Here is a 464,997-nt window from a genome sequence, read left to right as displayed (position 1 = left end):
CAGTGTCTACCCCCCAGAGGCAGCAGGGAGGGTGGAGAGGGGGCAGGAGTGCAGGTGGAGGGCCCAGGGGCATGAGGAGTGATGAGCCCCCTTGGCATTAGGACCTGGCCTGAGCGCCCTCTTCTCTCCATACACACACGCGCGCACATACACACATTTTATAGAAGCTCTGACCCAGCCCAGCCACTCCATGGAGACCGGTGAAGCCAGGTTCCGCCGGTGGGCCTTCCCATCCCCAAGACCCCACAAGCAATTTTCGAATCTTCCACTTTTAAAACAGAAGACGGTTTATGGCCGTGTTGTATATTTTATTTAAATAAAAAAATTCCAGCAGTTGCTGCCTTCTTCCAGGGGTCAGGGATAGGGGGTGGGGGTGAGATTGAAGGGTGCAGGCTGGAGAGACAGGCCATGGAGGGGGGTGGGCCACAGGGTACAAGATCACGTGTGTCCCTGTGTGTGCATCCTTGAACCCCCAGGAGCACGAAGCTGGGTTTACTGCATGGAGGTGAACAGGAGTGCGTGAGACCTGGCTGTGCGGGTGTTTATGGGCTGGCGGGAGTCTATGAGGAGGGAGGTTGTGTGTGTCTGTGGAGCCGGGAAAGGCAGGGTTGGGGGAGGGTGAGACCCTGATCAGCCCTTGTCCACACCAGCAACAAGGACTCCAAGGTGCGTGGGACTCCTTGGCGCTCCCTGCAGGAGAAGGAGGGTAGTGTGCAGTGCCCTCCAGCTAGATACTGAACTACTCAGACAGGCCCTCAGAGGGCAGGCTGTGGCTGGGGGAGAGAAGGCGACCCGACTGAAGGGTGCCTTGGGCAGGACAGAGTGTCGGCTTCCCAGGGTGGTCGAGGATGGGGCCCAGCCGCTGGGCTCCAGCGTGGGTGGGGGGACCTGAGCGCGGTCGCCAGATCTGGAAGGAGGTGTGGAACCCATTCCCCACCGTGGTGAGGGTGTGAGGCACCCTAAGGTGAGCCCCGCGCCCCCCCCAAACTCGGACCTCAGGCCCTGTGCATCCTGAGACTGTGTCCTCCCAGAGCCCCCACCTCCACCCCACCCTCACCCAGGGGGAAGGAAGGAGGCAGCCCATGGCCTCTAGTGGGTGACTGGCGGCTGGAAAAACCAAGGCCTCAGGGCTGCCGGCGGCTGCCTGGGGAGCTCCTTCTTGCCCGCGGTGGGGGAACTCCTTGGAAAGGGCAGGGAAGCCTTTTCTCCGCAGCCGTTCCCCCCCCCCCACTGATTGACAGGTGGAGGCTGTTTCCATGGTAACAGGTCTGGGAGTCCCGTTGCTAAGGAGGCAGCTCAGCAGGCCCTGGCTTCCCCATGACAACTGCCCCCTGCGGCCCAGGCCGGGAAGCTTCCTCCGGGACCCCGCGGGGACGCCCGAGCAGGGGCGCAGGCTCAGGGCTGCTGCGGGGGCGGGCGCGGGCTCCCACAGCTGCCCCCCACCTCGCAGCCCGCGGGTTGGGAGCCGACTTTGGGGAACGTTCGCAGACTGACACCTTTGACGAGGCCTGGAGGTGGAAGGGATCAGCAGGGGATGGATCCGGGAGGATACTCACCCCTACCCATCTCTCAAGCCTGCCCCAGGCTGAGACTCGATGTAACTAGGCGTAGGACCCCGCTCTGCTCCGCCAAGCCGGGAAGGGGAGCGGGGTTTGGGGCGGACTGGAAGGGAGCGCCCATCGCTCTCTTTTCTGTTTCCTGACTCCGAAAGGAGACTTAATAAGTACCTATTATGTGCTAGGCACTGGGTGCTTTCCTGATCACATTTTGGCCTCACAGCCCTGTGAGGTAAAAATTAGCCCCCTTTAAAATAGCCAAAGGGCATCCAAAGTCAGAGGGGATAAGGAATTTGCCAGGATGCATCCCCATGTCCTCGAGACTCAAAACCCATCCCTTCTGCCTCATACCAAGGGTGGGTGGTCTGAGCAGTCTGTCCCAGGTGCAGGCAATAAAGGCGTTCTCTGCAGAGAATTTAAAAACAGCAATAAAAGTGGGAAAAACGTCATTTTTTTTTATAACCATGTACTAGCACTGCTAAACTATGGTAGTGGGGTAAATTGAATTATGGGTTACCCAATCTAGGCACGTTATTAACCTTAATCCCCTGTGGGTATAAACCCATTCTAAGTAGAACCTCTAGAAGGTGTTATTTTCTGTTAAGAAGTGGCCCAACTGAATGAGGGTGGGTCTTAATCTAGATTATTGGAGACTTTATAAAGAGAAGAGACCGGAAGTCAGAAGTCAGAAAAGACCGCTCAGGAAGAAGTAAGAAGTCATTCGAAACTGAAGAGCCCATGAAAGAAGAGGGGAGGCAGAGATACAAACCAAGGAAGCTCAGCTAGCGCCAGGAGGCTGCAGGCGCTGGGAGAAAGCAAGCCTTGCTCGTATCTTGATTTTGGACTTCTGGCCTCAAAACCGTAAGCCAGTAAATTCCTGCTTTTTAAGCTAATCCTCTGCGTGGTATTTGCCATAGCCTGGCAAACCAAAACAGTGATAAAATACACCTCCCCACCCAAGGCAGACTGCCCACCCCACTGCCACTTCAAATACCCTTCACCCCATTTTTCAGCCTCAAGGGGGACCTGATGTGCATAAGGCCACCTGCATGGTGGGAGGGCCTGAAGACACCCTTCCTGCCTTGGTGTGGCAAAACTAGATTGGGATTTTTTTTTTAAAGATTTATTTATTTTATTTATTTCTCTCCCCTTCCCCCCCACCCCCCCCACCCCGGTTGTCTGTTCTCTGTGTCTATTTGCTGTGTCTTCTTTATCTGCTTCTGTTGTTGTCAGTGGCACGGGAATCTGTGTTTCTTTTTGTTGCATCATCTTGTTCTGTCAGCTCTTCTTGTATGCAGCGCCATTCCTGGGCAGGCTGCACTTTCTTTCGCGCTGGGCGGCTCTCCTTATGGGGCACACTCCTTGCACTTGGGGCTCCTCTACGCTGGGGACACCCCTGCGTGGTAGGGCACTCCTTACACACATCTGCACTGCGCATGGGCCAGCACCACATGGGTCAAGGAGGCCCGGGGTTTGAACCACGGACCTCCCATGTGGTAGATGGATGCCCTAACCACTGGGCCAAGTCCGCCGCCAGATTGGGATTTTTGACAGAAAAAGTGCAAAAGATTTAATTGAATACCTCCTTTGACTCCATGTCTCCTTCCAGCTGCTACTCCTTGCTCTTCTCAGCCAAACTTGTTGGGTTGTCTGAACTCCCTATCTTCATTTCTGAGTCACTTCCCTCCCCGCCATCTGGCTTCTGCCTCCCCTGCACTAGACAAGGTCATCAGCCACCTGCATTGTGAAATCCAGGGGCCATGCTTCAGACCTTGTCTTATGGTTCTCAGCAGCATCTGGCCCTGCTGACCTTGCCTTCCTTAGCTTTTGGGGCCCCACTTTCTCCTGGCTGTCCCACCTCTCTGTTCAGCCTCACTTTAAGGGCTCCTCTGGCCATGACTCCTGTCTCCTCCACACACAATTCCTGGAAGTAACCTTGCCCATGACTTTCCCAGGCAGCCCCACCAGTTCTGCATCCTCTCTGACTGAACATGGCCAGTTTTTTCTTTCTTGAGTTGGCAGCTTCCAATGCACTTCAGAGCATCTCCCCTCACCGACCCCCCCATCCTGATTTTGTGCCTTCATTTTTCTTTCTCTTGAAGATGGACCATTTCATACATATAGAAGAAGATATTTTACATGTTACTGGATTTTGTCTAGGTTTTTGACAATGCTGGAGAAATGAATTTCAAGAGCACGTTGGGTGAGTTAGGCCAGTAATATATTAAAGTAGGGGGGGAAGAGAAATGGGAGAAAATAATAGATCATGGGTCCAAGGTAGAGAGGAAGGGGCTGAAAAGTGATAAGACAGGCTGATTCACAGACTACCATTTCCCATTATAGATTATAAATGCTCAGGTTTTACTTTTGCATTGATCTATGTGGGGGTGGGGAAGCGGGGGAGAGAGAGGGTCCCTAGAATCAAGGTCCGAATGGGAGAGAGCAAGTTCAGGCCTTGCGCCTGCTATTTGAACCATTAGTTATTCCACTCCTTTGCTAATGGCAGGGGAGGAGTTCCAGCTGTTAGCTGTTTTGATTGATTACCCCACCCATCAACCCCCTAGGAGGGCCCAATGAAAAAGTCCTTGAGGAATATCCGGGGCTTCTCCTGGCTTCCGGAGGAAATCTTGTTCTGAATGGCAGAATCTTGGGGAGGGTCTTCCAGCAGCCATCTTGGGGTTATTGATGTCCACATGGACTTTTTGCCAGGTTCCAAATCCATCTATTGATTCCTTATCTTACTAGCTGCCTTCACATAAATAAGATATAAAACTGTACCAATCAGTCTGTTTAAGAAATAGAATATATCCTCTGAAGACATTTGTGCTGTTCTCCAACTGTATCTTTTTCCCTCCCTCCAAGGAAAACCACTAATCTGAATTTTAATTTTTATTATTCCCGTTTCATGATACTTTCACTACAGAAATAAATATCTCTAAACATCATATTTAGTTGCATACCAAGGAGATGGGCATTTGAAATAGTTGTCTTGATTTTATCAATAATATTGTTAAGAATTGCTAATGTGCACGATAAAAGCAGCTGCCTTTTAGTCAATTTTTTATTGTTTTAAGTTTCTTTACAGACAATGCCCCCTTTATTGCCTGCACCAAGGGTGAAACACACCCCTTCCATCTCATAGACTACTGAATATACTCATAAAATTTGAGACTTTACATAAAAACGACATGCTGATGTATTCTTTAGTAATTTGCTTTTTTCATTCCATATTATGTTTTAAGATCCTGTTAATGTACGGAACATAGATAATTCATTTTCACTGCTGTGTAGCATTTCAGTATATGAATATACCACCATTCACATGTATACGCTCTTGGAGACAGACATTTCTGGCAATTCCAGTTACAAACACTGCCACTATAAACATTCTCGTCCATGGCTCCTGATAGATGTATAAGAGGGTATCTAGGCTGTATATCTAGGAGTGGAACAGCTGAGTCATAGGATAAATTAATCTCCACTTTACAAGCTAATGCCAAGCTGTTTTAAGTAGTTCTAACAAATTACACTCCCACCTGCAACCTGTGAGAGTTACTCTTACTCCACATCCTTGCCAATAATTGGGACCATCAGGCTTTCTTATTTTTCCCAATCTACTAATAGCTAATTGTGTTTTAATGTGCAAACCCCTAATTACTAGTATGGCTGAGCATATTTTTTGTATTAATATATTCATTGGCCATTTTTGCTCTTCTGAAAAATATTTGTTCACGTGTTTCCCCCTATTTTCTATTGTTTTTCTTTTTATTGACTTGTGTAGTTTTACACATACACACACATGTACACGCACAGGTATCTATTTGGAAAATTAATCCGTTGTCATTTATATGTGTTGCTGCAAATATCTTCTCCCAGTTTATGGCTTGCCTTTTTCCTTTTTCCTTTTTTTTTTTTTTTTTTTTGGTGTTCTTTGAGCAGAAGTTTTCCATTTTAACATGGTCAAATCTAGCAATCTTTTTCTTAATGTCTAGTACTTCCTTAGTGCCTTTTCGCTTGTTTGAGAAATCTATCCTACTCCCATGTTGTAGAAATATTGTACCTGCATTTCTAAAAGTATGAAATTTACCTTCCTACCCTGAAGTCCTTACCTACCTGACCTTGACTTTGGGTATGGTGTTAGGTCACAGTTCTATGTAATTTTTGTCCATATGGACAATCAATATTTCATGCACCATTGATTGAATGAGCCTTATAAATTTCCAATGTCACCTCCCTTATATATTGTCTTGGTATATGTTGAGGCTTTCTATTCTGTGCCTTTAGTTTGCCTATCCATGTTTAAACAGCACGTTGTCCTTTATGCTATAGCTTTATAAAGTATATTAATACGTAGCAAGGCAAGTCCCCCATCTTTTTTTTTTTTTTTTTTTTGAGAATATCTTGGCTATTCTAGGCTCTTTGTGTTACCATATATTTATTTATTTATTTATTTATTTATTTATTTATTTTGAGGTACCGGGGGCTGGGGATTGAACCTGGGACCTCATATATAGGAAGCCAGTGCTCAACCACTGAGCCATATTGGCTCCCCTGCATTGGTTTTACTTGTTGTTTGGTTGCTGTTGTTGTTGTTGTTGTTGTTGTTGTTTTAGGAGGTACCAGAAACCAAACCCAGACCTTCCATGTGGGAAGCAGGTGATCAACTGCTTGAGCCACATCCGCTCTCCCCATATACATTTCAGAATCAGTCTGTCAAGATTCATGAAGATATCTGTGAGCTTTTTAACATATATTATTTAATTTATTAGGGCAGTTGTAGGTTTATAGAAAAATCATGCAGGCTACAGAGTTCCCATATACTGCCCTCTCAAACACATGGTTTTCTCTATTATTAACATTTTGCACTAGTGTGATAACTTTGTTATAATTAAGGGACCAATATTATTATAATTTTATTTTTAACTATAGTCCATAGTTAGTGTTGGACTATATCTTTGTGTTGTGGAGTTTTATGGGTTTAGCAACATTTTTTTTCTGACAATATACATATAACATAAAATTTTCCATTTTATATACTCTTTCAAGTATACAATTCAGTGGTACTAATTACATTCATAGTGTCATGCTACCATCACTACCATCCATTTCCAAAATATTTTCTACAGCCCAAGCAGAAACTCTGTACTCATTAAACATTCACTCCCCATTTCCCACATCACCTTTGCCCCTGGTAACCTGTATTCTAATACCTGATTCTATGATTTTGCTCATTCTACTTCTTTCATATAAGTGAGATCATGCAATATTAGTTCTTTTGTTTCTGGCTTATTTCACTCTACATGATGTCTTCAAGGTCATTTGTGTTGTAGCATGTATCAACCCTTCATTTCTTTTTATGGCTGAATAATATTCCATCGTGTGTATATACCACATTTGTTTATCCATTCTTCTATCTATGGGCACTTGTATTGCTTTAATCTTTTGGCAATTGTAAATAATGCCAATATAAGTATCTGTTTGAGTCCTTTCTTTTGAGTATATGCCTAGAAGTGGGATTGCTGTGTTATATGGCATTTCTGTGTCTAGCTCTCTGAGGAACTGCCAACATATTTTCCATAGTGGCTATACTGTTTTACTTTCCCACCAACAAAGTATGAAGGTTCTTATTTCTCCACATCCTTGCCAACACATTTTATTTTCCATTTTTCTTAATAATAGCTATTATAGGGGGTATGAAGTAGTATCCCATTGTAGTTTTATTTTGCATTTCCCTAATAGCTCATGATCTTGAGCATCTTTTCATGTGTTTATTGGCCATATGTAAATCTTTTGGAGAAATATCTACTCAAGTCCTTTGCCAATTTTTTTATTGGGTTGTTTGACTTTTTGTTAACAAGTTGACATTTACATATTCTGGATATTAAATATATATTCTGGAGATGAAACTCTTATCAGATATATGGTTTCCAAGTGTTTTCTACTATTGTATAGGTTGTCTTCATTGTCTTGATGATGTCCTTTGCACAAAAGTTGTTAATTTTGATGAAGTTGAATTTATGTTTTTTCTTTATTTGATTGTATTTTTGGTGTGAAGTCTAAGAATCCAAAGCATAATACAAGGTTCAGAAGATGTTCCTTATGTTTTCTTCTAGGTATTTATAGTTTGAGTTCTTCTATTTAGGTCTTTGATCCATGTTGAGTTAATTTTCATATATGGTGTGAGGTAGGGTCCACTTTCATTCTTTGCATATGGATATCCAGTTTTCCTAGCATCATTTATTGAAGAGATTGTTCTTTCTCCTTTGAGGGAACTTGGCACCATTGTCAAAAATCTATTAGGCCATAGATGTGAGGTTTTATTTCTGAACTCTCAATTCTATTCCAGTGGTCTAAAATAGAATGATTTCAATGAAATATGTCTATCCCTGTATCAGAACTATATGTTTTGGTTACTGTGACTTTACAATAAGTTTTAAAATTTGGAAGTGTGAGTCCTCCAACTTTGTTCTTTTTCAAGATGGTTTTGGCTATTGGGGGCCACTTAGCCTTCCAAATGAATTGGATGATTGCCTTTTCCATTTCTGAAAAAAAAAAAAAGCTGTTAGAACTTTAGGATTGCATTTAATCTGTACATCTCTTTGGGTAGAACTGACATCTTTACTATATATTAATCTGCCAATCCGTGAGTATAGAATGTCCTTCCATTTATTTAGGTCTTCTTTAATTTCTTTCAGGACTATTTTGTAGTTTTTAGTGAAGAAGTTTTTTACTTCCTTTGTTAAATTTATCCCTAGGTCTTTTATTCTTTTATATCTTATTGTAAATGGAATTATTTTCTTGATTTCATTTTCAGATTGTCAAATTACTGGTATATAGAAACCCAACCAACTTCTATGTATTTACCTTGTATTCTACCTCATTTTTCCTTTGTTGAATTTTTTAACAGTTCTGGTAGTTTTCATGTGGATTCTTCGGGATTTTCTCTGTATATAGGATCATGTCTTCTACAAATAGGTAAAATGTTATTTCTTCCTTTCCGATTTGGATGCCTTTCACTTCTTTTTGTCTAATTGCTCTGGTCAGAACTTCTCATATAATCTTGCATAACAGTGGTGAAAGTGGGTATCTTTGTCTTCTTCCTGATCTCAGAAGGAAAGTATTATTATTATATTTTTACTATTGGGTATAACATAAGTTGGAGGTTTTCATATATACTCTTCTTTTAAAAAAATTTTATTTTATTTATTCTCTCCCCGCCTCCCCCATTGTCTGCTCTCTGTGTCCATTTCCTGTGTGTTCTTCTGCGTCTGCTTGCATTGTCAGGTGGCACTGGGAAACTGCATCTCTTTTTTTGTTGTGTCATCTTGCTGTGTCAGCTCTCTGTGTGCATGTGGCACCACTCCTGGGCGGGCTGCACTTTTTTCATGAAGGGAGGCTCTCCTTGAGGGGTGCACTCCTTGTTCATGGGGAACCCCTATGAGGGGGCACCCCTTCATGGCACGGCACTCCTTGTGTGTGGCAGCACTGCATGTGGGCCAGCTCACCACACAGGTCAGGAGGCCCCGGGTAGTGAACCCTGGACCCTCCATATGGTAGGCGGATGCTCTATCAGTTGAACCGCATCCGCTTCCCCATATATACTCTTTATCATATTGAGGAAATTTCTATCTCTTCATAGCTTTCAGAGTTGTTGTTTTTTTAAAGTGCTGGATTTGATAAAATGCCTTTTTTGTATCAATTGAGATGATCCTGTGGTTCCACCCCCTATTCTTTTAATGTGGTGTAGGTCATTAATTGATTTCCTTATACTGAACCACCTTTGCTTTCCTGGGATAAATCACACCTCATCAAGATGTATGATCTTTCTAAAGTAGTGCTAGATTGGTTTGAAAGTATTTTGTTGAAACTTTTTCATCAATATTCAAAGGGAATATTGGTCTGTAATGTTCTTTTCTTGTAATATCTTTTTCTGGCTTTAATATTAGGGTGATACTGGCCTTACAGAATGAGTTTGGAAATGTTCCTTCCTCCAAACTGTTTTGGGAGAGGATGACGAGAATTGGTATTAGTTCTTTAAATGTTTGGTAAGATTCACCAGTGAAGCCATCTGGGCCTGTACCTTTATTTTTGGGGGGACATTTAATTACTGATTCAATCTCTTTACTTGTAATAAGTCTGTTGAGCTCGTCTATGCCTTCCTGAGTCAGTTTAAGTTAATTGTGTTTCTAGATATCTGTCCATTTCATGTAAGTTATCTAATTTGTTGGTGTACAGTTGTTCACAGTAATTTCTTAAAATCTTTTTTGTTTCTGTGGAGTCAGTAAGTAATGTCTGCCTTTCATTTCTGGTCTTATTTGTTTGCTTCTTGCCTCTTTTTTCTTTATCAGTCTAACTAAAGTCTATCAAGTTTTACTGATCCTTTCAAAGAACCAGCTTTTGATTTTGTTGATTCTCTTCATTGTTCTATTCCCTATTTCTTTTATCTAGTTTTTTTTTCTTTTCTCTATTTTTTTTTGAATGTTACATTCAAAAAATATAAGAGGTCCCCACATATCCCCCACCCCCCTCACCCCACTCCTCCCACATCAACAACATCTTTCATCATCTTGGGACATTCACTGCATTTGGTGAATACATTTTGGAGCACTGCTGTACCACATGGATAGTGGTTTACATTGTAGTTTACACTCTCCCCCAGTCCACCTAGTGGGCCATGGCAGGACATACAATGTCCAGCATCTGTCCCTGCAGTACCACCCAGGACAACTTCAAGTCCTGAAAATGCCCCAACACCACATCTCTTCTTCCCTCTCCCTACCCTCAGGAGCTACCATGGCCACTTTCTCCACATCAATGCTACAATTTCTTCCAATACTAATCCACATTCTATTCCTCCATCCTGTGGGCCCTGGGATGGTTATGTCCACTCCACCTCTGTATTGAGAGGGGGCTTAGATTACACATGGATGATGGATGCAATTTTCCTGCTTGCAGTTGTAGGCACTCTTGGCTCCCTGGTGTGGTGGTTTTATTATTTCCTTCCTTCTGTTCACATTGGGTTTAATGTGCTCTTTTTCTATTTACTCTGAATACAAGATTAGGTCACTGATTGACATCGGTTTTTGTGAACATTTAGAGCTATATATTTCCCTCTTAGCACTTTCTTTGCTGCATCCCATAAGTTTTGGTATGTTGTGTCTTCTTTTTCAATCACTTCAAGATATTTCCTAATTTCCCTTGTGATTTCTTTTTTTAATAAAATTTTATTGAATTATATCATTCATACATGACTCAATTATAAGGGCCAACAATAGAGGGTAAAAGAGGGTAATAAAAACATTCTAATATTGACTGAAGTGATGACAGCACAACTCTGTGATGAAAATGAGAGCCACTGATTATACAACTCTGAACAGATTTACAAAGCATGTAACTGTATAACACAAGGAATCCAGTGGTGAAAGATGGACTGTGGTTACCTGACAAATATGAGAATGTTCTCTCATGAACTATAACAAATATATAATAATTATAAAGATGTTAATGGATGAGCTGGAGAAAATACACCAAATTTAAGATATGGGCTATAGTTAGTAGTAATATTTTGACAATGCTCTTTCATAGCTTTTTTTAAAGATTTATTTTATTTATTTATCCGCCCCCCCCCCCCCCACCCCATTTTGCACTTGCCGACTTCTCTCTGTGTCCATTGCTGTGTGCTTTCTGTGTCGGCTTGTCTTCTCTTTAGAAGGCAGTGGGACCTGAACCTGGGACCTTCCATGTGGGAGAGACACACTCAATCACTTGAGTCACCTCAGCCCCCTGCTTTGTTGCGTCTCTCATTGCCTTTCCTCTTTGTGTCTCCTTGTTGTGTCAGCTCACTGTCTTGTTCTTCTTTTCCAGGAGGCATGGGGAACCAAATTTGGGATCTCTCATGTGGTAGGTGGGAGTTCAATCACTTGAGCCACATCCTCTTCCCTTTCATAGCTTTTAACAAATGTTTCACAATGCAAGGTGTTGGTGGTAGAGTGGTATATGTGAATGCTGTATGATGATATGCATGTTTGAATTGGTAAGTTCACAACTTTTACTTTACATCCTTGGGATTAAATTTGGGATTAAATTCACTTTATCATGGTATATAAATTTTAAATGTGCTTTGGGATTCAGTTTGCAAATATTTTGTTGAGGATTTTTGCATCTATATTCACTACAGAAATGGGTCTGTAATTTTCTTTTTTCATAATATCTTTATCTGGTTTTGGTCTTAGGGTGATATTGGCTTCATAGAATGAGTTTGGTAGTGTTCCTTCTTGTTTAATTTTTTGGAAAAGCTTGAGCACGATTAGTATAGATCATCTTTAAATGATTGGTAGAATTCACTTGTGAAGCTACCTGGTCCTGGGCTTTTCATTTTTGGGAGGTTTTTGATGATTGTTTCTATCTCTTTACTCAAGATTGGTTTATTTAGTCAGCTATTTCTTCTTTTTTATTTATTTATTTATTTATTTCTCTACCCCCCACCCCGGTTGTCTGTTCTCTGTGTCTATTTGCTGCATGTTCTTCTTTGTCCGCTTCTGTTGTTGTCAGCAGCATGGGAATCTGTGTTTCTTTTTGTTGCATCATCTTGTTGTGTCAGCTCTCCGTGTGTGTGGTGCCATTCTTAGGCAGGCTGCACTTTCTTTTGCGCTAGGCGGCTCTTCTTACGGGGCACACTCCTTGCGCGTGGGGCTCCCCTACGTGGAGACACCCCTGAGTGGTAGGGCACTCCTTGTGCGCATCAGCACTGCGCATGGGCCAGCTCCACACAGGTCAAGGAGGCCCGGGGTTTGAACTGCAGACTTCCCATGTGGTAGACGGATGCCCTAACCACTGGGCCAAGTCCGCTTCCCTATTTCTTCTAATATCAGTGTAGGTTGTTTGTGTGTTTGTGTTTCTAGGAATTTGTCCATTTCATTTCTGTTGTCTAGCTTGTTGGCATGTTGTTGTTCATAGTATTGTCTTATAAGCTCACTTATTTCTGTAGGGTCAGTGGCAAGGTCCCCCCTTTCATTTCTGATTTTATTTATTTGCATCTTCTCTCTTTTTCTTTGTCAGTCTAGCTAAGGGATTGTTGATTTTATTGATCTTCTTGAAGAACCAATTTTTTGGTTATATTAATTCTATTTGTTTTTTAATTTCCATCTTTTCTACTCTCATCTTTTCCTTTTTTTTTCTTGTTCTTCCAGGTATGCAGTTAAATCTTCAGTTTTAGCCTTTCTTTTTTAAAGTAAGCAACGAGGGCTATAAATTTCCCTCTTAGCACTGCCTTTGCTGTATCCCATAGGTTTTGATATGTGGTAGTCACATTTTTATTCATCTCAAGGTATTACTGATTTATCTTTCCATTTCTTCTTTGACCCACTGATTATTTAGTGCCAGGGTTTTTAACAAAGGGTTTGTGAGCTTGAATTGAAATTCAAAAAACATTCTTGTGGGGATGTGTTGGTATAGGTGTGAAATATTTATTAAATAATACACAGTATACTGTAGACAAAGTAAGGAGTCTGTGGTTTTCACCTGACTGGCAAAGGGGTCCGTGGAACAAAAAAGGTTGAGAACCCCTGATTTAGAGTGTTTATTTAATCTCCACATATTTGTGAATTTTTCCCTTTTCCTGTCTATTATTGATTTCCAGCTTCATTCCTTTATGATCAGAGGAAGTTATTTGTATAATTTCAATCTTTTAACATTTATTAAACATGTCTTGTGACCCAACAAAGATCTATTCTAGAGAAGGATCCATGGGTACATGAAAAGAATATATATCCTGCTGTTTTGGGGTGTAATGCTCTATAAATGACTGTTAGGTCTAGTTCATTTATCATATTATTCAAGCTCTTCGTTTTCTTATCCAAATGTCCAAATGTCCAAATGTCCAAATGTTCCTATCCAATGCTGACAGTGGTGTATTCATGTCTCCAACTATTATTGTAGAGATATCTTTCTTCCTTCAGTTTTGCCAGTGTGTGTCTGATGTATCTTGGGACACCCTGCTTAGGTGCATAAATACTTATTTTAGTTATTTATTATTTGTAAATTGTCCCTTATTTATAATGACCTTCTTCATCTCTTGTAACAATTTTGCATTTAAAATCTATTTTGTTCAATATTAGTATCACAACTCCAGATCTTTTGTGATTACTATTTGTATGAGATATCTTTTTATAACCTTTCACTTTCAACCTGATTGTGTATATCTGGTAGACAGCCTATAAATGGCTCATGTTTTTAATCCATTCTTTCAGTCTATGTCTTTTGACTAAGGAATTAAATCCATTAATGTTCAAATATATTACTGTAAAGGCATTGTGTACTTTGTTCATTTTATCTTTTAGCTTTCTGTTCTCATGTCTGATGGTTGTCTGTCTTTTTACCTGTTAAATTACTCTTGCTAATAATCTTTGTTTCTACACTCTTTTCCAAGTATCTCATCCCTGTCTTTTCTTTTCAGGCTGTATTTCTTTAGTATCTCTTGTAAATCTCATCTTTTGGTAGCATACTTTCAGTTTTGGTGTCTGTGAAGACTTTAAACTCATTTTTCATTTTTGAAAGACAGTTTGACAGATAAGGAGTTCTTGGCTGGCAGTTTTTCTCTTTCAGCACCTTAAATACATCATACTTCTTTCCTCTCACCTCCATGGTTTCTGATGAAAGATCAGCACTTAGCCTTATTGAGATTCCCTTGTATGCGATGCATTGCTTTTCTCTTGCTGCTTTAGGAATCCTCTATCTCTGGTTTTTGTCATTCTGAATAGTAGGTGTCTCAGAGTAGTTCTATTTGGATTTATTCTGTTTGGGGTGCATTGTCATTGGATATTGATACTTCTTTCATAAGAGTTGGGAAGTTTTAGTCATTATTTCCTCAAATATTCTTTCTTCTTCTTTTTCATTCTGTTCTCCTTCTGGGACACCAACAACATATATGTTTGTGTGTTTCACACTGTCACTCAATTCCTTGAGACTCTGTTCCATTTTTTCCATTCTTTTATCTTTCTGTTCTCCTGTCTTTTCAAGTTAAGATGCTCAGGCTCTAAGTCACTAATTCCGTCTTCCATCAATTTAAATCTGTTAGTATATGCCTCTAATGTATTCTTAATCTTATCCATTATATCTTTTATTCCCATAAACTCTGTTACTTTTCTTTGCAGGCTTTCAAATTTTTCTTTATGGTTGCCCAATGTCTTAGTATTCTTTATCTTTTCAGTCATATTTTTCTTCAACTTCTTGAATGATTTACAAGATTTGTGTGATTATCATTGATTACTCCTGTGTCTCATCAGGATTTTTGGTTTGTTCCTTTGACTGGGATATCCCATGTGTTTCCTAGTATGGCTTGAAATTTTTTATTGACGTGTAGGCATCTGACTTATGTTTGAGAATTTACTCTGATGGTCAATTTCTCTCTTATGTATTAGTTTTGTTTCACAGCTCTTCTTTGATTTTTGATTCAACTTATTCTAAGTCTTGAAAATTGCACAGCTTAAGTTATCAAAATAGGGCCAGCAAATCACTAATGGGGTGCATATCCAATCCAAGGGGCTAGGTTGAGAGACTCCATAAAGTATTTTTCTTCTTGAGCTTTCCTGGATGGCCAGCAGATGGTGTTCATCAGCAAATTTTTCCACTGAGGTGTATCTTTCAGCCTCCACTTGCCTGTGATTCTGGTCTGCCGGGAGTCGAGATTCAAAGTGGGCTCTGCAGGACAAAGTCACCTAAGAGAAACCATCCTCCACCACACCCTCTCTCTTCCCAGAGAAGATGTCTGTTTCCCTCCCAGTTGGCTACAGTGAGCCATGGATTTTATCCAGGTTGTTCCCCTTGAGGGTGGGGGATGAGTGCCATTCTCTGCCACAGGGATTAGTAACTCATGGTTTTGATTTTTGCTTCTTTGTCTGTCTCTCACATTCCTGGAAGATGCACAACACTCTCATGGTCTGTAGATCTCCAAAGCAGCTCCCTTGGATTGCCTCTTGCCTTCCTCTTTTTTTTTTTTTTTAATGTATTCTTTATTATTTTTAAAAGATACACTACACAAAACATCACATAAAAAATATAAGGGATTTCCACATACCCTACTCTCGACACCTCCCACCTTTCCCCACATTAACAACTTCCTTCATTAGTGTGGCACTTTCACTGCAACTGATGAACACATCCTGGAGCACTGCCACCAAGCTGGACCACAGTTTATGCCGTAGTTTGTACTCTCTCCTACCTAACCCTGAAGGTCATGGCAGGATACACAATGGCCTACATCCATCACTGCCAGATCACCCAGGTCAACTCCAAGTCCTGAAAATGCTCCCATGCCACACCTCCTTTTCCCTCTCCCTGACCTCAGCACCCCCTGTGGCCACTGTCTCCACATCAACAATACAGTTTCCTCCATTGCTAAAATCACAAGTCCACAGCAGAATACCAATAAGTCCACTCCAGTCCATATTCTACTCCGCAATCCTGAGGACCCTAGGATGGTGGCCACCACTCCACCTCCATTTGAAAGGGGTCTTTGCTCCCACATGGCTAATGAGAGGGGCCTTCGCTCCTACATGGCTGATGGATGGGACTCCCCTGCCTGCAGCTACAGACTCTCTCAGTTTCTTGGTGTGGTGGTTGTCCATCCACACTTCCTTGTTGGTTGTCCTGGGTGAGTTCAATGAACTGAAGAGTAGGTTTTGAGACTGCTGAGGCTCAGGGCCCATCTGGAGCATGGACAGCCCAGAGATTCAAGTCTTCGGGATGTATACCTGCCAACTCCAGCACCAATTATAGGTTCAAATAAAAGGGACAGCAGAGGCATGTGTAGAGAAGTCACATCTGAGTCTAATACTGTCACACTCAGGTGCACAAACTCCAAAGTAGGGCCCATTGGCAAGGCACCAAACTCCAGAGCTATCTACCCTGACCGTAGGACCTGGGTGTCTCCAGAGCCCTCAGAAGCCTCACCGTTTGGGGTAATATCTACTTTGGCTGTCCATGAGATCCTGCTGAGATGTGCACAAGTGTCCCCTCTCTGAAGACCTCCCGACTCACCTTCAAGTCTCCCAGCCCAAAACTCATTTGTCTTTACCCTTTCCCCCCTTTATTCAAGGTCTCCTTTCAGTTGCATCACCGGTCAGTGCTTGGTAGTAATCCCTTGGTGCCAGGGAGACCCATCACCAGGAGCCATGTCCCATGCTGGGGAGAAGGTAATGCATTTATTTGCTGAGTTTGGCCTAGAGAGAGGCCACATCTGAGCAACATGGAGGCTCTCAAGAGGTAACTCCTAGGCACCCTACAACACTAGGCTAAGTTGCAAATTCAAGAGCAAAAGGCTCATGAGCACAATCATCAATATCAAGGGCCCATCAATGGACTATCCTTCCTCACCAGTCACCACCCCCATTCTTGGGGGATTGCCACTCTTCCATTAGAGAATGTGGCAGAGCTCCCCATGATGGGAACCCAAGATTCCCTCAGTTGTGCAAATCTCCACCCACCATGGCAATGCCCCACGAACACCTGAACATATTTTATATATCTTATATGTATGCCCAGGTGAACTTCCTCCCATGTATCCTCCATCACTGATGCCCCACACCAATGATCTTCCCCTGCCATAGTTGTAACCCTTCTGAGACCCAAAACTTCTTACAAAATGAAGTAAAGAATATTGCCAAATTTGATTAATAGGAAAATGAAATAATAATGACAGGTTTAAACATAGGAAATAAAATACATAATAATTTAGAAAAGCTAAAACTAAAATAAAGTAAAAAATTTGGAGTATAAAAAATGAAAAATATTTAAAAATTTTTTTTGACGTTTTCCCTTTCATCACTGTGATATCTGTTGTCCTGTATGTACAGTGGTGCTTTCCTCCATTTCTTCCCAGTGTCTTACCTCCTTCTTCAAAGAAGTTTCAGGCCACAGCAAAGTCACATATAGAATACAGGGGACTGTCACATACCCAACATTCTTTCCCCTTGCCCCCATTAATAACCTTTTTACATGTGGATTGTACATTTGTCACAACCGATGTAAAAATATTGAAACATAGCTACTAATTATGGTCAATGCTTTACATTACGTGTTACATCTTAGACCATATATTTTTATAAATTTTTGATGAAATTTAACATGGCCTATATCCATCATTGCAAAATCATGAAGAACATTTACATTGCCCCCTAAATACTCCCTCTTCCATCTATTCTATTCCTCCCTCCTCCTCCCCTCAGCGCTCATGGCAACTACCATGCTTCACTCTTTCAAGGAGAAGATTCATAGATACTTGCGACAATGTCAAGGGCTTGACACACTAGTTTGTCCTACCCTATTAGGAACCACCCATGCTCTCAAGAGACATGCTCCCCCCTGTTTGAGGCCATATTGAGCCTCCCCAGTATGGGAGTCCAACTCCTTCCCATTCGTTATGTGGGTCTCCCCACTGATACAACACACTATGACAAAATAATCACTCGCATATTCTCTAGAAGACTGCCCCAAGTGTGTCCTATCCCAAATGCAGCCCCCCATCCAGCACCCTAAACCAGTAACCCTTTCTTGTCATATTGCCAAAAGAGTTTTCTCAACATTGTAGTTTCAGCCATGTATCCACCAATCCCCAGTGTTTACCTGCTCCCTTCCCCATACTTCCTCCCAGTTCCATGGACCGTCCAACCCATCCTCCCCACCCTATTTCCCTGTCAAGCTTGTACCACCCAACTCAATAGTATCCCTACACTCCTGTCATAGTCCTTCACTGCTCAACTATTCAGTTATCATAGATTTCACCCATATGGGCATTGGCTCACAACCTTCTTCTCCCTTTCTATTTCATCTAAACGTATCTTCCAGACTCTAGCTCTCTGAGTTGGCTCAATTTGCTTAATTCATATCAGAGAGGTCATGTAATATTTGTCCTTCAATACCTGGCTTGCTTCACTCAACATAAAGTTCTCAAGGTTCATCCATGTTATCACATGTGTTTGTACTGTATTCCTTCTTACAACTGAGTAATATTCCATTGTATGTATATACCACATTTTGTTTATCCATTCATCTGTTGATGGGCATTTGGGTTGATTCCAGCTTTTGGCAATAGTGAATAATGCTGCTGTGGACATTGATGTGCGTATATCAATTTGTGTCCTTGCTTTCAATTCTGGGTTTATAGCCAGCAGTGAAATTGTTGGATTATATGGCAGATCTATAGTTAATTTTTTTGAGGAACCACCTAACTGCCCTCTACAATGACTGTACCATTCTACATTCCTCCACATTCTTTCCAACATTTGTAGTTCTCTATTTTTTAATGGCCACCAGTATAATGGATGTAAGATGTTATCTCATTGTAGTTTTGATTTGCATTTCCCTAATAGCTAATAATGTTGAGCATCTTTTCATGTGCCTTCTAGCCATTTGTATTCTTTGAAGAAGTGTCTGTTTGAATCACTTGCCTGTTTTTTAAATGGGTTGTCTTTTTATTTTCAAGATATAGGATTTCTTTATATATGCTGGATATTAGGCCTTTATCAGGTGTATGGTTACCAAATATTTTCTCCCATTAGGTAGGTTGTCTTTTCACTTTCTGGACAAACTCTTTTGAGGTGCAAAAGATTTAATTTTGAGGAGGTCCCATTTACCTATTTTTTTGTGTGTGCTTTGAGTATGAAGTTCATGAAACCATTTCCTATTACAAAGTCCTGTAGATGCTTCCCTACGTTGTCTTCCAAGGTCTTTATGGCCTTGGTTATTATATTTAGATCTTTGATCCATCTTGAGTTGATTTTTGTATAAAGTGTGAGATGATGTTTCTCTCTCATTCTTTTGGACATGGATATCCAGCCATGCACCATTTATTGAAAAGGCCATTCTCTCCCAGTTGAGTGGGCTTGGTGGCCTTGTCAAATATCAGATGACTGTATATGTGAGGATCTATATCCGAACACTTAATACAGTTCCATTGGTCAGTATGTCTATCCTTGTGCCAATACCATGCAGTTTTGACAACTGTAGCTTTGTAGTATGATTTAAAGTCAGGTAGTGTGATTCCTCTGATTTCTTTTTTTTTTCCTTTTCAATATGTCATTGGCTATTTGGGGACTCTTACTCCTCTAAGTAAATTTCATAGTTAGTTTTTCCAATTCAGTAAAAAATGCTGTGTTGATTTTTATTGGAATTGCATTAAATCTGTAGATTAGTTTGGGCAGGATAGAAATCTTAATGATATTTAGTCTTCCTATCCATGAACAGATCATATTCTTCCATCTATTTAAGTCTTCTTTGATTTCCTTTAACAGTGTTGTGTAGTTTTCTGTGTATAAGTCATTTACATCTTGAGTTAAATTTATTCTTAGGTATTTGATATTTTTAGTTACTATTGTAAATAGTATTTTTTTCTTGCTTTCTCCTCAGATTTCTCATTATTGGTGTACAGAAAGGCTACTGATTTTTGTGCATTGATCTTATAACCTATAACTTTACTGGACTTATTCCATAAGTTCTAGAAACTTTGTTGTAGATTACTCAGGGCTTTCTACATATAGGATCATGTTGTCTGCAGATAGTGAAATTTTTACTTCTTTTCCAGTTTGGATGCCTTTTATATCTTTGTCTTGCCTCAGTGCTCAAGCAAATACTTCTAACACAATGTTAAATAGGAGTGGTGATAGTGGGTATCCTTGTCTTGTTCCCGATCTTAGTGGGAAAAATTTTAGGATTTCACCACTGTATATGATGTTAATTGTGTGTTTTTCATATATACCCTTTATCATGTTTAGAAAGTTTCTTTCTTTTTTTTTTAAGATTTATTTTTTATTTATTTGTCTCCCTGTCCCTTCCCCCGCCCCCCGTTGTCTGCTCTCTGTGTCCATTCACTGTGTGCTCTTCTGTGTCTGCTTGTATTCTTGTCAGCCGCACCGGAATCTGTGTCTCTTTTTGTTGCATCATCTTGCTGCATCAGCTCTCTGTGTATGCGGCACCACTCCTGGGTAGGCTGTGCTTTTTTTCGCATGGGGCAGCTTTCCTTACAGGTCACACTCCTTGCACGTGGAGCTCCCCTATGTGGGGGACACCCCTGCATGGCAAGGAACTCCTTGCGCACATCAGCACTGTGCATGGGCCAGCTCACCACATGGGTCAGGAGGCCCTGGGTTTGAACCCTGGATGTCCTATGTGGTAGGTGGATGCTCTAGCAGTTGAGCCACATTCACTTCCCTAGAAAGTTTCTTTCTAGTCCTATATTTTGTAGTGTTTTTATCAAGAAAGGGTGCTGTATTTTGTCAAATGCTTTTTCTGCATCTACAGAGATGATCATATGATTTTTTTTCTTTTGTCTGTTTATGTGTATATTACATTGGTTGATTTTCTTATGTTGAAGCGTCCTTGCATACCTGGAATGAAACCCAAGTGGTCATGGTGTGTAATTCGTTTGATGTGTTGTTGAATACAATTAGCAAGTATTTTGTTGAGGATTTTAGCATCTAGGTTCAATAGGGAGATTGGTCTATAATTTTCCTTTCTTGTGGCATCTTTTGTTTAGATTTGGTATTAGGGTAATGTTGGCATCATAGAATTAGTTAGACAATGTTCCTTCTACTTCTATTTTTTAGGAGAGTTTAAGCAGGATTGGTGTTAGTTCTTTTCAGAGTGTTTGGTAGAATTCACCTGTGAAGCCTTCTGGTCCTGGGCTCTTTTTAGTTGGGAGGTTTTTCATGACTGATTCTATCTCTTTACTTGTGATTGTTCTGTTGAGTTCATCAATTTCTTCTTTTGTTAATGTAGGCTGCTTGTGTGTTTCTAGGAATTTGTCCATTTCCTCTAAATTATCCTTCTTGTTGGCATATAATTTTTCAAAGTATCTTTTTATGATATTCTTTATTACTCTAGGGTTGGTGGTGATATGCCCTTCCTCATTTCTTATTTTGTGTATTTGCACCTTCCCTCTCTTTTTCTTTGTTAGTCTAGCTAAAGGTTTGTCAATTTTATTGATCTTCTTGAAGAACCAGTTTTTGGTTTTTATTTTTTTTCTAGTGCTTTCTTATTTTCTATTTCATTTAGTTCTGCTCTAATCTTTGTTATTTCTTTATTTATATTTCCTTTAGGGTTAATTTGCTGTTCTTTTTCTAATTGCTCCAGGTGCGCAGTTAGGTCTTCAATTTTAGCTATTTCTTCTTCTTTTTTTTTTTTGATATATGCATTAATGGCTATAAATTTCCCTCTCAATACAGCTTTTGCTGCATCCCATAGGTTTTGATATGTTGTGTTTTCATTTTCATTCGTTTCAAGGTAGTTACTGATTTCTTTTGAAATTTCCTCCTTGCCCCACTGTTTGTCTAAGAGTGTGTTGTTTAACTTCCATATTGTGCTTAATCTGGTTCTCAGGCCCTTACTGATTTCCAGCTTTATTCCATTGTAGTCAGAGAAATTACTTTGTATAATTTCAATCTTTCTGAGTTCATTGAGAATTTTTCTGTGCCTTAGCATGTGGTCTATCTTGAAGAATGATTCTTGTGCACTCAAGAAGAATGTACCTGCTGTATTTGGGTGTAGTGTTCTGTAAATGTCTATTAGGTCCAGATCCTCTAATGTATTATTCAGTCTTTGTTTCTTTATTGATTCTATGTTGAGATGTTCTGTCTAATAGTGATAATGGTGTATTAAAGTCCCCACTATAATTGTAGCAACATCTTTTTCTCCACTTAGTTTTCCAAGTGTTCGCCTAATGTATTTTCAGGAACCTGGTTAGGTGCCTGAATGTTTATGATTGTTCTTTCTTCTTGAAAGAATACCCCTTTTATTAATGTATAATGTTCATCTGTGTCTCTTACAATAGTTTTGCATTTAAAGTCTATTTTGTCTGATATTAGTTTAGCTACTCCCACCTTTTTTGGGTTATTGTTTGCTTGTAAGATTTTTTCCAGCCATTCACTTTCAGCCTCCTTTAATCCCTGGGTCTAAGATGGATTTCTTGTGGACAGCATATAGATGGGCATATTTCCTTGTCCATTATGCCAATCTGTGTCTCTTGACTGGTGAGTTTAATTCATTAACATTCAGTGTTATTGCTCTCAAGGAATTACTTACATTAGCCATATTTTCTTAGTCTTTATGTATGTTATATGTTGTTTTTATTTCTCTTTTTGTCTTTTTGTTGTTCTTAAATGTTCCTTCAACTCTCTCTCTCTCCTGTTTTTTCCTTTCAACCTGTAGAGCTAACTTTAGTATTTCTTGAAGGGCAGATTTCTTATTGGCATGCTCTTAATTTCTGTTTTCCTGTGAATATTTTGAACTCTCCATCATTTTTGAATGTCAGCTTTGCTGGATAGAGAATTCTTGGCTGGAAGATTTTTTCTTTTAGTACCTTAACTATGCCATACCACTGCCTTCTTACCTCCATGGTTTCAGATGAGAAATCAGCACTTAATCTTATTGAGCTTCCCTTGTTATGTGATGGTTCTCTTTTTTGTTGCTGCCTTCAGTATTTTCTCTTTGTCTTGAGCCTTGGACAGTTTAACAAGTATATGTCTTAGAGTAGGCTTGTTGGGATTTTTATTGTTTGGGGGTGTGCTGCACTTATGGGACATGTGCATCCATATCCCTCAATAGGGTTGGAAATTTTCAGCCATTATTTCTTCCAACACTCCTTCTGTCCCCTTTCCCTTCTCTTCTCCCTCTGGGATGCCTATAATATGTATGTTTTTGCATTTTGTGTGGTCATTCAAATTCCTAAGTCCCTGCTGGATTTTTTCGATCTTTTTATCTATCTGTTCTACTATCTGTTTGATTTCCACATTGCTAATTCTATCTTCTGCCTGTCCAATTCTCCTGTTATGTGCTTCTAGTGTGTTTTTTTTTTAAAGATTTATTTTTTATTTATTTATCCCCCCCCCCCCCCCCAGTTGTCTGCTCTCTGTGTCCATTCACTGTGCATTCTTCTGTGACTGATTCCATTCTTATCAGCAGCACTGGGAATCTGTGTTTCTTTTCGTTGCGTCATCTTGTTGTGTCAGCTCTCCATGTGTGCGGCTCCATTCTTGGGCAGGCTGTACTTGCTTTCACACTGGGCGGCTCTCCTTATGGGGTGCACTTCTTGTGCACTGGGCCCCCCTACACAGGGGACACCCCGGCGTGACATGGCACTCCTTGCGTGCATCAGCACTGCACATAGACCAGCTCCACACGGGTCAAGGAGGCCCGGGGTTTGAACCGCGGACCTCCCATGTAGTAGATGGATGCGCTAACCACTGGGCCAAGTCCACCGCCATGAAATGGTATCTTATTGTGGGTTTGGTTTGCATTTCTCAAAGGGCAAATGATGTCAAGTATCTTTTTCATGTGCTTTATGACCAGTTATATTTTCCTAGAGAAATGTCTAATTATGTCTGTTGCCCATTTTTAAATTGGGTTGGTTGTCTTTTTCTTGTTGAGTTGAAGGATTACTTATATATCATGGATATTAAACACTTATCAGATATGTGGTTTCCAAAATTTTCTACCATTCTTAAGTTGTTTTTTTACTTTCAAGATGAAGTCCTTTGATCCAGAAAAGTTTTAATTCTGATGAGGTCCTGTTTTTCTTCTTTTCTTCCTTGTGCTTTAGGTGTAAAGTCTAAGAAATCATTACACAACACAAGGTCCTGAAGATGCTTCCCTGTGTTGTCTTCTATGAATTTTATAGTTTTGTTTTATATATACAGGTCTTTCATCTATTTTTTAGTTGTTTTTGTATATGGTGTGATGTAGGGATCCCCATTCATTCTTTTGCATGTGGCACTTCCCCAAAGGTTGAACAAAGAAACCACGTGGAAACAGGGGTAAAAGGAGATAGAGACCTTCAAGTCTGCCACATCAAAGCACCACCTGCTTCTCCAGCATTCCAAGAAAATATAACTCCCTAATCCACTACCCTCTGGCCATATGAGGGAAAACCTTCAACTCCAGGGCTTCCTATTGGCCCCTGCCTCACTTGAACTCTCGCCCCCTCCCACCGACTATAATTTCCCTGCCTAGGATTGTACTGTATGAATTCAAATCCCCCCTTTCCAGAAGTGGGCTGAAATCTTCTCTTCAGACCCCTGCCATGCCAGCAGGGAGGCTGAAGTCTATTCTTCAGACCCCTTCTGTTGGAAGAGCTTCCCAATAAACTTTCTTCTGCAATCAGTCTCTGTGTCCCAGTGAGCACCGCCCCCCCCCCCCTTTTCTCCAACAGTAGTAATGTCCTCTTTTCATTTCTGAGTTTAGTTATTTGTGTCCTCTCTTTTTTATTTTGTCAATCTAAGCTAAAATGTTTGTCAATTTTACTGATCTTTTCAATGAACCAACTTTTGGTTTCATCAATTCTCTGCATTGTTTTCTTTTTTTATTCTCTATTTCATTTATCTTCACTCTATTTTTTATTACTTCTTTCATTCTCCTTGCTTTGGATTTAGTTTGATCTTCCTTTTCTAGATCCTCAATACTTGAGGTTAGCTCTGTGATTTGACATTTTTCTCTAATGAAAGCATTTAGAGCTATAGATTTCCCTTTCACCATGCCTTTGCTGCATCCCCTAAGTTTGGTATGTTGTGCTTTTATTGTCATCCACCTCAAGATATTTCGTAGTTTCCCTTTGATTTCTTCTTTGATCCCTTGGTTGTTGGAATATGTTGTTCAATTTCCACATATTTGTGAATTTTCCATTTCACCATTATTGACTTCTATTTCCATTCTGTTGTAGTCAGAGGAGATACATTCTACGATTTTAATATTTTTGAATTTATTGAGACTTGTTTTGTGACCTAATATATGCTGTATCCTGGAGAATGATCCATGTGCACCCAAAAAGAATGTGTATTCTGCTGCTGTTGGGTGAAGTGTTCTATATGTCTGTCAGGTCTAGCTATTATAGTATAGTGTATCATTCTATTTCCTTATTGATCTTCTATCAAGATGTTTTATCATTATTGAAAGTGGCATATTGAAGTCTGCTTCTATTAATATAGAACTATTTACTTCCCCCTTCAAATCTATCAATATTTGCTTTATATGTTTTGGGTCTCTGCTGTTAGGTTAATATACATTTATAACTTTTATGCATTCTTGTTGAATTGACCCCTTTTTCAGTTTATAATGACCTTCTTTGTCCCTCATATCTTGGACTTATAGTGTATTTTATCTAATATTTGTATAGCTACCCCACCTTTTGTTACTACTTTCCTGGTATATATTTTTCCATTCTTTCACTTTCAATCTATTTATGTCTTTGAATTTAAGATGAGTCTCTTACTTGGTGTATTTGTTAGCCAAAGGGGTGCTGATGCAAAGTACCAGAAATCTGTTGGCTTTTTATAAAGGATATTTATTTGGGGTAGACGCTTACAGTCACAAGGCCATAGAGAGTAAGTTATTTCCCTCACCAAGTCTGTTGCCACATGTTTGAGCAAGATGGCTGCCGGTCTCTGTGAGGGTTCAGCCTTTCTCTTCCTCCTAAGGCTCTGTGGTCCCAGCTCCTTCTAATCTCAGCTGTAGGGTACATAAAGCTTGTCTCTCTCCCCAGGGCTCATTTCTTTCTAGACTTTCCCAGCTGTTAAGGACTGGTCTCTTCACCGGCAAACTTTCAGGTGACTGGCTCAGCTCTCTCTCCCTGGGGCTCCCTGGGACTCCAGCACCCAAAACTAAACTCTGTGTTCTCCTTTTCCATATGTTTACTTCCCTGTCTTTGATTAAGCATCCATATATATGGCCCACAAAGGGGCAGGAGGAGACTCAAACCGAGTCACCCTGAAGACGTGGTCAGATAAAGGCCCTAATCTTGATTTAATAAAGTAAAAGTCAAACTCCTGACTCTAATACAATCGAATACCCCCAGAGGAACAGACCAGTTTACAAACACAATCCAGTATCTATTTTTGGAATTCATAAACAATCCCAAACTGCCACAGTTGAGTCATAATTTTTTAAAAAATCCATTTTCCAATCTCTGCCTTTTGACTGAAGAGGCTAATCCATTTGCATTTCAAGTAACTTGATAATGCAATACTTCTTTTGCCAATTTGCTATTTTTGTCTTTGTAATCCTCACACCTTTTTGATCCTTAATTCCTCCATTAGTGCATATGTTTTGATTTCCTAAACTACTTAAAGCAGATACATAAAATGGGTTGTATTTTAATAAGGGGAAACTGTTAGCTTACCACTTTATAGTTGTTGAGAAAAATATTCCAATCAAGGCATCATCAAGGCAATACTTTTTCCCATAAACTGGCTACTGGCCATCCTCAGCTCCTCTGCTACGTGGCAAGGCATATGGTTGTATCAGCTGGTCTCTCTCTTCTCTTCTGGTTTTATTGCTTTCAGCTTCTTATTCATGGCTTTCTCTCCCTCTCTTTCTCCATATTCATCCCATTTATAAAGAACTCCAGTAAGAGGCTTAAGACCCATCCTCAGTCATGCTTACTGAAGTAACTTCATCAAAAGGCTCTAGGTTTACACCGACAGGGATGGATTAGTTTTAAGAACATGATTTCCTGGGGTACCTATAGTTTTAAACCACCATGACATACTTTCATATTGCTTTGACATTTTGTATTGTACCATTTTGAATTCCTTATCATTTCTTTCTGAATATATTTTTCATGCATTTTTTTTGTGGTTTCCATGGGGTTAAAGTTTAATATCCTAAATCTGTAACAATCATATTTGATTTGATACCAAATTTTGTCAATAGCATACACATACACTGTTCCTATATTCCTCCATCTCCCACCTTTTTGATACTTGTCACAAATTATATCTTTGTACATTGTATGTCTAAAACTATAGACTTATCATTGCTTTTTATGCATTGCATTTTAGCACCTGCAAGGAAGTAAGAAATGGAGTTACATATTAAAAAATACAATATAATAGTATTGGCACTTCTAATTGCACAAATGTTTAATTTATCTGGCATCAGTATTTTTAAAGTCTTTGTAAAATGCGCAAAATCTAGTCCTCTTTGTTGATTGTTGATTGTCTTGTTCCTTTGCATGGGTCACCATTTCCTGTTTTTTGTTGTTGTTGTTGGTTCTGTAATCTTTTGTTGTACAATGCACAGTTTAATATTTTTTGTGTTAATTCTGGAATTTAGTCCCTGAGCTGTTCTTTAAATTTGTATCTAGCTGACGATATGGTAGAGCTTTTCTTGAGAGCCAGGAGCTAACAAATATCCAAACCAATGCAAAAAGTACCTTTCAGAGTCTTTACAATTTGGCTCTGCTTTGGCTGGTGATCTCCTTCAGAGCCTAGCCTTCCTACCAAGAGGATCAGCCTGAGGTGAATGCAAAGTGCAGGGCCTTCTCTGTCTTATCTGAAACTCTGTGGAGCCTGCTTCCTGTTCTGGGCTTATACTTTTTCATGGCCTTAGGGATTCCTCTGTTTATTGGAATTTTAATGTATTCCCTATGAAATAGATTTTCACCCCCTCATGGGTGTTCTAATATATGACTTATTGTTGCTTATCCTTTTCTGCAGGTTACTTTGACTGAACTCTTTCTTATCTGTTTTAGCTGCCTGCATGTTGTTTCTTTCTGTATGACAAGTTCTGGCAGGATGAGCCCAAGACACATTTTCTGGTTCAGTCTTTCAGTCTTCCACCCAATAGTTTGGTACCAACTTCCTCCTTCTTGAACAGGACCTTGAAACCACAATCAGAGCCCAGGCTGACTCCGTAGCACACTGGGGAGGGGTAGGAGAGGGGCTAGCAAGGGCACTATAAGTTTCACCTACTTTGTTCTTTTTTTTCATTTATAAAGGATATTTATTTGGGATAAAACCTTACAGTTACAAGGCTGTGAAAAGTCCAACTCAAGGTTGCTTTCTTACCAAAGTCAGTTGCCATGTGTTGAAGCAACATGGTTTGCCAATCTCTAGCTGGTCTCTGTCTTCCCCTCTGGGCTTCCTTTTCCTCTCGAGGTTCTGTGGGCCCAGCCTCTTGAGGCTTTGTTTTCTTGATCTGTCAGTTGCCCAATTACTGCAACACTTTAATGTTTTTAGAGTTTTGAGGAAGATGGCTCTGCTAGTTTTTGCTAGTTGTTCAAAGATTCTGTTGGGTAATGGCATCTTGGAGCATCTTACACCACCATTTTGTTCAACTGGGAGCCCTATACTTCATTTTTGAAAGACAGTTTATTGGAATTAAAATTCTTGATTGGCAGTTATTTTCTTTTAGCACTTTAACATTTCACCCATTGTCTCCTTGCCTCCACTGTTTTTATGAGAAAATAGTAAATCTTATTGAGACTATCTGTACATGACACATTACTTCTCTCCAACAGCTTTCAGGATTTTCTTTTGTTTTTGGCATTCAATAGTTTGGTTATAATGTGTAGGCAGGAATCTCTTCGAATTTATCATGTTTGGGATTCATTGAGGGTTTTGAATTTGTATATTCACGTCTTTAAATTTGGGAAGTTTTCTGTCATTATTTCTTTGAATATTTCTTCTGACCCTTTCTCTCTTTCTTCTCCTTCTGGTACCCTCATAATGTATATATTGGTGTATTTGATGATGTCTAACAGGTCTCTTAGGTTGTGTTCACTTTTCTTTATTCCTTTTTATTTGTGCTCCTTAACCTAAATTCTTATCTTTGAGTTCACTGACTTTTTTTTTTAAGATTTCTTTATTTATTCCCCTTCCCCCCATTGTTTTGCACTTGCTGTCTGTTTTCTGTGTCCAGTCACTATGTGTTCTTCTGTATCTGCTTGTCTTCTCTTTAGGCAGCACTGGGAACTGATCCTGGGACCTTCCAGAGTGGGAGAGAGGTGTTCAATCTCTTGCACCACCTCAGCTCCCTGATTTGTTGCATCTCTTTTTGTCTCTTCTCTGTATCTCTTTTTGTTGTGCCAACACTCTGTGCAGGCCAGCACTCCTGTGTGGGTTCACAATCTGCATAGGCCAGCTCTCTGCTCAGGACAGCTTGCCTTCACCAGGAAGCCCCAGAAATCAAACCCTGGATCTCCCTTATGGTAGATGGCAGCCCAATTGCTTAAGCCACATCTGCTTATTTTCCTTTAGCTCTTTGAGCACCTTTAAAATCATTTTTTTCAATGTTTTTGGCTGGTATGTCTAAAGTCTTTTATTCATCATTGATGGTTTCTGATTTTTATCTTGTTCCTTTGGATGGGTTATCATTTCCTCTTTCTTTGTTTGTATTTTAATCTTTTGTTGCCCTCTGTACTTTTAAATATTTTAATGTGTTAACACAGGAATTTAGGTCCTGAGCTGTCTATTACTTAAGTTTGTATCCAGCTAGTGATAAGACAGATATTTCCTTGAATATCAGGTGCTAACAAAAAACAATCAATTGTAAATATCATATTTCACAATCTTTGAAAATTGGCTCTGTATTCACTGGTGCTCTCCTTCAGAGCTTAGCCCTCCTACCAGTGAATCTGAAGATCAGCCTGACGCAAGAGTGCAGGGTACTTTCTGGTCTTTTCTGAACATGCATCTTGTCCTGGGCATGTACTTGTGGCCTTATTAATTCTCCCATTTACAGGAATTCGAGTACCTCCTCTTTTCCCTATTAAATATTCCTCTCCCCACCCTACCCCCATCCCAAATACTCTATTATATCTTGTAGTTGGTAATATTTTGCTCCAGGCCACTGTGACTGGATAGTTTCTTAATATTGTTTCTTACACTTATTTAGCTGTCTGAAAGCTGCTTCTATAGGCAGGACAAGTTCTGGGATGGCAAGCCAGAGATGAGGGTCCTGTTTCACTGCTTCCGGCTTCCACCAGACAGATTGGCACAGACATATATGCACCCCAGTATGTGCATCAGGGCTACTCTCTTCCCTCCAGGGCAGGACCAGGGACCCATATGGAAAGTGCAGGCCATTTCTACACTGAGCTTGGGAGGGAGAAGTAGAGGGGCCATCAAAAGTGCTTTTCTGCCATTTTTAAGTTGCTTTTTCTTGGTTCCGTGCTTACCCAGTTACTGGAACCATTTAACTGTTTTCTGGAGCTCTGAGGAAGATGGCTTTGCCAGTTTTTCTACTTGTTCAAAGATTCTCTGGTGGAATGGAACCCTGAAGTGTCTCACACTGCCATCTTGGTTGACTGCCAGTTTCTGTGGGCTTTTGATTGAAATTACATTAACTTTATGAAAATTGATATTCCTGTGGATGACCATAGTGTAATTCTCCCCATATTTGGGTCTTTTAAAATACCTTTTGTATTAGTCAGTGTAATTGGTACTCGGTGCCTATATTAGTCAGTCAAAGGGGTGTTGATGCAAATTACCAGAAATTGGTTGGTTTTTATAATGGGTATTTATTTGGGGTAGGAGCTTACAGATACCAGGCCATAAAGCATAGGTTATTTCTCTCACCAAAGTCTAATTTCATGTCTTGGAGCAAGATGACTGCTGACATCTATGAGGGTTCAGGCTCCTGGGTTCCTCTGGGCTATTCTTCTGTTTTCTCCACAAGGTCAACTGTATGGTCAATTATCAGGTGAATGGCTCTGTCCTTATCCCTGGAGTTTCTGTCGTGTCTAAGTAGCCATCTCTATTCCTCCGTATTCTTCCCCTGGCTCAGGTCCTCTCTTCCTGGGGCTTGCTTCTCCTTCCTCTGTGTGCTTACTTCCTGGGGCTCCAGCTGAAGACTTCAGCATCAAACTCCAACATCAAAACTCCAATATTTAAAACCCTCAACTCTGTCCTTTGCCATGCCTTTTATCTGTGAGTCCCCACCCCTTGGTGGGTGGAGACTAAATGCCCTAACGATGTGGCCCAATCAAAGCCCTACTCATAACTTAATCATGCCCAGGTTCAGACCAGTTTATAAACATAATCCAATATCCAGTTTTGGAATTCATAAATATGTCAAACTGCTACAGTGCCCCATCAGACAAAGCTATGAATTCCAATGGTTTAATACAATAAAGCTTCATTCTAGCTTAGGTTAAGTCCTATGTAGGTCAGGCAGCCACTCTCCTTACTTGAACACTTTGTCTCCACAATCACTGTGGCAGGGGAAGAAATAGTTGGACAAGATGACTGACTTGGAACTACTTCTCTCCAGAAGTCACCAACATCACAAGTGGCTCCAATGTCACTTGGCCACAACTTAACTGCATATGAGGCTGAAATATCTGGGGAGGGGGGAGCACATGGGATATTAACTCCCTCTCCCTGATCTTCCAACATAGTTTTATATTTTCTTCATGAAGGTTTGTGCATTTTATTAGATTTTTCCCTAGTGCCTTGTATTTTTTATTGCTACTTCTAATTAGATATATTTTACTTTATTGAGGTACATTTTATATTCACCAATTTTAAGTGTAAAGTCTAATGACTTTTAACAAATGTTTACAGTTTTATAACTACTTCTGCAATTAAGGTATAGAACATTTCCATCATTCCCTCAAATTCTTTCATGTCCCTTTACTGTCAACTCCTCCTTCTACCTCTGATCCCTGGAAATCTTTGATCTGCCTTCCGTCACTAACGTTTTGCCTTTTCTACAAAGTCATATAAATGGACTTGTAAAATATTTAGTCTTTTGCCCCTGATTTCTTTCATTTAGCCTAATGCTTTTGAGATTCATCCCTATTGTTGTGAGTATTGTTGAGTAATATTCTCTTGCATGAATGTAGTACAATTTGTTTATTCATTTATCAGTTGATAAACAATTGGGTTGTTTCCATTTTTTTGGCTATTAAAAATAAAGCTTATATGAAAATTCACATTCGAGTCTTCATGTTAGACGTAAGTTTTACATTTATCTTGGGTAATACCAAGGAGTGGTATTCCTGGGTCATATGGTATATGTACGCTTGACTTTATAAGAAATTATTAGATTATTTTCCAAATTTGGAGCACTGTTTTGCATTTCTAATTACAATGTATGAGAGTTCCAGTTTGTTACTGCCTCCCTCCACCCCTCTTCCCAGCCGTTGCTATCTTCCCCGTCCAGCCGTTGCTGTCTTTCCCGCCAGTCCCGCCCACATTGCCAACATATAATCTGCCTCCTTCCCTAGCGACTGCTTATCTCATAGCCACCCGCCCACTTCCACCTATCCACTACCGCCCCGAGCTAACCCACCCTAGCTCCAACCCCTCCCTCTACCCAACCCTATATAACCAAGTGTACTTCCGCAATAAAGCAGACCTGTTCCTGTGCTCAGGCGGTCTCCGTGGTTCCTTCTTAACCGCGCATCCCCCACGCCTGGAAGAACTGGTGCTCCTTTCAGGAGTGCCTCCCGCCAGTGGTTAGGCAGGAGCAAGCCCCCCCTGACTCTTGGGCATAAGCGAGGCCGAGCCCTCGCCCGGGACAGCATCAGTTGGTTCATATCCTTTCAACACTTGATATTGTCAACATTTTTTATTTTAACCATTCCAGGGGTGTGTCATTACTCCTGGTTTTAATTTGCATTTTCGAAATGACTCACGATACTGAGTCATTTCTTGGTAAGGTAACTTTCCAAATCTTTACTCATTTGTTTTACTAGATTATCTGATTCCTCATAATTGAATTATAAAACAATCTTTTAGGATACAAGTCCTTTATGAGATGTATGTTTTATAAATACTTTCTCCTACTCTGTTGCTCACCTTCTCATTTTCTTAATCATGTCTTTCAAATAATAAACAGTTTTAATTTTGTTAAATTTTGTTAAATATTCAATTTATCAAATTTTTCTTTTATGATTCATGTTTTTATGTTCCCTAGTTAAGAAATATTAGCCTAACCCAAGGCCACAAGATTTTTTTCTTATAATTTATCTTGGAAATTTTATGGTTTTAGCTCTGATGTTTAGGTCTATGATCCATTTTGAATTAATTTTTGTATGTGGTTTGAGACTGTTTCATTTATTTTTCAAGTGAATATCTGATTGTTTCATTTGTTAGAAAGTCTATCCTTTCCAAATTAAATTACCTTTGCACATTTGTAAAATAAATCTAATCTGGACTTTAAATTTTGTTCCATTGATATATATGTCTGTCCTTATACCCATTCACTGTCCTGAATCTTGAATCAGATAAGGTGACCTCTGTGACTTTTCAAAAATTATTTGTATACTCTGGGTACATTTCACTTCCATATAAATTTTAGAATGTATCTGTCATTGTCTAAAATCTTGCTGGGATTTTGACTGGGATTACTTGAATCAAATATCAATTTGTTAAGAATTGACATGTTAACAATATTGAGAATTTCAATTCCCAAACATAAAGTCTACATTTATTAGGTCTTCTTTAATTCCTCAACAAACTAAGTCATGCTTGTATTTTGTTACCTTCATCCATAAGTAATTTTTTTATGTTATTGTAAATGGTTTTGATATTTAATCACTTTCTAATTTTTATTGCTAATATAGAGGTATAAAATTGATTTTTTAAAGACTGATTTTGTAGTCTGTGACCCAAACTTACTTGGTAGTGTAAGTGGTTTTCTTTTTGAGAAACGTGAAGATTTTCTCTCTGTATACAATCATGTCATCTGCAAATAAACACAGTATTGCTGCTTCCTTTTCAATCTATCTTTTTTATCACCTTTTTACACTGACTACAAATTCCAGTAAATTCTGAATAAGAGTGAGGAAGGCTAACTACCTAGTCTTATTCCCAGTCTTAAGGGAGAAACATTCCGTTTTTTGCCATTAAGCCTGCTATGAGCTGTATGCAGGTTTTCCTTTTTATAAGGTTTAAGTTCCCTTCTGTTCATAGTTTGCCATAGGCTTTTATCAGGAATCACTGTTGAATTTTGTCATGTGTCTAAATCTATCAAGATGATCATAAAATGTTTTTCTTGTTTTTATTTTTATTCTGTCAGTATGGTAAATTATGTATATTTTATATTAGAGGAGATATAGGTTTACAGAAAAATCATGCATACAATATAGGGTTTCCATAACTACCCTATTATTAGCACCTTACATTGGTATGGCACATTTGTTGCAATTTATGAAAACACGTTTTTGTAATTGTACTATTAACTATAGTCCATGGTGAAATTTAAGGTTCACTGTTTGTATGCAGTTCCCTGGAGTTTCTTTAAAAAACTTTTAATTCAAGTAACGTATATACAACCTATAATTTCCTCATTAACCACATTCACATATATAACTCAATGCTATTAGTTATGTTCAAATGTTGTGCTACCATCACCACCTACCTGTTACCAAAACTTTTCCATCATCCCAAATAAAAACTGTACATTTTAAACATTAACTTCCTATTTTCTAACCCCACCTATTCCCCTAATAACCTGTATTCTAGATTCTGTTTGTATATTCTAATTATTTCATGTCAGTGAGATCATACAATATTTTTTCTTTTATGTTTCTTATTTCACTAAAACTGTTATCTTCAAGGTTCATCCTTGCTATCACATGTACCAGAACTTCATTCCTTTTTACAGCTGAATAATAGTGTGTATACCACATTTTGTTTATTCGTTCATCACTTGATGGACTCTTAGGCTGCTTTCATCTTTTGGTGATTGTGAATAATGCTTTGGTGTGATCATACGTGTGTAAATATTTTTTTAGTCCCTGCTTTCAATTCTTTTGAGTATATACCTAGTAGTGGGAATACCAGGTCATAACAGTAATTCTATTCTTAACTTCCTGAAGAATTGCCAGGCTATCTTCCACAAGAGCTGTATCATTTTATATTTCCACCACATATGAATGATTGTTTCTATTTTTCCACATCCTCTCCAACATTTATAATTTCCCATTTTATTAATAGTGGGTAAAAAATTTTATGTCATTGTTGTTTTTAGCTACTGTGGTAAAAGCAAAATGGTATTGGAACAAGATAGACGTATTGACCAATGGAACCAAACTGAGTGTTCAGATATAGATTCTCATACCTATGGTCAAGTGATTTTTTAAAAATTTTAAATTATTTTTAATGCTGTATTTTTTAGAGAAGTTTGAGGTTTACGGAAAATTTTGCATAAATTACAGAGTTCTTATATGTCCCCTTTCTTCCTCCCATCCTACATAGTGTCCTCTATTACTATCTTGCATTAGTGTGGTATGTTGTAATTGATGAGCCAATATTGGTACATAATTAACTAAAGTTCATAATTTACACTAGAGTTACACTCTGTGTATATAATTTCATGGGTTTTGGCAAACACATAATGTTATGTATCCACGATTACAGTATCACACAGTCACTACCCTAAAATTGCTCTATGCTCCACCTATTTATCCCTTCCCTTCACCCCTCCCCCTCAACCTCTGACACCCACTGACCTTTTTACTGTATCTGTAGTTTTGCCTTTTGCAGAATGTCATATAGTTAGACACTGTGTAGACTTTATAAACTGGCTTCTTTCATTTAGCAAGATGCACTTAAGCTTCCTCTATATTTTTTTATGGCTTGATACCTCATTTCTTTTTTAAATTTATTATTTTATCAGTATTACAAGTAACTCAATAAACACAAGGTAATAGCTACAATTTGACAATAAGTCTACTTTGGTCAGTGGTTATACCCACACACAAACCCAGTTTTGTTCATTCCTCAGTCTTGACAGGTTTGGGATGAGGTCTGCTCTAACTGCTTCAGGCTGAGAAGGGACATAGATATTATGGGGCAGAGAAATGGAATTGTTTTGATTGCAGTTGAAGATACTCCTTCCTTTTGGGCTGGGGCTGGCTTATCATCACCATTTTATTAGTTGTCCAGGGCAAGCCCAAAGAACTGGAGAATAAGAGTTGACCACATATCTTCTGGATTTCAGGGCTCAACTGGCATATGAACAATCTGACAACTTTAAATATCTGAGAAATAAATTTAACAGGTAAATTGTTAATTATAGTCTCAGGTAAAAGGAATAGAAGAATTATGATTAGGGGATTCATAGATGATAGGGCCTACTGAGGAAGTGTTAATTTCATGAGACCATGTGGTTACCTGTCCAGACCATGTGGTGTCTGGACATTCCTAGAGTCCTCAGGAGCACTTTTATTTGAGGCATTGTTTACTGTGGCAGTTTGTGAAGCCCGGCTGAGATCTGTATAAGTGTACCCTCCAGCATGACCTTTGAAATCTCTTAGCCATAAAAACTCTATTTTATTTAATATTTTCCCCTTTTGGTCAAAGTCTTTCTCCAAATGCATTGCTCAGTAAAACATGATAATAATTCCTCAGTGCCAGGGAGGCTCATCCTTGGGAGTCATGTCCTATGTTAGCAGGAAAGGTAATGAGTTTACCTGCAGAATTTGATTTAGAGCATGGTCACACTTGAATAACAAAGAGGTTTTCAGGAGGCAACTCTAGGGCATTAATTAAGCTTAGGCTTAATTTCATTATTATAGGAATAAGTTTCATAAGTGTAAGACTTAAGAACAAGGGCTTATTGGCCTGTTTCTTTTATAAGGCAAGAGTTAGATAATACAGAGCTTTTTGCCATATTATTTGAGAAAGTAGCTGGACTTCCCCAAGAGGAAAGTTTAATATTTTGTTAGCTACTGTGTGGACCTCTATCTATTCCAAAACCATACCTATGACAACCAGGATACTATTATATCCCTTAGATGTATATAGCTATGAAGCTTTCAAGATGTTCAAAGGACCCTGTCTGTCAGGACACCTGGCCATGTCCCAACTTTGGCGTCTTACCAGGGTTATGTTACCTGACAGGTAGAACTTAAATTATATATTTGCCTTACTTCTCATTTAAACTTTTTCACATGTACTTTCAGAGAAGCCTCAGAGTAAAACAGTATAACGGACAGGAAATTTGGATGTATCTGTGCTGTATAGCATTTTTCTAAGAATAAAATATACAACATTTCCATACCCCCCCCCCCATTTTTTTGTTAAGGAAGTTGTGCGTTTACACAATAGTCATGCATAACATGATATATGGATTCCCATATATCACCCACCAACAACCAACATTGTCAAGGGACATTTGTTACAAATTATGAAAGAGCGTCATCAAAATATTACTGCTAACTCTAGTCCATAGTTTACAATTGATGTATTTTTCCCACAAATCACCATTTATTAACATCATGTATTACTATTGTATATTTATTATAGTTCATGTGGGAACAGTCTCATATTTGTATTGTTAACCACAGTCCAACATCCACCATGGGGCTCACTGTGTTCAATAATCCCATACCTTGTACAAACTATCCAGAGCATTCACTCAGTGGCTTTCAGTTATGCCACAGAGTTGTGCTGTCATCACCCCAGTCAATTTTAGAATGTTTTCATAGTTGCAAGAGCAAAAATCCTACACCCCTTTATACCCCTCTATTGTTGACCCTTCACACTGATATAGTAACTTCTTTGCCATTGCTGCAAAATATATATTACTGCCAACTATAGACCATATGTTAAATTAGTTGTATTTTCCCATGCATCATCATATTCTTTTTTTTTTTTTAATTTTTTTATTTTTTATTGACTTTGTAATAATATTACATTAAAAATATATATGTGAGGTCCCATTCAACCCCACCCCCCCACCCCCCCTCTCCGCCCCCCCAACAACACTCGTTCCCATCATCATGACACATCCATTGGATTTGGTAAGTACATCTTTGGGCACCTCTGCACCTCATATACATTGGTTCACATCATGGCCCATACTCTCCTCTATTCCATCATGTAGGCCCTGTGAGGATTTACAATGTCCGGTGATTACCTCTGAAGCACCATCCAGGGCAGCTCCATGTCCCGAAGACGCCTCCACCTCTCATCTCTTCCTGCCTTTCCCCATACCCTTTGTCCATTATGTCCACTTTTCCCAATCCAATGCCACCTCTTCTATGTGGACACTGGATTGGTTGTGTCCATTGCACCTTTATGTCAAGAGGAGGCTCAGATTCCACCTGGATGCTGGATGCAGTCCTCCCATTTTCAGTTGTAATCACTCTAGGCTCCATGGCGTGGTGGTTGTCCTTCTTCACCTCCATCTTAGCTGAGTGTGGTAAGTCCAATAAATCAGATTGTAGGTGCTGGAGTCTGTTGAGGCTCAGGATCTGGCTATCACATTGTCAGTCCAGAGATTCAAATCCCCTAAATATATCTTAAACCCCAACATTAACCATCATCATATTCTTAACCCCTTGTAATATTGATGTACATTTGTTCTAGTTTATAGAAGAACATCCTTGTATTTGTACTATTAACTACAATCCTCATCTGCCACTGAGTTCTGTCTTACAATCCCTAGATTATGCTCTAGCTTTCTTTCAGTTGGCATTTACATCTCTAGACTACCCCGTTTGGCACTGTCACTTTTACACATCAGCAGTGTTATTTATATTCATTATAATATGTTGCCATTGCCTCTTTCCATTTCCACACATTTACAATCAACTTTATTAAAAATTCTACATAATAAGCATCAGCTCCCCCTTCTCAACCCTCAGTCTGTCTCTTAGTAATGTATACACTAGAGTTTAACTCCATGTGTTTATTCAGTGTATATTTTTCATATCAGTGAAACAATACAATATTTGTCCTTTTGTGTCAGGCTTATTTCACTCAACATAATATCCTCAAGGTTCTTCCATGTCGTCATATGCATCATGGCTTCATTTCTTCATACAGCTGTATCATATTCCATCATATGTCTACCTCATTTTGTTTATCCATTCATCTGTTGATGGACACTTGGGTTGTTTGCATCTTTTAGCAATTGTGAAGAATGATGCTATGAATATCAGTGTGCAAATGTCTGTTTGTGTCCCTCAGTTCTTCTGAATAAATACCTAGTAGCAGGATTGGTGGATCATACAGTAGTTCTAATATTTAGCTTCCCGACGAACTACCAAATTGTCCTCCACTTGACCATAGATGTGAAGGTCTATTTGTGAACTCCCAATTCAATTCCATTGGTCAATATGTCTATCTCTAAGCCAGTACCATGCTGTTTTTGCCACTGTAGCTAAGGTCAAGTGATTTTTGACAAGGCTGTCAAGTCCTCTAATCTGGGTCAGAACAGTCTGTTCAACAAATGGTGATACACATAGTCAAAAGAAAGAGGAACTCAATATCACACATTATTTTAAAAATTAATTCAAAATGGATCAAAGACATAAATATAAAAGTTAGAACAATAAAATAGGAACACTCCTACACTGCTGGAGGGAATGTAGAATGATGCAGCTATGTGGAGAACTGTTTGGCTGTTCCTCAGGAAGCTAATTATAGAACTTCTGTATGATCAGGCAACCCCTTTCTAGGAATATATTCGAAAGTACTGAAAGCAGGGACATGCACTGATATTCGCACACCAATGTTCACTGTGACTTTATTCACAATTGCCAAAAGGTGAAAAATCCAAGAGTCCATCAACTGATGAATGGATAAACAAAATGTGGTATAGACATATGATGGAATACTCTGCAGTTATAAGAAGAAATGAAATCAGGATGCATATGACAAGATGGGTGAACCTTGCTAACAAGGAGGTGAGGATGAACAACCACCACACCTAGGAACCGAGAGAGTCTACAACTGCAAGCAAGAGAGACCCATCCATCAGCCATATGGGACTGAATACCCCCCTCAATTAGAGGTGGAGTGTGAATCACCATCCCAGAATCCTCAGGATTGGGGAATAAAATATGGACTAGAGTGGACTTACTGGTATTCTACTATAGACCTATTGTGATTCTAGCAATGGAAGAAATTATATCATCAATGTGGAGGCAGTGGCCCTAGAGGTGCTGAAGTCAAGGAGAGGGACAGAGGCATGTAATACGGGGGCAATTTCAGGACTTGGAATTGTCCTGAGTGACATTGCAATAACAAATACTAGCCATTATATATATGGCCATAACCTACAGAATTGAGTGGGAGTGAGTGTAAACTACAATATAAACTATTATCCATGGTTAATGGCAATGTTCCAAAATGTGTTCATCAAAAAATTGCAATGAATGTACAGCACTAATGAAAGAAGTTGTTAATGTGCAGGAGGGTGGCAGGTGTGGGGAGTGGGGCATATGGGAATCCCTTATATTTTTTTAAAGTAACATTTTATGTAATCTAAGTATCTTTTATAAAAAATTAAAAATACATTAAAAAAAGATGGATGAAACTTGAGGACATTATGTTGAATGAACATGACCTCAGTAAGACCATACAATATTCATCCTTTTGTGTTTGCTTTGTTTCAATCAGCCTCAAGGCTCATCAATATTATCATTTGCATCCCAATTTCATTCCTTCTTATAGCTGCATAGTATTCCATCATATGTATATTCCCCAGTTTGTTTATCCATTCATTGGTTGATGGGCACTTAGGTTTTTTCTGTCTTTTAGCAACTGTGGTTATTGGAATTTTTATTGGAATTGCATTGAATCTGTAAATTGTTTTGGATCATATTGACATCTTAACAATATTTAGCCTTCCAATCCATAAACTCAGAATATCCTTCCACTTATTTATTTATTTATTTTTAAAATTTTTATTAGAGAAATTGTAGGCTTACAGAAAAATCATGCAGAAAATACAGATTTCCCATATATCCCCCATTATTAGCATGTTCTCTTAACATGTTACCTTTGTTAGAAATGATGCAAGAATATTATTATAATTGTACTATAAGCTGTAGTTCATAGTTTACATTAGGGTCCACTGTGTTGTAGAATCCTATGTTGTTGTTTTGTGGGTTTTAAAATTTGTATTATAGTAACATATATACTCCTTCTACTTATTTAGGTCTTTGATTTCTTTTAGCAATGTTTTGTAGTTTTCTGTTAACAAATCATTTGTTATCAACAAATCATTTAGACTTATTCCTAGATATTTGATTCTTTTAGATGTTATTATAAATGGGATTTTTTCTTGATTTCTTCTTCCAATTATTCATTATTAGTGTATAGAAACACAACTGATTTTGGGGTGTTGATCTTGGACCCAGATACTTTGATGAATTTCTTTATAAGCTTTAGAAACTTTGCTCTGGATTTTTCAGGATTATGTCATTTGCAAATAGGGAGTTTTACTTTTTTCCTTTCCAATTTTGTTGCCTTTTATTTCTTTTTCTTGCCTAATTGCTCTGGATAGAACTTCTAGTACAACGCTGAATTACAGAGGTGACAGTGGGCATCCTTGTCTTCTTCCTGATCTTAGAGTGAACACTTTCAGTCTTTCATCATTAAGTATGGTATTAGCTGCAGGGTTTTCTTTAATAAATGCCCTTTATCATGTTGAGGCAGTTTCCTTGCATTCCTAATTTTCTAAGTGTTTTTTATCAAGAAGGAGTGCTGGATTTTGTTCAGTGTCTTTTCTGCATCAATCAAGAGGATATGTATTTTTTTCCCTTCATTCTGTTAATGTGGAGTGTTGTGTTAGTTGATTTTGTTATGTTGAACCACCCTTGCATACCAGAGAGAAATTCCACTTGATCAAGGTGTATAATTATCATAATGTGATGTTGGATTTGGTTTGCTAGTATTTTGTTAAGCATTTTTGTATATATATTCTTAAGGAATATTGGTTCATCATTTTCTTTTCTGGCTTTGGTATGAGGATGATGTTGGCCTTGTAGAATAAATTAGGGAGAGTTCCCTCCTCTTCAGTATTTTGGAAGAATTTGAGCAGGACGAGTGTCAATTCTTCTTGGAATGCTTGATAAAATTCTCCTATTAAGCCATCTGTTACTGGGTTTTTCTTTGTTGGGAAGTTTTTTGATTATGATTCTCTCTCTTTTCTCATTGTTGGGTTGATTAGACTTTCTATTTCTTCTTGAGTCAGTATAGGTAGTTAGTGTGTTTCTAAAAATGTGTCCACTTTATTAAGGTTATCTAATATGTTGGCATACAGTTTTTTTAGGTACCAGGGTCATATCATCTCCCCTGAGTTTGTTTTTTCATTTGTTTTGCTTGTTGTTGTTTTTTTGCTTTGTTTTGTTTTTAGGAGGCACCAGGAACCTAACCTGGCACCTGCCATGTGGAAAGCAGGTGCTCAATTGCTTGAGCCACATCTGCTCCCCACAGTATCTTAAAATCCTTTTTATTTCAGTGGGGTCAATAGAAATGTCCCCTTTTAATTTCTGATTTTAGTTATTTGTGTCCTTTCTATTTTTTTCTTTGTCAGTCTAGCTAAAGGTTTGTCAATTTTATTGATGTTGCCAAAGAAGGAACTTTTTCTTTTGTGGATTATCAATTGTTTTATTCTCTGTTTCATTGATTTCCACTCTGATCTTTGTTATTTCCTTCCTTCTGCTGGCTTGGAGTTTCTTTTCCTCTCTTTTTTCTAGTTCTTCCAGTTTTGAAGTTAGGGTTCTGATTTGAAATATTTCTTCTTCTTTTTTCAGTTTAATTTATAGATTTATTAGCTTTTTCAAATTCCATTCTGAATTCCTGTTAGGCTAGCCTACTCAGAGTAACATTAACAGCTCTGATTTGTTTTGTTTTTAGTTTATAGTGATTACAGGGCTTCTTTTTTTAATGTACAAATTTAGAGCTAAAATTTCCTCTCAGCACTGCCTTTCTGGCATACTGTAAGTTTTTGTGTGTTGTGTCTTCATTTTCTTTCACCTCAAAATAGTTCCTAATTTCCCTTGTGATTTGCTCTTTACCCCATTGGTTATTTGAGTGTATTGTTTAATTTTTCATTTATTTTTAAATTTTTATTTCTTCCTCTGTTATTGATTTCTAAGTTCATTCCATTGTGGTCAAAGATATGATTTCAATATTTTAAAATTTACTGAGACTTCTTTCATGACAATACATCATCTATTCTGGAGGATGATCCATATGCACTTGAGAAGAATGTGTATTCTGTTATGGTTGTGTGAAATGTTCTATACATATGTCTGTTAGGTCTAGTTGGTTTAGTGTATCGCTGAAGTCTTTTACTTCCTTATTGATCTTCTCACTAGATATTCTATCCATTACTAAAGATGGTGTATTAAAATCTCTTGAGGGAAGTGAACTTGGCCCAATGGATAGGGCATCTGCCTACCACATGGGAGGTCTGCAGTTCAAACCCCAGGCCTCCTTGACCCATGTGGAGCTGGCCCATGCGCAGTGCTGATGTGTGCAAGGAGTGCTGTGCCATGCAGGGGTGTCCCCCACGTAGGCGAGCCCCACGTGCAAGGAGTGCACCCTGTAAGGAGAACTGCCTGGCGCAAAAGAAAGTGCAGCCTACCCAAGAATGGCTCCATGCACACGGAGAGCTGACACAACAAGATAACGCAATAAAAAGAAACACAGACTCCCGGTGCTGCTGATAAGGAAAGAGGCGGTCACAGAAGAAAATACAGTGAATGGACACAGAGAGCAGACACCTGGGGGGGGAGGGGAAATAAATAAATAAATAATAAATCTTCAAAAATTAAAAAAAATTTTAAAACTCAATTAAAAAAATCTCTTGCTATTAATGTAGAACCTTCCATTTTCCCCTTCACATATATCAATATTTGTTTTTTATTTTGAGGGGCTCTGCTCTTAGGTGTACATATATTCATAATGGTTATGTCTTCTTGTTGAACTGATTCTTTATCACATATAGTGAACTTTGTGCCTCATAACAGATTTTGATTTATAGTCTATTTTATCTGATATTAATATAGCAACCCCAGTGTTCTTTTGGTTAGTACTTATGTGGAATATTTTTTCCACCCTTTCTATTTTAACCTACTAATGTCTTTGAATTTAAGTGAGTCTCTTGTAAACAGAATACAGTTGGGCCATTCTTCTTTTTTAAAAAAAAAATTCTGCCAATCTTGGCTGGAGAATATAATCTATTTACATTTAAAAGAAATACTGATAATAAAAGATTGTCTTATGCCATTTTGCTCTTTAGTTATTGTAAGTCTTACACAGTCTTTTGTCCCTCAATTCTTCTGTTAATGACTACCTTTTTAATTCTTCGATATTTTGTATTATACCTTATTTAGTCCCTTCTCATTTCCAACTCTCTATATTTGTCCTCTACCAAATTATCTTTAATAACATATACATACACTGTTCCTATACCCTTCTGTCCCCCCACCTTCGTTTGTACTTATTACAAATTATATCTTTGTATACTGTATGTCCCAAACCATAGATTTATCATTACTTTTTGTTTTTATTTAAAACTCTATTTTTATATCAATGTTACATGTTACTTGATTAACACAAGATAATAACTACAGTAACAATAAATCTGCTTTAGTTAGCAGTTACACTCTCTCATTACTTTTGTTTAATCCTCAATCTTGAGGTATTTGGGATGATGTCTTCTCTGTCAGCTTTAGCCTAAGAAAGGACATAGATATTATGTGGTTGAGGATTGGGATTGTTTTGCTTGCAGTTGAAAGTACTCCTTGATTTTAGAACAGGGCTGGTCCATTATCACCACCTTGTTAGTTAGAGCAAGCCCAAAAATAGGAGGTTAGGAGTTGGTTGCATATCTGCTGTGTTACAGACCTCTACTGGCATAGGAACATCAAAAGGCTTTAAGTCTCTGAGAAATATACTTAAAAGATAAATTGAAAACTATAGGTTGAAATAAAAGAAGTAGAAGAATCATGATTAGGGGATTTATAAATGAGTATATCTATGTTATATTGGGGAAATAGGTTTTCATATATTCCCAAACAGAGACTGTCAAGGGGTGTTGATTTCATGAGGTTGTACAGCTTGCTTGTGGTATCTAGGTGTCCCTTTGGGTCCTCAGAAGCACTTTTGTTTGAGACTTTACTTATTGTGGCAATTTGTGAAATCTGGCTGAGAACTGCATAAGTGTAAACTCTGGAATGACCTCCCAACTCACATTGAAATCTTTTAGTCATAAAAATGCTTTTATTTAATATTTCCCCCCTTTTGGTCAAGGTCTTTCTCCAAATATTTCACTGATTAACACTTGGTAATAATCCCTTGGTACCAGAGAGGCTCATCCCTGGGAGTCATTCCTGATGTCAGGGGGAAGGTAGTGAGTTTATTTTCACAGTTTGGTTTAGAGAGAGGCCACAGTTGAGTAACAAGGAGATTTTCAGGAAGCAACTCCTAGGCATTAATTAAGCTTAGGCTTAATTTCATTATTACTGGAATAAATTTCATAAGTGCAAGTTTTGAGATCAAGAGCTTGCCTTATTAGCCTGTTTTCTTTTATTAGGCAACCATTACATAATACAGAGATTTTTGCCATCTTATTTGAGAAAGTAGCAGGACTTCTCCAGTAGGGAAGTTTAAAATTTGTTAGCTATTGTTGAGGACCTCTATCTATCCAGAAAGCATACATATGGCACTTATATCCCATCGAAATATGTAGCTATATAAAATTTAAGATGTTCAAAAGGGCCTGTTGAGACACTTAATTATGCCCCCCTTTACCTTCTTACCAGGGCTACGTTAATTGACATATACTTGCTTTGCTTTTCTGTAAAGTTCTTTTTTTATCTGAAGATGAAGCTTTTATCTGCAGCTGGCTGCATATACCCCCTTAGAAGCCTGAGAGTAAAACAGTATAGTTGACAAGGAAATTTCATTGTGATATATAATATTTTTCTAAGAATAAAAAAAATGCAACATTGTCATACCCACCTCCCCTGCCATTTTTGTCACTTAACATAGGTATGGTACCTTTTTTTATAAAGGATGCATGAACATTAAAATATTACTAACTATATATGGTTAACAGTAATATAGTTATTACTTTTTTCTCTTTTTGAATTTTAATCAATTTTATTGAAATGTTTTCATAAACCATACAATCGATCTAAAGTGTACAACCAATGGCATTTGTTATAATTACAGAGTTGTGCATTCATCACTGCACACAAAATCTAATAAGAGCATTTTCATTACACCAAAAAAAAAAATTACCCCTGAGTAATCACCTCTCAGTCCCTCTATCCTTACTGCACCATATATAACTGCTACTCTATTTCCAGCTCTCTAAATTTAGTTGGATTAAATTTGTAGAGATGGAATCAAACAATATGTAATACTTTGTGTCTAGTTTCTTTCCCTTAGCTTACTTCCTTTTTTTAATCATTAATGGAAGAATGTTAATATATTCCTATACCCTACAGTCCATAGTTTTCTTTAGTTGGAATTTTGCCCAAATATCATCCTATTATTAGCATCTTATAATCTCATTACTTTTTATGCATTCACATTTTAGAACCTGTAGAAAGTAAGAAGTGCAGTTATATACTAATAAATACAATACAATATATAATAGGACTGGCATTTATCATTACCCAAGTGCTTACCTTTACTAGAGGTCTTTATTTCTTTATGATACTTTGTACCACTGCCTAGGGTTCTTTCCTTTAAGTTTGAAGAACTCCCTTTAGCATTGTTTGTAGGGCAGACCTAGTGGTAATGAACTCCTCAGCTTTTGTTTATCTGGGAATATCATAATCTCTCCCTCATTTTTGAAAGAGATTTTTGCCAGATATTAAATTCTTGGTTGGCAAGTGTTTTCTCTAAGCACTTTAAGTATTTCAGCCCACTGCTTTCTTGCCTCCATGGTTTATGATGATAAATTGGCACTTAATTTAATCAGCACCTCCTTGTATAAAACATATTGTATTTATCTTGCAGCTTTCAGAACTCTCCTTCTTCTTTGCATTTGACAGTTTGGTCAGTATGTAATGGGGCATATTTATATTCAGATTTAGCCTATTTGGTATTCTCTGGGCTTCTTGAATGTCCATATTCGTATATTTTGCTAAGTTTGGGACGTTTCCTGTCATTATTCTTTTGAATATTCCTTCTGACTTTTTCTCTCTTTCTCCTCCAGTGGGGACTCCCATAATGTGTATATTGGTACACTTGATGGTGTCCCAGGGGTCTCTTGGGCTATTTTAGCTTTATATATATATATTTTTTCTTTCTTATCCTCAGCATGACTTATTTCAATTGTTTTTTTCCTCAACTTCATTGTTTCTTTTTTCTGCCTGCTCCAACCTGCTGTTAAAATCCTGGAAATTTTCATTTCAGTTATTGTGGTCTTAAACTCCTGTTTGGTTCCTTTTTAAAATTTCTGTCTCTTATTGAGTTTCTTATATTGTTCATTAATTGTTTTCCTGATATATTTTAGATCTTTCTCTGTATTTTCCTTCATCTCTTTGAGCATACTGAAGCTCTTTTTTTAAAGATTTTTATTTATTTATTTATTTCTCTCCCCTTACCCCCCACCCCAGTTGTCTGTTCTCTGTGTCTATTTGCTGCGTCTTCTTTGTCCGCTTCTGTTGTTATCGGTGGCAAGGGAATCTGTGTTTCTCTCTGTTGCGTCATCTTGTTGTGTCAGCTCTCTGTGTGTGTGGCACCATTCCTGGGTAGGCTGTACTTTCTTTCGCACTGGGTGGCTCTCCTTATGGGGCACACTCCTTGTGCGTGGGGTTCCCCTACTCAGGGACATCCCTGCGTGGTAGGGCACTCCTTACATGCATCAGTACTGGCCATGGACCAGCTCCACATGGGTCAAGGAGGCCCGGGATTTGAACCGCGGACCTCCCATGTGGTAGACAGATGCCATAACCACGGGCCAAGTATGCCGCCATGAAGATCCTTTTTTAAAAAGTCTTTGCCCGGTGTGTCCACAGTCTGGTCTTCACTGATGTTTTCTGAAATTTTATCCTCTTCTTTTGAATGGGCCATTATTTCCTGTTTTTTTTTTTTCTTTGTCTTGTAATCTTCTATTGCACACTGTTCATTTTATATTTGAAAATGTTAGTTCTGGGATTTATTCACTCAGATGTCTGTTTCTTGAGTTTTTATCTAGCTAGTGATATGAGAGATTTTCTTGAGTGTCAGGTGCTAACAAAACCAAGCAAACTTAAGCAAGAAACAACTTTCACCATCTTTGCAAATTGGCTTTCTGTTGGTTGTTGCTCTCCTTCAGAGTTAAGCCTTTATGAGGAATGTTAGTCCAAGGTGAATGCAAAGTGCAGGGTCCTCCCTGTCTTTTCTGATCCTGTGTCTTGTCATGGTGATCATGTGCTTGCTGGTGGCCTTGGGAATTCCCCTGTTTACAATGATTTGAATGCCCTTTTCAGGGAGCAGAACTCTCCCTGTTTTTCCACTGCTTTTGCCTGGAGGGCAAATTCTGGGAGAGGGGCCATACCAAAGAGGTTTCCCAAGCCAGTCTTCCCCAGCTGTAACAAGGCCAGGGACCCACAAAAGGAGCACCAGTGGCTCCAAACTGCCCTGGAGAAGCAATGAGGGAGGGGCCAGGAAAGGCATCAGACATTCTTCCATAGCTCCTCAAAGGTGCACTCTCTTAACCTGGCACCTTCCCAGAAAATGCAGCCCTTCAACAGTCTTCCACAGCTCTGAGGAAGCAAACCATCTTTAAGTTTCCTCCACTGCCTTTTCTGAGGCAGGTAGGAATAAAGGCCACTCCCAGGGCTGGGCCCCCAGTGATCTGAAGTGCTAGTCAAATTGCAAGAGAAATCAGTAAATATTCTCAAGATGAATGAAAACAAGAAGACTGTTAGTCCCAGTCTAAAGAGGCTCAGAGACAAACCAAAATTCAAGCAGAGAAATGTATTACATCACCGGCATGGTGGGGGGACCTGAGGTGAGACTTCAACCCACCCACCCAGGTTTGGGGTTGCTTCTTTTGAGCTGGGGCTAGCAAAGATGAATATAAACACTTATGGGATTAACTGAAGGTTGTGCTGAGAGGGAAATTTATAGCTCTCAATGTTTACATTAAAAAAGAAGAAAGAGGTAAAATCTAAGACCTAATTACACACCTCGAGAAACTAGAAAAAGAACAGCAAACTATTCCCAGAGCAAACAAAAGGAAAGAAATAACAAAGATCATAGCAGAAAGTAATGAAATTGAGAAGAATAACAAAACAGTGGAGAGAATTAACAAAAACCAAAAGTTGGTTTTTCGAAATCAACAAAATTGAAAAACTAGATTGGCAAAGGAAAAAAGAGAGATGAGGCAAGTAAATAAAATCAGTAACATGAGGGGGAATATTACTACTGACCCAGCAGAAATAAAAGAGATCATAACAGGATACTATTAACAACTGTATACCAACAAACTAGACAACATAGATGAAATGGAAAATTCCTAGAACCAGGAACAGCCTACATTGATCATAGAAGAAATAGCAGACCTCAACAAACCTATCACAAGTAAAGAGATTGAAACAGTCATCAAAAACCACCCAGAAATGAAAAACCCAGGCCAGATGGCTTCACAGGAGAATTCTACTAACCATTCAAAGAAGATTTAATACCAATCTTGTTCATACACTCCCAGATAAAATTGAGGTGAGAATGCTACCAAACTCATTCTGTAGAATCCAACATCACCCTAATACCAAAGCCAGATAAAGATATTACAAAAAAAGAAATTGCAGGCCCATTTCTTTAATGAATATAGATTGCTGAAAGAAGTCATAGAAGACACAAATTAATGAAAGGACATTCCATGTTCATGGATAGGAAGTCTAAATATCATTAATATGTCAATTCTACCCAAACTGATTTACAGATTAAATGCAAACCCATCCCAATAAAAAAAGAATCCCAGCCGCTTTTTTTTTTTGCAGAAATGGAAAGACCAATTATCAAATTTATTTGGAAGGGTAAGGGGTCCCCATATAACCAGAAACATCTTAAGAAATAAAAATGAAGTTGGAGGACTCTCTGCCTGACTTTAAATCATATTACCTAGCTACAGTCGTAAAAACGGCATAGTACTGGCATTAAAGATAGACATGTAGGCCAAAGAAACCAAATTGAGTGCTCAGAAATAGACCCCCACATCTGTGGTCAAGTGATTTTTGACAAGGCTGTCAAGCTCACCCAACTGGGTCAGGAAAGTCTATTCAATAAATGGTACCAGAACTGGATATCCATATCCAAAAGAAAGAAAGAAGTCCCATATCTTACACCTTACACAAAAATTAACTCAAAATGGATTGGAGACCTAAATATAAAGTCTAGAACTATGAAATCCTCAAAGCAAATGTACGAAAACATCTTCAGGATCTGGTGGTAGGTGGTGGTTTCTTAAACCTTACACGCGAAGCATGAGAAATGAAAGAATAAATGAATAAATGGGACCTTCTAAAAATTCAACACTTTTCGTACTTCAAAGGACTTTGCCGAGAAGGTGAAAAGTCAGCCTACTCAATAGGAGAAAATATTTGGAAACCATATATCCAATAAGGCTTTGATTTCCATGTTATATTAAGAGATCATACAACTCAATAATAAAGGGCAAGCAATCCAATTTAAGAAATGGGCAAAAGATTTGAATAGACATTTATCTAAAGAAAATACAGATGGCTAAAAAGCACATGAAAAGATGTTCAACATCACTAGCTAAAAAATGAAAATGAAATGAAATTCAAAGCTACAATGCAATATCATTTTACACCTTATAGAAGGGCCATTGTTTAAAAAACAGAAAACTAGTGGACAGCATGTGGAGAATTAGGAACACTCCTTCACTATTGGTGGGAATGTAAAATGGTGCAGCTTCTGTGGAAGGCAGTTTGGCAGTTCCTCAGGAAGCTAAATATAGAACTGCTATCTGATTTAGTCATCTCTGGCATGTGACTGTATAATACAGTGAACCATGTGGTGGATGATGGACTGTGGTTAACAGTGCAAATATGAGAACATTCTCTCGTGAACGATGACAAATATGTAATACAAATACATGGTGTTAATAATAGGGTGGTTTATAGAAAAGAATTTACCAAATGTAAGCTTTGAACCATAGTTCGCTGTAATATTTTGATGATGTTCTTTCATCATTTGAAACAAATGATCCACAACAATGCAAGGTGTTAGTGATGGGGTGATGTATGAGAATTCTGCATGTCATGCTTTTTTTTTTTTTTTTTTTTTTGTAAGCTTACAGGTTCTCTAATAAAAATTTTTGAAATAAAAAGCAGTGATCTGTAATTGGGCAGCACATGTCTGTCCCCTCTACCCCAAGATCTTGGGGAACCAGGCTTTTAGGTCCCCCTCTGGCACCAGCAAGCTACACTAGGAGCTTGATGCCACTGCTGCCTGTTATGTGGGTAGGGGATGGGTGATGGTAGGTGCTATGTGAAGAGAACACTTTACTGGTTTTACCTCAATTTACCAGCCTCTTTCTCCCATTCTTCTCTGATGCTGCACAGTGTTCTATTGGACTCATGAGTTTTTAAATAGTTGTCTCAGACATTTATTCTGGTTGGAGGGGCTCATTCTTGGAGCTACCTACTCCTCCATCTTCCCACAAATCTCTATATTGATTGACTTTTCAGATATTAAACCAATCTTGCATTCCTGGAATAAAGTTTCTTGGTCGTAATTTATTGACCCTTTTGTATATTGTTGGATTTAATTGGATAATATTCTGTTAAGGGGTTTTACATCTGTGTTCACTATAAATATCAGTCAATAGGTTTCATTTCTTTTAGTATCTTCATCTGATTTTGGTATCGGTAATAGTGGCTTCATAAAATTATGAAAGTTTTGTTCCCTCTTCTATTTTCTGGAAAAGTTTATTAGAAATGTTATTATTTCTTCCTTAAATGTTTGGTAGAATTTACAACTGAAGTCATCTGAGCTTGGAGTTTTCTTTGTTGGAAGGTTTTTAATTACAAATTTAATTACAAAAAAGATGTGAGTATTCAGGTTATCTGTTTCTTTTTGAGTGGGGTTTGATAGTTTGTATCTCTCAAGGATTTTTTCTATGTTATCTAAGTTGTCAAATTTATTGGCAACAAGCTTTTCAGAGTATTCCCTTATTATTTTTTCTAATGTCTGTAGGAACTATAATCAGATCTCTTCCATTCCTGATATTATAATTTCTCTTTTTTTTTTGTCTAATCTGCTAGAGGTTTACCCATTTTATTACTTCATTCAAGGAACTAGTTCTTGATTTTTACATTTTTCTTTATTGTTTTTTAGTTTTCTACATTATTAAATACTGCTTCATGTTTATTATTGCCTTCATTCTGCTTCGGGGCTAAATTCTTCTTCTTCCAGCTTATTAAGGTAGAAGCTTAGGTCATTGATTTGAACTTTTTTCCATTTCTAATATTTTCATTTTAGTGTTATTAATTTCCCTTTAAGCACCACTTTAGCTGCATCCCACCGATTTTGATGTTTTATGTTTTCATTTTCATTCAGTTAAAAATATTTTCTAATTTTTTTTTTGTTTTTTTTTTAAAGATTTATTTATTTATTTCTCTCCCTTCCCCCCCTACCCCCATCCCCACCCCCACCCCCTTTGTCTGTTCTCTGTGTCTATTTGCTGCGTCTTCTTTGTCCACTTCTGTTGTTGTCAGCAGCATGGGAATCTGTTTCTTTTTTGTTGTGTCATCTTGCTGCATCAAATCCATGTGTGCCGCACCATTCCTGGGCAGGCTGCACTTTCTTTTGCGCTGGGCGGCTCTCCTTACAGGGTGCACTCCTTGCGTGTGGGGCTCCCCTACATAGGGGACACCCCTGCGTGGCAGGGCACTCCTTGCGCGCATCAGCACTGCGCATGGGCCAGCTCCATACAGGTCAAGGAGGCCCGGGGTTTGAACTGCGGACCTCCCATGTGGTAGACGGACGCCCTAACCACTGGGCCAAGTCTGCCGCCTCTAATTTATTTTTGTGACTTCTTTGGCCCATGGGCTTTTTAGAAGTGTCCTGTTCAAGTTCCACTTTTTGGGACTTTTCAGATATCTTTCTGTAATTGATATATAGTTTAATTCTGTTTTATACAACATAGTTTTTAATTATTTCACTCCTTTACTATTTATTGTGACTTACTTTATGGCCCACAGCATGACTTGTCTTTTTTAAAATTTTATTTAATTGTGGTAAAGTATACATAACATAAAAATGATTTTAACCATTTTAAGAGAACAATTTTGTGACATTAACTACACTGACAGTAAGTGCAACTTTTACCACTATCTATTTCCAGGCTATTTTCACCATCTTAACTGAAACTCATACCCACTAAGCAGCAATTCCCCATTTTGCCAGGCCTCTACCCTTGCAAATCACTAGTATGCTTTTTATCTCTATAAGTTTGCTTATTCTAAGTATTTCATGTAAGAGAAATCATAAAATGTTTGTCCTTTGTGTCAGCTTATTTCACTCAATTTGATGTCTTTAAGGTTTATCCCTGTTTTATCATGTATCAGCACTTCACTTTTTTCAAATAGAGAAGTTGTAGGTTTACAGAAAAATAATGCATAAAATACAGAGTTCTCATATACTGCTCTAATTATTAATCCTAATTATTAACAACTTGCATTAGTGTGGTACATTTGTTATAATTTATGAAACTTTTTAAGAATTATACTATTAACCATAGTCCATCATTTACAACAGGATTCACTGTGTTGTACAGTCCTATGTTTTAAAAAAACTTATTCTAGCAAATAACAAGGAAACAAATAAAAAGACCAAATCAAGGCAGCTGATGTGGCTCAATGGTTGAGCTCCAGCTTCCCACATACAAGGTCCTGGGTTTGATCTCTGGCACACCGGTACTTAAAAAAACAAAAAAATAAATCTTATTCTAGTAACATTTAAACAGCCTAAAATCTCCTCTTTTAATCACATTCAAATATATGCAGTAATTCAATACTGTTAATTACATTCACAATGTTGCGCTACCATCACTATCATCCATTATCAAAAATTTTCCATTACCCCAAAGAAAAACTCTGTATAATTTAATCATTACTTTCCCATTCCCTACCCTCACACTGGCTCCTAGTAACCTATATTCTAGTTTCTGAATATATGAATTTGTTTATTCTAATTATTTCATGTCAGTGAGATCATATAATATTTGTCCTATAGTATCTGGCTTATTTTACTCAAGGTGATGTCTTCAAGATTCATCCATGTTGTCACATTAACAGCTGCTTGTTCTTTTTATGGCTGAATAATATTTCATTGTATGTAAACACCACATTTTGTTTACCCATTCATTGGTTGATGCACACTTAAGATATTTCCACCCTTTAGCAATTGTGAATAAGGTGCTATGAACCTCAGCGCTCAAATACCTGTTTGAGTCCCTGCTTTCAATTCTTTGGGAGCATATACCTAGAAGTGGGATTGTTGGGTCATCTTCTCCAACACTTTTCTATTTTTTTTTTTTTTTAATAGTAGCCATTCTAGTGGGTGTGAAATGGTATCCCATGATTTTTATTTGTTTCTTCTTGTGGTTGAATAACCATTGTATGTAAATACCATATTCTGTTTATCAATTCATCTGTTGATGCACACTTGAGTTTCTTCCACGTTTTGGCAATTGTGAATAATGCTGCTATGAACAATGGTGTTAAAAGTATCTGTTTTAGTTCTTGCTTTCAGATCCTTTGGGTATATATCTAGGAGTAGAATTGCCAGGTCATATGGTATTTCTTCATAAGTTTCTTAGGAATGGCCAAGCTGTTTTTTGCTTTCCCACCAGCAACCTCCCAAGCTTCCTATTTCTCCACATCCTCACCAAATCTTATTTTTTGTTCGTTTGTTTTTTAAATAGCCATTTTAGTGGGTGTGAAGTGATGTCTAAATATAGTTTTAATTTGCATTTCTCAAATGGCTAATGATACTGAGTATCTTTTCATATACTTATTGGCTCTTTGAATATCTTCTTTGGAGAAATGTCTTTTCAAAGCTTTGGCCCATTTTTTAATTGGGGTGTTTGTCTTTTTGTTGTTGATTGTAGGAGTTATTTATATATCTGGGTTATTAAATCCTTGTCAGATATATGGTTTCCAAATATTTTCTCCATTCTGTAGGTTGTCCTTTTACTTTCTTGATAACGTACCTTGCACATAAAGTTCTAAATTTTGATGAAGTCCATTTCATCTATTTTTTCTTTTGCTATTTGTAGTTTTGGTGTAAAATATAAAATCCATTACCTACTACAAGGTCCTGAAGATATTTCCCTACATTTTCTTGTAGGAGTTTTACAGTATTAGTTCTTGTATTTAGGTCATTAACCCATTTTAAATTAATTTTTGTAAATAGTGAGATGTAGGGGTACACATTCATTCTTTTGCACATGGATTTCTAATTTTTCCAGTACTATTTGTAAAAGAGACTATTCTTTTCCCATTGAATGGACTTTGCTTGCTGTATAAAAACTCTTACTGAATTATATACAGTTGAATGTTATGTTATTTTAGAAACAAAACAATTATTATGTGTTCCATGAAAGTTATGTTGAATTTTGGTCAGATAAATATTTGTAAGTAAAAAATAAATGATTTCTGGGAAGCAAATGTGGCTCAAGCAGTGGGGCTCCTGTCTACCATATAGGAGGTCCAGGTCAAGGCCCAGGGCCTCGTGAAGGCAAGCTGGCTTGTGTGGTGAGCTGGCCCACGCGGAGTGCTGGCCTGCACAAAATACTGCCCCATGCAGGAGTGCTGCCCTATGCAGGAGTGCTGCCATGAGCAGGAGTGCTGGCCCACACAGAGAGTTGGTGCAGCAAGATAGTGCAACAAAAAGAGACACACAGAAGAGGCAATAAAAGATGCAGCAGATCAGGGAGCTGAGGTGGTTCAGCTCTCTCCCATTCTGGAAGGTCCCAGGATAGGTTCCCAGAGCCGCCTAATGAGATTACAAGCGGACACAGAAGAACACACAGTGAATGGACACAGAGCAGACAATGGGGTGGGGTAATAAAATAAATAAATCTTAAAAAAAAAAAAAAAGATTTCCGAACCTCAAAAACCAAAATCAGGTGGTGGACTTGGCCCAGTGGTTAGGGCGTCTCTCTACCACACGGGAGGTCTGCTGTTCAAACCCCAGGCCTCCTTGACCCGTGTGGAGCTGGCCCATGCACAGTGCTGATGAAGGAGTGCCATGCCACGCAGGGGTGTCCCCCACGTAGGGGAGCCCCATGCCCAAGGAGTGCGCCCCATAAGGAGAGCTGCCCAGCGTGAAAGAAAATGCAGCCTGCCCAGGAATGGTGCCACACACATGGAGAGCTGACACAAGATGATGCAACCAAAAGAAACATTCCCATGCCACTGACAACAACAGAAGCAGACAAAGAAGATGCAGCAAATAGAAACAGAGAACAGACAACCAGGGTAGGGGGGAAGGGGAGAGAAATAAATAAATAAATAAATCTTTAACAAAATCAACTGTCAAAAATCAACTGGCCATAGAGGTATAGATTTATCTCTGGGCTCTCAAATCTTTTCCACTGTTCCTATGCCAGTACCACATTGTTTGAATTACTGTAGCTTTGTAGTAAGTTTTGTTAAAGATTTATTTTATTTTATTTATTTTATTTATTTCTCTCTCCCCCCCTTCCAGTTGTCTGCTCTCTGTGTCCATTTGCTGCGTGTTCTTATGTGACTGCTTCTATCCTTATCAGGGGCACCGGGAATCTGTGGGTTTTTTTGTGTCATCTTGTTGTGTCAGCTCTCTGTGTATGCAGCGCCATTCCTGGGAAGGCTGCACTTTCTCTCGTGCTGGGCAGCTCTCCTTATGGGGCGCACTCCTTGTGCGTGGGGCTTCCCTATGCAGGGGACACCCCTGTGTGGCAGGGCACTCCTTGTGCACATCAGCACTGCTCATGGGCCAGTTCCACACGGGTCAAGGAGGACTGGGGTTTGAACTGCGGACCTCCAATGTGGTAGGCGGACGCCCTATCCATTGGGCCAAGTCCACTTCCCTATAGTAAGTTTTGAAATCAGGAATTGCAAGTCCCCCAACTTTGTTCCTTTTCAAGATTGAGTTGGCTATTTTGTAGGCCCTAGTACTTCCACATGAATGTGAAGACCAGCTTTTCCATTTCTGCAAAAAAGGATGCTGGACTTTTTAAAGGAACTGTAATGAATGTGTAGATTGCTTCAGGAGGTATTGCCATCTTAATAATATTAAGTATTCCAATCCATGAACACAGGATGTCTTTTCATTTATTTTTGGCTCTATTTCTTTAAGTAACATTTTATAGTTTTCAGTGTATAAATCTTTAACCTCCTTGGCTAAATTTATTCCTGGATCATTTATTCTTTTACATGCTGTTTTCAATGGAACTGTTTTCTTTATTTTCTTTTCAGATTGTTCATCATGGTATACAGAAACCCAACTGAAAAAATAAAAAATAAAAAAAGAAAAAAGAAAAAAGAAAAAAGAAACCCAACTGATTTTGATGTGTTTATCTTGTATCCTGCAACTTTGCTCAGTTTTTTATTAGTTATCACACCTTTCTTGTTGCCGCTTTGGGACTTTCTATATATAGGGTCATGTTTTCTGTGAATAGGGACAGTTTTACTTCTTCATTTCCAATTTGAATGCCTTTTATTTCTTTCTCTTGCCTGATTACTCTGACTAGAACTTTCAGTACAATATTGACTAATAACAGTGCTGACAGTGGGCATCCTTCTCTTGCTCCTGAACTTAGTGAGAAAGCTTTGAGTTTTCACCACTGAGTATGATATTTGATGTGGGTTTTTATAAATGCCTTTTATCATGTTGAGAAAATTCCTTTCTATTCCTAGTTGGCTGAGATTTTTATCCTGAATGGTGGTTGTATTTTGTCAAATGCCTTTTCTGAATCAGTTGAGATGGTCATGTCTTATTATTTCCCTCGTTCTGTTAATGGGGTGTATTATATTGATTAATTTTCTTATGTTGAACTATCCTTGCATTCCTTGAATAAATCCCACTTGGCCATGGTGCATAATCCTTTTTCATATACTCTTGGGCTTTGTTTGCCAGTATTTTGTTGAGGATTTTTGCACCCATATTTATAAGGAATATTGGTCTATAATTTTCTTTGCCTGTGCTATTTTTATGTGGCTTTGATAACAGGGTAATGCTGACCTCATAAAATGAATTAGTAAGAATTCCCTCCTCTTCTCTTGGTTGGAAGAGTTTGAAAAAGTGTGGTGTTAAATTTACTTTAAATGTTTGATAAAATTCACTGGTGAAACCATCTGGTTCTAGACCTTTTATTTGTTGGGAGGATATTGATAACTGAATCAATCTCTTTTCTTGTTTTAGGTTTGCTTAGATTTTCTATTGCTTTTTGCATCAGATTAGGTACTTATATATTTCTAGGAATTTGTCCATTTCATCTAGGTTTTCTAATTTGTGGGCATGTAATTACTCATAGTACCCTCTTATAATATTTTTTATTTCTATAAAGTTGGTAGTAATGTCTCCCATTTCATTCCTGATTTTAGTTATTGGTATCCTCTCTCTTTTTCTTTGTTAGTCTGACTAAAGGATTTTTTATTTCATTGCATAAAACCAACTTCCAGTTTTCTTGATTCTCTCTATTGTTTTTCCATTCTCTATTTCATTTATCTCTGCTCTGATCTTTATTATTTCCTTCCTTCTACTAATTTTGAGTTCAGTTTGCCTTTCTTATTTTGAACTTAGGCTATTGATTTGTGGTTTTTTAAAAAAATGTAGGTATTTAGAGCTATAAATTTCCCTCTAAGCACTGCTTTCACTGCAATAGATGAGTTTTGGTAAGTTGTGTTTATTTTTCACATTTTCTTCTGTTATTTATTTGTACCTTTATTCCATCATGGTCCAAGAAGATACTTTGCGTGATTTCAATATTTTAATATTTAATAAAAAGTGTTGTAGCCTGATATATGATTTATCTCAGAAAATGATCTGTGTGTACTTAAGAATGTTGAGTGGAGTGCTCTACGTATATCCATTTGGTCTAACTGGGTAATAGTGTTGTTCAAGGCCTCCATTTCTTTATTAATCTCTGGTTTAGATGTTTTATTCAAAGTATACTTTGATGTCTTCAACTATTATTGTAGAACTATCTATTTCTCCTTAATTTCTGTAAATTTTCTTAATTATATTTTGGGGTTCTGTTGTGATGTGCATATGTGTTTATAATCATTTTATCTTCTTGCTGGAATGAACCTTTTATCAATATATCAAAGCCCTCTTTGCATCTTGTCATCTTTTTTGACTTAAAATGTACTTTGTCTGATAATAATAAAGCCACTCTGCTCTCTCTGGATTACTGTTTGCATGGAGTATCTCTGTACACCCTTTTACTTACAATCTCATTTTGTCTTTGTATCTAAAGTGAGTCTCTTATGGACAACATGTAGATGGTGATTGGTACATTCAATCTACCAATTTCTGCCTTTTAATAGAGGCATTTATTTCATTGACATATAAGGTAATAACTGAGAAGAAGGAAGAATTTACCTCTGCTATTTAGCTATTGTTTTTTGTTCTCCAGTTACTGCTTTACTGCCTATTTTCGTAGTTAGTTGCTTTTTGATACCCTTTTTTCCTTTTCTTCTAGTGCCAACCTAGTTTTAGTAGTATATGAGTTCTCTTCACCTATATATCTTTGCATTTCTATTGATATTTTCTCAGATTACATCTTTTTAAAATTATTATTATCATTTTTAAAAAGATAGATCACACAAAATGTTACATTAAAAAATGTAAGAGGTTCCCATGTACCCCACTCCCCACACCTCCCGCTCCTCCCACATCAACAACTTCTTTCATTAGTGTGGTACATTTACTGCATTATTGTATGCCCAATAACATAAATTTTAAATATTGTTTTACACATTTGCCTGTTAAGTCATATGGGGAGGAGTTACAAACCAAAAGTACAATAACACAGGATTTTACATTTAACTATGTAGTAACCTTTACCAATGTTCTTTTTTCTTATGGCTTAGTAACTCTCTAGTGTCCATTTATTTTAGTCATAAGGACTCCATTTAACATTTCTAATAGGGCACATCCTTTTGATGAACTCTTCCATTTTTGTTTTTCTGTAAAGGTCTTAAATTCTCCTTTATTTTTTAAAATATGTTTTTATTGAAGTGTATCATTCATACATAACATACACAAACAATAAGTGTATAGTAAAAGTTGTGAACTTACAAAATAAACATGCATAGCATCATACAAGGGTCCCATACATCACCCCTCCACCAACACCTTGCATTGTTGTGAAACATTCGTTACAAACTATGCAAGAGCATCGTCAAAATGTTAGTACTAACTATAGTCCATATCTTACATTTGGTGTATTTTCCCCCCAACCCACTCTATTATATTTTTAATATATTATTAGAGAGTTGTAAACTTACAAAACAATCATGCACATGTGTAAAATTCCCATTCAACACCCATTCACCAATGCATCACACCTTGGTGGAATATTTGTTACAGATTATGATATAGTATCATCAGACTATTACCACCAACCATGGTCCATAGTGGACATTTGGCACACTTTCTCCATACCCCTCCATTATCAACTTACTACATCTTTGGCCTTGATGCAAGAATATTACAGTATTACTGATAATCACAGTCCATAGGACACACTAATAGTATTAATATTTTTTCATGCTTCTCCACATTCCCACCACCCTGCAATAGTGATGCAAAACTGCTCTAGCTCACAAAAGGATGCCCACAAGTGTATCTGTACCATAACCACAATTCTCATTCATCTCTGGGTTCACTGTGTTATTCAGTCCCTAGATTATTCTCTAGCTTTCTTTCAATTGACATTTACATCCTTAGACTACCCATTTCAGCCTTGATCCCATTTATAAACCAGGTGCTACCCACTATAATGTGTTACCATCACTTCTATCCATTTCCATACTTTTACAGTCAAGTTAATTAAAACTTCATACATTAAGCATCAGTAGATCTTTTCAACCCTTCTCTTACCTCTTAATAACCTATATTCTAGATTTTAACTCCATGCATTTAATTATTTGCATTTAGTTCATATTAATGAGACCATGCAATATTTGTCCTTTTGTATCAGGCTTAGTTCACTTAGCATAATGTCATCAAGATTCACCCATGTTATCATATGTGTCCCAAATTCATTTATTCTTATTGCAGCATAGTATTGTATTCCATTGTATGTGTAATTCTCCTTTATTTTTGAAAGATAATTTTGCCAGATAAAGAAATCTTGGTTGACTTTTTTTTTTCTTTAAGAACTTTAAATATGTCATTCCACTTCTGGACTTCATGACTTCTGGACTTCATGACTTCTGATGAGAAATATGATGTTAATGTTATTGGGTCCTTTAAAATGTGACAAGTTGCTTCTCTCTTGGGCTTTCAAAATTCTCTTTTTATCATTGGATTTTGACATTTTCACTATAATATGCTTGGGGTATGTATTAGTCAGGGTTCTCTGAGGAAAAGGAACTGACAGTTAATTTGTGACTTTTCCAAGCTATTTTCACTCCCCAACAGGGAATGAAAAGAGAAAACAGAGAAAGAAAGGAAAGAAGGAAGAAAGGAAGGGAAGTAGGGATGGGGAAGTAGGGATGGAGGGATGGAGGGAGGAAGGAAGGGAGGAAGGAAGGAAGGAAAGGAGTTACTGCTTCTTTAAGACTTCTCTGCTGCTTTTGCCTGAGGGATTTGTAACATTGGCCCTGCTCATTGCCAGTTCCTCAGTGATCTGAAGTAGCTGATCAAAAGCAGTGATCAGACCGCACTTCCCCAGATTTTGGAGGAGTATAAGTCCTTTTAGCCTATCCTGGCACCAGAAAGCTGCGCCAGGAACCTGAGCTGCAGTCCCCACAGCTGCCTTCCATGCATTTGGGCATCAGGGTTGGTAGTGTCTACAGGAAGGTGAAATTCACTGATGTTTTCCACCGTTTGCCAGTCTTTGTTTTCAGCTCTTCCCTGGATACTGCACATTGTACCAGTAGACTTCAGAGTATCAAACATTTGATTCAGATAGTTTCTGCCAGTTCAGTTGTTGTTTCAGTGGAGGGACAGATTTCCAGAGCTTTCTACTACTCCATCTTCCCACAGTCCTCCTCCAATATGATTTATCAGTGTTGTTAGAACACTAAAAACAATGTGTATTCTAATGTTTTAGGATGGGAGTGTTCCATAAATGTCCATTAGGTTAAGTTGATGTGTAGGATTGTTCGAGTTTTCTATATCCTTACTTATCATCTACTTGCTCTTTCTTCTTATTTTATCTATTCTTACCTCCTTTTACAGACTTTTGACCCCCCACACACACACACATAGCTTGAAAATGAAAAGTCCATATTTATTTTCATGATTACCCCCCTAATTTTTTATGCTTGCCTGCATATTTATCTTAATAAGACTAATGTTAACATCTTTGTCTTTTTTCTAAATAGTAAATGGACCTAGATCTCTTTAACTACTATCATCCCTCTCCTACTTACTGTCTATTTTTGTCCAGTATTTTAGTTCTACATCATACTCTTTAATTCTGCAAATTGTAATTATTTTATATATTCAGAATTTGTTTAGATTCACCCACATATTTTCTAATTTCTCCACTCAGCCATTCCTCCTTGTATATCAGATTTTCTTTTCTGGTAGCATTTTCCCAATTTTTAAAATTACTCACAGTAAGAAATACATTATATATAGTGACTCAGCATACACATATTACATATACAATTTATTTTTTTTAAGATTTATTTTCATTTATTTCTCTTTCCTTCCTCCCCCCACCCCAGTTGTCTGTTCTCTGGGTCCATTTGCTGTGTGTTCTTCTGTGTCTGCTTCTATTCTTGTCAGTGGCATCGGTAGTCTTTTGTTGTGTCATCTTGCTGTGTCAGCAATCTGTGTGTGCGGTGCCACTCCTGGGCAGGCTGCCCTTTTTTTTTGCATGGGGTGGCTCTCCTTACAGGGCACACTCCTTGCATGTGGGGCTCCCCTATGCGGGGGAGACCCTTGAGTGGCACGGCACTCCTTGCATGCATCAGCACTGCAGGTGGGCCAGCTTCACAGGGGTCAAGGAGGCCCTGGGTTTGAACCGTGGACCTCCCATGTGGTAGGCAGATGCTCTGTCCATTGAGCCAAGTCTGCTTCCCTACATATACCATTTAAAGAAAGAGTTTTACAAAGTGGTGCTTGCTTATATATGGAAAGATGTTTTATTCTATTCTGTACTGTTTAATTTTTTAAAATGTTGATTGCAATACACTGAAGTGATTTCACAATGCATAAATGGGTCATGACCTGTAGAATAAAAATATGATTTTATAAACCCCTTTAGTGAAGTTCTGCGTATGATAAGCTCTGCTTTTGTTTACCATATCTTTATTTCACCTTTGTTCTTGAGAGACATTTTTTGCCCAGGGGGCACAATTCTTGGTTAGGAGTTTTTTCCCCAGCACTTTGAAGATATTATTCTACTATTTTCTTGCTTTCACTGTTTCTTTTGAAAATCTGCTGTCAAAATGCTACTTTGAAGCTAATGGATCTTTTCCTCTGAATTTTATAACAATTTCTTTATTTTTAGTGTTTAAAGTTTCATTACAATGTGTGGAAGCACAGATTTCTTTTTTTATTCTGCTCATGATGTGCTATGTAACTGTTGATTAAATTCTCTCATTAATACTGTAGACTTGTTATGCAAAATCTATTTAAAAATTGATTCTACCACATTCTCTGTATATCCTCCTTTAAAAATGTAATTGACATTTATTAGACCTTCCAATTCTATTGTCTATGCCTTTCAAGCTCTCTTACATTTTTCCATCCCCTCTTTCTGTACTATATTTTAGATAATGTTATAAGACATCCCTTTCACTTTACTCTCTCTCTTTAACAGTATCTATTCTATCCCATCCAAAATATTTAAATGATTATATTTTTATATCTATAACTATTTGCATGATATCAGTGAAAGTGGCAGAGTAAAGACTCCAAAAATTCTCTTTTCCAAAAAAGACAATGTGAAAACTGGCAAAAAAAAAAATCAGAAAAAACTTTTTCAGAACTCTGGAAATTAATCAAAGGCGTGTAGCAATTCAGGGAGTGCTTATTCAAGGAAAATGATTGAATATCAGCTCAGTACACTTTGTGGCATTTTAAATTGCTCTTCTCCCATCTCCCTAACTCTAGCTCTGTGGTAGCCTTGAAAAACAACAGCTCTCAATCATGGTGAAAACTAGCAACCTGGCAGTCATCAGAGGGAGACAGAATAGGGTTGGAGCTCCTTCAGTGCCTCATTCCCAGAAAATTGTCATTTGACCTATCTAGCGGTTCTTTGGAACATCCCACTTGCAGACTGTCTTTATGTTATTTGATTTATAGAATTACCATTGGGAAAAGAAACCCCTTTTCCCCAGGGTGTTTGTTGAAAACAGTCAGAGGCAATTATTTAACTTTTTGGCTGCCTGAGGGGGTAGATAACAGAGTTAAACAATATGCTAAGCAAAAACTTCAAAGAAAAAGCTGGGAATGAGATGTCCATAAGGGCTTGTAAAGCTCTGACATATTCCTGGGAATCTAGAAGGCCAAACACACGTGCAGGGATATGGATATTCTCTAAAAAAGATCTGAGAAGACCATAAACTCTCTCTTCTGGCTGAAGTGGAGGTTCTGTGCAAGCAAGAAGTGAAAGTTAAGCCAGAGTTATCAACTGCTTGGCTGAGTGTTAAAGACATGTGCATATGCATGAGCCCCTCAGAAAAGACTGGAGGCTCTATTGGTTGCAGAAATTTAAGGAAATCTGTACAATCATTAGCTGACCATTAAGCTAACTGAGCAGAGATTTCAGTGCCCACACATGGCAAAAATCAGAAAAATCACTAAACAAACACAAAAACAATAACAACAAAATTGACAGTAGCGAATAACTAATACTTGGAGTATTAGTCAGCCAAAGGGGTGCTGATGCAAAATACCAGAAATTGGTTGGTTTTTGCAAAGGGTATTTATTTAGGGTAGGAGCTTACAGATACCAGACCATAAAGCATAAATTACTTCCCTCACAGAAGTCTATTTGGAGCAAGATGGCTGCTGATGTCTGTGAGTTTTCAGGCTTCCTGCATTCCTACATTCCTGGGGCTTGCTTTTCTCTGGGATCAAGTATCCTTTCTTCCTGGGCCTGGCTTCTCTTTCCTCTGCATGCTGACTTCCTGGGGCTCCAGCTTACATCTTCAGCATCAAACTCCAACAACAAAACTCCAACATCAGAAACCCTCAACTCTGTTCTTCGCCATGCCTTTTATCTATGAGTGCCCACCCACCAAGGAGTGGGGACTCAATGCCCTAATCATAACTCAATCATTCCCAGGTACAGATGAGCTTACAAGCATAATGCAATATCTATTTTTGGAATTCATAACCATATCAAACTGCTATACTTGTGATGGGGGAGAATCTGAGAAAGACTTTAATGAGCTATTTTAAATAAATTCAAATAACTAAGGGAAACCATGTCAGAAAAATTAAAGAATTTGAAAGATGTTATCAAACAGAAACTATCAAGAGATTAATTCTCTATATATGTGCATATGTATATAATTTCTAACAGAAACTTTGGAGTTGAAAAGTACAAATGAAATGAAAATTCAGTTTTTCATTTTGAAAAACTGGAGGAGGGCTTAACATCAGATTTGAAGAAAGAATTATCAAATTTGAAGAAAGATCAATTGAGATTATCCAGTCTGATGAATAGAAAGGAAAAAAGAATGAGAACTGAACAGAGCCTCAGAGATCTGTGGAACATCAATCACACCAACATATGCATATATACATAATGGAACTCTCAGAGGAGAGAAGAGAGGGAGAAAAGGGCAGAAAGACTATTTGAAAGAGTAATGGCCCAAAGTTTTCCAAATTTAATGAAAAACATCCAAGAAACTAAACAAACTCCTGGTAGTATGAATTCAGGGATCCGCACCTAGACCTATCATAATCACACCATTGAAAGACCAGACAGAAAATTTTGAAAACAGAAGAGAAAAGGAGCTCATGTATAATGATCTTCAATAAGGTTAATAGATGATTACCAGAAGTCATGGCTGCCAAAATAAAATGAGGTATTCAAAGTCTGAAAGGAAAAGACTGTCAAAGAATTCTATATACAGTATCTTTCAGAAATGAAGGAGAATTTAAGCCATCTCTAGATAAACAAAAAACTGAGAGAATTTATTGCTAGCAAACCTACCCTAAAAGAAATACTAAAAAGAGTCCTGCAGGCTGAAATGAAAGGACATTAGATAATAACTGGAATGCTACATGAATAAAGAAAACCAATAAAGGAACTACATAGGTAAATATAAAAGATAATATAAATGTAGTTTTTGTTTGTAATTCCTTTTTCCACTTGATTTACAAGACAACTACATGAAGTAATAATTATAAATCTGTTTTAATGGATACACAGTTGTATGAAGATGTAATTTGTACAAAAATAACAGCACAAAGGAGGGACTAGGAAATGGAGCATTAAAGGAGTGCAGTGTTTCTATTCTATTGAAATTAAATTGGTATTAATCCAAACTGCATTATTATAAATTGCTTTGTAACATTTAATGAGTTAAATTAAAATTAACAATATAATTGTAAATCCTCAGGGCAGCCACTAAGACAATAACTAAAAAAAAAAAGTAAAATAAATTACAAGGGAATTAAAATGGTATGCTAGAAATTAGCTATTTAACACAAAAGAAGGCAGTAATGGAGGAATAGAGAGACAAAAAAGACATAATACATATAGGAAAAGGCCAGATGTGAATCCTACCTTATTGGTAATTATATTAAATTTAAATGGATTAAACATTCCAATTAAAAGGCAGAAATTGGCAGAATGGTTAAAAAAACATGCTGTGTACAAGGGATACACTTTAGATTCAAAGATATAAATAGTTTGAAAGGAAAAAGTTGGAAAAAGACATACCATGCAAATAATAAGAGAGCTGGAAGGGCTACCCCAATATCAGACAAAATAGACTTTAAGACAAAAATGTACTAGAGACAATTATATTTCATAATAAAAGAGTCAATCCATCAAGAAAACTTAACAATTATAAATATATGCCTCTAAAAACAGAGCCCCAAAGTTCATGTATTAAACCTGACATAATTGAAGGGAGAAATAGACAATTCAACAATAATATTTGGAGATTTCAAAATCCCTCTTTGAATAAAGGATAGAACAACTAGACAGAAGATCAGCAAGGAAAGAGAAGTTTGACCATTATAAGCCAACTAGATCTAACAGATATCTAACAATAGTAGAATATGCATTTTTTTTCTCAAGTGCACATGAATATTCTCCAGGATAGATCATTTTTTTAGGTCACAAAACAAATACCAAGAAATTTAAAAGGATTGAAATCATACAAAGTATGTTCTCTGACGAAAATGGGATGAAATTAGAACTAAATAACAAGGAAAGTGGAAAAATTCACATATATGTGGAGATTAAACACCACATTCCTAAGTAACCAATGGATCAAAGAAGAAATCAAAAGTGATATTAGAAAATACTTTGAGAGGAATCAAAACAAAATAACAAAATTTATCAGATGCCACGAAAGCAGTGTTCAGAGGGAAATTAGTAGCAGTAAATTCCTATATTAAAAGAGAACAAAGATCTAAAATCAGTAACTTAAGCTTTCACTTAAAGACATGGAAAAGAAGAGCAAACTAAAGCCAAAGCAAGCAGAAGGAAAAGCAAAGATTAGAGCCAAAATAAATGAAATGGAGAATAGAAAACCATACAGAAAATCAGTTAAACTAGAAGTTATTTTTTTTAAAAAGATCAACATTTAGCTAGAATAATCAAGAAAAAAAGAGAAAAGACTCAAAATATTAATAGCAGGAATGAAAGAGGGGACATTACTACTGATGGTACAAAATAAAAAGGATTATAAGTGACTATGAATAATCGTATGTCAACAAATGAATAGCCTAGATGAAATGGATAAATTCCTAAAAACACCAAGATTCAAGAAGAAATAGAAAATCTGAATAGATCTGTAACAAATAAAGAGATTAAATTAGTAATCAAAAAGCATCCTACAAAGAAAAGCTAGGACCAGATGACCTTACTGGTGAATTCTAACAAACTTTTAAAAAAAGAATTAACACAAGTCTTTCACAAACTCTTCCAAAAAGTAGGAGGGAAAAATTCCCCACTCATTTTATGAGGCCACTATTACCCTAATACCAAAACCAGACAAAGACAGCACAGGAAAAGAAAATTACATATCAATAGCCCTTATAAATATCACATAAAAATCTTCAGCAAAATACCAGCAAGTCAAACTCAATGACAAATAAAAAGGATTATACACCATAAGCAAACAGGATTTATCCCAGGTATGCAAGATTGATTCAACATACAAAAATCAATGTTAATATACCATATTAATGTAACTATTTATATTTTTTCCTTATTTTTTTTCAATTCCGTCTTTTATTTCTTTAAATATTTTATACATGATTATTATATAACCTGTAACTGATTGTTTAGGTACCTCAAAATCTTTGGGGGTCTGAACTTGTTGCTTGTTTTGGCAAACATGTTCAAAGCCTGATTTCCTTGGTTCTGGGTAATTTTTACTGTAAATATTTGAGGATCTGCGGTGCCTGGGTTGAAGCGTTCTTCTCCAGGAGGACTTGCATTTTCTTTGGTTAAACACTAGGGCCACTACCAACTTGGGTCCACTTTAATGAAGTTTACAAGTCTGAAATTGCTGATTATATATACTGCAGCTCAAATTTGAACCCTGGCCTTAATGAAAGCAGGCCTGTGATTTAAAATTCTCAAGAGAAATGAGCAGTGTTGTTTATTTTTAAAATACAGCAGAGCCAATCAGGCTTCCTTTTGGTTCCCTTTGCTGCCAGATTGACTTCTCCAGATCTACCCTTTTTCAAGAGTTACCCTTTCAGGGTTCTGGCTTATGCAGTGGTGAGTTCGGGGACTTCACTTCTTATTGGCCAAGGCCTCTTCCTCTTCCCTCCCCCCACCTATGTTCTGAGAATCCGTATTATCCCCAGGAAAGCTCCAGATTCTCCATTAGTTCACCACTTGGGTTCAGTTTTCTGGACCTCTCTTAGGGATATCTCTTTGTTTTGAGCAAATCATTTAAAAATAGATCTGTTGTAATTTACCCAGCATCTGACTTTTTGCTACTTTTCAGAGTACCTATCTAGTCGAAGCAGTGCTGGAAGAACTGTTTCTTTTCTTGGGTGATTTCTCCTTCGTTTGTCTCAGTCACTTCTTTTGTGACTCCAGGACCCTCCAGGAAGTGTTGGAGGCTCCTTCCTTGCCTTCACCAGAACACTTAGTTCAGGTCTCTCAGCACTTTTCATGCTGTATGGTTACTTCTGTCAGTTACCTCTGCCTATGTCCTCTAGACTGTGAACTCATTAACAAAAGAGGTGGCCTCTTCACGTTTGTGTCCTCAGTAACTGGAACATAGTAGGCCCTCAGCAGTACCTGTGGAACCTAGCTTCTTGGCTAAGGAAGACCTTTTCCTGACTCCCAATTTTTCTTCCTGCGTACCACCTGCCTACACCCAGATCTCTTTGGCTTAGCTCCAGTCAGTTTCCCTTCTGTGGGTTGGTCTAGAAACTTCACCAGCTGTTCTTCCTGTCATCTCTTGGGCAAATCTGTCTGTGGGGGACTGATCGAGGCTTCTGCCTACATAGAACAGACCCTTCCCTCTTAGAAAGCCATGATGTGCTGCCCAGAATTCTCAGGAATAATTGGGTTTTGGCTTTAGGGAAGGAACCCACATTATTCTTAACCCAACAGGACTAAGTCCCAAGTGCGGTACCTGGCCAGGCAAACCCAGAACTGCCTTTGCAGCATTCTAGGAATCTTGGGGAGCAGAGTGCCAGCCCACTCTCTCCACTCATGGCCAACCAGCCCAGACCCGCGCATCTTTCATATCCTCTGCACCAGCAGGTTTGGGCCCCAGAACCTAATCCAGTGACAGGAGGCTAATAGTTGGGATCTGTTCTCTTCACGGTGCACTGATGGCTATGCGAAGTGGGCAGCTTCCCAGCTCTGCAGTGGCCTCCTCCTCCCACAAGAGAGATGACCTCATAGCACATCTACATTCAGCTCAGCCTTTCATTCTCTGAGGAAACTTCCTGAGTACATGCTCCCAGGAAGAAACAGGACTTTGTCAACTCGCCCAGCACAGTGCCATGGTGTATTAGTTACCTGATTTCAAGTCTCTCTTCCTTATCAGGAAAGTCCATTTAATGCACATTTAGTGAGCACCTTCAGTGTGCTAGGCACTGGGTGGAGAAACCAAAGATAAACAAGCATGATTGCTTCTCTTAAGTTGTTCACCATGTATAGGAACAGACACACAAATGAGCAAGAACTATCAGATGACTGCATGGCGAAGCTAGGTCTTTAAAAATGAAGAGAGGGAGGCAGTAGTGACTCAACTGATAGAACATACACCTACCATATGGAGGGTCCAGGGTTCCTGACCCATGTGGTGAGCTGGCCCATGTGCAGTGCAGCGTGCAAGGAGTGCCGTGCCACGCAGGGGTGTCCCTGAGCGTAGGGTTGCCCCACGCGCTAGGAGAGCTGCCCTGAACGAAAAAAGCGCAGCCTGCCCAGGAGTGGCGCTGCACACACAGAGAGCTGACACAGCAAGATGACACAACAAAAAAAGTGACACAGTTTCTTGGCGCCACATGACAAGAATGTAAGTGGACACAGAAGAACACACAGCGAATGGATACAGAGAGCAGACAACGGGGGGCGGGGAAGGGGAGAGAAATAAATAAAATAAATCTTTAAAAAAAATTAAGATGAGGGGAGTGGACTTGGCCCAGTGGTTAGGGCATCTGTCTACCACATGGGAGGTCCGCGGTTCAAACCCGGTGACTCCTTGATCCATGTGGAGCTGTCCCACGTGCAGTGCTGATGCGCATAAGGAGTGCCCTGCCACGTAGGGGTGTCCCCAGCGTAGGGGAGCCCCACACACAAGGAGTGTGCCCTGTAAGTAGAGCCGCCCAGTGTGAAAGAAAGTGCAGCCTGCCCAGGAATGGCACACACGGAGAGCTGACACAGCAAGATGACACAACAAAAAGAAACACAGATTCCTGATGCCGCTGATAAGGATAGAAGTGTTCACAGAAAGAACACACAGCGAATGGACACAGAGAGAGGACAACTTGGTGGGGGGGGGGGGGGGAGAGGGGAGAGAAATAAAGAAATAAAGATGAAGAAAAATTTGCCAGGCAGAGAAAGCCTGTAATGAGGATAGGGGATAGGGAGAAAATTTGAGGCACAGGGAATAGGAGAGGTAGCAAATAGTATGGCTCATTCAGTAAGTACAAATTGCTCTCTATGGCTAAGGCCAAATTTAGGTGGAAGGCCAATTAAGTGGGTGATAAACTGGAAGAGGCAGATAGGGCTACAGTGGACTCTATTCTGTAGGGCAGGTGATGGGGCAGCTATTGCACACTGTTAGCAGGGGAGAGATGTCAGATATGACTTAGAAAAGCACCTCCATAGTTGGATGGATGCTGGACTGCAGGTGAGGCTGAGGCAGGGGGATCGATTAGGAGTTTGCCTAAAAGCTGACACACAGGAGCTGATTTGGGGGCTTTGGGGAGGTAGAGCTGGCCGCATTTCCTGAGTGTTGTGGTACTGAGGGAAGAATTTAGAATGGCTCCCAGGCTTCTCCCTTGGGAAGCCAGGTCTACAGAAGGTAGAACCATTGAGGCAGGCAGACCCCCAGTCATACGTGCCTACAACAGGGTGATAAGGGCAATCGGGCTTTGCTCCAGGACACTGAGATGGAGGGCGTGGAAAGGAAAAGGACTGCAACCCAGATACAAGCTGAGGTCGAGCTGCCTCGTAACACCTGGAAAAGGCTGACTCAATCAAGTATTTCTTGACCTGTGAAAAGTCTGATGCCCCTTCCCTGACTCCTGGATTTCTGTGAATTCTTATATTGAGATTTTATAGTGATTTTTGGCTCTGAGCTCCTACTTTCAGTCAACTAATTCCATCCTCACAGTGCCAGGCTCACTGACTGTCTATCACCAGTTTGGCCCAGACGCTCCTTTCTTGGTTGGGGGAGGGATGCAGAATAAAACTGTTAACTTATGCGAAGCCTTATGCCTATGGAAGATTTTATAGAGGCTATGTAGTTAGAGGGCATTTATATCATAGAAGTGTAAGGAGCAAACTGCATTAACCACTTATCATATATTCTTAGTTTATGAAGTCCTTTGGGACATCTCAAGGTCAGCCGTTCCCCGCTGGAGATATTTTCCTACATTGCCCCTCATTCCATCACCATCTATCTTGTTGATTACATCACTGCCAGCATGCTCTCCTCTGCCTTCCCATTCTTCCCCCATCCCTATTATTTTAGGAAATTCCAAACTCTTCTTACTCTATAGTGCAGCAAGAGCTCCCTCTTTAGGCCTCTCTGAGCTCAGGGCTAGGCCCATCTTCTCATTTCCAAAACTCATCAAGTTCCTAGGCTGAGTAAAAGGGCATCTAGAGATGAATGTCATTCTGTCACCTTAGAGGGCAATTATTGTTTTAAATAGCATTGTTTCAATGTCACACATTTTTAAAAGATGGAAAATTTTCACTCCTTTGGTACCTGCTACCTGGGAGCCTTTGTGTGGTTAGGGGTAGCCCCTCTTGGCTCCTTGATTTTCCATCCCCATTAGATGGCCTATTTATTGCTCTTTTCTCTCAGTGCCAAAAATGTCAGACTCTGAGAGGAAAGACCTACATACTGGGAAGAGTGAATCACCTAAGACATGGGTTAAAGGTGGATTCCTGGGACTCAAACATTCAAAGCAGGTGCTGTTCTCTACTCGGGCATTTCACAATTGGGTAAAAAAAGTGGCCATCACAGGGTTGTTCAAGTTCCACAGTTGGGGGGGTTTGACTGATCTATTATTAATATTAACCATAGGAGAGGAAGTCAGGTGGCAATAAGAAGAGGAAATCATGATGGTGAGATCACACGAGAGGACGACAGATGGGGGCCTCCCACGACAAACATCTTGGTTAAAGGCGAGTCTGCAGCGGCAAGTCAAGTTCCGTGGTCCCTCCTGATACTGTCCAGCCCCTGCAGGGAGGAGGCTGGCATTGGAAGGCCAATGGACTTGGGGAAGACGGAGCTCTTCTTCATGTGGAGCCTTGCTCATGTTTTAGAGCCAATCTGGAGGACATCCTTGCCTTAGTTCCGAGCACCCAGTTGGCTGCTGTGGCACCAGCATTGTTCCTTATGGCTGTGCCAGGCAGGCAGGTCTTTGTTCTTTTACCTCAGGAAGCCAAAGGGCAGTGGCTGCTGAAGAGGGGTCCTGGCACCAATCACACTAGGGACCTATGAGCGATCCCTCGCCGGGAGTGGTGCGTGTGGGGGGCTTCCAACTGGCTGCTCGAGGCCGTGAGTCCTCATGCCTATGTGTCCACCCAACCAGGGGACAAGCCTCTATTGTTTGAAACTACCCTGGCATTAGGCACCCCGTGTGGAGAAATGACTATGTCCTCACAGAGCCCACAATCCAGTGGACAAAGACTCAGATAAATCCCTGGAAGATGTCCCAAGAGCTCCATCTAGGGACTTGACAAGGGGCTGGGCACTGGGGTGCTCTTTGCTGTTAGAGTGGGAGTAGCTGCCAGGGAAGAAGGCTTGGACTCAAAATGAAGTTGAGCCTTGCAGTGGAGCACGCTCCAGGTAAAGGAACAGCATGTGCAGAGACCAGAAGTGTTTCACAAGTAGTTTTACATGGCTAGGCAGGAGTGAGGTGACACATGAGCCTGGACTTGGGCCAAACTAGCTCAAATGGAGCACTGAGAGCTCAGACTTCACCCTGAGGCCAGAGGGGGGAACTGCTTAAGGGAATGATGCCTGGATTTGGGATGCAGAAAGTAGTATCTGGCAGCAGAGCACATGAACTGCCGGGCAGGGGGAGCAATTAGGAAGGACCCTGCTCTGTCTCCATCCCTCACTGTCCCCATAGGGCAGGGCCTGTGGCTGTTGTGTTCATAGCTGTTTGGTGGCCTGGAAGCTGGTGAACCATAAGAAATGGTTACAGAGTCAACGTGGCCAGAATGGTGCAGAAGGCCTGGGAAAGGCAGGCCTCCTGGTAGACGCCTGCGCAGGGGCCATGCCGCTGTGCGTGGAGGGGGTGGGCGTGCAAAGCCTGGGCCCGCAGTGGGTGCTGGGCCTGGCTGCTGGCCCTAAGAGCTGCGGTGCGCTGCAGGGACGTGGCCGTCACACCGTTCAGGGGCAGCTGCACTTTTTGCCAGGGCCGCTCGGCTCTGACCGGTGCTGGCTTTGAGTCCTCTTCTTGCAGGACAGCAGGGGTGGGGTAGGGACAGGACTCGTCGTGGCTGGCAGACCACCAGACCACTGCCTGCAGCCTCCTGGCTCCCCTGCCACACCTCCCCGAGGTCCTGGCTTTACAGTTCTGAGGGCTAGGAAACCCTAAGTCCTGTTTTCTTAAGGAAAAAGGAAAAGAACTCTTTGACAGACCAGCATTTGATTGAATTAAAAAAGTGTATTGGATTTCCAATACTAAATAAAAACATGAATTTGTTTTAAAAAGCCATAGAGTTTACAGCATCAACTACAGAAAAGCCCAAACAAGTGTGTACAGAAACCAGTCCCCAGCAGCCCTCCAGGCCCCCCTCCAGCAGGCAACAAGGCAACAGACACATTTGTTCCAAATCCTCCTGAAGGAAGCTGCTGAGCAGCAGCTCAACTAGGACAGTACAAGACACACAATGGATTAGTTTCAAAAGTCACAAGAAAATGTATTAACTTGTGAAAAGGTGCAATACAGAATAGCTTTCCTTTTTCTTAATTTTAAAAAAATCCCCCAACTTTGAACAGTGACTGTATTTAAAAATAGGCCCCTCCCCACCCCAATTCTGTGGCAGTATCCAGGTGCCAAGGCCCTGAGGTAACAAGTATCAGGGGTCATGGGCAGGAATGCCCTGAATACTGAGCGTGTTTCTTTGGGAAAAAGGAGAGAGAGTTTCTGGGGAATCTGGCTTCCTGGTGTCCAAAGGGCTCTGAGGGTTTTCAGGGTCAGTTCGAGTGCACTGGTTTTCCAGAACGCTGCTTAGTACCATCCTCTGAGGCCAGCTGGCAAGGCAGTAGGAGTCCCAGCACTGTACTTTTCACTGCCCACAAATAATAAATACAGACAGTTCATCATCTAAAAAAGCAAATGTGTGATTAAAACCCCCAAAAGGGAGATAACCCACGTACACAGCAGGCAGCCTGCCGTCGGCCTGCGGCACCTGGGAGGCGAGCAGTGGTCAGAGCCTGCTGGGAGGCTGGGGTGGGGTGCCCACTGGGTCTCAGCAGCTGGCCCCTTCTTGGCTACAGAACCAAAGCCCAATTTAGTTCACTGCTTTCCACACTGAGGCCCTCTCACTCTCTTGGGGATTTGTTGGGGAGAAGGGCAGAGGCCCAAAAGTCAGTCCTGTATTTTCTGTAATATATTCTTAATATTAGAAAGGAGCAAACCAACCTCTGCTCCTTCTCTTTTTGAGAAAGAAAACACAAGAACTGTGTGCAGAGGAGCCCTATGAGTAATTCCTTAGGGAAAGGTTTCTGTGCAAGGCCGAGCCCCTCCATGTACCTCACAGACCTCCAGGTGCCACATTCTGGTCAGGGCTTTAGGTGAGTTGTGGATGGAGGAACTGACCCAGCTGCCTCCTGCCTCCCTCTGCTGTTGCCTGCTACTTGAAGGACAATGTTCAGGACGGGGTGGGGAAGTCCCATGGGGACTGCAGGCCCTGCCTGGCCTCATTCTCCCTATATGCTTTTTCTAAAGGGGCTTTAAAATGTACAAGTGAGGCTGACTGAGAGAAGGCAGGCGGCCTGGTGAAGGACAGGAGATAGAAGCAAGGCTTCATATGTGGAAATAAAGTTCCTTCCTTAACCTCAACCTTCTCCAAAGGGGACCAAAGACAGTGGTAGAAAAGGACCATCTTTTGCTCTCTGATTTCCCAGGAAATCTGAACAAGGTCAGGATCTTGCCCCTATTCTGCATCACTCCTGCGATCAGAAATACAGCGCCGAGGTCCTCAGCGAGGCTGTTCTTAGCAGGACATCAGCCATCAGGACCGCTAACCCCTTGAACCTGCCTATTGCACAGAAGAATTTTTTAATCAGTTCCAAATAAAACTCAAGTTGCAATGTAATGACCAGAGATGGACATGCCAGGAAAGGACAATAAAGAAGATGCTTCCATTCTCTGCAGGCTTCTGGAAGAAAGCACAATGACCGAAACATTCACAGACCCTCAGCAGCCCGTCCATTTCCTATTCCCAACCCCCCGCCCCACCCCCACCCCAATACTGAAACTGCACAGAAAGCAACGAACAAGTCTTTTCAATGTTACATTTCATTCAAATAGATCTGTAATCTCACAGTGATGAGAGAAGAAAGTCAGGCCTTTACTAATAAAAAAATAATAAAAAAGCGTACAAACAGCAACGCAACATTTCCTCCCCCTCAGAGTGATGGATTAACAGCTGGCAGAGGATGCAATGACTCAGAATTAAAAATCAAACCAAAAATAAAAAAAACAAGCCAAACTCGGGAACACCCCACACTGTCAATGACTTTCCTTACATAATGAAACAAGTAATCAAATGTCAACCACTTGTGGAGAACACCGTGGGCTTCCTTGGTTTTTGATAATGTTTCTTTAAAAAGGTAAAATAAAATAGGAACAAATAAAGTTGTACATAAATGCCAAAGTCTAGACTCCTTCAAGGCGATGCAGCTGGAGCACGAAGACAGCCTGTCCACAAAGTGAAATGGAGGTTGTTCTTCTTGCGTCTTCCCTGGACACAAAATTTTGGCCCATGGTGCCCAGTCCTGCAGGGTAGCGGCAGGCGAAGGGAAGCTGCCTCTGCACAGGGTTCTTCCAGGCTGACCGAGGGAAGGCAGGCGGCCGTGCCTGGAGCCAGTCCCACCCAGAAGTCCTGACTCGTCTGCTTGCTCACTCTGTGTTCTCAAGTGCTGTTCTCTCGTACTCTGTACAATTCCTTGTTTTCCAAGGCTAAGTCCCAAGACTTCAGACTCAGGTTTGGAGTCATGTCCTGGTAAAGGTCATCATGCTGTCGTGATGGCATTTAGATCTTTCATTAGTCCTTCCAGGTGGGCCATCTCTTTGGTCAGCTCATCTGGTTCATAGCTCTATGGAAAAGAGAACACTGTTACTGGGCATGCCACGGAGGAGCCATCCAGGAAATGGAGGCAGAGAGAGGTCACGGGGACAGCTGGTCAGTGGTAACACTGCCCTGCAGGACTGGCTTACTGAAATCAGGATGACCCAGAAGCGTCAAAGAGGAATAGCTAGGTGTGTGCCCAAAGTCACTATGATCCCAGGTCAGCATTCCTTTACATTGTAAAATGTCTTTGCCTCAACACATTTCTTAGGATCACAATGACCTGCGACCTCACAGGCCAGAGGCCCCATGGCTCACTCTGTCTAGATTTCTGGACCCCAGCTTTCCCAGCAGAGTACTGTGCCCCTGGAAATATGGAGGGAGAACATATTTACCAGAATTTGAAAGTGAAATGAGACCCTGATTTTCTTGGTTTGAGAGCAACTGCTCAAGCACCAATCCCCCACCTACCCACCTTGCCCCAAGCAACACGCTCAGACAATGTCATGGAGGACTGAGGGGCAAAGGAACCAGTGGGTGGCTCGTATCAAGAAAAGACCAGACAGAAAGGACAGAACTGAAAGGAAAGGAGGTGGTACAGGAGGAGAAAAGACCACTAGCTCGGCTGGTGTGATGCAGTAATTCAAAGTAGACCAGAGTGGGTATGAGAGAGATCGCAGATCAGAATGTCAGCAGAGTTCCTGGCTCAGAGGTGATGCTCATTCCACGTCTGCAGAATGAGTGAGTGAATCTACTTCATACTTCTAAGTGGCGAGGTCCAGGCCTGCACAGAGGATCAGGCCTTGGGACCCGTTCCTCCCGGCTACCTGGGGCTGGCAGCCCTCTGAACTTACACTCTCAGAGTCTTCCAGCATCCTCGTGGTCTCCTGCACTTCAGGGGCACTGGGAACCACCACCGGCATAGGAGGCCGGCTCCTTCCTAAAGTTCCGATGGAGGCTGTCTTCACTGCGTGAAGGTGATGGTTCAGAGCTGAGGAGGAAAGGGCACCATGAGGTGTGTGGCTGAGCCCGCTCCCAGACCTCACAAAGGCACCCAAGGTCCAAATGCTGCTCCAGCGGGAGGAACACACACAGACCCGGGGCAGGGATCCTGCTCTGAAAAGGCACTGAATGAGACTGGAGAAGGAAGACTGGTGGGGGGGATTCAAGAAGCCAGAGAAAATATTCCATTTGGTATTAGAAAATGAATATCCTAGTTCAGTGGTTCTCAAAGTGTGGTGGTTCATGGGCCCCTTTCAGAATACGAGGAGGTCAAAATTCTTCTCATAATACTACTAAGCTATTTATCTGCCTTTTCCACTGTGTTGGCATTTGCACTAAAGATACAAAAAGAATGGTAAGTAAAACTGCTGGAGCCTTAGCACTAATCAAGGCAGAGACACCAAACTGTGCCATGCAATCATTTGCTCACATGCAAGTGCAATTTTTTAAAAAAGTCTTAATGAGGTAGTAAAAATTATTGCATGAAATCTTGACTCTTGACTACACATCTTTTAAACAGTCTCCGTGGTAATACAGGTACTTCTGCTGCATACCAAAGTCAGTGACTCTCTTCAGGAAAGGCATTGGTGATAGCGCGGGAGTTGAACTGCTGCTCTTCACATGGAAGACCAGTTACTTCAAAAAAAGACTGCCATACAAATCGGCTATTCTGACGCGAACATTTGGCAGACATTTCCTGGAAAAATAAATGAAGCGAGCCTGTCGCTTCAAGGAAAACAATGGACAGTATTCATTGCCAATGATAACATTTTAAGTTTTCAAGCAAAAACTTAGAATTTTGAAAAACTTGTCATGGCGCCTACATGTCGCTGCAGAGATATCCTGTGGATGGGATTAGTATCGGCTGCCTTTAAAGAAAGTTACCCTCATAATGTAGGTGGGTCTCATCTAATCTGTTGGAAACCTTAAATGCAAAGAACTGGGGGGTAGGGGATGACAGTGAGGGAGCAGAAATTGTGCTTCAAGACTACACCCTCTACTCCTTCCTGAGTTTCCAGCCTAAGGAATGTGCACCCAAGATTTTATCACTTATCAGCTCCCACCATCACGTGAGGCAAATTCTCATAATAAATCTCTTTATACATATATATAATGTATATATTCATAAACATGTATCGTGTTGGTCACCCTGAGTGATACAGGTATGAGCTTGACAATGTCCCGAAACGTAAAGATTTTGGTGATATATGAATGAATGTATTCTTAGATATTGTATAATAAAGGGTATCAATATTTGGAGAATCTGTATAACTTAGTGAACCAGTATTTTCCAAATAACCAATTCATGGTTTCAGAGTCCACATCAACTAATCTTTAAGAACTATCACTTGAGATTTGCTGTAGTATTTAAAAAACAAAGAAAAAACTACAAATACCTGAAAAGGCTATAAAATAATTTTCCCTTTTCCAATCACATATCTGTAAGGTCAGATTTCTGCTCATACTTCAACCAAAATAACATATTACAGCAAAATGAATGTAGAAGGAGATATGAGAATCCAGCTGTCCAGACATTAAAATGATTTGTAAAAATGTAAAACTATGCCACTCTTCTTGCTACACAAGTTATTTTGCATAAAACATGTTATTTATGTTGACATAATAACAGGCTTACTGTTTTTTAAAAGATGAAATATTTGAAAAATTTCATAGTTTGATTTCTAATACAATAAATATTGATAGATATTTAAATGTGAAGGGAAGCTCTTCTGTGTCTTCAATAGGTTTTAAGAATATAAAGGGGTCCCAAGAACCACTGACTTAGTCTGAAACAAACTATCGTAATAATCTGTGGAAGGGTAGGGGAGAAGAGCATGCCTTTGATGCCAGTGGACCTTCACTGAGCTGGGTGGGCTCAGCAAGTCACTCTTCCTCCTCAGGGTTCAATTCCCTCTCCTAGGTTCCTTCTTGTTTCACCACTCTTTGAGTCTAGGTCTTGGCCTCCTGGCCCCTGCTAGCTTATGGAGTGAGGCAATGCCAGGAGGCTGGGGCAAACTAGATCTGCTGCCCTTAACCATGCTCCTGGATATCATTAAGGTTTCCACATGGAAAACACAACTCAAAAGGTCAGCCCTTGCTCCCCACCAAATTATTCCTGGTTTATATGCATTCCTAAAGGAGAGGGGTGATGACATATTGCTACTCTAAGTTGCTGGGATAAGTTCAGAGGATATTTGCTTTGTTCATCAAAGAAGAGGTGACCTGTGCCCCATGCCTGAGCCAAAGTATCCCTCCAGCAGGGCTCTAGCCCTCACCTTGCTGAGATAGTAACGGCGTGCTTGGTAAGGCGGGATCATAGGCAGGAGGTCCTGGGGGTGGGACTGCTGGCACAGCAAAGCTCTTCAGTGGGTGGGAAGGACGGACGTGGGCCGTGGGAAGACTCTGGCTTGAATCTTCCTCTTGGGAGCTGGCCAAGTAAGAGGAACTGGTAGCACCTTCAGGGTCCTGATGATCAGCACAGCAAGTCTGAGACGAGGAGGCCGGCATGGTGTCAGTGCTGGGGGTATTTCGAACAGATTCTAGAGCAGGAAAGTCTAAGCATTAGCATTTCTTTTACCATAAAACATAAATAAATTCAGGCAACTTCTGTAATGGGACCCCCTAAACCAGCTGAATAAGCACTTGGAATTAGTGCTGGTCCAAGAGAGCATGGGTGAGCACTACTGCCAAGGCTAAGGATGGACTTAGAGTCTCGATCTTGTCATAAACTAGTTGTTCCAATTTATTCACCTACATAGGTAACAGATTGCAATTTTACAAGTTTAAAGTATTTATTCTAATAAGAGCACACATATAAAGGTTCCTGAGGCCACTGTTTACGATATAAATAAAATTAAAGTGCCAGCTCTGCTGGCAAGGCCTGTACTTATTGCAGGGGAAGATCAAGGCCCCTGGTCCTCCGGGGAGTCACAGCCACACCAGAGTAACAGGTCAGGTGAGACCTGGACAAATGAACAGCCTAGAGGTCTGCTAACAGCTTTAAGATCATGTCATACGAAGAGCATTTTGGTCCAGAAAAAGGTATAAGGGCAGATAAGCCTGGAAAAGGGGAAGACCCAGGAAGAATATGACAACAATCTTAAAATATGTGAAGAGGGAGCAGTGTTGTTCTGGAAGGGGGCTTGATGGGGTGGAAAAAGCACTGGCTTGAGAGTCAGACAGACCTGGACTCTAGTTTCTAAATACCTGAGTCTCAGTTTCTTCAGCTATCAAACAGGGAGAGTAATACGTAATTCACTGAGTACTAAATGAGATGTAGAAAAGTACTGAATCCAGTGCCTGAATAATTAAGGCTCTTTTCTTTTTAAATTCCTGAATGCTTACTCTAAGCAAGGCACTATGCTAAGAGCTTGCCATGCAATATCTCATTTAATCCACATAACTCAGAAGGCACTAGGAGGTTAGGAAAACTGCCAAGGCCAGGGGACTAGTAGGCAGGGCTCTAAAACGCTGCACCCCGACTTGCCATGCCGCCCTTCCACATCCACATCCACATCCACTGCCCACCCATCCTCCCACCCTGCAGGGGCAGAAGCAGCACCAAGGCCCAGTGAGACGGTATAAGCAGACCTTCCCAACAGCCTGAGGAGAGGCAGAGAAGACACCTGCTTGGGGCGCTGGACTGCACTAGGTGCCCTGAAGGTTTCATTGGACCCCAAGAGTCCCCATCCTTAACAAGGATTCATGAGCAATCTGCAGAAATCCAACATATTTCTCTTTGTTTCTGAGGTAAGTTTTACACCAGGACTTTATCAAAGAACCCTCGGGCTCTGAAGAGATGGGTCATGTAAGTCATGGAGGCCACCTCCTCAGCTTCCAGGTCTTGGGTTCCAAGCGCCCAAGCTCTAGCTCTGTGGCAACTCACCTCCCACCGGCTGGAGGGGTGCTCGGAGGATCCCACTTATGCTTGCTCTAGCCAGTGACCTTGACAGTGGGGAGCTGCTGGGCCCAATCTGTGTAGCCCTGGGCCAGGCGGAAGCCAGTCAGGAAGGGAAGCGGGAGTAGGAGAGAGAAAAGTGGGCTCAGGTCCTACCAGGGAAGCTTTGTACTGGCAGATACGTTAATCCTGTTCTATACACAGAGACCTACATTGCCTGCCTCAACTGCCACCAACTTGATGTATTAAACTCCTGAGGGCCAAAGAGATGCTGGGAAAGGTGAAAAAGGGAAATGGTGTTGCCTGCAGGTTGCCACTGAGCAGGCTGCCTTGCTGTACAACTCCAGAGGGCACCTGTCACGTAGTTTTCTCCACGTAGGGTGCTCCCTACAGTTGTGTAACACCTCTGACCTACTAGGAAGACTACACTGCAGCTAAAACTCCTACTTTGGTGAGGGGCCTTCTTTTGGACCTACTTAACTCCCAAATTACTTATGACACACAAAGTTCATACTAGCTCTGGCAAGAGGAAAGTGCTCCTTCTGTGGCAGGTGGTGTCGACACAGTAAATGCTCTAGATTGCCAGATTCTAGTAGTGCCCAATCCATACAGACAGGGCTTGTGGCAACACTCTGAGCTCCAGAGAAACAGGGACTCAGGAAAACACAATAGAAAGATCATTTCTAACTACTTGCTCTAAATTTCAAATCAATCTTCAGTGAATCTATCTTTGGATTTACTTTCTTTTGGATTTACTTTCTTTTATGCCCTCTGGTCTTAATATTAAAGCAAGTAACCTTTTAGTAATGTAAATCAATTGCATTTAGTAATACAAATCATTAAATTTTTCCTTCTCTACCTTTTGCCCAGGCCCATAAGGAAGGGATTGTTTGCTACCTCTATGCCTCTTCAGTGTGGGTTGGGTGGGAGCTGCCTTGCTTCTCTCGAATACCAAGCCGCGCCCTTCCTAGTCCAGGGGGAAGGAGAAGAGGCTAATGTGACTGGGAAAAGGCCGTCATTCACTGCGGCCAGGCTACATCCTGGTGGGTGGGATTCCTTGGTCTTAAAAATGAGAAACAGGGTGAAGGCACAAAACCTGCTTTCTAAGAGCAGGCTAGGAGAGCTGCTCTTTGGTTCTCTGTTTTTGTTGAGGCTAAGTTTGAGAGGCAGATTTTGGTTTTCCATGCAGCTGCCTGCAATAACTTTGCTGTAGACTGTCTTTCCCTAAAAGCAGGTCTCCACCTGGTCTTGGAGGAGTTATTAGGATGGCCAATTTTAGACATGGGTTCAGCAGCATTCTCCAAACCAAGTTAAGACGTTGGGATATAGGATACTCTGGGAATTGCCAGGCATCTCTTAGTAAAGCTTTGATCTTCATCTGCTGTTTGGGGTGTGATTATAATTTATCAAAACTTAAAGGAAAGGAGGATAATATTGGCAACCCAAACTTCTAGCACAAAGCTTGTAGACTCTTTTAAAATGGAATTCACTTGAAATTCCCAGCACCACCAAAACTTAGTTCTACCAGTAGTATTTCAACAAGTATTAATAGGCAGGTTTCAAATAATGGAAAGATAGTATGTTGTATAATATATATGAGAAGGTGCTAGAGTTACACTTTAAAAATAAGAGAATGAAAATAAATTTTCAAATAATAAGGAACAGTAATTTCTGTTCCATTCACTGTCCCCTCCCTTTCACTATTTCCTCCTTAAAACTGTTGTTTCTTCAGATTTCTAAGTTGGAATAAGTTTGTCTGGCTTTTGTGCCTTTAAGTACAACTGCAGATTGTTATATATAAAATTAGCATACTTTTAGTGATTATCTATGCCTGTGCATCCCTTCCTAATTTTAATACAAGCCACCAGGCAACCTGAGGCTTACAATATGCACAAACTAGATGGCTCCCAACCACCTGCTATTCCCTTGGTAAGTCCTCCTGACCTACCTGACATCACCCAGAATGAGTTTTACTCTCATATTGGAAGATTAAACAAAATAAACACACCAAAAAAAAAAAAGAACTAATTAAGATGCAAATTGATGGTACAAAAGATGGTAATGTAAGTAGAGTTACTGCTGTTTTTACTGAAATGACACCTTACACTGAGCATTTAAAACAGAGAGAAAAACAGGGTAACTTTTACAGAAACAAATTTGAGTCAATAAAAGAAATGCTGTGATTACAACATAGAGACAAATTCCACATGCCTCTTCTAAAGAGAGCAAGCCCTCCCCATTTCAGCTTGCCGGCTCTTAGAATGCTTTCCATCTGGGGCTCAATCCTCATCTCTCACCTGTGGAATTGGCCCTGTCTGAAAGGGACATGGATGTGCCCATGGGCCAGGGGCTGCCCGGGTGGTAGAGATGACTGCGAGCTGGAGAAGCGAGGCTGCTGGAGTGGAAATGATGGTGAGGGTTATCGAGGGAATGGATGGGATGGGCACTAACCACAGCTGTGAATGAACACAAGACAGAGAAATGCTTAACATGCTTGCACAGACACAGACAATCAGTTTAACAGCAAAGTCACCCCATTCCCACCTCCCATGCAATCCAACCACTCCTTTGGCTTTCTGATGGCATCTGGCTGCATTTAGACAGTTACAATGGATTTTCTATTTTAAAAAATCAACACATTCATATACATATATATGTATGTATAGGCATACATACATAAAGAAGTATAGTCTGAGAAATATATATCAAAATGTTAACAGTGATTATCTTGTAGAAAGAAAGGTCAGAATTTTCTCTGGCTTATCTGTATTCTCCAATACCTCTATAATAAATATGGATTGTATCATTTATTTAAAATATCCCCCAATATAAGTCCATAAGTAAAGAAATGATGATTTAAGTTTCTATTGTTTTTCTCCTGCTAAAATGCTATTAATAAAAGGATTGAATTCTCTTTTGAGTATATTCCTAATTCATTCTGCCTTTTCTTAGTTAAAATGAAGCATGCAGCTGGTATTCAGGCTGAATGACTGTTTAAGCAGTTTTCTTAACTTAAAAGGAATGCAAATAAAACTGATCTCTGAAGATCCAATCTAATAATAAAAGGACAAACCACAGCCTATGGCACCATCTCTTACTGCTTCTTGTCTGAGGGGCTCAGCCATACCTGCTAGGATTTAAAAATATAAATGGATCTTTCCTAAATTCTTCTTTCCTTCTCAGATTGCCTAAGGATTCAATTTGCTCACAGCATTTAGATAAAAAATCCAAATTTCCACACAGAGAGTCCACATACAACTTTACAATGAAGACAAAGACCCTCTTTCACAAGGCTTCATTATCTATCCCAAAGAGGGAAACAAAGAAACAATATAGAAAGCTCAGAGTGTGGAAAGAAATTTTTTCTCAGATACATGGGGTTGTCATCCAGTTGCCTCTAGAACTTGGTGGGGCCACTCAACACTGCTTTGGTGAAGAGGAATCTCACCCAGTGAAATGACTGCCTTTATTTCTCCAGCTACCTCCTGACCTGGCCAACTGTGAGCAAGTGGCACAATCACTTGGCACCCCTGAAGCATCTCCGGCCTCTCCCTTTCTCAAGGTCTAAAGAACAAAGCAGGGGCTTTTCCCCACAATTTGCTCTCCATGATCAGAAGGATCATGTGATTCTCTGGAGTAAGACACAGAAGGTGGGAATGCTGGCTGAGGAGGGTTCCAAGCAACTTTGGGGTCAACTTCTCATCCAGAGGAAGAGGGACGGTTTTTAGAAATGGAGTGTTAAAGTCAGTGTCTTCCAGAATTAAGGTGGGGGGAAAAGTTTCCTGATTTTCACATAAATTTGAAAGAGTACTAGGTATCTGACTCATAAAAGAAAAACAAATTGACATTTTTTTAGCCTCTTCTAGTCTTTCCAAAATTAAGTAAATTAAAAAAATACGTGAAAGTACCTACCTAGAACCTAGGAGGCCATCAGCAGCTGCTAGCTCAATTTCAGTCTGATGTTTCCTATACATGAACACTTCTATACAAGGCCTTGGGCTGAATCTCATCCCAACACTAGCAAGCATCCCCTAGCTTTGCATAGCCTGCAGTCACCAGGGCAGGTGACTGCACCTGCCTCCCAGGACGCAGGCTCAGGGAATACCAGCCTGTGGAAGAGGACCAGCCACGTGGGGGAAAAGGATGTCTGAAAACGTGAAGGTCTCAAGTGGAGGATCTAGGTTTCAGATTCTTGAATTAAAAGATTCTACACCCAATCTATTCTGAGGTGCAAACTACATGATGTTAAATGGTAATATTGTATATTTTTACCTATACCTTCACCATTACCCTCCCCCCCACAAAGAAAGTATCAACTAGCACAGACTATATTTTTCCTCAACATATTTAAAAGTAACAAATCTAGAAACAGGGATAGTCAAATTTTGTAAGATTTAAATAAACAAGTTCAGGAAGGAACTGAAATCTTACCCAAAACAGTTAAGCCACCATCTTATAAATCGAAAGCAAAGGTAAAGTTACTTTTTTTAGGCAATTAATTGCTTTTCAACTGGTCCAGGGAAACCTCTTATGTTTCTCTTGGCACATGTCCAAGTACAGGCCCTTCTTTCTGTTGTAGATCCCAAACATAAACTACTTCGTGCAGAAATGACCTATTAATGAATAGGCCCTTACTCTTTCCAACCTGATTTTTAGTATCTAGTGTCATAAATGTTTTTGCATTGAGAATGTATGTGTGTGAGCACCTACAAACATCTTCACGCCTGAGGGAGAATGGTGTACCTATTTGTGTATGGGATATCCATGATTATTTAAATCTGTCATGGGTTGATAGAGAGATGGCTGAGAGATATGAACTAGGACATCTTTTAAGAAATCAATAGAAAATTCAGAAATTCAGGCTAAATTGAAGTGATCTGTGGATGCTTTGAGGATCTGAATCTGGGTATCTGACAGTTTAAGGCTTACTGGACCAATGTGCAGCTTTGAGTTTATACCTGACTATCAGGAATATCTTTTTAAACTTACACTGGTAGGCAGGTGGCTTCTTACCAACTCTAAAATTGTACGGGGGGGTCCTGTTGTGCCAGGTAGTCAAAAGGCTTCTCTACCTTGGTAACAGTGACAAGGGAGAGGATATAATAATTTGAAAACAAAGAATTGGTCTCCCCCATTGCTTTTTGGTCTTTAATAATGTTACTTATTTGCAATTTTAAATATTATTAAAGGAGGATGGGCAGCTTTTATGCTCATTAATATAAGGGATGAACCAAATAAGGTTGAAAAATACTGCTTTAAAAATTTCCTAGGTGCCCGCCTCTGCTGACTATGTGTTAGGAAGCCTAAGGAATACTTGTGACCTTGTTCTCCTCAGTCCTAGCCTAGTCCTAGCCTCTCTGTTCTCTCCCACAGTGATGCTACACATTTTCAGGGGAACTGATACTTTCCTATTCCTAGAGAGGAAAATAATTTTTTATTAGCCCTAAAATTAAAAGTGCTAGTCTTAAGAAAAATACTTATTACAAAAAAAGACAAATGTTTAAAAGTCCTGCCCTCAAGCTGTTAAAACCTTGTGTTAGGATCAAGTGAAGTAAAAAAAAGATCAAAGTTGTTTCCAAAACTACTGGATAGATTAGCAGTGATAGGGGAAAGAGATGCACTGAACTTACGCTGAGGTGGCTGAGAGTCAAAGGGCATCATCATTTTTGGTCTCATTCCCCGTCTTCCAGCCAGTGTAGACATGCTGTCCTCCGATTCATGGCCTAGACATCAAATATGGAGGTTAGTTAGAAGCATGTGACCTAAACTAGTGAGCAGCCTCAGTAGTGAAACATTTCTAGCGGGGATTCAGGGCTCAGAAACCTCCTGATACTGGGAAGAAGACATTTCTGCAGGAAGTGATATAAAGAGCAAAATGAGGGACGAGGACTTGGCCCAATGGATAGGGCATCTGCTTACCAAATGGGAGGTCCATGGTTCAAGCCCCGGGCCTCCTTGACCCATGTGGAGCTGGCCCATGTGCAGTGCTGATGCGCGCAGGGAGTGCCCTGCCATGCAGTGGTGCCCCCCACATAGGGGAGCCCCACGCGCAAGGAGTGCGCTTTGTAAGGAGAGCCACCCAGCACGAACGAAAGTGCAGCCTGCCCAGGAACGGCGCTGCACACATGGAGAACTGACGCAGCAAGATGACACAACAAAAAGAAACACAGATTCCCGTGCTGCTGACAACAGAAGCAGACAAAGAAGAACACACAGCAAATGGACATAGAGAACAGACAACTGGGGGGGGGGGGTGGAGAAGGGGAGAGTACTAATTAAATTAAATCTTAAAAAAAAAAAAAAAAAGAGGAAAATGATTATGACAGCATTACGGGAGTCCCTGCTGAGAGTCAATGCAGACAATGCCATACTGCCTGCCCCACTCCAGGGTGTGTGTCTGTAAGAACACCCAGACCAAGGATGTTTTAATGTCACAATGGTAGGTGGATTCCAACTGAAGGGATGGAATGAAAAGCACAGATATGGCCTAAGTTGCCTCAAATGCTCAAGTATCACGGTGGTGAAGCTTGAGGAGAGAGCTAAAAGATCTAGAAGGCTACCTCTTACATGTAACAAGCTAGATAATCTTCACCAAATGCTGACCACACGCATGTTTCTTTAAACCTAATTTTATATAGGAATCACCATATTAAGGCAACTTTAAAAAAGGGAAAATATTTAAATGAAAATAGTCTCCCAACATTTGGGGGAAAACCTGCATTTAAAATGGCACCTCTGTATGAATTTCGCCTTTGATGGATATTGCCGTCCATAGAATTGTCAACTGGTGTGATATCTTGAGAGTTGCGAGGGATTGGAGTATCGGTCATGATGGGGTTTGGGTCTGGAGACTTATCGATGGGTTTCAGCTCTAGTCTCTCATGATGGATCCAGAGGTCTGGGGGTTTGACATCTTTGGAGTTCCCTTTGTACTTGTGGGAGCCATTCACGGATTTGCAAGCAGCTCGTTTCCTAGGCACAAAATTAAGAGGACAGTTTGTCTTCTTTAAGTAACTCTTCTGAACATATCTATCAAAAGACTTAAATGATTAGAACTGCTATTCTGAAAGATGTTTCAGGCAAAGGCACAAAGTGCAAACAAACCAACCAACAAAAAAACCTAAAACAATAGATGCAAGATGTTTTCTTCTGGGAATGGCAAATGTATCTCAACTTATGCAGACAGAGTAAGAGACACATACTAGGTTATATTTAAATATTGCCTTGTGACTTTTTTTTTGAGTATCAAGAAGACTAAGATAGCATTTTTTTTATCAAATAATCTCTAAAGCAAAAGGTTCCTCCACAAGTTTCCAATCAATATAGCAATGACAACATTAACTAGAAATATAAAAATGGAACAGAGGTAGTCTATGCCTCCAAAGGAAGGAGTGAACAACATTTTAGGTAACTCAGACTAGGACTACCAACTCTGTAGCATCATGAAGGGGAAGGCAGCACATACTTCTCTGAACCTTAGTTTCTCCATTCAGCCACTCTCTCACCCACTCACCCATTCAATAAGTATTTACTGGTATGTAACACCTTGGCTAGATGCTGTGACCTCGTAACACTTTTGATCATGTGAGGATGACAGATACTGAACTATTGTTTTAAAATGCTCTGAGCTTCCTGAAGTACCAAGTGTTAGAGTAACCTCTTTTAGTTGGACTTAAGGTGGACAGGGTAAAACCTGGAGAAGAAGTGACATTTAGGCTAAGACTCAAAGAGGCAGGAAGTGCATTCCAGGTGGCAAAACCAGTTTATGACAAGGCTCTGAAGCAGAGAGCAAGAGGCTGGAAGTCCTGAGTGTGGTAACATAGTTAACCCTGGAGAAAGTAATACGAAATGATGCCAGAGAGGTAGTCAGGGACCAGGTAATAAAAGGCAGTTAGCCATACTGAGAATCTGAACTTCCCTCTAGAGTGATGAGAAACCATTCAATAGTTTTAAGCAGGAGAGTAAGCAGATCTGTTTGGAGTTAAAAATTTATGCTGTGCTGTGGTATAAAGAATAGATCTGTGAATTGGGGATTGAGACCAGGAGATGAGCTAGGACACCACTGCAAAAGTCTCAGCTGTGACTGATGTGGCCTGGGACAAGAGGAATAGAGGAGAAGAGGCAGATTTGAAAGGTATTAATATTTAGGAGGCAGAAATGACAGGATTTGGTGAACACATGGTCATAGGTTGGGATGAAGGAGAGAGAGTAGTAAAGGATGATGCTATGGTATATGGCTTAAGCCATTTACTAAATTTGGGAATAATGGAGTAGTGGAAGCAGGTTTGACAGGGAAGATTATGAGTTCTGTTCTGGACATGTTGAGCTTGAGGTACCTCAGACATTCAAGGGGAAATACAGAAGAATCAACTGCATGTGCAGGTCTGATAGTGAGAAGAGGAAGGCCTTGGCTAGAGACAGAAATATAGTAGTTGGAATACAGGTAGTCAATGAAGCCACAGGTGTGGATGAGATTGCTTGGGGAAAGTACAGAGGGAAAAGAGAAGCAACCTAGGATCAGACCCTGAAGAATACTTACTGACTGGGTAGACAGGAGAAGCAGGCAAAGGAGTCAATGAAAGGGAATGTGCTGTTATGGAAGACAAGAAGAGAATGTTTCCAGAAGGAAGGTGTAATCTGCTGTGTTAAAATGTTGTTGAGAAAGACAGTAAAATGAGGACTAAAAAATGTTGTCTTTAAGCAATATGAACGTCATTGGCGACCTTAGTGAAAGCAATTTGGTGAAGTGGTAGGGAGTGAATCCAGATTAGAAAGGACTGAAGCATGAGTAGGCAATGAAGGAATGGGTGAGTACAGACAAGTATTCAAAAAATTCAGTGGTGAAGTGGAAGACAGAGATTTGGAAATAGTTGTTGTTAAGGACCATGTGGCAGAGAGAGAATTATAATTATTTCTTAAGATAGTGAGAGACTGGCAATGCTGGAGATAGCAGCAAGTACAACGTCTTAGAAGGACAGGAGGCAATGAGATGCAGAAGAAAAATGCAGGAACTAGCTTCTGACAAGAGAAGTACACTTAGAAAGGGAGAAAAAACAATTATCAACTATTATGGAAAGATTTTAGATTTGATATAGGAACCCTGAGGCAGTTCTCATCTGATAGTTTCTATTTTCTTCAAGAAGTAGAAGCCCAGGTCATCTGCTGAACTTGGTAGAAGAAAAACGGGGAAAAGAGGGATATGCCAAGAAACAATGAAGTAATTAGACACTCTAAATGCTCTGTCAACTTTGAGGTTCAAGAGTCTATAAATAGCTACAATTTAAAAGGGTATTCCAGGTATCAGAGAGGAAAAAAGTAGTAAAAGCCCACGTATATTCTTCATTGGTTGATGGAACACCTGGAAAGCAGGTCCCTAGGAGAGGGGAAATCCTTTGAGGACTCACTATGGTTTTTTTAAACAAAGGGAACCAAATGAGTTGAGCTTTCGATTCAAATACAGAGTACAGAGCCTATTACGAACTCATTTTCCTACCCCTCAATCTGAAGAATGACTGTTAGTTTTTATTGACTTTGAATTTTAAACCTCCCCAAATACCAAGAAATTCTATTATTTTGGGTTTTAGATTATTTTTAAAGATCTCAAGATTTCTAACATTATATATAAAATCAAGCCCATAAAGATAGAGAAATAGGAACTATTTGGCAAAGAAGCTTGCAGAACAGTTTTAGAGTAGAAAAACTTAATCTTTGAGAAATCTTTGACAGTTTTCTACAATCAAAAGTAGACAGGGAGACCTGTAAGAGACAGTGATCAGGTGGCTTATAAAAGGAGCTGCCGTTCTCTTAGAAAGTGATGTAATGAAGGCTATGGAAAGCTATTTATTTGGACAAAAGAAAGTCACAAAGCATCACATAACCTAGAGAAAATGACATAAGGCCATGACTAGCAGCAATTATAGGGTAGCTTGTTCCTGTCCTGCATATTGAAAACAAACATATCAATCATTATTAAATATATGCATCCTTGCCTTAGACAGATGAAATCAGACAGATAATCACCTACAAAGACCTGAATTTCTTTCTCCTTCATGGAGAAACACCTCCAAATCTTATGCTCTTGCAAGATACTGCAATTAAAGTCATTTTATTACCCATACTGTGTTTATGTTATAGGTAGCTCAGGAATCTTCTTTTTTTTGGTATCTGTCTTGCTGGCCATATACATCAGTTGAATATGAGCTAGGTCAAGGATTCTCTCAAGTTTAGGTGTGCATGCTGTTATCAAGCACTACATAACTGAACCCCCCTGCTATCTGCTCTTAGCCTCAAACCTCAAAATCCTAGAGGGCAGGTCTACCAGCCATTTGACTGGTAGAAATTGATATGCTGATTATAAATGATCTTTTCTTTTTTTATGAAAGCAAGCAGGACCTCTACACTTGATGGTACTTTGTAGGAAATTCAAAAGAAATAAAGCATCTAAAAATCTAAAAGCATTCCTCAACTTAGATTTGGAATAAGGGCCTATGGTCTTCTTCCGTCTCAGCTGTCATTTGTGACACCTCCTGTAAGAATGCCCATGCACTCCTGTGCACCTGGTTCACCGTGCGTGTATTCAGGGAGGGCTTCAAAGAGGTCAACAGCAAGGCTGAGCACCTTCTACTTTCTCCTCCACATCTACTCTCTACTTGGCTCTGTAATCTGAGAGGATGAGCTAAAAGCATTACATCTACTTGGCAACTAATTGAAATAGGAATTTGGCCAATAGAAGGTGCTGGCAAGAGATTGGAAGGTAGATGCTTTTCACGGCCCTCTTCTCACTGGGCTAAACGCTGGTAGAGTCTATGTTCCTCCACTTACTAGCACAGCTCCTGTCAGGCAGCCCTTGCCTACAGCTCCAGATCTCTGAAAACAGCTTCCTCCTCTTGCCCTTTAAGGCACTGTGTTGACAGGGGCTTATCACAGCTGTGAGTCCTTCACTGTCCCTATTTAGTTTCTCCTTCCTCACACCCATGCCTTTGGAAATGGCCCCTCCTTTAAACACTCTTTCACTCCTTTACTGATACACATCTATAAGAAGGACCATTTTCTATTTCATTTACAAATATTTAAAACATCCCTTTTCGTGTTTTGACGGTTTAACTCTGGGCACAACTCCAAACACAGAAGTAATACAGAAGCAAAATAAGAGATGCCAGAGTCTCTGGCCTGTACTTGGGAGTGCTTACTTCTTCTGGTGAGAGGTGGTACGCCTGGTGCAGAAGACAGCAATGACCACGACCACCACGATGGTGATAACGCCAACAGAGACGATGATGACGAGCAGCATGTTACTGTCCAGAGGAGAGGTGGGGCTCCCATGAGGACTGTTGCTGCCTGAAGAGGGAAACATGGTAATGTGTTAGTGTTATGAATTTTAAGAGTGTATACAATCAGGCTATTCCAAGGCACGTCACAGGAGTCTTTTTATAAAAAATACGCACCCCTGTGCCTTGTATACAGCGCCTTTAAACATGGCTCTCTACTGTAGATTATGAATTTCTGGAGAAGCCGGAATGCTGCCCTAGTTAGGAGTTCTTAGCATAGCACCTTGAAAAAGTTGTTGTGTAATAAAAGCTTCTCAAATTGTACTGAACACTTGAATACTTTTAAAGGTTCAGATATACTTGGACAAATATAGGATCTGCCTCTCTGGTATCTTACACTATTCACAAATTCATCATGTAAAGTACATCTGTAAATCAGTAATTTTCTGACTTTAAAAACCATTTAAAACTGGATATTCATACAAAGAAAACATCCGAGATTGCAAAAGTTATTTGAAAAGTAGTTTCTCTGATTTTATAAATATAGCCTGGCAAAGTTAATTCTCTTATTCAACTTCAGGAAAAAGTAGGTCTGTACATATGCAATTTGACAAATATTTATCAAGTGGACACTATGTGTCAGTCACTGTTCTGGGGACTAGGAATGCAATGGCAAATGACAATGATGTGAATACCGGGGATAGGGATGGAAGCAAAAAAATAAATAGCACTTGACAATGAATGCGATAAAAAAGAGGAGACATGATGTAGAGTGGGTAGCTACTTTAGGCTGGGTGGTTAGAAAACTCTTCTCTGAGGAGATGGCAAATGAGCTGAGATTTAAATGACAAGAAAGACCCCATCCTACAAAGTCTGGGTAAAGAACCTCCCAGATAGAGGGAGCAGCTAGTGCAAGGGCGCTGATGCAGGAATGAGCTCGGCATGTTCAGGAATGGGAAGGTTGGCAGCTTTGCAAAAGCACAGAGAGATATGTAAACTAGTGGGAAGGAAGTGAGGAGAAAATAGAGACGAGGCTGGAGAGGCCAGATTATTTAGGACCTTGATGGAATTTAGATTTTTTTTTTCTCATTTTTTTCTTTTCCCATTGCCTACAGGATGAAGTCCAGGCTTTTTATGGTGGCCTTTTGTAATCTGACAAGTCTTCATCTTGTCCATTCTATGAAACTTTTATTTCTTTGCTTCCTACATCATTATTAAAGTTACGCATGTTCATATTAAGAACTGTGGGAATCTTACTCCACAGATATAACCACCTAAGGTATTTGGTATCTTTCCTTCTGGGCACTCTCTCTCTCTCACCTTCCCAATAATCAAAGCTGTTCAATAATGGCATGATGAGCTGCCCTGCCAAATAATGAGTCTTTAGTCACTAGAAGTACTTAGGAGGAGGCATCTAACCAGCCTGGGAGGTTGTGGAAGAAATTCCTACCTGGAAGATTTGCTCTGGGAATCTGTGTTTTTTAAAAGCTTGTGTTACCCATACACAGCCTGGATTATAAACTTAGAATCTCATCCAAACTTATATTCATTGTGGGAATCTCTTCTACTACCTGACCAGATTTAGCTGATTTTCCAACTTTGATTCTGTGATTTTATAGGCTACATCTAAGCACAGTGCTAAATCTGAGGCTGATTTAGAAGGGCTGAAGAGCTTACTCTTCTGTATGTGGTTCAATCATTTTTATCCTTCATTTCTGAGAAAAAGAAAAGTGTATAAACAACTTAAATTGTACATACTGACCTTCAATAAAATAATATTTTATACTTGGGAAAGACTATGAGACTGGTACCAATGAGATCAGCCCTTATTGTTCATATTAGAATAGGGTTTTAGATAAAGCTTTTATTAACAGCAGTCCTGAGCCACTGGGTGGGATACTTGGTGGGGCAGGCCCTGGAATCAGAGGCTGGGGAGGTGGGTATGGAATGCAAGCAGAGGTGATGGTACTTCTTTCCAGCATTCAATAGAGATGAAGTCTCACCCAACTGTGCTTGACTTTTAACACCTGAGCCACCAAGGGAAGTCTCAACACCCTCACCAGGGATGATATTATAGGTCATCGTTTTGGCCTCACCTGGACTACTGCAACAGCTTCCTAACCTTTCTTCCCTGACTTTGTACTCTCAGCCCAACTCATTCTTTAGTGCTATCAGAGTATATTAGACATTCAGTAAGTGGAAATCATAGTGTTCCAGTATTACCAGATTTCTTATATATGTTTTTCACAGGACAAACCTCAAATTTCTTCTCTCTTCGATTTGAGCCTTTGTCAGGCTGGTTCTATTCTACCTTTTCAACCCATTCTTTAAGGATAGAGAGAGTAACCCCAAGGAGAGGCCATGTTATTTTATTTTGCTAGGTTTTTACACATGCTACTATTGCTTCCTGGAATACCCAACCCCATCCTTGTCACTTATCTTCTAAGTACTTTTCAAGACCTGGGTCTGATATCACTCCTTCTATGAAGCTTTCCTTTTTCTCTATCAGGTAGTTTGTTGCTTATTCTTTGTGTTTTCATGGCCTGTCACACAGAACCTGAACCTTCTGAAAAATGCTTGCAACAATGCACACGTGAATTAAAGACAAAAGAGGAATTACTCTTCTCACATCCTTGAATGTTATATTATAGATAGCATGTAAATGTAATATGTGTATCCCCAAAGGACAAGCTTATAAACAAAGCCCTAGAACTCAGAGCATGAAAAATTTCTTGAAACATGCAAATCTGTCTGGCTTTCCTAAGAATAAGCTGGGCAGGAACCACTTTTTATTTAAATAGATAACTGCAGATTGGGAGTTCACTTTACCTCCAAAATTGGAGTATGAGTTTCCAGAGGACAAGCCTTTCGCTTCCACACGTCTATCTGGGACAGGAGTGGGGACACTGGAGTGGCATTTCTAATACTTGCTTTTATGGACATTTTGCCATTCTGGACTCCTATATCTAGTTTAGAACCTCATACCGTTTAGGCTGCATGTGATAGCAAAAAGGGTACCGTCAGAAATTAGAAGGTGTGCGTTTTGGTCCTAACACTGCCCTACTTTGTAGAGTGGCCCTGGGCACTAAGTCTCTTAATGTGTAAATGGGAATAACAATACCTGTTTTCCAAGCTTCATAGTGTTACGAGGATCACAAGGGATTTCTTTATGAAAGTAACTTATAAATGGTAAAGTTTTGTAGAAAAGGAGGTCTCATCATTAAAATAATCAGGAGTTTTTGGGATCACTAGGAGAATGAGAAGAATTTTCTAGAATTTCCAAATGAAATATATTGTAGTAAGATGATTCTAAAGCAGTCCTTTGACTTGTTCTGGGTGGTGGCTAATCCCATTAGAGGGTTTACTTCTGAAAGCAAGATTTAAATTTTTTTGTATGGAGGCAGCAGGCAAAAGGAAGAAACATTTCCTTAGAATCAATCTTAGGTTAGATATTTGGGAAAACACAATTTATTTATGAATCCTGTTATGGGCTTGCAGTAATTCAACAAACATTTGCCAAAAAACATCTAAAACTGGATCTACTAAATTCAAGGAACTAGGTAACATGTTAAACCTAACACGTATAAGTTACAAAAGACATTTCAAAATTTCAAGAAATTTTGCTTCATGCCCATAGTAGGTATTTAAAAAAAAAAAAAAAAAAAAGCCATAGGAAGGACTTTACCACTCATTGGAGGTTTGTAGTCAGATCCTAGGTCTGGCAGTCGGCTTCCTTTTCCTGCAGACCCTGAAGCTGAAGGAGAAAAATTCATGTCCATTATGATCCAACACATTGGGGGGACATCCCACTTCACAGTCAATGAATGTTACCTGCAACATTTTGGTCTACTCTGTCCATGAGAAAATAAATAAGCACATAAATAGCTAGAGAAAATACAGCAAACTGAGATATAGCTTTCTATGCAATGAGGCAGCTGAAAATCTCCTTCCATAGGTGTACCTAGCATGTGCCCAAACTCACTATATGTTGTTCCCACAACCACTTCTCTAGTCCAGTAAACAATTCCTGAAGGACTGCTCAGAGGACTTTTGGCACAAGTAGCTTCTCTTGAAAAAGGAGCAAAGAGGGCCAGTTATAGTTTAACTTTTATGTTCAAGAACTATACTCTTCCAAGAGCCCTGCTTCTTTTGACCTGGCCTAGCTGGTGTCAGTATTGCTTGGATTCTTTTCTCAAGCATTGCTCTTCCAAATATAAAGTTACCCTAGACAAGTGGAGGTTCAGATTATGTTCTCTGTTCCTGCTGAGTCACCTAAAGATCTTAGCATCTGAAGATGGGAAAAACAAAAAAAGTATTTCTTTAGTTGTTCATAAAGGATACTGTCTCCTAATCCAGTATTATGGAACATATGAGCCTGTCAATCTCAGACTTGGGACCACCCAAGAAGTAGGTTTCGAAAAACACAAATATCAGTTTCCTAAAAATTAATATTTTTGGTCTTTTTTGTTCTTCACATTTGTAGGAAAAGCAGCTAAAGCAAAAATTTGGGTAAAGCAAATATCAGGATATTGCTTTCCTGATAAAGCAAGGAAATCCCCTCACCTTAACCCAAGGTTTGTGGCCAGAAACCAGCAGCATTACTTCTCTTGAAATAAGGCCCATATGAATTGCAAAGTAAAAGCTACTCCTGATATAAATATAGCACAGTGCTTAACAGACTGCCTGTGCCTGTACACTGGCTCCATCACTTATTGTTTGACCTCGGACACGTTATTTAACTATTCTTTTGGGGCGTCAGTTTCCTCATTGTAAAACAGGGATAACATTAGCCTATACTTCATGAAACTGTTGAGGAAATCTAATTGTGTAAAATACTTTGAATACTGCCTGAAGCACAGAAGTGATCAATAAATATTAACTACTATTAGTACAAGCACTAATAAATCTTTAGGGAAGAACATAATATTTCTCTTTACAGAGGTAGAAAGCATGAAGCTTCAGAAAACACTTAAGAAAATGAGAGTTATTTCAACAAATAAGGGTTGACTAGAAATGCATAAACTAGTGTTTATGTAAAACATTAAAGCCAATGTTAAGTACTTCTATAAATGATCAGATGTGGAGGGAAATTAAAGAAATGTATAGCTGAAGGTGTATATATGTAGTTCATTTAACAGGATAAATCTAGAGACTCTAACAATATTTTCTATTTAGTCAAAGCTACTGTTGTCAGAAGCTGAAAATCCCCAAAAGAAAGTAACAGGAGTTCTTGGATATCCTAGATTTTAACGCATAGTCTCTAAACCCCCTCCTTTCCATAATCCATAACTATTACTTTATCCCTTTACTTCTGTTGAGGTCATTCCTTCCAAATGACACACCACACATCAAGATTCCAGTTGTCCTCAAATGCTGTTCATTATAGCAAAGTATAGTTGGCACCGATGGTTTAGCACTTCTAAGACTCACTCTTCATATATTTAAGTATACTTAGCTTTCAAGTAGGATACACTTAGGCCAAACTATCCACAGCACATTATGTAAATATTAATAATTGCAAAGATGACACCATTTGCCAATAAACTGGTTAGTTTATATTCCTGTATTTCCCAACATTTTTTTCTTTTAAATTTAAACCATTAACAAGAAAAAGTCCGAGGATGAATCCAATACCCAATGCTCCAATGGTTAGGAATTTTAAATACCAGAGGGGTGGTATACCTAAGAATCCCAACCTGGCTAATATGTGAAGTGAGGAGTGGACAACGGAAACATTTATATTCTGTGCATATTTATGTTTATTTTTCTATTCTTACCCTTAAGTCAAAGTTTCTCCCTTGATTAGGATATCTTCCATAAAAAATAATAACAATAATAAAAAATGTATGTTTGCAGTTTCTCCAAGTCACCTGAGGCTCAATGAATGCAGAAACATTTCCAAAGCCTGAAATTATAAACCTCAAGGTCTGACTCTTTCTTGCCATTAACCAAGATCCAAAGATCATATATTTTCTAGTAATTATTCCTAAACTATGAAAGCAACCATTAAGTGTACCTTTAGTGCTCTCCCTCAGAATGGTAAACAGGTATCAACTTTAGCTGACCTCCCAGAGATGATAATCGCAAAGCACAGCTACAGTCTAACATGGCACGTACACGAAAAAGTTTCAGCTGATAATGTTAAGAATGGTGTTATTAGGTTTATGCTTCCTAAGTTTTCAGTGTAAATACTTTCTATCCTCTTTAAAAATAATCAGATATATTTAAGAGGAGAAATGGGAAAAGAGCTCTGAATTATGTCAACAGATACTGATAATTTTGTCACAGATAATCACCCAACTAAAGTGTAGGAAATTTGTAGAGTCTTTGTGGGAGGAAGAAAATGGGGGCATTACAACTTTTCATTTACAGACACTAACAAATCCTAGATATTATGAATATGAAAAACTGATACTGTAAGGACCTAGGAGTAAAAAGGTCTCATCATAGCCCAAATGTCTATCACTGGTACAGAATTGTGGTATCTTAGCACAAAGGATAATGCAATTAACATTTAATGCCAATTTCCTGCAGCTGTAGGGCTCATATTGTATTCAGTTCTCAATTTTCTACCATAAGTCTGTTTCACGCCTCAAATAGATTCTCCAACTTTTTCATATAACCAAGTGCCACAAACACGGACTCGACTCTACTTTGGCCAATAAATATGTGGTCTTTTAACACATGGTACTGATTTTCAGGACAAAAAAGGAAAAAAACAAAATCAACAAAAAGCTAAAAAGAGCTCACAAAAGAGAGGAAAGGAAAGAGAGGCCATCTACTCATTTACCTTGGTCATTAGGCATTTTATCAGAGGAGTCCGCTAACAGGCCAAGCACGAGGGAAGAAAAAACAAGAGCAAGGATCACAAGCTTGAAGACGGGAGAGGCAGCATTTTAAAAGGATAAACATAAAACCCCCACAAGCGTCCATACAAATCGAGCCTTGTTTTCAGAATAGAAGGGAAGTTCATACAGGATGCCACTTCCATAGGCTCAGTCCCCTACTAAATTTTATTTACCTAAGCTCACTTGGTTCAACACTCTGTCTTCATTTTACTATCTTAAATCTTATAAAAACAACCCCGTTTAGTCATTTTCGCTCTACAAAAATCCACAAGTAAGTTTTTCAGGCTAAGAGCCTAAATGTTTTGAAAGAGTATCACCCATCACAATTAACAAGCTACTACTCTGTATGGGAACCAAAAGAATCACATCTGATCTGACTTTAGATCAACTGCAATTCATCTGACTTATAGAGCCGGGAACCTAGGGAGCACTCATTTGGCGGCCAATGGGTGAGGGATCATTTTGAGAGAAATCTGTACACTGTGGCTCAGCTCATCATCGGGACTTCTTATATTGCCTGTAGTTTCCAAATGCTAAAGTGATATGTACAATCGTAGCCCATTAAAGAGATCTAATATAACTCTCTGCTTGGGAAGTTGTACCTTTAGGTGTTCTGAACTGGACAGCTTCAGACATGGGCCCCATGCCCTTTGAGTTCCGGGCTTGGATTTTGAAGTAGTACGGTGTGTCAAGTGTTAACTCTTGTATCTGGTGAGTCAGCCTGTTTCCCACAACAGGTTCAATAACCCAGTCATGTATCTCTGCATTCACATCTGTACTGTAATATATGATGTAACCTGTCCAAAGAAGTTATTGGGGAGAGAAATCTTATTCCTGTTTCTCCTTTTGTAATCACTAAGTCAATAAAGATAAATATATATGTATAAAACAGCATATAAAAGTACAGAATCAGTTACTGATTAAGAGCAATGGCAAAATCTATCCAAAAAGCTACACCAAACATAATATGAAAAAACTACAATTTATACAGTGCCATGTTGTAAGTTATCATCTGTATCACCAGTTAAAGTAATAATAGTAATTAATATAAAAACACAAGGTTAAGTACCCTCAGAGGTTAAAAGCTCATCAAATGTTATGAAATCATATAAGGAAAACATTCAATCACTTCAACAGTTTAATATTTGAATACTGTACCCTAAAGGGTCTATAAGTAAAATAATGCAGCTTTAAAAACCATTAATGCCCTGACATGGCTGTTTTAGCTCTCGCAAATGCAAATGCCTAGGTTAAAAACATCTGGAAGATGGCACAACCTGTTTAAGTTCTCCTAGACTTGGAGTGGGTGAAGCCACCATGAAATGTCACTTGGTACTTCCACCAGAGGGCACTCAAGTCTCACAGTGAGGCAGGAAGAGCTGTAAATCAAGGCTACCTGACCTGCACGGTGACCTTTCATATCACTGATTTTAAAGACAAAGCAAAATATCATCCAAGTCAAGTCATGCTTACTCTTTTATAGAAGAGACAAATTAAAAGCCTTAAAAAAATTACATAACTGTTTATGGAGAGGGATATCTATAGAATGCCAGAAGCAGGACAGTGCTAAGAAACACTTTGTTTCCTTAGGCCAAAGCAACTTCAGAAGGCAAACTCCTGTTACCAAGGATATACCTATGTGGAGTAATTACCAGATTAAACCACAGACCAGGTTTTCCTCTTTGATAAGGTGAGGAAGGCTTAGTGTCCTCTCTATTGTAGAAGATTCTCTTCTAGAAGGCCAATCTCAAGGGCCTGGGTCAATCCTAACTTTTAGTTCTAGTTGAAAGAGTACAGGAAGTTGAAGTAGCAGCCTTTGGGGGGTGGGGGGGAAGGTACTGAAAGCCTATTAGGCTTCTCTGGGCTTAAAGGTAAAAGAGCAGAATCTATTTTTATTGGGTATTGCCCTGTAGAATGAGGCAGGAGTCTGACTCCAAAGCTGGTCATCCAGTCAGAGACTGAAAAGAGGAAAATAAATACGTTCATAAAGCCCAATATAGCCAAAAGCTGCCCAGTGTAACACAACTCCATCAGACTTTCAGGCAAGGTGAGTCAAAATAATTGCCTGGCAACTCCTTTTCATGCCACTATGGGCAAACAGCATACCCCTGGCTCCAATCTCAAGGACCACCATGACTAACACCATCCCATAAAATGACCAAGCCAGCCTCAGACTCCTGCTTCTTCCGATACAGCACTCTCCTAGAATGCTCCTGCCAGGAAGGAGCAGGGCATAGACAAATGTATACTCAAAGGCATCTTACCTGTAATTTTGCCATTGGCTTCAGAGGGAGGCTGCCAATTCACAATTATGGTCCTAGGTTTTCCCTCTTTACTCACAACTGTCACATCCTTGGGTGGAGAAGTAGGAACTACAAAATAACAATATTTTTAATAATTCTTGCACACCATTTGTTCAACTCTTTCCATTTGTAAGGCACTGTAATAGGTACAAGACCAAAAAGATAAAGCCTCCTGACCTGAAACAACTTAACAGTCTCTATACATAGCTCTAATAGTAAGAAGAGTGTGCAAAGTAGCCAGGCGAAAATACCATACTACAAGGATACAGAATTGGCATCTTGATTGGGTGTAAGAGGTATACAGAACAGTGAGGTAGGGAAACTAAATGACATTTGCAACTGCCAGGTATCTACTCCTACTGTATGCCAGGCATTTTACAAATAGCTTCTCATTTGACATTTATGGCAACCCTGAAAAGATATTTATCATTATTCCTGCTTAACAGATCAGGAAACCAAAAATGAGAGAATGTAATGTAATCTGTCCTAGGTGACATTTTTCTTATTCCTATATAGGACAGAAAGAAGTAGGAGGCCAGAATAGACAGAAACTCCCAATGGTTATACAATTTGCATTATTTGATAAGAATATTTTTAAGTGTAAAATAGTTTCATTTATATTGGGCTCTCCAAACCAAGTATGACTTCTAAAGGAATGATTTAAAAATAATGTTTTTCATTTTAAGTTTACACTGAAAACATACTGTCAATACTTGAGATTATTCCTCTGAAATGTAGAGCTGTTTACGTAAAAGAAAAATCACTACCATAAAAATGACAGAGTGTTTTCTGTGTTTCCATGCTACAGCTAAAAACTTAATGTACTAGTAGGAAAATGAGCAAATTAAGCACATGTTTAGAAGTTTACTCATCTTGTCCTAAAATATTGGAATTCTCCTACTATAAAATGGAAGGAAGCCTGGTGAAATGCAAACCATCCAAAGGGAAAACACAATCTCATTTATTAGCTGATGGATTAGATTCAAAGAAAAATACTATTCACAATACTTTGTCAGAGAAAGCAAACTTGAAGTCTATTTAAAACTTTTGTGCACTATTATTTCTAGCTCTCCAAATCCAACCTTCTATACCAAGTCCAAACAATTAGGCAGAGGACAAATAGAAAAATAGCTCCATTTTTTCTATTATTCATAAATAGAAGAGAAAGAAATAGTAGACAGAAACTCGCAAATGGTTACACATATCCCCATGCCAGGTTAAGCCCAAAGGGTAAGGGAGTAGGCCTAAAAAGTGACCAAGAAGCAAACAGAGCCTCAAATTCAGATGACCTGTTCTCTCCTCAATCTGCTTATTAGTCTTATTTTGTCACTTATGCCCACCTACAAACAAATACAAATATTTCAGTGGGAGATTTTACAATACATTAACTGATTCATAAAAAAGCTACAAAGGCAGCTTAGGGGTCACACGGTAAACTGCTGCTGCAGGCTTGGCAGCAGCAGCTGCTTGATCTAGGGCAGGTTACTTCATCTTTTCTATCTTGATTTATCAGTAAAGAGGATTAATGACAATAATCCCTTACATCTATGCAATGCTTTATAATTTATCACATGCTTTCCCATCTGTTCCTAATTTTACCCTTACAATAACCCTATAAAATAGGAAAGCTGGGATTTTTAACCTCCCCTTTAGAAGATGAAATAGACCAAATTTCACAGAAGTTGGATGATCTGCCCATGATTATAGTCAGCAAATGGTAGAGCTGGGATTGGATTCAAATTCCATTTCCTAAAATCTAGTACACTTTGCATTATATTATCCTGTTATTTGCTAATGTTCTTGTACAATGATGGGAAAAAACCATAATTCATCAGTTGAAACAGCAAACACTGAATTCCAATTGTAGTTGCTTCCTGTGTTCTGTAAATATGTTGATTCACACACTCAATTCTTTCCTTGGGTAGTAAAAGCAGCTGATGAGAAGTCACATGAGTTGGAAGGTGGCATAACATAAGCAGGGACATCCACTGCCTTTCTACATTCTGCAAAGAGAAGAAATGTCATGTGGCATAAGGCTCTGATGTCACATACCTAATTCAAAGGTGGTCCCATGGGCTGTCATACTCCATGTGCTTGATCTTCGGCCTTTGGTTACCATCACAGAGAATTCATAGAGTGTATTTGGTTTTAAACCAGTCACCAAGTAACTCAAAGTTGTTGCATTTGCATTCTGGAAAAATATGAATCAATAACTTCCAAATTAGAAAATAATTTTTAGAATAATATTTTTTCTCACCTACAGCAAATGTGCCAGTACCTTGTACTTGGTGTTTGCTGGGATGTTGGTTTTCCATCGGACTGTGTAGTACCTGGAGTCTGTAATCTTCTGGTGTTTGGGCAGTGAGTTGTCCGCCCATGTAATCCTTATGGTGTCATGACTCAGACTGGAAGCCTGAACTCCCACTGGTGGCATCATGGGAGTGGGATCTGGCACTGGAGTGTATGGAGCATTAATAACAAATAAATCAACTTCAGAAGTGTCTGGGTAAAAAGTAATTAAAAAAGGGAAGTGGCATTTTAACATAAAAATAAAAGGAAAGGGAAATGCAGGGTAATATAATGGAATGAAAGGTGAGAAATGGAGAAAAAGAAAGAGACCGAGAGTTAATACATAACCACCATTCATTTAAGAGAAAAATTCCACTTGTGTTCTTTCAGGAAAAATTTGCAGAAAAATGTCTAGAGAAGCAGTACTTAACTATATTCTCTACTGCATTCCACAGGCATACTAAAAATTTTAAAATCCAGTGATTACATTAATGTATTTGTGATGGAATTTTTAAAAAATTGTTGCAAATTCTACCATCTGTCCAGTAAAGATCATGGAAAGACAAATAAAGACTGCTTTTTAAATCAAGTCTATAATTTCTGAACAATCAACACAAAGCTCATAATCTGTTTTGATATTTCAGTGACTATGGCTGGATTTTCTGGACATAGTTTAACAGTGCATATAACTGGACATGTAAGGGTTCTACTCACAATTTGAGTCCTGAATGACAGTCAAAGGCAACTTAGCCTGGCCCTAGTACTAGGGGTATCTGATATCCAACCTAGTGTCAAGTTCGGATCTGCTCATATCCTGGGTCTAAAGGCATTACAGTGATATGGTTCACATCGGAATAAAGCAAAAGGCACTCAAGGGGATTACTCTTGAGGAAAGGTAAGCTGACATGCTAGAGTAGCTGCTGTACTTTCTCCATATAAAGTCAGAGAACAAGTCACTGATAGATCCCAATCAGTTATGGGAAATGCCATGGTTATCATGGGCCCAACAGACATAGTCTTTAAGAACTTTAAATTTCAGAGTATTCATTTGATGGAAAGGAAAGTCTATATTTATATGCTGGCCTGTGCCATATGCAATGGACACATTCTCTGCCTAAGCATCATAGCCAAAACAGGCCAGAATAAGCATGAAGGCTCTAAGGACATGGGGCCTACAATACATCAGGATCTATTTGGACTTTCCCTAGATTTTCTAAGTATACACACACTGATTGATTTTAAGTTCAATATTTAAAATGGGGGTCCCATGTGGTTATGGTATCTAGCCTTTTCTGAAACTCAAAATCTGAAATGGCACAGGCCTTGTATGGGATTTAGTGCCACGTCAAAGTAACAGTCTCTCCTCATTTGTGTAGTTCTTACATATTGAGAACTAAAAATAACAGAGGAACAGCATACATTGTAATCAAAGGCTTTGTTCAAAGATTGTCAGGGCATATACTAATTAGTTACAGAAAGTACAGCTACAGGTGCAGAAATCACTAGAATCGTTTGAGAAATGTTTTTTGTTTGTTTTTTATTTATACTAGCTCTTGGAAAAAGATAATGAAGCTACATGATTTAGGAGAATTTCATTGTACATTTTCAGCCAGAAGACTATGTTTTCAAGCCACAATAAAAGAAAATAATTTCAAATTTGTTTTTCCTATTATAGGCTGATTTAAGAAAATAGCAAACTACTTATTTAAAAATCCTCATTCGACCTTATTTTTTTCCTTTCTGGAGTACCAAAGCTTTTATACAGAACTTATAAATTGTAAGGACATAAGAGCAGAAGAAAGGACAGAACTATCAAACATGTAGTAATGATGCTGGTCTTATTAAGTGGAAACTAAAAGTAAAAAAAGGGACAGAGATTATCTTTTATAAAAGGAATACAGCCAAATCTGTATTGTTACATAAAATATCAGAGGATATAGCAGGCAATACAGATTCAAAATTATGAGAAACAAATGGAAAAGAGCATTACTAAAAATGGTAACTTCTACCCTTTTAAAAAATTTACAATTCTAATACATTTACTTCAATAAACATTGTCATTCAGAACTAAATTAGATGCTTTATATATCTGTAAGAACTCATATATATTTTAATATATTTAAAAATAGATAAATTACAAAGAAAAATAATGAATACTTGGTCTCTTCTGTAATAAATGTATAACTTATCAAATATATAGGACCTCTGACTTGATACTGTTTATATAAAGCTTACGAAAGGCACCTAGAAAAATACTTTCCCAACCAAATCAGATGAGTGGTAAAGCAGACAATGAGTTCACCAATCACATACGTTTGTTGCCACCATCAGTAATCTATATAATTCCTTCAGAGATACAGAGCTCCTTTCAGTTTTTGAGTGATCTCAGTTATAATTCACATGATTAAAAGATAGAAAATCACTATAAATGCTCTCAAAAGTATACTTTCTGGCTCCCAATACATTAATACATGTTATACGTTTACACGGAATTGCTTACATGACAGGATTATTACTTTTAAAGAGCAAAACAGGAATTAACAGAACTTCCCATGTTGAAAGCACACTTTTCCCTTGAAGACTGCACCCTAAACTGCCATATACTTTTCCTCTGCTGACACCTCTCCCTATGAGTTAGGCTTCATGCCAACACCCTCCTTAAGCTCCCAGATAACGTACTGCACACCAGGGCAGACAGGACACCTTACCTGTGTGAGGTCTGGTCACAGCACTCTCATACAGGGGGATGCCTTCACCCACATTGTTAAATGCTTTCAGGGTAATCACATAGTGGGAGCTGGGATCTGAAGGGAAGAAACAAGTCAAAACACTAAAGAAATTCCTCATTACAGTGTTTAAAAAATTCAAACGTGACTGCAGAAGAAGTCAGGAAGGAAGATGTTTTGATTCATAAAGACTGGGATTATTTTGGGGTGGGGAAGAGATGTGGAGATGGAAGCACACACAATACAGAAAAACTGGTTAGGATCAACTTCTTGGATTAGTTCCAGAAGTGGAGGTTGACTGTGCCTGAATCCTCTCTTGTCCCCTACCATGGGTTTTAATGATGTTCATTGGGCTTAGATGAAAATGAGTAAATGGGATTTTCATATATTGGAAACCTGTAAGTAGAGTGTAGAACTCAAAGAACCTTTTTTTCTCCCTCAAGAAGGACAGTGAATAGAACAAACAAGGTTGAGAAGTAGATAAGTAGACTTTTGAATGTCCTTAACTCTCCAGGGGGTCTCCACACCCAGGAACCCCCAAACCTCATCTAATCATCAGGCAAATTTCTCGGTTGGATAAAATATAGCCAAGGTTTGAGTTGGCTTGGAGGGGATACAGCAGATAATGTAAGACTGGCTGATTTGAGGCCAGCATGCTGTCCTAAACTAAAAGAAACACTTCCTCTAGGTCAGTGGTTCTTAACAAGGGGTCCACGAGCTTAAACTGAAATTCAAAAAAACTATTCTTATGAGGATGTGTTGGTGTGGTTGTGATACATTTATTAAATAATACACGGTATAGTGTGGACTTAGTAATGGGTCTGTGGTTTTCACTTGACTGGCAAAGGGATCTGGAACAAAAAAAGTTAAGAACCCCTGCTTTAGGTGATCATACAAAATGTTGCTAAGTTAGACTCAGAGAAAAGAAAGGGTATTGAATAGGTTAGATGGAGTTCATTTTCTACTAGCTGAAGTAAATTAGGAAGATACTTTTATTCATCACATATTTGATACAGGCAAGATTTAGTATGAGTACTTCAAAGATCCGGTTTCACAAAGAAGACTTGGGCTCCATCAAAGGGTTCCAGAATGAGGGTCTGACCCATTTCACTCACTTCTGGCAAAGTTGGACATTTTGGAAAAGTGCACTGCAAGGGACCTGTCTCAAGTCAAAGGCTTCAAACAGCTGCTATGCATGGTCAGCCACCCACACTCTAGATACCAATGGACAATATATACAGTCACCTAGGAGAGAACTGACTACATATGCAATTAATAAGACTTCGCACTTAACTGGTGAGGCAAAGGAGGAAAGTGCTGGAGTAGGCAACGTGGTTTATGGTGATGGAGATTGGAGATAGAGGCAGAGTGACCATGATACAAATTTTCAAGGCTTGATTTGAGGCTTTCTTCTACTCACTCTTTACTCTCTCCCTACATGCTCCCCCCACCATACTGTCTTGATTATTGTAGCTTTATATTAAATGTTTTTTTTCAGGCCCTGGTTTTATGTGCCTTTAATATTTTTTTTGATCCTTTCCTCTGTGTTCCCTAAAGAGTATTTTTTTTTGGTAAGGCTACTTTTTTGTAGATTCTCACCCCCCATACACTTTTTTATTTATCATATTTTTAATTTATTCTCTGAGGAGGAATTTTCTAAATCTACATCTTCCAAATAGACTCGGTGCCTTCTGAGGCCCCTGTGGCCATCAACACCCCACAGCTGTCCGTGGCTGGAGGATTGGTGGGTCCTCTCTCTCTAGCACTGGGGATGCCTCATAGGCCACTTCAGACCCACAACAGTCTTTGTGTAGGAGTGTCCCTGTCAGGGACAAGTTATCATGGTCAGTGTCCAAATGTTCTGGGGAAGTGTAGGTCACCACCTCCCAAGTTCTATCTGTTGTTGGGGGGTGAGGGGAGTGGGGGTGTAACTGTCCACTGTTATGGCTGGCACCAATGGTTTCGAGGAGCCTCTCCTCACTGTCGTCAGATTGAGTCCTGGGACAGTTGCCAGGCCTAAAGCTGAGAGTGGAGCTAGATGCCCTGGGGACAGGAAGAGAGGGTGGCTCCTCAGCCTGGCTTCTCAGGGCCTTGCTCAGAGCTTTTTCACTGAGCTTCTTGGTTTTGAAAAAGTCACCACTGTTAGTTTCCTGAGAGGTGCCCTCTGGCACCTCTACCCAAGGGAGGCTGCCGTGCTTGTGGCCTGAACCACTGCTGGAGTTTCTAGTAGAAGTCCCTTCATTAGAGGCATCCTTGCTATAGCCTTCAGGGGGCAGGTCTGGGTTCCACTGGACCACAGCATGTTTAGACAGGCTTTCTCACTGGAAGAAGGGACTAGTTCCTGATCTCCCATCATCTGCCTCCCTAGTCACTAAGAAGGTCTCGACATCTTTGTTATCTGAGTAGGAGATGTAGGAGTAGCAGAGCCACTTATAAGCTTTACAGATCTTTTGCTCGACTGACTCGATGTCAGAAGATGGCAATGCCTGGCTCAGCTGAATCTTCAGAGGGGAAGTGCTCCACTCAGGGGAGGAGGTGGGGGGAGGAAGAGAGGTCGTCCACTTTGATCTGTTGGTAATCACAGTTGTCTTCTCCTAAGTATGTGTTGATGGGCTTGGTTGGGGCACTGTGCCTCTCTTCTCAGGGTGTCTTCTGTCAGTGCTGAATGGCATTTCACTGCCAGGTGGAGGCTTGACATTCATTTAGTTCCTCTTTGTCCTCTGAGCTGCTAGAGCTTCTGGACTCAGCTTCAGGGCTGGGTGATGGTGGCCGGAGGAAGAGATCAGTGTCTAGTTCAACCTCATAGGTAGTTTCTTTGAAATCAGACTCACTGGAAAGGGCCAGGAAGAGCTTATCCTGGTAGCACAGCAGAGCAGACAGGTGCTACTGATGAGAAGCTGCATCCTCACATGTGGTGGAGCTGAAGCCACCATATCTGTGGTGGTGACCCTGAGGCCCCAGGTGGAAGGCACTGTTGGCAGATCATCTACTGAGGGGGTGGGGAGGCTGAGGACTCTGAGTCAATATAGCCCAAGCACTCACTGACACTGACATCACTGTCTGAGTTGGAGCTCCAGCCCTTGATCTCACAGTGCACCAAGGAGTCAAAGCAGACAATCATCCTGGGGTGCTCCTGGACAGATTTTTTGGCAGGTCGTGTGACTCTCACTGTTTGGCACCAGCTGATGTACTTTTCATGAGTACAGAGGAAGCTGGAATCATCCTTGATCCCAACCATCAAGGTCTCTGGTACATCCTATCCTGGCTGCTTGTACAGGCTGCTCTGGATCTTAATAATCTTTTCTATACCAGAAGAGCAGATCATGTAGGTATGGGGATTAAATTTAACCTAGTTAACAATAGACCAATGCCCTTTCAGTACCATGAAGGCTCCTTTGACTACCCTACCAATGCCACCTGCTTCTGGATCTGTAGGAATTCTCCACATGTACAGGTTGAAATCATTGAAGCCTGAAAGGAGGTACTGGCCACGATCTCCTGCAAATCAGCAGCTTTTCATGGTGCAAGAGATGAAGTAGCCCTGATTGTCAAACTGGAACAAAGGCAGACATGAGTGGATGTCATACAGCAAAGGGGACAATGACACCTCAGCGCCAGGAGCTGGGTCCCGTTGATGTTGAATTGTACACTCATGGCACTTTGGAGGGACAGGTTGCCACCATAGCACAGGAGAGAACTGAGGTTTTTGAAAATCCCAGAGTCCCACTCCTTCCTTTGAACTGGCTGTGGCCAGTAACCTGGGCTCCACAGGATTAAACATGACACTGTGAAAGGCTGACGGATAGTTTGCCAGGCAGAAGGGTTCTCCAGGGGTAGACTCCTGGATGCCTCTGATAAGAACCTGGCCATCATCTGAGGAGCTGGCAAAAATGTCATTCACTGGGCTCACCGACAACCTATATACATCATCATCATGGGCAAACACTTCCAGGGCCTCGCTGTTTTCAACATCACAAAGAATAACTTGCTCATCATTTCTTTTTGAGATACTTTGGTGTTTCCACTGTTGAAAGCCAGACAAAAAATACTGGAATGATGCTCTCCTTTCAACTGTATGGGCTTGACTCCTGAGTGGATGGCTTATTCCCATGTGCCACAATACAACTGGTGATCATCTCCTTCTCAGGCTGCCTCCCAGGCCAGCTATCCTCGTCATCCTGAACCCGCTGCCACTCACACAGCCGCTGCTTTCCCCCCACGCTGTTATCTGGATGGCCCTTTAACCAGCCATGGCAGACAGGGAGAGGTGTACAAATACTCAGTGATGTTAGCTGCTTTCATATTAAATTTTGGTATTGGGTAGTGTGGATCCTCTGTCTTTCTTCTTTTTTTTTAATGGGCTATTTTGTTCCCTCAGTTTTCCATATATATTTTAGAATCAGCTTGCCAACATCTACAAAAAAACCTACTGGGATTTTACTTGTAAATACATTGGGGAGAAGTGTTATCTTGACTGCATCTTCCAACCCATGAACATGGTATCTTCACTTACTTAAGACTTCTTTAATTTTTCTCAGCAATGATTTCTAGTTTTCACTGTATGGTTTTTGCACATATTGTAAATATTTCCAAGTACTTCATATTTGTAATGCTAAATGCAAAATGGTGTAAATGCATTTATTTTAATTCTAATTTCCAACTGCTTACTGTTATTAGACAGAAGCACAATTTTTAAATAATTGACTTTGCATTCTTGCAAACTTGCTAAACTCATTTATAGTTTTAGTAGCCTTTTTTTTTGTAGATTACTTAGGATTTTCTACTCCACTAACCTTGGGCAAATCTAAAGCTCAGATCATGGCTTCTAAATATTATTTTTCATAAAAGAAACCAGGGTTCACTGGGTAAATGGCTGATTTCAGGGCTGAGGCTAGGAAAACACAAGATGAGCCTGGAACATCTTAAAATGTATCAAAAAGGAAAAAAGAGCTTAGAGAAAGATGGAGATGCCAAATGTATACATGAGTCAGTATAAAGAGGCTCCCACTGCCTATTCTCTCCTTATGTGGGAGAAGGAAAGCTCTTCTTTACTACAGAATGCTAATAAATGTAGAAGAAATGTTGGAATAAGAAAATCACCAATGGGAAACACCATAGTAAAACTGTTACGATAGATGTAAAGCCAATGAGTGAAAGTCTAATGAGAAACAGGATTTATACAAAGATTTGGGATATCTCTCCAAAGAGATACTTACTAATTACAAAGGAAAAAATAATTTTATAGTCAAGAAACTTGGCCGATGCCATTTTAACCAAGTGATCAAAATTAACATCACTAGCAATAGGCTAATTGGACATCATGTGCCTCCTCATATGATGCATTGACAAGAACACAACACCTCTCTGCTAGTCCTTTAAAAAAATATATAACCCAAATCTAATAATGAGGAGATTAGACAAATCTAAATTGAGGGACATTTTACAAAATACAGTCTGTACTTCTCAAAAATGTCATAGTTGGTGGGAAGATGATGGAATAGGGAGCTTCAGAACGCAGTTCTTTCACCAAAACAAGTATTAAACAAACAGGAACTGTCTGAAACAGCTATTTTGAAACTCCAGAGGCCAGAACATTGTACAGCATCCAGGAAGAGTGGGAGGAAGAGGCTGATACAATGCAGTAAAAAATGGTAAACTGCTTTTACAACAGGCTGCCGTGAGGATGAGTCCCTGCCTGGATTGTTGGTGACAAAGGGACATTAAAACACTCTTCCCCAAGAACAGGGTTGGGCAGAGCCAATCACTAATCAGGGGCTTTGATTAGTGAATTCAGATTGCTGGGGGCTCAGCTCTGAGGGCAGCCATTATTTCAGCCTACCCTGGATATATGGGTAGTGGTGGAGGAACTTAAAATAATATGGCACTTTCTCAGGGCTGTGAGGGACAGTTAAGTTAAGGGCTGCATTTGCTAGGCAGACAGGAAAGCTCAGCTTTGGGGAGCTGCCAGAGAAGTTTTTGGCCCCCTTCTTTATCTCATCTCTGGGCACTTTGGAGCCAGTCTGTTCCCTCTTTGTGGGTCCCTGGCCCTGTTTTGACTGGGAAAGACTGACTTGGGGAAGTTATCTCTGGTGTGTTCTCCTCCTTCCAGAATTTGTCCTCCAGGCAAAAGCAGCTTGAGACAATGAAAAGAGTATAAAAAACTATAGAGGCAGACAGTCTGGGACAGAGGCCTGCTGGCTTCAAACATCCAGGAGAGGGAGGTCTGTCCCTGAGAAAAAGAGAGGCAATCAAACTTCTGTAAACAGGGGAACTACAAAACAACAAGCAAAAGCCTGGGACAAGAGAGAGGCCCAGAAAGACAGGAAAACCCCTGCATACTGCATTTGCCATGGTCAGACCTTTCTGACAAGAGAGCTGAAGTACAAGAAAATCTGTCTTGGGAAGCGTATTGGGCTCAATGGATAGAGCGTCCGCCTAACACATGGGAGGTCCAGGGTTCAAACCCAGGGCCTCCTGACCCTTGTGATGAGCTGGCCCATGCGCAGTACTGATGTGCACAAGGAGTGCCGTGCCATGCAGGGGTGTCCCTCATGTAGGGCAGCCCCACACGCAAGGAGTGTGCCCTGCAAGGAGAGCTGCCCCATGTAAAAAAAAAAAAAAAGCACAGCCTGCCCAGGAGTGGCTCCGCACACATGGAGAGCTGATGCAGAAAGATGACACAACTGAAAAAGGAGACAAATTCCCAGTGCTGCTGACAAGAATATAAGCAGACACAGAAATACAGCGAATGGACACAGAGAGCAGACAACTGGGGGGAGGGTGGGAAAGGGAAGAGAAATAAATTTTTAAAAAATAGATCTGGAAAAAAAAATCTGTCTTATCACCAGCTGGTTATAAAACCAAGAAAGAGACATCTCAGATAATCTCAGAGTTGATATTTTAAAATATTACAATGTACTGAATGCAACAAAAGAGTACAAAACAAAGAAACAGGAAAAGATGGCTCATTCAAAGGAAGAGGATAAAAACAAAGAAAACATCAATAAAGAACATGAGAAATGTGGACATATTGAACAAAGGCTTAGAAAATGATCTTAAAAATGCTCAAGGAGATGAAGGAAAACACAAGAAAGAATTAGAAGCATATCAGGAAAACAATGAAAGAATAATATGAGCCTTAGTTAGAGAGAGAGAAATTTTAAAAAGGAACCAAACAGAACTACAAGAGTTGAAGACCACAATAAAATAAAAAAATGCCTAGGGTGGTTTCAAGAACAGAATGGAGTGGGCAGAAGAAAGATTAGTGAACTTGAAGACAAGACGCTGGAAATGAGTCAGGCTAAGGAACAGAAAGAAAAAAGAAATATTAAAAGTGAAAATAGCCTAAGAAGCTATTGGGGCACTATCAAGCACACCAATATATGTGCCACGGGAGTCCCAGAAAGAGAAGAAAGAGAAAAAGGAGGCAAAAGGAATATTCAAAGAAATAATGACGGAGAATTCCCCAAACTTACTAAAAGACGTGAATATGCACATTCAAGAAGCCAGAGAATACGAAACAGGATATATCTGAAGAAAAATACACCCTGGCATATATCGATAACATTATCGAATGCAAAGGACAAGGAGAGAGTTCTAAAAGCTGCAAGAGAAAAGCAACATGTTATGTACAGGGAGTCCCAATTAGATTGAGTACCTGTTTCTCATCAGAAACCATGGAGGCAAAAAGGAGGTAGGATGTAATACTTAAAAGTGCTGAAAGAAAACTGCCAGCCAAGAATTTTATATTCAGCAAGACTCTCTTTCAAATATGAGGGAGAGCTTAAGACCTTCTCAGATAAAGAATTAATCTGAGATAAATTACGTGGTTCCTCAGAAAGGTAAATATAGAATTACCATATGACCTGGCAATCACACTACTAGGTATATATCTAAAAGAAGTGAAAGCAGGGAATCGAACAACTGTTTGCACACAGATATTCAAAGCAGCATTATTCACAATTGCCAAAAGATGGAAGCAACCTAAGTGTCTACCAACCGATGAATGGATAAATGAAATGTGGCATAACATACAATGGAATATTATTCAGCCATAAAAAAGAATGAAGTTCTAATACATGTGACAACATGGATAAAGCTTAAAGACATCACTTTGAATGAAATAATCCAGATGCAAAAGGACAGTGTATGATCTCACTGATTTGAAACAATTACAATAAACCAACTCATAGAGTCAGAATCTAGAATATATATCACCAGGGGACAGGGTGGGGATAGAGAATAGAAAGTTAAGGCTTAAAATGTACAAGTTTCCTGTAAGGAATGATGGAAATGATTTGGTAATAGAAGGTGGTGATGGTAGCAAAACCTGAATGCAATTAACAGCGTTGAAAAATATATCTGAATATGATTAAAAGTGGTAATGTTAGATTACATACATGGGAAAAGAATAAAAATTTAAAAAGAAATTCATGGAACTATACCAACTGTGAACCCTAAGTTAAACCATGGACTTTAATTAATAGCATAATTATAAAAATGTGCTATCATCAATTTTAACAAATGTTCCAGACCAATGCAAGGTGTTAGGGGTAGGGTGATATATGGGAAACCTATATTTTATACATAACTGGTTCATAAACCACAACCTTTCTAATAAAGAAAAAAAAATATCATAGCTATGAAAGTCAAGGAAAAGCTGAGGAACTGTTCCATATCAAAGAAAACTAATGAGACATAATAGCTAAATGCACAATGATTCTGGGCTAGAAAACCATGTTCTTCTTTTGTTGTAAAGGACATTAGTGAGGCATTTGGCAAAACAGAGATAACGTTTATACTGTCTCAATATAAATTTGTTATTTGATTACTGCATTGTGGCTTTGTTAGAAAATGTCTTTGTTTTTAGGAAATGTGCATTAAGGTGCTAATAGGTAGAGGGCCACCTGGTCTGCAACATACCTTGAAATATTCCAGGAAAAAAAATGTATATACAGATAGAGCATGATAAAGCAAATGTGGTCAAATGCTAACCTTTGGGGAATCTGAGTGAAGGATATAGAGTAATTCTTTGTACTATTTTTATGACTTTTCTGTAAAAATGAAATTATTACTAAATAAAAGGTTAAAAAGGAAAAGAAAAACAAAACACTTGCATAGCAACTTCCTCTACTTAGCAAACTTACCTAGATTTTCGATGGTGTAATAGCGCTGCTTATAGTCCACTTTGATGGTCTGGGCATGGGGGCTGCCAATGCCATAACCAATGGCATAACCTCTGACCACAATGTTCTGATTTTCTGGAGGAGTCCAGCTCACTACGATGCTAGTGACAAGGGGGCGGACATGGAGAGAACTAGGCACCTCAGGAACACGAGTTTCTGAGAAGAAAAGTGGAAAAGCAAGATTTGATCCACCTTTCTCTGGAGCATTTTACCAAACTTGGAAAACAGTGTTCAGCAGTTGGGACTAAGTCTTTTTCCATTATTTCCAAGATTTCAAAGAGAACTTGTATGCACAGTGAAATATGGTCCATCGTTTTACTGCATCCTAATAAGCAGTTTAAGAATAAAACAAAATCGAACCAGCCTTACCACTATACCACTATCATGGACTCTGACAGCATGGTTAGGAAATATAAGATCATGCAATATTAATTTGGAAAGGAAAGACAAAGAGATCCATGGATCTCTGTCCAAGGGAGAAAAACAAACTGCCTTTCAATAGCTACCCATCCCTCTTGATCCCACAGCCTGTCTTCAAACTTTACCAGGTGGAATGAGGAAAGGATAACACTGAGTAGCAGAAGCCTGTTGTCAAGAGGTGGCTAAGCACCATATTACAGCAATGGTATCAATTATTTACTCCCCTAAATAATATAATAAGTCAGAAAAATGGAACTTTAGAATCACAAAGTGATTCAAATGGTGGGAGACCAAACAACCTAAAAAGGTGGCAATTTATAGTATCTTTCACATACATTATTTCAAAACATAAAGTACTACCTTATTTTAAAAATTAATAAACTAAGACACAGAATTAAGTCTTCTGTCTTCCAAGTGTGGCATCTGTCACTGATAATAAGTGCCATATACACCCTCCTCCCCCATATGGAATCACTCATTGAATATACAGGCAAGAAAAAGGGAAAGTCCAGGACTAAAGGAAAGGGGAAGCTACAACAAAAATGAAGGTATGATTTATGTGGGTCAGTCTTAAATTTTAAATCATCCATCTACTTAATAACCTTGTTTACAAACAAACAAACTTGTGTACCTGTACATTTTTATTTCATTTGGTTCTGCTTAACAAGAGATTTTTAAAAGCCACTGCAAAAAATACATTCCAGGGACCATGCTACATTATAGGAATTAAAACTCACAGATTTAAATCATTTTCACCCAAAGTCTGTGGCTTTCCAGTTTGACTCATTTAATACCGTTGGTACCTAGCACGTGCCAGTCCTGCCAATTGTTGTTCTTACCATCTAAGTCACTTTCGAAGGTTTCAGCAGACACCCAGTCAGTAGCTGGGCCTGTACCGTTGATTGTTAGAGCAGCCACCCGGAAATTATATTCAGTGCCTCGATCAAGACCTGTGACCCAAACAAGAAAAAGACAGGTGGAACAAGGGCTCCAGAAAACCAGAGTCTCTCATTAAAGCAAACATCTGATCCACAAACTCAGTAAGACGTGGATATTCTTCTAAATGGGGAATACATACATAGCTACTATCTTAATAAAGTTTCAGTTAAAGGCAATACGGAATCAGCAAAACATAAATACAACACAGAGTAGCTCCCACTTCTAAAGTAGAGGCTGATGGCCATACTACCCAAGAGAAGAAATGGAAATGAATAAAGCTTCCAGGGGAGTACAGTTTTCTTTCTCTTTCTCTTTCTCTCTCCCTCTTTCTTTCTTTATTAAGAGGTCCAAGGCACCTAAGAGATCATTTAACCCAGTCTTTTGTTAGTAAGGAAGTTAAGGCCAAATAGAGGCCAAGGATAATGAAAGAGGTACAACAAAGGCACAGTCATTTGATCTCAGAAGCCTGCAAAAACCAGAAAAGCATGCAAGGATATGAATCCTATCAGGTTACCTCTGCTCTCGGAGCTGCCCCAATACCACAGAAGAAAAAATTTAAACACCAAATATGGTCTAGAAATCTATTTCTCAACAACCTAGTAACCCATATATATAGTAGTAAAAGAGAAAAAATTTTCTATTAAACTATTATATATAATATCAGTTAATAAAGTACATGACTTACCAATGTAACAAAGGCAACCAAGATCTAAATATGAAAGTCTACCCTACAAAGAGGGCAAGAGTGAATAATAGTAATTTATTCCTAAATTCATATACACATTTTTAGAGCACTTCAATACCAGATATTCTGGTAGGTCTTGTAAAGGTTATGAAAAATTATTCTACCTCTCTATATCCAAATCTTGGCTCTTTGGTCAGCAGCACAGTATGAATCTCCAGTCAAAGAGAGATATTGAAAGAGAACGTTAATAACTTGACCAGGCTGCAAGTTAGCCTTGGCTCAGTCCATCAATTCTGTCACGTGGTGTGGGGGGAGTGGTGGTAGGTTCTGTTCTCTGCAGGACCACCCTGAATCTGCCCACAAGGAGCAAGAAAAATGGAGGAGCAAACTGGCTGGGAACAAATCAGTTTACCTCTCTGCCTCTACTGAACCTGGACTCCTAGGGAAAATGGCTCAGGTAAGGTCCTGCAAGAATCCAATCAATCAGATTATCATTCCCTCCCCTATGGGAATAGTCAGGGTGTATGACGAGAGCAAGCACGCATAACCGAGAGAGAGAGGTATATGTAAGAGGCTAAGGAAACTACAGAGTTTATAAACTAAACCTAAAGCACACAATACATATTATAAAGATATGGCAAAATGTGTTAAGTACCATTCGATTAGTGATACAAAAAGAAGAAACAATAATTGCTTCTGGATAAAACTTAGTTTACTCATATAATTTATGGTTCAGTATAGGATATCTTGGTAATCCATAATAATATTTCCTAATACTGATCGAGTTTCAAGTTAATGCTTTAAGAAAACACAGTTCTCTGTTTTTGCTCACCAATTATCCTCAGTGTCAGCACATATTAGTAAAAGCCCAAGAAAAACCTGTTAAACAATTGAATCTGGACGTGATTTTAAAATGCAAGAATTTTCCTGATAAACAAAAAGCTATCTTTACCAAGATAATGACACTTTGCTTACACATAATTTTATTCTGAGAAAGTGAATATTGTCATGGACAAGGATTGGACTTTATTTTTATATTTTTAGCACCAAGAACTCTGTGTGGTATACAATAAATATCTTTTATTAAATATTCAAAATAAAATTATTATAGATGGTGTTATCTGTATTTAGAATAAAACAAGAAACTGATTTTATTTTTTTAAGATTTATGTATTTATTTTCTCTTCTTCCCTTTCCTCTGGCCCTGCTGTTTTTGCTGTCTGTGTTGTCTTCTCTACTCATTTTCTCTCCTCTAGGATTCACCAGGATTCCATCCTGGAGACCTCTGATGGGGAGAGAGGTTCCCTGTCAATTGTGCCACTTCGGTTCTGGTTTCTGCTGTGCTTCACTTTGAACCTCCCCTTGTCTCTCTTTTGATGCATTATCATCTTGCTGTGTGACTCACTTTTGCAGGGCACTGGCTCACCACACGGGCACTCACGCGGGCACACTTTCTCTTCTTTTTCACCAGGAAGCCCAGGGATCGAACCCAGGTCCTTCCATATGGTAGGTGGAAGCTCTATCACTTAAGCCACGTCTGCTTTCTAAGAAACTGATTTTGAGTGCCTCTTTTACCAATTTTTCTGTAATACTCCTTTAGTGAGACTTCTCAACACTACTGTAGGCCATGTTTACTTGGTGTGGCTTAAATATATGGGGCTCATGTGAAGAAACAAAAAGACCAGAAGACATCCTTGCAGCCAAAACATTCACCTTTACCTATTTTGAAGTGTCAATACCATCTGTGAGGTGGGAAATAAGGAGAAAAGCTTGCTGGATTACTAGAGCACATTTTTTCAATGTCAGGGGCTCTCTCAATTTTTATGTATTCATACCTATAAAGAAGGGAAGACCCAATATACTTTTTCTTTTTAAAGATTTATTTTTTATTTATTTCTCTCCCTCTGCTCCCCAGTTTCTGCTCTCTGTGTCCACTCGTTGTATGGTGTTCTGTGACCGCTTCTATCCTCATCAGCGGCACTGGGAATCTGTGTTTCTTTTTGTTGCATCATCTTGTTGTGTCAGCTCTCCATGTGTGTGGCGCCATTCTTGGGCTGGCTGTACTTTCTTTCACACTGGGCTGCTCTCCTTATGGGGCGCACTCCTTGCACGGGGAATACCCGTGTGGCATGGCACTCCTTGCGCACATCAGCACTGCGCATGGGCCAGCTCCACATGGGTCAAGGAGGCCCAGGGTTTGAACCACGGACCTCCCATGTGGTAGGCGGATGCCCTATCTATTGGGCCAAGTCCACTTCCCCCAATATACTTTTTGACCTTAGATCTAAGGATCAAGAACCTGACTCCTGGGGGGGAGCACAAGAAAGTGGCTAATGCCAAACTTCTCTAATCCTTTCAATGGGTTGAAATGTAAGGAAAATTAGAGATCCCAAAACCTGATTAAATTAATTCTCAGGGCTTAGATAATAATGACAATACCTTCTATTTTTGTAGCTCTCTTCTACCAGCTCTGTTTTGGAGGTTCCTAGCAGAAATCAACTGAGTCAAAGCTTTTGTCCCACTATAAACCTGCCTTCTTATTGTACATTATAGCTAAAGATAATTCACATCTGTTGGTTATGAATGTACCAGACTCAAGTTCATATGCTTGCTTTTGAAACATAGATGAGTTCTGTTGAGTGACAAAACTAAGGTGAATTCAGGTGCAGCAGTGCAGCAGCAGGCGTAGTCCACATGAGGTCACTCCTAGGGCAGGGATACAGTAAAGGGGCTGAGGCTGATGCACATGAAGCTGAGAATGACAGAGTCAAAGCTTTGTGCAAGTAATACAGGAGTGCACGGGAGGGAATCTGTTCACCAGAGTCAGTTCTGTAGCTCAATTAAGCATCTATGAAAACCCCTAAAAAATAAGGACAGTTTAGGGGCATCTGTCTTTATTTTTTGTACTCATGGTTCCAACACCCATGGGGGAGAAAGCTCTCAAGCTCCCTCCCATGTTCCTCCTGCAAAAACCTTGTTCTTAATTCACAGAATCAGGAACTAGAATACAGGTTACTAGGGTCCAGGATGGGAGTAGAGAATGGGGAGCTAATGTTTAATTGGTATTGTGTTTCTTCTGGGATGATGGAAAAGTTTCAGTAATGGATGGTTAAAGGATGGTGGTGTTAGTGGCACAACTTTGTGAAGTGTGTATTTAAAGTGGTTAAAATGGAAAATTTTAGGTTGTATATATTTTATCAGAATAAGTTTTTTAAAAATCCCATAGAACTTTACAGTTAATAGTATAATTACAATATTATTTCATAAATTGTAACAAAAGAACTACACTAATGCAAAGTGTTAATCAGTAAAACTGTATGGGGGGCACTATATGGGAACTCTGTATTTTCTATATGGTTTTTCTGTAAACCTATGTCTTTAATAATAAGTAGAAGCCAAGTCCACCAACCAACCAACAAAACATGCATTTACTAAAAAAAAAAAAAAAAGAAAAAAAAAAAAGGGAGAGAGAGAACCTTACTCTTGCTTAGTCACTCTATATCCTGTGATCTCCACAGAAAACCCATGTATGCCCCAAGAACTATTTTCACTAGGAATGATACTTGCTCTGTTGCACATAAAGGGAAAACAATACAAAAGAGCTGTATCTACTAAAAAAATTTTAAATGTTATAGTATCCACAGTAGCAGGTATAATATTGCATTGCGGCATCTATTCTCAAATGCTGCTCCAGGTATACATGAGTGGCGTTAATATTATAAAAATCAGTTTGTAAATACTTGTGCCAACCAGATTGAGGGGAGTAATCTTTTTCTTATATAATAGTTTTGCTTTATTTTTCATATTACAAAAGAACAATTTGTACTAAAAAAAGAAAATACAGAAAATCATGAGGAAAGAAAAAATCAAACACAATCTTACCACTCAGAGATGGCAGAACTTGTATGAGTGTTTTTCATCAATTTGTATTGCCAGAAGAATGAACCACTAAATGTTTTTCTGATCTATTTCTAAATTCTTTGTATAACTTAACAGCTCAGAACAGTTATTAAACTAGTGTAAATCAATGCCTGAGAAAGACACCATCTCCCAGCTTTTGCCTATGCGCAGAGCAACTTACCTTCAATTAGCTGAGACAGCTGAGTCTCAGTTACCAGGGTCTCAGTGACATCACTCTTTCGTGAGGCCTTTCGGTATCGAATCTTGTAGCCAGTAATCTGCCCATTTTGTGTGGCTGGAGGAGGAGGCTGCCAGTGAATCATAATACTCTGGGGAAAGACAAAGATTATAGGAAAAAGACTGAATATCTCAAAAGTGTGATCCTAAATGTTTTACACACAATTATTCTTACTTCACTGTGTTAAAGAGAAGGAAAATAAAGGCACCAAGGTGTTCAGAGCTTTACGTTAGTAAATAAACAATGAAAAATACTTTTAAATTTTAAAGGGCTCAGCGATCAAATAGGGGATTATATATGCAGGCAGTAATCCTTGGGGTCCATGACCTCCTGGGTAATTTGCTAGAGAGAAGACCTTGGGCAAAAGTCTCAAAAAGTTTTCAGAAGAAAAATAAAAGGTCGAGGCAGATGGATTAGGAAGTAAACTACTGCTAGGTGTGAAGGTTCATTTATCCATTCCCACAGCTGGATTAAATAGTTTCTAGAACTCTTCAAATAAAGGTATCTTTAATTAACGTGGTTGTTTCTTTAAGGGAAACAGGAATCCTGTAGTACTTTTTGAAAGGAGTGACTGTCTCAGTTGTGTACATAGTCCAGAAGGGGCTGAAGGCCTCTGAGAGGCATATGTGGCCCTGAGTGTGGAGTGTGTGGAGACTGGCTAGAAGGGATGGTTTGAGCACATGCAACCAGCCTGACAGAGGTTTGCCTCTGATGCACACTGGGCTCATCTCACAGCCTTAAGGAACTACGTTATCATCAGTAACTTTTTATTTTTGCCTTATCGCCAAAGGTCCGGACAATTCAGGTCTCATGATTTATATAATAACAGCAATTTATTTGCAGAAAGGCTAAAGCAGTTTTGGCATCAAAGAAAGACAGTAAAGCTGAGTAGAACAAATTGGAGTTGTTTCTAACCCAGTTTTATTGGCAAATGCCACCTTACTTCTCTGCTTGATTACAGCTGTTTTTAATTAAGTTCCAATTTATAGGTTTAGTATTTTTAAAAGGAGATTATTATAGTATCTGTATTCATTTATTTTGGTTGTTTCCCACAGAATCTCCCTCTCAATAAGCCTCTCTGAAGTTCAATAGTATACCAGTAAAAATGAACAGCAGCAAAATGTTTTACCTTTGAGTTTCTCACTTCTAAGGACAGATTCTGAGGAGCAGCACTGGGAACTAGACAGGTGGAAAAAAAAAAGGCAAAAAGTATATCAGTATTTTTTTCAATTACCCACATAGCACCCACCATGGGATGGTCAATGTTCTTGGCCAGATTTCACACAAATGCCCATCTCACTGATTATTCTATCTAAAAATATAAACCCAGCTGCCAGCACCATCATGTTTATACTACTATGTGGATGAGGTGTGGCCATGTTTGATTCATTTTTTTTTATTCACCCCTCCCCCCGCGGCTTACCTGCTGTCTGTTCTCTGTGTCCATTTGCTGTGCATTCTTCTGTGTGTATTTATTTTTATATATTCCTCCCCCCCCCCTTTGTGGCTTGCTTGTAGTTTTGCTCTCTGTGTTCATTTGCTGCATGCCCTTCTGTGTTTTTACCTGTCTCCCTTTTTTTGTTGCGTCACCTTGCTGAGTTGGCTCTCTGTGGCGCTTGCGTGCTGGCAGCTCTCCGCGGTGTGCAGGTGAGCCTGCCCTGACAAGGAGGCCCAGGGATGCAAATCCAGGGCCCCGCACATGGTAGACGGGAGCCCAACTGATTGAGCCATAGCTGCTTCCCTGTTTGACTCATTCTTAAAAACCATACTCAATTCACATACATGAACCCATACCAAAGTCAAGTTGTACCTCTGGAAAGTCAGATACTTCCCAAAGGCTCTAAATCTTTATGGACCTGTCTTCCTGATATATTTCGAACCTTCAATATATTCTTCTGAATATTCTTTGTCTTGGGGAAGGGTCACAAGTTTTCTGGAACTGTCTAAACGAATATGATCAGTGAATGAACTGGGTAATGTCATTATGGGCCTTAATGAGATATACACAAATCAGTGAGCTTGGCTTTCTTATGGGGTTCCTAAAATGGTTTTGGAGGCAGTTCTCAAGTAGAGCAAAGGGATATTTAAGCAGTGACAGCTTACTAAAGTGAACCATCAGGCTTTCCAAATCAACTACCTAGCAGAGAAAACTGATTTAGATGAGAAGTTTGGAACTTTGGTTAAATAAATAGCCATGTAACTTTAGGTCCCCATGTATTAGAACATAAGGAAGGGGTCAAAGTTAATGGCTTATACACCCTCCAGCATTCTCCCCTTCACTGTGACCATTGCAAGCAAGGAAAACTTAAAGTAGACATAAGTTTCCTCTCCACTCAAAAAAAAAAAAAAAAAAAAAAGCTGACTCTAGCCCTTCTCTCCTATTCAACCCATGGAAATATCTCTCTCCACCTTTTTGCCACTTGTTGGCTAAATATGTAACTAAGTGTCCACTGTGCTATAAGCTTGAGAGAGACTAAGTCTTGTTCACAATCATTTCTCATGCCTAGCACAGTGCATTAGGCCTGCACCTGTTGGGTGCAGTGGGTCTAGAGTAGGACTTAGGTTTCTTTATTTTAGAAAAAATCATATCAATGATTCCAGCCACCACCCTGTCAAGAACTTCTGGCTTAAATGCTGAGGCATCTAAAATAGTTGGTGATATTGTCATCGTTGTCTTCATCATCATTGCTAAGATTTGCTGAATGTTCATTTCATGCCAGGAATTGCTAAATACTTTACATTTGCTTTCACATTTAATTCTCATAACAATCACACTTAATCCCACGACAATCCCAATAGGAAGGAGTTTCTATGATTATTCCCATTTTATAGATGAGGTGAGATTCCGGCAGTTAAGTAACCTGCCCAAGGTAATTGTCTTGGCTGCCAAGGAACCAAAGTTTGTCTTAACTCCAAAGTGGTGCCTTGACAACAGCCTATAAGACACACCCAGTTCTTGTGAAAGGTACTGGAGTCAACATACCAACCCATTTAGTCCAGGTAAAACCGGGCTCACGTACAGCTTTAAAAGTCTACATTAAACACTATTTTCACCTTTTCTCAAAAGTCTTGACCAAATGGCTTATGTACTTGGCTAACCAAACTATAGTCTGTATTCATTCGTTATTCCCAACTTTTTATCTTAAAAATTTCAAGCCCACAAAAATACAGCAGGAATAGTACAATGAACACCACATATTCTTTTCCTAGATTCACCAATTGTTAATATAATGCCACATATGCAGTATTTATCAATATGTATATACACATATTTGTCTATCTATATTGTTTCTGAATCACCTGAGAGACAGTTGCAATCATCATGAATACTTCACTCCTAAAACTTCAGCATGCATTTCCTAACAAGAACATCTTCTAACTACAATGATCACATTCAGAAAATGTAATGTTCCTACAAAACTGTTATCTAACATCCTAATAACATCTAATACTTAATATTGTCTAATAAGTTATTAATAGTATTAAATAACTGTACCAACAGTATCCTTTATAGCTTTTTTCCTCCCCAGATACAGGATTTAGTCAAAGATCATATATCTCATTTTGTTTATGTCTCCTTAGTTTCCTTTAATCTAGATTCTAGAACGTAGCATTTTGAAATAATTTTATGAATCCCAAAAGAAGGAAAACTAATCCATTCTTGTGAGTGTGAGACCCTTGGGCTACATCAGTGAGGTGTGACTGAGGTTGAGTCTCCACCCTTTTGCTGGGTCTGATAAAAACAGACACACACTGATAAAGGAAGGCACTATATTGATCCTGTAAAGTGAGAGAACTGCACTCCAGTTTTGCCCACAGCAGAGCTGCAGGGAGATAAGGCCCCAAGAGGCTTAAAGAGCTGAGCCCAGGGAGAGATGAGCCATATGCCTGATAGCTTGCAGCTGAACTCAAGAAAAAAGTGAAGCAGTCGAGACTGATAAAAGAGGCCCAGAAAGAGACAAGCTCTATGCCTGGTTGCCCTCAGCTAAGCTCCGTTCCGGCAGACTCTAGAGGGGAAGGCAGAGACCTCGGCAGAGATCGGCTGCCATCCGGCCTCACTACAGGGCAGATGACTTTGGTGAGAAGCATCTGTGCTGATGCCTTAATTTCAGGGCCTCAGAACTGTAAGCTTTACCACCCCACCCCACTCTACCCCAATCCCCATTATAAAAGCCAACACATTTCTGGTATTTTGCATCGGCAGTTCTTCAGCAAACTAAAGCACAGAATGATTCCCCAACTACTTTTTTCTTTCATGTGACTAATATTTTTTGTGAATCCAGGCCAGTCCCCCTCTCCCCCAGAAAGTCCCTCAATTTGGATATGTCTGGTTGTTTCATCATGATCAGATTCAAGTCAAACATTTTTTGGCTACAACATAAAGTTGTGTCTTTCTCAGTGCACTGCATCAGGAGGCATGTGATATCAGTCTGTCCTTTCATTGGTGAGGATAAGTTTGATTTACTTTAGGGAGTCAAACTATAGTTTTTAAAGCATGTGTTTTTATGTATAAGGGTTATATTCATATATGCACATTTTTAAAAAATGTTATTTTTACAACAATGGATTTAGCTGAGTTTCGTGAGATATACAGCCCTTACTAAGTGCAATGGACTCTGACAGTTTCTGTTTTATTTTTAATTAGGTGGTTTTTTAAGCAAAATTTGTTATTGTCTTTTTTTTAAAAAAAGATACATAAAATTATCCTGGTCTTGGCTTACTCAATCTCTTTGGCAAGTTGTACTAAGAAAACACTGCGCTAGTTCATGGATACATGTATATATCTTAGCTTAGAAATTCAGTCATGGATGAGAAATGAAATGGTCACAAAACACTGAGGTATTAAGAAAATCTATCTGGCATGCAAATATGATTGGTAAGCAGAGCAAAACTAGCCTTCCAATAGCCGTGGAATGATGTGTGTGATGAGCAAACAATAGTATTTACTTACACAAAAGCTTTGGCTAAAAACATGGAATGTCTATTCAGTACCAGGCACTGTATGTTCTATGCTGTCTCACTGAATCCTTATGGCAACTCCATGAAGTTGGTATTGCTTACATTTTTCACATAAGGAAACATACTCAGAAACGCTGTGATTAGAGCAAAGTCGTACTACCGGAAACTGGGAGAACCGGGATTTGAACCAAATCTTGACATCAGAGCCCTTGATCTTACCCTTGATCTTGCCCTTGGTGCCACCAGGGGCACCAAGCATGGTATTTTGTTTCAAAGACATACAGACTCACCATCTGACAATGTTCGAACAGCAACATCTTGTGTGGAGACTCCAGGACCATGCTTATTGTAGGCCACTACTCGGAAACTGTACTCTGTATATTTCTTTAATCCATTAATGATGTAGGAATGACTTCCAACGTCAACATCCTTGAGTAAAATAAAACAATTTACACATACACAACTCAAGCCAAAAGAAAAGCTGCAAAATAAAGAATTAACTATACAAATTTTATATCCTGCACGATACAGATCTTTTCCCCCTTATACAGAATGTTATTTAATCATGAACAGTGGCTATTTACTTCAGAAATACTGCTTAATGTTTAGTAACCCATGCTGGAAAAACTACAGAATAAACCTTGGTACAAAGAAACAGAATTTGTCCACTTTTCATTTTCCATATATTTTCTTCCCTCAGGTTTCTAGTCAAGCATCTCATGAGTTTTGGAAATATATTTTAACTCTACTATTTCAATCAATGGATTAATAAATGGCTTCATTTTATACCTGTTCTTTATCAGTCCCTTTTTCCATGTAGTACAATTTGTAATTCTGAATTTCCCCATTGCCAGACAATGGTGTTTCCCATGTGACAGTGATGGAAGTAGGTGAACTTGCATATGCTCGGATGTTAGGTGCTGGGCCAGGGAGCTGAACTGGAAAGAAAATTTTAAGAAAGCAAAATGTAAATGAAATTTACTGTACTCTTCAATATCAATTCTCAGAAATATTGTCATATTGGTCATGTTTAAAACACTGTAAAGCTAGAAAACAATTGATTTGACTGATGTGGTTTTAGGATAATATATAACTAACTTCCCTTTATATGATGAAAATTAAAATCACAAATTATCTATGAAGTACCTTAAATTGATTCCAAATTAGAAAAAATGAGTACTGTGAATCTTCTTGCAGTTTATACAATTCTACTTTTGCAGCTGGACTATGCAGCACAAAAAGCAACCACCACAAAGAGAGCTTTCTTTTGCCAGGCAGTGTAGCAAGCACTGGGGATGAGCTAATGGGCAGAGTACATACTCACAGAGAACTTCCAGTTCACTAGGTAAGTCACACTTGTAAATAGTTACAAATATGTCAGAAGTCCTAATACAGCAAAGGTATAACAAAAACAGAGAGAATACTCAATTCTTCTTTGGGGGTGAGGGTGATGAGAAAGAAGGGAAGAACTGGTTAAAACTTCTTGGAGTCAAGAAGAATGAGTAGGACTTTGCATAGCTACCAAGAGAACAGTCATTCCTATCAATGGAGGCTATATAACAAGTCACAGAATTACATGGTGCATCTTAGTTGAAACAGATAATGGATGTGGGAAGGATAATATTGAAAAGGATGGCAGGAGTCAGATAATGAAGAACCTTTAGTGCCTTGTATGGAGTTTGGATTTTCTCTAGTAGGTGTTAGGTAATTACTGAAAAACTATGAGCAAAAGCATGACATGATCAGATCTGTTTAGGAAGGACAGCTTAACACATGCATGGAAGGAAAACAAAAAGGGGACACGACTAGATAAAGGAATAATAACTTTAAAATTAGCTACCATTTATTGAATGTTTACCATTAATCAAACATTAAGTTCTTTGCTTGTATTTTCTTATTCAATCTTTTCACTAATCCAAAAGAATTGGATACTATTATCATCCACATTTACAGATGAGGAAACTGAGGTTGAGAGGTTAAGAACCTTTTCCAAGTAAAGAGAAAGTTAGTGAGCAGTGGAGCCAGGAGTTGAGTGCTTTCTCAAGAGGGCAGTAAGGAGATTATTACAACACCCTCAGCAGCATGTAGGCCTAGGTGATCCGGTGACTGATACACCATCTTTCTGTCTGGCTGGCTCTAACTCCCACAATGGCTCACATACATTTCTAACATTCCTTTCTGTCTGACTGACAGGTTCCAGTCCCCATTAATACACAAATGCAGGGGAGCTGCCCATGCCTACACTTTAGCAGACACTTCATATTTGAGAACAATTTCTTTGGCACTGCTGTTTCTATAATAGACATCCACTGGATTTTAGAGCTGGGAAGGAAAAAAGCCCAACAAAATGAAAAATAAACTGGCTTATTTGAATAACAGCACCACAGCTTAAGATTAGTTTTGCTACCAAAGAAGAGAAACCTGAATATGGTTACTCCAACAGTAACTGCTTTATTTAGCCATGAATCATTTCATTTGCTTAATGTCAAGAGCATATTTTGTGCAGCCTGACAGGTGGGATTTGTCACACTTCTGCTGCTATGGAAAGCTTTCCTCTAACTTATTAAAAGGGAAGGAAAACAAAACAGTACCCAAATTCCCTTTAAGTCACATTCAATATATTCATTGGCTAAGTATAGGCAAATATGATCCTAAAACAGGCGCTAATGAATTCCTTCATTTCAGCTGTACAGTGGCATAACACATGGATAAAAATTTTAAGTTGGTTTGTGAAGATAAATATGTAAAATATTTTTAAGGGCTGATTCCAACTCTTAAACCTCCCCACACAAATGGAATACCTCCAGCTGAAATGCAAATCTCTCTCTACTCTTTTGCCATAAAATATGTTAGTCTCTCTCCATCCTTAAAATACAGTCACCAGAATTACTTTAACCAAACTCTTTGAACAAGTGATTGTGCTGCCTACTTTCCTTGTGATGACAGCACTTTTAACACCATTACAACTGTCTATTTACTTATTTCTCTGTACCAGACTGTAAGTCCCTTGTAGACAGGAGTCAAGCCTCAACCATCTTCGCATCTTGACTCCCTAGAGCAGTGGCTGGCATGTGTCAAACACTCAACAAATCTGCTCTTCCTTACATCTTTTCTTTTCCTCTCTACATCTGATAATGACACTCCTGTCCAGTGATTCTCAATAATTTGACCCACAAGCTCTGAAATGATAATGAAAGCTATAGGCTTTTTCCCAAGAAAAATGTGAATATGCTCAGGCACACAAATATTTCTGTGCATTTTCAGAAGGTTCACAAGACCCCAGGATAGAATTCTTGCACTGGGTCAAATCCAATGGACTTTTCTTTATTCTCAGCATGACTCACCTTACATGTACACGATTTTATCCTGTTTCTGGGATTTGTGTAATGCAGCTTCTTTCCCCAGGAATACTCTAAGTCAAATGCTTCAAGGCCAAGTTCAGTTATGCAAGGCTAAACCTAAGAGAACTTCAGTTTATACAGATCTACCTAAAGGTGGGGATGACAGACGTGGGGTGGGGTGGGGGACGACGGGACACACGGTGACTTACCCTCAGGCTGTGTTTCTACCCGTAGTGGAGCTGAACTCTCTCCAGAGCCGTGCTTATTATGAGCCATCACTCTAAAGATGTACACAGTTGCTGGCATTAGGTTTTGAATGGTTACCTGCATTTCTCCTGGGCGACTGGTATTCTCAACACGTTCCCTTTGGACAATGAAGAATTTAAAAAGAAACAGGATCAATTAGGAATATTCCTAAGAATGCATATTTTCATTTTCACTGCAATGCTTATACATACCACTCTACCACTCTACATCAAATTTGAGTAACTTTAGGTCAAATTAACTCTCAATTCTCAAAAAATAGAAACAAAAACAACTTCTGGAGAGCAGGATACAGAGACTGGCAAAGAGTAAGGTCATACATATTTGACAACTCACAGATCTTCTTGCTTAAACATTATTGACACTGCTGGTCATAATCACAGAGAAGATACACAGCAGGCTCTTACCAGCGCTACTTCAAATGGGGTAGCTGGTCCTCAACTTTATGGACTTGAGGAATCACTGAGTTTTAAGGAGTGATTCTCCTGAAATTGGGTTATAGGTATGACCTGGTTTTCACAGAAAATACCAAGGAATGCTCTATGTATTTTGGATAATAGGTTCTCAATAAAAAAGAAAGCTACATGTTATTTTAAAAATTTGAAACTAAAACATTAAACACTTAAGTGAATCCTAAATGAAACAAAATCTATGAAACAAGCTTATCAAGACACTGGCTTTATAATTTTATTTTTCAAAAATAATATTCCTTCTGAATATTTTTAAATTCATTTGAAATGTTTGACAAATCTTATCACAAACAATACACATGAATCTAATGGTCTAGTATTCTAAGAAAACTGAAACATCAATTATCTAGGTTCTTAAAAAATGGTATCTTCCAGGCCCTATCTTAGGAGTCTACATGTCCACAATAATGCTCAGTCTACTATACTATAGCAGAAAAAACAAAAAACTCAGAGTATTACATTACAGTTCTAACAAATATTGTGAAGAAATCCTAGTTCTTAGACAAGTAGGTAGCTCTAAAGAATTACCTATTATGAGAGGAAAAACCTCTATCTATCTGGAGAAAGTGATAAAAGAGGCCAAAACTATTCTGTGAAAGAATTATCCTGAATTAACCAACCCCCTGAATCCATAGTCTTACTTTAAAATATTGGTATTTTTCCTGAAATCACCGATTAAAATTTGTTTAGATCTATATGACTATATGCCAATTTGTCTGGTTGTATGTCAACACTGGTATTTGAAAGATTTTATTGTATTTAAAATAGTTTTCTTTAGTTCCTTAAACTTCCTTATTTTAATCAAAAATAAAAATATTACCCACATCATATTTATAGAGGTTGTTACCTATAATCAGCTAGGTCAACTGGAAAAGAGTTGTTAAAAATGATTGCTTGGAGATATCTGAACATTTTATTTTCTCTCATCTAAACTTCCAAATCATAAAGCCTAGAAACAAGGAAGATATCAAATGATTTCCTATACTTGGAGGTTTCTGAAACTTGTATCAAATGATCTCTGTCTAAAAGGAAGTACTGTATTATACACTTCACAGAACTAAATGCTCTATGAGAAAGCACAGAAAAGGTCTATTTTACAAATGCTGTACACAAAAGTTTCTCTCCTAGAAAGATAAAGGAGGGGGTGTGTTTAACTTTAAACTGAAGTGAAAGTCTTATTTCTGTCAGAATGGTTATACAGGCAAGCAGAATCACAAATGTGTAATGAATGAATGAATGAATGAAAATTTGCCTCCTTCTGATGAGCAAATTTAGTTTAGGGTTGATATATATATTCTATGTGTTCTTATGTGGAAGAAAAAAAAAGGGAGAACTAAGTGAAGAGAACTAAAACCTGAAACAAATTCCTATGTAAGCATTACTGTAAAAAATAGTCGTCACAGGTATAATTCTCTAAGATGTAGTACCCAGCACTTACAAAGGCTTTTGACATAGATTGGTCTAAAGTTCTAGAACCAAGTTTCAGTCCAGGAAAAAAAGCCTGACTTCAAGATTCAGGGTGAGATATAAAGGAGAATTCTCACAAATGTGAGGTGAAAACGGGCCTAGGTTAGAATATATTGGCTAACAGTCAAAAGAGAAAGAAAAGGTATACTTTATAGTAAGATAGTGCTGGGCTAGGAGTTAGGAGATCAATTCTAGTTCTGCCACTACTACTGGCTTGCTACAGAACAGTGGACAAGCCCTAACTCTTTCTGGGCCTGTTTCCTCACACGTTAAATGAAAGGTTTGGACCAGACCAGGAGTTGGCAAACTTTTCCTTAAAGGTCCAGAAAGTAAGTATTTGTAGCCCAAGAGGCAAAATGGAGGATATTATGTAGTTACTTACAGAACCATTTCAAATATAATCATTTAAAAATATACAATTATTCTTAGCTGTCAGGTCATACAAAAAAAATATGCAGTTGGTTTGATTTAGCCCATGGGTCACTGTTTGCAGACGCCAGGTCTAGACTAACATCTCTATGACTTCATCCAGCTCTAGCATGTAATCACTGCAATAGCTTACTCTCTACTTTCCCTTTAGTGGTTAATATCAATTACTCCTGTTTTAAATAAAAGCATTTAAAAAATAAATAAAAGGATGAAAATTACATAACTGAAAAGCAACTCAGATATATAAACTATAGCTCATGACCAAGGCACATATTGCCACCTGGTGTTTGAATTTTCAAATGCAGGACGTAGACGGGTAGGGGAGACCATAGTGAGTACTTTGCATCCTCACTTTTACTTCTAATTGTAAGTCTGTGAAGTAAATTTATTATCCTCAGTTTTCAGATGAGAAAATTTAAGCTTTAAGAGGTTAGGTAAACTGTGTTTATAAAACAATTGTCAGGATGTACTATTTTGAATTACAGTGTTATTTCTACTACTTCATTCTCTCTGTTCAGAAATCACAAACTTAAAGCAATGGAGTGAAAAAAAATATTACTGTCTCCATGAATCTTCTTCTGAAATATTTCCCAGACTTATCCTGTCCACTCTAAGTCACTGATTTCATCTTCATGTAGGCCATCACCCTCCATATACTGACATTAGCACAACTACTACCTAATTTGTCTCTCTGACTCCATTTCTTATCCCCTGTAATCTTATTTAGTATTCCTAAAGTACTGTTAATAAATGGTAGTTTTTAAAAAGTATACACTTGGCCAACTGTCTAAAATGGTCTCTTCTTGCTTATCTGATTATGTCTCCAAATTTTTCCTGGAATTCCAACATTTGGCTCCAAACTTCTGTTATTCATCTCTCACCAAAATCCTAAAACTCTAGGCCAGTTAGGCTAGCTTCTATATCATCCTATCCTTCACATACCAGACATACAAATTAAATTGGACCTCTACCTTACATCTCACCTTCCTTTAGTCATACTTTCTTGTCTACACTTGTAGCAGTTTGATATAGTTATGAATTCCAAAAATAGATATTAGATTATGTTTGTAAACTGGTCTACACCTGAGCATAACTAAATTATGATTAGGGCTTTGATTGGGCCACATCAGTAGGGGGTTGAGTCTCTGCCCCTTGGGGGGTGGGGGCTCACAGATAAAAAACAGGGCAAAAGACAGAGCAGGAAGTTTTATGTTGGAGTTTTTTGATGCTGGAGCCCCAGGAAGTTAATGCACAGGAGAAGAACACACAGGAATAGAGACAGCTCCTTAAACACGGCAGAAGCCCTGGGGAGAGAGGCAAGCTATTCGCCTGATAGTCTACAGCTGAACTTGTGGAGAGCAGCAAAGCCTAGAGAGCTTCATAGTCTACAGGTGACCTTGTGGAGAAAACAGAGGAGCTAGTCCCAGAGAGAAATGAACCCCAGGAAGAGAGGAACCCAGGAAGCCTGAACCCTGGCAGACGTCAGCAGCCATCTTGCTCTAACATGTGGCAAAAGACTTTGGTGAGGGAAGTAACTGTGCTTTATAGCCTGGTAACTAAGCTTCTACCCTAAATAAATATCCTTTATAAAAGTCAACAGGTTTCTGATATTTTGCATCAGCACTCCTTTAGCTGACTAATGCAAAAGTAAATGAACTTTTACAGTTCTCTCAATTCCAACCTCATTTTTCTTTTTTTTTTTAAAGATTTATTTTATTTCTCTCCTCTTCTCCCCCTTCCACCCCACTGTCTGCTCTCTGTGTCCACTCGCTGTGTGTTCTTCCGTGTCCACTTGTACTCTCGGCGGCACTGGAAAACTACATCTCTTTTGCTGAGTCATCTTGCTGCATCAGCTCTCCATGTGTGCAGCACCACTCCTGGGTGGGCTGTGCTTTGTTCACATGGGGCAGATCTCCTTGCAGGGCACACTCCTTGCACATGGGGAAGCCCCATGCAGGGGTGCCCTGTGTGCACGTGGCAGCGGTGTGTGTGGGGCCAGCTCACCACATGGGTCAGGAGGCCCTGGGTATCAAACCCTGGACCTCCCATATGGTAGGTGGATGCTCTATCAGTTGAGCCACGTCCTCTTCCTGCCAACCTCATTTATTAATCATCCCTGCTTATTGTAACCCATGATTCATTAATTAAAATTTTAAGATGTGATACATTCTCATTAAAAGCATTTAAACACAAATGTATATATATAAAAAAAAGTCCCAGTTCTTCTCTTTCCTCAAGACTTCTCTTATCCTAAGACCTAACTGTGCCATATGTTAACATGGATCTTACCAGATCTCTCCATACCAGGGTTTCTCAACCTCAGCACGGAGACTTTGGTCAGGATAATTCTGTGTTATAAGGGGCTATCCTATACACTGCAGGATATGGCAGCATCTCTGGTCCCTACCCACTAGATTCCAGTAGCACACAGTGTTCCCTCTAGTTGTAACAAACAATGCCTCCAGACATTGCCAAATGCCCCCTAGGGAGCAAAACTGGCCCTGGTCAAGAATCAGTGCTCTATGCATTAACATACATATCAAAATATATAGATCAAAGTCATTTGTTAAAATTTATGCAATGTATTTCATGTAGATATGCATACATTATATACCCATTTTTCTATCAGGGACCTTTACATTGTTTCCCATTTTTGTTGTTCTTATAAACAATAAACATTTTTTATGAACCCCTGAGATTATGATATATGTGTATCTTTAAGACAGATACCTAGAAGTGTAATCATTATCAAAGGGTATCCACATTAAAAAGATTAACAAATACTGCCAAATCACCTTCCTCAAAGGCCATTCTAATTTATACTGCCACCAACAGCTCAGAGTGGATTTCTTCCCAGCCCTTTAACTCTCTTACACTGGACATTATCTACTTAAAATTCTTTTGCCAGCCTTATAGGTAAAAAAATAACTCATAATTTGCATTTCCAAGATTGCTAGAGATAGTGAAAACCTTTTTTTAACTTTAATGGGTTTTCTTCAACTTCTGTGAATCATCTGCTCCATTTGCCTCTTATCTGTCTTTATATAGATTGGCTATCACTACATCATCTTTCATAAATGTTACAAATTATTTTTCTCATTTTGTCACTTGATATTTTCATCTTGTTTATGGTATTTTATTAAATGGAATTTTACATTGTTATGAAATAAATTTTGTTAACTGTTGCTGTTATGGCTTCAGAATTTTCTGTCTACTTTTAAAAGGTCTTTCTCATACCCCAAGTAATAAAAATAGTTTCTATAGTTCCTTCTAAAACACTTACAGGTTTTTAAGTTATTTATCTTAACTCATCTATAATTTGTTGTTGTACATAGTATAGGATAGGGATATAACTTCTATTTTCCCCACCAAATGGACAACCAATTATGTCAATATGATTGGATAGTCCATTATTTCTACACTGATTGAAACTAATTAATTCACTTAACAAGTACCTTTGCATGCTAGTATATTCCAGGTTCTGTTCCAGAGTCTGGTGATACTCCATTTAACAGAACAGACACAATAAATAAGTTAACAAAAGAGAAAATTTCAGAGAGTGATCAGTGCTCTGAAAAACAAAAACAAGGCAGAGTATTGTGATGGCACTGGTGTTCTAGTATATGTTTAACAACTGGCTCTGCTTTATAGCATTTGTTGCTATCAATACTCCCACCATGGCCAATTTCTAGCTACCAAGTGATGTCATCAGGTTTGCAAAATTACCTGAAAATTTAACAGTTGGCCCTTCTGGCACACCACTGTGTGACAGTGACTGAAGAGAGGTCATGGAATTTGAGTGGGTAACCAGGAGAAGCCCAAGGAGGTATCATCTGAGAATGCTAGATGAGAACTTGTGAAGGAAAAGCATTTCTGGTAGAAGGAATAAGGGCAAAGCCTCCGTAGTAGAACTAAGCTTTTTATGCTGAGGAATTATGAAATGCCTTCTTCCTTCTGTGAATTCCTATGGATTACTGCATTAACATTTGAAAGTCTATTTGGGACATTATAACATCAACACTAAAACTTAATATTTAAGTGTTTTGCTGTTGCTATTCGGTAGTTATGTCTTGTCTTTTGGGGTACAGAACGTTTCCTTATCTTTGTATAATAATATCTAGACCATTCAGTAAGCAGTATTCCAGTAAACATTACTCTCTGAGTTGCTCTATATAACTGGCTTATATTATGTCATATATTAAATTGTGTTTCTGTCTTGATTATGGTTCCTGCCATTTGCTGAACTTGCCAGGCTGGTGTTAAATATAATATATATCAAATGCAGGCACCCCAGTAGAAATACAGGCTTTATTTAATGCATTAGGGCTCTAGCCAAAGCAGCTATTTTGGCATTCTTTACTTTGGTGTGAAGTAAGAACATAATGAAGGAATCTACTTCCCACTGAGCCCCACATACTTGGCAATGTTAAGAACATTTGATATGGCTCCTCTCAGTTAATAATCTGGTTGAGAAAACAACACAAATACACACAAAATAATCAGAGTATAACAATTTATAATAGTACAAGATAATGTGCTATTATAATCCAGTACCAATATTAGTGGTATAAACACATACATAAGAGAAAAAGGTGGGGAAAGCTTTATGTGGGCTTCATGGGGCTTAATCTGGGCCAAGAAATATTAAATGAATTTAGATAAAGGGATGAACACTTAAGCTGAGAAAGGAGAAGGGGGAGTGACTGAAGAGAACAGCACGGGGAGAAAAGCTATGGTGGTAGGAAATGGACTAGTTTCAAGAGAAAATGAGTTCAAACTGGGGAGCAGAGGAAAATGAGGCTGGATAGAAAAATAAAGCCAGACTGTGGAGTAAAATAGCCTGGAGATTCTGGATTTCCTCCTAGAAGCAAAGAAGAAGCAAAAATGTGAGTTTCTGAAAGGGTAGAGAGGGTGAGGATGCTAATGAAAATGCTGCTTTAGGAAGATTAGTCACTAACTACTCGTGTCATCAAGGAGACCCTCTGTCAGAGAGACAGATAAAGCAGATACAACCCCCAGATATTGGTTCCTTTGAGGGCTAAAGAGACCCATGGGAGTTATGGTCATGGCCGATGGGGTTAACTACCAGGGCAGATGGCCCCTCTTTGGAAATGGTGTTTATGTGTGATGAATCTGGACTCAGATGGGATCTCCCTTCATAAGACTTTCATGCTAATGTGCTGGAGGTGCAGTTAATGTTGGGGTTTAAGATATATTTAGGGGATTTGAATCTCTGGACTGACAATGTGATAGCCAGATCCTGAGCCTCAACAGACTCCAGCACCTACAATCTGATTTATTGGACTTACCACACTCAGCTAAGATGGAGGTGAAGAAGGACAACCACCACACCATGGAGCCTAGAGTGATTACAACTGAAAATGGGAGGATTGCATCCAGCATCCAGGTGGAATCTGAGCCTCCTCTTGACATAGAGGTGCAATGGACACAACCAATCCAGTGTCCACATAGAAGAGGTGGCATTGGATTGGGAAAAGTGGACATAATGGACAAAGGGTATGGGGAAAGGCAGGAAGAGATGAGAGGTGGAGGCATCTTCGGGACATGGAGCTGCCCTGGATGGTGGTTCAGAGGTAATCACCGGACATTGTAAATCCTCACAGGGCCTACATGATGGAATAGAGGAGAGTATGGGCCATGATGTGAACCAATGTATATGAGGTGCAGAGGTGCCCAAAGATGTACTTACCAAATCCAATGGATGTGTCATGATGATGGGAACGAGTGTTGTTGGGGGGGGGGGGAGAGGGGGGGTGGGGGGGTGGGGTTGAATGGGACCTCACATATATATTTTTAATGTAATATTATTACAAAGTCAATAAAAAATAAAAAAATTTAAAAAAAAAAAAAAAAAAAAAAAAAAAAGGAGACCCTCTGGAGCTCAGCAGTTCACGTCCAGGTAAGGATGCAGACAAATATGCATTTATGTTTACTTTAATAAACTGCTAATTTACCTTGATCTTTACAATCTGTAAGTGCTAAGTAAGCTATATCTTGCAGGCGGGGCTGACTGAATATTATGGAAAATAAAGGGTAGCCCTGGTTAATTTTAAGGCTTATACCTAAATAGCTCTTACCCTTTGTTTGCTCCTCCTTCCAGTCTTCCCTCTCCCCAAGTCATCCCAGAAAGGTAAGAAAGAATACCAAGACTTTTCCATTTGTGAATTTTAAAAAATAACCTTAAATTAGGGAAAATGGATCTCAGTTAGTGGTCATATTTTCTGGACTGAAAACTGGTACAGATTTTGCACAACAGAGAGCCAGGATGAGCATGACTGGGCTAGGTTACACCAAGATGCAGTCAACAGGCCCCAGACACACAGGAACTTACCTAGCAATCCCTTCCTTGGTGTAGAACACAGAGTAGGTAAGGTTGTCTCCTTGAGGATCTGATGCAGGTGTTCGCCATGTCAATTTGATGAAGCGGGTAGAGACCAGGGAAGCCACGACATCCCGAGGAGCTGAAGGCAGTGGTCCCGTTGTGGCTGGTGCTAGATGGTCAGTAGTGGCACTGGTCAGTGAAGTGGGAGGTAATGTTGGGATGGCAACATCTTGTCATGTGCAAACATTGGGGAATATGAAGGGCAAACCACGACGGTTTTAAAAAAGAGAACAGAAAAAACAAAAAACAAAAAAAGAAATAAACAAAACCACGATGGGAAATAAAACAAAATGAATGAACATAAAAAAGGCCATTAAACTGAAGGCTAACATGCAGGCCAGGGATAACTACCAAAAACTAATGGGCACTATTCAAGACACATCACTGTAGAGCAAGCAGACTTTCTGGTCACTGTAATGGCAGTTGGCAAGGGCACAAAGGGTGACAGGTGAGAATAAAACATCTCACAGGACACAGCAGTGCCGAAGAAATTTTCTTAATCCTAAAAGCAGCATGCAGCTATCTGTCAAACTGCGCATTAAAATCATGTATATGAAAAGACCTCAATCTCCTGTTTTACTTTATCCAAACATGCAATAGTGTGTGCTGTATGGATGAGTCTAGTTGCCCTGGAAATAAGCCCAAGGCTAACTCTACACACCACAGGACCATGTGTAAGTGTCTGCAGCAGTGGCGATGGCAGAGCTGCAGGCCACATCTTCAACTGCAGTCTAAAATGAAATATGTTCTCTGTATTTGGCAACACCACAGAAGTTTGCCAACCTTCCTCACTTTGCTCAGTTATCCTTCATCTGCTACCTTATTAACTCATTTAACAGTATAAAATCCTCATTCTAAAAATCAAAACCCACAAAAATACAATTTTTAGGTAGCTTATCTTTTTGTTACCAATCTTATAGCAACGTGTATTAAAATGGCTCAGACCTCAGGAAGTGAATGCGATAGATGAAGCAGCAGCGAGCAGAGCTCTGCCTGTCAAAGCCTCTGTTTGTACACCCATAATCATGGGTAATCAATTATATTACCTCCTAAGGCAGGCTATTCTATTATTCTGTTATTCTATTATTCTATTATTCTATTATTGGGCAATTCTGAGTTTGGAAATTTATTTCTAATACTGAGCCTAAAATCACCTTTATTGTGACCACAAAGTACAAGTTTAATTTCACACTATTTAACTAAAGAGGTTACTTAGAATTGTAGTGTAATAACCTTCACAGGGAAATTAGTAGGAGAGAGGCAGAGAGGAAAAGAGGAAAATTCGAGACCGAGTTCTGAATGAGGTGGTAAAGGACCAATCTTCTGGAAATGTCTGGGGACTGCAAGGAAGTCTTAAAGTGAGGCAATCTAAATAAATAAGTCAGAGGAAATAAAATTCTCTAAGAGAAGGGGCAGAGGAGTGCCATCCTAGAGTCTCTAGATAGGTATGAGGAAGAAAGAGTAAGCCAACAGCTACCTTTTGCTGAGCCCTTTCTATGTGGTACTTTGGCTCTTTACATGAACTCATTCAATCCTTACAACTCTACAATGTAGATACTATCATTATAGCTTATCTAGAGAATGGTATTTACAAAAGCTCTATCACTTGCCTTAGGTCACAGAGAGTAAGTAGTGGAGTATTAGAACCAACCTTGTCTTCTAGTCTTAGAGGCCTCTGATTTTAACCAACAGGAGTCTAGAAACTTCCATCCTAATCCTGGTTGTGTCACTCTGGGCAAATCGCTTATTCTCTCTCCCTCTCTATCTCTTCCTTTCTTTTCCTTCTGTGGAAAGTGCTTTTAAGTGCTATCAAAATGTAAGATTATGAAGTTATAGTTCAGATATAAATACAAACTTCCCTGAAAAAAGTATCAATATTATAAAAAAGTAAGTCTAAATGGACTATATGAGTCTTTATTCTTGTTCCTTATGCTTCAACAGATGTTTCTCAGGAAATAGTATCTCTCATTTACAGCTCTCAGAGTACTTTCACAAATATTACGTCAGTTTATCCACAAAACAACTCTATGAGGCAGGCTGAACTGACAGGATTAGAAGTTAAGGTGAAGGTCAGGAAGGAATAAAGGACTTTCAGGTTGCTGGCTTGGAAGAGTGAGTGGTTAGTAGTGTCACGAACAGAGAAATGGAATATAAAAAGGGAAGATAGTGAATTTGGTTTTGAAAGTGAACATCTCTAATACCCATAGGAGAAAGAGGTAAAAACCAGTCAGGAATACTGATCTCTGACTACTGTAAAATTTTAAAATCACTAAAATCCCTTATAGGGAAATGGTTTAGAGCAGGGGTTCTTAACCTTTCTGGTTTCACGGACTCCTTTGCCAGTCAGGTGGAAACCACAGACCCCTTACCAAGTCCACACTATACTGTGTATTATTTAACAAACATATCACACCCACACCAACACGTCCCCACAAGAATGTTTATTTTATTTCAATTTAAGCTCACAGACTTCCTGTTAAGAACCCTTGGTTTAAACAGTAGACTAAACACAGTCTTGCTTTGCTGCCTCCTTTCTGTGCTTGCCCAGAAACACACTAAACTGCTTCCAGGTCTGACCCTACACACCAAGCTAAGTTTTGCCCAATTATCTATTGGCTGGAGAAAAGAAGTAGTTTGTTGTGCAGAGTCAACATAACATTCTGGAAGAGCCAGGACTTAAGAGTACAAATCCTATGTTCAACACTTGATACTTCCTTAATAATGTGAGCATGGACAAGTCACCTAGACTCTCTGATTTCAGTTTATCTGTAAACTGGGAATAAGGTTCCCTACCTATATAAACATAAAGTTCTATCCAACAGTAGAATGGGATGTCTTGTGAGAAAGAATGCCCTATCACTGGATGATGATGAAAGTTAATTACTCAAAGGTGAAACCTATAATTCTAAGAGTCTTTTTCTCAAACAGATAAAATGATCTTGCTGATAAATCTCAAGTTTTCCATGTTTAACATACCACTTGTTTAAAATGGAACAAACTTACCTACTTTTGAAAAGCAAGATAACTTATAATCTAATTTCTCTGTGAAATTGCAAAATGAATTTAAAATTTGACAGGTATGCCAATTGTCCTTCGAGGTTTATGTGACAAAAATGACTTATTTGTTATCTACTTTTGACTGGTGAATAATCTTTTATATTATAATCCATATTATGCAACTTCTAGAAAGAGAAATCAAAATATTTGTTTTGCATACAAATGACTCCCAAGTATCTGATCTTCTTTGAAAAATTAATGTAAATTCAGATAGCTTTACTGATGCTGGTATAACAAAGAGCCCCAACTAATTAGTTCCAAAACTGTTTGCCATTTATTTGATATTTATAAATATTAATCCTAGTAGTATTAAAATATATATTCTCAAGAATTCCACACATAATTAAATAAAATCCACACAAGTATTCATAGTAAGTCAAAAATGATTATATAGAAATTGATTTAAAAACCTGTATTACAAATTAAAGATAAACTGAAGAAACACACTTATTAATTATTAAATCATTTCTTGAAATGCTGTGCCGGGTAATGCCAGAAACTATGAAAATTAAAGAGATAAAACTCCTTCTCTCAGTGATCTTACTATTTAATAGGGAAAATAGTTCTATGTAACAAATGTCTATTATATATAAAGTAGAAAGTGCTAGAAAGGATGTTGCATAAAAGTAAGAGGAGATAAAAAGGAAGAGATTTCTTTCCACTGGAAGACTGCCAAGAGCAGTGTTGCTTAGGTGCATTTCAGGGTGGGCCTTGAAAGACAGACAGGCCTTGGTCCTCATAGAAGGGAATGGCATCTTATAAACAAAGCAACAAAGTTGTAAGAAGTATACAGTGAATGAGGAACAGAACTTAAAATTGAGTTTGGTAGAGAAGTTATATATCTACAGTATATTACACAGTGTTGTTAAGTCTGTAAGTCAGATGAGGCTCATATCCCCAGCTCTGACATACATATTAGCTGTGTAATTCTGCACAGGTTACTTAATGTTTCTAAGCTTCAGTTTCCTTGCATATATATAGAGATAGTAATGACAGTCACTTTTCTGAGTTGTTATGAGGGTTAGAAGACACAATATATTGAAAGTATTTACCATGTTCCCTAGTACAGACTAAGTACTCAACTAATGTTAACTTACTATTAACAATGGGAAAAATTAAATCTACCTGTTAATTGAAAGTGAAGGAGATTGCATCAAGTTGGACTGAGCACACATATCTACCTTCCCTTACCATCAAAATCTCCTGAAATTAGTAAAGGAAGCAGTATTTGGGTCGCTCAAGCCCTCTGACCTTTTGCTTGTGCAAATGCTTTCTCTCTTTGAAACTCTGGTGCATCGGGCAGAAAGAACCCACATTTGCTCAGTATCAAAAGGAACTTTGAGAGATTTTGGAAATTAAAAATAGTGGCAGGAGAGATTTCCAGTTTCTGTTCTGACACATAAAGAGCTTGGAAGTAATCATTCCTGCCCTTAGAAAACAAGAAAAAGCTGGACAAACTAAAAATGAACAATTTTTCTTGGACTCATTAGAGAACTGAGGTGGCAGAGTAAATGGCCACTCCAAAATATGGAGAGACAGGCATATCCAGAGAGGTATAGCAATCAAGATTTGCTTACTTGAAGCAGAAGACACCAAAGCCTTAATATAATAGGAACACCTAAATGGTATTTCTGACAAATTGCTGGAAGCTGAGTAAGAACTAGCATTGAAAGTGAGACTTAATTTGTTCTGCTTTCCCTAGCATCCTAAGGTGGAAGCTTAGATTACTGATTTTAGATTTTTTTTTTTCTAATTAGGCCTAAAGCAAACAGAAGAAATGAAATAATAAAAATTAGAGCAGAAATCAATGAAATGGAAAACAGGAAAACAATAGAGAAAATCAAATGAAACCAAAGGCTTATGTTTTTTCAAAGATCAATGAAATTTATTAATTTACTGAAAAATAACCAAACTAGCCAAGGGAAGGAGGAAAAAAAGAGAGAAGATACAAATTACCATTATCAAATATCAAAGAGGGGCTATAGCTACTAGTCCTATGGACTTAAAAGTACAGTAAGGGAATACTACAAATAACTCTGTGCCCACATATTTGAACTTGGATGAAATGGAAGCAGCAGGCCCAGATGATTTCACTGGTGAATTCTAACAAACATTTATGAAATAAATAATATAACAATCTCTTCAACAAACTGAACACATCCTAATTCATTCTATAAAGCCAGCATTACCTTAATACCAAAACCGGATAAGACATAACAAGAAAAGACCAATATATTTCATGACCATAGATGCAAAATCCTTAATAAAATATTAGCAATTCAAATCCAGCAATACAGAAAAAGGTTAATATAACAAGGTCAAGTAGAGGTCATTCCAGGAATACAAGCCTGGTTCAACATTTGTAAATCAACCCATGTAGTTCACCACATTAACAGACTGAGTAAGATAAGACATAAGATCATATCAACAGAAGCAAAAAAGCATTAAACTAAATTCAATACCCAGATGACAGTAAATGTATATAATACTACTGACTTGTATAATACTAGTAAATGTATATAATACTACTGAATTGTATACTTGAAAGTGGCTAAAAAGGGAATTTTTAGGTTGAATATATGTTACCAGAATAAAACAAATAAAGCAAACATATAGCTGTACAATACAAAGTGTGAACCCCAAAGTAAACTATGGACTAGAGCTAATAATATAATTACATTAACATTATTTAGTCAATTGTAACGAAGATAACACAATAATAAAAAATGTTAACAGGGAAAACTGTGATTGTGTAGAAGGTACATGGGAACTATGTATTTTCTGCATGATTTTCTGTAAACCAACAACTACTCTAATAAAAAAAAAAATTCAACCACCATTGACTTTTTTTTTTTTTAAAGGAGGTACCGGGATTAAACCCAGGATCTTGTACATGGAAAGCAGTGTTCAATCACTGAGCTACATCTGCTCCCCACATCCATTTTTAATTTTCAAAAAATTAGTAATAAAAGGAAACTTTCTTAATCTAATAAAAGGAAAATGTGAAAAACAGATATTCCAGAAGCAACAAATGTACCTTGTGTCCAGATCTTGGTTTCTACTACGTTTCTCCAATAAAACAAACCAGGGTTCCTTGGAGAAATGGGCAATTCTAGGGCCAGAGCAAGCAGCATCTTGTAGCACCAGAAACTAAGAAAGTGCTATCAATCAATCAATCAATCAATCAATCAATCAATCTTTACAATGGTGGAGGGATGTCAAAGGGACACAGACACAGGAGACAACTGAAAGAGCTCCAATGGCCAAAGCTGGAACAATTTGGACAACAAAATAAAGTAGTATTGGATCATAACCCAAAGTATAAAATAAATACCCATGAGTCTATACTGCTATACATAAATGATTCAATAAATAAATATGTGAGAGAGAAGAGACAAATTTCCTATGCAGAAGAATTCCAAATAGTTTATGCAAATACTGTGCCACAAGGGGCTGGAGGGTAACTCCCCAGTCCTTAAGTGTGGGCTATGTATAGTGACTTCCTTTCAGAATATACACTACGGAAAAGAGAAGGGAGAGTAAACTCAGTGGAGAAACCTGACAAAAACCATCTCATCGAAAGTAACATCAACAGTGATAAGTCATGTTTCTATTATGTACCCTTTTGATACAATGTGATGAGAATGGTGCCTCAACTCTGTGGTCCTCCTCCCAAAGCCCATATCCCACTCTAATCATGACAAAAGCATGAGAACTTTCAAGGTTATCAAAAACAAGGAAAGACTGAGAAATTGTCACAGCCAAGAGGAGCCTATGGAAGTAAGAAGACTAACACGTAATGTGGTACCTGGATAGGAAACTGGAACAGAAAAAGGACATCAGGTAAGATCTAAGGAAATCTGAATAAAGTATGGACTTTTAGTTAATAATAATGGTGGTTAATTAACTGTGCCAAATGTACCATACTGATTTAAGACGTTAACAATAGGAGAAATGGGGCATGGGATATATGAAACTCTATACTATTTTTACAACTTTTCTCTAAATCTAAAACTATTTTACAATTAAAAGTTTATGAAAAAAATTCAGACAGAATAGCAAACTGGACTCAAAGAAAGATAAAATTAGTAAACTGGAGAGCAATTCTAGGGATTTTACCAGAACATAGCACTCAAAGATAAAAAAAAAGAGATGGCATGTAAAGGAAACGTCTAAAAAAAGACAGAAAAAGCAAGAAGAGTGACAAATAACATAATGAAAATTTTCTGCACTTAATGAAATGCAAATTTTCAAATTTTAAGGAACCACTAAATGTTGGACAGTATAAATTGGGGGTGTGGAGAAAAAAAATCTACACAATGAAATTTCAATACTCAAAAGATAGATAAAAATTCACAAACTTTCAGAGAATAAAAACAGGCAATCTACAATCTACAAATGAACAAGATACAAATTCTAACAGTATGCCAAAGATAATGAAACCTTATATGAGGGCAAATAATATATTTTCTGATATGCTAAGTCTCAAAAATTAACTTCTCACACACTCTGAGAAATTTAATTTGTGAGATATACTCTAGCAGATTAAATTCAAAACAACAGATCTAAGAAAGTAGAAATAAAGCCTGAGGATATAGTTTGGTCACGAGGCACAGTATACAAGCAACAAGGCAGGGAAAGTACAATGTTTTTTATTTGTTTGATGAGAGGAAATAAATCATGATCAATACTAAGTGAGGCTAGAAAACTATATCATTAAATGTGTTAAATTTTTAATGGTAACCATTTGGTAAACAAATGAAATAAGATGGCAGGACTCAGTAAGGACTAAGTGTAAAGATGTCTTTAATAGATAACACTTTAAAAAAAGGATACCAAGAGTGTGAAAAGAAGAAAACATATCAGACAATGTTATAACAAAAAGAAAGCAGATACAGTAACATCAGTATTAGACAAAACAGAATTGAAGGCAACAAGCATTAGCCAGGGCAAAATGAATGTTTCCTGCAAATAAAATTAGTATCATGTTTTCTTGAATCTAAGATGTACTTTTTCATGTTTTAACATCTCTGAAATCAGGATGCATTTTATAATCTATGTTATCTTAGATTTGATGAAACACAGTAATCCACCCAGGAAGATAAATCATGACTCTTAACAATTAACAACATAGCTTCTAATTATATAAAGCAAAAAGTCAGGAATACAAGAATTGAACAAAGTTGCATGCATACCTTTCTTAGAAACAGATTTTCTTAGACATTGACATATAAAGTAGACAATTAGGTAAGGCTATAAAAGGGTTTTAATAATATAATTAACAAGTTTCAGTGAATATGTATTTATAAACCATTATATTCAATAAACCCCTAGAATCATGATCAAAAAAACTGACCAGCATTAGATTACAAAAATGCTCTCAAAATCCAGTGACTTGGGATATGAGGTCATCTGCTGAAAGAAAGGGAATTGTACGTTTGAGAAGCATGAAAGTTAAAATATTTGATACACAGGGAAGGGAGAGGATTAGATAGTAGATAGTAGTCTGAGGCCCAAACAAATGTGATCCTTTAGAGCTCCACCTCTGAGGAACTAAGTCCCAAAGGTAGAGAAGAACTAATCTAATAACACAGGAAGGCACTCTATTGGGGAGTTTTTTAGTTTGTCTATGAGTGTGTGTTCTGATAAGCAGCCCTGGCAGTGAACTGCTGTTTAAAAAAATGACTTAGGTAAAACAATTGAAGGAAGTTATAAAATAAAATGAACACAAAATACTCCTCCCATTCTCGTGTGCAGGAGAGATGTTTCATTTTAAAGAAGTCATCTGACTTTTTCCTGACATAAAAAGCACTCATTAAAGAAGGTGTGGCAGATGCTGATGACGCACCTACCACAGAGAGCTCAGAAAAAAAGATAGTCTTCTCTCCTTTCATCCTAAACCAAATAGCTGCCTCTTCAATAGAGGAAAGGAGGAAGGCAAAAGTCTCTCGCTTTTATTTTATCATATGGGATCTACAATGCTCAGGTGGACACTGGAATAAGTGGAAATTCAGAAAATAAATGTGGTGATAGTTTTGTTTTTTTTAAAAAAAAAATATGCATAAGCTAAAAATTAGGATATAAAGTAGGGATGGGGAAGTAACAGAATTTAAAACGCTAACAACAAAGAAAAATATTTCTCAAAATGCCTATTATGTTACATTTTATTTCCAATGGTTTCTTAAGCATACATAAACTGGAGATATTCTCAACACCAACACTAGAACCTAAAATGAAAGATACATTGATCCAGCGTTGAAAGTATATGAAGTCAAGTCTAGAAGCAGCCAGTCAGTGACATCACTTAGACCCAAATGATATACTGCCAACTATGGCATTACTGTATAACTTAGCATCTTTTAAATATAGCTACCAATTAAAAGATATTCAGACATACTATCCTCCTTCTGGTGTTTTTAGCACTGCATAACAGATTCTTTCCTTATAACAAAATAATAGTGTCAAATTCAAATTCAAACCTGTTCTCTGATTATCTCTAAATCCAGCTTTGTGTCCAGAAAGGCCATTTGTAACTAGTAATGTGATATAAGCAAGTCACTTAATTGAGTCTCCAACTCAGCTAGGTTAGATACTCAGATTTTTAAGGTCCATTTTACATTTTTTCCATTAATAGCTGACAACGGTAGGGTTGCTGTCAGATAACTCTAAATCTCTGTTTACACAGCACATGTACTCAAGAAAATGCTTGTTGGTTTAACAAATTTATTATTAATATTTTAATTAACTATACTTAACCACTTTAACATTTGTATGACATGCTTTGTCTTCCAGAGAAAAATGATATAACAGGCAATATTTGGAGATAGTTAGCAAATACTCTTACCATTTTATCACTGCCATAATTTTATTTAAAGAAATAAAAACTCAAGAAGTTTTAAGCTACCCTGAACAAAGCAAAAAACACTATGTATAGCCCTGATTTAAATATTCCAAGCTTAATTTGGCTTTTCAAAATTTTACAATACATTGTTTATTCTCTCCTTCCCTTCTTCAGACTTCTCCAATTCCATTCCCCGAATATAACTGCCAGTAATAGACTATTGTATAGAACTGTAGAACTTTCGTATACGTACAAGCATATATACATCTATATCCTTCCCCCTCACCTTTTAGAATTATGAAATCAGACTACATATACTTTTCTTCAGCTTGCTTCATTAATACAATCTTGGTTATTTTCCCATATCACCATACACAGACTTACCTTATTCTTTTTAACAACCACCTAGTATTCCATTGTACCCATGTATTATATTTAGCTAGCTTCTTTATGACGATTAGTTTGTTTCCAGATTTATGCTAGTCTCTAACATATATATCTTTACATATTGGGTTAATAATTCTGGGGCAAATTGCCAAAATAATATTTGATGATAGGGTTTATGAATTTTAAATTAAACTGCATTTCAAAAAAAATTTACATTGCCATCAAGAAAGCAAAGTACAATCTCCTCATACTCTAGTCTGATAAATATGAAACAGGTAAAAAAAAAAAAAGGTAAAGTAAGTGCTGACATGTCCACAATGTACCATTTTGTGCAAATAAAATTTACATGTGAATATGTATATATATGCATGTGTAAGTATAAAAACACACACACACAAACACACAGGCTTCTTCTTATCTTTTAGGTCCCCACTGAAATATTACCACCTCAGGAAGGTCCTCTCTGTCTGGTCTTTTTAAAATAACTCCCACTCTACCCCAAAAATCCTTTATCAGAGTATCCTTTCTATTTCCTTTAAATAGACACAAAAGCTATAATTATTTTGTTTATCCATTTACTAGTTTATTGTCTTTCTCTGCTAAAAGCGCTACAAGGGCAAAAGATTCTTGTTCCTTATTCCATCTCCACCACACAGCACAAGGACTGGCATGGAGAATTTTTCAAAAAATATTTACTGAATGAATGAATATACAGACAATGTTGGTTCAGGGCTACCTCTAGAAAGCAAGATTAGAGGAAGGGTTAGAAAGTAAATTTATTCTTGTTTTATTCAATTATGCATTCAAGTTTTTGACAATGAACATGTGCTATGTTTATTAAAAAACATTTTAGTGCAAGTTTAGTTTAACCAGAATATTTCAGATGGCTTCCAATCTGGTCATATGCGATTTTCTTGTTTTGCAAATTTAAATGACATGATTGCATATTAAACAGATTTTTGTTGTTGCTTAAAAATCTTTACATCTTGCTTCATGAGGTCTACCTTTATCATCATTTTAATTTAGTTCAATTGTTTTCTCTGGTGTTTTGGCTTTCTACATTCTTTCCAATTACTATTATCTCAAAGTCACAGAGCACTTAAAATTTACAATACACTTTATATGTTTTATTCTCTTTGCCCCTTAGCAGTGTGCTGTGCAGAGATCACTGTTTATATTTATAGGTGAGGAAACTGATGCTCAGAGAGAATAACTATCTCACCCAAAGTGAGGTTTGGACATGATGCCAATTTTTCAAATTCTTAGCGCAAACTTTGTTTCCTTATACATACTGTGGCAGATAACATGAAATTATTCATTAACTGGAAATTCTTCAGTCTGTCTGCAAATAATATATTTATTTAAATACCTAGACAGAAAACTTGTTTTGAAATTCATCTTAGATATAATGCATATACTTCTCAAACAAAGGCATTTAGTAGAGAATCTGGAGTGACAAAAGACCTAAGAGATGATTTAATTTAATTCCTTTATTTTATAGAAAATAAAAAGCACAGGATTTCAGTACCTGATTCACTCACTGAGCAAGTTAATGGCAGACAAGAACTAGAACCTAGGTCTTGATATTGGTCGCAGGCATTTTTAATCTTCGAAAGTTTCCAGACATAGAATCCATGACTAAAAAAATCAGAGCATGCCACAGTTGTCTTAAGTATACCTTTCCTATGTTTATAATTACTGCCATAAAAAAAGGCAAAATAACTGACTAGAACTTATGCTTTGATTAAAATAAAATCAACTACCACATATTCCAGCACTTCAGATTTAAAATATTCCACTAATGACTAATAACTTCCTGCTATCTAGCCAACTGTTAATCATGCCAAGCCATTAGTCACTTATTCCAGAACGTCTATTATTCAATATTAACCTCAGATACTATATGGAATTTTTGATAAATGTTTCTGTCAAAAATTTTTAAAAAGTGATACTTGATATGTATTCTTATCTATCCTGGCCATAATATCCTAGAAGTCATTTAATGATTTGGTAAAGTATGAATTTCCTTTACTAAAAACAAGTTCATGCTACTTCCTTTTCACCAACTCTTCTTCCCTTACTGGTCATAAAACTGAAATTACCAGACAACATGAAAATACTTACAGGGAAAGCACATATTTCTCTGTTTTCATATTCCAGTCTTACTAATAATTTTGGAATCTAATTTTAAATTCAAATGACAGTAGAGACTAGTAAAAAGTTAATGGACAGAAAAACCAGACATTTAACTTAATTAATTTTTACTACTCTTAACATACCTGCAATAATTTGTCATGCTTTTTAAAAAAATACATCATTTAATAGATGAAAAACAAAGAATTTTAGCATAAAATGACAGGCAATATTTGAATGCTGAGCAAATAAAATACTGCTTTATGTGCAGTTAAACATTTTAAGACAAGACAATATAAAATCAAAAGTTGCTAGTACTGAAAACTTGCATAAAAGTTAGATATTAAAAGTTGCATTTTGAATGTTTTGATTAAGAAAGTATGTTTGAAGCAAAACTTATCAAATTCTACTCCCCAGTTTGATTAGAATTTGTTTTCTGGTGTTATTGCACAAATGTTTCATTTATTCTAGCTACAGTTAGGAAATTCCATTTAATATTTGCAGGTGGTAATTAATTTTAAAAACCTCGCTGTCTAATTATACCCCAGGCCAACTGTGGGCACTCCAAATCCCCTTCCTGTGGCCATGTACTGGAGAGCAGGCTGACGGCCATTATACACAGCCACATACTTCGGGAGGGAAGCAGAACGCTCCCTCTACAGAAATAAAGCTGAGTCATACATCATGACCAAGAGGGTTTCATCCCGGGTATGCAAGGATGGTTCAACATAAGAAAATCAATGTAGTACGCCACATTAACAGATCAAAAGAAAATATTCACATGATCATCTTCACTGATGCAGAAAAAGCATTTAACAAAATACAGCACCCCTTCCTGATAAAAACACTTCAAAAGATAAGAATAGAAGGAAACCTCTTCAACATGATAAAGGGTATATATGAAAAACCCATAGCTAAGATCATATTCAATGGTGAAATGCTAAAAGCTTTCCCTCTTAAGATCTAGAACAAGACAAGGATGCCCACTGTCACTGTTCTTATTTAACATTGTGTTAGAAGTACTTGCTCAAGCACTTAGGCAAAAAAAGATATAAAAGGCATTCAAATTGGAAAAGTAGCAAAAATTTCACTATTTTCAGATGACATGCTCCTAAACATTGAAAGTCCTGAGAAACCTACGACAGAGCTTCTAGAACTGATGAGTTCAGTAAAGTGGCAGGATATAAAATCAATATGCAAAAACCAGCATTTCTGTATACCAATGAGCAATCTGAGGAGGAAATCAAGAAAAAAAAATACCATTTACAATGCAACTAAAGGACTTCTATGCAGAAAACTACACAACATTGTTAAAGGAAATCAAAGACAACCTAAATAAATGGAAGAATATTTCCTGCTCACTGATAGGAAGACTAAACATCACTAAGATGTCTGTCCTACCCAAACTGATTTACAGGTTTAATGTAATCCCAATAAAAATTACAACAGCATTTTTCACTGAAATAGCCAAAGACATATTGAAAAAGAGAAATTGGAGAGCTCACACTCTCTGACTTTAAAACATACTATAAAGCTACAGTGGTCAAAACTGCATGGTATTGGTACAAGGACAGACATACTAATCAATGGAACAGAACTGAGAGTTCTGATATAGATCCTCACATATATGGTCATCTGATATTCAACAAGGCCACCAAGTCCACTCAACTGGGAGAGAATGGCCTCTTCAACAATGGTACTTGGAGAACTGGATATCCATACCCAAAAGAATGAGAGAGAATCACCATCTCATCCACCCCCTATACAAAAATTAACTCATGATTGATCAAAGATCTAAACATAAGACCCAAGACTATAAAGCTCTTGGAAGATAACGTAGGGAATCATCTATGAGATATTGCAATAGGAAATGGTTTCATAAACTTTACACCCAAAGCATGAGCAATGAAAGAAAAAATAGATAAATGGGACCTCCTCAATATTAAAACCTTTTGCACTTCAAAGGAGTTTGTCAAGAAAGTGAAAAGGTGGCCTACGGAATGGGAGAAAATATTTGGTAACCATCTATCTGAAAAGGACCTAATATCAAGCTTAATGGGGGGGCATGTGGCACAGAGGCAGGCTTCTAGGGAGTGTGTGAGTGCTTATCTTGTCATAGTGTGTTGTATCATTGGGTGGAAACCTATCATACAATGAGTGTACAAACAGGGAATTACGTCTCTCAAGAGAATTGGCTCCCAATGGGGGAGGACAGTCTAGTGTGTCAAGCCCTCACCATTGCTGCAAATATTTGTCAATCTTGTCCTACAAGCAGTGAAGACTTGGTTGACACCATGGGCCCTGAGGGGAGAAGGAGAGAGGAAGAGAATAGATTGAAGCAGGGTAACTGGGGGGCAATGGAAGTGTTCCACAAGATCGTGCAATGATGGATATGGGACATGTTAAATTTCACCAAAAATGTATAAAAGTCTATAGGCTAAAATGTAAACCATAATGTAAACTGTAAGTTACTAAAACTTTAGAAAATTGTACAATCTAAAATATAAACAATGTAAACCAAAATGGAACCATGTTTGGTAGCTATGTTTCAATATTTGTACATCAGCTGCAGCAAATATAACACGAACATGTAGAAAGATCATTGCTGGGGAAGGGAGAAAAGGGTTTTATGTTGGATATATGGGAGTCCCCTATATTGTATATGTGACTTTACTGTACCTAAAACTTTTCTGAAGACATAATAAAAAATTTTTTAAAAAGGATGTAGACACTAGGGAATGAAAGAAATTGCCTTGCCACTGTACATGCAGGGCAATACCTATTACACTCATGAAAGGCAAAACGTCAAAAACAAAGTTTTATGATATGTTTCATTTTTTAATACCCAAATATATTTTTTGTTTTTCTAAATTAATATGTATTCTCTAATTTTTAAACCTATCATTACTATTTCATTTCACTATTTCATTCACTATTTCCTACTAATTGAATTTGCCAATATATTAGGATTCATTTTTGAAGAAGTTTTACATCACAGAGGGATTCAACTATGGCAGGGGAGGAACACTGGTGTGGGGTGTTATTGATAGGGGACACATGGTTGGGAGGGAGTTCTCCAGCGCATGTATATAGGGTATATAAAAATGTTTGGATATTCATTGGATATTTTCATAATTGTTACAGTTATAACGACAACTGAGTGAGTGCAGAGTTCCTAGCCAGGGGAGCTCCGTCACACTGTCCAGTGGAATAGCACAATTCCCCAAGTGCAAGGGGAAAGACCAGTGAAGAAGGATGGTCCAATGAGGAGCCCTTGATACTGATGACTATGCTCATGAGTCTCTGCACTTGAAATTTCAACTATGCCTAGAGCTGCAGGATGCCTAAGAGTTACCTCCTGAGAGCCTCCATGTTGCTCAAATATGGCCACTCTCTAAGCCAAACTCAGCATGTAAATGCATTTTCTTCCCCCCAGTGTGGGACATGACTCCTGGGGATAAGCCTCCCTGGTGTCAAGGGATTACTCAAGCACCAGCTGGTGATGCAACTAGAAAAAGATCTTGAATAAAGGGGAAATAGTAAAGACAAATGCGTTTCTACGACCAAGAGTCTTCAAAAAAGAGTTGGGAGGTCATTTGAGGGGTCGCGCTTATGCACATCTTAGCAGGATCCCAGAGACAGCCAAAGTAGATACAACGCCAGGTACTGGTGCTCCTGAGGTCTACGGAGACACACAGGTTCTACAGTCATGGCAGATGGCTCTGGAGTTCAGTGCCTTGTCAGTGGGCCCTACTTTGGAATTTGTGTTCTTGAGTGTGATGAAGTTGGACTCAAATGTGACCTTTCTATACATGCCTCTTCTGTCGTTTTTACTGAACCTTAGTTGGTGCTGGGGTTGGTGTATACTCAGGAGACTTGAATCTCTGGACTGGACATGTGCCAGCTGGGCCTTGAGCCTCAGCAGAGTTGCAACTCCTACTCTCTGGCTTGTTGGACTTACCCAGGTCAGCTAGACTTACCCAGGTCAGCTAACAGGGAGGTGAAGATGGTCAACCACCACACCAGGGAACCAAGAGTGCCTACAACTGTAAGGAGGAGAATCACATTCACCAATCATGTGGGATATAAGTCCCCTTTTCAATTGAGAGGTGGAGTGGACATCACCATCCCAGGTACTACAAGATGGAGGAATAAAATATGGATTAGAGTGGACTTACTGGTATTCTACTATAGAACTACAGCGACTAGTAATGGAAGAAACTGTATCACTGACGTAGAGAAAGTAGCCACGGTAGTTGCTGAAGGTAGGGAGAGGGAAGAAGAGATATGATGTGGGGGCACTTTCAGGACTTAGAGTTGTCTTGAATGATATTGCAGGGACAGATGCAGGACATTATATATCCTGCCATAACCCACTGAATGGACTGGGGGAGAGTGTAAACTACAATGTAAACTATAATCCATATGACACAGCAGTACTCCAAAATGTAGTCACCAAGTGCAATGAATGTGCCACAATGATGAAAAAGGTTGTTGATGTAGGAGGTGTGGGGTGGGGTGCGGGGTATATGGGAACCTCTTATATTTTTTAATGGAACATTTTTTGTGATCTATGTATCTTTAAAAGAAAAGCAATTAAATTTAAAAAAAACATGAAAAAAAAAAAAGAATTGGAGACAAAAACTCTTTATGACAATATTTTATTATAAAAGTAATAAGGGAAACGGACTTTGGCCCAGTGGTTAGGGCGTCCGTCTACCATATGGGAGGTCCGCAGTTCAAACCCCGGGCCTCCTCGACCCGTGTGGAGCTGGCCATGCGCAGCGCTGATGCGCGCAAGGAGTGCCGTGCCACGCAAGGGTGTCCCCCGCGTGGGGGAGCCCCCACGCGCAAGGAGTGCGCCCGTGAGGAAAGCCGCCCAGCGTGAAAAGAAAGTGCAGCCTGCCCAGGAATGGCGCCGCCCACACTTCCCGTGCCGCTGACGACAACAGAAGCGGACAAAGAAACAAAAGCAGACAAAGAAACAAGACGCAACAAATAGACACCAAGAACAGACAACCAGGGGAGGGGGGGAAATTAAATAATAAATAAATAAATCTTTAAAAAAAAAAAGTAATAAATAGTCATTGAGAAAAAAAGAAATCCTACATCTTACAAATAAAAGGACAAACAACCCATTTAAAAAATGGACAAGTGATCTGAATAGACATTTCTCCAAAGAAGAAATACAAATGGCTAAAAAGCACATGAAAAGATGTTCAACATCACCAGCTACTAGGGAAATGCAAATCAAAACTACAATGAGATATCTTACATCCATTAGACTGGCGACTATTAAAAAACAGAGGACTACAAGTGTTGGAGAGGATGTGGAAGAAAAGGAACACTTATCTACTGCTGGTGGGAATGTAGAATGGTGCAGCCATTGTGGAGGACAGTTTGGTGGTTCCTCAGGAACCTAACTATAGAACTGCCACATGATCCAGCAATCCCACTGCTGGGTATACACCCAGAAGAAGTGAAAGCAGGGATGAGAACAGATATATGCACACCGATGTTCACAGTGGCATTATTCACAATTGCCAAAAACTGGAAGCAACCCAAATGTCCATCAACAGATGAATGAATAAGCAAACTGTGGTATATACGTATAATGGAATATTACTCAGCTGTAAGAAGGAATGCAGTATTAACACATGGGATAACATAGATGAATCTTGAAGACCCTATGTTGAGTGAGGCAAGCCAGGCACTAAAGGACAAATATTACTTAACCTCACTGATATGAATTAAGCAAATTGAGCAAATTCACAAACCTAGATTCTGGAAGATAGATTTAAAGGAGAAAGAAAAAGAGTAGAGGGTAGTGAGCTGATGCCCATATGAGCAAAATCTATGATAAGTGGAAGGGTGTGGTTGGGCAGTGGATGAGTGTGACAGTGACGTAGTGATGTGATTGGGTTCGGCAGTGCTGTTCTGTGAGGGGGGTGTTGGGTTGGACTATCCATGGAACTGGGGGGAGGGTCAAGGGAAGCAGCAGGTGAACTCTGGGGATTTACAGATCTGTGGTTAAAACTACAATGTTTGGAATGTTCTTTTGGCAAATGTGGCAAGGGAGTGTTACTGAGGTAGGATGTTGGATGTGGGGGGAGTACATGGGACAGGGAGTACACAGGACAGAGAGCACCTGGGGCAGGATTCTATGGAATATTTAAGAGTTCATCTTATCATGGTGTATTATACTAGTGGGTGGAGACCCACATAATAATCAAGAAAATATTGAACTCCCATCCTGGGGAGTCCTGCTATGTTCTCAATTAGAGAGACAACAATCCCTCGAGAATGTAGGCAGAGCCTAATAAAAGGAAACAGACCAATGTGGCAAGTCCTCAATATTATTATTCCAAGTAAATATGAATCTTATTCTTCAAAAGTTGAAACTTAGTGGTTACCATGGGTTCCAAGAGGAGAGGGAGGGAAGAATAGACTAGATGGAACATAAGGCATTAGAATTGTTCTGCATGATCTTGCAATAATGAATAAAGGCCATTCTAAATTTTGTCAAAACCTATAAAAGTGTACAGTCCAAAATGTAAACCATAATGGAAACCACTGACCATGGTTAGTAGCAGTACTTTAATATTTCTACAATTGTAACAAATGTACCATCCATGTAAAATGTTATTAATAGGGGAGGGGGAAAAAGAGGAGGGTGTTGGGTATATGGCAATTCCCTATATTCTCCATGTCACTTTTCTGTAACCCAAAGCTTCTTTGAAGATAAAATGAAAAAAATAAGACACTGGGGGAATATATAGGAGAAAATATCACTTTATGTACAAGACAACCAATCTTAAAGTGATGAAAAAAAAGTTTTCATTTCAAATTTAAAATTAAAAAAAACTATTTTATTTTATTTTCTTATGAATTTTATTTGGTTATTTTGTTGGCTTCATTTTTGGAGAGGTTTTGGATCACAGAAGAGTCAACTGTAGCAGCGGAAGATCACTACTGCGGGATATTGGTATTAAGTGGATGCATGGGGAAGGGTTCACCTGGGGCATCCCTCTAAGGCATATGAATATGTTCAAGTGCTCATGGGCCATTGTCTTGGTGGGTAGAGATCCACACAAAAACCAAAAGAAAATTTAATTCCCATCCTGGGGAGTTCTGCTACATTCTCTAATAGGGCAGCAAGAATCCCCCAAGTTCAAGGGCAGTGCTTAGTGAAGGAAGACAGACCATTCCATTATGCCAGGCCCTCGATATTGATGATTGTACTTATGAGCCTTTTCTTATCAAATTGAAACTTTCCTAGTAGTATATATTGCCCAAGAGTTGCCTCCTGAAACCTTCTTGTTGCTCAAATATGGCCTCTCTGTAAGCCAAACTCAGCATATAAACACAACGCCTAGCTCCCCACCCAACATAGGACATGACTCCCAAGGATGAGCCTCCCTTTCACCAAGGGATTATTACCAAGAGCCAACTAGCAATGCATATAGAAAAAGACCTTGACCAAAAGGAGAAATGGTAAATACAAATGAGTTTTTATGGCTAAGAGATTTCAAAGTGAGTCAGGAGGTCATGCCAGAGGTTACACTTAATGCACATCTGAGCAGGATCTCATTGACTGCCACAGTAAATGTGTCTCAAAAACGGCAGGGTTCCTGAGGGCTCTACAGGCATCCAGACACAGTAAGCAGGGCAGACAGCTTGGGAATTCGGTACCTTGTCAGTGGACCTTAGTTTGGAATTTATGTTTCCCCAGTATAAAAGAGTTACTCATTTATGATTTCCCTACACACAGCCCATCTGCCCTTTTATGCAAACCTCTAATTAGCACTATACTTGATAAATATATGTTCCAGAGATTTAAATCTTTGGTCTATCCATGTGCCAATTGAGCTCCGAATCTCAACAGAGTTGCAACACCTACTCTCCAGTTCACTGGACTCATCCAGGGCAACTAACAAGGAAATGATGATGGACAATCCTTATCCCAAGGTACAGAAAGTGTCTGCAACTGCAAGTAAGATAGTTTCATCCATCTGTCCCATGGGAACTAAGCCCCTTCTCAGTTAGCAGAGTGGGCATCACCATCTCAAAATACTCAAGATTGGTGAGTGAATGATGGACCAAAGTAGACATATTATTCTGCTACAGACTTCTTATTTATTCTAGCAACAGAAGAACTTTTGTCACTGATATAGGGGCAGTGGCTACAAGAGGTTGGGGGGGGGGGGGGGGGAGAGAATAGGTGTAGTGTGGGGGCATTTTTGGGACATTGGAATTGTCTTGCATGGCACAGCGGTGACAGATACAGGCCATTGTATATTTTGTCACATGCAGGCCAGAGTTTAGACTGGTTGTAAACAGTGCTTCAGTATATGTTCATTGATTCTAGCAAATGTGCCACACTGGTGAAATACGTTTTTAGTGTGGAAAAGTGTTGGAGGGGAAGGGAGTGGGGCACGTGGGAGTTCCCTATATTTTTTGTGTAACATTTATGTATCCTAAAGTTTCATTAAAATTTAAAAAAAAAAAAAAAAAAAAAAAAAGCTGAGTGCCAAAGATGATCAAATATTCTCAACATTATTTTTAAATAAGGCACATGAAGATAAACAGCATCACAACAGATTTCTTTCCACTTCTAATATTCCATTCTGTTATAGTGGTTAAGTGTCTCAGGTGTCAGTCAGAAAGATGTGCTAGCCAACTATTTGCAGTTTATAGTTCCCCCTTTAATACTTACCTCCTCCTTAGATTCACCAGTACTCAATGCAGTCCATCCTCCCTTGAATATCTCTATATTATCTCTACAAATTACACCCTATAAGATATTAATGGGCCTACTAAAAAAAAAAAAAAAAAAGGAACAATGGTCAAAGAGATTTGGGAAATGCTGTATATACGCATTATATTCCTCTTTTAGAGATTTACAATGCTAATGAATTCAAAGGGAAAGAAGCTCAAAGCATGCCAGTTTCCAACCTACCTCCTTCAGGCTGCCCAAACTTCTAGCCCTTGTGCTACCAAAACCAGGACTATCAGTAATGTTTACCTCAGGTCTATTGACTTCCCACAACGCAACTAACTCTCAAGGGAACTGTTTTTCAGCTCTTAGCTTTTGGCAGGAAGTTCTCAAAATTATGTAGGTGATGCCTTTTCTATAGTTCAGCACTGATGTATTTTAACCTTCATTTTGCTTCTCTTTTATACTTTGAATGGTTCCTGGAAGCTGAGTTTAGAAGACCACTGACCTCAGGCCACTGAGCTCCTTTGCTATGCACAAGCAAATAAAGTTTTTCTCTCTTTGGAATGCTGGTATCTCAGGAATAGATTAATGAAGTGCACTGGGCAGAAGAACCCACGTTTTGCTCAGCATCAACTGGTGACCCAGACAGGCCCAAGGACAAAGTGTCTCTGAAGAATAAGGAGTCTGACTGCCCGAGGTTCTGGGGCGCCTGAGAGATAAGCATGGTAAGGGAGTTTTTTGCAGCTGGTGGACCCTCTTGGTCTAAAGGTTCAGCAATTGGGTTTTCCTACCTTGCTGGTATTCCAGGCTCTATGGCACTTTAAAGCTTCAAAGAGAGAAATGGTTCTAGTCCCAAAGCTGGACATCTGACTGTGTGACTGAGTCACCAATGTAGAAGAAGATCAGGAAGTTAGTTTGGTGGTTCAAGTCCCTTAGACCTGGATTTTGAGGGCTCAGTCCCACTTCCAGAATGATGCCCCTTGCTCTGACCTCTCCAACTTTTCTGGGTACTATTCTGTTTGGGGTTTGAGTCCTTACATTGAGTCTATCTCTCGAGTATAGTCCTGGAAAAATAGGTAATCCAGCAATTAATTGGTGTGTAACTTGTTTAAACTGCTAAATTGGTGTGTTACTGCAGCTGTATTTCCCAAGTGCTCTTAAACGGTTACTGGTTATGGAAATTCTTTAAAATGGGAAATTCTAATAGTTCCCTTTGGGCTATAACTTGAAAAATTAGGAAAATTTTAGTTATACGCCTGATAAAAAATGGTTTATTTCTATACCACAGTCTGGCCTCAATATGATTTAGAATCAGGAGATAATTGGCCTGAGAATGGTTCTATAGAAAGCAACATTATGGTTAGAACTGTTCTGTAAAATAGAGCAGAAATGGGATAAGATGATGTATGTTCAATTCTTTGTCTCTCTCAGAAATCTATGTCACTAAGAAAATATAAAATTTTACCTCTAAGGGTTAATAGAAAAAAGTAAATTGTCCTCCCTGATTCAAATCCAGAGGACCTAACAGAGCCTTTATTAACTCTTTTTCATCTGCTCCACCTCCACCCTCTTACTAAGGGCTGATAGATAAGGAAAGGAGGAAGCTTCCCCACCTCCTCCTCCTCTGCATCCCCCATTACTAAAAATAAGAGAACCTGAACTAGAACTAGAAATAGAAATGTTCTTCCTCTTCCCCTTCCCCTCTCATTCCCATCAGGGTAGTCAATCCAGCCAGGGCTGCTGTCAAAGCCTAGCAACTGAGTCACTGGAAAATCTTCTACCTCTCTGGCAAATGCCTATGGGAAAAGATAAATAGGGATACCCAAGACAATTTGTATATGTACATACCCTGTTCTCCACATCAGATATCAGATATATATTCTTGGAGAAATAAGACCCCACTCCATAGTGAAGATCCAAAGAAAAGGGAACGTTTAAGTGCTTCGAGTTTTGAAACGTATAACCCTAACTGGGCAGATAGTCAGACCTTATTAAATACTTTAATAAAAAGGCAAAGCAGGAAGAAGATAGGAAACAAGGAGAAAATCCTGGCAATCCAGTGTCTGCTGCAGCAAATTATCCAGTGTCTGCTGCAGCAAACTAAACAGTACCAGTAAGAGATCCTCAATGGAATCCAAATGATGCTGGTGGCAGGGCTAAATTAAAGCCTTATAAAGAGTGTATGGGGAAGCGGATTTGGTCCAATGAATAGGGCATCCGGCTACCACATGGGAGGTCCACGGTTCAAACCCCGGGCCTCCTTGACCCATGTGGAGCTGGCCCATGCGCAGTGCTGATGCGCGCAAGGAATGCCGTGCCACATAGGGGTGTTTCCCGCATAGGGGAGCCCCATGTGCAAGGAGTGCACCCCGTAAGGAGAGCCACCCAGCGTGAAAGAAAGTGCAGTCTGCCCAAGAATGACGCCATACACACGGAGAGCTGACACAACAAGACGACAACAAAAAGAAACACAGATTCCCGGAGTCACTGGTAAGGACAGAAGTGGTCACAGAAGAACACACAGCGAATGGATAGAGAGCAGACAACTGAGGGTAGGGAAGGGGAGAGAAATAAAACAACAACAAAAATACATTGCCAATTAAAAAAAAAAAAAAAAGAGTGTATTGTTGTGGGGCTGAGGAAAGGGGTTCCAAAACCTATAAACTTATTAAAGATTAATGAAGTAACACAAAAGCCAAAAGAAAGTCCTGCAGCTTTCCTTGAAAGGATTTATGCTACTTACCAGCAGTATACTGACATAGCTCCAGGAAACCCAGAGAATGCCAGAAATTTAAATATGACCTTTATTACTCAGAGTTTTCCTGATATAAGGATAAAGTTGCAAGAAATTGATAATGGATTAGGGACTGCCTATGTCTAGGTTGGATGAAATCACCTTTAAAGTCTATAACAACAGGGACCAAGTCAAAGTCACAGAAGAACACATAGCGAATGGACACAGAAAGCAGACAAAGGGTGAGGGGGAAGGGGAAAGAAATAAATAAAAAAAAGAAAGAAATGAGGGACCAACCAATGTGCATATTGCAAGGAAAAAGGACACTGGAAGAGGGATAGCCCTAGCAGCCCCAGGGGGGAATCCCAAGGGAAGCTGTGTGACACAAATTCCTCAGGGACAGGATGCTCCCCAACAGCGGCTTGAAACGAAGGGGCCCAGGGGTTCTGCTAGAAGAAACACCACATTTCTCAATACCATACCAAGAGCCTCAGGTGACAATACGTGTGGAAAACAATGCACTGACTTTCTTGTTGATACAGGAGCCACTTACTCAGGATCAAATAAAAACCTAATGTGATTTCTAATCTATCAGTTACTATGACAGGAGTATCCTGTAAAAGTGTAAATAAGGGAAGCAGCTGTGGCTCAATCAGTTAGGCTCCCGTCTACCACATGGGAGGCCCTGGGTTCGAGTCCTGGGGCCTCCTTGTGAAGACAGGCTTGCCCGCATGCTGCAGAGAGCCGCTGACCCGGGTACCGCAGAGCACCACCGGCCTGCAAGCGCCACAGAGAGCCGACTCAGCAAGGTGACGCAAAAAAAAAGGAGACAAGAAAAAAAAAAGAAACGCAGAAAAACGTGCAGTCAATGGACACAGAGAGTAGACAGCAAGCAAGCCGTAGGGGGAGGGGAAATAAATAAAAATAAATATAGACACAAAAGAATGCACAGCGAATGGAAACAGAAAGCAGACAGCAAGCAAAAAGCCGCAAAAGGGGGTGGTGATTAAAAAAAAAAAGTGCAAATAAGTCGTTTTTGCAGCCACTAGACTTCCTAATTGGGACCAGAAAATTAAAGCATAATTTTCTTTATGTACCAGGATGTCCAGTTCCCTTGCACAGAAGAGACCTGTTTAGTAAATTAAATGCCCAGATAACCTTTTCTCCAGATTTGTCAACAGAAGTACCGCCAGGCCAAGTTTTGTGCATTGCAAGCTGCACTGCTGTTCACTGAGGGAGATGAGCAGATCACCCCATCCCAGAAGAAATCTTGAAAGCTGTGAAACCAGAGCCATGGGCCAATGGAAAACTCAGACATGCAAAAATGGTAAAAAACGTTCAAATGAAACTCTGAAATCCAGTACTGCATGTTATATTAAACAATACCCACTTACATTAGAGTCCAGAAGAGGAATTGTGCCATTAACAGGGACGTTTTCGAAATTCTATTAATATGATCCTGCCAATCTTTATATAACACTCCAGTATTACCAGTGTAGAAGTCAGGCACCCTAAACAAATACTGGTTTGTGCAAGACTGATGAACTATTAATCAAATTGTAGAAGACATCCACCGGACAGTTTTGAATCCATATACTTTACTCACTACATTATCGGGAGATCTCTGTTGGTTCATGGTCTTAGATTTAAAAGATGCCTTTTTCCCCTTGACCTGGGATCTCAGGAACTTTTTGCTTTTCAATGGGAAGACACCATTACTAACAGAAAACAACAAAATTGTTGGACTGTTTCTTCTACAAGGACTTAAGAAAGCTCCAAGAATATTTGGAGAAGTGTTAGTTAGAGATTTAAGGGACTTATACTTAACAAGGAGTATTATTACAGTAATGTAGATGATATTTTTATTATCAGTAATACCAGAAAATCATCAGATAAAAACACTATCCAAACTCTGAATATCTTGGCAGACCAAGGTTACAAAGCCTCAAAGAGCAAGGTTCAAACTTCATAAACCTCAGTATTTAGGCTTTGAACTATCCGAAGGACAGAGAAATTTATTGCCAAATCAGAGGGACACTTTAGCCTGAGTAGCAAAGCCACTTATAAAGAAGCAGTGTCGAGGATTCTTAGGAATGGCAGGATTCTGTAGATTTTGGATACCTTATATTGGACTCATAGCAAAACCCTCACATAGATCCCTGACAGGGTCTGAACAGGAATCTCTAGATTGGACTACAGAATGTAAACCTACCTTCCAAAAAAAGATTAACAGCCCCAGTCCTGGGGCTTCCAGACCCAAGAAAGCATTTTGACATTTTTGAACTTGAAAGGCAAGGAGTTGGATTGGGAGTGCTTATTCAAAAATAAGGAAACACCAGATGTCCAGTAGCCTATTTTTCTAAACAAATGGACACCACTACTCAAGGATGGCAAGTATGCCTAAGGGTTGTAGCCGACCTATGACTTTCTCAAGGAAGCAGAAAGATTCACTCTAGGACAACCCACCACTGGGCTCATGCCTCATTGCGTGCTGCCACTGTTAGAAGAGAAAGGTGGAAAATGGCACACTGTTGGACAATTAGGTCAATATCAAGTTATTCTGCTGGATAATCCAAACACCACCCTCTAAGTTTCTTCTAGTTTAAAACCAGGTTATCTTACACCCAAGTGAAAAACGGGAACCTGCGCATGACTGTACATAAATAATGGACAACGTTTGTTCCAGGTATGTGGTTGAAATTATAATGCTGAGAATACTCTTTAGAAAATAAAATAAGGAAGGGTTATTGGTTTAAGGTGTTTGATGGGGGGCATCTGGCACAAGGTGCAGCTGGGGCAGGCTTCTAGGGAGTCAATGCTCATCTTGTCATAGTGTGTTATATCAGTGAGTGGAGACCAATATAATGAGTGGGAAGGTATTGTACCCCCATCCTGGGGAGGTCTGATGTTCTCAAACAGAGGGGTGGGTGTTTCTCGAGGGCATGGGTGGCTCCCAATGGGGGAGGACAGACTAGTGTGTCAAGCCCTCAGCATTGTTGCAAGTATCTATGAATCTTGTTCTTCAAGCAGGGAAGCTTGATTGTCACCATGGCCCCCAAGGAGAGTGAGAAAGAGGAATAGAATAGATGGAAGAAGGGGTAACTAGAGGGAAATGGAAGTATTCCACAAGTTTATGCAACAATGGATACAGGTCATCTTAAATTTCACCAAAAATTTATAAAAGTGTATAGTCTAAAATGTAAACTATAATGTATAAACTACACTGTAACCAAAAATTTATAAAAGTATATAGTCTAAAATATAAACCATAATGTAATCCATAATGGAATCATTATTAGTACCTATGTTTCAATATCTGTACATCAGTTGTAGCAAATGTAACATCCACATGTGAAAAGATCATTGCTGGAAAAGGGGGGAAAGGGTTTGATGTTGGGTATTATGGGAGTCCCCTATATTCTATATGTGACTTTACAGTGACCTAAAACTTTCCTGAAGACATAATAAAAAAATTTAAAAAAAACAGGATGCAGACACTGAGGAAGAAATGGAAAAGACTGCCTTGTCACTATACATACTAGACAACATCTATTTCAGTGATGAAAGGCAAAAGGTCAAAAGAAAAAAGTTTTATATTTTTAATTTTTTAATAACCAAATTTATTGTTCCTTTTGTTTTTCAAAATTATTATGTATTCTACTTCTAATCTTTAAACCTGTCATTACTACTACATTTTCCTATTAATTGAATTTGCCAATATATTAGGCTTCATTTTTTAAGAAGTTTTGGATCACAGAGGGGTTCAACTATGGCAGGAGAGGCGCACTGGTGTGGGGGGTCATTGATGGGGGTTGCATGGGTGGGAGGGAGTTCTCCACGGCATGCATATAGGGTATGTAGATATGTTCAGATGTTTGTTGGGTATTGTCATTGTGGGTAGAGTTACACACAACAACTGAGGGAGTGCTGCATTCCCATCCTGGGGAGTTCTGTCACATCCCCCAGTGGAACAGCAGCAATTCCCCAAGTGTAAGGGGAAAGACCGGTGAAAAAGGATGGTCTAATGATGGGCCCTTGATACTGATGACTATGCTTATGAGCCTGTGTGCTTGAAATTTCAACTAGGCCTAGAGCTGCAGGGTGCCTAAGACTTACCTCCTGAGAGCCTCCATGTTGCTCAAATGTGACCACTCTCTAAGCCAAACTCAGAATATAAATGTATTACCTTCTCCCCAGGGTGGGACATGACTCCCAGGAATGAGCTTCCCTGGCACTGAGGAATTATTACCAAGTACCGGCTGGTGATGCAACTAGAAAAAGACCTTTAATAAAAGAGGGAAATAGTAAAGACAAATGAGTTTATGTGGCCAAGAGACTTCAAAATGATTAGGGAGGTCATCAGAGGGTCACACTCACGCACGTCTCTGTATGATCCCAGAGACAGTCAAAGTAGATACAACCCCAGGTAGTGGTGAGAGGGAAGAAGAGGTGTGATATGGGGGCATTTTCGGGATTTGGAATTGTCCTGAATGATATTGCAGGGACAAATGCAGGACATTATATATTCTGCCATAACCCACTGAATGGACTGGGGGAGAATGTGAGCTACAATGTAAACTATAATTCACGCGATTGTAGCAGTGCTCCAAAATGTATTCATCAAATGCAATGAATGTGCCACAATGATGAAAGAGGTTGTTGATGTGGGAGGAGTGGGGTATATGGGATCCTCATATTTTTTAATGTAACATTTTGTGTGATCGATGTATCTTTAAAAATAAAAGACATACTTTTTTTTTTAAATAAAATAGAAATATATAAAAAAGAAAAGCATGCTATGCAGTGGTAACTCTACAAACAGTACTGGAGAGGCAGAACTTACTATACTCACCTGAGCTTCACATCTGGGAAAGTGACAGCAAAGAAACATATGTAAAGATTCTAACTATGCTTTTCATATAATTCATGATCATGGAGCCATGTGGAGGGAAAGAGAGCCCTTAACGTGGTAAAAATGAACTCAAACATGGAGGTGTATTCTGAGCCTTATTAGTGGCAGTAATGTTACCAAAAGAAGGGCCATAATACATTGCTACAGTCATAGAAAGGAGAAATAGGCTCTATTAAAGGTAATCAAATAGCAGACTTAGAAGCAAAAGGAGCAGTCTAATACCTCCATCCTCATTGTCAGTACTTTCTCTGATGCCAGATATAAGACTAAGAAACTTTCCCCCTCAATATTCAGCCCATGATCTACTGAGAAAAAAGAAAGTGGAGCTTTGACTTAAAAGAATCAGATGTCAGTTCTCAACCGAACCTTTCATGCAGAGGATCTGAGGAAGGATGAATTTATAACAAAAATGGAGTAATCTTTATTCCTGAACACTGACTGGAAAGAGTTTTTTCTTATTTACATCAAAGCACTCATTATGGAAGAGATGCCATGTATTGGTGGCTGAAGAATTATATTATAGGACTTAAAATGCAAAGAACCATTGATAAAATAACAGAAAATTGTTTAACATGTTTAAACAATGCAAAACCCAGGCCCTTGTCCCCAATAAAAGGAGTTCAAGCAAGAGGCACAACACTAGGTGAGGACTGAAAAATAGACTTTATACTGTGCCAAAAGCATGTGGAAATTATAAATATCTTTTTTTGTAGGTATATTCACAGGATGGGTAGAAGCCTTCCCTGCAGGACAGAGGAAGGCTCAGAACTAACTAAGGTACTTCTGAAGGAAATAATCCCACAGTTTGGATTCCTTCAATACAAAGTAATAAATGGGGGTGGGGATGGGAGGCTCATATCCAAGATTTCACAGGAAATGTCAGGAGTGCTGAACATACATTGGAAATTACATGCATCTTTGAGACCACAATCTACTGGGAAAACAGAGATGAAGAATCATATCCTGAAGAACATGGTAGCTAAGCTCTGTCAGGAGCCTAATCTTTCACAGGACAAGGTACTCCTGGTGGCTTTGATGCAGGTAAGAGTAGCACCCAGAAGCAGGCTCCTTTTAAACCCATTCAAAATGGTATAAGGGAGACCATTCCTAAAACAAGGTGGTGTGGGTACCTGGACTGAAGAAGTCCAAAAATCAGAAACTAAAAATTATATTAAGTCACTAGGGGCCACATTATAAGCAATTCATCACTACACCTCAAGTTGGCTCACTTGTCTTACAGATGTTCCCTTACATCATCTTAAGCCTGGGGCTATGGTTCTTTTAAGGAAATGGAGAATGGAGAAGTGTGCATCCAACAGACCAGTTAGAACTTAAGGTCCCTAGAAGGTTTTTACTAACCCTCACTCCTCTGTCAAGTGATGGGAATGAAACCATGGATACACCATAGCAGGATAAAAATAGCACCCTCTAGCCCAGAGGTTCTTAACCAGGGGTCCACAGAAAGGGGTCCGTGGAAAGATTTTAGGGGGCCTGTGAGCTTGAATTGAAAATTCAAAAAAACATTATTCTTGTGGGGATGTGTTCATGTGGGTGTGATATATTTATCAAATAATACACAGTATAGTGTGGACGTAGTAATATTTTTATTTTGATGTAGTGTGTTCTGAGTGCAGTGGATAACTGCCTGCAAAAAGGTTGGTGAAGACAGCAGAGATGGTTTTATGACGTCATGGAAAAAGTCAAATTTCTAAACATTTGCCGAAAATGAACCTTTAAACAGATGTTGAACTGTGTTAGGTTATCAGGTATTGAAATTATGAGAAAGTTGTAAAGTGTAATTTTGAATAATCCTAAAATTTAATTGAAAGACATGCTCATGTTCAGTGTCATAAAATAATCTGTCACTACATTCTGAGAAGGTGTCCATGGTTTTCACCTGACTGGCAAAGGGGTCTGTGGAACAAAAAGGGTTAAGAACACCTGCCCTAAATGGTCCCTCTCTTAGACTCCTTCACAGAGTTAATACTGACAACTAGAGATTTTGAAGGAGAGGAAGCTGACTATCTTCGAACAGAAAGATATCATTGTGCACCACTAGAACATACAAAACACTCTCAGAGAACAGATAAGAAATGATAATCATTAGGGCATTTATTTTTGATTGAGTAATGCTATGTACATCCAAAACTTTAATAGATGTAGGTTGCCTAAAGAGTAGAATACTTTCACTTGTTGCCTATAGATAGATGATTGTATAAAATTACTAGACGCTTCCCAACATGTATTTCTGGACATATGTCCTGGTTTTCTATCTTTGCTATGAATAGCCCAAGGAACTGACATAATGTCAAAAAAAAAAAAAACCCTCATATTTTTTGCAATAGGCAAACTCTTAGCAAATTCTATGAATCAATCAGATTGCTGGGTATTCAGCAAATTACTTATGTCTACTTTTTCTAGTTACCTGTGTCTAGTCACCCCGTGCAGGGAACTGACTGGAAAGAAGAAAATTAATCCAAAAGATGTAGAAACAAAAATGTGTCTTAGATACCATGACCATAACTAATGCAGATCCAAACAGATGGCCAATTAATTTGGAAAGCCAAGGACCTCAAATTTTTTTTTCTCATAGTACAACAACTGAAAGAGCCACTCAATATACAAACTATTTAGGCAATAAAGCCGAATATCTAACTATTAGAGTAAAAGTGGTATGGCTAATACCTGTATGGTAGATTGAGCTAGACTGCCCCTCTTTGTTGGGAACAATGAAACCAGTCTCAGGAATATATAATCCCTTTAATACAAGAAAAATGGGATAGTTGCTTCCAGAGCAACGTATACAAACCATAATATTACAAGAAATAGACTAGTTTGGGACAGATTGGCTTAATAGACCTGATGTTTGTTGGGCGGCTCTAAATGGAACTCAGTAGTTATGTGGAACCAACTTATACCTCTGGTTGCCCGTAGGTTGGATATGCAGATGCCCTTGAGGATAACCCTGGGCTCAAAAAAGTAATCATAAAACTTTACCATCAGGAGTGAATCTATTCCTATTAAGAACTTCCTGGGCCCGATAAGTATTTCACTGGTATGATCACCTAGCAGCTATATTTCTGCCATCATTAAATATAGAGGGTGTCATAGGATAGAAACCTTGAACAATTCTACAAAACTTGATTTAACTGATAGCCTCAACAATATAGACTGAATATTTAAATACTGAAATGACTCTAATGCATGAAATAAAGCAGTATTACAAAACTGAATGGTTTTAGATACGCTGACAGCGTCATAAGGAGGGGCAGGTACTAGAGTAAAAACTGAATGTTGTACCAAAATACCTGATGAATCTGATAACATAACTAAAATATTGGAACATATGAAAATTAAAGTTAATGCGAGAGGTTGCCCCTCCCCCTTCAGTGTATTTGATTTATTCAGCTTGGTTCCTACAGGGATAGGATCATGGTTTCATTCGATAGTACAAGCGGGATTAATAATCATAATTGCAAGCATACTTATCCTTAAAACATGTCTCTGTCTCTTGTCCTAGCTTTGCTGTAACAGAATTACTGAGAAAAAATTAGTACTCTTGCAAAACCTGAAGTTAAGGAATATAAACAACTACAATCTAAGGGTGCTATTCCCCCAATCCCTAGGGTCAAGGTCCCTTTTCAGCAAGAAGTCAGAGCAGTCGTCATACAGATTACTCCCAAGATTGGGGAAGGAACAAACAGAGGGAGAAATCATAACTGAGGGTTACAAATCAAACCAAATCATTATCTAGGCACCTTTTCACTTCCAGTAGATTATAAAATAGTCAAAGGTTAATATCTGAAGTTACTAAAACTGGCGAGACTGACCTCACCCTTTGTATATGGTCATTTCTAACTAAGGCCTGCTATTATGATGATTTTTCCAGAGGGATCTTACCCTTTTATATAGATATTTCTATCAATATGGTAACCACTCCACTCCACCCTCCCATTTGAAATCCATAAAAAAAAACCTTGTTATTGACCTTGCTTTGTACTCCCCTATCCCTATATGCCTTGATCTCTGATAATGGTTATCTTTTGATTATAATAACTTGTTATTCACCGCATTTTGTACCCACCCACCCCCATCCTGTTCAGTCTCTTAATGTTTACAAATAAAGGAACCTGAGTTATCTGTCTTTTGCTGCTACAAAACTATCTGAATTACTGCAGTTCACAGAGGCAGATTTTTGCCTATGTGCAAGCAAATAAACTCTTTCACTCTTTGCAACTCTGGTGTCTCAGGAATTGGTTAATAAAGTACATCAGGAAGAGGAACCTGTGTTTTGCTGGGTAACAGAGGGACCATTCTTAAGAGGTTGCAGGCATAAATGAAATTTAATAGCAAATTATCAAAGTACAGGAAAATAACATCATCATTATATTCTTAGGTCAGATACGGAGATAAACAACTCTCAGCTCTAGCAAAGGTAATTTTATCCTATGGCTAACTGCTTTGAGGTTCCTATCAACCAAAAGAGAAAATATTTGCCACTTATTATCTGAAACATTAGATTCCTTGTATTTCTACACATGTGTTTCAATTAAAATTTAAAAATAAAGCATCTTTTGGAAGGCGTCATATTTAGCTCACTTATATCAATCATGAGAAAATACCAGAAGTGTCTTAGCTGGCTATTTAACCTTATTTTACTGATTAGAAAAAGGAAGCTCTAAGAAAAGGAGCCAGCCCAAGATCATACAGCAGAAACTAATCCTATTTTCTTTCCACCATATCATGGGTCATCAAACTCCGGCCTGTGGGTCAATTCCATTCAGTTGCCTGTTTCTGTAGGGTCACAAGCAAAGATTTTTTACATTTATAATGGTTGAAAAGAATCTAAAGAACATTATTTTGTGACAAATGAAATTTATATAAAATTCAAATTCTAGTGTCCATGAAAAGAATTTTATAGGAACACAGCCATGCTCATTCATTTATATATTCTCTATGGCTTTTTTTGACACTACTATGAGAAATAAGGCCTGCGAAGACTAAACTGTTTATTCTCTGGCCCTTTACAAAAACGGTTTGCTGACCCTGGCACCATAGGACACTGCCTCTAACTTTTATCATATGAACTAAGAAAAAAAGCTACTTGCTTTTCAAGTTGAATGTTAAGATACAATGAAGAGGAGATTGTATTATATGCTTTTATCACTGGGTTTCAACTTAATGCAAGTATGATCATTTTTACAAGTTGCCATTACTGAAACACAAAGATTGCCTTTGAAGGCACAGCTTTAGTTTCTTAAATGAAGAAAAATTTAACTCAAAGAATGCTCTCTTCTAGGTGATAGAAAGCTAGAAAGGGGGAAAAAGCCTGTGTGACCCACGTGCTCTGAACATCAGCCTGCCTTCAGATGGATACATGTTTCTACTCAACACATTTCTATAAGCACAACTCAGAAAGAAGGTAAAAAGAACACACGTATTTTCCATTCTATACAGTTTAAATACTTAACGACAATAATGGGCTACCAACAAAGTCCACTTTTTAGGTGCCATGTTACTTAGATCATTAAATTTTTTTTTAAATAGAAAGGAGACAATAAAGAATTGCTCCAATTCCCTATGTAAACCATACTACATATCAGGCACATAAGAATCCTTTAGAAAGCATGTTAATTCCTAAAATCCCATGAACCTTTTAGTCTGCACATTCTGATGGAAATAAAAAAGTTTCTATTTCAGTACTATTTCTACATTAACTACACACCCTAAATCTATTAAACACATCATCGTAATATCTAAGAAAGGTTAGGAAGGAAACAATTCTGATATTTTCAGGCAGACGGTAAACAGATATTAAATAATATTAACAAAATACCACTTTTTAATTATTCAGCTGTTTACTGTCACTGGGAATGTCACCTGGCATGATATTTTCTAAAAACTTCACCTTTTTAAAAAACACGAACTCTTCAAACAAAACCAATTCAATTATATGAATACAGAATGGAAGTTGAGTTTAATCTTAACTTAAAAAAATAAAATTCTTTACTGACTATAAAAACATAATTACTTCAGAAAATTGAGAAAATATCGCCTGTAACGTACAACCCGAAGATAACCACAGTTAATAATTTAGTGTGGGGATGTCTAAATGTGTACAATTTTTTAAACTAAATTTGGATTGTTTAGTATAGTTTTGTATCTTACTTTTCCACTCAACATTATATTCTGAGCGCTTCCTGATATAATTAGTCTTCACAAGCATCATTCTTAATGGCCAAATAGCTTTTCTAGCATAAGGATGCACTATAATTATTTTAACTACTTCCTTTATTTTGGGACAGTTAACTCATTTCCTTTTTTCTCTTTATCCCCATTTTTCTTTTTCTTCTCTAATTTCTAATGCTGAAATGAACAGACTAATATATAAACCTTTGTTCAAATCTCTGATTTCTTCCTTAGGAAAAATTCCTAAAAGAACAAATAATGGGTTGAGTCAGTAATATTTAAGACACAATTATCAAAATGGCTCTAGTAAAGGATATAACAATTATTTTCACTAAGAGTAGAAGAAAGGTACAAACCTAATTACACCCTAGCCAGGCAACATTCATTATAAAGAAATGTTCATTAAAAAAATAAAATCTGTATTAGTCAAAAATGGCATCTCATTGATTTTAATTTTCTATCTTTGTGAGGTAGAACACATATCACATATTTAGAAATAATTTATATATGCTCTATTGCAGTATGCTTATGTTATTTTTCATATCCATTTATAATACTAAATTTAGATAATTTTTTCTAAATTATTTACTAGCTTGGCTCTTTAATTTGGTTAAGGTATTTCTAATATACAAAAGAGGTTTTGGTTTTTATCCTTAAAATATCAAAATTTCCCCTTATATTTTATTTTTATATTTAAAAAGACTTTTATTCTCTTTCAAACTTCATATGGATTAAATTTAAAATTTAACTGTATTTTCTGTATTTTATTTTGATGTTACAAGGTAAACATATAATTTAATTCTTTCCAAACAACCAACGAATTGTCCGTGTACCATTTAATGTATAATCCTTACAACCCACACTTAACAATATATACAAAAGTTCAGAAGTAATATCTCTGGTATGCAAACTTCCTTTTCCAGCTTTCTTCAGGCCACCACAATTTAAAATGATGTACACAAGAAAAGAATGTGTTCTCTTAGAAACTTAATTTATTGGAGTTGGTAAGACGGAAAAAACAACGAGGGGGTAAATGCTATCTTTTAAGTAGAAAAAAACAACATGTTGAGGTGTAAATCCACAGAAAATAGTGGTGGTTTAAGGAGGAACCAAGAATGAATTTCCTGACCATAAAGAAGGGAAAAAACCACATGGCCAAAAATGCATCAAAAGATTGTAGAGATGATTTATCTATGGAGATCTTTAAGAGGATATTTTAGGTATGAACTTCGATGACTAAAACATCCTTCTAAAGGCAGGGAAATAAGACTAAGTATTTCCTAGTCAGAAGGTAAACAAATATTAAATAATAATATTAATAACAAATCCTTTGAACAAATCCCTCAGGAGTTTCAATTTTTAATTGTGTGAAAGATTATCACAAGGCAAAGGGAGAGCAATATTTTCCATGCACAAGAAAGTGAAACAATACTTAACTACCTTAAATTAAGAAAGAGAAGAGTTTGGTTAAAAGGTTTATCATCTATCAAAACTGAACTTGTTTCCTTCCTCAACTTGTTCCTGAGCTGCTGAATTGCCCTGTGATTCTAGACATTTTTATCTGGTTTTCTTCTGAACTTCAAATGCAATATATATTAAATTTTGATACTTTACCTCCCCCTTAAACAAATCAGTTCCATTACCTTCCTTTTCAAATTTATTGGCATAGAGTTGTTTATAATCCCACATTACCCTCTTTAAGTCTTTAGAATATGCAATGATGTCTTCCTTATCATTCCTGATAAGGATTTTCTGTCTTTCTTGATCTGTCTGGTTAAAAGTTCATCTAAAAAAATATATAACTGATCTTTTCAAAGAACCAGCATTTGGTTTCACCTGTTTTCTCCAGTTTTTCAGTTTTCCATTTCATTTATTTCTGCTCTTTATCATTTCCTTCTTCTGCCTGCTTAGGACTTAACTAGTTTTTTAAAAATTCCCTCACAGCACTACTTTAGCTGCATCCCACAAATTTTGATGAGTTATCTTTTCATTTATTTCAAAATATTTTCTAATTTCCTGTTAGACCCATGGATTATTTGGAAGGGTGTTTAAAAACCAAATATTTGGCAATTTTCCAAATCTTTCTGGTATTGATTTCAAGTTTAATTGACGTCAGAGAACATACTTTATATGACTTCAGTACTGTAAAATGCACTGAGACTTGTTCTATAGTCCAGAACCATTTATATATTTGATGCAATTATGGTATGGATAGATTTTTTTTTCTCTCCCCTTCCCCCTCCTGCCCGGTTGTCTGCTCTCTGTGTCCATTCACTGTGTGTTCTTCTGTGTTTCCGCTTGTATTCTTGTCAGTGGCATCGGGAATCTGTGTCTCTTTTGTTGCGTCATCTTGCTGCATCAGCTCTCCATGTGTGCAGCACCACTCCTGGGCAAGCTGCACTTTTTTTGCACAGGGCGGCTTTCCTCATGGGGTGCACTCCTTGCGCATGGGGCTCCCCTGTGTGGGGGACACCCCTGCATGGCACGGCACTCCTTGCGCACATCAGCACTGCGTGTGGGCCAGCTCACCACATGAGTCAGGAAGGCCTGGGTTTGAACCCTGGACCTCCCATGTGGTAGGCAGACACTCTATCCATTTAGCCAAATCCACTTCCCATGGATAGATATTTAAATCTACTATCTTGCTGGCTGTTTTTGGTCCCACTTATTCCTTGTTCTTTTTTTCTCTTTTCCTGCCTTCTTTTGGAATGAGTACTTTTTATGATTTCATTATACGTCCACTATTCACTTATTAGTTATATTTCTTTTCCGATTTTTTAGTGGTTTCCCTAGGGTTAACGATACTTGTAAGAGATGGGGACTAGTTTAGTTTTCACATAAAGGTAATACAAAGCAGGGAGAAAAAAATATTAATTAATGTAACCTGGCAGCCTACTGCCTCAGTCTCCAACTCCCAGCTTAAGCAGACAAAGGAAACCAGCTTAAGCCAGTCCTATAGCTGGTAAAAAGGATACACAAGGAAGAGCTAAGTCAATACCAATTCAGCACTAAATTCCATTCCTTATTTGGCAAAAGGAGCAGATAAAAGCCAAAATGGTTGGAATGTGATGGGGGAAATTGTTAATCAAAAACTGGTGGACTTCTGTGGGAAAGTCGGACCTCTCAGATAGGCTGTAGCCTCTGAAGTATCCAATCCATGGAGAAACAGAGGACAGGCTTGTGTGCTAAACTCAGGGGTATAAACTGTGTCATTTTCCTTTGTTCGGGGCACCAGACACGTTTTCTGGTTGTGCAATCCTTCTTGCAAGATTGAGAATAAATTATTTTCTTCTCCACAATCAGGTGAGCCTTATTTTATTCCAGAATAAGATTTCTTTCTTACAACATGCCTCTTCATCTTTTTGCAGTGTACTTGAAATAAAGTCATGGCCATGCAGTCCATATGGCTGTTTTTTGTGCTACAATGGCAGAGCTAAGAAGCTTACAAAACTTAAAGTACTTACTATCTGGCCTTTAAGAGAAAAAGCTTACTGGCCCCTGCTTTAGACAGTCAATTATCTCTTAAAGCAATTTTTTAAAAAAATACATATTTACCTTATTAAAAAAAAAAAAAAAGAAACCAAACACTTCTGTTCTGACCTGCTTTTGTCTTTTTGTGAAGATTGAAGTTTGTCAGGTTTCAGACTCCTTCTGCCAGAAGAACTTCCTTTAAACATTTCTTGTAGCAAAGGTCTGCTGGGCAGTTAATTCTTTGAGCTTTTGTTCTGAAAAGGTCTTTATTTCACTTTTGGTTTTGGAAGATATTTTTGCTATATATATAATTTGGGTTGACTTTGTTGCCTCATAGTCTTCGGTTTACATCATTTCTGACAAGAATTCTGCTGCAATTCTAAACTTTGTTCCTATTATGCAATGTGTCTATTTTCCCTCAGTTGCCTTAAAGATTTTATTATCTTTGGTTTTCAATAGTTCGACTATGATCTGTCTAAGTGTGTCTTCTTTTCTATTCATTTTAGTATTTAGCCTACTTGGGGCTGTCTGAGCTTCTTGGACCTGTGGTTTGATCTTATTATTTTAAAAAAATTCTTGGCTACTATCTCTCCAAATATTCATTTTGCCCTGTTCTCATTCTCTTCTCTTTGTGGGGCTCCAATTTGTTAGACCAGCTGATAATCAATCTTGGAAGCTGTTTGTTTCTTCCCACACTTTTTTCTTTTGTTTCGGTTTAAATAATTTACATTTATCTATTTTTGATTCAGTTGTTAAATCTACTAACAAGCCTGAAGGAATTCTTTGTGTTTCTGTTTTGTTCCTTTGTTTGACTGAAGTTTCACTCCTGAGACACATGCCAATGCCTCTGATCTCTTTATAGTTTCCATTTTTCTACCAAAATTCTTCATCTGTTCATCTTTTCCACTAAATCTTTTAAAATACCAATCATAATTAAAGTCCCTATCTGATATTGTAAAAACATCCAGATCCCTTCTAAGTCTGGTTCTATTTATTGCTTTATCTCTAAATAATGGGTTGGTTTTTTATTCCCTCTTGGCTTTTTTGTGTCTAATGATTTTTGTTTGAATATTGAACATGGTGTGCAGAACAGTTTAGATGGAGACAAATATTATTTATACCTGGAAATGGGCAAGCCTATTCTTCTGTCAAGCCATTAAATTAGAGGGGTGTGATGGTTTAAAGCTGTATGTGCATGGGAAACGGACTTGGCCCAGTGGTTAGGGTGTCCGTCTACCACATGGGAGGTCCGTGGTTCAAACCCCGGGCCTCCTTGATCTGTGTGGAGCTGGCCCATGCACAGCGCGGATGCGCGCAAGGAGTGCCCTGCCACACAGGGGTGTCCCCCACGTAGGGGAGTCCCACGCGCAAGGAGTGCGCCCGGTAAGGAGAGCCACCCAGTGCGAAAGAGAGTGCAGCCTGCCCAGGAATGGCGCCGCCCACACTTCCTGTGCCGCTGACGACAACAGAAGCGGACAAAGAAACAAGACGCAGCAAATAGACACAGAGAACAGACACGGGGGTGGGGGTGGTGGTGGTGGTGGTGGTGGGGTGTTAAATAAATAAATAAATCTTTAAAAAAAAAGCTGTATGTGCACTAGAAAAAGCAAGTTCTTAAATCTAATCCATTCCTGTGGGTATGAAACCATTGTTAAGTAGGGTACCTTCTGTTGAGGCTACTTCAGTTAAGGTGTGATCCACCTCAATCAGGATGGGCGTTAATTCTATTATACTGGAATCCTTTAGAAGAGAATGGAATTCAGACAGAGAGAGAGAAAGCCACAGAAGAAACAAACTTAAGTCAACAAAACCTGGAAGAGAAGGAAGGAACCAGCAGACACCTCCGTGTGCCTTGCCATGTGGCAGAGGAGCCAACGATTGCCAGCAGCTGATCTTTGGGCAAAATGCATCACCTTGACAGTGCCTTGATTTGGACATTTTCTGGTCTCCAAACCATGAGTGAATAAATTCCTACTTTTAATACGACCCATTTCATGGTATTTTCTTTGAATAGCCTAGGAAACTAAAACAAGGGATTTATTCAATTTAGTCAGGAGTTGAGCTTGATGAGTTTTAATGCTGTTACAGTTCCTTCAATGCACCACAGGTTCAAATTCCTCTACTGGTAAACTACCATTGCCTGTGCTTAGGGTGAACGATGACGAGCTGGAGAATTTTACTCAATTTTCCTGCTTTCTTTTCAGTTTTCCAAACCATTTCTGCAAACCTCCCACCACAGATGTACCTCTTTACATTCTTTCCCTTCCCCCAGCAGCACACCGCTTTTGTTTGTTACCCAGTGCTGGGCTCAAGGCTGTGACTGTTGAGATTCAGTTGTCCCAGTCTAGCCTCAGAGTTAGGTAGGTTCTCTGCCTCTCCTCACTATGTTCCCAAAATGCTGCTCCTCCCCAAAAAGGAAAAGACTTTTCCTTGCAATTGGTATTGGATCCTGAGGCGCAAAATGGTTTTCTGCACCTCTTTCAGAGGTAGAGTTTTCTCTTCTACCCCTCCTCCAGCAGTAATGGGTCTTTGCCTCTGTCCTGGGGGCCAGTGGGTTTCTCTCCCCAGAGCAGAGAAGTTGTGCTTTTAATTCTCCTCTGGAAACTACTGAGGTAGATTTTCTGCTCCTTCCCCACTGGTTTAAAGCTTAAGGGAGGGAAGGGACTAAGTAATCCAATGGGGCTTTGTACCTTTTCCCCAGCAGCTGCAGATTACCTCCTTCCCCTCTAAACCACCAAAGGGTGCTTTCTCCATTCTCCTGTTTTGCCTCCAATCTTAACTATGAGCACTTTGTGGAGGCCAATGGAAAAGTATCTGCAAGCAAGTATGAACTCTCCTTGAATATGGGGCCCCCAGCTATTCCAAACTAACAACGGGCAAGTCCATACTTCGCCTTTAATAAGCAGTTAAAATTTTAGCTGATTTCTTATCTACTTTCATGGTAGCCATCTCTTCTCCTGCTCTGCTGAAGGGGAAACAATCCATAGGGCTCATCTCCTTGGGGGAGGGTAGGCTTGTCCTCCTTTGATTTCCAAGTTCAGCTCTCTGATGGGTTCAAGAGAAGTTAAGATTTTGTAGATAAATGAGCTTTGCCTTGCGAGGATGGGTCATTCTTTTTCAAACTCTTTACATCCTTAGAAGTCCCTTCCACTTTTAATTCACCTTCCTTTACTGTTTTTGTAAAGGCATCACCATTATTTCAGTCACTCAGATGGAGCCTTGGAAGTATTTCTGACTTCTCCATTATGTTGCATTGATCAGTTAATAAAAGCCTGCTTCAGACAAATCACTAACACCTCTTTAACAGAATCCTTTCATTCCACTGCTCTAGCACTAGTATCACAATGGTCTGCTATAACAGCATTCATTCAAACAACCTCCACTTTGCCTTCTTTTTATTAAATTTGACTCTACTCTTAGGTTGCCTTATTACAGCATTGCTTTAACTGCTTATAATCATGGCATTCTAAATCTGGTTCTATTCTGCCTTTATTTATAGGTCAGCCTCTTAACTACACTGTGAACTCCTGGAGGCAGAGATAAGGTCTTACAGGTTGTTATATTCTCTCTTTTAGCTTTCTTACATGAATATTTACCTTGCAAATTTAAAAAAACAAAGCAAAATAACTTATATGACACCTTCCTCCTTATAATCCATCCATTCTTAACACATCCTTCATTCAGAAAGTCATTTAAAAAATTTACTAGTCTATGAAACATCCCAAAAGAAGCACACATACTCTGACCATGATTGTTATGTCAATTTTCAGAAGAAAACCCAATTAGGATTAGTTTCGGACCCCTGGTAATATAACCAGCCATTTATACTATTAGAGTTGGATTTACATAGTAATTACAAACACAAATATACTGAAATGTCCTTAATAGTTCCATGTAAATATGTCCTAAGATAGCCATAAATTTACTAAGTCACAGGCACTAGTAATAAGAAATAACCTATCTAGCTCATTGCTTTTGTTAGTGCCGTATTTGGTAATCATACGCAAGCATTCTGCCAATATGGAAAAATGACATGCTTCTAAATAATTTCCAGTGATTTTGCCCAGGGAAAGGCAAAATCACAAACATATGAAGAAAAAAGCACTTCTACTATTTTATGCCTCTTTATAACAATACTCTCAAGTATATTTTCAGAACACACAAAATCCTATACATGGTTTTTTTTGTGTGTAAAAAGCAGGAGGAGGTGCCATCTTTACCAATTACCTTCTCTGGTCAAAATGCATGGCTGTCAGAAAAACTCCTCCTAGAGTCACAGTGGTACCTGACCTTATTTGACATGGATACCAGATCAAGTATCTAAAGTGGCATCTTTTTTAAGTCTTCCCAAGAAAAAGCACAGAGTAAAAATGCTTTACTTCCTAAAACAAACAATGTACCCAAAAGGACATAGCAACATAGCACTGTGGATCTCGACTTTTAGTAATTTAAGAAAATAATACAAAGAAACTCAACAAAGCACTGTTGAACAGTAAAAAAATAATAATAGTAAATAGCAACATAGTAAATATTAATAGTAAAAAGAGAAGACTATTTTTAAATGTTAACTAATAGGGAATCATTTACATAAAGCAAAACACATATATAACATTGAACAATGAAAAATGTTGATGGAGATCTCTATTTATTGACACGGAAAGATATCCACCACATGCTATTGCAGGGGGAAAAGCAGGTTATAAAACCATATATACATATATATATCTTTGTGTGTTTATATGCAGTACCACTAGATAGTAGGGTTTGGGATATGGGTCAGTTATCAATTTATTACATCTCCACTTCAAATTCACCCTTTACTGCCTACTCTGCAAAAAGGGTGGTAGGCCCATTACGTATTTTTCCTTCGCCAGCTAAAACACACACTGTTAAGCTTTATCATTAGAGAATGCTGGAGAGACAGTGTAGGAGGACGGGGTTTTCTTTCTTGGGTCTGTGTGGTCCCTTGGCAGGCTCTGGTGAGCAACAGCTCCCACAAACACCTCACCCTCCTTGGCTGGTTTTTAGCAGAATGCCTCTGGTGAAACCCTTCCCTTTATATAAAAGGCCTTTCTCAGTACCCTATAGTGTTAATTTTGAGTGAGTTTCATTAGCACAGCAACATAGAAATTTCCCTGTCATCCAGTAAGCCACAGATGTACCCTCGCCAACAAAATCTGGATTTCAGCCAGTGTGGGGAAAGGGCTTTTCCTTTTTAATTTTTAAGTGCTTTCTCCCATACCAGGGAAGGTGGCTGCTCCTTATAGCTGCCATTCCTATCTTCTTTAGACTTCCCTTTACTTCTTACTCCCCCATTATAGTTAATTCACCCAACAGGTATCTTAATCAAATCAACATACTAAATTTCCCTGTTCAAATTACTGTGTGGTTTCTCCTGATTGAACCCTGATTTACAGAGTAGATTATTATTCCTTACACTTTTCACTATTTGCTAAATTCTTAAACATGAAGTTTTTCATAATAATCAGGAAAAGCAATTAACTTTATTTTGGAAAAACTGAAGAAAAATCAATGTAAAATGAACATGACATTAAGAAGATAGTCTTAATAGGCAGAACTGAGATTAAAAAGACTGAAATTTGAAAAACATTCATTTATGTAAGACTCTAAAATGGTTCATTTTTTTTTCTTAATACCTATGTCTCTTCAATATTATTCAAAATTATGATTCTTGGTAATTTTCAGCTATAGAAATGATTTAGACTGTTATTCATCTTTCTCTTAGTTATGCCATACATTGGCCATTACAAACAGGTTATTAAATCATGAGGCCACGTGGAGTGACAGGTGAGCAGTTCCTCAGTCAGTCCTCCATCTTACTACTTTACCCCCTTACCATGTTCAAGGATTATCAGCTGGGCTCCAGCTTGTGCATTTCCAACATCATTCTCAGCAATGCACTGATAGAATCCTTCATCTGATTTTACCAGACCCAAAACCTGAAGATTATGTTCCTTCTGGGGAGAAAAACATAAATACAATGTTATGATTCAGTTAATGAATTACTAGTTCAAAACTAAGGATATGTTCTTTCTGGGGAGGAAAAACAAGCCAACATTTATGACTCAATAGCTGAATATTATCTACAAATGTACCTGCTACATTTACTCAATTTTTTATTAGAGTATTGGTAAGGTGTTGACTTAATTGATTAGAACAGTACATACTAACCTTAACAATTAAAAACCTACCCTATACTAAAATGTCATACCTATACTGTTTGCAAATTTACGTATTTGCTGGGAAAATCATCTGGCATACAATGTCATATGACTATAGTAAAAGTGTGAATTTGTGAATTTTAGGTATTTTCTCAAGTTTGTCTACAATACTAATAGTTCTAAAAATGTGAAATAAAGAGGCTGAATACATGAAAGTTTTTCTTAAAGTAATTTATGAATGAAAAATATTGTTGCTATTGATACAATACTACATGGTTTTAAAACAAAAAAATTTATGTGACGATATTGATAAGAGAAAAATATTCCAATTTAACCACTGCAGGTTGCTTTTTAATTAATGCTAAATATTTATGATCACTTTTTATAATATGAGCATATGCATTTCAAAAACAGGTAATGCGGGAAACGGACTTTGGCCCAGTGGTTAGGGCGTCCGTCTACCACATGGGAGGTCCGCGGTTCAAGCCCCGGGCCTCCTTGACCCGTGTGGAGCTGGCCCATGCGCAGTGCTGATGCGCGCAAGGAGTGCCGTGCTACACAGGGGTGTCCCCCGCGTAGGGGAGCCCCATGCGTAAGGAGTGCACCCATAAGGAGAGCCGCCCTGCGCGAAGGAGGGAGCAGCCTGCCGAGGAATGGCGCCGCCCACACTTCCCGTGCCGCTGACGACAACAGAAGCGGACAAAGAAACAAGACGCAGCAAAAAGACACAGAAAACAGACAACTGGGGGAGAGGAGGGGAATTAAATAAATAAAAATAAATCTTTAAAAAAAAAAAAGGTAATGCATTCCTCCTATGAATGAACTACTTATACGACAAACTTTTAATGAGATATTAATTCTTAAATATCATGTATACATCTTAAGCTATGTCATTAATCGTTACTAATAAAAACTGGATAATTCCATTACTAGGATGTTAGATGATGATGATTAATAATGGTAGCTAAAATTTATTAAGCACTGAATACATATAAATTAGAAAGCAATTATGACTTGAGTACTCAAATACTTTTAACACTAATTTACTTCTGGATTTATGTTTTAAAAGAATTGTTATCTATTGTCATACTTATTTTGAAAGGACTGGCATCAGCATATGATTTTTGGTTAAATTTTATATTATACTTATTATTTTTCTAAGCTTTTAATTAATATGTTTTGCAAAAGGATCAGCTTTCCATCCATACTTCAAAGGACAGATTTCTGCTCCTTGACTAGAGAGCTTAGAGTCACAATTAATTACATGTATACATGAAATAATTATCCAGAAAATAGTGGCAGCTGTGTTAGACTAGGAGTGCAAGACTATTGGTAAGGAGATCCAGACTTTAGGCTTACTTAAGTTCAGCCATGATTTGCTATATGATCTTATATAAGCTACTGAAATATTTCTGGGCTCAGTCTTTCTTGTCAACCAATGAGATTATTTCTATGTTTATCTGCAGTATATAAATTAATATTAATTTATGTACTAGTTAATCGATCTCTTGGTTATACCACTTAAAGATATTAAAAAGTTTCAGAACCAAAATGTTCTTTGAAAAATACTTACTACAATCTTAAAGTAATCACTTGGGATAACCATATCCCCATTCTTGACCCACTTCACAGTTGGAGTTGGTTTCCCAGTCACTTCACATTCAAATACGATATCCATAGATTCATGAGCATATATATTAGCAGGCTGCTTCAGGAATTCAGGTTGGGCTTAAAATAAAAAAGAAATTAAAATATTAATGAAAATAAAAATAGGTACCTTATTCATATTTCAACCCATTTTTAAAAATCATAGAATTCACAGGATTTTAATTTACTATTTGAACTCTTCACATTTTTTTTGCAATGTCATATACCCAATATATAAAAAGTAGATGTTAACCACACAGTATTTTTAAATATCAATTACAAAGATAATTTCTAAGTTTCCCTAGCTTCTTGAGAAATAAGCTGACCATGACGAATAAACTGAATATGTGAATAAAGTCAAGCTTTCTAAAAATGACTATTAAAGAATATTTTCCTAAGATAAATACCATTTTGGAAGAGCCATAACACATTTAAAAAGACATGAGGGGAGCAAATGTAGCTTAATGGTTGAGCACCTGCCTCCCAGATATGTGCTTTCAGGTTCAAAACCCAGTAATGCTTTAAAAAAGAGATTTGAGAAGGCTGACAAAATCTTCCTTTAGTCAGTGTGATAAGTGACAAAAAATAAAACAAATGTCACATCAGAGGTCTAAAATAGTTTATTCATGCAACACAATCCCATTAGGGACTTTCCCCATTATATGAAATATTTTTCAAGGGTAAGAGAAAAGGGAATTAGAGGATCTTTTCAGAAAAGAGTAAGTATATTAGAAGAGCCTCTCTGAGTATTTCAGTATCTCCCTTTCCCATTGCCTCAGAGTTATAAATAGCTGATTTATAAATATTAGATTCATAAGATTTGACTTAGAAGGGTTGACACAGATCTAGTCCAACTTCCTACCAGTGATGTCATTTCCTATACAACATCCTTGACACAGGGTCTTCCTGATATCTCTTTTAAAATTTAAAATGACAAGAAACCTACATCACAAAAGAGCCAGCTCTTCTATAGTCCAGTTCTGTTAAATACCACCACCATCACCACCACCAATGAAAATGACAACAATAGCAGCTCTTTTGTTGTGCTAAAATGTGCCCAACTTGTTGGGATTTTGACTGGAATTGTGTTGAATTTGGGGCAATTTGACATCTTAAAATTATTGAGCTTTCTTTTCCATGAATATAGTATATCTCTCCTTTTATTTAGATCTTTGGCTTTTTTTCCCCTCATTATAGTAGTTTGGTATTGTTTATGAATTCCAAAAAAAAAAAAGATATTGGATTATATTGGGGTTTTGATTCAGTAGGACATTGTTACTGAGGAAAATAAAAAGGAATATGTCAGGCTGTATGTGAATTTGAGGTTTTTACAAGGTACTGAAGCTCAACTTCTGGCTCTGCAGAAAGGATTTAATGAAGTAATTCCATAGCATATGCTAAAGACATTTGATAAGAAAAATTTAGAATTATTTGTGGACTTGGAGAGAGAGATGTTAATGACTGGAAGGTAAACACCTGGTTAAAACACTACACCAGACAGCAATGCTGTAAAGTAGTTCTAGAAAGCTGTGGAGTTTTTTTGCTGAAGAGCGACAAGCACAGTTACTTCAGTTTGTGACAGGATCATCTACAGTGCCTGTGCAGAGCTTCAAAGCTTTACAGGGTGCTGCAGGCCCATGACTTTACAATACACCAGATTGATGCCTGCGCTAACAACCTGCCAAAAGCTCACATTTGCTTCAATTGAACAGACACTCCATCCTATGAAAGCTTTCATAGGGGTGAGGACTCACAGAGAAAAGGACCCCACAGAGGAGAAAGCTTTACTTTTGATGCTAGAGCCCCGGGAAGAAAATGCACAAAAAAGAACACAGAGGAAGAGAGAGAAGAGAGAGGAACCTGATAATCTACAGCTGACCTTGCGAGGAGAACAGAGAACCTGAGTCTGGAAAGAAACAAGCCCCTGGGAGAGCGATGAGCCTTGTACCAGCCTACAGATGAGACTAGAAGAAGCTGGGACCACAGAGCCTTCAGAGGAAGAGAGGCTGAACCCTCAGACATTGCCTGCCATCTTGCTCCAACATATGGCCAATGACTTTAAATGAGAAAGTACCTCTTATGGTGCCTTAAGTTGGATTCTTTAGGGTCTCATGACTGTAAGCTTCTATCCCAAATAAACACCCTTTGTAAAAGCCAACAGAGTTCTGGTACTTTGCATCAGCACTCCTTTGGCTGACTAATAGACTCATGAAGGTTTTCCAGTTTTAGTATACAAATCTTGCTCAAATTTTGTTAGGTTTATACTTAAGTGCTTCAAGTTCTTTTAACACTTTAAGTGGTACTTTATTTTTTAAAAATTTCCAATTGCTCATTGCTAGTATATAGAGATGAAATCGATTTATGTATATTGATTTTGTATCCTGTGGTCACACTAAACTCATTACTTCTCATAGCTTTTGTGTAGACTCTTTGGGATTTTCTGCATAACCATGCCTGCGAAGAGACAGTTTTATTTCTTCCTTTCCAATATGTTTTCCTTTTTCATTTTCCTATCTTATTTCACTGGCTAGGGTGGGGCAGGTCCCAGGAAGAAGTTCAGACTAGCCTTAAACTTGGATAAATGAAGAGTTAAAGTACAGATAGTAGGTACAACCCTCAGGCAAAAGCAGGATCCATGGAGGGAAAGAATGTATAATCTTAAGAAGCAACATACCCTCTCATTAATGGAGGATCCAGAAAGCATAAGTGTGTGCAACAAGATGAAATCAGGGAAACTTATTAATAGTGAATTTGACTATCCTTTCTAACATTGATTTAGGATTAATCTTCTGCAAATTATCTTCACATGTACTATGCCTATTTTTTTCAATTAGTGTTCACAATTTTTTATTCATTTATAGAGCACTTCACATAACTGTTCCAGTTATCAATTTATGATCTCTCAACAACGCATCCTTCTTTGCAATAATGAAATGTGGACCCTGCAAACATTTCTTCTTTGCCAGAGAGTACAATGTTAGAGTTGGTTAATAGAGAGGGCTAGAAGGATAGTGCAAGGCATAACAAAAGAAAGGGCTTATCTTTAAGGTTAGGCTGTGCTCTTTTTCTTGCCCCTACAGTATGGCTGCTAAATGGTATGTGGGGGGATCCAGGGGTGCTCATCCTCCTGCAAGTTACTCTGCTCAATCTCTAGGAAGTTTCCCAGGACCCCAGCAGATGGCTTTCCCTGCATCAGCTCTGGCCCACAGCATCCCAACGGATAGCTCCCTTCACACAAATTCCCATGGGTAGTAGCCCAGTTATCAGATTTCCATACATCACAGGCTGAGGCGTGTGGCATCTTAGCAGGTAATTTTCTGTGGACCAGCTTTGACCCGCAGCTGCAGCATTCAGCATCGGCATCAGTACACTCTAAAAAGATTCTGAATCTCAGCCTTAGATGGGAGAGTCCATTTCCAAGTCTGTTCCTCCCTTGGGTTCTTTCCTGTATTCTTTTCTTTATTCTTTTGAGTTCTGTTTAATCCATTTTAGTAATTAAATATCTTTTTCTAGTTAATAATATTTTACAGGTAACTTTTTTAATATAATAAACTGTTTTTAAAGAAGTTTTAGATTACAGAAAAGTTACATCGAAAGTATAAAGGATTCCCATATACCCTGCCCCTTTCCCTTCCCTTGTCTATCCCAGTTAATAACATCTTACAATTGTGTGGTACATTTATTACAACTGATAAATATTGAAGCACGGCTACTAACCAAGGTCAGTAGTTTATACTGTGGTTCGCACTTAATTCCAATGCCCTAAAAATGCCCCAATTCCACCTATTCTTTCCTTTCCCTCCCCCCTCAGAACCTCTGGTAACCACTATCTTTATAACAATGTTACATGTTCTTCCATTTCTACAGTATTAATAAGTTTACTCTGTCCATGGTTCAATTACCCCGTGACAATTTGATATTTTTTTCTCCCCCTCGCCCCCCTGCACTGATGTTTTTTGCTGTGTCCATCTGCTGTGTCATCTTCTCTTCTTGTTTTCCTCCTCTAGGATTCAACAGGATTTGATCTTGGGGACCTCTGATGTGGAGAGAGGTTCCCTGTCACTTGTGCCACCTCAGTTCCTGGTTTCTGTTGTACCTCGCCATAACTCCCACCTTCATCTCTTTTTGTTGTCATCATCTTGCTGCATGACTCACTTGTAGAAGCACTTGGCTTGTTGCAAGGGGACACTTCTTGTTTTTAACCAGGAGGCCCCAGGAATTGAACCCAGGTCCTCCCATATGGTAGGAGGAAGCCCAATCACTTGAGCTACATCTGTTTCCCTGATATTATTTATGAATTCCAAAAAGAGATATTATGTTTATAAACTGATCTGTTCTCTGGGCATGATACCCTTTGACTGATTTAAGTTCAAAGGCTTGATTAAATCAAGATTAGGGCTTTGATTCTACTACATCATGAAAGTATGCAAGGTTGAGTTCCCACCCCCTTGGTGGGCTATATAAACGGACACTCAATCAAGAAGGCAGAAGAAGAAGATACAGAGGAATAGAGAGCGCTCCACAGACGAAAGAGGAGAGAACTTGATGCTGGGGCCGTGGAAAGAGAGGAGCCATTCACCTGGCAGTTTACAGTTGACCTTGTGAAAAAGACAAAGCAGTTGAGCCCAGAAAGAAACGAGCTCTTCTGCCTACAGCTGAGATTGTATGGAACTGGGACCACAGAGACTTAAGGGCAAAGAGGTTGTCTGAACCTTCACAGACATCACCTGTCATCTTGCTTCAACACGGGACAAATGACTTGAGGTGAGAGACCAACCCTGAGTTGGACTCTTTAGGGCCTTGAAACTGTAAGCTTTTACCCCAAATAAATACCCTTTATAAAAGCCAATAAATTTCTGGTACTTTGCATCAGCACCCCTTTGGGTAGACTAATACATTCCCCCCTTGTGTTTGTTCATTCCTCAAACTTGAGGATTTGGGATAGTATTGCCCACACTGACTCAGATTGAGAGGTGGCTTCGATCTTATGGGGCAGATGGAAAGAATTATTGATTGCCATTGTAGATACATTCTGATTTTTAGAATGGGGGTTGTCCATCATCATTTTATAGTTGTACTGGGTTAACTTTCTTTTAATCTGTGGGTTTCTCCTTTATTTCTTATCCTTCCTTGAAATTTATTTGTTGAAGAAAGGAAGTCATTTGTCCTCCTGAATTTCTGGCAGTCTGTCTTTTACTGACTGCATCCCAATGTTTAACATGTTCTTCCTGTAAAGTGGCAGTTAAATGTAGGCACTTGATTGGAGCATCAGGTCCTATTTTTTCCCAAGACTACTTCATAGGCAATGCCATGTCATTCTGTCAGGAGATTCAAAATGTCTGACTGTCCATCTTTTTGTGATGTTGCCAGCCTTTAAAAATCACTAGCTATTTGGAGTCACAAAATGTTACTATTCTATCATTCCTTCTAAAAACAGAAATATCCCCTCATCAATTAGTTGGTTATCATAAAGTTCTTATTAAAATGATAGAATGCTTGAGTCTTTCCTTATCAGTTTTCAAAATGATGAGCCTGACTTCTAATATCCTACCCCAAAGTGGATCATTGAGGATTGTATTTTTAAGTATTATTATGAACACATGGATTAAATATACAATTTATTCTCATTATTTACAGTAGTTTAAAGTCACTGTGAACACTGAATTAGAAAATACTGAACTACTGCTCCTCGAGAAAAACTGTGTTAGGTTCCTGCGAGAATCTGGTCACATACTTTCATCAATCAATCAATACATAATCTTGTTTTATATGTGCTTTGGTTTAAAGTCATTTTATTTAATATATATTGATTTAATATAACTGAACACACAGGCACCAAGCACTATTACTCATGCCTGAATGAAGCTACTCTAACACATGTATTCTCCATAAGTCTTTCTTACCCTTAGGAACACGAGACAACACTTCAGCACTACACTTGGGGACCATGTTAAACAATGTCCCATCCCCCCCAAAAAATGAGTAAACTGTGAAAAAGACACGTCTTCACACTATGAAAATTGAAACGAGAAGAATGTTGACTTGTTTGATTTTAGCTGGGAACATCTGTGTCAAGTGACTCAAAATTTTTTTTACAACACTGCACATGTTCACAAGTGGTGACAAAAGCACCATGAGTATTGATTTTAGGGTTACAAATAAATTTTAGTGACTAGGTGAATTTGCAAATTCAGAATCCAAAAATAATGAGGATCGATTTTATTTGATTTGTTTCAATCCACTAAAGTTAGTATTCATTTGAGGATCAAACTACCCCATCTTTGGGCAATGGAAGCCTTATTAAGTTGACTCCTTAGTCCTTTCTGACATGACCTTAGTGGTTGTTAGTATCTTCTGGTCACTCTTTTTAGGACTTTTCTATGAACTAACCATGAATTATGTATTTTAAGATGAAATTCATCAAAATTTCGTAATATTTCCAATTAATTTCAGGACTACAGATTTTGACTAAAACTCATTAATTTTACAAGTGTATCATCTTTTTCTTATGCCAAAAATCTCTGTTCTCAATGACAGTAACCTTCTTGCTCATTTGCTTTATCTTACACCTAGTGAACTCAGTAACAATACCAACATTTTCATCAGCAATATAATGAGGAAAACAGTTGAATATTTTTACAGGCCTTTTGTTCTTAAAAGTATATATCCCACTAAGTAGCATCATCCAAATACCATGTTTTAAATTCATTTCGAATAGTTACTATAACTTGGAATAATAACTTTCTGTATGGCTATACTACTGACTGGATAGTCATTTAGTGTCATTTATTTCATTTTACTTTTCCTTTTTAGAAATTGCTTTGTAAAATTTTGAATCTACAAATCTACAAAACAATGCATATTCACAAATGTCTAGTTTCTAAACTTGTTTACCTCATCCTGTTTTAATCCTTTCCTTATAGTAACAATTTACAATGTTTTTATAGTTTATCCTTCCATTTTTTAAAATTATAAGCAAACACACACACACAAACACACATTTGTCTCCACCCCTGTTCTTTTAAATGGTAACATACTAAAAAAATTTCTCCATCTTCAAAGCCTATACTCTTACCCACTATGGTGCCATAAATTGACATATTCCTTGCATCTAAAGGTATGAAGCTCCTCCTAAGGCAGAATAAGTACTTTTGGAAAACACAGGCAAATTCTCTTCCAAAAAATTCCAGTTAATATAATTATGGTATACATTTTAGTAAACAGACTTTCAGAAACTGTTGGGAAAAAATCACCACACAATGCTCAATTCATTATTTATTTTTCTCTTTTATGAATCATAAAATGTTCTCTGTGCTGTAGATATAGCATTCATAGCAATTAAACACAATGTAAGAGCAGCTGTTTGTGGCTGGGAAGTTAAATTGATAACCAGGGAGCAAATGAGTCAATTACCATAAGAAAATAAGTGTTGTAATGGAAGATTATGCCATTTCATTACCAAAGAGATAATTAAGCTTCTAATCCTCTCTGACAGCTCCGGTATCCCTTCTAATGCCATCATTATAATAATAATTTTAATAGTTAAATGCACAAGTAGAATTTAATACTAAAACATCATACTTGCAAAAGTCTTTTACTAGAAACATCACTTAATTCCATCACTGTTACATAATGCCGAAAATTGCCATTCAATTCAAACAGAAAACAATATAGGGCAAACACCAATGTTTCAAGGTTACTTTATTATACTGTAACTTGGAGGGTTATAACACTTTTCATTTATATTAGATCTGCAGTGTTGGAGTTTTATTGTTTGATTTTAAAGCTTTAGCACTGAAATTCTTAAATGCTCTTTAAGTAGAGAAATAAAGCAATTTGCCCATTTTATGTTAAAGCACACTCGGTGCACTCTGGCTGTTTTTAAGCTTCTTTTTTATAATTCACAAAATTACATCTAAGTCCTGTTTAAAAAAAAAAAAACACTAAACTAAAAACCAAGTATTTAAACAGCCTAAAATCCTTTCAGGGATGTTGTTTGATAAGTCTGCTATAGGTCAACTAACAAAGCAAAAATATATTAGAACTCTCCAATAATTCTTGAGAAGCTTCCCATTCCAATAACAGCAAATAGGTTCTCCTTAATCTCCAAGAGAAATAGGTAAAATCAAAACTGTGAAGCAACATTATAACAAAGTTGCCACTTCACTCTGAAATTACACTGCTCTCCTTCAACCTCCCAAACCCCTAGCTCCACTGAACTGCTTTTCCTTTAACCTTCTCCCCCAACTGAGCTAACATATCCTCCGCTTCAGCTCTTAAAACCATTTCCATAGAGAAACTTTTCCTGATCCGTGATGGGTCTCCACATCTCCCCATTCCTAGACTGTCACTAATAATGCCCGTGAGTTTACTGCATAATTTTTAAATTTTAACTTTTAAATGTTGGTAATAATGTAAAAACTTAATAAGCATGTAATTTCTACACTCACATTTGTGGTTAGGTTTACAAGCTAGCTCTGTGATTACAGTATTTAATCCTAATGCAATGTTTCTCAAACATGGGGTCTTGAAACTCTTAATTTTGAGAAACTATGCTCCATAAATTATTCTTTTTAAATAATTCACAAAAACCTTTACTAAATTATAGGCTTTTTCTTAACAAGATTGAACATACTTAATCTTAATGACCCAATATTATCATAATGAACTAATTGCACATCACATGTAGACACAGAAGGCATTGCCTAAAAGTTGATTTCTTTGACTTGGTACAAGTACATTAGAAATGCTCCCCAAATAGATGAACTCAAATTGGAAGCTCTCCGGCTTGTAACTTTGTAACTGCGTACAAACGCCATAAACAATGTTTCCCCAAGTGCAATCCATAGACTACTTGAAGAGATACTCAGAATAATAGAGTCCTGGGCCTCACACCACAGGCTTGAGAATTCTAAAAGATGAGGGCACAAAATCCACATTTTTAAACAAACTCTCCCAGATCATTCCCAGTCACACCTAAGTGTGAGAACACTAAAGGAGATGGCTGTATACTTGATTATCATTTGATACGTACAGAGAGCTCCCCAATTCTTGTGTCTTCAGTGACCACAAAATTCATTCATGTGCTCAATCATTAAATAAATATTTAATGAGCAACCACTAAGCTACAGAGACACTGTACTAAATGTCGTAGGGAATGCTGTAGGGGAGTGTGAAATAATAAAAATGTGTTTAAGAAGCTGTAAAGTAAGGGAGAAAGGTAACACATTTTAAAAGAAGATAAAGTACTATACGAGCAGGAATTCAAAAGGGAGAGATATAATTAACTATTGATACACAGTGAAATATAGAAATAATTGGTTCAGTGGTTATCTCGCAGTAAGTTAACCAAGAAACAGACAAATGGGGAAAGATGGACAGTAAACCATCTTTTTTAGTGTTTTTTTTTTTTTTTTTTTTTTATCATTTGCACATATTGCTTATTTAAGAAAATTTGACTATTGAATCGTTTGGTTTGTATGCTATCTTCTTCTTCCCAGTCATCTTTTAGTTGGTTTTTTCTGCTGGCTGAGTTTCTTTTGCTTTCTTTTCTCTTTCTCTCTACTTTCCTTTTTTATTATTTTCAATTTCTAAAAGTTGAATAAGTACTCAATATAGAAGCTGTAAAGAATACAGAATATATCAAAGTCCTTCCATTACCAAACCACCTGTCAATACCATTATGCTCCCCAGAGATAACCATGTTAGCATTTTTGGTGTGTAAATCTTCCAAACATTTTTCTACATATTTCAAACATTACACATGTGCACACACAGGTTTTAAAATATGTATGTATCTATCTATCTATCTAGATATATATATGGATCAATCAATAAATACTATTCTGCAAACTTGTGTTTCTCTCAATAATTTTACACATCAGTACATATATAGCCACCTCTTTTTTTAATAACAGCATAGTGGTCCACAGTATGACTAAGCCATTATTTAATTAATCATTCTCCCACCGATGGACATTTAAAAGTTGCTTTTAAATTTTCTAGTACAACACTTCAATAAGCATCCTTGTACATATATCTTTGTATACATGTGCAAGAGTTTCAGAAGAATAGATTCTTAGAGGGAATAACTAGGTCAAGGTGTTTTCATATTTTAATTTTAATAAATATTACCAAAAGCTGTACCAATTTTACATTCTCATCAGAGAATCACTATCACTGAGACTATTCAATGTTCTACTGGACGTCCTAACTAGTCCAATAAACAAGACAAAGAGAAGAAATATAAGTTTGGGGGTGAAGTTGCTGAATTCTTTCCCTTACACACATACCATAGCAAAGATTGCCTATTTAAACATTTAAGAAAATCTACTTCTTATAAAAGAATTCCAGTATGCACTACTCTACTATTCATGGTAGGGAAAAGGCTGAATTAGCCTTCTATCTTCTGTAAGGAAAAATGACTTACAATCCCAAAGATTTATTCAACAGGATAATAATTAAATAAACTCTGGTACATCTAACTGGACTAAGTTTCAGTCTTGCTACTCAAAGTGCAGTGTGGGACCAACAGCATGGTCATCATCTAGGAGCTTGTTAGAAACACAGAATCGCTGGACCTATCTTAGGCCCTATGAACCAGAACTGGCATCTCTAGTGACTTTTACGCACACTAAAGTTTGATAAGCACTACTTTAGAGCATTTAAATACTAACGCAGTTCTACATGTACAAACATGGAAAATGTAAAGACAGAAAAGTCACAAAAGAAATCTGCTTGGGAAGCAGATTTGGCCCAGAAACCAGACAGGGCGTCCGCCTACCACATGGGAGGCCCAAGGTTCAAACCCAGGGCCTCCTGACCCGTGTGATGGGCTGACCCACACGCAGTGCTGGTGCGCTCGAGGAGTGCCCTGCCAATCAGGGGTGTCCTCCGCACAGGGGAGCCCCACGCACAAAGAGTGCGCCCCATGAGGAAAGCCACCCAGTGCGAAAAAAGCGCAGCCTGCCCAGGAATGGCATTGCACACACGGAGAGCTGATGCAGCAAGATGACACAACAAAACGAGACACAGATTCCAGGTGCTGCTGACAAGAATACATGCAGACACAGAAGAACACACATCAAATGGACACAGAAAGCAGACAATGGGGGGGGAGAGAAAAAAAAAAAAAAAAAAAGAAATCTGCTGAGCAACATATGGTAAGGTACAATCTTATTTCTTAACAGGAAACAATATATTTCTGTACATACCTAAGATAAATGCTTCTTAAAAATACCATCTAGAAGCATACACAGTAAACTGATGAAATCATTACTCTGAGGAAAGGCGCAGGGGTGGGGAAGGGGCAAGAAGAGATTTATTTTGTTGATATGGCTTGACTCTTTAATAATGGCATTGTAATACTTACATAATTTTAAAAAAGAAAAAGAAAAGCTAAGAGAAAAACTGAAAAGCTATTAGAACTAAAAAGTTGGTAAAGTAGAAGAAATGATTAATATTTCCTGCCACTCATTTTCTTATATAACCAAAAATAATTCAAATGCAAATTTTAAAATCTAATTCACATTAATTACAGAAACAATAAAATAGTTAGATATACTTAACAAGGAATGTGTAAAATCTTTAAGAAGAAAACTATGAACTTTACTGAAGGGCATAAAAGAAACTCTAAAAGAATAGAGGTACAGATGTAGACCCAAATACGTATGAAATTCCCATACCACAGAAGTGATATATCCAATTAGTGGAGGGAAAGATTATAATTCAATAAGAAATGCTAGAAGCTGTATAGCCATTTATAAAAAAAATAATGCTGGATTCATACTTTATTCCTTATACCAAAATAACTCCAACATATATTTAAGACTAAATGGTAAAGAAAAACAAAGGAAGTAGAACCATAAAGTACTTGAAGAAAACATGAGATCTTTTGTTTTAATCATCTTGAAGGGTGGCCTACGTATAACACAAACCCAAAAGCTTACACAAAAAAGAAGATAAATATATTGTACTACATTTAAAAAGTAAAAAGTATGCATGATTTAAAAACCAACATAAACAATATAAAAAGACAACAGGAGAAAACGGCAGATAGAGGGTCTAATTTCCTTACCATATAAAAGCTGCAATAAATCAGCAAGGAAAAAAAAAACAGTAAAAAATTAGCAAAGGATATGAATAGTACACAGAAAAAAAAGATACAGAATTTCTAAATACATAAAAAGATGCTGAATCTCACCCATAAGGAAAATGCAAATTAAAATTTCAAGATATTATTTATCTCTGAAGTTGACATGAGTAGGAGGAAACGAACATTTCATATATTTTGGTAGAGATACAAATTGATACATCTAGGATAATCTAGCAATACCTATAAAAATCTAAATTGCAGATGCTCTCTGACCCAGCAATTTCACCTCTAGGAATCCTTCCAGAAATATATACTCACATATTTGCATAAATACATGAGATATTTATTTTTGTGTTTACTGTTTGAAGTGGCAAAACCTTGGGAACCAACAAATCATAAGCTAATTTAACCACAATCCATTAAGACTGCTACCTCATCCGCTTTGACTTCCCTTCATGTCGGCATGTCAGGCAGTGGTGAAGTAGCTGAAGTCATTTTTGTAATCAAGGAAAATCAAGAGGAAATTGAGCTACATAGCTCTTTAATGGGTTTAGTGGGGTGTATTTATATGGTTTGCCAAAACTTCCATGTATACTGCCAGCTCTCTCAATATAGGATGGCTTCCAGGCATATTTCTGCCCATTTTACCAACAAGCCCCAATACTGAGAGGGAAAGGCACAGGGTCACATTTACACGAACATATTCTAATCACTGGAGGAAAAGGATGAATTAGCTTGCCATTCTTTCTACAGAAAATGATTTATAAAATCACTGTCCGGACAACCACCACACCATGGAGCCTAGAGTGATTACAACTGAAAATGGGAGGATTGCATTCAGCATCCAGGTGGAATCTGAGCCTCCTCTTGACATAGAGGTGCAATGGACACAACCAATCCAATGTCCACATAGAAGAGGTGGCATTGGATTGGGAAAAGTGGACATAATGGACAAAGGGTATGGGGAAAGGCAGGAAGAGATGAGAGGTGGAGGCGTCTTCGGGACATGGAGCTGCCCTGGATGGTGCTTCAGAGGTAATCACCGGACATTGTAAATCCTCACAGGGCCCACTTGATGGAATAGAGGAGAGTATGGGCCATGATGTGAACCAATGTATATGAGGTGCAGAGGTGCCCAAAGATGTACTTACCAAATCCAATGGATGTGTCATGATGATGGGAACGAGTGTTGTTGGGGGGGGGGAGAGGGGGGGTGGGGGGGGTGGGGTTGAATGGGACCTCACATATATATTTTTAATGTAATATTATTACAAAGTCAATAAAAAATAAAAAAATTTAAAAAAAATCACTGTCATAGGAGTTAGAGAAATAACATGAAGCTCAAACAAATATTACTTAAATATGTAAGACAACTAAAGTTTATTTTTCTAGATTTTTGTGACATTTGTCAGCTTTTAAAAACTAATTGTTATGATTTCTTTTGTCATTCTAAATAACTGTCAGTTTTATACCTAATTTGGTATTTATTTTCTTACACAAGGTATTCAAAACAGTTCTCACTCCAGGTCTCTCCAAAGCTTTTTTCTCTAAAAGAAAGTAACAGTAATGGTTCCTTCTGCAGAGGGGGAAAGAAACATAAGATTAAATTTCACTATATATCCTTTTCTAAAATCTTCTGGATATATTACCTATTAAAATTTTAAATTAAAAATAATAAAACTAAATAAAAAAACATTCACATACCTGGCTTGGAAGAGCTAAATTTTCTAGAAATGCCAATCACAATTTTTCCAAAATTAATCTATACATTTGATGAAATTCATTCACTATCCCAACAGAAATTTTAATGAAATGTGACAAGCTGAATCTAAAGTTCATATAGAAGAGAAAATGTGGGAAAATTTTTTTTCTTCAAAAATAACAATAAGAGGGGAAAGAGGGGATACTCTTCACAAAGTATCAATAACTGAAATAGTATGATATTAATGGAGGAATAGACAAATTGATCAATAAACTAGAGTCTAGAAATAGTATAATTTTGGAAATTTGGATGACACAGAAATGATGCTCTAAATAATTGGGAGAAAGAAAAGTGCAAATCCATTTTTGAAAATATAAAGTTTGATCTCTACCTATTGCAATATACAAAAATAAAGTCCAGTATGTCAAACAACAAAAAGTAAGAAGAAACTACAAAAGTAGTAGAACAAAATAGCGGAGAATTTTTTTTAAACATGGAATGGGAGGTGAGCAGGCCTCACAGAAATATAATTCCAGAAGAAAAACCTGACATACATTTCACTACACAGAAATGAAAATTTTCTGTAAGATAAAATAGTCCTTAAAATTAAAAAGACAAAGGAATGTTTGTGGCAGCTTTATTTTCAGTTGTCAAAATATGGAAACAACCCAAATGTCTTTCAACAAGTAAACAGATAATTGTGATATATTCATATAATCGAACGCTATTCGGCAATGAGAAACAATGCATTATTTACACATGCATTAACATAGATGAATCTCAAAATAAGAAAGCTGAATAAAAGAAACCAGACCCAAAAAAGAGCATATACTGTATGATTTATATAAAAAACTCTTAAAAATGCAATCTAATCTGGGGAGTGGATGTAGCTCAATGGTTAAGTGCCTGCTGTGCATGTGTGACGTCCCAGGTGTACTCTGCTACCACCTCACCAAAAAAAAACAAAAAAAAAAAGGGCAATCTAATCTACAATGTTAGAAAGCAGATCAGCGTTTGCTTGGAAATAGAGGGTAGGGTGGGGAGGGGCTGTAGGGTGGAAATGGTAGGGGAAATACCAAGAGACATAAGGTAAAATTTGGGAGAGATGAATATGTTTACTACCTTGATTATGGTGATAGTTTCATGAGCACATATATAAGTTAAAACTTAGCAAACTCTGTATTTAAATATGTGCAGTTTATTGTATGTCAATTATACACAATAAAGTATTCAAAAGAAAGGAAGAAAATTTAAATAAATTACTTGTAATTCATATGCCAAAGAACAATCAGAATATATAAGAAAATTCTAAAATTCAATAAAAGATAAAACTGTTAAATAAAAACAGACAAAAGAAAAAGTCAATAAAAACCTGAAAATATGTTAGCCTTACTAACAAATAAAGAAATGTGAATTACAAAACTAAGTAAGACCTTTTTTCCCATCCCATTTATACACACTATAAAACTTAATGGTACTAATACGGGGAGGTTGTGGGGAAACCAGTAGTACCACACTATTGGTAGGTATGAAAACTGATCTTCCTTTCTGAAGGACAACTTAGCAAGATATATCACCATTTAAACTATGTACCTTTTACCTGAAACAAAAGTACTCCTAGGATTAATATTAATATCCTAAATATTAGTGAGGGACCTGGATAAACAAATTAAAACATATTCATACACTGGAATCCTATAGCAGGAGTCAGCAATCTACTGTTCCTGTAAATGATGTTACTGGAACATAGCCACGGCCATTCATTCAGGTACAGTCTATGCTGCTTTTCTGCTATAATGGCAGAGTTTAGTAGCTGTGACAGACTATATGGCCCACAAGCCTGAAGTGCTTATCTAGCCCTGTAAGAAAAGGTTTGCTGACCCCTGCTATATAGCCACTAAAACATAATACAGATTTGTATGCTTTGACATGGAAAGATGTGACCATGACATATAAAGGAAAAAAACATACGAAAAACAGGATGAATGGTACCATTTCATTTTTATTTAAAAAATTGTTTATAAAATTGAAATATATAAACTAAAAGATTAACAGTGATGCTATTTCTGGTGGTCAAGGTTTATTTTTCTTTAAAATTTTTGGTTGTTCTTTTTTTATGGGGAATATATAATCAATTATTTTAAAAATTTAAACATGCAATAACATTTTATTTTTATTATATCAATTTACAGTCCAGAGAATTAATTTTGTAATCTCATTCTGAGGTGAATGCAACTCCCTAAAAATCTAATAAATACCAATAAATCATGATTAACTTCCTTCTGAACTATCAAATTCATCATCTCCAAAGATGAAAAGTTTGCTCTTTAACATGCCCTTTAATTATCAAACAGCTACTGGCATATTTATTTTTCACTCATGAAAGTTCCCTAAGTTGGCCTGGCAAAGGAAAATCTTTGTGTGCTTTTTCCATAAGCAAATAAAATACACATTTTTTAAAATTCCACATAGCTCTTAGAAGTTCAATAAATCACTGGATTTGCTGGTCAACAGAACCTTCAGCAGTTGAATACAAATAATAAGATTTGTTTTTCAAACTGTTGACCCACTGGCATACCAAAAGCTGAGCAACAGGAATGGTCTATTCTAGTGCAAGCAATGGGGGACGCATTATCTGTAAGGAATTTAAAAACAATCATTGAATTCACTGAAAGTTGGTCTGCTAGGTATTATCACCATGTGCTAGCAATTCTCAGTGATAAAATACTCCTTCCCCACCAGAGAAAACTACTCTTACCCTCTTGTTAACCTACTGATGTTTCTTGAAATCAATTTTTTAATATATGCAAAGGGTGAAATGGGGTGCATCTCACATAGTTTGGGTAGGTATTGCTTTTAAAGGCATTTGCATATTGGATAGCAGCATACAATAAATTTCTTACTATATTTACAGCACTTAACAATGTCTAAAAGTAACTGGTAAAGAGTAAAAATCCTAATGGAAAGGTGTAACGCTGTGGAAAAAGTACTAGACTAGGAATCAGAAGTTCTGGACTTTTAATGCTGGCCTTGCCTTCAAGGTTGTTTTGTGATCTTGAGAAAATTAGTTTTCCTTAAAAAGTTAGAGTAGGATACAATATATGTGAAAATACTTTCTTAGTTAATACAAAAGCTATTTATTAATATTTATTTATTTTTTTAAATTTCTCTCCCCTTCCCCCCTCCCGCCCCAGTTGTCTGTTCTCTGTATCTATTTGCTGTGTGTTCTTCTTTGTCCACTTCTGTTGTTGTCAGCAGTACGGGAATCTGTGTTTCTTTTTGTTGTGTAATCTTGTTGTGTCAGCTCTCCATGTGTGCAGCGCCATTCCTGGGCAGGCTGAACTTTCTTTCATGCTGGGCGGCTCTCCTTACGGGGCACACTCCTTGTGCGTGGGGCTCCCCTACGTGGGGGACACCCCTGCGTGGCAGGGCACTCCTTGCACGCATCAGCACTGTGAATGGGCCAGCTCCACACGGGTCAAGGAGACCTGGGGTTTGAACAGTGACCTCCCATGTGGTAGATGGACGCCCTAACCACTGGGCCAAGTCCGCTTCCCTACAAAAGCTATTTAAAGAATTTTCTAGGGATAATTATAGAATGTAATTGTGACAAAGTATGGATTATACCTTCTGAAAAGAGCTTGATGTCATTTTTATCATAATTAAATTCCTTGGCAAGTCAAATATCACAATATGGCTCATAATTCCTATACTTTAATTGCTCTCTCTTTTTTTTTTTTAATACAGCAACTATTATCGGCATCCTAAGGTTTAAGAGGAAAATATAATTGTGGAGCTTTCTGAAGCTTTATCAATCGATATGCACTAGACTGTATAGTTCTTTTTGACCTGAAACCTGACAAGAGTGGAAAGCAAAAATTCTCCAGGTTTTAGAGATTTCAAAATGAGTCGGGAGGTTATCAGAGGGTCACGCTTACGCATATCTCAGCAGGATCCCAGAGACAGCCAAAGTAGATACAACCCCAGGTAATTGTGCTTCTGAGGGCTAAGACACACAAGTTCTACAGTCATGACAGATGGCTCTGGAGCTCACTGCCTTGTCAGTGGGTCCTACTTTGGAATTTGTGCTCCTGAGTGTGATGGAGTTGAACTCAGATGTGACCTCTCTATACATGCCTCTTCTGCCACTTTTACTGAACCTGTGATTGTGGTTTGTGTATGCTCAGGAGACTTGAATTTCTGGACTGTTCATGTGCCAGCTGGGCCCTGAACCTCAGCAGAGTTGCAACACCTACTCTCCAGTTCGTTGGACTTATCCAGGTCAGCTGACAGGGAGGTGAGAACGGTCACCCATCACACCAGGGAACCGAGAATATCTACAACTACAAGCAGGAGAATCGTATCCATTAGCTGTACAGTATCTAAGTCCCTTCTCAATTTAGAGGTGGAGTGGACATCACCATCCCAGCGTCCATAGGATGGAGAAATAAAATGTGGATTAGAGTGGACTTGCTGGTATTCTACTATAGAACTACTGTGACTCTAGCAATGGAAGAAATTGTATCACTGATGTGGAGACGGTAGCCACGGGAGTTGCTGAGGGCATAGAGAGGGAGGAAGAAGTGTGATACGGGGCATTTTCAGGACTTGGAGTTGTCCTGAATGATACTAGAGAGACAGATGCCAGGACACTGTATATACTACTATAACCAACTGGATGGACTGGGGGAAGAGTGTGAACTACAATGTAAACTGTGGTCCATGCGGTGTGCAGTACTCCAGCAGGAATTCACCAAATACAATGAATGTGCCTTACTGATGAAAGAGAATGCTGATGTGGGAGGAACAGGTGTGGGGTAAGGAGTGGGGTATATGGGAATCTCTTATGTTTTTGTTTTTTTTAAGATTTATTTATTTCTCTCCCCTTCCCCCGCCCCCACCCCAGTTGTCTGTTCTCTGTGTCTATTTGCTGTGTGTTCTTCTTTGTCCACTTCTGTTATTGTCAGTGGCACAGGAATCTGTGTTTCTTTTTTGTTGTATCATCTTGTTGTGTCAGCTCTCCGTGTGTGTGGCACCATTCCTGGACAGGCTGCACTTTCTTTTGCACTGGGCGGCTCTCCTTATGAGGTGCACTCCTTGCACATGGGGCTCCCCTATGCGGGGACTCCCCTGAGTGGCAAGGCACTCCTTGCGTGCATCAGCACTGCATGTGAGCCAGCTGCACATGGATCAAGGAGGCCCGGGGTTTGAACCAGGGACCTCCCATGTGGTAGACAGATGCCCTAACCACTGGGCCAAGTCCACTTCCCTCCCTCTTATGTTTTTTAATGTAACATTTAATGTGATCTATTTATCTTAAAAAAATAATAATAAAGCAATAAAGAATAAAATAATTTTTAAAAAATTCTCCAGGTTTTAGGAAAAAGGTGTTTTACCACTAATGCAGTAATTAGATTTTGTGATTGGATTTTTAAGTACTTATAATTGGATGAACACTAGTATACTAGGCAACTTTAATTATTTGCAGTAGGTACAGATATTATGAAATAGTTTATAGAAGCAAATTATTTGGAATCCATTTGTAAGTTACAGACTTACATTTCATAGCACATTTAACATTTTTTTGTCTCTTCAAAAGAATTTCAAATGGCTATACTGAGAAAATTTTCAAAACTTAAGAGTAAGTGATCAAGAGCTATATTTTTAAATACATGTAAAAAAGTCTTGAAATTATATCAATATTTTAATTTTCCTGTTGCCTGTTTCTTTTAGATCTCAATAAATATGTACTTTTCTAGCACAATACTTTAAGAATTCTCTTTAATATGGTTAACAAATAAATATATCATCAACACAAAAAAGACATCTACTAGAAAATAAAAACTGTTAAAAAAACTCTAGAGATGGGAAGCAAGAAGCTGAAATTCATTGAAAACTGGAAGAGAAGGGAGAGGCTAGGAGAGTCCATTGTGTGCATTGCCATGTGAAAGAGAAGCCAAGGACAGGACCAAAGATCACTGGTTCTTCAATGGCGAGCCCACCAGGAAAAGACAGCAAGATTGGAAATGGATATTTCTGCCCAAAGAAGAGAAAAGGAAGAAAAGAAAGAAAAATTGTGGAAGAAGAAGGAAATGTTTCAGAGAGAGGAGAAGAAAAACCAAATAAGAAAATACTGGGCTAAAAAGGAACAGAAGTGGAAAGAAATGGAAATGAGAGCTCTTCAGCGTCTGGAAGAACTGAAGAAAACAATGGCTGAGCAGTCAGCAAAAGACAGGGAAAGGGTTAAATATAGACAAGAATTATTGAAAAATGTTCGATGGAGAAAAAAGAAGTGGTCCTTCAAGAAGTACATGAAGAACTAGAGATCGAAAGGCGGCTAGCAGCCCTCAGGAAGCAGGTTGCTATTGTTGCTCAATTTGATTCTATTAGAATGATGTTTTTTGTGTTTTTTTTTAATTTTTTAATTTTTTATTGACTTTGTAATAATATTACATTAAAAATATATATGTGTTTGATACAGTGTCATCAAAAGCTAAGATGGCTATTGGACTTGAAGAAGAATTTATTCTTCAAAAGCCACTCTTCACATTGAATACATACAATGAACATCAGATAATTTCTGATCCTAGACTTCACTTTGAGTTAGCACTTGGGGAAGCAGGACTTCATAAAACATTTTATGCCAAAGAGATATTACCAAAAATCAATCCTCAGAAACCTCCAAGGAAGGACATGAAGTCTACTGTATTCAAAATCTAGAACTCATCCCAAATCATATTCTAAACAGGATTTTTCTTTGAACACATTTATATGAACTATAATAATTACTGTTCTCTAAATCTTAAAAAAAAATAACAGACTAGAAATCTAAGCTATTAAAACAATTTTCCCTTTTATGAAAAAAAAATCTAGAAAATTCTTCACAAAGGAAGACATATGAATGACCAAAAAGCAGATAATCAAGTGCTCAACATCATCAAGGAAATGCAAATAAAAACCACTACAAACCCACCAGAAGGTTAAAATAAAGAAGACTGGCAACATCAAAGGTTGACCAGGATGTGGACCAACCAGAGCTCATATGTGTTGCTGACAGGAATGTAAACTGGTACAACTACTTTGGGAAAAGGTCTGGCTACTACTCAGGAATACTACTAAGGATTAAAAAGAAACTAAATACTAATACATAAAACAATATGAATGAATCTCAAACATGTCATGCTGGGGGAAAGAAGCCTTATATAAAGGAGTATATAGATGACATGATTCCATTATATGAAACTTTAGAGCAGGAAAAACCTATCTATGGTAAAAAAAACATCAGAAGAGTAGATGATACCAGTATAGTAAGGAGAGAATTTCCTGGCAAAGGACATGAGGGAATTTTCTGAAATGATGGTAATGTTCTATGTCTTCATTTGGGTTTTGGCTGCAAACAAATGTACATTTGTCATGAACAGCACCCTTAACATTTGTCACTTTCATTGTATATAAATTTCATTGTATATAAAAATAAAAGAAGTACATGGGAAGTGGATATGGCTCAAGTGATAAGGCCACTGCCTACCATATGGGAGGACCCGGGATCGATCCCTGGGGCCTCCTGGTGAAAAAGAAGAGAAAGCGTGCCTGTGCAGCAAGCCAGTGCCCGCACCGCAAGCCGAGTGCCCACATGGTGAGCCGAGTGCCCACGCGAGTCACACAGCAAGAGGACACAACAAAAGAGAGATGAAGGGCAGAGTCAAGGGGAAGCACAGCAGAGACCAGGAACTGAGGAGGCGCAATTGACAGGGAACCTCTCTCCACATCAGAGGTCCCCAGGATAGAATCCCAATGAATACTAGAGGAGAGAGATGAGAAGAGAAGATAAAATGAGAAACAGATACAGAGGATCACACAGTGAATGGACACAGACAGCAAAAACAGCATAGTGTAGGGGAGGGGAATAAATAAATTCCCTTTTAAAAAAAGCACAGATAAAATAATAAAATCTAGCTAATGATATGAATGCTGAAGTATTTGAGACTAAGTGCAATGATATCTGCAACTTACTCTGAAATATATAAAAAAAATAATGTGAATTGATTGATGGATAGAAGGACAGACATGGGATAGAGCAATTACAGCAAAATGTCAGTTGTAGACTCTAGGTGGCTGGTGTTTGCTATAAAATGCTTTCAATTTTTTATTATGAAAATTTTTCAACACATAGAAATGTTGGAAAAAATTATAAAAAGTTTTTCCTTAAGGGAAAAATAACTTTCACCACATTTGAATGCTTATTACTAGGAAATTATGATTAAGAGTTTAAAAAGAGGGAAGTGGACTTGGCCCAGTGGATAGGGCATCTGTCTACCATATGGGAGGTCCGTGGTTGAAATCCCGGGCCTCCCTGACCCATGTGGAGCTGACCCACGTGCAGTGCTGATGCGCGCAAGGAGTGCCGTGCCACCCAGGGGTGCCCCCCGCCACCCAGGGGTGCCCCCCGCCACCCAGGGGTGCCCCCCGCATAGGGGAGCCCCATGCGCAAGGAGTGCACCCCGTAAGGAGAGCCGCCCAGTGCGAAAGAAAGTGCAGCCTGCCCAGGAATGGTGCCGCACACACGGAGAGCTGACACAACAAGATGACACAACAAAAAAAAGAAACACAGATTCCCGTGCTACTGACAACAACAGAAGCGGACAAAAAAACACACACAGCAATGGACACTGAGAACAGACTACTGGGGGGTGGGGGGTAAGGGAAGAGAAATTTTTTTTAAAAAGTTTAAAAAGAAAAGGAAAAAAGCACTATCACTTTGAGAAAGACTTGAGGAAAAAAATACTACAATATAAAACTAAAAATGGATGGCAAAGATCAGCACCTTGTCAAATGATTTGTTTGTTCTTAATTCTCTTTAGAAAAAAACACACTAAAAAAAATTAGAACAGTTGTAAGTTTATAGAAAAGTCATGCAGAAAGTAGAGTTCCCATATATACCCCCATCCACAAACAGAACTTTTGTTAGAATAAATCAATACTGTTATATGATTATAGTCCACAAGTTACATTAGATTTCTGTGTTCAATGGCTTTAAACAAATTTATTCTGATAATATATATACACCACAAAATTTCCCATTTTATCCACTTTCAAATATGTAATTCACTGCTATTAACCACATTCACAAAGTTGTGCCTCCTTCACCACCATCCATGATCAAACTTTTAATCATCCCAAACAGAAACTCTGTATCAATTAAGCATCAATTCCTCATTCTCCACCAGGCCCGATATGCTAGTTTATAACTAGAGTAGTAGAGTAGAGCACTGCATGCCGCAGAGGACGGTACCCCTCCTCCACTGGCAGCACATGCTGCCTCAGGAGCTATTCCATGGTGGAGTTGGAAGCTCCATTTCCCAAAAGTGGGGGAGGAAGAGACAGTTGGCCACTGACTTCAGCTACTAATTAGTAAATTCAGCGGCTAAAGTATAATCCAAAGAACAGGTAAAGTTTGAACCTGTCAAGTGGGAAAGAGACCAAGAGCTGCCATTTTAACTCTGCTCGCAGTTGACTGAAAACCACAGTGATGGCAGGGACAGGCTTCTTTCCACACAGAGTTCCAGCCCCACTTCCCACAGGGAGGAAGTTGAGACCTGCACCAGCCTCTCTGGGTAACTGCAGGTGCTTTCAGCTGGCACAAATGAATGGTTGGACACCTGGGGCTCCATTCCCACACCCCAAGAGGATAGGAGAGGAGCTGTCTTCCTTGGCCTCTCTGGGCAACTGCAGGTGCTTTTAGCCAGCACAAACAAGTTTGTTGAGTGCCTGTGATTCCATCTCCACCCTCTAACACCACAGGATAGGAGGGGGCTGGCGTTTCTTCTGTGGGCATCTGCAGAAGCTTTCAGCCCACAAAGACTGGATACTCAAGACACCTGTAGCTCCATGCCCAACCCCAATAGGATAGGAGTGGGGCTGTGTTTCCTCAGGCTCTCTGGGCAACTGCAGGTGCAGCCAGCATAATCTGGTTTGTTGAGTTCTTTCAATTCCATCTCCACCCCTGCCCTCCCACATAGGACAGGAGGGGTCTGGTGTTTCCTCAGCTTCTCAGGGCAACTGCAGGGCTTTTTGGCCTGCATGAACTTGACTGTTGGACGCCTGTGGGTCCAACCCCCACCCCCAACAGGATAACAGGGGAGTGGTGTTTCCCCAGCCTCTCTGGGTAACTGTAGGTGCTTTGAGCCCACAGAGATAGCTGTAGCTTCACCCCTACTCCCAAGTAGTACAGGAGGGGAGGTGTGTTTCCTGTCTTTACAGGCAATGGCAGGCACTTTCGGACTACATGGACTGAACTGTTGGGTGCCTAAAGGGCAAAAGGGACAGTACTTCCTCTGCCTCTCAGGGCAACTGGAGGTGCATTCAGCCACATGGATTAGATTGCTGGACACTCCAGAGGATTATCCTCTCCGCTGTACGGGAGGAGGAGGCCAGTGCTACATCAGTCTACCTGGACAAATGTAGTTATTCTGGACCCGCACAGTATAGATTGCTGCTCACACATATAGCTCCCACCCTGTCCTGGGCAGGGGAGAAAGGGGTGTGAAGCTTTATCAGTCTCTCTGGGCAACTACAGAAGGATTACTACACATGGCTGCGGCTCTGTCCCTAATTCTGACAGAGGAGAAAAGTGCAAGGAGCTTCACCGGGCAACACAGGCAGTTCAGCCTTCACAGCCTACTGTATCAACTACACCCTCGTCTCCTACTATAAAACCATTAAGGGAGAAAGTGCAAGAAAGTCCGAAACTAGAGGGAGAAACTGAAATCCAGAATACTCTAGTAAGCCAGATGCCAAAACACCAATAAAAAATTACAACCCATACCAAGAAACAAGAAGATATGGCCTAGTCAAAGGAATAAAATAAGCCTCCAGATAACATAAAGGAGTTGAGACAACTAATCACAGATGTTCAAACCAATCTCCTTTATAAATCCAATGAGATGGCTAAATAGATTAAGCCATCTAGGTTGAGCACAAAGAAGAATTGGAAAGCCTACATAGAAAAATAGTGATCTTATGGGAATGAAAGGCACAATAAATGAAGTTTAAAGTATACTGGAGGCAGAAATGAGGAGACAGAAGAAAGGCAGAATGAATTTGAAGACATGGCTTCTGAAAGTGAACATACAAAAGAAATACTGAAGAAACTATGGAAAAATTGAACAGGGTCTCAGGGAACTAAATGACAGCAAGAGACAAGCAAACATATGTATCATGGGTGTCCCAGAAGAAGAGGAGAAGGGAAAAGGGGCAGAAGGAATATTTGAAGAAATAATGGTAGAAAATTCCCCAACCCTACTGAAGGATATAGATGTCTGTATCCAAGAAGCACAACATACTACCATCTGAATAAATCCAAATTGACCAATGCTGAGACACACACTAATCGGAATGTCAAATGCCAAAGACAAAGAGAATTCTGAGAGGAACAAGAGAAAAGCAATGCATATCATATAAGGGATACCCAATAAGATGAACTGCTGATATTTCATCAGAAACTATGAAGACGAGAAAGCACTGGTATGATATATTTAAGATACTGCAAGAGAAAAACTGCTAGCCAAGAATCTTAAGCAAGACTGTCTTTCAAAAATCAAAGTGAGTTTAGAATATTCAAAGATAAACAGAAACTGAGAGAGTTTATAAGCAAGAGACTGGCTCTGTAGGAAATACTAAAGGGAGTGCTACAGCCTGAAAAAAAAAAGACAGGAGAGGCTTGGAAGAGTCTAAAAACAAGATTATATCACTATAAGTAACTAAAGTATAAAAAGAGTGGTGAAAATAAAATATGACCAAAAAAACCCAAAGGTCAAAATGGGTAAAGAATTGCCTTTACAATAATGACATTGAATGTTAATGGACTAAACTCCCCAATCAAAAGAAATAGACTGGCAGAATGGATAAGAAAATATGAGCCATCAATATACCATCTACAAGAGACTCACCTTAGATCCAAGGATACCAATAGATTAAAAGTGAAAGGCTGGAAAAAAATATTCCACATATGCAGTAACCAAAGAAAAGCTCGAGTAGCTATACTTACATAAGATAAAATAATATAAGAAAAACTGTTTAAAAGACTTTAAAAGAAAGAAAAACTGTTATTAGAGACAAAGAAGGACATTGTGTATTAATAAAGGGGCAACTAACAGGAAAAAATAACAATCATCAATGGATATGCACCTAACAAGGATACCGCAAGATTCATGAGGCAAACACTGGCAAAACTGAAGGTAAAAATAGAAATTTTTACAATAATAGCTGGGGAGACTTCAATATACCACTCTCAGCACTGGATAGAATATCTGGGCAGAGGATCGATAAACAAAGAGCTTGAATAATATGATAAATGGACTAAACCTAATAGACATATACAGAATACTGCACCCCAAAACAGAAGGATATACATTCTTCTCAAGTGTTCACAGATCTTTCTCCAGGATAGACCATATGTTGGGTCCAAAGTAGATCTCAAGAAATTCAACAAGGTCAAAATTCTACAAAGCACTTCCTCTGATCATAATGGAATGCAGATGAAAATCAACAAGAAGCATAAAAAGTGAAAATTCACAATATAGACATTAAACAACACACTGATAAATAATCAGTGGGTCAAAGAAGAAATTGCAAGAGAAATCAATAAATATCTCAATATGAATGAAAACTATAACACAACATATCAGAACTTACGGTATGCAGTGAAGGCAGTGGTGAGAGGGAAATTTATAGCCCTCAATGCTTAAATTCAAACAGAAGAAAGAGCTAAATCAATGACCTAACTACACAGCTGGAGGAACTAGAAAAAGAACAGCAAACTATTCCCAAAGCAAGTAGAAGGAATGAAATAACAAGGATCAGAGCAAAACTAAATGAAATTTAAAACAAAGAAACAATAGAGAAAACTAACTAAACCAAAAGTCGTTTCTTCAGGAAGATTAACAAAATCAACAAATCCTTAGCTACGCTGACAAAGAAAAAAAGAGAAAAGATGCAAATAAATAAAACTAAAAAACGAAAATGGGGACATTACTACTGATTGCCCAGAAATAAAAGAGATCATAAGAGGATACTTTGAACAACTGTATGCCAACAAACTAGACAATGTAGGCAAAATGCAAAAATTCCTAAGAATGTACAAACAACCTATAATGTTCCCGAAAAGAAATAGAAGACCTCAACAAACCAATCACAAGTAAAGAGACTAAAAGAGTCATCAAACAACTCCCCAAAATGAAAAGGCCAGGACTAGATAGTTTCACAAGTGAGTTCTCCCAATCATTCAAAGATTTAATACCAATCTTACTCAAGTTCTTTAAAAAAATTGAACAAGAAGCAATGCTACCAAACTCATTCCATCAAGCCAAAATCACACTAACACCAAAGTCACATAAAGATATTACAAAAAAAGAAAATTACAGACCAATTTCCCTAATGAATACAGATGTAAAAATCCTGAACAAAATACCTGCTGATACAGTCCAACAACACTTTAAAAGAACTATTCATTATGATCAAGTGGGTTTTATACCAGCCATGCAAGGGTGATTCAATACAAGAAAATCAATCGGCCTAATACACAACATTAATATATCAAAGAAAAATCACCCATCCTATCAACTGATGCAGAAAAGGCATTTGACAAAATACAGCATCCTTTCTTGATAAAAATACTACAAAAGGTAAGAAATAAGGGAAACTTTCTTAACATGATAAAAGGCACATATGAAAAACCCACAACTAACATTGTACTCAATGATGAATGACTGAAAGCTTTCCCACTGAGATCAGGGACAAGGCAAGGTTGCTCACTGTCACTGCTGTTGTTCAATATAGTGCTAGAGGCTCTAGCTAGAGCAATCAGGCAAGAAAAAGAAATAAAAGGCATTCAGATCAGAAAGGAAGAAGTAAAACTTTCACTATTAGCAGATGATATGATACTAAAACTAGACTGTGCCAAAAAATTTACAAGAGACCTGCTAGAACTAGTAAACAATTTCGGTAGAGTGTCAGGATACAAGATCACTATACAAAAATCAGTGGTATTTATATACACTAATAAAGTGAAATCTTAGGAGGAAGTCGGGAAAAAAAATTTCATTTACAATAGCAACTAAAAGAATCAAATACTTAGGAATAAACTTAACAAAGTATTTGTATTCAGAAAACTACAATGCATTGCTAAAAGAAATTTTAAAAGACCTAAATAATTGGAAGAACAATCCATACTCATGGATTGGAAAACTAAATGTCATGATGTCAATTCTACCCAAATTGACACACAGATTCAATGAAATCTTGATAAAATTCTACCAGCATTTTTTAAACAAATGGGAAACACAATTATCAAATTTATTTGGAAGGGTGAGGGGCCCTGCATAGTCAGAAACATCTGAAAAAGGAAAAGTGAAGTTGGAGGACTCTCACTTCTGGACTTTAAATCATATTACCTAACTAGAGTGATAAAGACAGCATGGTGCTGGCATAAAGACAAACACATAGACCAATAGAACCCAACTGATGGTTCAGAAAAAGACCCTCACATCTATGGTCATGTGATTTTTGAGAAGTCTTTTAAACCCACCTACCTGAGGCAGAAGAAATGATGCCAGGATAACTGGATATCCACAATCAAAAAAAAGAAAGAAGACCCTTATCTCACAGCTTATACAAAAATTAACTCAAAATGGATCAAACACCTAAATATAAAGCTCGTAGAAGAAAATGCAGGAAAACATCTTCAAACCTGATGGTAGGTAGTGGATTCTTAAACCTTACACAGAAAGCATGAGCAGCAAAATCAATTTAAAAATGTGAATAAATGGGACCTCCTCAAACTTAAACACTTTTGTGATTCAAGACTTCCTCAAGAAGATGAAAAGGCAGCCCACTCAATGGGAGAAAATATTTGGAAACCATATATCCAATAAGGGTTTGATTTCCATTCTATATAAAGAGATCATACAAGTCAAAAATAAAAGAGCAAGCAATCCAGTTTACAAATGGGAAAAAGACTGACATTTTTCCAAAGAGGAAATACAAATGGCCAAAAGCACATGAAATAATGTTTAATATCCACTAGCTATTAGGGAAATGTAAATCAAAACGAAAATGAGCTATCATCTCACTCTGCATAGAATGGCAACTATTTAAAAAAAAAACAGAAAACAATAAGTGATTGAGAGGATGTAGAGAAATAAGAATACTCCTTCACTGTTGGTGGGTCTGTAAAATGTATGCTGCCTTGTGGAAGACAGTTTGCCAGTTCCTCAGGAAGCTAAATATAAAACTGCCATATGATCCATCAATTCCTCTACTGAGAATATATCCAGAAGTAATGAAAACTGTGGCACCGACAGACATTTACACACAGATATTCACAGGGGTGTTATTCACAATTACCAAAAGATGTAAACAACTCAAGTGTCCATCAACCAGTAAATGGATAAACAAAATGTGGTATATACATACAATGGAATACTATGCTGCAGTAAGAAGAAATGAAATTGGGAAACTTATGATAACATGGATGAATCTTGAAGACATTAGGCTAAGTGAAATAAGCCAGACACAAAAAGTTAAAGACTGCATGGTCTCACTAATACAAACTAAATACAAAGAATAAGCACATGGAGTTATAACCTGGAGTTTAGCTTATTAGGAAATAGAGTAGGACGATGAAGGAGTACTGATGCTTACTGTATATAGAAACTTTAATTAACTTGACTGTAAATGTGTGGAAATGGATAGAGTTGATGGTAACACATTATAGTGAGCAGCAGCCGGTTTATAAATGGGATTGAAGCTGAAACGGGTAGCCTAAGGATATACATGTAAACTGAAAGGAAGCTAGAGAATAATCTAGGGACTGAATAACACAGTGAACCCAGAGGTGGATAAGAATTGTATCTGATGGTACAGATGCAATAGTGCTCTTCGTGAGCTAGAGCAGTTGTACATCACTACTGCACGGTGGTGGGAATGTGGAGAAGCATGGGAAAAATACAAGTGGAGTGACTTATGGACTGTAGTTAACAGCAATGCTGTAAAATTCTGGCATCAATGCCAAAGATGTATTCTGTTAATAACAGGGGGTGTATTAGTCAGCCAAATGGGTGCTGATGAAAGGTACCAGAAATCTGTTGGCTTTCATAAAGGGTATTTACTTGGGATAAATGCTTACAGTTTCAAGGTCCCTAAAAGGTACCTTCTCACCCCAGTCAGCTGCAAAGTGTTGAAGTAAGATGGCAGGCCTGGTCTCTCCTTCCTTCTTCCTATTAAGGCTCCATGGTCCCAGCTTCTTCTGATTTCAGCTGTAGGCTGGGCATATGGTTTGTTTCTTTCCAGGTTTCCTCAGCTCAGCTACTCTGTTCTCTTCAGCTTCAAGCTATCAGGCAAACAGCTCATCTCTCTCCCTAGGGCTGCAGGATCAAAGTTCTTTTCTCTATGGAGCTCCCTTCCTTTCTGTGCCTTCTTCTGTGTGCCTTCTTGAGTGAGTGTCTGTTTCTATCAGTTCCACGAACAGGGCAGGGACTCAACCCTGAATAATGCCCTACTGACGTGGCTGAATCAAAGCCCTAATCTTGATTTAATCAAGAAAAAATAAAACCTTTGAATTTAATACCAGCAAAGGGTATCAAGCCCAGAGGAACAAACCAGTTTACAAATACAATCTCTCTTTATGGAATTCATCAGTAATCTCAAACTGCCACAGGGGGTATGGAAAAAGTATGCCAAAGTACACTATGGGCCATAGTTAGTGGTAACAGTCTAATGATATTATCTCACAATCTGTAACAAATGTTCCACATTGGTATGGTGTGTTTGTAAGGGGCTGTTGTAAAGGAATTCTACACAAGTGCATGACTCTTTCATAAGTTCAGAACTTCTGTAATAAAAATATATTTAAAAAAAAAAACAAAAAAGGAAATAATTCTGGCCTGTTGTTTTTGAATTAGATTTTTCACATAAAAATTCCTTTCTTAAATATTTTCAAAATATTTTGATTGAATACCCATTTCTGCTTCATTGTAACACATCAAGAATTCAAGAAATAAATTTATCTGTTAAAAACATAATGTCATTTTTCCTTCTACTTTTTGAACAAGAATCACCAGAATTGACTAAACTAGAGTGAGTCTCAGAGATAGAGATGACACAAAGCATTTCAGCTTTTTTCATTCTGGGCTAGAAGCATCTATTACTTGTTGCCTGCCTTCTATATCCTTTGGGAAACGGCTTATGCTTTATTTACCACTCTATCTCCGGTGGTACTTATTTCCATTTGTTTGCAGTAGATACTGAATAAATATTGCTTGAAAAATATCTTTGACATTACTTTTTGGATACTCACTGAAATCATGTATCTGTAATTATCCCTGAGGAAAAGTCAAATAAGTAATGGAGACTCTATCCCCATCCTTCCCAGCTTCCCTTAGAGTAGCTCCATGTTTATCTGTTTTAAATATATTCTTAAATATATTTAAATATATTCTTTCTGCACACACCCCTATTATTTCATTAAAACAACCTTTAAGAAATGAAATTGCTGAGCAAAGAATGTGCAAGTTTTAAGGCTTGTGTCATATTACCAAATTGCCCTTCAAGAATATTGCATCAATTTGTACTACTCCCAGCAGTATATAAGTGGGCATTATTATTTTAAAACTCTACTAAAAGGAAAAAAAAAGACTAAATTAATTTGCATTTCTTACACCATTTGTGAGGTTGAACTCTGTTGTAATTATTTTTATAAGTTTCTACTTGAAGGACTTTGATCACTTTTGCCTCCCTGTGATGAATAGATTTGAGAAGGGATTGAAGGTTAGACCTAGAGAGACTTATAGTAGTGGAGATAAAAAACTGCTATAGTAGTTCAGGCAAGAAATTAAGCTTGAACTAGAAGAGTTAAAGTGGGGAGAAGGAGGACCTAATGAACTGGATGTGGGAAGAACTAAAAAAAGGATGAAATAATCAAGAATGATTCCAATGTTTCTATTACTTTGATTGGGCAGAGATATCACTACTGAGATTTAGAGCATCAGAGAAGAAAGAGATTTTCAGGAAAGAATGTTGTGAAGTTTGAGGTACCAACCGGAAATGTCTGAAACTTAGAAAAAAGTCTGGCCTAGGAATTTTGGAGTCACTGTTAACGTAAGTCAAACTTGAAACTATGAGCATAGAGAGTGCCAAAAGTAATAGTTGGTTGAAGAAAGAACTTTGTGCAACACTGATATTTTAACGAACAAGTAGAAGAAAATATGCCCATGAAAGAAAAATAGAAGGAATGAACAGAGAGAGAAAAGGAGAAAACAGATAATACAATTTTATCAAGCCAAAGTAGTAGAATATTCTATGGGGTTGGTATTAAAGATGAAGAGATTCCATTCCTACAGTCTTGAACTGTGGTGGCAAATCACAATAAGAGTATTAAAGCAGCAGAGATAAGAGCCATATGAAGGAAAGCTCATCTTAGAGGTTTCAATATTCTTTTTTTCAAGTTTATGTTGGTTTATGAAAAGATCAAGAGTGGGTATTATTAAAGATGACCAAGCACAGTTCATCACCTATGTGCATAGGAAGATGGTAATTATACTCTCAATTACATAAGTTATGGTAATGGTTCATCTTCCAGAATAACGTTCTGAAAGATTATTTTAAAATTCAAGTTTCTTTTACACTAAAAGTCTATGAAAAACCAAGGTGTAAAGGTAACCATGAATAATAAAGTAACCATGAATATCAAATCACTCTGATTGTCATGCTTAACAATTTCAATGCAAAGTCTCATTCGTTCATTCCATGATTTTTTGTTGATAATCCACTATGATAAAGGACCCCAGTCTAGAAGTAGTGGGGAAAGGCAAATAAACAAATCAGTGAGAAATACTATTAATAAAATGTGAGCCTCTAAGAGACTAATTATGCCTGAGAATGACCTGTTGGTTAAGAAAAATTTCACTGATGGGTCAAATGAACTAATCCTGAAGGAATGTCAGACTAATCAGGTCCAAGAGTAAGGGCTGTCAGCAAGAATAGTATATTCAGGAAACTATATGCAATTTGACTCTCATTCAATCCCAGGTTTAGGCGGAAGAGTGCCAGGAGTTTACTTAATTAATCCTTATAACAACCCATTCTTCTGATAAACAAAGGCAGAGGTAAATCAAATAACAGGGCCAAGTTGACACTGCTAAGTAAGTGACAAAGCTGAGATGGAACCGAGACTCACGGTCCAGAGACTGCTCACAGGCACTACTACAAGGTGCCTCTGGGGTGATCACGGAAAAAATTGACTAGGAAGGGTCTGGATGACCTTTGTACGTACACCATAAGGTGTTTGCTTTTTAGCCTGAAGTCAAGAGAATTGAGAGTTTCAGTGAATAACAGTATAATGTTGTGAGTGTTCCTGAGGTAAAGGAAGGGAGGTGAAATCACAAAGAAGACTGGGAGATAAGGGAGGGATCATTGAATGGTTAATAAGGGTAGAGTCATAAAGAACAGAGTAGGATGAAAAGGAAAACTAGGCTGTGGCTAGAAAGACTGCTGGAGTTTAAATTTTCAGCAGTAAATTAGTTATGGTATTCACCAAGTCAAGGGAGTAGCTTTTAGAAATTTATTGGTTTGTCTCACAAAAATCCAAATGGAAAAATTTCTTTTTTATCAGGGGGAGGGGAGATTTGTGTCACAGGCTATTTTCACTGTTTTGAGATAAAAGGACAAACCCATTTTAAAAAATAAACAAATCATGACCCATTTTAAGTGTTATCAACAATCTGTGATGACAGGAAATAAACAATGGGCTAATTTACGTCACAGCATGTGTAGAAATCCCAGGAGTTAATGATAAAACAATAAATCTGAAATATTTAACAGATGAAGAATGAACTTACAACCTTTTCTGCATTAACACTCACTATGGCATTTCCTATAGCTATAATTTCTTAAAAAAATAACAAAAGCCAGACAGGTATGACATATATATATATATCCAACTATTTCTCATAAACTGTTTTCCCCATCCTCAACCATTTATCCACTACAAGAAAAAACTTTTAGTTATGGACTAAGGTTGAAAACAAAACTTTCCAAGAATATTTTTAAATATAACTTATTTGTAAACAATAAAAAGACCTCACCTGACACACATTAACAGTACAGCCACTGTACTACCAAATTGAGAACAGAACATTAACAAACCATAAGCCCCCACTGGGTACATTCAGTCACTACTCTTCCCTCTCCAAAAGGAACCACTATCCTGACTTCTAAAACCATAAATTTGTTTTTTTGAACTTTATACAAGTGGAAGCATATTCTATTCTTTGGTGGCTTCTTCTTTTCAACGTAGTTTGTAAGATTTATCCATGTATTGACTGTAGCAGTGGTCTGTCAATTTTCAATTGTTAATCATATCATTTTATGATTAGAACACAATCACCCCATTCTCCTCTTGACAGACATTTAAATTGTTTCCAGTTTTGAATTACTATTTAGAAAACTGGTAAGACCATTATTGGGCATGCTTTTTTATATTTATAAATTGCTGTTGAATATATTCCTAAAAGTACAACTACTATATCACAGGATATGTTTATGTGCAGTTTTAGTAGATTCTGTCAAACAGTATTCTAAAGTGACTGTATCAAATTATACTCCCACCAGCAGTATATCAAAGGTCCCCATGTCCCACATCTGAAACAATATCTGATATTGCTAGTCTTAAATTTTAGCCATTCTGGTGGAGCGTAGTGGTATTTCATTGTAGTTTTAATTTGTATTTCTCTGGAGACAAATCATGTTGATTACTTTTTCAAATGTTTATTAGCTACTTAGAGATTTTCTGTGAGGTATACCTTTTCAAGTTTTTTGTTTTTCTGTCTTTATCTTATTGATCTTATGTGCTCTTCATAGAGTCTACATGAAGGGCAGGCAAACTTTTTCTGTAAAGGTCCAGTAATAAATATTTTATGCTTTCTGGGCCATACAAGCTGTCACAACTAGTCACTTCCTTGTTGTACCATGAAATGAATGAGTGGGCTGTGTGCCAATAAAACTCTATCTATGGACAATAAAATCTGATGTTCAAAAAACTTTTACATCATGAAATATTATTCTTTTGATTAAAAAAAATGTAAAAATTTTTAGTTTGCAGTCTTTACAAAAAATTAAATCTTTTCAAGACATCCTGTGTTCATGGATTGGAAGACTGAATATTGCTAAGATATTAACTACCTAAAGTGCAAATAAAAGGTATCCAAATTGGAAAGGAAGAAGTAAAACTATTTTTATTTGCAGATGATAGCTAGAAAATGTGCTTATTGATAGCTTTTAAGAAAAAACAGGTAAATTGGACTTATAAAAATTTTGTGTACCAAAGGAAACTATCAAGAAAGTGAAGACAACCTATAGGATGGGGCAAAATACTGGCAAATCACACATCTGATAAGGGTCTAGTACCCAGAATATACAAAGTTCATACAACTTAGTAATAAAAAATACAACCCAAATAAAAACTAGGCAAAGGACTTGAATAGACATTTCTCCAAAGGATATACAGACAGCTAACATCCATACTTAATGGTGAAAGATTTAAAGCTTTCACTCTAAGATCAGGAACAAGAGAGGATGTTCACTTTTACCACTGCTATTCAATATTGTACTAGAAGCTCTTGTTGGAACAATCGATCCAGAGGAAGAAAATAAAAGGTATCCAAATTGGAAAGGAAGAAGTGAAATTATTTTTATTTGCAGATGATAGTTAGAAAATGTGCTTATTGAAATTTCTTCACTTAAGCATCTTGAAATTCTAAAACTATTTGAGCTGGTTTTCTATTCATCTAATTTTAGAAGTTTACTCTTTGCACTTAGTTTCCTGAAGGATATTAACCAGACCTTCTCAGTTTTGCTTACAGGAATAAGATAATGTATCAAAGCAAAACCAGACAGAATGGTGTAAATCTGCAACATTCCCCAGAAACAAAAGGCTTGATATTCTTGAGTGGTTGTCTGAGAGGGAGTCATGAAGGCCTTGTACCTGCATGACTAAATCTAAAACTGTGGTTTATTAGCAGCTGAAATCAAAGACGAGTTGGATATGCTTGAGACAACACAGGACTGAGAAACTGCACGTACCCTCCTCACAAGACCCCTGGCATCACTTGAGTTCTGTTTTTTTAATTGTTTTTCTTCTCAACTATCCCTTTTCTTTTTCTTTTTCTCCCTATAAAAACCCTAGTTCCCATTCTCACTTTGAACTAGTTTTGGTAAGATTTCTCCAGATCCTTGCTTGGGTACTCACGATAAATCACCTTCTCACTAAAAGACATTTTTGTCCTTTGTAGCAAGGGATCAGGGTGGGCCTATTAGAAATAGCTGTCCTTACAGTAACACAAATAAAATAGCTTTATATAGAGAAATCCCAAAGGAATCCACAAGAAACCTATCAGAGTTAATAAATGAATTCAATTTTGCTTAAAAAAAAAAAATGCATTCAGCAAAGTGGAAGGGTACAAGAGCAATATTCAAAAACAACGGTGTCCTATACATGAGCAATGAACAAACCGAAAAGAAAATTAAGAAAGCAATTCCATTTATAATAGCATGTAGAAGAATACACTATCTAGGAATAAAACTAAGGATACAAAAGACTTGCATACTGAAAACTACAAAACACTGTTGAAAGAAATTAAAGACCTAAATAAACTGCAAGACATCCCATGTTCATAGATTGGAAGGGTTAACATTGTTAATGTGTCATATTACCCAAAGCAGTATACAAATTCCATGCAATCCCTATTAAAATTTCAACAGCGTTTTTTTTAGAAATGGAAAACCCAATCCTCACATTTATAAGAAGCTGCAAGGGGCTCCAAAGAGCCAAAATAATCATGAAAAAGAACAGGTTTGGAGGACTCACACAGCCCAATTTTAAATTGTATTACAAGGTGACAGTAATCAAAACAGTGTAGTACTGGCACAAAGATAAGACAATAAGATCAGTGGAACAAAATTTAAAGTTCAGAAACAGATCCACACATCTATAACCAAATGATTTTTTACAAGGGTGCTAAGTACATGCAGAGAGGTAAAAAGAGTCTCTTCAACAAATGGTGTAGGGAAAACTGTGATTTCCACATGCAGAAGAATGACATTAGATCCCTACACCTCACATCATATATAAAAAAAAACTCAAAATGGATCAATGACCTAAATACAAGAGATAAAACTATAAAACTCTTAGAAGATAACAAAGGGGCAAATCTTCATAACCTAGGATTCAGCATTGGACTCCAAGATGAGACACCAGAAACACAAGCAACAAAAAGAAATAGATAAACTGAATTTCATCAAAATTTAAAACTTTGTGCACCAAAGGAAATTATCAAGACAAGTGGGAAGACAATCTACAGAATGGGAGAAGAAAGTTTCAAACCATACATAAGATAAGGTTTTAATATCCAGACTATATAAAGAACTTTTACAACGCAAAAACAAAAAGATAAACAACCCTTTTTTTTTTAATGGGCAAAGGAGTTAAACAGACATTTCTCCAAAGATATGCAAATGGCTAATAAAGACATGAAAAGATGTTCAACATCATTAGCTATCAGGGCAATGCAAATTAAAACCACAATGAAATATCACTTCCCACCTGCAAAGAAGGCTAATACATCAACAAAAATGATAAATGTTGGAGAGGATGCAGAGAAATTGGAACTCTAGTACACTGTTGGTGGGAAAGTAAAATGGTACAGCTCCTGTGGAAAGCAATATCATAGTTCCTCAAAAAGTTGAATAGAGAATTACCATTTGACCCAGAAATCCCACTTCAAGGCATACACCCAAAGATAGTGAAATAAGAGCTGCAAACAGGTATTGTACACTAATAATTGTAGTATTTATTCACAATAGCTGGAAGTTTGGAAAAACAAATTTCCATCAACGAATGAATAAACAAAACCAGGTACATGCACATAAGAAGAAAAAGAAAGTTTTGAGATATGCTGCAACATGGAAGAACCATGAAAATATGCTCAGTGAAGTAAGCAAAGACATAAGGACAAAAATTGTATGGTAATGCTTATGAGAGATCACTAGAATAGCAAATTCTCAGAGATAGAAAGCAGATTACTGAAAAGGAAGTTACAAAGGGGAGAGGAGAAGGGAAGTGCTTGTGAAATGTTTGAAAACTGGCAAATTTTATGTTGTATATATTTTACTACAATAAAATTAAAATTAAAAAAATCTTTCCCTGCCTTTAGGTAAAAAAATTAGTTTCCTACATTTTCTTCTATTAACTTTAGTTTTATCTTTTAGACTTTAGTCACCTCTGAACCAGATGGAGACAATGTGGCATTATAGAGAAATTCAGTTTTATTTCTCTCCATTATAGGAAGTCATTTTGCCCAAACAATTCATTAAACGATCAGTTCTTTTCCCACTCCTTCATTTGACCTGTTTCTCATATCTTACACCAATACACCTCTCTGTTATAAATCACGGTGACTTTTTTTTAAAAGATTTATTTTTTTATTTGTTTCTCTCCTCTCCCCCCTCCCCCCCCAGTTGTCTGCTCTCTGTGTCCATTCGCTGTGAGTTCCTCTGTGACCATGTCTATCCTTATCAGCAGCACCGGGAATCTATGTTTCTTTTTGTTGCATTATCTTGCTGTGTCAGCTCTCCGTGTGTGCGGCGCCATTCTTGGGCAGGCTGCACTTTCTTTCGCGCTGGGCAGCTCTACTTACAGGGTGCACTCCTTGTGCATGGGGCTCCCTTATGCGAGGGACACCCCTACATGGCACGGCACTCCTTACCCGCATCAGTGCTGCACATGCGCCAGCTCCACACGGGTCAAGGAGGCCCAGGGTTTGAACCGTGGACCTCCCATGTGGTAGGCGGACACCCTATCCATTGGGCCACGTCTGCTTCCATAGTGACTTTTTAATATGCTTGAATATCTGGTAGAGCAAGCCCCTCCCCAGTCTTTATTTTCATAGATAACTCAGCTGTTCTAGGATCTTTATTCTTCCATAAACATTTTACAGTAAAATTTTCAAGTTCATTAAATAATTTCTTTAGAAACTTGATTTATTTATGCTAAATCTGTATGTTAATTCTGGAGAAATGGACAAATTTTAAATGTCAACCCAACCCAGAGCATGAAATATCTACTGCCATTCATTCAAATTATCTTCCATGTCCTCTATTAAGAGTTTTACATTTTTTTCCACCAAAGTCTTGTATTTTCTTACTAAATTATATTTCTAGGTGCTTTATAATTTTTTCCTATTGTGAAAATATCTATCTTTAAATTATTTTCTAGTTGAGTGCAGGTATAGAGAAATACTTTTGATTAGCTGACCCTATATCTTCAAACCTAATGAATGCTATTTTGTTATTTATATTCTAGATTGATGAGTCTGTTGCTTTTAGGTAGATGATTAACTCACCCAATGATTATGAATGTAATTAATGCCCCTAAATTATAACTTAAAAATATCTCTTTTATGGGACCGGGGGAAAAAATCTCTTCTTTTCCAGTATCAACACTAATATTTATTTTACTCTCTCTTTAGTAGGACAAACTATGTTGAATAGAGAGAACTGTGATCAATTTTAACTGTGCTTCATTTGGAGGGAATGAACCACTTTTAATTAAGTACAATGTTTGCTGTAGGCTTAGCTATATTACCTTTATCAAGTTTAAAAAAAAGTTCCCAAATCTTTGGTAAGAATTTTTCTTTTTATCATAAATAGATGTTTAAACTTAATAAAATGCATTTATTATACTGATTGAAAACCATATTATTTTCTCCTTTAATCTATTATGCTAGATTTTCTGATATTAAATTATCCTTACAGTCTTGAGACAAACCCTATTTGACCATAATTAAAAAAAAAAAATACATAGCTGAATTTGAAAGTCATTATCTTATTTAACACTTATATAGCTGTTGTAATACTAAAATAGGCCTTTACCTGCCTAAATGACCTTAACTGGTCTTGGAATCAAATTTATCTATATCACACTAAATAATGTGGGCAGTTTCTTGTTTTCTGAAACAACTTATATAAAATATAAATTAAATATTCCTTGAAAGTATGGTAGAATCCATTTGAAAAACCATCAGAACTTTACCTGCCATTTTAATTCTCAATACTTATTAATCTATTTCTCTTTCTTCTTATGTCACTTGTGGTAATTTTATATTTTTCTAGGAATTTATTTCATCTAAATTTTCAAATTTATTAGCAAAGTTTATTCAAAAAAGACTTTTACTGTTGTTTATAAAAAGTTCAGTCTACACTTCTCCATTTGTTCTATATACTTTCTAACTTCTCTTTTCTTCTTAGACTTATCAGAACCTATCTTTTTTCTCTTTCATTGATTTTTGCCTGTCATTATTTCCATCTTCCTCTATTTTGTCCTATCTTGCTCTACTGCTTTTACCCTAACTTCTTAAACTGAATGCTTAGCATATTTGATTTTAGCCTTTCTTGTTCCCAGAAAGCGTAAGATCCCACTAAAATAGCTTTTCATGCAGCCAATAATAGTGAGCACCTACTAAATATATTTGAAGTAACAAAAGTTCCTAATAAAGTCTGCTCTTCATTCAGTCACTAACTACTGAGTGCCAGGTACTACCACCTGTACTGTAACAAATTCTGACTTGTAGTTTTTCATTATCATTTAAGTATTTAAAAATTATCCTTATGATTTTCTTTCAACCCAAGTTATATATTATTTGCAAATATATGGGATATTTTAAAAGATATTTTGCTATAAGTTTCTAAGATAACAAAGTTTGATATTAATGCCTTGGAATTTATTGAGGCTTCTATTATAGCTTAATACACGCTATTTTTGAAATTGTTAATGTGTGAGCTTGAAAAGAAGGTGTACTCTGCTTGTGAGAGTTGTGTGTAGATAAAAATTTAGGCTTATTAATCATATTTTCAGACTGCGATATCTCCACTTATTTTCTGACTTTCTCTTCTATCATTAATACGAGGATATGGTAAAATCTCAAACAATTGTAGATTTACCCATTCTCCCAGCTGTTTTTTTTTGCTTGAAATATTTTGAGGCTGCACTGTTAGGAGCATATATATCTATGATAAGTATGTCTTGTGTTATAATTTCTTGGTCTATTATTCCTTTTACTAATAAATATGTTTATGATATTTGCTTTTAAGGTTGCTACTATAACTTTCTTTTAGATTGCTTAATATATTTTTCTTTTTCTTTTTTTTAAAGATTTATTTATTTATTTAATTCCCCCCCCCCTCCCCTGGTTGTCTGTTGTTCTTGGTGTCTATTTGCTGCGTCTTGTTTCTTTGTCCGCTTCTGTTGTCGTCAGCGGCACGGGAAGTGTGGGCGGCGCCATTCCTGGGCAGGCTGCACTTTCTTTTCACACTGGGCAGCTCTCCTCACAGGCGCACTCCTTGCGCATGGGGCTCCCCCACGCGGGGGACACCCTTGCGTGGCAAGGCACTCCTTGCGCGCATCAGCACTGCGCATGGCCAGCTCCACACGGGTCAAGGAGTCCCGGGGTTTGAACCGCGGACCTCCCATATGGTAGACGGATGCCCTAACCACTGGGCCAAAGTCCTTTTCCCATATATTTTTCATTCTTTTATTTTAAAACCTTAAATTTTAGATGTCATTCAGTTTTAAGTACATCTTTGCAAACAATATTTTTTTTAAGAAAAATTCAATTTGCTAGTTTCTGTCTTTTCATTGAAGAGTCTAATCTATTAACATTTTAATTACTGTTAGAGTGGGAGCTATTTCTGCCCCCAATATTTTGCCTTTCTTGTATACATGTTCCTTTTTTCTCCTTTTGACCTTTCAGATAGATCAAGTTTTCTCATGCTATTTAAAAGTTGTATGTATGTTCTTTGTTCTATGGTGATTGTGCTAAAGGTCCAATCTCATTTTTGATATCTTGATATTTCCACCTTAATATTTATATCTGTAAATACCTCAATATGCATATCTTTCTGTTTCTCCTACCTATACAATACTTCTTTCTACCTTCATCACTTGATATTAAAAAAAATTTTAATTCTAGGCTATTGTTGACATACTTTTTTTTTAAATATTTATTTATTATTATTTTTTAATTACATTAAAAAAAATATATGAGGTCCCATTCAACCCCACCGCCCCCGCCCCCCACTCTCCCCACAGCAACACTCTCTCCCATCATCATGATACATCCATTGCACCTGGTAAGTTCATCTCTGAGCATCACTGGACCCCATAGTCAATGGTCCACATCATAGCCCAGACTCTCTCACGTTCCATCCAGTGGGCCCTGGGGGGATCTACAGTGTCCCGTAATTGTCCGTGAAGCACTATCCAGGACAACTCCACGTCCCGAAAACGCCTCCACATCTCATCTCTTCCTCCCGTTCCCCACACCCAGCAGCCCCCATGGCTACCGTTCCCACACCCATTTCACATTTCCTCTGTGGACATTGGATTGGTTGTGTCCATTGCACACCTATGTCAAGTGAGGGCTTAGATTGCACATGGGTACTGGATGCACTCTTCCCGCTTCTAGTTGTAGACACTCTAGGCTCCATGTTGTGGTGGTTGACCTTCTTCAACTCCATGTTAGCTGAGTGGAGTAAGTCCAATAAGTCAAAGTGTAGGAGCTGAAGTCTGTTGAGGCTCTGGGCCTGGGTGTCATATTATCAGTCCAGAGATTCAAATCCCCTACATATATCTTAAACTCAGCACCAACTACAATTCCAATAAAGTAGCATGCAAGTCTTGTGAAAAGAGATCCCCTCTGAGTCCATTTCCATCACGCAGAAACACCAGCTCCAAAGAAGGGCCATCTGTCATGGCAGTGAACCCCTTCTGCCATGACCATAGAACCCGTGGGTCTCTTTATCCCTCAAAAGAACCAATACCTGGGGTTGTATCTACCTTATCTGTGTTGACATACTTTTAAGTTTTCTTTTCTTTGGATCAAGACTTTAAAAAGAAAAGAAAAAAAACAAAAACAACAACGCACTTTACCAAGTTACCTATGTTGCACAGCAAACGTAGTAGCATAGATCAACAACCATTTCATTATGTTCTCGACTGAGATCCAGGAATTCAGACAGGGCACAGCTAGAAGGTTTGTCTCTGCTCTACACCCTAGGAAGAATTTATTATCTGGGGATACTTGGAGACCTGGAGGCTGAAATCATCTGGAGGCGTCTTTACTCCATACTGGTTTGTGGGGTAGATGATTGGAAGATTGGTCTTGGCTGAAGCTGTCTACCAGGGCACCTACACAAAGCCTTCCCTTGTGGCTTGGGCTTCTCACAGCATGGCAGCTGGGTTCTGGGAGAGAGATTTAAAAGGAAGTGTCTGGAGAGTAAGCATTCCAAGAAAACCAGGAGGAATCCCCAAGGCTTTTAATGACCTAGTGTCAGAAATCACACCACCTCACTTCTGGCATACTCTACCGGTCAAAACAGCTCTAAGCCCACACAGATTCAAAGGGAAGAGATATACAAACACTCCATTTCTCATTAGGAGTAGTGTCAAAGAATTTAGGGTCTATGTTTTATAGCTTCCATATCTCCTGGAGCAATTCTAGGAGTATTTCAGTACTTATTCCAAAGAGTTCTCAGTGTTTGTCTTAGAATTTTTATTATGCCTCACATGTGGGTACTTGTAAATTTTATGTGGACTCAGAATTCTTTTCCTTCAACACCTTAAAATATTACTCCACTACCTTCCCTCCATCAGGTTTCTCAAAATCAACCCTAGATGTAGCCTAATGTTTGTTCCCTTATGGATGATCCACTCTGTCTCTGGACGCTTTTAGAATTTTTCTTTCTCCTTGGTATTATTATCTGTCACCAGGGTCTAAGGGTAGATTTTTCCTTCTGTACCCCAGTTAGCAGTCCATACACCCTTTCATTGTAAAGCCTTTCATCAGTCTCTAAGAAAACATATCCCATTTCTTCAAATAGTTCCTCTTCCCTTTTCCCCCTCTCCTCTAAGACTCTTATTTATCTTGAAAGGAGCTCTTCTACATCTAACTTCCATACCTCCTGGCTTTTACTCTGTTTCTCTTTATCATTTACTTTATCATTTACTGCTGTTTCACAGTTCAATCTCATCTTCCAATTCATTATTTGTTAATCAGCTATATACCCTTCAACCACAGCCACTCTGTTATATTCTTTCTTTCTTTATCTTTTCTTTTCTCCATGTCCTCGCATTCACAATTCAGACTAGGCACAAGGCCTGGGCTGAGATGTATACGGGGTAGGCCCACTCTGCCTCCTTTTTCTATACAGTCAGTGCAAGAACACGACCTGTGGTAAGCACCAGGAGGTCTCTTTATTTTCACTATATTTTTTATACCAAATATTTCTACTTGATTCTATGTTTTTATGTTTTCTTGTTCTTACATCATATTACTAATATTTTCCTTTGTCTCTTTAAATATATGTACCATGCTTGGTCTTTATTTCTTGGTCAATCTTTTCCAACAATTCTCCATCAGATATATATATTATTCCCTTAGTTGCCTTTCTTTTAGTATAGCTATACTCCACTCAGGTAGCTAGTTTACCTGTGAGCTAATGCTCTTCTGGGGTGCCAGCTAGTCTGACTGATAATATATTTAGTGAAAGGGCAAAAGGCCAGGTCCAACTCCTAATATCCAACCTGGCAAACTTAAGGAAAGGAGAAAGAATGAGTTCTGGGGAAAAGAGCCCCAGGGACCATCTCATCGGCTGGGCATTCCACTGGCAAATCCTCTGGTCAGGATTTCAGATTTAAGCTCTTAGGCAGAAATAGCACTGGATATAGGAAGTTTTCCTAGGTTGAAACCTACCAATCTGGGAGTTCTAGAGTGGGGAGGAGGTAGAAAAGTGAGTTCCTAAGGACAGTCAGTCAGATCATACCAATTTACACAAATGCCTTCAGAGCCTCATTAGACCTTTTGCATGGTCCTGGAGGCTTGGTCCACTGCTGCTCATTTCTTTGAAGGGTGAGGCAAAGAGTCTCAAGGGAACACTAGTAACAAACAAGAATAGAAATTAGCCTTCTTTCAAGCTATTCACTTAACACAACCTCTGGCAATCCTTAGTCCCAGGCTACAGCTACCACCCATAAACATTACACCCAGCCCCTCACACTTCCAAGCCCACAGGGTCAACAGAGCCTTAAGTCTCCTCGCACTTCCTCCTCACTCCTCGACTTTTTCCAGAATTGATCTTGGGTGAGGAAGTCAACAAATGGGACTAATTTGACAAAAATTGGACACTAGCCCAGAAACTATTTTCTTTACCAAAGGTGTAGAGCACTTTGCTCAATTTCAGCCACAGCTACTCAAGTCCCAAATCTGAGGCTAGCAGGTAAATGTAATGGTTTTGCTCTATTCTGTACTGGTGAGATAATTATTTTCAATCCTAAGCACTTCATGCTCTAGAAGTCAAAACTCTTTAATTTTGCTAATATGATAAGTTGTGGAAAATGTTACTTCTTTTATTTTTATTTTTTTGCTTTTATTTCTTTTTTTTTTTTTTATTCTTGTTATCTTTTAAATTTGCATTTTTTTCTGACTACTAGTAAGGTTGACCATTTACTGGAAAAGAAATGCAAACGGCTAATAAACTCCTGTGAATTGCTTGTTCATATACTTTATCAATATCCTTTAGGTTATTTGCTTTTTTAAAATCTGTTTGTGAAAGTGACAGTGAAAAAAATCTATTTGTGAAAGGTCTTTGTATTTTAAGGATTTTAACCCTTTCTCAGTTGTTTCTCACCATGAGTGGCTCCCAATGGGGGAGGACACACTAGTGTGTCAAGCCCTCAGCATTGTTGCAAGTATCTATGAATATTGTCCTTCAAGCAGTGAAGCTTGGCTGTCACTGTAGGCCAGGGTCGAGGGGGAGAGAGAATATATAAAAGAGGGGATTAACTGGGGGGCAATGGAAATGTTTCACAAAATAGTGCAACAATGGATATAGGCCATGTTAAATTTCACCAAAAATGTATAAAAATGTATAGTCTAAAATGTAAACCATAATGTAACCAAAGAAATTTATAAAAGTGTGCACTCTAAAACATAAACCATAATGTAAACCATAATGGAACCACGGTGAGTAGCTGTTTCAATATCTGTACATCAACTATAGCAAATATAACATTCACATGTAAAAAGATCATTGTTGGAAAGGGGGAAAAGGGTTTGATATTGGGTATACGGGAGTCCCCTATATTCTATATATGACTTTACTGTGACATAAAACTTTTTTGAAGACTTAATAAAAAATTTTTTAAAAAAAGGATGTAGACACTGAGGAAAGAATGGAAGAGATTTTCTTGCCACTGTACATACAGGGCAATACCGATTACAGTGAAGAAAGGCAAAACATCAAAAACAAAGTTTTATGATGTTTTTCATTTTTTTAATACCCCAATTTTTTTTTTAGTTTTTCTAAATTAGTATGAATTCTATTTCTAATCTTTAAACCTGTCATTACTATTTCATTTTCCTACTACCTGAATTTGCGAATATATTAGGCGTCATTTTTGAAGAAGTTTTAGATCACAGAGGGGTTCAACTATGGCAGAAGAGGAGCACTGGTTATGTGGTGTCATTGATGGGGGACGCATGGGTGGGAGGGAGTTCTCCAGGGTATGCATATAGGGTATATAAATATGTTTGGATATTCATTGGGTATTGTCACAGTAGGCAGAGTTACACACGACAACTGAGGGAGTACAAAGTTCTCATCCAGGGGAGCTCTGTTGTATTCTCCAATGGAACAGCAACAATCCCCCAAGTGCAAGGGCAAAGACCAGTGAAGAAGGATGGTTCAGTGATGGGCCCCTGATATTGATGACAATGCTTACAAGCCTGTGTGCTTGAAATTTCAACTAGGCCTAGAATTGCAGGGTGCCCAAGAGTTACCTTCTGAGAGCCTCCATGTTGCTTAAATGTGGCCACTCTCAAAGCCAAATTCAGCATGTAAATGCATTACCTTCCCCTCAGGTTGGGACATGACTATCGGAGATAAGCCTCCCTGGTGCTGAGGAATTACTACCAATCACCAGCTGGTGATGTGACTAGAAAAAGACCTTGACTAGAAGGGGGAGATGGTAAAGACAGAGTTTATATGGCTAAGAGACTTCAAAATGAGTTGGGAAGTCATCAGAGGGGTCACACTTACACATGTCTCTGCATGATCCCAGAGATAGTCAAAGTAGATACAACCCCAGGCAGTGGTGTCCCTGAGGGCTGCAGAGACACATAGGTTCTACAGTCATGGCAGATGGCTCTGGAGTTCAGTGCCTTGTCAGTGGGCCCTACTTTGGAATTTGTGCTCCTGAGTGTGATGAAGTTGGATTCAGATGTGACCTCTCTAACACATGCCTCCTTCTGTCACTTTCACTGAACCTGTGGTTGGCACTGGGGTGGGTATATGCTCAGGAGACTTGAATATCTGGACTGTCCATATGCCAGCTGGGCCCTGAGCCTCAGCAGAGTTGCAACTCCTACTCTCCGGTTCATTGGACTTACCCAGGTCAGCCAAGAGGGAGGTGAGGATGGTCAACCACCACACCAGGGAACTGAGAGATTCTGTAAGCAGGAGAATCACATTCATCAGCCATGTGTGATCTAAACCCCCTCTCGATTTAGAGGTGGATTGGACATTGCCATCCCAGGGTCCACAGGATGGAGGAATAAATTATGGATTAGAGTGGACTTACTGGTATTCCACTATAGAATTATTGTGACTCTAGCAATGGAAGAAACTGTATCATTGATGCAGAGACAGTGGTTGCTGAAGCCAGGGAGAGGGAAGAAGAGGTGTGATATGGGGACATTTTCGGGACTTGGAGTTGTCCTGAATGATATTGCAGGTACAGATGCAGGACATTATATATCCTGCCATAACCCACTGAATGGAGTGGGGGAGAGTATAAACTACAATGTAAACTATAATCCATACAGTGTAGCAGTGGTCCAAAATGTATTCATCAAATGCAGTGAATGTGCCACACTGATGAAAGAAGTTGTTGATGTAGGAGGAGTGGCAGGGGGAGTGAGGAGTAGGGTATATGGGAACCTCTTAAATTTTTTAATGTAACATTTTGTGTGATCTATGTATCTTAAAAACAAAGACAATAAAAGAAATTTCCTGAAAAAAAAAAAATCTATTTGTGAAAGTAAAAACAAAACAAATCAAAAAAAAAAAAAAGAAAAAATCTATTTGTGAAAGCTCTTTGTATTTTAAAGATATTAACCCTTTCTAAATTGTTACAAATATTTTTTTCTCAATCTATCACTGGCATTTAGCTTTTATTTAGAGGGTTTATTCTCTATAGCTTTTTAAAAAGTTGCATGTCATCAAATTTGTTTGGTTTTTGCTTATGACATCTTTTTTCCTGTTTTTCTTTTTAGTCTCTCCTTCCACCAGAATAATGCAAAGAACCTTCCCATATTCTTCACTTTTTCATATTTAGAACTTTGAACTGAAGTAGAGATCCAACCTCATTTTATTTTCTTCCAGTTGAAGTCTATTGTATCAATACCATTTATTAAATAACACATTTGAAGTCTGAACTGAATTTCCACTTTTACCATATTTTAAAGTCCCATAATTACTTACAACAGCTGGATTTTACTCATTTCAATTGTCTGTTCTTATGCTAAAACAAGACAGCTCTGATTAAGAGAAGGTTTATGGTGATACTTAAGATCTGGTTCTTTTTCTCAGTTTTCAAGAATGTATTTAAGAGGTTACTTTCTCCAAATATAGATAAGATGGAACCTGGTACAAACCATAAGACGTATGTACTATATTAAGCCCTCACGAAGAAATACAGAAAAGGTAAAAGCAGCACTAACAAGTTTAGCAGACATCATGACTCTCATTTGAGGTTCATAACAACCACCACATGAGGTAGGTCACTGAAGGAAACAGAGGCACAGGGAGGAAAACCAAAGAGAGCATTAGTCCATAAATCTGATTAATATAAAAAGGCAAAAAAAAACCAAACATCCATTAAGGGAGGAACAGACTAGAAAAGATGGAGTTCACTATCCCATTTACATAGAAGTTAAAAACCAAATTGGTCATTCTAAACTACCATGCCCCATAACCAACTTTCCACCTAGCTAAGAACACTGGTTAAACTCAACCAATAAAACCATAATGCGAACTCTATTGTCTACCCTTTTGATTTTAAGAGATTATATTCTCTGTTACATGAGGTGGGTTTATAAACATTCTATGCCTTCACCAGCATGGAATCCCAAACAGTCTGCTCTCTAGTTCCAATCAAAAACCGATTTGAATCCCCAGTAAATGACAATTGGAGTAGGAATACCGCTACTCTGCTTCCCACTCTGAAACCAACAAAAGGTATGAAGAGAAATAAATTTTCATAGGAAATAAAACTAAGGGGTTATGACAACCCAAAATCAGATCATGAAATATTTCTATCAAATACAATATAATGTGGAACATGATGATAATGAACACCATGGGTTATTATACACTTCTAAATATCCAAGCAGTGTTGGATTTCTCTGAAAGTTAATATACAAAGTACTACACAATTTTATTTGGAACAAAGAAAAATGAAGGCGTAGACAAATTATCGGAGAGATAGTAAATATTCTTCTGAGGGTACATTTCTGTATAGGGAAGTGGCAGGGGAGATGAAGTTAAAGAAGAGATTTATGTGGACATGCCATCTTTATTTTCTGTCTTCTTAACCACAGAAATCATAAAAAGGAGAATATGGAGAAAAGGGAAGAACAGTTATCCTTGAAATGATGATCTACCTTAGTTGATGAGCGAGAAATAAACATGAAATCATTAGAGAATTGCTGGTTACAATGAAAGTCACCATGTACTCCTTCATGGGCAATCTAGTCACCCAAAAAGAAGGAACACCAACTCTGAGGAGAAACATGCTTCTGGGTCAGAGAACCTAGAAACATTTGTGGGAAAGCATTCTGAAACAAGAAAAATGAACTGAACTTTCCAGATGCTCCATACTACTATTAGGTATGTATACTATCAGTAATAAAAATAAAAAGAACTAACTTTGAACTCTTACCATATTCTAGTCACTAGTTTGGGAGCTTTCCAAGTACTAACTCTTTTAATCCTCAGAACAACCTAGGAGGTAAGTACTCTCATTATCTCCATTTTACAGGTAAGGGAAATTAGGCTCAGAGAGGCTAAGTAAATTTCCTATAGTAATACAGCTATGAAGTGTGAGAGTTGGAATTTAAACCCAAGCACTATGGTGTAAAGCTTAGGCTTTTAACTACGATGCTGTACTGCCTCTCCAACATTAATGTTAAACAATCAGCAAACCCAGAAAGAACATAAGATTTTTAATTTATATAATGAAATTTACATACCTTGTACTGTAAGCTCTGCTTGAGTTTCAATTGTCTCATTTCCATTATCAGCTATACAAAAATAAGTCCCAGCATCATCCTCAGTGACATCACTGATCTCTAGGCTACCACCTGCCAGCAATACCAATCTTTCAGAGCTGTATATGAAAAAAAAGTTGATACGTTTCAGGACTAATAGGAAAATAATACCTGAGAAAACTCTCCTTGTAAAATAGAGAAAACACTTAAGTAGTAATATTATTCATATGGTTACAGACTGAAACTTTCACATGAATGTATTAGAATTTAAGTCCTGTTTGTTTCACTTATTTTTTACATGTGAAAATATGAGTACAAATCAAAATGTTGAAATGAATTACCTCTGACACTACTAATTATTCCCAAAGAATACCACTTTTGTGACCAATTCCACCAGCACTCCATTCCCATCACCCTAGTCTGGTGGTTTTCTTGCAAATTAGGTAATTTTGAAGACTAGGATCAATCAGAGTGTCACTCCACCACAGCCATACAACACTGAGATTACTAATAGAAAAAGAGAGAGAACAATGTCAGAGCAGAAACAATAAGTTATGGGGTCACAATGTCTACTGAAAGTTTCCTATGGTGGCTTAAGTAGGAAAGGGTAAAAAAAGAAGGAAGAACAAGAGAGAGAAAGGATGGTTGCCAGAAAGCAGCTATCTTTCTGAGGGTGGTAGCTGGGGATCAGCTAGCACATGCTACTGTCAACAAAGACACTGATGGTTACTGACCCAACTCTACAGAGTGATTTAAGCCTGTTTAAAGAGAATACTTAAAAAGAAGCTAAAAACAATCCTATAATATCAAGGAAGAATTCACAAATCAATTTTCTAATTAAAAAAGCCAAAAGTTTAATTAATTTTGAGTTACAAATTAAATCAAACATAAAAAGGTTCCTGACATAAAGCAAGGGATGCAATCAATTCTAGGAACAAATACATAATTTAAATTGCCAATTTAAAAGTCACTTTCATAGGTGATATAAATCCAAAATACAGTACCAAATACGGCATGAAGGGAAAATGGTATTTAGACAATAAATGTACATATATATATTTTAAAGATTTATTTTTATTTCTCTCCCCTGCCTCCTTCCTCCCCTTCGCCCCCGTTGTCTGCTCTCTGTGTCCATTCGCTGTGTGTTCTTCTGTGTCCACTTGCATTCTTGTCAGCAGTACTGGGAATCTGTGTCTCTCTTTGTTGCATCACCTTGCTGCATAAACTCTCTGTGTGTACAGCAGCACTCCTGAGCAGGCTGCACTTTTTTCATGCAGAGCGGCTCTCCTTACAGGGAGCATTCCTTGTGCGTGGGGCTCCCCTACATGGGAGACACCCCTGCATGGCAGGGCACTCCTTGTACACATCAGCACCGCATGTGGGCCAGCTCACCACACAGGTCAGGAGGCCCTGGGTTTGAACCCTGGGCCTCCCATATGGTAGGGAGAAATTCTATCAGTTGAGCCAAATCCACTTCCCTACACATATATTTCTATTTATTTTGAGGATCTCTCTCTATACGTGTGTGTGAGTATGTGTATACATATATAATTTTTTTTTTTTTTTTTTTTTGAGGTTACCAGGACCAGGGATTGAATCAGGAACTTGGGAAGCCAGAGCTCAAACACAGAGCCACATCAGCTCCCCTGAGTTGGTTTCCTCATTTGTTTGCTTGCTGTTTCTTTTGTTTTGCTTTGTTTTTAGGAGGCATGGGAGAATGAACCCGGGCCCTCCCATGTGGGAAGCAGGCACTCAACTGCTTGAGCCACAGTCACTCCTAAGGGCCTATATTTAAAATAATTTTCATGGGCCAGAATTTTCCCTGAAATTTTAATGAAACAGGTTAGTAAAGGGAGTGAGGGAAGACAAGTCACAGTTTTGACCCAGCATGACCCAGAGACATGGTCATGAGACCCCACCCAGAAACCCGCTAAGGAAAGACCCCATTGAGACCCTGGCCAGAAAATCCCATTTAGAACTCCCCCAGGGTCAAGGGGACACCCAAACAAAAGGCTTCATCACTGGTCCCCTGAAGCTAACGGCGGGGATCATAAGGCAACCAATCAGAATAGCAAACAACGGGGGCCCCTCCCCAACATTAGGAAGGGGAAGGCGGGGAGACCAGCTTTAATAAAGGCAACTCAACCCTCGCGCCACGCCCGGAGCTCCTCTTCCCCTGGAGGTAGCCCACATCCAGGTCTGGGTGTGTACTTTTCTTTTCTCCTTTTCTCTTAATAAACTCTTTTACTGGCCTAAATAAACTGGCATGTTCTTAAATTCCTTTATGCAACATAGCCAGGAACCTAGAGGAATCCACAGTCTTCCAGCTTCATTAATACTGTTACACTTCTGGTCTGTTATCTGTGCTCAACAAAAATATTATTATTTGACTTTTCATAAGAGTTCCTTATGGGTGAAAAAAACCAGAGGAATTATTTAGTCTGAACCTCCTTAGTAACTTCCATTCTTAGTTTAAAAAATGGTATTTTGCTTAATATTTTTAAAAATTATTAGGTACAGAAAGACCCAGATTTAAATACATTTACTATCTCATTTTAAAAATGATTTTAATAATCCATTTCTTTTTAAAAAACACTATTTTGGCTTAAATTTCAGTACATTGTGAATTTTGGTAATTAATCTCCCTGAATCTGATAACTAAAATTAAGTTTCTAGACATAGAAGGCTGAAAACCAAAATCAAATCTGATGACTTATCCAAGAAAATAGAATTCTGCAAGGACATGACTAAATTTCATTAACTGACCTTTCATTAAACATCTTAATTACATTCTCAGATCCCAAAAGATAATGTATTAGTGAATTAGAGTTAGGATGACTGGGATGAAATAGAGAAATCGGATTTTGGTGCCTCACAAAATAAAAAAAGTTTATAAAACTTAGTATCCAAAATTTAAAACCTTACATTTTACTCAGACAAAAATGACTACTAAGCTTTAAGAGACAGAAAACATTCACAAATGGGAAACCAACAATATATACATATGATACCCAGCTGAGAGGAACAAAATTTGCAGTATCAATATATTATTTTTAAATTGAGACAAGGCAATTTATATCTAATAATTATGCAAAAAAAATCCCTGATACATCCTATGCCTATTTTTGGGATAATTAAATACACAGTACAGAAATAATGAATCTTTCTTAATGGGGTCAATTGTTCTCCCTGCTGACATAATGATTTTTACTTGCTCACATGACGGCTCTATGATGGCTCTTAATATAAAGGCAATGAAGCCTTTAGAACTGTAAAATTCAAAGATGCAGGCAAAAGGAACAGTAGGTAAAAAAGTACAGGTGATCAACAGACCCCAGTTTAGTGTTGCTGGACATAAGGTACACGTGCATGTCCCCCTGAGTACCATGAGGTCAGAAGGTAGACCTTAAGGGTATATTAAGGAAGATTTTTTGGCAAAAGGGGTAGTTTTTTAAGCAGACATGACACAATAAGATACTGTGAAGAAACAAGAATGAGAAAAGACTAGAAGCAGGAAGTGTATTTTACCTCCTTGGTTAGGATGTTACTTTAACGGGGCAGAATTAGTGATAAAAAGATTATGCCAGTAAAAGCAGGGGTAAAGAAAAAATAAAAAGCGTTGACTACTCTTAAAAAGTTGGGAGAAGCAGATGTGGCTCAACTGATAGAGCGTCCGCCTACCACATGGGAGGTCCAGGGTTCAAACCCAGGGCCTCCTGACCTGTGTGGAGCTGGCCCATGCGCAGTGCTATACACGCAAGGAGTGCTGTGCCACGCAGGGGTGTCCCCGTGCAGGGGAGCCCCATGCGCAAGGAGTGCGCCCAGTAAGGAGAGCAGCCCAGCGCAAAAGGAAGTGCAGCCTGCCCAAGAACGGTGCCGCACACAAAGAGAGCTGACGCAAGATGACGCAACAAAAAGAAACACAGATTCCCATGCCGCTGACAACAACAGAAGTGGACAAAGAAGAACACGCAGCAAGTAGACACAGAGAACAGACAACTGGGGCGGGGGGGGGGGGGGGTGGCAGGTGGGAAGGGGAGAGAAATAAATAAATCTTTTTTTAAAAATTAAGAACTTAAAAAAAAAATGGGCCATCATTTCCTGTTTCTTAACATATGATCTTTTGTTACACTGCACATTTTAATATTTTAACATGTTAACTCTGGGATTTAGTCCCTGAGCTGCCTGTTTACCCAGTTAGTAATCTAACAGAGATTTCCTTGAGTGCTGAAGCTAACAAAAACAAACCAATGCAATAAATACCTTTCACAGTTTCTACAAATTGACTATGTTGGCTGGTGCTATCCTTCAGAGCTTAGTCCTCCTACCAAGAAAATCAGCCTAAAGCAAAAGCAAAGGGTCCTTTCTGGTCTTTTGTGAGCATACATCTTGTCCAGGACACGTGCTCACGGCCTTAGGTGTTATTCTCCGTTTCAGGGATTCTAAGGCCTTCTCTTCTCACTTATGAAATAGACTCCCATCCCACCCCCACCATCCCAAGCGCTCTAATGTATATCTTAAAGTCAATAATCCATTACCCCAAGCAGCTTTAATATGATTGTTTCATACACTGATTTAGCTGCCCCCAGACTGCTTCTGCATTCAGCCCAAGTTCTGGGAGGACAAGTCAGAGATGAGTATCTTGTTTCAGTTCTTCAAGGTGCCACCAGATAGACTGGCACTGACATACATGCACCCCAGAATACACATAGGGGTTACTCTGCTTCCTCTGGAATGGGCCTCTGTTGGGAGGTTTATTGATTAATGATTCAATCTGTTTATCAGCTATTGGTCTGTTGAGATCCCTTTCTTCTTCAGTTGTCAAATTTCTGTGTGTACAGCTGTTTATAGTATTCCTTTATTACCTGCAGGTCTGTAGTGATATTCCACTTTAGTTCTTGATATTGATTATCTATGTTGTCTTTTCCTTTTATGTTTTGCTAGAAGCCTTGTCAATTTTGCTCATCTTTTTAAAGCATCAGCTCCTTGTTTCAATGATTTTCTTAATGTTTTTGCTTTCAATTCCATTGATTTTTACCTTTTTATTTTCTTTCTTCCAATGGTATTGGCTTTATTTTGCTCTTCTTTTTCTAGGTTCTTGAGGTGGGAGCTTACATTATTGATTTGAGACTTTTCTTCTTTTCTAATGTATACATTTAATGCTACAAATTTCTCTCTCAGGGAAGCGGACTTGGCCCAATGGATAGAGTGTCCGCCTACCACATGGGAGGTCCGTGGTTAAAACCCCGGGCCTACTTAACCCGTGTGGAGCTGGCCCACGTGCAGTGCTGATGCGCGCAAGGAGTGCCGTGCCACACAGGGGTGTCCCCCGCGTAGGGGAGCCCCACGTGCAAGGAGTGCGCCCCATAAGGAGAGCCACCAAGCACAAAAGGAAGTGCGGTCTGCCCAAGAATGATGCTGCACACACAGAGAGCTGACACAGCAAGATGATGCAGCAAAAAGAGACACAGATTCCCAGTGCCACTGATAAGGATAGAAGCGGTCACAGAGGAACACACAGCAAATGGCAGAGGAACACACAGCAAATGGACACAGAGAGCATACAACTGGGCGGGGGAGGGGGTTGGGAAGGGAGAGAAATAAAATAAACAAATTTCCCTCTTGGTGCTGCTTTTTCATTTTTATTCAATTCATTGTATTCTGTGATTTCCCTTGAGACTTCCTTTTTTGAACCATGGATTATTTAGAAGTATGTTATTTAGTTTGAATTAATTGGAAAATTTCCTGTTACCTTTCTGTTATTGTTGTTGGACAACACAGTCTGTATGATTTCAATTCCTCTCAATTTCTTAAGGTTTCATAGTCCAAGATATGGTCTATCTTGGTACATAAAGATCTATTAGCACATGTGTACTCTGCTGTTACCTGATGATTTGCCTACAAATGCCAATTAGATCCTGTTAGTTAATGATGTTGGGATCTTCTATATCAACTGATTTTCTACCTAGTTCTTCCATCAATTATTGAAACAGTTGCCAAAATTCCCAACTATAATTGTGGATTTGTCTATTTCTCTCTTCTATTAATTTTGCTTCACATATTTGACAGCTCTGTTGTTTGGTGCATGTACATTTAGGACTGCTAAGTCTTTTTCATGGGTTGACCCTTTCATCATTATACAATGTCCCTCTCTGTCTCTGATAATTTCTTTGCTCTGAAGTCTACTTAACATGATATAGTCATTCCTGCTTTCTTTTGATTAGTTTTGTATGATATAAATTACTCTTCCTTTACTTTTAACCTATTTGTAACATTATATTTCAAGTGAATTCCTTATAGATGGAATATCACTGGGACATCTTTTTAAATCAACTTTGCCAATCTATGTTTTAACTGGTATATTCACATACTTACATTTAATGTATTGATATGTTAAGGGCTTAAGCCTGTCATTCAATTTTTTTGTTTGTTTTCAGTTTGTCATTTCTCCTTTTCATTTTCTCTTTCCTGCCTTCTATGGGTTACTTGAACATTTTTAAAGATTTCATTTCATGATTAAAATGTTCCAAAATTGATTATGGGTATGGTTATACACCTGAATATAATAAAACTTTGAATTGTACACTTTAAATGGGTAAATTGTATGATATCTCAATAAAATGGTCATAAAAATTCCACTTTGATATATCTACAGTATTTTGGAATCTATCTTTTCATATAGCTTTTTTAGTGCTTGCTTTTGATATTACATTACAGTAACCATACATAACTTACCACAAGGTACTAGCATTATCTTTTTATCAGTTCAAGTATAGAAAATGTACCACCATTTACATCCTTCTACTCTCCCCCATTAAAAAAAATAATTGTCTTAAGTATTTCCCCACATACATTTAGAACCAAATCAGCAAGTGTAATGATTTTTGCTTTAACTATCAAATATAATTGAGAAAATGCAAAAGAAGGAAAGTCTATTGTGTTTACAAGTAGTTTTGTTTACCATGTTCTTTCTCCATTCCTGATATTCCAAGGTCTCTGCTTTTATCATTTCCCTTCTGTTTAGAGTACTACCCTTTTACATTCCTTTAGGGTAGATGAAACAGGGTAACAGGTGACAAAGTCTCTTCATTTTCCTTTATCTGAGAATGTCTTAATTTCACCTTTATTCTAAAAGAATATTTCTGCTAAATGTGATTTTGTTTTATTATTATTATTTCAGAATTTGAAAACTATTATGCTATCCTCTTCCATCCTCTATGGGCAAAAGATAAAAAATATGTTGTCATTCAAACAATTATTTTTCTTCTGTAAGTATGGTGCCATTTTGTTCTTGCTATTTTCAAAAGTTTTTTGTCTTTAGTATTTAGAAATTTGACCGTAATGTTATCTAAGTATGGATTTTTTTCATTTATCCTATTCAGTTTGCTCAATTTCAAAGTTTTTAAAAAATATTATACATGTAAAAATACATATCAAAATATATACCAAAGTGTCTACAGTAAAATATATGAAATTTAGGGAATTTTCAGCAATTATACCTTCAAGCACTTTTTCACTGCCACCCTCTCCTTTCTTTCCTTTTGGAAACCAAATGACAAAAATGTTAGGTACTTGTTATAGTCTCAACAATTCTTCAAAAGGCACAGTTTTATTTCTTCTTCTGTTCTTTCTTTCTCCCAGTCTACTTTCTGTTGCTCAGTTTGCATAATTTCTATTGTTCTATCTTCCAGTTCACTGATTCCTTTCTCCCTCCCTCCAGTCTACTTGTGAGCCCATCTAATGAGTATTTTATTTGGGTTATTATATTTTTCAGTTCTAAAATTTCCATTTGGTTCTTCTTTAGATCTTCTATTTCTTTGCTGAGACTTTTTATTTCTTCATTTGTTACAAGTATGTTCATAATTGCTCACTGACGCACTCTTATGAGGATTACTTAAAAATCTTTGTCAAAGAATTCTCATATTTCTATCATCTTGCTGTTGGCTTCTATAGATTGCCTTTTCTCATTCAAGTTGAGATTTTCCTGGTTCCTGGTACGATGAGTGTTTTTTCTATTGAAACCTGGACATTTTGGGTATTCTGTTACAAGACTGTAAATTTCATTTATTTAAACCTTTTTAAGCTGGTGTCCTCTGACAGTGTTCCAGCAGAAGAAAAGAGAGGGAGAGGTTTTCTGCCTTGTACTGCCAGATGGGAGAAGAAATCCAGATTCTCCACTGACTTCTGATGGGAGGGTGCTCCTCATTACTCCTGGACAGGGTTGGCAGTTCCAGCTCTTCTTAGACCTCCACTGATGCCTTGCTTGCTGGGAGGGGTGGGGGACTCATTACAGCATAGTGGTAGAAGTCCTGAACGCTCTACTAGTCCTCTTCTGATCCAAACCCAGTGGGAAGGGAAAAGAACACCTTATGACTGCTAGGTAGAGTGGAAATCCAAGCTTCCCAACTGTTATTCACTAACACCACCTGGGGCAGGGTCTCGTTATTGCCTGTTTGGGATGAAAGTCTTGACTTCTGTATTAGTCAGCCAAAGGGGTGCTGATGCAAAATACCAGAAATTGGTTGGTTTTTATAAATGGTATTTATTTGGGATAGGAGCTTACAGATACCAGGCCATAAGCATAAGTTACTTCCCTCACTAAAGTCTATTTTCATGTTTTGGAGCAAGATGGCTGCTGACGTCTGCGAGGGTTCAGGCTTCCTGGGTTCCTCTCTTCCAGCATCTTGCTTCTCTCTGGGTTCAGGGTTCCTCTTTTCCCAAGGCTTGCATCTTCCTGGGCTCAGGGTTCTTCCCTTCCTGGGGCTTGCTTCTCTTTCCTCTGTGTGCTTGCTTCCCAAGCCTCCAGGTTAAGGCTTCAGCATCAAACTCCAACATCAAAAAACCCTCAACTCTGTCCTTTGTCTTTTATCCCATGCCAAGGGGTGGGGACTCAGCACCCCAAAGATGTGGCCCAATCAAAGCCCTAATCATGACTTAATCACACGCAGGTACAGACCAGATTACAAACATAATCCTATATCTATTTTTGGAATTCATAACCATATCAAACTGCTACAACTTCCTATTTAACCTTCTCTGATACTACTCTGCAGGTAGATTGGGGCACCTCACTATAGACCGGCAAGGGTAGAAGTCTAGTCTCCCCACTGGTCTTTGCTGGTGTGGGTAAGCGTGGGGCCACAATTTCTTCTGTGGTTTAAGACATTATGACATTGACTGCTAAAAATTTTCTGTCTTACTAAGCTGCCCCTTTCTTGATCCTTTGGCTAGAAAAAGCAGGCTTTTGTTGAGGGTTGGCACTTCCAGGTTGCTAGCTTCTTCAGCTCTGAGTCTGGTATATATGAGGCAAAAACAAAACCCAGGCAAATACCATCATGTTGTTCCTTGAGTCTCAAGGTTTCTAGCCAGCCTGCCTCCTTCACTCCACCTTTCAGAGTCTCATGTTGGTTTTATATATAATGCCTAGGGATTTTAGTTGTACTGAGAGGAAAGAATAGAGGGGAAAAAAAAAGAACAACCATATCTATTCTATCTTCCCAGAAGTGCTATAGTCCTCTACTTTTTGAAATAACCTAATTTTTCTACTACTGTCAATTGTAGTAACATCAATAATTTTATAGCCTGTTGTTTTGCAACTGGGTTCTGATCTATCATTCCACTGAAAGACAGCATTATGTAATTATATTTTTACTGTCAGTCATCTTGCAATCTAGCATCTGTATTTTCTGAATTCTCCCTCTTTAAACAGGTGGGATGCAAACAAATTTGATCAAAACATTAAATAAATATATCAATTCTCAGTCATTTATAAAAGCCGTGGTCATGTTTTAAATTCATTTTCAAACAGACTTTAAGATTAGTAATAGAGAAGAATGTCTAATTACTAGACCCAGCCCAGCACTACCTGGATTTCTGCACATGTGGGCACATACATACACACACACCTTTCTTTTTTCAATTTTTAATCTCTTTCTAAATTGGGGCCCAAATAATTTATAAACTAAAGTCCATCAACACATTTATAAAAGATACTGGCAGAAACAAAAAATAACTTTGAGTTAATTACCTACATCTCAACTGAAGCATCTCCATATTCTGTTCATCACTTATATTTTCCTCTATTACATTCAGTCATGCAAAAAAATTTATTGACCACCACCAACCATTATGTACCAAACACCATGCAAGGGTCTGGAAAGACCAAATGTTTTTTGCCATGTAACGCAGAGAACTAGGGGGGAAAAAGAGTCTATTTAATTGTAAAAGTCTTCTGATTTATCTTTAAAATTCAGAGGACTATCACTATGATATATCACATATGCTTTAATTCAAAAACATTTCCTCAAAAAATCTTTAAATAAAATAGATGTTCCAAGAAGACATGTAACATTTATATCAAGATTTGTTATACCTATGATCCATCAAGACCTCAGTCTGAGAACCACTTTCCTAAAAGAACAATTTTCTGAATACTCTATATAAAACAGCAATCCTACCCTTACCTCTCTTGGAATCCCTGCCTTAATTTTTTTCATAGGAATTATAAACTGACATTTTTATGTTTATTTATTATTTGACTCTGTCCCACTAGAATGCAAACTCCTTAAGAGCAAGAACTCTATTTGGTTCCCTTCTCTATCCCCAGTGCTTAGACCAGTGTCTGATATGGCCAGTATTTAACAAATAGTGGTTGAATAATTATTGAATAAACAAATGAGAATCAGAGAAAACATTACTTATATCTCTTAAACAAGAAATCATTAATTCTTGTATCTGTTATATTTCTTTGGTCCTTCTATAATGAGATATAAAAGTTTTTAAATAAACTAATTTAGTTTTCCTACTCCTGATAAAGATTTTGTTCTAATACATAGCCAATTAAAATTTCTAAGTGCTTGAAATTTTTATCCTCTATTTCAAGGTTTCCTATCTTTCAGTTAGCAGAAGTAAGACAAAACTCCTTGATCTTACAAATTCTTTGTATAACGTTTAACTGGGAAGAGGAATGGAAAGGAAGGAAACAAAATATGGGCAGAAGTTGGAGAATGCATGGGTGTTGAGAAAGAAATCAGGTAATTTGGGGAATGGTACCATAAGCATTGCTGAGGAACATGTAAATAATAATCTGATTGCATTTCATCATTTCCACTGTTCATGAAGGTTGACCATCCAGCTGACTAGAGAGATACCCCTTTTCCATGTCATAGCTATTGAGACACTTGAATTGAGAGTATATGGTCACTCTTGATTACCGATTTGGAAAACCGTAAACCAGCTTTGTCCAATTCAAATGCCACTGGCCACGTGACTACTGAAACTTAAAATGTGTCCAGTAAGACCGAGGAACTAAATTTTTTATTTTAATTTTAATTATTTTAAATTTTATAACTGAAGCAGTTCAAATATTTTTCTGCTAAACACAAACTATGGTTTTGGTAGAACTACATTTTACTGTAACCACTGTGTCACATAAAATATTGTTGTTGTATTGAAGTGCATATGTACTTTTTACCTCTTTAAATGTGGTTACCAGAAAATGTTATAATGGTTTGCATTATATTTCTACTGGACAGCACTACTTCAGATCAGCAGTCCTCAACAGTGGGTAATTTTGCCCCTCTTTCCAAAAGACACCTAAAAATATCTAGAGACATTTTTGGTCATGACAACTTGGGGATGCTATTGGCATGTACCAGCATGCTGCTAAACATCCTACAATGCACAAGATAACCCCCCAACAAGAAAGAATTATGTGGCCCAAAATGTCAATAGTACTGAGCTGCTCTAGACGCAAGAAAAATTACAAATTGCTAATTTAATGTAGGGGACACACACACACACACGCCTAACTACCACCAACACCCCAATTCTCCTACCAAAATATGATTAAGAAAAGTGCTCCCTACCTAAAGAAGTAATGAGGGGGGATGGGAGGGACAACTGGATGGCTGGTGTTGAGAGAAGGCTTTTGTGGAAGATGAAGAATTTATGATCTCAGCAGAAGGCTCACATGATTTTTAAGGCAAAACAAAAGGAGGGGCATATTTTGTTATATTGTTTGAGCAAAGGAAAAGTCCACAATCAGCCAAATGCATATTGAGCGTTAAGTGAAAAGACTCCGGTCAGTCAGGAATGGAAGCTCTTGTAACAATTTAAGAAAGGAGGTCCCAAAGCTCTAAGCTAAATATACTGCAGTGTCAGAAAGAATAAATGGATATAATTCTCCTTAATATTCTGAAAGCACTTTTTTCTTTAAACATCCTAATCAGATAGAGCATATAAACATAATTCAAAGATGACATATAAGCACTATAATGTGTTTAAGTAAAAATGAAGTAATCATTTTTTATTAATCAATAGTCCCAAATAGGATTAGACCAATCTCAGACTAAGGCTGAAAGGGCTTTTAGGCAAACATTTACCTTTCCGTGTCAAGTGCCTCCTCATTTTTCATCCATCTAATGGTTGGAGTAGGAAGTCCCACAGCGACACAGGGCAACACTGCACTCTGACCAATAACTCTGGCTAAGGAAGGAGGTTTTTTCAGAAATACCAAGCTTGATGTAACCTCGGAATCTAAAATAAAAAAGTTAAAAGACAATGATTAAGAAAGTACTTTACCACTTTAATGATAAGGAATAGCTAATTTCTATTCCATCTTTGTGGCTTTATATGACAAAGCATATATTAAGCAAAAATAACACAAGAAAATTCCATATAAATCAGCAAACATTTCTTAAATGTATTTCACGTGCAAAGCCTTGTGCTAGGCTCTCTGGGGGTCTTAAAGACATTTGTTACAGCTCCTGCCTTCAGGGCGCTTATTAGACAACTGAGGGAAATTTGTCATGAATTCCCTTCACATTTAAAGACAGGATAAAGTAACTGTCCCATACGTAAGTGCAAACTGGGAACAGAATGAGCAAGTTCAGAGACCTCAGCAACCTCCTCCCCACTCATGAGGATATCATAAGAGGTGTCCTTTCCTTCCCTACATCTGCATGTTACTTCTGAAAAGCTTTCTTTCATCTTAGCTTGCTTACTTAATGTTAATCCTTTGATTTTGTAACAGAGCAAACATCTAGCTATCACTACACTTATCTTTCTGAGTATTTCTTACATAGACATTAGAATTACTGTGACTTAATGGGGTAAAAAAGTTCTCAGGAAGAGAGATGTGACTCTGGTCCCCAAACTCCCAGGAAAAAAAAAGTTTTATAGCTATGGTAACAATCACTAGAACTGGCTTTAAACTTGTCTAACTAATCAATGACAGTCCTGTAGCTATGGTTAACAAGTAAACAGTGGGAAGCAGACTTGGCCCAATAGATGGGGCGTCCGCCTACCACATGGGAGGTCCGCAGTTCAAACCCCGGGCCTCCTTGACCCATGTGGAGCTGGCCCATGCACAGTGCTGATGTGTGCAAGGAGTGCCCTGCCACGCAGGGGTGTCCCCCACGTCGGGGAGCCCCGCACGCAGTGTGTGCGCCCCATAAGGAGAGCCGCCCAGCACGAAAGAAAGTACAGCCTGCCCGGGAGTGGCACCACACGGGTGGAGAGCTGACGCAACAAGGTGGAGATGCAGATTCCTCGTGCTGCTGCTAAGGATAGAAACGGTCACAGAGGAGCATGCAGCGAATGGACACAGAGAGCAAGCAACTGGGGGGAGAGGGGAGGAGAGAGAGAGAAATGAAAAATAAATCTAAAAAAAAAAACACTGTTTAAAAAAAACAAGTAAACAGTGTTTAACAAATCAGTGACAACTGTCTTCAGACCATGCCTTTGAAAGCCAACCAATGGCAGCTGATTTTGCTAACAGGCAGCAGAGTCACTTGCTTCTCAGCCACCCCTGCCTCTTAACCAATACAACCCAAAACAAAGTCTTCTCCAAAATTCTAGAGGAGACCAGCAGTTTGCTTTGTTCAAGACTATGCTTGCACGAGCATAGGTCTCCCTTAAGTAAAGGAAGCATTCAGCACTATATTTTTGTTTTAGATATTGAGCAGTGGTCTCATCTTTGACACTATGAACCTTGTTTTCTTGGACCAAATTTTGAGGATCTGCCTGTTTCCCCAGGCACAGAGAAGAAATGACCTCTGCCAAGAAAAAGGAGGCAGGAAGTAGGCTAGAAGACACTGCTATTTGACAACAGTTCTCTCTCTCTCAACCCTGAATTCTTAGGTAGAACAAATGACCTAGCAGTAGTCCGAAGAACCCATTAACTTTGATGGAGTTAATGTAACAAATTAGTAACAAATATTTATTGGCTTCTACATTGTCAGGCACCTTTCTTGGTGGCAGATTCCATTTCCTCTCCTTGTGGAGCTTACATTCTAATAGGGGGAGACAGATAACAAATGATATAGTATGTCAGAAGGTGACATAGTTTCTTAAGTAAAATGAAGGGGGAACAAGAGGGCAATGGTGGTGTAAGCAGAAGAGTATTGTTTTAAACAGAGTTGTCAATGAAGGCTTCACTGATAAAGTGATATTTGAGGTGAGAGAGTGAGTCAGGCAGAGAGCTGAAGGAAGAAGATTCTAGGCAGAGGAAACAGCAAGTGCAAAGGCCCTAATGCAAGAGAAATGTTTGGACTACTCTAGAAATGCAAAGTGGCCACTATCATAGAAGGAAGGGAAAAGAGTAGGAGATTTGGAAAGGAATGGGAGGTTGTTAAGAGTATATAAAGCCTTACAGGCCAAAGAAGTCAACATTTATTCTGAGCCAGATGGCTGTAAACCAGAAGGAGGTTTTAAGCAAAGAATTGACATGATTTAATATACACTTTAAAAGATCACTATGACCACTGAGCTGAGAATGCACTGAGACCGGAATGACAAGGCCAAGGATAATGAAGACAAGGAAAGAAGTTGTACTTTTTAAAATCAATCCAAGGCCTATTATGAGCATTCTTAAGAGTTACTGCTCAAAATGTTAAGTCTCACTTTGCAAGAAAATTCACAGGCTAAAATGAGCCCATGAAGTAATCATATATAAAAACTCTGCCTAAATAAGGATGGGGTAGTCTGAATACACTATTTATAAACTCAGATTTGAAATAAGAAATATAGAATCAGGCATCTAGCAGGGGGAACAGAAGCTGAAAGGTCATGAGAGAGCAAGAGGCTAGAAGGACTATGATGAGCTACAAGAGATGGGAAGTTATGGGTAACAGAGTTATGCAGGTGAGAAAAGTTATGCAAAATATTATGAGGAGGGAGTGGGTGCAGTTCAGTGGTTGAGCACCTGCTTCACATGTACGAGGTCCCAGGTCCAATCCCTGGTACCTCCTAAAAAAAATTATGAGGAAAGCCAGATGGGGTAAAGAGTGAGAAGACACCCAAAGAGAAGGAAAAACTGAAAGATCTAAGTTTACATTAAAATGGGGGAACATCATAAAGATTCAAAAACTTCTGCTTGCTGGTGTCTCTAGGGTTGCCATATTAACAGCTACCATTATACCTATTCCTCTACCCATGTGAACTAGATGAGTGAGTCTTGGAGTCTTACAAGTAAAAGGATCTAACTATTAAAAGCACTCTACTGTGGGAGGGGAGGGGAGGAGAATATAGGGGCTTGACAAAAGACACAGAAATAATGTTTCTTTGGCCAAGAAGAATGTAATTAAATATTGAACATACTTTATTGCTTCATAAATTTTTGCCGACTAATGCATTCGCTGAAGTTTGGATATATGAAGCATGTTTTCTTTTTTCCCCTTTAAGAAACATAGACTCCTTATGCTGACACTACCATTCACACCAAATATTAAGTGTTTATAAAAAATAAAATTCTAACAGAACAATTTGTATCCATTAATAAATACAAAACTATCAATACTAATAATGCATTAATACCTGGAAGAACTTTCAATTCCACCTCGTCACTATACTTTGGTGGTCCACCACTTTCGACTATGCAGCGATAAAGTCCCCCATCACCTTCGGTCGCATTACTGATAACCAGGGTTCCACTTGGAAGCTTGACAACTCTGTCATCAAGAAGAATGGGCTGTCTGTTCTGTTCCCACCTCACAAATGGGACCAAATCTGCATTAACTTCACAATTCAGAATTGCGCTATTCCCAGCATAAATAGAGGAAGGTTCTGGTTGGCTGGCAAATTTTGGAAGACCTGAACAATAAAGGAAAAGAAGAAATAAAAACACAGTTAGCCATTACTTTAAAACATCGTCATAGGGGTAAGAAGCAATTCTGCCTGTGTGGCCACAATGTACGGTAGAGCCAGGAAAGAGGACCACATCGTCAGGAGATCGGCAACACACAGGGACACTGAAAAAAGAAGTAAATGTATTAAGAATAATTCAAGTCTAATTTTTCACAGGTGATGAAGGTACAAATATGGAAAAGGAGAATAGAATAAATCCCATGGAATTTATAGATATAGAAATACACATAGATGATGTAAATGTACATGTATGAAATATATATATATATTTCATATACAGTAATTACATATATATTAATATGCATACATATATTTCCCATCTTTTACCTTCTGAAAGGGCCCAAAATCAATATCATCCAGTAGAAATGAGTAAACAGAGTGATCAGATTTTGACTTCTAAGTACCATTTTCCACTAGAAGGAGAAATCACTGATTCTAGGGCTAGGGGTGAGGAAGGTGCAAGATAAGCCTAGAATGTCAAGTGACAAAGTAAAAAAGTGTCCAAAGAACGATAGGAATATTTCAAAAGAATATAGAAGTCAGTTTAAAGGGAATTTTGCCTGGAAAAATCTGATATAAAGAACATAAATGCACCATAACCACTGAATAAAACAGGAATATGTAAGCCCATGCTAATATAAACAAAGTGAGGGGAAAAAAGCTTTACTTTACAGAAATGATGAAGAAAAATCACCATTTGATAACTACTATAGTAATAACTGGTTCAGATAAAAATCATCAAAGGATGCTAAAAATACTAGGTGACAATTTGATGAAGAATTGGATATTGATAGTTTCAAAGTATCTCTTCCCAAATACATATTACTAATTAAGAAAAGAACAAAATATTTATTAACTTTTTAACTTTACAGCAGAGTATCATGGCATAAACCATCTTAACTAATAAACATTAGCATCACTAGAAATGGAAGAAAACATCACATCCTTCCTGATACAATGCACCTTCACATCATCACTTCCACGTTAGTCTTGCCAAAAATGCAAAAGCTGAATCTATTCATGGGGAAAATCAGACAAACCCAAAATGATATTCTAAAAAGTAATTCTTCATACACATCAAGTTCATTAAGACAAAGAAAAACTGAGGAACTGTTACAAATCAAGAGTCTAAACAGATACAACTAAATAAAATATGTAATCCGAGACCATTTGAAGAAATAGGGGGAAAAGCAGCTTTCTTTGGCTATAAAGAATATTACTGAGATGATCAGTGAAATCTGAATGGTTCTATCGATTAGATGGTAGTATTCAATAAAGTTAATTTCCTGATTTTGATAGTTTACTTTGTTTTGTTTTTCAGATTTATTTTTTATTTATTTCTCTCCCCCTCCCCCCCACCCCATTGTCTGCTCTCTGTGTCTGTTCACTGTGTGTTCTTTGTCCACTTGCATTGGAAATCTGTGTCTCTTTTTGTTGCATCATCTTGCTGTGTCAGCTCTCCGTGCGTGCAGTGCCACTCCTGGGCAGGCTGTGCTTTTAACGCGCAGGCGACTCTCCTTGAGGTGCACACTCCTTGCGCGTGGCGCTCCCCTACACAGGGGGCAACCCTGCTTGGCATGGCACTCCTTGTGTGTGTCAGCACCGCACATGGGCCAGTTCACCACATGGGTCAGAAGGCCCTGGGTTTGAACTCTGGACCTCCTATGTGGTAGGCGGACGCTTTATCAGTTGAGTCAAATCCACTTCCCATTGATAGTGTACTTTGGCTATGTAGGAGACTACCTTTGTTTTTAGAAAATATACACAAAAGTAATTAGGCAGGAATAATGGTACAATGCCTGAAACTTAATCTTAATACTTCAGAAAAAAAAAAATTGGATGTTTGTGTGTATATTAGAGGGGAAGGAAATAATAAGGCAAACATGATAAAATGTTAACAATTGGAGAATGTGGGTGAAGGGGATATGAGGTTTCTTAGTTCTATTCTTACAACTATTGTGTAAGTTTGAAATTATCTAAAAAAATGTTTGAAAAATACAGTCATAAATATTCTATATTTGCCATATAACGTAATGGCTAAGCACATCATTTCTAGAATCACATAATCTAGACTAAATCCCAACTCTATCACTTCATGGTTGTGCAAAACTGGGAAATTACTTAACTTCTCTCTAGCTCTCATCTCTCCATCTGTGAAATGATGAAACAGTACCTATCTCACAGAGTTGTTAAAAAGATTAAAATACAACATAAAAAATCCATATACAGTAAAGTCTGACACAAATACTCAACAAGTACTAACTGCTATTATTAACAAAATAACATTAAGAAAATTACTTTGAAATGCTCAGAATACAAAACATTCTTTAAAGACTAATAAACATATTAAATGATAATAATTCAAGTTTTCTAGTTTTATAATGGAGATTTAATCAAAATGTAAACAGCACACATTTTCTAATCCTGCTACAAATTTTTTCTTCCTTTTTATTTCAAGGGGATTTTTGGAGGAAAGAAATAAAAATAAAGTAAACCAAATATGTACTTTTAAGAAACCAGAAAATTAGAAGGTGGGAAGTTAAAAGATAAACACAGAAACTAATAAAGTAGGGGGAAAAGGAATCCTAATAAATAAAACCAAAAACTAGTTCTATTTTCAAAAAGAAAGTAAAAAATATTCCTTCCTGGGATCTCATGAAAATGAGTAATTTTTAAAAATATAACCCACAAAACATATGGAGAATTCTAAAGACAAGATTTCAAAAAGTTTCTGGATAAGGAAAGCAGATGGAAGAACTAGCAACTGACATATTGAGGCTGAGAATACTGCAGCTTCCTATGCTCTGCTTCCTCTGTTCACCAGAAGGAACCAGTGGGTCCTGTCACCTCTGGAGAATTGCAGAAGAGAGAAAGGGGGGGGGGGGGGGGGGAAGGGAGGGAAGAGAGAGAAGGCGTCAGAGAGATGGGTTCGACAAGAAAGGCTTAACAAAGTCTGGATTTAGACCACCCATTTCCCCATCTTTGGGCACAAAATGCTCACAGCCAGGCAGGAGAGCAGCAATTTCTGCTGTGGAGAAATGGAACATCCCAGAGGAAAAAACCCATCATATTTGGTTCTGTGGGCTATCTACTTAGTGTTCTTTCACTTACGTTCCCTTCTTGCTTGAATTGGCCAGAATCAGTTTCTACTGCTTGCAACCAAGGAACCCTAAAGAACAGACTTCTGAATGGCAACAGGGCAGTTTTTAAGAAATTTTCTATTGAGATAAAATTAAATAAAGTTCACTATCTAAACTATACAATTCAGTGGTCTTTAGAACATTCACAGTTGTACAAACATCAGCACACTCTAATTTTAGAACATTTTTATCATCCTCAGAAGAAATCTTGTACTCATTAGGAGTCATTCCCCATTCCACCTCCCCTGCCTAGCTCTCAGCCCAAATCAACCACTAATCTACTTTCTGTTCATCTACATTTGCCTAATCTAAACATTCCATATATAAGACACCACAAAATATGTGGTCTTTTGTGACTGGTTCTTTCACTGAGCATAATGTTTTCAAGGTTCATCCATGTTGTAATATGTATCAGTATTTCACTCTTTTTTTACTGTTGAATAATATTCTACCATACGGGTATACCCCATTTTGTTTGTGCATTTATTAGGTGATGAACATTTAGATTGTCTCTACTTTTTTGCTATTATGAATAATGCTGCTATGCACATCTGTATACAAATTTTTCTGTGAACATATCTTTTTACTTCTCTTGGGTGGATATCGACAGAAACTGCTGGTTCGTATGATATCTCTATGATTAACATCTTGAGGAACTGCCAAATTAGTATCCTTTTGAGTTACACCCCCCAAAATATACTCTATAATGCAGCAATCACAATTTTCAGTACTCTATTCTACAGAAACAAAGTTTTGCTCACCATCGAAAAGGGAATCTTTAAATAAATCACAGTATAGCTATACAATGGCTACTATGCAACTATAAAAACAACTCTGTTCATCCCTTGGCTTAAATACTATTTCCTGATACCAAGACTAAGAGTATGTTAAATGATCTCCTATAAAAACCTGTCTGCAGCCACTATAGAATTTGTCACCTTATATTAAAACTCCCTGTTTACTCAGCAATTGGGTGAAAAAATGCTTCTTGAAGGCAAGCTAAGAGGGAAGATGCAAAGATAGTGGACAAGAAGAATGAAAGGAAAGAAGGGAGAGGATTTATAGGTAGTGTGAAAGCAGAGGATGAAAGAGAATTGAACACATTCAATATTGCCAGAGCTTGAAAAGGGGTAAGGATGGTGGTGGCAGAAGGGAGCAGGGGCAGAGGTAGAACAGAATATTAAGAAACAAGGCTAAAGAAGTGGGAACCAGCTCATGAAAGGGCTCAAAGAGGCCTGCTAAAAGTTTAAAATGTTAACCTGATGTTACTGAATGGTGAGAAAGAGCGTTCTGAACACAGTGTAGAAACTGGATTGGAGGAGAACAGGAATGAGATGGCAGACAGTTTATAAGGCTGAGGAGTCACTCAGATGAGGGACAGTCAGAGAAGGAGCCTCAAAGGAGAGAGTAGATCATGAAATTAGGCGGCAGAATTTACTGGATTTGGTGGTTGGATATAGGGGACAGCTGAGAAGAACAAGACAAGAATGAAGCCCAGACAAGAGATAAATGATATAAACAATAACCAGACGCTTCCCAAAATGACATTACAGGGGCTGTGTTATGCCAATATATTTATCGAACATGTTGAAAAAAGTCTGGCAAATAGATTATTAAAAACAAAACAGAAAGAAAGCAAAAAGAGAAAAAGAAAAGCATCAAAAGGACCTATTTTCTCTTGTTATTTTACCATCCTCAATCTGTGACTATGGTATTAAACTTTGAGTATTTGGTCCCAAACAGAAAAAGAGCCATTTTGCACTGAACAAATGAGCAAATACATGCTGGAGTGGGAATGAGATGGGAGACTACTCTTCCAGTCAGGTTCCATTTTCACAAGCTAGTATTTCACCAAGGTGAGTACAATTATAAGACTTAAAGATAATACCATTTTTGTATAACATGACACTTAGGAAAAACCAACTACTTCATCTTGTACTCAACCAAAGAAACACTGATCTGAAGAATATCAGTGACTACTATAAAACATGTCTGACTTATTTAGGTACCACCTCTTCTCCTCTATCAGAACCTTAATTTTTCATATATTTTCCATCATTCTTCAGATAAGGATGCTTTGAAAACGACTGAATTTTTTACTCTTTACAACTTAACTGCTCTCCATCTTAACACATATACTCTTAAAGGTTTTTTACAACTATAGTAATCCACAGTGTCATTTCTTTGCTTAATGCGTAAAGGAATCAAGATTCTGGCTCAATTGCAAGTTTTACAAAACCTTATTGAATATGATCTATGTTGGGTGGGTAAGATAAAAGTTAGCAAGCAAAGTGGCTTAATTCTCCTTCACTACTACTTCTACCATTTCCAAATTAAAAGAAAAAAAAAAGTACTAGTTCAGGACTTCAGAAAGCAACTTTCAATCATCTAAATCAACAGACAAGTGGAAAAGTGCTACAATTTATTCCCTACAGCATTTAACAAGCCCTAGCACAATCTACTGATAATGTTAAATTTATTTGTTGTTACCAATTATTTCATTTATCAAGATTTACCATTTATAGAAATTTGAAAACAAATAAACTGCTTAACAAAACTTACCTGCTACTGTGAGTTTGGCTGTTCTGCTGACAATAGTTCCAAGACTCTCAATACTGGCTACACACTGATAATAACCTTCATCAGGTTTATTGTGTTTAGAATGTACCACATTGCTGATAAATAAAGATCCATCTGGGAGCAGCTGCCGCCGATCATCTGATACTAAGTTTAAAAAAGTTCCATCTTTTTTCCATTCAATTTTTGGAGAAGGCTCAGAATATGCTGAACAGTTTAATATAACAGAAGAGCCTCTAACTGAAAGTGTATCCACCGGCTCCACCAAAAAATAAAATGGAGTGAATGTTCGAACACTGGCTCCTGTAAAATAGTAAAGGAAAAAAAATAAGCAAAGTTAAGCAAAACTTTCTGTAAGAAAATATAACATGTTCAAAAAATATTTCTAAATGGTTATACACGCTGGGCAGAAAACAAAAATAGTTATCTCACTACTAATGTCTAAGAAATAAAATTTACTTTTTACCAGATAACCAAAATTAGAATGTCTTAATTAGAATTAAGACATTAGAAAAAAAGACCCTTATAACTGAGCTAATAAAACCTTGTTAGATGATATATATCTCTAGTAAAGTTTATTTTGCTTTTATTGGCTATTTTTGTTTCTTTCATAAATTCACAATCAGTACACTTTGTCCATTTTTCTAGTGGATTATTCGTCCTATATACTTAAAAGCAATCTTTGGGCATGGCTGTCATGTTTTGCAAATATTCTTTATTCCGCTTTGGCTTTATGACTGTGGTACAAGAAAATAATTTTTAACTACATAAAATTAAATGCTATACTTTTAAAAGTCTTCATCCCAAAATTATTTTTTAAAATGCAGCCTTGTTTTCTTCTAGTGTGTTTATGATTTCATTGCTCACATCTAATCTCCATTTATAATTCATTTTTACGTAAATAACATGGTAAGTATTCACTTTAATGTTTCCAAGTCTCTGGCCAGTTGTTTCAACATAGGAAGAACAAAATTTAAAGGAAATATTTTCTATAAACCTTATATTCTCAGCCAAAGAAAATTTTCCATTTAAAGCTTTACCTCTTTTACTCAAGAAAATACTAACCAATGCCCTTTTGAACAACGCAAGTTGAATCAAATTTCTTCATGTGATCTATCATGGATGTTCATCTGAGTCCAATAGATGAAACTAAGACTCTGTTTTTCAAATATATCTACATATCTCTTTATTTACAATTTGTTTACATTATAAACTTAAGGATGATACTATTTCTATATTACATAACAAATTACTCTTTCTGAGTAAATACAAAACTCACTGGCAGAGGGGAAAGAAATATTATTTAATTGTTTTTAAATTTTCCCAATATTTAAAATGAAGCAAATTCCAATCAGTCTTTCCCAAACACCACATGGGGACGTTGGAAAAGAGTTTTAAGTCTCTTGTTATCATTTGATGAATATGAAATTGAATTTTCAAGTTGTAAAACTCTAGAAAACAAGTGTAGGAAATTTTTGCAAGTAACCCACAGTTAATTTACTTCTTATTCTTATAAAAGCCTTACTATTGCTTTAATTTACTGGAACTACAGTAAAATAAATTGAAATACGAAGTTCAGGGCAATACAAAATGACAAACTAAAATTAGCTCTCAAATTACTTTTATACCTTTCCTGCAAAGCTATTAAATATTTATTATTCTAACCAAATCTAAACAACTCAAGTTCTTAAGAGAAACATGACAGATTAGCAGTCAAATATACAAATTAACAAAAATTTAAAATATTTTATTACACATATTAATCAACAAACTTAATTTAAACATTAGAACAAAATTTTTCTTTTGAAAAAAATACAAAAAAAAATTACTCCAATTGAAATGTTTTAGAGTTTAACAATGTCGTTTCTGATTTTATTTCATTTTGAAAGCTCACAACCATATCAACCAAGTTGAATATGAGTATAAATGCTCATAAATTAACAAAAAGTCATCAGATATTTTATAAATGCCTTTGAAAACCAAGGCACTTCATAATAGTACTAAAAATATCCACTCCATATTTCTTAGAATACAGTGTTAAATATTTACTTATATCGTCTTTGTACTTTATTTCTTCAATAAGAAGACCGTGACCTACGTTATTCTCTCTCCACTTAAAAGGATTGCCACTGCCTTTTATATAATAATCTAAATAAACTCCTTAACTGGACTTCAATGTCACTAAGTGATCTGGCCCCTGCCAACTCCCAGACTCCCCACGCATCCCTCTTTCCACACGCTCTAAAGCAAGATGGGCTTCATTCAGTTGCTTCACAGCTCCTTTCTCCTGTTCACACATGCTATTCCTACCACCCGCCTTTCTCCAGTTAATTCCTATTCTTCAAGCACAGCCTAAACATTACTTCCTCAGAAATGCTGAATGTCCCCGATACCCAGACAAGGTTATTTCACCCTTTCAGTCAAGAATAGAATACAGTATTCCACTTATATAGTATTTCAAATATTCTTAATCTTTAAATAATTGTAATAGCTTGTTTAAGGCAGAAGTTCCCAACGTTTATTGGTTCCTGGTGCCATTATTATCTCGGTAACTTTTTCACAGAGTCCCTAGGTCAAAGAAATAAATACCTACCAATTCCATTGGTAGGTTAGATTCTAAAGAGTTAGATTCAAACAAATAAATATATATTTTATGCCCTAACAAGTCAGTAGCAATTTGAAAAATAATACACATAAAGGGAGACAAGCGAAAACACAGAAGAGCCCACAGTGAATGGACACAGAGAGCAAGAGAGCAAGCAAGCCGCAACGGGGAAGGGGAAATTAAATACAGACAAAGAAGAATGTACAGCGAATGGACACGGAGAGCAGACAGCATGCAAAAAGCCACAAGGGTGGGGGGGGGATAAAAAAGATCTTTAAAAATAAAAAATACACATAAATTGAAAGAAAAAAATTAATTCCATTTTTAAATAACCACAGTTCGTTACTATGAGATGTGTGCTCCTACTAGGCATTGCACAACAACTCAAACCTTGAAATCAGACTGTATACTGAAACCTCATTGCCTGTTCCATGTTGATTTTTCATAGCAGTCGTTTTTTTATCACAGCAACCACCAAAAGCCAAACTTCAGGAAGATATGATCAAAAAGAATGTATCACAATCAAATTATGAATACCCTGACTGCTAGAATTTCACATGGTGTCCAACAGATGTCGCTATGTTTCCCTAAAAAATCTCAAAAACCCCTGAGAGTTGGCTGAGAAGCCCAGGGCATGGTTTGGAAACTTCAGGATTAATATCTTTGTACAGTGTTTTTGTTTATCACATTCTTGGTGCCCACCTACCACAGCGGATGGTATCAATCTTTAGATTATACAATCAAACACCTCTAAAATCTTCCCCTAGTTACAGTTATTAATGAGACTACGGGTCCATTCCAATACTAGCTAATTAATGTAACTCTTTTATAAGACTGTATCACAAACAGGGCTTTTGCAAATTCAAATATGCTATTTCTCAAAATAACATCGAAAAGCAAAAGAAATCCAAGAATAGCCAAGACAATTTTTAAAAACAAGTTAAAGGGACTCCACCCATCAGTTACCAGTATTTACAAAGCTACAGTAATTAAGCCACTGTGGCCCTGGAGTAGGAGTAGGGAGAGAGAGCGCCACATAACAAAATAGAGCGCTTAGAAACAGAGCTACATATATTTGGAAACATACAAATGAGACAGCATTTTAAATTATTTGGGAAAAGATGAACTCAATAAATGTTACTATGACAAATGATTATCATTATGGAGGAAAAATGGGACCTCTATCCACAACACATAATAATAGGAAACACATATTTCTATGTACCAGAAACTGTTCTACATACTTTCTACATAATACCTCCCACTTAATCTTCACTATCTTCTTAAGAACACTTAGTGTTATCATCCCCATTTTAGAGGAGTAAACTGAGGCACAGAAATGTTAAATAACTTGTTGTCCAAGATCACATGTAGCAATAGAACCAGAATCTGTAATCGTAACTACTACACTATAATGCCACTCATATACATGCATAAAAACACATTCCAGACCTATTAAATATAAACAGAAGTCTTAGAAGAAATTTCAGGAAAATAACAGGGATAAACTTTGGAATTAGGCAACCTTTTAAAATCCAAACCAAAAACCTCAAAGCTAGAATGGAAAAAATAGATATGCTTCACTTCACTGACTTTCAGAAATACACACACGTAATTTTTCTTATGGCAAAATACTGTAACATAGCAAAGGAAAAACAATGGATTGGGAAAAAATATTTTCATCATATATAACAGATAAATAGCTTAAAGGATTAAACTGTTCACCAAAAAAATGGGCAAAACACATGAACAGGAAATTTTCAGCAGAATAAATCTAAAAGATTAGTAAATATATAAAAAGATACTCAACACCACTAGCAGTAAGAAAATGCAAATTAAAGTAACAACAACATAGGTCATCTCACCTTTCAGACTGCCAAAGCATTCTGTTTTTTATAACAACTAATGCTGGTGGGGATTCAAGAAAGAGAGTATTCTAAAACACTACCAGTGAAAATATGAACAATTAAGTTATCTGTAAAATCCATCTGGCAACATCCACTAAAATTTAAAATACAACTACCCTTCAATCTAACAATCCCACTCCTAGGAACATATACCACAGATATAAAAGCACCACACTGTATGCATTATAATTATTATAACATTGTTTATAGTGAGGGAGGAAAAAACCTGAAAACAAATAAGCACAATAGGAAAACTTTTGTATCAACTGGTACATTCATACCCTAGAACAGAAGTCAGCATGGGCTCTGTCACAGCTACTCAACTCTGCCCCTGCAGCATAAAAGAAGCCATAGACAAATGGGTACAGATGTGTTCCAATAAAACTTTATTTACAGAAACAGACAGCAGTATAGACTTAGTTCATGGACCACAGTTTGGTGACTCCTGGCCTATCCAGCAAAAATGAATTGGCTATGATTCAGTTGATCTGGAATGAGTTCTATGAAAAACAAACCATGCAGACAAGTGTAAATAATATAATTTCATATCTATACGATAATATGAACATGGGAAAAGTAGTAAAGTGCATACTAGGTTATCACTACCACTGGGTAGGAGGGGAAGGATAGGCAGAGATTAATTTTTTTGAGAGAGAATACATAATGATAAAAATCCCCAAGTGTGTATATATGATTCCATTTAAGTTGAATTGCATATATGTATATAGTTTTATGATAAAAATTAGCTTGTGTATATAATACATTTATAAATAATACATATATGAATATAGATGTGGGTATATGTTCACACTTGTGTGAATATCTAAAGTGATACATTTTTAAAAAGGCATTTTGTCAAAACCCATAAAATTGTGCAGTGCAAAGTGTAAACTATATGTAAACTACAGACCATAGCTACATAGTTACATAGGCTAATAGCAATCCTTCAATATGTGTTCATCAATTATAACAAACGAACCACACCAATGAAAGATGTTATTAATGGAGGTAAGTGTGGGAGGGGAAGGGGTAAGTTATATGGGAATCTCCTATATTTTCAATATAACATTTATGTAATCTAAAGCTTCTTTAAAAATGAAGGGGAAAAAAGTACGGGGGAATTGTTTGCTCTCCCCATGAGGAAGGGTAGTATATTAAAAGGGGGAAGGCAGCTGAGGCCTGACAAACAACATGGCGGACAGACAACATGGTCAGCATACCACATGTCCAGGAAACCCCACCTGGAAACCTCCTGAAGAGAAGGCTGCCGGAAAGAACCCACGAAACCTTGGCCAGGAGAACCCTGTTTAAAACAAGAATTCCTTTTGGGATCAAGGGGATGCTCCAGATACCTTCAAATAAAAGGCCTCACCATTGGCACCCTGAGAACTAACAGGTGAGGCCACCAATCAGAAGAGCAAACAGCGGGGGCCCCCTCCCCACCATTATGAAGGGTATCATTATAAAGGAGGGAAAACTTGAGAAAGGTCTGACTTGGGGACCCACACCCACGTCTCACTCTGCAGCACGCCCCCAGACCATGCCTTGGACCATGTACTTTTCTCATTTTTTTGTTTCTTAATAAACTCTTTACTCCCTTGCCCACCCTATGGCATGTCCTTAAGTTCTTTTATGCAACATTAGCAAAGAACCTAGAAGCCCAGAACCCAGGGCTTTCTGCTAACACCTATATTTTTAAAAAGTTACCAAAATGTTTGGGGATTATTTTGGGATTATCTCAGTGTGATGGAACTTACAGTTGATTTGTAATTTTTTCTTTCACTTCTGGTATTGTCTGAATATTTTATGTAAAAATAGTATTGTTTATTTAAGCAGAAATAAAGTTGCTTTCATTAGTAATAAATGAATTCACAAATGTATATGGTCTACACAGGAAAGGGACTAAATCCCTTCTAGCATGAAAAATAGGAAAATATTTTAATGAATCTGGAATAGAATAGATACTTAGTAAATAAGATATAAAACCCAGAGAAGCCACAAAAGAAAAAATTGACAGACATGACTTGCCACAAATTAACAAAAATAAAACAAAAAAACAAGTGATAGCTGGAAGTTAATATCTGCATAATATATAATAAAGATCAATATCCAGAACACAGGTACAACTTTTACAACCCCAGTGAAAAATAGACAAAGAATATGAAAAGTAATTCAAGGGAAAATATAAATTAAATAAAATTTTTCCCGTCATCAAAAATCCAGGAAATGCAAATTAAAATGAGATCTCATTTTCATTTACCAGAACAACAAACTAATTTTTAATTAATACAACCCAATGTTGCCAAGGATATGAGTTAAAAGAGCCCTCTCAAATACTGTAGGTTGGGGAGCTGGTGTGGCTCAGTGGTTGAGTGCCTGCTTCCCATGTATGAGGTCCTGGTCAATTCCCAGTACCTCCTTAAAAAAAAAAAAATTACATGTGGGAATGTAAATTGATACAGCCTTTCTGGGGGGAAATTTTATATATATATATATATATATATATATAAACATATTTATATATTTATTTTCCTTTGGCCTAACCGTTTCACTTACTAAAAAAAAAAAACTTGCACGCATTGCACAAAGAAATAATATTCAAGCTTATTTACTGTAGACAGCACTGTTTCCAACACTGAAAAGCTAAATTTCTATAAATTAAAGAATGGCTTAATAAATTATGGAGCATCCATACAATGGAATAATATGTGGCTATTTTTAAAAGGCAGAGAGGCATATTTGTATACTGAGATAGAAAGATTAAATAATAATAAGATTAAATAAGATTATCAAGATATATTGTTAAAAAATTAAAGTTTTAAATTATGTACAGTATGACACCCATTATGGTAAATATATATACACACACACACACATTGTTTTTAACATGTGTATATATACATACTTAAATAGGGAAAAGGGTTGTGGGATGGGAATGCTGATGGAGAGAGTACAGAGAGCACTTTTTACTCCATATATTTCTGTATTGCTTGCTTTTAAAAAATTATATATGAACAAATGCTATGCTTTTTTTTTCATTTTTTAATAACAAAAAAAGACTTTTATTGCTGGCAAATGATCCTTTGTTGGGAATAGAGGATTGGTCTTTAAAAGATCTACCACCATTACCCTTAACCACTTCTTTGTCATAATACAGAGGTTATCTGGCACTTACTTCTTGACTGACTGTATAAAAACTGTCCTATATTCTCACCAGGGTCCGGATTCCCCATCCATTTAAGTTTGCTTAATTTTAAGTTTAGTATGGCGAGAGTCACTGGACAAATATTTTGAAATAGGTTTAATGATCCTGTCTGATCTCTTTCTGCATTCCCTTGTCTCTTCAAATTTCTCACTTCTTAATGGGATATCTCTCACTTCTTGATAGACTATTCCTCACTTTTTGATAGTCTTCTTCTCACCTCTTGATAGAATTCCATCTTATGAAAACAAAAATATCCACAGGGAACTTATTTCCTTTGTAATCCTTCTGGCTCCCAAATATCAAGAAATCATATCACTCACTGCACACCTTAGTTGCACAGTCAATAATAATTGTACCCAGAGTTTTTTTAAAAATCATTCATTATTTGAATATTAGCAGAAATAAAATTAATCTATCCTATTGCCCAAAGAGGTTCAAAGTTTGATCATGGCAAAATGCAGAGCAGGCAGGATAAGCAAGCCTTTTTATACCTACAAATCCAATTGTTCTGAATGATGTTAGTCATCATTTTAAAAAATTATCTCTTCATTTAAGCTAAGGGACTAGAATCAAAAGACTTCATATTTCTTTTACTTCTTAGTAACTACCTTTCAACCATCTTATCTCATCCAGTCAGTCTCTAAATCTGACAGCTCTCCCCTCCTGATCCTCTGGCATTCACCATCACCTTATAGTTGGGGTTTTCTTGCTTCAAGTTCTCAATAATTCATACTAAAATTCTTTAACATTCGAAAGGCTCTACCAAATACATTCATGTTATCATTAAGAGCAGGGAGCACTTAAGAGTTAACAAATATTATCTACCTTGTTTTGCTACCTAAGAACTAGTGCTTCTGGCTCCAGAGCTCAGTTTCCCTCTGCCCTGCAAAGTTAATTCCTCCAAAGACTGAATCTAACTCAGGCACACCATCTTCCTTCTTTTCCCATCTTGCAGAACTCCCTTCCTGGGAATTTCAAGTAAGTTATGTGATTATTTAAATTGTCTGAGAAACATATAGGCTTTGAAAAATATTTATGGTATATAAATATATCATAAAAATAGTGAATGCCAACTAATCAAAGCTGGTTCTACAATTCTTGTTTGGAATCATACTGTCCAATTTTATATGGAACTTCAATTTGACCTATGACACATTATTCTAATTTACAGCACCTATCTTCCCAACCACTTCTTCAAATTAAAATATCTGCATTCCACCTATCTTCCCAACCACTTCTTCAAATTAAAATATCTGCATTCATTAATTCAAACATGTATTATAATAATACATGTGGTATGAAAAGAAATAAGACAAATTAGAGCTACTCTGGCTAAGAAATTCAAAATGGAGTCATGAGGTTGTTTTGGAGGTTTCTTTTATACAAATTACAGCCAGATATCACAAACTGCCAAAGTATGCACAGCCACAATCAACAATGTTCCTCAAAACCCTAAGGACATCCAGACACCAGAGACAAACCACAAGATAAGAACTCAGTAAACTACCCGTGTGGAGCTGGCCCATGTGCTGTGTTGATGCACGCAAGGAGTGCCATGCCATGCAGGGGTGACCCCGCGTAGGGGAGCCCTACGCGCCAGGAATGCACCCCATAAGGAGAGCCGCCCAGCACGAAAGTACAGCTTGCCCAAGAACGGCACCACACACACAGAGAGCTGACGCAGCAAGATGACGCAATAAAAGGAAACACAGGTTCCCATGCCACTGACAACAGAAGCGGAAAAAAGAAGAGCACGCAGCAAATGGACACAGAACAGACAACTGGGGTGGGGGGGCGGGGGAAGGGGAGAGAAACAAATTGAAAAAATAAAATAAAATAAATCTTTAAAAAACAAACAAAGAACTCAGTAAACTAACCTGAAGGACATCTGGAACACCTGGAATATCCACCAATTACAAATGACTTATGTAATCGCCTTTTTCTTCAAAAATTCTTGACAAAAAAAAAATTCTTGATTGTAAGCACCAAGACAGGATGTGATTTGGGTGGGTACCTGAATATGTGCTTCCCAAACTGCAATTTTAAGACCCCAAATAAACACCTCTGTTGCTGTTATGGAGCGAAGCAGGGCAGGAATGTGTGTCCCTACCCAATGTGCTCAAATGACCAATTCCTGAGATAGGAGGGTTTCAAAGAGAGCAAGAGTTTATTGCTAATTGCAAAACAAGAGCTCAGATGGCCTTTTGGCAAAACTGTTTCCCCATACTATAGTAATTCTGATAGTAAATGTGGCCTGTCGGGTATGTGTTGTACACACAATTTTATAAGCTGCCTTTTTATGTATGACATTTACCTTAAAACATTAGACCATTTCCATTTTCTGAATCATTAAAAATTCATTTTAAAAAACTACTCCCCCCCCCCAAAAAAAATGTGGCCTCTCTCTAAGACAAACTCAGAATATAAATTCACTACCTTCCTCCAGCATGGGACATGACTCTCAGGGATAAGCCTCCCTGGTACCATGGGAAAATTACCCAGCACAAACTAGCGATGCATTTGGAAAAAGACATTGACCAAAAGGGGGAAATATTAAATACGAATGAGTTTTTATGGCTAAGAGATTTCAAAGTGAGTCAGGAGGTCATTCCAGAGGTTACACTTAGGCACATCTCAGCAGGAACTCACTGACTACCACAGTAAATAGGGCTCAAACATCAGGGTTCCTGAGGGCTCTAGAGACATCTAGAGACTATAGGCAGGGCAAATAATCTCAGGAATCTGGCACCCTGTCTGTGGGCCTTGCTTTGGAATATATGCTTCCCAATATAACAAAGTTAGGGAAGTGGACTTGGCCCAATGGATAGGGCATCTGCCTACCGCATGGGAGGTCCGTGGTTCAAACCCCGGGCCTCCTTGACCCATGTGGAGTTGGCCCATGTACAGTGCTGATGCACACAAGGAGTGTCATGCCACCCAGAGGTGTCCCCCGCATAGGAGAGCCCCGCCCGCAAGGAGTGCGCCCCATAAGGAGAGTCGCCCAGTGCGAAAGAAAGTACAGCCTGCCCAAGAATGGTGCCGCACATACACGGAGAGCTGACACAGCAAGATGACGCAACAAAAAGAAACAGATTCCTAGTACCATTGATAAGGATAGAAGCGGTCACAGAAGAACACACAGCGAATGGACAGAGAGCAGACAACTGGGGGAAGGGGAGAGAAATAAAATATATATATATAACAGAGTTAGACTCATTTATATAATTTCCCTATATATGACTCTTCTGCTCCTTTTATTTGAACCTATAATTAGCACCACGCTTGTTAAATATATGTCCCAGAGACATAAATCTTGGGTCTGTTCATATGCTGGTTGAGCCCAGAATCTCAGCAGAGTTGCAGCACTTTTACTCTCCAGTTCACTGGACTCACCTAGGGCACAACAAAAGGATGATGGTGGGCAACGCCCATCCCAAAGAACAGAGAGTATCTATAACTGCAAGCAAGACAGTTCTATCCATCTGCCCCATGGAATCTAAGCCCCCTCCAAAATCAAACAGAGTGGGCAACACCATTCCAAAATACTCAAGACTGAGGAATGAACAAACATAAGGGGGAAATGTAACTAAATGGACTGAAGTAGACTTATTATTCTAGCAATGTAAGTACATGTATCATTTATATAAAGGCAGTGGCCACCAGAGTTTATGAGGGGAGGGAGAGGGAAGGATAGAACATGGGGCATTCTGGGACACTGGAATTGCCTGCATGACATTGCAATGACAGGTACAGGCCATTATACATTTTGTCAAAACCTAAAAATTGGGCAGTGCAAAGTGTAAACTATAATGTAAACTACGGACCATGGCTGGTAGCAGTGCATCAATATGTGTTCCTCAATTGTAACAAATTTATCACACTAAAGAAAGATGATGTCAATGGGGGAAAGTGGGAATGAGTCCCCTATATTTTCAATGTAACATTTACAGAATCTAAAGTTTCTTTAAAAATAAAAAATATTAAAAAATTAAAATAAAAATAAAAACATGCAGATTTATGCGAATGAGTGTAGTGGCTCAAGATGACAAAGTCAAAGACAATCTAATTATTGAGCATGTGTTCAATAATTGATTGCAAGCCTAGTCACAGAGAATACATAAGAAAATAAAGGTCTTAATATGATGATGGGTGTGATTTTTAGTATTATAATGAGGTACAGATAACTGACAGGTTAAGGTTTAAGCTACTGCATATGTCAGGCAGGCCAATTTTGGTTAGATCTCACTTCACTTAGTGAGATAGTTTAAGAATTGGGATGGGTTAGTTCTGGGCTGACTCAAGTTCTATCATTAATAAACATTAAGAGGTTGTGGAGTGATCATAAGACTTAAAAGTTGTAAAACAGGATAAGGAGGGATACAGACAGGGTCAGTCACAAGGTTTTTACAATCACAAGATAAATGTTATACAGTTGTCATCATTATCAAAGATCAAGCGATCTGGTTCTAGTTCAGAGAGGTTCAATAATTTCAGGTATTCGTTTTTGGCTATTCTACAATATACTAGAAAGTATAAAGGCATCTACATATAATGGGTCAGTAATCATAACCCTTTATTAATTCTTAACTCGGTTACACTGCCTTACGGCTTAGTTTATTTCTGTTCACAGTGGTCAGAAAACTCTCTTAAGAATGAGATGTGGCGGCAGACTTGGCCCAGTGGTTAGGACGTCCGTCTACCACACGGGAGGTCCACGGTTCAAACCCCGGGCCTCCTTGACCTGTGTGCAGCTGGCCCATGCGCAGTGCTGATGCATGCGAGGAGTGCCATGCCACGCAGGGGTGTCCCCCACGTAGCGGAGCCCCACGCACAAGGAGTGCACCCCATAAGGAGAACCGCCCACCACGAAAGAAAGTGCAGCCTGCCCAGCAATGGCACCACACACACGGAGAGCTGACACAACAACAACAAGATGACACAACGAAAAGAAACACAGATTCCCATGCCACTGACAACAACAGAAGCGGACAAAGAAGACAACACAGCAAATAGACACAGAGAACAGACAACCGGGGTGGGGGAGAAGGGGAGAGAAATAAATAAATAAATCTTTAAAAAAAAAAAAAAAGAATGAAATGTTTCACACAATACTTGAGGCAGTCTTTTTAATTTCTGATACAGTAAATATTATTTCAGTTCTGCTTTTTGCTATACTGATGAAAGTAAGGGTTCACTAATAATATGATGTAAAAATTAACTTAGAGGTGTGATACACAATTATGAGTTGTGACAGTTTTACATTGTAATATTCAATCACTAAGTTTCATTTTAACATCATCTTTAGGAAATTTTCACTGATTCAGTGGATGATTACAAAGGTTTCAACTAATTGATACCTCTTTGATTCTCAAGTGAATATTTTTCTACCATAAGCAATAATACTTCTGAATACATAATGTTTTCATCATAATAAATTGTCAAGTTCTTTTTTTGTTCTTGTTTTTTATTTTTTCAAATTCTTTTTAGCAATGGAAGAAATTATTTCATTGATGTGGAGACAGTGGCCACTGGAGATGCTGAAGGCAGGGAGAGGGAAAAAGAGTTGTAACATGGTAGCACTTTTGGGACTTGGAATTGTCCTGACTGACACTGCAATAATAGATATGGGTCAATATATATATGGACATAACGTACAGAATTGAGTGGTAGAGAGTGTAAACTACAGTGTAAACTATAATCCATGATCAGTAGCATTGTTCCAAAATGTGTTCATCAATTGCAATTAACGTACCACTAATGAAAGAAGTTGTTAATGTGGGGAAGGGTGGAAAGTATGGAGAGGGGAATATGGGAATCCCTTAAATTTTTTTATGTAAGTTTTTATGTAATCTAAGTATCTTTTAAAAATAAAAAATATATTTTAAAAAAATAGGATATCTCCTTTGCAAAATTTCATCAAACATTTCTTTCTTTTCCAATCTTCTGTATTTATTTTTATCTACTATAAAAATGTATAGTTAATGTGGAACCCATTCTAAATAATTCTGAACCGGACACAACTACAGTTACAAATATTCAAGATCACCTCTACTTCATATGCTAATCAACTTTACTTTATTGCTATAATTATGTAGGCTATTGTGGTAGAGAGGTATTTGTGGGTTTTACAGTGAGAACAAAAATATTTCCAATCTTTTGTTAAATTTTTCACTAACTCATTGTGCAGATACCTTGGGTCTTCCTTTTAATTTTAATGAATTATGGGAATAAGAGGAGAGAACAATTGAATTCAAAACTGTCCCAGAAGATCTAATTCATCTTACTGGTTTATTAAGTCACCTTAGAAGAAGTAAAGCAAGGGACTGAGGACAAGAAACAGCATGAGATCAACAGATCCAAAATCTAGTCACAGCCTCCCTAACAAAACACAAAGATAATTTTAAGATAAAATGTGAATTATAGAACAAAGTCTAAAGACATTAACACATACTGAGCATTTATTATGTGCCAGACACATAATATTTTTTATGTAACATTTATGGAATCTAAAGTCTCTTTGTAAATCTGTAAATCAACCTTATATTTTTCTATTTTAGAAGTCAACCATCATCACTTCTCACTTCTATTTCTAAACTGTATACCCAAGAGCCCTTGATTACCACCTATGTGCAAGGAAAGTAGATAAAACTAAGAATTCAGTAAGGTAAAAGGCTCTGAACAATAGCCTAATGCCACAGATCATGAGGTCCAAAAAGGTATATTAAATTTTTACAGTCCAGAGTTTGAAAAGTCTAAGTCTGTAAGAGTAACATTAAAGATTCCTAGAGTTGGAAGGGATCATTAAAATAATAATATATACATTATTCCTTTCAAAATCATTACTAAGGATCTACTCTGTATAAGAACTGAACATTTTCTTTTATTGTTTATTGTCTTTCATTCTATTCTAACCCACCCTCAACCCCACAATACAATATAAGCTCTATGATGACAGGAGGAACCCTGCCTGGCACATGAATGAAGGCACTACATGCTAAGCACCCAGGTTACAAAAATTAGACACTTACCACCTGCCCCCAGAGTGCTCAGAGTGAGGGGACACAGCAATACATTCATAGTCTCACACAGACACAACCACAAAACAGAGTGGGTAGGAGCCATAACAATGTATGTATACGAAAGGGCAACTATTCTGAACTAGAGGATCAGGGAGCACATTCCCCAAAATGTGATCATTAATGTGACATCTGAGGGATAAGGAGGAGTTAGCCAGTGACAAGCAGAATACATCCAGTCAAAGGAACAGCAGGTGCAAAGGCCTAGAAACAAGGTGGTAGTGGGAGGGCAAAGGACTCAGAGAAACTCAGAACTGGGTAGGAAAGGACCAGATCATGAGGATTTTAATATAGTAAAAGTAAGAAGCTTGGATATTGTCCCACAGGCAATAAGAAGTGCTTTAAGCTGGTAAGTAAAGCTCTCATTTACTTTTTATTAAAAGGATCATTCTTGTTGCAAAATGGAGATTAGTTTGAGGAGAATAAGACTGGAAATAGGGAAATTATTTAAGAAGCCACTGTGGTTGAAATCTTAGTTAAAACTTGATAAATTCCTGATTAGGATAGCAGCAATTGTGACTAAGAGACATGAGCTGATTTGCTAAATACCTATGGTAGACTCAATAAGCCTTGGAAATTAATTAAATGTGGAAGGAATAAGGACAATGGAGGAGTCGAAGATGACTGACATGTTCTGGCTTGGACAAGGGCTGAATAATGGTGCCAGTCACTGCAGAAGAGGATACAGTAAGAAAGATCTCAGTACCCACTGTAGGTATGGAGAGATAAAGGTACTTAAGGGGCATGGATGTGGAGGATATACAAACCTGGGGCTCAGAGATTCAGGATAGAGATGCAGGTTGAAACTGAAGGCAGGGGAGAAGATGAAATAGAGTAAGGAATGTAAAATCTGAAAAAAAACCTTAGCCCAAATTCTGCAGAACATCAACATTTAAGAGACAGGCAGGGAAAGAAAAACCTGCAAAATCCACAAAGGTCAGAGGACAAGAAAATACAGCATCTAAAGGAATCTTTCAAGAAGAATGAACTGCTGAGCGTAAAACTAGATGGATTTATACTGAAGTCACTGATGATCTAGGCAAGAATGTTGTTGGACACAGATGCCAGGCTATAACGCACTGATGAACAAGATGGAAAGTGAAAAAGTGGAGCCTGTAAAAGGTGGAGCAGTGTTTCTCAAACTTTAATGTGTATACCTCACCAGGAGATCTTGTTAAAACTCAGATTCTGATTCAGTAGTTCTGAGGTGGGGCCTCAGATTCTACACTTCTAACAAGTTCCTAGGTGGTGCACATGACAATTTTGAGAAACAAGGACCTGTGTAATACCTTCAAAAAGTTTGGCTGTAAAAGGTAGAAGAGAGAGAGAATTTGGCAAATAAAGGACATCTGAGCTTTGTTTTCTTTTATATTCTTTGTATAAGATGAGAGACCTGGGCACGTAGAAAAATTGGTATAAAAAAGCCAGTAGAGGGAAGCGGCTGTGGCTCAATCAACTGGGCTCCCGTCTACTATATGGGAGGCCCTGGGTTCATGTCCCAGGGCTTCATTGTGAAGGCGAGCTGGCACAACAAGACGACACAACAAAGGGAGACAAGCAGACACAGAAGAACACACAGTGAATTGACAGAGAGAGCAGACAGCAAGCAAGCCACAAGGGGGGGTGGGATAAATAAAATTTTTTTTAAAAAAATTTTTTAAAGCCAGTTGAGAGGGTAAAATAGAATATTGACGCAAGAAGAGGGCACAATCCAGGCCTAAGAGTGACTAAAACTGAACTGACCCTCCTGATTTAGACAACTATAAAACTGGACCATGTCAATGAAACAATGTTTTTCAAATGTTAGATAACAAACAGTGTAGGACTGTGAATCCTAAGAAAAGGAACAAACAAGGTGAGCTCTAAAATCATCACATCTTACAGCCTGGAGGAAGTTTCCAGGCTGTAGTACAAGGAAGAAGAAACCAAGGAGAATGCCATAATCTCACCGAAGTTGAACAAAAAAATATCAGGGTTGAGGAGGCCCAAGTAGCTACAATTTGCAGGGTAGACTATCAAAGAGGAGGTTGCTGCCGAGAGAGAAAGAGCTCCGGAGATTAGCAGAAGGTTCTCCTCCAGTCTTTGGATGGTACTAGTGTGCATTAGAGGGGACTAAAATTGTACTAAGTATGCTCTCAAACCACAATGGAATTAAACTGGATTCATAACAGTTATCGGGGAAATCCTAATATATCAGGAAAGTAAGCAAACATAAATAACTCATAGATCAAAGAAGCGATCACATGGAAATTACAAAATAGTTTTAATTTCATGAAAATGAAAATACAGCATCGGGAAGCAGACTTGGCCCAGTGGTTAGCGCATCCGCCTACCACATGGGAGGTCCGCGGTTCAAACCCTCGGCCTCCTTGACCCGTGTGGAGCCCATGCGCAGTGCTGATTCACGCAGAGTGCCGTGCCACGCAGGGGATGTCCCCTGAGTAGGGGAGCCCCGTGCCCAAGGAGTGCGCCCTGTAAGGAGAGCCACCCAGCGGGAAAGAAAGTCCAGCCTGCCCAGGAATGGCGCCACACACACAGAGAGCTGACACAACAAGATGACGCAACAAAAAGAAACACAGATTCCCTGTGCCACTGATAAGGATAGAAGTGGTCACAGAAGAACACACAGTGAATGGACACAAAGAGCAGACAACTGGGGCGGTGGGGAGGAAAGGGGGACAGGAGAGGGAAAAAAAAGAAAATACAGCATATCAAACTTCTGTGATGCAAATAAAGCAATGCTTAGAGGGAAATATAAAACATTAAATGCTTATATTAGAAAAGACATGTAGAAGGATTGACTTTGGATTGGAAAAAGGACACCTCTTTCATTGTAACAAGGCAGAAAGGAAGAGAATATGGGTAGGCATGGTGGCAGTTACGGTTTGCCCAGTCTCTGAAGTATGAAGTGAGTTCATCTGCTAATGGTGATGGCTGAGGATGGGCTGAGAGTGATGGGAAAGGTGGAGGCTTGAAGGTAGAGGTAAACATTTGAAATAGCTGCAGTGAGAATAGGAGATAGCACTGAAAAAGGAAAATAGGATTACTGGACTGCATGGAGAGCCCAGATGAAGTATTTTAAAAAGTTTAAATATGAGAAAATGACATCATAAAGCAGACATTTAAAACTGAATTTTTCTAGGCAGATTAATTGAAAGAGACAATGAAGTAAGAGGCTTTAAGATATCAGCAAGTGGTTAAAGTGTCAGTCCATGGAATCAAAAACAGATTAGGTAATAATAGGGTAGGATGGGGGAAAAATACACCAAATGTAAGATAAGGACTATAATTAGTAGGAAGATTTTGACAATATTCTTTCATAATTTGTAAAAAAAAACATCTCACAACACTGCAAGGTGTTGGTGGAGGGCTGATGTATGGGACGATGTTATGCATGTTTGCTTTGCAGGTTCACAACTTTTACTATACATTTCTGTTTATGTATGTTTGTATATAAATGATATAAAGATAATAATAGGGTGGGTTGGGGGAAAATACTTTGGATTAGTAATATTTTGACAATGTTCTTTAATCATTAGTTAAAAATGTTTAACAACAAAGCAAGGTATTGGTAGTAGGGTGAGGTACAAAGTTCTACATGATGTTATATATGTTTTGTAAGTTCACAACTATTACTATACACTTTTTGTTTATGTATGTTTATGTACGAGTGACATACTTGAATAAATTTTTTAAAATGTAAAAAAAAAAGCAGATGGGGGGGAGCAGATGTGGCTCAAGCAGTTGAGCACCTGCTTCCCACATAAGAGGTCCAAGGTACAATCCCTGGGCCCAGTACCTCAAAAATATAAAATAAAATAAAACAGATAAGGAAGTTATGAAATAAACAGGAGTGAACTGAGATGGCTAAAAATAATGTAATAAAAAGTTGTGGTGAGACTGGGATATTATTTTAATATTTCAGAATTGCTGAGTGAGTACAAGGGATAGGATGAAGTTTCAGAAGCTGGTGTTTGAAGTGGCAAGAAAGAAAAGTAGCATGAAAGAGAAGTGACTGGAGATGAGGAAGTTTAAGATCTGAAAATAACATTGGAAAGGTAAGTTAAATGGACACTCACTATTCAGAAGAGAGAGGGAAAGGAAGACTGTAAGCAAGGACTAAAGTTTTCAATGAGTGAACGTGAATAGGAAGTACATAAATAATAGTGAACATAAGACAGAGAGTGATAAAATCCAGGTGCCCACATCCTGGAAGAGCAGCAGTTTTTATGAGAGTAATTATTTCACATTTTTGCAAGCTATTTTTCCATTACTTTTCAGGATTCAGCTATGTTCTAGACAGCTGATGTTACCCTAAATTTCACTAATAGAGTACTTTTCTCATACAGTTAATAAGCATTATAAATTTAAATAGAATATACCACCATAGGCCTATCAATTGTTACCAAGTTCAGCTTTAAAAACAATTGTAAGTAAAGATGGATAAACTCTTGAACACAGAAAACAAGTAGCCTATGAATACTTTAATGAAAGCTTTTGCTGTAATTTTACTAACAGAAATATTTATGAAACCCCACAGAATAATCTAAAATCTTAAATATATGCAAAAGAAACAAAAACTAAAAATCCTTAATATTGAACCTTACAATATAAAAGATTTTTGCAAAGAATGCTGTCCTTGTACAAGCTTTCACAGTAAAATAATCAGATATTTCAGAAAAATCATGTCACAAGGTCTGTATCCCAAGTTCTAGACTTCTCCTAGTCATCTGTGTATTTACTGATGGAAATAAACTGAATTAAGAAGTTTACTAACTCAATCTAGCATTAGTAGGCTGTCTTATTCATTCATAAACAAAATGCTTATTCCATTTATTGAGCTATAATCGTGGGGGGAAAGGGGAAAAGAGTGGGAAACTATAAAATCAAAGAAAGATGTCAATAGTATCAGAAGGACAGGACACCAGCACTAAAATATTCATAGTAAAGCCATGTATATAATAACCAAAAGCAGATGCAAATTAATCAGAAGGAATACAGTAAGTTTTCCACAATACTATAATAAAATAGCATTTCACACAGATGTAGAATTAGTTACGAAAATGAAATGCAAATGGGCCTTAAGCATTTAAAAATATGTTTAACCTCACTCACACAATAAGAGAAATGGAAATTGAAACTACATTGAGGGAAGCAGACTTGGCCCAGTGGTTAGGGCGTCCATCTACCACATGGGAGATCCATGGTTCAAACCCAGGCCTCCTTGACCCGTGTGGAGCTGGCCCATGCACAGTGCTGATGTGCGCAAGGAGTGCCGTGCCACGCAGGGGTGTCCCCCGCGTAGGGGAGCCCCACATGCAATAAGTGCACCCCATAAGGAGAGCTGCCCAAAACAAAAGAAAGTGCAGCCTGCCCAGAAATGGCGCCATACACATGGAGAGCTGACACAAGATGATGCAACAAAAAGAAAACGCAGATGCCCATGCCGCTGACAACAACAGAAGCGGGGAAAGAAGAACACGTAGCAAATAGACACAGAACAACTGGGGGGGGGAGGGGGAAGGGGAGAGAAATAAATAAAATAAATAAATCTTTAAAAAAAAAAAACTACATTGAGATATAATTTCTCACCAATCAGACCAAGAAGTTCCCAAATGTTTAACAACACATTCTGTAGGAAACCATGCAAAACAGTACACCTAACATAGAGGAGATTTTGTAACATCTAGCACAATTGCATATGCATTTACCCTTTAACCCAACAATCCCATGACTATGAATCTATCCCAAAGATACACTGGATAAAATATAATAAATAGACACAAGGCTATTCACTATAGCACTATATGTAATAGCCTGGAAATAACCCTGATGTCCATCAGTAAAGGGCAGGTTGAATAAACTATGGCATAGCCACACAATGGAGTACTATGCAATTATAAACAGGAATGTAAAATAACTTTATATTCTACCAAGAAGTGATCTCTAGAATAAATTAGGTGAAAAAAGCAAGATTAAAAAAAAGGAGGTATATTATCTAAGAAAGGTGTTAGGTTAATAGATACATATAGGGAAGTGGACTTGGCCCAGCAGTTAGGGCGTCCGTCTACCACATGGGAGGTCCGCAGTTCAAACCCCGGGCCTCCTTGGCCAGTGTGGAGCTGGCCCACGTGCAGTGCTGATGCGCGAGTAGGGGAGCCCCACGCGCAAGGAGTGCGCCCCGTAAGGAGAGCCGCCCAGTGCGAAAGAAAGTGCAACCTGCCCAGGAATGGTGCCGCACACATGGAGAGCTGACACAACAAGATGACACAACAAAAAGAAACACAGATTTCCATGCTGCTGACAACAACAGAAGCGGACAAAGAAGACACAGCAAAAAGACACAGAGACCAGACAACCGGGGTGGGGGGGAAGGGGAGAGAAATAAATAAATAAATCTTAAAAAAAAAGAAAAGATATATATTATTTTTAAGAGAAAATATGTCTGAAGACAGGAATTGAAGCTAGGTGTCTCTGAACAGAACTTACTTATAGAATTGACTTTCTTATAAATATTCTACAAATTAAAATTTAAAAAACTTTAAACTTAAAAGCAAAAATTAAAGACATGAACCTAACTCTACAGTTGCCATGAAAAATTCACAGAAAGGAACTAGTCTAAGTGAATTTAAAAGCACAGTAACCAAAATGTATATACCAGGATATACCCTAAGAACCAAAAGAACCACCAAAAAAAAAAACCTTAAATTGTTTTTCAATAACCATATTTTAGTATTGGTACTGTTATTCTCTGTGTGCGTGTATATACACACACATATATATACACAACATATATTCTGTATATATGTTGTAGAATAAAGCAAATGAGTAATTTCATTGATGTCATTCAGAATGGGGATTTTCAGTGTGGGAGAAAAGTGATATAGACTTAAAATCAATGAGATTAGTTTAAAAACCTGTAGTACTGTGTGACAGTTTGAAGCTTGGTGGACCCAGAAGATCATGTCCTTAGAGCTAATCCATCCCTGTGCATGTAAATCTATTGCAGACGGGAATTTCTGCTAGATCACTTCAGTAGGGCATGACCCAGGGTGGGTCTTAATCCTTTTACTGAAGTCCTTTAATAAACAGAGGAATATAAGCCTTAGTCACACAGAAAAACAAAGCTGCAGAGACAGAGAAGCTCCAAGAGGCTGAGAGGTCCTGGAGGGTAGAATCACAAGAGCACAGAGGCCCTTAAGAGGATGAAAGAGAGGGGGTCTGAAGGAGAGGGGAGAGACAAGCCATATGCCTAATCACCCACAGCTAAGCTTGGGGAGAAAGTAACCCTGGAGTATGACAGTGGTTGAAAGAGAAAGTCTAAGGTCAGGTAAATTACTAAAAGGAAAGCTAAAAAATGAAACAAGGGAATGTATAGCATAATAAAACCTCATATGAAATACGAATATGGGCAATATTGCATATATAGGACTGTTTTTCTTTGAGACTGAACAAACGTATGTTAATGTTATAAGATATTAATGTCAGGCAAAAAAAAAAAGCAACAACAACAAAAAAAAAACTAAAGGGAAAAAAAAATGTCAGGGAAGCAGATTTGGCTCAACTGACAGAGCACCCGCCTACCACAAAGGAGGTTCAGGGTTCAAACCCAGGGCCTCCTGACTTGTGTGGTGAGCTGGCCCATGTGCAGTGCTGATGTGCACGAGGAGTACTGTGCCACGCCAGGGTGTCCCCTGTGTAGGGGAGCCCCACATGCAAGCAGTGCACCCTACAAGGATAGACGCCCCGTGCAAAAAAAGCACAGCCTGCCCAGGAGTAGTGCTGCACACATGGAGAGCTGACACAACAAGATGATGCAACAAACAGAGACACAGATTCCCAGTGCTGCCAACAAGAATGTGAGCAGACATAGAAAAACACACAGCGAATGGACACAAAGAGCAGACAATGGGGGGGCGGGGGAGAGAAAAATTTTAAAAAAATTCAGGCAAAAAACAAACATTATGCTAAGTGAAAGAAACCAGACACAAGGTATTACATATTGTATGATTCCATTTATATAATATGTAAATATAAATCAATTAATAAAGATGAAATTAGATTAGTGGTTATATAGGGTTGGGGAAGGATGGATAAAGGGACTGAGAGGTGACTGCTAAGGGATGTGGAGTTTTTCTTTGTGGACTAATGATATTGTTCTAAAATTTTTTGTGATGATGAATACACAACAATGTGACTATATTAAAAGCAACTGATACACACTTTGAATAAATTGTTTGGTATGTGAATATATCTTAATAAAATTGCTTTTAAATAAATAAATAAGGATAGCCAGAAACAGCAGCTATGTCAGCAGGGGAAGCATAGAGAGAATGAGAGGTGATGAATTCTGTCTGTTTTTATTTTTATTATTATTAGTAAAATAATGAAAATGCTCTAATGATGACTGAAGTGATGAATGCACACCTATGTAATTATGCCAATGACTATACTTTGGATGGATTGTATGCTTTACTAATATGTATCAATAAAACTGATTTAAGGGAAAAAATCCTATAGACCTGTATAACACAAAAAGTGAACTCCAAGGTAAACTATGACTTCAGTTAATAATGTATTAATATTGAAAAGCAGATGTGGCTCAACTGATAGAGCTTCCACCTACCATATGAGAGAACCTGGGTTCGATCCCTGGAGCATCCTGGTGAAAAAGAAGAAGAGAAAGCGTGCCCACACAGCAAGCTAGTGCCCACATGAGTGCCCACGTGGTGAGCCAGTGCCCGCACAAGTGTCCACGCGAATCCCCACATGATGAGCCAGTGCCTGCGTAAGTAAGTCATGCAGCAAGATGATGATGCATCAAAAGAGAGACAAGCGAAGAGTCAAGGTGAAGCGCCACAAAAAAACAGGAACTGAGGTGGCCCAATTGACAGGGAATCTCTCTCCTAATCAGGTCTCCAGGATCAAAACTGATGAATCCTAGAGGAGAGAAAATGAGAAAAGACGACACAGACAGCAAAAACAGCAAGACAAGAGGAGGGGAAGGGGGAAAATAAAAATACATCTTTAAAAAAAAACTATCAATATTGATTCATCAATTGTAACATGCCACATGAGCACAAGATGTATAATAACAGTGAAAGAAAAGAAAATAAGACTGGAGGAGAAGGCAGAGACCAGACTGGCACAAGCCACCACTGTGCCTTGCCGCATGGCAAGAGTCCAGGATTGCCAACAGCCGACCTTTAGTGTGACCGCATCTCTAATGATGCCTTAATTTAGACATTTCACAGCCTCAGAAATGTAAGCTTTTAACCTAATAAATTCCAATTGTAAAAGTCAACCCATTTCTGGTATATTGCTCCCAGCAGCTTTTAGCAAACTAAAACACCCTGAAATTGAATTGTACTTAAATATGAGTATTTTACGTCTTTAAAAAACATGTATTTCTTAGTTCTCATCCCTGAAAAGGCATAGTAATGATGGCCAACCCACTGTTTGCAATAAGCACTACCCATATGCAGACTTTGGTCTCTAAATACCATTTTCCACTCAAAAAACCTTCAAAAAATGGCTACTTCTAGGTCTGGGGTTGGAAAATGACATGTACTTGGAACATCCTGTCATACCAGAAAACAAACAAAAAACCCTGCCAATGACTCCTCCAGTCATTCCAAACAACACAAAAGTCAGTTGACAGAGGTTCTTACTAGACAAATATAGGGCATGTAAACATCAATAAAGATAATGATACAATAAATTAAAACTCCCAAATATGCTGAATTCCATTACTTTACACTGATCTCAAAAACAAAACAAAAAAACAACAATGACAAAAAACTAACTGGTTGCCTTTGGAGAATGCTAGAGAACCAAATCATTATTTTGGGAACCTGTAAGTTAGAGGGAAAGAATTAAATCTTTAAGCATCCTTCCTAATCAAACTGTTCCTTAAATCTTTGATGAAAAGAAATTTCTCTTTATAGAAGTATTCCAGATAATGAGGAATGACAGAATATTACATTTTGCAACTCTAATGAATTAACAGTTCTAGGCAATAAAAATAATGGCCAAAGACAATCCTTCATGCTCTTTCTTTCCAACCTGGTCCAGGCAGAATGGTTTCAGCAAAGAATGGTGATGAGAAGAGGGCTGTTCTGCCATCAACAAGGTGGTGACCAGGGAGCACACCATCAGCATGAACAAGCACATCCGTGGAATGAACTTCAAGAAACATGCCCTTTGGGCACTCAAAGCAATCTGGAAATTTGCCAAGAAGGAGATGGGAACATGAAATACGCACATTGACACCATGCTCAACAAAGCTGTCTGGATCAAAGAAATAAGGAATGTCCATGTACAATTGTCCAGAAAATGTAATGAAGATGAAGACTCACCAAGTAAGCTCTATACTTTGATTATCTATGTACCTGTTATCCACTTTCAAAAGCCTACAATATGAATGAAAACTAACGGCTGGTTATCAAATAAAATTATAAAATTACCACCACATAAATAAATAAACTGCAAAGAAGAAAGACGTTTAGGGGTAAAACTGCAGGTTAAAAGAAACTTAAAAGACATACCAACCAATTGTGCAGATCGTGATCCTGATTCAAAAAAAAAAATCTTAAAAAAATACACATTATACAAAAATGTTCATGACAGCATTATTCATAATAGTAAAACAGTGAAAACAGAAATGTCCACCAATTGATGAATGGATAAATAAAAGGTGATATATCCATACAATGGAATATTATTTGGCAATAAAAAGGAGTGGAGTACTGATAAAGAATATAACATGGATAAACTTTCAAAACATTCTGCTAAGTGAAAGAAGTCAGTCACAAAAGACCACATATTATATTTATATGAAATTCCATAATAGGAAAATACACAGAGACATAAAGTAGATTAGTAGTTGCCTGGTGAGGGAGGGGTGGGAATGGGAGGAAGGAGAATGAGTAGTGACTGCTACTGAGGGCACAGAGTTTCTTTTCAGGGTGATGAAAATGTTCTACAATTGATTGTGACAATGGTTGCACATCTCTGTGAATATACTAAAAACCACTGAACTGAACACTCAATAGGTGAATTGTGTGGCATGTGAATTCTATCTCAATAGAGATGTTCATTTTAAAATTATGAAAGGAACCAGGGCTCTTTGGAGTAATGGTTAATTCTAGGGTTAGAGCATGTTATAGTGCCAGAAACTAAGGAAGTATTCAAAACAAATCAAAACCCTACAATGATGAAGACAGCTTAATGGGACACAGATGCCAAATGAAAGAGCCTCAAATGGCCAAAGCTGGAATAGTCGGAGTGCAACAAAATAAAATATTATTTAGTTATACCCCAAAGTATAAAATAAATATCCATGAGTTCATTAAATGGGGGAGAAGAGCGATATCTCTAATAAAGAAGAATTCCAAATAATTTATTTATCTACTCTGCCCTCAAAGAGGTGGAACTTAACTCCTCACTCAAGTGTGGGCTGCACACAGTGAATTCCTTCCAAAGAGTATGGTATGGAAAATGAGGTAGGGAGAAACTTTACAGTGGAGAAATCTTACAAATACTACATTACCCAGAATTCTCAAGGTCAGCAACAGCAGTGATAAGTCATGTTGATATGATGAGATAAAAATTGCACTTTATCTCTGGGGTCTTCCTCCTAAAACTCATATATCCAGCCTAATCATGAGAAAAGCACCAGACAAATCGCAACAGTGTGATATTCTCCAAAATACCTAACAAGTACCCCTCAAAACTGTCAAGGACATCCTACAGGTTAGGAGAAAATATTTGCAAATCATGTACCTGGTAAGATCTAATATTCAGAAAATATAAAGAACTCTTCAAATGCAACAACTGTGGTAAGTTTGAGTCTTTTGTGGACCCCAGAAAATTATGTTCTTAGGTTAGTTCATTCCTGAGGGTATGACCTTACTGTGAACTTCTGATTAGATAATATTCAGTTAAGGGTTGTTTGATTATATTATTCCAGTAAGGCCTAGCCCAGGATGGCTCTAATTCTTTTACTGGAGTCCTTTACATAAACCGGAATTGTCAAGGCTGCAGACAGAGAAAATCTCCCAGAAGCTAAGAAAGCAAGCTACAAGTGCAAGAAGCTGAAATCCACAGAACCTGGAGAGAGAAAGCCACAGGAGGAGGAGCCAGAAGCTAAAAGCAAAGAAACTGAGGCCCAGACAAGTGAAAGACAAGCAGATACTGCCACGTAGCTGATCACCCACAGGTGAAACTCAGGAGGAAAGCATCTCCTGATGATGCCTTGATTTGGACACTATCATGACCTCAGAACTGTAAGCTTATAAATTAATAAAATCCCATTATAAAATCCAACTCATTCTGGTATATTGCTTTGGCAGCCTTCAGCAAACTGATACACCAACAAAAAGGCAAACAACCTAATCAAAAATGGGCACAGGGCTTGAACAGACATTTCTCCAAGGAAGATATACAAATGGCCAACACACGAAAAGATGATCAGAATCATTAGTCAGTGAAATGCAAATCAAAACACCATGAGATCCCATTTCACACTCACTAGGACGGCTGTAATAATAACTTTTAAACATAGAAAATAACAAGTGTTGGTAAAGATATGGAGGAACTGGAATCTTCAGGCATTGCTGGTGGGAATGTAAAATGATATAGCCACTTGGAAAACATTTGGCCATTCCACAAAAAAGTAAATATAAGACCCAGCAATTCCACTTCTACATATATACCCAAAAGAATTGAAAACAGGTATTCAAATAAATACTTGCACATGCATGGTCATAGCAGCAATAACAAGCCAAAAGGTGAAAACAACCCAAATGTCCATCAACAGATGAATGGATAAACAAATTTTGGGATATACATACATACAATGGAATATTATTCAGCCATTAAAAGGAATGAAGCTCTGAAGCTCAAAACATTAAGCTAAGTGAAAGAAGCCAAACTCAAAAGGTTACATATATCCAGAGTAGGTAAATCCACAGAGACAGAAAGCAGACTGGTGGTTGCCAGGGCCTGGAGGAAGAGGGTAACAGTGACTATTTAGTAGGTATGGCGTTTTCCTTTGAGGTGATAAACATGTTTTAGAACTTATATAGAGGCAGTTGTTTCCAGCGACTTTAATTTGAGGTTCAGATTAAAAGCCTAAAAAGTAGATATCTAACTAGGAAGATGGTTAAGTAAATGATGGTACCTTGATATTATAAAGTCACTAAAAAAACTGTTCAAGAGTAAGGCTGACCTGAATTCAAATCCCCATTCTGCCACTTGCTAAGTATGGCCTTGGGTAAATTATGTAGTCTCAGTATTTATTCACATACAAAATGGAGAAGATAATAATCACTGTCTCATAATGCAGTATTGAGGATGAAATCACAGAATGCAGGAACTTAGCACAGTACCTAGTACATAGCAACCATTCAAAAATGCCAGCTACTAGACTGTAGCAGATAACATGCTACAAGGTGTGATTAAAATATATATATATATGAGAGAGGCGACATAGCTCAACTGACAGAGCGTCTGTCTACCATATGGGGAGTCCCAGGTTCGATCCTCAGGGCCTCCTGACCCATGTGGTAAGCTGGCCCATGTGCAGTGCTGCCACGCGCAAGGAGTACCATGCCATGTAGGGGTGCCCCACACAAAGGAGTGCACCCCACAAGGAGAGCCACCCCACGTGAGAAAAAAAAAAAAAAAGCGCAGTCTGCCCAGGAGTGGCACCGCACACATGGAGAGCTGACACAGCAAGATGACGCAACAAAAAAGAGAAAGTTTCCCGGTGCCGCAGGATAATGTAAGTGGATGCAGAAGAACACACAGTGAATGGACACAGACAGCAAACAAGGGGTGGGGCGGGGGGAAGGGGAGAGAAACAAATAAATCTTTAAAATATATATATATATGGGAAACGGACTTTGGCCCAGCGGTTAGGGCGTCCGTCTACCATATGGGAGGTCCGCGGTTCAAGCCCTGGGCCTCCTTGACCCGTGTGGAGCTGGCCATGCGCAGTGCTGATGCACGCAAGGAGTGCCGTGCCACGCAAGGGTGTCCCCCGTGTGGGGGAGCCCCACGCGCAAGGAGTGCGCCCGTGAGGAAAGCCGCCCAGCGTGAAAAGGAAGTGCAGCCTGCCCAGGAATGGCGCCGCCCACACTTCCTGGGCCGCTGACGACAACAGAAGCGGACAAAGAAACAAAAGCAGACAAAGAAACAAGACGCAACAAATAGACACCAAGAACAGACAACCAGGGGAGGGGGGGGAATTAAATAAATAAATAAATCTTTTTTTTAAAAAAATAAATAAAAATATATATATATATATATGTGAAACTATATATGTGCTCTGATTATATGTAAGAATTAATTATATACCGACATAAGGAACAGGAGAACTAAGAAAAATAAATGCTGATGATTTGTAGTGGTAGAGAGATAGTGATAAATCTTTAAATTTCCATTATTACATTCCTTTTAATACAATAAAGTTATTTGAGACAGAGTATGATAAAGTTATAATTTTATGCCAAAATAACAAAACAGTTATTTTATTAACTAACGCTTTCTGGTTAAAAATTATAGCATCTGCTGGGAATCAACAGTGCCTTTTTGTTGTTGCTTTTATTTTTAAAACAGCACAAACCTGTGCTCATTCAATGGGCTTGAACTTGACAGATGTTATCACTATTAACATATTAATGTGAATCTTTCCAGACCTTTTCAAAAGACTCCTCACTCCTCTCTCTTATTCTCTTTTGCTCACACACACAGTTCAGGGATTTTAACTTTAAGGGAAAAAAAAAAAAAGGAATGGAAAAACAATATACTGTTCTGCAATATGTTCCTCTTACTTAACAATGTAGCTCACATATTTCCAAGTCTGTGCATACAGTCCTACCACAGTAAACAGGGCGACGGACTTGGCCAAGTGGTTAGGGCGTTGGTCTACCACACAGAAGGTCTGCAGTTCAAACCCCAGGCCTCCTTGACCCGTGTGTAGCTGGCCCATGCTCAGTGCTGATGCGTGCAAGGAGTGTCCTGCCACGCAGGGTGTCCCCCGCGTAGGGGAGCCCCACGCGCAAGGAGTGCGCCCCGTAAAGAGAGCCGCCCAGCGCGAAAGAAAGTGCAGCCTGCCCAGGAATGGAGCCTCACACAGGGAGAGCTGACACAAGATGACGCAATGGAAAAAAAAAAAAAAGAAAACACAGATTCTGGTGCCGCAGACGACAACAGAAGCAGACAAAGAAGACACAGCAAACAGACACAGAGAACAGACAACCGGGCTGGAGGTGGGGGGAGGGGAGAGAAATAAATAAATAAATCTTAAAAAAAAAAAAAACCGTAAAAGTAAATCCCAAACAAACCAGGACTTACAGTCACACTATACAGGAGGGCAATACCTACTGCTTAGTATTTCATTAATTCCCTGGGTTTTTTTTGCTATTAAAAACAATACTTCAGGGCAGTAGATGTGGCTCAAGTGATTGGGCTCCTGTATACCATATGGGAGGTCCTGGGTTCTTTTCCAAGGGCCTCCTGGTGAAGGCAAGTTGGCCCACATGGCGAGCTGGCGCAACAAAAAAAGACAAAGAGGAGAGACAATGAGATATACAACAAACCAGGGAGCTGAGGTGACTTAAGCAACAGAGTACCTCTCTCCCACATCAGAGGTCCCAGGATCAGTTCCCGTTGCCTCCTAAAGAGAACACCAGAAAAGAAGATAAGCAGACAAAGAGAACACGCAGCACACGGACAAAGAGAGCAGAAAGCAAGCACAAAAACAAGGGGGGGGAATAATTTTTTTTTAATCTTAAAAAAATAGAAACAATGCTTCAATGAATATACTTGTGCCTATAACTGCTTGCATAGGTGAGAGTTTCCCACAGGATAAATTTCTAGCAGCAGAATCACCAAGTTAAAAATAAAGCTTATTTTCCATTTTGATGAATACCACTATCTACAAAGTGTTACACTGATTTATATTTCCTTCAAAAGTTTGAGAGACATTTCCTCTATCCTGTCACCATTGGGTAGTTTTTTAAATGTTTACCAATTTAATAGGCTAAAAAGTAGCATCAAACTGTTTTAACCTGTACATCCTTCAATGCAGATAAAATTGCATATCTTTTTAACACACTTTTTATTTTCTATGCATAGCATATTTTTATTTGACTGCTTACCAAGGTCTTTCCAAGGTCTTTATTCTGTTTTCTAAAAGCACGTCAAAATCCAAATTATGGAATTAAAAATTGTTTTAATTTAGGATGAAAGAGAACCATAACTACATCCCCATTTTGTGCATGATAAGGCAGATACCTAGAATTGAAGTGACTTGCCCACTAGTTAGTCCTGTTTCATATTTCAAAACATTTTCAATTAGATTCAGAAAAACTGCCTTGTCTTTAAGATACCAAAATTGACAATTATAATAATTTACCAGATCTTTACAAATCAGTGAAGTCATCAATTCTAATCTGTACTCTCCTATTCTTTTACTTTACATAATTATGTCTATTGTAAAAAGGTGGTGGGAAGTAGACTTGGCTCAATGGACAGAGCATCTGCCTACCACATGGGAGGACCGTAGTTCAAACCCAGGACTTCAATGACCCGTGTGGAGCTGGCCCACACATACAGCTGATGCACACAAGGAGTGCCGTGCCACGCAGGGGTGTCCCCACATAGGGGAGTCCCACGCACAAGAAGTGCGCCCCATAAGGAGAGCTGCCCAGCACGAAAGAAAGTCCAGCCTGCCCAGGAATGGTGCCGCACACACGGAGAGCTGATGCAGCAAGATGACACAACAAAAAGAGACACAGATTCCCAGTGCCACTGACAAGAATAGAAGCGGACACAGAAGAACACACAGCAAACATACACAGAGAACAGACAACTGGGGTGGGGAGGTGGGGGAGAAATAAATACAAAAAATAAATCTAAAAAGGTGGTGAAATTCCCTACTTCTGATTGAGGAGAGAGTTACTTTTAATCAAACTTAAACTCTAGTGTTCATTCATCATTATAATCAAGAACAGATATAGCAAGATAACCAGTTTAAACTATTAGACACTGTTGAATTACTAATCAATAAAAATAAAATGACCCTTTCTCTAGGTTTGTTTCCCCAGAGTTTACTCATTCTCAGGACTCTAACTATCAACAAGAAGGATGGCACATATATCTGAATTTCTTCCTTCCTGTAAACTCCAGCTCAACAAATTAAGATTTAACTTTTCCCTCCCTATTCTTTCCAAATCTTCCAGGGAAGCATCATCGTTTTTCTTCTCCTCTAGTCTCAAAACTTTAAAGTTATCTTTTACCTTACCTTCTCTCTCTCATATCCACACTTACTTAATGCACCAAAATCCACTGGAATGATCTCTTTTGAATCTGTCCATCTGTCCATTTCCAGGGCCTCTCCCTTAATCCCAGTCATCTAGGCTGCTGCTTCGTAACTCATCTTTGTCTCTGCCCACATTCCCTACCTACCCTGTGTATCCCAAACCTTTCCAGACCCTGTCTCTTATTTTACTAAGAAAACAGAATCTCTTCTATATAAATTTGTGCTAGTCTGAGTCTCTTGTAGACTCCAGAAAATCCTGTTCTTAAAGCAAACTCATTCCTGTGCTGGTGAACCCACTCAAGACGCAACCTTCTGATCAGATCTCTTCAGTTAAGGGCCTTTGATTAGATTGCAGGAACCAGGGTAGGTCTTAACCCTCTTACTGGCGTCCTTTATAAACAGAGAGGACTAAAAAGCCGCAAAGAAGAAAAGCTACAGAAATAGAGACATTGCAGAGAAGCAAGGGGCATGGAAAGAAGAGACAGAGAGAAGGCCCAGGGAGAGCAAGAAGCTGGAGGAAAGGGAGAGGGACAAGGACACTGCAGTGAGCCTCATCACCCACAGCTGAGCTCAGGGAGAGAATGAGCCTGGAAGGGAAGGCAGAGACCAGCAGAGCCACCATTGTGTCTGTCATGTGGCAGAAATCCAGGATCGCCTTGATTTGGACATTTTCACAGCCTCAAAACCGTAAGCTTTTAACCTAATAAATTCCCATTGTAAAAGCCAAGCCATTTCTGGTATATTGCTCCCAGTAGCTTTTAGCAAACGAGAACAAAATTGAACTTCTCTTCTTTGGACTTCAAAATGTCTTTATTTTCACCTTTCTTCTTTACTGTCTTTTATAAGCATCAGGTTAAACCATTTGAAATTGCAATTTTTAGGGCAAAAAAAGGTCAAACAGCAAATTCATGTGGTTCAACCTACAAGAAGCACAATTCCTTTGTTCCCTCCATTTGACTGCTTGATATCATATTTTCCTACATTTTCATCTAAAACTTATTTCATCATTTGAAGCAACTCTCATGCTCCTTTGCTCTTGTTTAATCTCTTCCTTTCCACTGGGCCTTTGCTCTAATCTAAAAAAAAAGCCCTCACTTGTCAAATGAAAACTAAAGCAAAAAAATATTTTTTAATCTTTCCCTTAAGCCTGCTACCCTCTTAGGATACTACCTTCTCTCTCATTCTTTACCTTCACTGTAAAACTCCCCAAAATAACCAGCTGCACCTCCTACCTTCACCTTCCTCATTCCTCATTCCTTAACATTTTACCAACTGGTTTATTCATTAATCAGCGCTATTGAAACTGCTTTCTCCAGAGCTACCAATAACCTCCTTTTTGCCAAAAATCAAAGGTCTTTAATATGTCCTCATCCTCTATAAATTCTGAAGTCTTTAGAAGTTTCATGTTGACCATTTCCACATTGACACTCTATTCTCTGTTATACTATATTTTTGAAACTCTTCCTTTTAATTCCTTGTCACCCCCTTCTTCAATCGTTTTCTAAATGGAAGTATTTCACAAGGATCAGTCCTTAGTTCCTCTTTCATTTTTCTATACTTTTCCTCTGGTAATTTCATGTACATTTTCTGGCCTCAACTCTCATTTCTGAGAAACTAATTTCCAAATCTCTAGTCCTAACTTTCTTCCTGGCATTTTGCACATTATCTCAATTAACTATTAATAGATATCTTCCCTTGGAGGTCTGAGAACAGAAAAAAAAATAATAATTCCAAAACTAAAATCATCTCACACCCAAATTTGTTTATCCTCCCACACTCTCTATTTCTGTAAAGGCAGAACAAAAGGAACTTTCTCAAGTCAACTAATGCTGCACCCTCCCCCGCCCAAAGACAGCAGCTTCCCTCTCTCCCACTGTTTACCGTCCAGTTTTCCCATGGCATCTCGCAGAACCCAGATCTCTGATCCACACTGACCTTTTCACAGAACGTCCCCACTACTCCTGCTCTACCTGAAACATGGCTCTCCACAGGCAATCCAGGTCACTCTCCACATCCTGATATCCAAATGACGTCAGTACTGTCCTTTCTATTCCAAAGAATTACTCCAAATTTGTGTAAAAACCCCTTCTTCTTTGATATTACTAATTTACTGCCTCTCATCTCTAAATCCACCTTCACTGTCCTGTTTTGTTCTGCTGGAACTTGCTTCTTCAGATGATGTGCCTCTTTTGCCAGCTGACTTGGTATCAGGTTCTGCCAACAGAGGGGGCTGACGAGATACTGCGAGGTAGAAGAGGAACACTGTCTTCCAGGGTTGTTTCTCACACACTGATGAGCAGATAGGCATTCAAGGGTACCACCAGTTCAGAGGCAACCTCTTCATCACTACCTCAGCAGGAGTGTGTTTCCATGGCAGCCATGCCCTCTCCTCAAACGTCTGAATCACGGCCTGGGGAGCTCCTTATAGTTTCTAAGTTCCTTTCTATTTCATTTTTCACTCAGCCTTAGGGGTAGCAGCCATTCTTGGCAGTACATCTTGAAAGTAATTAAAAAGTTCTCTATACATCTAAGTTCTTCATCCCTGTTATTAGATAACCACCTTTTACCTAATTCTTTTTTATTAAAATTTCACTGTTCCCTCTCTACTTCCATCTTACTGCTTATTCACCTCTCCCTTCTATTTTCTATAAGTTCATGATTAAAACCAAATAATTCTGAGACAGATTTGAACTTCTATAAACATAAAACTCTATTCTAAGATGAAACTCTCTATAAATGCTGGTAAATCACAAATCAGATACCTTTGTAGCTGGTTTTGAGTTTTGTCTGTTTTCACTTCTGGGTCCAGTCAGTGTTCTTTGCGTTGCTTTTACTTGAAACAGACTTTTAGACAAGTTCATCCATCTTCCTATGTTAATAAAAGCATGATTGCCCACTCCAGCTTTCTGAAAGTTCTCAAGTGTTACTATGCTAAGCAATTTTATTACAATATAGGGCACAGCTCAAATTCTACCTTTTCTATGTCACTTTCCTGGATCACCACAGCCATGGTATTTTTTTCTCTCCGAGGAACCCTGAAAATCACTACTGTAGAATGTGGTGATGTTGTGACATTCCCTCAGCTCAACAAGTGCTTATTGCATTTACAATGTTGTAGGCCATTTACAAGAAATACAGGACAGGGAAACGGACTTTGGCCCAGTGGTTAGGGCGTCCGTCTACCATATGGGAGGTCCGCGGTTCAAACCCCGGGCCTCCTTGACCCGTGTGGAGCTGGCCATGCGCAGTGCTGATGCGCGCAAGGAGTGCCGTGCCACGCAAGGGTGTCCCCCGCGTGGGGGAGCCCCACGCGCAAGGAGTGCGCCCGTGAGGAAAGCCGCCCAGCGTGAAAAGAAAGAGCAGCCTGCCCAGGAATGGTGCCGCCCACACTTCCTGTGCCGCTGACGACAACAGAAGCGACAAAGAAACAAGACGCAGCAAATAGACACCAAGAACAGACAATCAGGGGAGGGGGGGAAATTAAATAAATAAATAAATCTTTAAAAAAAAAAAAAAAGAAATACAGGACAATCTTTGCCCTCAAGTTTACAACCCTGTTAGGAAAATAAGACTTACATCTTTGTGGCTTAGTAAGGGTACTTTTGATTACAAACAACAGAATTACATGCAAATAGACTTACGGGGAAAAAAATTCTTTATAAGGATACAGAAGTGTCTCATGGTGTCACATTTCTAATTCCAATTTGTTGTAAAACCCAGCTGCACGTCCTGTCCTGAGAGTTTGAGATGGAATGTGAACGGAGAAGCTATGGCCCAAAGTATGACATTCTAAAGAATTCTAAGATCCTGAAGAGATTATTCAAGATAGTGCTGTCCAATAAAACAAAATGAAAGCCACACATGTCATTTTTTTCAAAATTTTTTAATTTCTCCCCATGCCCCGCCCCCCCATTGTTTGTACTTCCTATGTCTGTTCGTCTTTTGTTTCTTTTGGAGGCACAAAAAATTGAACCCAGGACCTCCAAAATGGAAGGGAGGCACCTAATTGCTTAAGCCAGCTCCATTCCCTGCTTTGTTGGGGCTTTCGTTATGTTTTTCTTCTTGTGTCTCTTGCTGCGTCACCTTGTAGCATCAGCTTGCCATGCCTGCCCTGATGTGTCAGCTCAGTCTTGTTCATCTTTTTTTTAAAGGAGGCACCAGGAACCTCTGCTCCCTGCTTTGTTGTGTCTCTCATTATGTTTTTCTTCATATGTCCCTTGTTGCATTATCTTTGTAATGTCAACTTGCTGAGCCTGCCCATCACATCAGCTTGCTGTCTTCTTTAGGAGGCACCTGGAACCGAACTACAGACCTCCCAGGTGGTTGGCAGGAGCGCAATCACTTGTGCCACATCTACTTCCCCACACTTGTAATTTTAAATGTTCTAGTAGTCACATAAAAAATAAGAGGTGAAATTAATTTTAACCCAATATAGATAAACTATTTAACTATCTATTTAAACATGTAATCAATAGACAAGATTTTAAATACTATATCTTTGCAATCCAGTGTGTACTTTTACACTCAGCAAACTTCTAATCAAACTTGATACATTTCAAGTGCTCAACAGCCACATGTGGAAAGTGCCTACTATACTAAACAGTGAAGCTTCAGGTATTTAGTCAATTAATTTTCAATGTAGTTTTAAAATGCAATAAACTAAATGTAAGTTCAAATGTGTCACATAAAAAAAATTTTTTATCACACTGAAAACGGCAAATGTGCTGTTTTGTGCATTCAGATAAACTCATTCTTCTGCAGGCCCAGAATAAAGCTTCTATGTAACTGAATCTATAACAACATTTTATAAGTTTGTTATTGATAAGTAAGGTTGTTACTATAACACTGGGCTTTTGTTTGAATTTCAGCCTTCACAAGAACTCACATAATATCCATAAGTAGGAACAACTGCAAAAACGCACCGAACCTTATTAAATTCTAAGCAAGTCTTAGGCACATCTATTCTGTGTAGGTTCATATAAGTTAAACAGGAAAGAGTGAATGCCTAACACATCATGCCAGGATATTACAGTTTTAGTAGCTATTTTAAGTTCTGGTACTTGGGCTGATTAATTTTAACAAAGTGTGTGAGTAGTGCTTAGACATTTTATGATTCCAACTTGATTATCCCATCATCCCATAAACACCTATCACTTTTCATTACAAATGATATGTTTAAATGGTCTGTTTTCCTCTCTATACTTTAAACTTCTTAAGGACAAGGACTATGTCTTACCCAATGCTCATCCTCAGAGCCTAGAATAGTACCCGGCACATAATATGCATAAAATAAATTTGTTAATCCTATAATTTTATGTTATGCAGACTATACTTTTCTTACTGTCCTGAAATAGACCATTCTTTGAATGTGTATTCCTCTTTCATTTTGCAAATCTTGGCAAAATACTCGTTACATATTAACTCATGACTTAAGCTCGCTCTTCTTGATCTGGTCTTCTAACTAACTATATGTACTGAAGGACTGTAAGGAAATAAAATCTCTGCTCTTTGTACTCCCTCAACAATCTCACAATGCGGTCTATAGTGAGAGAAATCAATAATAGTTGTCCTGTTATTTTATTACAGGCAACTGTATGGAACTAAATATACATTAAAATGGCAAATTTTAAATGTTGATTCGTATACACAAAACCAGATTTTTTTCAAAATTGCCACTGGAAACCATGGTTGACAAAGGACTACCGTATGCCCCAAAACTGCAATTTTTCTTGAGCGTCCATAATTTTCTAAATACTTAGTTGAGGATTCCTTGGCCAATTAGACTTGGTTCAAAGCATTAAACAAGCTCATAATCAGAAAAGATCCAATTTATCATAAATGCAAAGTGATATATATTTTATCTTCTAAACTAGGACATGTCTGAGAGTGAGACAGGGGCATTATTAAAAATTATACCAGGAACAAAAGGCATAAACCGCCCAGAGCAAACCAGGGCTATGGTCACTTCTACATATATATGACCTTGCTAAAATAAAACTAAAAACAGATTCCTGACTGCTTCTATTTTGGGAGTCTTGCATAATTTTATACCAAAGGAACCTGTTTCACCAACCTTGTGACTCAAGATACCTGATGTTCAGAAAATGGACTGATAAATAGATAAGACAGACAGAAAGACTGACATAGCAAACGTAGCAAAATATTAAAATTGGTGGATCTGGATACCTATGGGGGAATAAAGGTATGTTAGGAGTTCTCTGTATGGGTTTGTATTAATTTTTATAAGAGTCCTACAAGTTTGAAAGTATTTCAAAAGAAAAAGAAAAAAAATTGAAAATGTCTACTTGATACCATTGAAATAAATATTTTCTATAAATAACTTAAACCACACATTTTCAAGTGAAACTTCACTTATTTATATGGTGCAAACTGCACTTGAAAACAAAGTGAATGAATATTCTTTGATATTCTTAGTTAACAGGAAAAAGAATAAAATTATGGAGACTGTGAATTTCAAACCATATCATTATCCTGATCAGAATAACTTCTTGGGAAGCGAACTTGGCCCACTGGTTAGGGTGTCCGTCTACCACATGGGAGGTCCGTGGTTCAAACCCCAGGCCTCCTTAACCCATGTGCACCTGGCCCATGCACAGTGTTGATGCGCAAGGAGTGCCGTGCCACGCAGGGGTGTCCCGGCGTAGGGGAGCCCCACGCGCAAGGAGTGCGCCCCGTAAGGAGAGCCACCCAGTGCAAAAGAAAGTTCAGCTTGTCCAAGAATGGCGCCACACACACAGAAAGCTGACACAACAAGATGATGCAACAAAAAGAAACACAGATTCCCATGCCGCTGACAACAGAGGTGGACAAAGAAGAACATGCAGCGAACAGACACAGAGAACAAACAACCGGGGCAGGGGGGAAGGGGAGAGAAATAAATTAATAAATAAATCTTAAAAAAAAAAAAAAAGAATAACTTCTTACTGCCATTTTGCACATTCATAATGTGAAAGATTTCAAAAATATCTCAAATATTTACACTAATACAATAAAATATATTCACACTCATTTCATAAACTAAATTTTTAAGAATGGTTTCTCTACTCCTTGAAATTAAATATATATATATATAAAAAGACACTCATCTATTTCTTTGTTTTCTGTTGTTTATTGGGGGTTTTTTGTTCTTTAATTTTTTATATATATTTTATACACACACATGTACTTTTTACAAATATCTGTTAAGGAGTAAAAAGAGTGTATATCTCTGCTAGAGAATAATTTGGTAAGATGTTTGAAAAGTCTTCAATATGTCAAATCCTTTACTTCTAGAAATATAACAATAAAAAACTTATGAACTGATGTAAAAGATATTTATCATACTTAAATGTCCAACATTAAAGGAATATTTATGTAAAATTATGGTATATCCATGCAAAAAAATTAGATAGTCATACTGGGTCCATGTATAAAATTTTATCTGTAATATGATCCCAATTTTTTGTTTTAAACACATAACACACAAATATGCAGTTTTAAAATATACCATAATGTATGCAGAGGGAAAAAAATTAGAAAAAAAAATCCTAAACAGTAAGACTAACCATTTGAATTGTGAGGTATGTGTTTTGATTTCCTTTATTAATTTCTATAGTTCCCAAATTTTAAACAATCTCTTCTACATTTAAAACAATAAATATATTACTATTCTAATAATGAAAGTAGGTTTTTACATTTTAAATAAATTTCACAAGGATTTACTTGACAGCATAATTTAAATGATAATTTAAGAAGTAGAATCTATCTTTTGGTTCATATAAACAGCAACTGATTATACACTGTCACATCACAGTCATAAAATCATATAAAGAGAGGGAAGAGAGCTAGAGATCATCTACTACAATCCCCTAAAAATAATTTTGGAAAAAAAAAAAAAAAGTAGGCCCAGAGAGGTTCAATGATTTCTTCAGGATGCATCAAGCTAGAATGTATTCATTAAAGCAGGCTTACTTTCCTCACTAGACTGACTTCGTAATAATGCTATAATAGCCATAAAACAAAGACAATCAAGATGTCCTTTCACAGGGTGAATGGACAAACTGTGGTATGAAATATCACTAAGCAATAAAAATGAAATATTGATACACACACAACAACATGGATGAATCTCAAGTGCATTAAACTCAGTGAAAGGGCCATTCTCAAGAGGTTAATATACTATATGATTCCATTTACATGACACTCTAGAAAAGTCTGAACTATAGGGATGGAGTACAGGTAAGTGGATGCCAGGGGTTAGACTACAAAAAAGCCAACATGAGGGAATTTTGGGGGAGGTGATGGCACTGTCTTTTATCATTATTGTGGTGGTTAAAGGAATCATACATATGATAAAACTCAGAACTATATATATATATATATATATATATACACAAAGTTAATTTTATATTAGCCAAAAATTCTTTTAACTGAACTAATCCACCCAACCCTTGCCCCATCCTATATTTCCTCATCATCCAAGTTTTCTAAATCATTAAATAATATATCTACTGTTGTTTCATAAGCTCCAAAGGTTGCTCGGAGCGATATGAGTATCTGGTTCATAGCTCTAGCCCCAATGGCTAGACCATAGCAGTTATTTAATATTTAATCCGTTTTGCCACTTTCACTTTTTTCTCCCTTAAACTTCTATTTTGAAATAATTTCAAACTTACAGGAGGGCTATAAAAATAATTACAAAACCCTTACAGAGAATTCCAACATACTTACTCCAGATACCCAGGTCCACCAATTTTAACATTCTGCCACATGTGCAGTATCATTTCAGCTATCCTTCTCTCTCTCAATTGATCTACCCATCTATCAGTTTTCTAAACATCTGAAAATAGGATGACTACATTAAGCTCCTTCAACAAATAATACTTCCAAGTACACTGACTACAACCAAGGATATTCTCTTATGTAACCAACTCAAATACAGTTAAGTTCAAGAACTTTATAATAAGAAGCGGACAAGAACTTTAATATTAATATAAAACTTTCAGTCTATACTCTAATTTTTTCCTATGTCCCAATAATGCCCTTTTGGGCCTTTTATCGACCCTTATCAGATTCAATCCAGGTTAACTTATTACATTTATCTGTCATTGTTTTAGTGGTTCTCTATGTATTTTAAATTGTGGAAACAAATCTGCAAATAAACCTTCCAGTCTCAACCATTCCCATGCATACCATTCAGTGGGATTAATCACATTCACAATGTTGTGCTGCCACCACCACCATCCATTATCAAAATTTTTCCATCACCCCAAAAAGAAACTTTCTACCAAAGAAGCAGTAGCTACCCACTCCCTTTCCCATTCCCAGCCCCTAATATCCTGTTTTCCAGTTTCTTACTTTATGAATTTGCATATTCCAATTATTTCATATAAGTGAAAACATTCAGTATTTGTATGATTTGTAACTGGCTTATTTCAATCAGCATGATTTCTTCAAAGTTTACCCATGTTGTAGTGTATATTAGAATTTCTTTCCTTTTTTATGGCTGAATAATATTCCATTATATATACATGCCACATTTTCTTATCATCTACTAATAGACATTTGGGCTGCTTCCACCCTTTTGGATATTTTGATCAGGCTATTATGGACATTGATGTGCAAATATCTGTTTGAAACCCTGCTTTCAATTCTTTTGGGTATATACCTACAATTGGGACTGCAGTCATATGGTAGTTCTATGTTCAACTTTTTAAGGAACCTCCAAACTGTTTTCCACAGGGGCTGCACAATTTTACATTCCCACCAACAGTGAATGGAGGTTCCTATTTCTCCGCACTTACTATTTCCCATTTTAAAATGGAAAATATTTTACCAGCGCTTATTATTTTCCATTTTAAAAATAAGAGCCATTCTAAGTGGGTGAGAAAGTATCTCATTGTGGCTTTGATTTGCATTTACCTAATGATGCTGAGCATCTTTTCATGTGCTTATTGCCCATTTGTATCTCTTCTTTGGAAAATGCCTATTCAAGTCCTTTGCACGTTTTTTTAAAAAGGGTTGTCTTTTTGTTGTTGAGCGATCTATGCATATTGACTGGAAAGCTTAGCCCATTTACATTTAAGGTAACTACTGATAGCACAAGACTTTCCACTGCCATTTTACACATTTGTCTTTTTAAGTCACACTCTTTTTTGTCCCTCAATTCTTCCATTACTGTCTATTTTTGTATTCAGTTGATCTTTTTGAGTGAATCGTTTAGAAGCCCTTTTCATTGTCCTCTGTAACTATTTTACTGACATTTTCTTTGTGGTTGTCATGGGTCTTAAATTTAACATCCTAAATCTATAACAATCTCACATTTGATTTGATGCCAACTTAACTTCAATAGCAAACACAAACTGTGTTCCTACACCTTTATGTAGTTCTTGTCACTAGTTACATATTTGTACATTATGGGTCTAAAACCATTGATTTATCAATATTTTAGGCATTTGCATTTTAGATCCCATAGGAAGTAAAAAGTGGGATTACAAATCAAAAATAGTGATAAGCATTTATATTTATCCATAGCATTACCTTTATCAGAGATCTTTATTTCTTCATGTGGTTTCTATCTATTGCCTGGTGTCCTTTCCTTCCAACCTAAAGATCTCCATTTAGCATTTCTTTGTAGGGCCAGTCCACTGGTTAAGAACTTTCCCAGCTTTGCTTATTAGGAAATGTCCTAATCTCTCCCTCATTTTGGAAAGACAGTTTTGCTGGATATAGAATTCTTGGTCGGCAATTTTTTGCTTTCAGTACTTTAAATATGTCAACCAACTGCCTTCTTGCTTCCATGATTTCTGTAAGACATCAGCATTTGGTCATGTACATTTGTTCTAGTTCAATTATTCTTGCAACAATGCCAAAAATGTACTGTGTTAATAATAGAGGGGTATGGAAAAATTATACCAATTGCATGCCATAGACTATTGTTAGTGGTAATAGTCTGATGATATTATTTAACAATCTATAGCAAACGTTCCACATTAATGTATTATGTTGGTGGAGAGATGTTGTATGGGAATTCCACACATGTGCATGGTTGTTTAAGTTCACAACTTCACTAATAAAATTATATTTTTTTAAAAATCAGCACTTAGTTTCCTTGTCAATGTTTTCCTTTAGCTCTCTGAGAATATTTAGAACCTTTTTTTAAAGTCTTTCTCTGATATGTTCCAAGTCTGTTCTGCTTTGTTGAAGTCACCATGGTGAATCTGAAGTGCAGTGTCCTCTCTGCCTTTTCTGGGCCCGTGCTTCCTAGCGGCCTTAGGAGTTCCCCTGTTTACAGGAGTTTGAATGTTTCCTGTACTTAACAGACCTTCTCCCTTTCCCAGGTGTTCCAGGTCAGAATTTAAAGCAGGTCATTAAAACAGGTAAGCCCTTGCCCAAGACTTCCACCTCAATTTTTTCTTACACTCCTTTCATTTTCAAAAGCTGGTTTCTTTGGAAGACAAATTGGGGGGTGGAAGGGGCACACTGGAGAGGAATTTGCCAAGTCAATCTTTCCAAATCAAACAAGGCCAGGGACCCACAAAAGGAGCACCAGATGGCTCCAAACTGCCCTCGGTAGGGGATGGCGTCAGGAGCTTTCACAGTTCCTTAGTTTCCTCACTGCTAAAGCAAATACTGTGCAATATGCTGGCTTAAACAAGGGGAATTTATTGGCTTATGTTTTTGAGGCTACGAGAAGTCCAAACCAAGACATCACGACAGTGATGCTTTCTTCCCAAAGACAAGCATTCTGGAACTGACTGCCCATGATTCTTGGTCTTTGGCTCCTCTGTCTCACAGCAATAAACATGGAAGCATCTGCTGGCCTCTCCTTTCTTTCCAGGTTCCGCTGACCTTCAGCTTCCTGCTTCCTATGGCTTTATCTCTGTCTGAATTTCATTCTGCTTATAAAAAACTCCAGTAATAGGATTAAGACCCTTCCCGATTGAGTTGAGCCACACCTTAACAAAAGTAACCTATTTTTAATAGGTTCACACCCAGAGGAATGGATTAAGTTTAAGAACAGATTCTTCTGGGGTACAAAGCTCCAAACTACCACAAATGGCTCCCCCAAACGTCACTGTGACTTGGCCCCTCAGCTGTCCTCTGCAGCTCTGAGGAAGTATATATAGTCTTTAAGTCTCCTCCACCACCCTTTGTTCAGGGCAGACAGGAACAAGGGCTGCCCCCAAAAACTCAAGAAAAGCTAGAAATCTGATACAAAAATGAGTACAGGAAGCAATAGGAAAGTTAGAAAAGGCAACAACTGAATAATTACGATCACTGCAAGACTCAGTAGTGATCAGAAAAATATAAATTCAATCAACACTGAAATAATTCTTTATACCCATATCAAAATGGCAAAATTTAGAAGCTAAATCCTGTTATATATTGGCAAATACAAGAGGAAACGGGTACCCACATGTATTGCTAGTGGAAGTATAAACTAATGCAACAATCTAAAAAAACATGAGGCCATGTTTCATGAAATTAAATTATACATATGCCCCATGATCTAAAACTTCCACTTCTCGGATTATATCTCAGAGAAATTTATGCAAAGGTCAGTAACAATAAAGTAAAAAGGCTTTCATCATATGGTAGCGGGAGCTGGAGCAAACCTAGGTGATTAGGAAGCCAAAGGGGTGCTGATGCAAAATACCAGAAATCTGTTGGCTTTTATAAAGGGTATTTATTTGGGGTAGAGGCTTACAGTTACAAGGCCATAGAGCATAAGATACTTCCTTCAGCAAAGTCTGTTCCCACGTGTTGGAGCAAGATGGCTGCCGATATCTGCCAAAGGTTCAGATTTCCTGGGTTCCTCTCTTCAGGGAGCTCATTTCTCTCCTGGCTCAGCTGCCCGTGCTCACTCCACAAGGTCAACTGTAGACCAGCAGGCAAACTGCTCATCTCTCTTCCCAGGGCCTCTGCTGTGTCCAATTGAGCTTTCTCTCCTTCCTCACATATCTGCTTCTCTATGTGTTAACTTCCTTGGCTCCAGGATAAACACTCCAAACCCCCTTCTCTGCAGTGCAGTTTCTCTGTGAGTCCCTGCCCCCTTGGTCCTACTAATGTGGCCCAATCAAAGCCTCAATCATTATTTAACCAAGTAAAAGTGAAACCTCTGAATCCAATATACTCTATTATGCCCAGAGGAACAAACCAGTTCACAAACAAAATCCAAAATCTATTTTTAGAATTCATAAACAATATCAAACTGCTGCACTAGGTATGCACCACTTTAAAAATGGATAAGTAAAATATAGTATATATTATATAGCATTTTATAAAGCAATCAGAAACAACTAGGTGTACATATAACAACATGGATATGAAAAAAAAGCAAAAATCAGAGCACATTACGAAAGTTAACTCTTAACCCCCCCAACAACACAACCACCCAAGTAATATTATTCTCATTTTACAGATGAGAAAACCATACCTCAAAAATCACTATGTATCTTGCCTATGGTCATATAGCTATTACTTGGTGGAGTAAGAAAGAGAATAAGGGGAAACGGACTTGGCCCAGTGGTTAGGGCATCCGTCTACCACATGGGAGGTCCACAGTTCAAACCCCGGGCCTCCTTGACCCGTGTGGAGCTGGCCCATGGGCAGTGCTGATGCATGCAGGGAGTGCCCTGCCATGCAGGGGTGTCCCCCGCGTAGGGGAGCCCCACACTCAAGGAGTGTGCCCGTAAGTAGAGCTGCCCAGTGCGAAAGAAAGTGTAGCCTGCCCAGGAATGGTACCACCCACACTTCCCGTGCTGCTGACGACAACAGAAGCGGACAAAGAAACAAGATGCAGCAAATAGACACAGAGAACAGACAACTGGGGGAGGGGGGGGAATTAAATAAATAAATCTTTAGGAAAAAAAAAAAGAAAGAATAAGATATAAAGCATAGTATCACAAGTTAAAAATACACAAAACAACATTTCATCTTTATAGAGACTGATGCATACTTAAGAACTTACATAAAATATATTAGAGGAGGAGATTAAGGAAAGAGAAGAAATGAAAGTGGGGGTGGGGAGTGATGGGGAAGAAAAAAAAAATACGAGAGGCCTTGCACTATCCAGAGATAATATGTACTATAAACTGAACACTATGGTTACTTAACTTTCCACCCTTACAAGATAGATGAATGAATGAATACCAGAAACTTGGAACTCATTGTTGGTATCTCCCTCTAACTCTCCTTCTTGCACCAAATCCAATCATTCAGCATGTTTTATCTATTCTACTTCAAATACATTCCAAATACATGAGCATCTTACCATGTCCACTTTTACTCTCTGGTCCAAGACAGAAATGCCACAATGGCTTTCTAACCAACTGACTTCCCTCCAGTCTTGCCCTCCTCTAATCCATTCATCATTAATCTGATCCGAACACTCCATATCTACAACTCTCCAAGTACATGTCATTGTTTTTATGATGAAGTCCAAAATCCTCTACACACTCAACAATGCCCTGAACCATCTACTCCTACCCTACCTTATATTTTCTTCACACCGCAATCCCTGGTGCTCACTGTACTCCAGCCACTCTAATTTTCTTTCAGTTCCTCATACCTACCAAGCTCCTTCCCACCTCAGAGACTTCATTTGGCTGGGTCTTTATCTTGTCAGGTCTCAACTGAAGCTTCCCTTGATTACTAGCCTGGATTAGTTCTCTCTGCTATATATCTTTCCATTATAGCACTTATCAACATTGTAATAAGTTATTTCAATAAGTACTTGCTTAATATCTGCCTCCCTACCTAGATTACAAGATCCATGAAGATAAAAAAATGTGTTTTTCATTACTTTATTCTCTATACATAACAAGAGTGCTCAGCATAGAATAAATTTTATTTGTATAAATTATTCATTTGAGAGCCATAAAATAATGTTATTCTTCCTAGGTATTAAAGGCAGCTTTAAAATACCTGTTGCTACTTTTTAAAATGAATAAACAGAATGCTTTATTTCTCTCTCCAAAAATGCCTTTGTCCTGTGACTTTTTTTTTCTATGAATGACTATCCATATTTTAAAAGTTTCTAGAATAATTAACATCAATCTTCTTTCTCAAAAGCTTTTAATGTTTTTCAAATTTAAGGGGAGTTCCTTCACAAAGTGCTCAGAGTCTATCTCAACTGAACAATATACAAATTTCATAAGCCAGGAAGTGGCCTATACAAAGCGGTGCACAGAAACACTTTAGTCAAAATTCCCCTATTCTATCATATTTAAGTAACATTTTGTCAATCAAAAAAACTTAAGGGAAGAAAATATCATATAGCTAAGGTGTCTACATTAACTCTAAAAAAAATCTAAACAGGACTGCCTACAAAGGCAAAGACTAAAAAGAATTATAAACTCATCAAATATTTAATACTTGCTATAATATTTCACCACCAGGTGGCAGATCCATACAACTTTCTAGAAATGTGCTTATCAGTCCTAAGAAGTTAGCCCGATTAGAAGGAATTTTAGAAAAGTCAAATAATTTTAAGCACATTTAAACCTGAGCCAGTTAACCACAGCCTCAGTACAACAGGTTCTCAAATTTTATACTTTTATTTAATGGTAAATTTGTCTCCAGGCCAGGCAGAAACCCCAATTATCTTTAAAGAAAGCAGAACATTAAAATACAATACAAAATGTGGTTGTCCAAAGTCCAGTCACTTAAAATCTTCAGATATATAAAAGAGCTTTGGGGAAGCAGATGTGGCTCAAGCAACTGGACTCCAGTCTACCATATGGGAGGTCCAGGGTTTGATGCCCAGGGCCTCCTGGTGAGGGCAAGCTGGCCCATGTGGCGAGTTGGCCCACGTGGAGTGCTGCCCCACACAGGTGTGCTGCCCCATGCAGAGAGCTGACACAGCAAGGTAACAACAAAAAGAGACACAGAGGAGAGACGATGAGAGAAGCAGCATGCCAGAGAGCTGAGGTAGCACAAGAGAATGATCAACTCTCTCACTCCAGAAGGTCCCAAGACCAGTTCCCAGAGCCCCCTAATGAGAATACAAGCAGACACAGAAGAACACAGCAAATGGACAGAGAGAGCAGACAAGGGAGGGAGGGGGGAGAAATAAATAAATCTTAAAAAAAAATTTGACTTTTCTAATTTTTCAGTAAAATGTCAAATTCTAAAACTATAATATTAAATTTCAAGATGAAATACAGTACCTTGTGATGACTCCAATTATTTTTAAGTGCTACTGGAAGCACTCTTTGCAAATGCATCCTTTAAATCTAAGGAGAGCACTCTAATCTGTTCCTCTCAGCTTCAGCATGTCCTCCCCTCCACTCCTCCTCCTCCAAGCTACTCCAGCTCTCCCCCGCACCCCATCTTTCTTGCCTGTGTTTACAGAAGAAACCACAGTTCTCAGAAAGAGACCCCTGACCACTACACACCAGTCAATGGCTCAGCCTCCTCACTAATTCTTCCTTCTTGGTATCCTTCAGTCTCATCACCCAATTAGAAATCTCTGCCCCAATTAAAAGTCAGCACCCAACCTGCACCAAGAACCAGGGTGGATCTGAATTTTGTGGGGTTTGAGGAATATATGATCCAGGGGGCAATTTAAGAAAAAGAATAGGGAAAAAATCAATTTTGCAAATTTTACAAAAATATATGATTACTGAGCCCATTGCCAGAGCCTCCCCCATGTCCTGGAAGAGGACCCATACAAGTGAGGTGGGGACCCAAAGTTTACAGTTTAAGAGTAAACTGCCTCTGCCAAGAACACATGCTGGGGGTAAAGCCAGCCTCTAAACACAGTTAAAAAAAAAAAAAAAAAAACTGGTACAATAATTCCATCCAGTAAAAGGAAAAACAATGCTAGGAAAGTTAGTGTTCAGAGTTCAAAGTGGCAAGTAACTGTCTAATGATTATTAGAGAACAAAACAGAAGAAAACAAGAGGTAGAAAGGGAGAAAGTCACGCTCATACACTTCTATTCCTGAAGCAGTGTCTCCCCCAGGAACAGCTTCCCTGCCCCCCAAGGGTGTCTAATTATATAACATGGCTGCAGAAAGTGCTCACCTTTCTTCCCTGACAGAAAAAACTCCAAACAAAACAAAAAACTTCAAAAAAAGGAGAAAAACAATTCTCAAACAACTTTGGGGGATTTTTCTTTCAATTATTCATCATACATTCAATCACTCTATTACAAAGTCCCTTACACTTATTCAAAGAAAGTTGCCAAATCTCTCATTCCTTCCTCTAATAGAAACTGTTTTGATATACACAAAGGTCTCAGCAGCTTATCTGAATGAACAAGAATACAAGTTCTCATTTCCTAATAACTTCCTGAATATTTTATTATCGTTTCCTCCCGGGAAATTTATCGCTTTATGTAGCTCCAACACTAACAGTCCATTTTTCAAAGGAAACTATTCAAGAATACCAGAAGCTCATATAAAAGATTACCTCTAATAGGTTATTGTTTGACTACATGTCTAGATAAAAAATAAGCTCATATACACATGAATTTCATAATGAATACACAGAAAACCTACGCTAAAGCAGAGAGAAACATTTAAAATAAAAATTTTTTCACCCGGTAAATGATAAAACACAGAAAAAAATTTAAAACATCATTGTATATTCATCAAAAATGGTTAAGAACCACATCTGTATTCCATCTATATGTAAATTACATCTTTAAAAAAATTTTTTTAATCTTCCAAGAATAATCGTGGGTAATTCTACCCTTTAAAAAAAAATTACTGGTACTCTTTCATAACTTTGGTTTTAGGGAAAAGGATGTATAGAAACAACTTTGTATGTTTTAGGACTTTTATTATATATATATATATCTCTCATTTGTATTCCTAGGGTCACAATTTTGGGCCTATTGTATCAAAATGCATGGCATAACGGCATACAATACATGCCAAACTTTTAACAGTAAAACCTTTGTTCTTTGTAGCAAGGATTTAGGGCAGTAAATAACTATTAGCAGTAAGCCCCCAAAATAAAATCTAGTGGGGCACTCTTTGCTACATACAACTCTGAACCATTTTTAAAGAACCTTCTTTCCTTTCTCATGGAAGAGAGGAGTAGGTGTGACTAAACAAAGGGAATGAGAGAAGAAGTTAGCATTCCAGGGGGGAAAAAACCTTACTTTTAGTATATTGTAGTTAAGCAAGCTGGTTAAGAACCTGGCCTGTTTTCAAATTCTTTTTTGTCACTTACTAGGCACAGGACTACAGATAAAAAAACCTTGTGACAAGCAAGCACTTAGAAAAGCCTTTGGCATGTAGGAAATGCTTAATACATATGATCTAAAGTAAATAAACAACTCCTCTGGCTCCTAGTGTGTAAGGTTGAATGCTCCCTTCAACTCTTTATCCCCCATTATGCAGGAAAAATACTCAAAGACAAAAAATAGAAACTCTTCTCTCAGAAAATTAAATCAAGCAGCAACATAATAAAGTAAGATGTTAATCACATGTGAACACTTATGCACACTCCCCACCTGCCAAGCACTGTGTACACTCAATATCTCATTTAATCCCCAGTACAGCTCAAGAAAATACAGGGTATTTATTATCTCTATTTTATGCACGATAAAGCTGAAGCTCAGGGGCATTAATCAACTTGCCTAAAGTCCAAAAACACTGTCAGTGGGCAGGCATGAGGAAGAAATCTGCAGAAGGACACAAGGAAAATACAGTCAACTGTATCTTAACACAGCAGCATCAATGGACATGTAATACATCTATGTGACCAACAGCAACTCATGCTACACCTACACTAGTGTCTTAAAAACCTCCTAAGAATCCTTTACTGTGTACTGGACTTAGTCACAGGATAGGAAACATTGCCACTTATTTCCTAAATTAAATAGGGCCCTCAGTGGAGTGAGAGGACAGGAATGACAGAAGCCCAATCCCCTACACCGCAGCTCCTCGATCATGCTTGGAGACATCAGTGTGGAAAACTGCAACAAATTCCAACTGATAAAATATATAATCTATAGGAACACTGGAGCATCCACTATTTTTAGTAGAGCAACACAAGTGAATCATTCTAAAATATCATTATCAATTCTCCCTCCCTCTCCTGTAGGGATTCTCAAATGTATTCGAGCAGGGAATATTTTTGGTTTTTGTTCATGATAAAATTATTTACTCTTAGACCAGAAGAATGATCGTACATGAGACATCAATTTGGTAAAAAGCCTAGATGCAATCCACTCCTCCAGAGTACACACCACTGTCATATCAACTTTGCACCACCCTTAACCTCAAAAAAAGTACTTTCTGTTGCCCATATCATCAATGCTTTCCTACTTCTAGGCCTTTGCTTATTATATTTCTTCTCTCCCCTTCCCACCTCAACAGGTCCATATCTCCTACTCAGCTGGGGCCATATACTGCACAACTCCTGGGCACAATTTGCAACACAGTCTGTGGCTGGTATTCCACAGCTGTACAGCATATAGCCTATGTTGCCACATGCAGCCTTGTATTCAGCCTCCACAATCCAGCTCACATTTTATCATCCTCATAAAACATTCCCTGTCAGGAAGTAACTTCTCCATTTTCAGAATTACCAAAAGCACTCTGCACCTCTTTTACAGGATATATCACTTTCTACATGACATTATTATTTTTATACATGATATAGCCTTTATTAGACCGGCCACTCTTATTTCTCCCATCTCCTAAAACCTAGCACAGTGCCTCGCACATAGTAGCTATTCAATAAATGCTTGTGGAATGAATAAATGAGCCTGAGAGTCTATTTCCCATTGGAGAGCATAATTAGTTTTTATTAAACACAGTAAAATATACTGGACTTCTCCCTCACAGAACACAAACTATTTGAAGTGCCAAGAGCTACATCTTAAATCAGAGAAAGCTGCTGAGCTATACGGCAGAACTTCATTCACACAAGCTTCCTTGTACCTACTTGTTTACGTGTTCTTCTCCATGAAACAGGCCTTTATACTGCCAAAACTGAGGAGGGTGGAGGATATAACCAGTTTAATTTGTTTTTTAAAATGCAGTCAATTAGGCTGTAGTTAAAACAGCTTTAAAAATGTGGCTCAAAACTGCTATGTTCTTATAAGATACCACCTATCTTAGAATTTTCCCTTTAATAAGAACAAAAGATGTTTCTGAACTTTCTCTGATAACTCTGTTCTTTCCATGATAGAGTTCATCTCCTACGTTCCCTGAAGAGGGTACGAGGATCTAAGACAAGGGGGTTCTTAGCCTTTTTTTGTTCCATGGACCCTTCTGCCAGTCAGGTGAAAACCATGGACCCCTTACTAAGTCCACACTATACTGTGTATTATTTAATTATATATATATATATCACAACGGCACCAACATGTCCCCACAAGAATAATGTTTTTTAATTTCAATTCAAGCTCACAGACCCCTTGTTAAGAGAATACAGTTGCCTTATAAACCAACTAGGATTTAGATGAGCAGCAATGCTGTGGGAAAAGAGGCAAGAGGAGATAAAGAGGTGGCCAAAGATGTGGCAAAATAAAAGTAAAAAAGGTCAGGCTTGCTTCTAGAGAATAAGTCATTTACCCAAACATTTCACAACAATGCAAGGTTGTGGTGTCAGAGTGATCATATAGGCATGGGAGCCCTTTTTGATGATATGCATGTTTGTTTCATAAGTTCACAACTTTTACTATACATTTATCGCTTATGAATGCTCATGTATGAATGATATACTGCAACGAAATTTTAAAAAGAAAAAAAAAGTCAGTTACCAGAAAGAAGGGACACCTTTGGGGTTTGAGGAAGATGGTAAGGGAAATGCTATGGCCAAGGGGAAGTTGGAAACACAATCAGACAGAACTAAGTCACTTACCTCTGCACTTTACAAGATCCAGTCCTTTCCAACTGCCACAGCCCTCTACAATGCTTGCTGTCAGCACCAACTATTAATCTAGTCAACAGATACTTACAACCAACTATGTGCCTGGCACTATTCTAGGCCCTGGGAAATAATGGGCGTTCATTTAGCACAACAGACAAGATGTTTAGTATTGTTATTTAACTTCTTTAGGCCCTTTAAGCCACCCCCAAATCAGGTTTTAAACCTTCTGAATAACAGCATCTCTCAACTAGATTACAAACACCTAGGGTAAATAAATATACTAAATATCATTTTACACAGCTTCTTGTATCTCAATATATCACACTGAGCTCCCAAAGAGCCATAGAAACAAGATACAAGAAAAGCAAACTAACAAGAAAAAGAGCACTTCATTTTAGGCATTCATTTATCTACGTTCTCAGCTTTTCTTTTCCTTATCTTGCGCCAGAGCTTTAAATAACAAAATGGCCAAAGAGAGGGATAGATTAGAAAGAAGTGAGAAAAAAGGAGACTGCCTAATCTTGAGAAAAACTAGCCTCTGAATAACTGGGACTCGGTTATAAAAGTCCCTACTTTTAGGCACAACAGGTTTTAGAAATAGATGTCTTACCCTCAGGTGAAAATCTGATTACATTTACAATGTACCTTAACTATGCCTGAGCTGTTAACCTTTATCTGTTTAGACATGGATTGAGTCCTCAAATGAGAAAAATCTGCTGTGTAAATCAGGTACTTAATTAAAGAGAAAGCTTAGTAGGCTGCAGGGAGAGATTTGTTGAAATGGTGAATTAAGCACTACATAGGAATAGGCCTCCTTCACTTAAGTCTAGCGTTCTGCAAAATTCAAGTCAGTCAAGAGTATTTACTGTTCATGCATTTTTAATTTAAGCTTCTAATTTAGGGTAAATATTTACCTGGAACCTACATCTCCAGTGTGCTCACAGACCCCAAACAGATGAAAAATTAAAATTAAAAAAAAAAAGCATAGAAAACAATGTAATCTCCACAGAATTTACAATTTTGTTAAATCCCCCAGTTAGGTATGTTCTCATATTAGTACCTTAAAAGGTACTGGTAATACCATCTCTCTGGTCAACTAACTCTCCAATTCTCAAGAAAATTATTTCATGCTTATCAAACCTCTTCACATACAAGAAAAAACTTCTCCTTATTAAGAATATTCCTCTATTCTTACTCTCCTTCACATCTGTTCAAGGAAAGGAGATATCCCTCCTCTGATCTACTACAAATCATTTCACTTGTGCTCTGAACCCCACACTCTTCAACCTTCCAAGGAAATTCACACTCCTGACTTTCCATTTTCCTTGTATATTCATGCTACCTCTCTCAAATAGAGCCTTCTACTGTTTTAAATATACTCAAGTCTCTCATTCATTAAACACACATACCTGCTTATTCAACCTCAACCACTTCCCTCTGTCATCCCCTTCATAACTTACATTTCTGAAACTTTTCAGTCTTCTTTTCCTCCCTCCTTACTTGTCCCTTAAGCTGCTTCCAAATTCCACCTAAACTAAAGCTTTCAGTAAGATCACCAGTGAACCACAAGAGGCTAAATGCAAAAGGCATTCTTTTCTCGCCTTACTTAAGTGGCCAACAAAATCTGATGCTCCCTTCATGGCTTCCATGATATAACCCTATCATGGTTTTCCTCCTACTTCTCCATCCACTTCTCTGCCTTGTACATCCTTCTCAACTCAACCATACCTTATAAGCAGATGACTCACAAACCTACAGCCCACACCTTCTTCTATACTCCAGATTGTAATCAACTATCATTAGGATATCTCAAAGACATATCCAATTTACTATGTCCAAAATCAAACTCATGTTATTCTTGCCCAAAAAAAAAGTAGTTCTCTCCCAGTAAATGATACCACCATCTACCCTACAATGTAAATCCTACAGAACCTTAGGAATCATTTTTTAACACATCCCTCTTCCTTACCACCATTATCCAATTAACCACCAAATTCTGTTTTATCACCTAAATACCATCCACTTCTCTCCACACCATCATTCTAATCCAAGTTGTTATTGTAGACTGCCTAGGCTACTGCCAAACAGCCTAACTGTAAGACACCACCACTATCCACAAACTCTTTCTCTTGCCTATATTAAAATGGTCAGGTTATTCAACTACCTCTTAACGCAGTTTCAAATTCTTCTTTGTTAGGATAATCACAAATCACTCGTTTATATATAAACACACACACACATATATATATATATATATATATATATATATATATAATTTTTTCTATCACATTCCCACTAGACTAGTGTGTAAACTTTAACAGGACAAAGTTTAGGTTTTATACATCCCCATAACCCCAGGATAGAGCGTGGCATACAGCATGTACTCAATAAATGTTTGCAGAATGACTGAGTAGTCTGGAATTCACTATTTGGAGAATTTAAAAGTTTATACACAATAAAACTTTGAGTTTAACGTAAGTTAAAGCAGTTAATAAAGTAAAGCTAAAACTTTATAAAATATAATTTTGAATCAAGTATTATATTTATGGAATACAGTCCAAATTCTAATTATATCTCATAGTTGAAAACTATTAAAAACCATTCAGTATATTATAATATGATCATTTCTATGGGAAAGCAACTAAAATAAAAGACTTTCAGAGAAATGGCAATTAGTTTCAATATTCCAAATGCTCATAGCTACAAAAAGACATTTCTAAAATACAAGTGAATAAATAGCAACTACTCTATACTTGGCGGGGAGGGGAGAGTCAGGGGAAGTTCATTCTAAAACATCCCTCATAAACTCAGAAACAACGTCTTGTTATTTCGATCAACATTAGAAAATGTTTCTCGCACTTTATTGTGCACACGAAACTATGGGGGAATGCCTATTAAAATGCAGATTCCCAGGCCACTCAACCCCATAAATTTTATTTCAGTAAATGTATAATGATACCCTGAAGATAGTGACTCCACTTTCAGAATCACTTAGGCGTGTTACCATTCATTAAGGCAATCAGTCCCTATTGAACCTCTCAAAATAATCTTGAGATATTATACACCATCAGTGCTTCGAGAAAAAAGTCAGTTCTATTTAAGTTCTTCCAGTTTCATTTTCATCATGAAATTACCTTGTTTTATGATATAGAGCAAATGCTTATTAAATATTTCTTGAATTGAACTACTGAGGTGAACTGCACTCATGTAAGTCCTATTTACAGCTAGTAAAATCATACTTCATTTGTTTAATGTAATTAAAACTATTACTAGTTCACAGTATCTCACAGAGTACTGCATCACTTCCAGGTGTTCTCACACCCAAATAAGTGTGAAAATCACTAAATTAAAAATTGAGAAGTGTATTTTGTCATATCAAGTTTATAATATTGCATAAATAAAACACATATTTAACCTATCATGAAATATGAATAAAATTAACTTACTTACACCAAAAAAAATGGTTTTTAGTTCATTTACACTATGACAGAGCATTACTTAGGAAACCTCAATTTAATCATGGTTTTCCCTAAACTGTTCTCTTCTTTTTGGGGTAAAATGAAGAAACCAACTCTCCTTACAGAGTATTTTGTGCCTATAACAGAAATAACTTGTTCTTCCTGACAGAGCATACTGAAGCTGGCTATTTTCTTTTCCAATTTATTCTTTGGCCCGAGGTGCCTACCTCTCCTACTTCTTTCCATGATACCCAATCTATTAAGTCACTTCCAAAGCATGATTTCTAGACTGTAAAACTCTAAATTTAAGACTAAAGTACATTCTTGATTCTTCTTCCTCTAGGTAAAAAGTTGCACAATGCAAAGATAATGTTTCTACTTTTGTTTCATGTTTTACCTACCTTATAAAACTCTGAATTCCTTCTTAAAAAAAAAAAGTGAAGCCATGTTACTTGCCATATACATATGACTAAGTCTGATCATATACTCAACATTACAGGAAAATAATATGACCTTACTAATTAATAATTTGTGATCAGCTGACCACAGAATAAACTGAAATTTACTGACATTTTAAAAAAAGTAAAAAAGAAGACAAGCAGACACAGAAAGCATACAGCACATGGACACAGAGAGCAGACAGCAAGCACAAACGAGAGTAGGGAAATAAATAAAAATAAATCTGTTTTTAAAAAGTTTTAAAAAGTTGAAAAAAATCAATCAAAATTACATGTATTATTTTTACTGGAACATTCTCTACATATGTGAAAACTACTATCAACCACTTTATAAATATTTATCTATATTTGACAATGTAACCATGGATTAAAATACAAAAATTTACAAGATCACTGGTGCTTTGGTTCTCTCAAAAAATGTTTCTCGTAAAATTAAGGGAATTGCCCATGTCTGTATCCCAGAACATGGCACAGCCCTGAAACACATATTCATAAAATGCCTACTGATTTAAAAATACCTCATTCTATCAAAAATTTCTTTTTTTTTTTTTTAAGATTTATTTATTTATTCATTTAATTCCCCCCCTCCCCAGTTGTCTGTTCTTGGTGTCTATTTGCTGCGTCTTGTCTCTATGTCCACCTCTGTTGTCGTCAGCGGCATGGGAAGTGTGGGCGGCGCCATTCCTGGGCAGGCTGCACTCTCTTTCCACACTGGGCGGCTCTCCTCACGGGTACACTCCTTGCACATGGGGCTCCCCTATGCGGGGGACACCCCTGCGTGGCAGCCAGCTCCACACGGGTCAAGGAGGCCTGGGGTTTGAACCACAGACCTCCCTATGTGGTAGATGGACACCCTAACCACTGGGCCAAGTCCATTTCCCATCAAAAGTTTATTAGGCAAGAATTAACTAGCCTAGTAGAGTCCTTCAGTAACTGCATAATTACAATCTATATGTACATAAAGTTACAAAAAAAAAAAAAAACTAATCTTTTTTAACTGGGTCAGACACCAAAAGAAACCAACTGAGAAAGAAAACACTCACAGAACAGGTTATAATTCAAGATGGCAACACTAAGCTCATTTAACCACTACCCACCCAAAACTCTATTCCACCATCCACTGAAATAAGCAATTTTTTTTTTAAAAGGCCAGGGGGAGGAGGGGAGATTCTGTTTCCCCACTGGTAATCACAGTCCATACGTGGCCCAATGCTGCCTCCAAGAAAAAGGGCTGGCAAAGCATCTGGCTGCCCCACTTTTGCTGAGGATAATGTATAAAGTAAAGTTTAAAGATAAGGGACAGAGGGAGAAGAGGAGTCTGCACAGCTAGGGCCACAACCAATTGCCAGCATTGAATTTCAACATTGGTAACAATGCTTTACCAGTAAACCTCCCTATCTCAAAGATGTCTGGCCTGCTTCCTGAAAACTATCACATCTATGATTCTGCAATTTAAAACTAACAAAATATAAAATTTTCTCCTCTTTTCAATTAGACCTGAAATATTAGAATAGAAACCCACATAATCTTCAAAAGACTCCATCTCAATCAGCAATACTGAGAATATATAGAAACTATCCTCACATCATGACCATCCCCCCAATAAATATGTGAAAAGACTCAGAAGCTGAAAGAATGATTGTTCTATCAACTACAGCAAAATTTTCTACTAAAAAATTTACTGCAAGAGAGTAAGAGAACTTTAGAATATCTTTAGAATTCCCAACTGCAGAAATCTCAACTGTAGAGATCCCAAGGAAACTTAAGAGAATGTTACATATACGAAAAGAGAACAGTCCGAAGCTAGGAAAGATTTCTTGTACTCACAAAACAACTGAATCGTTTTCCAAAGAAATATGGGCAGATTGTACCCAACAGAAAACCAAAGACAAGCTTGACAATTTCTCATAGAACACAAATAAGAGAAAAAATAAGAGACATTGATAGAGTTCAGTTTCTAAAGATGACAGAGTATGGTAGTTCAGACCAACTCTCCAGCTGAGGGTACACAGAAAAACTGGATAAACAAATTATCTCTTTGAAAGAAAGCAAGACAATGAAGAATCAAGGAACCAAGATCCAGAAAATGAAAAAATCCGGAGGTAAATCTGACATTTGGGGGTGCTTTCTGCCTAAAGGTATATGAAGATTCTAGAAGCTACTGCTGAAGAGGCTGAGAAGGGGAACATGAATTTCTACAGATTCAAGCTCTGAAGGGACAAAATTTGGAGTTCAGGGCCTGCTAAAGAGGAGGGGCTTGGATAAACCCCTTAGGCTGTGGATTAGGACCGCAAAGGGCTATATACCTAAAGAGTAAGGGTAAACCTAAAATAGTTCATCTCACAGAGTCGGAAGCCCCATTTTGAATCAATTCAATCTCTGAATGTATTAAAGTGATCTGACATTGTTAGTGACTCTAGCACAAACACCTATCAGAAGCAAAGATACATCCTTTCTGGGAAAAGGACCGTCCAGATTATCTCCATAATTTTTCAAACATAATGCCTGACAATTACATATAAATAATCGCAGGGGGGAAAAAAACAAGACAACCCCCAAAAATCAAGAGAAATAACATATAAAAGCAAATATCTATGGAATAACACATGATGGAGTAGTTTAAAGGGATAAATTACAAGACGGGACAACTTCAGCAGAGACCTGGAAACTATAAAACAGAATGGAAATTCTAAAACTAAAAAAATACAATAAATGTCATCAAGAGCTCAATAAATGAAATGTTGCCTCTGGTAAGAATGTAGAACGTTTACAAGAAATTGTTGCTCTCAATTTAACAACCAAAATAAGCTGGTAAATTACAAAACCTTAGTTTACTTGAACCCATCAGAGACATGAAGACCCAAAGAAGTCCAAGTGAACTAAACTCCAAGGGGCAGGAGAAATATCTGAAGACATAATATTTGAAGAAATATTTTGAAGAGATAATATCTGAGTATTTTTGAACTTTCCAAAAGTGATTAAAGTGATCATCCCACAGATCCAAAGAGTTCAACAAAATTTCACATAGGAACATCACTGTGAGATTTCTGAAAACTACAGAAAAAGAGCAAACCTTAAAAGTGGTAGAGGGCAGGGATCACATTACCCTCAGGGTATAAACTGGACTGGCAGCTGACTACTCACACAAAACAATGGCGGTAGGAGGCCAACAGAATGACATACAGGCACACCACATTTTATTATGAAAAGACTGTCTACCTAGAATTCTATGCCCAGCCCACCCTGCCAAAAAAATAATCATTCAAAATTGAAGGTGAACAATGTTTTCAGACAAAAGCTGAGAGTATGCAGACATAACTACTAAATACTAAAGGATATTCTCCAGGAAGAGAGAAAATGGATCCCAGATGAAAGCTGAGACATGCAGAAAGAAATGAACAGCAACTGAGAGAGTGAATATGTGAATGAATCTAAATAAAAACATAAAATAATAATGTCACATGGATATTAAATAGAGAGAGAACTAAAATGCATAACAATTACATTTAAATTGGATGGGAAGGACAAAAAGAGTTAAGGTAGTCTAAAGGTTTTGCATTGTCTAGGAAATGGTAAAAGTAATGAGTCAAAGATGCATTTAGGAACCATTAAGAGTGGTAAAAGAACATACAGCTGGTAAGTAAAAAGAGGAAAACTGAGTAACTGAAAATAGAAGATGGCAACAAAAGAGAGAAAGGGTAATATAGTACAGGCAGAGAAAAGAGAAAGCAAATAATAAAATGGAAGATTTGAAATCAAGTAATCAGCAATAATATTAAATATAAATGGACTAAATCCTGTAATTAAAGGACAAAAAAATTGTCAGACTAAATAAAAAACAAAATGTAGACAATGTAAGTGGAAGACTAAAAAAAGGCTACAAATCAAAGGATGGAAAAATATAGACCATTTAAACACTAACCAAAAGACAGCTGGTAGACAATACTAGAGATAATGACAAAAGACAAAAATGATGATAAGTCACAGGAAGGCAACAGTTCTAAATTTGTATGCCTCTAATAACATAGTCTCAAAATACACAAAGCAAAAATTGACATTACAAAAAGGAAACAAGAGTCATGAAGGTCAGCAATAAGAAAGTAAACATATACTTTTTTGAATTCTAGAAAGAGGTAACAGAGTAGAGGTAATAGAGAAATAAAAGTAAACTTTCCTAGCCTAACACTCATTTGTATACTCACTAAATAGAAGTTACAGCACACAAACATTTTAAGTTAAAAAAATCCAACCATATGTCTGAGAGAATATGAAAGAATTTAAACATAACAAGCCATTCTACCTGCCATTCAGTATGAGCATGAAATATAAGATATGAACTTGTTCACCCAATTGAGCTGTTTCTCTTAGTGTGTCTCTTATTATTAGTATCTCACCACACTGAAATTCTGAGTTTTAAAAAAATGTTTGTATACCATAGCCTCCAAGTTCAAGCCTTCCTCTTCACCTGGTAATAATCTGTTTCAACACTAGAGGAAAATTATCCATACCCAACTTATTGAGAGGTGAAGTATCAGTCCCCAGTGTGGGCCTTTCCTAAGGTATGTTAAAGGGGAATTACAACAATATTCACATTATTTATTGAATTTAAATCTAAACCCTGAGCAAAATGCAACTCTACTTTGCCAGGTCAAAAAATAAAACAAAATAACTGAATAAACTCCACCTAGTAATATCCTGCTACAATTTCTATATTTCAAAGCCCCTGCCACCCCCCACACACACACAGAATGCTACATACACACGGATTTTTAAAAAGACGGCAGGGAACTTAATACTGGGTAGAATATTAACATTATGTGCAACATTAAATGTGGGTGGTAGGGGGAAGAGTACTGTCCAGTGAGTACTGAAAGAAAAAGATTTTGACACAGGAATTTTATGTCCAGATCATGCTATTATGCACGTGTGGAGACAGATTAAAAAATGTAAGTGTGAATGTAGCTCCAGGTTAGCATCACAGAGTTTATCTACGATAGTTCTTACCCACAGATTTCAGTGGTTGACAAATAAGGCTGATTCTGAAAGTGCAAAATCTCTCCTCAACTCCAGTTGCTCTGAAGAAAGATTAAGTTCACTCTTGCACATATCTGCTACAAATTTTTTTAAAAAACAAGCATTTCTTCAGAAAGCAGAGAAAACTGAATCCTCAAAACTTCACAATACAAACATATCATCCTGAAACTTATTTCTGTGGCTTTGAAAATAGGAGAAATCAATGCTTCCTAACAGATGTCCTCAAAATCTAACTGGAAATAAATGATATAAATAAGGTCTTAAAAACATATATAGATGTATACATATATAGAATGCTAAGATTAATTTTTAGACATTAAAAATTGGAACAAGCACTCTCTCCAGCTTCTTTTATGGTGTTACAGGTCAATCTTTAAAAGATTATCTGATTATGATTTCATCAACTCCATTACATAACAAATGATAAACTACAGAATGAACCTTTCAAAAAATAGTTTACTGATCAAAAAACCTCCTACAGGGAAGCGGATGTGGCTCAACCACTTCAGCACCTGCCTACCACATGGGAGGTCCCGGGTTCAATGCCAATGCCTCCTAAAAGAAGACGAGCTGATGCTGCCTCCCACCGCAACAGAGCTAGACACTGCGGCAACAGAGCTAAACCCACCACAACAGAGCTTGACACCACCACAACAAGCAGAGGCCACAAGCCAGCAGGTGCCACAGCCCTCGGGGAGCAGATGTGGCCCAGTCTGTTGGGCAGTCCCCTCTCATATAGGAGGTCCTGGTTCAATTCCCAGTGACTCCTGGAGAAGGCGAACAAACAATGAGCAGATAAGTGAACCATCTGGGGTAAGGGGGAAGATAAATAAAGAAAAATAAGGTAAATAAAAGTAAATCTTTTAAAAAAAGCTCCTACAGCTCAACTTACCCTCCTTACCAAAACAGCTGCCCATCTAAAGTTTACTCATGCCTTCAAAACCAGCTTAAGGCCGACCTCCTCTAAGAAACTTAGCTAACTAGCCTAAACTAAACAAAATACTATCACTCTCAACAGCTCACTCATTTAACAATTTAATTACACACAGCCATCAGACAAAAATGAATGATTAAGCATGGATAGTCATTAACTCGTTCATTGTTCACCTCAGCGCAGTAGGGCAGTAAGTTATTATGTTATTTAAAGTACAGAACAGAGTTCAGAACTGTTTTGTAAGCCTTTGCTTTCACTGCCCAGCACCCTACCCCAGAGCCACATCATTCACAAAGTGGAAGAGGGAAAGAAGCAACATTACTTGAGTAGTACTCCATTTATTCACATAGTGAAATAAACTTTATGGCTTTACACAGCTCTGATTCTAGGTACTTACCTAGTGTTAATAGTGGTATCTTCCTCTGCAGACAGAAGCATATGTAGTTCCCCTGGACTAAAGTAACTATGGATGTACACCCAAGCCTTTGCCCTAGGTTTTTTTTTTTTCTTTCTAAGTGTAATAATCTCTTTTCATGCCTTAAAATACCACCTCTAATAGAGGTAAACATACATTTCTTGCCTAGATCTCTCATCTGAGCCTAATTCTGAAATACCTTTACAGAAATGTCCTGCTGGCACCACAGGCTCAAAGTGTCCAAAATATAAATCACATCCTGTCCCTCAAAAGGTGTTTCTCCCGCTGCATTCTTTATACATTTTCCACTTTGAAACCACCACAGAACCCTGCGCCAAACTGGCACTGAAGTATTTCATTAACCGAACTTATTCACTCTAATAAATCTACTTAAAAGAGGTAATAGCACCTGTTTCAATTCCCATGTTGTTATTCAGATCAATGAGTAAAGTATTTAACTTTTTCCCCCTCAAAAAAGAACACTATGAAAGCGTAAGCTTCATTTCAAGTGAAAATGAGCAATGGTTAACAGACGTCGATAAGCAGACTACTCAATCACTCAGGTGGTTTTTACCATTACGTTAAAAACTACAAGCAGCCATGCAAGTTTTTATTTTTGTTTTTAGGTACCCAGGACCTCCTTTTATGTAGAACCACTGAGCCACATAGGCTCTCCTGAGTTAGTTTTTTCATTTGTTTTACTTGTTATTTGTTTTTGTTTTCTAGGAGGCACCAGGAACTGAACCCAGGACCTCCCATGTGGGAAGCAGGCACTCAGCTGCTTGAACCATATCTCTCCCCACCATGAGAGTTTTTGACAGTTATGAAGTTTTAAGTTGTTCTTGTTCTTAATTATGTATTGTTTGATTTATATTTATAAATTAGTCAAAGATTAAAGAAAGAATATAGAAATATGAGAAAAAGAGATGAAAAGACAAATCTCGGAAACAAAATAAATTGATGAATAAAATCTGAAAAGATGTCTAACTCCATTACGATTTTTTTTTTAATGTAAATTTTAAAGAAAGAAAAAGTATTTTGGAAAGGGTAAGGGCCTAGGCACTCTTGTTCATGTTGAAAGAAATGTAAATCTGACTTTTTGAAGAGCAATTGGAAATACCTATCAAAAATTTTAGTATACCTACCCTTTTAACCTACAATTCCACATCTAGAAACTTATTCTATGGTACACTTGCACATGTGCACAAAGATATCTGTGAAAGTATTTTATTTGCAATTTAAAAAATTGGGAATGCCAAACGAGTACTGGTTAAATAAATTATGGTATATCCATAAAATGCAATATGGCTATCAAAACAACTGTGTTAAATTCATATGTATTCATATGGAAAGACATCCTATTATAAGGTGAAAAACAGGATGTATGGCATAATCTGACTTGTTATTTTTGTTATATGTCTATTATACATTTTAAGTATTTCGCTGTGTATGTAAAACAGAAAATCCATAGCTATTAAAACTGATTACCTCTGGGAAGGAGAGGGGGAGTTATGATTTCGTTTATTTTAATATTGTTTGAAATTTTATAATGCTTTAAAATTTTAAATCAAACCAATGATTAACTTTACCCAAAAAATAAAAAAAAAAACTTTATGCAAATATTTTAGCAATCTAGGTTGGTGATGATAAAGACAAATGCCATTGACTAAGGAAGTGGGGCCAGCAGAGAAGGAGCCCTGCCTCTTCACATTTCCTTTCCTCTCACCTCAGATCCCAACTTGGACCCATGTAACTTAAGGTGAGATGAGACTCCAGAGATTTCTGAGGGAAGATGTACCTCCTAGGCAGCAACTTCATCTATAATATGAGGGAGCAAAAGAAGGGGCTAGGGAGCAGGCAATATCAATTAGCAGTAATAAAGAGGGGAAAAATTTTTCTTCAACATGGCTAATCTTATTAATTATATAATAATAATAATCTTATTAATTCCTTATTTCTGTTTAAGGGAAGATTTTTTTGGTTCTTATGCTTATTTTAAGTTGTCTTCTTTGCAAATGTCACAACTTGCTATTGTTAAGGACCCTTCCCAAGAGAGTCCTTCTATCCACTTCTGACCAGCAAAAGGCTTAAAAATAAGATTATACAGCTTATTAGGACTGCATATGGATTAAAGGTAAATAGACTCTGAACAAGGACCTTTGGGACTGTGTGAGAATCTTTAATGCATGAACTTTGAAAATTACTTCTCTTATTCCCCAGTCTTAGTTATATTTTGGAGGTGAAGGTACATGATAGTTGAGTTCTATGTAGACGTGCTGCTATAAATAAATGGGTTATAACCACAAGAAGTTCTGCACACAATCCCTCAGATGCCAGATACTATATCAACTTAAAACAACTAAAAGACAAACTACAAAAGCTTTCAAGAATAAGCAAAAAAAGAATATCAAAAAAAAGATCCTCAAATTTTTTTGTTACATTTAAAATTATGATATGAATTTTTTAAATTATAATTTGCTATTCTATAATTTAAGTTATAATTTGTAGGTTAAAATAATATTACCTTAACCATGCCTCATATATAAAGATATAACATGGTGATTTTTTTACTCACTCTGTAGCAAAAGAACAGAAACATTCTGTATTCACTTACTATGTAGTATCATTTTAAACATTCACTCTGCTCAGGACTCCTCAGTAAGTTTTATTGGCTATTACTGACCAATAATAAATCCTGAAAACTGATAGGATCAATCTCTGGACCTCCAGAAGATCACAGGCGTAGCTGTACTCCCAGATGGCTCCATTATTAGCATTTCCATATATTCAGACATTCCTGAAATTGCTTCATTTAGAGTAAATGAAAAATAACTCCCTCTCAGAACCCTCGTCTACTACCTTGATGAAACTAAGTACTCTAAAGATGCAGAACCAGGGAAGCGGATGTGGTTCAACTGACAGAGCATCCACCTACCATATGGAGGGTCCAGGGTTCAATATCCAGGGCCTCCTGACCCGTGTGATAAGGTGGCCTACGCACAGTGCCACCATGCGCAAGGAGTGCCGTGCCACATAAGGGCGCCCCTTGAGTAGAGGTGCCACACACGCAAGGAGCGTGCCCCGCAAGGAGAGCTGCCCCGCATGAAAAAAGCGCAGCCTGCCCAGGAGTGGTGTCACATACATGGAGAACTGATGCAGCAAAATGACGCAACAAAGAGACACAGTTTCCCAGTGCCACCTGACAATGCAAGTGGACACAGAACACACAGCGAATGGACACAGAGAGCAGACAACGGGGGGGGGGGGGGGAGGGGAGAGAAATAAATAAAATAAATCTTAAAAAAAAAAAAAAGACGCAGAACCAGAATTTTGAGAAAAAACAGTATTCCTTGATTAACAACAATACAATTCCAGAATATGTTTTTCCACCTACAACATTGATGGCACTTTTACCTTGCAAATCAAGCTATCTATTATCTATTTTATCCCTGACATTAGACCAAATGCTTCCCAAGGACAGAAAACATGTCCAATGCATCTTAGCACGCCCATAGAACATCTGTGCAGAATTTACTCTGCAAAGATATTTATACATGCAGATAGCCAAAATTACTTAAAATTTTAGCATTGGCCATAAAACTGACTTACTGGAAAATTAATTTAAAAATTTTATGCTATAATACAATTGCTTTTAGGAGGTACCAGAAATTGAACCCGGGACCTCATAAAGGGGAAGCAGGCACTCAACCACTGAGCTACATCCACTCCCCTGTAATACGATTTTAAATGTCCTTTTAGAGTTTCTTTTTAAGAAAGAAAGCAAAGACACACAATCATAATTTCAGTCTACCCAACTGCTAACTCCTTATCAAGAAAAATTCAAGTATTTATTTCAGTGAAATAAAACTTGTATACTCCACAACTGGTTAAACCAGTATTAACCACTATATCTCTCCTCCCTTTTTTTACACTCAGGCAAGATTCAAAGGGGCATATCTACTCATTTCAGACAGATTTGTAGCAAGAACCTTTATTTCCTGAACTCAGCCTTAAAGCTATTTCTACACAAATAAACAAAATAGAACTATTTACAAGCAACTTATAAAAGATTTTCCCAATCATATCCCACTTTACACCAGAAAAAAAAAGATGATGTACAATAATTTGAGCTTCAGAGAACGACAAAAGATAATTCTTGCATCCAAGAATAGAAATGACCAGTGTTCAAATGCAATACCTGGACAGAGGTCATTTAGCTGAGATAAATCCACCAACTCAATTGTACAGACTTCAGAATAATAGAAACTTGGAGATACAAGGGACTTTTGAGATTACCTATTCATTAGCCCAACCCCTTCAGTTAACAGATGAAACAAAAAAAGTTATATGCTGTGGACTGAACCGTGCTATCCCCAAAAGTCATGTTCAAGTCCAAACCCCTGTTCCCATGAATGTTACTTTATTTGGAAACAAGGTCTTTAAAGATGTGATTAGTTCAAATGAGAACAAACCAGACTAGGGTGAGTCCTAATCCAGTATAATTGATGTCCTTATAAAAAGGGGTAGAGGAGACAACAGAGAAACACAGGGGAGAAGGCCATGTAAAGATGGAGGACACAGAAATGGGAGTGATATGTCTACAAGCAATGAACGCCCAAAATTGCCATGGAACACCAGAAGCTAGAAGAGGCAAGGAAGGATTCTTCCCTATAGGCTTCCTGCGCAACATGGCCCTGCTGACACCTTGATTTCAGACTTCTGGCCTCCAGACCCAGACAATAACTTTCCGGTGTTTTAAGCCTTTCAGTTTGGCAGCCGCAGGAACCTAATACACTATGGGACCTGGATTTTAAAATAGCCACCTTAGGTACTCAAAGTTTGCAATTAAAGCTAAAAATACCTTGAAAAAGTTGTAAAAGTACTAATCAAAAGTATCTCAATATCATGACGCTTCTACAAGAAATGGAACCCTGACCCCCACATATACACAAAAATTATCTTTTCACCAGTAATCCTCCACGTGGGAATCAGGCTTTAGAATACAATTCAAGGAAGAGGACTTGGCCCAATGGAAAGGGCATACGCCTACCACATGGGAGTCCACAGTTCAAACCCCGAGCCTCCTTGACCCGTGTAGAGCTGGCCCATGCACAATGCTGATGCGCGCAAGGAGTGCCCTGCCACGCAGGGGTGTCCCCGGCGTAGGGGAGCCCCATGCACAAGGAGCGCGCCCCGTAAGGAGAGCCACCCAGCACGAAAGAAAGTGCAGCCTGCCCAGGAGTGGCGCCGCACACACAGAGAGCTGACACAACAAGATGATGCAACAAAAAGAAACACAGATTCCGCATGCCACTGATGAGGATAGAAGTGGTCACAGAAGAACACACAGGGAATGGACACAGAGAACAGACAACTGGAGGGGAGGGGAGAGAAATAAATAAATAAATCTTTTTAAAAAAAAATACAATCCAAACTATAGAGGAAAGACCATACCACATGAAGAAAGATGTTCATTCATCCCAGCATCCCTTACTATAGGAAAATACTGAAAACAGCGTCAATATCCACAACAGGAGAACAATAAATTATTAGTAGCATTATGCAGAGTGACAAAGAGCATAGCTTTAGAGTTGGAAAGACCTGGATTCAACGACCAGCTTTTCAATTCTGTAAGACCTGTGGCAAGTCATTTAATCTTTGAGACTCGATTTCCTTATCTGTCAAACAGGGAGGTAGCTTCCTCACAGGGTTGTGAAAAGAACTAAACATTTAAAAGATGTAAAATGGGTTGGCATACTGCCTGGAGTTCAGTGAGTATTCAATAAATACTACTTTCCTTGGCCACTATTAATATTATATTCATTAACCAGAATATCATTCAGGCATTTTAAATAATATTTATATGAAAATCTGTAAGTACTGGCATAGAGAGATCACCAAGGCTCTGTTAAGTGAAAAAAGCAGTTGAAAAAACTGTAGGTGCTATGATCCCAGTCATGTGTTAAAAATATAACTACACAGATATGTAAATTCAGAGAGATATGTAACAAAAGTGGTTATTTAGGGTAGAAAATGGAATTTATTGGTAAAAGTGAAACAAAATTTTATTTTATAGACTTCTATATCACTTGACCTCTAACAAATATGCATCTAAGTATTTTTTAAAATAAAATTTAAAATAATTTAAAAATAAAATGACAGGAGAGTGGATGTTGCTCAGTGGTTGAGTGCCTGCTTCCACTTATAAAGTCCCGGGTTCAATCCCTGGTGTCTCCTAAAAAAAATAAATAAGAATAATAAAATAAAACAAAACAAAATAAAATGACAAAGATATCAATGAAGAAAAATGGCACAATATTAAGGGAAAGCATCTACTGATAAATTTGTACATTCAACCTAACTACAAAGCAAAAAGGATAAGCCACATAGATGGTGATTAGAAAGAAATATATCAGTATTATAAAGCTTTTGTCCCTATTTCCCAAATTATTGAATCAGTAAACTTTTCATTTGAAATGAATTCAAAATGGGATACATTTCCATAAAAACATCTTTCACTAGCCCGTGTTCTGTGGCAGATCAATTTTTAAATCTTAAACACTTCAAAGTTGAATATATATTCTGGCCACTCACCTTATTTAGTGTTCTGGTTAATATGATCTTACATTCCATTTCCCCTAACTGTTCTCTTATTATTGAAGTGACCCTACCTAGAAGATAGATCACTTACCAGTAACATGGTAAATATCTCCCAACCACATGGAGGTTGCTAATAAAATAAAGTACTGGGGAAAAGATAAGTACATAAGTAAAACAGGAAGAAATAGAGGCTTCCTATAACAAGATTTATTAATATTACCCCAATATTTTTATTGGTGTAGAAAAAACTCGTCAACAGTGATTGATTAAGCCAAGAGAAAAAGCTACACCTCCAAATTTAATAGAATTATAATATATAAAGTTCATTTAAAAATATTAAAACCATTCTCTATAGATATAGCACTTTACAGTTTACAATCAAGTTTTCAATTCATTCTTCTTACAATACAGTTAGGAAGGCAAAGTTTTATTCTTGCTTTAATATATCCCCAATGTCATATCCCAAATCCTCTGACTCCATTTCAGAAGTCTTTCTACAAACTCTCACATTCTGTATTAATTTTCATATATTTTACCATGAGCAGTCACATTTATCTCATTTGAGCATTCATCCTGGAAATCTATGGCTTCTTTTGTATCTCATTCTAACAAACAAGCAGAACAAGCCATCAGTCCCTTTACAGATGACTGAGAAAAACTGTTGATCTTTCCAAAGATAACAAAACTAATAAAACACTGGACACTAAAATTGCAGCATATCCAGAGAAGAATCAAATTCACCAAGGGTCAGAAAACTAAGTAATGCGAAGAGTGGCTGAAGGAAAGAAGGATAATAACCCAGAAAGAAAAAAGGGTACAGGTAAAAGGGAGACAGACACACAAATTCTGTCATCAAACATGTGAAGAGCCATCACATAAACTAATAATTGTGCTGAATGGTCCTGGGAATTGAAAACAAAGGCAATTCAACATTCATTCAACATTTATTATCTACTCTCTGCCGGATGCTTATGCTACACTAGGGATACAAAGGTGAATAAGACAAAGTCCCAACCCTCCAGAGGTGCAGACTAGCAGGAAAGACAAGGAAATAAGTAACACAAGATGGAAAGTACTCACATAGCTATGAAAACACAGAGACAGATGATTACAACCTTCTTTGGGGGAGGGGGCTAGCAGAGAAAAATTCACTGAATAGATGACTACATTTCAGAAGTGGAAGAAGTGGGAAATGGTATTAACAGGAAGAAAGAGTAGCACATGCTAAGACATGGAAACAGGATGCACTGTTAGTAAGTACTACACAGGGGTGCCAAGAGATGAGATTTTCATTGGAGGGGGGCACAATGGCAAGACCACAAAGAACCTCACAAGCTCCATACCAAGGAATTTCGATTCAAGCAATAGAAATTAATAAGAGACTTTACGTACGAGAATGGTTATGATCAGAAAAATATTTAAGAATGTTCTGTAGCAAGAGGAACGATTTATAAAGGAAAACAGTAGAGACAGAGATTATAAAATTACTATTGTTAGTAATTTTAGGTGGAAATAAAGATGAAAAGATACATCCAATAAGTGAAAATCAAATGGAACTACTGACTATAGGACTGAGGCAAAGGGGAGGGTCCAGTATGATTTAAGATCTCAAAAAGGGTAAGTGGGTTGGATGTGATGCCCATGGCAGGTAACAGAGGAAGACAAGTCCATGCATTTATTATCAACAATGTGGGAGCTCCTGGCCAGGAATTAGTATGTTACTGTTTGAATAAAAGGCAGGCGGGAAGGAGGAAGAAAAGCAAAGATGTATTTACTTTTAGCCTTGTGTAATACAAGGTGCCTACACAGTGAAGCTACTAAATCACATGCAAAAAAAAGAGGTTGGACTAGAAGAGTCATTAGATTACAAGTAGCCTTCTAATGAGATAAACTTTGGATACCAATATTTAATGAATGAATGACAGACAGACCTGAAAAACAAATGAAGACTAGATCAAGGAAGTAAGAGATGAATCAGGAGATCAAGTGATGTCAAATAAAGAAAATTTTGGAGAAGAAAAGGGTGCTGAAAATTACAGTTAAATAAATGCACAGCATAAAGCAAAGTTTTCTAACAGAAGTTATTAAAAACTGGAATAGACTGTCTTGAGAGGTAATGAATTTCACAATCAAATAAATGATTCAGGCAGAAGTGATAAAGTCATCAATGAAGGATGTTGAGGAGAGGATTCTTGGGAGCTCAATGACCTCTATAGCTTCCTTAGAGTCTAGGAAAAGGTAGCCTCAAAACTACTTATGACATTTGGTCAAATACTCTTTTCCAATTTGACCAAAGAATGGGGTAATTTTATTATTCACACAAAACAACAGGATTTCTATACATCTAGTGTAACTCATAAACAACCAATACTAAAAATCATTTTCTAATTCTACTCTTGGAGCACAAAAAGTTGCTGGAAAGTAAGTAGAAATAGCTGATACCATCTTCTTTAAATTCAAACTGATTACAATTGAGCTTTCAACATTATCTCCCTAACTTTCTCCATTTACACATCCCAAGCCCACCCAATTAGCATTCCTTAACCCTTTCACCCTGAAAAAAAGACAACTTGCATTTCACAGACACCCTGCCTTGTCATCTTCCCCTAGTTCCCTATATACCTTTTCAGTAATCTGCCCTTGCCTCCTTTCTCAAACCAAATTATGTCCTACTCATTTCCAATCTTCCACCTGTTGCTGACCATTTTCTAACACCAACCCCGTCACTCTTTTCTTTTTCCTCCACCTCTGAATGTCTACGTCTCCCCTAAACTGGAAAAAGACCTTCCATTTATCCTGTTGTCCCACACCATTATTTTTATCCACTTCTAAATACTAAATATCTCCCTTTCTCCATCACCTGCTCACTGTAATTTTCTACAAAAAGGTTTGAGTCTACCACTCCACAAAATTTTGTAAAAATCAAGCCACTAACAAGTGATACCTGATTTACTGACAGCTTGTTCTAGTTGCAGCTCACTCAGTTCTCACTTCCCTTGATCTCTTCTCAATTTACAACAGAACTCCATGTTGCAGTTATTCCTTTCACCTTCCTAATGAGGCACTCAACCTAGAACCAGATGATCTATGTCCTAGACCCAACTACACCACCAATAGCTGTGAGCCTTCCACCTCCACTCATACTCATCCCCCAGATCTCAGCTTAAGTGTCAACGTCTAAGACATACTGACTGACACCCAGACTAGGCTAGAGTCTTCCAGCATACACTTTCTCAAAAACCCATTCTCCTTTGTAGTGCTTATCACAATTATTTAATTATGTAATTAGTAATTAAATGGCTATCTTTCCCATTCACTATGCAGACCGTGCTAGGAAGGCAGAGAGCGTATCTGAACAATGCATTCTTGCATCTCAGCAGTACAAACTAAAAAAGCATCAATTGAATTAATGTTGAAACAAATAAATGTTAATACCACTTCCTAAGAAACTGGTCATATTATTACTAATTTAATAAAATTACTAGCACTTTATTTACTTACAAAATTACTGACATAACTTCAAATGAAAACTCCACCTATTACCTAAAACACATAAAATATAATGATCTACCCATTTTACATAGTAGGAGAGAACTTCTTTTCCAAAATAATAACATTTCTCTTGCCCATCTCCATTAAAAAGAAAGGGATGAATCAGTTACCTATATTTCAAGACCGAAATGTGTATTCAAAACCATATATAGGCAGAATGTGCAGGAGCAACATCCTGACATAAATGATGCTAATTTGCTACTGAAACACTGTTGTTTCTGTATCTGTTTAAATAACAGCCACTAGTTCTTCAGGTTTAAAGCTTTTCTTAACTATGGCAAAATCCATGAGCTACATACTCTGCAAGACAATCCAAAGTAAAGTTTATCAATCAAATTACACTGATGAGTGCTTTTAAATATTTTTTCACATAAACCAGGGAAAAATAAGTCGCGGTTTGCAATGAGAGCTGCCACTGTGCCTGATCAAATGACTTTCAAATATAAAATTTACAAATCTCACATAAATGAAAGGCTTGTCAAGTTTTATGATATACCAACTTGGTCAAACAGTGTTAACAGATTACGGGCTAGACTAATTTGTCCTTCAACTGCTGAGTGTGCCCCACTCAAGTATACTGTAAGGTCTTTATGGGAAGGCTTGGCATTTTTGTTAACTGGTCCCCTTATAAAGGAGGAATGCAGGTGATTTCATTAATCTATGATATTCAGAAGAAAACTAAAAATGGCTTTTGAAGCTAAATATAATTACAGATTGCCACTTGAAAACATCCTACACGTACTCAAAATACGATGCCTAGACAACTCCCTTATAGGGGTTAAGAGTAGTTAACAGGCTTTAAACATAGTTGTAATTCCCGGGAAACAAGAGGCATTTCATAACGGAAACACTAGTAGATATAATCACTTGGAACCATACTCCAAGGTGTCCTCATCTTGAAGTCAACACCACTGACTGCGAGGGGCCAATTGTGTCCCTCTGACATCCTCTCTCTTCCGCAGACTCGCAGTTCCAATGCCTGCACGAGGAGTCCCTCGAGATCTGCCAAAGCGTCCCTGGGACTTCAGCTGGGAAATCCCTGGCCAGAGAATGCGGAGTTCAAGCCCCCCTCCCCCTTCTTTTCCTGAAAATTAATGAATTGGCCATACGATTGTTTATTTAATGAGGTGTGTAGTGGCCTCTACTGGTACTAGTGTGAGCACAAGAATGTCCCACTCTTACAAGTGGGATGAGCCTGGGGGAGGGGAGAGAGGCGAGGGGTGAACCTGCCTCCGGGTACAAAGCTCAGAGCTAGACCCCGGAGCCCCCGGCGCACCCCGGGCAGCCCCCCTTCCGACCATTTCACTCCTGACCATCCCGACTCCCTTTCTCTTAGGCGACCGGAGCCGAGGCAGAGAAGTTCCTGCACGTTTCCTCCTGGATCCGAAACAAAAACACCGCAGCCGCCGCCGGGGCCGCGCCCCCGCCCCCACCCCGCCCCCGGCCCGCCGGGCCCGCGCCCCCCGCCGCTCACCTGGGGACTGCGGCGGGGAGCCGCTCCTGGCGGCCGCGGCGCCGTGCTCCGGGCGCCCGAGCAGCAGCAGGCAGCAGAGCCAGAAGGAGGAGGCGCCGAGGAGTCGCCGGGCTCCCTGCTCCGCCGCCATCTCTTCCCCGCGAGTGAGCGGCGGCGGCGACAGCGCCGCGGAGCCCTCGCCTCCTTCCCTCCCGCACGCCTCGGCCGGTCCCTCGCTGCAGGCTCGGCTCCCGCAGCTGCCGCTGCCGCTGCTCCAGCCCGGCCCGGCCTGCGCGGCCCCTCTCGCGGGAGGGGAGACTCGGGGGCGCCTCCCTCCTGCAGGGGGGCGGGGAGGGGAGGAGAGCAGAGAAGGGGGAGTCAGTACATTCCGGGGAGGGGGGGGGGTCGGTCTCCAGGTTCCAGGCGCCGCCACCCGCCGCCGACTCCGGCTCCACACACCAGCGCCAGGGGGGCGGAGCCCGCGAGCGGCGGGGGTGGGCGGCGGGGACCCGGGGCGCGCAGACCGGCGCACGCGCAAGCGCGCGCCTCCCTCGCCCGCACACCCCGGGCTTCGCGCGCGGCCCGCCCCGCTCCAATCCCGGCTGCCGCCTCGCGGGCCGCGGCGGCGGGAGCAAGGCGGGCGCGAGGGCGGGCGGTGGGCCCGCGCCCCTCCCCCAGTGCCCGGAGCCGCGGACGGGCGCGGGGCGCGCGCGCCGGGCGCTCCTTCTGGCGTCAGGGAAACCCCGGAGAAGCGGATCCTCTTCCTTCTCCCGCCCGCTCGCCGTAGTCCCTTGGCACCGCGCGCCCCCGCCTCCTGATCCTGGCCCGGGGGAGAAATTACGCCTTCTCACCTCTGGGCCGCCTCCGCCTGCAGAGCCCTGAGGGCGAGAGGCGCTCTGAGCGCAGCCTTGCGGGAGATGCCAGAGCGGGCGCGCAGCGCTCAGCCCGGGCCCGGGGCCTCTATATAGGGCCTCAGAGGAAGCCGAATGGCCTCCGGGAGGAAACCTGGGTGCGCAGAGGGTCGGCACGGGGATTTATGTGCTCGCCAAAAACAATAGCGATCCCGCCCGACTCTTGCTGGGACTTGGCGCGGCTTCCATGGGAGGGGGCCGGCCGCGCCGCCGCTGACCTCCCGCTTCCAGGCCGGGCCGCCCTCGCAGCGCCCTTCCCCTGGGGAGTACTAGGGCCCGCCCGGACCGCGAGGCCCGCGCCCCCACCCGCGTGAGTGGGCCCCGGTCCAAGGCACCAAGGGACAGACAAAGGTTTTTGGTGTCCACTCCTCCAGCTCGTGTGGGGGACCGGGCCGAGCGGCGGGGCTCCCAGGGCTAATCCTGACAGTAACTGAAACCTTTACCTGTACCTTCGCGGCATTTTTGTACCTGGGAATCATCTATTGCCGGTAAACTTGCCAAGAGGGTTATGATATTAAACCACTTTGTAATCGTGAGACAGCACCCCAGGCTTCCCAAAGTTAGGGAAAAGCAGTTTGTAGTTCCACTCCTGACGAGAATGCTCAAAATTTTATAAGCTGCGCCCATGAAAAATACTTTAAAATTTTGTATGGCTAGGCACTTGGAAAGATATATAAGTTGGATTTATTTTTCACTGTTGTGAATACTCAATATCCAAATGTGTTGCTTTCCACGAGAAAAATGGCTAGTTCTCTGACTTCCACATTCTTCTATGTCTGCTTGTAGTTACTTTGTTAAGATATTTTCTTTTATTCCGAAGTGCCAAAATAAGCAATATAAGGCTTGGATTAACTTTGGAGCAAAGACCTCAGGTTCCTCATAAAACCTAGTAAACCATCAAAACGATAAAATTAGGAACCCACGTCCCAGTTGTAAGAAACAATGACTCTTAAAAGCGGAAACACGGGCTTATTGTTTCCATGTGGAAAACAATTTAAATATCTTTTTGTTTTTGTTATAGTTATTAACCAGCAAAAATATTTCCTATATACCCCGACTGACCTGTTAAATTAGAAATAGATTATCTCCCAATTACTTCGCAAATATTTGCTTAATTAACCTTTAATAATCATTATTCCTTTTTCTGAGATAATTAATGGGAAAATCTCTTTGGAAACCATAAATTGCTTTGCAAATGTTAATTTTCTGATATCTTTTCTAAGTCTGAAAATTTTTATATTAAAACTATAAATGCATAATGTGACTTCTAAAATGAAGCTTATATTTATCTCCATGTTATGAAAAACATATGAGGTGTGCCTAATAAAGTAATGAGATTGATTTTCAAGTATGACTTGTGAACTATCTCATTAAATTTATCAATCCATTATGTATATCAGGTTTATGTCAACAATTTTAAAGCAGCTTCCATAAAATAGGGTAACTGAATCATATATTTCAGACTTCTGATTAAATCACAATTTTAATTAAACCCATTCTAATAAAACACTAAGAGATGGAGCCCAGCTTTTTTAAAAACTTGCAGATTCTGAATCAGTTCATGAGTAACAGTAAAATAACCTAGGCACATTTTTTTTTTCTTTTTTTTCTTTTTTTTTTTAATTTTTTTATTTTTTATTGACTTTGTAATAATATTACATTAAAAATATATATGTGAGGTCCCATTCAACCCCACCCCCCCACCCCCCCCTCTCCCCCCCCCCAACAACACTTGTTCCCATCATCATGACACATCCATTGGATTTGGTAAGTACATCTTTGGGCACCTCTGCACCTCATATACATTGGTTCACATCATGGCCCATACTCTCCTCTATTCCATCAAGTGGTAGGCACATATTTGAATTCAGATCTTTTCTCTTGCTCCAGTGTTACTGACATTGCAGACATTCCCTTTTTAAAAAATCATCATTTGGAGTTGTCAACCTCTCCTTTGTTAACTAGTAAGGCATCTCTGAGCAGATTTTTTTAGACATCCCATTTATCATTCTCATTCTCCCAACAAGATTTTCAGTGAATAGCTCAGTCCATATCTGTAATTCCTAATCAAAATATCTTTTTGCAGTCTAAACTGTTAATCATGGAGATATCATTAAACCATTCATGAAATTAACACGTTTTTCATTTAAGTAAAGTTAGAACATGAGACCCATGGTCCATAAATTGTACACAAAGAAACTTTTAGAGCCAAGAAAACAGAGTGGCCATTGTAAGTCAGTAGGAGTGATCAAAATGCAGGCCAAAAATAACTGGAGCAATATTCTTGTGAAGTTTATTCCAAGTTTACTGTGATATAAAAGTTAAATGAAAATTAATAAAGCCTATGAATATAAATCTTGATAGACATTTTATTTTTCAACTTTAGAGAGGCAATATAGTTCAGTGTTTGCTGTCAGTAATAAGATTCTGCAGGTGATCCTCTGGCTGATCCCCAGTACCCAAGTTAAAGTAGAAGAAAGCTTGCCATCTTGGCTAGGCAAATTTCAGCTAGTAGTTGCCCGTGTCTCAGGAACATCATTTTCTTCTGCACAGATGGTCATATTTTTACATTTTCCCTTTACATTTCACTAGGCAAGAATTTTTATTTTCTCCCTTTCTCTTTAAAAAGCCACCTGTTCCAGGGAGCAGTCTCTGATTATGCTTAATTAGGAAGGACAAAGCCTGCATAATATTAATTTTGTTTGTTACGGGTTGCTTAGTTAATAACCACATATCTTTAGTTCAACAATAGTCAGTCTATCAATTCAATAAATATTATTAAGGACTTCTTATTTGCCAGGTGATGGGGTTACAAAAATATTGGCTCATTCATTTAATATATGTCTCAGGCCCTGTGTTAGGGGAACACAATGGTGAGCAGATACACAAGGTTCCCATCTAGCAGGAAACAAACAATTATAACAAAGAAGTGTGAAGAGTGTTGCGATAAGGAAAGATAAGAAGTGTGGGAAAACATAGCACAAGCATCAAACTTAACTAAATTGTGTGTGTGAGTGGAGTGGGGGAACGTGAGAATGGGGAATTAGAGTAGTATTTGTCTTTAAACTGAGACCTGAGGATGGGTAGGAGTAGTTGGAATAGACTTCAGATTTGCATTTTAGAAGGATCACTCTGGCTGCTTTGTGGACCGTAGGGTGGAAGAGATGAGACAAGAAAACCAGTTCAGATTTTGTTACAGTAATCTGGGGAGGAGACGATGGTGGCTTGGAGTAAGGTGGAGGGGGTTAAAAGAAGAGCTCAGGTAGGACAGATTTAGGAGATAGACAACAAACAACAGGGTGTGGGAGACAGAGAAGACCTGGCTACTCAGGTTTCCGCTTGAGCATCTCAAAGAAGGTGGTGACATTCCCTGAGAGGGGAACTAGAAGGAGAAGCAGAAAGGAGGAGATGTGAGTTTAACTTCGAACAAGTTGAGTTTCAAGTGCCTGCGGGACATAGAATAGAAATCAGTAAGATGACCCTTATTTGGGTTGGAGTTTAGGGGGAGATTAGAGCTAGAGAGGTGAGCCATCAGCTTATGTCCAAAAATAAGTTACCTCTGGATATAGGGTGTGCCCCCATTTTCCCAATTAAAATATCCTCCACCACCACCACAACTCCCACCCTTCCAAATTAAGTTCTGTGGCCAACTAGACTACATAAACTTTTGGAAATAGAGATGAAATGATAAGAGATCTATTCATAATATTTATTGTATTAGTTTAATTATAGTACAAACTTTAAATTACATATTATATAAAACATTTTAATTTTAAATATATTTTTCTACCTCAAAATCACAAAATCACTTTATTAAAATTCCTTACAGTGCCTCCATCATCACCAGGGTCATCTTTATTATTGGCAGTGTATTTCTCATCACCAGGGTCACCCTTTGAGACTCTGACATAGTTTCCCAGGATGCATCATCTTTGCTTCCAACTAAATTTTTTACTCTGTATATGATGTTGTCACTGAGAATTTTATTACAAGCCACAAGTATCCAATCACATTACATCATTTATCCTGTAATCAAGTCATAATCATTTATCATATTCTTTTTATAGCAATGTTTTAAAGGCTTGTTTACAAGGACATCCAACACTTTCAAGTGTAAAATGATTTCCTTAGAAGTATAATTACTGAATCTGTTCTTAGAAATTCTGTCAGGTAGTCTAGAGGAACATTGAACGAGTTCATTAGAAAAAGCATTTGGTTGTTTAAAATATTTGAGAGACCGTGCAGTAACATGAAGGATTTTTTAGGGGTCAAAATATAGGGTGACTCTCTCTTTCCCGAGGGATTACTGGGGCAAGGAAGAACCTCTATCTTATATTCAGGCATATATGGTAATGCCAAGAGTGTGGTTGAGATTGCCCTAGAGCCTTTAGGACTCGCTGAGGAGGACTTCTAGGACGGAATCTGAGGAACACGAACTCATTTAAGGCATAAAACAAAAAGAGAAGCTTGCAACTAAGCAAGCAGATGTTTTTTAAAAAGACGTAAAGAGAAAGAGAGAGAAAACCAGGAACAAGTGGTGTTATAGAAGTCAAGGAAAGTGTGTCAGGAATGCAGGAGTGGTCAACAGTGTCATTGGCACCTGAGAAGTCAAGTAAGGTAAAACCTGGAAAACATCAGTTGGATTTAATGATAAGGTGGTCAAGGGCAACCTCGCAAATGCAGTTGCAGCATAGAGTGAAGCAGCGTGATTGCTGTGGCTTGGGACTGAGTATGGATATACTTCATGAAGAAGTTTACCTGCAATAGGGAGAAAGGTTTGGGAAATCTAGAATGGATTTTGTTAAGAGGGGAGAAGATATAAATGCTGATATAAGAAACCACAGAGAGGAAGGTGTTGAAGATTCAAGAGAGAAAGGAGATAACTGATAGCTTTAAAAACAGTGCAGTAGAGAATTTGGCAGCTACAGTTTAGCAAGGCCCATGATTATCTGACTTCAGTGGTCTCTAGCAAGTGGCAGTTGGCAAAAGGACTTTACAAAAGAGTTTCAACACCCTGCAGTTTCCAGGCAGCTTTCGGATGGATTTGAGCAGGTTTCTTTCTTGTTGTACCTTGAATAAGAGGCAACATCCTGATATTTGCTACCTAGTGCTCTAAAATTCTGTTCTCAAAGTACACATGGTTGCTCTCAACAGATGGCAATTACAAAACAAGATCCAGCAAGAATGACGGGATCTTGCTTTTGGTTGCAAATAACAGAAACCCAACACATAATACTAGCTTAAGCAGAAAGAAATGTTATTGGAAGGACACTGTAAAATCAGGACAAAAATGCAGCTGGACCTAAGGAATGGAACCAGAGACTGGAGCACCTTTAAGAACCCCCCAAAAATCCTCTTTTGAAGAATCCCTTGTCTCTGCATCTCTCTCTTTGAATCTGCCTTAGCTTCATTCCTGATGCAGAATGGCCGCCTCTGTGTCCTAGACATATTGCAGGAAATTGCCATTACCAAGAACATCCAAGTTACCCTGTTATATACAGTCTGATTCGCAATTACAAATTTCCAAACCATTTTGGGAGACCAGATTGTGGAGAGTAGGGACATGGCAGCTCCCACTGCAGACACATAGCTAAAGGAGGAATGTACATTTCACATAAAGGGAGTGCCAGTCACTGAGTACCTCAGGCATCTATTGTAGCTGGGTTCTATTTGTCCCTATAGCTCAGTCACTCAGGTGGCACCTGAACTGTTTAGGGAATAAATATTTTGTGTCATGATAAATATTTTTTTAATTGTGGAAGGGAATTCAGATCATGTAGAAGGATTCACTTGGATGGGGGGAGGATACCTCAGCCACAAAGGAAGGAGGCAGAGATTGGTATGTGAAGACTGGTTTGTAGGTGAGGAGATATAAGTTCATATGAAGGGTCTTGATATTTTCCGTGAATTATGCAGCCAGGCCTCCGGCTGTGAAAAGAGAAAAAGGGCTGTGGTAGGGTGTTTAAGGAGAGTGGTAAATGTTTGGAAGAGTTACAGAAGGAATGAAGAGAGAGAACTATATGTGGGCCCAGCTGAAATTAGTAAGGAAACATTTGGGATTTTTCTCCAGCTAGTATTCATAAGGCTGTGCATTGTAAGAAGAGAGAAGATGGAAGGTTGGATTGCCCCAGAATTGGAGGTTTCTAGGGGTGGGTAAAAACATGAAAAGACAAGAGATTGAGGGACTAAAGGGTGTTGAAAAGTGAATTATTGAGGTAATAAATTATATGGTTTAGTCTGGATAGGGAAGGAAATAAATCTGGAATGGACAGAATTACAAGGATAAGATGAGCATATTAAGGAACTGCAGCACTCAAGAAGATCAAAGATAGATAGACTATAAGTAAAGAAGTACGAGCATAATGAGAGAAGGTTGTGATCTGAAACTAGACTATTGGAGTTTATTATTTTGGAAGAGTCAAGGAAGTCGAGAAACTTTTAGGCAACAGTATTTGTATGTGGTACTTGTATCTTCTCAAAACGTTAGGGGTTTCCTTCTCGCTGCTTTTCTCACTCCAGTTGCCTATCATTAGGTTTGCTGATGATACACATACACACACACGCACACAGTTTATTCATATACATGCACACATATACACACATATACACATACGCACACACACCCCAAGCCACTTTCCAGAAAGGATATGAAGTGGCCCCGAAAAGAGATTACCAGAGGACAACCAGACTCCTTATTCCATGGCCCTACAACTCCCACCCCTAGACTGCCTTCCAATACAAGGGAACTGAACTGGACAACATAAAAACCTCAAGAATCTCATTTATTCTTTTAGTATATTTTCTCTATTAGGGCCAAAGATGTTCTGGTCCCTTTCCTCTAGTCCTACTTGGCCATCCTGAGCTGAAAACCTCCCAAGCAGAAGGTACCCTTAACCTACCACTAATTGGAAACCACAAAAGAGAGCTACATTTCTCTGGATTTCCTGTAGAAAACATCAATAAGAATGTTATTCTGTATTGGCCTTTTTCTGCCCTGCATGTTCCTATGCAATCTCCTTCCAGATGTTGAAGGTGATGGGGAGGGAGAGGCAGGAGAACAGGGGCTGCATGGCTAAGAGATGGGTCATCTACAGGACCAATGAAGTCAGACAGGATGGCAGCACATGGAGCGGTTGGGGTGGAGAAAACATAAGTCGCTTTACACTTAGGACACCTGACAAGTGACTGAGAAGTCAATTATTGGGAAGTGGATGTGGCTCAACCAATTGGGCTCCCATCTACCACATAGGAGGTCCAGGGTTCGATGCCCAGGGCCTCCTGGTGAAGGCATGCTGGCCCATGTGGTGAGCTGGCCCACACAGAGTACTGGCCTGCGCAGAGTGCTGGCCCACGCAGGAGTGCTGGCCCACATGGAAAGCTGGCACAGCAAGAAGACACAACAAAAAGAAACACAGAGGAAAGACAATAAGAAACGCAGCATATCAGGAAGCTGAGGTGGTGCATGGGAATGATTGCCTCTTTCCCACTCCAGAAGGTCCCAGGACCGGTTCCTGGAGCTGCCTAATGAGAATACACGCAGACACAGAAGAACACACAGGGAATGGAATCAGACAGCAGACAACAGAAATAAGTAAATACATCTTTAAAAAGAAGCCAATTTTTAAATGACATAATGAAGGCAGTGAGCTGGAAGCCATGATTATCAAAATCAAATTGAATTTTTGTTTTGCTCTTTTGTTTGGTTGATTGGTTGATTTTGTCCAAGAATGAAAGTGGAATGCTGGGAAATGGGCCCCAGGTGAATGAATATTAATACCAACTGCTGGTCACTTGTGATCTGAACAAATGAGGTCAGCAAGAGAAGGGGTCTCAAGAGTCAGATTTCAAATAAAGCAGGATATAAAGGGAGTACCTGTGCAAAGACTGGGGAATTGAAGGTGTTTGTTTGCAGCAGAATTTCCAGGGGGAATAGAGGAAATGTTGGAAAGGAGGTTCAGTTCTGAGAGTTTGCATCAGTGAGGAGGAAGCACAGAACATTATAAGATGAGCCTACAGGACAATGACCACTAGGATGAAGGCGCTGAATCAGAGGTGATACTAAGCCAATATGTCATGTTGAGGATGATGGATTGTGACGAGCCCAGCCCAGCTTGGCACAGCCTTTGGTGTTTGGGGATACATCTAGCAATAGCAGTAGCTCGTAGGTGGAGGCCCAAGGAGCAGGAGATGGACAGTAGGTTGGCTCCTCACACTAGGGTTCTGCATTCCCTACACATACACTGGGTGGATAGTAAAGAACTGCTGCTGCTGGGGCAACATTGCAGCGGCAGGACTGACGCAAGGACAGAACCCAAGAAGCTCAAGTGTGTTGCTCCCGGGATGTAAGACCTCCCTGCCACTTGGCCCAGGAATTCTCAAACATGGAATCAGCCAGGACTATGGTTAAAACACCCAATTCTCTTGAATTAGAAACTACCAGGGGGTTGGTCCCAATTTTCTGTATTTATGAGAAGTCACCCATTGGATTCAAAATTTTTATATTCTAAGGCTGAACGTAAGGGTGATAATCTAGCTGGGTGACAGAAGTAACCAAAATATATATACATATTTTTTATAGTGACTTATAAGGTAATCAGCCTTAGAGACTTTCATATTTCATTATCTAATTATACTAAAATAAACCAAAACATTAACTTATCATTCCCTATTCTTACTACTTTTGCTGTTCTCCCATGCCTTTTCCTATTTATCACTATTTTATTTTGAAACCATAACCTTTTATCATGGGTGATTTTAAAAAGCTGTCTTCTGATGTTGTATTTTTCAAATTTTCCAATACTTTATTCCTTCGTCCCACATTCTTAATGCTAATGCTATATCTCCATCCATTTTTTTCTCTCTACAAAGTTACTTATTTATATTTGTAAACACACTATACATATGTAAAAATACATTCTGCTTTCTTAAAATTATTATTTCATCAGAATTACTTCTCCATGTTATAAATTATTATTTGTAAATAATATATCTGATAGATACATATTATATTGAATAGATACATTCAATATTCATATTACATTGAATAGATAAATCATAATTGTCTTAACCATTTTGTTATTGTTGGACATTTGGGATTGTTCATTTATTCCATAAATACTTATTAATTGCCTATTATGTACAAAGCAGGGTTCTGGAGCTTAGGAATGCAGCAGTGAACAAAGCAGGCAAATTCTCATGGGGCTTATATTCTAGTGAGGGGAGGCTGGCAATAAACAAATGACAGGTGATAATAAATGCCACAAGGTAAAACAAAGCAGGGAAAGGAGGTAGAAGGTGGCAGGGGTGCTATTTCATATAGCATAGTTAACACAAACAACACTGCAATGAGTAGGTTGGATCATAATGCTTTTCGGTTTTTCCAATTATTTTGTTAGGATAGTTTACCAGAGGTAGAATTACTGTGTCAAAGAGTACGGACATTTTTCAGATTCTTGACACATATTGTTAAGAAGTTTATACCAATTTTCTTTCCATCTTTGAGGTGGGATCGTTGGGAATTTACACTTTTTTACAATCTTTGCTCATTTGGATTTCTTATTGATATGAATAAGCTTTCAAAAAGTGGAGAAATTAATTTTTCATCATATTTGCTGCAAATAATTTTTCCAGATTCTTGCTTTACTCTTAACTTTGGTGGTGAGCTGCTTTCTCTTTGCATAACCACCAGTTGTCCCAAAACTCTTTGTGGAATCATTTTTCCCTTATACATTGATTTGTGTGGTTTCATTTATCACATATTAAGTATATCAGAATATTTTTCAAGGTTATTTTGTTCATTTATCTGTCTATGTTGTATCAATACTGCTTTAATTACTCAAGGATAAAACATTCTTATATCTGGTAGGGCTTATTCTCTCTCATTATTCTTGCCTTTACTATATTTATATATTCTTTATGGTTTATTCTTCTATTAATAGATATATTTTATAATAATTGTGTCATGTATTCATCCTAGTTCCTCCCCACCGTTTTTATATTTTTGATGCTATTAGGAATAGGATATCCTTTTTCATCACATTTTTAATACATTATTGCTGTTATACAGTCTAGCTATTGATTTTTGTATATTCATCTCATCCTACCATTTTATTGAACTCTTTATCAATTCAAATAGTATTTTAATGGACTCTCATTGGTTTTATAGATGTACAATTCATTTTCCCTTATATTTCTAACAGGTTTTACTACATGTTTTTTGATATTATGTTACTTGATGTTTTAAAATTCAATACCATTGTGTTCTTATTGTGAATACACCTTTTTCAAAATAAAATTACTCTGCTGAATGGCTTTAGCCTTGAATTTTCCTTTCCTTATTTTATTTTTGCATCATATATCCTTCCTTTTTCAACTTTTTCCTTTTTGTTTTAGCTATAGGTAGGGAACACCTGTGAGAGCGCATGTCATTCACTCCTTCACCACTGAGCTACCAAAGCGTCCAGCTTAGTACAGTTTGCCCCCCATCTCCTAGCCATATTTACTTGGGCTTGGTATGAACACCTGGCCTATCATGGTACCCTAACCCATGGGCCCTGGGTGATGGTTCATGCATGGTTAGCTTACCTAAATCAGACCCATAAGAGGCTCTTTGACTTGAAGGACTGAGATGAAGCCAATTTCTTTCTGGTGGCTTAAGATCTAAGATTTAAAAACCAGGAATTGTTAAAGGTCATGTTTTTTCAGCATCTGGAGAAAACTAGTCTGCAGGAAAAGAGAATGAAGTTGACACACAGGACCTCTGTGCATGAGAGATGAATGAGAAAATATTTGAACATCATCCATGTCCTCAATTCCTGGTGTTTACAAGGTACAGTGGCACCCCTGCATCTGTAGTTATTCAACTATACTCTGGGTTTTGCGAAACACTTCAGTATTGGTTCAATAAATCCCCATTTTGCTCAGGCAAATTTGAATTGGTTTTCTATTGCTTGCAACCAAAAGATGCCTATGCTAATATACTATATATTTTTTTTAACCAGCATAGATTCACTCTTGAGATAGGAAGGCAAGTGAGATTCCTTTCTAATTTCTAGAGGTGATCAGTAATTACTTCTTACGTTACATTGCTCAGAGCAGTTTGGCAGGGAATTAAGAAAGGGAAGAATACAAAGCATTGGTTTGGGTTTTCTTGGTCCCATTGTCTTCATCTCTTCTCTAGATAATGCTAGCCACCACTTCTCGCTCTCGACTGAGACCCTAAGTAGTCCTAGTTACAATGTGGCCACTTTTCCAAAGCATACAATCTAAGCAGCATAAGACTGGTTTCTTGGCCTCTGGATGGAATGAAGGTAAAAGAGACCTGATTGACAGCCTATGAGAATAACATCCTTTCTTTCTAAAACATGCCCTGCAGTGCTGTCTTCAGGTTTGTCAGTCTGTACTTTTTGCCAGCTAAAGGCAGTTAAAGAATAAAAAGGATCACCTCAGGGAACTGACTTTCCAAAAGGAAAATCTGTCCTGTCACCTCTCAGCATTCTCAGGGAACTGATGGTAAAGTCAGAGTCTCAAGGCCTGTGACATTGAAAGGTACTGATCCTAGATGAAGCCAGTATCAAAGATCACCACAATTCCCTGACAGCTAGGCCACCAACAGTGTCAAGACCTGTACATTTGCTTTGAGACACGGATATACAATTTTAGATGGTTTTTAATCTCTTACTAGCAGTTTGGAAATCAGATTATTCTGCTGCGTGCCAGAGGCCCAAGCTCAATGACGGAGCCACTAAATCAGACTAATTGAAGTAACAAATATGCCTGAATATTGCTTCCATGAGAAAATGCAACTTTTAGAACACATGACATTTACTTCTGACTTGGCTAGATGGATTGACAACTAGGCATTTCTGAGGCTGCTTTTGATTTGTATCAATGATAAGAAATATGGAATGAATTTTAAGAGTCCAAATGTACCTTTGCCCTGATTCAAACACAAATAGAAAGACCAATTTGTAAGTAGAACACAAATCTAGCTCAAGTTAGTAACAATTGAAAGCTTTTATTGCCTCATGGCAGCTTTTGGACCTGTATGAAATGATTGGAGGGGTTTGGTACAGTTCATAATGGGCCAAGTGTCAATGTCACAAATGCCTTCCAGAAATTATTACAGTTGTGTGGCTACTGTGCTGGCAGTCTCAGCAGGACAACTAAGAAGTATAATGTTACCAACAGTTCGCATTCCTTTCTTAGTCCTAGATATGGTACATTGAAGACAAAAATGAGATGAGGACAAATACCTTTTACTATTTCTGCCACCTTGAAAGTTACCATAAAAACTTTCAGTTCAGTTTTTAATCACAGTGAAACAAATGCTAAGAGAAAAAAATCTAAAGATGACTTAATAATTGATTTGTAAAGTCAAAGGGAAGAGGAAAAGTATATAATATAATGCAGAACGAATCCACCAGAAGTGTGTAATGGCACATTTTCCTGAAGATTGTCCTACACCACGCTAATTTACTAAACAGGCTGATATTTTAATCAATGCTTAGGACCCTGAAATAAGCTAAAAAGATATTGAGATTTTATTTTTAATGACTTATTCACAGACCAAATTAAAGTAACATTATTGCATGATTTTTTTTCACCAACACAAAAACCCTGAATAAAGAGAAAGAGAGTAACTATGGCAAATAGAATGCTTCAGTTATAACTCAGAAGAATTGGGCTTTTTTCCCCCTAACATTATTACTTACTCACTATTTACTTTCATTGATTATCCCAAAATTACTGGGGCTACATGTCCCACATTCCAGAGATACTTCATCAACTATTAGCAAACAACTGTGGACCTAATCAATATATAAAAGTAAATTATGAACCACACAGTTCATTTTTCTTCTTCTGATTTTGATATTGAAAGACTATTTATGAGAGAGCATGATTATCTTCTAGTATGTCAACCCTGACTATCCCCTGCTTCCTTGATTGACCCTAATAGACCCATTTTCCTATACCATGGGAGAGTAATTTTTCTAAAGCACAGCTCAGAGCAGCAGCTTGTTTAGATTAGAGGAGAGAGGCAGTATAACAGAGTCTGGAAACCAGAGCTTGACTTCCAACTCGACCCAATTGAGCATGTTTATTACTACTTCATCTGTTTCTATTACAGGTAGGCTCAGCGTGCTGCTGCGGCACATGGGGCAGCTCGACTGGCTTACAGGTGTGCTGAGCCACTGATCCCCTCACCCATTAGACTGGCTGCACAGGACCTGATGTGGCTGGAGCCCCCAGGCCTCTTGGCCACAAGCAGTCTTAACAGTCAACACCTTATGCTATAAAATTAGCAGTGTCTCCATGATCTATGATATTAGAAACATTGGATTGACTAACACTGGCATCCCTCAGTCTGGAAATACAGAAGCTGAAGTGGGATCAAAGTGTTAAAAGCTCCTATCTCTTTTCCTCACAGCCATGCTAGAGATGATTCTAAACACATGTCCTCCTTAAATCCCGCCAGTGATCCCTGCTGTCCACAGGGAAATGTCTAAACATGGTCTGTAAGGCTTGTTTCATGCTAGCCTCCTCCTATTTCTCAGGCTCATCTCTTAGCACTTCCACACAAAACCCTGCAGCAATATCAAAGGCTTGCCAGCCCTTAGCTATCCCATGCTTTTTCATGTCTCTACCCCTTTGCTCCAGCTGTGCCTTCTGACTGGGCACATGCCTCGCAAATTCCAACTCCTCTTTCATATTTCAACTCTTCCAGGAAGTTTTCTTTGCCCAGAATCATGCATTCCCACCCACATACAGCCAATCACTCCCTCCTTCTTGGTTGCATTTCTACCTTGAACATACTTCTGCTGTTGCACTTTTGCCATATTTGATTCACAGGTCTTCCTCCTCAAATAGGGCAGGAACCACACCTTATGTGTCTCTGTGATTCTGAGAGCTGGCACTGAAGGACCTGGGTAATGTTTGCTGGGCAGATGGACACACTGACAGATGGTGGCATGGATGAATAAATTCAGGATAATGCAGTCTTGTTCACCAAATCTCAAAACTTTGAGACCTTTATGAATAAAAAGTAGTTTTTAAATATATATATATATAAAGGATGCTCATTTGGCATGTGTCTGCTTATCCTTTTATATTAATCTCCTGTTTCGCCAAGGAAATCATAAACTACCAACACACATACCAGTGAGGAGGGCTGTAGGTAGCATTACACTTGATTATTCTCAGTATTGCAAATGTCTGGTCTCTAAGTCAAGGGATCTCTTGGGAGCCACATTATTGATGGGTGGCTGGTCAGAGATTACGATTTGTTGGTAAAACAGAAGGACAACCCTTCTAATCTCCGGAGGCATTCATCTGAATTAGTGAGAATCCATCCTTATCTTTATTTCTGAACCCAGACCCAGGCTGAGATAAGTAAACACCGGGAAACTCTAAGGGCTGAACTTCCTCTCTAATTCAAAGCACCATTTATGCATACAATAATAGAGTTTAGAGATTTAGATTTTTTAAGTGATTGCTTTTAAAAAGTGCTGCTACAGAGAACAAAATTATCAGAACAAAACAATACTCTCCACCTCAGCCAGACTTGGATCTTTCTCCTTCATTCTCTTCCTCTCAGCACTAGAAGCAAAAACTATGGTGAAACAGCAAATTTTGATGGTCTCTTTCTATTGCAGTTCCTCTCATCTAAGTGAGAGGCACTAAATCATGGAAATGCAATTGGCCACTGAAGCAGGACTTTCCGCCACCAAATAAAGCCCCATGCAACACACCTATAAGCAAACCCTCAGCGCTTTAGCCCTTATCAGTCAACCCTTGCAATATCATATTCAGGTAAACATTGGACCCCTCTAGGCCTACTAGTTTCCTATTTTCAGGAGGCATTTTTTACTGCTTAACTAGAAGAGTGTCTTTTTGAGTTTGGACTTCCTAACCTTGAGAAGGAGTTGACGTGATTCTTCATTGAGTGTGAAATGAGCAGATGGTGTTGTTTCACTCCAATTTGTTTTGCATGGACTGAGGAGAAGGCTGTGGGGGGAAGGGAGGAATATGTTTTATCTCTGAGTGCTAAACATAACTTACTGGCACAAAAAATATCACTTTACAAACATTGATCATCTATTCCTTAAGAAGGACTGAAGCTTTACTTACTCCACCTCAGGCTGGGAGTTTTTATCACCATATTTTTCTCTTTATTCAGAAGGGATTTTATTCTTCCCATTACAGCAGAAAACAACATATTTGGACTGTTCTCTCAAGCTGGTACTTGAAGGAGTCTAGTATGGGTTCTTTGAGGTAATGGATGTCTAGGCATGTTCACCTCATTTTCAACTCTACATTCATATCACTAACACGCAGATCCACACCCTAAAGATGTTCCCTGTGAACCAAGACATGAGCCCGAGTACTCTCATGGAAAAATTGCTAAATTCCTAATGACACCCTGCCCCCCTCCCCAAACTTCCCCCATGCTAGCTCTCTATCTGGACTCCTAGGAGAAATATAGGCCAGAAGTCCTCATCTTCCACCTCAGGACCTTCCACCAAGTAAGCTGGGGGAGGGGAGGCATAGTTCAGTCTCATCCAAAGAAAGGGGCTCAAAGGGCAAATGGGGGACTGATGTTAGCTGTCACCATGTATGGACTCTGTTTACCACACACTGCCTCGTGTAGCTACAGTATCTTTTTATGCTCTAGTGGCACAGAAACATCAGTAATTACTTAATTAATTTGATATATACTGAAAATTTCATTGGGTAGAGGGGAGGGATGGAGGAGAGAAAATAAAAATCCACACCACAGGGCAACCCATCTCAGATACCATCATCGACAGAAATATTGTGTTTCTCCCTTTAGTAGTTCTCTTCTGTCCTTCATTGTGCCCCTCTAAATGCAGCTCTGACCCCAAATTTGCATAGTTCTTCCAGTAAAATCTTTGCAGTTATTTGATCCTAGAAGCCAGTTTAGCAACCATCTAGTATTATGTAAACCCACCGTCTGAGGGTCTCACCCTCACTTAAAGAGACATTAAGCAATGTCCAATACAACAGACAGTCTTGTAAATATAATTTTCTCTACATCTTTGTACCAGCTCTGGTACTAGAGCCAAATGCCTGGTAAAAGTCCAGTATTTGCTGAGGCTAGTTCCTACTTTGTTCATTTAAGCAGCTACTCCCCGCTTTTGTCTCCTGTCTTCTTTGACCTCTGTTTTACTCTTTGCACCAGCTCCCAAGACTCACCTTACTTTGGTGACCTGTTTCAGATGCCCTTCTCCCTAGGACAAGGACCCATGCAGTGCTGCCTCTGAGGGGAGGGACCCTGCTGCTTCCATCCTGCCTGGACCACTCACTGAGAGTGGTGGGTTGGGTGTCACCAAGTCTCTGTCCTTAAATGATTGTAGCATAGCATTCAACGAATTTACAAAAGGGTCCATTTCTCAGTGTTAAGCCATCAGTGGCCCCAGAGACTGCCCATCTGCTGGAGGTGTCTGGAATTCCTCCTGGCCGTCTCACTCTGCCTCCTCCTTGTTGAGTTTACCACATGTGATCTCCTTTGTGGTTGGACAGTGGTCCATTCAGCCCTGGCTCTGCCTTTGGATGTTGTCTTTAGAATGTGGGCCTAGATTCTGGGCACGGCTGTCAGGTTTGTGGCTGCTTTGGGACTCTTTTCTCTTTTGGCTTTGGTGGCCTTGTCTTATTGTAGGTGTGGGAGGCCTCAGACTGGGAACTACTTGATGGGAACCCCCTCCTTTCTCAGTAACCAAGGACGCTAGACTATACAATTAAATGCAAAGTTCCAGGGAAAGAGGCTATAAACTTAGAAAGTTATCATTGGGTTGCCAGGTGCCTGACAATCTGGCATTTTAATTTCCTGTTCAGTAAAAAAAAAAAAAAAGTGCACATATTTCTGACAGTTATTATGAAATGAACTATTTTTAAAATATAAAATATGTTATAGATAATGCTACATAAATGATAACAATAAAACATTTGAAATAGGCAGATGAATTATTTAAATCAGTTTTAAAGTCATCCCTGCCTCCTCTAAACCCCTACCACAAATGCAGAATTTGTATTTCTGTAGAAAAACCCTGGAAATTTAAATTATTATTGAATACTTTATCTCCTCCCTTTTTATTAAAAAAAAAAACATACAATATCTGACTTTGTCTTTTTTCAAAAGAAAATCTGCATGTTGAGGAAATACATAGCTATCAGACCTATGTATTCAACTAACTATTTAGAACCATTTTCAAATGTTTGGCTTTCAACAGAATACAAAATGTGGTCCCTCTGGAATTTGTCTTCTTAAAAATACAGATGGGTTTGTAGGACATTTAATCATGATTTTTAGTCCTGTTCACTTAGTAGTATATTTTGAAAACTCTACTTGATATCTAAGAGAAACCTCATGAATTCCTTTAATAACATCCTTCTGTTTTGACCTAAGAAGAATTTTTGCCAAAAAGAGTTGGAACCAACAAAGATTTTGGACTGTATGTAACTGTACTGGTTTTTTTGTCTGTTTTTGAAAGCTTGTCAGAATATTGTCTTCAGATTTAATTTTTGTACCAATTGAACAAAAATTAAAAGGTCATATCTTTCTCATCCTATCACTGAAGTATACGTTCCTCCAATTATGTATAAAGGGCAGATTTTCTGAGGAATTATTTATTGTTTATTAGCAAAAGCAAAGGCTGTAAGAGGAGGCTCTGTGTCACACACATGAATTCTTAGCAGTAGCTGAAGTGTTTTAAGGATCTCAAGCCTAGGGGAAAAATAATGCCACATGGACTATATTTCTAAGAATGTGGTAACCAACTGCCTGCTAAAATGCATCTCTGTAGTGGGATCTGAAGAATTGCTTCTTTTAAGCATCACCTTCACAATTTATTTGTTTCACAAATGTTTATTGAGTGATAACTACATGCCTGACACTGTTATAGATACTGGAAATGTAGCAGTAAACAAAACAGAGGCTCCTGCACTTTACAGTTGTGAGAAGAAAATCTCAGTTTCTTTAGCAGTTCCAGCTTATTAAAAGTAAATGCAGGCACAACTCACCCTGCAGTACTCCCGTGGTCCGTGCCTTGGACTGTTGACTTTCTCATTTTCTTTTTCCTTAAGAAAAAAAAAGTAAATGAAATACATGAAAGATTCCTAGGATTTGAAGAAATCCAGATTTTCATAGTCGACCTGTGAACTTTTTTTTTAAAGATTTATTTTTTATTTTTATTCTCTCCCCCCCCCAGTTGTCTACTCTCTGTGTCCATTAGCTGTATGTTCTTCTGTGACCGCTTCTATCCTTATCAGCGGCACCAGGAATCTGTGTTTCTTTTTGTTGCGTTATCTTGTTGTATCAGCTCTCCGTGTGTGTGGTGCCATTCTTGGGCAGGCTGGACTTTCCTTCGCACTGGGCAGCGCTCCTTATGGGGTGCACTCCTTGTGCGTGGAGGTCCCCTACACAGGGGTCCCCTACACAGCCCTGCATGGCACGGCACTCCTTGCCGTAGGCTTGTGCACATCAGCTCTGCGTGTGGGCCAGTTCTGCACGGGTCAAGGAGGTCCTGGGTTTGAACTGCGGACCTCCCATATGGTGGGCGGATATTCTATCTGTTGAGCCAAGTCCACTTCCCTAATAACTGATGTTTAATCAAGTAAAGTAAGGAAGTATTCTCACATTGTTGCACTTAGGTTGCTTTTCTAATTACAATGCTAAGGGATGGCATGGATTATGTAATAAATTGGGAGACACCCAGGAAAGTCCTATCTATACTCCACTCTTCCTAACTACAATTTCTCTCTTCCACCCAGATGCCTCACTGAAGAAAAACAGAACAAAACAAAAACCCACCATCAGACTGGGTGCTACTCTGTACTGAATTGCCTTCTCAAAGTTTCTTCTTTAAAATATGCAGACACCTCCTGCCAACAGTTACTGCATCTGGGAGACTGAAGGAACCTAACTCTTAAGGAGTTCAAACTACTTGCTAGACACTTTACATGTCATGTCATTTGATTCCTACAAAGATCTCTAAGAGTAGGTTTTCTCATCTTACAGGATGAGGAATCTGAGGTTCGGAGAGGTTAAATGACACCCCCCAAATCACATAGTCTCAGCGCTGGACCCAATAGTCAAACATGACCTTTCCCTGCCTTACTCTGCATTTATTGATCAAATTCCTTTCCTCTGTGATACATGAGGCTAAGGGTAGCCTCGAAAGTGATGGCTGCCTGGCAAGAGGGTTGAAAGTGAGGGGAAAGAACAGAGCAAGGAAATGAGAGACAACAAGGGACAATTTTGCTGACTTCACAGTTTTCTCTGAGGTCAGATCCAGCACAGGGCTATATTCTTACTGCTCTGATAAAATTCCTGGTTCTCAGAATTACTAACTTGGCAGGACCTTAGAGGTCATTTAGCCCAACCTGCTATTAAAAGCTTTATTCAGTCATTAACTCACTTTATTACTTTTGGTGATCTGGGAAGTAATGTCATTGACTTGGCAAGTGAGCTGCATTTCTCTGAACCACGGTTTTCCACTATCTCATCGTGGGCTTGTATAGAGAGATCTGACTTTAAATCATAATAATTCTATACTTCTCCACAGTTATCAAAATGCTTTCATATACACTTTGCTCTTTAAACTCATAACTGTGCTCTAGGAGGGGCTGCTTTACAGTGGAAAGAGTATAGACCTAGATCACTTAGTTCTGGGTTCAAATTTCCACTCTGCAATTTACCAACCATGTAAACGTTGACAGATCATTTCATCTCTTTAAGCTTCCCTTTTTTAAGTTGCCTTTTCTGTTAAGCCTCCAAGTCCTCATCTATAAAATGGGGACAATACTATCTTCCACATGGGGTTGAATTAAGAATTTAAGGAAGTCATGTATGTAATGGGTTTGCTCATGGCCAGTGCTCGATGTTGACCATTTTTCTCTTTTCTCCTCTTTTTACAGCTGATGAACTGAAAGTGAGAAGAAATAAAGTGACTCTCCCAAGAGAACACAGCATGATTGGTGTACAGAGGCCAAGCCTTTTTACTGCAATTCTAGGGCTTTTTGTAGTACACTATCCTATCTGAAATAGTGTTCCTTTTCTTTTCTACCCTTTTGACATAAACACACCTTATCCTCTTTACACCTAACTCTTCATTTCTGTGGAGTACAAATTCATCCATTCCCTAGCTCTACACCAGGCCTTCTGCTCTGCTGTTTCTGTTCCACACATTGCTCCTGCTAGTTTCTGTGCCTATTGCCTCTTGCTAGTTTCCTGTGTGTTTTATATACTCTTTGGAAGTTAAAGACAAACGGACAGGGCACTTCCAGGCATGTCCCTCAAGTGTGAAATCTGGCTCCCATATAGGAGACAGGGCAGCTGTGTGGCATCCGGGAGATGAGCTCCAAGTTCCTTGGCTTCCGATGCCTGGGTGTGATGTGCTGCAGGGTGCCTTCTGGATTGATTACTGTTCTTGTTGCATTGCAACATCCCCAACCCTCCTCTAGCAAACTCTGATTTAGACAGCCCTACACACAGCTTTCACATACCCCTGTATCACAGAACTGGTACAGTCCATTGGGAGCTCCTCAAATAAATCACTGCCAGAGGAACTGGTGTTTTTAAAGAGGTCATTCTTCCAAGGCTATATAGAAATACATGCAAGTCTTCTAAAACTATCTTTATTTAGGTCATTCAAAATGCATGGTCACAGTGTTGCACTGGAGTGAAAATAAGTGTGTAGGCAAGCAGATTTACAATACAGCATGCATAAATAACACACCTATTTATGCAGAACACATAATAAAAAGATACTTGTCATTCATTTCCTGTATCATAAATTCAACTTGTACAACTGGAATATTACCCAACCCAGAGAAAATATAGTACCATAGATGTGAGAAAATTCTCAAGAGACCATCTTGTCGACCTACTACCTATCTATAAGCAGAGAAAATGACTGAATTAATCAGAATTGAGAGTTAATGTTCCTTTATTGAAGATCTCTAGGGACATTCTGCTATAAAGCCAATTTACGTATGTAAAATTGTTTTCTTACCACCAAACAACAACCTCTTGGGAATCCCCACAAATAAAAAGGATCATGCTTGTTTTTCTTCCTGGGAAAAGTTCTAGGGGCATGATCTTAGAAAACATGTCAAGAACCCTAAATCATTCCCTCAAGTCCATGGGGCCTACCCCATTCCATTGGGACTTCCCCACCCCTTGCCCCAAAGGATGGTCATGTACTTACTCACCATGGTCCAGTTTGCACAAGACTGAGCCTCCACTATGGGGCCATTAGCGAATTACAGATGCCGTAATTTTCTGGGAGGGCAGAATGAAAATAATTTTAACTATTGGCAAGGGTTCTCTGCTTTTCATGGGCCCCTATTAGCACGAAGATTCTCACAGTCGATTGCAAACCATTTTCACTTTTAAACTTTTTTGTTCTCCTTCCAGAAGCACGTGCCACCAAGCCCTCAAGGATTAAAAAAAGAGAAGGGAAAGAACAAACTGTACAATGAGTCGCAGAGATGGTCTTCTTGATTCCACAGTGTTCAAGGAGACCGTTCCGGCGCTCCCTCCCATTCCTCACCCTGGATCCTCCACGTCGAGTGAAGCCAAGAAAATCAAAGCAAATCAAAACAGAACAAAGCAAAGCTGCAGACCACGTGTGGAAGTATGTAGAACACAAGAAGTCTTTTCTCCACCTTGCCTGACTGCCCCCCACCCTAGAGCCTCAGACACTGTCTTAAACTTTTTCACACAACTGCTGGAAGTCATTTGAAAAGGTGACAAATTTATCTCACTTTCCCTGGATTCCCATCTCTCCAGAAAATCCAAAGTTGCTTTGTGGAGTAACAAAATTTTTAAATACACATATAAACTATACTGTAGGAAAGAGGGAAAGATGAGTAGGCACAAATAGCCGGCTTAACCATTTTGTGGGCTGATTATAAAAGAAGAAATCTAATTTTACTATTTCCTGGGAGAAGTGAGGGGAAACCAATTAGTGAAAATCAGCCTAAAAATTTGGAATCTACAACCCACCGGGGCAACTCTTGCCCTCACTATTCATCTCCATCCCCCATACGGAAATTTCTCTCCAGGGACTTTCCTAGGGTTCCAGTTCCCCTCAAGTCTCCAACATTCACTCTCTATGGACCCCAGTACTAGTGCTGAATTTGGACACGATTGTTGGCTCCTAGTCTATGAGTTAGAGCCTCCTTAATATCTCAGTGTTTTGCATCAATATGAACGTACATTTTTATTCTTCTAAGTTCTCTTGTTTCTTTTTTTTTTTCCAGCTCTACTTTTTTTTTTGTTAGGATGTTAAATTTTTTTAAGCATTTATGTATTTATTTTTTTAATGTTACACATCATCTTCCTGGTCAGGGCCTGGGATTTGTCAGCTTCTGTCCTGCACAGCACAGCCCTTAGGTGCTGATGCCAAGGCCTTACCTGCATTCTAGACCTTGTCCCTCAGGAGCCTCCTATGTGTTAAATGGGCTCCATAAGGTTTCAAACAAGAGACTGGAACATCTGATCTTTATGATGAGGACTTTTTGCCAGCCAATTTAAATGGCCTAAGGGACCTTGTCTCCTCTGCTATGTTCTCTGTTTAGGTTATAGTCCTTCCAGCCAGACTTTAAGCGATACCAGTCTTGCACTTATTTTCCATAAAGGGGAGAGTGGAATTGGGTGGGTTTGTACCTTCCAATGTGAAATGCTCTCACTCAGCAGATTTTATGCCACATGACCTCAGAAGCACTTCTATTTTATGTGTATACAGCTCATAGGTGAGTGCCTTTGGCTTGGCATCAGTGCCTGGTAAAGCCAGTTATGATCGGGACACTGAGTTGGTTTCACTCAAAACGTGGCATAAGCAATAGCAACTGACACAGTAAAAAACCGGTTTGGGCCACTTTCCTTAAAAGGTAAATTCAGGTGTGGCAGGTGTTCCGGGACTCCTGCAGCACAGGCTGAAAATCCATGTGGCTGCCAGCTGCTGGCAGCATATCAGGTCTTCCCTCCCTCCTCACGTGCCCAGGTCTCAGTCTTTGTGACCTAAAACCAGACTCAGTCCCGTTCATCTCTCCAGGCCCAGAACCTGCTTCCATAGTCCTGCCTCACTTGGTTTGACTCCCTGAACACACCCCTGCCTGGCAAAATGGAAGCTCTCTGGTTTCTCTCTTGCTTGCCCCTAGGCTCATCTCACATTAATGCTTCTCCATAAACACTTAGTTCTCTTGGCTTCTGATTTCAGTTCAATTCCCTCACTACTGCTTTCAGATCCACTCCTCTCAGCTCCTGAATCCTATGACTTGCCTTCTAGGTCATATTTGACTTGGCGCCCAGGACCTCTCTGCCCGTCTGCTCCCCTGGGGCAGAACTCCTCCTGATCAGTCTAAGGATGGGATCACAGATGCAAGTTGTACACAGCACCTTGGAGGGATGGGCATAATGAACTTAGCCAGCATGGAGAGGTTTTGGCTCTCTGGGAAGGCAGCAGTGGGGGGTCTGAAACACTGTGGCCCTATACACTTTGTGATTCTCAGTATAATGAGAGAATGGCCTTTCTGGGTCTCTACCTGGCCAGGGGAGGATAAGAAATGGATTATCCTCATGTGCAGCTAGACATTTGGGAATAGACAACTGTTTGGCAATCTGCCACCTTAGGCATGGCGAGAGTACCTAAGCTGGGGAGGGGGGAGATGGACTAACCATTGAGACTCTTCCCAGAAGTACCTCCAGCTGCTGATCAGGTGAGAGGCTTGAGCCAAGGAGGCCTGGACTGCTGCCATGGAAACTGCATCTGGGCTAGCAGCTGCCTCATTCCTGGGGGACTTCTTAGGCTGCTCTTTCCTAGTGCTCACATGACCCACTATTGGCTTTTCCCAGCTGCTAAAACCAATACCATATAATGGGTTGGCTTAAACAAGGAGAATTTATTGGCTCACGATTTTGAGGCTAGAAGTCCAAAATTGAGGTGTCAGCACAATGATGCTTTCTCCCTGAAAACTGTGGCACTCTGGAGCTGGCTGCTGGCCAGCCTGTGTTCTGTTGACTTCCAGCTCCTGGCTGCTCCTCATGACTTCTCTTTCTGTGTCCCATTTGCTTTTAAAGACTTCAGCCATGCTGGATCAAGGCCCACCCTCACTGGCTTTGGGCATACCCTAACTAATAACATCTTCACAGGCCCTATTTACAAATGGGTTCACACCCACAGGACCAAGGGTGGGGACTCGAACATGCCTTTTGTGGGGCACATGATTCAATCTCTGACAGCCGCCATACAGACTGCCCAGCAGGGGGACATGGAGCAGAGCCCCCTTCCTCAGCTGACAGCTAGAGTCTTGCCCCCCAGGCATAGCCCCGGGTGCCTTCACCCTAAATTTAACTGCTCTTGCTAGGGTCCTGGTAAGGAAAAAGGAGACAAAAATGGAGTGAGTTGTGGCCCCACCTGCTAACCAGGCTTAAGCACAGCGTTTCCGGAGAGCTACCTGCTCTTACTCATCCCCACCTGTGGTTTAGCCAAGGAAACCAATATTCCTAAAGTTGAACCTTTGAAGGAAAGAGCAAGACCTACAGAGGGGGAAACGGACTTGGCCCAGTGGTTAGGGCGTCTGTCTACCACATGGGAGGTCTGCGGTTCAAACCCCGGGCCTCCTTGACCCGTGTGGAGCTGACCCATGTGCAGTGCTGATGAGCGCAAGGAGTACTGTGCCACACAGGGGTGTCCCCCCGTGTAGGGGAGCCCCACACGCAAGGAGTGCCTCCCATAAGGAGAGCCACCCAGCGTGAAAGAAAGAGCAGCCTGCCCAGGAATGGTGCCGCCCACACTTCCCTTGCCGCTGACGACAACAGAAGCGGACGAAGAAACAAGACAACAAGACGCAGCAAAATAGACACAGAGAACAGACAACGGGGTAAAATCTTTAAAAAAAAAAAAGACCTACAGAGGAAGAAGAAGGTGCCTGTGCATTACAATGCTCAGAGCAAGGCTTTATGGCTGCCCTTTGGGACCCAGGAACCAGGGGGATATTTAGGAGGGCTGGTGCATTGTGCCCTGGCTATGAGAAAATCTGGAGAAACTGTCTGACAAACAAGTTTCTGAGTCTCCTCCTTGGAGATGTGGACAATGCTGTCCTGGTACCTAAATCCTAGAGGACAGCAAAACTTACTGTCAGTTTATCAAAAACTTCTGAAGAAGTACAGTTTCACCTGGGCTTCAATCTTAGGTGTCCAAAAATTCCTTTCAGGCTGTTTTGTTTGGATCATGTTTTTGTTTGCTCCATAGCCATGCCTCCTGCAGGAGAAATGCCCCTTCCTCACACTGTGTGATTCCAGAAAACCTACAAAATCAAAAGGCCTTATTCCTTCCATCACAATCACCTACCTGACCCTCTCTCCCAGGTATTTGAATCTGGAGCAGGAACTCAGAAGTCCAGGAGGCAGGTGGAGCCGAGCTTTTGCAAAAACTGTCACACTGGAAGAAGGCAGCACAGGTTTTATCATCTCCCTTTTATTACAGATGAGAAAATGAAGACTTGAAAGATGTAATATCTTGTCCAAGACCCCACACTAGGAAAGAGCAGAGCCAGCATTTGAACTTGGGTCTGCCTGACTCCAAAATCCATGATTATTTCACTCACAACAATAGCCTCCATGTACAAAGTAACTATTTCCTTTTTTTTTTTTAAGATTTATTTTTATTTATTTCTCCCCCCACTCACTCGCTGTCTGCTCTCTGTATCCATTCTCTGTGCATTCTTCTGCGTCTGCTTGTCTTCTCTTTCAGTGACACTGGGAACCGATCCTGGGACCTTCCAGAGCCAGACAGAGGTGCTCAATTTCTTGTGCCACCTCAGCTCCCTGGTCTGCTGCATCTCTTATTGTCTCTCCTCTGTCTCTTTTTGTTGCATCGTCTTGCTGCGCCAGCTCTCTGCTCAGGCCAGCTTGCCATGTGGGCCAGCACTCCTGCGTAGGCCAGCAGTCCTGCACAGGCCCGCACACAGCTTGGGTTGGCAATCCGTGCAGGCCAGCACTCCACATGGGCTAACTCTCTGCTCAGGTCAGCTAGGCACGCAGTCCAGCTTGCCTTCACCGGGAGGCCATGGGAATCAAACCCTGGACCTCCCATGTGTAGACAGGAGTCCAATTGCTTGAGCCTCATCCGCTTCCCTATTTCCACTTTAAAGTGGAGAAATCAGGAGGGATTGGCTCTAGAGGATGCCCACTGCATTCAGAGTCAAATGCAGAGCAGAGATGAAATTGAGTTGTTTCTCATTTATATGCATAGTATCATGGTATTTCATCTGCCCACCTTGCTGCAATTTCCCGCATCAGCTCAGCATTGTGATCCTCTCATATCCTACTATTAGCCAATGAAGGGTTTTTCGTCTTTTTTGATGCATGCTATTCCCTGATTTCAAGTCTGCCCTCATCTTCACCTCCATTAAATAGGCCCCACCCTGTGCATGTCCTCTATTTTCCTGAATCTTTCTTTTCTCAACCAATTGCTGTGTCCCTTTAGAGCTACCCCCATCCCCACCCTCCCTTCCTGATTGCCTATAAAAGCAGGCAGGAAGCCAGGGTGTCCCCGTAAAAACTGAAATGGTTCTTCTGGTTTGTCATTAGACATTACGTTTTAAGCAAATAAAGCCTGTCTGCTGAGGGGCACTGGAAGCTCTTCAGAGATGGTTTATTTTCATCAGCCCGTGAGCTGCTTTCTTCCTGATGAGTCAGCACTACTGCTTTGGCTCTTACTGCTCCAGCAGTAACAAGGCACAAAGACTGTCGAGCATCAACCCATAAATGACTCTAAATGCACCTATTATTCCACTGCATTTCCAGTTGATTCCTCCTGAGTTCAATACTCTCTTTTAGGCAGTTTTAAGTGTCAGTATATCTTGTTGAAGGCTCACTGGGTTCAAATAAAAGCATTTGATTTCTTGGGTGAACTGTATGCTTTGGGAAGACAAAACCAAACAAACAATTCTTATTTGAAAATCATATTCTTTTCATAATCCTCAAAGGGAGAACTTAAAATACAGTGTCATTGTCATCCAGTTAGCCCAGAAGCACATGTCAGGCTGTGTCTGTGAAGATAAATTCTAGAGGAAAGACCTGCTTGATAAACCTTTTGTGGACTTGAAAAAACAGTCTCAGTTCTGTGTAGTCACCTGCCTGGATGTACTTAGAAGCAATGAAAGATGTGCTCAAATTTAACATAGCTCGAGCACAATTATTTCCTCGTTGGCATCTAAGGGTCATGATCACATGTGCTTGGGTTAATCTTTGCTGTCACTTTTCTGCTTCTGCCATGGACTCCATCAACGCCTTTTGTTTTTCTTTTTTTTTAAGTGCCTGCCTTTCTAGGCACTGTGGGAGGGAGACACAAGAAATGGCCAAAGAGATCCTTTTCAAGGGCCTCTCAATACCCATAATGTAAGCAGATTGTATCACTGGTGGCTGGACCCTGAAGAGAATTTCAATTCTAACAGAAGCAGACGGAAATAGGCTTTTTAAATCCATCCTCGCTGGATTCTAACCTGCTTGGGAGCTGGCTGCCCACTTTTGCTGGTCTCCTAGCAACCAAGCCCCTTCCTCCTCAGGCACTGCAGCTGACCACCGGGAAGGCAGGCGAGGCAGCCTCTTGCCCTCCCCAGCACAGGGCAAGAATGTCGCTGCAGAGACCAGTGGAGAAATTGCTAAATGGTCTGTAAATGCACAGAGGGTGACACTTTAAATAGAGGGAACTTTCGCACATTTTCCAGGGGATCTTCAGATTTAAATCCATCCTTCTGCTTCTTCCAATAATAGCTTACACGCACGGAATGCTCTGTATTTTACAAAACATTTTTGCATCTGTTACCTCACGTAATTCCGCACAACCACCTTGAGTGATATCCACTTTGGGAAAGAGCATAGGGAAATTTTATGAGTTCACTTTTAGATGCTTTGAAAGGACCCAAGAAGAAACTCCTGGTCATTCAGTTATTAGGCTTGACAAAAGGGGAGGGGGGAGGAGTAGGACAAGTTCCAAATATGGATCTTTATTACTATTACTATTAGCAATAATTTAAGGTTTTAGCTAGCTAAACTTTGCCTCTGCGGCTGGGAGTTTGAGTGGAGCCTGGGAAAGGTGATATATTCCCTTTATCCCTTCTGCCCTGTTATTCTCCTTGTCCCTTCTCCAGCATCCACCACTGGAATTGAAAGTGATGAAGGCTCTTTGTTCATCATGGTCTATTTCTGAGTTTCCCCTTATAACATCCTTCCCTTTCAGAACAAGTGGGAAAAGTGCCTTCATTCTCTTACAGGATATAGGGGAGAGAAGTAAAATCTTCTCACTCGCCCAGAAACCCAGTGAAGTCTCTCTTAGCCGAAGATGGAAGACTAGTCTTTGAACCAAGGGTCAGAAAATTTGGCCCGGTGATAAAAATCTATTTGTTTGTGTTTCCCTCTTGTTTGTGGACTGGAACCCTTTGAAAGATGTTATTGACTCTCTGTGGTTTACAGCACCTTTCTCATTTCAATAGTGTTCAAACAAGTAGCATGATTGTTCCAAAAGAGTCTGCTAGAATGGAGTCTAAAAATGAAGTTGAGGAAGATGCTTCTGCTATCTTGCTTACCGCAGTACTAGCCTGGCAGCCTATGCTCATTTAGGGAGGTGGCAGTGGCCGGAGATCTCAGAGCAACTCCTTTTGTCATCACCTCAGAAAGCAGCAGTTGCAGCTGTGGTGGTACCCCAGTGGCCAGGAATCCCAAATACAGTGGTTTTCCAGAAAAGCTCACTCCTTCACACTTGCCCTAGCTGTTGACATTGTCCTCTCAATGTTTCTGGCTGTCAAAATGAGGGGTGAAATGGGAATTTTGTTTTTCAGCAGCAATAGCAGGTTTTTTGTCATGTACTATAGGGCTGTGGCTAAAGATAATCAGACTAAACAAAGTCCTAACTTCATTGGTTCACTCTTGAAAAGAGAAAACTCAAATATAATTTTTTCAATAAATTTTTTATTTTGGAATAAGTTTACAAAAAGTTGCAAGGATAGTACAGAGTTCTGTAATATCTTTCAGCCAAGTTTATGTCATGTCACATTACCAAGGTGTACTTACCAAATTATTTTTTTAAAAGATTTATTTATTTATTTCTCTCCCCTCCCTGCCCCCTTCTCCCCTCCCCCTTCCCCCTCAGCTGTCTGCTCTCTGTGTCCATTTGCTGTGTGTTCTCCTGTGACTGCTTCTATCCTTACCAGCAGCACCAGGAATCTGTGTTTTCATCTTGCTGTGTCAGCTCTCCGTGTGTGCGGCGCCATTCTTGGGCAGGCTGCACTTTTTTTCACGCTGGGTGGCTCTCCTTATGGGGCGCACTCCTTGCATGTGGGGCTCCCCTACGCGGGGGACACCCCTGCATGGCAGGGCACTCCTTGCGTGCATCATCACTGCACATGGGCCAGCTCCACATGGGTTAAGGAGGCCTGGGGTTTGAACCACGGACCTCAGATGTGGTAGGTGGAAGCCCTATCCACTGGGCCAAGTCCATTTCCCTACTTACCAAATTAAGAAACTGGTGTATTACTATTAACTATACACCATTTTATTAGGATGTCATCAGTTTTTCCATTAATGTCCTTTTTCTGTTCCAGGATTCAGTTTGGGGTCCCACATTACAATTATTATAGTTTTCACATTTCCCTAATTTTCTCCAGTCTCTGACAGTTTCTTAGTTATTCCTTGTCTTTCATGCACTTGGCACTTTTGAAAGTACTGGTATTTTGTAGAATTTCCCTCAATTTGAGTTTGCATGATGTGTTTCCTCATGATGGGCTACAAGTATTTTGGAAAGAATACCACAGAGATGATGTGCCCTTCTCATCACATCTTATCAGGGCACCCCTGTTAGCCACATGTCATCACTGATGTAGTCGACCTTGACCATTGGTTACCCCAAAGGTAGTGTTTGCCAGCTTTCTCCACTGGAAAGTTGCTATTTTTTCCTTTACATATTTTATTCTTTGGAAGTGAGTCAGTAAGTCCAACTCATCTGGGATAGTTGTGGAGGGAATTAAGTCCACCACTTAAGAGGGAGAGTATCTACATATATCATTTGGAATATACAGCTTTTCCACACTATTTATTTATGAAATATGCATTTAAAAATCACAATAAACACACAGGAAGTTCCATATTCCTGGGAGGAAACAAAATCAAGTACCCTCAAACAAGGGTACCAAAAAGAGAATCAAAAGTAGAATGTTGCTCTAAATAAAACATTACAAAATCATGGGCTATTGAAATGATTATGGCAAAAAAAAAACACCAAAAAACACCTTAAAAATCACTATACCTAGAGAAAAACAGATTATTTGACTACTTTGTAATCTCATTATTGGAAAGGATATCAAACAACAAGATATCCATTGCAATAGACTCTGCTAAGGACTGGGGATTATTTCTAAATTAGGCCATAGAGGGGAATTTTCAGGGGAAAATTGATATTGGCTCTTGTGAAATATGAATGCTAATTTTCAGGGTTAAAAAGAAAATACAAGGAAGGGCACAAGCTCTGGAAATACAGGGGGAAAACGCTGCATTTTATACCAATAAAGCAGCCTGGAGGGTCTCTTGAAGGAAAAGTGCCTCTTTCCAGCTTTGAGTTGGAAGAGAGCACTCAGCTGGGCTTGCAGAAGCCAGCTGTCCTTGGAAAAATCCAACAAGGCAAAGGACTAAGCAATAGGGAACCAGAGGCTTCTAGGTAGGAGCAGTATCAGTGGAGAGGCCTAAGCACAACATTCACTCTAAAATCTAGACTAAATAACAACAACCAAGCAAACAAAACCAAACCAGAAAAGTGGGGGGGAAAAAAAGATGCTTTTACTTTTCAAAATAATGAAGGCAATACAGCAAAGATAAATACAGATAAAGAGTAAATAAATGAAAAGTAAGTCTCCCTCTCGTCAAAAACTGCTAGGCTTATTCTTCAGAGATGTCTATTCAAGGGTTCTTGTGTTTCCAAAGGAAAAGATGCCACTGCAGCATTATTTTAATAACAGAAAGGTTGGAAGCCAGCTAAGTGTCCATTGTTAGTGAACTAGTAAACTAAATTACGACTCAATCATACAATGGGATACTATGTCGATATTATAAGGAATTAATTATAATATCTGCAAAAATATCATCAAGTGAAAAAAAGCAAGGTATATAGGGCATGCATTGTCTTTCTGATTTAGGTCACATGAGCCTCCCTCAAACATAACTGACCTAATAGCAGTACTGTGGTTGGTCTTATCAAAAAATGTGGGGAAAGAAGGCACAGACTTGGCAACAATGTTGCCAACAAACTGGTGTTGCTACTGCACTGTCTGGGAACTTCAATGTCAGGAGAAATTCTGCCCTTGACATTAATATGGTACTCCCTGTTTTGAATATCATGTTTCATTGATTCTTAGACACCCATTTTCATCACATTATAACTCCAAAATCAGGAAGTGTCTTAAAATCTGTTGGCCTGGTAGCAGTCGGTGACAGTACTGTCATTGCTTATACATGCGCAACAAAAGTGGCTTGGGAAAAAACCCTGGAGATATTAGTGAAGAACTCTCTGTAAAGAATGTTGCTTCACCAAGGATGATACTGCATGTGTGTGTGTAAAGAGGCGGGGAGGGGTGAGAAGCAGTCTTCAACAACTTTAATTCAAAACCTGATACTGAAAGCAACGAAGTTTGGTTTTTCCCCCCACTCCCCTCCCCTTCCCTCCCCCTCCTCCACTGTTTTTGCTGTCTGTGTCCATTTGCCGTGTGATCTTCTGTATCTATTTCTCTTCTTGTCTTCTCATCTTTCTCCTCTAGGAGTCACAGGGATTCAGTCATTGTGGGGACCTCTGATGTGGAGAGAGGTTCCCTGTCAATTGCACCACCTCAGGTCCTGGTCTCTGCTGCACTTCACCTTGACTCTCCCCTTTGTCCCTCTTTTGCTGTGTCATGATCTTGCTGTGTGACTCACTTGTGCGGGCACTGGCTCACTATGTGGGCACTGGCTCACCACGTGGGCACTCACACAGACACTCAGCTCTCCACACTGGCACTTGCGCAGGCACTCAGCTCACTCTGTGGGCACTGGCTTGCCACATAGGCATGCTTTCTCTTCTTCTTCTTCACCAGGAGGCCCCAGGAATCACACTCAGTTCCTCCCATAAGGTAGGCAGAGGTCTTATCACTTGAGCCACATCTACTTCCCATCAATGAAGTTTCAAGAATACTGTAATCAATTTGTTTTGCTTAAATTTCCCTTTTTTTGTATGCACGAGAGTAATATATGATAAAAAACCTATGCCTAAATAAGTTTTAAAAAGCTAAGTAAGAATAAAATAATGGGAAGCGGACTTGGCCCAGTGGTTAGGGCATCCGTCTACCACATGGGAGATCCACAGTTCAAACCCCGGGCCTCCTTGACCCGTGTGGAGCTGGTCCACATGCAGTCCTGATGCGTGCAGGGAGTGCCCTGCCAGGCAGGGGTGTCCCCGCGTGGCAGAACCCCACATGCAGGAGTGCGCCCCGTGGGGAGAGCCGCCCAGCGGGAAAGAAGTTTCAGCCTGCCCAGGAGTGGTACCGCACACACGGAGAGCTGACACAACAAGATGACACAACAAAAAGAAACACAGATTCCTGTGCCACTGACAACAACAGAAGTGGACAAAGAAGAACACGCAGCAAATAGACACACACAGAGAACAGACAACTGGAGCGGGGGGGAAGGGGAGAGAAATAAATAAATCTTTTAAAAAAAAAGAATGAAATGATATAACAGTATGATATCAGAGTTTTATTGGAAGTTCTTATTATTTCTTAGTAGAACATAAAATACTGGTTCATCTTACAAACAATGGTGTTTTAGATTCAGGGAAATATGGGGCATGTTTTTTATTTTAGAAAAAGGACAACCTGCTGAAGGACTGAGAACACGACCCTGCTCTTCATTAAATTGGACAATGTTTCAGGTATCCTTTTACATTTATGAAAGGTAAGGCTTGGATCTGAGAAACATTGTTTGGGAAAGGATAAGAGAGAGCATTTAGTGTGGTGAAAATGTTCTTCATTTACTTACAAATTGCCATTTTCATTATAGTAAGAGTGTGTTAACAAGCATCCACTTGTTATCTCATTTCTTTCTCTGTAGCCCAAGTGTGCTGATGCCATCCCAGTTTGGGATGAGGTCACTTTAATGATGATATTTTGCTAATTTGCCCCATCCACCATCACAGGACCCAGTAGCAAAGTTGCCCCTAATTAGTGAACGTTTTTGAGATTACCTGGGGATATCTCTCATGCATTCCTAGTTAAATTTCGTCCACTGCTAAGAGGCTCTGCTTTTTTCCTTCCTCTCTGGTCTGATCTCCCTGCTCCCCCCTCCACCCCCGTTGGGATTGCACACCTGGTGCTGGCGCTTAGCCAGGCACTGACTGCTGCTGCTTCCACTGGCTGCTGCTGCTGCTGGTGCAGGGGAGAATTTGAGGTGCCAAAGGCTGCCCCAGCTTCTACTGAAAAGTAGGGAAAAGAGCTTTTTGGCTTCCACTGTCACCATGATTTTAGTTCTCTTTACTGGGTAAGAATGGGCAATTGACCTAACCTGAGTCAATCAAGGCTCTACCCTGGAAATTCTGAACTTGGAGAGCTCTAGTCTCCAGAATGGTAAATCTAATAGACGGGAGCCTGGTAGTTGCTGGCAGCTAAGTTTCTAGCTGCCGAAGAACTGGTTTGAGAGAAGAAAGCCGCTTGCTGAGAGATGCAGAAACCTGGTATATTAGTTTCCTAGCTGTTAAAACAAATACCATAAAATGTGCTGACTGAAACAATGGGAATTTTATTGGCTCAGAGTTTTGAGGCCAGAAGTCAAAATCAAGGCATCGGCAAAGTGCTGCTTTCTCACTGAAGACTGTGGCATTTTGGAGCTGGCTGCCTATGATCCTTTGTCCTTGGCTTTGCTGTCACGAGGCAATGTGCATAGCAGCACTTTCTCCTTTCTCTTCCAGGTTCCGTGGACTTCCAGCTTCTGGCAGCTCTCTGTGGCTTCTCTTTCCACGTCCAATTTCCTTTGCTTATAAGGACCTTAGCCATTTTCAATTAAGGAACGCCCCCCCCCATTTAGTTTGGGCACACCTTAACTAATAACATCTTCAAAGAGCCTATTTACAAATGGGTTCGCACCCACAGGACCAGGTATTGGGAACCTAAACATGTCTTTTGAGGGGAACACGATTCAATCACCAACACCCGGATTTCAGTCCAACTGTAGACCTGCCCTTCCTGTGGGTTGGTTACACAAGTCAAATTTACTTACACTAATTTAATTTGGGTTCCTATCATTTGTAAACCAAGGAGTACTCACCAACACTGTGACATTCCTCCTCCAGCATCTACACCCATCGCTCTCCATGCCTGAGTCCATGGAGGATTAAGTCTGGGTGATAGACACTACACTGTACCATCACTCATCATCTCTTGATCAAAGCTTTGGTCTTGGGCTAAGCTGTCTTGTGGTTCTTTCCCATGTTAAGTTCCTTACTAGAAGATTCCTTGGTCCTTCATGTGAGTGGACTAAGATGAAAATAGAACAGCCCATGACAAATACTGGGCAAAAATACATCAATGGTGGAAAGAGATGCAATCCAGGAATACTAAGCTGCCACTTCATACCTCCATACGCTGAGACCAAGTTCTCGGCCACCATCCACTGGAGCCTTCCAACCTATTGCTACACCATCAAGCTTACACCACAGTCTCCTACCGCAGCCTCCACCCTTCTGGGAACCATAAAGAAAAGGCCACTCCTGTTCCACTTTACAGCCTCCAGAGCTTCCTTCCTAATCACTACTGAATTCCGTGGTGCCCAGGACCTTCCAGGGAACCACCACACCATAGTGACCATGATTCACAGGCTTATGCTCTTCTCTCATTCCCTAAACCAATAGCCACATCAGCCTGGGATACTTCCCTGACCTCATATCCCTGTATAACTCTCTACTCAAAAGCCGTTCTCCCCTTCCTCCTGATCCCCCCCTTTTATCCTGCAAAGCTCTTTTTCCTTAATTACCAAAGTCCTCTATCTCGTCAATATTTTCATTGAACATTTCCTCCATCTTAACTGCTACCAAGCTTTTCTGCAGGGACATCACTTCCTCTCATGCCCTCTTAAATGGAGGCTGCTCATTTTGCTATTTGTATTTCAGGCTCAGAATGTAGCATCTTGTTCTCCTTGCTCCAAAATGCCACTTCTAGACTATTCTTTTCTCATTCTCTTGTGAAACTAAAAAGCTGTTTGTTTTTGTTTTTGTTTTTGCTTTTGTTTTTTTAACCCTACTACTCTCTCTTCATCTCAGTGCTGACTTATTGGCATCCAAGTTTCTTCCCTTCATTTACGGGCAACTTTTCTCTTGGCTCACAGGCTCCTTCTCCATCCTAACTCAGGCCATCATCCTGAGGGATTTCATGGCCTCCCAATCACTGACTCCTTCATCTCCAAAGGTCTTCCCTCCCACACCACCCTAGCCACCTTCATCCTACTATCTCAACTTGTATCCTGTCATTTTCCAGAAATTTCCATGCCACTGATATCCATCCACAACCTCTTATCCTTCCATCTTGCTCATCTAATGACTCCCACTATATCTGCCCTTCAACAGTCCTGGAGCCTTGCTGGAGCCACTCCTTTGACCTTTCTGCTTTCTCCTTGTTTATCAGCCCCTTCAGCAACAACAACATTTACTTTATGGGCATTAGTGTCAGAAGAGTTGTCTGGTACTGGAGATGGCACAGTACCATATCCAGCAGAGATGGCAACAGAGCTGTATTAGATTTTCCCACATCCTTTTCATTACTGAGGAGGATCAATCTTTCTAGGTTTTGCCAATATGAAAGGTAAAATGCTCCCTCACTGGTTATTTAATTGGTATATCTGAATACTAGTAAGGCTGAACATGTTTTTGTATGGTTATTATATGTTTATATTCTTTTGCAAATTGCCTGTTAATGTCCTTTGCCTACATTTACGTTTGGGTAATTATCTTTTTTTATCAATATATATAAGAACTATTATATGTAAAGGATATTTCTTCCTTGTATGTTACAAATACATGTTTTTCTTTTAACTTTGATCATGGTATGTTTTCCCCTTTCTGGGAATTTTTAATTTTAGATCTCTACCTTAGCAGACTTTTCTTTATGGCTTCTGCCTTTGGTGGCAAACCTCAAAACGACTTCTCTATCCTTTCTTCAGATATCTTTATGGTTCAACTTTTTACATTTTAAATTCGTAATCTCTCCAAGCGGTGGACTTGGCCCAGTGGTTAGGGCATCCATCTTCCACATGAGAGGTCCGCGGTTCAAACCCTGGGACTCCTTGACCCGTGTGGAGCTGGCCCATGCACAGTGCTGATGCGTGCAAGGAGTGCCGTGCCACGCAGGGGTGTCCCCCGCGTAGGGGAGCCCCACGTGCAAGGAGTGCACCCCGTAAGAAGAGCCGCCCAGTGCGAAAGAAAGAGCAGCCTGCCCAGGAATGGTGCCACACACACTCCCATGCCACTGACAACAACAGAAGCAGACAAAGAAGGCTCAGCAAATAGACACAGAGAACAGACAACCAGGGTGGGGGGTGGGGGCAGGGGTGGGGGAGGGGAAAGAAGTAAATAAATAAATAAATCTTTAAAAAAAAAAAAGAAAAAGAAAAAAAATTTGTGATCTCTCTGTAATTTAGGTTGAAGTAAATGAGTATATTGTGGACCCAGCATTTTATTTTCCAAATGTCCAGCAAGATGTCTCAACATCATTTATTGTCACCTGATTTCCATTAATTTGAATTCTAGTCCATCGATTTTTTGCCAGAACCACACTGCTTTAATTTCTATAACTTCATAAAATGTTTTAATATCTCCTAGGATAAGTTTTTCTCTCTGTAAACTATTATGACTCTATTAAATAGCAAGTCTTTTTCCATGCCCAAATAAAGCTATACCTTTATGTCTTTTGTGAAAATAATTGTCAACTTATTTGATGCTTTTTTTCTCTTTGTGTTTTCTAGCAGTTTCCTTTTTCTTCTGTCATTTGTTCTATATTGTTCTATATTCTGTTGTAATAAAAATAATAATGTTTTATTTGCTTAGTTCTCTGTGGTAATTTAGAATTTAGAAATTCTATTTTTACTAATTGACTTGCATCTTTAGGCTTAGAAAAGCAATCCTTAAGTCTTTCTTTATCAATGGTAAGAACATAAACATTTTCATAAACCTCATGTTGTTATTTTTTCTGTTTAGTCGTGAATGAATGAAATCAATAGATTGGGACTCAGCGTTTGCTAAGCAACAAGGTATGCAAAGTTCATTTGGCCCTTTTAACTCAAAACATGATGAAGAGTCTGGAAATAAGAGCCTCTAGTAGGCATTTGTTGGTATATCTTTACTGGACCCAGGTGGGATCTTCCAATTTAACCTGCAGATTTTCTAAACCAGAGAGTCAGGTGCAGTTGCAGTTTTTCTCTAATCAAATATGAAGGACACACACCTCCAGCACTCTTCTTATTTCCACCCCTGCTCACAATGTATAGGAGACTCTCTATTCCCGGTTGTGATGCTTCTCTGTTTGCTTCTTGCCACTTGCTGTTCTGTTGCATGCTGGGAGTCACAGTCTCCAAATAAACGTGGAGTGGTACTGATGGGGTGATAGGAGGTTCAGACCAGCTCATTCAGAACACAACCCCTGCACAGCCAGGGAATGGCAATTTGTTTTCTAGATTGTCCCATCTGTACCTGAATTAGGTATAGACACTGAAGAAAGAATTTGAGTAATTACTTCCTCCTCTTTGGTCTTTTTCCCTGTTCTCCTTCAGAGAGTGGAGCATGCAGGAGACAAATCAGATAATAGGCTTCTTAATGCTTCTTCTTTGTTTGCCTGACTGCAGGCCTGTGGCATTGTCTTCTTTATAGCTTCCAATGCTGTTGTCAGTTTTGTATTTTGGTGTATCCTCATGGCATTTCAATGGGAAGGCCGAAGGAACTGAATCAGGAGCAGTGTGTCAGCTGCTATACTAACCTAAGAACCATCTATGTACTTTTTTTTCAAAGTAAATGATGTAACTTAAAACCTACCCAAGTCAGGAAATGCAAAATTTGCAGTTCTTGTGGGAATATTATATCACCATCTTTGTAGTCACTTAAGGTATTTCACTTAAGAGGCAGAGTAGTAATCCAAGATACTTCTACTTCACGTGTATTGTGATAGTCACGGGTTAATATTTCATTGGGCTTGAATTAAGTGTTTACAGATGTGCATAATAAGGGTGACTATCAGTATTGTCCTAGTGGGGGGAGGGGCAAATCCATCTATTTAGAAATGATTCATACTCATAATAACAGTGTCTCATTATGAGAAAGTAGATGTTATATTGGTACATTTCTCCTAATGGGGCTTTGATAACTTCACTTTCTTTCAACAGTCTTGAGAGTACAAACAAATAGGAAAGATGATTTTTAAAAAGCTAAGAGAAAACAAAATTGTGTTCTTTTTCTTTGCTATGGAGCTCAGCCACCTTAAGCTTAATTGTTTTTATTTATAACTCTGCATCTATTAACTGTACGAGCCTGGACATGTCCTGTCCTTCAGTTTCATCTGCTGTAAAGTGAGGCAGAGATACATGGGGGAAAGGAAGTGGGCTCTGTGACATCGTCAAGATCCAATATATCCTTGGCAGGTGTCGCTAAGGGCCCAAGCTGGAGGTTCAGTGAACTGGGGGAGGAGATTGGGGAGCAAGCACACATTCATTCCTGCTAATAGATTCTGACAAAAGAAATCTGTGATCCCGCTCTTGCAGGACTCGGTGCTAGGAAACCACAACCGGGGCTGTATGTTCACACCCAGGCACCGCATTTCAAAAGAGACACTACACTGAGAGAGTAAAATGTGCCTGAGCAAGGGCGTCCAGACGGCAGACACTAAAAAGAAAAAAGGAAACACACATGAAGAGTTGGAGAAGAAAAGATGGAGGAAGAGGCAGCCCAGTTTAGAATGTGAGTGTTTTAAATGTAGCCCTATGGTCAAAAGGTGTTACAATTTGCAGCTGTAGCTCCAGGGGGCAGGACCAGGAAACTCTGAGGGAGCAAATTTGAGTCAAGATGAGGCAGGGGGAAGCGGATGTGGCTCAACTGATAGAGTGTCTGCCTACCATACAGGAGGTTCACGGTTCCAACCTAGGGCTTCCTGGCCTGTGTGGTGAGCTGGTCCATATGCAGTGCTGATGAGCGCAAGGAGTGCTATGCCATGCGGGGGGTGTCCCCCAAGTAGGGGAGCCCCACGTGCAAGGAGAGCCACCCCACGCGAAAAACACAGCCCACCCAGGAGTGGCGCCACACATGGAGAGCTGATGCAACAACAACAAAAAGAGACACAGATTCCCACGCCATCAAGAATGCAAGCGGACACAGAAGAACACACAGCAAATGGACACAAGAGAGCAGACAATGTGGGAGGGAGGGGAAGGGGAGAGAAATAAATAAATAAAATAAATCTTTAAAAAAAAAAAGATGAGGCTGGATTTTCTCTCAGTGGGGGTTGTCCAGCTATGAAAGTAGCTGCCTACTGAAGTTGTTGCATTTCCTTAGTACTTAGAGTTTAATGTTAAGTCACAGGCTTGAGAGATACCAAGCAGGATTCCTATTTAGAGGAAACAAGTAACTAGATAACTCCTCATGTTCCTCCTAACTCTAAGATTTCTATTCCAGTTTCCTACTAGAGAATGAGATTTATAAGGGAAGCATTATAATATTCAAATACATGTAATTGCTTTTATGTACAATCAGACCGTGCTGCAATAGACATGGCTTGTTCTTTGTTCCAGAATTTTAGAGTTAAATTTTGTGATCCAATCTTTTCACAGTTAAAAATAAATCCTAGTTGTTTTTCAATGTATAACAGTATTTTCAAAATACCTCTCAATTTGGGTTACCTTATTGTTCAGCCTCTCTCTCATCCTTCCCATTTGCTGTTAAGACTTAGTCACAAGACTGAGGTAAAGACAGAGGAGGAAACACATAAAGGAAGAAGACAGGTCAACGGCCACCTCTTCTGGCCCAGGGTACTTAGAAAAATTTCCAGGCAGGAAGGGGAAGTAACAGAAACACCTTGCTCTGCCCACCCTCCCCACCCCAGGCCTAGGAGACTGTAGAAGGAAGAAGGGAGACAAGTGCTGGAGAACAGGGAGTATGCCTGGAATTCTTCCTCAAGGCCTCAGCTCAGAGCTGGAAGGAGTCCTAGGTTATGGGGAATGCTAGGCATTTGGTTTTTTTCTTCATGTTTGGGACTCTGGAAGGAGATCAACTCCAAGGCTGTGCTGCCCCAGCCTGCAGGGGCCACGTCAGAGTACATTCAGTGGTGCAGCATGATTTGCTGAGAGAGGTGGAGTCTGGTTTTCTTGAGTGGCTACTGGTTTTGATGTGGCCATGGGTAGGACCCAGAAGTACCCACATGTCCCTGTGTGGGTGGGTGTTCAGAAGGTAGCTGAGCTGGGAGTTGGTGGGCCTGCAGAGGGGTCTGTGGTGGGGAAGGGTAATGAGTCAGATTTGTCCAGGAGTTGGGTGGAAGAGGAGTTGGCAACGCCAGCAAGAGCTGAAGGTTCCAGGGAGCCAGGGAACGTCACTGGGGCTTGATCACACAGAGACCAGACCACAGACAACGGCCAAGATGGACCACAGAGCAAATAGTGATAAGCTGGACAAGAGACGCCATTGCCACAGAGGCCAGCCACACAGGAATACAGACCCAAATCTAAGACCTTCTCCTCCTTGCCAAGGTCACACGAGCTACACCCTCTTCTCCTACACCTAGTTGCCATCTTGTAGACGACTATCTGAGAGGCAGAGCATTTTTACCTAATGGAATTGAGCATTGTCTTGAAACCATTTAAATGATTGCACGAAACCAGGTTATATGATTGGGCTAAAATTTAGGAGTTGTTCCCACATTCCCAGAAGGTGAAGTCTCATGAAGAAGATCTATTAAAGACAACCTAAAGAAGTAATATTCTCTTTGCACATCTGAGTGGGTGTGTGACTAAAGTTATGACTCCATTGCAAATGTAAATAGTATAAAAATGTGACAGCGACCTTGTGGATAGACACATATATTTTCAATGCCTAGGGTGGTATCTAGAACATAGTATGTGCCAAATAATTTTTTACTAACCTAATAAATTAATAGCCAATTTTCAGTAATAGGATGGAAGAACATTCTTACAAACTCAGTTATATTATTGTAGAAATATCAGTCACTTCCTTAGTTCAATGCAGACTCTCTGGGGAATCTATACAATTCAGTCTCAGTCTGAAACAGGACCAACAAGATAAGGTATCTCATCAGGGAGAAATTGAAAAGATGAAATGGAGTGGGAGGGCCTAGCATCAGAAAGGACTGTGTAATAAAGGTCACTGAGAGGAGATGGAAGGAAAAAATCAATAAAGAGCTGCAAAAGACAGAAAAAATTTGAAATAGCCCAAGTTAATTGAAAGCAATGACAATAGAGTTGGGTATGGGTTATGTGTATGAGACATAGTGCAGTCCATTTTATTTTTATGCAGTATCCTTAATATTCCATGTCTTAATGCACTTAACATAAAACACTCAATAAGAGAATCAATTAGAGACTGGAAAAGACATAAAAATAATTTACATTTTTTTATGCATTGCATTTTCATACCAATTAATTTCAAAATGAGTTGTTAGTTTGTTGAATTGCATATTTACTATTGAACACAATTCTCTTCTTTTCATCAGCACAGCCTGATGCACTTACTGAATGGATTCAAAGCCCCTGGTGATAATGCCTTTCCAGTGCATTTCATGAAAAAAATTTCTGCAAGGCTAAAGACTTTCCTTTCCTCCTTCCTTACACACCTCTTCTTATCCTCTTTATTTTACCAACACAGTTTATCTACATCTACTCCAGCCCAGATCCTCAACACCTCTTGCCTAACCCAGGAATAGAAGATATATTTAATGCTTGTGCTGACTTAGATGAACTGGAGTGCCATATTGAAAAGGATTCAGGGGCATCATTCAGGTGTACAGAGAAGGAATGCCAAGATTGACTAGTGGTGTCTGCCGTGCATGTGACATAAGGAGGGCCACTGTGTCAAGGGCTATTTATCATCCCTGGTCCAGATATATTAACAGCCCTCCCATTATCTCCCTACCTTCAGCCTCTTGCCTGTACATTCTTACCTGCCTAAGATAGATAGGAATATTTATTTCTTCCCCATACATGTTTAATGGCTCCTTATTTCTTACTTAATGAAGTCTAGTCTCCTTAGCATGGTGTGTAGGGCCTTCAAAATCCAACTTTACCATTGCAACCTTTTGTTCTACCACAGCCTTACATCCTTTTGCTATTCACCACACTAGACTACTCCAATAGATTCCAGGAGTATGCCTACATTCACAGTTTTTCCTCAGTTTGAAATATCCTTCCCCTTCCTATGTGTATGTCCTCCACATCTTTAATGCTTCAGATCAAATGCCTTCTCACCTGAAAAACCTTCATATTGCCCAAACCAATTAGATTTAATTAATGATGCCTGTAATTTAGTCAACACACAGATGGAGACAACTTTGACTAAATATTATGAGCAGGAAGCTGCTCATCAGGTTTTGCAGACTCTGGGCCCCAGAACCTTGATTATGATAGCCAGGTAGTGGCCTCCTATCCAAAAATATATATGCAAAAATTCCTGGAAGGACTCTAAGAAAGAAAGAAAAGGGTTACTGAGAATCAGTGAGCCCATATTCTGGAATGATATGTATACTATTATTATTATTTTTTTTTTAAGATTTATTTTTATTTATTTAATTCCCCTCCCCTCCCCTGGTTGTCTGTTTTTTTCTGTGTCTTTTTGCTGAGTCTTGTTTCTTTGTCCGCTTCTGTTGTCGTCAGCGGCACGGGAAGTGCGGGCAGCAGGCTGCTCCCTCCTTCGCGCTGGGCGGCTCTCCTTACGGGAGCACTCCTTGCGCGTGGGGCTCCCCTACATGGGGGACACCCCTGTGTAGCAGGGCACTCCTTGCGCGCATCAGCACTGTGCATGGGCCAGCTCCACACGGGTCAAGGAGGCCCGGGGCTTGAACAGAGGACTTCCCATGTGGCAGATGGACGCCCTAACGACTGGGCCAAAGTCCATTTCCCTATACTATTATTTTTTAAGATGAAATATATTTAGTGGGTTTTAAAATTAACTTCTAGTTCGTCATCACAAGAGAACTAGTGTAAATCTTACTCAGATTCCATTCTGAATCAACAATTAATGTAAATAAGATAAAATTTCCTTTTTAAAGTAAAAGATTCACAGACTGTTTTCTTTTCTTTTTTTAAAGATTTATTTTATTTATTTCTCTCCCCTTCCCCCCCTGCCCCATTGTCTTGCTTTCTGTATCCATTTGCTGTGTGTTCTTCTGTGTCCACTTGCATTTTTGTCATGTGTCGCTTTTTTTGTTGTGTCACCTTGCCGCGTCAGCTCTCCATGTGTGTGACACCGCTTCTGGGCGGGCTGCACTTTTTTCACGCAGGTCGGCTCTCCTTGTGGGGCACACTTCTTGTGTGTGGGGTACCCCTACAAGGGGGACACCCTTGCATGGCACGGCACTCCTTGTATGCGGCAGCACTGCGTGTGGGCCAGCTCACCACATGGGTCAGGAGGCCCTGGGTATCGAACCCTGGGCTCTCTATATGGTAGGCAGATGCTCTATTAGTTGAGCCACAACTGCTTCCCAGTTTTCTTTTTTTATAAATGACATTATGTAAGCTATCTTTTACAACTTCCTTGTCATGTTTACAACAAAGTGGCCCTGAATCAAAATAGAAAATACAAATATATGAAAAGATGCATTAGGCATGTAAACAAACAAGAAAGAAATAGGGATTGAGATACTATCAAAGTTTAATTCAAAGCAAAAAACACAAAACAGAAAATATTTCATCCATAATGATATACAACATTGATGAATCTTTTTGCACCAATTAACATAGCAACAAAAATGAAGGAAAGGGAAACGGATTTGGCCCAACAGATAGGGCATCTGCCTACCACATGGGAGGTCCAAGGTTCAAACCCAGGGCCTCCTGACCCGTGTGATGAGCTGGCCCAGGTGCAGCGCTGATGCGCGCAAGGAGTGCCCTGCCACACAGGGGTGTCCCCCATGTAGGGGAGCCCAATGCTCAAGGAGTGCGCCCCATAAGGAGAGCCAGCCAGCATGAAAAAAGTGCAGCCTGCCCAGGAATGGCGCTCCACACACGAAAAGTTGACGCAGCAAGATGACGCAACAAAAATGAGACACAGACTCCAGGTGCCGCTGAGAAGAACACAAGCAGGCACAGAAGAACACACAGCAAATGGACACAAAGAGCGGACAGCTGGGGAGCGGGGGGTGGGGAAGGGGAGAGAAATAAATAAAAATAAAATCTTTTTAAAAAAATGAAGGGAAAATGGTTAGAAGTAAATTGGGGGAAGCAGACTTGGCCCAATGGATAGGGCACCCGCCTACCACATGGGAGGTCCAAGGTTCAAACCCTGGGCCTCCTTGACCCATGTGGAGCTGGCCCATGCGCAGTGCTGATGCGCGCAAGGAGTGCCCTGCCACACAGGGGTGCCCCCCAGGTAGGGGAGCCCCATGCGCAAGGAGTGCACCCCGTAAGGGGAGCTGCCCAGTGCAAAAGAAAGTGCAGCCTGCCCAAGAATGGTGCCACACACACGGAGAGCTGACATAACAAGATGATGCAACAAAAAGAAACACAGATTCCCGGGTGTCGCTGATAATGATAGAAGCAGTCACAGAAGAATACACAACGAATGGAGAGAGAGAGCAGACAACTGGGGGAGTGGGGGTGAAGGGAAGAGAAATAAATAAAATACACCTTAAAAAGAAAAAAAAAGAAGTAAATAGGTGCAAACACAGTCATTTGTGACTGTAACACATCACTCTCCAGTCTTTACACTTAAAATAGGTAAACAAGAGAAAATATTTACTGTAATGATGGCAAATAAGTGCTACACCTGATCAGGTATTCTTTTAACTTCTTTAGTAAATTATCATTTTCTTCTTATAAGATCTTGCATATTTTAGGTATTTTATAAAGCCTTTATGATGGGCTTGCTGGTCAGAGTATACCTTTATTGAAAATTTTGAAAAAATTTGCTACACTATCTTCTATAGGTTTTAGCTGGTCTTGAATATTCCTAGGTTTAAGTTTTCTAATTATTCTTGGGTTGTTTGGCGCAATTTTTCATTGTATTAAAAATCATCCATTTTGTCCAGGTGTTCACATTATCAATTCTGTTTTCAGCAATGCTTATTCTACTTTTCACTGCCTCTATTTAGTTGTTTTTAAATTTTTGGCAATGATGCTTTTTATTTTCCTCTTTTTCCTTTTAAAAAAAACCCAATCTACTCTTTTTCAATCAATATTTCTTGAATCTTCCTTGAATATAAATTAGAATGTTTAAAAAGTGTTCTATTTTTTTTTTTAAGATTTATTTATTTATTTATCTCTCTCCCATTACCACCCCCCCCCCCCCCCCCCCCCCGCTCTGGTTATCTGTTCTCTGTGTCTATTTGCTGGGTGTTCTTTTGTCCAATTCTATTGTTGTCAGTGGCATGGGAATCTCTGTCTCTTTTTTTGTTGCATCATCTTCCTGCGTCAGCTCTCCACGTGGGTGGCGTCATTCTTGGGCAGGCTGCGCTTTCTTTTGCGCTGGGCGGCTCTCCTTACAGGGCTCACTCCTTGCGCGTGGGGCTCCCCTACGCTGGGGACACCCCCCGTGTGGCACGGCACTCCTTGCGCACATCAGCACTGCGCATGGGCCAACTCCACACGGGTCAAGGAGGTCCGGAGTTTGAACCTTGGACCTCCCGTGTTTTAGACGGACGCCCTAACCACTGGACCAAGTCTGCTTCCTCCTATTTCTTAAAGTAACACTTTCAGTGATGACCATTTGCCCTTCTTAGTTTTTAGCTTTTGTTTCCCTCATGTAACCTGTAATTATTTTTTTAGCTGTCCGCTCACCTTTATTGATGAATGACTAGGTTAAAGAGTATAGTAACTGTAGTGGCTTCTTTTCCGTTTTGGTCGGTCTGGCTTCAGCATTCCAACAGACTTGTCCAGGGCTTAGTAAAGCACTGATGGACACTCTCCCATGCCTAGAGAGAAATAGCTGGTATTGCTCTTAAAGAACGTAGTGACCCTGAGTGTGCAAAGGCTTTGCCTCTGACTGGTGGTGAGCAAGTGGTAGGGTCTATTCCTGAGGGCCCAAAAGACCCTCTCAGGCTGAACAGTGTGGCTCAATGGGTCTGGGCTATGCCAGCCAGAATAAACGAAGGTGGGTGTCTGTCTGGAAGGGCCCGGGTGATTTTCATGAGGCCCAGACCTCTCCACTGAACCTACTTGACATCTTCACTTGGTTATCTAACAGACATCTCAAACTTAGATTTTTAAAACCAAATTCCTCCATTTGTCCCAAATCTATGTTTCTGGCAATCTCCCCAATTTCAGTAAATGGTAATTCCATTCTTCCTACTGCTCAAGCCAAAAACCTTAGTTCTCCTTGACCCCCCCCTTTTTTTTTTTCCACACCCCATATCCATTCCTTCAGCAAATTCTGCAGATTCTACCTTCAAAATACAGGCCAAATCTGATCACTGTATATCACTTCTTCAGCTACCACTCTTATCCATGCCATCACTGTCTTTCATGTGGATTATTGCAATGGCTTTTCAGTTAATCTCTCTTGCCCTCCTGAAAACAGCCTGGATGTTTCCTTTAAACTCAAAGATGGTGTCACTCCTCTGCTCAAAGCCCTTGCATAGTCTTCCATCTACTCAGAACAAAACCAAAGTCCTTACTATAGCCTGCAAGGCCCTACAATATCTGGCCCCTGCTTACTTCTCTCATTTTATCTCCCTTCACTTTCTCCCTGTCTTATTTTGTCCCAGATACAATGAGCTACATGCTGCTTATAAAATAAGCTAGGTATGTCTTGCTTTGGGGCCTCTGCCCTCACTATTTCCTTGCTGGAACACTGTTGCCTAGCATGGCTCCCTCTCTCATTTCCTTCATCTGCACCAGAGTCACCTCATCAAGGGAGACCTTCCCTGATCACCCTAATTAAAACAGCAATTAACCAACATCCTCCATCCCCCTTACCCTTTTATCCTTAATCTGCTCTATTTTGCTTCATAGTCCTATCACCATCTGACCTACTATATATAGAATTTTTCTTATGGTTTCCTGGCTGATTCCTATGGCTCCTCCTTCCTCCTAGAATTTGATTTCCATGAAGACCACTCGGGGATATTTTATGGTTGTTTATTACTCTATACTAGAATCTATACTATAACAGTGCCCAGCATGGGTGGAAGTTTAATAGGTCATTGATGAGTGGATTAAATGATTGAGCCAGTTACCAAGACAGCCTTAGCTACCCCTTGGAACCCACTCTTATTCCAGGAAGAAGGCAAGGGAGAGTTCAAGAGGGTTGGCCTCTCTGGCCTAGACAGACCCCCTGGGCCCTCCCTGGTACTTGGCAGGCCACATCAATTAGGGAACAAACATCGTGGTTCTACCTCTACTGTTGTGTCTCTCAGTCTTTCTTGTGTTCACTTCGTTTCCTTTCCTCTCACTATAATCATCATTATCAAAAGGCCTGTATGAAGGCTTTATGAAGCACTTTATATTTCTAGGGCATCTGCCGTGAGCAGCTGCGGGGCTCCAGGGTGTGGGCTGCCGGATAATTTTAGCCGAAGAAAATGCTTTGTAATGAGCTCACACACACAGTAGAACAGAATAGGGTCAAACCACCTGCCCCTGCTACAGCTGTGTAACTGATGCCTCCAGGTGCTATTAGCAGGCTTGACTCAATTGTCCTTGTAATTGAGGTCCAAATGTAATCAATGAATGAATGCAGAGGTTAAGAGAATGGGCTTTGACAGAGCTGAGTTCAAGCTCTGCCACTTAGGAGCTCTGTGACCTTAGGAAAGTCACTTAAACTATTTAAGTCTCAATTTCCTCATCCATGAAATGGAAATAGTAATAGTACTTGCATCAGAGAGCTTCTCTTAAAGGAGAACTCAGGTCAAACACTTAACACATTAGCACTTGCCCATGGCAAGGATCAAGAGTACTAGACGCTGTATGATGATGGTTATTTCCACCCAATTATATAATGAGAGATTCTGCATAAGAGGAAAATCACTTAACTCACATCCTACTATCAATTGCTTAATATAGACCATTTTGACTCTGAATTTTCAGTGTTTGTGTTATGTCCTTGAAGGTGCTGAGTGGCAAAAATGACGGAGAGCCAGTGAGACAGCCTAAGGGATTAAGAAACAAAGTAAATGTTTACCTGCATTTTATATGTTTGGTCTGTTAAATAGCTCTGTTTTCATTGACTTGGCCTTAATTGATCAGTGATTCACAGGAGACTTTAATTATGCACTTTCATATAAATACATTTGATTTAGCTGCATTTTGTATTTTTGGACTTTTAGCGTGTGCTCTGCCATTATTATCAACTGGATAGTAATGTACTTTGCTCACATAAGGGTTTCTGATCATGTGACTACTACTGAGAGGACTATGGCCAGTTGCTGTAGGACACTTTTGTTTGGTATATGTCTGTAGTTTTTGTATTTATGTTAAACTGGAAACCCTTTGAAATTAGAAACAGGCTTCGATTTCTTTTGATCTCCTCCACAAAACCTACCTGAGATCTGCAGAATGAGAGCCTTGGCCATGGGTAGGATGTTGAATGAATGAACACTCGGGGAGACTGGGTACCTGACTTATATTTGCATTCTTGTATCTCAATGCTTTTTGGAATCACAAATGGCTTCTCTCTTCAATCCCTGAAAATTCATTCCTTCACATGCTTAGATTCACACATCTCTGGTTTATACACATTTATTTTTTATTTTTTAATTTTTTTATTTTGTTATTTCTCTCCTCTGTGTCCATTTGCTGCATGTTCTTCTGTGTCCACTTCTATTCTTGTCAGTGGCACCTGGAATCTCTGTCTCTTTTTGTTGCATCATCTTGTTGTGTCAGCTCTCCGTGTGTGCAGCGCCACTCCTGGGCAGGCTGGACTCTTTTGCACTGGATGGCTCTCCTTACAGGGCGCATTCCTTGCGCGTAGGGCTCCCCTATGTGGGGATACCTCTGCGTGGCAGGGCACTCCTTGCGCACATCAGCACTGTGCATGGGCCAGCTCCACATGGGTCAAGGAGGTCCTGGGTTTGAACCCCGGACCTCCCATGTGGTAGGCAGACACCCTATCCATTGGGCCAAGTCCACTTCCCAACGCATTTCTTTATTTATGTAGGAGGGAGGGTGGGAGAAAGAGAGAGAGAGAAAGAAATGTATTTTCAGGGGTATATGAAACAGAATAGAAAATCCAAAAATAGACCCCAATACAAATGAGTATTATAGATATGATAATGGTTATATAGTAAATAAGTACACATAAAAATAGATTTATAAATAAATGAGACAACTCTGCAGCCATCTGGAGAAAGGTAAAGTTGGATCCCTATCTCACAAAATATACCAGGATGAATTCCATATGAATCAAATAAATCTTTCAATATAAACATAAAATCATAGACACACTAGATGAAAACATAGAGAAATCCCTTTATAACACTGGAATAGGAAAAACCTACCTAAGTATGACTCAAAATTCTAAAGTCATAAATGACAACCATAATTCAATTATATAATAAAGACAAATGACAAAAATGGAAAAAAATTGGACTCATCCAAAAAAGGACTGATGTCTTAATTTTATGAAGAACTCTAAAAATTGAAAAGATAAAGACCAATAACAAGAAAATATTAGGCAAAGACCTGGGGAAAAGAACCGCTTACAGAGAATAAAATGCAAATTGTTCTTAAATATACGAAAAGATCCTCATCCTAACTCTTAATAAGAGAAAGGCAATAAAATGCTATTTGAATGATGTTAAAGTATTTCCACATACTTTATTGACAAAAAATCTGGAAATACAAAATTCTCTGCAGGTTAGGCTATGGGAAAACAGGCTCTCTCATGCACTTCTAGTAGAGGTCCACAATGCTATAACCTCCATGGAGGACAATTTGACAATATCTATTAAAATTCAAATTACCTTCTAATTCAATAAGCTCACTTCTAGGAATTTATCCTACAGATTCACAAATTGTCATGTACAAATTGACAGATACCTAAGTCATTGGATCATTATTTGTCTTGGCAAAGATTGGAAATAACCCAAGTATTTGTTGGTTAGGATTTGAGTAAACTAAGGTAAATACGTAAAAGAGGAAAAATTCATAAGGAACTCTCTTTATGTTGATTTATTAAGATACACAAGGTATATTGTACATGGGAAAAGCAAGGTGCTAAACAGGGTGCATCATTTGTTACGTTTTAGCTAAGAAAGGTAGAAAACAGAAATATATATTCATGTTTACATAAAGAAAACTGGAGGGAAATGTAAAATAGTAAAAGTGATTACCTCTTGAGAGAGGGGAATAGAAAACAAGATGGACAGGGGTGGGAGAGAAACCTGTCACACTATGGTTTTATACTGTTTTGATTTTTCAACCCTGAACATGCATTATCTAATAATAACAACAGCAAAAAGAACTCAACATAATTGTCTATATATTGGTGTTTTATGTTGGTTGACTGCTTCAACACCGTGTGCTGAGCTTAGCCTTGGATAACAGAAATTGTCCTAATTCAGGTCAATCTTCTAACCAGTTTACTGATCACAAAGTTATTGACTGTGAAAATATGAACAAGGTCAGTTGTATTTGATCCAGGAGTGTAGGAAATTGAGACTGAACAGAACAATTTCTTTAAGATTCTAGAAGATCCTTGTAACTGAGGATTATTAGGTAAAAGAATGGCAATAATCCAATTTAAAGTTATAAGTGGACCGGCCCAAGAGAAATGCACTTTTTAAGACTATTCTAGAAGCAAGAAGCAGGTCCATGTCAACTCAGGCCTCTAGTGTCAGCTCTTTGGCATTGGGAGCCTTCTGGTAACTTAGCCCATGGTATGGCTGACCCATCTTACAGTAAGGGGAGAAGTAGGTCTCAGAACTGGAGGCTGGCTAGGGACGAGGAGGTTCAGTTTTTTAGCTTCAGTTATTCCTTGAAAGACAAGAGAAGAAGTAAAAATTGAGAAAAAGGGAAACTGAACAAAAGAGCAAGTGACCTGAATCAAGAAACTTAAGTGAGGGAAGGAAGGAGAAGAGTACTTTTTTCAATGCTCATTGTTTGCCAGTATTTTGCTATTTAGTCTTCCCAGAAGTATCCTTAGGTAGGTTTTATAATACATATTTTAAAGATGAGGACATTGAGGCGCAAATAGGTTTAAATAAGCCAGACTCAGAAAGGTGCTAAATGATGAAGTTAGATCTCTCTGATGACACAGTCCATGTTTGTTGTACTGTAACTTTCAAGTTCATATTTAACAAGGGAATCTTCTAGTCATTATGAGCCTTTTCCAAAGAGCTCTTGTTTCTCCTGGTGGCCCCAGCCCCAGCTTCCACCAATATTCACAACAACTTCCAAGACTGGCCCTTTGATTGACAGACAACCCCTTTGCCCTGGTCACAGGTTCTCTTGCATGACCCTCTGGTGCTTGATTTTTCACTGCTCTGGCCCAGGCTTTGCTTCTATTAAGTGTTAGAACTCTTGTAGCTAACCATGCTCTCTCAGGGCTTTTGTTTGTTTTCAGAGCTTTTTCTCTTGAGGAAATTCCTCTGGGACTGGGTCGGTACCTGGTTCAAATGGTACCACCTTACCCATATTGTCCTTTCCTGCCTCGCTTTGCAGGTGGAGTCTAGGCACCCCTGTTCCCCCTACTGCCTACTTTTCTCTTGCCTACTGTTTCAGGAAACTCTCTGATACATTTGGCTGGAGCCTATACCCCTCTTCGATTGAGAGGCTTTATCTTGAGATAGAGGGTCTTTTTGACCTCATGTCCTTTTTACTGAATCATGCATCTTCAAGGAACCCCTTGAGGTGCCAGGTTGTGTGACCAGATTTGCATCTAGACCTCTGGAATCTGTATATTCCGATAAGCAAGCTGCCACATTTTATCTGGCCCTTTACAGTGGTGACTAATTTAAGCCTTCCCTCCAGGCCTAGCGCTTCCCAACTACCCACTGAGAGGGCACATCTTTCCCTTATTTGCAACCTACACCCTCCTCCCTGCCTGCCCAGCTCTCCTTTCAGAATGCCATCTCTTCTAGGATTAATAAAATTCTCAAATACACTTAATCACTTAAATATCAGTTTTGTGATGCCATCCTTCTGCGGTATAAACACACATGTGTGTGCGTGTGAAAAACACACCACAGGCTGGTGTTTACCCCTACGTTAACAGGCTGCCATCCTGAGGCGTCTCCCCTCTGAATCTCTCGGTGACAGCCCAAGGACCTTTTGTCTGAAACAAGGCCATATCTGTGAAGTTAACTTCCAACACTGTGAGCATTTTGACTTGTAAAGCCATAAAGAGACACCCAGAAGTCCTGACTCTTTATAGATAAATTTAACACATACATATGTATCAACCTCAGGCGCCTCAGATTAGAGGCCTTTGGAAGAGCGTGGTGTTCATTTATATTCTCCTCATAGCTGGAAGCCGCATAAGCAGTTACTTTTTTATTGATGAGTCTAGAGCCCACAGACCTGTGAATTCTCTCTCCTGCTGGCCAGCCCCTTTTGGGAGCCCATGAAGGCTATTTCCCATCTTGGAATAGCTAAGAGCCCCGGGTAGAAGCATCTCAAAGAGAGAAGCAGTCCCTGCTTGAACTCTGGGAAACAAACCGCCCACTTTCCACACTGTTGCAATTTACTACAAGTCTTAGCACGAACCGTCCTGTTTCAGACTGGCACCCAAATGTCTGGGGTTTGAAAATTTATAATTGGTACTTGAAAGAGCCACCAGCACTTCGTGGAAACAACAAGGTTGAAAGACTATCTTGTAAATGTCATTACTTATACATGCCAAGTACTTTATAAACTCGGTACTCGTGCCTCCCTTGCCAGACCGGTCTGTGTAAGAGCGAGCACTCGGTTTCTCCAGGGGACGTTGGTGCCTCTTGGCAGCCTGATGTCACAGCAGCTTTTTATGGCTTTGCTTCCTTCTGCTCTGGAAATTGCCGAGCAAGGGCTGGATATTCAGATGCGAATGTTCAGCAGGTACAAATTAATTTTGCTGGCTGTGTGCTCACATTCCTGTTTTCATATAAGTATCTCCTAAGAGTTAAATACCTTGAAGTGAGACATGTAAGTCAAATGATTTTCTACATTCCTCATTAAGAAGCTTTCAGCTTAAGCAAATGTATGCTTAAGCAAAAATTGCTTAAACGTAGGCCCCATCTCTATATTTTAAAATTCTAAGCCTTCCATTTTTAATAGTTGTTAAAGATACTTATTTTTTATATTTTAAGAACTTTGTAAGGTATCTCTGTAAAATTTTTGAAAAACTAGAAGTGAAAAGAAGGGGGGAAAATCCTAACTCTCATCCCAACATCCAAAATCAAGAGCTATAAAAATTTGCATTTCGGTTTGTATTTTTTCAGGCTGTTTAAAGCTTTGGCGTTTATAATTTTGCTCTTAAAAGAAAAAAAGAAAAAAATCAAGAAAACCCAACTCATTGCTTTGCCAATATTTGCCTCACCAAATACAAAGCAAACTTTATAAGACAACTCAAAGGGGTGTGTCAAAGGAAAATGCACGTTCTTCATTCATCACTGGACCATGTGCTCAGGCCTGGGGCCTTCTTTCTCTCCTGCAGTCCTTTCTAGAGGTGGGGCTAATTCTTTCTACAGTGCAGAAGAAACCTTCCCTCTCCTGTGCGAATCTATCCATTAGGGTTTGAGGGAGCAGATCCAGGTTTTCCCTAATGTAATTTTCTGGTGATTTGGCAAACAGGCCTCTCTTGGGACATGCCTTATCAACATTCCCTCTGGAAGAGTGATTTACACTTAGTCTGTCCTTCAAACTCAGTCCCTGAGAATTAGCAGCTCCCTTCCCGGGGAGACAGATGTCCCCTAGCAGTACCCTCAGTGAGCAGGATGCCCTGAGAAAGGGCATAAAGGCCTGAATAGCCCACTGCCAGGATATTTGTGGGGCCAGCTCTATTTTAGAGAAACTAGACTGAAACTCGACAAGATTAATAGGCATTTTAAAGAAATCTAAACACAGGCTGGAGAAGTGCCACAAAAGGCATTAGTGCAAGAACACACACACAAACTTTTCTCTTTTCCCTCTCCCTCTGGGCCATCAGATCCTGGATGAACTTCCGTTCATTTTTGCTCAAAATTGGTTGGGGATACCATAGGAACATGGGGTCTGGGGCAAGTGTGCTGGGCCAGCAACATAGTGTGTGGGGCTCAGTGCCAAATGAACATGCAGGGCGCTTGTTCAAGAGCCATGAATAGCCTCCAGGCAGGGAACGGGAGAGCATTCCCCAAGCGCTGGCCGCTGGGGTATGGCACCCTGCGTGGCTGCACAGGGCTCGCCCGGAGCCGGTCCCGCATGTAGGGGCCACAGCCTCGTAATCGTGCCTCCGCGTGCCTGTCGGGGCTGTGGGGGTCTGCTGTGGATGTAGACAGCTCTGCTTCACTTTCCCTAAAACAGGGGGATAGGGATGGCCTGTACTGGAAGAGGCCAAGTAGGATACTCACGGATCCCTGCCTCCAGTCATTTCAGTTATTAATGATTAATTCAGGGTCCAGAATCAAACTAGAAAGTGATTAGGAGAGAAAAGCTGTCAGGTAAAGAAGAGTAGCTTTATTTCTTCTTATTATTTTCTCAACTACACTTTTTTCCTGTAACGTATCAAATAATTTATATCAAGAGACTTTTACTCCTAGAGCTCCTTGGGGGCAGGGTCCATTCTGGTTTCACTTGTGATCCTCCAAGGCACTTAGTGCAGTGCTTGGCACACATCTGATGCTGCTGAGCGGATAAATTCAGGAATTGCCAGAATGTCAGGTTTAGGAGAAAGAGGATGAATGGAGATATAATACTTTCTCCCTCCCGCCCCCCCCCCCCTCTCTCTCCTAAAAAGGAAAAAAAAAAAACCGAACAACAACACTAAAACACAGGAAATGTTTCTTCCCTGCACCCAGTCAGAGCAAAGAGAGAGACACAACTGAACCACGTTCAAGCTTCGGTGGAGAAGAGTAAACAAGGGAGAGATTATCCATAATTATAGACAATCAGGTTTCAGGGAATAAACAGCAATCAAAAGCAAGGAGGTGCCGAAGCTTGGCCCCTCTCCAGTTTCAGCCCAGGAACCAGCAGTGGAAAGAAAGCCTTAAATAGGAAACACTCCCTCAAAAACTGTTTTCAGTTAGTAGGGGAGAGCCTGTTGAGCTCTTTTTGTGTTGTTTGATTTTATTTTTCTGCCCAGGGAGGGCGTGGGCAGTTGGAAGGTGCTTTGGCTTTGGGGATTTTTTTTTTTTTGGCCTAAGGCATTACCAAAAAAAAAAACCACAACCCAGCTCTCCAAAGAAATACTGAAGCCAAAGTCAAATCATTTGGATTGCATGTCCAGTGCAAAGGGAAAGTAGAATTTCTGAACAAAACTCTTTCTCCATTTATTTACTGTATCACGGTGTTGCCCATTAAAACGTGTCATTTGCAAAAGCAAATAGACGTTACCTCTCTAAAAGCCAAAACAAGAGTCTGAGGAGATTTTGAAAACTCCGCCTGAAAAACTTTTTTTGGGGGGAAAAATTACATTTCTTTGGACATATTTTGTGGTCAATTTATCCAAATAAATACACCCAGATCTCTGCTGGGTTTTATCTACAGAGACTTAACTGTCTTTTTTTAGGAGCTTAGGCTAACTCGGGGCATTATAACTTAATTGTTTGCTATAAAGACCGTCTAGGGAATCTGGAAAGCCCAAACAAACCTTGCACATTCTCTTGGCACCAGATGGTTATGGTTTAGGCCTGGGAAGCAACAGCTTCCAGGACCTGTTCAAAATCTGCTCTGCATATCCATGAGCCCCTGAGCGTCAGGGTAATCTTTATCCCTGTGCTTAAATTAAGTGTGTATTTCACACATAATTATAGGGGTCTGTGGGACTTCCAAGATGGTATCCACCTGAATTAATCCTGTTACCCTTCTACACAGGTAATTAACCAGGTAGAAATCACTGGGGGCATTGAAATAATCAAAACTGCTTTAGTGTTGCAACATTTAACTTATTCAGAAGCCTAGTGAGACAGTAGTGGTTTTTTTAAAATTCTCCCCCTACCCCACTGTTTTTGCTGTCTGTGTCCATTCTCTGTGTGATCTCCTGTGTCTGTTTCTTTCATTTATTTATTTATTATTTATTTATTCCCCCGCCCTGCTGTTTTTGTTGTCTGTGTTGTCTTCTCATTCTCTCTTCTCTAGGACTCACCGGGACTTGATCCTGAAGACCTCTGATTGGGAGAAAGTTTCCCTGTCAGTTGCACCACCTCAGTTCCTGGTTTCTGCTGTGCTTCACCTTGACTCTCCCCTTGTTTCTCTTTTGATGCGTCATCCTCTTGCTTCGTGAATCACTTGCGCGGGCACTGGCTCGCCACATGGGCCCTGGCTTGCCACACCGCATGCTTTCTCCTCTTCTTTTTCACCAGGAGGCCCCAGGGATCGAACCCAGGTCCTCCCATATAGTAGGCAGAAGCTCTATCAGTTGAGCCACATCCACTCCCTTGTGTCTCTTTCTTTTTGTCTTCTCTTCTCACTTTCTCCTCTAGGCTTCACTAGGATTCAATCCTGGGGACCTCCAATATGGGAGAGAGGTTCCCTGTCACTTGTGCCACCTCAGTTCCTGGTTTCTGTCACATCTCACCTTGATTCTTCCCTGCGACTCTCTCTTGTGTTGCATCATCATCTCGCCTTGCACGCCTTTATCAGGATGCCCCGGGGATTGAACCTGGCTCCTCCCATATGGTTGGTAGACAGACACCCAATTCCTTGATTCACATCCACTTCCTGGAAAGTTCTTAAACTTGAGTGTGCACGAGCATTACCTGGGAAGCTTGTTAAAAATGCAGAATCCAAGCTTCACCCTCTGAGGGTCTGAATTGGTAAGCTAGGGTGGGGTCCACAAACCAGGAGGTTATAAAGCATAGCCAGGTGTTTCTGATGAAGGTGATCAGAGGATCATGCTTAGAGAAGCATTCTTTAGGTTTCTAAACTTAAACACACTATCACCAGGAGGGACTGTTAAAACACAGATGCTGGGAAGTGGATTTGGCCCAAGGGATAGGGTGTCTGCCTAGCACATGGGAGGCCCAAAGTTCAAACCCCGGGCCTCCTTGACCCATGTGATGAGCTGGCCCACTCACAGTGCTGATGCGCACAAGGAGTGCGCCCTGTAAGGAGAGCTGCCCAGGAGTGGTGCCGCACACACGAAGAGCTGACACAGCAAGATGACGCAACAACAACAAAAAAGAGACTCAGATTCTGGGTGCTGCTGACAAGAATACAAGTCGACACAGAAACACAGCGAATGGACACAGAAAGCAGACAACTGGGGTTGGGGTGGGGGGGATGGAGCAGAGAAGGGGAGAGTAAAAAAGCATAAAAAATCCCACACATGCTGTGCCCTATCCCCAGGATTTCTGATTCAGGCAGTCTGGAGAACTTGCATTTCTAACACGTGCCCAGGAGATACTTCTCCTGCTGGCCTGGGCCTCACATTTTGAGACCCATTGTTTTAGATTTTAAAATTCAAAGTGTGGTCCTTGAATGAGCAGCATCAGCATCACATGGAAGCTTGTCAGAAATGCAGACTCCTAAGATCCATTTCACACTTTACGAATCAGAACCTGCTGTTTATTGAGATCTCCAGGTGATTCGCATGCACATGAAAGTTTAAGTGCTGATTTAGGTTATAACAGGAGTCTGCAACCTCAGGTACACTTTGGGATCACCTGGGGAGCTTTAGAAAGTACTGACACCTGGGATCCAGCTCCAGTGACTCTGATTTCTTTGCCCCGGGTGTAGCCTAGGCATCAGGAGTTTTAAAATCTCCCAAGGTGATTCTAATGTGCAGGCAGGTGGAGACCTGCTTTAGGAGATGCTGGAGATGCTTGTCGGGTGAGTTAGGGTTCTCTTCACTTTCCTGCTGAGTTGCCCCTTGTGGACAGGCTGCCCCATCACACCCAGCATTCAAGCCCCTGACCCCACAGGCCAAGGGAAAAGAGAAGCCACTCAGAATGAGAGCACTCTGGGCATACATAGAAAAGAGGAGAGAATACTTAAAATGCAAATTTAAAAAATCCTAATTAGTATTCTCAGTGAGAACTGAGAGGACACTGCAGTGAAAAAACAGAAAAAGAAAACTTGTGAAAAAAGAGCACTCTGAGAAAAGTGAAGAGTTCTTAGAGACGAAAAATAATGTTAAACTAAAATGCTCAATAGAGCAGTAAATAGAAAAATGGATATTACAGAATATGGATGTAGTGAATAATAAAAGTGCTTTCCAATTGCCCGAGTGGATGAATTAAAGTCACCAGTCACCTAGAGGACTTATTAAAGAGAAGAATTTCTGACAGGATTGGTTAGCTCATCTAACACCTATTTTCCTTTCCCTCTCAAAGACAGAGGCTGGGAGAGCTAAAAATTCATTCCACCTCCCTAATCTCTCATAGTGCTGGTGGCCGCGGGAACAGAGTTGCCAGATTTAGGAAACAAAAACACAACCTGCCTAATTAAATTTGTATTTCGCATAAACAACAAATAATTTTAAAAATATAAGCATATTTATTATAGGTATGTAATACCTGGAACATACTTAACCTAAAAAAGTACTTGCTGTTCATCTGAAATTCCATTTTAACTAGGGGTCTTATGTTTCATTTGACACTACTATATGTGACCAGCTCTGGCCAATGAGACATAAGTAGAAATGGTGGCTTGCTTTAAAATCAGATTTTCTGTTTCTGTTGTTGTTGTTTTTTGACAACACACGTCCTAATTCATATATCATCTCCCTGGTGTCAGGGAAGATAGGCATGGACCTAAGACAAGTCAGCCAGAGTCATCTCTGGAGCTTTTTTGGCCAGAGTTATTTGGACAGACCCACTCTTATCTACTGTGGTTGTATATTGGTCAACCACATGTCAAAGAAAACTCACTTAACAGTGGCATAAACAAAATAGGGATTTATTGTTCTTTCATGTAAAAAAAGTTCTAAATTAGCAGTCCAGAATTGATATAGCAGACCCATATGACCATGTATGACCCACAATCCTTCTTTCTTCTCTGACTCTTAATATGTAGCTTCCTTCCTTAAGGGCATCTCCCAGTCACCAGATGTTTGCTGTAGCGCCGGTCATCACATCCATGTACCAGGCAGGAAGAAGAAGGAAAATGGAAAGGGCAAAGGATACATGCCCAGTGAATCAACACTTGTTCAAGAGTTTTGTCTGTAATCTCACCGTATGACTTTTATTTACATATCCTTGGCCAGAATTGAGTCCTACCTGCAAGGGAGTCTCAGACCTATAATTTTCACTTGTGCACATTGCTTCCCAAAATAAAACTGGAGTTCTATTAGGATACTGGGTGGACTAATAGCAGTTTGCCACAGATTGCTAAACCTACAGAAAATGAGTCTAGAGCAGCTGAGAGCCACTGTGCTCAGCAGAAAGAGCCTACAAGAGCTGGGGAGGCAGCAGTCTGACATCATTTGACTCATAGTTGGAGCTGTGCCTTAATCTTCCAGATACTTAAGCCAATATATTCCTTTGTTTCTCATAAGCTAGTTTGAGTTGAGTTTTGGTCACTTGCAATAGCAAGAGTGCTGACTAATACAAGGATCACCAGAAAAGGATTGGTTAAGTAAATGATGGTACATCCTTAGAATAAAATGCGTACAGCTACTAAATTAAGTGTGTTTGTCTAGACCTATATTTGTCTCTATATATCTCTGGGGGGGGGGGAAAAGAACTTTTAAAATACACCAAAATATTAATGGTGATTTATCTTTGAGTGATAGAGCTTTCAGTACTATTTACTTTCTCTTTCATATGTTTCTGAAAGCTTCATAGTGAGCATGTATTACTTCTGAAAAAATATATATAGCTATTTTATTTTGTAAAAAATTTTAACAGAATTTATATTATTGATCTTATTTTAAAATGTGTGTATGTGTCTTTGTATTTACATAGAATAAAATCTGGAAGGATATTCTCTAAGAGGTTTGCAGTGGTATCTCTGGGAGGTAGGTCTCCTAGTATTTTTCATTAATTACTTTATATTTCTGGGTTGTCTGAATATTTTGCATTAACAATCTCTTGACTATATTGGGGCTTAGTTTTATGTGTTGGCATGGCTAGGTGATAGTTCCCAGTTATTCAATCAAAAACTGATCTAGGCATTGCTATGAAGGTATTTTGTAGATGTGATTAATGACTATAGTCACTTAAAAGTAAAGAAAACCATCCTACATAATCTGGGCAGATCTAATTCAATCAGTTGAAAGACCTTGAGAGCAGAACTTAGTCTCCTCTGAAGAAGATATCCTGCCTGCGGTCTGCAGCTTCAGCTTGTACCTTTCCTTGCAGCTTTAGCTGGTCCCTTCAATTGCACAGGGCAGTTCCTTGTAATAAGGAATGCTGGCTCTGTCTCCCTGATAGAACTCTGACTGATACAGATTGTGGTACCTGGATGTAGGGTCCTGCTGTAACAAATAAGAGATTAGGGGTGTGATCATGGACCACTCAACCATCTCAGCAGGAGCTGGCGATAGAGATGGATTGTCCAGGCAAGATCTGTGGAGGAGCCTCTTGACTAATGGAGTAAGTCTCTGCAGCATAAACCAGAAAGACCCACAAGGAGCAGCATTCAGAGTCCACCAACAGTCTGTTCAAGGCAATCTGGGCAATGGAATTTTCCTTTCATTTGAGAATGTTATACCAGCAGAAACACTACCAATTTGTACTCAAAGGGATAGAGAGAATGGGAATATCTGTAACTGTTATATCATGTCTGTACCACCATTATATTTTGGGAACAGATAACTTGTTTTCTAGTTTTATAGGTCCACAAAGAGGGTACAGTTTTGCTCCAGGATGGACCATGCCTAAAGTCTCACCCAAACCTAGTTTAGATGATGAGATTTTGGACTTTTGGCCGATGGAATTTTGAATTTGAGTTGATGTTGTAATGGGTTGAGACTTTCTGGGATAATGGAATGTGGTGAATGTATTTTGCATGTGAACAGACATAAATTTTTGGGCCCCGAAGGGCAGACTATGGTAAGCTGAAAAATTCTCCCCCTAAAGATACTGATATCCTAATCCCTGGAACCTGTGAATGTCATCTTGTATGCCCCCCAAAAATGTCTTTGCAAATGTGAAAAAGTTAAAGATCTAGAGACGGGGAGATTACCCTTGATTATCTGGGTGGATCCTGGATGCAATCCCTTGTATTCTTATGTAAGAGGGAGGTAAAGAGAGATTTCACACACCCACAAAGGGAAAAGGCAAGTGACGACATCAGCAGAGAGAGAGAGACTTGATGCTATGATGGGGGCTTTGAAGATGGAGGTAGGGCATAAGGCAAGGTGTACAGGCAAAAACTAGAAGTTGAAAAAGGTAAGTAAGTGGATTCTCCCCGACAGTCTCTGGAGGGGAGCCATCCCTGCCGACACCTTGGCTTCAGCCCATGAAATTGATCTTGGACTTCTGACCCCCAAAACCTCTCATGAACAAATTTGCGTTGTCTTATGCCACCAAGTTTGTGGCAATTTGTTACAGCAGCCAGAGGGAACTAATACAGTATATAATCAGAAATAATATAAGGCAACAATAATTGGATATATGTTACATAAAATACCCCTGACTTTGAATTCTAATGTTTTATTTGGAATGTTTATATCTGTATTTCTAAGAAAGTTAACCTTACTTTTCTTTCATGTACTATCTTTGTCAGGTTTTGACGTCAGGGATGTGCTAGCCTTCTAAAAAGAAATGAGATGCCTTTCTTCTTTTCCTAGGTTCTGAAACAGCTTCAATAGCAGTGGAAATAGTGGAAGTATTTGCTTCCAGTATTCTGATGACCACATTCTTGATTTATTCCATGGTTTCTTTAAATGTTAATAATCACAACAGTGCATCAGGAAAGCTGTCTACATATATCTCTTTTAATATTCCACAGTATTCCTATGGGGTATATTCTGTTGTTTGTACCCTTTTACAGATGGGGACACTGAGGCTTGAGAGAGGTTAAGGAATTTGCTAACATTACAAGCAACCAAGAGGCAGAGCTCAAACCTGAAATAAGGAGTGTCTTACCCCAAAATCCGTACTTTTAATTTTTGCTCTAATAATGCCTTCTGGTTTTATGCTTCTTCTTACACACTTTCAATAATTTATATTTCCCTTTAAAAGTTTTCATTTCATCTAGATTATCAAATGTATAGCATAAAAAGATTCTCTTATAATTCTTTACATTTCATGTATAATTGTGGCCTCATCTCCTTTCTTAATTTAAATTTTGTACAATTATGCATTCTCTCTTTCTCCTTAATTAGCTTAGCTAGTGAATAATCTATGTGATTGCCTGGACCCCACCCCCAAAGAGCAGCAATTTTATTTATGTTTTTAAACTTAAGTAATTAAGTTTTTAAAACGCTTTCCTTTATCCTATTTTCCTTAAGTTTGTTTTGTTTTTCCTCTGATTTCCTTACTCACTAAATGTTTATTGATTGCTTACTGTGTGCCAGACATATTCAATTGATTGCTTAATTCATTGCCCATTTTCATCTTTCTTTTTGATAGTTGAGGTGTTTAAGTCTATACGTTTCCTTCCAAGTCCTACTTTGGCTACTACATCTCATAAGTTTTGATATGTTTTATTTGCAATATTAATATTTACCAAACTCTCTGTAATTGTAAGTTTTATTCCAAATTATTTATTTATAGTAGCATTGAATTGTAATCAGAGAATGCAGCTTATTCTATTTGCATTTTAGAATATCTCACAGACTGGGATGTCAATTTTTGTAAATATTCCATGGACATGAAAAGATTGTGTATTCCCTAGGTAGTAGATCTAGAAATCAATATTAGCATTAAAATTAATCAATATTAGATCATCTTTATTCTTTGAATTATTCAGGTCCTTTGGATTCCTCTACTTTTTGCTGGCTTAACTGTTAGTGACTGCAAAAGCTATGCTAAATACTGAGGATTTTTTATTCAATAGGATTTGTTGTATACATATCAATATAACAGTGATGATATAGGCTGTCAGCCAGGATGTAAAAATAGAGTTCAGCAGTATTATGATACTGGCATGCCCTGCTGAATGTTTCTCCAGCTTTTTTTTTTCTTCTGGTAAAATCCTTCTGGGTTTTTAATACCCAAACTTTATTGAACATATGTATTTCTCAATAGATTTTTGGCTGGTGTTTCATAGGAAAAAAATGATATTTATATCCCCAAGCCTCAAGTCAACATTTTAAGAAAACAGCAGGCAGAAAAAAGTCTTAATTTACTTTCCAAATACAAATATTGAATATTAGAATCCTGTGCAGATGTTTTGAAAAGCATGCCGAGTGTCCACAAGGGTCATGGGAACTATATATGCTAATGTATACAAAGCAGCTGGATTTTGTTTGTTTTGTTGCTGGTGTTTATTAAGGTGTAATTTATATACAGTAAAATTCACCTTTTAAAAAAGTGTAGAGTTCTGCAAGTTTTGACAAACATATCGCCACAACCATAATCAAGATATAGAATATTTCCATTACTCCAAAAGTTCCCCTGTGCCCCTTTGTGGCCAACTCCGCCCCCAACCTCAGTCCATGGCAATCTCTGATCTATTTTCTGTCCCTATAGTTTTGTCTTTTCAGAATGAAATATAAATGGAGCCATTCAGTATGTAGCCTTTTGAGTCTGGCTTCTTCCACTTAGCTTAATGCATTTGAGATTCATTCATATTGATGGTGTGTCTCATAATTTGCTCCTTTTTATTGCTAATAACATTCCATTGCATGGATAAGCCACAGTTCATTTACCCATTCCCCAATGGAGGAACATTCGAGTTATTTCCAGATTTGATGATTATGCATAAAGCTTCCATAAATATTCTCACACAGATTTTTGAGTGAACACAAATTTTCTTTTTTTTTTCTTTTGTATTAAATATCTAGGGGGGAGACTGCTGGATCATGTGATAATTACATGTTTAACTGCCAAACTGTTTTCCTAAGTGGCTATGGCATTTTGCATTCCCACGAGCAATGAATTGCTCTACGTTCTTGTCAGCACTTGGTATTGTCAGCTTTTTTTGTTTGTTTATTTAATGTTAGCCATTCCGATAGGTGAGTTGTTCATTTCCCTAATGACTATTGTCATCCATTTATCATTGGTGAAATCTCTATTTAAATCTCTGGCCCATTTTTTTTTTTTAAGATTTATTTTATTTATTTATTCCCCCTTTCCTCATTGCAGTCGCTGACTACTCTCTGTGCCCATTTGCTGTGTGCTCTCTGTGTCTGCTCATGTTCTCTTTAGCAGGCACCAGGAACTGAACCTGGGACCTCCCATGCGGCTCAGCTCCCTGCTTTGTTGTGTCTCTCATTGTCTTTCCTCTTTGTGCCTCCTTGTTGTATCATCTTGTTGCATCAGTTGACCACGCCTGCCCATCATGCCAGCTCACTGGCCTGCTCATCTTCTCCAAGAGGCACTGGAAATGAACCCGAAACCGAGCCACATGCACTTCCCTGGCCCATTTTTAATTGGGTTATTTATTTTCTAAAATTAGTTTTGAGAATTCTCTCTGTATATTGCAATCATATCCTTTATTTGATATGTGATTTGCAAATATTTTCTCCCAACCTGTGGCATGTCTTTTCATTCTCTTAACAGTGTCTTTGGAAGAGCAGAAATTCTTAATTTTCATAAAACCCAATTTAACTATTTTTTTACTTTTATAGATTGTATTTTTAGCGTCTTGTTTAGGAAATCTTTGCTTAATTCAAAGTTACAAAGATTTTCTTGTGTTTTCTTCTAGAAGTTTCATAGTTGTATGTTTTTCATTTAGGTGTTGGAGCCATTCTGAGTTAAGTTTAATAATTTTGTAGATTTGTTTCACCAAAGAGTGACATTTTAAGCATTTTATTATACATGCAAACATGATGGTTATTTCACATATAGGCATTTTGTCATGTTTCAGGCATGTTTTAGGAAATTATCTGAGGGTTTTGGGTTGTTATGGAATGTATGATCATTATTCGTATTTAAAACACTGATCATAATGATCAGTGTTTTGGGGTAGAACTTCTGTTTTCCAGAAACAGATTACTGATGTTAAGTAAGATAGGCTTGTTATTGTTGAAATGGGATTTTATCTCTTGAGTTCTCTTCAAAAATGTTGCTTGATGCCAGCACAAACACTTAATTCTATTCATGGTGGTTCTTCAATAGCAGGGTTGGAATAACATGGATGAATGAAACTACTCAAGTTACTAAAATGTGAGTTTGCTTTATTCTGGTCCCAGTGAACACTCTTGCTTACAAAGTCATGCTACTTCTCTAAAAAGTGAGTGAAATTTTAATAAGCTGGAGGAAGCAGGTGCCCAGGGGAGGATGGATCTGTAGCAGTCAGAAAAACCCTCACACACAAAACATGCACAGCGGAAGGAATCAAAAGAATTAGCCAACTAAGGAGAATCATACAGATTGTGTATGCACCTGAAAAATTGAGTGGACAAAGCATTAAATGCTTTTTTTTTTTTGTATCTGTTTTGTTTTGGTTTGGTTTTACTGAATTTTTCACTGTATGCAGCTCAGCTTGGTGTATTTCCTCCTCGAGATTTTCAATAAACCATCAAGAAATACATACATAGTCAGAGAATTCCCACAACATTTATTCACTCATTCATTCTTCCATTTACTATATGGTCAATGTATAACAGTGAATGAGGAAGACCCTGTGTGTTAGCTCAAGGGCTCTAGTGACTTAAGAGTAATGGGCAGTGGACAAGGTTCAAACTTGGAGGATCTTGAAGAATATCTACTATGATCATTATAGAAATTAGAGTCTATATCCAGGCCACATATCCATAGGCTCCAGGGGTGCCATCAAGTGTATGTTGTGCAGTGGCTCTGGCAAGTTTGGGTGATGGTCTCCTATGGATCTTTAGAAGCAGGAGTGGATCTCCTTCTCTTATCTATTTCCTATAGATGTTGTAACAAATTATTACAAAATTAGAGACTTAACACAATTTTATTTATCTCACAATTCCAGGTGTCTGAAGTCTAAAATGGGTCTCACTGAGCTAAAATCAAGGTGTGGGCAGGGCTGCATTCCTTCTGGAGGCTGTAGGGGAGAATCGGTTTCCTTGATTTTTCCAGTTCCTAGAGGACGCGTTCCTTGGCTCATGACTCCCTTCCTCCACCTTGAATACCAGCTGTGTATTAGTCAGCCAAAGGGGTGCTAATGCAAAATACCAGAAATTGGTTGGTTTTTATAAAGGGTATTTATTTGGGGTAGGAGCTTACAGATACCAGGCCATAAAGCATAAGTTACTTCCCTCACCAAAGTCTATTTCCACGTATTGGAGCAAGATGGCTGCCGATGTCTGCGAGGATTCAGGCTTCCTGGGTTCCTACATTCCTGGCACTTGCTTTTCTCTGGGTTCAAGGTTCCTTTCTTCCTGGGGATGGCTTCTCTTTCCTCTGGGAGCTTACTTCCTGGGGCTCCAGCTTAAGTCTTCAGCATCAAACTCCAACAGCAAAACTCCAACATCAGAAACCCCTAACTCTGTTCTTTGCCATGCCCTAATCATAACTCAGTCATGCCCAGGTACAGATCAAATTACAAACATAATCCAATATTTCTTTTTGGATTCATCAATAATATCAAACTGCTACAAGCTGTATAGTACTTTCAAATGTCTCTCTCTGACTGTCCTGTTTCCTTCTTTCACATACAAGGACCCTTGTTATTATATTTGGCCTAATGGGATAATCCAGGATAAATTCCCCATCTGAGGATCCTTACCTTAATTTCATCCATAATATCCCTTTTGCCACATCTGGTAACATATTCACAGGTCCCAGGGATTAGGGCATATACATCTTGGGTGGGGGGCATTATTCTCCTAACTCACCTTGAGCTTCCCAGGCCTATCATTTGCCTTGGCTCATGTCCTCTAGGTAACATAGGGCATCGTTAGGGATGCAAGACTGCAGAAGTCCAGTGCAATATTCTGAGTATCTGGAAGGAGCCAGTTCAGGAAATCCATGGATATATTACCAAAGTGGATAATCGCTCCTACTCTAGGAGATCTTGCAGGAACTTCTATCAGACCCTGGAACTTCAAGAAGGCTGTACAGTCTCAAGGACACCCTAGACAGGCTCTGCCCCAAGCAAATCTGACTCAGTATATCAATCAGAATAAGCTAGGGTATGTTCTAGTAACAAATAATCCCTGAAATATGGTAATTTGTAACAGAGAGCATGGTAATTTATAACAATAGAGGTTTATTTTGGTAAAGCTGCACATCCTTCATGGTTTTGCAGGGCTCTTCTCTGTACTCCTTACTCTGTGACCTAGGCCAACAGAACAGCCACCATTTCAAACATTACAAGTAGAGCAGAAGGGAAGAGAGAAATCATGGGGGGAGGAAGAGAGTGTCTTAAATACTCAGGCTTAGAAGTGACATATATAACTTCTGTTCATAATTGTTTGTTCAAAGCTAGTCTGATCCCAAACACAATGGGATCAGGAAAGCCAACCCTACCATGTGCCCAGAAGGCAGAGAAGCCAAGAATATTTGGTGAACAGCATTAATGACTACCACACATATTATTCTCTAATGTTCCTGATACAGATGAGGCTGTTCTCCCAGCAGGCCACTTTTGTAAATTCTAAGGATGCTTTGAGCTAAAATCTAGTGAGAAGTAGAAGCAAATGGCAGCCCTACATCATTACAGTACTGGCCCCTGTGCAGTTCATCCTGAGCTACTGCTACAGAGAAAATTCCAGGAAGTGGCAAGTTTCTCTGTGCCTTTGAGCTCCTGTAAGCTCCTAGAGACCTGGGTATGAGGTTCTAGAAAGCATTCCTCACACTTGGCAGGGCCTGTTCTAGTATAGCTCAGAGGTTACTAATTTACTTTGTTCCTATCTAGGGGGACTACGAGAGTATTTGTGTGGCTTGTTGACAGCAAGACACTGAAGTGAAGCTTTGCGGAGCCAGGGGCCATATGCCAGTTATTTCTGATGATCAGCAGGAAATAAAAACTTGAACATCAGGTGAGTAACAATACCAACTTTTCACGTGTCCCTCCCCTCCACCCCTGCCATCAAACTCCACAGGTAAATCTCAAAGCACCTTATAGGTGACAGGTTCCATTCCCACTCCCCACTAACCCTACTCATCTGCCACTATTGCTGTTGCTCAGCAGATACAACGACCTGGACTATGGCCAACTCGAACCAGGTGGTGGTTGTGTCTATTGAACCAGGGTCTGGTTCACAAATTGGAATGGAGTAGATTTTAACTAACATCTTCTTGCATTTTAGTGAGAAGCCAGATATTCTCCTCTTCAGAAAGGAACTTAAGAACTTGAGGCATTAGGCATAAGGTTCAAGGAGAGCTGATTGGTTCCCCTGCCTACATTTCCTGAAGGTGGATCCAACTGGGTCCTTAAGCCCCAAACATCACTGTGGCTGTCAAACCATGGATGGTGCCCAGCTCTCCATCCTTCACTGCACTCCCTCTGCAGCTGCCTTCTCGGCACTGAGAGTAGAGAACCTGCTATATCCTGCCTCTTCTTCTCCTCTTAGGCCCTGGTAAGGCCACCCTGGTCCCAGCTAGGGCTGATGGCGATGCAGTCAGTAGTCAGCAGGTTTTAGGGCCACTGTATCTGCAGTCCAGGCAGTTTCACTGTGGCTCATGCCTCAGAGATCCTGGTAGTGTAACTGACTGTCCTGGCCTGGACTGAGGACCCTGAGCCCTGGACCCTGGGTGCTGTCTGCTTGGGTGGGTCTCCTGCATTCCCCACACAGAGTCCTTGGTGGCTTGTCACCTTTCAGCTGCCTGTCATTTGTGGGCTGGCAAGACTTACCGATGTCCTGAACTGATGTCCTCGCCTATTTCTTCTCCTCCTCAGAGCCAAGATTGATGCTTTAGTTTCGTAGGGCTGCCATAAAAGAGTACCACAAAATAGTGGCTTAAAACAACAGAAATGTCTTCTTTCTGGAGGTCGGAAGTCTGAAATCAAGTTACCAACAGGGTCCAACTCCCTCTGAAGGCTCTAGGGGAGAATCTTTCCTTGCCTTGTCTAGCTTCTGGTGTTCCGTGGCTTTTAGATGCATAATTCCATTCTCTGCCTCCATCTTCTCATGACCGCATGTCTTCTCTTCTCAAATGATCACCAGTCATATTAGATCAGGGACCTGCCTCATTCCGGTAAGGTCTCATCTTTAATTACATCTGCAATGACCTTATTTCCAAATAAGGTCACATTCTGAGGTACTGGGGCTTAGGCCTTGAGCATATCATTATGGGGGATGTAATTCAACCCATAACACTTGAGAATCTTCAAAACTGAAGAAGAATTATTTATTCTTCAATAAATAAATTTGAAGAAACAGAGGAAAAAACTTAACAAGCCATGTAAACTAATTACAATATATGGACCTTATTTGGATCTCAACTCAAATGAATGTGAAAATAAATTTAGATATGGAAATTTTGACACTGACTAGATATTAGAAGACATTAGAAATTATTGTTCTTGTTGTTAGGTGTAATAGTGAAATTGTTCTATGGCCATAAAAGAGAGTCCTTATCTTTTGGAAATGCATGCTAAAACTATTTACAGATTAAATGATATGATATCTGGAATTTGCTTCAGAATCATCCCAGCAAGGTAGCGGTGCAAGTGGGTAGACATACAGCAGAAACAAGACAGGTCATGTTTTGATAAATGCTGAAGCTGAGCAATAGGTCTTAGGGGAATCATTTTACTCTTCTATCTACCTTTGCAAATATTTGAAAGTTTCCATAATAGAGAGAATCAGATGGTAATGCATGGGGTCAAGCAGAGGAGGCCAGCAGCAGGGCTGGGATGGGGGCTGTGAGCTGGCAAGAGGGTCAAGGGGTCAGACTCCAGAGGTCAGATTCTGTGGCCTTCCATGTTGCCCGGGTGGTGCTCAAGGGCACACAGACTGGAAGCTCTCCTCCCACCTTCTCCTGATTCCACCCCACTAGCAATGTGGTGCTGGGCCTGTATGAACAGGAACAGGTTGCCACCTGTAACTCCAAGTCAGAAAGAGAATAACTAAATTTTCCCCCACCCTGGAAATTACCAGCATGCTTCTCCCAGGAAAGGAATGTCTAATTCTTCCTTTGGCCAAGGAGAATATTCCCAGTGCTGTGTTCTCAGAAGAGCCGGTCATGAATGCAGAAAGATTCTCAAGAGGAATAAGGGGCAGCTCAGAGCCCCTTGATAGAAAGTACTTGAAATGCAGGGAATTGAGAGAAGGGAAATCAAAGCCTGGGACTGAACCAGCAATTAGACTGGCTCCTGGAATATATTTGAGTCAAATCAATCCACGAGGCTCACATTTCAGTCATGGCTCACTTTCTCTCTCCCACAGTCCACGGCCTTCAGTGCTCACCAGAAATAAAGCAACATCCATCTTCTAAAATGCTTTATCACAGTTTTGCAAAGTCCCAGTACATCCCCCTTGTTCTGGTGGATTTATTTACGTGATCAGTTTATTTATTCCTCTCTCCACAGCAAGCAAACCTCTTGAGAATAGACCAATTTATATACAAAGACATTGGGGCCATGAATCCGGACAATGAGGTTGGGGAGAAGGCCATACTTGGATGTGCCAGCCTGGTCAAAAACCAGTTGTGAGGAGGGGGGGTGTGATTCTAGGGCCTCAGGCCTCGTGACTCTCTTCGTCATTGTTGCTGCCAAAGGAAAGGGCCAAAGGAGGGAAGTCAGGGAGAAGAAGGCACAGAGATTGAAACGGCATGGAAGGTGACAGAAGCAGCAGCAGGGAGCTCTGGCTTTGACCTCGCCAGGACCCTACCAGGCTGAGGAGCAGGGTCTCCCCAGTGCACACACAAACTGTCCAGCGTCCCCACTGGCAGGGTGCTTCGTCTGTTTCCAGGGTCTGCGCAGCCCAGGCCTCTCTGTCCCCAGCAGATTGCTTCCCAGACAGAGAAGGCTCAGATAAAGGAGACAAGAAGAAAGCAAGAAAGAAAAAGGAGCTCTCACAAGATACAGCCTGGAAGAAACTGAGTTGAGGGAGAGAAATCTGTCCCCTGGCAAAGGCCCCAGGCTTCAAGAAAAAGCCTTCCAGCCCTTTTTATAGATGACATTTTTTTTTTTTTTTTTTTTGCTACCAAAGCTAAATGCTGGAAAAACTCTCCTCATTCCAATTAGCATTCTTATCACTCCATGTTTCCCCTCTCTTTTCTCTCAGTTTCAGGAGCACTTTTATTTTTAAGGGAAGGATTAGCTGATACATAGAGATGACATCTGTGTAGCGATCATAAAGGAATTTTCGGCTGGCAGCGTGTTGGGCAAACCCAGGCTGCCGCGGGAGCCGTTGCTTCTTGCCAGGTTGCTGATCAGACTCCGGAAGCTGCGGGTGCCCGGAACTTGGCTTTCAACTTCCTTTTCAGGGTGGAGGCTCTGAGACCTCAGTGTTTAAAAGAGAGATGTTTGTGTTTGCGTGGGATGGGTTAGAGGATGACAGCCTGGTAGGAGAAAGTCAAAGCCAAGGCTGGGGCAGTTTCTGGGCAGGACATGTGTGTTCAGATTGCGGCTTGAACTTCCAACTGAGGTTTGAAGTTGGATCCAGAATTTGTCCTCTTCTTAAAGGGGCAGTTCTCCTGCAGGACCAGCGTTATGGTTACGTTTAACTCGGGCGTCTTGGCCGAAGGCCCCTGGACCCAAAACTTAGCCCCAAAAGCTGCATTCTTGAACCCACTCCCTCAGAGGTTTGAAGAAAAAGAAGCAAAATGAGCTTCATCCGGGAAAAGTTCAAGCTAATACATCTTGGCAAACATAATGAAAAACACAGACAGTTGCTTTAAGAGAGGAACCCAGAAAGAGGTCGAGTTCTGCTGAGAGAGGCAGAGCAGCAATTAGATGGGAGCTTAGGTTGCAAGCCTGGCGGCCAAGGGGTCAGAGAGAGGGTGGGACAATCTGCATCTGGTTTCAGGAAGGGAGCGCCATGCAGCAGTGGCGCTGAACTCAGTTGTGGGGGAGAAAATCTAGAGACACAGGGAGTCCTAGGGTGCTGAGAGGGGCTGCCGGGATGAAGAAGCAAGGAGCAGGGCTAGATTTATGAGGACGCATTAAAGAGCTCAGTGCAGTTTGTGTTGCTTGGCTGGGTGGAGAGTTGAGGTTTTATGCTAGCAGCCGGCCCAGCCACATGTAAATGGTGTAGTCAGGGGGTAGGAGGGGAACTATTGACTCTGATTTGAGGTTTCAGAATGAGCAGTTTTCTCTGGAATGCTTAAAATAAAATTTTAAGCCAAAGAGAAAAATAAGTGACACTCATGGCTCTTCTGCCCCTTCTATTTGAACCTACAGTTAGTACTAGAGTTGATAGGTTAATGTCCAAGAGACTTAAATCTTTGGGCTTTCCACGTGCCAATTGGGCCCTGACTCTCAACTGAGTTGCAAAACATACTCTCCAGTTCATTGGACTCACCCAGGACAACTAACAAGGAGATGATGATGGACAACGACCATCACAAGGAACAGAGAGAGTCTACAACTGCAAGCAAGATAGTCCCATCCATCTGCCCCATGGGATCTAAGCCCCCTCTCAATTAGAAGCAGAGTGGGCATCACCATTCCAGAATCCTCAGGACTGGGAAATGAATGATGGACTAGAGTAGACTTACTGTTATTCTACTATAGACTTATTGTGATTCTATTAATGGAAGAACTTTTATCGTTGACGTGGAGGCAGTGGCCACCAGAGGTTCTGAGGGGAGGGAGAGGGAAAAACAGGTGTAATATGGGGCATTTTTTGGACATTGGAATTGTCCTGAATGACTTTGAAATGACAGTTATAGGCCATCATATATCTTGTTATAACTTAGAAAATTGTGCCAGCAAGAGTTTAAACTATAATGTAAACTATTGTCCACACTTAGTGGCAATCCTCCAATATGTGTTCATCAATTGTAACAAATGTATCACACTAATGTTGTTAATGTGGGAAAGTGTGGGACATTTTTTATGTTATCATTTATGTAATCTAAGTATCTTTAAAAAAAAAATTAAAAAAAAATTTTTTTAAACTAAAAAAAAAAGTGACACTGAATTCCATCCACTTGTGGAGGAGTTTCCGAGGGAAGCACTGGAAAAATCACGTTAAGAGATGCTTCCACCTACAGCAGAAGAGTAACGCTAAACTCGTAAATTAACCAGGATCTGCGATGACACGATAGCTACCTCTTGCCTTAGATTTAGGATCAGACAACCTGAGCCGAGATCTGAAGAACTGAGAGGGGTATCAGAGGTGTGACGTCCTCTAAGCAATGTGCTCAGCAGCTGCAATCCCCTTCTCCGCAGGCTCGTGCTAAGACAATTTCTGGGACCAGAAAAGAAATAATAACCCTTCTGCAAGATCTGCCTCGACTCCCAGCATCTAAAATATGCTGTTATTTACCAAAGCCTATTTTGAAAATTGGTTATTAAAGGAAAAGAATTATACATCTATACCCTGTCTCTTTATTAGAAGCTATATTTCAGGATAACCAAATTGCCTCCGTTGAAAAGGGAAAGCTCTTTTTTAAAGAAGAATGAAAGCTAATAAACAAAGAAGGAATGAAGGAATTAGAAAATTAATATTATGCAACCCCTATTGGGATAATTGATTCAGGAAAGGATCATCAGTGGATGCTAAACCCATCTGGTGAAAGGTTGATGGTGAACTACATGCTTGTAAGTACCAATTATCCCCCCATAGTTTATTTGGTAGTTCCAAGGGGGGAAAACCTTACTTAGCAATGAAGGATTTCAATCTTAGCATCACTAATAGTAGGACAACCTGTCATTTTATGCCTCCTGGTATGATACAGTGTAAAGTACACAGCACCATCTCTGAAGCTTTCTGGATAAAAACGTTTAACCTGAATCATATCAAGACTTTAGATTTAACTTCCAGCTCACAAGAAATACAGGGGTAACAGGAACATGTTAGGTGTCACCCCAACCAAAGCAATCAAGGAAATCCAAAAGGTGGAATATTCTACAGTTGCTTCAATAAGTCAATGCCATAGAAAATAAAAATGGGTTGGGTTACTATTTATAGATCAAAAGAGACTTAAAGAGCTAATAACTAAATGTAATTTTGTTTCTTTATTTGGTCCAGGTGTGAGAAAATCAGTTGTAAAGGGCATTTAAGGGATAATTGAGGAAATCTGAATACAGACCATATATTACATAATATTTGAAATTGTTATGTTGTTAATTTTAGTGTGGTTATAAGGGAAAGTGCCCTTATTTTTAGAGATGCATACTGAAATTTTTAAGAATGAAGTATCGTGATATCTATAATTTATTATAAAGCACGTGAGGAAAAAAGTAAATAGATGAAGCAAAACAAACAAACAAAAAAAAACTATGCCATTGACCATAGGGAAAATGTGAACAAGTAGATTTTCCCTTAAAAATATTAGTTAAACCCCTGCCACACAGCAGGTTTGCTAAGTGCTGGATGCACAGTAGGGAATAGGATGGACATGGCTCTGACCCTCCTGAGACTCAGAACTTAGAAAAGGAGCCCAGGAAAACCCATTTCTCATCATCATTGCCGTTATCATCATCATCATCAATAATAATCATTATTTAGCATTTATTATGTGCCAGTGCATGAGCGCTTAAATGTATGTTCTGATTTAATCTTCCCAATAGCCCGATGAAATGGGTGTTCTTATATTTTGGTAAAAAGAAGTTCGGGAGGAATGTCTATGACCCCAAGACACAGAGCTATCTATGGTCAGTGGTTGAACCAGGTCCCAAACCTCAGATTTGTGTGCTGGTCCTGGCTCCTCCCCAGGTGTGTGACAGGTAGTTAGTGTGACTCCTTAGTGTCTTAGTGTGGATTTACACTACCTCTTTTTCTCTCACTCCTTCTCTTTTCTCTTGTAATTGTTGTAAAATGACCCCAAACTTGGCAGTCAACCAAAAGTCAAGTGCCAGTGTTACACTGATATAAAGGATATTAAAAGTAAAATAATGAAAACAGTGTCTCCCATTTCTAAGCTCTTTGAAACTGCCCAGATTCCTCTTTCATCTCTGCTAGAATCTACATTCTTATCTTTCTCCAGTTAAGCCTACTTTCCTTTCATCAAACACATTAAGATAAATATATTTAAGACTAATTATTCAGTCATTTAATGCTATGGATGGCTTTCTGTTATTTTAATTGCTGATATTAAGCACAATTGTTTCCTACATTATAAAATATGCAGCTTTCAGCTACATTTGGTTCAATATGTTCCCAAGGGTTAGAACTTGACCTTGACCTCCACTTGGCCATCACTGGTCATCAAATATTTACTGAGTATCCAAGTGTACCCTATGGACCATAGTTAATGGTAATAGTCTGATTGCTTTCTTTTATAATCTCTAACATATTTTCCATTATAATATAAGGTGTTGGTGGAAGGCTGATGTATGAGAATTCTGCATGTTATGTGTGATTATTTTGTAAGCTCACAACTTTTCTACTTAAAAAGTATTTTTAATTTTAAAAATGCAGAAAAAAAGTTACTGAGTATCTTGTATGTACCATGTACTGTGCTACATTTACAACATGGTTCCCTGGCACTCCAGGCTCTTCAAGAATATTTTTACAAATAAAGTTCAGGATTCTGGCCCATTTGCAAGTTGAGAAAGCCGGGATACTGAACGTATATGCCCTTAGGGCTGGTATTCGGTGTCTACAGTGAAGCCAGCTTTTATGAGCCTGTCACTACTGCCTGTTGCATTGTCAAGGACAGACAGCTTTATGGCATTATAGTAACTAGTTTTTGGGAAAGTGCCTTCCTATGAGAGGAGTGGCCGTGGGTCTCAGGCAGCCCCATCAGCTAGCACAAAAGTTCCATCATTCCGTGGGTGCTTTCAGCAGTTACAACAAGTAGGCTGTGAAATGGGACCCTGGGAAGACCCTTGGCTGAGAGTGTTGACTGGTTGGAGAAAGCTGTGTGGTGTCCTTGTCCCACTGGTCTAAAAGAGCCATCTTACATGTGGCTTTCATTCTCTTACCCTCCTGCCCTTAGGCACCCTATTGATATTCGTGGATTTTCATATGAGAGAGGGGCTTGAGGAGCTCAAAGAGGTTAATTGCTTGTTCCTTATTTCCCAGGATGGAGGCAGAACCAGAAAGGCACAGCTCAGCACCCTCCTGCCCAATAGAGTTGCCTTTAGTTATAGCCAGAGGACTTCAAGTTCCCGTGTGCCATTAAAGGAAATGCTCGCTGAGACCCATAAAGGCTTTGGCATGTGTGAAATTTCACACCTCAGAGATAGCACTTCCGTATGTGTCCAGGCCGCTTTCTTGCATGTTAGATTTTTAAAACTGTGAGTTATTTCTGTATCAAGACCTTTATCATAAGTTATTTCATTTCTTCTCCAGAAAAACATTTTCTCCATTTTGTTAATCACCGAGCTAGCCACAGAAGCTATTGCTAGTACAATTTTTTTCTGATTACAGAAGTGTCACATTTTTATTCTAAGAAATACAGAACAGGTAGAAAACATAGAGAAAAACATTTAAACCCCCTATCCTTCCATCACTCAGACATAACTATGGTTAACATTTTGTGGAATTTGCTTTTAGTCTTTTCTCCATGCATATATAATTTTTAAACAAAATTGGGATTCTGCTACTTGCTACAATGTATGCACTTTGTATTCTACTTCATTTATGGAAAATATCATGTCATAAGCATGCTCTCATGTTATCAAATAAATTTCAAAAAAAAATTTTAATGACCGTATAATGTTTCAGCAAATGAATCGGCCATAATCTAATCGACTGCCATTTGAATACTTACATTGTACCAATATTTCTCCATCATAAAATATACTTTGCTGAACATCCTCAATATTAATTTTTGCTTCATTCAGGGTTGTTTCCTTAGAATAAACTCCTAAGGGTGGAGTTACTGGATCAAAGAAAATGAACTCTTAAAAGTCCTTAATCTTCCAGAAGACTTGACCAACTTACCCTTCTGTCATATGTGTGTGTCAAAAGTCCATCTAGTCGGAAGTGGACGTGACTCAACTGATAGAGCATCTACCTACCATATGCAGGGTCCACAGTTCGATACCCAGGGTGCCCCATCGTAGGGGTGCCCCACGCACAAGGAGTGTGCCCCACAAGGAAAGCTGCCCTGTGTGAAAAAAGCGCAGCCCTCCCAAGAGTGGCACCGCACACACAAGAGAGCTCACGCAGCAAGATGACGCAACAAAGCAGAGATGCAGTTTCCCAGTGCTGCCTGACAGTGCAAGTGGATGCAGAACACACAGCAAATGGACACAAGAGCGCAGAGACAGGGAAACGGACTTGGCCCAGTAGTTAGGGCATCCGTCTACCACATGGGAGGTCGGGGTTCAAACCCCGGTCCTCCTTGATCCCTGTGGAGCTGGCCCATGCGCAGTGCTGATGTGCGCAAGGAGTGCCACGCAGGGGTGTCCCCCGCATAGGGGAGCCCAACACGCAAGGAGTGCGCCCCATAAGGAGAGCCGCCCAGCGCGAAAGAAAGTGCAGCCTGCCCAGGAATGGCGCCGCACACACTTCCCGTGCCGCTGACGACAACAGAAGCGGACAAAGAAACAAGACGCAGCAAATAGACACAGAGAACAGACAACCGAGGGAGGGAGGGAGGGGAATTAAATAAATAAATAAATCTTTAAAAAAAAAAAGAGAGAGAGAGAGAGCAGAGACAATGGGGATGGGGGAGAAGAGGAGAGAAATAAATAAAAATAAAATTTTAAAAAGTCCATCTAGTGACACCATGGGCATTTTACAAATATTTTTAAAAGCTCTCCCAATTTGATAGTCAATATCTCAGTATTATTTTAAGATTATTGGATTATTAGTGAAGATATGCCTTGTCATACCATAAACTTCTGGTTGGAAAAAAGTCCTTGCAAGCTTGGTTCTATTTCATAATTTGGATTTCTCCCAAGTGATAACTATTCAGAAGATTCTTGTAATGAAAATAAGGAACTTGTTCAGTCACTATTACATACCGAGTGTTAATTATGGCAGTTTTACAGATCTTGCTAATTATTATAGACATAGCTAGATTTATTTGCATAGATAGGGAAAACATCCACAATAGTTTTGTAAAGACAATTATAGTTTGGTTTTGAAAAACTCCCCCTAAATACTTCTACATTGGCTACTTTGCTTCTTTTCCCTCAACTATAGGCTTCCCCAAAGTTCTGCTCGTCTCCTCTTGTCCTTGCATAAAATTTAAGTCAATAAGTTGCTTCTACCTTTGTGCTTCATAACAGATCAAGACATGGGCCTTGGCTTGTAGACGCTTACAATTTAGACAGATCCCTGCATATATAACTAGAATAAAATGCCTATAGTGCTAAGTATTGTTACAGGGGTATAAAAGCTGGAAGGCTACTGAAGGGTGAGATTTACGCCAACCATAAGGCTATAGGGAGACTTCTTTCTCATGCTGGGTTTTAGAAGGATAGGCAGATTTTTCCAAAACAGCTGCAAAAATATTTCTGGATCACATGCTCTCCCAAAAACTTTCTACTTCCCCATCTAGAGGTGGAGTCTATGTGCCCTCTCCTAGAACCTAGGTAGCCTTTTATGACTGCTCTGATGAATAGGATATGGTAGAAATAATGCTGCATGACATATAAGGCCAGGTCATAAAAGGCGTTATGTCTTTGTCCTGGTTCCCTCTCTTGAGACCTGAGCCTTTGGAGCCCTGAGCCACCATGTGAGAAGTACGGCTACTCTGAAGCCACCATCCTGGGGAAACCAGGTAGAAAGCATTGCAGTTTTTTATATATTTTGGATATTAAAACTTTATCAGAAAACCTATATATGATTTTCAAATATTTTCTCCCGTTCTGTAGGTTATCTTTTAACTTTTTTGATAGAGTCCTTTGATGCATAAAAGTTTTTACTTTTGATGAAGTCCCATTTATCTAATTTTTTCTTGTGTTGCTTGCATTTTGGGTATAAAGGTTAAGAAACCATTTCCTAACACAAAGTCCCAAAGATGTTTCCCTATATTTTCTTCCAGGAGTTTTATGGTTTGGGCTCTTATACTTATAAAAGTCTCTGTCACATTTTGAGTTCATTTCTGTATATGAAGTGAGCCATTACTAACTCTTTTGATAAAACATCCATTAATTTAAAAATTTGGGGTATGCATCCCTAATCTATGTGAATATAATTCTAAACTGCTAATATGTAGAGTATAATGTATATATATTGTGTTAATATATTATATACATTATGAAAAATGAACAAAAGGCATCCATATTTCTGGCTTAGGTTTGGGGTGGTGGTGATATCACTAATTGAGATAAGAAACACAGGAGAGGGAAGTAGATTTGGCCCAACGGATAGGTCGTCTGCCTACCTCTGGGAGGTCCAAGGTTCAAACCCAAAGCCTCCTGATCCATGTGATAAGTTGGCCCACATGCAGTGCTGATGTGCGCAAGGAGTGCCCTGCCACGCAGGGGTGTCCCCTGCATTGGAGAGCCCCATGTACAAGGAGTGCACCCTGTAAGGATTGCTGCCCAGCGTGAAAAAAGCACAGCCTGCCCAGAAATGGCGCCACACACACGGAGAGATGATGCAACAAAACAAGACACAGATTCCAGGTGCCACTGACAAGAATATAAGCAGACACAGAAGAACACACAACAAATGGACATAGAGAGCAGACAACTGGGGGGTGTGGGCAGTGGGGAAGGGGAGAGAAATTTTTAAAAAAAGAAACACAGGAGAAGCAAATTTTTAGGTAAAAGATGCTGATAGATTTTGGTAGATTTTGGGTAGATTTTGATGTAGCAATCAGAAGCCATTGGTCTCTTCAGAAAAGCTCTTCCAAATAATATGAAGATCCAGGTGGGGAAGCAGGTGAGAGTGAATGTAGGTACAGATGTGAAATGAGAAAGTAGAGACAGTGCGCAGAAAACTCTTAAGAATCTTGGTACTCAAGCAGAGCTAGCATTATACCTACTAAGGACTCGACAGGTCATGCATCCTAGTCAGAGATGTGGGGACTGAAGTATCTGGACTTCTTGTCAGGCTACTAGCTTGTCAGGAGGGGTTTCTGGCAATCTTGGTTCTACCAATTGTGAAGAACTGTATACCAGGGTAAGGGATATCCCAGTAAAGGCCTGGAAGACCTTTTGTATTTTCTGCCAGTCTCCATTCACCCCAGCAGTGTGTCCATTAACATCCTACAGTCCTGGGGATTCATTACCTGCCTGGACCATATTCCTCCTAGTCACCCAGAAACATCCTTTTCCATCTGCATGGCCAGTTCAGGGAGGGACTTGAATGGGGTTCTGGGGAGAGTGTGGAATCAAACTTGAATGATGGCTAAAAGTTAGAAATTCTGGAATGGCCAGCAATGTGCACCCAAGGGTCTACAACAGTTATTGGAATGAGATGCAAGAACCATAGAAAATACATCTGTGTCTGAGGCCAAGTTGCAAGTGGCAGAAATGAACTTATAGACACCGGGTAGTTAGCTGGGGAAAATGTATACCAGGTGAGGGTGGGCAGAAAGTTGATGAGATGCCATAAAACAATGAAACTGGATAGGATATGCTTCTTAGGGGGTCGGCCTTGGCTCTCTCCAGGGAAGGTTTGCATGCCCTTCCCCTTCTTTTTAAAGTGGAAGCTACAAAGCACAGATGCTATTGGTATTCTTTCTTGGATGAAAGGGCTGAGTGGTTGGCGTCAGCACAGCAGGGTCAAAGGGGTCAAGCCAGTGGAATGGCACCAAAGCGCCAGGATGAGAGCTGAGTCTCAGTTGGCTGTGCATCCCAACTTCTAAGATCAATCTTGGTCCCAGAGTTCTGGTGCCATAAACCATTTGAAGAAATGGCAAGAAGTCTGCCTCTTTTGGATGAGTAGGTCCAAGGGAGTTCCAAAATAGAATGCCCAATATAGATTATAAATGGATGTGTCAGGGAAAGTTTGAAAAAATTCTCTGTACAGACCACGGCAAAGACAGTCTAAACAGTCCCAAGCCTGGGAAGCTCGAGGCTGGCAAAGGCTATACAGATGGTGATGAAGATCCCCCTCCAATGGCCTTTTCAGGTTATGATGGCTGTTGGCTCCTTCCAGGGGTTTCTCACTCAAGGGTCTTGTGCCCACTGTCAGGTGGGAGAAATCTATTGTAGATGGAAGCTATTTCTGGGACCTGAGGCTACAGTGGAACAAATGACCACAGTATTTATGTAGAAATGCCAGCCTGTGCCAGGAATGCTGCCTGGGTCTGGGTGGAGTAGGATGAGCATTTAAATCATTTAATATTTGTGGTGGTTTGAAGTTACGTATCCTAGGAAAACATGTTCTTAATCTTAATCCATTCCTGTGAGTGTGAACACATTGTATAATAAATAAGACTTTCTCGTAAGGCTATTTCAGTTAAGATGTGGCCCAACTGGATCAGAAGTGGTCTTAATCCTTTTATTGGAGGCCTTACAGAGAAGGCCACAAAGAGAGAAGCCACAGGGAGCAGTCAAAAGCCAGAAGTCAACAGAATCCAGAAGAGAAAGGAGAAGATGCTGCCATGTCCATTGCCATGTGACAGAAAAACCAAGGACCAAGGATTTCCAGCAGCCAGCCCCAGAATATCACAGTCTTTGGGGAGAGAGCATTGCCTTGCTGACGCCTCAATTTTGGACTTCTAGCTCAAAACTGTGAGCCAATCAATTCTTGTTAGCCAACGAATTGCATGGTATTTGTTTCAGCTGCTAGGAAACTAAAACAACATTAATCAACAGCTATTAGCTGAGTGCCTATTGTGTGATAATCTTATGGTAGGCTAGGAAAACAATAGAGAAAAAGCATGGTTCCTGACCTCAAGGAATTCAGAGTTCATTAAGAGGACAGATGAATAAAAGGTGGTTTCAGAACTGTATGGGGCAGGCAGGAAAGCATCAGATGAGACACCTAACTCTGACTTGGGGGTCAGCAAAACTTCTTGGAGAGAATCTCAAGAATTCACTCAATATGGGAAACCATCTTTGTACCCCAAATCCAGTTCAGTAAGACCTTAGCAGAGATATCTGGCACCAAATGCTTGTATGTCCTTTGAATCTCAGAAATTTAGGATGCCCTTGACATTTCAGGGAGCAGCTCATCCCAGCATTGCAGGCCAGGAGGTCTCCGGTTAAGTTGCCCTCTCTGGGTGATGTGTCCCTCCACTGGCAGGTATGGTCAGCTAGCCCCCCTAAGCGCTCAATTGCCAAGGGGTCTGGGCTCTCAAGCCTATTAGTCAATAAGAACTTCCTCTCCTCCTTCCCTAGAAATCTAGGAGCAGACACTGGGTTGAGACCTGAAGTAGACATAGGCAGACCCTAGTGAAATATCCCATTGTCTTCTCTTTCACACATCAGTACAATATCTTTCTAACTCCTTCCAAAGAAAGAAGGGCTGCTAATCCGGCAGGTCAGAGTTCAGAATATTCCCTGGGCCACATTTTCCTGATGAGTGGAGTTACTGTACTTTAAAGGCATCCACTTCGAGTTCCACTTTCTCTCTTCCACATCCTGTTTCAGTCCTAGGAAGTTCCCAGGTTGGGGGCCTTCCCACCTGTATGTGGTGAGTAGACTCAGGCAGTGCCATCTTAGCTCAGGCCTGGCCATGGCACTCTCATCCTGAATGTGTAGTTGAGTGAGTTAGATTGGGCCTGCCCACTCCCTCAGCACACATGCTTATGTGTGCTGGCCCTAGGTTTAGATTCAAGAGAAGGGGAAATGGGGAACTGTATTGGCTTCCTAGAGCTATTGTGACAAATAACCACAAACTAGGTGGCTTAGAACAACAGACATGTATTCTCTCACTGTTCTGGAGGCCAGAGTCTGAAACCAAGTTGTCAGCAGGCCCTTGCTCCACTGAGGGCTGTAGCAAAGAATCTGTCCCTGCCTCTTCTCAGTGTCCAGTGGTTCCTGGCCACTCTTGGCTTCCTTAGCTTGTGGCTGTATCATTGCAATTTCTGCTCCATCACCAAGTGGCCTTCTCTGTGTGTCTCTGTGTCCTCTCCTCTTCTTATAAGAACACTAGTCATTGGATTTAAGGCCCACCCTAATCCAGTATGACCCCATCTTACCGTGATGACATTCTGAGATTCTGGGTGGACACGAATTTTGGGGGAAATTCTATTCAATTCACTACAGTGACCTTGCTTAGATCCCAGATATCTGATACAATTATCCTTTCAACAGGTTGTGCATTTGAGTGTCAGCCACTAGTGCAGTTAGTGATAAAATGGCATTTTTAAAATTCTTACCCTGCTACTCTTCCTCATGTGAGATCCCAAAAGTCAAGGGATGATTGGCAGCTACATTTTGACTTTCCTGGGTCCCTGGCTATAATACCATCATAATACTTAAAATTCCACCAAAACCTTAGACCCAGCCTCTAATGAGCCCCTGTAAAGCCCTTAGGATCCTCCCAGGCATATTGGCTTAGCTACAGGAAACAGCAGTACAAGGGACAGATTGGAAAGCTTAGGGTTTGGGGTGAAAGCACCACCCTTACTCCTCCACCCCCTCCAGAGGCAGTAGGCTGTGCCAGGTGCTTAAGCTCTTGACTGGGATGTCGTGGCATGAGTCTGGTGAGGTTTTCAACAGGGAGGTAGATACGTGGACAGGGGGTCGGAGGGGAGGGAACCATGCAGGCCTTCCTTGGACTGATCTCTGAGGGACCTCTTATTCCTGGATGAATCATGGTCAAGGAAGTCACGGTAGCCTGAATATTGCCCCCCCAAAGGATCCACACTCTAATCCCTGGAAGCTGTGAATATGCTACACCACACGGCAAAAGGGTATTTGCAGTTGTGATTAAGGTTATGGATCTTGAGATGGGGAGATTATCCTGTGTTATTTGGGTGGGTCTAATCTAATCACATGAGCCCTTAAAAGCAGAATAACCTTTCCCAGCCCGAGAGAGATGCAGCAGAAGAGAAGGCAGAAAGAGGAGGTTGAGAAGGGCTCAGCCCATGGATGCTAGCTTTGAAGATGAAGGGAGCAGTGAGTCAAGGAGTGGGGGTGGCTTCTAGAAGCTGTAAATGACCCCTGGCCAATATCCAGCAAGAAAACGGGATCTCAGTCCTACGAATGCATGCAACTGTATTCTTCCAACAAGAGCCTCCAGTAAGGAACACACTTTGATTTTAGCCTGGTGAGACCCATGTCCAACTCCTGACCTACAAAACTGGGAGATAATAAAGGGGAATTGTTTTAAGCTGCTAAATTTGTGGTAATTCATTGTGGTAATGATAGAAAACTAATACTGGGTGAAAGGCTGAGAGAGTTACCAAACTAGTCCACGACCTTGGTCCTGGGGTGCACTTGGCCAACAGTACTTTCTTACAGGGCTGAGAGATGGGATTCCTAAAACCCAAATATGGTTCTCACAGGAAAGCTCTACTGCCCTCTTGGGGCTCTGGTTCTGAAGAGAGAACTCTGCCTCTTGCTTACCCACTGTCGTCATGAATGATATCTAGGCACTCCTCTGGTGGCCTTGGTCCCATTTCCCTGCAGCTAGATGGCTTTCTGAGTGAGGATACTCAACAGTTCTCTTCCTAACAGAAAAAAGATTCATGGGTAGGGAATAAGTACATCTGGTGCAGTCAGGGACATGTACTCTGTGCTCCAAAAGAACGAGTTGTGGCTATCAAGGGCAATATTTTGTCTTTAAGGGTATGGTTCTAGGTTCTGAGGACAGAGACATAGGCTGAGAAGTCTCCTATTCCTTCTAAAGACTGGGTCAGAAAGAATCATGTCAACTTCAGGCTGTGGGATTAGTCAAGGACAAGGCTATCCCTTCCTGCAAGAGGGGCAGTGCTTGGACACGAGTGATCAGGTTCTTCTCACATGGGACCTGATTAGCTACCAGGAGGATGCTGGTGCAGCTGGATTTTTACCTGTGCTTGTCTCAAACAGCCCAGTCTCCTTCTTAAAGAGGAGCAGATTCATCTGATGGACCACAGGGCATCATTCACCCAACTTCTCCCAATCTGACAAGCCTACCTGGAAGAGGGGAAACAAAGCAAAACCCAAACTCCCCCGACGTGGAGTTTTAAAGGTGGCAGGAGTAGCAGCAACATAGGAGAGAAATCAAGGTGCTATCCCTTCACCAAATCTTTCTAGCAAAAGAACAAATAAGCAGAGAAAAAGTATAATTAGATTCTAGCTTTTCCACTCAAATCCTAAGAGACAATCCAAATGCTAACCAAACCATGAGAAAAAAAAAAATCAAGGCGATTTCACCCACACTGTTTCTTAGCAAATGGCAAGCCTTAATAGAACCACTGTCAACTAAAGATAAGTAAGCAGAAAGAAAAACTCAGCATGACACCTATACATAAAAGCAACTACAAAAAAGAACATAGTAGATGAAAGGTGGATGAAGAAAATTTTTCTGAAGTTTACTCTAAGAAACAGAATGACAAAACCTTGCACTGACTAGGGGAGGGAGCTTGGCTCTTTGATGCTCTGCTGGTGGTGGCATAAATTGGTCCAGCCTTTCTGGAATGCACAGTGATGTTGGGAGGTATGGACTTTTTAAATGAGCACACCTTTGACCCAGCAATCCTGCTTTTTATAATTTTCCCCAAGGCAATTGCCATAGCATACCTGCCAAGGATTTCCATTTCAGCTTTTTTTTATCATAGTAAAAAATGGATGTTTATGGAAATATTCATCAACAGGGTTGAATTATTGGTGAAAGAAATTATGGTATTTCCACATAGATAATACATAAATTATAATGTAGATCTTTATTTGATGACATGGAAATTTGTTTATGGCACATTTGAGTGCCAAAAAAGGGGGGGGAAATAACAGAACAGCATGATCCCATTTGTATAATATTTTAATAGGTGCACATAGAAGGATGTCTGGAAGGATGTTCACCATAATGGCTGAATTTTCTTTATTCTTTGTACGCTTCTGCATTATTTCAATATTATAACAGGTATGCATATTTAAAGGAATAAAACTATTTTCAAAAGAAATGAAGAAATGTAATAGTCCAGTTGACAGGTTGAAGAAGTCAACTACTGTGAGAAATCAGAAAGAACAACAAAGGCATACGTTAAACATTTTATTTTAATTTAAAACATGTACATGAGCATCCATTGACTATCTTTTGATATAGGGATAAGACATTTTCTTTTCTGTTTCTTAATACTCCCAATTTGAGTACAGCACCCTCTAGATTTTTCCCTCTATTTGCCTATATCTAATTTGCTACTTATTTTTTTAGTAACTCACCTTTTTCAACTAAATATTCATTTCCAATACTCCTCTTCCTTGCTTGCTTCTAGGTTGAGAACGAAGTTGAAAACTTGCTTTTTCAACCTTCTCTTCAGCTGGGGTTTGGCCATGTGGCAAAATTCTGGTCAACGAGGCATTAGAAATCTACTGAGAATTTCTGGGATAGCTTTAGCTTTCCAGCTTTCTACTCAGCCATCCAATCAGCTATCAACATTTTGTTCCTTGACTCCTATTCTAGTCCAGTGGTGCAGGCCAACATACCCAAGGGCAGCTGCTGCCTTCGCTGGATATCACTGTAGATTTTGTGGGACAGCTTCCCTGTGCTGCACTGACTCGAAACTGGCATTGCTTCTGCTGGGTACCTCTGTGGATTTCATGCCTGACCGCTGCTGCCCTTGAACACTGCCAGCTCTGCCATGCATTGCTGCCACTGTCAACACCACTGCCAATATCCAGGGTCCCCATGGGGTCCAAGCTGCACCACGGTCTGTAGCAAAATGGCAGGGGGTGTCTCTATCCCTTTACATGTTACACTCTGTTAGAGGGGCCCAAAAGAGAGCTACTTATGTCCTTCTGTGTTTGTGAGTTTTCAGTAAAACAGTCCTTTCAGTTTTAATTAACAGCTTCTTGCTGAAGACTGGCGGTGCAGGTCTGAGTGATGGGCATATATTCCAGCTATATTTGGAATTTTCTCTCTTCCCAGAAGACCAAAGCTCAGTTAACAGGCCAGTTTAGGATGTTTGACTCCTATGCTAAATGAGTTCTCTTTTAGCATGTTCCTCACCCCCTCATGCCAACAGATCCCTCACCAGTTTTCTAGACAGGTTTAAATTTTATTGGTGAGGACATATGGACTCAAGCTGGGTCTTCCATTGCAGATTTGGGGTAGAGGGGTCATGGGGAAAGATTCTTAAATATTTTAACTTTATACAAATAAGTGTTATTTTAGGATTATAAAATTAATATACACTCTATGAAAAAATATATAACACATAGAGATAAAAAGACAATGAAAATAAAACTCATCTGCAATCATACTGCCTAGAAATAATCACAAATTATGTTTTTGTTTTTTTACCCTGCCATTGTTTCACATTACTAAGATCATGTTGTATATAGAATTTTATAGTCTACTTTTTAAGCAACTCACCATTATATTATATTGTAAGAATTTCTGTTTTTTTCTGTACATCTCCAGTTTCCTCCATTTTAGCCTATTGGTTTTTGTAGAAAACATGGCCACTGACCACTCCTGAATTGACTTTCCAAGAACTCCAGAGAGAAACTTATCTCTCTCCATTCTAACCCAAATATTTGGGAAGACATGCTGATTGACCCAGCTTTGATCAGGTGCTGAGCCTGGTCAAACCTGGCTGCTCCTATTGAACAGTAAATGGTGGCAGTGTGAAGAGTTAAAGGAGAGGGAAGTCCCAGAAAACAGGGGGACAGGTGGAATCTGAGCACACCACCTATGTGGATCCTCCATAATTTACCAAATCATTTCCCTACTCTTGGGCATTTAAGTTGCTCCTCTTAATCAGTATCTCTTAATGCAAGTAGATACTGAGTTGAAGGTGAGGCTTGGCATGTTGCCATCCCCCCTTGCCCTAAGACCATACAGGTCCCAGAACCTGCCCAGCTAGGATACAGGCTTATGGTTAAAGATGGGCATTAATGTAACTGACAGAGAGGACTCTCCTAGGTTAGCAAAGGCTAGACATTGCCAGGCCCAGGCTGGGAGCTTTCTGTGTACAGTTCTCCCCACAGGGAAATTCAACTTGACCAGAATATGAGAAACCTCTCATTCAATAGAACTAATAACTGGTAAATTTTAACAAAAGAAAGGAAATACATTTTTCCACCATGAATAACAAGTCTGCTACAGGGGGTAATCGTGTCAGAAATAAGGCTTAGGTTTTTGAAGAAGTTTGGATGGTTTTATGATCATTAATAATATTCACAGTTCTGCATGTGTGGATTTCATATTTTATGGTATGAGCGGATTGCCTGGAGAGGTCAGAGAGGCATATTTTCTAAGATTACACGAGTGGCTAGGTCCATTATCAAAGACTTTCACCTTCTTCTAAAGGATTAAGTGATGGTCATTGACTTGATGAAAAAAATCAGAAATGAAACCCAACAAAGCCCTATGTATTTATGTGCTTCCCGGGCTGGTTCCTGAGGTCTGGCTGACTCATAAAGATCCTTGGGGGATGCTCTGTTCAGTGGTCCTAGCTCAAGGCTGGGAGGAAGCAGGGACTGGTATGGAGGCCAGTAACTATCAGCTCCACTCTGATTTCTACAGACTGAGAAGTATGGGCATTGTTCTGCCTCACATGGGAAGGGAGTCCAATCCAAGTTTTCTGTAAGTTTACAGCCTGGGGACATAAAAGAGAGACCAGTATAAGGAGGCAGCAGGAGTGTGCTGGGGTCACTGGAGCCCACTGCGAAAGGGAGTGATCCCAATTGCAGAGGAGCAGAGGTGGGAACTGAGGTCCTCTTGGGCATCAGAGGACTTAAGAGAGGGCCTCATAGGGATGGCTCAAGTCTGATCCTGTTATGTATCTTCTTAGTGACAATAATTTGGGGATGTGAAGGCTCTTCTTATGCAGGTGACTTATGGTGAGTTTGCTTCTGCTTGTGTCTCTGTTGACCTGGAGTTGTGGCCATGGAAGCCATATTAGACATTCCCCTTGTTGTATCAGAGGATCACAAAATCTTAGGCTGGGATAAAGTCAAGGAATCCTTGGATCCCTCTCCCATCCCTCATAGGAATCTCCCCACAACCTTCCTGTTATGTGTCCCCACCTTCCAAGGCAGCTCCTTCAACACTGGACAGCTCTGAATAACAAACCGTGCTGAAATAGGCTTCCTGGGACTTCTACCCACTGGGGTAGCATAGGACAAGTCTGATTCCCTTCCCAGTGCCTGTTCATCAATGTGTGGATAATGGCCAAATCATGTTTTCCAAGGATGCTTTTCTGCAGTCCTCCCATTCTGGCTGACCTGACCTGGTATCCAGGTCCTACTCCATCCCTGTCACCCTCCTCAGTGTACATTCTGTTTTACCCATGCCTCTCTTAAAATATGGTGCCCAAGGTAGGGGGAGAGGAGGACAGAAAGGGGTGTGTCACATCCTAGAACTGCAAGGCTAGGGTTCCCCATGAGAAAAGAAGGTTTCTGAGTAAGGTGAAGGATAAGAAACTCAGTGAGGGACCCTCTGGGACTGATAGGGCTTGTTACTCAGGAGGCCTGAATCTAAAAGGATCATCTTTGTGGGGAGTCAGGGGCATCCCCAAGTTGTGTGACCAAGCTTATGGTAATTCCATGAGGCAGAAGAAACTGTAACTTGAAAGAGCTGCCGTGAGACCCAGGGCCTTGGGGGTGGCCTCAGGGCAGAGAGGAGACCCCTGCTCTGCTTAGAACTCAGGGTCCTTGAAGTAAACTTGATATGAGCCCACCCCACTGCATGAGTGATGGACCTGTTTAAATCCTGAAGGCTCGGAGATGAGAGCCTTGGCTGAGAGGAAATGAATCAGACTGGCTGATGGACCAGGGCAGCAACCTTGGGATCTGAGAGGAAAGGACAGGTTTCTCCTTAGGGACAGATATTAGGGCAGAGAAACAGACATGCCATCTCTCAAAAGGAAACGTTGATCAGTATTGTAGTGGACCCTGGAAACAGCCTACAGGAAGGGACTTTAGGGATAAGTTCATTTAACCCCGTCATTATACAGAAGGGGAAACTGAGACCCAGAGAGAGGAAGGGGCTTGCCAAAGATCACTAAGTGAGTCTTTGACTCCTGCCCCCCACCCACCCCATGGTTCTACCAGGAGAAAAACTCAACTGAGCAAAGGACCAAGAAAACAATGAGACCCTCCACTGTCTTTCTGGAGTTTACCAATCCTGGAAGGCTGAGGCTGTGTTTGCCAGTTCAGAACCCTCTCTGCCAAGAGACTCATTGGTCCCAATAGGGTAAGAACCGGCCTCTCTTCCTCAGGTAGATCCTGCTCTGGGAAAAATCTGCCCGTCCCCCCCTTTAGAGGATATGACTACCTCTCCCACTTGGCATTCTGCCAGAATAACCTGGGCTAGCCAAAGGCTACTAGCTCAGGCCTCTGGGCCCATGAATAATCCTAGTTACCCTGAGAGGGCTGCTGCTGTGAGAGGGCAGTGGCCAGATCTCTGGACTGCAAGTCCTCATGGCATTGCCCCTATCCTTGAGGAACCAAGCCTGGCTCTGGGCACTGGGATTTCTAGCTGCTTGTCTTGGGGTCCCATGTTGCCTGCCCTTCCTCAGCCTTTGGAAGAGAAGGGACTCAGGCACACTTCTCAGGTAAAGCGCTCCCAAGAGCACTCAGAACTGCCGGGCTAGAACTTGGGATAGTCATAGGCCACAGGTTTTAATAGTAAAGATCAGGCAATTGGAGCACTGACTTTCTCCCCTGGGCTGCATATTGTAATCACCTGACGGATTTTTAAAAATTCTGATGCCTAGACCCCACCCCCAGAGATTTTGATATCACTGGTCTGGGGCACAGCCTGAATATAAGGATTTTTAAGACCAATGTGCAGCCAACAGTGAGAAACCCTGAATTGGATGGATTAAGGGAAATTCATCTTACACTGTAGAGAGTCAAATTATGTCTTTGTATCATCCCACTTTTTATAGGAGCGTACAGGATCAAGAATTATGGACCCCTGTTGATTATGCTCTAACCTGCTGGTAACAGCAGAGTAGCCGTTTTTCTTTGGCATACCACCCCTCCTGTTCCTGCCCCCTTCCTTCTAATCCCCTCTGGCTCCTGGGTGGGCACATGACCCAAATGGGTTCAGTGAGGTTCAATGAGCCTGTGAACCTCAAACCTTGGACTTTCTAGTGGGAAAGAGAGGCTCTATTTTCTCCTCAGCTGGAAGCTGGTAGCCTGTGGGCCTGGAGTTTCCGGGACCACCACAAAGAGAAAGAGGACCTGGGAATGATGCCAACACCAGGAGAGCAGAGATAAAGAAGAAAAGACACTGAGCACTGGGTCCAGCCCTTCATGCAGCCAGATGCCCCTGGATTTCAGTTATTGAGACAATAAATTGCAGGTTTTGTTTAAGCCCATTTGAGTTTGTCAGTTGCACCAATGAATCTTAACTATTATGTTGTTCAAAACGTTAAAAAGAAACCTCTTACGGATGTAAAATTTTCTTCTTTCCCTTATATTAGTTCTGCCTTAAGACATTGGCATGAGCCATTTAACAACTAGAGCAGGACCATCTTTTGGACTCAGATAGAGTTGGCTCTAGGATGTGCACCTCACAGATTTGCTATAAGGGTCACAAGTGATCAGCCTTATGTGTGGGGTGGTCCAGCAGGTCCCAGCGGGGTTTTGTTTGTTGAGAAAAGCTGCCAGTTGCAGCTCGGTCTAGTGGGGGCAGCGATCACCTCGGCCACCCCTTAATTATGCAAACTGTTAGGCCAGCAGGCTCCCAGCTGGAGGGAAAGGTATAACAGGACTTCTGTGGCAAAGTCAGGGGATCCCCAGTGTGGTGGCCTCAAATGTGTACCCCAGTCTGTTTTTGGTCTTCGTCTGCTTTCTGGTGGGTATGAAACTGTTGTAAATAGGAGCTCTTTAAGGTGCTACTTCAGTTAAGGTGTGGCCCCTGCTGAATCAGGGAGGGTTTTCATCTGGATTACTGGAGCCCTTTATAAGCAGAGTCAAAGTCAGATGGAGAGAAAAGCCACAGGGAGTGGTGGGAAATCAGAAGTCAACAGAACCCAAAAGAGAAAAAAAATCACTATGTGCGTTGTCATGTGGTGGAAAAGTCCAGGAACCCGAAAGGTTGCCCGCCAGTCAGAAGACCAACTCTGGAAGGAAGCACATCAATTAATTCCTGTTGTTAGGCCAACCCATTATATGGTATTTGTTTTAGCGGCTGGGAAACTGAAACACTAGATAGACAAAACTTCACAAGGAAGTGGAAGGACCGGTTTGCAGAAGGCACTCAGAGACTCTTCCGGGGGAATGGAGTGATAGCCCAGCTCCTTCTCCCTGAGCTCTGGGGCTGGTGGCCCTGCCCAAGTCCCTCCCCTTTGGGTGGGGCCTCAACCTTGCACAAGCAGCCGTGTATAAAAGAAACTTCCCTCCCTCCCACGGGAGCAGCCAGGTGACTGTACTAGTGGTAGGGCAGCTGCAGTAGTTAACAGTTTATGCTATTAAAGAAGTATGCTAAGCACATTTGCATCGTTATCTCCCTTAACAACTCCAACAATCCTATGAGTTTGGAAATATGATTACGACCTCCCCTCCCCCCCTCCCCCCCCATTTACAGAAGACAAAACTGGGTAGGAGGGATTAAGCTCTTTGCCCAAGGGTGTCTAACTCTGGAGCCCACACCCAACACCACTCCTTGATCATCCCTCTCCAGACTGCGGACAGAGTTGGTTGCCCTCTGTCTGTTCCCCTGCATGGCAAGCAGCCTTCCTGAAACAGATGGCAGCACTATGACTTTGATGGGCCGGTTTGGGGTTGGAGTCTCTTTACATTGGGCATAATGCTGGAGAAATTAGATCTCCTACACCCCAAAGAGCCTATGGCTGGGGGACCTTTTCTGTGGCAGAAACCAGAGATCACTGTGCTTGGGAACCTCCCCTGCCCCAGGTAGTTCTCCGTACCATCTAGTGCCCCCTCCACTCCCAACCCCAGGTCGCCACACAGATCACAGCAGAGACTGCTTCTTTTCTCCTGTATCCATTCTTCCTTCTTCCTTTTCGTAACAGAAATGCCCCACCAAGTGGTAGCTGAACATCTGACTGCCCAGCTAGAGACTGCATTTCCCGTCTCACCTGCAGGTAGGTACAGCCACGTGGCTGAGGTTTTGGCCAGTGAGATGTGCGCAGAAGTGATATGTGCCACTTTTGGGTCTTAGCTTTGAAGAACTGGGTTTCTCTTTCCCAGCCCCTTTTTATTTTCTTTCTGCTTGGGAAAGGGTAACAAATGGACATATGCCTTGGACCTAGAGATGGAAGCCATGTATTCAGGATGAACCTTGCCAAGCCTGTGTTACTGACATCGGGCCTTTAATGTGTATGAGAAATAAGCACCTGAAACTTCTATCTTATATGAGCCACCTTTTTGTGTGTTTCTTTGTCTATATCCTAATAGAAGGATCAAGCTGACAGGAACCTCCAACCCTTTAAGAAAAACAAGCCAAAAACACTTGCAGCACATGGAAATTCCTAGACAAATAAAGATTTCTTTGGGAGAGGGGGTGGCTTGAGGGAGGTGGAATGGGTTTCCTGATAATATAAGCATGTGGTTGGTCATTATTTTAAAGAGGGTTATTAGGATAGACCAGATTATGCTGTATTAATAAGCAATAACAAAATCTCTGTGACTTAACATATAATGCTTATTTCTTACTCATACAAAACCCACCAAGGGTCCAGGTGTCTTTGGGGCAACTGTCCTCTGAGCAGTGACCCAGCCATCTGAGCAGCTTCAAACATTTGGCCCTGCCAACTTAACTCAAGTCCTCCTCTAAGATTGCTGTAGCAGAAAAGGACAGCTTTGGAAGGTCTCATGCCATCAATGAAATGCTTTGGTCTAGAAGTGACACATGCCACATCCATTAACAGCCCAGTGGCCAGAAGTAGCCACACGGCTCTACCTAACTGCTGTGAGGCAGTGTCATCGTTCTTTTTTTAGTTTCCTAGGTTGCTCAAAGCAAACACCATGAAATGGTTTGGCTTAATTAATGGGAATTTATTCACTCATGGTTTCGAGGTCAGAAAAGTGTCCCACTGAAGGCGTCACTGGGGCAATGCTTTCTTCTAGAAGACCTGTTGCTGGCAATCCTTGGCTCCTCTGTCACATGGCAAGTGATATGGCAGCATCTGCTTGTCTCTTTCAGGTTTCATTAATTTCAGTTTCTTGCTTCTGTGGCTTTTCTCTCTTGGTCTGAATTTCATTCTCTTATAAAGGGTTCCAGTAATGGGATTAAGACCCATCCTAATTGACCTACTTAACCAAAGTAGTCTTACCAAAAGGTCACTTACAATGGGGTTACACCGTTGGAATGCATTAAATTTAAGAACGTGTTTTTCTGGGGTACATAAAGCTTCAAACCACCACTCCTGGTGCCAAAAGAAGAGCACAACTTGTATGAATGAATAACAGAAGTCTCCCCCACTACGAGCCTCCCCACGTAACCATGTGAATACTCAGCACAGGGGCTAAGTGCTCAGTAAATGCAGCAAAGTGGGGGAGATGGGGCAACAGCCCAGAGAGAGGGAAGTGGGGAGCAGAGAGGAATAATGAAGAGAGATCCATGGAGGAAAGTGACAGCAAGCAAAGCAAGGAAGTCCTAGGGTGCAGGCGGTGGTGTGCTAGAGCTGGCTCGTACTTGCTCATGAGAGTTGATTGCTAAATTTTTAGGAATTTTGTGAGCCAATTGTTTTTTTGTTTTGTTTTGTTTTATTCATTTTTTAAAAAATATTACATTCAAAAAATATGAAGTCCCATTCAACCCCACCGCCCCCATCCTCCACTCCCCCCACAGCAACACTCTCTCCCATCATCATGACACATCCATTGCATTTGGTAAGTACATCTCTGGGCATCGCTGCACCTCATAGTTAATGGTCCACATCATAGACCACACTCTCCCACGTTCCATCCAGTGGGCCCTGGGTGGATCTACAATGTCCCGTAATTGTCCGTGAAGCACCACCCAGGACAACTCCAAGTCCCAAAAACGCCTCCAGGTCTCATCTCTTCCTCCCATTCCCCGCACCCAGCAGCCACCATGGCCACCCTTCCCACACCAATGCCACATTTTATCTATGGACATTGGATTGGTTGTGTCCATTGCACATCTATGTCAAGAGGGGGCTTAGATTCCACATGGATACTGGATGCAATCCTCCTGCTTTCAGTTGTAGGCACTCTAGGCTCCATGGTGTGGTGGTTGACATTCTTCAACTCCATGTTAGCTGAGTGGGGTAAGTCCAATAAATCAGAGTGTAGGAGTTGAAGTCTGTTGAGGTTCAGGGCATGGTATCATACTGTCAGTCCAGAGATTCAAATCCCCTAAATATATCTTAAACCCCAACACCAACTACAATTCCAGTGAAGTAGCATGAAAGTCTTGTGAAAAGAGATCCCATCTGAGTCCAGTTCCATCACGCAGAAACACCAGCTCCAAAGAAGGGCCAACTGACATGGCAGTGAACCCCGTCTGCCATGACCATAGAATCCGTGGGTCTCTTTAGCCCTCAAAAGAACCAATACCTGGGGTTGTATCTACTTTATCTGTCTCTGAGACTCTGCTCAGGTGTGCATAAGGGCAATCCTTCTGACAACCTCCAGACTCTTTTTTAGAGACTCATAGCCATATAAACTCATTTCTCCTTTCCATTTCCCCCTTACATTAGGTCAAACAGCATTTTAAAGTCATGTTATTATATGTAGACAGGGATATTCTGCTGATCTGTGTTGAACCTTTAATACAAGGTCATTTTCTAGTTGCATCTTCAGCTGGTATTTGGTAGTGCTCCCTCGGTGCCAGGGAGGCTCATCCCTGGGTGTCATGTCCCACGCTGGGGGGAATGCACTGCATCTACATGCTGAGTTTGGCTTCGAGACTGGCCATATTTGAGTAACATGAAGGCTGTCAGGAGGAAACTCCCAGGCACAATGCTGCTCTAGGCCTTGTTCTTATTGCAGGCGTATAGGCTCACAAGCATAGTCATTAGTATCAGGAGCCCACTGTTGGACCCTCATTCCTTCCTGATTCTTACTGTTGCACCTGGGGGACTGCTGCTGCTCCCCTAGGGACCACGACAGAGCCCCCCCTGCCAGTAACCCAGTACTCCCCCCCCGCTGTTGTTTTTAATTGTTTCCACTATGAGTATATCCAAACATTACAATGCACCCTGGACATATACCCTGTATAACTCCCTGTCAACCATATATAGCCTGTCAATAACATCCTATACCAGTATTCCTCCGCCGCCATTGTTGAACCACTCTGTGATCCAAAACTTCCTATAAAGTGAAGCCCAATATAATGTCAGGTTCCCTTACTAGTAAAATGGAATATAGCGATGAGTTTAAAAGTTAGATCTAGGGAAACGGACTTTGGCCCAGTGGTTAGGGCGTCCGTCTACCATATGGGAGGTCCGCGGTTCAAACCCCGGGCCTCCTTGACCCGTGTGGAGCTGGCCATGCGTAGTGCTGATGCGCGCAAGGAGTGCCGTGCCACGCAAGGGTGTCCCCCGCGTGGGGGAGCCCCACGCACAAGGAGTGCGCCCGTGAGGAAAGCCGCCCAGCGGGAAAAGAAAGAGCAGCCTGCCGAGGAATGGCGCCGCCCACACTTCCCGTGCCACTGACGACAACAGAAGCGGACAAAGCAACAAGACGCAGCAAATAGACACCAAGAACAGACAACCAGGGGAGGGGGGGGAATTAAATAAATAAATAAATCTTTAAAAAAAAAAAAAAAAAAAAAAGTTAGATCTAGAGTACATATTGATTTGGAAAAATTCTACATCCTATCTTTTTCTTTTCTTTTTTCCTAATTATTGAGCTTCTCTTCATAAGAGGCTTAGATCACAGTAATTCATATATACAATATACAGTACTCCCACACATCCACCATAAAACCTTTTCCCTTCCACAGTGATAATCTTTTAACTGATTCATATCATATTTACTGAAACTGATGTACAGACTCCGAAACAATAGCTTTCAAACAAGGTGACATCTGTGCTTACAATGTGGTCCATACTTTAGGATATACAGTTTTCTAAATTTTTCAGTTATCCTATGTTTTACATTATGGTTTACATTATTAGTCTGTCATCCCCTATATGTTTTTGGTGTAATATTACATGTTTTATATTCATCCTCGTGTACTCTCATGAAACTCCTCTCTTGCCCCCACATTTACCTTGGTTCCATCCATTCAACATCCATTTTCCCCTCCCCTTGGGGCCCACAGCGACAGCCAATCTCCATTTCCCGAGGAACCACGTCCAGAGATACTTGCAACAGTGTTCAGGGCCTGACTTGCTCAACTGCCCTAATGCCCTGGGAGCCACCCTTTCTCTTGAGAGATACAGTTCCCTCTATTTGATGGCATTAGTCCTCCCCAGGATGTGGTTCCACCCCAACTCTCACTTCTTTGGTCTCTACCCAATGGTACAACCCACCCTGGCAAAATGAGCATTCAGACATTCCCCAGGAGTCCGTCCCGCATCAGACCATCCCCTCCGAGCATCCTAAACAGGTAACCCCCCTAATTATATTTTGATATTATTTTCTCAGCATTTTACTCTCAACCAACACCTGACACTCCCCTATGTTCGTATGTTGCCCCTCCCTCCCCCCAATTTTTTGGGCAATATTAACCATGCCCATCCCCAACACCCCTCGAGCCAATTGTTAAACACAGTGATTGTTATACAAATTAAATTGTATAACAAAATTAAATAATTGTATTAAAGATGAAGGTAATAAATGTTCCTAATTCTCGCACCACATTTTTCTGTTATCTACGCTTTTGAGGTTATTTCCATCTCTTATAGGCCTGATGCTCCTGGACCTCTCCTCCCAACTCTGCCATCAGCGACATCATTTGGTAGCTTAAAATCAGCTATGGCAGGAGCATTTATTCCATAGAAATTGGCAGATGCTACAGATCAGGTCTTTCTTTCTCCTGGAGAGATAGTTGTTAAATGTTTGTCAGCCTGGCTTTCCCAGCACAACTAAAGCGGGAGTATCGGTGAAGCTAGCAAGTGTGCTCTGACCTCTCCAGAGCAGGAAATTTCCGTTTGTCACCAGGGTCTGGTTGAGAGCTGGGAGTTAGGGAGGTACCGATGGGTGAGCATTTCCATTTGGAGTTCCTATGGGAATGGGCTGCAGGGCCAGCAACTCTAAATCATCGCATTTTGCAAATACAGACGTCCCCTTCCATGTCTGCAAAGCACGGCCCTCCTGCAGAAGCCTAAAGCATTGTTTGATTCCAAGGAACCAGGGGCTGGTGCTGAATAGTAATCATCACCTGCGGAGCCTATTGACAGGAGGCCTGCCCACTGCCTGCAGCTCCTGGTAACCAGGAGGCCCTTCTGAGAAGCACCCTGCTCTGCTCCACAATGAGGTGGAGGTTCCCCTTTCTCCCGTCAAGTGTTTTTACTGGGTCTCTAAGATGGTAGCTGCCAAAACTGAAGCGGAGGCTGGCAACTCGACCTGCAAGAGGCTCAAGTTTATTTGGCCAACTCAGAATCTAGCTGCCTGTGCATGGGCCTGCTTTTATAGCCACTGTAAAAATTCTCCTTACATTTGCTACTTCACTTTCCTCTAGAGCCTCAAGGCCTCTCTACTCCCCCTCTGGGCTCAGCTCAGCCATTGCTGGTCACTTACCCTCCCGTGCTCCCTTTGAAAGCACTATTGGACATCTGGATAGTTTATGGATCTCCAGGCTTCTGACTCCATGGGCTGCATTACTCTAAAAGCTAGACCGTCAGATGCAGCCGTAGAGGGGAAGGGTGGAGGGGGCAGTGTGCGCATTTACTTTCTAATATGTGAATGTGTATGGAAGTGCTATGCTAGCAATTTTTGCTACTTTATAGGTTTCTGATTTTTAAAAATCACTTGGCATGTTTTTACTTAAATTAACTCACACAGCTTCAGGATCACCACTGGAATCACCACCCCTCCAGTGACCAGTTAAACTTGCTCAAGCCTTTACCCCTGGTACCATGGAAAATTCACTGCCCTTTTCAGGATTTCAAGGAATTGTAAGGGGTTTCACATCCTCCCGGGTACCTCACCTCATATTCCTGATGCCTCTGAATTCTCAGTCCTCTCTTGTTACCTGTCCTGTTAGTAATAACCATTTCACGTTCCCCTTTATTCTATAAAGATCCACTAAGATGGTTTTGCATGTGACATGTTTCCTAAAGGTTTGGGGATAACAAAGGGGTTTCTAGGACAGTATCAAGAAGGAAACAACTGACAGTGGAATTTTAGACCTTGAATTCTACAAGCCTGGACCCGCCCCAGGGAATATCTCAGTGGCCATCTATTTCCTTGGCCCCCAGAGTTGCCATTCATTGGGCCCATGCTCTCTCTCTCTTACTCTCTCCCATCTAGACTTTTCTTCCTTTCCGGGGCCTTGGAGCCTCTCTGCCTGGTTGCTGGCACAAAGTGGTGACCTTTGTAGAGTCACAAAGTAGTGTGAGCTAGCCCTCTTTGGTTTCAACCTATTTTCATTTAGACTGCCCCTTCCATAGCCAAAGGGCCCATTACAGATTGTCCTAACTAAGAGAGCCACCTACCCCAGCCAGCCATCCTGGGCCTCCATCCCTAGCAACTCAAAGAACAGGGAGATGCTTTGAAATTTTCAGTTTTTAAAAATTTACCTAAGAAGTATCTGAAAACATGCTTACTGTAAAAATTTCAAACCACACAAACCACACTTCCCCTTTATGTTTTTCACTCCCTTCTTCAATCTTACTCTTCCCCAGAGATAACCACTGTTCATCAGTTCAGTGTGTAGGCTTCCAGCCCCTTCTCTATGCATGTACATATATACAGAAATACATAGTTTTTATCCATGTAAAACTTGTACAGGAATGTTTCCTGCAGCATTTTTCATAATAGCTAAAAGATATAAACAACACCAGTGGATAAGCAGATAAACAAAAAGTCTCATTCCCTGCTTCCCCCTGCCTGGTAACCTCTAATTTACTCTGTCTCGATGAATTTGCCTGTAAGAGAGGAAATCATGTGATTTCATGTAAGCAGAATCATACACTACCTGTCGTTCTGTGTCTGGCTTGTTTTACTTAGCATAATGCACTCGAGGTGCATCCATGTTGTAGCATGGAGCAGAACTGCACCCAGCAGCCCTTTCGGTGGAAGTGTTTCACAGCTCCTTGCTCCAGAGACCCAGGCATGGCACCAACATTCCAAGCGTGGGCCCCTGGCCTGCCAACGGCCTCTGAGATGGAGACTTCAGGGCCCCCACCCTCACCGCAGAGCCTTAGAAAGGCCTCTCTACAACCAGGCCTTCTGGTCAGCACAGTGGGCAGTCTGTGTCCCTGAGACCCTCAGGAAGGTGCTCTCCTGGTCCCTCGGCTCAGCCCAACCCTGGAATGCCGACTCAGGGCCTGGGAGCTCCAACTCTGTGGGCTGCGTCAGAGCTGGATGTAAATTCCAGCAAGACACCAGACAGTGAACAGCACAGGACCCTCCTGCCTGAGCTGGGCCAAATCGGGAGGCCTGGAATCGTGGAGTGTGGAGGACCCAGGACTTGTTCCAGACACAGGGAGGACTAACCAGCTTTCTCTCCCAACCTGGAAAACACCTGGAGAACACCTCACGGGGAGAAGCACCTGAGTGGTGGGGCGGGAGCTCGTCAAATTTGGGTGTGTGCTCACCCATATGACCTAAGCTGGTTCTGAACCAGAGGACTCGTCAGGTAGAGCCAAGCTGCTTGCTGAAAAGAGGTACAAAGAGGCAAGTCTGAAGACGAACTGAGCTCCCCTCACTCCCATCTATCCCTGCACTCCTCACACTGGATTATGCCTCTCTCTGTGTAACAGTTTGCCAGGTCATGGCTTTCTCCACCGTGGACTGCAGTGAGGAGCAGGTTGAGAAGCGAGGCTCTGCACCACCGCAACACAATGTCATGCAATGCCCTGTGCAGTCAGTGTTGCTGACACCTCCTCCAAACACGCTGCTCCATGAGGGCTGCCCGAAGGAACTGTGCATGGCCGATGGACCCACTGACTCCCAGGGTGGGCGATCCTTCGCCAAGCTCAGGCCTGGCTCTGAAACTGGATGTGGGTAACCTGTGGGGTAATGGCATCGGGGCTGCAGCTGAAGGGACCTGGGGATGGTAGGAGTGCAGGAGGCAGACCTTGCCTCTTTGCCTTCCTTTCTAACTTGTTTTCCTGGCAACAGACCCAAATATCCAACAACTCTCTTCTTATATGCCTAACGTGTAGCCTCTCAAGACTGGTGCTGCCCTACCTTGAGGTTCTATACAGGTCATCATGGCGGTGCAAAGCCCAAATATCACTATCTCAGAAACCTTCCCTGTTCACCCTAAAAGACAGTTACCCCACCTCCTAGCTGCTCTATATTACATTAGCCTGTTTAATTTTCCTCCATGCTGCTTAGAACTAACTGAAATGGTTTATTTATTTATTTGTTTGTATTCACCGTGTATTTCCCTAACTAGAAGGTAAGCTCCATGAAGGCAGGGACTTTGTCTTATTCCTTATTGTAACCCTAATGCCTGGCACATACTAGGGGGTGGGAAAGTTGTGGGGAATGAATATGAGGAAGTGGGCAACCAATAAATATCCCTCCCCACAAAAGCCAAATGCAGGAACCAACCCTCATCAATGAGTTCTTGGAGGATCCTGGCCTGGGCGATCTACCATGGCCTTTTTAGAGTAATCTTGAATCATCTACAGAGCCACAAGCACACATACTAACTCAAAGGGGAAGGAAAGGTGGGGAAAAGAGGACAGACCTTTATAAGGTATCAGATTGCTTCTCAGCGTTTTGGCTAAGATGGAGTATAATGTATTAGAATAAGTGTTAGTTTTCACACACCTCCAACAAACACAGACTTAAAAAACGAAACTGATGGTCGCCACGTCCTGCTCGCCCCATCACAGGCCTTGGCATTAGTGACATCAGCCTCCATCCTGATGAGATGCAGAGAAGCCCCAAATGGGCCTGGCCCAATGGGTGAGTTCCCGAATTCAATGAAGGGAGGAAGCTGGGGGTGAGGGGACCGGCCTAGGGATGAGTAAAAGTGCCAGAATCCCTCAGACTCCTGGGATTTAAAAAAATAGGTAAAACAGTCACAAAACATTGAAGAGGGAATCTACTAAGTCTTTTCCCCTTCTCAAGTCCTCACCAGACATGACCTTCTTGAGGTCACTTCCTGCCACGACCAACCATGCCCAGCAGCGGCCCCCCGGAACACACAGGCAGAGACCAGGGAACACAAACACACTTTGCTAACAGCCTGCCCATCCATGGAGGGGAATTTCAGTTCTTCTCCTAGCATTTTATCAGGCCTCCTTTCCAGGGGCCTTCTCCATCCAGGGGAAGTCTCAGGGGGAGGGAGAGCTGCTGCTCTGTAAAAAAAAAGGTTCTGTTTCTGTTTCCAATTGAAGGTTGCCATTCAACCCCAAGGAAGGAGATATTAAGTGCCACAAATGGATGGAGATTGCCCCTCTGAGTTTTGTAAATTCCACACCACCTCTTGCTTCACTGTTGTGGGCCTCAGTTTATGGCATGCTCTGCCAGAAATGAAAACCTTTCATCCAAGGAGAAGAGGGGCCCCACTGCTGCTGTGTTTGGGCTACGGACCTAAGGTGGAATATATTCTTGGGTGTCTCCAAGAGTGAGAGCAATGATTCAAGCAGCAAACTAAGTTACACTCACCTTTTCACTTTTTAAAAATAAGAAATAACAGACCATAATTTAACCAGTCAATATTTCATTTATTTATTTAGTTATTTACTTATTTACTTATTTATTTATTTTTGGTGAGAAGAGGCAATTTAAGTTAAATTCATTCTGTGGACTTTGAGTTATGGCAAGAGGAAAAGTAAACTTTCTGTTACCAGAGGGATTTTTAATGTGAATACACACACATACACAAACACACACACAGAACTATGACTACTCAAACCAAAACATGTAGCTAGTCATTCGGGATGAATACTCACTATGTAAGTTGGGAGAGAATGTTATTTAAAATAATAGAAGTGGAAGAAACTTAAACATAAATTTTCAAAAACTTTCCCACAGGATAAAATCAAAGCAAAATAGAGTGATGCTATATGGCTAAACCATCTGGAAACTTAGCCTTTTGGTCAACAGATCATTTATGAGGACCTACTCTGCGCTGGATCCTATGTAGGTACTGTTTCTACTTGGGGATGTAAAATGTGCACCCAAACTAGCTAGGCTTAAATCCTGGGGACAGGTCAAAGAAACACTTTGGATATTACTTGAGTTGTTGGAAATAGGAGGAAAATGAACTAAGGAGAAGCTTATAGAGGAGAATGACGAGCAGCTGCCTGAACAACTAGAGAGAGAAAGAAAAATGAGAGCCACTAAGATATCAACAGCTGATGAGAAAACAAACATTAGGCACTAATATTTGCTGAGTGAATGAATGAATGAACAAAAGAAGAGCCAGGTCTTCAGGTGGTAAAATGTACAATCCGTTAGTGACTTGGCCTGCAGGGACAGGCCACTTTCTGAGACAAAGGCAGTACCTTGAGCTCTCTAACAGCACTTCTCAGAATAAGACTCCAGAAAACTTCTCTCACTACTTGTGACAAATGTGTTCTTTCCAGCCATCAGAAGAAATCTAGACACATGAGCTTACAAACTTATTTTTTTTTGTATAGAGAAATCTTAGTTATTAAAAAAGTCTCGGTTGAGCAACTGTATGCCACTTTGTGTGCACACACAAGAAATAATATCCCTGAAAAGCAAAGCTGCAGGCAGCAAGTTCAGACAAGGTCTGTGTTTTAGGAATTCATTTAGGAATTCATTCTGCAACCAATACACACTTTAGGCATGAATTATGTGGACGCCACATCTGACCTGCCAATTTAGCCTGTTCATCATCAGAAGGAAACTGCCCCTTTGAAGGTTTTGTGACTTGGTATTATCCAATCCTCTCTGTGTTTTCTCCTCAAAATAAGTTGGCTAACCATGGAAGCTATATTAGTTTCCCATGGCTACTGTAACAAATCACCAAATTTGTGGTCTAAAACAACAGAAATTTATTCTCTTTCAGTTCTGGAGGCCAGAAGTCCAAAATCAAGGTGTCAGTAAGACTACACTACATCTGGAGGCTCTAGGAGAAATCCTTCCTTGTTTCTTGTAGCTCCTGGGGTCTGCCACAATCCTTAGCATTCCTTGGCTAGTGGATGTGCTCCTCTAATCTCTTTCTCCATCTTCACATCACCTTCTCTTCTTCTCCTCTGTGTGTGGTTATAAGGGCATTTGTCATTGGATTTAGGCCCACCCAGATCATCCAGGATAATCTCCTCATCTCAAGACCCTTAATTTAATTACATTGGTAAAGACCCTTGTTCCAAATAAGGTCACATTTACACGTTTTGGGAATGAAGACATGGACATATCTTTTTGGAGGCCCCCATCCAGCCCACTGCAGATGCCATCCCAGATTTGTCCGTGGTGCTGTAATTCTTTTAAAGAGCATGGCCTTGAGGGGATGCTGCCAGAAGCTGGATGGACCAGAATGCAGCAAAGTTCTTCTGTGGAGTAAAAGAGGATAATGGTTCTGAATTTGAGTAGCAGGTAATGGGCCATATTTTAAAGCACATTTTGACTTTTCTTTCAGACTTCCTTCATGACTCTTTTAAACCCTAAATAAAGTCAAAACTATCTCAGCTAACTTGAAATCCATGGTCACTTGAAATCATTTAAGCCCCACCTGCCCAAACCATCTTGGCTCTCTCCCCCACTTCCATTCCACAGAGAGAAGGATTTAGCAGCTTGTCTGTTTCCAAAATGTCAGAAGCTTTTGTTATTTTCAAGAATAGGTGTGTCGCTGGGCGTGAGGAAAGACACTTCATGCTGCGTTATCCATAGTACACTAAAGAGATGCTGATAGGAGAAGAATTAATTACAGTTTAACAATTATGATAAAAAGCAAAACAAGGGATCAAAATAAAATATCCAAGGGAATGAATGGGTTTCCTGGAAGAATGGTGTCTATTCACCGTGGAAAATTTATATGTAGAATAAATGCTGGGAATTGGAACACAGAAGAGGCAATCAAAGGCCTGAGGAGGCTCCACCAAGCTGGGGCTGCTTTTCATTGAATTGTCTCATTAGCTGGCTGGAGGTATAAATAAATTCCTCCAGTGTCTTTGTTGTCTGACAAGATGGAAAGCAGAATGAGTCTTGACGGTGCAGGGGGTGGGAGATTTGGGAAGGGGGGTGACCCCGACAACCCTTGGAACCAGGGGAAGGGCTGGGAAGGAGCCTGCCAGTGGGAAAAAAAAAAAAAAGCCAGCGAGGAAGGTGTCTGCTTCGCTTCAGGGTGGAGAGGCCCCTGACCGTGCTCACGGAGGGCCAGGGAGGGGCCGGGATTCCCACAGGGGAGAGGCTTTGTTCTGAGGCCGAGAGGATGGCTTCATCAGGGCAAACCCCACGTCCCTCACCGCGGCTTACGCTGAGAGCAACGGGCTGGAGTCACAAAGCTTTCCTCAGGGTGCCCTCATCCCCCAGCTCTCAATCACAGCACCCTTGACAGACAGCCGTGCTGCGATTGTCTGCAAGGAGTTTTACAAGAAAATTGTCACTAAGGAAAGAAGTACCAACAGTGGTGAATAATATATTTTTTAAAAATAAGGGGATTCTGTGAAGAAGGCAGTTGTGGGAACATAGTTGAGGTTTTTAATATAACAGCTTTATTGGGATATAATTCACACACCATACTAAACACCTTTCAATAGTTTTTAGTATATTCAAGAGTTGTGCAACCATCACTACAATTGATTTGGAAAGTTTCATCAACCCAAAAAGAAACCCCGTCCCTATTAGCTGTCATTTCTCATTTCTCCCTAACCCCCCAGTCATATACAACCATTAATTTACTTTCTGTCTCTATAGAACTGCCTGTTTTGGACATTTCATTTAAGTGGAATCATACAATATGTGGCCTTCTATGTCTGGTTCCTTTTATTTAGCATAATGTTTTCTAGGTTCATCCAAGCGGTAGTATGTATCAGGACTTCATTCCTTTTTATTGCTAAATAATATTTCATTATATGGAGATACATTTTATTTATCCACCAGTTGATGGATATTTGGGTTGTTGCTGCTTTTTGGCTACTATGAATAATGCTGCTATGAACATTGTTGTACAGGTTTTTTGGGGGGATATATGTTTTCATTTCTCTTTGGTATATTCTCAGGAGTGGATTTGGTGGGTCAATGGGTTCAATGGTTTACTATTTTGAGAGATTACGAGACTATTTTTCAGAGCAGTAAGATAGTTTTTGAACTACTCAATTCCCCCCAAAGAAACAGATAAAACAGTGAGGACAGCAAAACAAAAGCACACAAACATCTGTGATAGTGATTCTAAAAGTGGGGTCTCTAAACCAGCAGAATCAGCAGCACTTGTGAACTTGTGGGAAATACAAATTTTCAGGCCCCACATTAGACCTCTCAATAAGAAACTCTGGAAGTGGAGCCCAGCATCTGTGTTTTTACATTCCCTGTAGGTGATCCTGTTGAAGTTGATTTTAAAGTTTTAAAACCACTGATCTATACAAAGATTAAGTGACAAGATATTCTAACAAACTGCAAAGTATGAGAAGGTGGATACGAGCTATTGACAACTACAAGAACCAGGTGATATCAGCAACTGTGAAGGAGGAAAGGAAATGGGACTCCAGTGGCCCTGAGAACTAGAAAACCCACAAATCACCATCAGATAGTCCTTGGGAATCTTGGTGGCCCAATCAGGAATGTCAGTTAAATCAGGAGGGAGATTCATACGATCCAATTGCAGGTAACTACAAAGGTTACCCAGGAAGATCGAAGGTGCTGCAACAGTCCAGATTCTCTGAAATTTTGAACTTAATAAATCAAATCTTTGTTCCAATATAAAGCTCCCCATTGAGAAGAAACTTGTCGGAGCACAAGTTTTATTGAGCACTATAGAAACAACAGAGATTAAAAAAAAAAAAAAAGACCATTCAGGTAAAAGTGGGACAGGAGAACAGTGGAAACAGATATCAGAAAGTATATGGCCATATATTATTTTTCATCATTTTATGCAAATGGTGGAAGAAGAAATGACAGGATAGTGAATTTAGGGACAGAATAATGTCTTACAGATAACAAAGGCATGCTAGAAAGACATGCCAACACAACAGATAAAACCTGTAGCCTAATAGCTTATGTGAACTAAAACAAATCAAGGAAAATGATAAATGCTATGAAAGAATAGCATAATAAGATTACAAAAACTTAGAAATGAGGTGATTTGAGAAAAGAAAAATGTGAGAATTGAAGTGACTAAACTCAGAAAAGAATAAGATATAAAAAAATATAATTTCATAAATGAAGACTAAAATAAAAAGATCATGTTCTAGTTAACTACTGCTAATTAATTACCCTAAAACTTAGTGAGCTTAAACAACCACTCATGGATGCTAGGCCTTAGTTAGGATGACTCAAATGGTTGGGAAATGAACCAGATGGGATTAGAAGGTCTATTTCCAAGATACTTTCTTCAATTACACATCTGGCACTTGGGTTAGGATGGCCGAAGGGCAGGTTCAGTTAAAACTATTGATTGGCATGGCTAAAGATGGCCTATACAGCATAGTGTTCTTGAGGTAGTCAGACTTAATGAATGGCAGTTTATAGTTTCCAGGAGTGAGTGTTCCAGGGAACAGGTAGAGTCAACTTGACCTTTTATGACCTGGCCTTGGAAGTCACAAGGCATCACTTCCACTGTACTCTCTTAGGTAAAACAGTCACAAGCCAACCTAGATTTAAGGAAGGGGACATTAACCCCATATCTTGATGGGAGATGTGTCAAATAATTTATGCCCATTTTTCAGCTTTATTAACATATAATTTACATACAACAAAATTCACCTATTTTAATTGTGCAGTCAAAATATAGAATAGTACCCTCATCTTAAAATGTTCTCTCATAACTTTTGGTGGCCATGTTTTGAAACCAACAAAGAACCCAAAAGTGAAGGAATACCACAGATCATACCTTTAGAATAATAAAGTTGTACAGGAGAAAAAATTAAAAAAAAAAAAAAGGTCCAAGAGAATATAGTGCCTACACCCCCAGATACATGCATATTAGGCAAAGAAGATCCAACATATGTACAATAGAAATCCCGAAGATGAAAACCAAAGCAATAGAATAAAACAAACACAAAATTGTTTCATTTAAGAAAACTTTACTGAAATAAAAAGAACTTTGAAGCTTCATAGTGAAAGGCATATCATATATCTGGGAAAATCAACCTAGAACAGCTGGACTTTAAAGGAAAAGGAAAAAAATGTTTTAAAGGAGAAAAGAAAACAGTGGCAAAAAACTGGTTATTTATATGAAAGAAAATCAGATTGCCTTCCAACTTTGGACATAATACTTTATACAGGAAGAAAATGGAGCAACATATTTATTATTTTCAAGGAGAGAAACTATGAGGAAAGGATTTTTTATCAAGCAAACTGACCTTCAAATATAAAGGCAAACATATGCTGCTATGAACATGCAAACAACTCAGGGAATATTGTTCCCTTCAGTCCATTCTGAGGAATCTAATAGAAAATGAGCTTCAAAAAACCAAATTGGCCCAGTGGTTAGGGCATCCGTCTACCACATGGGAGGTCCACGGTTCAAACCCCGGGCCTCCTTGACCCGTGTGGAGCTGGCCCATGCGCAGTGCTGATGCGTGCAAGGAGTGCCGTGCCACGCAGGGGTGTCCCCCGCGTAGGGGAGCCCCATGCACAAGGAGTCCACCCCGTAAGGAGAGCCGCCTAGCGCGAAAGAGAGTGCAGCCTGCCCAGGAATGGTGCCGCCCACACTTCCCGTGCCGCTGAGGAAAACAGAAGCGGACAAAGAAACAAGACACAGCAAATAGACACAGAGAACAGACAACCGGGGGGGGGGGGGGGGGGGGAATTAAATAAATAAATAATTTAAAAAAAGAGTTGAAATGTATGCATGATTTCAAATCCAAATTAAAATTCAAAATTCAAAAAAAAAAAAAGACAAAAAACAAAAAGCCAAATCACTGCAGAGATATCAATATAAATGCCAGTGGTGAGCATTAAAGATATATTTTCCTGTAGAATAAAAACTAAATGATAGTTCTCAGGAAGACAATATAATATGAATGCTTTATGTTCTGACAATATGAATAGAATATGCTATCAAAAATGGGGGGAGAATGGGAAAAGTATGTAAAAACATCAATAAACTTGCAAATTGCCTTCAGGTTTTAACTTGGATAGAAGGATATTACTTCAAATTAGATGCTGAGAAGAAGGTATAGATGAGAAAGGGGAAGTTACTAGGTACTTTTATTATTGCTCATAGGAGGTGGGATGGCAGTAGATAATAGCCTAAAGAATAGGAGACCAGGAATATAGGATTAGAATTAGTAAAAAGGTAACCATTAGAACAAAAAGACAAACCTATCTAAATTCAGAAGACATACCAAAAAAGACCAAATACAATAATCCATAAAAGCAAATATTGTAGTTCCAAAAGACAAACCTATAATATAAAGCCATATGTCAGAACTATTGAAGCCAATATATTAATAATGTCAATAAACTCAAATGGACTTAACCTAAAAGAAAACAGTTTGCAGATTAATTAACAAAGCAGAATCTATCACCATTAAGTATATAGGAGACAAAGATATTCAGAAAAGTTAAAATAACGTTTTGACCAACAAGTATTTAGTAAATGCAAATAAAAAGAAAGTAGGGTTGCCATCTTAATAAAGGAGAAAATAAAATTCAGACCAAAAAAGCATTAAAAGATGAAGGACACTTAAAATGCTAAAAGCTACACTCCACAAAGAAGATATATCAACTGCTAATATTTATGCATGCCAAAATACAGTATCAACATACATAAAACTGAAACTACAAGAGCTACAAGGAGAAATAGAGGTAAGCACACCAACAATAGGTATTTTAATGCATCTCTCTCAATCCAAGATTGATTAATCAGGGAAAAACTTAGAAAGAACATGATATACATCAAACTCTAAATCCTGATATGAGAGAATTTACCTTTCCTACTGTCAATGGGGAATTTGCCAATTTTGACCAGGCCTTAGTCCACAAGTAAATCTTAATAAATTCCAAAGAACAGAACAAATATAAACCAAATTTTTTATCCACAATGCAAAGACCAAAAACTAAAGATTAATACCAAAATAAAAACCAAAAAGGCCCTTCTTCCTGGAAATTTAAAAAATATTCTATAGAAGAACTCTTGGATCAAAAGGAAATATGAAATGAAATTGCAGAATTTCTTTAAAATTTGTATAATGAAAACACAACCTAGCAGAATTTATGGAAGCAGTTATCAGTGGAAAATGTATAGCATTAAATAGATTTATTAAAAATGAAAATAAATACCTAACTCAAAAAGCTAGAAAAACACATAAATATGAAAGCACAAAGAAGAAATAATATGATAAAAATCACTAAAAATTAAAAATGAAATTAATGATTAGAAAACAAAAACAGTACAAATATATTTTTTTATAGACTTTTTTTTTTTTAAGATTTTATGTATTTATTTATTTCCCCCCACCCCGGTTGTCTGTTCTGTGTGTCTACTTGCTGCGTCTTCTTTTGTCTGTTTCTGTTGTTGTCAGCGGCATGGGAATCTGTGTTTCCCTTCATTGCGTCATCTTGTTGCGTCAGCTCTCCCTGTGTGAGGCACCACTCCTGGGCAGGCTGCACTTTCCTTCGCTCTGGGCAAACAGCACTCCTTGCGCGCATCAGCACTGTGCATGGGCCATCTGCACACGGGTCAAGGAGGCCCGGGGTTTGAATCGCAGACCTCCCATGTGGTAGACGGACTCCCCAACCACTGGGCCAAGTCTGCCACCCCAAATATATTTTTAAAAAATCAACAACACATAACAACTTCCTAACCTATGAAGAAAAAAAGGAAGAAAGCACAAATATACAAAAATAACTATCAGATCCTACTCACAATTGCTAAAAGATGGAAACAACCCAAATGTCCATCAATGGGTGAATGGATAAACAAAGTGTAGTATTTTTATACAATGGAATATTACTCAGCCATAAAAAAGGAATGAAGTGCTGATACAAGTAATAGCAGGAATAAACTTTGAAAGCGTTATGGTAAGTGAAAGAAGCCAGACACAAAAGGTCACATATTGTCTGATTCCATTTATATGAAATATTCAGGATAGGTAAATCCATAGAAATGGAAAGCAGATTGCTGATTGCCCAGGGCTGAAAGGAAGGAGGAATAGAAAGTGACTTAGCAGGTATGGAGTTTCCTTTTGGAGTGATGAAAATGTTTTGGAACTAGAGAAAGGTGGCGGTTGCACCACATTGTGAATGTATTAAATATATCCTACTGAACTGTACATTTGAAATGGTTAATTTTATGTTATGTAAATTTCACCTCAATTTTTAAAAATCTATAACTTTAATATATACAAATGGAACTAGTGAGAGGATATAAGAGAAAACTCTGTCTATGATAGCAAAAAGAAAATAAAATGCTTAGGCATAAACTTAACAAGAAATATCCAAAGTCTATGTAAAATGAAGCAATGAAAACTCTTGAAAGACACAAAAGTAGACCTTACCAAAAAATGGAGAAAAAAATATGACCTTCTTGGATTAAAAAGAGCATCACAAATATATCAGTTTTCCCTGTTAATTTACAAATTTGATGTAGTGCTTCTAAAATCTCATGAGGCTTTCTTCTGGAGCTAGACAAGTTGAAGTAAGTTTCATTTGGAAGAACGAACAAGCAAGAAATGTGAAGAAAATTCTAAAAAGACACAATGATGGGGACCGGATCTAGCAAATATTTTAAAAATTCTCAAGATAGTAATTAAAACAGTGAGATATTGACATAAGCATGGTAAGATAAACAATGGAAGAACATAAAAATAAAGACATAGCTCAACTGCAAATGGAAATTTAGCATATAAAAAGTCCCATCTCAAATTAGTAATGAAAGATGGGTATTTTAATAAGTAGTTTTGGGATACTGGGTAGTTACATGAAAAAGATAGCATCAGTTTCATTCTCATACAACAGAATATTTTCCAAACGCAGAGATTTAAGTATAGAAAATGAAATAATGCAAATTATAAAGGAAATATGGGTAATTTTTTCCTCTTATCTGGGAGTTGGAAAATACATCCTAACAATTATTCAAACTCCAGAAGTCATTAAATAAAAGATAAATTTGATTGCATTAAACTTTTTTTCATGACCCAAAAGAAAAAAACACACAAAACCTATAAGCAAAATAAAAAGACAATGGGGAAACATATTTGCAACTTACATCACAAAGGCTTAATATCACAAATACATAAAGAATTTCTAAAAATGGACAAGGAAAAAAAAATCAATAATCCTATAGGAAAATGAGCTGGAGATAAGAACAGACAACTCATTGAAAAATAAATGCAAATGATTCTTAACCATATGAAAAGATGCCTGACCTCTCTCAGATTAAGAGAAATACAAATTAAAACCTACTGGGATAGGGGAGAGGATGTGGCTCAAGTAGTTGAGTGCCTGCTTCCCACATGGGAAGTCCTGGGTTCAATCTTCAGCCCCATACCTCAAAACAAAACAAAACAAAACACTGGGATAACATTTCATGCCTAAAACTGGCAAAACTCCAAGTATGTTAGGTGAGGATGTAGAAAAGCAGATATTCTCACACATTGCTGGTAGAAAAGCAAACTGTGACAATCTTTAGGAAGGAGAAGGTGGCAACATATAACAAAATGCATTTATCCTTTGGCCAGCAATCCCACTTCCAGGAAGCAATTCTAAAGATACACTGGCAGTAACATGAAAAGATGGAGGCACAGCACTTTTCACCACAGCACTGTTTATAATAGTAAAAGACTAGAAACAACAACACAAGTTGTGAACACAAGTTCACAAATAAGGAACTAGTTGAATAAACTATGATGTAACCATACAATGAAGATTCTATGTACTACAAAAGAAATGAGGAATTCTTCTATATACAAATGTGGAGTGATGTCCAGAATATCATGTTAAGTGGAAAAAAAGGTGGATAAAAAGATAGAGAGTATGCTACAATCTAGCTAGGAAAAAGAGTTACAAATACCCACATAGACCTATATGAAGGATATCTGCATATTTATATACATATACATTTGTACATATTGAAAACAATGGAAGGATTAACCATAAAAGTCTTTTTAAATGGTTACCTGTAGGAGGAAAAAAGGAATAGGACAGAGAAGACAGGATAGGAGCTAGACTTTCTGAAATATATCTAGTTTTGTAGCTTTAATTTTGGAACCCAATAAATATTTTACATAATTATGAAACTTGGGGGAATGCAATCCCTAAAAAAAAAGAAAGATAAATGAAACAAAGGAACCTAACAGCAAATCCAGTTGATAGCTAACCTGGCAGAAAGGGATTTTTCCAAGTAATTAAAATACAGTAATTTGACCATAAATCTTTCATGGGATATACCCTAAGAACAAAAGAATGTAAAATGTATCTTAAACCTATTTAGTAATCATTTTGTTGGCTGGTAGTGATGGTGTCATTCTGAACCTGTGATTTGTGTGTTGAGGGATAAATCAAAAAAGTAATTAAGCTTGTATCAGTGGGAACCAAGATTTTCATCATGACTGAAAAAGATTCAGATGTAAGATTGATAAAGTGAAGGAAAACACTGCAGTATTGAATTTGAATATGTATTTTATAGCACCTGGAAACAGTGATAAACCCCATAGCCATAAGGTATGTGGTCTCTAGATACTATTTCCACTAAAAGGACTTCTGAAGGGCTTCTGAAGTTTCCAGGTCTGGAGCAGATAATGTACCAGATGAGCCCGGAATATTTCATCAGAAAGCAAGGCAGCTACTAAAGACAATTAGGATCAAGTAAAAAAGACTCATGAGCCAACTTGAAGAGGCTTTCACTGGCCAAGACTGGACAATTTTAGCATTTCCTTAGTGTGTGTTCCTCTAGAAACAGACCCTGAGACAAATATCTGAATGCAGGTAGTTTGTTTGGGAAAAGCGGGAAGCACTGGCTGGGGGATGGGGAAGTGATACAGGGAAGGTAAGGCAGCCAACCAAGAGTGTATTATCAAGCCAGCTACACTCTGGAGGGCTGGAGTTTATTCTTGTGGGAGGAATTCTGGGAACAGTGCAAACACACCCTTCAGAGTTGTCCAGAATTCAATCAGCAAAATCCAGACTGAAAATTTCTATAGAAATGCAAGCACATAGGTAAGTAATTTTACATTTTCTGGTAGCAACATTTGAAAATAAAACAAGAAACAGGTGAAATTATTTTAATAATGTTTTATTTGAGCCTGTATATCTAAAACATTATCACTTCAAAATGCAGTCAATATAAAAAATTATTAATGAGAAATTTTACATTCTTTTTTTTTAGGTGCCAGGACCAGGGAATCAACACAGGACCTGCATGTGGGAAGACAGAGCGCTCAACCACTAAGCCCAGAGGCTCTTTTTATTTTTTTAAAGAGTAATGTTTATTTTATTTTACTCAGACCTGGGTATAACCTTGGGACATTTCTTTTCAATGGATCTGAGATAGGGCTGGTTTATGAATATACTTTTTTTTTTAAGATTTATTCATTTCTCCCCCCTCCCTCCATTGTCTGCTTTCTGTGTCCTTTTGCTGTGTGTTCTTCTGTGTCTGCTTGTCTTCTCATTAGGTGGCTCTGGCCACTGATCCTGGGACCTTCTGGAGTGGGAGAGAGGTGATCATTCTCTTGCACCACAGCTCCCTGGTCTGCTGCGTCTTTCATTATCTCTCCTCCGTGTCTCTTTTTCGTTGCGTCATCTTGCTGCACCAGCTCTCTGCGGGCCAGCACTCCGCATGGGCCAGGTCTCCACTTGGGCCAGCTTGCCTTCACCAGGAGGCCCTGAGTATTGAACCCTGGACCTCCTATGTGGTAGATGGGAGCTCAATTGCCTGAGCCACATCTACTTCCCTAAATATATTTTAATGAGAATATGTGAATGCAAACAAGACATCACAGCATAATAGATGCTGGGTTTTCCCTCTATAATCTTAATTTATTCCCATTTTCTAGTTTAGCTTGCCACCCTCCTCCCTGCCTTTACCTCGCCACCATTCCTGTGTTAACAGCCTCATTCTTAGTATGTTTTTCTCCATGCCAATTTAAAATATACAAAAATACTTTGCATTATACATGCATAGTGTTCCTTTGTATGAAGGGACCATAAAGGGCTTATGTATTTCCCTACGCCGCAACATTTTGGATGTTTCAAATTCTTTGCAATTAAAGATACCACTGCAGTGACAGTCCTGATACATATGTGTTCTGATTTTTGGAGGTCTCCAGGGATTCCACAGCCATACCTCAGTGACTCTCTGATGCTGCATCACCTCGACAGTTAAGATGTTGTCCTACACCGCAACTCCCCTGAAAGTTGCCAAAGATGCAGAAGTGAAAAAAAAAAAAAAAGAAGGGCTCAGAGAGAGAGGCTACTGTGCCAGATGGCTCCAGGGCCCTTAGGGAACAAAGAACCTGGTCTGGCATCACCTCCATCCTACTGGGTTGGTTTAGTCATACAAAGAATCCAATGAGAAGAAGTAAGGGAAAAATTCCTCAGCGATGGACGGCTATTAGTAGAGTCACCTCATTTTAAGAGTGGCTTTTCCCAGCCTTTACCTGCAAACAATCTCTCTCTAGGAGCAGCAGGAACAATCACAGTAATTTCTGTTTCCATGGTGATTTGCAGGGCTAGTTGCCACAGGGAGCCTAAAAGATCATAGTTCTGACCCTCAAACCCTCTGGGGTTCCAGCACAGAAGCTGGCAGAGGCACTGGCAAAGAGCTTGGTGGTGGGAGGCGTCCAAGTTTGGGGATCAGAAGGCAAAGGGAGCCAGAAAAAGAATGCAAAACTAGACTCCAGTGTTCTTTGTTCTTCTGCAGATGATCTTAATTTCTAGAACAAGCTCCATTGTGCTGCTATCATTTTCGTTTCAGTCAGTTCTGAGGTTCTCCACCCCTCCCCTTCTCCAGGGATTGGAACTAAGTTTGGGGAGTTTACAGTTCTTATCAGTCCTTGGTCTTTGTTGTAGGTCCACCGACATCTGCTGAGCTGCACATCACCCCTGCTGACTACACAGATGTCCACTGAGACAGCACTCCCCATCTGCCAGGCCGGCCACTGTCCATGCAGGTCACTCTGCAAACTTCCCTTTCTACATCCTTGGGTTTTCCAAGTTATTGGCTTTTTTACATTAAACATGTACTACTTTTAAAATTCAAAAAAAAGTTATTAGAAACTGTCATTTAAGTATATCTTTAATATTTCTGTATGTTGTTTTTTCTATTTTTAGAGTATGGATCTGGAGGGAGAGGAAAGAGCAAGGTTTGGAAAAAGCACTGGATAAAATTCATCCCTTGAGACAAAACTAGGATAATTCAACCTGCAGGAGATGCAAAACAAACCCGCCTGAAGGTGCGTTTATCAAGGAGCTGCTGAGGATTCTTGGGAGAAACTCCAGTTCCATGGAGGAGCCGGGGATTTATGTGCAGGAAGGTGCAACCAGAAAGTGACTGAGAGCAAACAGAGTTGTCCTGTCCTGTGGCTTTATGGCTTGCCTGCCTGGCGCAGGGGTGTGTTATAGGGGACTGAATGAAATGCTGGCAGGAACAGAGGCGCATACAGTCTGGCAGGAGAATTCTGACTACAAATATGCAAATACACAGTGCACTTCCCCCTTCCACTCCCTCCAGATTCCCAGCTAGGAGATTATGGTTACTGTAGCCCAAAAAAAGCTTTTGTTCTGAGTCTGACATTGTCCAGAGGAGAGGATGAGCTGGCCAGCTCACATAAATATTCTAATTCTCTTGGGAGGGTCGGCTGTAGACTGGAGATGAGTCTTCAGGCTGACTGAGTCTGATGATACCATCCATTAAGAGGACCCTATCTCGTACAACGCTTCCTAGAAAGCAATACGGCAACTTGGATCAGGAGTCTTTAAAAAGTCTTTTACTCTTACCGGAACTGTAGTTGGCGCTGGGGTTTAGTGTATACCCAGGGGACCTGAATCTCTGGACTGACCATGTGATAGCCAGGCCCTGAGCCTCAACAGACTTCAGCTCCTACACTCTGGTTTATTGGACTTGCCCCACTCAGCTGACAGGGAGGTGAGGAGGGTCAACCACCACACCAGGGAGCCGGGAGTGCCTACAACTGAAAGCAGGAGGATTGCATCCAGCATCCATGTGGAATCTGGGCCCCCTCTTGATATAGGTGTGGAGTGGACACAACCATTCCGGGGTCCACAGGATGGAGGAATAGAGTATACATTGGAGTGGACTTACTGATATTCTATTCGTGAACTATTGTGATTGGTAATTGAAGAGAATGTGGCATTGGTGTGGAGAGGGTGGCCATGGTGGCTGCTGGGGGTGGGGAGTGGGAGGAAGAGATGAGATGTGGGGGCATTTTCAGGACTTGGAGTTGTCCTGGGTGGTGCTGCAGGGATAGTTACCGGACATTATATGTTCTCCCATGGCCCACTGGGTGGACTGTGGGAGAGTGTGGGCTATGGTGTGGACCACTGACCATGACGTGCAGCGGTGCTCAGAGATGTATTCACCAGGTGCAGTGAATGTCTCATGATGATGGGGGGGTGGGGGCATATGGGGACCTCATATTTTTTTAATGTAATATTTAAAAAATAAATAAAGACAAAAAAAAAAAGTCCATGCCCTTTGATCCACTTACTTCTCTTTTTAGAATTATCAGAAAGTCAAATGCAGATTTATGCACCATGTTATACATTATAATGTTAATTTTAAAATGGTAAAATATGAAAACAACTTCAATGTTCAATAATAAGGGACAGAGAATAAGCAAATCATGGTGTACTCATATTTTGGCTTAGAATGCAGCCATTAAAAATGGTTTCAAAACTTTTTACAAGTAATGGGAAATGTTCATAATATGGTAAGTTTAAGAATAAGGATTCAGAATTGTATATACAGTATTATTACAATTTTATAAAATTATTACATGCAAATTCCTAAATGAAATATATTTTTTAAAATGTATCAATTCTTTTGGTGTTTATGCCTGGTGATTTTAATTTTCTTCTTTGTGCTCAAACCTCCCACACCCACAGGAAAAAAATCAGAGGAAAGCTTTTTTTTTCACTTTTTAAAAATAAAGATCATGATTAAGAGGCAAGTTCAAACTACTGTTTTGGTTTGGTATAAATGAAGTTGTCAATTCAGTATTTTTTTTTTAAGATTTATTTTTATTTATTTGCCTCCCCTTCCCCCACCCCCCGCCCCCACCAGTTGTCTGCTCTCTGTCCATTCGCTGTCTGTTCTTTTGTGACCACTTCTATTCTTATCAGCGGCGCAGGGGAATCTGTGTTTCTTTTTGTTGCGTCATCTTGCTATGTCCGTGTGTGTCGCGCCATTCTTATGCAGGCTGCACTTTCTTTCGTTCTGGGCGGCTCTCCTTACGGGGCGCACTCCTTGCGCGTGGGGCTCCCCTGCGCAGCGGACACCCCTGCGTGGCACGGCATTCCTTGCACGCATCAGCACTATGCATGGGCCAGCTCCACACGGGTCAAGGAGGCCCGGGGTTTGAACTGCAGACCTCCATGTGGTAGGCAGACGCCCTATCCATTGGGCCAAGTCTACTTCCCAATTCAATATTTTTTAATAAAAATAATCCAATCCATTTGCTATGTTTCCAAGCTCACCAATTTATGTTATGACAGTAATTTGGGAATCAGAGAGATGTATAAGAAAAAGCATGGACTTTGAAATCAGGCACATCTGGCTAGCTGTGGTCTCAGACAAGTTATGTTATTTCTCTACCTCTGAGTTTCCTCATCTATATAATGAGGATAATAATATTGATTTCTCATGACTATTGTGATGATTATATAAGATAATGGATATAAAGTGATGTGAATGTAGTAAGCATTCAATAAATGTTAGATTCTTTCCCCCTGCTTCTCTTCCCCCAATCTCATTTTAATTTTACCATTAGGAAATATTAGAAAGAACATGAGTATTCATATCTATGCACAATTATATTATTCTTTATAAATTAAGTGAATGGCCTTACTGTTGTGGTTTTTACAAGTATATGTTTCAAAAAGGAAGAAAACTCCTCTGCTTGAGGGAGATGGGATGTAAGGAGGGGAGATTTCATAAGGAATGCAAAATTTCTTAACTCCTATTTCCAATCTGTCTCCCTATCAAGAGGAAATGTCATCCAATAAGAATGGAGGAAATTGAAGGTCAAGAAAGGAGAGCAAATAATGGAAAACTAAGAAGATATATAAATTGGAATCCCCCTCCCTTTCAGTTACAATATGAAGAGAAAGATGTTATATTCCACAGGAAACCACTGTTCAAATATTTCAAAATAAGTATCTTTGTTTGGATTTCTCTTGAACCCCTGTAATACCACAGTGAGGGCATGTGGGGTCAGGGAAGTGGAGCTGGAAGAGGATTTGGGAAGAAGAGGTCTTTGGAGAGAGCAATTGGTGTGCTATGGGATGCTTCCCCTTTATCTCAAGTCAGACAAGGGTAACTTCAAACAAGAGCAGCTGAGGAGGACGGGACGAGTAGGACACAGTAAACCCGGGTCTATTCCTGCCTGAAAAATCTAGAGAATGAGTTGCTCTGAAATACTTGCCAAACCCACAGTGCCAGTCAAAGAGGAGCGTTCCTTCTCCCCCGACCTCGCATCCCAACCCTCACCCCAGAGAAGTCAGGATTCCAGGTTTGCAAAAGGACATAGGAGGAAAAACAGGGAAAAAGAGCTGTAAGCTTCCTGCCTGCAGCAGGCCCGGGCTGGGAAGAATGATCTAATTTAACCAAAACAAAGCTTGCAGTTCTGTTTAATACATGCGAGTAGAATTCTAATACCTAAACTGAGACTGTATTTGGTGACTTAAAGTGACTATAGACCGCTTATTTATTTATCCATGAGTTATCAGAAAAGCCATAGGACTGATGGATTTTCATCCATAAATCAGGGAAGGATATCCCTTACTGAATCCTTTTTCAAGAGACACAATGGGAGACCAGAGTTGCTTTCTGCTTACACCCTAGGAGTTCACGTATATCAAGCACACTACCTACCTTGCTTAAATGAGCTTGAGGTCCAGACAGATGACCTCGCAGATAGCCACAAAGGTCACCTGTAAAATCTCTGAGATATCCTAGAAAATCAGAAAGAATAGCAAAAGGGTGGAAACTGAAAATGTACTGATTTTTAAATGGGGTGATAGATGAAATTTACAATTTGATTGACAAGTACCACTATAGCCAACAAAAATTGAGAAGGGATATTAAACAGATGGTTTTCTGAGTACTTAAAAAAAAAGCAATGTTTGCCAGGAAGTAGTGAGGACTCAGAACAAGTCTAACCTCATTTCTTTTTTTGGCGAATTATTAGATTGTGGATCAGGGGGATGTCACTGACTCTGTGTCTTGATTTCCGTAAGGCCTTTTACTAAATCCCGCATGATTTTCTAGTGCAGAGGTGGAAATGTGTCAGTGGGGACTAGGAGGTAGATTTATAGCTGGTTCAACAATAGTTCTCAAGGAGTGCTGATTAATGAATCACTGTCACCCTGGAGGAGAGTCTCTTGTGGCATTCCAAGGGTTTTGTTCTAGTTCTATCCAGGCTAATATTTTTTATAAGTAACTTGGAAAATGACACAGAAGCCAATTCACCAAAAGTGTGGCAGACACTAAGGCCGAAGAGATAACGAACACATTTGAATGACTATAGGTTAAAACAAAACTGCAATCATATATGCCGACACGTTCGGCAATGAAGTTGAAATCTCAGCAACCAGGACAAAGACTGCTTAGAGTTGACTCTCACAAATACTACTTTGCAGTGCCTGCTGACACAGGGGGCCCTCTTGGTTATGTAGTTCTCCATGTTACCCCACCCCATGCCCAGGCTTAGCCACTACCTTATTCCCCTCATTACTTGTAACGACACCCCCAGCTCCTCCCTACGAACTGGCCCGCAACATTGCTAGGTGAAACCCACTGATCTGCTTCAGCTTCCCTTGCTTAGGCTCCTGCCCTGGCTCAGCCAGGTTTTAATTCCATGGGCATCCTGCCAGCTTCTGGCCCATTATCAGTCCCCCCAGAGCTCTATGAACAGGGCCAGGAATTCCTCTCCTTCCCTCCACCAGTGTCTACTTGTTCCAGCATTCTAATCCCATGTATCCATGTGCGTAAATATGCATGTACTTCCCACAGGTATGAAATCTCACAGGGTTGAATGTAAAATCTACATTGTTGTAAAAGTGCAATTACGCAAGAATGGGGGAGACCTGTCTCAACAAGAGTCTATATTGAGCCGTTGAGCCAATTTGCCTAAAACCAATTTGTTTAAAGTCAATTTGTTTAAAGTCCCAACTATTGAAAATTTATATCTTAAAAGCACATTTATGGGATTTTTATAGGATAAAATTACTGTCTCTATAAAACATTTCGAATCTTGGATTATTCCTATTTTACTATTTTAAATATCTTATGAATTATTAAGCAAATTTTAAGGAGTTTTGCTTTTATTCCACAATTCTATAAGTTATTTTAAAATTTACAGTGTATTGCTTTAGTTTCTAATATAAGTTCTACTCCTAGATATATACCCTAGAGAAAATTGTACATTTTTATATAAAAAGATTTGAACAAAAAAGTTCATACTAGTTTTATTCTTAATAACCCTAAACTGAAAATAGCACAAATGTCTCTCAGTAGGTAAACGGATAAACAAATACCATTATATTCATACAATGAATCCTACTCAAAAATAGAAAGCAATTAACTACTGATATATGTAACAACATGGATTAATGTCAAAAACATTATGTTAAGCAAAATAAACCAGGGAATGCATAGGCAAAAAGTAATGTAAGGTTTAAGAATTGGTACAGGCCTTGCCTAAGAGTGGGATTGCCTGGCAAGGAATGTGAGGGAATTTCCTGGGTAAATGTTCTAACTCTTGAGCAGAGAAAAGGCTACTCACATAAAAACAGTCACTAAGCTCTACTTTTAAGCCTTATGCATTTTACTGTATGTAATTGAATACCTCAGTAAGGTACCACTTAAAAATGTTTACATTTCATATATGCCCACTCAAAAGGTTAAGTATTTTTGCTCTGATTTCAGTTTAGTTTGGTTTTCATGTACTTTTCTGAGGAAAACACAGATTAAAAAAAAAAAAATTAAGCACATATATAGGTAGGTACCTATTTAATGAGCTCATTTCATTTGAATTGTAAAAGATGCTAAATCTCTCAGAGCCTGTTGAATTCCATTACAGTTTACTTTTCATAACATCTAATTTGCAAAATCTTGTTTGGTGATAAAACTGAAAAACATACATCAGCACACAGTGTCCTGAGTTCAGGTAATTGTGGATATTTCTATCTAGGCTTGAGCCACAAGAATCTTCTCCAAACTTTCCACACAGTCTCCATGCCCTTGCCCAAAACTGACACCTCTAACCCATCCAAGATCCAGGCTGACTCTAATGGATGGTTTGACTCTAACGCTTCCATATTCCTGTTCATTTGGAGCAACCCCAACCCACTGTGGTTGTCAGAGCAATGCAGAAGTGGAAATCCTTGTACCATCTCAGGTTGGCTTTACTTGTGACCTGGTGTGGAGTGGCCCGGGAGCAGGCGCTATGGAGCACCAAGCTGCCCATTCAGGTCAGCCAACTTCTCCCTGGATGAGCAGAACCTTACATACCCAACAGCCTATTCCCTAGTCCTCCCCCTCTAAACATAATGCCAAATACAACCCATATGTAAGGAAAACGAGAATATTCCTCTGTATATTCACTTGAGACTTCGTTCATGCACACATGTTTAGTGTTGCTATGGTGATACTTGGTAACCACCCCACCCCCCCAGCTGGAGCCTGGACCCCCTGTTCTGGCCATGTAAGATTTTCCCCTTCCCCAGAGGTATTAGTAGATTATGACCATTGTTTCTTGAGCAAGGTAGGCCAGAGTCACTGTGCCTTTTTTGTAAAAATAATCTGTGTGGTAGCTGAGGAAATGAGTGTTATCCACTAACTCCTTGGTTAGAGAACCTTTTGTTAGGGAATTCTGTTTGCTTGCTCCTTTACTCCATAAATAGATTAGGAAGAATCATGCTTCTTTGTGTTCCAAATAAGGCAAAAGGAAGTTGCAAATGGATTGCATCATGGGCTATAATATCTGCCCCTGGAGAAAGAATAAGAGAAATAAGTACTCCCGCTCCCTTCTCTGGAAGGTTGTGCACCTCAGGCAGAGGGTGAAAAGCAGTGGGGATGCTGTCCTTTTCCCTTCTCTTCCCTTCCTTTTTCTCTTTTTGTGCTGCATTTGACAGAGCTTAAAGGGGCTTTGACTAGTCTCTCAAGGCTCAGTCTAGCTCAGGGAAGAAAGCCCCATGTTTGGCAGGCCCTGAAACAGATCTCTCAACGTTTCTGCTAATACACCCGTTGGGCTCTAGAAGGCTGACACATCATCAAGTTTAAAAGCACAATCCCTGGAGCCAGACTGACCAAGGGTTGAATCCTGGCAAGCCATTTTGTCTCTTTAAGCCTCAGTTTCTTCATCTGTAAAATGGGTTAATAATTCCTACTTTACCAGGTCATTATGAAAGTTAAGTGAAATAATACATGTAAAGTACCAGCCACTTCATAAATCTCACATTATTGTTACTCTCAAGATGAGAACATACCCTGAGGTCCTGGGTCCCACTATGGTAGTTTGGAGATTTAAAGAGGAAATAGAAAGTGGGAAATAGTCAATCACCAAATGCCAGGACATGGAGCAACCTGGCAAGGCTGAAATATGAGAAACACTAAGGAAAGTGAGGATGTTTAGCCTGTAAGAGAACGAGTTTTCAAATATCCAAAGAGCTACCTTGTATTCAAGTAGGGTCTAAAAAGCCACTAACAGGGCTGTGCTGGATGATACACTTGGCCCTGAAGGCAGCAGATACTGGAGGGTAAATGCCCTGGCCCAGGTGGTGAAATCTGGGGATGCTGGTTGGAGGATGCTAATCAGACAAAAAAAAGTCTTGCCCTTTGGCTGGGCCAGGAGAACCTGGCGCCCAGAACAGTTGGAGGTGGGGCAGGAGGTGGCAGTGGTTTATTCCAATTGGCATGGTGGCCTTCTGGACAGATGCCTGATGCCCAGCACCATTTGTCTACTTTTGAGAGAGGCCACCTCAGGTCACAGGAGCACTCCTCCTGGGCGGAGGGGAGTTTGTTTCCTTGTGGTCTGGCCAGGAAGAGCCAAGCCGGGTGGCCGAGAGGCTGGCCGCCTTGGCTGGAAGGCCGAAGGACTGGCCAACTGGTGCGTCTCCAGAGAGCAGTCTGACCAGCCTTGACAGGCTGTTCTCCGGCCGCTATTGCTGTCTGCAGAGCATCCCCTCCAGCCAGCTGATTTTCTCATTGCTAGGCTTGTAGATGGCTTGATTTATGACTGTGCTCATCCATGCTGGCCCCCGGGTATACACGCTTTCCTTTCTAGGCTAGGAAGTGAATAATGAATTAATCACCCTGCCTTGGGTTCAATACGGAGCTGAGTGTTTGCAGATCTTTATTGTACTGTGCAAGCCAAGTCGAACTGCTCAATTTACACTCCTAATTCATTTGAATTTGTGCAATTCTGCCTTTTCCTGGGGAGCTGAGCCTCGTGGCTGCTTGGTCTCTGAGGGAGCCTCACTTTCCCCTCCCAGCCATCCTCTCCCCTTAAGAGTGAATGCCAAAGACTTCTGAGTGTTCAGAGAAGCCAAACCACTTCCTCAGAGACCGCCCTCTGGGATGTCTCTTGACCAAATGGTGCTGTTGGGGACAATTCTCAGCATCAAAAGAAAGCTAAAACTGCCTGGTGCCCGCCTTTGTGCCTGGCACAGAGAAGGAGCCCAGGAAGTATTAGTTGAATGAATGATCCAGCTCCAGGGACACAGAGATTTATCATGAACAGCTTGCTGGCAGGGTTGTAATGGGTCCCTTCCCTTGAGCTGGTTCTGTAGACTTCAGTGAGAAGAGTTTTCAGAAGACCTCAGATCTGATACCTTTAGTGGAAAAAGAGGTGGTAATGTTTTCAAATTCACTGGGAAGCTGTAGGAGGTGAAGTCTGCTGCTGAGGTTTGGTGGCATATGTTCCCAGCTTTGGCCACTTGGCGTTGCCTCCCAAAACCTGAAGACATGAGCAGATAAGATACCTTTAACCCAATGCTCGAAGGTGAAAAGTAGTGGACCTTAGGTACTTGGAAGGAAAAGGTTGACCCTAACTTCAGGCTGATGGGCCCCAAGAGCTGGGGAACCTCTAGTGTGAGGACATATTGTCCCAGACCAAGTCACCATCCTCACCACCCTGCATACACCCAGTCCCCCAGCCCAGAGAGACCGCCACCACACCCTGAGTCTCTCCTTCTTGGTGCTTGGGTTTACGTTGTTATGTTCTCCTAGACCTTGCTTCCTCCCTTGCTCCTTGCTAAGATATCTCTTCCCTGCATTCCTCAAGATCTGCCTCTAAAGTTCTCTATGGAATCTTTCCAGGCCTCTTTAAACAATTTTTCTTTCCTTTCTACCTCATTCATTCATTGCTTGTCTCTGACTTTGCTACATTTCTTCATCACCTGGCCAACTCAGCATGCCTCCTACATTCTCACTCTAGTGACTGGTAAAAATGAGAGAACAAGAAAGAGCTGATGGGAAGCAGACTTGACTCAACAGATAGAGCGTCTGCCTACCACATGGGAGGTCCAGGGTTCAAATCCCGGGCCTCCTTGACCCGTGTGGAGCTGGCCCATGCGCAGTGCTGATGTGCGCAAGGAGTGCCCTGCCACGCAGGGGTGTCCCCTGTGTAGGGGAGCCCCATGCGCAAGGAGTGCCCCTGGTACGGAGAGCCGCCCAGCACGAAGGAAAGTCCAGCCTGCCCAGGAGTGGGGCTGCACACATGGAGAGTCGACACAGCAAGATGACGCAACAACCACAAAAAAAGAGATACAGGTTCCTGGTGCCGCTGACAAGGATCAAGTGGACACAGAAGAACACACATAGCAAATGGACACAGAGAAGAGACAACTGGGGGGAGGGGAGGGGGGGAGGGAGAGAAATAAATAAATAAGTAAATAAATCTTTTTTAAAAAATAAAAAATAAAAAAAGAAAGAACTGAGGGGAGCAGATGTATCTCAAGTGGTTTGCACCTACCTCCCATGTCCGAGGTACTGGGTTTGATTCCCAGTACCTCCTAAAAACAAACAAAAAATGCAACAAAACCAACTGTCATCTGGGAGCAGACATAGCTCAGTGGTTGAGCACCTGCTTGCCATGTCCAAGGTCCTGGATTCAATCTCCAGTACCTTCTTTAAAAAAAAGAAAGAGCTGAGGGCAGCCCCACACCCACCATCAGGAACTTTCTTATAGACCAACTAAACTGTATTATTTAATTCAATTAAAAAAAATAAATGTACAGACCCTTTTTTCTGACCAGGCACTGCAGTTGTAACAATGTATATGACTTTCCTCTTCTTGTCCCTCCTTCCAATTTCCAGCCACCCCAGATCTTCCCTAATGTCCTCGAATCCACCATGCCTTCTCCTGCCTCTGGACCTTAGTATATGTGCTTCCTTAGGCCAAGAACATCCCTACTCTCCTCCTCTTCTAGTTTATTCCTTCTGATATTTTAGAGCTCAACTCAAACACCAGTTCTCAAGGAGGGCTACCCTGGAATCACCACCAGTCTGAATGTTTTCTGTGAAGCTCTCACCACATCTGTAAGCACATGATTAATTACGTAATCATTTATTTAATGTTTGTTCCCCACCCCCACCCTGAGATATAGGCTCCTTAAGGATAGAGCCACGTCTGTCTTGCTCATTGCTATTTTCATGGCCTAGAACAGGGCCTTACACATAGGAAATGCTCAGTAAATGTCTTTTAAAGAATGAATAAAGTGTATCATGAAACACATTTTAAAATCTGCCCCTTGGGATCTAAGTTCCCTCTCAATCAGAAACAGAGTGGGCATCACCATCCAAAATCCTTAAGATTGAGGAATGAACAAACATAAGGGGGAATGCAACTATGGACTAAAGTAGACTTATTATTATTCTAGCAATAGAAGAACTTCTATCATTGATATAAAGGCAGCGGCCACCAAGGTTCTGAGCGGAGGGGGAGGAAGAATAGGTACAACACGGTGGCATTTTGGGGACATTGGCATTGTCCTGATGACATTGCAATAACTGATACAGACAATTATACATTTTGGCAAAACCTATACAATTGTGTGGTGCAAAGTGTAACTATAATGTAAACTCTAGACAATGGGTTAGTAGCAATGCTTCAATATGTGTTCATCAACTGTAATAAATATACAACACTAATGAAAGATGTTGTTAATGGGGGGAAATGTGGGAGGGGAAAGGGTGGGGTATATGAGAATTCCCCATATTTTTTTAAACAAATCAATTTTATTGATACATATTAATAAAGCATACAAGTCATCCCAAGTGTATAATCAGTGGTATTTGGTATAATCACATAGTCGTGCATTTATCACTTCATTCATTATTAGAGCATTTTCATTATTTCAATAATAATAATAAACAAAAAACAAAGAAACAAGAAAATTCTTCTCAATCTCTCTGTTTTTCCTGCTGTTCATAGCTGCTATTTCAGGCTATTCTTGCACAATTATTTATTTATTTATTTATTAAGCAGTTTTATTGAGATATATTCACTACCATATCCAAAGTGTATAATCAATGGATTTTAGTATAACCACAATGTTGTGCATTCGTTACCTCAAAATTTAACATTTATATAATCTAAAGTTTCTTTAGAAATAAAAAAAGATTAATATCAGTATTAAAACTTGGTAAAGGGAAACGGACTTTGGTCCAGTGGTTAGGGCGTCCGTCTGCCACATGGGAGGCCCGCGGTTCAAATCCCGGGCCTCCTTGACCCGTGTGGAGCTGGCCATGCGCAGTGCTGATGCGCGCAAGGAGTGCCATGCCACGCAGGGGTGTCCCCCGCGTAGGGGAGCCCCACGCGCAAGGAGTGCACCCATAAGGAGAGCCGCCCAGCGCGAAAAATGTGCAGCCTGCTGAGGAATGGCACCGCCCACACTTCCCGTGCCGCTGACAACAGAAGTGGACAAAGAAACAAGACGCAGCAAAAAGACACAGAAAACAGACAACCGGGGGAGGGAAGGGGAATTAAATAAATAAATAAATAATAAATCTTTAAAAAATAATAATTTAAAAAATAAATAAATAAATAAATAAATAAAACTTGGTAAAGAAATACAAATATTTAAATAAAAAATAGCATCCTGTAATCCAGTCTAGTAAACCTATCGTAAGAGAAATGTGGTTAGTGAGCATGATTGCTAGGCCTTAGTGGTTTCCATTCTACTTGCCATTCCAATATCCAGATAGCACCTGAACGGGGTAGGGTGTTTTTCAGCTTACAAGATGATGCTCCCACAGAACTGGAGAGAGAAGGAGCCCTGGTAAGAACGCACACAGGGGACAGTAGTTTTTCCTGTGCTCTAACATGGACGATCCAAGGGATGTGTCTTACTAGCTCCATCTAGACACTGGGTGTTCTGTGCCTATCCACCTGCTGTCAACTGGAATCAACTGGGTTGTAGAATAGGGCCTACGTAGAACTTATGAAAACATAATATTCTGAGCATGAGAGAAAATAATTTACTAAAGAAATTAGGAAAAGTTAGAAAATAATTTGGCATTCTTAGAAGATTGCAAGAAGACACAGTCCCTGTAAAACTAGAGCAGAAAGTCATAAGTAACAAAAGCACTTAGATTAACCAAAAAATGCAACAGCATATTTTTTTTTTAGATTTATTTTTATTTATTTCTCTCCCCTTCCTTCCCCCACTACCCCAGTTGTCTGTTCTCTGTGTCCATTCGCTGTGTGTTCTTCTGTGTCCGCTTCTATTCCTGTCAGCAGCACTGGGAATCTGTGTTTCTTTTTGTTGTGTCATCTTGCTGTGTCAGCTCTCTGTGTGTGCAGCACCACTCCTGGGCAGGCTGAACTTTCTTTTGCACTGGGCAGCTCTCCTTGCAGGGTGCACTCCTTGCTTGTGGGGCTCCCCTACATGGGGGACACCCCTGCGTGGCACAGCACTCCCTGCGCACAACAGCACTGTGCGTGGGCTAGCTCTACATGGGTCAAGGAGGTCCTGGGTTTGAACTGTGGACCTCCCATGTGGTAGGCAGATTCTCTATCCGTTGAGCCAAGTCTGCTTCCCGCAACAGAATTTTAAAATTCACACTGAAATCATTAAAGAGGGGAACCAACCCTGAGAAAGCCCAAATGGTGATGTCCAAGTACAAATTGGAGAAACTTTCCAAGAGTAATTAAGAAAGGCATGAAAATGATGAAAAAGATATATGGAGTAGGTGAAAAATAAGTATCTACCCTAAGTAATTTAGATGTTTCTGGGGGGAGGGAGGACTTAGAACATCTGAAAAAGAAGTAATAACTGAAGACATTAAAGAAAATTTCCCTGAGTTGTAAATAGTCCTGAGTCTGTATATTGAAAAGTTTCAAGATATTTGAAAGGCAACATCTTGACACAGTCTGACAACATTATTCAATTATGACACCAACATTAAAGGATCCTTTTTGTATAAAGGCACACAAACAGTGCCAGAAAACACTAGAGCGACATCTACAAACATTTCAGGGAAGTTTTATGACTCAAGATGGTTAAGTGTAGTTGTGGTGACTTCGATATGTAAAAGCAATAGAAAAATAGTCTTATAAAATATACCATCTGCATACTCTTCTTTACATACCTTTCTTTTAAAAATTACTAGTAGATATATTTCTGTACACTATAAGATGAATCAAAATCAAGAACTCAAAAACAGGAAAGTAATCATATTAAGGGATTGGTTAATCTTCTTTGACTTATTTTGGATCCTAAATTCAGCTGGGATTTGGTATCTGAGATATTCTACAACCTAGAAAGCTAGAG

The 464,997-nt window shown here is 39.3% G+C and overlaps 1 protein-coding gene, 1 non-coding gene and 1 pseudogene across 6 annotated transcripts; all 3 read right to left on the bottom strand.

The window, feature by feature from the left end:
- Positions 1–74,708: 74,708 nt before the first annotated feature.
- NEO1 (neogenin 1) lies at positions 74,709–334,102 on the bottom strand. 5 transcript variants are annotated; one of them, XM_004476594.5, is made up of 29 exons: positions 333,640–334,073; positions 258,741–259,058; positions 252,709–252,984; positions 249,276–249,429; positions 236,875–237,011; positions 186,592–186,746; positions 184,694–184,814; positions 140,343–140,502; positions 131,570–131,724; positions 128,809–128,957; positions 128,310–128,448; positions 124,190–124,239; positions 123,004–123,151; positions 118,138–118,248; positions 116,840–117,034; positions 107,676–107,771; positions 104,957–105,180; positions 104,731–104,869; positions 102,640–102,747; positions 100,978–101,172; positions 100,318–100,350; positions 97,213–97,281; positions 93,450–93,597; positions 88,994–89,232; positions 87,891–87,983; positions 84,558–84,716; positions 80,639–80,902; positions 78,215–78,351; positions 74,709–77,388 (listed from the first exon to the last, which is right to left on the bottom strand). In XM_004476594.5, exons 1-29 carry the CDS (start codon positions 333,767–333,769, stop codon positions 77,305–77,307), a joined length of 4,386 nt encoding a protein of 1,461 aa, XP_004476651.2. In that variant the 5' UTR covers positions 333,770–334,073; the 3' UTR covers positions 74,709–77,304. The 5 variants fall into 5 exon arrangements, with proteins under 5 accessions (XP_004476651.2, XP_004476648.2, XP_004476655.2 ...); XM_004476591.5 differs by having other exon boundaries at positions 140,343–140,562; positions 333,640–333,952; XM_004476598.5 differs by lacking the exon at positions 84,558–84,716 and having other exon boundaries at positions 333,640–334,102.
- Positions 109,172–115,371, bottom strand: LOC139438217 (DDB1- and CUL4-associated factor 5 pseudogene; annotated as a pseudogene).
- On the bottom strand, positions 230,685–230,816 carry LOC111760042 (small nucleolar RNA SNORA51). Its single transcript, XR_002793843.1, has one exon. It is a non-coding gene; the product is annotated as a small nucleolar RNA SNORA51 (small nucleolar RNA).
- Positions 334,103–464,997: the final 130,895 nt, after the last annotated feature.

Source organism: Dasypus novemcinctus, chromosome 3, assembly GCF_030445035.2.
Source record: "Dasypus novemcinctus isolate mDasNov1 chromosome 3, mDasNov1.1.hap2, whole genome shotgun sequence".
Taxonomy (NCBI): domain Eukaryota; kingdom Metazoa; phylum Chordata; class Mammalia; order Cingulata; family Dasypodidae; genus Dasypus; species Dasypus novemcinctus.
Note: the sequence above shows the minus strand (reverse complement) of the source record. Positions and strands in the feature narration are given on the sequence as shown.

Coding starts and splice junctions, on each gene's coding strand:
- NEO1 (XM_004476591.5), bottom strand. CDS start 333,769: ATGGCGGCGGAGCAGGGAGCCCGGCGACTCCTCGGCGCCTCCTCCTTC. Junction 128,958..131,569: donor GGTAGAAACACAGCCTGAGG/GTAAGTCACCGT, acceptor TTTTCTTTCCAG/TTCAGCTCCCTGGCCCAGCA. Junction 93,598..97,212: donor CTACAAACCTCCAATGAGTG/GTAAAGTCCTTC, acceptor TTCCCTCTTCAG/GCAGCAACAGTCCTCATGGG.